This window comes from Notolabrus celidotus, chromosome 4, assembly GCF_009762535.1.
Source record: "Notolabrus celidotus isolate fNotCel1 chromosome 4, fNotCel1.pri, whole genome shotgun sequence".
NCBI lineage: Eukaryota > Metazoa > Chordata > Actinopteri > Labriformes > Labridae > Notolabrus > Notolabrus celidotus.
Window position 1 is genome coordinate 17,407,624 of NC_048275.1, and position 576,716 is coordinate 17,984,339.

At 39.6% G+C, this 576,716-nt stretch overlaps 4 protein-coding genes and 3 long non-coding RNA genes across 9 annotated transcripts; 3 read left to right on the forward strand and 4 right to left on the reverse strand.

Moving 5' to 3' along the window:
* Positions 1-89,350: 89,350 nt before the first annotated feature.
* Positions 89,351-90,328, forward strand: LOC117812135. Its single transcript, XR_004631144.1, has 3 exons — positions 89,351-89,507; positions 89,609-89,664; positions 90,186-90,328. It is a non-coding gene; the product is annotated as an uncharacterized LOC117812135 (long non-coding RNA).
* Positions 90,329-108,933: 18,605 nt separating this feature from the next.
* Positions 108,934-464,036, reverse strand: grid1a (glutamate receptor, ionotropic, delta 1a). Its single transcript, XM_034682583.1, has 20 exons — positions 463,848-464,036; positions 463,581-463,752; positions 459,865-459,976; positions 443,885-444,173; positions 389,050-389,180; positions 387,329-387,484; positions 227,744-228,028; positions 211,107-211,312; positions 164,398-164,451; positions 148,551-148,724; positions 144,550-144,711; positions 143,342-143,461; positions 132,179-132,280; positions 129,616-129,813; positions 128,048-128,378; positions 125,678-125,816; positions 118,404-118,599; positions 115,878-116,044; positions 114,012-114,252; positions 108,934-109,855 (listed from the first exon to the last, which is right to left on the reverse strand). Exons 5-20 carry the CDS (start codon positions 389,126-389,128, stop codon positions 109,418-109,420), a joined length of 3,048 nt encoding a protein of 1,015 aa, XP_034538474.1. The 5' UTR covers positions 389,129-389,180; positions 443,885-444,173; positions 459,865-459,976; positions 463,581-463,752; positions 463,848-464,036; the 3' UTR covers positions 108,934-109,417.
* LOC117812041 lies at positions 176,965-177,326 on the forward strand. The gene is made up of 2 exons (XR_004631118.1): positions 176,965-177,050; positions 177,270-177,326. It is a non-coding gene; the product is annotated as an uncharacterized LOC117812041 (long non-coding RNA).
* Positions 464,037-475,638: 11,602 nt separating the features above from the next.
* wapla (WAPL cohesin release factor a) lies at positions 475,639-497,802 on the reverse strand. The gene is given in 21 exon segments (XM_034681496.1): positions 475,639-477,517; positions 478,419-478,514; positions 478,613-478,701; positions 479,738-479,954; positions 481,410-481,643; positions 481,752-481,867; positions 482,064-482,239; positions 482,758-482,834; positions 483,114-483,211; positions 483,391-483,502; positions 484,896-485,126; positions 487,697-487,808; positions 489,006-489,142; positions 489,810-489,971; positions 491,238-491,335; positions 493,785-493,913; positions 494,095-494,196; positions 494,199-494,401; positions 495,549-496,257; positions 496,427-496,837; positions 497,469-497,802. Coding segments are annotated over 20 exon segments (3,549 nt in total). The 5' UTR covers positions 496,812-496,837; positions 497,469-497,802; the 3' UTR covers positions 475,639-477,451.
* Positions 497,803-502,052: 4,250 nt separating this feature from the next.
* htra1a (HtrA serine peptidase 1a) lies at positions 502,053-532,324 on the reverse strand. Its single transcript, XM_034681054.1, has 9 exons — positions 531,465-532,324; positions 522,215-522,314; positions 521,462-521,666; positions 507,838-508,032; positions 507,720-507,752; positions 507,482-507,596; positions 506,906-506,963; positions 505,847-505,942; positions 502,053-503,292 (listed from the first exon to the last, which is right to left on the reverse strand). Exons 1-9 carry the CDS (start codon positions 531,919-531,921, stop codon positions 503,124-503,126), a joined length of 1,428 nt encoding a protein of 475 aa, XP_034536945.1. The 5' UTR covers positions 531,922-532,324; the 3' UTR covers positions 502,053-503,123.
* Positions 532,325-534,534: 2,210 nt separating this feature from the next.
* LOC117811658 (pleckstrin homology domain-containing family A member 1-like) lies at positions 534,535-563,776 on the reverse strand. Of its 3 annotated transcripts, XM_034682067.1 has the most exons (13): positions 563,638-563,776; positions 552,109-552,328; positions 551,237-551,293; positions 551,066-551,111; positions 547,673-547,770; positions 547,001-547,132; positions 545,376-545,516; positions 544,582-544,650; positions 543,953-544,017; positions 543,761-543,824; positions 543,561-543,650; positions 540,736-540,809; positions 534,535-537,025 (listed from the first exon to the last, which is right to left on the reverse strand). In XM_034682067.1, the coding sequence occupies exons 2-13, from the start codon at positions 552,247-552,249 to the stop codon at positions 536,794-536,796; spliced, it is 1,209 nt and encodes a 402-aa protein (XP_034537958.1). In that variant the 5' UTR covers positions 552,250-552,328; positions 563,638-563,776; the 3' UTR covers positions 534,535-536,793. The 3 variants fall into 3 exon arrangements, with proteins under 3 accessions (XP_034537958.1, XP_034537957.1, XP_034537956.1); XM_034682066.1 differs by lacking the exon at positions 540,736-540,809 and having other exon boundaries at positions 545,376-545,513; XM_034682065.1 differs by lacking the exon at positions 540,736-540,809.
* A 3,693-nt stretch (positions 563,777-567,469) lies between these two features.
* Positions 567,470-571,113, forward strand: LOC117811659. Its single transcript, XR_004631042.1, has 3 exons — positions 567,470-567,535; positions 568,250-568,427; positions 570,454-571,113. It is a non-coding gene; the product is annotated as an uncharacterized LOC117811659 (long non-coding RNA).
* Positions 571,114-576,716: the final 5,603 nt, after the last annotated feature.

Here is a 576,716-nt window from a genome sequence, read left to right on the forward strand (position 1 = left end):
ACCTGATTGGCTGACCATTTGAATATAATCCCTGGCAAAAATGGCTGCCATTATAAGCCATCAGTTCCCCTCTCCTGTTTCCTGCAATGCTCAAATGCGAACTAGCTCTGCAACTGTTCACACACTTGGATACAAACAAACTTGCCCGCCGACATGTGGTTCAGAAGTCTTTGAGTAGAAATGATGTTTTGCTCTGCACTTAGGTTAGCCTTTCATCTTATCAGCAGTGGCCCCAAACAAATCTTCAAGTCAGCAGCAGTTTCCACTGATATCAGTTCATCAAGGTAAGTTGCTGCTGTTTGTGCTAAGCTGCATATTGTGAGTTTATGTTTTGACTCTGTTGCCTGCAGTGAAGCTGCTGGCTGTTGTATTGCTCTGCTTGGTAATCTGCTGGTTTCTGCTAGCTGCTGCTTTTTTGTGCTATTTTGTTGCAGTATCCGACCATATGAGGTGTTTGTGTGCAGAATTTTCTTTAGGGTTGCCTTTCATATCATCAGTTTGCTCAATATTAAAATAGCCTACAAGGACTCGTGATAGAGATTAAAAATGTTGTAGGCTAAATTGGATTTTGCAGTGTATCTCCTTTTGATTGAGTTGTTGTTTTCATTCTCAATTGGCTGACTTAACTTGGCTGTCTGTGATGTCAGCCTTGTTGAAAAACTCAACATCAAGCTAACTGATGGAAAAATGGATCATTGTGCATATGACAGGGCTCAGTGTTACAGCTCACAATGCTTTTCTTTATTAGAATTTCCTCAGTTTCCTGCTGCATTCAGTACCAGCCTTTAACCTTCATTGTCATTGTTTGCACAACGTCTTAATAATTTTATTAGTGGGTTAAATGTGCACAAGTCAATAATTATACACTGCATAGCTCTCTTTCCATGTCATTAGATGATATAACCGATGAAGGAGCTCACATAATTCTTGACATTATTTAATATATACATACAAATGATACAGGGTGCAGCACCCAAAATACACTCATGTCACCAGATTAGTGGTGAAGGGTAGGCTTGGATTGACCAGTAGGTGTTTCTCAATTTGAAAAGAGTGGATTTCATGATAATGCTTCAACGTTTTGCTTTTACCGTATTGGGCCTTCTTTGGGAAACAATGTAAAACTGAACATGGAACCATAGAATTGAAAGCAGTACTGAGGCTCAATCTCATGTCTAATTTGTACCCCTCCCGCTTTATTTAGAGTGCTTCTTTGCCCCTTAGAACAGAGTTCAAATAAGTGGTATAAGCTTCCTGTACTACATGGGACTACCCTTGAAGACCCTGATACATCATCAGTATCATTGACACCATTTCTATATTCAGAGGCAGCATTAGCTTGCAAGCTAGTTAAAGGCTACAAAGACATCTGCATAATAGTACTATTTTTAATGATTGTTTTTTTTTTATTTTTTTATTTTTTTGTTATTGGACAGCAGTTTTTTATACAGAGCATTGACATATAAAAGCAAGAATATTGTTCATTTCCTCTGCAGTCCTCCGCTTTTTAAGATTATTAGAACTAAATACAAACTAGGGGAAACGATATGTAAACACTAGAGCGAACCAGAAACATTTCAGGTAGAGATAACTGACAGAAAGTCACACCCAAAAAAACAAATAAACATGTAATTAGCTAAGACAAGACAGCATCACCAGGTCCTTGAATGGTATCATCCACAAAATCTGTCTTTAGGGGTTTTACATACTTAGTCCACTTGGCCCAGAGTTTAATAAACACATCCTTCTGAAGTCTTTAATGCTTGTTCTACAGAAAATGACTATAATACACTGAAATATCATCAACCTCAGAAAATTTGACAGTTATCATAATTTCAAATCTTATCAACAAAGACAAGACATCTGTGCATTTCTTTCGTTGCTTAAGAAGTAATCTTGCAGATAATTTGAAAGGCATTCTGGGAGATTTCTCATAACACTCTGTTTGATGTGCGCTCTGGCAAATCCTTGTTTAGAGGGCAATGTAGCCCCAACACTTTGCCTGTCCCCTCAATCTAAACAAGAATCAGGACATCCTACCCTTAGCTGGTACTTGCAAAACAGGGGTACGGCTTAGTGGTATGGACAAGAGGTGGATTGGCACTGAGCCCGAGTGCTGTTTGTGTTACTGTCACTAATGTTGCAAAACAATGACTTTTAGAATACATTTCTTAGTGTGAGGAAAACAGTGTCCCACAGACACCTTCAATTTGCAGTAGACGAAATATTCTTTATGTGGGGATTCACTTTGGGGAAAAATAATACCTTATCTTAGTCTGACAGGTAAGCATGTCCTGCAGGTAATCTCCTCAACTATTAATGATGTAGTGTTGTATGTTACTTAATTTAGTCTGCTCAAGCCAAACAATAACCTTTACCAAATACACAAATTTAAAGAAGTCAGCAGAGGAGTGAACATATTGACTGGCAACTCACTCTGTCTTTTAGTGCTTTAAAAAGTTTGGCTCACTGTTTCTGTAACTGTACACAGTGTCCCTATAAGGCAGAGTAGCGTCAAAGGTAAACAGGACACTGTTAATGATGATTATACAGTTTGTGATTTTAATCCCGGGTGTGTTGTAGCAGGGTTAATGTAGGGATTACACTTGGCTTTATGAGTAGTTTCATAGTTTACTTGACTTTGCTGCAGAGCCCCTTTGCTGAGGCCAAACCTGACAGCTGGATTTTTTTTACACATCTCAATCATTTTTAACAGGGTTGGTGCAATAATACAGCTCATTGTCTGTATATGTCATAGGTTCCCCTGCTCCTCATTAACTCTTCTTCTTGGTTGCAGGACCCTTTTTATGGAATCTGTGATGTGTGGGAGGTAGAGTGTCAGTAAATTTCACAGCATTTTCTAGTGCAGTAATATAAAGTTTGTTGAAATACTCTGAATGCATCTTAATTATTTCACTTCTAGCTACATTGTTTAAATATATCAGCATGTCATCTTTTCTGAACACTTTGGGGAACTTCAGTGGTAAAAAAGAAGCAATTTTAGGCTCTAGTGTCTTAACATCTTCATTGAGTTGTCACTGTTGATTAATGTGCTCTGTCCCACGGAGATGAATAGAAAAATACCAGATGTTTGTGCCAGATGATCTTTTCATAAAGGATTTGTTTTTGCATTTTCAGTTTATTCTCTTCATCCACCTTTCTGTCACTGCCACTTAAAATCTTAAAAATGTTGTGTCAAGCTGAAGGAGAGTTTCTTAAACAGTTCAGCGGTGACAAAGACACATCAGGCCTTTTGAGTATTCGACTTGTTTTCGGTCTTTTTCCGCCACCAGGGTATCCGACTGTTTCTCTTGAAGGAGAAATGCCAGCCTCGTTCTCTTCCTCCGGCAATACTTTCAAATATTCACAAATGCTGCAGGCGAGGCGGCTTAACTTCAGTGTACATGGAAGGTTTGGAGGGGAATACACAACATCGGAGCGCGCACCATGGGTTGGCAAAGGAACATGACCATAATTGGATCCCCTGACAGCTGTTTGACTTCTGCCTCCTCCAGGATGGGACCCTCTCGCTCCACGCTTTAATTCTCACACACACTCTCATTGCTATGCATAGCTGTCCTGATCAGTCAGAACAACACAGCGGTGATCACCTTTAATGACCTACAGATCACCCGCCTATGTTTCACAGTGTCTGCAGTCAAGGGGATTTGTTGGCTTAGCAACAAAGCAAACAAGAAAAAATAGGAGGAAAAAATGTTGGCCTTGTGTTTGTTGGTGGTAAAATATTAAAGTCTCTGTGAGAAGACTAGGTCTTACCCGACAAACATATCAACATCTTATTTTTGCACCTGTTTCTGATGTTTGGAAGTGTCAAAAGCTAATATAAAAAGGATCAAAAGTAGGGATTAACAAAATGTATATGTCCTACAAATTAACAAATTATGTCTCACTCAATGATTTTTCTCATTTATCTTATTGTGTCACGAGCTAGTCTCAGGCTGGAGCAACCACTCTAAAACCATTATACATCCTCTACAAACAATCACTGAAAACTCTGGATAAAAAAACCAAGGAACTACCACCACTGTAAAATCATTAAGAAATATAACTTAATGACCTTTTACAGTTTTCTTTGTTATGCAGATATGTGTCTGATGTATAAACTAATTCATGATCAGGCCCCACCACCCACCACTTAAAGGTGACATATCATGCAAAATGGACTTTTTACTGGTTCTCTACCTGAAATGTGTTTCCCTGGCATGTCTACAAACCCCCCAAGAATGAAAAAAATCCATTCTGCCCCTGTTTTGATTTCTCCACCTTTCTGTAAATGTGTGTGAAACGAGCCGTTTCAGACTTCCGTGTTTTTGTTACGTAACAACAATATCCGGTCTGTCACGGAGTCTCGGAGCTTGTTCAGCCCATAGACTGTATAAAATAATACTGAATCCCCCCTCTGTTTTTCATTACCTGCACACGTGTGTGCTAACAAGGAGCTTAGGAGGGAGGCATGCTTGTTGTAGGCTGTCTTAATAAATACAAAGGTTGGTTTTACTCCCCACGTCTGCAGATTTGAAGATCTAGTGGATGATTTTTATTTATCATGGATAAGTGCTAGAGCTAGTTAGCATTGCTACATGTCGTAGCTGTAGCTGTGTACGAAGACACACGTCTGCATACTGACAAATAAAACAACAAGAAACACAGAATCTGTGACCAATCCTTCAGAAAAGGTCCCGCTGCCTTTCTGGCAGAGGTCGGTTTAACTCCACACGTCTGCAGATTTGAAGATCTAGTGGATGATTTTTATTTATTATGGATAAGTGTTAGCGCTAGTTAGCATAGCTACATAGCTACATGTCGTAGCTGTGTACCAAGACACACGTCGACATACTGACAAATAAAACAACAAGAAACACTAAATCTGTGACCAATGGTTCAGAAAAGGTCCTGCTGCCTTTCTGGCAGAGGTCGGTTTTACTCCCCACGTCTGCAGATTTGAAGATCTAGTGGATGATTTTTATTTGTCATGGATAAGTGCTAGCGCTAATTAGCATAGCCACATAGCTACATGTTCGTAGCTGTAGCTGTAGCCGTGTACCAAGACACACGTCGACATACTGATAAATAAAACAAGAAGAAACACTAAATCTGTGACCAATCCTTCAGAAAGGTCCTGCTGCCTTTCTGGTAGAGGTCGGTTTTACTCCCCAGGCCTGCAGATTTGAAGATCTAGTTGATGAGTTTTACTTATCATGGATAAGTGCTAGCGCTAGTTAGCATAGCCACATAGCTACATGTTCGTAGCTGTGTACCAAGACACACGTCGACATACTGATAAATAAAACCACAAGAAACACTAAATCTGTGACCAATGGTTCAGAAAGGTCCTGCTACAGGCGCCTCTCCGTCAGGATCAGATTCTGGATCAGATTCAGAGGGTTGAAGTAACGTGATCTCTGAGCAGCTGTGTATATTCAGCCAACATGTAAACATTAGATCAACGTGCTGGAGAGCCGAGGCACGTCCACTTCCTGAGGGGGCGTGGTCAGAGAGAAAACAGAGTGTTCTGAGGAGGACTGAAGAAGAGGGCTTTCAGGCAGACCAAAATCTGATTTCAAAGTGTTTTTTTGAGCATAAACTTTAATGACATGTTTTGGGGACCTCTTAGACCAATATATATTGACGAAAAAAGCGTGATATGTCACCTTTAAACAATGTGTGTTACTCTGCAGGAACAATCTTAGGGAGACCAGGGCATCAGCAAGAGGAGACTATTCAGCTAAACTTAGGAAGACTGCATTTGGACAGTGTGCATTTTCAGTCAGAGCAGCAGGAAAATGAAACTCAATCCCGACTCACATTAGAGACTGTACAAGCCTCAGTGTTTTTAAAAGTAAACTGAAATTATGGCTCAAGGAAAAACAATCATGTGATCATCTGAATGCATCAAACTAGAGACAATGAAATGCAACTTTAAATGTGTTTTTATTAGTGATGGACTGTGTTGAGTAGCCTATGTATTGTTTTAAATGCTAGTATGTTTTTTATCATTTGTTCTGTACATTCGTTTACATCTTCCTGCCCAGGGACCACAGATGAAAATGAGCTTATAGCTAACTCTGGCTTGACAGTTTTTGTTTTGCATGGCCCCTGTCAAATAAACTAATAAATAAATAATGGCAGAATATGGGAATACCATTCTGTTGTTATAAAATATACTCTGATAATACAATTCTATTAAAAGTAGCCTATGATATTTCCTTTTATTTACATTTTAACAAGCCCTCACATTCTGACACTGTAGATGGCAGTGTGCGATCTACCATTAAGCACAGAAGACAAATGCAACTACAATGAGAGTCAGAGTAGCGTCACCAGACTTCACGGTCTCACAGGAGGATAATACGATTGCAAAACCTTTCTTTTACGTCATCTGAGAACATTGTACTAATGGAATACAAAGCAGTAGTAGTCCAGGCTATCATTAGCACCAAGTGTCAAAGTGCTGATTCAACAGGCATATGAGAACTGCAGAAAGTTTGCCAGAGAAAACCTGAAAGCTCAAGCTACTTATGACAAAATCACGTAAGATATGGCAATTAATGACCGACCTCTTCTCAGGTGGAAGACTCAAGGACTTTGCCAGATAATGGCACATTTGGAACACAGATAGCCCCTCGAGTTGCTGCTAATTTCAGACGTACGTGCCCTGTATGACGTGATCACCACACACATTTTCTACATTTGTTTTTTCTGTGAACAAAGGGGATGTATATTAGCTTCATTTAGACCCTACTCTCTGCAGTGGAAGAGCTGTTATGTTTTTTCTCTTTTGTTTTAATTTTTTTTGTAGTTTTGCAGTCATAAAAGTTGCAAGATTAATAAAAAAGGTGAAGAGAAGAGAAGATGATATGTTTTAGGTTAATTGCCTTTAGGCATTCAATTTATGGTAGATGATTTAAATATATAAACAGTTCAATGCTGCAGTACCAAAAGAAAGCTTTACAAAATACATTTAAACTTCAGAACAAGTGCTCACTCCACTACAGAGGGAAACCACATTAGTTGACATGTTTCCGTTTATTTTTTATCAACCTGTCTTGTTTGGTGTTCACTTCAGACATCATCACCTCATTAATCCCACTAATGTGTCTGATCTCTTTTGGTTCAGGAAGTTCCTGTTTGACTCACTGTCATCACTTTTATTTCACTCATTTATTTAAGGCCGGTGCTCTTGCAGTTGGGCACAGATGATTTGGCTCTTTTTGATCTCTGTTAATTGTCTAACCTTGTTTTGAAAACTTGCATATCAAAGAGCAAAATGTCAGACATCCTTTTTTTTTTTTTTTTACAGGTCTGGGACCAAGCTGACAAAAGCCGCTAATTGGCTTCCGAACTAGCAAAAGTTAACAGTTGTGGCAATGCTTGCTATTGTCATTAGGTGACTTAAACCCACAATAAATGTTTTTTCGGAGACTTGTTAGCAGAAAAAAAGCTGTCTGCACAATATAGAGAAGTGGTTGCTTTGATTATTTGCAAAATGACTATTTTAATGTCCTGATTGTGTTTGGGAAACACATGAGTAATACCAGCATACAGCTGAAGGCATGTGGCCACTTAATGTAAGTTTAGTATTCACTCTTCTTTTTGCCCCACTTTGGTCTCCACCAACTCTTGATGTAAAAAACGTTCCTTCTCTTTTCCATGATGTTGAGCAGCCACACCTTTACTCACAAACTTCATAATAAAATGCACCTTGAAGCCTTGTTTTCACATAGTCCCCATCAAAATGTGGGTTTAATTTATCTGAAATGACCTTATTTGTACAAGTGGATGGAGTTAGAAAAGAGTTATGAGTTTGTGAATGCCAAATCATAAAAGCTATACAGTTTTAGCTCTTGGTTGCAATTAGATGGTTACCAATAGCAGTAATAACAAAATGAGATTCTTGTCATGGATGAATCTCATTCAAGTAGTTGATTAATTCACAAAACAGAATGTAACATGCTTTTCTCATTTAGAACAAATCATCATTTTTACACATTCTGTAAAACTACAGTTTTAAACATGGAGGCAAATGGAGATTGACTCACTTCTGAAGCAAGCCTCTAGTGGTCCCCCGTGGAACTGCTGTCTTTGCACCTCTGGATTTGTCTCATTTTCAGCTCAAAGGTTGCTTCCTGCCTTTGCTTTGTTTGACTGCTTAAGCAGGTGATTTAAAGTCAGTTTTCTCAAGTTTTTTTTCTGAAGTTGGCTGCCTCATTTGTCGGAAAACAATTCTGATAAAAGTGGCTCAAGTGTGTTAAAATTATTAAGACCACCCGCTGATATTCCACTCTCTCCTCTTGAACAATTACCAGAAGTCCAGACTGCAGGAGATAAAAAGAAAAGTGATCTTCACACACAGTCCTTGTCCCACGGCACAGTTTGTCTTTTTCACATTACATACTCTGTTAAAAAGGAACCGTGTTCATGAAACCACTAATTTCACCTACACTTAAAGAGGAGATTTCTCTTACATTTGTTTGAGCATTCACAGTCTTTTCTTTCTGTTGGAACTATGAGGTCTTTTTTATCTCTATAATTTCTTATTTTAAGTCAGACTTTGTGCATTGATAAATCATAAGTCTATGCAAAATATCTGGCTGAGGGAGAAGGCAGTAATTGAGTGTCAAGTACTTGGTGTTCTGATAATGAGCACATAAAAAACAGGCTTGCTTTGTAGCCTTTCTACTCGTCTGTCCTTTTATTTTGTCAGACCTTTTCTGTCTGGAAGACGGCTGATGAGAGATAAACAGATGGCTAGGGGACTGTCTGCACAAAATGAAGTCAGACAAGGTGGTCAGGGATGTGTCTGTAGCGGTGGTGCTTGATAGAAACAAAGTCTGAAAGGGCATGTGTTGGCTGTGTCATTTCGTGCTTTTTTTGTATTGAAACTGCAGCTCAAGGTGAATTATACCAGTAAAATAATTTATTAAAGCAACATCATGGTCAACAAGAAAACACCCTAAAAACATTCCAACACATTTCTTTAAACCTCAGTTCGCACTTTGTGGTCCCTGTTGCATTTTCTTGACGACTCATTAGCTGTGTCTCATCTTTTCAAAGCCAATTAAGGACAGTGTTCTAGCTCAAGTGTCAAGATCTCCTCCATTTGACTGAACATAGGCAGGTGCAAAGAAAACAACAGGAAAAGAGAGCGAGTGGAAAAAGAGACCTTGAGAGTTGAATCGTAACCCAGACGCTGCTCTGTTAGCCTTCAGTTGCAAAGAATGTGCCAGACAGCTCGGAGGATTAAACAAACCCATTGTGGGTTCGAGTGCATCTGAGATGAGTGTCGACATCCAGGGCTACATCAACACCTGCCAGAGAGGCCACATTCTGTGCGCATTTTCCGAGCTCAGCGTCGCTTCTTTTTCATAATAAAAATGTTATTCTATAGAAGGATGTGATGGATTAAAAGGCCAGCATGATTGTATCCATGGATGTGTATAGCTTTCAGTATATTAACACCACCAACACCAGCCTTTTTTTTTTAGCTTGGTGAGATTTCCCAGCATGACTTCTAAGGCAATACAGGTGCAGCTAATAGACAGATGTCAGCAGGCAACCACATCACAAAAGCCAGCAGAGGATTGTTTTGACCAGTCATATGCCTCACAGTTTGGGGGGAACAATAGTTTCACATGAGCAGGACCTGTGTGAAACAGAGAAAGCAAGCAAACTGGAACTCCAATGAAGTGTACATGGTGTTGCATTAACTAGGGATCCTTGGATGTCAGTCATCATCAAAACTACCAGAGTGGTGCAGCAGTGCAACATTTATTTAAACAATAAAACTAAAAGTCAAGATCATAAAGTACATTTCTATGCAATCATTTTATCCCCACATCAACACGCTGCTAGTAATTGCTTTACATTGTTGTTATGGGCTGAAAAACTGTTCTGAAATGCAATATAACTGAATTTTAATAATTCAACAGCCCTACTTTAAACACATTTATTATTGACAAATGGAAATGCAAAAAGCTATACAATGGAATACAAACCCAACTTCATCATTAAATCTGTACAGCAGCACTTTGTATTTTTCATTATCACAGTATTCTGACCCAATTAGGAAATACAACTCAGTTGCCTGAATGATGAGGTTAAAAACAAGGGAACTTAACTTTTCATTATTTGTCTAACCAGCCAGTTATTTAATGAAATCTCAGGGCTCTCAAGTTTTGAACTGAGAGATTTTGGTGGGGGGTGCGGACAGACCTCGTCTTCTAATCTGCGGTCAGTCTGCATTCCTTTTCTTTGGAAAGTAAAGTTGTTGCGTTGTTTTACCCGGATACAGTTATGCTTTGTTTTGATTGGCTGTTAGGTAGCTATATTCCTGTCTTTCTTTTTGATTAGCTGGTGCGTGGCAAGTTCCTTCTGAAAGAAAAGCGGCGCAACTTGGTGGTTGTTGTCCTAGTAATTATTGTGCATGAGAAATACAAAGTGTGAGCGTTTTAACATGTTGAAAAGCGTGTGTCTCGCGCCCAATGCGTGAGACTTGAGAGCCCTGATATCTATAAATCAACTGGTCAAATGTCTGATCAAGAAAATCTGATCAATATTTCCTTAAGCCCAGGATGACATTTGGCACTCTTTTTTTTTCTTTTCAACAAACAGCTCAAACTTAAAGACATTTATCTTACCCTGATATAAACCAGAGAAACAAAGACAATCCACAGAATTCAGAAACTGGAATACAAAGAATTTGGGGCATCATTTCCAGAACAGAATTACATTTCTAACCATTCATTGCACTTGTACCTACTGGTTTCTCTTCCTTCTACTCACTACTTACTGATTGAGGTGTTTGTGCTTTACTTCCAATAGCTTATTTAGCCCAAATGGAAACATCTCCACATTCCCCTGTGTCTGAAATCTTTAAAACTCTCGTGAAAAGGAACCCTGTGAAAGGTGATGTGAATAAATGCTTTGCATGGAGCTTTAAATTCTTGGTCTGTAATCCTTTTGATGTCTCAATCTAAAGCTTCCAACCTGCATTTCTGAACCCAAACTCCTCTTCTCTATTTTGAGGATAATATAACTAAACTCACCCACACAGCCACCCACAGACGGTGGAGCGTGCACAGGCTAAGATTACAGACATGCAGACACTAACGACATGAAGAGAAAAACACAAAAAGATATGCAGTATGAGCGCGTCTGGCTTTAGAGAAAACCACGCTTCATATAAAGGTGCCAGAGAACAGGATGATATTGATATAACACTGATGCAATCTTGAGAACATGCAGTAAAAGGTAATTATATAAATCATCAATCTGTTGCATATCGTTTTTACTGCATAACTTTATTTGCTTTCATTCATTTTCTCCTAATACTAAAGATGTTGGATCATTTTCACACTTAGTGTTAAATGCCTAAAACCTTAAAAATAGTGTTTACAAAGAGGGGAGTTCTTGTGTGTTCATTATTTCAAGTGTTTCTTACACATAGACAGTGCTTGGGAAGATCGCCCAGGTACGTTCTTGGCCTCTTAAGTTTATCCAACTAGCATTGTTTGATATGCGTTCTTTAACCATGTAAGATTTCTATCTCCAATAAATGTGAAGAGCTATTTTTTTATAGTAGTTTTAGAAAAAGTAATACCTTATATAGTTACTCACTACTGAAAGTAACTAGTTACACTACTAGTTACATTACTTTATCAGTAGTCCATAACATCACTTACTGTAATTCCACAACGTATGCTACTACAAGTCTATTCCTGCTATTGTGGATACCTGTTAATGAAAAGTATGCCTGGGCGGTTGGTGGTGTCAGCATTGTGCTCTTATCTTTAGCATCACTCAGGGTCTGGGGGTCCTTAGCCACTAGCTTTGTATTGCATGTTGCCTTTGCAGGTGCTTGTTAAGACTTGCTGTTGAGTTGACAACAGCTGAAAGTTGTTATTGGCGAGGACGCAGTTTACATGTTACAGTCACATTCTTGTCCTTTAGAGCAGGGGTTCCCAAAGTGTGTGTCGCAAGCATAGACTGTATAAAATATGGACATAGTATCCGTGACGTCACCCATCTGTTTCTGAAGAGCTGTTTTGAGACCAATCATAGGCGGCAAAGATATTGCTTCTGTTGAGCCAGTGTGATGTAAAGAGGCGGAGTTTGAGCCTCCTAGCCAACAGCCACAGTGTTCCCGCAGTCAGCTGTGTCTGTCATTTGAAGACTCGTAATCTCAATATCTTCGAAATTGCTGTGTTAGAAAAAAATTCACCCCCATCACAGTGAGAGCACATCGAGAAATGAGCTATCCAGACTACACTCATCTTTTGTACCAGGCTGTAAACATGTTTATTTCTGTAAATTGCTGTAAAGATCGTCTTTTTTCCCAATCATGTGTATGTGACTTCCGGTACTTCCGGAGCCAGCCTCAAGCGGATTCTCGATGAACTGCAGTTTTTAACACTTCCGCATTGGACTCATATTTTTAGACCGGAGGTTGCCGTTTGGTCGCGAGACAAAATTGGGGGGTTGAGATGTCTTCCAGAATGTTTTTTTTTTAAGAGACCTAAAAATAGTACATTTTACCCATTATAGTAAAGAATATTGACAGAAATAGTAGCTAAAGTTGAAATTAAACCTTGAAAATAGAAAATGTAATGAGTTTTCTGACTTTCTTTTTGCCAGATGACTCCTAAGTTTAGGGTTAGTGAACAGTTAATTATCAAAAGTATCAGTAGCAGTAGATTAATTTTTAGCGGCACAGGAAGCACAGCCACACGCTCACATAGGTAGGCTAATTTTCTGCAGGCCAGCCAAATGAAGCCACATTAAATCATTTTGAGGGACAGCGGGGGTCACGAGTCTTTGGCACCTGTATTTTGGGGGTCACACGCTGAAAACTTTGGGAACCCTTGCTTTAGAGCAACAAATTGAAATAATGTGCATACCTCCAAGCCTCAAAAGATGCTTTTAACTGTCCACTCTGTACCATTTTCCAAAGTCACAGACACATTCTGTGAGTAAGGTCAGACTGCGTCGCGGAAGCAGGCATGAAAAGGGACATTTGATTAGTTCTTCTGTCCTCCAGTTATGCAGATACTTGGAGAACTTAAAGTAACACAAGGGGGCGCTGGTGGCCTAGCTGTCTAAGCGCCCCACATACAGAGGCTACAGTCCTTGTGCAGAGGTCGCCGGTTCGATTCCCGGCCGGTTGACCATTTCCTGCATGTCTTCCCCCGCTCTCTATTCCCCACATTTCCTGTCTCTCTTCAGCTGTCCTGTCAAATAAAGGCAAAAAGGCTAAAAATATAACTTAAAAAAAAAAAAAAAAGTAACACAAGTAATGAAATAATTGTTTGATTAGTAACAGTAATGTAATTAATGAATTAACGACAGTACTGCGAAACAGACAAATAAAATCCATTTACAGTAACGCTCTACTGCAGGTGATCAGAGATGTTCCTCAGTACCTTTTTAGTTGCAGCAGTTGAGGTCATCTCATGTAAAATATAAAGATTTCTCAAACTTCTGTTTGAAACGTTATGTGTTGCTGGTTGCTGCCTTTGTCATTCTGCACTATCTTAGTTTCCGTTCATTGCGAAAAGCTACATCAGTAGTAAGTGCTGTCCAAACACAGATCACTGGAAATCAAGTGAAAATTTTCAAAATGGGAGTTATGTGCGGCTATATAAAACGTGCTGATGATGAGTATAGTCAAAAGAACCGACACATACAGAAGAGAAAGGACTGGAAGCAGGGAGAAACGCTGTTGAGTGTGTGTGGAGTAAGTGGACAAAGCAAAGTGCAGTGTGTGGAGCTGGACAGGAAGAAAGGCTTCACACTTTTTCGTCAGAAAGTTATTATTTTAACGGAAAGAGGGGTCTGCCTTAGTGTCCTTCCAGAGAGTTGGTAATTTGTAAACACGTAAATAAATCTCAGTTCCATTAGGCGGCAGTCTCTCCTTCTGGGTCTAACTACTACTCCTATCACATATGAACCTCTGACATTTTCAGGATAATTCCCGGACATCCAGGATGTGACATTTTCCCGACTTGCCATTCACAAATGCACCTCACAGTGGGAGATTGTGTGTCAGATGTGCTCTTACAATTCAAAATAGGCTACTGCAATTATGGTGAGGTGGTGGTAGTAGTGGTGGCGAGGTAGCATGTGCAGGAGGGGTCTTCAGTCATTTTCACTGCTCTGGGTTAATATCGTTACAACCTGTTTGAGGATGTTTCTGCAAGACAATTACAGCAGTGGGAAACAATTAACTGGCAACTGAGGCAAGAAGTAAAGAGTATAGAGCAGCAAAACTGTGCTCAACAGGAACAATGTGATCACCCTGCCTAATTGATTTTGATAAATGTGTAATGAAAGGTGCTAGACTCTTTAAAGCATGAATCATCTTGAACTGTTATTTAACACGTTTGCTTTAGTATCCACTCTAACATGAGGGAGAGTGGCAACACAACAAAATGATGTTCACTTCACTCTTTGATAAGAGAAGTAGAAAAAGAAAATCTACTCTGGGTGTGGGAGGACTTGGCAACATTAGTGTCCTCTTTGCTACGAGAGTAATGTCTCTGGATCCTTTTGGTTTCTTTTAATGATCACATCAGCGTAGGCACTGATGCCAACATCAACCAAAGTGACTGAATATTCTCTGTTGTTGTTCCAGATCCTGAGCTTTCTCCTCTTTGTTCAGTTGTGTGTAGTTTAGAGTGTGTCTTTGGGATGTTGTTTGCTTTGGAGTCTACCACTTTCACAGATGTGAGCTGTTGGATAGATTGCTATGAGATTTTGCACAGACATTCGTAGTTACCATATGATAACCCCCCCCCCTGTGATCTGCTTATGTGTCCTTTTAGCACCACCATGAGGTTGACATTTTGGGTTTTGAGTGTAATATGTGATTAAATTAGGATAGATTGATGTGCAATCTATTGCATTCACTCCCCCTTTCAGGATTTGACATAGCAACTTTGGTGACCCCTCAACTTTTCAATAAAACCATCTTAAGATAAACATTTGAACATGCCTCATACTTTATTTTATGACTATACCCAAAGTCTTGACATTCCTGTGAGCTTCCAGCTGGGCTTTTTAACAGAATCGGAATAAGAATAAATATTAACGGATAACTTTGGACAAAAAACTTATGGCCCTTTTCCACCGGTCTGTCTTAGCCCTACTCTACTCGACTTGACTCGACTCGGTTTGTGTTGCGTTTCCACAGGTGCGGTACCTCGTGTCAGATACCAGTTTTTCGTACCTGCTCTGCTCTGGTTCCAAGCGAGCTGAGCCGATACTAAAAGGTGATGTCAACGGACTGACGGCCACTGATTGTTCACAGAATGTCGCCACCGAAGAGTCATGAGCAAGACACCCAACACAGGAATCAAACCCGCCATTTTTTAAAAACGATATCAGTACTGTACAATGTCTCACCGCCAGCAGCCTTCTTTTGCTTCCCTCTCTCGCTCGACCTGCGACAAAAAGCCGCAGACCGAGCAGCAAGTACAACATTGCCTCCATGTCCTCCCTTGTTTGTGATTGTTGTGTTTGTGTCGCATCCAAAATGACGTGAACGCAGTTTCGCGCAGCAGTTTTGGTGCATCTGTGTTATGATGACCCCGCCCACCGTGAGTCGGTACTCATCTGGGGGAAAAGGTACACAAACCGAGTAGAGTTGAGTAGAGCCGAGTCCAGTTGAGTAGAGCTGGAACTGTGTAGTGGAAAAGGGCCATTAGTGATAGTGTTTCATTATGAGCTTTAAGCATCTTGACATTAGCATTTAGGTGAAGGCGCAACCATTTTCTTGTCCTGCTGTTTTTTAAAAAAGTGGAATAGCCCCTTTTGACAGCAACTCGGACTCTTGTCTGAAGGTGGTGTTAACCGAATATTTTACATCTACAAATCTTTTGAACAAAGATGTAAAATCTGAAGGTTGTCATTTTAACAGATTACAATCACAAGGCTGGCACTTATAATGCAGATAAATCACACAGAAACTTCCAATAATGTTAACAATACCACTGATGACACACTACAAACGTCTGTGTGGTACAGACTGCCCATCAGTCCTGATTACTTACATACTAGCTTGCTCTCCCTCCATCCATCACACATATTTACGTGTGTGTTGAATAAGGGAAGCAATTGACAACAGACCACTTTACACATCTGAAGTGACAGATGTGTTGATTTATAATCTGAGTTTGGGAGACTATCATTATGTCCAAAACTTTTCCATCTCAGATGCTTTTTGATTGTATTGAACTAATGCTATCATATGCCTGGTATTGTTTTTTGTTTTTTTTAGCTTAAAAATGATGGGCTCTTCACATAGCAGCCTCTGCTGTCCATGTATGAATGTGGTGTGAATGCAACTTGTAATGTAAAAGTACTTTGAGCGGTCAAAAGACTAGAGAAAGTGCTACACAAACAGTCAATTTACTGAGTCAGTGGTGTTTAGAGCTAATGCTAGAAAAATCTTACAGCATAAGCTTATCACAGTAACCAAGTAGTTTGTAAGCAAAACTAAACTTTTATTGTAGCACCACAGTGTTGAGGGTTGTGAGGTTCTGTCAGTTGGTTGTTGCTTTAAAGGTGTTCAGTTTAGTTCCCAAATCACTGACAGGAAGTGAACAAGAGATTTGATTGTATGGTTTGTTGAGAGAATTATCTGAAAGGGAAATTAAAATGACTGTTAATAATTCAGTCTGACTGATTTAATTTTTCACTCTGTCTGACAGACGGCAAGGAAGTCTAATGTTGCATTATTTTTTCTTGCTGTCTGTCATTTTGATTTCTCTTGTCAGCACCCCATAGACTTGATGAAACTTTATTTTAAACCCCAGTCCTGTCATTTTATTGGATTGACTTATATATATATATATATATATATATATGTATATATGTATATATGTATATATGTATATATGTATATATGTATATGTATATGTATATGTGTATATATATATATATACATATATTTTTTGTTCATATCATCTGTTATTAACTTGTAAACCACAGACAAATAATGTGTCCTGTCAATCAAGTCACTGGGTCAGAAAACTCAAATTTCTGGCACTCCAAAGTGAAGTTGCAAAACTTATTTTGTCATCTGATTCAGAAGGTTTGTTGAATCTTGTTTATCTTCATTGTGTTCCCCTGGTTTCCCTCTTTGAGCACTTGGTCCTTACCTGACCTTAGTAAAAATAGTTTTTGTGACGAGTTACAAGATTTGTGTTCACAATGGTTCAAATTTTGGCACTCAGAAGAAATGTCAAGTCTATTTGACTCCACTAAGTACTTTCTCAACATATGGGTGAAGTCTACAAACTGGAAACTTTTTCTTTGATTCATTGTTTGATCTATAAATGTCACAATGAAGTGAAAAATTATTAAGTTACCAGCTTGAGGTTGTGGTGGGCCAAATTCCAAAGGTTTTCAATTTGAAGCTCTGGGAGGAACTTTTATAATGTGTCGATCTCGGCAACACCTCTGGACAAAGTGATACATCTTGTTCCTTTGATCCTGCTGACCTTGAACATGAAGCAGATCTCCTGTGGAAAATATAAATAAAGGCAGTCCAGACACCACCCAGGAACTGACTATTGGCAGCGGTAAAAATAACTATGCAGAGATAGTGAACATTACTCCTGATGGCCTGGTTTGATTTTGTAGCTCACAGAGGCCTCAGTGTCAATTTCAGTCTGTTTCATAACCAACTGCAACTGATGGACAGAGCTTTTAAGTTGTAAAACCCAGTTGTGAAAAGCCCTTACACATCAACAGCTGAAGTATACAAACGTTTATATAACAAGGGACTTCAATAATGTATGTTATAACAAGGGATGAGTCAAAGCTAGGGTTGCCAACTGTCCCATATTAGCCGGGACATCCCGTATTTTGGGCTAAATTGGTTTGTTTCATACTGGACCTCAATTGTCCCGTATATTGACCAATAACTCATGTAAATACAGCAGACTGCACTCTACAGATCCTTGATCAGATAAAACGGCAGTGGCAGATCATGAGCCAATCACACCGTCTGTCATCCAATCTTCATATATCTGTAAACTGTGACTTGTCATGTAAGGCCTTCTCTCTGGCTGTGCTAAAGGACAAAAGACTGCTTGAGTCAGTCAAGAGCAGCAAAACGTATCCATGGAAAAAGTACATTTTGGGAGTCATACTCCTCTTTTGCATTACATTTTTCTTTTGCCTCTTTTTTTATGTAAAGACGCACATTGTGGTTTCTTTGAGGTTTATTCATATGAGGTTACATAATGATACAGTAAGGATTAAAGGGATTATAGGCCTACACACTTTCTGCATTTCCAGTTGAATCAGAATCAGAGTATACGCTGAATTCACACATCATGCTCACACCACCATGGCACTGTGCACCTGTCCCTTATTTAGTAGTGAGAAAGTTGGCAACCCTCGTCAAAGCAACTAAATTCCTAGTCATTTAAATTAAAACTAAAATTGAATTATGACTAACCGACTAGTCTAAAGAAATAAATCACTGTCCCTATCAAACAGTGTAAACAATGTGGTCTGTTGAGTGTGGTTAACATTAGCAGAGCTAGCACAACCAGCCTTAGGTCTCACTTGCAGGTTAATATCTACATACCTGTATTGGCTATGCGTTGCTGCATCTGAGTAGTTATATGCTAGTTTAAAGCTGGAGTAGGACATGTTATTTTAATACATTTTTATCAATCACTAGCAAAAAGCGATGTATACAGCGATAGGGAGTAATACACAAAGTGATCCAACACTGAGATGAGAAATCTCAGTTGTCTGTGTCAGCAGCTAGGCTGCAATAAGTTCGTCCAATCAGCCATTCGCCACCGAGCGCATTGATTGGCTGACCGGCCGGATGACCTGACACACCTCCTGTTTACAGGAGTGCGCGTGACCTGACTGAGATGGTCATCAACAGGCTCTTCACTAACGCAGAACACCTGATTAACATGTCAGAGAGAGAGAAACCGACGATTTTAAACCAACTTCTGCCCTCAAGTTCTGCCGCTACGCAGAGCAAGAAGAGGAAGACTGTGATGGAAAAGGAGACGACTTAAAAACGCTGGATGAAGATACAAACACAAGTCAATATTCAGGATGCATTTCTGAGACAGCTGAATGATTTCAAGGGTCTCTAAAGGGACGCCATGGTTGCTGATTTTCTACTGGACAGGTAATCATGTCATTTCTTTTATCTTTGTGTTCATTGTTTTGTTCATCTATGAGACAGCGTGCGATAACTTTGGCTAATGCTAGCGGCCGGCTAACGGCTTGTAGCTATGTTTATAGAGACCTGTATACAGTGTTAGCTGCTAGCTCTTCTGTTGCTCTGTATCAGCATGAATGGGATGTTGTATAAAGTCTACATGCTGTCTTGTCTGTGTTTTCATAGCAACGAGAAGGAAACATCGACGTCCACACCGTTAAAACACGGGACGCAGAGGCTTGCGTGAGCTGGGGGGGATGCCCAAGAAGAGAACAAGGAGGCCGCATGATCCACGCCAACATGTTTACCTTCAACAGCCATTATTTTTTATTTCTGTAATAAATACATTTTCTAATAAAAGTAAATGTAAAACAACTCTTTGATATTGCAATTATTTGTTTATAATGTTGCATGTTACTTGATATGGATTTAATTATTTTGCAATTTGAAGAGAGAAGGCCAGTGTACATTTAAAGATTTATTTAACAAATGTATACACAGCACACTCAAGTATTTTTTTTACATCAAGATAAATATAAAATATATACAAAGGAACTAAAGGGTCACCATAAAAGTATTGTATGTATTCATGTCATAGTTTAATTCACTCCCAACTGAAACCTTTATACTGTCCCTGTGGAAGGGTCACCGATTTTCCAGATACAGCAACAAGGTTTTACTACTCTATGACCTGCACCAAGTGCTCCATGCTGCCAGACAACAACCTGTCTGTGCAGCATGGCGGAACTTTCTGTTGCTGTCCCCAGGATATGGAGCTTGTCCCCGGTCGTTGCTCTCCCTCTCGCTCGTCTGGCTCTGCCTTGCACTCGACCCTGGCATTGTCCTCTCGGACCTGAGGTGCTTGGATCAGGATCGTAATCAGCAGTCATCACGAGAGCTCTAACAAGCACAAAAAACAGTCAATATGTTGTAGTTCCAACATGAAAATGAAGACTGTCAACAATGGTGAACGCTAATATATATATAGGCACTGTAGCCGTCTAGTAACTAAATCATGAAATGCGATGCTAAATCAAAATAAACATTCAGAACCGACTTTAGTTGTAATGCTGACAATACTGTCTCCACCTTTCTGGCTAGCCAGGAGTTATTAGCCCGGCAGCAACAACTTACTCTAGCTGTATTCAGATGATAAAAACAAGTACAAGTAAAGCCAACATGCAGGCTATGCTGTGCATTCTAACTAATTACATTATTTTTTAATGTGGTAATATAAGCGGTTTACTTACATGGGAGTCAGACATGTTTTCGTTCCATGAAAATAAAGTAAATCGCTCGCCGCTTCACAGCTATCTATCGTGACGTCATCTTCCAGCTGTAGTCTGCCACAGCGCGTTCATGTGTTTGGAGGCGTGTCCCTCCCCTCTCCCTACAGGCTGCCCTGAAGGGAGGGGGAGGGCTCTGTGCGGCTGTGTGCTTTCAAAATCAAGCTAACTGCTGCGGCTTTCTCAGGATGTCCTACTCCAGCTTTAACAAGACACAGCCTACATACAGCTTTATCTCCATGTCTAAGATCAGAATACTGTCAAACAGCACCACGCTACGAGATACCATCTGTCGTCTGTGCTTGTTTAAATCTAGGTAATAAAGTATGACAGGAGAATTACAACCCCAGCTAGTGGTGAGTGGCAGCGCTACAGCTTAGACACAAAAGTTCAATGCCTCTCCAGGCTCCAAAAAAAAAAATCTAAAATATTAATATCAGACTAGTAATCTGGAGCCGACTAGCAAGGGTGACGATGTTGTGACGAATGTTAAATTGAATGAAAGCGTACATCCTTAGTTATGACTGTCAGCTGATTCATCAATCAAACGACTTGTTGTTATAGCATTTTTTAGAGGGAAACACTTTGGAGTGAAGTAGAAGTGATTTTTGATGCAGAATGGAGATCTTTCATTTATTCATCAGCTTTTTCTATTGTTAAAATCAGCCTTGACCATATTTCACAGGCCAATGGGCTTCAGATGAAAAACACATTAGATGAACTAATGAAATCGATGGGATTCTGATACAAACTAGTAATGTATATTTATTTTCTTTCCATTGCTGTGATTAATATTTTAAAAAGAAAAACATGAACATGCCAGAAGCAATGTTACAAAAACAAGTTTCGCTGTCAGATTGGATGTCAGCAGCCTCATAGAGTGAGCATCACTGACAAATATTATATGTGAAAGGTATGGTGTTCATGTTCGTCATATCTGTTGGCAACTTAATAAAACATGTCAACTTGATCCTCCTTACAGAGAAGTTGTTTAAACATGTTCTTTGTGTCGAGTTAATCCATCTGCCTTATCATTAAAAAACATCCCTTTTTCACGAGAGCAGATTTTAGAATTGACGTCAAATTTGAGGTCGACCTGTCCTGTCTGTTTAGTCACAGGATGTGAAATCAGGTGTTGGCTGAGCAAATGGGTAAATACATACAGAAATAAAAATATATGCTTGAGCATGACTAAACTAGCCTAAAAACACATAGCTCACCAGTTGCTAATCTTTCCATACTGCTGATTCATGCTGCTGGACTCATTCTAAAATTAGTACAAGTAAAGATGCATAATGTATGTGCATACAGGGCCAGTTAAAAAAGCTTATTCATACAATGAGGTAGAACCATTTTAATGAATTCAAACCTTCACGAAAGATGTTCATCTTCACAATTGGTCAGTTACGGCATATTTTTTTACGTGACGTATACGTTTTCTTCCGTATTGTTCGATCTTGCTCACTAAAGTTCATGAAAAGGAAACAGGACAGAAATAAAAAGTCATGATTTCCAATACTCATGAAAAGACAATCGGCCACATTAAAACAAAACATTCAAACTTACCTCCCAAAGACAGAATTTTAAGAGGTTGCTGCTGTGTTTCAAATATTCGATGATGCACCCTGCTAGGAGGCAAACAAACACAGAGCTGTAAATGTTATATCTGGTAAAATGAGATTCAGTCTGCTCATTCATGTTAAGTTTCATGAGCTCTGTTCATATTACACCACTTCAGTGTCTCTCTAAGAAGATAAAAGCTGATTATTATTGAAATTTTGGATTAATCAGGATACGTCTTCAAACACTTAACTTTTTCTGCATGTTAATCCTCTTTTGGACATTTCCCCTCCGTCTTTCTTTCTTCATCCAGCCCAGCTCTGTTGGCGGTATCAGGAGGAGATTCATGTCCCAGGGAGAGTATTTGTCAGTAACAGATCAGCCAATGCTGCTGTGGTGGCAGGTATCTCCATCACCTCGGTTGGGCCTTTCCTCCCCTCCATGGATCAACTCCCTGTGTCTGTAAAAGTGGGGTCTGGAAGCACATCTGCTGCCTGAGAGACCACTGAACAAGTGGGGTCTCGTTTGAGATCCATCGTCACTGCCCTGCAGAGGTTTGGCCAACAGCTCAGACTCAGAGTATTTTTTTTTCTTTTATCCTTTTTTTGTTTGCAGGGAAGACCCACTGAGACTGATATCTCTTCCCAACCACCTTCCATCATAGCAAGTAAAACAGTTTAAATTTAAAAACATGAAAATGATTACATGTACAATATATTTATTAACACGTGCATACCTGCAGACCCATTCCCCTACTTGTATTTGTGCATACAAACAGTTACAAATGTTTCTGCCACTGACTTAAAAAAAGACCCACACGCTTATGTGTTTGAGGGGATGGAGAGATATAGTGTTGTGTCATCAGCATAACGATTAATTTATCAGTTCTGTCATTTTGTGGCAATATGGTTTATCTACAGTGAATATAGAAGTGGCCCAAGAATACATACCTAGGGCACTTTGCAGACGACCTTGAAGGGTAACTTTATATATTTTCAACCAGTATTTGAACGGTTAGAAGCAGTAGCAGACATTTTTAATGAGCTCAGCTACTATGGCTTTAAAAACACCATGTCTGGTGAGAGTGCAGACAAATATAATACTTTCATTAGCATAAAGACAATATACAATTCTCTATTTCTGTGGCACTTTTGTTTATAACAAAGACTATATATAAAAATGAACACCACAAATGTTAACAAACTGTGAAGGCAACATATTCATAGCTCCCCCTGCTGATTGGCTGCAGTGCATGTTAACAGATGGAACGTACATTTAAAACACTTGGGAAATATTTCTTTTGACTATGATTTCTGTCATTGTTCTTTCTGATTCATATTGAAGTCTTGATTAGCAAAACAGTGGAAAACTTGGTGAGGGAAGACCAAAATAAGAGTCATGGAATTCTCCATAGCCATAAGTGTGTGCTTCAACCCAACACAATAATCTGTTCCTCTGTGGACTGTACCAACCTGAGGGTCTCCTAAGCAGTGTGACATTAGTCCAGCTGCTCCACCAACCAGATCACTTCTTTGCATGCCTTTGCTCCACATAAGTCGCCCATTGAGGCTTGGCTTATCTCACAATGGGAGGGGCATGGGGGTGAGGCGTCTGTATTATTTTACTGTCAGTGGTTCATGCAGTGCGAATAGAAGTGACCTTGAGCCCCGGCCACTTCTTTGCTGACTTTATATCATCTGCCACAAGTAAAGTTGCTTAATCTCCAGCTTTGACACTGTCAAAGAAGCATCAACACCCCCCCCCCCCCCCCCCCAAAAAAAACCAAGTTCAATCAAAAGAAGGCTCAAAAATTGAGACTTTTGTGTGATACACAGACTTTCTCCCTGACTGCTGAGCGCCAGATGTCATTGCACAATCCTCTCCTGTCTCAGAGCACATAATAGACTTGTCCAATATTCAGAGACATTGTCGTGTCAGCGGCGGCACTCACTAACACACACCGACAGCGACTCTATTGCTCTCCTCTATTCTCCTGAGTGAGACCAGGAAACAAGGTGTTGTGTGATGGACAGACACAATCACAGAGTGTTTTCTAGCTGGTACACATCTGTCAAGCACCTTGCCATTTTTTCGATGCAACAGTACACTGTTTGACAAGAGATGTGATACAGAATCTCAAGCACTGGTTGAAAAGTAGCTTTGCTGGGAAGGTATATTATCTTTTGTTTTATTGACAGGGTGTTGTTACTTTTGAATGTCTGATGGAGGGATCTGATGAACAAAGTAGCTTCTAAAGCCTTGATACATCAAAATACACAGATGGCTTTATTTTTTATACCTAATATGCTACAGACATTTGAGGTGGAGAAATGAAAATAGATACAAATAGAATGGTGGAAATCAAAAGGTCCTTGAGATGAAAAAGATTTCCACACAAAGAACCTTCTGAAAAGAGACTACGTTAAGCTTCATTCCAGCCACCCTCATTATCTTGCAGGTGCAACCATTTAGCTCCTAGCTGCAACTGTGTTACGCAAAAGGAAAGAACACTGGTCTGCCAGGGCCAAACAGATCGATTTGAGCCATTCTGAACATGCTAAACTGGGCTTTGGCTGTGATGAAACTCTGCCTCCCTGGAGGCCAACACATAAAGCCCCGAGATGGAGAATGAGCAAATGACTCCCTGCGTGAGCCAGCAAAAGAAAATAACTCCCACTTCAATAGCTTGAAAAAGTGGAACACTGAGAATCTAAGAGTTCATACATCCTTGAACAAAGATTGTATGAATATATTTCTTCAGGCATGTACAAAGTGAAACTGCCTTTTTAGAAAGCGAGAGACCTTGTCTGTCTCTCATCCACCGAGCTCAGAGCTGAACTGCTCTTCTCTATATACCGAACCCTTATTATTGTGGCTGTGAATCTAGCACTCGGGCTATTAATGCTTTTACAAGTTTTTGAAAGGGAAGGTAGAATAAACATTTTTTGATTTAAGTACTTCAAAGCAAAATGATGAATGTATTTTATGGCTTTTTTTGAAGATTACATGTTTTTAGGCTGCTCAGGCCACACAGGCACAAGAGCTCAGGTTTTCTAAGGTTCCGTTTCAATTGACAGCTACCAATAAAAATGAAGCTTTTACTGAGTTACAAAACCCCAGATCCAAAAACAAATAGGCCGCCACTGTGGCCTCATAAGATAAGATAAGATAGTCCTTTACTCGTCCCACAACTGGGAAATTCAAGAATGATGCGAGAGACTGCACCCTTTTTTTAGTTTTGGACTGCTGGGAAAGAGTTATCTGTCATGAATAAGTTTGAGCAAAGTTATACATTACATTGAAGTTATTTAAGGCCAGGCTTTAGAGGACAGCTGGATGTCCTATCTCTGGTCAAACAGACATCATGAACACTCCGCTTAATGAAGTCACTTGTCAGATGGATTCATATCTTGTACAAAACTCCATGAATATCAGATTATTGGCGTATTCGCAGCTTTTCAGTGAATGCCAAATTTAGAATTCAGCTCAGGGTTCAAAAAGCCGAAATTGACTGCAGGAGAAATAGCTGTAATTTCTAATATCCAGTCACTTCCGCTTGCTGTTTTGCCTCAGACAGCCTATTTAGGGTTTCAGGCAGACTTTCTCACTTGTCACATTGGCCTTGGCCTTCCACATTTTTGTCAATTACTCACCAATGGTCTGGGACACATTGGAAAGGTTGAGGTGGGGCCTCTCTGGCAAATGCTGGAGCCACTGATGTAGACTGACGCTTGGCGTAAAAGTGCCCTCACAGAAATGGCACGGAGGTGGAAAAGTGTCAACTCCATCAGGCTACAGAGGAAATCCCTTTCAAGTCTGTTTAAGGGAATTCAACATCCTCCTCGTCTGCATGTCGAGTGACAGAGGAGTCACTCAGCTGTAGTGACTCCGTGATATGACCTCCGCTGCATGGGTCAGAATGACTCAGCACCTGTGTCTCTCCATTTCAGTCTCTTTCTATCTTTCTTCTGTCTTTCTGTCTGAGCCATTCTCTATTTTACATCATAGAAAGTGGACTGTAAGCTTCACAGTGCAGCAGATGATATTGTCCCATCTGTGAGTGACTTAACCGCTGTTGAATCACATCTCAAGAGACTTTGCTGCTATTGAAGTAATCAACTTTCTTTTATCTTCCTGTAATAATCAGATTTTCTGATATGTTCCTGCCTTTTATGATGAAAAAGGTGATTAATTTAAGGTTTGGATTGTTATCAGACGGTTGAGGTTTGTGAAACAGAAAACAGCCAAGGAGAAGGAGCTGTCACATGCAGCACTTTTTCCACATCACTTCTTGAGGGCCTTTTTTTTTTCAGCATAAAGTGTAGCACAGCACCAACTTCTTGTTTTTGCCAACATGTTCCCCCTCGAGTGTGTTTACACAGTATACACATGATGGTGTGTAAATGAGTGTGCTAAAGTTGTGCTCTGTCTTGTTGTGAGGTGTTTTATTAATGTACACCGTTTAGCTCAGTGTTACATCGTCTAATTAAAGATAAAAAATTAAACACATGCAGGGTAAACTCCTATTTGCTTTGCTTTTACTCGCATCACTGGATCTGATGGCAGAGCTTAGCAGGAGAAATGGAAAGAGGATGGAATCTAAGAAGACAAAATGTTAGTGACTTTCTTTGTACAGCATTAAAAAAGTGAACAGACAAGTCCAAATGATTTGGACCCACAGCTGTGCAACATCTTATTTTGACTGACATTCAAGCTTATGGAGTGATAACCTGTCATTGTTACGAAAATAAAATTTCTTACATAAAAGCTAAAAGTGACAAAAGTTTAAATAAAAAACAGAACAAAAAAAACTTTTTTTCTCACTGAAATGTTAACAAACAGTAATCTTTAAGGTTACTGTCATAACAGATAGGCTAAGAGATTCTAACATCCTCCTGTAGTTTTTTTAAATGAAAATGTATATCATTACAAACTCCTGCAGTCACCTATTTTTTTCATTACATATTTAATATATGTGAGTTTTTACTGTCGAAAAAAATCCTGTTTCTCTTTTAATGTAAAAAAGTGTCTTGTTGCTGAAACTTTTATACCGGTTCTTGACTATAGTGATCTTCTGTACATGCACACCACTGCTCAGTGTCTTCACAAGATTGATGCAGCCTACCATGCTTCCTTGAGGTTCATTACCAATTGCAAATCTCTGACTCACCGTTGTGAGTGGTACTTGCGAGTTGGTTAGCCGTCTCTGGCAACCCGTAGATTGGTACATTGTTACATTTTCATTTATAAGGCTATTCTTGGTCTGCGGCCACACTACTTCTGTGTCTTTATCACACAGAAAAGTGCTGGACAGCACTCACTGCGTTAGGATGCTTTCTGTCCGAAAAGCTCGAACAGAAATTGGGAAAAGAGCTTTTAGGTATTCTGCACCCTCAGCCTGGAATTTATTGCAAAATGGCTTGAAACTCAAGGAAATTGTGTCACTGAATGTTTTTAAATTTAAAATGAAAGACCTTGAAGCTGAATCTTTAGAATGTCATTGTTTTTAGTGTAACTTGTTACAACTGCCTCATAGGTAACAGCTCTTTCTGCGACAAACGTGCTCGGAAAGTGTACTTTGGTTCTCTGTGTGTCTGTGTCTGTAACTTTGTGGGTTTTTTTGCTCCTGACTTTTTTGGCCAGGTCTCCCTTGGAAAAGAGACCTTTGATCTCAATGGGACCAACCTGGTTAAATAAAGGTTAAATAAAAACAAGAAATACAACTTCTTAAATGTAAGAATGATTTTGCTTGATTTGATTCACTGTTATTCCTAGAGCCAGAAAGATGATTTAGTAAATTGATAATTAATCAAAGAAGAAGAAGCAAAAACTTGGAAAGCAATTGTTAAATTGTTGTAGTTATTAATTTATGCTAAAATACAATATAACCACAAAATATCAATTTTCAATTTTTGCACAAGGAATTTCTAAATGATCATCGGTAGCAGCAAAAGGAATACTTTTGAAAAGTGACTCATTTGGATCAGAAAACTTGGAATTGTATCTACAAAATGCCTGATAAAGGAGACATTTATTTGCAGCCTTTACTGGTGGTTTCAGCTCTTAAAATCTTCACTTTTTTGGTAGACTTAAAAAGGTATTTGTATTACATCCTGACATTTTACAGCCTCAGAACTCATCAATGTATCTTATTAGCTTTCAAGTATTTATAGGCTATCAACATAGAAGCCAGTCTTCCTCTTTATCTTCAATTACTTTCTCTCTCTTTATCTTTTTATTGCACATAGGATGAGTTTTCTGCTTTTCCACGTCCCCCTCACTCCCCAGACTTCTTTCCCCCGGCTCTGACTGTAACCGCGGCTCAGGAGCGTCTGTGTGAAGTCGCTGTAACAGCAGCGAGCAGCAGATAAAGGTTACCTGTCGACTGCAGCTTTTTAATACAGTTTGTCCTCCAGAGTGTGTTTGCCTGTTTGCGTCTGTATACTGTTAGTGCGAGAGGACGAGGGGCCGCTGTGAACTGATGCAGAGAGACGGGGCGAACTTCTCCCCCTGAAATATTTATCAGCGCAGGTCTGGGACGACATTTCCCTAACTTTCACACTCAGCCTCTCCCACAAAGGGCAAAGGGGCGATGTAGCGGCCGCATGTGCATTAAACGATGTCTTCCGATCCAGCAACTTCTCGCTCTGTCGTCTTGAATCTTTAAAAAATATGTTTGTCTCAGCAGAGAGAGTGGGACTAAAAAGAGGGGAGGGACACTCGTGTGTATGGTTAAGAGTGTATCAGCTCAACTTAACTTCTGTAGTTAAACAGCTTATCAGTAATGTGAGCAAATAATGTGCTTCATCTGAGTTAAACCATTCTGATTGGTCTGTCTGCATAAAACATTTTCTCTCACCTCTGCAGAGTGTCTGTCCTCAGAAAACCTGAGACAAGAAGTCCCTGTGAAGAAGCAGTTCACAGAGCATTTTAAAGCAGCTCTTGATTTGAACCGAGTCACTGGTTTATGCCCCAACAGACATGGGTGCAAACAGGAGTACATTTATTTCTTGAAGCTTTAGATTTACGGCTGCATTATCAGTGACACGTTAATCAAAATGGCCCATGACAGTGTCTTGGAGCCACATGTCATCTATGGCTTTCTGAGAGGTTATTTTCAGGGGCCAAAACTCCCAAAATATTCAGTTTGGTTCAGTAGAAATCTGAATAAAAAAGCTAATAAAGATGAGCTGAAGATAGAAAGTGTTCTGTCCAATAACATGCTACTTGTCTCATCAATTAATGGGCTGATTTCCCTCTCTAAAATTAAAGCAAACCCTTAAGGACCCAATGTGCAGTGGCAGGGCCAGGAGTTGCTACCTGATTGGCCATCCCAGTGGCCACCCTGAAATCCTAAACCATGATTGGCTTTTTAACTTGTCAGAGGCAGCATTTATATTGACAGTAGCTATTTTTATTGTGTTTAACCAGGCTGGTATTAGCTTCTTTGCCTCTCAATGTGGAACCATAGACTGTATAAATAATGGACGTAGTATCCGTGACGTCACCCATCTGTTTCTGAAGCGCTGTTTTGAAGCCGGTCGGCTGTGACAGCCATATAGGAAATGTTGAACTCAACATAACTGCTGTCGAGCGAGTGTGACGTAAAGAGGCGGGCTTTGAGTCTCCTAGCCAACAGCTACAGTGTTCCCTCCTGTCCATGAAGTCAGCTGTGCCTCTTGTAATGGAAAACCCATAAACTTAATATCTTTAAAATTGCCGCGCTATAAAAAAACTCACCCCCGTACAGTGTGCCGATTGAGAAATGATCTGCCCAGACTACACTTGTTTTTTTGTACCTGGCTGTAAACATGTTTATTTCTGCTGTAAAGATCGTCCTTTTTTCAATTGGTGTGTATGTGGTTCCTGGTACTTCCGGAGCCAGCTTCAAGCGGAGACTTGATGAACTGCAGTTTTAACACTTCCGCATTGGCTTTAATTGTAGTGGCCGGAGGTTGCCGCTTGTGTGGAACGTTTTCTTTTGTTGGTGCTTTAAATGGTGACTTTGAATAAACATCTTCATTTTGAGCCCTTAAAGAATGACGTTCAGCAGATGTAGACGTTACCACTCTGTTGATTTATCTTTCAAAGTTAACATCAAGAATAGACCATCTTTGGGATTATTTCACATTAAAAGTTAAAGTAGATGTGATTATTGGAGATAACCCTCCTAAGTTTGAGTAAGCTCCTATTGTTAATCATGCCTGGCCACCCCAGTCACAAAAATCTGGCTCCAACACTGCTAATATGACGTGTTCAAAGTGTTCCTTTTGTCCAATTTATACCCAAGGATAAACAGTAACAGGCACAGAAACTCAACACATTTTCAATTTATGAGAAGTTAGAAAAATAGGTTGTGTGTCAAATTATTTTTCTGCAAACCATTACAGCCCCTAACATCAACAGTTTCAGCTGATCAAAAGGCCAGGCTCCACTTATAAATTAAGTAATTTATTAAATTGCTAATTAAAATTGTGCAATTGATAGTCGTGTAAGAATTAGAATTCAATACGTCCATTTTTATAATTGTTCCTGTCTTAATACAGAGAAGTGTGAACAAGAAAGATCAAGTTTAGAACTGTCTTTGCTCAAACATCAGTCAGAAAGCACTTTTTGTAATGTTCCACAATCATTAAAAAAGGATTAACATTCATATTCATGAAATGCTTCCAAGACCATAATTAGCTCCACTGCTGGACGCTTTTCTTTTCATCAACCACTACTTCTGCTTCTTCTTCTTCTTCCTACCAGAAAATCTGCCTCACCACACATCAAAATAAAGGAAACTTTGCACAAATTTGCTGTCCTGTGCCAAACTAACTCTACTGGCTTTGTGGGTAAAGATTCCTGATGTTGGCACTATGACAAGATGCTAGGTTTTTAAACTTTGAAACCTTTTAATAGGGATTTGGACAGGTAGTTATTGATTTTTTAAGAACGTTTCTTTTAGGTAGCTGTAAACAATGTATGGTGTCATATCACATTCAGCTATTAGGGTGTAGATACTTTGAAGCGTGTTTCAAACTGGCTAAACGTGCTTGACCCGTGCTATATAAGAACGTTTGAGCCGAGTTGAGTTGTATCATATCTTCCCATATTGCTTTGTATGGCATCATACCATACTGTATTGCATAGTATTGTATCGTTTAACATTTCATACTATCTTATCATAACGTAACGCAACGTATCGTAACTTAACATATCGTAACGTCTTGTGTTGTATCTTCTCGTCAAACTTTGGACTATCTTACAGAGATCTCAATAGGGTCACAGTTTCTTGTGTGGGTTAGAGAGACTTGACTTAAAGTTTTTGCAATACTTCAGGTCTACATTGCTGCTTCTATCTCATTATGACACTGTTCAGATTCGCTTTGATTTAGGTACATCTCATTACATAAATGAGCATCAACCAATGTCAGCATTAGGCAAGGTTTAAAACAGAAATAACAGTGGTGGCATGTGAAGAATTCTATAAACACTAAATGCTGATTTCTGTGAATTTACTAAGAATTATAAATAATTACACCAACACAGATACATTTTAGTACAGCAAAAAAACAACATTTAGTTCAGAGCTAGTAAAAGAGGCTTTTTAAATAGAGAGAGGGCAAATAAACATGGTTTAATGAAAAGCAGTTTTTAGAGACTAATCAGCAGCAAGGAATCACTAGTGTACAATAATTAGAGCAGCTCTCTGCCACCTGCACACACAGACACACACACTCTCAGATGAAGTCCACTCTGGCCTGTGTGTCGCCAGGCTGCCCTCTCGTAGTTCCTTCAGCCTCTGTGACTGTGCTAGTGCTGCTGCTGCTGTTTAATGAAATAGTAAACTTCAAATGACAGCCTCCCACTTTAATTACCACTCTGTGAAAGTCAGCTAATTCCAATTTATATGGCTCTCGCTGATAATTTAATGCTTTGCCAGTTAACAACACTCGCCCCGTGTTTTCTCCTTTTGTTCTAATGGCTGAAGTATGTGTGTCTGGGAGAGAGTGGGATATGACGAGGGTGGGGGTGCTTCATGTGGGGGGAAGGAGGGAGGGAGGGAAGGGTCAGACTAGTGAGCCGTAAGCCAGTTTGCCCCAGCACAGCCACACCCGCAGGGATTGCAAACACGGCTGTCGTTGGCCACCCGAACTCGAGCGGCGAGACAGATGTGGAGCGGAGCACCAGTGAGCCATAATTCCAACATAATGATCTGTGAAGAGAGGGAACGAGAGGGAGGACAAGAAACAGAGAGACAATAAGAGACGGAGATGGAGCAGAGTATCGTCAGGGGACTTGGAAAGCAACAGCTTCACAATGCACTTCAAAGGAATAATTTGGGAGTCACTGTAACACAGAACACAGCTCCCTGACAAATTATTGATACCCAGAACACGCTATTTTGCTGCAGACATTAGAAATAATGTGCTGTTGATGCAACATCGCTCAACCAAGGGAGTTTGACTTCAAGACATCTAATCCTCGCTCAGATAATGTGCCTTGCAAAAGTACTGGGTAATTATAACCAAACTATTGCTTTTAAATTACCAGTGAGGTAATGAGATGGTTGTAGGGAACAGCACATTGGCTGTCTGTGACTCTCAGTGTGCCAAATGAAGTGTGTGGGACATGAATATTTTTGGCTTCCCTTTTAGGAGAGAGTTTCGCACATTACTATCTCCAAATGGTTGTAAGAGATAACTCTACTAGACTTAGTTTTTGTGAAATCTAAGAAGTCATTAGGCGGAGATGAGAGCAACAAAATCAGTATTTTCCCCCTGTTGTAATGATGACAGAGTGTGCTTCTGTTATGAGTTCTTAATTCTTTCCCTCCTGTGTGCAGACAAAATTAGTTTCTCAATGCTCCACTTTAATTTATGCAAATGGGGTTACTTTACAGTTTCTTAATCCATTCTTTGCGACTTCTTTTCCCAGTAGAAAAGTTTCAGTGACCACCTTCAGGTGCAGCACTTACATTACGTCCTTCTTGATACCATTCTGATACTAAGACTTGACTATTAACCCATACCAAGCTCCCCTCAGAAACCAGCAGGGCTTTAAAAAGTTTTATAATGCTGGTGGGAAGATATTGAAGAACAATACATTCTCCACTCCTCTGTTATTGTTTGCTATTGTCACATGCTCATTGAACACTTGAAAATTAATTTGCATCATCTTGCATTATATTATTACTTAATTAATTTAATTGTTACAAATGTAAATAAAATAGCTTGTGTTACATATGACTGAAACTTAATAAGGAGTACTAAAACTAATCTTAGTCACTAATCTCTGATGCTCTGCCCCTTAGTTGGTCGCTACATCACTAAGCAAGCCCCTTCTGCATCTCCATAACTCCTACTCGTCTCTCTTAATTATCAACCCAAGCGCTGGTGGATGCAGCCCCTAATCTTCTTCTCTCTGTCTCTCATCTCCTGAGCAGCGAGCCTCGGCTGCATCTACTGTCAGAGAGGACACGTGGCTCTTTACAGGCTAACAGACTTGAACATCGCCAGAGGCTGTGCTGTGTTTAACTGCCTTACTTTCCCTCAGTCACTTTTTCATCTTCACTATCCTCTTCACATTTTAAATAACTTGATCATAAATTTCTTAACACCTCTCTTTTTCTTTACTTGATTTTTGGCGACTGGCAATTTTGACAGTAACCATGTCAAGAAAAATAAAGAAAATGAAAAAGGAAAAGCTTTACATATGACTCAACCTATCCTTTTTTAAAAATAGCATTTTTGACAGATTTTTACAGCACAACTTTTAACAATTGAAGGGCGTGGTTCTGTCCCACGCAATGTTGTCATGCTATCCAGACAAGTAATCATAATTGTATCTTTCAAATGTAATGTAAGACCCCCTCTTAAAAGTCCATTTTACTTTGTGTTCCAAAAATTAGAAAGAACTGTAAGATGAGAAATCCCTCATCATGACCATTATTCAGCTGCATAAAGAGCATGTGGAAAGCAGTAGCTTTAGCACCTGTGGTTTAGTGAAAGGTCGATCAACCAATTTTCAAATATTCCAGGATCCCCAAAAAATATGTAGAGTGCAAAATACTTGTTTTTCAAAGTCTCACAGCCCGAGGTGATTGATTAAAGTTTAACCACTGGAGCTGTTTTTCAATGTGACCCAAAAAATCTTCAATTAACACTTTCTTAAACCTTAATTATTTCAAAGTTTTTAGTCTTTTTGTCGGGCCAAAAAAGCAGGATTAAAGTTTTCAGTGGTGAACTTCACAGAATATTAAAGCCATTTGCCTCCAGACAGCAATTTGATGGAGCATTCAACTGATAGACAGCCGGCTAGCACAGGTTGTCAAAAATAATTACAAGGACTTAAGATGATAATTTAAAAGAAATGTAAATGATGGAGGTCTGACTAATCCAGATTCCCTTGTCCTGCACTTGAGAACTTTGAATGAGCTACTTCAAGCTCTTTCTTTGAGCAAAAGTCTTCATTATCAACAACATCACTGCCACTCCAGGAACAAGGAAACATGCTTCTGTCTGCCTCTGGGCAGGATCTTTACACAAAGGCTAGCGGTTTGGTTTTCATATAATTCAGTGGACTTTCTGTATCTTGGGCTCCAGCAGAAATCTGACAAGTGGCTGCTGAGGTGAAACAAAGGAGGGCAAAAAGCAGAGGGACATGCTGTGACTCTGTTGCATTTTGTATGCTCAGAGCAGGGCAGGAGGAGCTGTTTTACAGTGTCTAGTGGTGCCTCTTGCTGGTAATAAGACAGCTAGAGTCCACTTGGTTAGCCAGCACACAGATTGTTTCTTTGACCTGACGTGGGTATCCATGTTGATGGTATCGGTTCCTCTGGTTGGGCAGCCGCTGAGGACATCCTGTAAATCAGGGGTCTTTATTTCTCCCAGCAGCCCCTTCTCATTGGCCTCATTCTAGGTTGTGGATCAAAACTGGCTTCAGCCCAGTTTTACCCTATAGCTCATTTGTTTCTGTAATGTATATGAAATAAAGCCAAATGTCAGGCGGCTTTCGGCCAAGGAGCCTGGCATTGTTTCACTGCAAATGGGAGGATTCAATTTGTGCGCTTATTGAGATTTTGGCACCGGGGAATTTCATACGATGATGCAGTTAATCTGTCACAGTGTGGAAAAGTCTGTCAATCACTGGGTGAGGAAAATCCAGCCAGTGACAGGGTTACAATATTGGCATTGGGGACTGCTGGAACAAAAAAATTAATGGGATTGTAGTGATATCAGAGAAAGCCTGATTTTGTCACTTTTTTCTTGTCACATTGTTATCTTACAACAGTTATCTAACTATGAAAGAGTTTAGTCTCACTCATGGTTTTTGCCTATTTTTAGTACAATTTTGTAATCAGCTTGAACAAACAAGGGTGAAAGTTTTGGCAATTTACTTTTCATGCACTGACCCTTTAATAAATCTTATGATATATGGCGTGCAGTCTCCTCAGACCTTCAACTCTGATGAGGAAATTATGAGACTGAAGAAAAATCATTAATCTGGAAGATAAAGGTGATGAAACAACAGGCAAAGAACCAGACCGTCAAGATGTGACAGAACAGACAGTGTGTCAGAAATTGGAGTAATGGAGGACAACATTACAAACCTGAGCATAATTTGGTTAAGGAAACACTCTGCAGCCACTTCCTGTATTCCCATAAGGTCCATACCACCCTAAGCTTGAACTCCTCATCTTCTTTCAGTTATTTCACAATCTGAGCTAACAAGCTAACATAACAGCAAAAAGTAAGTGATATGTCCATCAAGAAACTCTCATATGTTCCCCCTGTGGTACTCCAGCTTCCTCCTTCAAAGACATGCCCATTCAATTAACTGGTCACTCTAAATTGCCTGTAGGTGTGAATGAAAGTGAGTTTGGTTGTCCGTCTACATGTCGGACCTGTGATAGGCTGGCGACATCCCTAAGGTATACCCTTCCTATTGCCAGATGATAGCTGGCCCTGAATGGGACAAGCGGTACTGATAATGGATGGATGGATCAAGAGACTTTATGATCACCAAGAGTTCAGTCAGATCAGCAGTGGGACATCAGCAGATAATATTTTATATAAAACACAAGATATAATCCAGTTTCCTTGATTAGTTGTGTTTTAAAACAGCCCCCCTCAGAAAGCCAGGATACAGTTTGTGAGTTTTGACCTTGCCAATTGGAAACTAGTGTATACTTTCAATTCAGCATTAGCATTTTTTTTTTTAATTATCATAAAATATATACATTTTTAAACATTTTTCTAACTGTTTCGGTAATAAAATATTTCAGGAGATGACTCATAATTCATGACATATTGTAAAAATGCCTAAATAAACTGGACTCAATATACGTTAGGAGGAACAGGTGCAACAACTCTCTAATTTCCTTAGAGCTAACTGAATAGATGAACAGTGGTGTGTTTTTTTCTGCCTCTTTACAGTTTCGACGAGGTTTCAATCAGAGGGTTTGTGGTTGATTAGAAAATTCTCAAGTCAGCTGAAAAAATAGAGAGCAACTTCAGGTAAATAAGCCTCTGTTATTCTGGATAATGGCTTTAGTTGTGGGGCATTTATTAAAAACACCTTGACATGTGGTAAGAAAACTGAAAACAATCTATTCGGAACAAGATCTCAGTTTCCATGGAGCCTAAAAGCAACACTTTCCTCTGTTCTGTGTTTGTGAAGTCACATTAAGAAGCAGAAACTTTGATAGTTCTCGGGCCATCCAAGTTCACACTTCTTAAACACATTATTTGTCTTCTTTTCTATTGTGTTATATCTTTGGGCGAAGCAGACGTTACAATCTTCGAAAGCCCAGATGAGATTTTAGCTTACTGAAGTAGAAGTACTAGAGGAGTGCAAGAGGACTAACTTGACACTTTTTAAAAAACTGCTCTTATTTGCTTTTCTTGAAGAGAGTTTGAGAAGATTAATACAACTCTCACGTCTGAATCATAAAAATGTAGCTGAGGACAGCAGCGTGTTGGCTTAGCTTCACATAAGGACAATAAAATCCAGGCACCTGCTACTCTTAACCTCATGAATTAACTTGTTGTATCTTTCTTTGTTTAGTCCACACATTTTTCAAAATGTTAAATACCCAATTCAGTGTTTGATAGGAAGAAAGTGAAGCATTATTTATTGGCAGTTTTTAGAGTTTACAAAAGTGCTTCATGAATAAACATAAAATTTAAGAAATTAATCACATGAAACTTGACAAAGAACCAAATCAAACATACGCCTGAGTTTTTCTTGTAATTAGTCTTTTAATTGACAGAGGCATTACGGCTACGTAAGATGTATTAGCCCAAAAAACTAGTAAAAGAAAAAAAAGTGGAATGGAGATAGAAATGTACTCAAAGGATGTCTGCAGTGACTTCTTCTGTATCTACTTTATTCTGCGCGTGTTTACAGTTATCCTGTATTTATCTTGAAGAGTGGCAGGGGGGTTTTGTTGTCACAGTGTCCCGTGGGCTGTTTGTTTTATATTCAAAAGCACATGAAGGGAAAGAAGAGTTGTATTAGTGGTGATGGATGGAGTTTCCCCTGTGGCTGAGACAAAGAGCTTAAGATGTATGCTTTTCTCTTTTTTTTGTATTTTCACAGAGCTGCAGAGAAGTATGCTCCCCGGTTTTAGTCAAACAGGCTCTTTAACAACAACTTTTCGCATTAAAATAGGTTACACATTCCCCTTGAATGACATAATACCATAGCAATAGTGTCGAAATATGATCCTGGAAGTAATATTTTGAATATAAATTTGTTTTTGTGATGTAATAATTTAAATACTGTGACTTCCTCTGCTGAAGGTTTTTATTTTATTTTACACAGTGGAGAGAAGACACACATTGCTAACAAAAATGATTCAAAGGGTTGGGTATTGGCAGGTCTCGGGGCATGATACAATACGATACAAAATGATAAGATAAGACAGGATATGAAAAGATATGATACTTTATACTATGATAAAAGACGATAGGAAAGGATGCAACGCAACACTCTACAAATCTTTCTTTAAATATTATTTTTATTCACATCCATTAATGACAAGCAGGTATTAAGGATACATTTTTCTTTTTTTTTTAAACACAGAAACACACAAAATAAAACAGAACTGAAAGTGAAACAAGACTAGAACCCGCCACCCCCAACCCCATCCTGGAACACAGGGTACCACTCCTCTGCCTTTGATTTTCTCTTCTATGTAGTATCCTGTAAAGTTTGAAGTTTACCTAAATACATCAAAACTGGATCCCAGATTCTGTGAAATTTTACCTTGACCCTCTCAGTGAATATTTTATTTTTTCTAATTCTATGAAGTGCAATAATTCACTCAGGCACAGGGATGCCTTGGGTGGGCTCGATGACTTCCAATGCAGTAGTATTCTTCTGTGTGCAAGCAGTCTTATAAAAGCAATAATGTCTTTAAGTCTTCTTCTCAATGTGTAGTTATCTTTATCTGTAATACCAAATACAGCTGCAGCTGCTCTTTGTTGAAGTAAAATATCAAGAGCCCTTGATATAGTATTGAAGATCACACCCCAGTAAGATGAAAGAGCAGGACATGACCAAAACATATGCGTTAAATTTGCGGGAGTATTATGACATCTGTCACAATACTCTACAAATCTTATGGACATTTTTGAAATGGAGTTGAGAAAATTAATTTCCATGTAAATGAGATCAAAGAATTTAATTTAGAATTTCCATTATAAGTGATCAGAACATAGGGTTGTCACAATACCAGAATTTTACACTTGAACTCTAGCCTCTTTCCCTATTGTAAGATTTCCTTAACATGTTGCTGTGTTTGGGACATTTCTGTGGGTCAGGTGTAGAGCTCACAGTAAACACAGCTTCAAAGTAAACATACTGATCTCTTCTGGACTCTGTGTTAGTCTGAAGCAGACACCAATATAACATGTGCATCTTGGACAAATTGACTTAACTAAACAGTGGTGTTTGCTGACCTTTGAATTTGAACAGGCTGTCTCTGTGAGAGCTGCAAGACTGACAGAGAGCAGAGTGGAGACAAACACAACGGGCAGCATGAAGAGCAGTTTCATACAAACAAAGCTTGGTTCCTCCCTTCACATTTGTGTGCCACTGTGGATGTTAATTAGTTCTTAAGAGCATAACTGCTGGGGAAAAAAATAAAATTAGTGTCTCATTTCTTTCTTCCACCTCTTTTTATTCATTATCGGCACTCTCCTGCTCAACCTCCCCTATGTGCCATCTGACCGCTGCACTCCCTCTTGCTTGATGATGTATGATAAACTGAACCAGTTATTAGTGTTGAGTGGTTTCTTTACTCCTTGCCATGTCTTTGCTGTCATTTTTCCCTAACAGCCCTTGAAATAATTTTGATTTGAATTTAATATGTAGCTAATAAAACACTTTTGAATGAATTGATAATTGCAAATGAACACAGACAAGGTCATGCTCCAACCCTAGATAATTTTTTTATGCAGTTAAAGGCACTAAAAACTAATTTTCTCTGAATGTTTTAGTATTATACAGAAATACTTTTTAGTTCAAGCCTGTGCTTGATTGGCCTAACATTCACTGTAAAAACCTCTACCTTTGAATCCTCTGGTTTTTACAACACTAATAGAAGGAACTTACAAAGTGTAGACTTCATTCACAAACTCAGGGGTCAGAGACTGGTGCTCATTACCGGGCTAAACAAAAATGATGAGCAGCAGGAGTAAACACGACCAGAATTTAAAAGTGACAGGATACAAGAGAAAGTCAATTAATAGCATAAACAGGATACAGCGGGTACACCTCGGGCTCAGACACACAGGAGTTTGGGTAATCAGCAGATCGTCAGATGACCTTTCATGATTTCTGGCCCAGTCCACATGCAGATATGAACCTTTCTTCATTAGCTGATGTTACATACACACTTTTTGTTATGGTGGAAATCATTTTGGGTCAAGTATTTAATCTTTCTGAAACATGCAACGTGATAAATACATTATTTATTTATTTTCCTGAAAGCGTACCTGTACAACCTTTGCACCAACCAGCAAAGCAAGGTGGGGACTGCACATGAAGATGGATGATGTGTCTACACGTCCAAAGCCAAAAAACACCAGCATCGGGCACTAAAATAGAAGATAAAATAGAGATCCGCTAGTGGTGCCACAGTATTAACATCCCCCGCCTGTTCCACTATCTAAAACAACTTACAGATAAATCTACAAAGATCCTTAACCACTCTAAATTGGACAAAAAAATGGTATGTTGAAGGTTGTACTGGCTTTGAATAAGCTAAATTCTTGTCAAAGGCATGGAAAATGAAGTATGGTGTTTTTCAAAGTAATAGCCTGGTCGTTTTTTTCTGTGGAGAGACTCCTCATTTTGACACAATGCTTTATTCTGAAGTTTTGTCTGGGACATTTATTTAGTGAATGAAGTCGCTTGCTAAGCTCTATTTGATTCTTTACTGGACTTTAGAAGAAAAAAGTTCTCATAAACCACGAATGCAGGAGCACTATTTTAATTTTCAATTAACATTAGGCGAGTACGGCAAGTAAATATTGTTGTGCAGAAGCTCTCCCTCTTGTCTCTGCCTCTATCTCTCTATCCCTCTTTCTATTCATGCAGCTGTTTTTATGCCGGTGTAAATTACACACCCATCTTTGATGTAAACAAGATCATTCTCTGGAAGGAGCAACCTCAAAAACCTGTAGAGCATTCCCTGATATATAATTAATGTACATAAAATTAAGTTAATATTCATGTAATGATGTACATAAATTCAACAAACAAGACAAGTCATGAGGTATCTTGCAGTGCGATCAGTCCTTTTCCTTGTTTCCCTTTTTCGCTCTCCTATCTCTCTCTCTGCAAACGGCTGTTTGTAGTCCTGAATGTAAATCAGGGACCTGTGTGCAATGTTAATATGTTTGTTTTCAAAAGACTTAACCTCCATAACCAGCCCTTTTTATGCAAACAGCTTGTTGCATGAAGAGTGATTCATATGCATCTTTTTATATATTTCTTTGTATGTATCATAGTTTACGATTGAGCACATGCCTCTTTACTCTTATACAATCAATCTTCATGGCATTTCTATAGCAAATACATTCTGATAATAGTGTGTGGCCTTATTTTGTGTAAAACTTAGATAGAAGGACCAGGACAGCAGCAACTTATGCAGCTAGCATGTTGCCTGTGTGAATACCATGACCCAGCAAGATGGAGCTATTCTGGGATGGAGCTGTCATGCAGCCAACACGCTCCCCTTCTGCAGCCAGCCATAGTGTTCATTACACCTCCCTTCTGCCGATCCAGAGCACACAAATAACTACATCATCATGTTTTAGTAATTTTTGGGAGTTTATATTAATGTACCAGATTGTATAGTATTCTCCTTTATGAAGGTGTCTCACTGGCCCCTGATATTTCAATTAAAAGTTGCGGCAGACTTTGCAATATCAGCAAATAAATGATGTAGACTACAATTAGGATGTACACCATGACCAAAAGGTTTACTTTGCTCAATTTTGCTTTGATTGATTTGCTGAAAGGTTAACTTATTCAGATTCATGTGTTAACAGGAGCTGTCTTATGCTCTTTGAAACTAATTATCATAAGAGTATTGAGCTTCATAAATCTGTAGCTACTATCTCACACACAATCTGACATTGAAAAGTTGTCACATGGTTTCAATGTTTCTGCCGAGCATAAAAAGTCTCTTAACACATTCCTGTAAAACTTGATCTAAAAATATTTTCAGACAAAGTAGTTTTTACATTCCTGCTATGGAAATGGTGGAAATGGCATTCAAATCATCCCTGTCCAAATATTTCTTTGATTGTCAGCTGAGCTTAAACTGTGTAGCAAGACATTAGTCAAAGCACCTGCTGCATTTTTTACTCTGCCATTCAGATGCCAAAACATTAAAGGTAGAATGACATTTGATCAGAAACACACCAGCATTGTGTTATTGCAAGTGATAGGCAGCAAATAAAGGCAATAGACTTTCTGAACATAATGTCTTTCTATGGTTCATTTTTGATGTATCTGAGGTCCTACAGGGGCTTGTCGATGACCGTCTCCTCAGATCCTCCTTCATCAGTTGTGCAAATGTTTCCTTGGATAATTAATACCAGATGCCCGAGCTGATAATGTCACAAAGGAAGAGTCTTTAATGCTTTTTTTCGCTCAAGGTGACAGTTAAACACATCCTCATTCTTCTTTGGCATTGATGCAAATATTGTCTGAAATGATTATGGCCTCTGCGTGTGATGATCCTGATAATTAGCTTTTTAAAGCAAGAGTCGTTTTCAGTCCTGCAGTTCAGGGTTAGCTTGATGTAGCCATACTCATGAAAGTGAATCTTGTTTCAAGTAAGATGTTCCTTGTTACATGAAACTGAATCTATTTCAGAAAGATGTTAGAACAGGTGACCTTTCTCTCTCTTAGGTTTTATATGAAAATTAAGTTCATTCTTCAAACTCCTCTTGATCCAGGGCCACAAATGAATCCAGATTATTTTTTTAAACCTTCCTTTTGTCCACAAAACTTTTTTTCTCTCCAGTTTTATATCATTATAGACCCCAAATAACCTGAAACAGATGTATACTGAGGCAACACAATATTGTTTGACCATCGCATTTGCAACATGTGCATATGTAATAGTCACACTACAGTATGTGCCAATGTCTATCAACTAGAGCTTTCAAATGGCGTTTTTTAAAGCTATGATTAATCACATGATTGTCCATAGTGAACTTGCAATTAATCACATGTTTGCTTATCTCTTCTGAGATTAACTAAAATGGATATTTTTCTAGTTTTGAACATGCTTACCAACATAGGAGTGAGCAAATAAGCTTGCTTCATCACATTATATGTCTATTATTTTGTAACAATCGAAAGCAATGAAAAAATACTGTGCAGAAATTTTTCCAGATTAATCTCAAAAGTGCCGCCAGCTCAAAATTAGGCTGAAATTATAACATAGCAAACACAAACTCAACAAGCAACAACAGATAGGCATATTGACTAGTGTAACATTACTTAAAACACTAACACAATGTAGTATCCGACCTTAAACCTTTAATGGTTAACTTAAAGCTAGGTTGGTAGTCATGGAAAACTAGCATGAATTTGAATGTAGCATGTCCTCAGGACTCTGTCTAACCCCGCAGGGATTGGTTGGTGTTTTCCCAGGTTTACTCCGGCTGTAGATAGCAGCTTTTTTTTCTCCGCTCTTTTTTAAGAACACATTATGTCTTGATTGCCATCGGGACATAAAGATCATTTTAACCAGTATAAAAAAAAGTGTATCTAAATCTGACTACCAACCCCAGCTTTAACATCCAGTTGTTTTAAGCAGCTCAACACAAAGAGTTGGACCTCATGCATCACAACAGCAGATACACTGTACAACAAGTAGCCTACATTAGTCTGTAAGATTTTGCGTTTTTATTATGCAAAGATAATTCCCTGGATCCTTCACATGTAAATAATTATTTCACACTGTAGTTGTGCCTCACATCACATGGGGGAAATACTAGATATTTTGTGGCGGAGATGCCTGTATAACTTTGGTGAGGAGCACAGGGAGGGCTCTCTGCACTACTTTTTGTTGCTTGTTGCAAAACAAATCTGTCCAGTTACTCATTAAATATGATGAATCTGAAAGGAAAAGTCTATCTGATAACACATTATCAACCTCTTAATAGTACATCCTTCACCAGAGCACAGATTGAACCTAGGGGGAACAGTTCTTAGAATTGTGCATCAATTGCTCCTGTTATGTGCTCCATCTCAAGGTCCAATTCACAAAGCATGTTGTGCCAATGATATTCAATATGGAAGATGTCTGTAGAAATTTGCAGCTTCATGCAGTGTGCCCTTGTTATACGTCTGATTGTGGAGATGAGTCGTCATCATGTTCACTCTCTGCTCTATGGAGCTGTGCTGCTTCACTCATCCTTACAGTTCTTAGTCCTGTCCAAATACACAGTAGAAGATGAGCAGAATCGTGAAAGGACACTTTTATTAGTTTAATATGAAGTTGATTCTTGATGGATTGTGGTACCGCAAAGTGTTTCCCTTTCATAGCTGTAACATGGTTATTGTGTTGCGTGCATCACATGCACTTCAAGATGGTGAGCTTTCAGTTAATTAGAAGTTATTATCACAAGGCTGATCACACAGAATAAATGTTACCTTGAACAGATGACATAAATCAGAATCAGAAGAATTAGAATCAGAATCAGCTTTATTGGCCAGGTATGCTTGAACACACAAGGAACTTGACTTAGGTGAACTGTGCTCTCTTTCTACAAGGCATATGAATAAGACATACAAAAAAAAAAAAATATATATATATAATAACAATAACCTTAGCTATAAACACAAAAGAACAACAAATAGGCATGACTAATATGTACAGACTAAAATAATATGATAAAAGTGCAGTGGTGAGTAGCAGAGGTAGTTTTTACATTTAAAAAATAGTAGTTAAATAATAAAATAAATAGAAATATGGAATTCTGCTTAGAGAACTGTTGCATTGTATATTTACATGTATATTTACAGAGAGTATTGATCCAACAGGTATGACACTGTTATGGTTTAGTGTTCATCAGAGTGACAGCCTGGGGGAAGAAACTGTTCTTATGGCGGGTTGTTTTGGCGCACAGTGATCTGTAGCGCCTGCCGGAGGGGAGGAGTTTGAAGAATTTGTGTCGAGGGTGTGAGGGGTCAGCGGTGATGCTACCTGCCCGTTTCCTGGCCCGGGACCGGTACAAGTCCTGAAGTCCACTGTCATCTCCACAGTCTTGAGCGGGTTCAGCTCCAGATGGTTCTGACTACACCAGAGAGCCAGCTGTTCCACCTCCTGTCTGTAAGCAGACTCGTCTCCGTCCTGGATGAGACCGATGACGGTGGTGTCGTCTGCAAACTTCAGGAGTTTCACCGAGGGGTCCCCTGAGGTGCAGTCATTTGTGTAGAGGGAGAAGAGCCGTGGAGAGAGAACACATCCCTGTGGGGCGCCAGTGCTGATGGTCCGGGTGCTGGATTTGATGCTCCCCAGCCTCACCTGCTGTCTCCTGTCAGTCAGGAAGTTGGTGATCCACTGACAGATGGAAGCCGGCACTGTGAGCTGGGTGAGTTTCTGGTGCAGGATGATGGTGTTGAACACTGAGCTGAAGTCCACAAACAGGATCCTAGCGTAGGTCCTGGGGGAGTCCAGGTGATGCAGGATGTAGTTCAGACCCATGTTGACTGCAGTAAAAGTAACTTGCCACTTGTGTATGTAGTGTAGAAAGTGTTTCTTCATGAATGTTTTCTCCCCCTGCTATGTATCCACTTCTCCCAGTGGGAGTCAGAGCCACTGGCCCAATACAGTGTTGAAACCAAGCAACCGGATGCTCCCTTGGTGGTGAAGCTTTCAGCAGTGTGTCTGCCCCATGGTGGCTGGCTGCAGTATAGGTAAAAAAATCTGTCTCCCCCATTTAAATGAATGGGGGAGCAGTCAAACTTTAAAAAATAAATACACATCGTACGAATGTTTCTCACATTCATATGCTGTGGTGATATGTAGTTAGCATTTGACTGTTTTGTGTCCAAGGCCTCTTTTTCCTGAAAAGTTTCTTTTTCGTTAGTTATTAGAGTTTAAAAAACGGGGTTTTACTTCTGGGTTTCCTTTGATTCACAGCCGCTGTAGAGGGAAACTTCAAAGGACACACAGCGTCTTGTGACGCTACGCTGTAGGGCAGAGCATGTTACAGTGGCTTTACAGGCTCTGGCTGCACAATGGCTGCACCCAGGAGCGGGATTTTTTAGCTTCAGAACCGTCCAACGGGAAGAGGTGGAGCAATGCTGTCCATTTTTATTTACAGTCTATGGTTAAAACCACCTTTTCAGTGACTTCATCCATTGGTTTCTTAAAAGGGGGTTTGAAGCCTAATGGTGGCAGTTGACATATTGAAAATATTGATTCTAAACCTTACGCTTTGTTAACCTAGAAACAAACAATGAGATGAAGCCGAAGTGGGCCCTAAGCTTCCTGGTTAACAGATATATTTCGCCAACCTGTCAATCAACTTAGTCAAGTCAAGTCAAGTCAAATTTATTTATAAAGCACATTTAAAAACACAACAGAAGCTGACCAAAGTGCTGTACAATACATGAAAAACACAATGTGAGACCAAACAAGTAATCATTTAAAAAGAGACAAACAAACAACAAGGAAAGCACAGCATTGTAAATGAGAACCTATTCAGGGCTAGAGGACTCAAATGCTAAAATATAAAAGTGTGTTTTGAGGTGAGTCTTAAAAGAGTTGACAGAGGGGGCGGCCCTGATTGAGGAGGGGAGGCTGTTCCAAAGACGCGGGGCCTTTACACTAAAAGCACGGTCGCCCTTCAGTTTCAGTAGGAGGTCAGTTATTTAGAGAGGGGCCAGACCATTAAGACTTTAAAAACAAAAAGCAAAATCTTAAAATCCATTCTGAAGCGAATTGGAAGCCAGTGGAGGGAAGCCAAGACAGGGCTGATGTGATCCCTCTTCCTGGTACCAGCCAGAAGCCTGGCTGCAGCATTTTGGACCAGCTGCAGGTGGGACAAGGCCGACTGACTGATTCCAGAATATAAGGAATTGCAATAGTCAAGGCGGGACGATACAAAGGCAAAGATGACTATTTCAAGGCCGATTCGAGAAAGAACTGCCTTTAACTGTGCTGTGTTAAGTTCAAACCAATGCCGGATTCTTTGTCTTCATTTTTCTTAAACTCGTGAGTTGTACAGAAATCGTTACCTGCACAATGTGTCCTGATAAAGAAACAAGCTACTCAGAATGAAACATTTTTTTTGTCCTAGGATGCAAATATGTCATTCTGCTATAAAAATGGGCATTTTAACATGGGGGTTGATGGGGATTCCCGGGCTGCATCAACATACCTCTTCTATTTCTGTAGGCTTGCAAGACAAGCACTATACATTTCCTGTCCATAACCATGTTCAAGCAAAGATCATAGGTCGTTCTCTTTGCAGCTGGAGACACTATACCCATTTCCCACTGGATCCGAAACCCTAAACATGTACAAAAGGCAGTTTATATCTTGCTGACAGCGCTCTGTGCCATTAAGCCTGTCATTCTAAAGAGAATACTGTATGTGCTGATCTAATTGAATCGGCTGCAAATGGAAGGCGTCTCCCTCAGGGCTCCCTCTGCCTGACACCTCTCTAGATGTGAATTGCTGCACGACTGCACAGGTATTGCATATAAAACACTGGTTTTACACCGCAGCTGCTGCATATATTCTCAGGTGATTGGGATCTGGGAGGAACATCTGAGGTGGAGAGTATAAGCTGTCAACCATGTCAGAGAGACGGTGTTCTTTAGTAATCTGCTGCTGTTTCAGTGGACAGTTAGGTGCAGAGCAGGTGAGCTGCCCCTAAAATAAACAGGCAGAGAAACCTGTTCCTGTTTGCTAAATGAAATTACTGTGCACCTAAAAGCTCACGTCTGTGGAAGAGACATCTATCCGGATAGAACTTTCTTCAGTTTTTGTTTCACCAAAACTTTAATGTTCCTTAAATTTCTTAATTTGGGTTTCCTTTATTCCCCCTGCCTGGGTATTCCGGAGTCTGTGTGTGCATGGGCGAGACAACATAGATACATATGTATGGTGCATGCTCTGGTCAAAGCCAATACTAACATGGTCAGAGGGCTGAGAGTTAAGTATCAAAACCTCACTCATGTTTCCTGATGCACTATTCTCTACCAGAACACAATGCAGGAGTAATGCACACAGGTCTAAAGGGGTAAGGTCAGGGTAAGGGTGACATCAGACTTACACCCAATCAGTTTCCGATCCGTCTCCGATTCGCTGCGGTCCAGCTCTGTACGCTCTTGTTCGTCAACACCCTTTGGCTGAGTTTACAGAACTCAGCACGGAACAGGACAGCGGGGCAGCTGTAGTCATGAGACCAAGGTTTTTCCACGGTAATTACTGACTCAACGATTATCTGACTCCTCTCCTCATACATGTTGTCTTTATTGGCCCCTGAAAATCTCTGACCTGTTGACTCCAGGCCTGGCTTTGCTCATTATGACGGTTTAATATTGTAGTTAAGTGAAAAACGATCTGGCGATCGAAGCGAGTAGAAGTTGACACATTGAATAGAATGGAAACCTATCAGATCCGGTGCCGTGTCAAATCGTAGATGGACCGGACACATCTGGTGGAATTTGGCCGTAAGTGTAAGAGTTTGGAGGCTTTGGATTAGGGTAAGGCTTGGGGTTTTATTTGAGGTTGGTGGGTCAGGATGAAGGTTGGGGCTTGGGTGCCTCTGTAAATTCTATTAGAATGCCAACCTATATTGCACCTGTTAGCTGATTACTGACTTTGAATGAGTCATTTTAAGCTCAAATCTCAAAGAATTATCATCTGCAAATATAACTTAGGTACAGGCTACCCACATAGCAAAATTGGTCTGGCCCGGTTCTGGCCCACACAATACACTTAGACTCGGCCAACATACCGTAAAGAATGACGGCCCTTAAGTGGCCCAGATTTAGTTCGCCACAGGGGGCCCACAAATGTCTGCAGCTGGCCGGATGCTGGCCCATGTGTCAAACGATATCTGGGCCACTTAAGGGCCGGCGGTATGTTGGCCAAGTCTGAGTACATTATGTAGGCCAGAACCGGGCCTGAGCAATTTTGCTATGTAGGTACATGACCCCCAAAGAAAGACAACCTCTGGGAGTCATCGACTGAGTGTTACTCTTACATTACTTTGGAATTCCAGAAAACATTGGTTGTGTTATGAAAATGCAGCCTACAGGAGTGGCATCCTAATTTCCTGTGCTTCCAGTGTAGCCAAGTGTTAGCAACATAGGGCGTCTATTCAAGTCTTTGAAGTGCTACACGGTCAGTTTACACTTTGACAAGCATCATGACATGATGGGAGAATGAGTTATAGATTAAATCTAAATGTATCTGCTGCACTTTTATGCAGATGTCTGTATACAGAGACGGATTATTAAAGCTAAATCCTCATCAGATGGTAGCTGATGGATTCTGAGTTGATTATGGTGACATGTTACACTCTTTTACACCACACACACTGTTTTAAAGCACACTGTACAAGACCTGCAGATTCATCAGACTGCTTGGATGACAAACACAAACCAGTACACTTCCCACACCAAAGAACTTTTCAACTGCCTACAGATTCTGCATCTATCTGCAGAAATACTAATTCATTTTCAGTGAGCGCTACATTTCTACTGATAGCTTTCCTTTTCAATAAAATGTAAGGAAGTAGCCTCAGGGAAAACTTCCTTGGGTTAAAGAGAAATATTCTGTTAACATTACGAAAGGTTGTGCATGGTTTTGAGGTCGATAGGCTTTTAGAGGCATTAAAGGGTATTTTACCTGTCCATTAATGCAGTTCAGTCTGCATGTTCTTTAAATGGCTGACAGCGCTGTTGGCTGTCCTTTTTTCTGAGATCTTCAAAATATGCATTTACTTTCAATTATTAATGTCTGGATACTAATAATTAAAATGTAGTGTACTCTAAAGCCCCACAACATTTAGTTGGAATGAATCGTCCACTAAAATCCATCATATATACATTATGTAGTGATTAGGGGTGGGAATCGAAAACCGGATCCGACTTAGAACCGGTTCCAATCGATCAATTCCATCGTAATTGTACACCTCAAATGTTAATGATTCTTCTTAACGATTAATTTCCCAGCACAGCGTCATGTTACATCGCGGTACGTTGCATTACGTCACACACTCTGTGATGCAGAACTCCTTCGACCACGAGGAAACATGGAGAAGAAAAGCGTTTTTCTCTCCAAATTCAAAGTCTTTTCATCCAGGCTCGAGGGGCCACGTCCGGACTCACGCGGCCGAGAATGAGGTCAACCTATTGTTCAGTATGTTCAAGTTGAATATGTTCATGTTCAGTCTTGTGCAAACATAATTTTGGAAAAAATAAAATGGTTCCTTTTGGTGCGGAAGACGGTGTAGAATTACTTTTTTCTCCTCAAAAAAATACTCAGGAACCGTTCGGAGAATTGATAAGGAATTGATCGATAAGCAGAATCGACAATGACATTGGCATTGAAAAAAACGTATCAATTCCCACCCCTAGTAGTGATGCACCAACACCCAAACCAACTCTTTATCTGTTCTAACATTAAAATAACATCTTTATCTTGAGAGCACTTCTCTAAACTCATGTTATAGCTTGTTTTATCTCAGTTAGCAAACTAGCTATAGCTACTATTATCAGCTGTTGACAGCTGTCACCTTCTGCAGAAAATACAACTTTTTGAAGTTCTCCTTTATTTAATGACAGGCTTTCTTTTGTTTGTGCAGGCAAGCTGGCACCGGCTTTCATTCGAGAAACTGCACAACCCGTTAGTGAACAACACTTATGAAGACCCATGAGATGATGCGAGGAAAGAAGGAGGGGGACGTGTTTTAATCAGCAAAATATCTTATGAAGACATAAACCAGGGGAGGAACAGAGGGAACACATTTACATGCTTTTGATGCTGTCAGAAATGAAGTTCAGAGCGTTTGATTTTGTATGGAGGACTTCTGTGTGTGCATTGCAAATCAATAGAATGTATGTGTTCATTCAGCATTAATGCTACTGGTTCATTATACAGACAAATGAAGCTCTATCCCAGAGTAAATGCTGCCTATTAAGTGATAATGAGAAACTAGGGCTATGCATTACACCAGGATATCATCAACCAATGCTGTCTCTCGATCAGTCAATGTTGGAAAGTTTTCTTTGTTTCGCCAAGTATTAAAAGACTCTTCTGTCTTTTTTTTTTATCACACTTTGTGCACTCGCAGTACTTAAAAGTTAACAGCATCAATCTTTAACTTGAAGTATCTTTACTTACTGAAAAGGAAACTTTCAGGGACAACATTTATCTACCACCTTATTCATATCAGTGCCCCTACCCCTGTTATTTTATGTTTCTTGGAGAACATACTGGCGGAAAATTGAATCATGTATTGATGGGCGTACCTGTTGAACTTATTTGATAAAATCTGACTAAATGTTCTATATCTGATCCTACAAAGCACTGCTGTACCCACCCTAATAAATAATGTAGATTGCATGTTGCTTAAGTATGAGTGTCAACATTTTTTTTTGTCCTTGTTTGCTTCAAAGTTTAACGAGGCATCTTGTATCGACCCTACTGTACTCAGCAAAAGAAACTGTGGGTTAATTTGAAGGCACTAAAAAAAGAAAGCAGACAAATAGAAATGAAAGCACACAGAAACATCCACACCAGGAGGAAAAGGGAAACTATTTGAAGCTACAATTAAAACAGTATGCATGGAAAAAAAGACAATAATTGCAAAACCATGCTAATGAAAGTGTTCACTTTCAAAATTTGAAGCAACACAGATTTTAAAAATGAAAGAAAGAGGGAAAGAAGTCTGAGTGTTGCTATGGTGATGCTTGGCAGTCAATAGAGAGCTTGTGTGTGCTTTTTTTCTCCTCCTATTGAAAGCTGATTGAGTCGACTGGTGGGTAGCAGAGCAGAATGCTAGAGACATACCATCTATCCCCCTGATTGGTCCTCCACTCTGCTCCATTTTTACCTTCCTTTTGATCATTACTTCCACATGTCAGGGAAGGTTGTCCAATAAGAGACAATTATTTTTCTGTTACAGGGGAAAAACATTGATATGTTATTGAATATATATTCGTACAGACCTAAATCAGACACCTGCTTTACTTTTGTTCCAGGACTAACAGTGACAAGAAGAACTGTGAGAAAGTGTTCAGCTACAGTCAGATCAAGAAAATCAATACTGTACTGTTAAAGCAGACTGAACTTGTATCTATGTAAATCTTCTATAGCTTAATCATTAAAGAGTTCTACACCTTGATGAGAGACATCTTCAGTTTACTTTTTGTGTTGATGTGATAATGATTATAATAATAATAATCTTTATTTATAGAGCACTTTTCAAAAACTATGTTACAAAGTGCTGAACAATGACTCAAGGACTCAAAATAAGAACAATTAAAAAGCCATACAGACAGTGCAAGTATCATCACTATTAAAAGAACATGTAATCCTAAAAACTTAAAACAAAGTAAAAAAACAAATAAAAGCCAAAAAAAAAAGCAAAATAAAAGCAGGACCCTGTGCAATACACCTTGATCAGATAAAATCAGGAAATGCTCTTCGATAAAAGTATGTTTTGAGCGATGATTTAAAAGAGAGCACAGAGTCCGCCAACCTAATTTCCTCTGGCACTTCATTCCACAGCTGTGGGGCCCAAAACTGAAACACCTTGTCCCCCCTTGTTTTAAGACAAGGTTTTGGGACTAACAATAGTTCTTTGCCCGAGGATCGCTGATTGCGCACTGGAGTGTAGGGCGTTAAAAGGCCAGAGATAAAACCGGGGCCGAGACCGTGCAGAGCTTTAAAAGTAACCAATAAAATCTTAAAATCAATTCTAAAACGTACTGGCAGCCAATGTAGTGAAGCTAAAACAGGCGTGATATGGTCATATTTTCTAGTTTAGTGACCAAGACGTTACTGGAGTGAGTGAGCAATAGATAAATCATTATTGTAAACTTAAGGCCATTGACAGAAATATAAACGACCACAGTTAGAGTTTAGATGAAAAAAGTCAATCAACAGACAATTTATTTTCAGGATGTGTGATAATCTCTTCAGTGTTAAAATCAAACAAAAAGCACTATATTCTTTTTGAAATAGTAGTAATATGTTCCCAACTTTTTCATGGGTGGCATTTTAAAATCATTGCCTTTCAGTGCTTACTCAGGAAAGAATGGGAGCCTGCTGGTGACAAAATATTCACAGATAACACCTGGGCATAAGAAAAATAGAATGCACAGGTGTCTGTGATATTTTTAGAGCTATTTTTGATGCAAATATGGATACTGAATGCAAAAGAATGTGTTCATTGTTTGGGCGAAATGTCATAAACCACCTGAATAAAAACATCACCCAACACTGTTTTGTATTTGATTGTTCTCCAACTGTTTGCATCAATCTAAAACTAAAATACAACATACTGCAGATGGATAATTTCACTCCTGCTCTTTAAAAAAGAAGAAACTGTCTGATGTTTCTTTTTTGGGATACATAACATAGACAGGGTGGGAATTCTGTGTAATAGTTTCTAATGATTTATTTAAAAAAAAAAGAACATGAAAAGCAAAATGTGTGGTTCAGATTGAGATTTATTTCAATACCTGCAGATATTGTTCATATTTGACAAAGTTAATAGTGATCTTTTTACACTGTCTTGTTTATTCAAGCCCTTACAAAGAGAAAATCAGGTTTGATTTAGTCAATTTTGCTACAAAAATAAAAACTGCCATGTTGTGTTATGAGCCAGCAGGGTCCTCTATATTCATCATCTATTTGTTTTCCTATCACAGAAACAAACAGGCAAAATGAGCTTCTCTGTCTTTGTGATGGTCATCTGACAGGCATCTATTTCCCTGTTCTCCCCATCCAACATATGACTAGTTGGCTAGAGCAGCACCTTGCTGAACAGTACAGGCTGAAATTAAGAACCTGGAGCAGCTAAACAAACACTCTGAATGTCCTGAAGAAGACGCTGGATGAGGCAGTTTCTGTCTATCCACTCACGTTTCGGCTTACGCTCTCTCCTCGTTGGGAACAGCTCCACAAAAAAGCTAAACAGATTTGCGTAGTGTATGAGCAAACTGCAGCTAAAACTAGTTAGCTAACATTTAGATTGTCATTTAATTGTCTTTCTGCTACAAGCACAGTGTACCTTAATTAATAACCTGAAAGTTTCAGGGCTTTTGGGAGAACATTCAGGGCTTGAGCCCAAGTAGCCACACCCCTCTCACGGGCTTCACAATATATGGCCCTGTATGGGAAAGTTGAAATCCCCTTGGACTCATGGGTAGTGAGCTGACTGCTTACAAAGTAATCCAGTAATTGGACAATGGAGACAAGAATCAATACATGAATCAATGATGGAAATTAGCATTTCTCCCTGCCTTAAATGCAGTGTACAATAATTGTCTAATGGGGTCATGGAGTTATTGAGCTTGAGAACCCATGCAGTTTCTGTAACAATAACTCTAGAACCACATGGGGCCTGCATAACCATGAGCTGATATCATTGGTAAGTAGAACTAAGAACCCCTTTAACATGATGGGTGTCTTGTACATAAAGTAATTAACATCTGACTTGGTTCAAGGCAAGAGTTAATCCAAAGCTGAGGTAACAGTATTAGTCATCCTACATAAATGAAAACCTAATAAAATACCACAATGTATTTAATGGAATTTGAAATGTTCAATGTAATCACAGTTAATATGTTGTGCATAATTTGTGTGTGTGCTGCTCTTTCACAATCGCTTAACGTCTTCACATAGAAAATGCTCCTTGGCAACTTAAGAGTCCAAGGTTCACTTAAAGCTTTACTGGAAGGCCAAGCCACAATATAAAAAATATAAGAATATGGAGTGAAATATTACAAGATATTACAAAAAAAAAATAGTCTCTTTAAGCACAAATATACAGAAGAACGCTCTAACATATTTTAATGGGTGCTTTCATGAGTAAATGACTCTGGGCCACAAGAATAAAACACAATAGGCCCTGGATGTAAATATGATCACAAATGATAAAGCTTGGAAGAGTTTTCCCACTCATATCTATCCAAAGTTATAGAGCTGAACCACAAAGTGCTAAAATTGAAGAGTAATGGAAGAGGACAAACTGGAAACGCTATACAGCCATTATGTAACACTAATGCACTTAAAGACCTGAAAGCAGACCACTGGAGGAGACTCACTGAATGGGAAACAAGATGTTTAACAGAAGCAAGAGTTCAACAACCAAACATACATAAAGAACGGGCAAAAACTTTTAATCATGATCAGGATGCATACGACCATACACAATCAATATATAACTATTGTCGGTCATAGGACAGTATTATGGCTCTAGGTATGACGATCAGTCTTTGCTGTCGTCCGGAATTAAATGAAAATTTTGCATAAATGCAATGGCAGTCTTGGTCTGAAGAGAATAAGTCCCAATGGCTTTGATGATAACCAAATGTTCCTCTTCTGCAACATGTTGTTGTCATTTGTAATTATGAGCGAAGGTTCCAAACAATTACTTGATTGATGGTCACCAAGTAGCAGAAGGAATAAACACATGTGGTAAATCCATTCCTTCACCATTTTGTACCATTATTAGATCAAGCTTAATTCTGTCCTGCTTTGGTTTTTACCAAATGCAAGCCCATGGTTTCCCATCAGCCTCATCCTAAGTTTGAGTATAGTATTAGTTATCAAATGTTAGCACATTTACACACATAAGACTGTGAACATAGGAAACATTAAACCCGCTCAAAATCTGCATGTCATTTTTTTCATCATGACCAAGTTACCCCTTGATTCTACTATATGCATTTGGGCCACGTTCAGTTAAACAGGGCATGCCATACCCCACTGGAGAGTAACTGAGTCGTGCAGCCCGGTAGCTGAATTTGGGAGATCACGAGATGACAGTAGAACACAAAATAATGCAGGAATTGAGAATGTGGAAACAGGTGGTAACATTAGTGTTTAACAGATCGACATCATGCTCCTTACCTTGCTACTCTGTGGTTAGTTTGCAGTTCATTTGAATATCATTCTGTGATTTTTTTGTGCTTCTACCATGGGTGAGTGCGCTACGCAATGAAAAAAAAAAACTTTTAAGGTTTAAGTGTGCAAAGTGTAATGTTGACCTTCATTTTTTTTCTGTAACAAACAAAGATAAAGTTAATAGTTACACGTCCAACAGGGGCAAAGATTTGTTGATGTTTTGTAGCTGTCAAAAATATATTTATCAGCATTCTTTTTAAAATTAGGGTCTTACATATGGTTGGTAGTCTGTACATAGTGTTTTATTTTGAAATTGACTGAATGCTCTTTGCCATTCCTGTGTTTGACTTCATGTCCAAGTTGATCCGCTCTGTTGAGCTTGATGCGTGCTGGCAGAACAGATCAGAGGGACACTTCTGGGACGCGTCTAAGACACGCTTTGTGTAGAAACAAGAGTAGGCACGGTGCAGATGGAACACGGCGCATGCAATTAAGGGATAAGCAAGCTCAAATTAGCATTTAGCTAAAATAGGACAATACAGAGTAGCTAGCATAGCTGTTGGCTGTTAATTTAAAATATTCAATACACTGTTATAGCCAATACCAGTCATACACATCTATGCAACGCCATTATATAATATTTCCTAGGCTGTCTTGGCGGTTTTGTTGCCCTCTCTTGCCTTTAAACTGAACAAATGCAAAGAAACACAGCAACCTCCCATCCTGACTGGTTAAGATGAGGTTATACAATACTGCAGATGATAGACTTCACATCTCAAACCCACAACAAAACTCAGAAATAAATTGGAAGCATAACAAGAGCAATGAGCACCAAGTTACCTTCAGCAAGGGGGTGTTAGTAGCTGTACATTTATAGGAAACACTTTTTTTTCAAGCCATTTCTGTAAGCCGAAACCAATTTGGCCAAGCTCCAAAAATAGTATCCAAATGTGTATTTTATTTCCTGAAAGGATAAACACAAACAGACAGTCTACTCATGAGGGCTAAATATTTTCTTCAGGATGGTGGCACCTGACCGCCTCTCCCAGGCTGGTGTTCAGTCTGTGTGAGCTGGTGTCTCTTATATAATACTGCTCCTCTTCGTAAACAAAGAATCTCACTTCTGTGCTTTGGGTCGAGCAGCACATACTCAACACACATCCAAGTTATGAGAATTGTGTACAGAAACATCTGCGCTGAGGATGTCTTGAACTCTTCCTGGTCCAGATGGGATATACCACAATCAGTGGATGACAGTGATGATATAAGATCCTGTGAGAGTCTTAGCAACAGCTTGAGTTGAAAATGAGATAATTATTTCCTGCATGGCTCAAAGTACGTGGACATCTGAACAGTACATCCATATGTGGTTGTGTGAATATCTATATTTACATCTTTGAGCATTTATGCTTCTTCATTACTGTGTTAATTCTTGATTCTGATTGGTCATTGAATAGCAACATTTTCAATACAATGGTATAGCCTGTATATACTGTATTTAATTTCCCCCAGCTGCTTTCTCAACAAAGAGAAGCCTGGCTCAATGTCATCCTCTGTGGATAATACAGTTACAATTAAAAAGTGCCTTATACAACCCCATTTAAAAAGAAAAGCAGACTATCGCTTTAAGAAGGCCACAAAGTTTTAGATACAGGTCAAACTTTGAGTGTAACTCAATAGAGGAATTGTTATCAGACTCAAATCAATAATTGATGTGAAATGGTTAGTGTACTAAGTAGGTAAGCATCTAACAAGTGGGATAATGTATAGGGAGTGGGTTGTTATAGCAGAGGGACCCCATAGGGGTGAGACAAGTCTTATTTTTCTCTGTCGGGATCCCATTCAGCTTTAACAACCCACCAGGCTACATTATCTCTTACATAACAAAATGTGTTGACTGGACTTGAAGCCAGGGCTAACCAAGTTACACTAAAGTCAGAAAACCCTTGTTTTATGGAAATGTATTTTGGACTTGAGGATCATCATGTTGAAATACAAAAATCTCTTCTGACAGTGTTGATAAATATGTTCTCCTTTGGAACCAAGGAGCTTAGTTTAGTGTATAAGAAATAAACACGTGAATGAGAAGGAGGGTATCATGTGAAATAGCACAGAAGTAGCATCAGCCAATCACATTCAACTGAAATGTAGAGGCAGAATTAAAGGAGAAGGAGAATGCAGACAAGAAGCAAACGATGGTTAAGGAGTATTTTGAAAAAAAAGTAAGAAAAGAAAAGCGGGAGACTGAGAATGTTTAATGTGCACTGATTTGACCATGTGCCTTCCTAGCAGCTGCTTTGTGATCAGATTGCACCTCCTTCACATTACCTCCTGAGGCAATAAGGTTTGGCAATCAAAGTCCTCAGCTGTGACATATTTTTTGTCCTTCTTTGTGGCTCAGATCTGAAACTGCTGCTGCTCAGGAAACCAGTGTTGGAAAAATGTCATTCTCAAACCAGGATGTTTCGTTGAATGCAGCCAAGACAAGGCATAATTGTCTGTGAATTCTGTCAAGGTGATAACTCAAACATGCATGCCCAAGTCAGAGAATCTCCAGAGTCAGGGGTTGATTATCTGGCTTGTAAAAATGGAGCAGAAAATGTCCAATTTTTGGCATGTCTCACTGACTCAAACCTTTTCCACTAGCTATCCCAGAGGCATCAGTTTGGACAAGAAACTGTTGAAATCTTGATTCTGAAACACAGGAGAGATTCACATGGCCCTTGAGAGCCACAAATGCTCTCATTTTCATCTGTCGGCCAAACTTGTGTAGTGGACAGCCCAGGCCCTGGGCACCCTCTAGAATTATTGGGCTGATTAAATCAACATATGAGGACCCTGACAAAGAGGATCTGAGAGAGGATTGGTGGCCTACTTGGATTACCTGAAAGTGCCAGGGATTCATATATTTTGCACTATCCACTCAAGCCGGCCTAAATCATAAGAGCTCTGATTTTATACTCCAAGATATGTGTGAGAAAAATGTCTTGACAGTGGACAGAGCTCGGAAACTGGTGTCTGAAGTGATTAGGAGTGCTTTGTAAAATAACAACAAGCATTTCTCTAAAGTTGAACAAAGTGCTGACTGGTTTCTTAACTCTTGACCTTGGTACGCCACCATGAACACTAGTCCTTGTGTAATCAAAATTTGGCACGAGTCAACAATTTCTTGATGACTGCAAAGTTAATAATTAGGGGGATCGTAAGACTGATTCCCCATCATTGCCCTGAAAAACGGTCCCCTATATTTAAAACTAATGCAAAGAAAAAGCTTTTTCTACAGCGTGTTAATCATCTTGTCTGATACCTACCCTGTGGCACCCCTGAGTTACGTTAGAACTACTATATCAAAGTAATTAATATTGTCACTGGTTGTCTTGTTTGCTTTTGTAGGTCACATAAAGGAATCCCTATTGATTTCGGTCTGTTCTTTAACCAGTTACACACTCCTCATAGGGGCTTAAACAGCGATAAAAGCTGTTGAGTTTTTTGTGTCCTCTAGAATGTCAGATCATTTTCTTGTGTCCTAATAAGTCCAATAAATCCCAATTGGAAAAATAAAGGTACCATGTGTTGTTATATTTAGACACAAAAATAACTTGTTTGGGGGGAAGGTTCAAGTTCAGGTTGTGGTTGGGAAAGTACTTGGCTTAAACTCTTGTGAGGAACTTTCCTTTTTGGCAGCCCCTGTTGACAAACTGTAACCCTGAACTATGTGCTGACCTAAGTGGCATAGTGTACATACATAGCATTTCCTGGTGAAAATCTGATCCAGCTTTTTGTTCTGGTCAAACCAAGCGGCAACCTCTGGTCTAAAAGTATTAGAACAATGCGGAAGTGCTAAAAACTGCAGTTCATGGAGGATCCAATAGAGGCTGGCTCTGGAAGTACTAGAAACCAAATACACACCAATTAGAAAAAGACGATCTTTACAGGAAAAATAAACATGTTTACAGTCTGGTAGTCTAAATAGCTCATATCTCGATCGGCACACACTGTACGGGGGTGAATTTTTTTCTAACGCGGCAATTTCAAAGATATTGAGATTACGAGTCTTCCAATGAGAGGCACAGCTGACTTGATTGATAGGCGGGAACACTGTAGCTGTTGGCTAGGAGGCTCAAAGCCCACCTCTTTACGTCACAATCGTTCGACAGCAGCAATATGGCTGCCCCCGCCGATTGGCCTCAAACAGATCTTCAGAAACAGATGGGTGACGTCGCTGATACCACGTCCATATTTTATACAGTCTATGGGTCAAACATATCACTCACTGTTAATCTTTTCAAAGGGAATGTACACTGGCTGTTTCTGCAGTGTGTACCGTAACTCACCTTGTCTGACACCCACCTAGCAGCAGTAATTACAAGCATTAACACAAATGTATAGAAATGAGCAGTCTTGTTGCAGATGGCCTTGTTTGCTTCTGTAGTTCACGTAGAGATATCAATTCATTTCATTCTGTTTCATAACCAGCTAATACTCTACAGGCGCTTTAAGGTTCAGTGTTGAAGGTAATGATTAAAAGATACAAACACTGACTGTTGGAGATGGACAACCACGGCCTCCTTTTTTTGAAAGTCTGTTTTGTTGCCCTGTCCACCTACCCAGCTGTCCTTCTTAAGTAGACCTTGTCACTTCAGAACAATGACAGCTGAACTCATCCTTTGTCACCATCATAATTCCTGTTGTGACGATAGGGCTTTGTTTCTTAAAATAATTAACCATCATTATCATCCATGGGCAACTATTTTAATATGCAAGGTGACGACACAAGACCTTGGCTTGGCATCAGAAGAATGACTCATGCTTAATCTCAATTCCCGGATGTCTGTCATCCCTTCATCTGGTGCCTCCTACACACACACACACACACACACACACACACACACACACACACACACACACACACAACCAACAATTGGTTTTCTTCCCTGTGATTCTCAACCTTTACTAAACTGTTGGTTTCATGTTGTGTCATCTGGACTGGAGAAAGTGAAGGAGATGCAATTGTAGGGGCTGTCAGGGTGTGCTAGATCAAAGTTCCTGACATGTTTGACACAGCAGGAGCCAGCAGGGAAATGATGATTATATTGATAGGCACATAATAAGTTGCCCTCTCCCAGTGGGTCCCAGCCTTATCAGTTAATTTAATTAATTCCAGTTCGAACATTGTCTCCTGCATTAAAACCCTCAGACTCTTTTCAGAACACTGAGCAGCCAACAATAATTGAGCGGCCAGATTTTCCATTCAATTTATTTAACCTTTATTTTTTAGAAGGGTAACCTCGTTGGAGACACGGGCTCTCATTCTTAAAAGACATTAAGAATTTTCTTTTCAAAGCTGCTGAATCATAGTTACTGCAAAAGATTTTTTTTTACAGACTTATGTAAGGTGTGCTTTCTGTCTTTGTTTTTTATTTTGTATGATTCAGTATGTTTTCTTTCTGCATGTAAATAAGTAATCTAGACAACATTTTATACAGAGAAACAGCCTAAAAATGTTAAATCCTTGTTTTTTTTAAACAAACATGTCTACAAGAGCTCTCAGTTTAATGGCAAGGTTTAATGTAAATCTAAATATGAGGTCAAAGATTAAGTAAAAGAGGTCTTGCACTCACTCCTACCTTATCCCTGAATTATAGCTGCAGAACAGAAATGCTCATTGTCAGGTGTGTAATGATTCAGGATCTGAATCACCAATCCTAATGTTAAAGATCTGAGCGTACCGGTCTGTGGCACACTGGATGGTTAAAAATGTAATACCAATTGGTTGATGGCTGGTTTAAACCTCTGATTCAGGTTACCAAGGGTTTGCAGTGTTTTATGCAAACTGAACTCAGTGTCTTCAATCTCATGAGACTTGGATGTAACCCAGTAATCTTAGAATTGGTGCTCTACAAGTTAGCGTTTGTTAGCTCACAGCTCACTCAGACCAAGGCATGCAGATTTAATAACTTCAAAAGTCTCCCCATCTATTCTATGTAATTGTATACATTGGCTGAAAGCCTAATTTCATCTAATATGGCCTTGAAAACTTGTGCTATTATGCTACCAGTAGCAGGCAGCAGCCCAAGCAAACCTGATCATTAAATAGTTTTCCCAGCCACACAGTGGTGAAGTTTTTAGTCATCACGACATCTATAACCTGATTTATTGCTAAGGTTTACAACCTTTCAGTGTAGCTGGGAGTGAATGCTTTCGTTACATGGTTAATATAAAGTGAATAGCAAAAGTCTACACACCCTTGTTGAAATGCCAGGTTTTGTGATGTAAAAAAATGAGACAAAGATAAATCATGGCATAACTTTTTCCACCTTTAATGTGACCTATAATGTGCACAATTCAATTGAAAAGAAATTCAAATATTTTAGGGGGAAGAATAAAAAGTAAAAAGCTAAAACAATGTGGTTGCATAAGTGTACACATCCTTTAACTGATAACTGTTTAAAGCACTTTTCAATTTTTTTACAGCACTCTGTTTTTTTCGTAGGAGTCTATTAGCATGGCACCTCTTGACGTGGCAATATTTGCCCATTCTTTTATTTTACAAAAAAGCTAAAAAATCCATCAGATATTGTGGGCATCTCCTGTGCACATCCCTCTTCAGACCACACCACAGATATTCATTTGGATTCAGGTCTGGGCTCTGGCTGGGCCATTCCAAAACTTCAATCTTCTTCTGGTGAAGCCATGCTTTTGTTGATTTGGATGTATACTTTGGTTTGTTGTGTTGGAAGGTGAAATTCCTCTTCATCTTCAGCTTTCTAATGGAGGCCTGGAAGTTTTGTGCCAAAACTGACTGGTGTGTGTAACTGTTCATAGTATGTGAGTAAAGTCATAAGATACCAAGCAGACATTATTTCACGGGTGTGTGATGGAAATGTTTCTCAAACTGAAATGTTTTCGGGGCACTGGTTTGGTCCAGTGGTTAAGTTATGCACCCCATGTACCAAGGCTATCCTCAAGCAGACTGCCCAGGTTAGCTTCCAACCTGCGGTTCCTTTCATACATGTCACTCCCCTGTCTCTGCCGGTTTCCTGCTATATCCACTGTCCTATCCTCTCTGAATGAAGACATGAAAAGCCCAAAAATACCATTTAAAAAAATGTACAAATGCATTTAAAGAACTGAGTTCAATAAGGACTTACACATAAAAAGCAATTGGCAATAACAACAGATGCATGTCATTATTCTTTGACAATCACATGGAAATTATGAGAGGACAAAACACAATGTCTTGAATAGTTGTTATTATTATAATTTTAACAAACCAGCATTTCTCTTCTAGCTAACACAATGTGCTCTGTCATGCAGTGTTTGTTGTCACGGGTTGCTTTTGTTTAGTTTTCAATCCTTCTTGTTTTAGTTTTGCCTGTGTTATTCAGTTGTCATTTCCTATGTTCTATTGTTATTCTTTACCCGTCTGTTCTTATGTTCCTTGTTTGAAGTGTTTCCGTTTTTTGCAGTATTATTCCCCAGTGTGTCAAGTATAGTTTTACTTCCTGAGTTTGCCCTCTTCTGATTGTGTGCCCACCCTGATTAGTTTCGCCTGTGACTCATGTCCCACCTGTGTTTGATTACCCCATGTGTATTTAGTCTCAAAGCTTCCTCCTTTCTATGTCATTTCATTGAGTCTTCCCAGCGTTTCTCCCGTGTCCATCTTCCCCAGTGTTTCTGATGGGGATTTTGCTTTGGACCTTATAGATTTTGTTCAACATTTTCAGTGAACCTTTTTGTTTTCCCTTTTTGATTTTCTGAATCTCCTTGTTTTCCATCCCACTTATCATTTGTTTCCTTCGACTTTTTTTGTTTATTGGCTTCAATTTTCTTCCTTGAGGGAAATATATATTTCATTTTAAGCACTAGCAAGGCTTTAGAAAGCCCAAAGGTGGATGTATAGAATAGCTCAGATTTCTGTGCTAGTTTAAACAAAACTTTCATATTTTTCCAGCCAGCTACCCATTATATTGAGACATTTGGGCCTTAAGTGTGCATGCTCAAGAGTTCATTGATTCACCTTTTTTCCCTCAGCAGGCCTTGTCTTTTGTCTCTTGGAAGAGTAGTAAACACAGGACATGTTATTTTGAAATGACAAATTGATTTAATTGTTTTTTCTTAGTTGTATAAAGATAAAACAAACAAAAACTTTTACTCTGGATTTAATTTGCATTATATTGTACCAGATTTAATTTATTTGACTGAATCATGCTTTGTTTAAAAAAATCGTCCCTGAATCAGATCATCTTGTCAAGCACATTGATAATCATTGTCTTAATTAACCTATCAACCTTAATATGACGCTGACCTAAAAGGTCTTTGCAAATTGTTTAAGTTTTGTTTGGTGCCCCATCAGGTTCGAGTGCTGCTTTCATGGCAGTGTTATTCAGTTGTTTCAGGTATTTGCAGCAGATAAGGTTATATTATGGTACGTTACTTCAAGTTTGTGTTCATATGTCGAAAGATTGGTTTGACTCAAGCAAACCATCATTTAGTCACCTGAACTGGATCACTGAGAGATCAATCCATCATTATCGAAGCATATACAAGTTGTAAAAACAGAAGACCATTCCTCAGATACAGCATCTTCAATTAAACACATAAACCTCTGTGCTTAAAACATTGGCCTGCATGCAAATGTGCACTCTGTCTGCTGCTGGAACTGCCAGAAAGGATTTCCTTCAAACTTTGTAACACCCACATACTGTTCAGAGGAATCATCCACTGACTCAAAACACTGTTGGACAGATGAGCCTTTCTAACAGCAGCAAAAATCTTAACAGGGCCAAAGATATAAATCATAATTTCCTGCTGTATTTTATTCACAGCTTCATCATTGCGAAGGTTTCATTTCAGTGGTCCCATCTAACTCAAGATCTGTCAAAATACATGTCCAAAGCATTTTAGCATCCCGCACATTTTGTGTCTGAGGTCAAAGGTGGACATAAAGAGGACAGCTACTTCATGTATCACAGCATGACATCACGCTGAGCCGTCTCCTCCAGTTTCAGTCAAATTCAACAGGACATTTCTGGGGTGAGATGACTGTGTTTTTGGACAGTTTGTTGCTTATCAAGTGATGAACCAATGCAAGGAAAATAAGCTGGACTGACATCAATGCCACCAACATTTCAGCATATCTATCCAGTGCTGGACAGAGGACCAGAGGATTAAATCACAAATACCAACAAAAAAACTGATATGCTGGATCCACTTTATTTTATATAGATATTATAGTACTGCATCTAAGGCTGAATGATTTGTCCTTTTTATAAACATGGCAGTTTTAACAAGTCTGGATCCTATATAAAATATTACAAAAAACAGGATTTGTAGTCTTACAATTTGTTGTAGGTGTCTGGCACATTCACTGAGCTGCAGCTGTTAACCAGCAGAAAGCTTGGCTGTTACTCCCTGTTTAAGTTAGGTTTGTAAAGAAGACATAAGACTTTGTGTAACTTTTATGCTTGGTAAAAATGGAAATAACAGCAGCAACAGCTCAGTAGTTTCTATGTGTAACAAACTTACAATTAGACATATAAATTAGTGAGCAGTCTCTAATGTCTCATGAAGCTGGAGCTTTATGAACATGTTATGAAGAACATTGTAATTTAAATACTCTGCTCTAATTGGATGGCTGTTTTGGCAACATTGCTCCTGTACCCCTCAAAAGAAGGTTGCTCATTTTGTTCCCCCAAGTGCAAAATAGTTTCATTTTTTGTCTTTTAAACTTTCCATGTGAGTTGTTGAAGATGTTTAAATCAGAGCTGACAAAGTGAACAAGTTAATCTCTATGCAATTAAGGTCAGAAATGTACTTTATTTTCTTGAATCACATGCAATTGAGTTCCTTTCGGCACTCCTAAGTTGAGCCATCGTTGCGTGTTCTTGTTCCTGATGCTGCCTTGATAGAAAGTAATGACACCTCTGCTCTTCTGAATGGCACATTTTGCTTCAAAAAATTCCCAGTCGACTTGGTTGACACGTCAAAAGTAATTTGCACTTTCAGTTGAACAGAATTAAAATATCACCAATGCCACCACCTTTTGAGAGAAGCATTCATGTGAAGTTAATCAGACCGATGTCTGCGGGCAACCATGTCACAAAAGCTGGCAGAGCACTGTTTTGGAGTGGGCAAATTACCACAAACCTGTGGATGAAATTAAATTGAAGAAGTTAATTAGAGCGCTTGTTAAATAAGTGGCAACTGACTGCAGGCCTGTCAACATTGTGGAAGACTGAGGTGTAGGGGAAATCCTCAGTCAATTAATCAACCAACCAATCTTTATTTATATAGTGCTTATTCACAACAAATGGTATCTCAAGACGCTTTACTAAAAGAGCAGGTTTATACTGAACTCTTTGTATTATTTACAAAGACCAAACATCAAGATTTGATAAGATTCACTCCCATCGTAAAAGACTCTTATATCAGGTTGCCATGTAGAGACCCATCATATGCCTTAAGGCTGATTTATACTTCTGCATTGAATCAACGGCGTACCCTACGCCGGGGGTCCGCGTAGCTCCCGTACCTACGCCGAGGCCTACGCACGTAGCTGACGTGCACCTCCTCCAAAATGTAACTACGCGTAGAGCCGACGCGGACCGCAAGCTCTGTGATTGGTCCGCTCAACGGCTTTGTCTTTCCCGCATTCACAGCACTTCCGGGATCCCGGACATCGACCACACATCGGCCGTGTATTTCATCTCCTCCTCTCTATTCTTCATGTAATCATGTCTGTATGATAAACAGCAACATGTATCAGCTGTAGATTAACATAACACACTCTGAAACTCTGTGGAAAAGTAAACAGAGATCGTAGCAGGACCGGAAGCAGGCGACCGGCTATCAGAGAGACCACACTGCCCTCAAGCGTTTCGGAGGAGAATTGCTGCGCGACACGGACACATCAACGCACAAGTATGTGGGGCTCATGTCCGCGTCAGCCCCTGCTGCGTAGGGGCGACGCAGAAGTATAAATCTGCCTTTACCATCGCTGGAACAATAGTTGTATGCACACAGGACATGTATTAAGCAGATAAAGCCACAAAACTGGAACTCCTGAAGAGTGCAAATTATGTTGCATTATTTGGATATCACTGTAAGTGAGTAGTCAAAACTACCACACTGGTGTAGCAGTGCAGCATGTGTATGATAATTCATCTAAAAGTCATGATCAGAAAGTACATGTCAATTGATTACCAAATGAAGACATTGGAATTGCTTTAAATCATCAATGTGGAGACGATATATTTTAAACCTTAAAAGTGTGATTCAAAATAATCAACTATGAGCTTTTGAGATTAAAGCCTAGTTAAAAATAAATAATGTGACAGCCCCAGTTTTAATACATCAGGGATGTCAGGGAAAGCACTGCTGAGCAGCATTGCAATAACTGCAGTGACTGTTCTTCCACCCAGCACTGATGTATTGATCAAATGGCAATGTTGTGTTAAGTAGTCACTATGTCTCTGTTGGGTTCTTTTTAGATTTACCAACTAAAACACAACAGAAATGATCTGTTTGCTCTTACTGGGATTGAATTAATCAAAGGTAATATTTAGTCCTGTTTGTTTGAGAACCTGTAAGCTTTTGTATACTAAATGGTAATTATCAGTTAAATCAAAGTATTTTATTACTGATGGCAGCTTGCTAATTTTCACTAATAAGACACTTCTCTTTGATCTTTCAAATATATAACCTCTTTGAAAAGCTTGAGGCTGAAAAGAAGCTTTTGAAAGACCCATCACCTAGTGAGAGAGCTGCTTTTTAAAGGAGAAATCAAAGATTCCTTCAGAGATACTAACAAGCACAGATTGTGTATTGTCCCAGGGTACTTTAATGACAGTGACCTAATACAGACCTCATTATTAAGCAATTTAACAGAACGTGATCTCAGCTCAGAGTCCAGGTTTTATCAGCCACCTTGATGTATTCAGAGGAGAATACAGTACATTTTTGGCTGATTGGTGTTTCCAAATAATGAATGTCAGTTTCTGAACTTTGAATGAACAGAGCTTGACACGATTTTTAGGTAAAGTGAAGCATGAACGTTTGTTCCAAACATTTTCCCAGTAGTAACTTATATGTATTATGTTGTGACACCGAGATATTCTCAGTGACGTACATAAAAAAAATCTTAATTCCCCTAACTCACCTCAGTGATGCAATAGACCCTGAGTATACTGAGTATATTAAGACCTTTTAAATACTGAAAAAAAGAGACCATTATGGACACACAGTACACAAGGACTCAGTGTGATGCTGTCAAATTGGACACCTACTTGAAAAAACAGCTTATTTTTATGTAGAGATGCTACATTAAAACCTAAAATCTGTAACCAGGGTCCTGGATTGAAAGAACTGTGATGAACCCCTAGCTCCCATAATGTGACAAAAGTTAATGTACGTCTGTATTATATAACTGCATCAAAGTGCAGCCAACAATCTGTACCAGATCAAAAAGTTCAACTTGAGCAACAAATTGAAAGTCAATCAGCATTCAGATTGTTGAATGAGTCAGAAATGATTGATCGGACCTCCATTAAAAAAATAATTTAAACTTGTTTTCTTTTTCACTTGAAGACAGACCTGACAACACTTTCATTTCACTTCAATAACTCTGGATCACAATGTTGTTTGGACAAAATTAAACCATGTTAATTGCTAGTAATTCTCCAGAAACTGATTTTTCGAAGGGGTTCACTCAGACAAAAAAAAGCCAGAGAGAAATCTATGTTACTATTGACAGTAAAATTGAGACTCACCAGAAACTGCAAATCTGGTGCTCCTCAAAGTTCTTTTGAGGCATTTTGTAGACATGCCTTGAAGCGCAATTGTGTTTGACCTGAACACACGCTAGTTTTTCAATTTTCTAACTGCAAATGCAGCACGTGGAAAAGGAAGTCATGCTCAGAAGTTGTTAATCCCTAACCGCTGGGTATGAGGTTGGATCCACTTGACTCATGCCTACCATTATGTGATGACCCCACCGCCCCACCATTGGGTGTCTCTGCCTGATTCTGCTGTAGAGTGTGTTGATGCTCTTCAAGGTCCTCCTGCTTTCTGGATTTGCTCTCTGATGCTCTGCCTCAACACACCAGGATTCTGTCTGAATAGTTATTTTTGGTTAGAAAGGTTCTTAACTGAGTGAAACAACCCAGAGGTGTTTGAGTGTCAGCCATAAGAGCTTTGAATTCTCTAAATGATAAAGAAAGGAGCTTCATTGCTTCCTCTATTACCTCCTCTAGCAAAAGATACACTGGACCATCCTTTTATGAAAGAAGAGAAGAAAATGATCCAAAATTCAATATTTAAAGTTATGCCCCTCTCTGCTGTGCATGCCAACAGTTAATCATCATGAGAGCATTTGATTTGAAACCATCTTCACTGGATTAAGCAATTTTTTTATTTCATCAAACCATATTAAACTTATGTGGATAAATAGGAGAGGAGAGGAGGGAAAGCAGGGTGATATTTTCAACATGCCAAACATTTGACATTGGTAACTTGCAGGCTATTATTTCATAATTTCAAATTAGATACATCAGTGCAGTAAAAGTTTAATCACTGCCAAGATTCAGTGTGATTTCTGCTGTTGTGATAGCAATAATAATGCTCACAGACAAAACCTGATCGTTTCTCCATCATCATTTGAATAAATTGAAGAATTGAATCTGTGTCGATGGAGCGTTATAATTTGAAGTTAACAAGGCTTCACACATTTTTTACATGCTGATGGTGAGACAGCTGGTGGAGATTCAGACTGAAATAAAATAAGATATAGCAGCATATTTTAAGCTTATACTAAAGGTTACACATACAACCAAACAGGAGAAGATTTCACAAAATAGAGTCAAATAAATCATTCAGAATATTATATCAAGCTCACATTTCAAAAGATGAAACCTTACAGGTGCTCTCAGATCTTTACACTGTCACAGCAGCTGAAGGCTGCCTCGTCCTGTGCAGATGTTCTGCCTCATAACTGTAAAAACCTGGAGGATGTCACATTTATCACAGAGTTTTCATCATTTATGTGGCTGCATGAAACAACACAGTAAGAACCCATTATGCATTTTGTAGTTCCTTCCCTGGTAGATTGTAGTTTTTGCATGGCGGATTCAGAAGACATCAGTAACATCTGCCTACTGTAAGAGCAGTTGGGTTATCAAAATGCTGTGGTGGTCTTCTCCTAAAATCCTGTGACATTTTCTAGGTTAAGGAAAAGTGAAAAGACTTATGGGGGATTTTTTGGGACTTTTGAATGAACCCCAGCTATCTGGACCTCTCTCTGGTGTGGCGACTCAATCTCTCAAGACAGACCCATTGATGCATGCATCTTTGGTTTAATATACCATCTTCATTGATAAGCATCCACACATGGTATGTTGACTTAACTTTTGTTCCTTGTAAAGTAAATTACTTCTTTGTAATACCAGCTCGTGTTTGTATTGCTGTTTGTGTCACAGTCTTCAAGATGGGTTGTGCCAATAATTTAAACATTACAAAAAACAACAAACTAAAAAATGCACGGTGCCAGCTACTTACAGATGTGCTCTTTCAAAGTGACATGATGAATAAATGGTGGTGTTTACCACCTGTGTTGTGTAGTCAAAAGCAAAACTAATTTGCAAATGATATGTTACATCACGCTTGTACAACAGTTAAAAAACAGAAACAGACGCTGATTCAGGATGCGCATCTTGGACAACAGATGCATGAGTCTCACCAAAACACTGAAGCAGTGTGCTGCGTAAAAAGTAGTACCTGTATTTTCTTAGGACTGAGTAATCTGCATTAAGACACAAGTTGTATCAGTACAGCTGTCTCAATGATATAAGCAGGAGGATTACTTTTTGCTCATGACTCATTTTAACTGCACGTTCTCTTTTTCAAGGAAAAAAAATCCACGACATATGTTTTTTCTAATGGGAGAAATAGATCATAATAATGTTACATCTATGGCTCACCCGTTGCACAGAGGTGTAACCCCTTCACCACAAATCTTGTCTCTGCAAGGTGACTTTCCTCCACTTTCTCCTTGCTCATCTTGAGGCTCATTGCTAATTCAAGGCGGGTTTCTTCACAAAAGGTTCATGTCGTCTGAACCCTGAGTGTGACGATTGTTGGTACAGCTGTGGCCGGGCGTTTTTGTGAACAGGAAACTGCAACACAGAGCGAACACAAAGCAAACACAAAGTATTCCCTCTTGGAAATTCGGTACCGGTTTTATTTTTTATTTTATTTAACCTTTATTTAACCAGGTAAGTCAATTGAGAACCAATTCTCATTTGCAATAACGAGCTGGGCGAAAAGGCAACACAGGTGGAATGACAATAAATAAAAACAAAACAAAAAACAGAGAGGACATACAGAGAAACCTAGAGACAGAACAATACAATACAAAAATATGACAGGAGTGAACAACTTAAAAGCAACTTAAAAGCAAGTGCAGTGATGTTGAGTTATGGGTGTAATACGTTTTTGAAAGTGGCATGTGGAATGAGAGAGGTCAGCTTTAGGGATTGTTCCAGTTGATTCCAGTCGTTTGCAGCGGTAAACTGGAAGGAGGTGCAGGCTTTGGGTGTGATGAGGTTGGTTCCGGTACCAAGCTGGAACTGGTTCTGGATATCCAAACCTGATTTCCCCAGCTCAAAATATTACTTTAGCAAACTACCCAGCGTTTGAAACCATGAGTAAATGTGTTTTTTCTTTAAATCTAATGGGAATAGGGTTGCTTAGATTGGCTCTGTGGCCCAATGAGGAGATTATGTGTGGTGAGTAAACTGTTTTAGTGTTACTGTGCTTTCAATCTTTTCAGCGCAAATTTCTAAAAGTATGGATGAATCGTTTTTGTACCTGTAACCAGACTTTTGAGTTCTCATGTAACACAAAGTCATTGCCATGAGCAGGTTTTAGGCTTTAGTCAGGGAATATGTGGCATGCTAAGCAAGTATTAAAGCTAAATTTCAGACCAATGACTTTACATTGCATGCAAACTGAACAGCCCCAAATCCACACTTAGCTAATTAAAATCAGTCGGTCAAAGAGCAAATGCAATCTTCGTGAAAATGTTGAATCCTAATTGTGTCAACAAGTAATTATATTCTAGCTATATTTTTTGTAATGAGAAACTAGTTGTTTTTTTGTAGCTGACTCTGTTAGTCATAGTCTTCTAAAGCATGCCTTTGGGCTCTGCAAAGATTAGACCAAATTGAATTTAAAATAAATGAAGCACACATATTGTATCATGACTTTAAGAATAGAGAACAGGATGGAGGATAAATGTAGTTTGTTGCCTTTGGCAAGAAACAAGTGAAATTCTCCTCTTCTTTACCAAATATTGTAATTATAAGTCCATTTAAATAACTCTAATTCAACCTCTGACTTATGAGGTAACAACACATTCTGGAAAATGGTGCCTTCACATGATGGCAAGTGTTATTGTTAACCCAGTTTTCATCATGCCATTCAATTATTCACCTTTTCTAATCATACAATGATCAATAAACCCCTTTTTTCATCAGAACCTCTGATTCTGATTTTCTGAATGCAACATTGTTTTTTGTCTTTTTTGAAGTCCAGATTTGTGCAGCATTTTGCTGTGGATATTTGACTGACAAATAATTGCTCTGAATTTAAACAAACGTCTTGTCTTACAGCTGTGTTATTTGTTCAAGGTTGTGTAATATTTTGAGTATTACCCACATATTGAGGTGAATCTTTTGTTGCAGGAAGATCTGAGTGGAATTGTACTGTTTGTTTGACATTGGTGTGCAATTTCAGATGCAAACATGAAAAAAACAAAAGCTGTTTTAAGCCTTTGGTAGTCGGTCCAAAATTAACTCAAAACAGACTGCCACAATGATGTCACTTATTCACTTATTCAGAGTTGGTAGGTAGGAAGAAAAGTGAAAATTAGAAAATTCTGGAGGTGTGGAGTAAGAAAAAAAAAAAAAAAAAAACGGTGCTGGCCTGACCTTTTCAGCAGATTCTTCTGCTTGAGGCCGTATTAGCTATAATCTCAGTTGACAGCTTCCACGTATGTACATACAAATAAATTGTTCAGTATTTATCCGGGCCATGGATTTAAGCATGCAAAGTGTTGAAATGCTAGCAGTATCAATCAATCATTTATCAACAGACTTTGTTGTATGCAGGAAAACAGCCCCTGTGGTGGTAAAAGAAAGGGTAACGCAATCTGCTGTAATGACATCCTGGCTCCCGTTAGTGATAATCCGACAATGATTAATTAACCTCTATCAACAGAAATCTGCAGGCAAATGCAGCTGATAATCTGTTCTAGATCACACAATTCAGCTTGAATAACACATTTGCATGAAGCTGCATCGCAAAAGCCATTTAGTGTTTAGATTTTAAAGTTACAGATAAGATCAGAAATGATCAATCCGACATCTGTTCAACAAAAACCCTTTTTAAAAGTTCTCCTCCTTGTGAGGATAGACCTGACAAAGCTTGCTTTTTACATTTTAAAACTTAAGAACACTTGTTTACTAGTTAATCCAAAGAAAATAATTATACTACTGAAGTACAACTATTTACAGTGAAACTGAGACCTACCAAACGTGATAAGCAGGTGCTTCTGGTGATGGCATTTGTTTTGTAGACGTGTCCTGAGGAGTGGATTCCATTTCCTTTTGATCTGAATACACAATTTCTTCTTCAGTGGACTGGAGTTGGACTGGTGGAATTGGACTGTAAACAATGCAGCTTTGCCGGAGGTCATGTATACCTGCTGGCTACACCTTAAATTCTGAGAATTTGGTCAATCTCCCCGAAGGCATTTACCATGGTCAGAGAGGATAGCCGATGGGTTCTGAGATTGCATACGTTGCAACTGATTTAGGGGCTCCAACATCTACCACCTGCCTGATAAGGTGTACTTGGTATAAAGGCACCAGTTCAGACATGGAAGGAGACTGCAAAGGTAGTTTGAATGGAAGATATTTGTGGCTCTGCTGTTTACATTTTCAGCCCCTTTTAACTTGACAATTTTACACCAACAATGTTATAGGTATGCAAAATCTGTGGACTCGTCCTAACCTGCAACATGTGACAGGTATTTCATGAGTAAAAAAGCATGTCTGCTTTCATTGCTCAAAAGCACTCTTAAGAAGCATTACTGGGTATCTAAATGTCCTCTTTGTGTCTTCCCTCATGCTGATTGTGCCTGTAAATCTCTTGTGCCTCAAAAAACAGCCGTGGATAAATGTGAACAATAACATAACAAATCCTTCAGAGAACATCCCCTTTTAGAAACCTCTCTGGGCTGTACTTGCAGAATGATAACGGCTGCCACCGATCCATGTCTCAGTCGCAGATGAGGATCGTTTCTCTTGGAGACATTCTTTGACAGGAAGAGACACGTTTGGTTTTCCTGGCAGATTGGTTGAAGGGAAGGACGGTTGGAGCTGTCACAGCTTCATTGATGAGGGGGAGCAATCGATGTTCAGCTTTGATTGGATGCTGAAGATAAACATCTCAAAGGGATCAGAGTCACTTAGGAATCTGCAGGGAGGTGATGTTGTTTGGGTTTCTTTGCTCAGAATGCCTCACGATGACATTGTAAAGAAAATACAAGTATTTAGGGTTACAATACAGTGAAACTAAATGGTGCTCCAGTTTCTTTTGAGAGTGAGTGGTTACAGATCTGCACACATGAGAGGGAAATATGAGTACTTCAGAGATGTGACATAATTAAAAGCTTCTGCTCAAGCAAAAACCGTGACATGAGCCATACTTTTCCAGATTCATTTCATACCATTTTGACGACAGCTTGACACCTAGTAGCGATCGGTGATGTGACTTTTGACACTGGAAAATTACATGTTAAGAGCCGTTTCTATGGGAACAAGTGCAAGGTCTCTGTGGAACTGATTCATGAGTAGTATAATAATCTGTAGAATTGATTTGAAGAGAAAATCTCTGAAAGAAATTAATGAAATGCATATGATGTGAACAGGTACCCTCATACGAATTTATGTCAAACTACTGACCTGATAAATTGTGTTCTTGATTTGCATTCCTGATGAACATTTAGTGCATGTGTTGTTTACATGCTGGGATAATTTAAATGAGCTGAGGACATGTATACAGGGATGTTAATCATCCTGTAAATTAGTCTACAGTTTGGAAATTACATGTGTGCAGGAAAAGTATTCAATTCATCTTTTCTATGCGAATTTATGTACAAGGCTTCAAATTTAATCATTAACACTGTCATGGATGGCTGCTTTAAGGGGCTTCATTTGGTCAGGAAATCAGTATATTCCACTTAATACCTTGACTAGAGTGTTCTGTTTACCATTGATACTGCACTGCCTGAATTTGAGCACAAACACCATCACAGGCTCAGTTTATATTTGGTGTTTCAAAGCTTGTTTTTGTGTGTTTTTTTGACAGTGAGTTTATTTGTACTAAGCTGAAGGGTTGTATTTATGAATTTAGCCATTTTCAGGTTTTCCTGCTCATTATTTTTCAGATAACTGCACAGAGATAATGGGGTACAGAAAATACCTCTTGAAAGCAATTTCAAGTGAAATGTCAGTCTAATCAGAAATGCAACACTTGCTGTATTCTTAATCCATTACTGCCACAATAAGGGTTTCAGCTGAAAAATAATAATTTAACATTTAGAAGCACTGAGCAGGCCTCACTGAGTAAATCACTATTTAATATATTTTTTCCAAAGTTTGCTCTCATTTTTGTTTATTTTGCACCCAAATGAATGTGCTCTATGATAAACAATTAATTGTTGATGGATGAAGGCGCATTTTGCAGTTGCAGAGGAAAACAGAAACCCAGCTTTTGCAACCACATGGCATTCTAAAGGCACGGTAACAATAATTATTCTAAGCCAGCTTTTCCCAAACTTTGGAGTTTCCTTTCTTTCACTTTCTCTTTTTTCCTCTCGCTCTCTTGCTCATTTTTTGTCTATCTCACTCTTTACCTTGCTCACTCTCCCTCTCTCTTTCTTGCTCTCCCTCTCTCCTCCTGCCTCCCTGTGAGTTTTTTTCTGCCCAGCATGTGGAGACCGTGCTCTCTGTGCTTTCGGCATGTGAAGGTCTAAATGCTAAGGGTGTTTAGTAAACAACAGGCTGTCAACCACCTACAGACGGTGTGCAGGAACGTGTCATGCCTTGTTGTGCATGACGGATTGCCAATCTTGTTTTGTCCCATGTTCATATTTTAAACATATAAATGATACTAATTGTTCGTGGTGTTCAGAGGATGTTATTTTATGCAGCTAGCTGTCATTTTGTGTTAATCTGTAGTGCTGACCATAAGTGAGGAGATCTTTATATTTCATTACTAATTGTGTACTGGACCAGAGTTTGCTGGTAATGGACAATATACTGACACATAATGAAGAGTAAAACTCTTGTACCACCAGCTTAATACTGACACCACTGCAGCACTTCCACTTGTCCACATGCTCAACTTCTGCAGTATATGTGGGCATTACAGTAATTAAAGTTGCTTAATGGCTTGGGAGGGTCACACATTGGACTTTTCTGGGACCTCTCGCAGCCCACTTACAGTTCCTCCCACACTTTGTGAAGCACCAGTCTAAACACTTACACTTACTATTGTTGCATGTTGCACTTAATCAGAATAAAAAGGCAATCTGTACTATGTCTGCTGTGTTTGCAGTTAAGAAGTAGTAGCATGCCCAGGGGGTGGCCTGGGGTGGCACGGCTCTTTTGTATTTGATATGCCATCCCAGAATCCTCCTGTTGTCCTAAATGATTGGTTGTCAGAATGAATGGAGGCAGAATAAGTTCAATAGGACGTATGACACTGTGTTGTATGAGGCTGTTTGGTAGCTTTTGTGTGCTTCACATTTACTCCAAATCAGAGGCGCTTGATTTTTCTTGGGCCCATGAAAGATATCACATGGACCCAAAGTCTTCACTACTTTGGACATTATAATATTTTTCGGGGCCTCTGTCAATCATGGGCCATCAAAGGGTCAAAATGTTTTCTACCTATGTGGTACCCCTACCTCTGATAGTTAGGGGTGGAGGAGATTACCTAAAAATGTATATCACTGGAGTTTTTATTGATTTATTTACTTACTTATTATCTTGCGGTAATGGTATTATTTCATAGTATTACAAAATAAAATGGTATCATCATGCATGTTCACTTGCTATGAACCCCCTGCTTTTCAAACAAGAGATGTCACTGTGAGTTCAGTTCTCAGTATGTGGTAGTTTCAAACTAAATCTGCTCCCAACTGAACTTTTTGATCTTCTTTTCTACTTTATTTTACTGTTTAAGTTTTGTTGAGTATAATGCTTAAAAAATGCTATTAACTGACATGTTTGTTTCAGGATAAAAATATTTCAACATCATAGAAACTGGGGACTTTTAACTTGTCAGAAATTAAATTGGTTTTCATTAAAAGTAAATTAAGTGTGCCTTAGCAATGCTACAATTAGCAGAGTTACAGTATTTACAGCTGTTCCTTGAACCACAAGTCACGGCCACAGCCTGCTTCTTTTAATTACCTTGGACTTAAGAGTCATCACTTGAAACACACTTTAAGGCAGGTACATATGTTGTAACAGAGATGCAAAACCCTGCTGCTCTGATACGCGCCGACATCAAACTTGGAAAGAAAGGAGCACAAGCTTACTTGATCGCTGTGCCGCAGTTCACTTTCAGTGCTAACAATGACACCAGCCCTGACACAGGGACGAGGTGGTACCCTTTGGTTAGTGAGCGCAGCTCTGTTCTGAAATGTCAGAGTGGAACAGGGAGAAGAGCAGGATTTAAATCAGCACTGTTGTCAGTCACAAATCACTCTGTTAACACTACCTGTTTTTTACCCACCACCACCACCACTGCATCCATGTGAGGGGAAGAAAATCTCTGTTGTGTGTGAACTTAGGTCAAAAGAAGTGTTTACAAAAACTAAAACATGTTTTTAAAATGGTGATGATGGTGTTGCAAAATCCATGTTGTAGCAGAGAGTTACACTAATGACCATATTGAGATCGGTGCACAGCCCACACCTACTAATGGTACTAAATATAAATATAGCACAGTGATGTGCAGCGATGCAACTTTTTTTCAGTAAGATGAGATAGGATACACTTTCTACACTGTCCCCATGGGGAAATTTTTCCTGGACTCCATCCAACTGTAATTACAAACCACTAACGAGAACAAAGACAGGGAGTGATTCTGCAGGAATTATAGTTGATTCACAGTACAGGCAGTCTGCACCAGACAAGGGAATGATCTCACTGAAGCTGATTCCAGCACATACTTCTGTCCACATACACACACACTGAGTCAAATGTTACACAGATATATTATGTATTGTATTGTCCTCTGATACAGTTTTCCGTGTCTGTCTGACACATAGCTCACACAGCATCTGGAGCGATGAGTGGTATTTTGACCGCCATGATCTAGTACTGTCAAATGACTGTACCAGGCTGTAATGCCAAATGTAATGATACTTTCCATGGACAGCCCGGTAAAAAAGTAACATGATCTCCTGCTCATGTTACCTTGTCTGTGTAAAAACAAAAAATGGTGGAATATGACAGAGATTTCTTCAAAGCTCTTATGAAGAGTTCTCAGCTGGTAATGACAGAGACTAAACTTAAAACTGATGCCTCTATATGACCTACAAAAGCACCCGAGACCATCAACAGCAAGGGCTGGCAATCATCCTGCAAGCCTGATACTCCTGCCACTGGATGGGTGTCAGAACAGGTGATTAACTGCATGCTGTGGAAACAGCCTTTGTTTACATTCTTTTACAGAGGTTCACTTAGGGTGACTTGTTTGACTGTTCAAGACAGCATGGTGAGAATCCTAATCAGAAAACACCGCCTACACATGTACAGGAAAAGATCAATTAAGAGATAAACAGTGCTGCCTTGACCACAGGGGTAACCAGGATAAAGACAGGGGGAAAGTTCATTTTGGTGCATTTAAGAATGAAGTATTCAAGGTTTTTTGTGCATCTCTGTTGTGTTTCATTAATAAAAACCACATCTTATACACAGCTACACAGTTTTTATTCATTTAGTTATATTTTTGGGACTTTTACACCTTTATTGACAGAGGCAAGGACAGTGGATAGAGTAGGAAACCAGGAGAGAGTGGGGTAATGACATGGGGGAAAGGGGCCGCAGGCTGGAATTGAACCCTGGCCGCCTGTTATATGCGCGTAAACTTAACCATCAGGCTAAATCCACGCCCTATATGCACAGCTGCACAGTTAATATAAAAACGATAAGATGCTATGGTTAAATTAGGTATGTCTAATGTAGACAGAAAGGATATATGGACGCTATTCAGACACGTTTGCAAATGTCATGTCACCCCTGCACAAGTCAGTAACACACTTCAGACATCCCAGTCAAATATCTAGACGTGCCTCCTGCTGATAAGGTGTTAGCTGATTTACTGTTTCAAGTCTGTTTTGAAAAATTCTTTGAGAAAGAGTGACATGCACACAGAGAAGAAATAAAGACACCAGGTCATGATAAGACAGGGACTCTACAGAATTCGAGCCGAAAGGTCCTGTCACTTGGATTCAGTTTTATGTTCTCCTTTTTTCCAGTTAAGCATCAGGACAAAGGTTCCTGAGCGATGATGAAAGCTGTTGATGGAGAGTGGGAGGAAGAGCCCGGGGCTGCTCCGTGGTGTGGATGCTGATGAACTGATGTAGTAATTTGCTAATGAGATCTAAGCTGTCTCCTGACTCTGGCTTTGTCCATATGAGGGGACATCTGCCCTGCCATGGGCACAGTGACAGCTGTCTCCCACTGAACGAACTGGTCAGGTGTGTGTGTGTGTGTGTGTGTGTGTATGTGTAACGTGCATGTGTGAGAAGATGGAGAGGGTGACACAGAGCTACACTATTCTCACCTGACATCTTGCCTCTCAGTGCTTGGGCTGGAGGAAACAGAACTTGAGAAGGAGGGCTGAACTCGCAAAGATGCTGAGGCGTTCAAAAGTGTTTCGACACGTCTATAAATAGCACAAGGGGGCTAAAGCGCAGACGTTTGGCAGGTCACCCTCTCCACTGTGCTGTGACAGAACTCTCTGCAGGCTTTTTATGAACTGTGGGCAATTACTAAATTAGTGAATTCATTGAGTGCAGAACAAAACGGCATGCCAAATCAGTTTTTTTGAGCCAAGCATTTGATCATTCAAAAGAGCAGGCTGTCTGCAGTCAAGTATACTTGCTTATGTACGACTTAAACCAGTATCGTAGTTGTATTCATTGTGAATACTCTGTAGTGGTTGATTTTTCTGTTGTTGTCTGACTTCAGGATGCTTCTTGTGGGTTAAAACTTTCTGATGAAGTCAACCTTAAACTAATCTGTCTGAGGAAGGTCTGCAACACGATCCCCTGAACCCTTCCACTGATATCAAAAAAGAGATTTAAGACACTCCACTCATAAAACAAACAAACAAACAATAAAAAAAACATCAGTTTAAGGTATTCTTTCTCACTTCATATTATTTCAGTTGCAGTTTCCAAATGAAAAAAAACTGAGCTGTCTTGAGAACTTGTGCTGCTCAACACAGATTGAAAACGAAAGAAACGAGGGGGCGCCAGGAAAAGAAGCTGGAAGCAGAAACTAATGCTGGCTCCTTACACTTTGACAGTTTCATACGTTTCCCTTTAGGCCACAGCTAGTGCCAGACATGTTAGACCTCTCTGAAAAGTAGTCTATTTTCATATCTCCTTGTTGTCCTTCTCTTATAGACCGTACCTTGGCCAGCCAAGTATGTTCACAGACCATTTTCTTTTTCTTTATTTCGTTTTCTGAATATCTGTGTAAGATCATCATCCCCTACCAATTATTAAGATGATGTCTCGTGGCTTTCTGCTCCTTGAGTCTAATCACCTGCAGTGCTTGACAAGGGCTCTGCAGCAGGTGATCACAGAGAGAGAGGTTAGGTGGTTACTGAGTTCCTTTATTTGTTCTACAGCTTCTTCTTCGTCTTCCCTTCATTTTTATTGCAGGTTGCAACCAGTGTAAAGTACCATGAACTAACCCTATGAACTGAATGTTGTTACATGGTATAACTGTATGTCTATTTTGAGCACAATTTCAATTTTTTTAAAGTCAGTTACCATCAATACCTGTATATTGATACAGCCCTAGTGTGCAGTCTGTAAAGCAAAATATTTTTGAACTACCTCTACATATTAGCTGCTGTATATTCTGTAAGTCTTAATGGTCTTAACCACATTGTTTCCACATTTGGCCTGTATTTCTTTTTCAACTGGAATTTGTTCTTCTGTTTTGGACCAGGCCTGTATTTGAATCCTCTCATTAAAACCAGATATTTACTTTTAAATTTACAGAATTCTCAACACAGATCAATGTTATGAGATTACACAGATGTCACCCTCTTAGCGTAGAGATGATGATTGATCATGATCTCCATTAAAAGCAAAACATACTTGTGAAAATGCTCTATTGTTGATGTTAACCACAGGACATTTTTTTACCACTCCAGCTGAAATACCAGAGGTTTAGAGTTATAATGACAGTAGAGAATAAAAACATTTGAGAATTGGTCAAAAATCTGACTGTTCACTGGCGAAAAGCTATCATAATGCAAATGATGATGCTTTTCTTATCATTGTTCAGATAGTTTGTACTATATTTAACTGTCCTGTTATGTTGCGGGTCAAATTGACCCTTTTAAAAGTCTATTTTAGGCAAGATGTGCCTTCCAAACCAACGAAATGCAGCATAAAAATCTAGGCAGCATGTGACAGAAGAGGTGTCGTGTTAATTTATCAACATCACTTCATAAAAACAATTTTAAAAAATCAAAATTTAAAATAAATAAACAAAAATCTATGTCATGTAAATGGATGGACATGTACTTATAAAGCGCTTTTCTAGTCTTTTTGACCCCTCAAAGCGCTTTTACACTACTTGCCACATTTACCCATTTATACCTATTCACTCACTGATGGTGGAGGCTGCTATGTAGTGAGGGACCATCAGTGTTAGTTAATCTCATTCATACACATTCACACACCTCTGAACAACAGAGGGAGCAATTTAGGGTTCAGTGTCTTGCTCAAGGTCATGTAAAACTATTGTATTTATATTTAGGGCTTTCCAATGTACATTAAAACAAATGTAAACATAAATTTTAATGAAAAACGAGTGAGTTATCCTCATTGAACCATGATCTGTGAGAATTAAAGAACACCAATGGACTAAATCTTGATGCAAAAGGTTAGTAAGGGAGTAAAAACTTTGATGAAAACAAATGTGTATTGGGATTCTTTGGGGTTCTGACACTTTTGGATAATTGAATATGCCCCATGGCAAATTGACCCAAGAACATCATTGCTGTTCCAGAGAAACAGCTTTATGCTCATCATAAATGTGGACCTATATACAACCCTGGTTTAAAATACATTTTTAAAAACTGACTTCAATCAATGTGTCAAGTTTGGATTCAAACTAACTATATGTAAGTATAATCACTTTTCAAATGAAAACAATGTGCTATTTCAGATCAAATAAAAGTGCAATCTTGTCTGTAAAAATCTACAAATAAATCCACAAAATCCTGTTACATATTGCCCATGCAAGTGAAGGAGTATACTTGCATTTCTATTCTAAAATGCATTCCTAAACAGTTCCTACGGCTGTTCTGTAAGTCAGAAGGTTCACCTCTGAGTTTATATAAATGTCTTTCTTACTCCAGCAGAAAAGGGTAGAGGACAGACGAATACTCATCATACAGTGTCCTCTGTTCGACCTGCAACACAGAATTGTAAAAGCAGATTTCAATAATTTAGCGAACATTTAAATAAACAAACCAACTTTGTGCTGTTAATCCCAGTTTGACGCTGAAAATTCACCTTAGACTTACTTTGAATTCATTGGGCAGAGCAGCTACTGGAGCTTGCAGCAGTTTAGTTCTGCCTTGCTGACACAACTTGCGTGCTGCTGTGGGACTGAAGGAGATTGGAATTGAGGCACGACACCCTCAACCCTCCTCCACCAGCTACACACACAGAGAGACACACTAACACAACTCTACGACTCGTCTCTGCTTTGTAGAGGACAGGCTGACTCAAGCAAACTGTCAGCGTGAACTTCAAATGCTGAAAACTTGAACTCGGGACGGCAACAGAGAAGGACTTCATGTGAAAGTTGATGTGTCTAGTTTATGGGTTGTGATTGGAGCAAGTGTGTGTATGAGTGTGTAAGTGCATATGTCTTTGCCTGTGATTGTAGTGGCGACGGTGTGACCGTGTCTCTGTGTTTTGTCATGTTACTTACTCGAGAAATACATTTCTGTCGCGTCCTTCTAACGGAGTGACCACATCTGCCACACTTTTGAGATTAATATTCAAGCTACGCAGCCGTCTGCCTAACACCATTACTCATCCGGCACCCACGAACTGTAGTTTGCACTACAAGGCCCAACAGTGGCACGCACAGTGTACCAATTATTTCTAGAACGTCTGTCTCCCCAACACAATTCATCAGATGGGATGGAGCCTCTCTCTTACATATATCAATTCTGACTTCCTTTTATAAATATTGTGAATTTTTACTGGCCCCCTCATGTCTGAGTTCGCCCTTTGATGTTCCAACTACCGCAGTAAGCATATTGTTCTCTGGGACCTTTGGGAGCATTATGACTCATGTTGCATTGAGACAGCTCATACATCAAATTGTCACCATATTAGGTACACTTTTGTGGATAAATTTCCACTAATAATCAAATCATCTTGTGGTGTTTGTTTCCAATGACAAGAGGTGGTCTTTTTTTTTTTAAATAACTGAGATTGAGTCGTCAAACTGCTACTACAGGGCTCGAAATGTACCTTTTTGCTTTGTAGCATTGATGCAACTTCAAAAAATTTGGAGCACCACCAAAAATGAAGGAGCATTACAACCTTTTATACATATTAACATTTCTTTTTTTGAAATAAATAAAATATGTGGAGTCTGTGGTGAATTCAGTGTTACTGTAACCTCTGTCCCACAGGCTTTACGGTGCTGCAGTGTCATTTTCATAGCGAAGCCATTCAAAGTCTTTCGGCCACTCTTTTCATGCATTTGATTTAAGCACGACTTTATATGGATGTGTTTTTTTTGCACTTTTAAAGATAAAGGCATTAAACGTTACTCAATTCAGGCTGCCTTTCTGTGATGTCATCGCCACGCGGCAGCAGACAACAAAACATAGCATGGCGGATGGCAGAGGAGAAGCCCGGCGAGCGAGAAATTACCAAGCCAGCATTGCGGTCCAGCGTGTGGAAACACTTTGGCTTTTGCAAAGACGGAGATGTTCTAAATAAGTCGCTGATTGTAGGATATGTAAAGGTCAAGTAAAGTCCCGCTGCAACACGAAAAATCTATCCAACCACCTACTAAGGCGCCATGGGATTTCACACAATGCCAGCCATCCAAGCACCTCTTGCAGCGTTCCCGCTGCAGCAGCAGAGCAAGGTAACATCAGCTCTGCAGAAGCCTCAGACCTTGCCAGCATGTTTAGTCAGAGACTAGGCCAAAAGTCGTCTCGGGGGAAAAGCATCACGGCAATAACAGGAACCTAGGACTGTCCAGTATCAAGGTATTTATTGCACAGTCACACTAGTTGAATTTTTTGTTAAAAAGTTACTGAATTGATTTCAAGTCACTGAATCGTTTCGATCGTATCGTTCTAAATCAGGGGTGTCAAACTCAAATACACAGAGGGCCAAAATAAAAAAATCGGTGCAAGTCAAGGGCCGGACTGGTTTAATGTTCATTGCAAAACTTATTGAAATGAACTTATTGCACATATTGAACATTGAATTAGCAAAGCTTAAGTTATTGCTATAAACATTTAAAAAATGAAAAATATGTTGCATTCATTTCTTCTTGCTCAATCTGCAACTTATCTAATGAATGAGCTTTAATAGTTTCTTATGAAAATATTTTTCTACAGGCCAACAACATTAGCAAAAAAAATTCTGCAAAGAAAAACCAAAAATGCCCTGTGGTAGCAAGAAAAAGTGCAAAAAGGAAACATACTTCAGCTCAGTCGGCTGCTCTGTGATGCACACTAGTCTAAGCCAGATACTCAGCATCTCATCTTGGATGCAAGTTCATCAATGTTTGGGGTCAGGCTCTGAGCTGAGGAAATCCTCAGGATTGAGTGAAGGTGTTCATCAGTAAGACGACTCCTGTGAGATGTTTTGTTTAACTTCTTCAAAGAGAACAGTTGTTCACACAGGTAGTTTGGCAGCACGGAAAATGGCTCAAGTTTTCTTGCAGCATCTGAGTCTCCCACAGGCGCAGCTTGGTTTTAAAAGCCCTCACTGCAGCGTACATGTCTGTGATCACACGGCCCCGCCCCTGAAGCTGCAGGTTGAGCGCGTTGAGATGGCTCGTGATGTCACACAGAAACGCTTCCTCACACAGAAACTTTGTATCACGGAGCTCTGTTATGTCTTTCCCTTTGCTCTCCATGAACTGACAGATCTCCTCACGCAACTCGAAACACCTTTACAGCACTTTTCCTTGGCTTAGCCATCGCACCTCTGTGTGATGGGGCAAGTCACCATATTCTGAACCCAACTCCTCCAGAAAAGACTTGAACTGGCGCTGATTTAAACCTATGGCTCTTATGAAGTTAACTGCTCGTGTTATGGTGCTCATCACATGGTCCATTTTCAAGGCTTTGCCACACAGTGATTCCTGATGTATGATGCAGTGATAAACTGTCTGCTCACCTGCGCTGTTATCCTCCCACATCTTCTCCCCGATCCTGCCCACTAATCCACTCTTTTGCCTGCACTTTGCAGGCGCTCAATCCGTCGTCAGTCCCACACGCTTATCCAAAGGCAGCCTCATTTCATTTACACATCTGGATACCTCTTCAAAGAGATCTTTTCCCGTAGTTGTGCCATGCATTGATCTTAATCCCAAAAGTTCCTCTGTTACACACATATACTCTGCCTCCCACCTGTCTTGAACCCCCGTTTTCAAAGTCCACCTTTCGTTTAGCCGTTTTTGGGGGAGAGGGATAGCTGAAAGTTGACTGCAGGTGACTAGCTTCATAAGGCTGATGATGAGCGGAGTCGAGTAACGGCTCTCGCGTGCGGGCCCTCGATTGACATGCAGTGCATTGTGGGACGGTCGGGCCAGCTCAATAAATAATTTGATATCATCTCGTGGGCCAAAGATAATGCCCGGCCCGCGGGCCTTGAGTTTGACACATGTGTTCTAAATGAATCAATATCATCCTTTAATCGTATCGATAACCATGAATCATGGTAGGAATCGAATCGTTGTTAAAAAGAATCGTTACACCCCTAACTGTGAGCCTTCTTTGCCTCTGATGCAACCACATACGTCAACATCACCATCACAAACTTCAGGAATTACATATTCTGTAACGTTAGGCAGCCCATTAAAGAAATCCTCTTCATCTTCTTTCTTCAGCTCCTCTGATGTCATGCTTGTGAGCTCTCAGTCACGTGACAATGAAGTGCAGTCAAAGGGAGCATTTGAAGGCTAATATTAACCAATCTAAAATGAGCATTGAAAGTCAATAATGCCAAGCTGATGTTTGATTGATTATGTAAATATCTGATTGATTTGTGATGCCTGCTTAGGGGCACATCTCACTTCTGACCAACATTGTAACACAGCACCCATAGCACGTAATACTTTCAACCCTTAGTCACTGTATCATAAATGTTTTATCTAGGTTGCACTGATAAATATATCACATTATCTGTTCATATAATTACATTTTCAAGCCCTCTTTTTCTCCTAGGTGTTTTATGTAACTACATCAAATAAGAGAAACAGAGGAGCTCACTGTGGTTCACTCTCATCTGATGAAACGTTCAACTCGTGTGAGAATCTGAGATTGTTTTTTGTTTTTCTTTCCCCGACTGCAATCAATAATGTTGTTGTGATCTGCTTTTTTATTATTTTTTACTTCAGTACCTTCTTTAAAACATCTTAAAACAATAAGACCAAATAAAGAGTTAATGATTTTATCATTTTAATATCCTTGTTTTATGTATTTTCTTTTGCACTGCAGCAAACTTTGAACCCGGTTCAACCTCTCCGCTATAGTACTGTTTTCCGAGCTGTCTGCATCCTGGCTCTGTCAACAGAGCGGCCTCATTGAAGGGATGAGGGGGCTGCTTTTTCTCACACAGCTGTTGTCTGTGTGAATTTTTGTTGAACTTTGGATTCAATTATTTTGGTTGCGAGGACACACTCTACATGTCATAATATTTCTTTCATCCGGTCGCATCGCTGCCATAGCGATCCCTTCACAGTGTCTTTCATGCAGTCTGGCATTAAAACCCAACAACAACAAGAAATCAGGTTTCTCCAACTGAAAACAAGCTGCATTATTCAAGATATCTGTCAGGGTTTCTTTTCCTCATGTCTTTGGAGAAGCTGTTTTGCAGCAGACTGTTTACAGTAACCTGATTACTGTCATGTAAATGCATGTAAATTAAATAAATAGGATGAATACTTATAAAAAGCAAACAGATGTTACTCTGGTGAAAAAGCAGAAGGGTTCTGGACAGACACAATTTGAAAATCAGATACCTTAAGCAGAGACATTTGTCAATATTAGATGACTCACAGTTTGACGAATCTCTCTTCATACATTCAATTTCACAGACAGGGATATCATCCATCACTGAACTCTTTGTGGGCATTACTCAGCAAGAACACAAAGGAAAATCATTTTTTAACAAGTCATAAAGTTTATCATTGTGTTCCACGTCTTCGTGCCCTAAGAGAGTAAGAAATCAGCAAGTTGGGAGGTTCAATAAAGACATTTTGACCTGTTTCAAAGGTAAATTCAGAATCTGTCTACTGAAAATATTTGGTTTTGCCCTTAAAGAAGCACCCAGGGGAGAAAAGGTCAAACTGGAAATGAGTTTGACAAGTGCAACATGTTCGCTGGTGCTCTGAAGTCTGGTTGGTGGTTGCATCTCTTTCTCCTTTGAGCTCTGAAAGTCTGAGGCTGTTTACTCTGTGCCCAGTGTCTTGGCTGCCTCTCAGTAAAACAGCAGCTGGTTCATCAACATACACATGGCTGTGGGATCGCTGTCCAGACTCAGAGGTTCTGTCATGTGGAGCTGATGCGAAAAGGAAAACAAAATATTAGATAATTCAAAATTTCAAACTTTTTCTTTTCTTTTTTTTGCAGCTTAATAGGACTTATTTCAAACATCCTGAATAAAGCTAAGTTAAGTTGAAATATTCCCAGGGTTGCATGAAGTTGTTTAAAACTGTAATCTTGTGTAACTTTTGCAATACAGTGGGTGTTAAATGAAAAACCTCAGTCAGGGTCAATCCACAGTTTCTCAGAGAGAAATGAAACAAGTTTGATAACAAGCAACCTCAATTTCACTTTGTTTCAACAGGTTTATAAGTGGAAACGCCAACTCTGTTCTGCACAGAAATAATTGCTCCTCAAAAAGCCCCCATGAGCCTCCTGATAATATCTCACTCATTTACATAGGAATGTATTCTCTGTGGTACAGCAAGGGGCTCAACTTTGCATGAGAAGTAGTGTGAGCGTCAGATCTTTTTGGATTAAATGAGCTAAAAGAACGATTTGTTGCAGTGCAGCAGTGCCAGCTGGTCTCCAAGTACTGAGCAGCCATTTGCTTTATTTATGATGCTTCAAAAAAATAGAAGCAATCTAGTAAATATGATGAAGAGGGGTAGGGTTTTTTTGTAATTCTGTTGTTGCTGAGTTGATTATGAATGTGGTTATGTAGTGGCAGAATGCTTGCAAAATTAGTTGGAGAGGAAAATTAGAGCCAGCATATGACCTTATACCAGAATTAGCAATTAATAATTTCCTCATCAATCATTCAATCATTGCCTTTGATATTGAATTTGAATCTGAGGAGGTATCAATCAGTTGCCATCAGCTGGTCTTAGTTTAGCACGTATAAGCATAGCAGCATTTGCAACTAATATTAACCACAAAATATTGTTCAGGCTCATTTGAAAGCCAGCAGTTTTCACCGCATTTAGTTTAATTTATGGACAATTTAAATGTTTAGTTTAATAAAAGATTAAAAAAAAGAAAAAAAAGTTTGCAAAGATGTATAGTGAACAGGTGGTTATGCAAATTAGAGTCCCTAAACAAGTAGAAGTTCACAGAGGGGTCTTATCTCATCTTCTAGGGATTCTAAATCGTGTAACCACCTTTTCACTCTTCATTATCTCGCTAATTACCTGGTGATAAACTAAAGCCATATTGGTATAAAGGTGTGTGTTTGGTTGCTTCTGTAAAGTTTTCCATTTCCCTTCTTTTGTTTTGTAGTTGTCATTTCTTGTGTTATATTGTCATCCTTTGCCCTGGGTGTTCTGTTCTCCTTGTGTGTGTCGTGTTTCCTGTTTTATTTTGCAGTATTTTTCCCCAGTGTGTCAAGTCCAGTTTTATTTCCCTTGTGTTCCTTCTTCTGTGATTGTGTCCTCCACCCTGATTAGTTTCACCTGTGTCTTGTCTCACACCTGTGTTTGATTACTCTTTGTGTATTTAGTGTCTCTGCTTTCCTTTTGTCTTGGTCTGTCCATAGACATATAAAGAGTAGACGCTGCATCGGCTGCTACTACCTGTTGGCGCTGACGAGCCGTGGGGCCGCCATCTTGATCCGGTCACCCGCTCCACTCAGTGTTATCTGTTTGACAGGCGCAATTAAGTGTCAGAGCATTTCATCAATCATAACTTGCTGAATACTAAACTGATTTTCATGCAGTTTTTTTTTTCTACAAACGTCACGCATGTAGGTATGATACAGGACACATGGTTCACGTATTTTAATATTCATAGTGGGCTTAACAGTAATAGAATATTCTGATATGTGATATATGTGATGTATGATAGGTATTTTGCAGCACAGTGCTCTGGCATCTTGAAGTCTCTGCTGCTTCAGTTTACAGGTAGGATCATTGGTAGGATGACTGGACCGAGATGGTGGCTTTATTTCTTTCCCCAGCAGCCAATGCAGCGTCTACTCTTTATGTGTCTATGGGTCTGTCCATTGGATGTCTTCCCCTGTGATCTCCAGTGATCCTGAAGTGGGATTTTCCTTGAGGATTTGTTGGATTTTGAGTTGGATTTAGCTCTTGGTTTTTGTAAAAAAAAAAAAAAAAAAAAAAAAAAAAATAATATATATATTTTTTTTTTTCATGCACTTCAGTCCTCTACTTTCAATTTTTTCTCAAAAAAAGATGATTTTATTGATTTAAAAATTATTTATTTATAATGTTAAAAAACAATTCCACAGACAGTAATCTTTGAAGGGGCAACAGATTTTATTAGCCTCCTTCCGGTATCAATCAACACCAAACTTAACATTTTAATCCACTGTCAAGTTAAAACATTACCCTGCTTATTTTGCAACGCTGTGCACATGTCCTTTAATCTCTTAATTATATGCATTTTGTTTCTTTAACTTTAGCCGTGGATGTAAATTTGAAGAACAACAATTCCTTGGAGGCGCAGCAGACAAACTCTGGTCTGAACCAGAATCTCATTCTAGCTCCAGACACTATTGTCAGCAAACAATCTGATCTGAGTTGGAAGAAAGATTAAAGAGATTAAAACTGCTAATCCAAAACAGTACAACTGTTTTCTGTGTGTCTTTATGGCTGTATGTTTCTCTCAAGTACTTTGAAATAACCAGATATTCTATGGCCAGATTTTAAAGACAAATGCCTGCAAATATATTGTCAAACTCGCTGATATTTGCATTTTAATTGGAAATTTGCTTTAATGTTTTCCTTTGGAAGTGCCATAGTCCTTGTTATGAAAGCATTACTCATTAAATTCGTTTTCATTAATTCAATTTATGAATTCAGTAATGATAGTAATTACAGACAGAATGTGGAAACAGAGATAATGGAGTGTGCAGAGATAGGGACACAATGAGAGAAAGAGAAGAAGGCACAGGGAGTGAAAACTGATTCTTTGGGCCTCTGGAATCTCATTCTGTCTGACAGAGCTGTATAAAAATAGACTTGAAGTACATACAGATAGTAGTTGGCAATTTACCCTCCATCAGCTAAAGTTCGCCACAATAAGCTTTTTATTAAATTTTTCAAAAAGTTCATATCTTCAATATTTTTCATTCACCAGGACTAAAACCGATTAAGTTTCAATGTCTCAAAGATAGCTGTACAAAAAAAAAAAGAATCAGCAGGTGAAAAGGTCAGAAGACTGTTAGAAGTAAGAATGAATGGCATCAGATGATACTGGCATGTTTGATACTTTTTGTTCAAGAAGAGACACCAAAGAAAAGAAGCAATGCCAGAGGGCTAATTCAGGCAGGCCACTAAGGCTGCACTGATTTCACACTTGACATTTATCACTCTCACAATCACCTGACAAAGGTAAGGCGATCTATTTAAGCTCAGATTCCTGTCTATCCCTGTGCTCCGTCTTTGCATCACCGTCCTGTACTAGGGCTGAGGTTATACTTTCATCCTCACTACCACCATCCTAACATCCACCTGCAGGCTCCAGCCAGGCATTTCTGGATGTTAAATAAATCTACTCAGGAGTGTTGAGGATGGAGCCTACAGACACCAAACACAAACAATGTTCTGCTGCTGCTAATAAACTTCTCAAAAATTTCAATATGAGTTGTCTTAGTAAAGTAATGTTACTTATTAATGAAATGGAGAAACCCATTGAAAGTGACATTTTCTGATCTCAAATATTTCATGAACAGAACAGCCCTCTGTTAAAAAAGTGGGCTCTGGCAAAATTGCTATAATTAATAATGATTATTTTATATTCTATTATGTAAAATTTGTATTCTCTGTGATTAATAGAGTGACCAGATTAGCCAAGTGCACTTAAATTAAATAAAAAATGAAAATTAGAAGACAGAGTGCAAAATAAGAGTACATAAAAAAATGTGTACTCCTTTTCACGGCACTACATTTACTTAGCTGATGTCACATTTTACAGAAAACCAGTAATATAGCTGTAAATAATTGCTTAAAGGGATAGGTTTTTTTTTAAAGGTGGTGTTGTATAAGGCTCTTGTCAATAGGAAGTGTATTATCCACAGAGGATCCCTTCCAACTCAGCCTCTTTGTTGAAAAACTGGGCCAAGAACAGACACAGGGGCTAGTCTATCAACTCCTGCAGATGGGGTCAACACTACCACATAATTTTGCTGACGGTATTTTAAAAGAAGTTCAACCAAAACATTGATGGTGGTGTAATTGTGAGCTATATTTAGAACATTTGCTGGGCTTTACTTTACTGTTAGAATGCTGCATTGTTATAGCACTATTGACAGCTGATCAGAGACCTGTGGGTGTGACAATTTAAAAAGTATTGCATTAATAGTTTAAAATAAGTCATTAATATCAACGTTCTTTATATTGTTAAAAAGGATGGTGGATAAAATCATTTTGAGCTCATACATTTTCATTAGGAGTGATTATGATAATTTAAAATGCTTGAAATCAGTTACATCTTAAAAACAAATTTACATTTACTGTGCTCTGTTTTGTTAAAAATAAGATGTTGCTGTGTGTGTCTGTTCTACTGTGTAGTCTGAGTCAGATTAACTGGCCTGTGTATCTAGTAGAATTCAATGTTTTATCCTAATTCTGCTAAACGGTCTTGATGAGGAAACTTAACTGAATATACACTCCAGCTCAGAAGGTGGCAGTAATGCACTCAAGCTTTTTTACCACCACTGTTAAACAACAGAAGAAGAACATTACTGAATCACACTTGTGATTATTTCTAACCTTCTGCACGTATTATTGGGGTCAAAAATAGTGCAAATTCAAATTTGATTTCAAACATCCTATGGTTTCTGTGATGTTGCAGTCTAGTGCTGAATCAACCCACTGACAAGCAAAGCATTGACCAATATAGTTATCCCTAAAGCCATACCACTGAAGTCAGGTTATCATTTAAACGCACTCCACAAAGTAAATGGTTGGACAGGACATCATTACAACTGTTAATGCACAGTAAATTGTGCCATTTTAGGTGTTTTGGAAAATAGTTACCCTCCATTTATATAGTTTGATGTATTTTTTTGGTACCAAGTATAAAAGTACAGCTTTAGTTTATTCAAATGTCTAATAAATTACTGGCTTAACATAACGGATGTAGCAAAATGAGATTCATAAACTGATAGTACAGTGAGTTCTAAGAATAATGTGTACGATGAATAACATAAAGTCAGGACAGTGATGGATCTCTGTGGTCTAATTCTTTTACTTTGAACAGATGGTCGCACAAGCTGCCACTCCATTAAAAGAAAAAAAGAACTCCCACTTAAGTAACTTTCCGTCATACATACTTATTAGATGTCCTCCACAGTGATCTTTTTATATGTATCACTGTCACTGCCTCCTTTGTACTTCACTAACATGCTTCAGAAATGCTGTCTTCATTAACTGGATAGAGAGGCTGCAGGGGGCTGATTTGTTAGTGCAAAGCAACCTGTTAGTAAGCCCATCTTTCCTAAGCTAACGAAAGAAAGATAAATATCTGTATGAAATAATTCAACACAGAACTGCACAAAGAGAGAGAGTGGTGTTTAAGGCATATTTGCAGAGACAGTGCATGTGAGATAGATGGAGAAAAGTAGAAAATATTGGGATTCTGCTGGCTCCCAGAGTTGTGTCTGGTGCTCAGAGTGAGAAGGAGCCTATGCGGCACAGGGCATAAAATTTTCATGGCTCTGTCGGGATGCTGTGTTTCTCCTGGATTATTTATCAAATAGTGAGAAGTTGTTTATCACACAGTTAATACGGCTATACCCAGGTAGAAGCCCAGAAACTTCATATATATATATCAAGCCTCATAGAAAATATTAATCTGTTTATAGCAACATGAGGTGAAGAAAAATGGATGTGCCACATCCATTTCACCTAAGCTTTGAATGAGATGGATGTAACGCAGCTCAACTCTTCCTCTGATGTCATCTGGGACAACATATGTGGTGTAAATGATTTAATGAGGATATTAAGGGGAAAGGAGAGGACAGCACTGGGAGTAACCCTGAGCTGTGAGTCCACAGAGTCGGGACAGAAAATAATTAAAATACAGATCAAAACACAACACAGTGGCCAAAACAACCGACAGTCCAACATAAACTAAAGACCTCTTGTTATCAAAAGCAGTCTCTGTTGGGGTAATCATAGGTCATTGCTAATTGACCCTATTGAGATCTGAGGACATTGTTTTGGCTCCAAAACAAAGTCATTATCTCATCCTAATTAATCCCATTATAAGCCATGCACAGGTCACTTCTGGCTGTATGATAAAGTGAGGACTAGGTATCAGAGGCCCTGCGGTACTGACCTGCCTGAGACACTTTGTTGTTTAGCACATCATACGCTTCATGAATAGTAATAAGATAAATGTTGTTGTTGCTTTAGAAAGCTATAAAGGTGATCAGAGTTTGGACAAGTGGTTGGCTTTTCTACTTAGTTTATGTTTCCAATCACCAAGTGAGTTTCTAAAGTAACTCATAATGAGGTCCTAAAGTTTTAATCAATCATCAGTCAATACATTTTTATATATTTAGCGCTAAATCACAAGAAAAGCAATCTCTGGATATGTTACCAAATGAGCAGATCTCAACTTTATTCTTTGGTATGTCATTTAAAGAGACCCAACATGCATTCACCATGACTAGGCACTTGTCATCATTAACAACCTGCAATGAAACACTTCTTGAACAGGCTGAAACCTTGAGCAAACACGGAGCCATTAGCGATTGTTCATCTGCCACAACTTAATGTAATGCAACGCAGACCTATAGTGCTAGCTATTAGCTTTAACAGAAAGGACAGCTTTACACCTGCTCTTAAGGGAGTCTGTCTGCGTCCCACACCCTGACTGGTTGATGATTCCAAAGGAGCCAGTGCAGTGAGGCCAAGTAAGGAATAATGTGTAGTGAACAGGTGGTTATGCAAATTAGACTCCAGATAGTGAACAGTTTGCAGCCCTTCAGGGTGAGACAAGGCCTTCTGAAAACTGCTCTAATTTGTATAACTACCCGTTCACTATACATCTTCCCACTTATTTTCTGGCTACAAGCTGAAGACATTAACAAGTTGAAACAAAATATAGATTTTAAGATGATTTCATTGATTTAAAATAAATTATTTATACAGCTAAATTAAAACAGTACCTTCGATTTCACTGTTAATTGCATTTACATGGCAAAAGCAAAACTTATAACCCCCCTTGCATGACTACGACGGCGTATTAGGGCCATTATGAAAAAAAAAAAAGAAGTAATTTTTCGAGTTTAGAAAGTCGCAAATCTATGACAAATCAAACTCGAACTAACTACTAACTTTATGGGTGGATGCATAATTCGGCAATACTGATTTGTCTGCCGAAATATGCATCCACCTATTATTCAGCTACAGAGACAGTTTTAAACTGTACATTGCCGTGGACAGCTCTACTATGAGCGGTGCGCGTTTCCGCAAGGCACAACACCTGCAATGTCTTTTCAAAGTCCTGATGCTTCTAATAATGTGACGATTCTGGGCTAGCATCAGTAGTATCTCCTTATTGCTGAGTCCCAGTAGGAAGTACAATTTGATGAGGCTATCAAGTAGGTCCACGATGCAGTGAAATGGGCAAAGGGCTGCTTGAGTTTGATTTCTCACAGATTTATGTCTTTAAAAACTCGAAATTTTAAAGTATTTTCTCGGAAATCTACGACTTTATAATCTCAGAAATTTTGAGTTTTTTCTTGAAAATTTACGATTTTAAAAATTTGAAAATTTCGAGGTTTGATTTCTCACAGATTTGCGACTTTGTAAACTCGAAAATTTCGAGTTTTTTTCTCGAAAATGTACTCTTTTTTTTTTCATAGGGGCCCTAATACGCCGTCATACATGACAAATGAACAGTAAACTGAACATTTTAATTCACGGTCAAAAAAATATATATCTATGTATATTTACATTATACATTGAATATTTATGTTGACATTTCTGCCACATGTCCCAACTTTAAGCACAGTTTCCATTACTACTACCTCTTTTGGTTTAAGTTACTTAGTAGCAAAGTTACTTTAAAAAAGAGTTAGAGATCTACTTGGTAGTTCTGCTGCTGGTGTTTGGAATGCATGACAAGGAATTGCTCCACTTTTCCCTGTCAGAGAACGTTTAACTAATGTTTCTGCTTTGTTTACCAAGTTGCAGAAATGCAAGTTTTTGCCTCAGTTGCCCCAGTGTGCTTTTAAAAAAAATTGAGAATGAATTACTGTTGTTTTGGGGTTTTGACCAAAGGGTGAGATAGGATCTCTTTCCCTTGTACTTGTCAGTACATGAGCTGTGGCATTTTAGACCAGCTGTGCAAGGTAAAGTGACAACCCTTAACTTCCACTCTACTAGCAGGAAAACTTTTAACCTTTTTTTTCTGACAGCTTGTAAATACATTCATACAAAGTGCTGAGGTGGCTAGTTTAATAGAAAGGTACATTGTGGAGGTTCCTATATACATTCCCTTTTACTCAACAATACACATCTTGTGCATTCTTGAGGTCTAACAAATGTGGTGCAAGCTTTTCATTCCTCACAAAACATTTTGTAAACCCTTTTGTTTGAAAGGATTTGAAACCTGCATTGTTGACATCCATTTTTAGTTCCTAGCAGTCTGTTCCTTCTTTCATACTTTTGCGCATTGCTGTCTGCCTGCATGTACTTGCAGCCTGCCAGCCAGTGGATTACAGTGAAACAATTGGCAAGAATGGGTTTTGTGTCACTTGTGTTTTCTTATTCTCAATAATAAAAAAAAAAACAAGGAACAATGCTCAATAGTCCTAGTGGTCAAAAGTTGACATAAGACACTCTCTACTGTACCAGACCTAGAGCCTCAACACAGTCCCTTCACTAAAAAGAGAACCAATACAACTGTTCAGAAAGAGATTTTGAAGAATTGTTAAAGGTTAAACTGGAATCTCACAGTGATCCCAATTATTTGCAGTGACCATGCTCTAAAATAATTGTTTTATGATTATGCAGGAAAATAGATTTAGTCAAAGCCCAATTGTTGTACATTTTTGGTTGCCTATGGCCATTGTTATATAAATGCAGTTTAGTATTTTTGTATTAGAGAGCTGTTGGACAAACACAAAGTTACTGACAAAACGTTGGTTTAAATATGGACATGAGAGAACCAGTCGGTGTGTATTTCACACTGCGACACTTACAAGTGCGACAATGTTGAACTGAGTGTTGCCCGATGTCTCAGTCTCTTCACCACCAGTGTTTGATACACATGACTCTTGTTATGTGAGATGATTTATCTGTATTGTATTGCTATGTGTAGTTCACCAACTGACCTGCCTGTGCCACATAATACATTGTTTGTTGGCATAACAAGACACAGGCAGGGTAGTAGGTTACAAATGTATCTATACTGCTTTTGCTTTACCTCTGTATCTTTCCCAAAGAGCCAAGGTTAGCTGGTCAGAGAGGGAAAACCAGTCTCATGAAGCTGACTAAAAACAGCTGATCTGATACGGTTCTTTCATGACAGAAGTCCAATCAACACCAGTTATTCCTAGCCTTGTTGTCTTGATCAGAAAAAATGTATCACAGCCAAGTGAAACACAGTCACATAAACCTGAACATTACATACATTTTAATTGGTATGTGTACAAGTACAAAACTCTGACATCTCATATAAACTGTGATGTATAAAAAAGTGACAGCTTAACATACAACCTGGACTACATCCAGACATTAATTTGCTCAGCACTTGTCTCCCTTTTAATATATCAAAGTGGTCTGTTTCAAGGATGAAGGGGCTGCAACTTCAAATATTTTTGTATGGCTTCATTTACCAGTTATTTTTTAATTTGCTCATGATGATAAAAATAAAGTTTCCTATAGTGTTTGCTTTTTATGTATCGTAGACTGTACAGAAGCCAAGAATATTCATTACAATGTAATACAAAGAAAAGCTTTGTGGAAGCTGCAAGCTTCAATTTCTTCTTTTTTGTTTAAAATTGACCGACAAATATTTGCTGATCAGTTTTCTGTTAGTCATCAATGTGATACTCGATACATCAGTGTAAAGTTGGGCAGTGCTGGACAGATTTATTATCAGATTATCACGAGATAGGTCTCCTACACTGCCTTCGACATTGACAGAGGTCCCATCACTTGAAAAGTCCTGAAAGATTTAAACTGTATACATATACATTTACAGTACTTTATACTGAAGATAAATGTTCTTATCTTAGTGAAAAATTGCAATTGCTTACAGACATTCCACATCTAAGAGAACACTTTGCTCATATTCTTTTCACAACACTGATTCTAAGAAATTATTTTTAAAGTTTAGATATTTTTATGCAGGTAGTCAGATTTAAGAAACACTTACGATGGGCAAATAGATGAATAAAGAGTGAAGAATACATAATTCAACAGTAAAGCACTTAGGCAGCTTTTACAAATCTGAAATAACAGTGTGTAACACCTGTACTCTGACAACTGAGGCCGTTTTGCTTCATGAAATATTAAACGTTTTTTAAGCAACAGCATTTCGAAATATAATGCTAAGAATTAAGTGCAGTTTACTTTCAGCCATTGTTTAAGCAAGTAGGCTCGGCTTTCCTTAGTCCCAAAGGTTTAAAGGACAAAAGTTCCTTTCCTGTATTAAACTTGTATTCAGTGTTATTTCTTTGTCTTTTTTTATCTTATGCAGGAGCCTGTTGACTAATGTTCGAGGCTTCACTTCTCAACTACTGTTTGATTAAATTTACCCCCCTGCTGACATTCATGGTCCCAAGAGGCTGAATCCATAAGACTTTGGTATCCACTGCCTTGTCCTTTCACAGAACAAAGCTGTGATATTAATTTTGGTGATTTGACTTGTAAAGCCTTTAAACCTAATGGATGGTTTTTGCTTTGAAATATGTTGTGAACATTAAGGTTCTCATGGGATGAATTAAGACCGTTTGATTGATGCTTGACTTTTCAATTAATGCCTTTGCTTTACAGTTTTAACATTTCAGTTTCAATCAATACTTTGTTTTATGACCAGATAACAACAAAAGTGATGCAGCTGCCTTCCGGCCAAACTGTACTTTGTGTATAATTCAAAATAGTGGCTGAAATTGTGAAAATTGCAAGTTTTTGTTTGCTTAACATCAGCATGTAACTGTGAGTAGATGAAAGTAGCATTTAGCCAAAGTTTTTAGCAGTCTATCTAGTGTGGCTAAGTATGTTCATCCTTACTATTCAGACCCAAATGCCTCAGAAATGTTTGCAGTTAGCCATGATCAAAAGGTTGCACAAAAATGACTTCAATCCCTTGATATTTAACCACTAAGGGCCTGATCTACACAGATCCAAAATAATGAGCGCTAAATTGCGTGTGCAAACAAAAAAATTGCACGTGCTTTTAATGGGCATGTTGTGATCTACTATGATTGCATGCACAATTGATAACAGGTGCAAAAGTGGTTTGGACCGCCCTTAAATGAGGATTTTGCGTGTGCTACCGGCTGGATAGTTTGGGAGAGCTGAGTGGCCGTAAACAAAAAATAAAGTTTGAAGGCATGGAGTTGGAGGTCTTGGTGGAGGAGCCAAATCAGCATTGCCAAAAAGAAACGCGATTTGGGAGAATGGAAAAAATAGTAATATCATTATTTGAGAAGTATTTTTGTAAGTTGTCCGTCATGACCTTAAGAAAAAATAAATATCTCTTTTTTCTTAAATGGAGAATCCTCGTCAGATATCTAACAATCCCTACTGCACTCCTCAAATCAGCTCAGACCAGAAAACACAGCAGAGCCCTGTAGGTTTCCAGATTGTTATGATGACATTGATTGGGAGTTGCTGCAGCAACAAAGAAATCAGACAGATGGGTTACAGGCCATTGCAGGGGAGGTGAGAGCTGTGTCCAATGTGGCACGCATTTTGCTCATTTGACAGACGCAATCCTTGGTGCACCCGGTTACTACATCAGCTTTGCGTGCGCTATCAAGTTTCCATGTGTTTTTATACACGCAAACCTTTAGTAGATCAGGCCTCAGAGCACAAACTGCTACAAATATACAGTGTTGGTCAACATTCTTTATCATGCTATAAGTAAGAGAGCAAGCACGGTGCAATATTTGCTAAATATTAGCTTGAAACTGTTGTCAACAGAAATCTTTTTTCCTACTGATGTTATTTTTTCATTTAGATCGCTCTGTACCCTTTTCTAACCTCATGAAGATGCAAGCATGAAGGTAGACTCTAGATCTTTGTTTGACAAGGGTTACCATTGCTTTAAGTAATAACCTGTAGTGAACTTTCACACTCACTTTGCACCTTAATACTAGCACCAATAGTCTTTCCTACAGAATGGAGAACAATTATCCTAGCTCTTAGCACAACTACTGAGCACATCAGGCTTGCACAGGTAATCTAACAATTTAGGACAATGCAACATGGGACAAGTTTGGGCGGAAATAGAAAGAGCAATAATGGCTGACTCAAGTATATAGCAGAAGAAAATTACTGGGACCAAACTCGTTACAATTTCAATTACTTGTACAATAGACAGCAGGAGTGCAGCCTTGACATTCCTATTTTGCTACTTTACAAATTGGATAGTAGGCTGCATGGAGATCCATAGAAAGGACCAACTTATTTCTCCTTAGCTTGCTGCTAACACTTAGCATTCTGACATTTTTTTCCTGAAAATGCTCAAGCTGGCACCAGCGTGCAAAATGACACATTGATTGATAGTTTATTTGTTCTGCTAAAATCCAGAAAGTAGAAATTACTGGTAGAAACCGGGACACGTCAGTGTTTGTAATGATATTTGTCAGAACCAAGGCCACACCAGGATGTCATTGTTTGAATACAATTATTTTTTTATGTACACTTGGGCACAATTTCATCACATTAGGAAATTAAGAGTTTAATAAAAAATTATGAAAGTATGTTAAAATATCAAGACTAACACAGATCAGCAGAGGACAACCTTTGCGGTTTAGATCAGACATTTTTTCCTGAAATGTAAGCAATATAAAAAATTTAGAAACACAGTTTTCAAGGACTAATCTGGATATTTCTGTCATAAGTCTTCCTATTACCTTTAAGTGTGAACATGGTAGAAATATGTTAAAGAGAAGAACATTTATGATTATATGTGCTCTTGTGTATACTGTATGAAAAGTTGACGGATGGCAAACGTGTGTATGAAATGGGAATATTTTACATATTATACATTTTCCTTACACATGATTTGTGTTATGTCAATTAGTTCTTATCATGCTGGTTAATGGACAGCTCTATAAATTCCTTAAAATTTGCATAAACTATAATTAGATTCCAAACAGGAACTATCACTAGGCTAGTTTACATTGTCAAAATGTGTGCACAGTGTTTAACATTTAACTATAATAAAAAGCCTGGAAAGCAATTTATCAGTTTCAGATTTGTAACTGTGTGTCCGATGTTCTGTGCACATTTTTACTTGAGGTAAAACAGTCATCTTCTATTTGTAGCTTATGAGAGTGTATTTGATTTGTCTTATGATGACAGAAAAATTAGAACTTTTGGCAAATTCTTCCATAGATTAGTTTGTAGTTTTGCAGTGTGTTACCAGGCTGGTCATTTTTCAGGTTAACACTTACTGAGACTGCTAACTGTTGCTTGATATTTATGATGCAGACTTGAGAATGGTATAAATCTGGGTCAATTTATGTCTCCTAATTAAAACTCCCCATCTGCTTTTTAAGAGTGAATCATTACGTTGTCTATAGACAGGTCTGTAGGTAACAGATGGGCCTGAAAGAAAATCTCATTAAAGGAGAAAGGAAGTTGAAGAGATCACATGTAAGATTAATCAAATAGCTTTGAATGCATGCACTGACTATGTTCTGGGTAATCCAAACACATGTTGTGCAGCTCAAGTTTGAGCATTCTGCGATCAAGTAAAGCTGGCAGGCTATTCTCATGCCAAGTACTAAATATGGAAACAAGTCAAGTTAATGTCATCAGAATTGAAAGTTTTGAGGGCAAAAAGGCAGAGAGTTTCCCTCAGGACAAAAAAAACGAAAGCCCAGCATGCACTTTAAGGTAGAATGGCCTGAGTGAATGGATAATAAGGCTGCAGAGGCAGTCTGGACAGACGGTCAGTGATCCCCCCGCAGGGAGAATAGAAGTTATTTTACAGCAGATTGCCTCACACTGCCCACACGAGCTAATTATACAGACTATTCATGCGCGTCTTGTATGGCAGGATTGTATAATTACAAAGAGCCTGTTTCTGTTATAATGTTCTATGTGAAAAACTGATGGATATTTTGGTTTTACAAGTACAATGAGTCCATTAGGTGATTTTCTTCCATGCATAGTACATTATCTCTATCTCTGAATAAGATAATTTACTTAAGCATGTAGTCACATCATCATGCAATGTTTAAAAATGGACTTGCGTTGTAAAATGAACTCTTCAACAATCTCTTCAGATGAAAGTATGTCCCCGGGGAATACAATTTTTTTTTAAGCGTGCAAAACTGCATGTGTTGTATCAGATGTGGAGGTGAAAAAGGCCATGTCACGGGATGAGTCCTGACATGAAGTGGTGGCAGTCGACTGTTTGTGTTAGCCATAACAGGAAGAACTTCCGTGACAGGACTCAGCTCAGCTCTCAGAACAAGGTCAGTGTTTCCTTCGAGCACAGCCATGGAGACTTCACAGCATCGCTCAGCACCACGTCTTAAGACTGGCAGGCAGGACTGCCAGACAGGAGAGGTGATGAGGGCAAATCAACAATCCAAACACACATATGAGCACAGACAGATCTCCAAACTCAAGTACTCTCAAACTTGAGGAGAAAGTAATTTTAAAGTCCTTACTTCCTTGTTGAAGTTTCAACTTTTAGGGGCACAGTGCAGTCAAGTGGAGCCCCCTCAAGTTAGTATTTTGGACAAAATGCCCACTGCTGAATGAATCAAGCCAGGTGTCACACCAGTCAACACAGTTGGCTGTGTTTGCAGCCAGGGATCATGTCCTTGCTGCTGTGTCAGTAACTTCCAGGAACTTCAACAGTTTTTTTCTGCTATTGAAACTCACCACCTTCAGGTCAAAACAAGCAGATGGTGCCTCCATGTGTCTTAAAGCAGGCAGATGTTGGTCTTCATCCATGCCAGGCCAGGAGTTTGGGTCAGTGACAGGTGGTCATACTGCCCCTGATGGTGAGGGTGTTTTTCCCTGCATCATTCACTGATGATGACAAGGGGTAATAGTTTAACCCTCCAAATACAGCAAACAGCCCAACAAGACTTAGGTTGCAAGATTAAGTTATCTCCAAACTAAATGTAAAGAAGCCATGAAGTCTGAAGTTTATTAGTCATTGGCATCCACTGTCAAGAGTTTGCAAAATACCATCATTTTGAACTTGGATAAACCAATAAAGACCAAACAAACAAATACTCGTTGGGATACCAATGCAACAAAAAATTAATTCCTCGACCGCAAAACTGACATCTTAATTTTGTCGGTGCAGAAACAGTCACAGAGGATGGACCAACTTTCAACACACAGGTGATGGCAATGAAAGACAGAATAAATAAAATTTTCCTCAAAGTAATGTGTAGACCCAAAAACAAAATATTTCTTTTATGTGGTAAATAACCCAGAATAAGTATGTAGTGTTTTGTGTATCTGCAGTGTGTGTTTTCTGTTTGTAGTTTGTAATGTTCATACTCTGAACACAGCAGGTCAGGTCTAATAGGGCTCAGTGACATTGTTTCTTTCATAGCGCATGCATTTCTATGAGCTGCCAAAAGCACCTAAAAAAAAATATCTGTACTCTGATCAGTGAACGAGAAGAGTCTGAAATATAGACACTATGATGGATGGTGGAGCAGAGAGACACATAGCAGACATGACTTCAGTGGCAAACAAAAACATCCTGTGTTTGTGTGGGGATGTGGAAATGCTTCTACACTTTTTAGAGCGTAACTTTGAAGATTATAGCGTCTTGTTTGCCTTTGTCTTCTTTACTGGTGCTGTCTTTTTCTACTTCATCTCTATGCCACTCGACGACCATTGCTCTCTTTCTCATGCTAGCAGCAGCTGTCAGTTGAAGATACAAGTATGTTTTTTTCACAAGTATTTCTGGATACTATCTAAAGTAAAAATGAGGGAGATTGTATAGCACATGGGGCTAAAAAGTATCAAAGTATACAACATTTTGACAACCTTATCTGTATATAGCGCATTGAGCAGGTGTGTTTCAAGTTGTTGGGATAACTACTTTTTTGAGATAACCTTTTGTTACTTTAATATCTCACTAACCCCAAATACTTTCTTGCTTTGATCTGGTTTCAGCTTTACCAGAAGGAATAATTTATAGATTAGTTATGGAAAAAGCTATCCACAAGTGAATGAACATAGAGGCGATGTTAAGTTTGCTAGGTATGTAGAAAAAAAATGGTTATCTTGAAACTGATTTGAGACAGGTTACGGTCATGACATTTTGGAGCTGTACCCGCAAAGAGCTCTGTGCTGAGTGTGAAAAAAAACCTCTTTGATATGTAATTACATTAAAAGATAACTCTTAATGCTATTTTTAGCTCACCCTATTTTGATATTTCCAAGAGGCCTATAAAAAAAGCTTGCCTATAGCATAGCTGATTTGAAGTTGTGGCTTTAAAGTTGTAGTGATAGAGCTTTTGCTTGAAGTGTGTTTGATCGTGTTGGATCCCCAGTGGCAGTCTGTAAGATTTGAACACAGATCTTGCGGTTCATAAAAAGACATCAGCAGTAAGCCCTGTGTGCACAAGAGGCAGCAGATCGGGGAAATAAGCAGCAGCAGCAAGGGGAGGAAAGTTTTGTTTATCAAGAAAATTGCTCTCTGCTGGGTATAACCTTAACTGCAGGAAGGAATGCTAAAAAAATGTAATCTAAAATTTCAGCAGTTTTAAAGTGGAGTATTTACAGTTTGGCACTCTCTACCTCTGTCTCAAAATTCAAGCTGAACATCTGGTTCAACGTTATTGGATGTTTTAGGTGAGCCTTGTGTAATCATATAAGATTTGATCTTTTAATTTGCTGAAGACTGTTGTTATAGAAAATTAAACTTGGTAAGGGACTCACAATGTTGATCATTAGATATATTCTATTATGTCCAGAGCTGCAAAACCTTATCATATCTTACAAGGCGTCAAACTCCAGCACGTCGCTCACGCTAGAATTCTTGAACTGACATGACACCAAAAAAGAGAGAAAGGTCATTACTTTACAAAATGCATATTTCTGTCTGGTTTTGGTGCCACCTCTATACATTTTTAAAGAGCACATGGCAAGACTTGCTACTGCCCAGCCTATCTACCACTGACTAAAAGTATGCTTCCAACAAATATAAAAGAACACACGTTAAGATATGTCTTTTTTTGAAAATATATAAACTGATCCCCTTGGAAATTGAATTTCACGACCATGAACTGTGTATACAGAAGCTCATCTAAAGCCCATTTTTAGTAATAGCTCAAGGAACAATTTGGCTCATAAATTAACAGTCAGGTCAGACCAGACAATGAATGTAGCTGTTATACAAACAATTTCTATTGGTTTTAAAGGTCTTTCATGGAGCTGCAGTGTTGGTGAGTGATGGCAAATGTTACAGCCTCTCCAGCTCATGTCATGATTTATATGTGCTAGTAAAACTATGCTATTGCTGGTATGAAGTAGGTCACTGAGGCCAACTCCAATGCACTTCTGCATAAAACCAAGTTGTAGTTTGACATAACTACTGTAGCTGACCCTGATAGGCCATATGATCAAATTAAGTGTGTTATTATCAGAGCCATTTTGTTGTGTATTTTAATGTGGCTTTAGCTTGTTTAGCTATTAAAAGCTGCTGAACAGAGCCCATGATGTGTTTGTTGACTAGTGACTGTGTAGTAAAATAGACACCATAAGTGTTCACTGACCGTTAAGCCAAAAGATTCAGAGCACCCCCTGCTGACTGGCTACAAAATAGGTCATACAACCCTGCCACTGTAATCTAAACAGATGAAACATGGGCCAAACTATGAATTAAAATACATGTCACATATTTCTTTTTGTCAAACATGGTTCATATCATTCTGATTAATGTCAGTGTTCATTTTTCAGAGAAGTTTAATTATTAAGTTATTTGATTTCAAAAAGACAATTGATTGACAGCTCTGTTGACAAATGCAGGCTCCTGCAACAGTCTGTACTGCATTAACAAAGTAGGGGGCGCAACAGCAAGAAAAACTTTGTGAACACTAGCATGAGTAATTTCACTTTCCATAGCTACAGTTAAAACCAGAAGTTTACATACACGGTATAAAAAGACACATACTCTTTTTTTTCTCACTGTCTGACCTCAAATCAGACTAAACGTTCTTGTTTTAGGTCAGTTGGGATTACGAAAATTATTTCTATTTGCTCAATGTCGGAATAATAAGAGAGATCATTTATTAAAGATTTTAGTATTATTTTCTTCAAAGCCAAAAGTTTACATACATTTCCCTAGTATTTGGTTGCATTACCTTTAAACTGTATGACTTGGGTCAAACGCTTGGGTAAACCTCTTGCAATAGCTTCCTGGAATTTTGTCCCATTCCTCCAGACAGAACTGGTGTAACTGAATCAGGTTTGTAGGCCGTCTTGCTCGCACACGCCTTTTCAGATCCACCCACAAATTTTCTATGGGATTGATATCAGGGCTTTGTGATGGCCACTGCAAAACATTGGCTTTGTTGTCCTTAAGCCACTTTGTTACTAATGTCGCAGTATGCTTAGGGTCACCTAATGGAAGACCCATTTGCACCCAAGCGTTAACTTCCTGGCTGATGTCTTGAGATGTTGCTTCAATATTTCCACATAATGTTCTTCCTACATGATGCCATCTATTTTTTGAAGAGCACCAGTCCCTCCTGCAGCAAAACATCCCCACAACATGATGCTGTCACCCCCATACTTCACAGTTGGGATGGTGTTCTCAGGCTTGCAAGCTTCCCCCTTTTTCCTCAAAATGTAACAATGGTTATTATGGCCGAACAGTTAAATTTTTTTGTTTCATCAGACCACAGGACATGTCTCCAAAAATTAAGATCTTTGTCCCTGTGTGCATTTGCAGACTGTAATCTGGCCTTTTTATGTTGCTTTTTTAGTAATGGGTTCTTCCTTGCTGAGTGGCCTTTCAGCCCATGTCGGTGCAGGACTCGTTTGACTGTGGACAATGACATTTTCTCACCAGCTTCAGCCAGCATCTTCCCAAGGCCTTCTGCTTTTGTTCTAAGGTTGATAAACACATTTCGCACCAATAAACGTTCATCTCTGGGACACAGAAGCTGTCTCCTTCCTGAGCAGTATGATGCCTGGACATTCCCACGGTGTTTATACTTGTGTATAATTGTTTGCACAGATGAATGTGGCACCTTCGGGCATATGGAAATTGTCCCCAAGGATGAACCAGAGCTGTGGAGGTTGGCAATTCTCTTCCTGATATCTTGGCTGATTTCTTTTGATTTTCCCATGATGTCTCACAAGGAAGCAGCGTGTTTGAGTTGTGCCTATAAAATACATCCACAAGTGTGCCTCCAGTTAACTCAATTGATGTCAATAAACCTATCAAAAGCTTCCAAAGCCATGACACCATCATCTGGACTTTCCCAAATTGTTTAAAGGCATAGTAATCAGTGTATGTAAACTTTTGACTTTGAAGAAAGTAATACTAAAATCTCTAATAAATTATCTCTCTCATTATTCTGACATTTAGCAAATATAAATAGTTTTGGTGATCCTAACTGACCTAAAACAAGAAAAGTTTAGTCTAATTTGATGTCAGATAGTGAGAAAAAAAGATTATGTGTCTTTTTATACAGTGTATGTAAACTTCTGGTTTCAACTGTATGTATGTCTACCGCACACCAAGGCAAGAACATGTTCTCTTGGGGACTATACAGACCTGAGGGATGTTTATTGGTAAGTAAAATGCATATTTTATTTTTATATTTATCAGTCCCTTGGCTCTACCCATGCATGCCTTTGCTGCACGAGCGATATATGTCAGCACCAGTGGAGGCGATCTTTTGGCTTCACATCTCACAATTGGTGGAAATGAAGGTATATTGTCCATTCTATATACATTTCATGATTTTGTTGACCAACCCGTGGAAAAGAAACATGCCAGGTAGATAAAACACATCAGTTACCATCTCTGTTTCTCAGGATATTTTTGCACGGAACTTTTATTCAGTGCAATGTGAGACAACAAATTTGTGATGGGTTTAATAATGGGATATGTGAACTGCATGAACGTCACCAGAAGTGGCCAAAGTCTGCCATTAATACAAAATTTGTATGACCTTATGAACGTTCCCTGCTTTTCCGTTTCTGCTGGACACCAACCCAGTCCTTTGTATTTTAACAGTGTTTTTATTATGAATCCTCAGTGACACCAAACACTGGCCAAGAATATCCTCCCTAACAAACACTATAAGACATCGATGTCCCCAATCCAGCTGAGCCTGCTTGATGGGTTCTTGATAGGCCCAAATCACCCAATTATCTCCATCACCGAAATAGATCACTTTAACTAGCTCTTTAACAAGGTGTCTGATGATAGCTGTGCCAGGATTGACCACACTGTAGATATTCAGGGGCAATACTGTGGATGAAGTTGAAATATCAGTTGGTGTTAAATAGATTAATTCACCATTTAATGAGCGCTATTCGGCTTTCTCAATCCAAACTATTTTCAATGGACAAACAAATGATAGGCCTTATCAATCTTATTTATCCTGTTGCAAAGCTACAATGTCTTTGAAGCACAGTGCAGGTTGTAGTTAAAATTGAACAGGGAAATGTGGGAAAAAAAACGTATCAGCTGTCTCTGATATGTCCAAATCACAATGATTAAGAGGACAACAAAATGGAGCAAAGTAGGCAGTGGCTGGATAGCAATAGATAATTTAAATCCATTTCATACAGGTTTATGATTAAAAACCAGACTCATCACTTTTCTTTTAAAGGAAAATATGAGCCTGAATTTACTGCACTAATTACCGGGCTAGAAAATACGTGACAAAACATTCAAGTTTTCATTTTCCTCCAATTGTGCTCTAAAATACATTTATCAGCAGACCCAGTCTGAGATGCACACTGGCAGTAAGGCACTGATTTTCTAAATATGTTTAAAAGCACACAGCTCAGTGTTTTTGTATTGTACTTTATTATTTTCATAAGAAACAAATCAAGTCTTTCAATATCTTTTGAAGTGTGAAATGTCTTTTTTTTTTATCATGAATTCTCACAGTACATTCAGTTAATGTTGATCTGAAAGAAAACATCTTTGAACTTGGCACTTAGAAAACAACCACAAAGAATTGTCACCTTTATTCATTTAGAACAAAATTTACAAAGCCATTCAAACAGTCATTTTTTAATACTTTTGTGTTTTTTAAACTCAACTGTTGAGAATATTCAAAATACACTTTTAATGTTTCTTCTTTCTCTCTCTTTGTACTTACAAATATGTACATTAAAGTCCCAGTGTCTTGTCACACTGACTCTTCAGCTCTGGTAATAAAAATCCTCTTTTTTATAGTGTTTTATTTATATCTCTTCACTCTGTTAGCACTCTGTGTAGCTCCACGCTATTTTGTTTGAGCTTGAGTGTCCGTGAAAGTCCACATGCTCAGATGGACGTCCCGTGGCTGGGCTCACTGGCTTCTGGGATGGGTCCTCCTGGCACCGGTTGGTAGGACATTGGCATGGGTGTCTTGACTGGGCTCTGCCGGAAGAGCCCCCCATTGGGCGCCCTGTGTTTGCAGCGGATGGAGGGCATGGTGGCACTGCTGAGAGGCAGGGGCAAGGTCCTGCCAGCGGCCGCACCCAGTGTCCTTCCTGCCCCATGACCCTCCTGAAGGAAGGTGCTCACAGAGAGTCGCGGCGGCCCCCGATGGCCTTGGTAGTCCCGAGCAGACAAGACCTCCAGAGACTGGCTGGGCTGCATGCTGCCAATGTCCAGGGCAGAGATCTCGATAGACTGGCCGGGCAGTTGCTTGTGGGCCATGTCCTCGTCCAGGAGGCTGTTCAAACGCTGGTGGACCTGTTCCAGGTTCACCTCTTTGTCCTATAGGTAGATGGGAAAGAAAGGCAGAGCCACAGTGGTGTGTGGGATAAAAGAAACCAGAAGAGAGAAGAGTGAATAGCAGTTTAAATGGAAAGGGGAGAATGGATATAATTAAGAAGGTGTGCGATAAAGAACAAAAGAGAGAATGAAAGAGTCGTGAAAGGGTTTGAGAGGTTAAATGACAGAATAGAATGGAGATAGAGAGTGAATGGAGATAGAGAAAGACAGGTTACAATGGTTGTTTCATCATCATATCCTGTTTACATCCATTGAAGTCCACTCTATTACTATTCAGTTAGTACAAATCTAGCACACGTCTGCTAATGTTAAAGTGAGTTTGAAGAATGCTGAAATAACACACTGGCTTATTTCAGCTTCAGAAACTCAATTAAAAAAAATTATGACCTATTTTTTTTTCTTGCAGCCAACATCAAGAGAGACATTACCTTAAAGCACTTCATCTTGAATATGAGGTCATAAAAGGTAATGTCTCTACTGCTGAGATGAACTTGTATGGAGATGTCTCTTCATGCAGAAGTGTTTAAATTTTCTCCACAATTAGGTGACCACACATTCACAGTGGGCAACTCTTGCATGAAGAGCATCAGCTGTTAACAAGACAGGCTCCAATGGACGCACAAATCCAATGAGTCAGACTTTGTTAGGCAATAAAATTTGTAGGGAGACAAAGTTGTTAATGTCACTTAATTGAAGTGGGCTAAATTAAGCTGAATAATATGTTCTGATACTTCTTTTTTTTTTTTTACAGAAAGACATCACTGAGGAAACACAAACACAAGAGGAGAGAGAGAAGCCAAATAAAAAACACAGTTTAACAGACATGTTTTGGCTGTACCCTGCCCTCCAAACAACAATCCTCTATCCCATCACCATGCACCCATTTAAGTCGAGCCACACTGAAGACAGACAAAACCACAAAATGGCCGATTAAACAGGAGAGACCATGGGGTGAGATGACAGATGAAGCAGCTACAATCTACCCCTGTCAGGCCCCATGCCCCGCCCCTTGGCCCTGACACAGCCAATGACAATCCAGTACGGTATGCTAGGCCTCTCCTGACCTGTGTCAAGAGCCTCGGCCTCCTCCCAGTCTCTCTCTCTGTCTGTCCATATGTCCCGCCTCCCCTCTGGTATGTCATTATATGTCAATGGACCAGAAACCCTTTCCAGACCGTAATCCTTAGTCACCTGCCGAAGATCATAGACAACCATACATAACCAAAACGGTCCTCTGTGAGTCCGGACAGTAATTTTAAGATTTTTATGTAGGTGACAAAAAAAATGGATTAACATTTTGGAAATACGTTTCATTTGCTCTCTTTCAGTGAAGAAGATGTGAACAACTCCAATGCTTAAAGCAAAGCACAGTGAAGTAGGATGAGCTATTTTGGGCACCCATGGTTCAAGTTTGATCATTTTCTTCAAAGTAAGGGAATTGATAGCTGGAGAGCTTTCTTAGCTTGGATCTGCAGTAACAAAAAGAAAACCCTAATCAGTGTGCGTGAGAATAAACGAGTGAACTGTGCATCTATGTACTAATTTACCTAAGGTTCACGTTGGTAGAAAGATCATTTGACAGAGTTCAGAATATACATCACTGCTAACACTGGACGCAAGATTTAAATATCATTAAAAAAAAAAAAAAAAGACCAAGTTCAGACAGCAGCCATTTTTCTCTTGCATCATCATCAGGGTTGTGTCGTGATAAACCAGGGAGCAGAATATTCACCAACCTACTTGCTAACTTCGACTCACAGCTAATGTGAGCAGCTGCATCCTTGCCAGCATCATGTCTGAAAGTAATTCTAACTTTTAGCTACTTTCCAGCTAACGGTAACTTAAGCTAGTAAGTGGCTGAGTACTAATATTAGCTAAATTGTGATATAGCGAATTGGTTAATTAAACAGAATTAGATTTCTTCCGTTGGCAAGAGGAAAAAAAAAATGGCTGCCCTGTGAATATGGTGATTTGAACAGATGTTATGTTGTTTTTCTAATTCTTAAAAAAATCATAAAGTTCAAAGTGATTCTGTCCTTACAAGCAGTTATTCCTGCAACTAAAGCTGGATGATGAAACTTCCCATAGTCCTCTTGCTACTGTGAGGTTGCCAAGCAACAAGAAGATATGCTACACAGAAGTGCTAACAATAAAGCACTGAGGCACAGTTAAACATTATAACCCAAAAGAGCTTTGAGCAGAGTAAGGCTAGCTGTTCCACCTGTCTTCAGTCTTTGTGCTAAGCTAAGCGAATAGTCTCCTGGCTGGTGCTTCTTATCAACACACAGATAAAAGAGTGGTGTCTATATTCTCGTCCAATTCCCTGAAAGAAAGCAAATAAGGCTTTTTTCTTTAAGTACTTTTGTTGGCTAAAGTTTTCAGGCTGACAGTAAATATTGCTTGAATTGGCTGTCATAATGTCCACATACTGTATGTTTGAGCTGTCATGACGCCAGTGATGTTTTGAACAATTTGAAGTGATACTCCACCAAAATCTTTTGAAAATCAAACTCTATCTCCTGCAGGCTTTAAAGGCAGCTATGAAAAGTTAGAAGTGAAGGCAGCAGCTGTGGGCAGACTGACATCTTTGTGTTTAAGGGAGTCTTACATGTTTTTATACAACTTTAACTGTCAGAAATCAAAGGTTATCAATGAAACAATGGTACAAATCTGAAAGGTAGGCAGCTTGTAACAGAGAATATTGGTTATCTTTGCTTTAAAAATAACTTTAACAGTGAGTAAAGTTGTGATTGCTGATTTATCAGTCTCTTTGCAGATTAAAAATATATCTGAACACAAAACACAAAAACAGAGAAAATGCACATCTGAAGAGAAGTTGTCTTGTTTTAGCTGAAAAAAAGTTGGGGACTGCTCTGATCCTCTTCATACATTTTATAACTATCTTGTATTTTGCATTAAATAATCACATCGTTACTGAGAAAACAGATGGATAGCAGGGTATCATCCAAATATATGTGGAGGTTTTGATACTTTTTCCTGCTGAGAATCTGCAAACATTGGACTGAAGTGTGGTCATGAACGATACAAACCTGTAACAGTCATATTTCAAGCCTGTACAACTGTTTGATGCTCAAAAATTTTGGTTAATCACTTCAAGACATGTCTACAAACAGTTATAAATTTCACAACCATGATAACACTCAAAAAACACATCTTATCTTCCATAAATAAGGAGACAGTGACGTCTCACATGACAGCAGTATGTGGTTACTATGAGAGCAGATGAACACAGGAGACTGAAATAGAAATCAGCAGCAGTAACTCAAACTCTCAAAATCTGAAACCAGCTTCGGTGGAGTTTGATTAACTGCTTGTCTTTTCAGGACAGGACAGGGTCTTAAATGGGTGTCCTCAGACAGTGGTTGTTTTTGGATTGTTGGACTGTCAAGTCAAACAGGCAGGTCAAGGCTCAGATTTTTTTATTAACTATGTGCTTTTGCTCACACTTTAGTTTAGGGATCCATGTCAAGCCTTAGATGTCTGGACGCCTCATGCAGAGGGGCTGCCCAGTCGATAGCAGCGAGATGAAGTCAGAGCTCTAAAGCGTTAAGACTTGAATGGATTAGCTAAAGAGAGCTATTGTACAACTGAAGCTCTTATTGACTCAGAAGTACAATTTTAGAGTGTGGTTTTGGATTTGGATTTTATTTATTCATTTGTTGTAATCATTCCAGCTGTGGTTCTCTCACATGATCACCAGTGACTGATCAAGCTAGGATTTAGGCTGTTTATGTTTTTAAGTGTCAGTATGAGAGAATCAGAGCAAGAGTGTTTGAGAGAGAAGCCTCAGAAGTCCCTATCGAAACACCCCAACCTCTCTCCCAACATGAGAAAGAATGAGCAGATTGATCACATGACGTCTGGACTATCATCAGGGGCACACCTATTATAACTGGGTGTACTGCAGCTCTACTAAATCGGGGCTGGCGTCAGGGCCTGCTGGATCCATAAAGTAGAGTGTGGCAGTGGCATCTCTGGGCAGGACCGGGGGACCCGGGGGTCTGGGTCTCGACCGAGGCCTTGGTGGGGCAGGGGGACCCGTGGTGTTCACCATGGCCCGGTTCTGGGTTAGCAGGCTTGGGCCTGGGCCCTGGCCCGAAGAGTTGTCGGTGGTCACCTCTTTGGGCTGCTTTCTCCGGCAGTGGTTGCTGTTCCACCAAGTCTCCAGTGCAGCCACCAGGAGGGCCAAGAGCAGCCCGGCAGCCAAGATGCAGAAGACTCCCGCAAAGCTGTGGAGACGCAGAGCCCGTCCCTCTGGCTGGGCGTCTGCGTGGCTCTGCAAGTCACAGCGGCCAATTTTCGGCCACCATTTCTGTTTGAGGATGTCGAGGTCACCTTTTTCTTGAAGCTCCAATATCCTGTAGAGAAGATGGTCCAAGTAGTTATTTAACACACAGAAAGTGCGCAGATTCATGTGATGACACAGGACAGTGGACAAATACCTCATTAGCATTGATTCATGCCATGTTAAATGCTGCCTAATGAAATTACAAGTACAATCGAGTAGAGAATGGAATACTAATTGGTTTTCATTGACAAACATGAAAGTAAATTAGAAAGTCTATATATTTATGTCTTGAATGACTTCAATTACAGTTTAATACTGATTAGCATATGTAGTAACCTGATTAATACATCTAAAGACAATCCAATTTCACTTATTACCATATACTGTTGCCCAATTAAAGAGCCATGATAGGTAAAATTCTGTGAAAAGCTGCAGTTTGCATAGCAGGAGTGTGTACGTTTTCATACTGTTGTGTTGTTGGAAAAACTTGAGAAAGGATGGATGTCATGGAGGAGAATTAGTACTGCTGAGTACAAACTGAGGCAAGACAGTAAATATGTCCCACTGGAGAGCTTAGCTTTCAACACAGTCATTACTCAACCACTTCAACAGTGACTGGCATGCATGTGTGTTTGTGCACGAGTCTGCCGCGTGTACATTAGCTCAGACAATGTACACACGGCTGCCAAAGCTTTTCGACATTTTTCCACATTCAAGCTCCTGAAACATCCCAACCCCACATGCTTAATCATTCACTATTTATTTCCCAGCATGCCATTGATTTAAGATATTCTGCAGACAGCTCTGTGTGTAGTTTACAGGGCGATCAATCCTCCCATTTCAGCTGGTGTTTGTCCTTGAATTCATATTTTACATTGTGGAGAAAGTTTGCTGCACTGATTTGAAATTCATTTCTATCCATCTTGTAAAAGTGTACTGAAATGTTTGGACCAGAAATTTTCTGGCATGTGTCTGGAGGAGAAGAACAGATCAACCAAAAACAAATAGTGTGAACAGAGTTTATAAAATATTGAATTTACAGTCTGACTCCCCAAGACTAACTGTGATCAGACCTGCTCAGGTAGCAGACGTGAAACTCAACCAAAACTTTTAATTAGATGAAGACATTAGTTCCAAAACTGGAGTTTATTTCAAATTAGGTTTTAGTTTCATTACCATCTGCTCATGTCAGGTGGGATAATATTGTAATCATCAAGTACACACTGAGATCTAGAAACTCAGGAAAATTAAAAACACATAAAAGGCATGGCAATTTGAGAATTCACAAGCATTTAGATAATCGTACACATTACAAACAAACTTTCAGGTTAGTCAAACCTGTTTAAGAGATCACAGTTTAAAAACCCACCATTTGGTTAAACTTTGATGACTGCACTGGTTTACTCAGAGCCTTCCAGTGATAAAGTGGTTATTTTCCTGAGGTCACTTTTGGTTTTACCTCTTTTAATCAAAACAGTTTGATTACCCGGCGAAAAAGTTGGCCCATGTAAAAGCTGTCTAATTGAGATGTCTTGGTTTGTCATGACCGATTCAACTGGTTAACAGTTCCTGAAACTGTCCCAATTTTCTTAATCTGATTGGTGACAGATTTCAGCAGGTTCCATCCTGTTCAAGAGAATGCATTGAAATCCATATCAATCATTGTACACTATGAATATAGTCCATTATACGTACTTCTGAGAGAAGAGGTCTCTGTAAGGACTGCCGTGCTGCAGGGCCATGCCGTAGCCTCTGGTGCTTAGACTGTTTCCTGCCACAGTCAGTGTGCAATCATCATCTGTCAGAGCAGCGTACTCTACCACGGCCATGTCCCACAGAAAGGCGTACGATTCTCGCTTTGCCTTGATAGTCAAACACAAATGTCCCACAAGATACACACACAAAAGACACAATAGATAAATACATGAATGTTGTGCTTTTGAGCTGAGTGAAACTCCTCAATTAACATCTTGACACAGTGCACAATCACATATCATCTCAACGGAAAACAGTCAGTTTTGAGTAACATTTATGTGTTTTAATATGTACAAATCACATCACTTTGGGATTTTTTGTGTGTTTCAGTCTACCCATTTTTGAACATTAAACTTAGCATTGGTTCAATCTACCCATGTTTGAACATTAAACTTAGCAGTGCTTCAATCTACCCATGTTTGAATTTATAACTACATATCCAACACCACAATCCCATTTTAAGGAAACACATGTATAACTACTGAGTGGAAATATTTTCATAATACCAGCCCATTCCACTCTTATTTTTATTTGTAAAGCTAGAAAATATGTTATCCAGTCTGGTTTTTATTTCCAGAGTATAAGCGCTCAGACAGACTTAACACTTGGAGGAAGCACTGGGTTTGAACAAACAGTGCCAAAGCTAAATGTTTGCAAATAAATTAGCATTAAACATTTCAACCACTTATTAGAGTAAACACTGAATAGCATGCGTAACATAACGTATTTCTTTGCAAAGATGATGAAAATAGTTTCATCCTGCTTTCCTCTGCATGGAGCATATTTTCAGAGACACGATTATGTGCCGTAGCCCCAAGCACACACTGGAGAATATTGAGGACAACCACAGCTGCAAATCTGTCTGAAATCCTTCTGGATTCTGTTTTGTTTTTTGTGTATATTTCTCTGGCTTTCTTCCCTGTGGTGTCCTTACATCTTACGTCTTCCAGAATTAGACTCTGCTGTGAACAAATACAGCCGAACAGCCTTTTCACCTCACATCTCATTAGGACAACACAGGGCTTTCAAGTTCCCTAACCTTTAATGGATAAACATATACAGAAGAAATCCCATTTCAACCATATAACTGAGATGCAGTATTTTGTGGTCTATGAGAAGTGCTGCAGTGATTCAGTTATTGTGAATAAATTGGTTTTTTTTCTTGAAAGAAGTTTGGAAGACTCGTTTTCCATTGATGTTTCTGTGCAGTGCCAACAGGCTGAATACAATGGACCCAATTAGCTGCACAAATATTAAATAAAGCAGTCTGATGACAAGTGAATACGTCAACTCTCCACTGTAATTTGTTTAATATGGATTACTTTTCAATCTGTTGCTAAGGGTGTGTGTGTAGTTGTGTGTTTGTTGTTGAAGGAGAGAAAGGAGAAGATTGAGTAAATAAAATATTAATGACCACAGCAGCAGACTGCATTTGAGGGAACAATAATAAACCTTTGCAATTCAATAGATTAAAAATTATCACTTTTCTCACACACGTCTCTAAAGCACAGGCGGTAATTACTTACATTTCATTCCTACCTGGCTGTGTGATGGTGAAAAGCTATCGGTAATTATCATCAAAGCTGAGCTCATATTTCGCAGAATTCATTTCTCACTGAACTAAAGACATAACCACATTAAATTCTTTAATAATTTATGGTACGATAATAACTTCTATACGACAAAGCAACCCATTCTGTCTGTGTGTTTTATGTGAAAGATTAGATAAATATTTGTCCCTGTGTTATTGAAATTCTACTGTCAGAGTGTTGCAGAAATTCATCATTAAACCCACAATGAGTATGCCCTTTGTCTCTGCTGCTTCCCTTGTTTGGAAGATGAGTTCTATGAATGGGATTTGGTTAGATGCTTGAGTAAACTGAGCCTAAGAGATTTTCAGATTTTTTTATATGATGTGAAAATGTTGGTAAGTACCCCACTTGTACATTTTGGTTGCAATCTGTCCTAATGCAGGTGGTATCCAACAAGCAGGTTAGTATGATTACAGAGGTTGCCAGGGACAGGTAGAACATCTAGGTCATTATATTGTCTTAGTCACAGTCGTAGCTGGTTCGAGTCCCGGCCACGATCGTTTGCTTCATGTCTTCCCCCACTCTCGACTCCCTACATTTCCTGTCTCTCTTCAGCTGTCCTAACCAATGAAGTCAAAAAATGCCCCAAAGATAACTTAAAAAGAAAATAAATCCTCAAAGATGTGTTCATCTGTGAAACTATCTTGCTGAAAAATATATGTGAAAGTATAACACAAGTTTGGGCCACCACAGAGCCTATTTTCCCTCAACAATGCCAAATCAAAACGGAGAAAGTGGTGTGCTTACTTCCATGTTGGCCTGGAAAAAATACCCTGCACACATCTGGTTTGGCTTCCACAGTAATAGCCTGTTGCAAAGATTCTCACAGAAGTGCAACAACAGACAACAAAGTGTTAACCGTACAACGACTGACCCTTTTGATTCCCTCTGATGGGCTGGAGACGGAATTCACAAAGCCGTCGTTCTTGTTGATTGTCTTCCAGAGCTCAGCAAACGTGTTGTCCTGCTCAAGAGGGTTGGTGCCTTTGGCACGGAAATACTCATACACGGCTGACTCCCTCACTGTCCCGTAAACCAGGTCAGCCTGCTTGGACAGATCCTGGAAAGACCTGCAGACAAGAAGACATTTGTTAGATGTAAGAGATGTTGATTGCCAAGAGAGAAAATTTCAGTTTTCGCAATTACAATAATTCAACTGTCAGCAGGAAATACAGCTATTGTGGAAGTAAAACCTTAGCACGAATTCAGTGACACATAAAATTAAAAAGCTTTTCTTTTCTGTCCTCTGTCAGAGCAGCATACTCTACCACAGTCATGTCACACAGAATGGCGTACGATTCTCACTTTGCCTGGATAGTTATGAAAATCTTTTAATTTGAATTTAGAAATCCACATTTTTTGCAAAAAAGAACCAGAAACTTTTAAATAAGGCCTAATAATCCATTCTCAACAAATACGACTCGTTTAAACTTACATCAGGTTCTTAGCTCTGACCTAAAACAATTATTTAATAGTTCTGATACAGGTAAACTTGTAAAAATCCCTTGACATGGATGTTTTTTTGAGGTTCATCTATCCCTGTTTGAACATTGAACTTCATAAGGGTTAAGTGTTGTCTTTTTTAGTAACTGCGATTGGTTTTTGGATTCACGGGGACATATAAATTAAGTTAAAAATAAAAAAATCAATGAGGACAGATACAAAACTTAAATGTGTCACAACCAAGGGGGCTTATCTATGGATGTAAAACATTGTACATTTAAAAAAATTATGGATGGTTTATACAAATCTTCCAAGATAAAATCTTTAACAGCTAAAGAATGGAAGAACAAAGAGCTTTACTCTAACATTATGTGTACTGTATGTCCATTGACCGATATTATATATAATGCATTTTGTTGTTTCACTCGATCTTCATGCTTCACCCTTTTTGAATATAATTACAGTTATGAACAGTCTTTATGCTATAATTTTTTTCATTTTTCAAAATGTTTGAATGGATAAATGATGATGATAACTCAATCCAATAAATGATGTATTACTGTCTGGTTACATTATTCTAACACATGTACAGGCTATAGTACATTTTTCCACCAGCAGAGCTGTTCCTGCTTACAATATGTCAGCTTCAAAAGTCTCATCCCTGTCTGAAGACTCTACATGTATGATGCAAGAAATCACCAAATTAAGAAACTCCTGTTGAGTCAGAAAATATGCACAAAAGCCTGACGATTTAACTCTTACATTGCAACTGTTGCTATGAATTTTGCTGTCACAGTCTCAGTCTCCCTATTATTGTTATCCATGTGGATCAAATCTTCAATAACTATTTACATAACTTTGTATTGTAAATCTGTGCATCAAAAAAGGCTACCTAACAACATCCTCCTCCTCGGCTAATTGCCCCACCAACCTTGATGCATGTATCTTTGTATATACTGAATTGCTCCTCTATTTGAAATTCAAGTTTTAATTCCATCCAATCAATGAGCCTCAAACCACTAATCAGTGTCTGCTTTATCAACCAAATTAGCGCACCTGCAGTTTGCTCTGATGTTGATGTGAATGCTTTCTCATCACCACCCCTTTCCTCAGCACCAGCAGCACAATGACTCCAACCAGATCCAGAGTAATGATGATCTGGGTCTGGTTGGAGCTATTTAGCACTACCTCCTAATGGGAGCTCAAGGCCTTTTTTTTTTATGGATACTTGCATTTCTATCTGGAAACTTGTGAATCTTGATTGAAATGCTAATTATGCAGATGCATTGTAAGCAATGAGAAATTCAACTTCTAGCAGCAGCAGCAGCAGCAGCAGCTGTATTTCAAATCTAGAGATTATTGGTAATTTTACACAGCTTCCTTTATGCTGAGTGCCAATGTCCTTTTAGATAAAGTGTGTTTTCAGTGTAGTTTGACAATCTTCCCTGAAAATAACTAACTTGCTTCATTTGATACTGAGTTGTTATGTTTGGCATCCTTCTCTGTACAGATATCAGATAATCAAAACATCAGGGAAGTACAAAAATGTGCATAAAACTAAGGTTGTCTCCACGCAGTCCCCTACAAAAATCAATGCAGCTATTTAGTTAGAAACCTATATGGTGCAACAGTGGATGTAGGAGGAAAAAAGGCAGACAGACTCAACTGATTAAATAGTGCATGATTTTTTGTTTTAGATTAAACTGTTAGCTTTGTTCCTGCTTTAATTATGTCAAACAGCCTCTATTATTTAACTACACATGCACCAATGTGTGTGGAAAAGTACACAAGATAAATCAATACCATTATATTTCTAGATTAACACGGCTGGAGAAAATAATTTATTTAAAAAAAACTGTATTATTGACAGAAATAAACATATATGAAAAAAACAGGCAGATGGTGACACATCTTATCCTGTTAAAAGTGATAATCTCATGCAAAGACTTTAGGTAATAAATGCTGTTTGTCTGGGGAGGGCTTCTTTCATTCATGTTTAAGCGCTTTTCCTTGTTTGCCTTGCAATCTCCAAGCGGTGTAACATACACTTTGATTTGCGATCAATACTGAGAGGTCCAAACAGCCCTCTGTTCATTAGCTATAATGGCTAAACCAAAGATTGAAAGAAGCACAACAACAACGACCACACACACACACACGCACATGTTTTTTCTTCCTGTCTGCCATGCAGGCAGTACTGCTGTGGTGGCAATTGCCTGAAAAGAAAATGACATTTTTGTCTTCTTCTGTCTGCATGTCGCTAATTGCCTGTTAGGTGTTCTTGATGGAATGAAAGGTGCTAAATGCACTTGGCTGTGCAGCTGGTCATGATTTCATACACATTTATGAATGTAAAATTGGCTGTATAATTAAAAGACTACAGAAAAACTACACAGTCGAGCAGAATGTCTCACCTTATTGCATTATGTGTCATATGATTGGAAGGATGAGAGGGTAAGAACATTTCTTCACCTCTATATCTGAAGATTTAGATGTTAATGCTTATTTAGAGGCAGGGGGGGGAGGAACATGCCATGTCTAAGACAATTTCTAATGTGCATTACTTATGACATTATGCATGTAGTAATGTCATATGACTCATGTGTGTAATGATTTGTAATGTTTTTTGCAGCAGCAGAGCATTGTTTGTGATCGGCATCTGGGCAGTAGTGGCATTGACATAGAGGGGAAGAGACTGGAAAATTTGCAGCTTAGTTAAACTGCCAGTAAGTTGCCTACCTGAACTAGCTTGCAGGCTTCGCTCTCGTTGTGTAAAAGGTCGCTCAACTTACTGTACTATTTTCAGAAAAAATGTCTTTGCATCATTCCAATCAAATGTTTTATTCCAAAATTCATTAGAAAACACAGAAGCATAATTTGGCAGTAGCACAGAAGATCACACTTAGTTGGAGGCATTCTCACTTACACAACTATTAAAAGAGGGTACTTGTCTCTTGGCACTGGTAAATTCCCAGGTTTCCGCTTTTTCAACAGTACACTGGTGTCTGTTATGGACTTGTAGAGGAAAACAGTTATTTTCTCCACAAAAAATAATAAAAAAAATAACTCTACTTTTGATGTTTAAAGATATAGAGAACAGGGCTCCACCTTATCCTTTCAGTCTTTACAATTCTAGTCTTATCTTTTGTGATCTTTAAATGTTTAGTTGGTGTTGGAGGAGAAACTGCTAATTCTTCTATGGAAAACATTTCCCAAACACAGAGGAGTATCAAAATTTGTCAGTTTTGAGCAAGCAGCAACCTCTGGTCTCAAACTATGAAGCCCATGCGGAAGTGTTATAAACTGCAATTCATCGAGAATCCGCTTGAGGCTTGCTGCAGAAACACCAGAAACCACATAGACATGAGTGGGAAAAAGACAATCTTTGCAGCATTAATAGACATGTTTACGGCATCCTGGTTAAAAAAACGGCTTGGCTACAGTAGCTAATCTCTCTAATGGCACACACTGTACAGGGGTGAATTTTTTCTAATGTGACAGTTCAGAAGATATTGAAATTACAAGTTTTTGCCCAAATAAGGACATAACTGACGTGACTCCCGGTCGGGAACGCATGGCTGTTGGCTCGGAGGCTCAAACTACGTCACACTCTGCCTGGTTGAGTTCCGCATTTCCAATATGGCTGCCGCCAGGAAAAAAAATTATATACTGCAAAATCAACAGAGAAAAAACTCTCAATTCATAGCTCTTAAATGGAGGAGGGTAATAAAACATTTTTTTTGCATTTACATGCATTTAAATATGAGGCCTTCAGTCAGCTTTCACCTCTAACATGATTTCTTAGACATCATGTAAATGAGAAAGCTTTTTTTAGTATCAGGGTTTGGGATTAAAAGACTCTTGATTTCCCCTGGTGGATTTCTCCTGGAGAATACTGATTCCTCCTGCCATGCATACAGGAAACCATTTTTTTCACCTCTTATCTGCTTTCAAGAGTAAGCATGTGCACGACAAGACTGCAGACGGGTAAAGTGATAGCTGATCGGATGAAAGGAGAGATATTTACTGAGTGATGCTATACTATTTGTAAAATACAGACACTTTCACACAGTGTGGAAAATGTAAGCTGTGGCTGTTGGTCTGCTCTGACGCGTAGACACACACACACACACACACACACACACACACACACACACACACACACACACACACACACACACACACACACACACACACACACACACACACACACACACACACACACACACCAACAAAAAAAGGAAGACAAGTGAGGGAGCAGCATCTTCTATCACTTCAATAATTGAAATTAGTCAGCCATGGTTTAAAAACAAGGTCTTGAGGTAAGGGAAGCACCATATTATAAATGTGCTGCATGAAAAAATGAATGCATATGAAGATGTTTTCTGACAACCTGCTCAGTTTGACTGGGTACCTGGTTATTTGAGTGCATGTAACAGAATTGAGTATGTGTCCCAGTTCAAAGAGGAGAGGCACGCTGCAAAATACTCAAATCCTCCCCAGGGTTTTGGTCTCATTAAACATCTCATTACACTTAGTATAAGCTACAATGACCTGACATATCCAGATATAAATCTGATTTCAAGACATAAGAAGCCAAAAATAAGTACTTACTTGAAAACAATGGCTTTCTTGATACGTTTCTTGAAACAAGATGTAATACTTGTTTCAAGAGTTACGCCAGCTGAGGGGCACAGTGTTCATTTTGTCACTTATCTGCAACATGCGTGACATTACAAATTCTCACTGCCTCCATGCATCTGTCTTATTTTCACTGATGATTTTGTCCCTAATGTATGTCAGTGACAAAGCCTCAAGCAGTAGGGTGGCTTCACTACAATATGTGTATGATGTTGTGCAGTTTGACCAACTTTGTGACCAGAAAATAACAAGAATAAGTTTTATGTAAAAGTTTAAAAGATTGAGTCGCTTTGAATTGTAATTAACCTTCCTCTCTACCATTCAATGTTTGATTTGTTTCTACATTACTTCAGACATCATGGAGGAGATTTGACCACCAGCAAGGGTCACAAAAGACTTTATAAGACAATGCTCACAGCAAGTTTTTCATGCACAAGTGTATTTACTCTCACACAATGTGTAATTGGGATGTGGAGCAGTGGAGTTAATTTGAATGCACCGCTGCTAAGTTGGACCTCCTGTGGGCTTATGTACGTCAGAGAAACAGTGAAGAACAAAAGAAAGTTATCTTTCCTTTACTCAAAATTAAAGCTGAAATAAATAAATAAATAAATATCATTTGAAAAATATTGGCCTCAAGGGGCAATAAACTTTTGACATGACAGGCAACACTTCGGCACTTAAATTAAAGAAATGTGGGTAATGTAGTTGTTTGTCGTGCTCATATTTTCCTCTCACTCACTTGTTTTAGTTTACATGGAAAGTGTTGTTGGTTCAAGAATCTCTCTGCAAGTAAATTTTTTTCTCCCATGAGTCTTCTATATGTCTCAGATTTTATTGCTTTTTGGCCAATGAATTTAGATTAGCCAAGCAGTAAATTCCACACAGGCTTTGAATTGTATAAAGTTGTTTCTACAGAGACACGCAGACAGGGACATGTACAGCATTTAATGGTTCCAATTTTAAATTTGGTCACAGCCACTCCTAACTCCTACATGCAATCATTTGCGGGTCGCTTGTTTCCGTTCCTTAAACTGTAACAAATATATTACGTGATCCAGAACCAACTGCAAACCATAAACACACATGTACACATACACGCACATTTGTAAAGGTCTCCTCACAGCTGTGCATGTGTGTGCTGCTTAGCATTCACTGCCTCTCCTCACATGTCTACAGATCAACAGAAGACTGACCCAATGCAATCAAATGCCTCTCTGCCTGTTCTTTGGAGAGACAGTACACAAAATTGGATTCACTGGCAAATGGCATTTGGACCAAGGACAGGCTAGTACTTGTTAGTCGGCAGGTCAAAAATTACAGAAAAACAGACAAACAAAAAGCTGTTTGCCAAATGCAGTTGATGCTGATGAGCTACAGCAATCATCCTAGTTGTGTAAACATGAAGAAATATACTGTGTGCTGTCTCAAGAAAACAGTGTGCAAGCAGTGTGAACAGCATAAAATACAGAGGTGTTGGAGATTTTGTGTGTTAATGGGAAAGCATTCAAAAGCCTAAAAGGGGAACACAGTGAAACTCAGCTTGTACACATTAAAGTTGTTCCAATACCTTTAACATGCTGTTTTTTCTTTTCTCAAACTGATCAATGTGTGCCAGTTTCAGGAGTTGTATTCTTGGAATTAAACCTCCTGTGTAAAATAAACTGTTAGAGATAGTGAGTTTTGTAGTTTTAAGCAGGACTGTTGGGAAGGCCGTAAAAAAAAATGTTAGTCAAATAAAGATAGTTACTTTAATATATCAGTGTGGCAGACTCATATTTAATACACATTAAGGTAATAAAAGGAAAGGATTGGACTAAACTCCTGATACAGAGATCAGGATCTATGCCTATAAACATTACTCATGACATCTCTAATATTTGGCAGAGTGTAGAGTAAAGAGTGTACTGTTCATATCAGTGCAGAGATTACAAAAAGTATAATTTCTGTGCTTCCTCTACTGAGTCAAAGATGCTCATTATTCTCCATTAATCATTGGTGTAGTGTGGCCTCTTTGTGTTGAGGTTACACTAGAAAAGAACCAAGGTTTGAGAAGTGCCTTACCTGACAGCATTGTCCATGCGTGACACGGTGAGGTACGCAGCCAGGTTCGCTGTGTAGGAAGAACACACAATGAGGGTGAAGAGCCACCAGCTGCCCATGACGATACGCAGAGCGACCGATCCCAAGATGGAGTCGCTGCCTGTTGGGGTGCAGATATAAACAATGTATAAAAATGAGCTAAATCTGACACACATTATTGTCATCTTTACATTGCACTGTATATGAATGCACCACTTTTATAATAAGAAAGGATATCTGGATGGAAAATGTATATACAAAGGGACTAATGTATATGTTTAAGTTAACATACCTTTAAATTAGGTAGGTAGGTAGGCATTTTATTGTGACTGTAAGAAAATAAATACCCACGTTGCTCTCTGCTGTAAGTTGTGACTTATGTTCATCTGAAACGATGCTACATTATTACATCTGAGAGGCACACTGTGGGGGAAAAAACTTAGGACAATTCTAAGAGCCCATAACTGAGAGAAGACTTTAAAAAATGACAACATTTTTTTAACTGCGCACAAAATCTCTGGCAGTGCTCCTAATGGTTTAATAAGATGCGTTTATTTTCCCATGGGTTAAGTGTATTCAAAACCATCCACCTTGAAATTACACATTTTAATTTTCTATCTGAAGTCCCAGTCCAATCTTTTCAAGGACGGCAACACCCATGAATGTACATTCTTCTTCCTGCATTTTTAAAATTATCTCCTCACTGTTTTGAATCCTGTGCCTTCGTTGTTTTCACCGAGGGGAAAATCTGGTAAGAACAGCTTTACTTTCTTTATTTTTCTTTGTCACGTTGACTTTTCTTCTTCAAATATCCAATAGCTTATGAGTTGCATGAGAAAAATGTCAGCACGCATTCTAATTTTGAAGAGTAAAGCCATAGAAATGTCATCTGAAAGATTCAGGAGTGTGAAATGTAATGAAAACGTATTTGTCTGAGAGTGTCACAATCAACACAGCTGGGCCCTTAGGACAGCTTGGAGAAAACAAATGAAGGCCTTGTCACATGCATAGTACTCCGATATCAGTCATTTTTATTACATATGGCTGTGACAGTTTTTTCTGGGTCAGTGAATGTGAAATGTGCATCTTGAAACTTTAACTATTAACCCAGTGCAACTGTCCGCTGCAGTGCAGTTTTATCTTTAGAGAGATTGATTGCATCTTATCATCATATAAGAAATATGTTAATTTCCTGATTGCAGAGAGAGTTTTAGATGATCTCCTACCTCCCTCTGATTCAAGATCAACAGAAAGGAGATCCTTACATGGAAAAGGCATTGAGGAAAGCTGGCGTGTCTGTGGGTGGATGGGTTAATCAGCATAGAAACAACAAAACCCAGGGAAATGCTGTTTTATCGTCATGAAATTGTTCGGGGGATACAACTGCCAAGCTTGTTCCTCCTGACAACGGCACGAGGCATCAGCAGTCAGACCCACATCAAAGTGACCTACGTCATCTGATGAAATAATGCAATCCACTCAACTGAAACAAAAAGTGGCAGCAGTAGAAGGCCAGCCAGACATGAGGATAAAAAGGGGGAGGCAGAGAAAAGACATGGAGTTTAGCCTCTCCTGAAATACAGTGGGTGTCGTGTTAAAAAAGGCTCATAGGCAGGGTGCCAGACTTTGATAGATGCAGTTTCAGGCTTTAACATCAGTTGCTGAAGTGGTCATTTATTCCAACCCGACATACCTGGATCCCCACCAGACCTAAAGAGGTTGGTTTCTCCTTGACAAGGGCACCTTAAAATAATGCTGGGGTGGGTGCTGTGCCTCAAAGTGGCTCTTAACTGAATCAGCGTTTTCTTACAACCACGTGCATTTGAATCGATTTTTGTTGTTTTTACTTTAATTGTCTGTCTTTCATCCCTTTGGGTTGTTTTCAGTGTTTTAATTCATTTGCATTAAAAGTTGGAGTCAGAATTCCACATCGAAGACTTTCATGGTTTGTCTTTAGAGTCCAGTGATGCACACTGAAGATCAAGAGTGAGTTGTGTTTTATTCATTCACCATCACACTGACTTTGTATGTTGACTTAGACTAAAGTAGCTTTATTTGAATTAGACTCTTATGGGTAAATTTGGGAACAGGTTCCAGATGCGTGTTCTAAGTGAAGTTTGTTAATATTATAACTAGTATTTCTTCTCAAACAAACAAGGAGTTCCCTTGGAGAGAATCAGATGATTTTTTACCTCTTCCTGATTATAGGACAAAAGAAGGGAGCCCAGGAACACAGTTTGGAATGGACACCTGCCTAGCATTGGCCATCTGATATATGACAAACATATGATTTGCAACCATTTATTTCAATCTGTGATTTTTGGGAGGCTAGACACAAACTTCATCACCCACCTTGTTGCACAAAAGCGCCGTACACAATCCAGATGGCGCTCTGAAGCGATGTGGACACAGAAGGTGGTGGATGGCCTCCTGTATTGTTCTGGCAGCGCACTGCTTGGATGCGCCTAAGCAGGAAGATCATGATGCCCACAACAGGGATGGCTGCGGCAATGCACGCCCACACTGCCAGGTCAAACGGTGCCAGCAGAGAGAAAATATTGATCTTTTCCTCAGCCTTGCGCATCAAGATTCCCACTGAATAGTCCAGGTAGCGTTTGCTGAAATCCACCACACTCTCACGTTCCGGGGTGATGGTGATGGCTGATACGGCCAAGTCAGCTCGCTGTGGATGAAGAGATAACATTTCTCCTCAAATCAGCATTTTGAGGACAATAGGAGAATCCTTAATACATACAGTAACTGTGAATTGGTTAACATTTTCACAGCATTCAGGATGGTGGATGTTATTTTTTATAGGGAAAAAAAAAGTTGAGAATGAAAACTGAAGTTTTAAGAACTCAAGAAAATAAACTTGTTTTTTGTGCTCTATGAATACTTTCTAGTCTTCTACTGATCTTCTGTAACTTTTCATTTCACACATCTAACAAAGCCATCACTATGAAACCCCCCGTCTGAAATATCGTCGGGCAAATTTTCCTCCTGACATAACTCCAAAGATAACGATCAAACTTGAGGGACATTTGGTAGACACATTTTCTTCTGAGAGTTTTCCCAAAGAGCCACCATTGGTCCACATTTTCATTTCCAATTTTATCATGCTTGTATTTCTAGACAGATGCTGTCCTTTTGCACCTAAATCCTTCTCTATACATCATTATCTGACCAAACTTTGCTTTTCCTTGTATAACATCACTATCATCTACCCATTGTGTTGTTGGCTTTGATGACAGGAGATCATCCAGCCAACTTAGAGGGGCTTTCTTGCTAATCTTAGACCAAAGTCTATTTCATTTTCACTTAGTCATCAAAAAATATTATGTAGTTTGTAAAAGGTGTGTTGATCAAGTAAAACATTTTTCCTCTGAAGTGAAATCATCACTCCCTGTCAGTCATTTCAGCCAACTCATGCTGGAACTAGTGGCAGTTTTCACAATTGGTATTGTAGTGTTAAATACCATATTGTTCCCTCTGTCAATGTTCAATCAAACAGCTCTGTCTGATCAACAACAGTACAAAAACTGTCGGAAGAAAGTGCATGCGCTTAGCTGCTATGAAAAGTTTGAAACTAAAATGTAAGTAGTTGTAAGCGTTGTGACCCATAATAACCTTTGTAAAGTTGTCAAATTTTATCAATCGTCCCCCCCCCCCCAAAAAAATAAAAAACAGAATCGGACCCAGCTCAACCAAACAGCGATGTCAGCCACTGGAGAAAACTGATCTGCAAAAACAGCCTGTTGTTGTTGGACCGTCCAATGCTTCTCTAATCTCTACACTCAGCTAAGCTTTAGAATTGGGCTTCCATTTCAAAACAAGACAATGTGGCCTGACTCCCAGAAAAAAAATGATTAGGAATGAAATCTGGACATTGATTTACTGTGATAAAAAGAAAACAAACAAACCTTGCCAATCAATTCTCCAATCATTCCATTCCAGGACCCATTGGGGAGAACTGAACCGTATTTCCCGTCTCCAACTTGGTAGATGTCATACTTGAAGCCCAGGATTTTGGCCAGAGCATCCAGGACATCGATTGAGAAACCCTTGTATCTCTTGGGTTGGCCCAGAATATTCTCAGCCACCATCACAAAAGGCTCCTCCTGTTTGGAGGCAAATAGTATAGCTGGTTAAAGGAAGGCTTGGATCACTCATAACTGACAAAGATAACACTAAGAAATGTGACCGTGGGTGGGTTTCGTCTGTAAGCTCACGATTTATTGTCGAACTCTGGAAAAAAGTAGGGCATGTGTACTTAATTGCCAGCGGGTTATTTATCAAGATGCACCATAATCTCCTTGGGGCCGGATTGGGCGACTGAGGCTAGGACACAGTCAGTCATTTTAAGAACTTTGAGGTGACACCTTTATGAAGAGCTTCTAAGGTGATCTTACTTTAAATCCATCTTAATAAAACTGTTTCCTCAGCGACTGTTGACCTGTAACACATGGCGCCATGGCAACTGCTACGGTTCATCAACGTGGAAATTGCCATTTCAAATTTATTGCACACCACCATGGTTCTTCTTCATAGGTTGAAAGTGTCAGGGCGGAATTAAGTGGGTGAAGGAGGAGTAAAGAGAGCTAAAGAAGACGTGTAGAGGGGCGTAGGATAGGGGGGTTGGTGTTGAAGTGGGAAGAGGCAAATGAGTTGATTAAGTGACACTGCCAGCAGAAGGCTGAGCAGGACTTGTGGGAATAAATACGGTGCAGGTAAATCATGTATGGAGCAGAGGAAAAATTAAGAGAGGGGGAGGGAAGTGACTTTAGCTATAAGGACTGGTGGCTTAAGTACAAGATTTTTTTTGTAATTCAAGGTTAGCTTTTAACTGCCTCTGTTGCTGTTGATTTACAGATGGAAATCAAACAGAAAAGACCCAAAATTTAGTCTTCCCTATGAGTATGACCCAAAAAATATTGGATTATGGGGTCTGCTTCTTCAGGGTTATGTGTTGAGTCATCAATAGCCTGTGATAATCAAACAGCATTCTCCAGTGTTGAAGATGAAGCCACTTGAGAAGTGCAGAAAACAGCAGTTTTCCCATTGTCCACTTGAGACTGGCTCCAAAAGCGAAGGAAACCCAACTAAATTCTATATTAAAAGCCAATTTTCAAGGCAGAATTAAACATATTTACAGCCTGTTACAAATAATGATATTGGTCTCTATATCTTGTTTCAATTATCTTGATTTCACCATGTTTTTTTTTTGTATTATTATACGTCAGTCGAGTTGATAATTTGAACAGTAAGACTTAAGTATTTTCCTATAATTACGCACTGGTAGTGGTGTGGCTGATTTGACTTGCAGGTGGAAGTGTTGTAGCTTTTTGTCTAGCAGGCAAGGCTATGGCCACATCTCTACATCCCTGCCACTTTCAAGCTTTGCTGTATGTTAGTTTGACTCAGCATTTCAAATATGGTGACCGCCACCATGGGCCTCATATGGCTTCCTGAGAAACCAAAGAGTTGTGTCACAAAGACTACGTCCATGTTTGATACAGTCTTTGGGGATAACAAGTTCATTCAGGCCAGTGAAACCTCAGACTTGCCTTTTTTCCTGCATAGTACAGCTCAGCTCAGCTCAGCTCAAATGGGGTTAATTGCATTTTGCTTTCAACTTTGAATTTGCTCTGAAAAGTACATGGTAACCTCAATAGATGTTTCTAAAGCAAGGTCAGCCAATGCTAGACAGTGGAGATGAAAAAAAACTGCAACCACTATTTGGTCAAAGAGAATATTAGTTTGTGTCCTATGGGTGTCCTTCGGTGTCCAGATCTAAAAATCTAAAAAGTTATTAATGCTCAGTGTTTGGGTCTCATTGAAGGAAATCTAATAGCACTTTCCATGCAGAATTGCGATCACAGTCAGCTAAGTTTTCATTTAGGCACTTCTCAAACCTTGGTTCCTTTCTACTGTAACCTCAACACAAAGAGGCGTTTAAAGAAACCCACACTAATGATTAATGGAGAATAATGAGCATCTTTGACTCATTAAAAAATTATAGAAACATGTCACTAAAAGTAGCTCAATCTGAGATAAGCCTTACTTGGTGGTGGGAACCAGTCTTTATAGACAGGATCTTATTTGCTAATTCAGATATTTTCTGGAAGCCTGTCTATTCTCTGCTCTACTTTCTTGCCATTGCATGCTTTAATGCAAAGTCACTGTTTTATAGTGAAACTTCAGAGGGGAAATGTTGAGTGTTGTGAACATCAACATAGAAAGGTAAAGCAGTTTCTGTCAAAATCAATTTAACAAGGGGTAAAAAATGTTTTGTGTTGAGAAGGCAGTTCAAAGTAATTTGTTTGTGCAAGTGTGTGTATTTCGCTGAGAAACTGTTAGTAAGTAGAAAAAACATCACAAATGTAGTGATGTGTTTGCTTCTTAACCATGGTGTCTATTTTCTTATTCAGATATTTGCCTACTCAGGCCAAGTGTTAATAGATTCTGATTACTCCCACAACTTACCAGTAATGTTACAATCTTGAGCGTCACTCCCTGCATACCACTCTCTATCCGATTCTCCTTCAGGCTACCATTCATACCACGCGTGGAGTCCCAAGATGCCAGCTAATAGAAGGAAAGAAAAATTAGATAAATGAGAAAAAGAGATAAACATATAAACCCAGAGCAGGCCTCTTGGTGACAAAGGTGTCAAACAGACATTTATAAATACAATAAGAATGAGCTGTAAGTAACTGGCTCATCCTGTTTACCATTTTATGACATACTTGGTACTGATACTCAACACTGTGGGGCTAATGCGTAGGTAAACATAAGTGCTGGTTACCAGGACAACAAGTTATTAGCATGCTAATAGGACTCTTTAAATGAGCTCCAGGACTGAATACCGGTGTGTTGTCCAATTGAAAGCAATCTAAAGAATACTTTACCAGTAATCATACGGATGGAGGAGCCATTGATGAGATGAATGTTGTTGGTGTAGATGATGATGATGATTATGGTGATGATAATGAGAAGAAGAAGAAGGATAAGTAGGAATACATTGCTAAAAACCACTGAAGATGACAAACAAAAAACTGTAGCATGAAAAACAAACACATGAAAAGTCATGCATGTTACTCATAAATGTAGGTTCTTTATGATGAATCTAAACTATTTTAAAACTCTCATTCCACTCTGTCAACACCTTGAGATATGTCCTAAGTTGTGAAGCTGATGTTTATTCAATTCTTAATCAGTGCTGCTAGCTGGACAAGGAGTCTTGAGGATCTGACACATCATTTGGTTTGGTCTATGAGATTAGAGCTGACAGGACAAGACCGGTGGCCCAGGGCCAACAACAGGCCTTTCTGGCCACAGCACACGTGCTCCATTGGCAGAAGCCTTTGATATCCTTGCCACAAAAGAAAAGAAGACAACCATGATATAGACATAATTCTAAAACTATATTATTAACTAATTACATTTATTAGTAATGTGAAATATTATTCAATAATATAAATGTTTTATATTTGCTGATGCTTTTTTATTTAATTTTAGGACATCGTGGTCTTCTGGTTTGCAGAATGTTGGTTCTTACTTGGTACCAGCCACTTCAGTTCACTTTATTTAACAAATTTTGATCAATTCAATTTAATTCAACTCATTTCAAGATACTCTATTCATTCCTCTCGGGGCACTTGGTTCAGAGCCGCTTGCACATAACAGGCAGAAATAAAACATTGCAATGACAACACTGAAAACTAAATAACTAAAATATGAAATCAAATCTAAAACTGTGGCAGCTGGTGCAGTTTTCAGTTGTAACACCTTACATTTCATATAAAGTTGAACAACATTTATTACACGGTTGTACTAAATAAAATAAAGGAATATATCTGTATTTTCAAAGTTAAATCAACAGCATTTTCCATGTTGAACCTTGTACGTTCATGTTTTTTAGCTTTCTCTTAGAAGTGCTTTAAATCAGTCATGCCTGTCTAAATCCCCTAGGTCTGATCCTGATGTTTGAAAAAGGAGGCTGGGGAATCAAAATAAGCATCACCACATGCCATTAGCCAAGCCTTCTTAGTAAAACAGCTTGCTGAGAACCACTGTATGTAATTTCTCCCTCTGTCATTGAAATGCTGTTTAATTCGATGACTTATTCAAGAACTCTCAGCCTCTCCTGCAAAGATCTCCCATGAAACGACATTATTTTCAGTGACTTAACTGAGTTTTCTTTTTGAATTTTGTTAATAGCTCCCTCTGCTACTCAGGCCTCAAACTTTTTCCTCAGGTTCACTTGTTGCTCGGGTTCTTAATCTCTCTTTTAAAGGGACGTAGCCATTTTGCTGTCACCTGCTGGCTTGTAGTGTGTAATGCGTATTGGGTGCAATTAATCGCTCCCCTAGTAGATCCTGTCTCTTTCTTAAAAGAGGAGGGAATGCACATTAGGAGGAGTGAGGGTGCCCCAGAAATACATCAGTAACTTCAGACAGAACCCTCTATAGACCAGCTGACACTGTCTAAAATGAATATTGATATGAGGCAGATATTTGTTGGACACAGAATGTCGGAAGTCTATAGCTAGCTTGTTCTGTGGCTAAAGTAACTATCTATTGAATGTACTGCTCCACACCTAGAAGTTAATTATGTTTTATAATGGCACCCTGGGTCAAATCGCATATTTCAAGTATATCTGCCCTTTTGAAGCTGCATATTTTTCGACAGATCAATATAGGGCATTAGCATGGCACACAGTCCAATTAACCTACAGTCTTTATTTATTACCGGGCTTACACTTGGCAATCATCGGTCGAGATCTTCAACTCTCTAAAACAGTGAACCTTCTTCAAAAGCGGTACAAACACGGAATAAAGGTGTTTAATGTTTAAATCCAAGCTTCTGACTCTCCTATCTGTCAGATGAGTCGATAGCTAACTTGTTTTTTGATGCTAGCTTACACACCGCTGTAGTTACTCTTTCTTTCTAAACACTTAACTTGTTTTCATGTTGAGATTCTTTCAGTGTTTTTTTTTTGTTCCAATTGTTTTACCAGTAGCTGAAATAACCACAAAGGTCTCCTTCTCTCCAAAACAAACATAATCGGTAATTCAAACCTGTAAAAACACAACCAATGTGTTTCTCTAGTGCTAGTTTTAGCTCTCCAACTGACTGAAATTCTTCATTTAATGAAACTGATAAAGTTCTATTACACATGACTTGGAACACTTACAGCTGGAAATGTTTTTAAGTCTGGCTGACAGCTGGTGCTTATGGAAAATACTAATAAAAGTTAATCTTGAAGACTCAACATGAGACTCTTGCAGGCTAACAGGAGTTTCCTGACCTGAAAAACAGTAATGAATAGTCAAAGGATTGTATTGAACAGCTCAATCTAACTCAGACAGGGATAAGCCCAAATTGAATTTTCTGAAAACCATGTGTTAGTCAGGCTATTTAAAGCTCTCATTGTGTATTGCTGCCTAATGATCATAACAACAGTTCAAACAAGGTAATATCTGACCAAGAGAAATAGCACGTCTCCCATTTTGGCACAATTACATTCAGCTGAATCCTTAAAGGCAGCTTACATGACTCACTTTCATCTGAGAGGAAAGGTTTATACAAAATGCTGAAAGAGTGCCGGCCCTTGAGTAAATGGCTCTGGACATTTCATTCAATATTAAGTCGAGAAAGGTAGCTAAGATCAAAACTGTGAACGGGAGTAGAGATATTTTTAAGCTCCAAGATTTCATCACTAGTCCTGCGCTTAACTTTAAACTCTTGCTTTATGAATTATTGAGGCTCCTCGGCTTTTTAACTTGATTGGATGTAAGCAGTTGGGTTTAGACCTGAAAACACCAGAGCCAGGAAAAGTGAGTGTATTGGATTATGTTTCAGAAAAAGATATTGTGTATTGTGTTGTACCAAATGGTAACCAAGCAAGGTTGATGACAAAAATGAAACATACTAAAGGAAATCTCTGTGACTTACTCAATTTGTGGAGGTAAATGATTATAAAATCAAGAGAAAAGTGACATCAAATGCACATGGCAGCAACAAACCTTTCAACTGTGAACAAAATTGACACTTGAAGAATGTTCACAAGGCAATATAACTATACATTTTTATCTTCTTTAAAGCCATCTGCAAAGCATGTGGCCCTCCACAGTCTTAAGAGTTTCACTGCATTCCTCCGTATAGCTTCACTGCAAACTGCCATTTAATCTGTTTGAAACCTGCCAGCGAGTGTGGGTGTATCTGAATTGTTTTCTCACTGAGAAGGAGGCCAATCTTGAAAACGTGTCTTCTAGGGCTCTTTATCTGAGCACAGTAGCACACCAACGGTACGGAGAACAGTAGGTTAAAGAGATGTTCAATGTAAATATAATTTAAGGCTGTGCAGTATGTATTAACAGGCTTTTACTGCATTTTAATTGCCCCGAAAAATGACAGTAGATCTTGAGCCACATGTGGGTAATGAGTCCAATTCTGCAGGCAAGTACTGCACAATCTAATTATAAAAAACGTGTCTCCTTGTTTGTGTACACCCATGTATGTGACTGTGTCTTTGTGTGTGTCCCTGTGTATGCGAGTGTGTCGGGGCAAAATGTCAGGCTGCGCTGCCTGCTTCACAGGGGACTATTTTCTCCATGAGCAGCTTTGTCCTCCAGTGAAAAACATCGAGCAATCTCTGCTCTGTAAACTGAAGAACACTAAAGAGGAACACTTCTACTTCACAGAGCTTTGCACCTAAACACGCAACAGGGAAGGTCACAGACAATACATATACCTGCATATGCACGAGTTACACTTCTCCAGACATTGTGTGATATTTGAATACTAGCTTGGAAAATATCGTTTATGCATGAATAATTGCTTTCAATTGGATATTAACAATTTGCACAGGTTTTTTACTCTCACAAATAAGAACAACATGCCATTTGAGATTTTCAAGGACATGACACTGAGGCAAAATGCATATTCCTATGCAGGAGGTGGGTTCTATTAAAAATATATTAAACAATACATGAAAGACAACCATATTTTTCTTATTTGGTGGCAAACATTTATTCATTGCCTTTTCTTTGAAGTGTCAGCTAATTGAGGTTCAAGGTTTAAATGTCATCCTATAAATATGCAATGCAATCAACCTCCTAGAGTGTACCTACTGTAAGTGAGATCAAAACATTCAGTTGTTTCCTTCGAAAACTTCCAAGTTCTTTTTATCCCAGAGCACACCATGAGAATATTGAGCTAATGAGATTTTTAAATATCCTGTTTAAAAAGTCACAACAATTACAAAGCTGCTATTTAGCTAATGGTTATGATGCTCAATACCGTAAAGTAATCATCTGCAATGGGGCTGAATAAATGCCACTGACCATGTGAAAATGACAAAAGGATTGAAGTCAAATAGCACCATAACTGTCTCCCTTACAGCATCTCCAAAAAGTCTTTCACAAAACACTCTTTCTTGGGATCATTTAGACTCTGTCATTCTGGATGTCGAAGTTTGAGCTGCTATTCTACATCTTCCTTTCAGCAGCTGGTCCAGTTCGACAGATGCTTACATATCGACAAGCCCATCTTGCTGCTGAGTTTGTTATTGATCCGCACGCCTTTGTCTAGATTAACAGCAGAGAGCAGGCCTGTATATGTCAAACACCTTTCATAAATACAACTTGCCTGCATTATTTGTCCCTGAACTTACTGTTACTCCCACTTCAGTGTGTTGTGTACATGTATTTTTATATTCACGTGTATCTGTATTGTTTAATGTGATCGTGTTGTGTCTGTATTACTGCAACCAGTACAGTTCTTTTTTAAAATTCTAGCCTGTGTCCTCCATCTAACAAAAAAAAAATAGGAAAAGACAGCCGGACTGGTGCCGACTTTATCTCTAATCACCATGAACACAGCGAAAAATAAGCTTGCCATTTAAATCAGTCAAGCCAAGAGACATCTTATTTGTCCGGGTACACTGGAGAGCGGCTCGGCTGACAGTCTATCACTCTAACCTCTAATAAGCCACACAGAGCATGATGCAGAAAGACGAGAAAACAATAAAAACTGGAGAAGGAGAAGAGATGATATTGAAGACAAATGAGTGAGAAAGAAAAAAGAAGAAGAGGAGAAATGAGATGAAGTGAGTTCATTCCTCTATCAAAATAAAATCACTCGGAAAGAAAACGCAATGAGAAAAACTGTGCCATGAAAATGAAAGCTCTCAATGATCCAATTTCTTCCTGTTTTCCCTCATTTATTTACCGCACATGTTCCTTTTTAAATATAATCTGTTATCTGGGAGAAAAGAGAAGGCACAGTTTCTGTATCAGTAGTTAGATCAGTGCACTATACCGCAGGCAGAGTGATCCTTTATTCTCTGTGTTTCAGCCTAAATTGTTTTGTTGCTCAGAAAAGGGTCCATGCAAGAGAAGAAGAGAGACAGAGAGAGATCTGTGGGCTGATTGCATACACTGTTGCTCAGTCTCTGACAGAGAGGAGGATGCAGACCTGCCAGTTATCATAAAACAAGTGAACTCTGCTTTCAGCTCATCATACCCACTTATGAAGTGAATATGATTTTTTACTTCACCTCATGAAGTGAGAGCAACAGAGAGCAGGTAGTGTAGGTGATGTGCATGTCAATGAGCAGGATGGCTGGAAGGTGGGTAACTTCTGCTCCGTGTTGTTTTTATGATGGATTGGAACACATGAGATTGAATATATTAAGGGATGGGGTGAAATATCATGCACTTTTCATCCAATTATTTGAGGCTGTAGAAGAGATTTATGTTTCTAGTATGACAGCATGTGGGTACTTTGTGTTTAATGCAGTCCTTTTGATGCAGACTGTTATGAGAAAAGGGAATTTACTTACAATTACAGCTAAGATTGTAGTGACGCTAATTTTTTTTAGATTCTAATTTGCTGTTGTCTATCTTTCCCAGCAAAAGGACTCGACCAGTGAAACACCAATCTCCACAATGATAAATTATGGTTAAAAACATGGTTAAAATGGTTAAAAGCATTGAGAATCTGTAACTGTCGACTGGGAATTAACAAGTATCTGGCTCTGCTTTCTGTGGCTTAGAATGGAAATTAAATATACAAATTTAATTATCACTTTAGAGATGGCTAATTATCTAATGATAGCAGAGACCCAGCAAAAATAATTAGTTGAAAAGTAACAACATCATATTATGGTGCAATTAGTAAAATACAGTAATGATTATGCTGCCTTTTTGCTTGCCGTTATAGCTTGGAAATACTAACTGTAGCAGAACAACTAGTACTAATTATAGTTCTCAAGGTTTAAAATCAAAGCAGATAGAGGAGAGTTATTTAAACCTTGAAAGAGACAGAAATTTCTTAAGGGCTAAAGTGGGTTTAATTGTTGGATCAACAGCCCAATCAGCTCCCTGCAGATCTATTGGTTGGTAAAGAGAAGCCCCCTCAGAGACTATTTAATGCTGTTGTCTGCTTCATGAGTCTGTGACAGAAAGGTCTAAGCGATAGGACGAGTGATTCAGCTGTGAAGAATACTTTTTACTAGATGACACTGGAAATGGAGTTCATAGAGGTCATGTGCCCTCTACCCCTGATGGACACATCGGCAAAGCAGTTAAAGGTATGATGAGGAAAAAAAGGAAGAGAAAATTCAACATTATATAATATAGCAGCAAATAGAAACAAATGTCAGCAGGACCAAATACAAGCCAGTTCTGCTCAACATATTGCTGTCAAATTTGGCTTTTGGTTGAATTTGGTGTGAAATCAATTCTAGCTAGCTAAACAAGCTCTCTGCCAATGTTGGCTACCAGAACTGGATGGGTGGTATTGTGCTTATTTTGGTCAGTTATTCTTTATATCTGTGGCATGAATCTAGCTACCAGACACACCGTATTCAATCTACTGATGACTAATCAAGATTGGCAACTCCTCAAGATTTATAACATTGTACTGACTATCCCATCCAAACTGACAGAGCAGCCGTAGCAGTTAGAATGTTTCTTAACTTTAAATCCTACATAACATTATCTGTAAGGCTAATAGTACATTTTCATTTTTAGGAAGTCATGTCATATATTATTCCAAGCTCATATTGACTATTTAAAAACCTTCATATGGCAGGTGAGTGGCACTAATGAGGCGTAGTGTTACATATCCAACAGTTAGATCTGACAGCTGATATGATTAGACAATAGGTTTTCCATTCGTGCTTATATAGAACACAGTACTTAGACAACAAGTTTAACTCCCCTCTAGGTGTTCTACTTAAAGTTAGATTATATTATAGAGGACAGTCTTGATTGTTATCTTGTACCTTAATCTCACAAATGTCAAAAGATTCCTACTTCAATGGTTGAATCATTTTTAAAAAGAACAGATACATGATAATGTACAAAGTAATCGATCTAGTAGGCAGTCCTAGACCGATTTAACCATTATAAAAGATAGTAATATTAAGGTATGTGCAGATATATTATTTTAGGTCTTTCAGAGCTGCTCTTGATCTCTGAAAAGTTTGATTTGTGACAGCGCTTACTCCAGCGCAATTACCACCAACTCCTTGCAGGTGGTAAAAATGTCACACTAACTGCGGGTGGTTGTTAGCATTGGTGGTAGTGAATAAGGTGTTATTTGCAATGAAGCTCATTTGACTAGAAAGGGAAATATTTTACATAAACTAAACTAAAGCAGAATGGCTCATTCAAGTGTATGCAAAAGACACCAGTGCATATGACGCTATTAGCTCTTCAGCCCAGTTTGTGGTGAACTTGACTCTTTGAGCGTGTTCTGTGGATTAGACAATTTATTTTGAGTTTATGTGCACTGATTTAGCAGGAAATACTTCTGTGAATCAGGCCCTGGGTGTGATATTGCATTATTGAATTTTTTGGAAAAGTGTATTTGGTTGCACTTAGGGACCAGGAAATGTTAACTTATCCATAGACTATGCACAGTATCAATCAGATATCTAGCAACAGGGTAATGATTTCTGCCAGAGGTAAGTATAAATGCTACCACACTAGAATTCTAAAATATACAAAAAAACAGTGCTATTGTAAGTGACACGTATGAGAGTCAATTACTGGATGACACATCCAAGATGCACAGCTAGAAGGAACAATTACATTCAGATGAACAGACTTCTCTATGAAGAGCTCCGTGTTAGCTGGAAGTCATTAGCAATATCTGCTTAGAGACGAGCTGACACATCAATAAGCGCAAACAGGGAAGGCAAAACAACAACAACAGCATCGATCACTCTGCAGCAGCACTGGTTGGTGGGTGAAAACTCACAGTAGCCATCCAGGAAATAGTATTTCAGTCTTCATTACAGTTTCTAACCAGAAAGACGGCTCATCTAAGAGCCATCAGGCTGAGGAGAAAATGGACTGAATGCAGATAAACGATGATGGAGAGGGAGGAAACCGTGGCTGAAAAATGGGGAGAAGGGGTTGGCAGAGGAGAGGAGAAGTGAGCGGAGAGGAGAGGATGGGAGATGAAATGAGAAGAGAAGAGAGAGGGGCGAAATGAGGATGGCTCTAAGGGGTAGATGTGGGGTGGATGGGAAGGAGCACATGCAATCACTGTTACACTCCACTTGCAAACACACACGGTATCATGACATTGCAGGGGGGGGTGTAATTGTGTGGCTTTTCTTGCTTTTCAGGGCCAAAAAAATGCTGAATGTATGTATAAAAACCCATTATAAAGAAAGAGAGAGGAGGGGTCCATGACTTTTTGTGTGTTTTCTCACAGTAAATGGTTCCACCGGGTAGTGGGCAGACTCACATACAGACATGCCAGGTAATGAACAGCAGCACTGAATGCATTTGGCATCCTATTATCTGGCCTTGCTGTCCCCTTCTGCCTCTAATGATTTGGAGATACAAGCGCCCACATGTTAGTGTGCACCCTGCCCTCTGTTCTCTGTTTGCCTGGCTGCATGCTCTCAGTGTCTGAGATCCACTGCAGTCTGCACAGTTTATGTGTTTGCGTGTGTACGTGCCTCAAGGCTGCACTGTTTGTGTGCATCACACTGGGTTTAAATGTCTGAATCCGCTGGTGGACATGAAAGTGTACGTATGTTCATGTGTGTATGAGCACATGGCCCTGCATGTAATGCCGTTAAACCTTGCTAATGCTAATGACCACATTATGATGAATTGGCTTCATGATTTCAGTTAGGCTGAGTGGTGATTAAATCTTCATTACCGCTTCTGGTCAGTCCTGCTCTACATAGATTGCCAAGAAGCTCGATTCCTCTTCATTCTGTGAGAAGTGTCTGACTGAATCAGGACAAGTGAAGCCACAAACAAATTACATCTCAGAGAAAAGGGCACAAACAGTGCTCAGTGTCTCACTTCAGCCCTGCGACACTGCAAAAAAGTGTCTCAGTAATGAAAGCTTCTTTGGTATATTATTCTTTACATTTAGCCAAATATCAATGCTAAGAAATGAGAAAGTTATATATTGTCTTTGCAGAAATATACCAACCTATTCCGTGTGAATACAGCCAATGCAAAGACACACATATGTTACCAACTCTCAGGTTATGACAGCGTTAAAGCCGGGATGGTTTGTGTGTTAAAATGGGAAATGATATCTGACTGATTCTGTGCATCCAGGAGCTCCAGTAGAGGGCACCCTCATACCTGACACTTCACTGTCAAATGTGAGGCCTCAGAGTTCAGAGTATAACTGATTTCAATCTTACCAGTAAGTAAATTGCATTCACCTGACATCTAAGAAAAAAGGCACAAAAAATAAACAAAAACACAGCAAGGGTGTGCACCCTGAGGATTAAGATTGAGAGCCAGTGCTTCATAAAAAAAAAAAGCACATTCAAAAACAATAGATAGCAGGGGGGCCTTCTGTGCTGTATTTGTTCCAGGCATTCCACTTTAACCCCCAGGATTTCTTGTTAAGTTGACTCATTTCTGATCCTGGAGGAAAGGTGTCCCGCAGCTCTTTTGTATCTCCTTGGAAGTAAATGAGCTACACCTGTGTATGCTCTGCATAATAACTGTTAGAGAGGAACTACTACCTGCAGGACACCAACTCTCGGGGACAGAAATTGAGCACCTAATCTTAAGAGGTTTTGCAGGGGGGCCTTGAGTCAATAAAAAACTGTTTAATTTCACTTTCATTTCTTGCCTTACACAGCAAGTGCTCATGTAGAGGCAATGACTGAGAAAAGCTATTTTCATCAGGGGTAACATGATACCTGCAGTTTACTCAACGCCTACAGAGAGGACAGTTATACAAGCCTGTGCAGGGATGCATTTACCATTAAAGAGCTTTGACCAAGAAGTCTTAAATTGAAGCTGTAATTGACCGACTTGTGGTGTAATGCACACACTGTGTAACTGGGACATGGCACAGTTGGGTAACTGTGAAATGAGAAGGTTGGACACCCTGCTGTGGAGTATAATGCGCTAACAAATGGCACAGCACTTGCTTATTTCTGATACAATGAGCGGGGAGAAAAAGAGCCGGTTAAACTCAATCCTTAAGCCTCAACCAAGAGTTGTACAAGTATTTGCAAATTACTGATACTTGTACATTAATCTATTTGCCACAATTAAATATTTTGCGTAATATATCATTTAGTAGGGTTTTGAATGAACTTATCCTTAAAAAATCTGCATGTAAACATAATGGACTCACCCGTTTCACGTCCTTGCCAAATGTCTCACTGTAGCTGGTTCCAAGGATCTCAAACTGAACATGGGAGTTTGAGCCTTCAGCGCGGAAGTCCATCATCCCTGTCAGGCCACTGATTCGCCCCTGTTTCAGCAAACATGGACAAGAGTTATCATGTGAGATGGTATTGATGACACAGTTGTATTTCATTGCAGCTTGAGTCTATGTACGAAAAGAAAAAAATGTCTGCAGCCATTAATTACTTCATACAACTCTTTTGCACAGTATATTTGTGATATCACATGACGCCACTGATTAGCTGATTCTCTAATAAGTATGCATTCAAGAAAATTGTGCATGGAAGAATGTTACCAGTGCTGACTGGAGCTTTGGGATGATTTTACAGAGCAGTGACATTTTACAGTACATAATCATAAAATAGAAGTGTTCACCATTGTTCAATCATAACATATCATTTATGCACATTGTTCTTTCGTACACTTTAAGCCTTTGGAGTGTCATTAAACAAGGCTTGTCAGAACAGAATGGGGTTTTCATAAGAGAACTTCAGACAAATAGTGCTTTATTAATAAAAACTCTGGTGCATTCTTAAAATAGGTATAAACTGTAGTGCAAATCAAACAATCTAAGTTATTTCAGAGTTTGAATGACACAAAACAGCATGACAAAAGCAACCCTCCTTTGTTTGTCTTCATTCCCCCCCTGGCAGACTTATGTCACACTTGAGATTAAACCTGCATGACTCTTCAAAACAATGAAAAAAACCCATTATCAGATTGAAATAGAAGAAATCAAGCCTCCATCTGGGATGCGATACTTCTTTTTTTGTTGTTGTTGAGAAAACTGAAAAGGTGACTCAAGCAGAATGACTGCAATGATAAAATCTGCCATAAATATACCCTGAGGCCAAACCTGTGGATCAGATTTAATAGTCAGCTTCCTTGAGGGTGATTTAAAAATAACTGAATTTAAATTATTTTCCCAGTAAGATCATAGTAGTTCTATCGACTTTCTTAATTAGTGTTTGACTTTATGAACTACTACTCAGCCTGCTAATACCTCTTATAAATCCAAAGAGCATTTATTGGTTGCATTTATTCATATAATCATTGAAAATTGCAGAGGCTATAATTAATAATTTCTCACATATAAAGACAGCCAAGTAAACAGGTTTGCAAATAAAGGTTAATTGGTAATAATGAGTCAGATACCTTTTGAATGGTGTCAAGCATTGACCACCCCCCATTCCAGGGCTTTGTGGACTTCCTCATGCAGTTCAGGCTGGCCATACTGTGCCATTTTCTGTCCTCCAGCTTCCTGTAGAAGGCGTTGGCCAGCATCAGTACACTGTCGTACAGGTACAGGTTGGACACCTGTTGAGGGTAGGAAATAAAGAATAATAAACAAATACAATCTTGGATTTTTTCGGATAGTGTTTGTTCTTTGAAACACAGAACACAATGCAAACTCTAGATGCAATACATGGAAACAAAGGTTAGCTTTCAGGGCTTGAGTACATTTCACACAGCCACATTGTGAATGAGCAGTGACACTTGTCATCCTGCTGGTCCTGGGAGGTTGGATGGTGAGAAATAAAACATTCTCAGTAGGGAATAAGAGCTTGTCTCCCCTCTCAGAAAGAGACCGCAGAGCATTGGGACAACTATTGAGCTGTTATTTCTTTTTATCTGACAATAATATCCCTGCTATTTGATGTGGAGATGAAGACCCAGTCTTTTCTTTCTCTGTCTTTGGGATGCTGAATGATTGAAGTCAACGGTAACCTCACTCAGAATATCCATATGTTGACACTTGCATGAAATGATCAGAATCAGGAATGAAGAATTTGTCTTGGATGTTTTGATGCTAAACAATACTTGAAACAGAATCAGAAAATTGAAAGTGATTAAATATGAAAAACCTTTCTAGCGTCTGTAGGATTTGTAGAATGTTGCCTTTGGAGAGTCAAAACTTAACTGGTTGAGCAAAGTAGAGCGATGTTTTGCCGTGTTAGAAGACAGAAATACGGTACGCATAACTAACACAGAGTCAGCCAGGAGCAATGAGGTTGAGTTGTTAAAAAAAGTCAGAGGATTGCATTGCCTGTTAGTTTTAAACTGGTAAAAGTCAAAGGTAATGGTAGAGTTCAGCGGTGTGATGTGAAATCAACGGAGTCAGAACACAAACTGTTATTTCTGGCTCAATCATCCTCCATCTAATGAAGTTCAGTGCTGCCGTCAGTCTAACTGTCTCTCCTGCTGCAGTACACCCTGTCAGGAATCATGTCAGCTGCCTCCTGTCCTGTGTGACAGTGGATTTGATAGGTCCTCTGGGTTGAGTCAAGTCCAATCCTTCCAACAGAAGAAGATCCATGGAAGCAATACTGGCTGCCACTCCAGGCCTTCAGCTCATGACACCTTAAGACTTCAGTCCAAGCCTCCCAGTGGTACAACAGCATACAAGTAAAGTTCATTCCCCTGAAGGTCACTCTGTCAGAGGCCAGGCAGCTCCTGACATCTGAGGATACAACTGCAGCAGAGGGGGTTGTCAAAGCCCTCCGGCCTTCTCTGTGTTTAACTATTCTAATGAATGCTTAAACTGCCATTAACCAATCTTTGACCCTTTTTCATGTGAATTATTGAAAAATGTGAGTGCACACACCACATGGTTTGACATCTGTCTGGAGTATGAATGAAAAGGAAATTAACATTTTGATAAAGTTACAGGGATCACAGACATTACATTCCAGATTTATTATGAAAAGGTGTTAAAAGGCACTCTGAAATTACAACAGAGAAACATACATGCCTGGATGAACAAAGTTACCCAGAGTCAAAGAAGGGAATGACATTGCATTCGATAGATAACTAGGTGTGATCAAGCTGAATGGCTTTTCTTCCTTTATTTATTACAGAAAATATTTTTCCTTGATGAAACCCTTGATAGCATAATCTGCTCGAGAGCATGATATTTTCTGTCATGGAGGCTTTTTTTGTTAAACTATGTTCTTGTGGGGTGTTTCCCCTCAGACATGACACCAGGGTGGCAAGCTACAGTACAGTCTTAATGTCGTAGACTACTGCTACACTTAAGCATCTGCTTCCATACTGAGCAGCAACAAAGAAACTAAGAAGTGAAAAACATTATGGAAATCAGGCAGTATATCAATTTAAGACAACACATTTGACAACAGTCAAAAGGTAATGTTAGCATCATAGACTGTATAAAATACAGATTATGGACGTAGTATCCGTGACGTCACCCATCTGTTTCTGAAGAGCTGTTTTGAGGCCAATCGTCAGTGGCAGCCATATTGCTGCTGTCAAGCGATTGTGATGTAAAGAGGTGGGCTTTGAGCCTCCTAGCCAACAGCTACAGTGTTCCCGTCTGTCAATCAAGTCAGCTGTGCCTCTCATTGGAAAACTCGTAATCTCAATATCTTCAAAATTGCTGCGTTAGAAAAAAAAATAACCCCCTGTACAGTGTGTGCCGATTGAAAAATGAGCAATCCAGACTACACTCGTTTTTTGTACCAGGCTGTAAACAGTTTATTTCAGCTGTAAGGATCATCTTCTTTGAATTGGTGTGAATGTGGTTTCCGGTACTTCCGGAGCCAGCCTCAAGCGGATCCTCCATGAACTGCAGTTTGTATATTCTAGCTAAAATGACCATGAGCTTGGAATCCACTTTCTACTTCATTGTACACAAGTCAATGGTAACATTCGCATTAAACGACCTCCTCGCTAACTACCAGTACCATCATCTACGCAGAGGCTGAATGCTTACGAATGTCTGTTGGTAGCTAATATGTTATCAATTATAATGTGTTTTCTAACTTGAAATGTTAATGTCTCTCAAAATGATATGTGGTTATATCTATAATATCTCTGAAGTTTATTAACAGCAAGTGTAACAAGTCTAGGCCTTCTTAGAATGGAAGATGAATAAAATCAAGTTCCTCTTCACTTTGAAGATTTGACTCTCTTCCGCGAGTAATTCCCCAGTCACATTGAGCTCAAGTCATTTATATTCATGGACGTTCATGTCCCTTGTAATTACCTTATCTAGGGAGCTTAATCTATATTCAGTTGCATACATAATCAGTTAATATTTGTCTTCATGTGGCACTTCGCATATGCTCATCTATGCTGTCCTTCACTGGTGCGGCATGTAGATCCTGTGCAGTTACTACTGATACTGTGAAAAACAGATGTGATCCAGCAGGAGTCATGCTCGTAACCGCTCACAGCACATGTAGAGCACACATAACAACCAAAGAGCACACCCTGCTTGTTATATGCTTCTGCTGCTTTGGCACATAAGAATTGTCCCTCCTGATGGCTGCTGGAGGAAGTGGATGAAACATGCTGGTTTGGTCCTACAGCACAAATTTGCTGGTGTTATAATACGTGCAGCAAAAGGGATAAAAAGAAGACAGACAAACTCAACCCTGCCACCAGTCAAATACTCAATACAGCCTCATCCATCATAGAGCTTCAATGTTGTGTATTCACTACCCTCAAAGATTCTCATATGAAAGAAGCTTATGTGAGCTTTGCTTAGGGAGAATTTGCATGGATAGTGCAAAAATTCAGAGCGGTCGAGGAATTTTCTCTGAATGTTTTACTTTTCTTCTCATTCGAAAACTAACACCATATTCTGATCACATTCAAACTGACAACAGCTCACACATTGCAAACGTTTATAGATGTAGCTAAATTGTAAGTATAATGTTTTTCTAATAGATGATTAAGTAAAAAGAGAACTTGAGTTCTGTTGAGGGAGCTGTTGAAGCAGCAGATGTTCCTTGCAAGGTTCTTTGTTTGGGATGTAAAATAGGCAGTTTGTGTTTATCAGCATTTGAAAACAGCTGTTATTATTGATGTCGCAGCAGGTGTGAAATAGGCAACCCTTTGAGTGTCACAAATACATAATGGTTTTCATTGTAATTTGATAGTTGTATAAGCTATGGGCAGAAAGAATAACTTTATTGCAGCGTTTTTGTGACACTTGATTTTAAGCATTGGAAGAGGCACTTTTTCAGACAAAAGTATCTACTGATCGCCCATTAAGTCCGTATTTATACATCCCAATATAGATAAAGCAATAGAATTTCAGCTGATAAACTAAAATAACAGGACTGCACAGATATGTCTCAAGTGACAATATTTCAGGAGCTTCAACGGGATATCTTTTAGACTTTTCTTTTTACCTCTAGAGACTGCAGATAGCCTTCCTGGGGGTCACAGAGCAGGGAGGAGATGCGATGATTGTTCCTCATACAGCGGACGTTAGTGTCTCTCCATAGAGGGAAGATCTGACGGATGATGGTCATCCGGCCCAGAGAGCTGTGAACCAGCTCCATGATGTCTGCATCGCTCACCTCCTGAAGACAAAGACAATTATTAAGTATTAATGTAGTGGCAATGTTTTCTGTCTATTGTTTATTTTAAACTGTTTGGACACAAACAATGGAGAAGAGGTTTAGAAAAGAACTTTTTAATTAAAGTTTGAAGGAGAAGAAACTAAATGAAGGGGGGGCTTAGATTGGCTGTGACTTCCTATGCTGTTAGAATATTAGATGACACATTAGTGGCTACAAAGATATGGGGACAAAAAAGATTTGAGTGACAATTAAATGTTAGGGTTTGAATATGAAATTGTTTGCAGAACTGGGTTTCTCTTTTCTGTTTCTGTTTTTACAGCATATACCAAGAGTACAAGAACCTTGATAATCCAAATTTGGCAGAATATTCCTGTCCCAACATTTGCATATTTAACAACTTGGATCAACTGAGGGCATGTTTTCAGGTCAAAGGGCACAGAACATTACATTTCAATCAATTGCTATTTTAAATTTTAATAAAGTCAACCAAGGATTTTCGTTATTCCCATCAGACTAACAAATCGATATACATTTCAAGTAGATCCTTCACAATAATAGTGCAGGTGACCCTTGGCCCTCTTCCATGAGGGGAGTCTTGTGTAGTGGGTCAGTGAGGTCCAGTCTGTGAAGAGTTAGATCAATATTCATGAGACAATTGAGCTGCCAGCTGGTCTCCTGAGCCGGTCTGTGGTCAATGCCGGGCAGACAGTGAGTCTCTGGGGAACCTTTGGGTTCATATACTATCTGACAATAAAGCTGCAAGGTTGCCATCGGGTCAAAACTGCAGCAGCTCTGGGTTGATATAATCCTTCAGCACACATGCCTGAGCCCACGCTCTCTGTATGATTTCCTAATCAGGCTTTTTGATCTCTCCCTTTTGCATCGACCTCTCTGTTGTTACTGAAGACTCTGTTCTCCCTCTGCGGATGAGGAACTCTTCTTCTTTCATCATACTATGGTTCTCAATGTCTTATTGGCTTAACATTGCAATTCTCACTGTGTCTCGATATGTATGTTTATTTGTACTTTTGACCTTTTTCAGTTCATAGAGCTTTACCGTAAAACATGTAAAATAAATTGCCCTGGTAATAAACCCAGAGGGAAAAAGGTTTAAACTGTGTTGCCGTGCGCAGACTCCCATAACGTTTAGAGGCATGCAGTTTCTGTACAGATGTGTAGCTCTTTCAAGAACCATCTGTTACTGCCATTCGGTTGCATTGATAGTTGGGGAGTTTGGACCTCCCCAATGCCAGTGACCATTTTGCTGAGACTCATGCTAGCCCCCTCCACCTGTCACTTATTGACTTCAGTAGTCTTTCCGTATCAATGTGCCACAAGGTTTATTTACTCAATAGTATTCCACCCTTTTCTTAAAAGAAATGTTAACTAATGAGGGAGAAAAGCATTAAAAAGTGGTGCCTCTGGTTCACATTACTATGTATCCTCAGCTCAGCATGCTTTGTGCTTGCTTCTTTGAGCGCCATCTTTTGGGTTAAATATCATAACATAACAGAAAACTCTCTGAATTTTATACTGGTGTATCTGTAACGCTTGTGAAATAGGATGCAGCTTAAAAATGCATCTCATGCACCATATCTCACAGCACATGGCAAGACTTCCTGGATCAAAATAAATAAGAAAAAATAATGCCTATACCCATGCATTTACATCTACATGCAAACATTGAATCCATCAAGATGAAGATCTGAGTACTTGGGCCATAAGTTAAAATCATTTGGTGAAACAGGTGGCACCACAACCAGCCAAGTTAATGTGAAACTGCAAGATTAGCTGACTCAATGGCTGAGGAAGCAATAATAAGGTAGAGGAAAATATGGTTGACAAAGACCCAGTGGTAAAAATAAAACCCCTTCTGCTTTATCATAATACATGTTGAATTCAAGATAGAAGTCAATAACACGTGGTATAAAAGACATACTCTAGAACAAACAAACAAACAAAAACATAAGAGCTGTTCTGGTACATCTGTTCATTCATGCTTCAGTATTAGTCATTGTATCTCAGTGTAGAACATTGTTTTCCTACATTGGAAGATTTCCCCATTTACTGTGCAGGGTCGCAGTCAATGACAAATCTGTCATAAGAATTTGTCCAATAAGAGGTTTACCTTACCTGAAGCTGGTGTGAGGAACTTTCATTTTGTTTGTATTTTTTTGACCTTTGAAGACAAAGGAGTTCGTTTTATCTCAACCCTGAGCCTGTCATCTGATGAAAATTCTTCTCCTTCTGTTTTTGAACAGTCACAATATCACTCACTGTAAATGTATAAATGACTAACCTATTCTTATGGTCTGTGTGTTGTGTGTTGGCAATAAGCCTTTTTCTTTCAATGCAAACTCAACTGATAATAAGAAGTCTATCTGCCAGAGACAGTGTTCCCACATAATTCATCTGTGCATATCACGAGTTCATCACTTCCTCAGCTGATTCTGGCACAACTAGTTTTATTCAGTGACTCTTTTTGACTCTTCACAGTCATTCAGGTGGAAGGTATGAATATTCATAAGTTGCCGTGACACATTAATCAGATGAATTATGCCGCATGGTTCACGGAGCCGAACCCTCATGTCCAAGCTAATAACTTCCAGTGCCACCCGGTCTGAGTGTTCTGTCACCATCACGGCTGACATTTGTGTCATAACCCGACCGCACAGTGGCATAGACCAAAGGGACAGGACTGACGCAGTGGTGCCTTCTCACCTCAGTTTAAGGTTAAAGAACAGACCATTTATTCACAATTTGGACACCACTATGATGAATTTCCCCTGTACTGTATGAATGCAAGAATTCCCTGTTAAAACACGAAGAATTCAAGGCAATTCATTTGTTATCAGATGGATTTTACAGCAGCACTAGTAGCACAAAAGAACATGTCTGCTTGTCTGATGGGAAGCATTAAATATCAAGTATCTCTAAATCTTTTCAGGTTTTAAGCTCCTCGGAGGTAACCCACTCAAGTTTCTGAAAGAGTGAATACAGCTCAGCCATGTTTCAATGACAACCACACACCAAAATACATTAATCAAATCAAGCTGAGCTGACAGATCGGCTAAATCATCCTCTTGTGCTGCTCATACTGTTATTAATCTTTCACCAGATAATAAATAAATAATGCAAATGTTACCAGTAATCATGACAGCGGTGTCAGAGAGTAAAGAGAAAAAAGCACAGTTAGTGTGGGACATGTGTGAATGCTTGGTCTCTCAAATACATGCATGTTGTTTAGTGTGAAGTGATAACCTCAGGATATTTATTATGTAGTTTTCTGGTGAAAGAACTGAATAATAGAAGAGAAAAAACATCATATAAAAAACATCGAAAAAAACAAAGGCAGAGGATTTTGCAGTGTGAGGTCTATATAAATTGAGTTGTAATAATCAGTATATGAATGAATACATTTTATTCTGTCATCTCAGATAGTGCTGTTGGAATTATTATAAGTTTTGCTGGCAATAAAAAGTAGAGAAACCATACTTTTATTGTTTTTCATAGTGAGGACAAACACAATAGATCACCCGGAATACTAATAATAAACACAGAGAAGCTGCTTTTGAATTGTGTGTAAAATGCAAAGCAATTTGTCTTACCTATTGTATGTACTTTGGCTTTTAAAATCACTTTGAAAGCATGCATCTGAAAAGTTTCTAAGCATAGATAGCATATGTACTATTAGAAAGATTAGTTACTTTACTAAGGCTGTCAAAATGTTGATACTTTGGTACTTTTTCCTATAATGATCTTTAGAATAATATACTATCTATTAAAAGAACAAAGCCTGGATTAAGTACAGAGATAAGGCTTGGGGAAAGAAAATTATGCGATCCAATCAGAGAACTTGAACAGGTCTGTATGTCCATTCAAAAGGGTGCTAGATTGTATTTCCTTGCTGTTTAAGTTGTGCTTCCTGTCTGCTGTGTGTACATTTTCTCTGCTCAAGTCACAACAACTACACCGCTTACTCTTCTCAGGCATAGGTTGGTAAATATTGACTTTTGTTAAGTCTCTTTGGTGTCTCTTACAGATGTGCATGTTACATTTATATATGTTGCAAACATATGGAGCAGAGGAGAGGGACAGCAATGTCCCCTGGACTTTATATGTTATCTATCAGGCCCAATTTATGGACTGTTTGAATGAAGTTCCACTCCACTACACAATGACTGATGCCCATAAAAATTATTTAATTTGCTAGTGCATTAGAAAATATGGACAGAGAAAATGTGCAAATAGACAAACCACCAAACACTTCATCTGGACTATGAATGATAATTCAGGGGAAATATTATATATTGGGTTGACAAATTATTTTTAGGATAAAATCGAATTTGCCTTTCATTACTACACACCAATGTTTTTTTTCTGTACCAGCACAATTTACAGGTTCCAAATCAAATATAATATGTATATGAAATGTCTATTCTATGTGCCCAGAACTTCATATTTTGTTGCTATGGTATCAAAACAGGTATCATTCAGTGATGTACATTTTAGATCAGATTAGCCGGTCAATGCGCTGCAGGCGGAAGAGCACATCTGTGTTGCAGTCATAGATAGTGCAAAAACGAACTGACTATCTGGCGGCAAATTAGAGTGCTGAAAAAAATCCAAGTGGAGCGTACACCTAAACAGAAGTGAGTGCTCAGGTCGGAATCTTTCAAAATTCACTAAATCACGTGGCAGAAATGATATCTGTCTGCAGAAACCATAGCCTAGCTTGTGTTCCATTTCTCCCTGCAGTTTCTCATTGGCTTATTGGCTGTTACCCGTGCTGTGGGTGGGACAATGCTGGAGATAGATTAATGACAGTAGACAGAGAGGCGTGGCTGCATCAGAGCCAAAATAACCCAGTTTTAAATTGATCTCTCATCGGCCGTCGGATTTAAAAAAAGGCCAATGACGATATGTGTCAAACTGCCGAATATCGGTGCTGATAATCAGCCCAACTGATAATCGGTCGATCCCTATTATTATCACTTAATTTGTACTAGTATCATATCGTAATTGAAAATTCTGGCATACCGACAACTTAAGTGCATACAAAAACTCAAACTATATGTACAAAACTAAACTCACCCAATGTGGAATGTGTAGTTACTCTTTTAAGGTGTCTATTATCTACAATTAACATATTTAAAACCAAAAACAATGTTGTGCAGGTGTTTAATATGACTAGGATTACACACAATATAAATAAGTCATATGGACAAGGGAACAAACAACAAAAGGGTTCCATGTACTTCAGGTACAGACCTGCTAAAGCATTGCCTCTCCAGTCACTTTTTGATGGTGTTTTACACCTTAGGTTTGTGTGTTATGCTTATAATGATAAAGCTTGAAGGTTGTTTTTTTGTTTTGGTTATTGGTCTTTTATTATTCAAGCTTTCAAGCCATGCCAGTTAAAAACTAATTGGTGAAGTCAAACAGCTGATTTGGTGGAACGCTGCCAGTTCTCCAGGAGATCAAAGATGTTATTTCTCATTGCCTGTGCCAAAGATAACATAGCCTTTTTTCAATGCTGTTCATCCTATTTTGGCTGCAGTTTTTTGATTACTGAAAAACTTTTTTAGAAACTTGACATAACTTGCAAAATTGAATGACATAGCATCGGTCCTTGGAGAAACACAGAAAACTGAGGCAGATCTGGATGTGACTCAACAAGGTAAAACATTACATTTTATGATATTCTTGTAAGTAGGCTATATATAGACATATGGACAATGGTTACACTTTCGGATTTGCATATCATGGAGAACTGGACTATTGATCTTGGCAGAGTGACCCTCTTATTTAATACCCACAGGTTTTTGCATTAATTTTGATGATTGCACATTAAAAATCTGTAGCCTCTGAGTTCCCTTGAACATTTTGATAATCCAATCACTTCAGTGCAACCTGCAGGCCCACGGACATATGGATGTACCATGTAATTGTTGCAGTTCATGTAGGCAGAAGTGGGTGTAAGGAGGCTGGACGGGAATTAAATCATTCAGTTAGTAGCAGGAGTGCAGTGTTGGGAAATGAAGCCTACGGACTTGTAAAGCCAAGCAAAAAATAGACTGGTATTCACTATAATGAAATGTGTTTTAATTATTTTTACCTTTTTCAAAACTGTTGCATTCCAGTTAACCATTTCTACCCACATTTGCATGCAAATTGTAACTCCGCAACTTTACTCAAAATGGGACCAAAGAAGCTATATTCTTGCTGCTCACAGCCCATGATTGCCTGCGAGAAAAGGACTTAAATTACTGAAACAAAGGAAGGCCCATTTGCAACAACATGTGTTCTGAGCAGGCGGAAATCCAAGACAATTTCATGCCAAATTGCACTGCACCGTCTGATCTGCATCAGCACAACCATATAGCTCCAACACTCCAACCAAGTAACTTCTGTGCAGGGTGGTTTGTTTAGAGGCAGAAAATCACCAACCCTGCCTTTGTGCAAAAATAAGCACTTTGAATGAGGAAGATGCCTTTTCAACTACAGATTAGATTGGCTAAGAGTCTGCTTATCTCAGAAGTGAGATAAGGTGAATGGAGTGTAAATGTTTGCATCAAAAGCGTATTGTGCATGAGAACAGCAAGGCAGTATCTGAGAGAGTTTGGGTCTTTAATGAGGTGGAGTCTGAATGGCTAATAACCCGAATGATGTAAATTGGCTATAACTGTTGTCATTTAGATAAGGTGATCATTGAAGGAAGTCTCCTGTCTAAAATTCCTTTAGATTAATGAATATTATATTCATTTTATATCAACATTATCAAACCAGAAAGTTCCTCGAGATTGCTGTCTCTTTTAGGAGGGAGACCTCAGACACAGCACATCAGATACGATTAAGAAAGATGAGATGAGAAAGCATAAGATAACTTAATCATTGCCCTGAAATTCTGGTACTAAATTTACAATAAATTTAGGAGAATTATATGACAGTGAAATATTAAATGTATTTAATGCAAAGAAAAAGGACTTAAGTGGACTCATAGGCACAGATATTGCTTGTGGTTGGTAGTGTTAAGCAATATAACCTTGAAAATGTTCTTCAGAGACAACCTAGAGAAACTCTGTGATTGTACAGCAATGATGAGAAAGTCTGTAACAATATCACTGACTGACTTGACATCGTGCCTTCATTTCCACCCACTGCAAGATGTGAAGCCAAAATACCGCCTCTATACACACCTCTTCTGCTAAACTAAAAACAACAATAAAATGTTAACTTCTCAAATATGTTAATCTGGTAGAGAACACTGCAACACATTAAAACTACTCTTATCAGATAAATGAATGCTTGGATATAACTCAGTTTGATCAAGACTAATTATAATCACAGAAAGTGTTTGAAAAAAATTACATGTATTTGACTTTTCTAGTTCAGAATCAGAATCAGAATCAGCTTTATTCGCCAAGTATGCTTGAACACACAAGGAATTTGACTTTGGTAAACTGTGCTCTCTTTGTACAAGGCATAAGAATAGGAATAAGAATAAGAACTACAATAAAAAATAAAATGAAAAATATAATAACAATAACCTTAGCTATAAATACAAGAAACAACAAATAGGCATGACTAATATGTACAGGCTAAAATAATATGATAAAGTGCAGTGGTGAGTTGCAGAGGTAGTTTTACATTATAAAATAGAAGTTAAATAATACAAAAAATAGAAATATGGAATTCTGCTTGAGAATTGTTGCATTGTATATCTACATGTATAATTACAGAGAGTATTTATCTGACAGGTATGACACTGTTATGGTTTAGTGTTCATCAGAGTGACAGCCTGGGGAAGAAACTGTTCTTATGGCGGGTTGTTTTGGCGCACAGTGATCTGTAGCGCCTGCCGGAGGGGAGGAGTTTGAAGAATTTGTGTCCAGGGTGTGAGGGGTCAGCGGTAATGCTCCCTGCCCGTTTCCTGGCCCGGGACCGGTACAAGTCCTGGATGGGGGGCAGGTCGACACCGATGATTTTCTCTGCAGTCCTTATAGTCCGCTGCAGTCTGTGTTTGTCTAGTTTGGTTGCAGAGCCAAACCAGACAGTGATGGAGGTACACAGAACAGACTGGATGATGGAGGTGTAGAACATGATCAGCAGCTCCTGAGGCAGGTTGAACTTCCTGAGCTGACGCAGGAAGTACATCCTCTGCTGGGCCTTTTTTCTGATTGTGTCTATGTGGGAGGTCCACCTCAGGTCCCGGGAAATAGTGGATCCCAGGAACCTGAAAGAGTCCACAGTAGACACAGTGCTGTTCAGGATGGTGAGGGGGGGGAGTGGGGGGGGGCTTCTCCTGAAGTCCACTGTCATCTCTACCGTCTTGAGCGGGTTCAGCTCCAGATGGTTCTGACTACACCAGAGGGCCAGCTGTTCCACCTCCTGTCTGTAAGCAGACTCGTCTCCGTCCTGGATGAGACCGATGACGGTGGTGTCGTCTGCAAACTTCAGGAGTTTCACCGAGGGGTCTCCTGAGGTGCAGTCATTGGTGTAGAGGGAGAAGAGCAGTGGGGAGAGAACACATCCCTGTGGGGCGCCAGTGCTGATGGTCCGGGTGCTGGATTTGATGCTCCCCAGCCTCACCTGCTGTCTCCTGTCCGTCAGGAAGTTGGTGATCCACTGACAGATGGAGGCCGGCACTGTGAGCTGGGTGAGTTTCTGGTGCAGGATGTCTGGTATGATGGTATTGAACGCAGAGCTGAAGTCCACAAACAGGATCCTAGCGTAGGTCCTGGGGGAGTCCAGGTGATGCAGGATGTAGTTCAGACCCATATTGACTGCATCCTCCACCGACCTGTTTGCCCGATAGGCAAACTGCAGGGGGTCCAGCAGGGGGCCTGTGATGTCTTTCAGGTGGCTCAACACTAGTCTCTCGAAGGACTTCATGACCACAGACGTCAGGGCGACGGGCCTGTAGTCATTGAGTCCTGTGATGGTGGGTTTCTTTGGGACTGGGATGATGGTGGAGCTTTTGAAGCATGAGGGCACTTCACACAGCTCCAGCGATGTGTTGAAGATCTTTGTGAAGATGGGGGCCAGCTGCTCAGCACAGACTCTCAGGCAGGAGGGGGACACGCCGTCTGGTCCTGGAGCCTTCTTGGTCTTTTGTCTCTGGAAGAGCTGGATTACCTCATCTTCACAGATCGTCAGCGCAGGTGGGGGGTCAGAGGGGGGTGGGGAGGGGCTTGTGGGGGGGCCAGGTAAATCAGAGTGTTCGGGTGTGGGGTGTGAAAACCTGCAGTAGAAGCTGTTCAGGTCGTCAGCTAGTCTTTTGTTACCTTCAGGGTGGGGGGAGGGTCTCCTGTAGCTTGTAACTTCACGCAGGCCTCTCCAAACTTCTGAGGGGTCGTTGGCAGAGAAGCTCTGTTTTAACTTCTCAGTGTAGCTCCTCTTAGCTACCTTGATCCCCCTCGTCAGTTTGTTTCTGGCCTGCTTGAACAGGTCCCGGTCCCCACTCCTGTAGGCCTCTTCTTTGGCCTGACGCAGCTTCCTCAGTTGAGGTGTGAACCAGGGCTTATTGTTGTTGTATGTGCAGAAGGTCCTGGTCTGCACACACATGTCCTCACAGAAGTTGATGTATGAAGTCACAGTGTCAGTGAGTTCATTGATGTTTCCTGATGCAGCTTCAAAAACACTCCAATCAGTGCAATCAAAGCAGGCTTGTAACTCCTGCTTTGACTCCTCCGTCCACTTCTTCACAGTCCTAACTACAGGCTTAGCCGATTTTAACTTCTGCCTGTAGGTCGGGATGAGATGAATCAGACAGTGATCAGATAGTCCTAAAGCTGCACGGGGGACAGAGCGATATGAGTCCTTTATTACTGTGTAGCAGTGGTCCAGAGTGTTAGACTCCCTGGTGGGACACTTAATATGTTGTCTGTATTTAGGTAGTTCGTGGGTTAAATTTGCTCTGTTAAAATCCCCGAGAATGATGAGCAGAGAGTCAGGATGCTTTTTCTCCACGTCTGTAATCTGGTCAGCCAGGTGCTGTAACGCCTCCGTTACGCAGGCCTGAGGTGGGATGTAGACGCCGACCAGAATAAAGGAGGAGAACTCCCGCGGCGAATAGAAGGGTTTGCAGTTTATGAAAAGAGTCTCCAGATTTGGACTGCATGACTTCTTCAACACTGTGGTATCTGTACACCAACCTTCGTTTATGTAGAAACAGATTCCGCCTCCTCTCGCCTTCCCAGAGAGTTCCTTTACGCGGTCCGCTCTGTGGAGCTGAAAGTCCGGTAAGTGCAGCGAGCTGTCTGGGATGTGTTCACTGAGCCAGGTTTCAGTGAAACACAGGGCGGCGGATCTGCAAAAGTCCGTGTTTCTTGAGTTGAGGAGCAGCAGTTCATCCATCTTGTTTGCCAGGGAGCGGACATTCGCCAGGTGAATGGACGGGAGCGCACTGCGTAACCCCCGCTGTCTCAGTCTGACGAGCACGCCTGCTCGCTTGCCCCGACGCCGGCGTCTCCGGCAAAGACCATAGAGAGCTGCGGCTCCACCAGCAAGAATCTCTGTGTAACTTAAAGGTTCAATGAAAACCGGTGTAAAAAGTTCGGCAGAGGACTGTCCAATGTTAACAAGTTCTTCTCTGGTAAAAGAAACCAGAGAAGCGGAGCATAAAGATACAAAAAAAGAGAAAAACGCAACAAGTACGAGAGAGCGCAGTACCAGGGCGACCGTCCGTGGCGCCATCTTGGATATTGAAGAATATTACATCTGTTATAATGGATGAGGAGGGCTTTAAGACTTTTACTACAGCCAGTCAGCAGGGGGAGTACTAAAATTGATGGCTTCACATGTGAAAGCTGTCGTTCTGTCAATTCTTTCATACAACCAATAAACAATATGTGGGGTGGGTTAGTGGAGCAGTTTGAACATGGAACAAAGTACAAACTGAATTCTGGGAACACTTTCAGTGGATATAGAGAAGAGCAAAGATTGTGTAGACAGGTTACATGTTTTGGAAGCTTAATGTTGAGAATGAAAGTTGATGTTATTTGGCTTTATTTTGTTTTTTTCAAGACAAAGACGAGGATTTAACAACCTAAAATTACATAATTGAAATTTAAAACTCTGACCATATGTACAGTATATTTTGCTTTGTCTACAAGAAAAATGAGACTGAATTGTTAGTTGTGAACTGCCAGACATTTAAAATCAATATTCTCCCCTATACTGTGCATCTAATTTGTCCGTCAAAAGAGAAGTTATGCATTCCTGTAACTGGCTGAACTGGTTGAGGGGTGCAGTGTCAGTTATGTCAGTCATCTCATGACAAGTGTGATGTGGGTGCAAATCCTCACTGCCTCCATGAATCGCTCTCATTTTCACAGATGGATTTTTTTTCCGTTTCATGTCAGTGACAAAGTCTCGACCAACTCCCAGGGGTATGTTAGCGAGGATATTTGGTGAAATGTTTCACGGTTTTGATCAACTCTAAATCATCAGAGATGACGATGCAGTTGAGTGCACAATGAACTGAATGACTTTTCATTGTGCCTGTCACTGCAGATACAGTTAGAGACCACTGTTAATACAGCCCTCAGCCCTTTGATGAATGCTGATCTCCACTTTTTCTCCTCAGTTTCCTACTCTCCTACCATCTGAATAAAGGCATAAAAGAAAGAACATCATTTAAAAAAAACAATAAATCAGAGTTCATTGTTAATATGAGCTGTTTTATATAACATTGTGAACAAGAAAAAACTCTACTTGAAATCAATATTTCTTGAAGTGCTTTCTCAGTGACCCACAGTCCTGTCCTATAGTCCACAGCGGCGTTGCACTGTGTAGGATAGGGAGGATAGGGTTTCCATCTGAGTTGCTCGATGGGCAGTTACCCAAGACATCAGTCATATCATGACTGTCCTCCTCAACTGTGTCTGTCACAGCAGCCACAGCCACCTAATCCATCAAACATTCTGAGGTGTCACCGTCCTGCCTTTGAAAGCAGAAAAACAACAGCAAATCCTCCCAGAGTGTGCAATCCATCTGAGCCCGGCATACAGTGTCAGAGGCGGACAACCCTCTGTGTGCGAGCAGATGCAGCACCCTGCTTTAGTGGGTGGCTCCGGGAGATGCGCGCCTGCCTGTCATCCCACTCTTCTCCTGATTACCGCTTGTGGTCCTAAACTTTTTACTGTCTTTTTTAATCAGTTTCAAGCTGTCTCCTGCTTCCAATAGATCATGTTGGTCATTTGTGTGTTGGATAAGTTTTACACCCTGAAGGCACATGACCAGGGTCACTCTCATGCCCACTCGGTCCGAATTAACAGGCACTAGTGTTTGTCTGAACCTCCCAAAAAGAAACTGTTTTACTAGTTTGTTGAGGAATAAATCTTCATCTCACACTTTTCTTTAACTACACTCATTTTACACATAGTTTCATAATGATTTATGTGGCTCTGGAGGGACTTTTGTTGATTCTGTGAAAATAAGTGAAGTGACACCCCTCAAGTGCTAAGTGGAGAAGTCGAGTTGGAAAGACATGTCAGTGAGGTCAAATAAGGAAAGCTCTTTGGTACGGTTACATTATGGGAAGACTTGAGTGGCTTTGAGTTTGGTCAATGCAAATGACTGAAGGTAAGTAATCTGAAGCTCAGAATCTACATTATTCTTTATGTTATTTATGAATGTATCTCTTTCTTTGACAGCCTTTAATACAACTGCATATGAGCATGTTATTGTCACTTCATACAGTTAAAGAAAGTGTAATGTTCCTGACAGCCTTAAATGAAAAGACCATCCCTTTTATTTATTTTTGTTTGTTTGTGAGTCCGCCACACCTCATTGTTTTTTGACTTGTGATCACACTCACTCATCATCATTGTTTTACGTCTCCATCCGTCTCACTCGGAGCTCTTATCACATTGCTAGCTTGACAGCTACATTCATCCCACAACATGTTGCCGCCAGTTGCAGATTAGCATAACCGCTTGTTGTGAGATTTGAATGAAATGTGAGACCTCGTTTTGCCTGCGTGGGGGGCTGTGAAGGCTGGCAGCAGCCCGGGGAGCTGATGGGGAGTGCGTGGTTGACAGTGGGGCCTCGAGATCACCTAAATGAATGTCACAACTCAGTCATGGCGAGGCAGCTGAATTGGAGCAAGTGTCCCCTGAGACTGCAGGGGCACGAGGTAACATGGAGAGCTGTTATTTCACTGCAGGATTTTGTGATACAGTCTGACTGCATCTGGTCAGGAAAACAGGATATGCCTGAGTGCAGCGAACAGTATTGAGTGTATCATAGCTGTGTAGTAATGTGTACCAACTTCACCTGCAGCTGTTACCAAATGAGAGAGATATATAGTTGTTGCAATCAAATGTGGCGGAGGGGGGTAGTTTGCAGGGTTTACAAAGAACATGGCTTGGGATTTTGAAGATTTAGAACTTCAAATGACAATACTTGAAATGAATGAAATGACATAATAACCAATAACACGTAATGTCGACTTTTCCCACACTTGTTCAATAAATTAGAAAACATAATGCAGACTTCTCCTGCCATCAGCCATATGAGGAGCTTCTAAGAAATCAAATCATGGGCTGATGGAACCTTTGTTTTAATCTCCTGCCCCTATGGAGATAAGCAAGAAAAGAGGATGGTAAATGGTAAATGGACTTATATTTACGTATATAGTGCTTTTCTAGTCTGTCTGACTACTCAAAGTGCTTTTACGCACTACTCGTCGCATTCACCCATTCATACCCATTCACTCACTGATGGTAGAGGATCTTTCATTCGAGGTTAGAAAGATATGTAATTAATTTGGATGATGACTCATGTTGATGCACTCATGAGGAAAAATATTGGCAACAAGCTACAAGTTGACAACTAAGATTCTCAAATACACCTCTGAAGGCCAACACTTGTCGGCATGAAAAGTAATTACATTTTCTTGTTAGCCTTTTCAACATGTCATCATTACTCCCATTTTAAGGTGATTGTTGGCTGCTTGAGCTGTTTAATTTGGGTGATTAAACGAAAAGCAGATAAAAAGAAAGTGGAGTAAAGGATTTAAAAGATTCAAGAAAAGTACAAAAATTGATTGAGCACAAAAAAATCTCTCAACTGGGAGCAAAAATCCCACAGGGAAGCTAAAAAAGAAGTCCCTCTTGAGAGAAGGACCATAAGAATGACATAAAAAGAGAATGGGGATGTATTTCATAGTTTGCACATTGCTACCTTTTAAATGCACACCAGGGAGTGATAAGTCTACAGTAAGCCACATCCCATCAGCCATTGAGGGAATGCCATTGAAATTAACATGTCATTAGTTCATACTTTCCCTCAGTCTGATGCAATTAAAGCTAATGTCTTGGTGGAGGTTTGTGGTAATTGGCTGAAAGGTGCACATTAATTGCATGAACACAGCTTTAAATTAAGAACTTTAGGCCCCATGCTATCATCTTGTTTTAGACTATGAAAGTCCTTTGGAAACATATAAACAGAGAGCTGCCAGTTACAGAAAATGCTGCAAAGAACTCAAGGTCTCATTAGCTTTTGTAAATCAATTCTTCATTTTGGTGGGAAACAGAGAGTGAGAATGATTTAAAATCATACAAGCTGGTTATTTCATAAAAGCTCGTTATAGTTTGGAATGAGGTAATTTAGTCTGCCAGACACCAGAAGGGTTGCGAAAAATATTGAGCCTCATTAACTTTTTGCAGATCAATATTTAAGCAAGTGAAATTCACTTAGAATCTTCACATCGAAATTTAAACTAAATCTTCAATGACAATTTTTAACACTTTGGTTAGAGCCGAATACACTTTGTGGCCAATGTGGGTTTTTATTTTTCATTAGAGTTAATTTGTCACATTAGAAAATTCTGCTTCTTGCCTGAAAACTCCTGCATCTGAATATTTTCAATCTGATCTTGAGACGAAAAGAGCAAAGAAGGGAGAGCATGGTGTTGGTGAAGGGAAGCATATAGTGCTGGCACAAACACTATCCTGTCCTATCACACATGCACAAATCCACACATTAATCACGGTCTATAAATCCTGAATCAATGTGCGTCATGTTTTGTGATGTAGCACATGTTCAGGTGTTTAAGTGAGGAGGTGACATTTCAATGAAATACACATATGTTCAAGCATGTTTGTGTATGTGTTTGTTACATAGCTCATGTTAAGCTAATATTTGAGGTAAATCAACTGGAACAACCTTTAACTAAAGGTTTTCATCCACTGTTTTTAGTATCAAGCTGTTCTTATGACCCCCCTCCCCTTATCTCCAAAACACTGTGAATCAATAGAAATGCAGAGCGAAGGCACCAAAGCCAGAGTCCACTGCTCTGTATTCACAAAGTGCACCTGAGTTTTTTGCTGTTACAGCTACTTTTAAAGACCATTTAGGTCAATGCTATTTACACAAGCACCTATGCATAGGGGAAAATACACAAAGAAGATCAACAGTTAGAGGAAGGGTAGATATACTGATTTAAATAAGGTCTGGTCCCACAGGCAAGCAGGATAAAACAAAAGAACAAAAGATGTGCTGATCGTCTGAGTGAATATGAAAGTGCAAAGACTGAGTGTTATAGGCTTTCGTGTGTTTGTGTGAGTCTTGGCAGCATATTGAGACTCTGTGTTGACAGAGGCAAACAGACACTAAGGTCTAAATTCACTCAGGTATATATAAGGGTGTTTGTGTTTGGCCTTACCTCATTGGCATAGACCCAGTGGCTGTCCTTGGATGCCAGGTTGGTTTCCACAGCCTGCAGTGAGCAATCACACATAAAAGGAGAGAGGACAGAGAAAGAGAGAAGGAGGTTAGAAATCCATGCACAATGTATTGAAATCTCACAAAAGTCAAAGTTAGTCACAGCTCAGGTGTCTCGAAGATTTATTTGAAAATAAAGTCTTCCCGGCACACAGACAGAGTGCTGGTTGGATGGGTCAAGGGAAGAGATATCATAGAATGAATCAAAATCACACTGTCTGCAGCACATTCCACAAACCAGCCATGCTGAGCACACCTGCTACATTCAAGCTGAATATTTTCCTCAGGATGTGAGAGTGAAGTCTTGAGCACCGATGCACATACTATGCCCACAGCTGGGACTTACTTCATTAGCTCATCTCACCTCTCCTACTGAAATACATTTTGAAAGTGGTCAAAATGTGGATCCCACAGAAAAATGTGCAAGTGTTGGATTGTTTCTTTCTATGAAAAATAGTATATAACATTGCAAAAAATAAGGTGCATGATGAATTGTTAAGACTCAGACAAACAGACAGATCTATTTACAGCTGGCCAACAGTGTCTGCTGTCACAGCTTCTTAAATTCGCCACCTTTTGTGCAAAATTCTATAAACTAGTGCTGCTCGAATCTTTGCAGACTTTGCACCTTCTCAATGCACCTTGGAATTGAGCAAGAGATCCATGCACTTCTTCCTCTTCCTTCAAGTGTACAAATGTTGAGTTTTCAGAAACTGTATTTAGACATATGGTTGCTCTTTGTTAGAGTTTCTTTTTCTGTCAGACATTGATAGATTTATTTCATTTCAATGACACACCTTGCACAATACTCTGATTTCACCCTCACTGCTCCTCTGTCACTTTTGCTTGTCTGAAGCTTTAGTCAGGCAAAAATAGAGTAAAGTATCGACTTCTTCCAGGAGAAATGCAGTTCTCTCTGCCTCAATTACAGAAGCCAGGTTTTTTTTTTGTGTATGCTTAAGGAATCAGATAATGGAGGTAGTCTGGTTACTCAAGTGAATTTAAATGCATTGAATGACCTAAAACCTTTCAGTACAAGAGAAAAAAAAAACCCAATAGTATTACCGTAAACCATCCATCTCATTATGGGCTTCCTCCACCTGTCACGAGACTGCACACATTTGACATCTGTCATGCTTAACGTGCATGAATGCTTTCCCCTGCAAATTGCTATCATTAGTGTCTAAATGAATCCGTTTCACACAAAGCAATGAAGACTGATGTCTCAACATATAACTGGTGGAACCCTGCTGAATTTTAACTCAACAACACAGTACTCATCAATAATAGCCAGTGCAGAGCGTAGCACCCAAAGTTGCCAATCGATCTTCTAACCTTGGAAGAGACATGATTTGATTTTAATGCTGCTCTCATTCCAGATTGAGCTCATCAAACTAGCAAGCAGACCAGGGCATTGCGAGAGCAATATTTACCTCTACGGTTGGAATGCTACGTCTCAATTAAAATTACAGAGCTGGGCCGTATGTCTTCAAAAATTGCCTTGAAATTCAAACTATTATGCTAACACTATCAATGGATTCTATGAAATGTCAGACAGATGCTGGACTGACACGATTAATTTAATAAGGACTGTGTAACCTGTGTGAGCAACATTTATGATTGAACAGAAAAGAAATGCTTGATCTCAGCCCGGTATGGTCCGTTAGTGGTTAGTGTCAGCTTAATTAAGTCATATTCACTTCAAGAGGACTATTGTATACATTCAGAGTGTAGGTACTTTAGTTTTTTGGGTTATAGGTATTTACTGTAATGCAAGTGACATTTCAAATGTGATAAAGGTACAGTTCTGTGACGCACAACCTTCAGGCATAACATTACACTGGAGGGCATGTGCATGTGTGTGTGTCTCAGTGTGCAAGTGTCTGGAGAAAATTGAAGGCTACAGCTCTCAAGGTAGAGCTGCAGGGATGGCTGAAGGCAAAAAGGTGAGCTAAAAGAATAAGCAGAAACAGATAGATGGAAGTGAACCCTGTGTGGGTTGGTAGCGGTGGTGAGTTGGGTTGCATTTATGACTTTACAAATGTTTTTATAACAAAAACTCTGCACTGTTATTTTAGTAAGTGATTCATATATTGTCATATAACAGCACTGACTGTATAGAGAGATGGACAATGCACCTCTCCCTCCTCCTGCTGTTCAAAAGTGATGCTATAACATCCCCCATGATGAGCTCTTACATCTAGCACTGGTGAAGTCATTAAGAGCCAGAGAGTGCACAGACGGGTGGTGAAGCCAGTTGATTGGCAAAGATCCTTCAGGTCGGTGAAGTCTACATTGTAGTAGGTATTTGTGTTGGTTTGAAGCAGACATCCACACTTATGAAAAGGTCAATGACCCTTGTGCAGGGGCTTGTAGCATTTCCTCTTGCTCTCCTCTACTCTGCTGGTCTGGCACACAGCACATAACATAGCAGGAGTTGCATTAGTCACCAGAGCCGTCAGTCATTGCATTTTCCCCATTTTATAGCCGTAAGTATATTATTACTTCTCTGAAAAAAAGAACATTTGAACATAAGTCAGAATGAGAAGAAGTAACTATACGGACAGAAACAGTGAGAATTTGAGTTTTTTTTTTAATGTTTATTTAAATTTTATTCTTTGACTCTTTGTATAGTTTATCAAGTAAAACTTCAAACTTTTACATGTTATTTTTTAAATTCTGTCTTATAAGGTGACCATGAATGTTTGAATTAATTATTATTTAACTATAACTTCTTCTTGTTCTTGTTCTTGTTCTTGTTCTTCTTATTATTATTATTATTATAATTATAATTATTATTATCAAAGGACGAGCAGGGGGCTACTCAACTGGTTCAAAAAAAATTTGATCATGTTTATGATTCTATTTATATCAGATCCCTCAGCTGATTTATCAACACATGATAAGTGTTGACAGTGTTCTTTATGGTTTCAGTCTTCAGTTTTTGCTCTACTACAATAAAGCAAGTCATTTTTGTCCCATATTGAGGAAAACATTTGATAAAGCATAACGTGCCTAAGGGTGTGAGGAGGATACCTTGTGATTCACAAAAGGCCCAACATGACTTCAGCCAAAATATAAAACCTAAACGATTCCACAAAACAATGGTTATTGCCAGGGTGGTCATGTTCATGTCTTTGATTCACTCAGTGTTTTGAATGATATGTTCATTCAAAAATGTATTCCATAGGCAGATGGTACTCAGCAGGTTTTCTTTTTGCATATATACTTCTATAAGCACTTAAACCTAATTAACACAATAGGACTGATTGCTTTCATAGGAGAGCATACTCAAATACTGTTCTATCATTAAAACTCAGCAGGCACAACAATTCAGAGGAAAGCTTTAAATTAAAAGCTTAACATCACTTGGGGTTCCTGTAATCTGTATGATGGGAGAACATATCATCAAATCCTTCATGTGTGAGTAATCCATTAATTCAAATTATGATAATGTCTCTGCAGGCTTAAATATAATCTGACAATGAGAACTATTGTCTGCCTTGAAGAATAACCTTGACATTCAACGGAGACGACAGCTCCTTAAGCTGCATTCACTGTTCAAGTCAAAAACTGTCAGATGCCATAATAGTAAAAACAGAGTCAAGTGCCGTAGTGTGGGTTAGTTAATGTGAACCAGCTGGGTTGCAATGCTTTGTTGAAGCCGTGGGCACAGCAGAACCCACCACATGAGAGGTTCAGCTCCAGTTCACAGCCTGACGCAAAATCACTGACAACTTCAGACGCTGGAGAAATAAAGCTTTATTAAGCTAAATGATGATGAAGCTGAATGAAATGTTTATGAGCTGCTGTTTAACCTCTCTGTGGTGTGGATGTGACAAACTCATAATTGTGCTGACATACTGAAGTGTTTGAGGGCTGCTACAACTGACTGAAATCTGTGCTGCATTTATAGGTGAGGTTTTTCATGGTTAGTCATTAACACAATTTTCTCCAATGTCAATCTAAGGAAGCAAAAGGTGAACAGGCTTGGTCTTTATGGAAATAGATATATACTGAAAAATGACTATCCACCTTCTAGTAGCATCTGCAGTCAGTGTATAAATGTGTGGGTGAAAGAGTGAATGTGTCATGTGGTGTAGAAGTGCTTTGAGTGGTAGGAAAACTGATGAAATGCTATATATGTGCAATCCATTTACCTCTTCTTGAGTGGTCTTTAAGAGCTCCCTCCCTTGAGCAATGACAATGACAGTATACATTTACACCACATAGTTGAATATATAGGTAAAAGAAAAAAAATATTCATGAGCAAATATTGAATTGGTACTGCAACCTAGCTTTTTTTATGACACAAAGGAATACATTAGGATACGATGTGATATGGCATGATACATTATAATTCCACAGAATATGCTATGACGCAATCGCTACGATAGGATGCTAAAAAAATGATACTAAATGCTAAGCTACATTACGCTAAGTTAGGATATGCTAGGCTATGCTACACTGTACTGCGCTAGGATATGATAGGATACAAAAGGATACAATAGGGAGTCATTGCATATACTTTACCATATATCACTTTACCATGTACTTTATTGTTAGATTTAATTAACTGATTTGAAATGCAGTTAGTTCATGAATTTTAGTTTAGGCTAGTTAGCTGACCACAAACAACCTTACTTATGATATCACTATGGGGCAGGAATGTGGATTGGGGAGGATGAAGACTATTATCTCAGGCAAGCTGCATCAGTATCTTCTTTTAAATCACAGCTGAAAACATTTTTTATCGAAAGGCCTTCTTGTAATATTGTTTTATCCACAATGTTACATTTATTTTAATCTACTTTTATTCATGGTTTTCTTTTATTAACGCATTGTTTTCATTTGTTTTACTGATTTTAATTGTTTTATTGTTTTAATTGCTTTTAGTAGTTTCTCTTTTACTCTTTTATTCAGCTGTTCCTCTTAAATTGTCTTGCCAGCCCATATCCCCATATGAAGTAAAGCACTTTGTAACGTATGTTTTGATAAGTGCTTTATAAATAAACTTTATTATTATTGTTATTTATTATGAAAGAACAACAAGGATTCTCCAGTAACGAGGATGCCGATGTGTGAGACACAGTTGAGCCAAACATGAAGAATAATATAGATCATGAGGAGGATGAGGAAGAGAACCATTTGAACAAACAGCAACAAAAAATTTGAAGTTAGTATTTCATCTCATAGTAAACAACATCTGTAGGGTGCTGTGTCCCTTCTGCTAATGCTAACTGCAGCTTTCAGGCAGAGGCTAAATAGAAAAAATAGTGTTTCACTGTTTCTTATGAATATAAGATGATACTGTTCATAGTACTATTATAAAGTACATTTTTACTATTCTCTTTATCTTCATACGGTTATATTATATACTCATATTTTCATTATATTGCTTAATCTGTCATAACCAAACCATAATCACACCATGACAACCTGTCACTACAGAAACAAGTTTAATACTGCCTGTTATCACCACTATTTAAACCATCTGTAACATTTGTATCTTAAATCTGTATTCTTTTATTTACCTATTTTTATTTTTACTTATTTTATTTTACTTATGTAAATGTATTCCTGATTGTACTTATATCTGGGTTGCTGCAACAACCACATTTCCCCACAGGGATCAATAAAGTAACATCTAATCTTATCTTATCTTATCTTATGAATCAGTTTCTATAATACTGTTTACCTCAAACAGTGCTACAATCGTTTTTTGTCCACAGCTCAAGTTTTTTAACAAATCCAAATATGACATTTGTGTGAAGTTTGATTTGGATTGTGAATGTCTGTGGCTTTTTGTTGGAGACCTTTTGATTCCTTTATGTGTTCACAGCTTGCAAAATTAATTGAGCTTGCTTTGCAGGCTGGTACCATGCCTTTTAGATAATATTACCTTTTTTAGTGCAGTAATATTGATTGTTATTGGTTGCCGTGTCAGGATCTCTCAACCCCCATTGCTCCCTTGATCAAAGTTCCCTGGCGTAACTACAAAAGTACTTTAGAGAACCTGTAACGCAGATTGCTTGTCATTCAAATGTGAAATGAGATCAAATCTACAAAGATCCAGGGATCTTAGATCTCAGAAAAATCACAAAACACAGTCTGCTCAAGATACATAAGGGAGTTCCTCATTAGGATTCAAAACTTGCAGCTCTTAAGTGCAAAAGCCTCCTGTGTCTCTGTACAATTCCTACATTATTTTGCTTAATAAGCCTTTTCCTAATCGCACATAGTCTTATTTCAGATGAACCTGGCAAGGGTTTTCCCCCTGGCTTCAAATTTATCACACCAAGGCCTAAAAATCCATTTGAGACCTTAAATGTTATCGACATCCAGGCAGAGTAATTTCAGCTTTGTGTGTTTTTTCTTTCTTTCTGCTCACTTCAGGAGATGATGTAACAGTGAAACTCTGGAGAGCAATGTGGATTTGGAGAAGGAGGAATAGACAGGAGCCTGGAGTGACATCTGAGGAATATTCTACAATGTTGATACAGCCAAAGCCTGGTGACAGTAAGATCTCCAATCAGAGAGGCAAAGTACCCCAGGCGTGTTCTTTTACAGTAGCAATGCCACAAAGGCAGCCAGAGAATGCCAATTCCAATTTAAAACTGTGACAGCCATAGAGGGATTGAGAGGAATTGCAGTGAGAAAGATGTGGAAATAGCAGGGGGGGGAGGTTTGGACAAGCAGCAGACTATGGAGGAGGAATCCACTGAATGTAAAAAAGATGAGAGTCCTCTGTTTGAACTCATTCTATAGCTATGATACAAATATTTAATACTGTAAAAAAATCATGTTTCAAATGTTTAAATACAAAGCAAATATAGCTTTTATACACAGTTTCTATTTTATAAAGCTAAATGTCACACAATTTTATCCAACAGCCTTGTATAAATCCTGTCCTCATGAAGGATATAATGTGTCATTTTTGTGGAAACTGTTTAAGAGGTGCATATTAAGTTCATTGTCATTTTAGAGGATTTAATGAAGGTTCACTTCTTCACATTAAACTGACAGGTGCTTTTACAGTTTCTCCTCCTTAGTTATATTGAAGGGAAGTAGTAGAAACACCTCTGGAATCATCTACTACACTAACCTGCAGCTGTTCTTATTAAGAAGAAGCCATTGTAAAATTACTTCCAGCTTAATGAAACCATCAGTGATTAAAAGAGTGATGCAGTGAGCGTAAAAGTTAAAGCAACTAACACTTGAATTTCTAATTAAAAAGAACTTGTGCTTTGTGAAAAATGATCTGTGTGTGCTGATAACCCAATCACAGCATATCTCAACATTACATGTATCCCAACTTAAGTTTTTTGACTGTCATTTACATACCTTGCTCATGGAACCCGATAAACAGACACGGTTTTCTGTATTGTCTTCTCTTAACTCATTTGTTCAGTGTACACATCTCACAAGTGAGAGAATCCCTACCCTGCAGCATACAGTGAAGATAATGATCTAAATTGAATGTGGCTTACAAACAAGTGTCTGCAGAATCACCATGTGGAAAGAAGAAGCATCAACCTCCCAGCTGGAAAAAGTAAACATGTTTAATTGTTCACTTGGAGCACTTGGAGTTCACTGAACATTACGTGCTATTTGGTTGCGTAGCATGCTGCATTTGTTGTTTACGGCTCTGATTACCTTGACATGCATGCAGATATGCGAGGCGTACTCTGAAAAATGTATAATTAGAATAATCTGTCAATCTCTAACACTCAGTGTGCTGTATCTATCTGAATTCTTTCCCCCTAATTATCTACCTGTAAATCAAAGTCCGTACCATGATATCTGATTCTACATCTACAAGAGGTTAATGGATCCGTCAATTCTTATCACAACCTAAGAACATACCCTTATTTAAAGAAGGTCAGACTGTCACGTGTAGTGCTGCTTAAAGTCTCGACTTTGCATCTGCAGTCTTCAGCGTGCAGATTTGTATCACAAAGTAAGCCAGTGGCTGCCGACAACGCGTCAACAGTAATGCTTATCCTAACTGGGCCAAACCTACTTCTGGTTCCTGAAGCCATGTGTGGTTTTATGTACAGAGACATTCACCCAAACATCATCATTAAAATTACTACTTTGGAAAAGAGCGTCTCTTACCCAGGGTCCAAGGCAAACACAGTCAGTCTGCAGCATTAAAGAACAGAAACTGAACTAAAGCTGTGTCAGTGTTTCTGTTTACTGCTGTTAAAGTGGTAGTACACATTATTTTTTTGTGGCTAACATATGCAATACTAATTTATATATATATATATATTTAGGGTTCTTTTTGTCACACAATTATTGTTTAAGAGTGTATAATAATGGCTGCAGTTGTAAAGCTAATTGTAACATTCCATGTCACTGTCACTAGACTTCATGACGCAGAGTTATCTTAACTCACTTTCCTCTGTATCTGCTCCCCCTCTCACTCTTCTCATTGTACGACTCTAGTGAAAACAAATTTCTCCCTATTTGAGGCACCACAGCTTTAAGGTCAGGCTGGGTGCATAGCAACCAGCCTGGGTTCTCTCAGTATAAAGTGCGTGCCTTTCAGACTCCTGGTATTTGGACATAATTTGGAGCGAGTAGGTAATGAAAAGGTTTTGGTAGCTTCCACACCTTTTGTGTTCTTTTGGTGTAGGGATCTCAAAAGGAAGCTAGGAAGTAGTAATGAGGTCTGTCATAAAAGATTCACGATAGTCCCTCTGAACCCAGCCTTGCCTCTGTTGCTGTGGAAACACACCTTCAGACCACTTCATTGGCCCTGTTGGCTCAGAGTTGAACACAAAGGTGCCAATTGTCCTCAGTGCACCTTAAGACTCGTACACACAAATTTGCAAACCTCGGAAATAGACACATCAACATGCCAACCTTGTAACAATGGATTGATTTAAGGTGGGGATTCTTCCCCAAAATCTTTCTATTAACGAATAACTGATGATGAAATGACACATGAACTGTTAAACCAGAGAAAAGCCAGTGTGGGCACTAATCTGCTGTCCTTGGTGATAATCCCACACCTGAACAAATCTCTTATGACCTTTCACTGTTAAAATTCAAGACCAGGTGGCTCTCCTAAGAAGACAGCACACGTGTGTCACATTAAAACCAAATCATAGCTCCCATCTGTCACAGTACTAAAGCTGCTAGCTTCACTCTGCATGTAGTCAGCTTCCCACTGGCTTTCACTTTAGCCATGAGAAGAATAGCTGATGCCCAAACTAAGCTAAAGAATTGTATACAATTCTATGTTGTCTTGCTCTCTATCTGTATCTGTGTCTGTTACTGTTCAACCTGGCAGTAGGTGTGGCTTGTACCACATTTTTTAAGCTTTCTGGCAACAATTGTCATAAAAGATGAGAACAGACACAATCATATTACAATTGAAGATTAGATTAAAGGACGTCATGTTAATTATTGCATTGCTGTCAATTGTCTGTCAACTGTCTATATAAAATAACCATGAAACAGTACTTGGGTGTTAGTGGTCAAAATTAATAAACCTGAGACTGAGGGCCTGATTCACATAAGGATTGCACTGCTTTTGCCCCCACTAAACCTTTACAAAATAACCAAATAGACATTGTCTAAGTAACAAAGCATGTGCGAGCTGTAAAATGCTCTACAAACTGTGCTGCAGAGCTAAAAGCATCACTGTAAGTCCTCATTTGCAGTCATTTGGAGAAAAAAGGCCCTTTTCTGTGCAAATGAACCTCACTGCAATAACATCTATCAGTGGCGCTAACAGCCCCGTTCGTAAGTGTTGCTACGCTCAAAATTTTCAGTGAACGAAACCACAATGCTTCCCTGGATGACCTCAAATTAACATACCTACATATCTGTACATCAAATCTGTTAATAGGTTGGCATCACTATTATTGTAATAACCAGGGATTAAAGCAGTCTGAGGCTCCACCCCCACAAATATGGGCTGTGCCAATATGCACGACAGAAAGTATGCCCGCCATCAATCCATCCATCCATCCATCCATCTATCCGTTCAAATTTTGTTAATATAATTAACTACCCTGGCACACCCTTATCCATTTAGCCAAAATGCCAAATGTGAAGAAATGTGGGTAATATGGATCGACTTAGGGTTGGCAGGTAGGAGCAACCATGACACATAAGCCTTTTTTTTCATTTAAAAACTACCAGTTTAAGTGTCATGAGCAGTCTGCTATATCTGCGTCTTAATCTCAGCTAAGTTGGTGGTGGCTTCTCTCTAACTGTTTCTCTGACATATCCCTGCTGTGGACTGCAGAGCTGCAGCGTGGTGAGTTGGGATTTCTCAGAGTCCCTAACAGGATTAAAACTCAGTGTGACATTTTATGAATACTGTTGCAGGCTGAAGAGCCTCCTGAGTGCAGGCCTTTAGTAAGGCTGTAAAAAAAACCTTCAGGGCAAGAGTTTTACGGCCATTAACTTTTTTTTTCAAAGAGGGCACTGGACTTTGTGCAAATGATTCTTAGCATATAGTATACCCACTACACTGGCCAGAGACAGGTTGGCATTAACATGTTTGTCAATGCATAAACTTTTTACTGTTGATGCAAAATGTGTGCACTTTTGCGTCAAAAAATATTGTCTTTAAAAAGGTTAACATATGTTTACATTGTATAGCCTAATTTGCTTCACTGTCATTACTTAATGCATTTCCTTTGTCTTTATATAAGACAAAATAACCATCAAAACCAAAGTTATTAACTACATAACAATGAATCATACCTCAGGGGTTAAACTACAATAATTAATTTGCCTGGCTTAAATGTAAACAATATGATTAGTGCCATACCTACACAGCCAAGCTGATTGATTGATTTAGGTCTAGTATGCAGTTAAACTCTGCTTGGGGACTGTGAGTTGTTCCCACAGCTTATTATTTCAAACCCCTATCGTCCAAAATGTCTCTTTGGATTGATTAGGCATATTGTGATGGTTGGTGATAGGGTAGGGGGCTGATAATGCATTATGCATCTTAGGACAATAGGGAATTTTGAAATAATAAGCAGTGAAAACAATGGCACTAGCTCTGGTAACATATGCTTTCTCAACATATTTCAATTTCTTACAAGTCATTTTTTAGTCAGCTTCCACATACAGCTACCAAATTTGTTGGCCCACAGACAATTCATAATGTATTCTGCAAAAGAAGCAATCAACAAGTGTATTGCAATGGGAGCAAACTTTGCTTTGAGCAAAATGACTTTGTTGGAATATTCAAACTTAGTTAGCATTTTAACAAGACACCAAAGCACATTTCTTGAACAATACATCTTAGCGGAAGACAAATTACTTTGCATTTCCGCAGGGTGCCCTTGGGGGGAAGTGCTGAACATAAACTAAAGCCCTGCACCTGGGGGAAATTTATGTTGTGGATCTCTGATGATATTTGCAATTGAATTTTTATTGCACAGCTGATGGATGTAATAAAGCAGCATAATTAACAGAGAAGAAAGTGATTACTCCACCAAAAGTTATTTTGTTCATCTGTGACTACAGCTCCGACACAAGGGCATGGAGATATACAGTCAGTGTAAAACAGTCACACACAGGGGGACACATTTACAGATATAACATTAACTCAAACGTAGGGTTGTATATTAAGAATAATAATTTAACACAGTGATGTAGGAGAAGACGTAATTACACGGACCATCAATGTTCCAGACAACAAACACTTCAACTATACACTGCATAAGGGACTTATTTTTAGAAACAAGCCATTGTGAGTCATATCTTGTCTGACCTCTGTTAGATTATCTTCTGATGAATTTTTCAAAACATCTGCACAGGAGTAGAGCAGCCCTCAGAAACTGTTTGGTGTAATTATTCAAGAATGAAAGAGGCTGTAGAGTAAGACACCACCAGTAAAGGCAGACACTGGCATTTAACATGGAACAAGACAGAGAGTTACTGGCGAGTGAGGCAGTCAATGCATTAATATATCATAATACAGCATGGAGGAAGACATGTAGTTATTCATATCAATGCAGTATTGATATTGGTAAAGATATTGATCCCACTTTATGGCAGCATGAGATATATTCCACATCCATCTTGACAGCATCCCATAGATGGCGGTTGGGAAGGGAACAATATTTAAAAAAAACACTCTGCGGGTGATTGGATGAACATTCTGTCTGTCACATTCATTACGAGCCAATTATAAAACATATGACATATTTGGCATAGAGAAAACATCAGTTCTGCTAAAACTGGCGCTATGGCTGCATCCATGTTAATCTTTTCACAGGCTGCCATTACTTACAGGCTTGCGGTCGTTCTAGCTTACACCACAACTAAATCAATGGCGCCTGTAGATACTGCTTCTTTCTCCTAAAATAAAGCTGATTGGTCTGGTCAATCTCTGACTGGGAATAAGTGTTTCAGCTTGAAGTTTTGCAAGATGGCTGCTGTCATGCCTCAGACTGTTAAGTTCATTTAGTTGTGTTCTTAGCACCTCCTAGTGGTGGCTTTGTTATTACAGGAGGTAGTGCATGAAGCAGCCATTTTCTCCTCATGCTGAGCCAGAAGCAGACCTGTGTCTCATCTGCTGTCATCCTGCCATTTAGGCTTGTGAAAGCATCATCTGTAAGTGTTTCTTTGATCTAATCTTTATATTCTAATGGTATTTGTTAATATTTGTGAGGAGAATGTTATGTAAAGATTGTTAGATTTATATATTGTGGTAATTTAATTGGATGCAAATTCATAAAAGGAGTTTATACATTTGTGTTTGATTACAACTTATTTAAAGAAATACAGTAAGCTTAAAGGGAATTGATTTTGTTTTGTGATATTTTTCTACAGTTTCACTCTTGTTTGACAAATGCAACTGCATCTTAATAAAGGAAAAACTAAGATGAATCCTGACTCTTCTGCGATGGTTGGACAGAGTTTGGCTGACTGTTAAGTTGTGTCGCTACATGATGAGAACAGTACAGCTGCGCCTAATGACAGAGACGGATCTGGCCAATCGGTCTGCTTTTCAAGGTTAGATACCTATACCTTAAGACCAACAGGTTTTTCATTACCAATACCAGTATTGATATTGGTTATGATATTGTTACCAATACTAGGATCAGTATCAGCCTCAGACACATAATACTTAGAGATAGACTAATTGATGAGTATGACAGTTATTGCATTTATCCTATACCATAACGAAGAAATACCAGTATGATATTGGTGCAAACACCAATACCAGTATACCAGTATTGGCATGGAATACTGCTGAAAATGTAACACTGTGTATGACAGAGTACACCATTTGATGCACTGATCTGACACTATGAGCATGAGCCCTAAAACAAAACAAACTCCAGGCTAAGTAGTGTTTGATGTGCAATGCTTACAGAGAGACAAAGCTAGAAATAATAAGTTGGCTGTTCTTGTTCCACTAGTACCGTTTATACTTCTCTTATCACAGTAATAATGGAATGCTACTTGGTTTGGCTAATACAGAAGTGTTGGTGAAGGAATATTAGGAAGGAAAAGTAGGCAATGCAACATCCCCAACAATACCTGAAGAACAGGGTCCAAGCAGAGAAATTATAAGAGAACAGAATCCTGGCCTCAAATGCACCTGAATAATGCAAGTCACCATTACCTAACATTAGTCGAGTGATTTCAGGTGAGGGAAATACAAGAATTGTTTTTCATAAAGATGCTTTGTCCCATTAAAAGACCATTAGCTACAAATAATGAATCACAGAGCTTTCCCCTCACAATGAACTTCACACCACAAAAACACATCTTAGGAGATAAAGGTAAGTAATTTTTATCTGGACACATATGAATAATTAAGCTGTCCCTTTAGTCAGTGTTGCATTCAGGATGGGACAGCTTCTTTGAAAAGCAGCCCAGACAAAAGACTCTCAGTGCTTTTATTTAAACTTCATGGACCAGTTTTCATCAGTGGTGTCTTAAGAAAAAGTTACTATGCAAAGTACCTCAAAATCCGAAGATGTTTTTGACCCATAAAATGTTGAAATCCATGCTGGATATATTCCCAGCACAGTGTTATAAAATGTCATATCTGGAGCATATTTGAAGTTAAGATATTTGTCTAATAGGGCTGATGCCATATTTTGAATGCCAAACGTTACATATCTGATATAAGCTCAATATTCGCATGCTTCTATGAAAAATAACCAAGGTATGCTACAGTTTGGGTAATATTCTAGCCAAATACTGAGTATATATCTTTCAAGATGCCCAGGATATGATCCAGACTTTTAAAGAACAGTAAACATTTCAAGGACTCCACGGGGGTTTGGCACAGTGAGTGTTTTAGTGTCGGATTTTTAACTAATCTAAAAGCTGATGCAGCGCAAGCTCAGACCTCATAACTAAGGTTTGTTCTGACATTTGGACAAGGTTCCCTGTGCAGCATTTTTCACATACTATCACCAAATCCCACCATGATCAGTGCACCACAGCAACCAGACATCACACCCATGGCTCTCTCAGTCTCTCCCTGAGCTGTGGACTTTGTTTCTCACATTGCCACCAAGGATGAACTGCCCACCAGGTAAGAACAACCAGCAGACACATTTGCAGGCGGCTACAGACACTCAAACACACACACACACACACACACACACACACACACACACACACACACACACACACACACACACACACACACACACACACACTGCTGTAATCTCTGCTCGAGGCCACACGATCACACTCATACTGCTGAAGCTGCCTCAAAGTCACTTCTCACGGGGTGCTGTCAGGAAAGGAAGAGTGAAAACAAAGGTGAGGTGAGAAACCTGGAAAAAAATGAAGGTGGCATTAAGATATGACAGCTTAGTCAGGATCTGGTGAGAAGAAGAGTGTCAGGCATTTTTCTACAGCTCATCATCTAGATCTCTGTCAGCTTTATGGTGCTTTCCCTCTTCTTTTAATCCAAACTTTGATAAAATGTTTGGAGATGTTTTTTTTCGTTTTTTTGGTTGCAGTGACCTTTTTTGAGGAAGTGAGATGTAATGCGGGCCAGAAGTTTAGCTATTTCTTCAGAATATGGAAGGCCTCTTAAAGTTGCTTTACAGGGGACCGATTTATATGAATATCAAGTCCAGTTGAACAGTTAGCATAAGTTATGGCTCTGGAAATATTAACTTTTGAAGTCACAGAGAGGATATTTAGTGGTTCAACAATTTGCATGTTTGCATTTATAAATGTAGACATGAGTGCAGAGATGTACAATGTAAGTAAATATATATGCTAATTTATGTATGCATGAACTTTATATTTCAGACTACGGACTGTTGCAATATACTGGTATGACGATAGCGGCCTGTTTTTTTTACAAAATAAAATACAGATTGCGCAAAAAATAAGCATAATACTGTGCAACTAGCTGGTTCAAATGGGGTTGCAGTGGCTCTCTAAGATCACTGCAACCTGACATGAAATGGAGGGAAGACAAGGAGGAAACAGCAGCAGCAGAAGAACACTCAGTGACTAGCTAGCTACAGCTAGCTGGACATGAGCCCACTAGCTGGTTGTGGCTTTGTTACTGACATACTATATATTAGTAAAGAAATTATCACTGAAAATTAAAAAGATGCATGGAGGCAGTGAGGATTTATCACTGTGGCACACTCATTGCAGACAAGTGATAAAATGAACACTGCTACCCAACAAGCCTAATCAAGCTTGTTAGGGGAATGCATTGCTTGCAGCCAAATTACACGCCTCTTCCATTTCACGTTGTACTACCTAACCCTATAAAATATCATATAGCATTGCATTTTTAGCCTTCTTAGTGAACATTTGTCTGCTAACTGCTAACTATAATATATATAGTAAAGCAATTTGTAAGACACACTTAAGTGACCAAATTAATTCTGCTTCCTTCTCTTGTTTTGACTCACATGACTTACACATTTGCATGCAGCAAAGGGCTGTGGCTGGGAGTTGTACCATGGCACTGTAGCCTCTTTATATCGGAATCACCCATTAACTGCTGGCCTAACCAGCGTCTCACACGTCATTGATTTGAGCGTGTAAAAAAAAAAGAAAAGAAATAGGAAATGTGATCAACCACGCCATATCAGGCAAGAAAATTGGTAATCAATACAAAACGACCAGAGTTATTTTCAACTACATTTTCTTATGTGAATGTTCATTTTTATTCATATTTTTCTGGATGCATAATGGGACTCTCAACTTCAAAATCATACATGCAAGTATATTCAAGTGTCAAGCTGTGCTTCACAAAGGCTTTTACTTCAATTCAGTTCATCTTCCTGAAGGGAATGTCTTTTTTTGTTGTGCTAGTAATGCCCTTAGGGTTACAGTTGTTGCTTGTTGCTATTTCTGCTTCAACCGCCTCTAGCAGTATTATAACATTTTCTCTGGGGAAAAGAAAAAGAAGCCCTGCATAATAAAGAATCATATGTAACCTGTAGCACAGTGAAAAGACCACCCAGTATATTAATCATTTTCTAAATAAGCAGAATGTGAGCTGCCAGCCTGGATGCAGGAACATCTGTGCAGTATTTCACAGGTTTTCTCAACTGATGCGCCTCTTCAGTTTTCTCTCGATTATGTCAACTGTGGGTCAAACGCACAAATGTATTATTCTTCCTGAACAATTAGTCTTTTCTTTCTTGTGCAGTCTGAGGGATGAAATCACAGAAGAACTGCTATCGTCTGCCAAGAGAAAAAGAGCTGTTGCTTCCTTTAACTGGAACATCACAACGTGGAAAAAAAAAACAGACAGGTGTTGTCCACCTGTGCAGATTTGCACCTTGCCCACACTTGTTTGTGAAAAAATAACAGGTGTGGCTGTCCTGATGCAATGTGCCAATGTGCTCTGGATTTTACCCCCGCTTTCCCTTAATAACCATTACTGTGGTACCATTAGGCATGGCACTTACAATAATGCTCAGAAGCTGGGGAAAGGAGACTATGTGTATTATGCCGCTCCCTGCTGTATGGTAGATGTGTGAGGGAGAGGAAAGGAGCACCTGAAATGGCCCATTCATGCCTAACCTACTCAAAGTAAATGAAGGTGGAAAAATGACAGATATCCATTAAAAATGACGGGTTTGGTTTTTACTCTTTAATAGAAGTGCTAGATCCCATTACCTGTAATCTTCAGTGCAGTAAACATTGATGTTTTGAAGTGAGTTCTGAGAACATTGAAAGACTAAAGACAAAAGATGGAAAAAAAAGGAGCAGAGGCTCCACAAATTCAAAAAAGAAACCTCTTCTAAAGTAGCATACATACTTAGCCATCTCCTTAAAATCTTCACTAAAAAGAGCTATTTTATAATTCTCTGCGATGTGCCCGCTGGCTCTGTATTGATGCCTTTTCCTCTGAGAAATGGAGGACTTTTTCTCACTGGTGAGTGTTACAGGTCAGGGGTAAGTAGACAAGCAGCACACTCCTCCTGATTGGACAAAAGTAAGCAAGATAAGTGGGCAGGCAAATAAAAGAAGAAATAAGAAAGAGAGAGAGCGGGAGAGGTAACTGTGGGGGGTTAGCTGGGCCAGAAGATGAACATGAATGTGATCCTAATTATTTCAGCACGGGGTGAGACATGTCTTCTCAGAACACCAGCAGGAAGGAAGAGGTGTTATGGAGAGTGGGAGTGTGAAAGTTTAAGTTTTGATATGATGCTAATTCCAAACAGCCATGACAGGAGGGGAGGCTGCAGAGAAAGGGAGAAGAGGGGGTGGGTGGAAGGCAATTTGCCAAATATCTCCTAAAAAACTGGAGAGATACGGTTTTGGGATTTTTTTATGAAATGTTTCTGGCACTATTTGTTTAATCAACATTGTGTTTATAGCACATATGATACTTGTTCGGGCCAAGGAGTGCTTTTAAAGAGGTTTTATAGAAGTTAACCACACTCCATGGCAATTAGACCAACCTCTGAATCGACCGTTAGCTGGAGAGACAATAAATTAGTCAAATGTGCTGTAAATAAACCATTTGTGCATCCTTTCTTTATTCCCCTAAGACCATTGTGGTTGTATCAAAGAAACAAAGAGTTTCTCTCTGCTTGGAAGGAATCTAATTTTCCAGCGATGGCTGCAAGTAATGGTTTCGCTACTTTATAGCTGGCATGCTTTTCAATACACCTGAGGGCAGCTTTAATTTAATCTGTCTCATCAAGATCAATAAATGTGTCTGAACTGTGATTCTTTAGGACATACTGCCTGCTAATAGGCCACAGTGATTTTAGAGTGACCATTTGCTGCAACCTCATATACACATTTAAGCGTACTGCTTTGCCGGAAATCAACTCTAATCAAGCCTGAAAGCTGCTGCAAAAGCAAAGCTCTTACCTACATTAACAGCAGCCTAAAAGGGGCCTAATATGAAAACACATTTTTCACTCACTCTGCCTTTTCCATACCGTGGTGTAGAGAAGTGCAGGGGCTGTGAGAAAAGTATAAAAAAAAGATGTGGGAGGGTGAGTGGAGAGGGCTTCCCAAAGCTGAAGGGGAGGCGGAGTTGTGGAAGAGGATAGAAGGTGCATGATCAAAGCCTATATTTTGAAATCACTTACTTCTCCATTAGTTTGATTAATGGGGCCAGCCTCACAGTCAGACAGTGGCAAGGGGCTTGAAAAATGATGCAATTACTGCTTTTTGAATAGAGGGCTGAAAAGGCCTGCTTGAAAGGAGGATCTGGAGGAGATTCTGCAGGGCATCCTGGACAGTAGACTATACCTCCTCTTCATCCATCCATCCATCCTGCACCCCCCTCTCTGCCTGCCACACACCCTGAAGCCTGCACAGCACTGCTACATTCCTTCCCCTCTGAGGCGGCTCCCATCAGGCTTAGTGGCATGCTTCACTGGCCCTGAGTAAGCTCCAGGAGCAAACTATAAATTGTGATTAATATGTATCTGCATCTTTCAGTGTTTGCGTCGCATTCTGTTTGATGCTCCTCTCTAGCTCCCTCAATGCATTCTGTTTTCTTCTTTTATTTACACCAGTGCTCAGGCTGCAAGAGCTTATCAAGCAGTATGAAAAGATCATTATGTAAACCTCTTGTGTGGTCAGATGTAATAAAAAAGTCTGAAGTGCCACTCGTAAAGATATTTTAATAAAACCCTGTGAAAGTTATCTCCAAAGCTTCTGAGATCAGGTCCACTTTAGATGGGTGGAAATAGTAACACATAATGCACAACAAAATAAACCAATAAATCTTCTTTTATTCAGTGGTTCCAAAGTATTTTGATCTCAGTTAAAAGTAGACAGTTGTTGTCTTAATATTGGATGCATGTGTGAGCCTGTTTTTCTGTAAACTGAGCGAAAAGGGACAAACCTGAGCTGCACCAATTTGATGAATGAGACAGGTCACCTGGAGAAAAGCTTTTAAGGCTGACAAAAGGATCACCCACACGAAAATTTCATCTGGACGCGGACCTACATGAACTTCATAGCCATTATCAATGACACTGAGACTGGAATTGTCCACTATACTTTTCTAGATGCTCTTTTAAGCTGCTGTGTTGGACTAAATTTACAGGAGACATAGAAACAAGTAGGTTGCAGAAAACAACAAGACAACATTACAGGATTGAATTAACAGAAAAAAGAGGCAAAGAAAAAGGGTCTGAATTCATACTTGTCAAAATCTCTACAATCCAGTGCACTCAAGATTTCAGCTGGTTGCTGCAGGTACATGGCAACTCTTCTGGAAAGCAGAAAGGGCAAGAAATCATTTACAGTTATGCTGCAGTCCCTAAATGCCACACAGCCTGTGCGGTTTTTGATAACTACTTTTCACCAACTCTCTGTTGTAACTATGATTACATTTTGCGCACTGTGGGAAGTCCTGATTATTACCATAATGAGACAGCAAGTGTCTTTTTTTCTGGCAAGTCTGAGAAAGCGCTGAACTTTTAAATACTTTATCTGCTTAGGGTAAAAATAAACCCAGTGACATTTTTATGGTTGAATGTAGCACTACAGAGACTTGGTTTGTTGTTAAAGTGTGTGTGTGTCTATGCAAATATTCAGAGATCATGGGATTTGAAACATGACAATGGAGAAAAGAAGTGAGAGGGCTTAAAAAAAGGCTTTGAGTAACCCCTTTTAGAGAAAACTGACAGATGAGAGGGGCTGATGAATACAAGCAAAGCTACAAATTCAGAAATTCTTAAAATTTGTTTCTAACATGTTCCAATGTTAATTTGACAGAAGGCTTCTTGGCTTGATACTATTGTAAATACCTCAGCTCTAAACCAAGCTTAAATTAAATACAGAATCACATGAAATTGTTGGCACAATGAATAACTCTTGGCGGAGCGAGAAATCCAAGTTCAAAATCTCTCCCCTGTGCTCGTTCACACATTAGCATTTACAGTGATTCTCTCCAGAGTGCTCTTTGGGTTTTTACATCAAAATCAGTTAAGGGTTTCTTTCAACGCTTCCAATGCAAAGTAAATCCACTAATGAAATGGCAGAAGCACTCACAGCTCCATGAAACTCCCACCGGCTTGTGCAAAGACAAAAAAACAAAAAACACTTCTGAGAACAGCAGCTCTGCGTGCTGGGGTGTCAACAACCTGTTGCGCAACAGTAGATTTAAATGTAATGATTTGAAATGAATAAGTGGCAGCCACTGGGACTGAGGAATGAACCCAAGGAATAAGTGCTGAGAAACTGCAGTTCCTCAAGTGGCCACTTGAGGCGGGGTCCCAAAGTGAGTCAATTCTTATAAAGCTCTACATAGGGTGCCCAACTTTTCAGGAGAAGGTTACATGTTTACATCCTGGTTGAAAAAACAGGTTAAGTCTCTTTGACTCATCTTTCTGCTCATGACAGCTTTGAGGAAGGTACATTTTTTAAAACTCATAATGTATTAAGACTTAAAGTAAAGCATAATTAGTTGCTTGTTCACTTTGAGTGACAGCTAGGTGCCGCCAGCTTTGTGGTAGGTGTGAACTTAACCTTTTTGGTGTTTGTTGACTTTATACGCAATTATCAGACAAGTAGCTGCACTTACTCTGGTGATTTATTGCTTGAGAGGCTGTCAATAGTTCTGCACTGAAGCTCTTTTTGTTGCTAGTGGAAATGTCAGCAAGATATTCATATAGCACTAATTAGCAAGCATGCCATGCCAAATTTGGCTTGCTGGCATTTTAAATGTTTCTCATATATTGATTATTTGTGGCAACCTGTGCATTCTAGCTTTGGCAACTTTTCCTCACAATGAAGGCATCACAGCAGGTGTGGCAATTTTCTTGTAGAAAATCTTAAATGTTGAAAAGGTTGTTGACAAATCAATCAATGTTGATTGATGTTCCAAATAAAACATCCTTACACAGCCTACCGACCTGAATTCATTTTACACATGTTGTGTCGGGATGTTACAAAATTACTAATTCCATAGAAATTGGAATTTCCAACCAACTGTTCCAAACAAAAGAAAACACTCTGAAAACCATCGAAATTGAGCAAAATATATTCAACATAGCTAAACATGGAATTAAGATTCCACTAGTAAACAGTGTCTAAGAGGTTTGCCTACTGTGGCTAAAGATAGCAGAGCCAGCACCACCAGCCTTCACTCCTCCTTGCAGGTTAACATCTACATGCCTGTGTTGGTTGCACATTGCTCTGGTCCAGTAGTTACATGCTAGTTTAACCAGCCACAGCCTACATACAACTTTATATCTATTTTATAGATCCAAAAACTGGCAAACCACACAATGGGTACGGTTACTTGATGTTTTTTAATTCTGAATTAACAATTCCAAATTAAATAATTCGGAATTAAAGTTTTCTCCTTCGTGTTTACATGGAAATAGTAATTCCAAATTGAGGTTTACATGGAAAACACGTTTAATTGTTTTTATTTAATTCATCTTAACGTCTGGGGGTTGGGAAGGGTTCTGGTTGGACAGGGGCGGGCGTGACGTATTTACGTTTACCGGAAGAAAACAGACTCCAGTTCCTGCTTCTTTCATTTTCGGTTACAACATGGAAGACCACACAATAAGTTCAAATTTCGCTTTGATTTTGACTATAGTTGTTAAAAAGCAGCTCGACACAAACGTACTGCTTCACTTTCGTCAGCTGAGGAGGAGAAGAGAGATAGACGACCGGAGAAGGGAGGCGGAAGACCGGACTGTGGCGATTCAAAGCCGGTTAGTGCAACGGCTGCTCTACCTCAGCCTGAAATATGAGCCAGCCAGCGCGGAGTATGTGCGTCATCGCGACAGGACAAGGGAACGAGCATGTGCAGAACGACCGGAATTAATTTAAAGCAGAATGAACGTATACATGATAGAGGAATTATTCAATTCGGATTTAAAATCAGAATAAACCAGCCACTTACATCGGATTTAAATTTAATTCGGAATTATCATTTTCATTCGGAATTAGGTGTTTACATGGTAATTTTAAATCTTTTTAAAGAGGATTTAATCTTAATTCGGAATTAAAGAGGAATTAAAAGTCTCATGTAAACGTAGCCAGTGTTGCAGTGCGTGGTCTTGTGCAAAGCTAGACAGCTAGCTAACAAAAGATGAAAAAGTCCAAAGTCTTTAAATAAACACACAGGGCTTGCTTTTCCTGTCTTTACTGGAGTCTTGACTGTTGGGCCAATATCTTGTTTTTTGTAAAACTGAAACATTACAGAGAAAATGACACAGATCAGTATACAAACACTGACATATTATTATCACACAATGTACTGCAACTGCATGTACTTTCTACCAACAGAAAATGCAATATACTCCATAGAACCGTTTGACTGCTTAATAAGACAACACATACTTCAAACATGACATTCTCTAAAAACTGCATGTGAGTGGTGTTTATGGACACATTTTACTTACAGACAAATAATCTCCAAGGCAGAAGCGTATGATAAACACATTAGTATCAGCATAAACTGGCATGAACTCGACTCTGTCCGTCTTGGCTGTTTGTGATCCTAACGGTTGACGTAGCTGTCAAGACAACGGAGAAACTGCAAAGATAGGCCGACAGAGGACAGAGCGGTAAGAGCGCTCACTCTGTAGCTACTTCGGAAAACTAAACAAGAACACAGAGCGCTCACTCTGTAGCTACTTCGGAAAACTAAACAAGAACACAGAGCGCTCACTCTGACACTGTTTTTAAAACACAACTCAGAATAGCTTGCTTACTTCTTAGCTTTTCAATCTACTTTTATCTAACTTATTTAACTTATAACTTACTAACTTTAGAGACAGCACACTCCCCGCTTGATATAATAACATTATATCACTACAAGTAAATCTCAATACGGATACAGTCACATTAAAAGGGGAACGTCCACCTACAATAACATCAACAAGAGTCTTTTTCTTGGTCCTCTGAGAGAAGGACTACAATCTCTGTCACCGGCCTCAGAAACAACTTGGCTATCCCATCCTTCACAGTCCACACCTCCACCTTGCGGACCCTCTTGTCACTGCTTGGCAAGGCTTTAATGACCAGTCCCATTGGCCATTCATTCCTGTGGGCCTGGCTGTCTTTCAATAAGACAACATCTCCTTCTTTCACATTTGGCTTATCTGTCGTCCACTTCCTGCGGCTCTGTAGAGTAGACAGGTACTCTCCTTTCCATCTCTTCCAGAACGTGTCAGCAAGACATTGCACTTGTTTCCACTGCTTTCCAAACAACTGAGTCGAGCCAAAGTTTCCAGGGGGAGCTGAAATAGCACTCATCTTCTGAGTAAGAAGCATCGCTGGGGTGAGTATAGCAGGACTATCTGGGTCAGTGGATATGGGCACAAGGGGTCTTGCGTTCATGATCGCTGTCACCTCCGCCATGAAAGTGCTCAGGACTTCATGTGTGAGACGTGTCGACCCTGTCTGAAGCAGCATAGCGTCCAGAATGCGCCTGGCAACCCCAATAAGCCTCTCCCAGGAACCACCCATGTGGGAAGCATGAGGAGGATTAAACTCCCAGGAGCATCCTTTCTCTTGGAGGTACTTCCTGACTACTGCGCCATCTGTGTTTATACCCAAGTCTTTGCATGCTCCCACAAAGTTTGTTCCTCTGTCCGAACGTAGAAGTTTTGCTGGACCACGAATTGAGAAAAACCTCCTCAGAGCATTGATAAAGCTGTCAGTTGACATGGTTTCAATCAGTTCAATGTGCACCGCTCTGGTTGACATGCACGTAAAGAGTACGGCCCAGCGTTTACTCTCCGCGCTCCCTCCTCTTGTGCGACGTGTCATGATGATCCATGGCCCGAAGACATCAAGGCCAACAGAGGTAAACGGCGGTTCAGGAGTAAGTCTATCAGCAGGCAGGTCTGCCATTTTCTGGTCTTCCAACCTCCCTCGCAGTTTGCGGCAGGTAACACATTTGTGGATGACAGAAGACACCAATCGCTTACCTCCGATTATCCAGTATCCAGCACCTCGGATAGCTCCTTCTGTAATGTGTCTTCCTTGGTGAGCCACTTGTTCATGGAAATGTCTTGCGAGTAATGTAGCAATATGATGACTGCTTGGAATAATCAGTGGATGCTTTTCTTCTTCTGACAGGTTAGCAGAGGAAAGACGACCTCCGACATGCAACAGTCCATCTTTATCCACAGCTGGATTGAGCTTCTTCAGTGTGTGTCGCTTCATAAATGTCTGTCTGCCTTCTTCAAGACATTTGAACTCCTCCTTAAAGGCTGTGTGTTGGACAGAATGAATGATTATAACTTTAGCTTGTGAAAGCTCACTTGTACTGGGCATTTCTTTGAAACATTTCCATCCTTTCCTTTCTTCATCATCTGCTTTTCCTTTGAAGGATGCCACAACATGAATGAGTCTGGCTAAGGTACGACAGAGTGTGCTCCAACTTGAGCACCGCTCAAGGTGTTGTGAGCGCAACAGGGGCTCTGACGCCTTGGTTGCCAGAGTGATTACCTCTGGTCGAATCTCGTTGTCAGCTTCAGGTTCAATGAGTGCAAAGAGACTTGTTTCAGGTGTCACTGCTGCTTTGTCAGAATACAGGAAGGCTGGGCCTGAGAACCAGTTGCTGTGTTGGAGTTGAGCTGCTGGTGTAAACCTGGTAGCATGGTCTGCAGGGTTCAGGTTTGTAGGCACGTAATGCCACTGGTTAGGGTGTGTGGATCCTCTAATCCGCGTTACCCGGTTGGAAACATACATATAGAACCTTCTTGTAGAGTTATGTATGTACCCAAGCACGATCCTACTGTCCGTGAAAAACTTCACAGCATCCACCTCGATGTCCATCTCATCCCTGATTAACTCAAATACCTCAACTGCAAGCACAGCTGCACAGAGCTCCAAACGTGGAATGGTGTGGGCAGGATGAGGAGCCAATTTTGACTTCCCGATGACGAATCCGACATGAAACTGTCCTTCAGTGTCAGTAGCTCTCACATAGGCTACTGCTCCAATAGCTACCGTGGAGGCATCTGAAAAGATGCACAGTTCTTTTTTCTGTGTAAAAGACAGTGAGACTGGAATGTAGCACCTCTGGATCTGCAGGTCTTCAAGAACCTTCAATGAGTCCTTCCATAGGATCCACTTTGCTTCCTTTTCTGGGGGGAGAGGAGCATCCCATTCTCTCTGTTCAGATGACAGTTCACGAACTAGGGCTTTCCCTTGCATTATTATGGGAGCTACAAATCCCAAGGGGTCGTATAAACTGTTGACTGTTGACAACACACCTCTTCGTGTGAACGGCTTCTTTTCCTGGGACACCTGGTAAGTGAAGCTGTCGGTTTCCAGGTTCCAGTAAAGTCCCAAGCTCCTCTGAAGAGGGAGAGGATCCATACCGAGGTCCAAATCCTTCAGATCCTTTGCACGGTCCTCTGCTGGGAAGGCTTCCATTACCTGGCTGTTGTTTGATGCCACTTTGTGTAGTCGCAGGTTGGATTCTGCTAACATCTGTCTGGTCCTTGTGAGGACGTCTATAGCCTCTTCAGGTGTGGCGACTGACATGAGACCATCATCTACATAAAACTGTCTCTCAACAAACTGTCTTGCATCAGAACCATGTTCTCGTTCGCCCTCTTGAGCTGCTCGTCTCATGCAGTAGATAGCTACTGCAGGTGAGGGGCTATTTCCAAATACATGGACCTTCATCCTGTATTCTACCACAGCTTTGCTGATATCATTGTCCTTATACCAGAGGTACCGTAGGAAATCTCTGTGGTCTTCTTGGACGACAAAGCAATAGAACATTTGCTCCACATCTGCTGTAAGAGCCACAGGTTCTTTCCTGAACCGCAAAAGAACGCCCAGCAGAGTGTTATTCAAGTCTGGTCCACTGAGGAGCACATCATTAAGAGAGGTCCCATCACATTCAGCGCTTGAGTCGAATACAACCCGTATCTGGTTTGGCTTTTGTGGGTGGTACACACCAAATGTAGGCAAATACCAGTGTTCTTTGTCTTTGTCGAAAGGTGGAGCAGGCTCGGCTTGATCACTGTCCAACATCTTCTGCATGAACTTGATGTAGTGGTCTTTCATCTCCGGCTTTTTCTCCAGAGTTCTCTGTAGTGAGCGGAGACGTTTTAAAGCTTGCTCCCTGTTGCTCGGAAGCCGTCTTCTCGGACAGCGAAAGGGTAAAGGGGCCACCCAACTGTTCCCTTTATTTTGGTGGACTTTTGCATCCATGACGGCGAGGAAGGTTTTGTCGTCTATGGATAATGCTGGTTTGTTGTCATCCTTAGACCTGTCGAACACTGAGTACCCAAGATTGTCTGTAATACGGGTGGGTCTTGTGTTCTTCTCACGAGCAGGAATGGTGGAACCATGATGTTGTGTCATGCCCCCATAGTCATCCTTCACATGGATACTGTTTGGACATGGTTTTAGAAACAATGTACGACCGTTGTTCAGCACATTTGTTTTGTAGACACTGACCTCTGATGGTTTGTGAACCGTTCCTAAGCACACTTCTCCAACAACGACCCATCCGAGGTCTAGCCGCTGAGCGTAAGGCGCATTATGGGGCCCGTTGATTTGCTCACGCACTTTATGCACCCTGAGGATGTCTCTCCCTAAGAGTAGAAGGATCGGAGCATCTCGGTCTACGGGTTGAATCTTGTCAGCGACTGGGAGCAGGTGAGGATGATGGTGTGCGATCTCTGGAGAGGGAATTTCCATCCTGTCATCCGGCACCATGTCACACTCTATCATGGGGGGTAAGGGAAGCTGGAGTCTCCCATCCATGGACTCGATGAAGAAATCAACAGCTCTCCTTCCTGAAGTTTTCATTTTCCCAGAACATGTTGTCAGGGTGTATGGGGTGGGGCTGGCTTTTACTTTGAAGAGGTTGAAAAACTCTGTTTTAGCAAGGGATTTGTTACTCTGTTCGTCAAGCACAGCATACATTTTAACTGCTTTCTCTTTTTTTCCCGCAGGATATGCTTTCACTAAACAGATTTTGGAACATGAGCGTGGACTGTTAGCCTGACCACAAATCTCTGTACATTTAGATGTGACTGAAGATGAGCATTCACCTTGCTCCCCGCCATCTTGTCAGCAGGTCCAGCTCCTCCCTGGCTGAGAGATTCAAATCTTTTGTTGCACTTAAAAAAGAGGCCTTCCATGACCAATAATTTTCAGGTTTGTCATCAAATTGCAGAAGACCAGTGCTTACCATTTCCCTCCGAATTAGATATCTTGTAAAGTCCTCCTGTGCACCTTTTGGCTCAGGTAAGTATTCTCTTTCTGTATTGGTTGTGTATTTTGGAGTACTGAGAGGGTAGTTATCATTTGTGTTCATTGTAGGCTCTTTCTTTATGTCTTTGTTCACAGCCCATGTGTTTACATTTCTCTCGTCAGTCTCTGCTGCTACAGGTTTTGAGGGCGGTTCTGTAAAATGCTGCTGAACGTACTCACAAGTGCGTCGTACAGTACTGATGGGTTTGTCTTCAACACAGGGTTGTTGACTGAGCTCCCCACTTTGCAGCTCAGCTTCCTCATAGGCTGTAGCTTCAGCTTCAGCTGCAGCAACAGCTCTTTCGCATTGGAGTAGATGGAGATTTGCTTCCAACTCTGCTCTCTGCTTCATCATGCTAGCTTCTCTTTCGGCGTAAACTAGTTGTGCTCGGGCAGCTTGCGCCTTAGCATAGGCTTTAGTGGCTGAAGAGGCCGTTGATGATGATCGTTGAGATAGTCTGGTGGAAGACTTAGATGACTGTGACTTAACATCAAATGAATGAGGAAGCGTCTGTTCTCTGTTAGCATCGTTGCCATTAGCTTCATCTTGCTGCATGGTAGCTTGATACATATTTCCTGAGCGTAGACTCATGTCTGCTGAATGTTTTCTAGAGCTTGAGCCCGCCGTACAATTGTCTTTTTACTATACTGCCCTTGCAGTGCGTGGTCTTGTGCAAAGCTAGACAGCTAGCTAACAAAAGATGAAAAAGTCCAAAGTCTTTAAATAAACACACAGGGCTTGCTTTTCCTGTCTTTACTGGAGTCTTGACTGTTGGGCCAGTATCTTGTTTTTTGTAAAACTGAAACATTACAGAGAAAATGACACAGATCAGTATACAAACACTGACATATTATTATCACACAATGTACTGCAACTGCATGTACTTTCTACCAACAGAAAATGCAATATACTCCATAGAACCGTTTGACTGCTTAATAAGACAACACATACTTCAAACATGACATTCTCTAAAAACTGCATGTGAGTGGTGTTTATGGACACATTTTACTTACAGACAAATAATCTCCAAGGCAGAAGCGTATGATAAACACATTAGTATCAGCATAAACTGGCATGAACTCGACTCTGTCCGTCTTGGCTGTTTGTGATCCTAACGGTTGACGTAGCTGTCAAGACAACGGAGAAACTGCAAAGATAGGCCGACAGAGGACAGAGCGGTAAGAGCGCTCACTCTGTAGCTACTTCGGAAAACTAAACAAGAACACAGAGCGCTCACTCTGTAGCTACTTCGGAAAACTAAACAAGAACACAGAGCGCTCACTCTGACACTGTTTTTAAAACACAACTCAGAATAGCTTGCTTACTTCTTAGCTTTTCAATCTACTTTTATCTAACTTATTTAACTTATAACTTACTAACTTTAGAGACAGCACAATGGATAATTAATTGAACCAGTTAGTAGTCATGGTGCCAATTTGCTTTTCTTCGCTTTCAAAGTTAAAAGTCAGTCAAATTACATGTTACTGTCCATCACTGAATGTATGGAATATCTTGTTGTTTACATGTGAATTTCTCTATAGCAACCTTGTGGGACAGAAATAAGAAGCAGCTGTACTGTCAAGTTATTCAGGTCATTTCCTTAACACTCAAAAACCAGCTGATACATTTGAAATAGAAAGAAGAATACCTACATGGCATCCTTTATGCAGTTGATTTATTTTGGGAAAATCTCCTTGTTATTTACCGCTCATTATTGCAGGCGATGAGTGAGGCTTATCATTCTGACTGCACATCTTCACACACTGTAGTTATGCATAAATGAGGTACAGTATATGGCCATATATTTCAAATGTGGGTGTTAACACATTCTCGAGAATGATACTTCAAAGAGAGACATGAATATGCATGTGCACATGTTGGACACTGACTGGTTATTTATGTGTGAGCTAGAGGAGAAAGCAGCATGCAAGTAAAACAGGAGAGAAAAGAGTACCAGGACACCTGAACTGCAGTTTATATTCATATTCTTTCCACAGGGGCTGTACTTTAATTGAACATTTTCTCCAGAGCTTCCGGACTGTGATAGTCTGTGTGCCGGGTACCAATACAGTACTTGTTTTCCAAGTGGTTGGCTTTGCAATTACCCTTATAACTCTTACTGTATTTTGAGGCTGCCACTTGGGAAATGGGCAATAATCTGGAGCCCACAGCAACAATTTCACAGAGACAGAACTTTCCAACAATATTGGTCGCTTTTGGTATAATTGCATCTCATATTATGCTGCAGGAAGACAAATATACAGGGTGGTAAAGCTATTAACATACAGACAAAGTAACTGCATTTTGACTACTGCAATTCAACAAGAAAACAAAGCACATAATTGTTTTGAAAATCTTGAAATAGCTCGACCGTCTCGACAACAGAAAAATAATGATTATTAGACTTGTGAGTGCACTTAAGACGTCTTGACAGGCTTGACTTAGTGCCCTGGCCTTACTTCTGGCTTACTCACTGAAACAATAAGAAAAACAAAGGGCTCAACTTTGATATTTAAAGGACTTCTGACACTCATAGCAACTCTAGAGGTCACCAGATAAATGAGACTGACTTCACCGGGTGCCTTTTACGAGATTTTCCATCCTCAGGAAATCAAAATAGCCCAAGAGGTTTACTGTTTCAATAATGCTAAGCATGACTCATGAGCACTCACATCCATCAAAGTTTATCACCCACTGTCAGCATGAGCCTGTGTTTTGGGTGCTGCTGTTGCTGGAATACATGTCCTTAGCAGGGTTTTTGTCCCATACACCCGACTGTACTGAATATTTAGATGCATAAAAGACAAGGTTAAAGCAATCACAGAGGCTATGGGGGGTTATCAATTATGCCAGTGTTGTGGCTCTCATCACTTTCCTCCTCATCATCATGATAATCACTTTTACCTCCAACACCATCAGTAGCACAATGTTCAAGTTATTTACCCTGTGAAGGCCCTACTTACATTGTAAAAGGCGCCTGACACTGATTTATGTGACGGGATAAGCATGCACCTAAAATATACCACAGTTTTTAATTCTCTGGCATTACTTATGAAAAGGCAAATTATTTATGAAAAGCTCTTTAACTTCAGCAGATGATTCATACTTGGAAAAGTAATAACAATCCATCAAGGGGAGAGCTTGCCAACTGCCCCCGATTCTCAATTTTAATACCAGAGTTTGGATATACAACCATTCCTCTTGATTATTCCACCCTGCCTGTGAAATATGTACCTGAGGAGGAGGTTTTATTTAGATTTTGTCAGAGTAGAGTACTTTGTTAGTAAGTGTTGTTCAGCTTGAGCCAATATATTGTACACAGAGACAGCAGTGTTCGGAATATTTCGCCGTCAGGGAATAGTGCTAAGTTTTCTTTCAGCTTCCAGAAGGTTGGTTTAATTGATCACAGACAGGAAGGTTCCATCTATTAATAATCTCTCAGATTGCAGCATTTATTCATCATGCAAAGCAATTAATGTTTTTTGGTGAGTTCTAAAGTTTCTCCATGCTCCATGGTAATAACACTCTGCTTGTAATCATGTGGAGTCTCTGAATTCAGCTAAACATATTTAATGATTTGTCTCCACACCATTAGAAAGGGCTGGAAATTAGAGCATAAAGGCTACAATGGCTCTTACACTACGACACATCTGCTACTAATATTTGAGTCTGTTATTGTTCCTCCTGCACACAATAGTCATAATTTCTTTTTTGCTATATTACAGCAAGAGAATAAAGGTATCCGATGGTCTAAAGAGCGTATAACATAATGTATCCATCCCAGATGCAGCCAGAGACATGACAGAACAAATCTAGAGAGAATATTACAGAACAAAACAAGCTAACAGAGAAGGCGAGGACAAATGAATAGAGGATGAGAAATGAAGACGTAGACGAAAGTATACAGTGCAATAAGAGAGGAGGAGGAACAAGACAATGAGGTTATAAAAAGGAAAGAAGAGGGAAAAAAAGCAAGAGCAGAAAGATAAAGTGGCCATGTAGGGAGAAACATGAAACCATTAGGAAGGGAAAAACACCAAGAGGAAAAAGAGGGAATGTCCTGTAACAGGGACAGGAAGGGAAAAGACAGACAAAAGAGAGCGAGGAGAGGAGGGAACAGAGGGCAGGGGAGGATGAGATGTAGGACAATGATAGATCGTTTTCTGGCAGGCTCAATTTGTCATGCTGTTATTGGGAGGAAAATGGAATAGAGGAGCAGCAAAGGGGGTCAACAGGAGAGGACAGGGGTCCAGAGGTGGGAACGTAAAGCCAGGAGGGAACAACGGTGGCGGACGGTAAGCGAGATAAAGTCCACACATCTCTTCACCTCTGGCCTTTTTCAGATGATTACAAGGGTTACAGCATCAGATGACTCCATCCCAGTAAGCAGCAGTTCACCACACACCGGGTGTCCAGTTGATATTACATGCTCTGTGTGTGGGTGTTCAAGTGTATTTGAGTTGTATTAATCAGCTTAAGTTGATCTGAGACAATATACCTGGTGTGTTATATAGGTTAGCTTTTTTATTAAAAGACAGACCTTTTTTATTAAAAGAGAATTCCAACTGTTTTACCACTAAAGAGAATGGTTTAAAGAAAGTTGAACTTGTTAAAATCTAGGAGCCACTTGGGACCAGTGGCTATTTTAGGGTAAAGTCATAATATTTTGCCACCCCTGCTGCACAGGTACTCAGCATTATTTCTTTACCATTTTCTACTTAAGTTCCATTATTTTATGGAATTGCAATAGTTAAAGTCTAGATATCCCCCTTGAAGAAATGTATTTTACCTTGTTTATACCTGGGATCAGGGGCGTCGCCAGGAATTCTGGGCCCCCTGAAAATATATCTCAGTGGGCCCCATCACCACAGCCAACCCTTCAAAATATAACAATGCTGCTATAATACTGGTTTATTTGCATTAAACAAAAAGATATGCTTAAAACTATCCTGGTTAACTGACTCAAATCTAAGCTACATACATATCAATATATATATATATATTTTTTTTTTTACATTTATCCAAATGTAACTGTCCACCTCTTTAAACCTGATTATTTGAAGCCCAGTGACTTGTTGAATAACAACAAGGGGGCATTATTTGAGAGAGACTCCCCTTTTTTCTAGAAAGGAATTCTGAATGTTTATCTATTCAAGCCATTTTAGTTATCTTATTGCAGTTATAACAAAACAAAACAAAAGCGTGGTAGAAAACACATTTTATTTCAGGCCCATTAAGGGCCCCCCTCCCCACTTGGGCCCGAGGTAGTCAGTCCCACTTTCCCCCCCACTATGACGCCCCTGCCTGGGATAAACATGCCTCCTTGGAGACTGGATCACAAGTGAAAAGTTATACAAGTACAGGCATAAACCTCAGACTTTATGAAACGGATAAAGTGTATGGATAAAGTCTCAGTGGTGTCATGCTTTGGTTTCCGAAGCAGACTTTGGTAGCCAAACAATGACGGTCGCCGTATTGGAAATGATGACTCTGGAACCTAACTTTCAGCGGACCTAGCAAGAGGCAAAGAGGCAGAGTTGAGGCAGCTAAAAGTTCAACATTATGCAACATTTGTTTCCACAATACCTCCAAAACAAATGAGTTGTACATGAAATTCAGCAATCTTCAGTGTAAAAATAGGGGAATGGGTCAATCAGAACAAAAATGTGTTTTTGCACCAGGTTGTAGACATTTTTACTTCTGCTGTAAAATTGGCATTACATCGGTGTTAATGGGGTCTCCTGGGCTTTTGGAGCCAGCCTGTGAACCAATGAACACTTGAAGAGCTGCAGTTTTCAGCACTTCTGCAATGGCTTCATTTTTTAACACTGGAGGTTGAAACTTGGGGTAAATGAGGAAACATCTGATTGCTCAGACCACATACAAAGGTGACTTTTCTAACTTTTTTTTCCAAATTTGTCTGGTAGTGTGTATGCACATGTGTCCTGGGCTACAATCAAGGACTGCGCCCTTTACCCATATCCACAGCAACAATCCCATGGACTATCAGACACACTCACCTCTCATCTAATTTATTTTCTTTGAAAATATCATGTCAATCCTACACACATATATACAGCTCATACATTAGACTGCTATGTGACTTCACTTAGTATGGAAGGTTGCATGTAATCTTTTAATATGGGATGATCCGACTTATGAGAAAGGAGGTTGAGTGAGTCAAAGATGTGATCCACAAGCAGTTTACCAGAGTTTATCACAGGGTAGTGAAGATACACTCCATTAATAAAGGGGAGGATCAGATACTGTATATCTTGGATCTGCCTGTCTGCCATGCCTTGATCCTTAATATCCGTCAATATGGAACGTGATCTGTCCTGTATTTCTGTGCACAGCCCACAATAATGAAAAAACACATTTTGCATATCAGTAGAACACCGAATACACATTTGAAGATGCATGATCTGGCCAGATGTGATCAGCTGTGCCTAGAGCTGTCCACTTGAATGGATCACCCAGGACATATCACTACTGCCAAGTCCCAACAGCTTCTTTGGTTCTGTATCAATGACACCCTTGCCCCACATATCCATTGAGGGCTGTTACAGGTAAAATTGTTAGTATTTTTAGTAAAGTAAATTTGTGAGTAATTTTTACTATATTATAAAGAAATCAAGGAGTGCTTGACATGTGTTGCTTTAGACCTGTATTTTTTGTATCCACTGTCTCAGGATGGTCTTTTGGGAAATAAAAAAATGCAGCTTTACATAATTTGAGAACAAATTCCAGGTTATGAATATGCACAATAACAAATACATAAATTTGCATACATATGCATACATTCGAAGGCCCCTTCGTTATAGGTATACATGCATAATCTTATATGGAGGAAAAATAAAAGCTCTGCCAACCTTTAAATATTTCAGTTTTTGTTGACTCTTTTGAAAAGGTTAAAATCCTCCTTCATGTTTATTAATGAGGTCTTAGTGGGTGGTGATGGCGTAAAGCAGTTCATTATATTGAAAGGTGTTTCTTTTAATTTGCCTACTTATGTATCTAAAGAAGGAACACTTTGTTATATTATGCAGTCTGCTTGAAAACTGCTACAAACTACAACCTCGACAGTAAAAATTTTGTTGAATTAATACTGCTTTCAAAGTTCTAAACGAGCAGGAGGATTAGGGCCTTATTAAAGAAAAGAAAGTGAGATTTTGAGAATAAGGTTCTAATATTAAGAGAACAAAGTCGGAATATTTTAAGGATAGAGTTGTAACTTTATGCAAAAATAGTCGTAGTTTCATAACAATAACTATGTAAATTTACAAGAATTAAGTTGTAGGAGAAGAATGTCATAAATTTACAAGTTAAGTTGTAAATGAACAAAATTAAGGTTAAGTAGTAGAAGAATATAGTTTAATCTTACAAGAATAAAGTTATAATTTTATGAGAAACAAGTCGTAATAAGGTTGATCAACATGTAAAATAATATATATGGTGATATCAGAAGGGCAGCCACAGATCATTTTATGGAGTGGTATTCAACTGAGGAGCACAAACAGCTGTTGCTGAAGCGTGCTCAGGCTGCCTATTGGCCTGTCCTTCAACATAGTCAGTTTTTTTAACAATCTGTTCAGAATCATACTTTTGATAATGTGGTGCTGATGAGCTTAAAGATTGTGTATTTAGTTTTTCATGAAGCATTTACTAAGGAATAAGTGGACCTTGTTAAGTTGTGAATTTCACCACTGTTCCATAACTGTCATGTTATATTTTTAGCATATAGTTTGGGATATTTTGATTGTGAAAGGGGGACATCTCCCTTAAACAGGAGGGGATAGTCATATAGAATAAAGCCATCAGTAAACAAACTCCACACACTGTCAGTTTACACAGCACAGATTATCTTTACACTCTACAATCTATATAATCTCTACAACTATGTCCTCTATTTGAATTTTTACCCCCATTCTTCCTGCTTACTAACAGCTCTCGCTTTAATGTCAAGTTTTGTTTGCCACCTCAATAACCTCCGCCAGCCTCTGATTCCAAATGATGCCAATCAACCCATAACATGCTTAGGCCTTCATTTATATTCTGAGCCAGGCTGGTTGATTCTTCTTGGTAGCTTTAAAGTATGCTTTTCTATGACAAAAAAAAATCAGGCTGAAAAGCACTTTTGGGGCTTTGTAATTATACCTGGCCTCACTCATTAGCACTAAAGGAGGGGGTGTAGACAGAACTGGCAGTGATGGATCAGGGGAAGGAATGAGGGGTGACGCGGTGAAGGTGTGTGCATGTGTTTGGGCCTCCTTCTGTGTGTGTGTGTGTATGATTGGAAAGGATGTTGTTTGTGCCAGCACTATACGCTCCCCTGCACCAACACCATGCTCTCTGTTTCAGGTTAATGAGTCATGCTGGGATAAACACTTCCAGGTCATGGCCAGCTTTGTTCCGTCTGAGGGAGAGGAGGGGAGTCCAGGTGCCAACACAAAACTGTGCAGGAATACTTAAAAATATTTCAGAAAACACACACAAATACACACGCAAAAGGGAAAATTAGGACACCTTACAGAGTTTAGTGACTTTTAAGATTGCTTGATATTGTAGTAAAATGAGCGTCCTCTACAAATGAAAGGATGCTGTCAAAAAATAGGGCAACAGAACAAATGGCGTAAAAATTGGAAGAGGCAAAAGTGCTGGGCTCGGGAAATGAAGACACGTCTAGACACTGGGGATATTAGCAGTTCCAAAGAGAGAAGCTGTAGATGGAAAATTGTTTTCGACTTTTTTTAACAGCTTGATAACGACTTAAAATGCTGCATAATGGAGAAAAACTTCTAAAGAGAAAACACAGCACCCACAGGCTGAGTGGATGACATTTTACTCAAAATCTACTGCCTTATGCTAGTCTACCACTTATTAATAGAATAGGTAAAAAATGGTTTTATGATCCCTATCACCTTCACATTAAAGTGCACACAATCTTCAAACACTCATTGTGTTTCCAACCCACGACACCCTGACTTTGACAAAACAATCACGAAGGACACAAGATGTTACAAAGTGGGAGCTTACTGTCAAAAAGAAACCACAGCTTTCATGTAAGAAAAATGTTGGTGTAGTGTGTGAGACTGTTGGATGTGTATTATATGTGTTTAATGTGTGTGTGTGGTGTCCTACAAGCTGTCATGTCGACTGGACAGAATTCCCCAAGCAAGAAAAGCCATCATCGCTGTCTTTTTTTCTCAAATAACCTCATAATAGCACGTCAACTTTGGTCGCTTTTAAATCGCTGTCCACAAGCTCTGGTGACATTAAGACGGAAGAGTCCTTGGCATCAAAACACAATTCCTGGCAAGGGCAAATGTGTTTATTACCACTCACACTCCAGTGTCACAAGGGCCCATTTTTAATCAGCCATTCATGGTCTCAAGTCTTGACAAGTGAATCTTTTTCCCACACTGCTAACTCTCCAGCCCAATGAGACGGTTTTATTGAGAGGACTAAGAAAGAGAAAGCACAGTCACAGTGAATAAAGCGGCCAAAACAGAAAAATGAATGATGATGTTATTTGCTGAAGTGAATAGTTTTAATTATTAAGCCAGAGGAAATCATCTCTAAGTAAGTTGTGGACAAAGCTAGAAAATAAAAGTATATATCGTATTTCCAATGAATAGCAGAATAGCTTACAATGAAGACTACACAGCACAGGAACATTTGCTTATATACTGTCTTATCACTTTGAAATAAATATGTGTATGTTGAACAACATATTCTTGCTGGCAGAGGTTGTCCATGGGATGACAGAATAAGAGAAAGTACAATAATCAAAAGCACCACATAGCTACAACTTAAACGAAAGTATAGAGAAAATAACCACTATGGTTATGATATTTTGCAGCCCTATGACCCCACTGCATGATCACTGTTGTAAGGAGTTTTCTGATGGTCATGACAAAGACTGAAATTAAGGTATTTTTCACACATCACAGTCCTCATGACAGGACTCGGTTCTATCTATCTAGTGGAAGCAAGAGATTGCGACGTGTTGCCCTGGTTACATGGACGCTGAGCGAGGTATTGACATGGATTTGAAAGTATTAAATGACATGTCTAAAAATCATATTCAAGATTGAATTAATCTTTTCCTCATCCGTTTTTTATTGATTTACTCCGTTTTTTTTTCTTTATTCTACTCACGCTGTCCTGCGCTTTTTGCCACCTCTGCCTTTGGTGTATACGTTGGTCCTCTTAGCTTATCTCAAATGAACCACACCAGCGTTTGCTTGGAAGTAAACCAAGACCCCCGTTGTCATGCAGGCCAGAGTTTGCTTGTTTAATCCAAACCAGAGTTTGAAGGAGCTTTCACACCACTCCCACTACCAGACTATCCAAGGAAACAGACCAGAGTTCATTTGAAGTGGTGAAAAACAGTTCTGGAGTGAATGTGACCCAACACTGACACCTCTAAGTGAACTATGAAAGTTAACAAGACCAACAGAGACAAGATTAATTATTTCTATAAAGTCATTTTTTTATGCTTTTAATCTTTGCTATTGGCCAAGAAATTGTCTAATATCATCGTACCGAGTTTCACTGTGTCTTGAGGGATATACTAAGGGGTTGTCATGTTTCAGTCAACATGATTTCATACTCAGAACCAGTCTGTGTGTTGCTTTATTATACATCTGCTACACTGTAGCTGTCAGACAGTGTGTTACAGTCCTCTGCCTCAACAGGCTAAGTCAACATTTTTCACTGCAAATTTTTCAACAGGAAGTGATATGTTTGATGGATAAAAGGAGGCAGGATATTCTCATTGTACAGTATGTACTGTAAAAGGTCAGCACAAAGATGAGTGGTACAACTGTGACCACAGGGGGTGCCAAAATCAACACAAACCAAAGGTTCCTCACAGAAGCTTTAAATGTTGCTTTCATATAGGACAAATCACACAACACAGGAAAATGTGAGTCCCATTTGTTCAATCACAACAGTTCCAACACAAAAAAACAGATGTAAGATACCTACGTTTAAATCAGAGTTTTTTCTGACAAGTTTAAGTATGTGAATAATCCCAACATGCAACAGTTGTCAAAAGTTCAAAAAGTTTGTTTTTCTATTCATGCACAGACATAACTTAAATATGAGCAAGGCCATTCTACACAAAAACAGACTGAAGAATGCCACAGTCCATCATTCAAAAGATCTGGATGAAAACCCTGTACAAAAAGTGTTAAAAAATGATTAATAATAAGTAGTAGTTTGAAAAACTCAAGTGAAACTAAAAGGAAATGTATGGTAGTCATAGCTTCTCTGTGCAAAATTTTAAAATGTCATCATAAGGCGTTATGCCAGGACTCTTGAAGAGACATATTTCATTCAAATTTAAAGAGGACGGTGCTAACAAGGTGGGATCTAGTCTTTGCTAAATTTTTCAGGAAAACAAACTGTACTTCCTTCTAGCTGAGATCATTTCAGCTGTCACAGTGTGAGAAATGGATGAAAAACCTGTGAACAAGCTTTCATCTTTTCCACATTAGATGCCTGATCTGAGCTGCATTTGCACTTTCATAAGGTGCAGATTAACACACTTACAGCTGTCAAATCCATTCCTTAATTATCTCTCAAAAAAGCTATTTTATGAGCTTTAACGCCTCCCCCCCAAGTCTGTCAGATACCATACTGAGTCTCTCACTCTTTTGTCCCTTTTCCCTGCCATCTTTTCCAACAGATTTCACCCATTACTGTATCATACAGCTGAACTTTATTTTGTTGCCATAGCCCCTTCTAGCTCCCCCATCCTTTTTTCATCTTTGACCTTTCTTCCCTGCATCCATCTCCATCTGTTCTTTATTCTCTCTCCCTGCCTTTGTATGCCCCTTATTTGTGCTCTGTCTTTCTCCCCGTGTGTTCCTGTCTACCTCTCTTTACCCTCCTGCCACCCTTTGCAGCATCTTTTTTCCCTCTCACGCTCCCTGGCAGCAGGCAGCAGTGCTTGTCACTCTTGTAGCTCAGTGTAGCTGCCGCACAGGAGGTAGACCTCACCCAGCCTCCCTGCTCCATCCATCAACTGGCCTGCAGGGCTGGCATGCCAAGTGACACCACCCTTTTCGGTTTCCTCTAACATCAACACCTTTAGGAGGACACTGCCGTGCATACAGAGAGAACAAATGCAATAAAAAAGATGAATGAAGAATCACAATGTCAATTTCTTATATAGACCAAAGTAATCTTTGTACCATGAGACTAGACCAGTAATTGCAAATATAATTTGCTGCCTTATGAATTGAATTTTTATTTCTGTAAGTAAAGTGAAGAAGTGGTACTTATCATTTTCAGATTTTACATTCAGAACAGGTATCTCAGTTTCTGAGAGCATTTTAATCAGTGTTTGTGAAAATGAATGACTATCTCTCAAAGCCAGAAACCACAGAGCCAAAAATCTAATTTGAGTTTCTTGAAGATATATAGCCCAGGGCTGCACTATGACAATTACTTTCAGAGTGACTTTGGTAACTCATAAAACGTGTCAAGTTTTTGTACCTAATTGTGTATCATTTTATGGAAGTGATTTTGCAAATATTCACTAATACAGCCCAAGGACGTAGAAATGTGACAGTTGAAAGCCTAAAATTCCACTTTATGGCCCTCTAAAAGACTTGCGTGACTCAAGTGAGGTTCCCCAATCATGAAGGGAACAGAGAGTAGCCGGGTGTCAGGGACGAGGCAGCGCCGAAGCTGACAGAATACGCTACATCCTCTCATGGCCAAAATGAACAAGAGACGAGATGGCAACTGTCTGGATGGGAGAAACACAAGAGCCGGAGAAACCGCCAGCACTGTCAATTACATATGCATGTTGTTCAAAGTATGAGAAACGACCATAGCCTGAGAGTAGACTGTGAAAGTGACATCTGACTAGTGACAGAATTTGTAACTCAGGAAAGCAGAGTATCCTCAGACTTGAATAGAGCAGAATGTGTGACTTAGGATGACTTTCCTTCATGTAGTTATGTCCTTTAATATGAGCCAAGAGCATTAAGGACTTTAAAATAGTTATTCATTTTGTCTGGCTACATTAGTCCTTTGATGAACTGTCTGACTGACAAAGGTGCCTTTCTTTCATCTGTCCAGTGCATATTGTGCTATTTTTCCTCTCACCCCCAAAACATCCTAGTGATAAAAAAAGGTACTCAGACTTTTGATCATAGTTGTTTGTAAGTCATTTTATTGTTGGTCGGTTTCTTGAGCCTCTTACACATTGCAAATTCCGACACAAAACCAGAACAAAGTTCCACAATCACTCATTATTCTACGGAGCCCCTAAAGTGACATGTGCAGAAATTTTTTTTTGGTAAGTATCTTGTGCGCACCAGATACTTTCTCGTGCGCACCAGATACTTTCTCGTGCGCACCAGATACTTTCTCGTGAGCACCAGATACTTTCTCGTGAGCACCAGATACTTTCTCGTGAGCACCAGATACTTTCACGTGAGCACCAGATACTTTCTCGTGCGCACCAGATACTTTCACGTGAGCATGAGAAAGTTTCACTTGCGCACGATCAACCAGTTTCGATCTAAAAATGACAGTACAGCAGTTAGTTGAGCTTTATTTCAACCTTGGGCTGCCTTGTATCTTGTTACATTTATATACGGACTGTTCAGTCTGCATTTACGAACTGTTTGTAATTTGTGAACCTCACTGCATTTGTGAATGGAATTTTTGAGACTGCAGGGCAATGTCTGTAACAAATCAGATGTCTCACTCCTATGCAGCCAATCATAGTGTAGATTCCAGGGTATGTGGTTGTGAAGCCATCCCTTTAGCCATGCCCGAGACCAGAGCGCACTGAGACCAGAACGCACCGAGACCAGAGCGCACCGAGACCAGAGCGCACCGAGACCAAGACTAGTCGATATCATCCCGAATTTAGGCAGTTATTTAATGAGGACTATGTTTGATCCTTTGTTACAATGGGTAGCCTATCTGCTGACGCCTCTGCAAACGTTTTATCCTCAGCCCGTTACTGTATTATTGATCAGTCTGACATTCGTTTACCTGCATACGAAAAGTGCTTTAATTCCTTTAATTTGAACATTATACTGAAGAACTGATTTAGCTTTGGTAGTCTTTGGTAGTCTTAGTTAGTCAACTTATTTTTATTGATCAGATATTATCTGTGGTAATAATACTGTTAAATGTGGTCACTAGATGGCGCCCTTGCTCTTTGTATTGTACTGTTCTGACAAAGGTTACACTGTGCGTGCAGATGTGACGTCATCACACAGTATTTGTGCCCTGTTATGTTAATGAAGAGGAGAGCAGGAGATTATGTTTTATGCCAGGATATTAATGATGAAACCTCCTGTACGGCCTCAATAAATATGTCAAAGTCTAAAGAGTAGAGACCGACTCAAGCTTTGCTTATTCTCCACAGCAAGAAGACAGCTGCGCCCTCCAGTGCTTTACAAATACATTGAGCAATTTCCTAATCAGTGTTCTATTAGCTTTGATATACCAGCAGTGTAAAACGGACTTCAGCAAATCCGGACCAAGCATAAAACATCATCATAGTGTTAACATAATGGGTTAAAGGAATTAAAGCACTTTTCATATGCAGGTAAACGAACGTCAGACTGATCAATTATACAGTAACGGGGTGAGGATAAAACGTTTGCAGATAGGCTACCCATTGTAACAAAGGATCAAACATAGTCCTCATTAAATAACTGCCTAAATGCGGGATGATATCGACTAGTCTTGGTCTCGGTGCGTTCTGGTCTCGGTGCGCTCAGGTCTCGGTGCGTTCTGGTCTCGGTGCGCTCTGGTCTCGGGCATGGCTAAAGGGATCGCTTCACAACCACATACCCTGGAATCTACACTATGATTGGCTGCATAGGAGTGAGACATCTTATTGGTTACAGACATTGCCCTGCAGTCTCAAAAATTCCATTCACAAATGCAGTGAGGTTCACAAATTACAAACAGTTCGTAAATGCAGACTGAATAGTCCGTATATAAATGTAACAAGATACAAGGCAGCCCAAGGTTGAAATAAAGCTCAACTAACTGCTGTACTGTCATATTCAGATCGAAACTGGTTGATCTCCAGTGCAAACTTGGTTTCTCGTGCGCACGAGAAAGTATCTGGTGCGCACGAGAAAGTATCTTGTGAGCACAAGATACTTTCCAAAAAAAAAATTCTGCACATGTCACTTTAGGGGCTCCGTATTATTCCTACATATTGCACTCTGAAAAGTGCTTTCTTGCCCTGCTGGCCTCAACCATTGACTGTATAAAATATGGACTCAGTATCCATGACGTCACCCATCTGTTTCTGAAGCGCTGTTTTGAGGCCAATATTGCTGCTGTCAAGCCAGTGTGATGTAAAGAGGCAGGATTTGAGCCTCCTAGCCAACAGCTACAGTGTTCCTGGCTGTCAGTCAAGTCAGCTGTGCCTCTCATTGGAAGACTCGTAATTTCAATATCTTTGAAATTGCTGTATTAGAAAAAAATCCACCCCCCGTACAATGTGTGCCGATCGAGAAATGAGCTGTCCAGACTACACCCGTCTTTTGTACCAGGCTGTAGACATGTTTATTTCTGCTGTAAAGATCGTCTTTTTTACATTGGTGTGTATGTGGTTTCTGGGACTTCCGGGGCCAGCATCAAGCAGATCCTCGATGAACTGCAGTTTTTAGCACTTCTGCATTGGACTCATATTTTTAGACCGGAGGTTGCCTCTTGACATCAATGCTACACACCACCAGCATATTCACTAAATTCCATCTCTCTTACTACCTTCAAAGGTGGAACTACATTGCACAACCATTCAGCTCTGTGCGTAACACATTGCAGATGAGGTGTGATAATAACCTGCCTTGAAATTGCAGCTAAGAGGTAATTTCCCCCCCCCTCTAAGTCTAACCCAATTCAACTGCAATTCTAAATCTTTGCCGTTACCCCAACCAACCATCGTACACCTGAGATAGATACGCAGACTCTAGCTTATAGTAGGCTTAAGTCACTTTGCAGGATTTTCGTACCTTTGTTTTTTTTCTTATCTACGAAGTATTTAGTCTTTTTGGGACAGTTTTTACAATGTTTGAAGTACCCAACAGCCTCTTTGTAGTTGGTCTGTTTACCTTTACAGTCGTTTTTATGTGTATAATCTGTCCCTTTGAAGTTCCTGAGTCTCTTTGTAGTTGTTGTTTTTCTGCCGCATTATTGTCGGTTTTAATCTCTTCAATGTTGTTTTACATCTTCTGGAAGCCATTTTGAGTCCTCTCTTTGTTGTTCTGTGCTTCTTTGTTGTAGTTTGTATTGCTCTGTGGCAGCTTGGAATTTCTTTGTACTAATTTTGTGTCTGTAGTAAATCGATTTAGTAATCCACCCATGTAAGTGTGTACAGAAAATGAAGGAGTGAATTGTTGAGCAGGGGAGAGGAAGAATAATAAAAATTGAGCTGAAAGAACTTTGAGACTCACAGATGACAAATTCAGAAACGAGCAGGAAATAGAGCATGACTCTGTGGTAAACAGAGTTATTACCCCACTGCATCTTATCACCTTCAAACATTTTCACTCACAGGACTTAACACTGCAACAATGCAGACCACCAGAGCTATTAACACCCTTATTAATCACATTTTTTTACTTATACATTACCAAAATACTAAAACAGAGATATGATGTCAATTCTATTTTTTGTACTATTTAACTACTATTTTTATAATGTAAAAACTACCTCTGCAACTCACCACTGCACTTTATCATATTATTTTAGCCTGTACATATTAGTCAAGCCTATTTGTTGTTTCTTTGTATTTATAGCTAAGGTTATTGTTATTATATTTTTATTTTATTTTTTATTGTAGTTCTTATTCTTATTCCTATTCTTATGCCTTGTACAAAGAGAGCACAGTTTACTGAAGTCAAATTCCTTGTGTGTTCAAGCATACTTGGCGAATAAAGCTGATTCTGATTCTGATTCTGATTCTGATGATTACATTTTAAACAGGCATTTTGTGTGGCTGAAACACTTCATGAACACTTAACTCTCCAAGGCACTCAGTCTCATTTACTATTCAGGTATTAGCATATTTACATTTTCTTCCTCTGTGCCTCTACCGGGGGTAGTATGTACGCTCCTTGACGACAGTTACCAAGGTATTAATGAAGCTTGGATGAATTAACAAATCTCCACCACTTCTAATGTATTAGCATATTCACAGGATCATTTGGGAGATGTGCTCAATGTGACGATGTGCCTCTTTACCAGTCCCTAAGATGCCTCATGGAAATTGTATAATGAATGATAAAGAATATAATGTGCAAGATTAAATGAAATATTATGAGAAGAAAAGGTGTCTGCAGCAGTTTGTATGTGCCCGTGTGTGCAGAAACACAATTCATCAGAGCACAGGAAAAGATCAAAGCAGTGTGTCATTAATAAAACTTGAAAGCCTCGGTGTATCCACAATCTGTGAACTAATTTATTTATAAGTGCCTCATTTTTAGATTAATTGTTGAATCTTCTACAAGGCTAATTGGAATAAAAGTGATTCTATTGACTTACTATTAGATTAAACTGTTTTTACACAGTATTTGATGAAAATAAACAGAAATGTTAAATGAGCCAGGACAGAAGATTGAGAATGTAGAGAGCTGTCTCTGTATCTTTGTCTCTATTTAGTATATTGAGTATTCATTTGAAACAATCACATGTACACTAAATTCTGTAATTCTTTACCAACTCATCTTCGTTCACTTACTGTAATGGTATCTTTAAACATACAATAACCCGAAACTTTTTCTACTTCCCTGAAAAAGAGGTCCTAATTTTTCATGTGTTGGGGTACTTCCAAATTTGTTGGGGTACTTCCAAATTTGTATCAGTGTTTCTTTGTCCTTATCCCAGGATTTAGTGTCTAACTGTGTCGTGTTTGCTGGGCAAAACTAGCCACTCTAAGCTTTTATGTTCCCATTTTTTCATCCGTTTCCAACACTGCTACTGCCACACAAGTCTGTTCTTCAGCCATGCCAAAGCACAACAGTGTTTTTTTTTTTTCTCAGAGTAACATAGTTTCACCAAGTGGTTATCACAAGTAAAGTCCCTGCAGATGATTAAAGGAAAACATTCCATTTCCCCTTTGCCATTAGGGATGAGAACACACAGAAAAGTTTGCTAACCTATCCCAATTATTTCTAGTTTATTGATGTTTAGGTCATTCATGATCACAGCAATTCCTCTCAACTCTTCAAAGAGGGGTCATCCCAGCAAATGAACTTTAAACTGAGCAAGGTGAGATAAAAGAGGAAACGTTGTGCATTTCTGTGGAGACTTGGACGTGTTAACTCCTACACATCTCAATCGCTATAATTAGCAACTATGTTATAGAGAACACAACCAGCAAAGAGGTTAGTTACAGCTTCTGAGGTCACAGTGTGAGCCAGGAGCTGTGAAATTTTAAAAACAGGCTGCTTTGACTCTAGCTGAACCCTGCCTCAGGTTGTATGCAGTGCTGTTGATCTGTACAGTGAACAAAACAGAGAAGCCTGAATGAATGTGCACAGAGGAGATATTGTAACAGCTTTCTAAAAAACATTTTTTGCAACATTTTATGCTGAGTACTGGCACCTGAAATTTGGTTTGTGTCTGGTAAACTCTATGCCAAAAGCAAAACACATCTCAGTCTGATCTCTGCCATCTGCTTTGGGGTTTGCTGTAGCTCCACATGGTTGTAGGCAGACAGTTGCATCTTGTTTCATCAGTTTCAACAAGGGAAAGGTCGACAGTGTGGTTTAATTTGTATGTTCCCATTGAAACTGGGCAATTTGTCTCATGTTACTCAATTATTTAATTGTTTGTCTTTTAAAACACTATCAATTTTTATCATCACCGGGATGCTGTGCAAATATGTTTTTTCTCCCGCCTATCATCTTGATGATAAGACTTGTTTTCTGCTACTACTGCCTCTCTGCAAATGTGATTACTGGATGAAGAAAAGTCTAAATAAAGCGTCCTACCTGGTGGATGAACACCTGTGCACCTCGAGGGCTCATGAGCAGTACAGCCCGCCGTAGAGTGTCCCGGTACCGATTGAGCTCCTCTGTGCGCATCGTGTTGAAAAGGTCTGTAAAGACACGGCTGACGTTGCGGTCCACCCTCTGCAAGGAAACATCCAGACCCATTCGAGATGCCTGGTCCATAAAGGTTTGCAAACCCCGGATATCTGAAGAAGGAAAGAGAGTTTCAGAAAATTGGCAGTGGTGTGGGACACACACAAACAGACAGAGATGGAGAAAGACAAGCATTTTGGCAGGTTCTATGAGATAGAGTACTTTATTCCCTGAACATTTAATCAGAATTATGGGTACACAACCTGCACTTTCAACACCTGTACATGCACTCGATATTTTCAGGCTACATTCCAAGGGCTCCCAGGCAGGTTTCGTTTTTTTGCTCCCGATTCAAAGCGTGACAAACCACAACAAGCCCTCCTGTCTTCCCCGATTCCTGGGGTTTACAGGATATGAAACTCCAGGCAGGTGTTGCTGTCCCCAGAGATCTCCCAGTATGTGTTTGTATCTGTGTGTGTGTGCGTGTGTGTGTGTGTGTGCGTGCATGTGTGTGTGTGTGTGTGTGTGTGCGTGTGCATGCGTGTGTGCGTTACACTATACAGGAAAACGTTTATAAGAAGCCTGAGCTGCACACACAAATCAAAGGTGATGTGCAGCAGAGGGCACACAATAAGCACACACATCCCAGCAGTCACAGCAGCCCACCATGTGCCAAGTCAAGCTGCATTGTCAAAGAAAGGTTGGGGAAAATTGCTATAAGGCCAGACCTCTTCCCGCATCTACAATAGATGTGTCTGTGGGTGTGTGCATGTGGGTGTGCAGGTGCTTGGTGTGTGTATGCATATGGATGGATGGGTGGGTTTTACCCTGTTGCATCTCTGGAGGTTTTGATGAGTCATCCAGTGCTCCAGTGCTTTAGCACAGAGAGGAGATGATAAACAGAGACATGGAAATACAAACTTGCTCAAGCAGACATATGGCTGCATAAATGCACTACACATACATTTGTGCACACGAATACACACAAACCAACACTATCATAATGAAGTAGTGTGCAGTTTTTATTTAAGTTAATAAAGCACAAAGGACTCTTCTTCTCATGACAAAAAGTGAAATTTAAGCTAATAAGAAAACCCTTGACCCAGTCTGAGCAGTGAAGCATATGGGTTTGTTGCCCCCTTTTATTTGTCCTCATCTCGGGGCAAAGGGAAAACACAATCTGACCCTATGAAGCAAATCAAGAATAATTAGCTGCACTGCTCATTTTGTTTCTCTCCTCATTGTACTGCAGTTTACTTTTTGGGGTAGTCACAGAATAAAAATGTTCAAAGGGCAGAACAAAACGTGAAATCAATCATTCATCATTCTGAAGTCTCTCCAAACTCTTCCTGCAGCACTCTTTGAGAAACCTTCCAAACACACACATACACACCTCTTGGTTTCTTTGTCTCTAAATTGAAATGATTACCCTTGGTAGTGCTACTTTGGATACAATGAGCAAAAGCTCAACCTCTGAGTAATCCCGCCGCCTAAGTGTGCAAACACAATTTGTAAGTTAATCACGGTTCCTTCCCTCCCGTTCCAAGACTAGACTGTTCCAATTCATTTTTGATAATATTTCTATATACAACATTCTGCTGCAGGAACATGTGGTTCTATTGACTTAGCACAAAATCTGATTTGTGTGTAATCTGTTTTTCAGCTGAAGCCATTTCTGTCAGGAAACCTGGAAGTTGTACAGACATAAACCTTATGTGTATTTGTGGTGATTCAATATGATAACAACTGACTTATCATACACATGTTTTAACAAGCTGTGGAGTTAGTGATATTCATTAGTTATCAAAAAAAGCTTTGTAAATTCTGCTGTGAGGTTCGGAGGCAGGGGTGTAGACTCTTTTGACTGGGGTGTCCCAACTGCGGCACTGACTTGTTTAGTATTGGCATCATGTAGCATCACGCAAGTATTATATTCCTGTGTATAATTTTTCAAACATTAAAAAGTAACACAACTGAATGGCAGCGGATTTACCTCATAGCTTAAATCTTTAGGGACTCAAAAAGATGTCCGACCAAATGCATGATTTGAAATACAAAAAAAATTGGAACAAAGTCCTGAACACTAACAGTCAACAAAACAGTAATTGATATGTTTTTGACGGATCGTATCCTTTCCTTTGCACCTTATAAATGAGATGTGTCAAGTATTTTCTACAATTTCATATACCAATGGAAAACAATGTAGAAAACAACATTTAAATGCTGAGAAAACTAGCAGCTTGTTGCAACACAGTCCAGAAAGTTGATTTGAATATAAGTCCCGCCTTCTGACAAGGAAAAAAAAAGCCAATCATGGTTTAGGATTTTTGGGGTGGCACCTGGGGTGGTCGATCAGATTTCAAGGGGGGGCCCATGCCACCCTTAGCTGCCCATTCAAACGTGCCCTTGTATGGAGGACGAGGTATGTGAAAAATAATGGGTGTTCACACTATGATGTCTTTGAGTGAATTGACATGGATATATACTGTAGTAGAGGTTTACCACTTCCATAAATGCAGTTTGGATTTGATCAAGAGATCCTAATAACCTCAAACAACGAACAACATTTTTCTCCATGGAGACATGCTGTAAAGTTGCTCTTAGTTAAAAACTTGCAAATACAAGAAATGTTCTGTAACAAACAAAGTTTTTAATCCCATGAAGAGCCAGGGGAAAGCTGCCATGCGATAACTTCTCTCGGACCCGATAGAAACATTGGACTTCAAAGGCAGCGTTCCAAACCAGTAGTGAGCTTTTCCACGGGGCTGCCGTGTCAGCGATGGACAGGGCTGCAGAAAAGAGGATTAACGTGGAATTAAAGGTCTGATTTCAGGACATGTTTACCCCAGCTTCGTTTTTCAACACAAATCTGCTTGTGAAAGTTTTAGATATCAAAACTTTACTCTTGTCTGCCCCTCCTGTATCAGTGCTCGCTCTCTTGCTTTGGCAAATGACAAAAAGTACTCTTTGTCTATACCTATCCTACCATCACACTGAAAGATTGATAAAGAGAGACTGATAAATACTCCAATTCTTCCAACAGCCTCTCCATCTCCGTCTCTGTTGACTTGAAACTAAAGCGGGACTCCCTCTTGGACTGGAGCAATGTAGAAATGGGCATATCATGATCAAAGGGCTCAGAGGTTTTAACTGAGCTCTCAGGCTGCATGGCAATCCAAGCGGAAAAGCCAGAGAAATGGCTCTGCTACCAGCCTGTGTTTACTCGAAATGATGAGTATGTTAAAGCAATCACTGCTATTTTTGCAAAACTAACACCAGGTAATTATGTTATATAGATTTTTGTTTTTTGTTTTGTAAATCTGAAATATATCGTGCACTCTGTTTTGTGTGTGTGTGTGTGTGTGTGTGTGTGTGTGTGTGTGTGTGTTTTGGATTTGCAACAGAGCAAATTGAAGAGCGATTTTGAAAAATTGAAAGCAGAAAATGACTGCTTCAGTTTCAGTTCAACCATAATCTGACTAAAGATCCATACCCTAAAACAGAACTTTAAAATAAAATTGAATATTTTAACTTTCTTTATAAGACGAGAAATGATATTCTGTGATATGCATATCAGGTTTGGTATAATGTTGATGCTTTCATATCAGCTTATTTCCAGTCTTCATTCTTGAAGACTGGAAATAAGCTACTACAAGATCCACATTTTTCTTGGATTTCATGACAACAGGCATCACAGTGTTGTTTGTGCTGCAGGAGAGCATTCTGCATAATGAAACCCCCAAAATAGGCCCTCCTGGTGAGAAGAAAAGTGTATAAAATGCTTCCCATAACAAAGGAAGTAAGAAAATTGGAGACAAACGGCAGATTAGCAGCTATAGTGTCCACTCAAGCAATGACATAAATTTAAAGCTAAGCCAGTTTGGATTTCTTCTGCAAATTCAAATGGAATTTTTCTTCGATTTCATATATGTTGTTTGTTTTTGAAGAGCTTTTTTTTTTTTACATTTTGGCTGAAAACAATTAAGTTTTTATTTTTAGTGGAGACAGACTCAAATACTGTGCCCAACTTACAAATAACAAAATACTAAAAGCGATAAAGCCACATTTCAGAGAGTGATTATTTAAAATTAAACTATTCAATGACTGCGGCTGTGTCATCGGATTGTACTGCGGACTGTGATTCTCCACTTTTACACATAGACCACTTCCCTGCATACAGCCAAAGCTGCTAAAACACAAGTAGACATTACCCCTCGGACAACAGAAACCAGAACACCTCATAACTCCTGCTCCAACTGACTCTGCATTCATATACAGATTCAATTAAACATTTTAGAAAATTCAAGCTTTTAGCATTTTAAAGTTTACAAATTTATTGGAACATATGATTCCTGGCCCTTCTGTTTCCAAGTTAAGAAAAAAGAAAAAAATTGGAGGTGAAATCAAGTTATTCACTTTAACTAATTTTTTAAAGGGACAGTGAAGGAACACGGGCAACCTAGGAAAGTATGACCATAGTCTGTCTACCTTATGTATGATATGTATATCTTTTACTTTCTTCCACATCTTTAAAGGCACTGTGGAGACTTTTATATTGTGTTGATTCTGGGAAACTCCTTTGAGTAAAATTGGTTCTGTTTTTCTGGGATAAAGACTGTATTTCCCATTAGCACTATCCCCCATTGTCATAAATATGTGACTCTTGCCAACGCATGCATTTGTTGTGACCAAAAAATTATGAAATATTGATCTTCTTTTAAGTACTACTTTACTTTGATATAAAGACAACTTTTACATGATGCAGAGTCATGAAGTGATGTATTGATAGCATCAATGAAGTATTAACTTAAAAGTAACAACAAAAAAACTTAGATTTACAACAGTTAGTTGGCGTACAAAAAGATCAAACATACTGATTTAGAATTACTCGTCAAAGCCGTGTCATGATGTGTCCTCTCAACTCTGGTTTTCTCTGTGTAACACAATACTTCAATGGAAAAAGTACATCATTCTGCTATTGTGACTTCAGCATCAGCCATGAGTAGTTAACATTATGGAAAAAGAAAATTACCTGAGGAAAAAAGGACACCCCTCCTGCTTGCTAGCTTATTCATTACTGCGAAATGTAAACAGCAGGGCTCTAAACAAAGTCACTTTCATTTGAGTGCAGAATATTGATTTGTCTTTGCCAAAAATCCGACCTCAACACAAGCACTAAAATTTTGTATCAAGTAATAACTAATGTTGTCTCTGTAACTTTTCTTTATTACTATGTAGGTCATGAAGTATAAGAGTAAGACTAATTCAAAGTCAGTTTAAGGTCCTCACAGTGCTTCTAAAGACAGTTAATATGCACTCTGTAATTGACTGGTAGAATGATTTTAGAAGGATAATGTGGTGTCTGACAAGCCTACAAGATAAAATGATCATGACAGTTTCAAAACATTGTCCTGAGCTACACTGTGTTCAAATGCGGGGAGTCTACATTCATTATTTTCATATCGTCCGGCCCTCTGACAAGTTGAAGAAAGCAGCTGTTTGTGACTTTACTGTCATTAGGCAAAAACGACATAATGTCCATTTGTTTTCTTTTTGCTGGTTAAAGACTGCAAATGCTGAAAGACAGCACTGTCAACAAAATGGTTCCAATATAAGCAGTATGGTGTGAATGTGCAGAGAGGGCTGCAGCAGTTTCAATTCTGAACTCAATCATTATTTCAGTCCGGAGCTGGAGAATGGGCTCAGCGATAATGACAAGTGATTGTATTTTTTTGGCTTACATCACTGAAATGTGAGTTTTAGTCCAAGTGGGAAATAAAATTAATTGCCCTACTTAAGTTTGGCTGACATGCTTTTTGGGATGGCACACTGTTTGTGTTGGACGGGAGACAGATAAACTAGAATGCAACAGTTGAAATGTTGAAAACAAAGCAATGGAAATGGGAAACATCACAGCATCAGGACTCAGTAGGATAGAGACATGAGTCCTGCCAAAACCGGAAGGTTGCATTTGAAGTTGATTTGTTTTTATAATTAGAATAAGGTCATGTTTATGGTTCTTATATTGTGAAGAGATTCAGACGAACCTTTTGTCACCTGTATCTTGACAGAATGAGGCAAATAAGGTCATAACATTTCCCTTTCCCTTTTGAGAAAAGGTTAAATGCTTCTGTGTGGTCATGCAAGATTTATGTCTTCATTGCGAAGTGTTAATCAAAATTTTGAGCAATGAGAACAAAAATGAAACATTCAACATATCTGTATCTCTTACCTCCTTTAATTTCAATCAATCAATCAAGGTGTTTAACATTTTGTTGATGATTCCATTACTTTTGTCAGACAAGATTTGATAGATGATGTCAAACCAAGTACTCCAGCTGTTCCCTGACATAACACAGTAATATAGAATACTTCAAAATATAGATAGTGTAAAATATCCTACTGTCTTTCTGTTTCTCTTCCTCAACACATCTTTCTTCCTCTATTTCACTTTCTCTTTCATTTTCTCATCTCTATTTATATGGAGGGCCAATTAATTGAAGGTCATCTGTACGTGTGGCCCCTGTTAAATAACCTGACAAGATTTCAGGAAGTGTGACAAACCTTATGCCTCAGAGTACCACTAATTTAGGTGAAGTAAAGTAACACTATATGACATGTTTTGAAGAGAAGAAGAAAAGCATCTTTAGTCCTCTGTTAACACTCAACCCTTTCTATCTGATCTGTCATACCCCCAACCATCACATAATGCATTATAGACCTGCTACAAACTCTGCAGGAGACATCCTTAGTGTTTGTCTACACTCAGACCCTGCCTGTGTTATAAATGCACTTTTCTACATCAGGAACCACCTCGTACTTGGGACCAAAAGCAGCTTAATCAATCTCACACTTAATCCCAGCCTAATTCTCTCCTCCTCTAACAGAAAGCCATTCACCAAAGGGTGGGCAGAGACAGATGTGGCCGCTCCACAGTCATTACTAGGCACATGTTAACTGAGACAGACCTGCCAAGGTGCCTACTGTTGTTTAGGAAAATCGAACCTCCTTTTAGATTTTCTATAATCATGCCTCAGTTGTCTTTTATGCTCTCCTTGTTATGATGAAGCGACAAGGTAATTTCAAAGAGGCTTTTGTTTGCAGATAGTCTATCCACTGTGCACCCGTATACACAAAATCAATAGCTGCCTTTTTTTGGATGCACACAACTGTGAGTCCTAAGCAAGCACACCTTAGACAGGATACAGATAGCAGTGAAATACTTGAGAATGAGTCTGCAGTCATGCCAGCAGCTTTGTGAGGTGCACTTCATGTTAATACTTCAAATAAGAATCCAAATATTTAAGTCTGAGCATCAGACATTTCTGTTAGCAGCTTTGAAGGCTGTTATGGTTAAATTAGTTTAGATACAACACATTTTTTTTAGGGTGAATATTGATATGAATAGTCAGTTTTCATATTAAAATCATTGACAACAACACCAGCTCAAACTCCTAGTGCAGACTTAAAGACTTTTCATAGTGTTTTCTGTTGTTTGCTAACAGCAGATGTACAGGCATGTTCTGTCAGACTGGAAACAAAACATGGCATGACTGACTTATTCAGTTTGGAGAAATTCTGCTGAGTGGCGTCTATTCGAAGACACGGTTAGTTTAAAAAACAAAGCAGAGACGAGAGTGTGAACCTTGGTTGTTTCTGGTCATGGTGAAATGTAAAACAAAATGGAATAAAACCACATCTTTGGATACACCGCAGGAATTCGGCCCACCACTGCTGATCCAGTCAATGTCATTTAAACGCAGCCAAAAGACAACAGAGAAGAGTTGTTTGTGCATGAAACTTTCATTTGATCTCTGAGCACTCTGGCTGGTTTGAGGAGAACGCCCACAATTCACAAGGGGCAGCATGATCCTTGACGGCAACAATGAAAGTTTGCTGTCAAGTTTGTTTTTCAGAGGGAGAGGTGAACTTTAGTGGCCTTTACATTGCACTGCGTCTGTGTTGTCCTTTTCAAAATAAAAGCTGAGGCATTACATTACCCTTCAGTGGTGTCAAAGACCATGCTGGGCTAAAAATCGCCACAGTTTTCTGTTTTTAAAGAAAACAGTTTCAACTATGAATAAATGATGAGAAAGAAAGAGAACAAAAGGACGGAAGGCGAGAAAGAAACAAATGATGAAAAAGAGAAAAACAAAGCTCAGAATACGGCTGACTCTTCGAAAGCATAAAGACTCTTTTAACATTAGGCTTAAGCATTATCCAATAATTTAATTATTTCTTATTTGCCTTAAGGCTCAAAATGTTAAACCACATACAGATTATTTGCAGTTCAATGTCATTTTATGGAGCTACAATAGCAGAAGAATAAGGTTATTCTTGTTACTTGTGAATGAAATTATGGGACACGCACGCTCTCTCGACAGCGAATCAAATTATGTGTTGAAAATGTACAATGACAAATGGAACCAGGGGAGGTGAAGCCTTGGAAGTTGTTTACATAATGGGCCTTTTATGCAACTGATGCATTCGTGGAGACTGGGATGAATCAGCTTCCCTGACACACTTCATTACACTGCGCCACACTTTGCCCCTAAGGTTGGGAAAGCCAGCTGTTTAAGCTGTAATAAAAACACCAGATTCACCATGTGATCTACTGCACCAGAGCCTGGTGTCACAGTCGTCATCCAGGCACAAACTATAACAAAAATATGCTAATAACTGTCTGTCAGTGTAATATAGATAATGAGGGTTTGGGGTTTTTGTTGTGTGCAGTACTGAAGAATTGTGCCAGGGGATGCATGTCAGAAAATAACTTTTGTAACATCTGCTTTGATGCACCAGGAGCAGAATGCTGACACAGCAGTGCTGCAAAACATAGTCTTGTCAAATCACATCAAGAAACCCATCACATACAGTATGATGTACATGATTTGACGGCCTTGATCAAGCTTCTGTCCATTTTTATTATAATTTCCTCTTTCAACACTTTCAATCTGACATTTGATTTGCAGATTATTTGTGAGACAAAAGATGTAATTACACAATATGCTGTGCACGATTTCTGTAAGAATCAAATTCTCCCTTCTTCTATGGACAGTCACATTATAAATGACACTACATGGGAATAAACAGACTGAGTGCTGAGATAAATGTGGATCAGCACAGTGCCATGTCAAAGTCATCATCAATCAAATATTTCGATAATTACTGAGATTGCCTGGATTTTAGTGCCTCAACAAATCAGACTAGAGTTCACAATCACACAATGTTAAAAGACTAATATGACAAAAGCATGGACTTTATAAACCATCTCAATATATCTTATGAATTAGGCTCCACCAACCACATCACTTCTACACATGCCTTTGATCCACAAGTGCAGTATTTTAACACCCATTGGTATTTTGGCTTTACATCTCACAATGGGAAGAACGTAAGTGTCCATTAAATGTACGGTAAATAGGTCAGACACAGAGCAATAAAGCAAACATAAATACACTAGATTAGACATCCAGGGACTTTTACCCTGCTTTTGTTATTTTATTAAATTGTATGGGACAATTAACCAATAAAATATTCACAATATGCAAATAACAATAATCTAGAGGCCTTAATGAAAATAATAAATCAAATGTGTCAACTCTACAGGAATAAAAAATACATGATGGAGAACTATTGAGGCAAATTTGGCAGATCCCAAAAAAAAAGCTTTACCACATAAACCACTGGAGTCGGCTTAAGACTGTGACAAAAATCAAGTCTCTTAGTGAAGGGGATGTCACAGCTTTGTACTCGCTGCCCTTTTCATGCTAAACGCACACTGAGAACTAAAGAGAGAAGACAGGAAGGCTTTGACAAGATCACACTGGGAACCTGATCTGAGCTCCTGTGCTGTAGAGTTACATAATCTCATTTCCGCTGTTTGATTATCGCCGATCTGACAGCCAGTGTTGGAAGCAATAAGATGTTCAAATCTTGTCTGTGCAGATGAAAGTTGAATAATGATGGGAAAGTTGATGGGAGCAGTAAGACCAGAGAATCAAGTGCAATTTGAACAGAACAGTACACGATGCAATACAGTTTGATAAAGACAATACGAAGACTAAAACACTTATTGCATAACTCTTACTTCCATATATAAATAACAGCTCAAGGTAAGACACTAATTGTATGTCGTTTTTTTTGCTCACTAAATGAGTTCCATTTATAAAACCTCTCAAGGTCAAACGTGACTTTAGAGTAAGCAAACCGTAGACGGTATAAACAATGGACATAGTTTCCATGACTTCACCCATCACCCGTCTTTTGTTCCAAGCTGTAAACATGTTTATTTCTGTTGTAAATATTGTTTTTTTTTAATTTGTGTGTATTTGGTTTCCAGTACTTGCCGAGCCAGCCTCAAGCAGATCCTCGATGAACTGCAGTTTTTAGCAATTCCACATTGGCCTCATATTTTTAGACCGGAGGTTGCTTGAAGCAAACATGGCAGACAACAGAATGGTTGTCAATCAAAATGTTGCTACCTAATACATCCATTGTGGGCGCAATTTCAGTTCAGGTCCTCTCCATGACAGTTCAATTGTAGTATGTTTTACAGGACATGTTGTACAAACACTTGTGTCTGTCGTCATGGCCGTGGTTTTTGTGCTTCCTTCTTTAGTCAACTTGATTACTGATTTACTGATTGGCTATCATTTTGTTCTCCGTGGCAATCAACATTGCCTGCAGCATGTTACTAGTACTCTCATAGTATCCCCCCCTACACACAACAGGATACCTGATTGGATGTATTGAACATGTCTAGTCTGTGTAATTTTGAATCCATACGGCCATGATTTTCTTCTGACCAGATCGGGATAAGTAGCATCACACTCACCTCACACCACAGAGAAAATTTGGCAACTGCTTTGCTTATTTTTTATATTATCTTGTAGTCTCTAACCCACTTGTTAATCCCACAGCACTCACCTTTAAATATTCTTTTAGCCAAATATAAACATGAAATACTATGCATTTAGTGTAGCCAATTTTCAAACTCTTTACACACTCCTGCTTCATTTGAGTGGGAGCGTATTACTAGAGCATAAAAAGCATAGAGAAGTGAATTACACTATGTGAGAAATGATAAAAACGTTTGGAATATATTTATCCAGGTGTGCACAGCATAGAGCTAAAAGTAACTCCACCAATCTTTGATGTTATTCTGGGAGCAGTCATTAAAGGAAAGAAAATTCACTTATAAGTTTCTTTCAGAAGTAGTAAGCTTTCAACCAATGCCTTAGCATAACCAAGTCCACCTGTAAAATTTACACATGAACTTCATGCCAAAGCTGGAACACGTTCACAGAGGGTTTTGATTTCTTTTGAATAGAACTCGCCAGTGTGCATGCACCCCCACTCACTGCACTTGACTGACATCTCCAGACTCTCCTGTTAACTTTGTTGTAAGATTCTCTGAGGTGTACACGGGTACCATACCTGCACAAATCCTCTGGATATTCTCCAACAAAACTACAACTGAAAAGACATCTAATCAGCCAGGGCACTTGAAAGCACCAGTGTGGGTGTAAAGCACTGGTTATTGACCCTCAGTAGTAATTTGTTATTGACCGAGTCCTTCAGGGCTCAACCAATTCTCAAAAAGTATGGTGTATCAAAAGCTAGTGTGCACTGACTTCCAAATTATTAGTATTGCTTATTATTTTTACTCAGTTACTAAATTCAATCATAATTTTACCATTTTTATTTCTTATTCTCTGCAAAAACTTCTTGTATGCCTATTTGCTTTGAAAAAAAAAGGATCAGAGAACTTTGGCTGAATGAAGGGTTGTGTTTAAAGTAAAATTTAAGTGTTGTTTTTCGTTCTGGCCTATCAGCACTATTACTAAGATAATTTCTCTTACAACCTGTACAATTCAAGAAAGTACACTGCTTACATTTATCCAAGACAATGTGGTAAATTATGCATTGCCACACAGACACAAAAACAGTGTAGTAAAAACAGAGTAAAACTGAGCGAACAGCTGCAGCTGTTTCTTCTTACTCATAAATCAGGAGTTAAAATTCAACATTCACTATCTGTGACAACACAGATTTGCAGACAGTAGCCTACTTCTCTCTCGGCAGCGTTATGGGTCACTGTAGTACTGCTTCAAGGCAGGCACCATGGGTATTTTGACTGTTCTGTGATGAGGATCCTAATTAGCTACTACATGCCTTAATTAACAAGTGCAGAGTTAAACTGTGTAACACAAGATCAAATGTCAACGGTGCTGACTTTGTTGCACCTAATTTAGCCGACTCAAAATAAGCTTTTTTTGTAAGACCTAGTTTTCCCATCCATTTTTGTTCACTCACAGTGTCTTGTTAAACTGAGCCTTCATGCAGTAGACAGTAGTTCGCCCTCACAGGGATTGCAATTTAAGGCTTATAGTGCAATGTAGTGGGTTTTGAGATGTTACATATCAAAAGATCCTGCCAGAATAAGATAACAATTCAGTGAATAGAGCTGTGTTTCACCTTCTGGAAACTGAGTAAAACTCTTTAAAATGAAAATGGATAGAAAGAAAAAAAGACAAGCAGTTCAGAAGCTAGCTTTCAACTCTGACAGAAAGCTGTCTATTTGAGGAATCTGGAAAGAGGGTCAACAAGACAGCTAGTCACACAGAGATACATTTAGTCAATAGATAAGACATAACAAGCTAGAAAGACAGAAAGCTAGTTAAAAAGGGAGTAAATAAATCAGTCACAAAGCTAGTTAGAATGAAAGCATGACAACACAGAAAACAGACAGCAAGTTCACTAGTTGTATAGTTGTTATTAAAGGTGACATATCATGCAAAATTGACTTTTTAATGGTTCTCTACCTGAAATATGTTTCCCTGGCATGTCTACAAACCCCCCGAGAATGAAAAAAATCTATTCTGCCCCTGTTCTGATTTCTCCACCTTTCTATAAATGTGTGTGAAATGGGCCGTTTCAGACTTCCGTGTTTTTGTTACGTAACAACAATATCCGGTCTGTCACGGAGTCAGAGCTCGGAGCTTGTTCAGCCCATAGACTGTATAAAATAATACTGAATCCCCCCTCTGTTTTTCATTACCTGCACACGTGTGTGCTAACAAGGAGCTTAGGAGGGAGGCATGCTTGTTGTAGGCTGTCTTAATAAATACAAAGGTTGGTTTTACTCCCCACGTCTGCAGATTTGAAGATCTAGTGGATGATTTTTATTTATCATGGATAAGTGTTAGAGCTAGTTAGCATAGCTACATGTCGTAGCTGTAGCTGTGTACCAAGACACACGTCTGCATACTGACAAATAAAACAACAAGAAACACTAAATCTGTGACCAATCCTTCAGAAAGGTCCTGCTGCCTTTCTGGTAGAGGTTGGTTTTACCCCCCACGTCTGCAGATTTGAAGATTTAGTGGATGATTTTTAATTATCATGGATAAGTGCTAGCGCTAGTTAGCATAGCCACATAGCTACATGTTCGTAGCTGTGTACCAAGACACACGTCGACATACTGATAAATAAAACAACAAGAAACACTAAATCTGTGACCAATCCTTCAGAAAGGTCCTGCTACAGGCGCCTCTCCGTCAGGATCAGATTCTGGATCAGATTCAGAGGTTTGAAGTAACGTGATCTCTGAGCAGCCGTGTATATTCAGCCAACATGTAAACATTAGATCAATGTGCTGGACAGCCGAGGCACATCCACTTCCTGAGGGGGCGTGGTCAGAGAGAAAACAGAGTGTTCTGAGGAGGACTGAAGAAGAGGGGTTTTCAGGCATGCCAAAATCTGATTTCAAAGTGTTTTTTTTAGCATAAACTTTAAAGACATGTTTTGGGGCCCTCTTAGACCAATATATATTGATGAAAAAAGCGTGATATGTCACCTTTAACACCAACCACTGGCACGGCAGATTAACAATAGAAAGTGCTCCATGACAGCTATGGCTATGACAGAGGCCAGGTCAACAACAAACAAATAATTATAAAAGTCGTGAAGTATCTGACATAAAATAAGTATCTGACATAAAACAAGTCAAGGAGAAATCTATGTTGTTTCAGACTCTCAGGGACATTTAGATAGAGACCCCTTTCCTGTTGTGTGACTTGAAGGGACAAGATTTTGCGACCCTTGAGTCAGCAGAGCTGAGGGACAGTACGATAAAAGACCAGCAGCCTGTTGCACCAGCAGTGCGCAAGTTGTGTCCTAAGTTAGAGTGTAAAGTCCTCACTAAACTATACGTTGAAACTAGTTAGTTTGTAACTAAAGTTTTGTCAGTGTTTGGTTGCACCACAGAGATGTAAGGTTTATCTTAACTAGTAGGCCTTAACGTTCAAACTAATCAAAACATTGTCGCAGATATGACGTTGACACTTCCAGCAGCAAACCAATCTTGGTCATCATATTTTTCCAAAGGATGTAATCTCTCTCTTGGATAGTGCGTTGCAGACATAATCTAGCTGGGAGAACCCTCTGTATCTCCTCATCCTCCAAATCATCCCACCTTTCAAAATGACGCGCCATGGCAGCCGATATACTCTACGGAGGACTTTACACCTACCAGGAGCCAAGTGTAAGCATTACGTTGTAACTTAAGCTTACGTTGGAACTATCTCAGCTGGTACAACGCCCAAAACGTTAGTAGAGTGTAAACTTCATCCTTAATGAGAAATTATGTTCAAACTAGGCTACGTTTGAGCTTACGCACAGCTGGTGCAACAGGCTGCAGATGTTAAGATAAGTTTGTGCTCTGTAGTAGGCTGTCACTGGCTCTCAGACCTATAAAGGGTATTGGTCAACATCATTCTGAGAGTCAGCAGATTTGCAGAGCTGTTCTCCCAAGCATTCCGGGTTCTTGTTCGATATTGGTTTTGATTCTTGTAATAAACTTATTACTATGCAAGCAAGCCAGTGTCACGAAGATTCCTACTACATCTACACATCACGGGCGGTCAAGATACGACAGCAGCTTGTAGTAGTGACAGATAGCTAGCAAGTCACACATAAATAAAGCTAACTAGTCAGAATAAAGCAACACAGCTCGGCAGAAAGACAACTGACAAGAAATAAAGTAATACCAAAAAAGAAAGTCAGACAGGCCGTGAGCTAACTATCAGACAACAGAAGCAGACAGCTATTAGACCTAAAAAGCTGACGGAAAGACTAGACAGAAAGAAATATCAAAATAGAGCGCTAGACACGCAGTGAGCAAGCTAGTTATCCAGATAGCAAGATTGTGCTTTGGGCAAGCAGTGACAGACAGATACTCAAAAAGCTAGCCTGTGAGAAATAGATTGCAAGAAATTTAAGACAGACAGGGAGCTAGTTAATTACAGAGAGCTATCCAGAAAAAATTAAATAAAGGCAAGACAGCTTGTCAGATGGACAGTAAGCTAACTGGATAGCCACAAGCAGCTAGTCAGGAAGCAATGGATACAGATAAAAAAGATAACATTAGGCAGTCAGAGAGCTAGTAAGTCAGACAGCTACTCAGAGAGAGACAAAGGTAGCAAGACAGCCTGTCAGACAGACCGCAAGCAAGTGAGCTAGTAACAGACAGCTACTGAGAAAGATATAAAGACAGCAAGTCAGAAAGTCAGACAGACAGCTAACTTCTCACAAACAGCAAGTTAGAGAACAATGAAGATACACAGCAAGACAGGTAGTCAGACAGACAGATGCTCTCCCCGAGTGGGATTTTAATCGATCCAACTCAGTGCTGAGAGTGCTTTTTCTACAGAGTTCCAATGTCAGAAGCAAATACAAGGGCACATCAGGTGAATGTATAGCAGCATGCAACAAACTGCATATTCACAACAAGCACTGCTTGTTGCTAGAGTCCAAACTGTTGTTGGGTGAAAACCAATTGAAGGGAAGTCTGTTGTTGTATCCCCTGTAGTGTTACTTTAATATACACTACATCAACTTTAGATTCCATGTGCTGAAACGAAAAACAGATCTCCTTTCTGGGTCTCACTCCTCCCGATGGCAGAGTATCATCTAAGGAATGCTAGTTCAGCGATATATTCTCCTCATCTTTCTGCCCTTGTACTTCCTTGCCAATCACTGCTCGATCCACAGTCCTTAGCCTTTTGCCAATTGTGGGTCAGAAAAGGTCTGGTCCAGAGGGGTGTCGTGGTAAAAATAATGAAACAGAAATGGAGAACATCTGAGAATATGGAGAGTGCTGTAGGGACACATCCTCATTCTCTGGTGCCACAAATGAGCCAATTAGGCTCAGACTTGTCTCTTCATAAGGATGCTATTAATGGGGTATGCAACAATGAGATCATATTTTGCTCTAAAATTTCTACTGAGCTTTGATTTATTTTTTAGCTGTGTATATTTGTGTGCATGTTTGTGTGTATGGGTGGGAGTGGGGATGTTCTTTCATCTCAGTTCCACCTTGGTGTATCCTTCTCGGCTTTACATCAGTTGGAAGCTTGATCTCTTCTGACACTGGAGGAGGTTTTTGAGGCATTTGCATTTTAATGGCAGAGCTAAGATCACCTTTCACACAAATGTTGTGTTTATAGGATACATACATTCACTCTCAAGTTACTACTCACCATAGTCGCTCTCATAAAAGATGATGAACTTATGCCAGTGCAGTTCTGAAACGAGGGTGAGCAGGACGTCGTTGATGCGAACAGGTGGACGGGCAGCCAATGTGTAGCTCTCTCCATCTGGGCTGGGGTTGAACTGGCAGGCAGTGCGGGGACCTCCATCCCCATTTCTCTGGATGAATAGGTGAGGAATGTGCATCGCATCCGTCAGAGACTGCAAGGCACTTGCGGCCGCGCAGCCCGTGGATGTGACCAGAGCGAGGATCCCCTGGTTCATCAACTCACAGGCTGGACAGACGACAGAAAAGAGGGAAGAGATGGATGAAGGGAAAGGACAGAGGAGGGAAGCAAGGAGAGGAAAGGGGTAGGGGCAAGGATTAGCAGGATAAGGAAGGAATGGAAAAGGAAGATAAAAGAGGAATATGGGGTCAAGAGAAGAGAAGAGAAGAGAAAGACACAAAATATTAGATATGTTCTCATGTGCTTTTCAACTGTTAAAAATCCTGAGACCATTTTCATTTTGAAATATGTTCAGGCTTTCAGAGCACTGCACATTATTCATGAAAGTGTGCTCAACTGGATTCAAAACTGTAAGATGTTTCCATGTGTACTTTCTTTAGGATTACATCTCAACCTCTGCAGTTGACCCCCGTCTTCAGATTACAGAAGAAAGGGGGTCAAGTTTGCATGATAATTTGTAGATTAGAGACTCATGGGGTGCATCCCTTAATCCTTGTCCCCTTGTAGAAATGAGACTTCTGATTAAAGTTACATTTTGCTAACATTTATTTGTAATCACAAAATAATAAGAGCTAAACACGTCAGTTCAGTTCTCGTGACTGCAAAGAACAGTTACAAATGAGAGAAAAACTGTCACAAATAAAAATGAGGAATATAGACGCTAGACAGACAGACTGAATATCGTGCCAGACGTCCTCTGCTAGTTCTCTCTCTTTCATGTATAGTGAAAACCAAGTGAAGATTAAGGCTGCAAACACATGCTTGTTACGTCTGCTGGGGTCTTAACGTTCAAGCATTTGCGTTTACTTTTGCAATGTAGGGTTTTATATGTTTAGATCCTCTTAGGGCCATTCAGCATGTCAGCTGGAACAAAAAAGCCAAATGTCCTTTAAAGATGAAAATGCCATCCTTGACATTATTAATGCGTTCCAAATTGACGAGAAAAGCTGTTCTGTCTAAGTGGTGATAAATATTTAACGACGGTTGGTAGACTTGAGGTTGCTGTGATCTGACACATGAGGCATTCATTATGTACTCTTTGAATTATCCGACAGCTGATCAATGACCTGAAAAGATGATTCATACTACCAACACCACATTATGTTTAGTGCATGCTAATAATGGTTACAATGACAGTGCATTAAATCAGACAATTTCCATTAAATGTAAGAATTAATCATCAGTCTTACTTTTTCAGTGTCATGTTTCTAAAAGGAAAAGTATTAGATCTAGAAAGTTGACACTTGGCAAACCCTTTTTATTGTAGTATGCAGACCATAATCTAAGTGTGTTTGCTTCCTGTCTTAGGTTAAAAGATGCACAACATAAAAGGGGCATAAGCAGGAAAGAAAAATTGATATGAATTCACATGTAAAACAGTTTCATTAAATGATAATAAACTTGCATTTGATTTGAAACCCTGTTTTTGTTATGAGCTGTATAAATTTTCTCTACAAGGATTGTCTAATTTTGCCCGGACAGACGACAAATGCTGCTTTTAAAATTCAAGTCTCCACTTCTTACCCAGCAGGACTCGTTTATTTGCAGCATAAACAGCTGAGCATATTGTACAAAACAGCAATTAAATGTTCTCCTACTGCATTTCATAATTCCACCTAATTATAAAGTCAGTTTCAATGTCTGCAAAAGTGAGCACAAAGCAGCAGCACTGCAAGTCTGAGACCACACTATTTCATACAAACCCCTCACACTGAGTGTGTTGAGGTGCACAGCAAGGACTGCACAGCTTGACTGTATCATACAGGTAGGATGCCATTTAAGTTAAATCCACCATGTTACCAGAGGAGGTGTGAAGGAGGAGGTGACAAAAAAAGAGAGAGCGTTTTTTGGAGAGAGGTCTTAGATGGAATGGGAGAGAAGAGGAAGGATGATAAGAGGGGGTGTTGAATGGAGTCATACTGGCAAAGGGTTGTGTACGTGTGGGTATATGTGTGAGAATGTATGGCATAGGGGGGAGGACTATTAATGTGACAAATGATGGTTTCATCTGCTGACTGCCAGCGCAAGACTACATTAAGGCTCTGTAAATCAGGAGCACAGGGGCAACTAAATAACACACTGAGGAGGAATGCCAGACTGCAGTAGGAGGCAGATACACTGTAGTTGTTCTAAAGAAAAGAGAGTGCAGAATGGAAGCGAGGAAGAGGAAAAAAGTGCACAAAAAATGATTTGTAGTCTTTTGCATTAATGCTCGAGAGAGTGCAAGAAAGACTGTGCTCTTCTTTGGAGCAGGAGGTGTTAATGTTGCTGTGTGTGTGTATGTGTGTGTGAGAGCCAGACAGAATAAGAGAGTTACATGAATGCCAACATGTGCAACAAGGCCCTTGGCAAATACTACTCAGTGCAACATGAAATGCTAATACTCAGCACAGCAGGAACTCATGTGATTGACAGTCATACAAATCTAGTGCATGCTTTAACACTGATTCAATGTGTAAATGTGTCAGTTGGTAACAATAAAATATGTACTGAGAACAGAGACGGCCTGTTCCTGACAGTTATTGGTTTCCCTTTTTTGTAGATGTAGTCTTCGCAACATAACCTTTACGAGACAGGATATTGTTTTTTGCTTCCTGGGATACCAGTTGAAATATACTGCATGTACTTTTTTAAGTGTAAAACACAGGGTTGTTCTATCAATGGCAAAATTAGCAACTATTTGATCATTTAAAAAAATCAAAAGAACAAAAATTATCAACTTTTAACTTCTGTGAGGTAATTTTAGATGTTATAAATACTGATGCCTCCATGTGACCTACAAAAACTAAATGTGGCCATCAAGTACCATTGATAATGTCTTTAAAGTTATTTTTAATGTACTGTATGTTGGTGTTGCTACCAGGTCAGCATCAGGTGAAGATATAAACAGCAATCTGCAGACACAGCTTTGGTTTAATTCCCCACAGCAAAGATTCACAGTAAGAGCTATGTTCCCACTCTCTCTCATCCCAGTTTCCTACTTTATCCATTGTTTCATCTCTCCCAATAAAGGCACAAAAAGCCCCAAAAATCACATTTAAAAAATGACAACATAACTTTCTCCTGTATATGATAGAATCAGAGATAAAACATACTGGTGTGTCCCAAGGGGTTTTGAAAACCAATGCAAACCGAAAGTTCATCACAGAAGCTCTCTGTTTCTCAAATATGAAAGTCAGTTTATTTACTGTATTTCATTTTGATTCAATATTATTTTTTTCCTTCCAGTTTTGGACTGCAGGTCAAAAGAATTTTTTTTTAAAACTGTACATTTTATTTAACTTTTTATATAACCTTTATTTAACCAGGTAAGTCATTAAGAACAAATTCTTATTTCCAGTGACGACCTGGCAAAAGGCCCAGCCTTTTGAGGCGTAAAGGGTCAGGGAAAACAGTAAACAGGGTAAAAACATAAAAGACAAGTTAAACATGACAGGACAGAACAGAGAAAATAACGAACAGCGGCAGCAGGAGTCCAGGATTAAAAAGGATTAAAAGCAGGTGCAAATGTGTTTAAGGGAGTCCATGAGAGAGTTCCTGAAGGCTGATTTTGAGATGTAATGGACCAGTTTTAAAGTTTGAATTGTTCCAGACATTGAGTCTGACTAATTGGAATAAACATTTTTTTTACAATTTCAGAGTCAAGAATTTGAAATATTTAAAGTTCTAGACAACACTTTGACAGTTGGTTAAAAACATTTTTTTCTTTTTGCATAATTGCTTAAATTAAAAGAGATAAAATGTCAGGCTGCTAGTGTATGCTAAAGTACAACAGTTCTATGCCTATCATATATTTGGTCTGTTCTACTCTATACCAATGTGATGAACTCCCTGATTTTCACCTTCATCTCTCCTCAAAGAACACTGGCTCATATAACATTTTTTTCTAGCTTTTGGTTGGTAGCCATTACCCCCCATTGCTCTGCCATCTTTTGCAGGCTGTGGCTAAAGTGCATCTGCAGCCATTTTGGCCTCATAATGGATACCCCAGGCCCCATTATACAGCAGACAGCCCACTGACAGGAGGCAGAAGTACTTCAGTCATTGGCAGAGATGATAATGGTGGAATAATGACTCTTAAATGTTTCCCCTGAAGTGGACAGAGGCCATCACTCATTTCCTGCTAGTTAGCTGACAGCTAATGTCAGCGGATAAGAGCATACTTATACATCTACCTTAAGGAAGAGCTTCTGCAGCCAGAATATTGAATTTGAACAGAATTTATATAACCTTGAAAAAATTGCATGCATTATGATGTATTTGACAAATGCATGCGCTTTATATAAGGTCAGATATGGTTGGTGGATATTAAAAAAGTCAACAAGTCTACTGTCGTTGCAGAAATTCTGGTTGAGATGCAAATTAAAGCCGATTTATGTGGAAAGATTTATTAATTCATCCAAATCAACTGTGGTCATTTTCTTCTCAGTAATGGTTTGGTTGATGATTGCATGATGAATTCAGCAGAGGTGAATTAATTTTTAAACACAAGTAATCATCACTGCATATCTTTAAAAGCCCAATATGATTAACATTACGATGAGAGCATGTGATTTTTGCTCAGGTGTCAGCAAATTTAGGTACTAATTTAGGAAATGAGCCTAGAGATTGTAAGCAAAATGTTCAAATACTTAAAATTAAACAGTTATAATGGACATCTGCCATCAAATTAGGGCTGTGCAAGAAAAGCGTACTGTGTTTTTAAGCAGCGCTGGCTTCAGAAGACAAGCTCAGTGGTGCAATGATGGTCATGGGAGAAGGGAAAAATGATTAAAGCACCATGCTGAAAGAAGACATCACAACTTTGTGCCACACAATAAGTGTGCGCCTGAATACATGATGTCATCAGAGTATTGCCCTCATTTTATCAATGTAATATAAAGAAGTTGCGACAAACCACCACACCACGGCTCTAGTGAATTCTGCATAAATTGGGTCTGTCTCAGTGATTTCACAGTCAAAATAAGATAGTCTCATTTAGTTTGCTCTGACTCAGAGCACAATCCTGGGATTCAAAGGAGAGAGATAAATGCTGCGATACTGTCATCACCGCTCTACCCTGCAGTGACAACGATGTAACTCTGATCTAATTGAGACGGCTTGTAAAACATGATTCAGAATGAAACGTTGTCTGTTTTGTATTGTCAGAGGCGGTTTGAAAAGGCTGCGACTGTATTGTAAGACAGCTTTCTATTTTTAGGATGCACCTACTTATTCTCTCTAAATAAAAAATCATGTTAAATATTAGGGTGCAAATCAGTTTCCAACAGAGATTGAATGTAAGCCAACTGTAGTTTAAACATGTGATGTTAAGCTTAAAAAAAATAATAGTTATAACTTCAACGTTAACTAAACTACTGAAGTAAAGCTCAGAATGGAGCAAAGCAATTACAAATCTACGATACATTTACACCCATACCATGCAGCACATTCCCCCTCTTCTCAGCACAAATTACTGATTACAGCTAGAAACACTGAGATTGAGAAACCCAACCACTAAATTGGTCTTTGATGGTTTTAAAGCACTCATCAGGGAAAACTGGCACAAAGCAAAGTTTTTTAATGTTTTAGTTGGTGAAAGATCCATAAGAGCTTCAAATGATCCATATCCCACTCAGCAAAGAGGAGACTGGAAATTGTGTAATTTCCTCATTATGAATGGGCCCTTCCACTCTGCTTTTGGCAGCTTCCCGCAGCATAATAGCTCTTCACACCACAGAGAGGGGAGATGGAAAAGATGGGTATTATATGGCAGCTGGACCACAGCTTAGTTCAACATTTAAGTGTACTGCAACACTGTCCTTCCAGCAGGATGAATCGTCTCTCCATCGCTCTCTCTCATTCTCTTTCCCGACCTAGCCTCGCTCTCTTCTCTTAGGAAGATAAACATTCCCCGTGCCTGCATGCCTGCTGTCAGACTAAGATAAGGGTTCATATCCCCGTCAATAGTTTTGATGCTAAGGCTGCCCATGTCATCTGAACTGTGAAGGAGTGTTTTACTGCTCTAAATTATACCCTCCAGACATCTGACAGGTAGAAATAGTCCAACAACAGCAGATACTGTTTATATACAGGTAGTGGAAGCAACAACAATAGTACCTTTAAAGTGCAACACAACCCAATGCAATAGCACTGTGATAAATATAACTGTCCTGAAGCTATAGTTTGTCTGTATTCTGTTTAGTCCACAGGGGGGAACAGGAACGCCCCGGACCACAATACAGCTTGAAACAACACCACCACCAACTCTAACCTCTGGAATTTGTTGAATTGGTATCTCGCTAAGGGAGTGTGAAGACAAAATATTACTTTACACCTCAGTAAGGTAGTGTTTAGTGTTAATGTGCAATGTTAACACTTCTATACATGGGAGTGGTTTGGAATGGTAGGAAGTCTAATGACTGTTACACTTACCAAATAGATTGATCCATCACATTCTGTTAATAACTATGTTTTTGCCACAAACCAAATACAAAAACTACTGAGTACTGTTCTACAATTTCACAGAATGAAAGTAAACTTCTCTGGAACAAGAGTTTAACGGCAAAGCTCCCTTTATGGTTGACTCGACCATGTGGAGTGATGGCTGATATGGTGTGATATTTTTTCTATGAAGAGGCAGAGTAATAGAATACATGTAACACTTGACTATAGTCTTTACCTAAAAAAAAATCCCTTTTCAGCTAAGACGACATTGAAAACTACGGTGGCCAACAAGGGCAAATGATCTGCAACGGTTAGAACACAACTTCAGGAGAAACATGCTGCAAGTGCGGAGTGGAAGCAACTCTAAATGCACATGTGAAAGTCCAAATCAAACACAACTGCAAAAACACACTGCAAATAAAAATATGTGCTCCAAAAAGCTGAAAAAAATGCATTCTAAACAAACAGTAAATCCACACATAAAATCACAAAACATCTGCATAAAGTGAAAGCAGCAAATTGAGAGTCTTAAATGGAAGTGCTCCAGTCCTGCAGGGAAGCTATAGGACACAGCTTCATTGTTGAAATGACAGAGAAGACGATGCACTTTACTCCTGATGAAGACCGTTCAAGGCTTTTGCAGATTGGCTGTCTTGATATTTTTTTTTCAGTCTACTCTTAGACATGGAACCGACATTCATGTTTGGACCATTTATTTTGCTTTTAAATGTTGTACTCATTTGATATAATCTTTCATTTTTAAATACATTTCTAAATGTACCTTTTCTTTTATTATACAAACAGGAAATAACACTACATAGGAAAATAAAAAAAGGATTATTGATAAAATTTGTATGAGACTCTCTTCTCTAAAGCTGAGATTTAAACTGGGTTACTCACACTACATAACCTCTTTTTCCCAAAGTATATTGTCTTAAGGCTTATTTCATGTGTTTGAAATCCATTTAAAACTGTTATCTGACAGCACCATGCACTGACTGACTGTAGTAGTACAGAAGCTCTGGCAGCCTCTGTTCTCCCTGTGAAATTTAATGAATACCTGTATACAATAGTCATATGGACTGAGGGCTTTGTATCTAGCAAAAGCACAGACAATGTGTAGTCACTGGCCTTTTTTAGTCAGGCATTGTGCTGCAGTTGCTGCTCCTCGTTTTTGATCAGTAAAAAAAAGGATATAGTACACTGAACATCAAAGTGGCATGTGGATTGACAATCAGACCCTGTTCTATACTGTAGTGCCTTTACGTTTCCCCCACCTGGGTCTGTATGTTAAATATACTTCTGAGATCTAGTTCTTACTATTCCTGACATAGGATCTCACGAAACAAGATTTCTGCTGTTTCCTGTGAAATGCAGGCTCAAGGATATTTTTACGATTACTGTTGCCCAAGGGATGCAGCAGAAAGAGATCCTGAAAACTGAGTCAGTGCAGTTTGGGAGAGGAGCTTGACCTCATGCAACAGTATGTAATCCATATCTATTCTTAAAACAAGATAAAGAAACAAAACAAAACAAGAACAGATTAGTTCTACTGGGGAGATGCAACCAATGCGCCAACTCACCGACTGCTACTTGACACTGAAACTGATGCCACTAGACAATGACATAAACAACAACAAGAAAACTGTGATACAGCTAGCTGCCATGTCTCGTGGCACCAGTTTCAACTGTTGAACAATTGGTAGTGACTCTACCCTTTTCCCCTGAAGCACTTATTTTGTTGTGCTTCCTAAAGCAGACATGGGAGAGGATACTCAGTCTGTGACAGGATTATGATATTACTTTTGCACAAATACAAGATGGCAGAAGGCATCCACAACTTCACTGAGTTTTTATGTAAATTAAAAGATTATACTGAAACTCTCAAACTCAAAGAGAAGCACAGCCATGAAGCTGTTCTGTGTTAAAACTATTACAGAGGCATAACCACTGTCTCTCCCACTTGCATATTTTAAGTAAGAAATAATGTGTAGTCAATAGGTGGTTATGCAAATTAGGATCCAGACAGCATGCAGGACCCCGATGCAAAGTGTGAACAGGACCTCTGCTGGAATATTTACATTGTCATTTCTGCAATTATTCAGATCTCCCTCTTTGGGGCTTTGCAGTCGTCACACCTTTAAACATAAATGAGACAAATGCCATAACTGTTTACACCAGAGGTTCCAATCTGGCCCCTGGGAAGTCTTTGCAAAGTGAAAATTTTGCAATTTTTCAATAAAAGTAACTGTTATTTCAGATTTGTCCTCTGGGGGTCGCTTACAATCATAGTGCCGATGGAGTGCACCTGAACGGCGCTCTGGGACGTTTTTTTCTCAAACTGAGGAAAAAGAATATTTGTAGTTTGCATACTCCGGTGGAAATTCATAGACTTTTTAGAGCACTTCATGATCAAATTTTTCATGAATCAGGTTTTTGCACTAAAACAAAGGTTATTATGTTATGATTTCACTGGTCTGGCCCACTTGAGATAAACTCCGGCTGTACGTGGCCCCTGAACTGAAATGAGTTTGACATCCCTGGTTTACATCATTGCTATTATCGCTATGGCTTCTGGTTTAAGTTACTTTGTGGCAATCAGCAACTTACGCCCCATCCACACCCAGCATTGGCCACTGCTAGGAAAATCTCAAAAGGTCCAAATGGAAACAAGGAAACCACGGAGAGCACATTAAGGTAATTCCCCAAAAAAACACTGAAGGCTGGATAAACACGATGAACTGACACAGAAGGGAGGAAACAAAGGGACTAAGCACACGCCGGGTAATCAAACACAGGTGTGACACAAGACACAGGTGAAATTAATCAAGGAAAGGCACACACTTACAAGGGAGGGAAAACAAACAAAGACAAGAAGTAAGACCAGAAATTATACACTACAAGGACTACAAAACACAACAGTAATCACAACACACGCAAGGAGTAAAGAAACACAAGGGTAATGGAGGACAATAACAAAAAATGTTTACATAACAACATTAGGAAAACAGGAAGTAACACAAGATATCAAAAACAAGGTATGTAACTACAAAACAAAACAAGAAATCAAGGCAGGACTACAATAGTAGCAAAACGCAAAACAAAAGAAAAACATATCTTGTTAATTACCACTATTTACATAGCTTGTTCAAGAAGACGCTCAATACACATGCACATGCTCTTCTATTGTGTTTGATGTGGTAGGCTGATTACAGACTACTGGTCTGGCATGCTTATGGGGGATGTTTTCAACCATTTCTGCATTGTCCTAGTGGACAAAGAAATGTTCACAAACACCTCTGGTTTGGACAGGGTTATTTTTGAACAGGGAGAGAAGTAAAACTGTTTTTAAAGATATTTTTATGTATAGCCTTAGAGATGCACTCATCAGCTCTGCTGACATTTGCCTGGATTGTAGGACAGGATCTTGCTACACTTGTCCCTATCAGACATTGTTGGGCCCAGCAGCTCCTCAGACTGCTCTCACATCTGTGCCTGCAAACGGTCATTATTTCCAAACTCTGAACACCAGCCACCAGACAGAAACTAAAGTTTTCGCAAAAATGTCAGTAGGCAGAGGTTGATTTGATATTACTTTGATCAGGTTATCTCTCGCATTGCTTTTGAGAATCAGTTACCCTTGTTATGGGGTTTTGAACAATCAGAATCCACACAGCAAAAAAACAATAACTCATTAACTCTACATTAGCAAAGTTTAAATGTACAACTCAGTAACTGCTCCGGTAAAGAACTTCTGGTATGTTTTGATTTCAGGGATCTCACTGGACAAATAGGGCCCTTTTGTCTCATTGAGGTAAATCGGTCAGTTGTGTTTTTCTGACAAAAAGGTCATGGTATTTGCTGTATATTAACAAAATTAAAAAATTAAAAAAAATATATACACAGGTGTTTTGGGCAATGTCAGTAGTCTTCATGATGGTCTTTATTCTTTTTGAGGCATGAGTAAATTTCCTCCCCCGTTTTATCACCATCATTGTAACCATGCTAGTCATATAATTTCTCTTGTATACATGTACTGTATGTCGAGCTACATCTGAAATGTTTGTATTGTTCAATAAAGTTCAAAAAGAAATGTTTGTACTCAAATTGTACTTTGTTCTTTTAAACAAGACAACAAACGTCACATTAAAACTGTGCTAATATAAACCTAGAAACCTTACTACTCTCCGTTCTCTTGTTATCTTTCCACTCTCTTTTTTTCAGTGTTTGCAACCCTGTCCCTTGTCTCTCATCACTGCTCCTTCCAGTGATAATATGGCCAGTTTAATGTGCATAACATAGTCCTTTGCACACAATAATAATGTCTGTTTGTTCCCCCCCCTCCCTATCCCTATCTCCCTATCTCTCTCTCTCTCTCTCTCTCTCCTTTAATGAGCCTGAGTAGCCCCCTATATTAGCATGCAGTAGTGCCTGTTGGGACAAGGTAGTCGACTGGCAGTACAGTGCTGAATGTTGAAACAGGTAAACAGGGAGCCTAGTTTTCATATGTCAGACACGTGTTTGGGATTTTTTAATGATTGATTTGGATGGTGTTATCAAGAAAGATTGGCTAGCATTGTCAGAGGATAATCATGACTCACTCAGCATTGTGACAACGGCATGCTCTGTGTTTGCTCGTCTGCTGCTGGAATTAGGAAACGTCTCACGCTCTTGGTAATGTGTCATTTGCCCTCCTACCATCTCTTTCTTTGTCTGTCGTTATCTGTATTTTCCCTCCCCATACAGTCTTTTTCCTCTCATCAGATTCCTCTGTGTTTGCCTCTGTCCCGTCCTCCTCATCACATCCTGCATGTTTATAATCACAACCTGCCCTTGTCTTTCTCAGCCAATCTGCATGTCCAACAATACCAGAAATGTGCAAGATGAAGAATGAATAACCTTAAGTTCATTCAGGGATACTCTCTACTTTGTGCTACAGTTGTAGAATTAGAGGAGCAAGGTTAAGGGTTTGAACAACATGGTTTTCATCATCTTTAAGAGGTTTTATTCACTCACTAAATACTTTTAGTAATCAACTATTTAACAACACTGGTTAAATCATATTGCAGCTCTTGAGACGACTATTAATGCGACCAAGTCAAAAAAATGAATAAGGGAAGTCATCGGTTGCTTCAAACAAGGTTAAGCCTTTTTATGAAAATCAAAGCCAAATGGAATTTCTAATACAGAGTCCGTCTAAGTGCCAACCTATCCTGCCTAGACTCTTGTTCTTTTATTTCCCTGACAGGGTGAACATGTGGTTCATGTGATAATAGTGTAAAGAGGTAGTTCAAGGCTCTGGAGTATAACCTCTTTAAGTGCCCGACTGATTTATAGGCCCCCCTGACATCTCACAGATACAAGTTTTTAAATTCTTTAGGCTCAATCTGTCTCCTGCAGTTAATGTTACAGTCAGAAAAGTGCACGTTTAGCTGCTGGACTGAGATGTGGTTTTATACATCTGTGGAGAGTAGAGAGTCTTTAGACATTAAGTAGAGGAAACCACAGAAATCATTCTTTGTGTGGAGGTCTACGGAAAGCTTACACTTGGGGAAAGGTACCATGTTTGAAAAGTACTACATGATTGAAATTTCCATGCACTTGTTAGTGATACACTTTGACAGCATTATGCATTGTCACCATAGCAACTAAAGTTTAGCAACATTTAAAAATAGTACTGTATTTTCGATGGATGATTTTTTTGGACTAGACAAGATGTAAAAGGCTATACTAAATGATGCATTACGAATTTTGCTAATGAAGCTAATTAAAAAGTATTGGCATGTCACCAGTAACACAGATGCATGCACTTATGGGGTGCCGTTTGTTGTGCACACTGTAAATAACAGCTATAATTCTCCACATTTAGCTCCAAAAAGTCATAAAAATTTAGAGTGCATTTTTAAAGGTCACTTTTTTATCACATTTAGAGGAATATTTGTGATCTTCTTCACATTTAATTTTGTTGTGAAAAATATATTGAGTTAAAATCACTGTTAAATCTAAATGCTAAATATAAATCTAAATGCTAAATATAAATGTCAAATTTAGATTTAGATTTAGCAATGTGAAGAAGATCACCAATATTCATCTAAATGTGATTAAAAGGGTGACTTTTAGAAATGCACTTTAAATTTTTATGACATTTTGGAGCTAAATGTGGAGAGTTGTAGCTGTTATTTTCAGTGTGCACAACTTTACAAATGCCGCCCCATATGCACTTCAACCTTACTCCCTCAACCTTACCTTCAAAGTGCCTCCCTCTGGGTTACTGGGTTCTGAAAGTTGTCCCCCAACATTCTGCTTCTCTTAGTAGTGACTATTACGTATGTTTAAAAAAAATGTATGCCTCATATTTGCTTTCATTCAATTCTATTTTACATAAAAATGACTGATAGAAATGGTTATGTAGCATTACCAGCACATCTGGACCTGATCCCTTAAAAATATGAGTGCAGTTGGTTTCTCACCTATATAGACTTCTGTCATTGTTGATGACAAACTTGATATCAGAAGTCCCACCCTTTCACTATTTTGATTGGTCAGTGATGGAGAAGTGACATTAACAAGTGTGGGGTGTTCCAAAAGTTGACATATTTTCAACTCAAACAACGGTGTCAATGGACATAGGACCTAAAACCGTGCAGTAGAACAACACAAACACCACCGTGACCACTGTGGACAGAGTGGGAAAACTTAAATAAATGTCATAACAAATGTATATGTGATTACGTCTTGAAAAATGCATTACCACCAGAGTCTCAATATTAATTCTCACCACATTAAAACTAATCAAGGAGTTATTCCTTAGTGACTGGGCATCACACTCCTGTGTTCTCTGGACTACATATTTGAAGTGATGAATCTTAGCTGCAGAAACACCTTTGTTTTTTAAATTTGCAGTAAACATAAATTCAGGCTTTAGTTGTGTCACTCTTGAGGAGGAGTCTCCATTTCTTTTATGCCCAAGCATTATCCTTCACCGCAGAAACATTGATTTCACCATTTCAGTAGCTTATGTGAGGCTCGTGTTGGTAATCCACGGCATGAAGACTGTAGCCTCCACAGTATGTTGGCCATAATACTATAAACAGCCCCACTGAGGCTCATGTTGGCAGAGCAGATCAAAGCCACCTGCTCCCACAGCTTGAGCAAAGCTGGACATGTGGTCATCTGCAGGCCTGATGGCAGATAGGTGTTCACCTACTTCACAGAGTTACTCATCCAAATCCACCTCTACCATTCGATGTGAGCTGACTGAGAAAAAAGAACAGCATTATTCCTTTCTATTCCTTTAAAATTTTAAAGCAGTGTGAGGAGAGCCGAAGCTCATTATGATGCCGATTTATTCTGCTGAGTTGAGCAATACATTAATGCAATGTCAAACAGTTAAAAGGCACAGGACCTGTGTAATGTACCTTTTGGCACTGGTACTGGAGTGTCAGGAACTAACCTGGACCACCCCCACATACTTAGTTGGCACATGACTGCACAACTATTGTAAGTGTTTTAAGCATACACATGTGACTATATGTCTGCTGATGCTTTAGGCCAGAGGGATAAACAAACATTAATCAATGTGTTCTCAATGTTATATTTTCAAACCCTACTGTCGATCCTCTGAATATCCATGTCTAATTATTTGTGTAGCTTTATCAGCCTGTACCTTTTTCCTTTATTTTACAGTTTTTACAAGTTACCCTGGCTCTAAACTACCTACCAAGTTTAAAAGATGATATAACCAAAAATATCAGTGTATCATCTGGTAAGAGGGCTAGGATGTAAATAGTGCAAATTCCTAGATCATCAGGAAAGTTAGAAGACATGGCGTGATACTGAAGAGGGCTTTGTTCTGAAACGTGTCCAGTGCTAGTTTGTACCATAGACTGTATACAATATGGACGTAGTATCTGTGACGTCACCCATCTGTTTCTGAAGCACTGTTTTGAGGCCATTGTCAGCGGCAGCCATATTGCTGTTGGTGAGTGATTGTGACGTAAAGAGGCAGGCTTTGAGCCTCCTAGCCAACAGCTACAGTGTTCCCGCCTGTCAATCAAGTCAGCTGTGCCTCTCATTGGAAGACTCATAATCTAAATACCTACAAAATTGCCGCGTTAGAAAAAAATTCAACCCCCCTACAGTGTGAGATGATCGAGAAATGAGATATCCAGACTACACTTGTGTTTTGTACCAGGCTGTAAACATGTTTATTTCTTCTGTAAAGATTGGCTTTTTTGAATTGGTGTGTATGTGGTTTCCGGTACTTCCGGAGCCAGCCTCAAGCAGTTCCTCAATGAACTGCAGTTTTAAACACTTCCGCATTGGACTAATATTTTTAGACCGGAGGTTGCCGCTTGGTTTGTACGCCATTTGGCCCACATTAAAAGTTGTAAAAGAAAATTTAGTGTGCTGACTTCATCTCTTAAATAGCTAGAAAGAATGTCCCGATTCTGATCTCACCTATTTGAGGCAATCATCTCATCCTGATCATTTACTTCAGCTGTTGTAAACTGAGCACAATTTGCGGCAGAACTCAAATGTGCAAGTAACGTAGCATTAGCAACTCCCGTGGCTAAAATGTCAGCAGTGTGGAAGTACTTGAAAAAGCACAAACACTCTAATAGCCACTTGAGATAGATGCTTTATAATAATTTCAAAAGGCAGCAGCAGTAGAGGTGCATTTAATACAATACCGATGCAGCGCTTTCACGAAAGCAACAGAGGCTAAGGCTGCTGTGACAAAGCAACAAATTCAGGACTTTAAAGGGACGGATATACTAGAGAGAGCGAAAAGGTCATAAAGATTAAAAAGAAGGTGGTTGAATTAATCACTTTGCAAAACCAGTCCCTCTTTGTGGTAAAGTTCATGACAATATATGAGGTGATTTAAAGCATGATGTGACTACAGTAAGTCGACAACAGACTATTTAAGTCAAGCTTTTTACACTGCTTGTAGATTGATTCAAGATTCCTATTAAAGTATACTTTTTTATTATCATAATACAGGCTAAGTTAAATGAAAAAGCTGAAGACAACTTTTAGTTACTTAAATTATCTTTGAAAACAAACAAACAGAAAAATAAATCTGTGTGCAGCTCTTTTATCAAGGCAATTACAAGTATCAGATCACCCTATAGCCCTATAGCTAATATCTCATTTTGGTATTGTTTAATAATATTAAACAGTAATGTAAATGGCAAAGTGGTTGAATGCTAACGTGAGCTGTTATCCAAGAGAAGCTAATGGGTTAGCTTGTTTTAACTTGAAATAGTCATATTTTCCTCTTTTTTTGACTACACAGCAGTGATACACTGAGAGGCAGTAAAATAATGGTATAATGTATTGAAAGTGAGTAAGGTTAATAACAAATAGTACCTTCAAATTTAAATAAATGTATAATAAACCAATAAAACATGAAACTAGAAGAGGCGCTGATCACCACCTGCTTTTCAAATGCACTTAATTTACCTGTGATGAGTTACACTGCGTAAGTTATTGATTATTGATTACCTGATTGACTGACTGCAGCTCTGTGGAGCTACACATGCATGTGTGTAGCACCAGAGATTTAAAATACCACAGAGAATCATTAACATGCCAGTCTTCATTTTTTTTTTGTATTTCTTATTGAGTGCTACAGACCCTGCAGGCAGGAACCACAATTTAAGAGGGGTAAACATTAATGAAATTGCAATTAAGACTAGTTAGGTCTTTAGATGAGGGTAATGGTGTGGACAAAAGTAAACAAACAGCAGTGCGGCAGACCATTTGTTTAACCTGTTCTCCATCCTGAATTTGGTTTTACTTACTTATGCAAGTAATTTGGGATTAATGAAGTAAACCGTGTATTGATGAAGTTATTAATGCAGAAGATGGAAAGTGTCTTGCCTCTTTACCCTGAGAGGAATGCTAATCAGTAATCGGTCTATGTTGCGGATAGTCTTTTCATTCCAAAGCAGCAGAATCTTCCAAGTTTGAACAAACTAATTTTATAAGTAGAAATTTACATGCAGTGGTTGTACAGAAAGTAATTTCAATTTCACTGATATAATATCATAAACAGCCAGAAGCTTATGCATCACCCATTTGTCATTCAAAGTGCAAATACTGATTAGAGTGAGAGTGTTGATCTGTGTGGTGCGGCTCAGGTGTATGAAAGTAAAAGTTTGCTATGATATCCATGCTCTGTAACATGATATGGAAACAGATAAGAACCATTTGTAGTTTCTCATTTGGGGATAAATGGGTGAGGCTTTTGGTAGTAAATGGCTGTTATGCTTTCCCTCTCATCTTGCACACATTACCTTGTACTGCTACATAATGAGCCTGTGCTTCCAAGAGGCACATCAAGAGCTAAAGCCTTAATAACTGAACACAAATTGACTGGAGACTGAAAATGTATCATTCAGAACAATTCTCCAGCACATAAAGGTGATGGTTCTTTCCTTTGAAGAAGTGACTTTTCCCGAGCGATCCGCTCTCTTCTTAACGTACACACTGTCCTGTTGAAAAACAAATTAGCTCATTATCCTTGGAAGGCCGGGCACACTGGAGCAGCATGCGTGACGAGCCAAGCCTTCGGATGTGCCAAGCTGAAAATGTCAACATACTACCTTGAGAGTGCACATTAAACTCAGGCAGTAATGGCTGTCACAAGACAGATCCCCATTATCAAGTCCATTAAGGCACCGCACTCCTTTCCCAACAATGAAGAAGAAAAAAAAAAAACAGCCAACAGGCAGCAGGATTGTGAAGTTCAAAATGAGCATCTGTAGATAAATGCCAAGGTGCACAGTGCATTGTGCTGCTACCAACACACATTTCCCAGTTCATTATATACCCTGTCTTAATGTGTTGAAGGAAATTCTAGGATTGCCATGTGATATGCGATTTCATGAGCCTGAAACATGTTATTTAATATAATTTAGAATTCAGAGTGAAGCGATGTCATAGCAACTCTTTCATCCTGTCTTTCCTGCACTCGTAAGTGCCATCAGTCACCACAATATATCACTCTTGAAGTCATTTAAAGGGAATTAAGCCGCTTTTACTTTGAATGACCAATCACTGCTGATAGCAAATGTTGATTGAAACAATGAATTCATCAAGCTGAGTTATCTACTGCTGATAGAGGCATGTCAGCTGTGCCTACATGTACAAGGATGCGAGCTGCAGCTATCATAGCTTATTTTCCCTGCATTTATGAATCTATATCCTGGTTAAAATAAATTGGCTTAATATCTGAGTCAGCCAAAACCCTGTAAAATATAACCTGTCCATAACTTCCACTGCACTCATATTTTGCGGTGCCATTTTTGCTGTTCATAGCATAATTTTGTTGCCACTTTGCACTTTGCAGTACAAGCAAAGGAAGGGACTAGAAATTCAAGATGAAGCAGCCTGTAGTACTTCTGGGCCATCAACTACATCAAGTGACGGCACTGGTGCAGCAAGAACAACAGATTTTGCAGCTGTGTTGAGCTTCTCCCCAGAGACAAAAAAACATCTGTAACAACTACAGGCTTTCTTCACACTATATACTTTACTCATATGAATAGATATGTAGTTAAATAAAGAAACTTTCAGGCATAATATTCCTTTTTTCCAAAAATGTATTCTTACTTGTGGGTGTTGTGTACTGAACCTGATCTATGGAAGAAACTTAAAAAAAACGTAGATACTTTGCCAGGAGCCACAACAAACATCAGTGGCTCATTGTTTTTTGTTCATCATTTCATTGAACAGTTTTATGCAACATTGAAGCTGGTACATGTGCACTCTCCTACTACTTAAATTCAGTTATGTGACCTTATAGCCCAAGCAATTTAATTCCAGGAGTTCTCATTGTCTCAAATCCGTTATGGTAAACCACTAATCATTTCTTGAATTAGGATCCGATTTCCTAATCCTCAGTCCTTCTCTTCATGCTGCCCTCTAGTTTTTGTTAATTTCCTCTTTTGGGAAATGAGAAGTGAGCAGAGATACAACGAAATGCGGAAGGGAGACTCATCATGCATGAAATGAAAAGGAGCTTTGCCCTCCTGCAGGGGCTGACACTGACAGATTCTCTCAAGGTAAAATCCTAAATTTACTCCAGCCTCTTGCAGCATTTTACCACTGTAAGTTAAATTGGCCTCTAAAATATAGATCCTCTGACTCTGACTTTGTTCTCCTCAGATTCACATTAGCTTGCAAATGATTAGTCTATGACATGCTGGTGCTCCTGGTCCCCACTTGACTATAGTTTCCCTGTTACACGCACACTCAAAATGTACATCTGTATGATTGTAGTTACAATAATGCTGGCTTGCTTGCATGTATAAACATAGTTATCCAGTAGCTGTAATAACAGGGCAGCTTTTAACTTTGAGAGCAAACAGTATGACGTGTAATACAACATATTCCAGGTTGTAAATTATAGGGTAACAACAATTGATAGCATTTTACTATTATTAATAAAAGAGAAAACCAACAGATAGAAACTGTGAAAGCCCAGTAAGATGTAACAATATGTCAAAGTTAAACAACATAACTGAAAACCTATTTGATACTTTAAGACAGCAGCTAATGCAAGCTTTCAAGTACTTCAGAGATAAACTACCTTAGCTAACACTACTCTAGGAAGAGAGCAGACCAACAAATTACTTTTTCCAGGCATTTGATTCTTTGCTTTTTTTGGTGCGTAGGTGAGTGTGTGTGTAACTAGCTTTCAGTGACTTCCTGGTTAATGGAAATATAAAGGAGTACTAGGTGGCAGGATGCTAATGCTGCTGGTGTCTGACTGTAGCTAATGAGTTCTCAAGTCTTTTGTCTTGATTTACAACAAGAGTTCTTCCAAGATTTTTACTCTGCTTAGTCCCCGATCAATCCTAATGAGGTGAAAGTATAATGACTCTCAGCAACCCTAAATCCATACAATGAACAACCTGTGAACCAATATGACATTATAACAGGAGGTCAGCTTCCTGCCCTGAGCATGACATTAGAGGAGGAAGCATTCTACCTGAATGTCAATGTAGAATAATGTCATAGATTAGAGGGATAAATGATGGGAACTGATTTTTAATTTGAATCATTTTCCATAATGTAAATCTAATTAATACAAATAAACTAGCAGAACATATGGCATATCAGCATATTTGAAGAGACACCACAGTGAGACACACAATACCACATGTGGACGTTTCCAAAAAAAAAAAAAATCAAGATAAGGCAATATAGTGTTAATTCAAATGACAGCGTTGTAAGACATTGCACAGAGTTCCTCTGAACACATACTTATTCAAATACAGTCAAAATATACATTCTGTAAGACTCACTCTATTTTTGTATGAAGGCTCTCTAGTGCATCTGATCATCGCGTTCAAATAGCACACAAATCACCTCTGCATGTGTGTGTGTGTGTGTGTGTGTGTGTGTGTGTGTGTGTGTGTGTGTGTGTGTGTGTGTGGAATATAATTGTGAACATAGGAAAAAAAAGGGACTTCCATTCATAAATTGTATGTCAGTTTTTAAAAAGGCAGGCATTTTAATGTCAGAATTGTTTGAGCAGAGAAGAATGCACAATAAAAAAAATCCATTCTTATGCTGTGACAGCAGATTAACAGGTCTGGCAAAATAGAATCTAAATTAACTATATTCAAAGATCTCTGTCTACCATTAATATATTGAGTTATTATTAATGATAACCTTGATTCTATTAGCAGTGGATATAGTAGAGAAGTGTCACTTTGCATAATGTTTTCAGTGTGCTATTCCCTCATTGTTTATTAGTCTCTCTTTAATCGTGTTATGTTGCTGTTGCAACAAATTAATCTCCAAGGTTATTGATAAAGTTTAATCTAATCTGAGATTAGCCTTAAGGAACTCTGCTAGTCTCCAGGCAAAGCTTGAAAGGACAAAATGCCAAAAAAAACTTCCGGCGTGCCAGTTCAACAGGTGGCACTGACGACAAACATAGACCGGACCATCTGCTTGTAGGAACTGATGTAAATGTAAGCAGACAGAGAATCCAGAAGAAATATGATCTACTTTATGTATTCCCTAAGTAAGCTGTCACCCCCCATAATGCATGAGGGGAGCTGGCAAAAGTAGGTCTATTACCATGTTGATAACATCAATTTGAAGTGTCAGTACGGGGTAAGCTAATACCCAATCCTGCACCGCTGCTCCCTCGTCTCCTCAGCTACGGGGTTTCTGCTTTGATTAAAATCACAAACCAGCCATTCTTCCTTCTTCCATACACCTTTCGACCCACTACCTTCACCCCACTACCTTCAGCAATTAGATTTATTTCAGATCCCCCAGGGTGCATTCACTGCCGCCATGTGATACAGAAGGTGTCTTGGGTTTAACACATTACGTCTGACTGGTCACAATGCAGCTGTAGCTGTGATCTATGCTTTCTTTTATTACTGATCAAAATTGCGTTCCATCTAAAATCGTGACAATCTCTCAATTGGCCTTTATTTTTAAGATGTGTGAGATTGTCATTTCTTGCTTACTGTGAATGTGATTGGAGATTTTTAAGCCCTTTGAAAAGTCCATGATATAGCCTCAAAAATCCAGGTTTATCTCAGTGGTGCACTCCAGTGAACATGTGACTGTGTTCATCTATAAAGGGAACATGAGGTGAAGAGAATTTGAATCACCATGAGTATTATATTCTCCCGTGAAAATTGTCTTTTCAGAAAACAAAAAGAGTTGACAGTAGACTTGTTTCATTCAACTGTCAAGCAAATTCAAGCAAATCTCTTGCATGTCCTCAAAAAGAAGTTTTACTTCAGCTGGGTTGAAACACAGCATTGTTGCAAATGCTAATGTGAAAACTCCTGTGAGGATGCTTTAGCTGCTTATTAAACAGACGGAAACACCTCTATCCTATATTAAGGCAACAGGCCCATAAGTACCAAGATACTTTCTTTAGATAGGTATGCCTAAAATATGCTGTGTAGCATGTATCAGATGACATGATAAACAGCACACTGCAGAAACAGGCTTCTTTTACATTTCCTAAAAAAGATCCTAGAAAGATTCATAGTGGATGAAAAAATGTCACTTTTAAAAGAAAACAGAATGAGACTTTAGTTTAAAATAACACTTATTCATAGCCAAAACAAGATCAGCAAAGATTTAGGAGGTACGGCTTTGTCCACAGAGGGCACCATAATCAACACAAATCAAAAGTTCCTCTTAGGAGCTTTAATTCATAGCGGTATAGATAAGATTGGTCACAAACATAGGGCTTGTTTGTTTTAGAAAAATACACTCCCATTTGTCCTCCACCTCCAGTAGTGTGCAAAAGGCATTTTTATTTCCAAACAGCTTTTGCAATTCAAGGCTTCAAAATGAACATGATAAAATGAACAAGACTAGTGATAGCGACAACTGGCAATGCACAAATCTGCAGAAAATTGTAGACAAGTCTAAGATTGGATTTTTTCAGTTGCCTGTCGAGCATTATCATCCAGAAAAAACTAAGATTCACACCAAAGATAATAATCACTGGTTGAAACGCAAACTGGACTAAACTGATTTCCATTTCAAAAACTAGGGTTGCTGTTGCTATATAACACTGTATATATCTGTAAAAATCATCCTGCTGCTCATTCTGCCAAACTGTACGTTTTATTCTATTTTGATATGAGACACAGGTGGCTTCCTGCTGAATCACTGTCTTCTGTACTGTGCACCAGTGATCACTGCTCTGGATGACCCAGCAGACCTGGCTGCCATCTGCTTGAGGACTCCTGCTGTCTCGTCTCCGGCTCTCAGATCATAAAATGCTCTACGTGTGATGTTTTTAAATCCCTATTCCCTTTTGTCTGTCTGCCTGCACCGCCACCTTTCTTCTCTCCGTTGTGCATTCCTTTCCCTCATTTATTCCCTGTAACCATTCTCTACAGCTGCATGTATTTCCTGTGCTTCAATGGTTCCTACCCACAATGCATTGTAGCGAGTAAATCATCACTCATTAGCTCTGCAAATATACCACACCGGTAACCCTTTCAAAGTAAAATGTTTTCCACTGCTACATCTGTTGTCCCACATGTAGAATCTGAATAACCTGCCAGCTCAGCAGCATCATTACAGTATTCAAGGTCTAACTGAGACTTAATCAAGGTCTGCAGTTAGCCTAGTTAGCCTGATGTTTCTCAGCCTGCATATAATCAAATGTATGCAGAGGGTTCCAGAGAGACTCTGAGTCTACATAAGTAAAAGTACTAAGTACCTGTGAATAAATCACACTCCCCAAAGGAATTGTCTATTCCACATTTATCAAGGTTTGTCTTAATGGCCTCAATACACAACATATCTGTGAGATTGACATCCAGTTACCAACACAATTTGATTAAAACTATGTTAAGATGCTGAGTTAAAAAGGTAGGCTTGTATTGTTGAGCAATATTACATTTGAATTGGTGATTGGATTTCTAATAGAAAAAATAACACCAGAAGTGAAGGGGATATTTGCTCTTGGTTCTGAATCCAGCTGCCTCTGCAATGGCATCCCCAGCACATTTAATTCCCTGTCCCTGCCACTATTTTTCTTTTCCCAATAGCTCTACTGGTCACACCATATCTCTCCAATTCTCTCTTCGGCTGCACTTAACTCCAGGTCTCCTGGGCTCATTTCCAAGTTCCCTTTGCTCCTTGGATGTTGCCATCTCTCTCCCTCTTTCTTTCTGTATTGTAAATGTCTACAGCAGGCCAGCAAGCACTCATTTTCCCACTGGTTTTGTACTTGTTTAGCCTTGAGGTCAGAGGGAGAGCAGAGAGAGAGCAGAGGGAGCCATGCAGACCAAGATCAGTCCCCATGGGGTTTAACTGGATGAAGGATTGCTTTCAAACTTATAGTTTTCATACTATATATAGTGTATTTGTAGAAAGGCAAACAGCATCATTACAGAGATAGTTTGACATTTTGTGATACAGTTTATGAATTTTCTTGCTAGAGTGACTGCCTGGAGGCTCCACTGGTGACTCCAGATTATATTCTGTTTCTCCCTCATTTTTCTTTCTAAGCTAAACTAACTTTATTCTGGTACTGTGAATGTAGACAGAAAATCACAGTCATTTAATTAGTCAACTCTCAACAAAAACATTAATTAGAGAACTTTCCAATTATGTATTATTATAATTTTTTTTAACAACAATTCTACTTTATGTAATTAATAAAGAGGAATGGTAAGATAAATACATAATAAGTCATAAAACCTTGATTTATACAGCACTTTAAAAAGAGTTGCGAAATATTTTAACATGTATAAAAGACAAAACGTCATGATGAAGGAGTTGCTGTAGGGCTTTTAAAATATGGATTTAAAAAGAACATTGAAAAAAGGGAAACAGACAAAACAAATAGAACAACAAAGAAAACATTTTATGTACACATATTTTGTATACACATGTGCTTTGAGGGGACACTTAAAATAGGTTATGATTCATCCCACTTGATCTACTAATGTGGGACATTCCGAAGCCCAGGGGCTGTGCAGCAATTGCAGTTACTGTAAAATCTCTAATATAGGAAACACTGGTATGTAAGACACAGTCTGTTTTTAAGGGTCTCTTAGAGGGAAGAGTTTTTAACTGTCTTCTTGTGCGATGGTTTCCACTGTGTTAAGCAAAGACCACAAGTGTATTTTCTGTGCAGCTGTGAAGCTTTTCCTGGCACCATCTGTTTTTGCCATGTGGAGTAAGCAAACCTTCTAGCTACCAGAACAGCAGTTGAGCTCATCCTACAGTAATGTTGATAATGTTGATGTTGATATTTGTGAGATACGTAACCACGTACCCACACGGGACCAATTCGCCTGAAGTTGTGCAACCCACCTCCACTCATCACTTGTATTTCTTAAACTGAAGAGTCTTTCTAATCATCTACATGATATTATACCACTGTTTCTTTAACCACAGTCATGACCTAATGAGGGAGAAGAGTGGTAAAACAGTGGCACTACCAGCCTGATCCATGTCAGTATGTATCCTAGCATTTCTTTGCCAGGTAAATGGCAAGAAGCTTACAATGAAAAAGATGAATGGGGTACGTTTTCAGTCTTATCTGAAGCAGGGGATGGTGATGGCTGCACTTGCAGTCATGTTTGTGTGGAAGCTTCAGCTAGATTACAGCAACATCTCTGTATTTTATATTGGAGTATTAGTTGCACATTAGTTGGTATATGGGACATAGGTTACTTTTTCTGATTGAAAAAAGGCATTTAAAGTACAGTTTTAAAGTTAAAGAGCAAAAGACTAACTTTTTTATTTTAGCAGAGGCTTTGGAATGTCACCAACAATCTAAAAGTGGAAAGTAGTGTTTTGGGATGATGGAGCATGTAAACGCAGAAAAGGATGGGGCCTAGAACTAAGTCCTGGGGAACTCCACAGAATGGCACAGAATCACATAAGCAGGCTTAAAACTATACAAACTATACACCACTTAAATATAAGTTGAATCATTTCAGAGTAACACCTAAGAGACCTGTACATACAGCATGTGTGAAGTAAAGCCAGTCATAGAAAAGTTTCCTCTTTCTGGCAAGTATACCTAGAAAAAAAAGGTTAGTCAAGGCTGATATGTGAGAACTGAATTTTGACATTTCTCAGTTTTGAAGTTGTCCTTTTCTCCATTTGAAGCTGGATAAAACAATACGTTAGGTTGTGATGCCATTGCAGAGGTGACAAAGTAGGTTAGCAAGCAACTGAAGATGACACTGTCAGTGATGCACACCGTGCTGATGACACACTGAGCAAGAGTCAGTCTCTATTGGCAGCAGAGTGATTGACTACTCCGTGCCTGTTGCTAATCTCACCCAAACTGCCCACTTCCACTCTGAGTCCTTCTTTCTGAGCCCTTGTTGGTGCACCTCTCAGCCATGACTGATAAGTGACAATTAAAGCTCCCTTTGAGGCAGGGGAAGCTTTGTAATATCCCTACAAGAGACCATCTGTTTTAAAGGATAAAGAGTGAAGCCAGCTCTGAAGTCTGACACCTGGTTTTATTGTAAAGCGCTGTCTAGGAAATGTAGAAGCAAAAAAAAGGGAGAGGCAAATTTATTCAATTCATTTTTTTCACTGCTGTTTCTTAACTCACATATTCTGTTGGAAACACATACAAATGAAATGTCTTCCTGGATTACAGCTGTGAATAAAAAGCTAAATAAGAACAAGCAACTCAATCCTCTTTCTGTTCTTTATCCCTTTAATAAGATAAAGCAAGTATTGTTAGGTACATATTTTCCCATGGTTAAGATAACTATTAAAAGCACCATCCTCAAGTACCTCAAGCACAAGCACGGATCATATTTTACACCTTGTAACTACCTTTTGTGTTTTTTTGAGCATCTTTTCTGTGTTGCAGCGCACAAGCCCTCTGAGAATTATGCTTACGATTATTCCCATTCTCTCTCATCTGTTGCCTCAGGTTTCATTTTACGTCCTCTTAACTCACATCCAGTGTACCTGTTCCAAAAGCCAGATCGCTCCAGGCTTTCTTCTGGTGGGATCAGAATGAGGTCTTTTGTTGGATGCCAGTGCGATAAAAACGACTGTCTAAATATATATCAAAAAAGTACTTATGATTTGTGCTGTCAAGAAATGCTCCATACACACCCAGTCTTACTTTAATGGCACACACGCGCAGACTTTATCAGACTCATATCTGTTTGATTCACTGCCACTCGGGTTCATTCACAATCAGTGGAGAGATCAGGTGCTTAATGTGTGTAGAACTTGGCTATCTTATCCTGTCGAGTCCCCTGGGCATATTTTTTAGCTGTCAGTGACTATCTACCTTCATCCCTGCCCCATTGTGTTTGCTGGCTCATGCTGCCAGGAACTGGATCCGTCAAATAGTCGTCCCTGTAGGGTAATAGCAGAGCTCTGCATTTTGCTAAATCGATCCTTTGAGACACATTAAGAAAGAGAGAAAGAGTCAGAAGAGCAGGGGAGGAGAGGCAGAGTGATAATACCACACTAGGACACTAGTTAGAGGCTGACGCTGAGGAGCAAACAGACAGGTTTGAGCTGATAGAGAGTAGAGATAGAAAATAAGGTGATGGATAGAGGGAAAAAACTCTAGTAGCAAGGGGGTGCGTCTTGCGCAGATGGCTGATGCTCAGTGAAAAGAAAAGATGAAATGATGAGATGTGAAAAAGGGAGATGCAATAAGCTAAATGAAACGGAGCAGCAGGGCAGTGGTCGTGCAGCTCTCACAGCTGGAAGATTATCATGTAACATTCGTGATTTACCTTTTACCAACCTTTGACACCCTTTAAACCCACATGAACACACTACCAGGGACCATGCTCCGTGTGGAGGAAAGAGTCGGATACCGTGAGAGGGTGAAAGAAACCCAGATTCCAGCTCAGCAGAGAAGGTATTAGAGTGTAAAAAGGTATACTCAGATGGATGGTGAGAGGACCAGAGAAAAGGCAAAACACTGTAAATTATTTTGCATTTCTGCAGCATTGGAAGCTGCATGGCAGTCTGCACCAAGGGCCATACATCCTCATTAGAAACCCTGCTGCTGTCCCAAACATACATCAGCAGAACTACAAACAGACATGGACAAAATGTCAGGATAAGTCCCATGTGCAGGTAAAACAATACGCTGTCAGCCACATGTTGAATCTTAAGCAGCACTTATTACTCGGCATACTTGATTCTGATTGGCCAAAAACAGCAAAAGGCAGGGTAATGTATAGTGAATTAATAAGGTTATTCAAATTAGGATGGGGACAGGGCGAAGCAAAGCCCCAACTATACATTATCTCTTGCATAGAAGTCATGTGTTAAAATAAAAAGAGGGCTTGACCCTGTGACTACTGTCAAAATCCAGAAACTTAGAGGAAACAATATTTTGTACGGATGGTTTTTGGTGGTAAAAACTTGTCAAATGGAGGATCATATTTATCATGGATCAGAGGGGCTTCTTGTCCTTGAAGGCCACTGTTGCTTGTGGAGCTCCACCAACAGAAGGAGTGAGTACGGGGCATTTCAATCTAGAATCTAACACCTATATTGCTTAATATTTCAAAACACTGTACCTTGAAAATTTAAAAAGAGTCCAATGTGAGTAGAAAACCAACCTTATATTTGCACAGAAAAAAATTGGCTATCATAAATCTTGTTCTTCCCATCCTTCTTCGACGTGCACAGAGCCACACAGGTGCACCCCTCATTTACGAACACGCTCACACGGCAGAAGTGCTCTTTTATCTGACAGCAGGTTTGTGGTAACTTGAGTGATGGAAAACAGACAGGCATCCTGACAAGGACGGACAGCGACATCCCTCCCTCTCCTTTCCCTCCAGCCCTGAGGGCATTGATAAGAGCGGACATTTTAATTTGCTAGGTCAAAACAAATGCTCCAAGACTCTGCTGGCTGGCTCAGGGAAAACCTAATGGGCTCTTGAGTACTGCGCTGGCAGAAGGAGCATAAATCTACTGTAGTTTCTTATGGTCATCATTTTCTAATGGGTCCTGGGCCAAAAAATTTTAATGAACTAAAACAGAGACTATACCCAATAATTAGTGCAATCAATGTGATGTACTGGAGTGAACATCCTTTACAGGAGATGGATATAATACACTGAATGCAGATAAAGGACTGAAGGTGTAATTTGTCATTTTGGAGATGTGCTAAATCATTGTTAAGAAGAGTTGAGTTGAGAAGATCAATACCACTCTCATATCTGTACCTTCAAGAGGTACAGCAAGGACACAATTATCCTACCTTAGCATTAATACTTGTCTTTTTCAAAAAAGAAAAAAAAAGAAATCCACCAACCATTCCCTCTGATCACACTTTACCACTAAACAGATTATGTTTGCTTAATCTGCATTAACAGTCTAAAATTAGCAATTTGTTCTTTTATAAGCAGATCTGGGTCGGACTATTTCTTGGCCAGGTTCAGTGACTTTCTTGTTTCTCACTGCCAAGGTGCATGAACTGTTGTTTCTTCTAGTCATTTCTATTTAAACACAAGTAAATTGAGGACTAAATATTGTGATACGGGGACCCCGGCTTAGCTCAGAGGTTAGATCGTGCGACTTGTGTAAAGAGGCTAAACCCCTTAAAAGGGGGCAGCCAGGTTCAAATGTCATTTCCCACCTCTTCTTGGTTTCCTACTATATCCACTGTCCAATTTCTATGTTAAAGCATTAAAAAGCCAAATAATTGATGAAATAAAGAAGGATATTTGTGTGCCCATTCATCTTTGCTGTACAGTCTTACCAGCACATTTTGAATAACTCATATCAAATAATGATTTTTATCTACTGTTGTTTGTATCTTGATATGACAATTAGCATTTCACAGCAATCTTTTCAGGTCTGCCATCTTCAGGCATTACACCATTTTGACAAATTTTTTTGGCTGCTTGACAGCTGTTCAACATCTCTGCTGCATTGATAATTATCTTTAAATCAGCATTATACCTTCTCCACAGTTGCTGAATGACTTTGGTCTACTTTTGAGTGACTTTGTTCCTGACGTTCACTGTGTCGCTCCGTCTCTCATTCCTCTGGCGCTGTAGTTTGGAGTGATAGCTGACCTCAGTCATGAGGTGTACCCTTTCATTACAGACAAGTGGTGCCGTCCACTGTTGTGAATGTTTACTGGCCCAGTATAAAGCCCTGAATCAAGTCAAAGCAAGTCAATCCCACTTTTTGAGATACACTTCCAGGAAGAAAAAAATCTTATATTAAGGTCAATATGGTAATTACTATATAAGATAACAACAGAAGATATTAACTCTTCAGACTTGGTTTTGTACCTCTCTCACAATGTCCTCAAAAAACAGAAATACAGCGCCTAAATAATTCGCTTTATTGTGACACTGAGCTGTTACACAACTCTGTACAGTGGTTCCAATAATAGCCACAGCCAATGACTTATTGCAAAAAGCAGGGGCCCAATTAACCTAGAACTTTATACAATGATGGTAACAAGATGTATGCTGTAGTTACTCATAATAATGAAAACATGATGACAATGTATGTGCACGTACAGTACATGTTTTATCTGAATGAAACGGCTGAGCCTTACAGTTACAGCACTATCAAGTTGAACATGATGTTTGAAAAAGACTGAAGCCCTGAACTCAATGTCAACTAAAACACCTCATTGATGTAATCTTTCTTATGTGCACTGTGCTGAATCACACTTTCCCCTTCTGAATTATATCTGTCCTCTGGCTTCTGATTCATCTTTTCTTCACAAAACACCTACAACAGCCTTTTCGATTTGTCCACCATCCAGAAATAAGCAATGAAACCGAGAAAAACTAACTGCTGAAATGTGCCTGTAAGTATCATCTAAATGATGCTGTTCTATTTTAACACGTGAGCTCCATTCTGATGACCGAGTGTGGTACAAGAGTGTTTCCATGACAGTATAACACACAGGGGCTTCTGACACATGTCCTGAAACAGCATGAGCTCCCAACAATGCTCTGACTTTGTGCACTTGACTAGTTCAGTCATTTCAGGACTCATCTGGGAGTGACACAGAAATAATATTTGCTCTGTGCAGTTTTTGGATGGGTTATTACCCTTGAGTTGCTAAGACATATTTTCCAGCACAAACAGCCTACAAAACAGTTACCCACAACTCCAGACAATAGCAGAGGCAGCATGCAAAGTAAGTCAGACAAAAAAAAGATCCCTTGGATTCTCGGGTGGACGTAAATGCAATGGCAAAGGCAATACTTAATGAGAAAGCAAATCTGCAAGCAGCAAACAGACTCAATGAGTTGGAGTGATAAAACCTCCTGCTTTAAGCTAGACAGACAGAACACCAGGTGGTAAACATTATGCTTTTTTTTTCCTGCAGAAAATCTGACTCGCAAAGCTGTTTTGAAGATTTTAATATAGAGAAAAAGTTTTTCACCTGCTTTTACTTGAGGATCAGGATGTATCATATCATGTCAAAGATCATTACAGCAGTGTAAGCTGTAAAGGAAAAGTGTTAGTTAAAATTATTCTGATTGAAGAGACTCTTTTGATACATTTAAAAGAAAAAGAGTGTAGACACAAACACACAAATAAAAGCTAAAAGGCTCAGACACTCATTTATAATGTGGCACTTTTCGATCAATCATGTACCACGTGACCATCGGCAGAGGGACTTCTGGTTTATTCAGGATGATGAAAATATTTTGATGAGGGAAAGTAGGGCAGAGAGACGTGCTGGTGTGGGTTCAGAGGTATTAAGGAGTCAATTTAGGGCATTCTTTGATGCCTCCCCTGGTTGTCGAGATGCTTCAGTAATGAGCAGGTTCAAGGTTTTTTTCGTTCTCTCATCAGGAAGCCTTAAAAAAAATCCTCGCCTGGCACAGACATATGAGTTGCAGAGGGGGCAAAGAAAGGTAAGCTCTCAGTGTGACATTTTCAGAAATAAAAGGAGACAGAGCGGAGAAAAAGGCCTGTCTTTTTAGCCAGGGATTAAAAATTATCGAAACTAGAAGTGATGACACCCAAACACAAAGCCCCATCATGGGATCAGTGGATACAATGCTGGAACGCTTGAAAAGGATGCCCTCTTCTTTATCTCTCAGTTGCCTAATTTCCGCACCTCTATGGGCATTTTTTTTTACCCCTCTGAAGGCTGATGTCAGCAGTTTGTCAGGTAAGATTAAATAAGTGTGTCAGATCTATGTTAATCATTTTACAAACCAATCCTCATTAAAGCCTCAAACAGCTTACAACCATTGATCTACGGCCAGAAGGACATAACTCAGGTGTACCAATGGGTCTAGCAGCATCCTAATCATTTTCAAATCCAATAAAGGATCAATTCCAAGTTGTTTGAATTGACAGAGAGTTATCGACAGAGCTGTTGACTGTCATGCTCCATTATCGCAAAGTGTTTTTTGTCTTCATTAATAATTTCAGCCTGACTCAAAATCTACATCACTTAAAGCCACTGTGTGTGTTAACTAAGCATCGCTGTAATAATGCTGAGCACTTCTGTGTGCACAGCATGCTTGCCCAACAAGTTTTCTGTGCTTGTATGCTCCATATGTGTAAATATGCATGTGCAAATTCAGCAGCTGCTCTCTCTCAGTGAAACACATTCCATCAGAACTATTTGTCTTTTAACTACAAGATAAGAAACCACTATTTCATGATCTTATCAGATGTTAGCTTTACTTTTATTTAGTAAAGATTTCTGTCTTCTCTGCATCTTTCCATCCATCCATCCATCCATCCATCAGTCCATCCATCCGTCCAAACACAGGGAGGCGGAAGGACAGGAACAACCAAAAAATAATAAACGGAGGAAATCATTCACCTTCATCATGATGGATTGGCAGCAGCAAGACCTACATCACTGTACCTCAGCTGACAGTTATATGACTGGATTGATAAAATGGACTCTTATTCCCCTTAAATAACAGCAAAGCTGTCAGTTCAGAGGAAGGACAGGAAACAAGATCTGTATAAGAATTTACAATAAGTACTTGGTAAAGACACACTTTCTTGATCAAATTAAGTGCTCTACTGTAAACATGGATTGCTATTAAAAGGTTATTTCTTAGTAGAGGTGCAAGAATTTCATAATTAGATAGAAATGTGTGACTAATGCAGGGAATATACAAGGAAAACCCTTAAAACATCTAACATTTACGCAATTCAAGGCCAATAAAAAAAAAATTATCCTCTTAGTATTCAGTGTTGAGATTAAGAAAGGCAGCTAAGGAAGGAAGGCTTGGTTGAGTTATGTACCATAGACAAAGGCCTTTAATTAAGAGGACAAACAATGAACAGAGCTTAGAGTAACTGGGTCTCAGCCAAGTCTCAGCCATTTTGATGTAAGAAAAAACATTGCTTTCTCAAGTCTTCTGTATAGCCTCAATCTTTCTCAGGCTGATGGTTTTACTCAATTATCAATCTGAAGAGTTATCATCTTGTTTACTGCATTACACCTCTACAATCTGGAGCAGGAAGACATCACGTCTCGCACAATATGAAGTACTACTTTCAAAAGTAATACACAACTTTTCATATCATTGGCAAAATAAGTTTCAAGTTCAAAGGGGTCATCTCTCTACATTGCTCATACACATAGCACATCACATACTGACTGTGACTGAAAGCTGTGTCAATGTTTGAGCTGAGCTACCAATCAGATGCAGGGGCAGGGGTGATGATGGTGTTAAGAGGACTAGTGCCTATTGTATAATATTAATGTTTGTACACCAAACATTGTGTAAAATAGTGTTATCCTAGGAATGGTACGGTGAATTATAATCACAATTAATAATTTAAGTAAAATCCATACACACTTATCAATCATTGGTCAAAACCTTGCTACAAATAGCTGTTAGAAAGCCAGGACATAATCAACAGAAAGAATAGATGTACCACTTTTGCCACAGAGGGCGCCAAACCTTAGACAAACCAGAAGTTCCTCGCAGGGGCTTTGATATTTTAAAACACATCTTGTGTTTTTTTTATTTCATATGTTGGCCAGCATTATAATCTAGCATCAGAATTTTAATTAATATTAATAAACCTCCATCTTATAGTAATTATTAAAGTATATGCTTGCTTATTTGCTATCATGCACAACAGAGAAACACTCTGCTGAGAAAACTCTACATAATATACTAATTTTAAAGATCATGAACTCTTTTTTTTTTTTTCAATATTGTAAGATTTGCTCAGTTATTATGAAGGCATTTAGTCAGAGTATTATTGCATTACACCATTGCTCCATTCACTGTGGAAAAAAAAACTCTGTAATTGGACACAGTTTCCTTCTGAGAAGATTCCTTGGCTTATGTCAGCATCCAATACAGAGGTGAAATTGGCAAAGACATTCATACAACAACACAAGAATAAGAGTACACACATGACAGAGCACATGAACGCACAAACGGCTCCTTGTCCCAGAATTGGGGGAAGAACAAGTCAGATATTGGCTTTGACCACAGGCCTAACAATGCCAAAACAAAATGCTGCACTAATCCCAATTAGGCTTCTGTAATGATGGGAGTCTGCACACAAGAAGGAAGTGCCAGGCTGTATCCCCAAAACTCAATTACACAGCTATCCAGGCAAGGAAAGCAGGGAAAGAGGCCAGTTATGTGTGCATGTAACTTTGTATGTGTGTGTGTGTTGCAAGTGCACAGATATGGCTCCAACTATAAAGACACAAAGTTGGGCACAGAGTGGTGAAGCAGAGGGATTGTGTGGTTGCAGAAGAGGCTTTAACTCCAAAATAACACACGCAGAGCAAGGCTTAATTCAAAGTCATCATTGTTCTTTAAGAGAGCCAGTCGTTCACACATGAAGTGCCTTTGCAACTGCAAGCAGACGCCTTTGGAAAAAACCAACAAGTAGCCAAGCAAAATGTGATACTGAGGTTATTCAGCAGCCGGAGGGATCAGCTGCAGGTCAGGTTAACAGGCTAAAACAGAACACCTTGTGGAAAGTGTAAGTGTCTCATCATCAAGATCAAAATGGAAAAAAGAAGCAGTCCAAGGCCTGTTCTTTAACAGAAGCAGAGCTCACCTGCACACATAATTTAAAGTTAACAGGTACAAGTCAGAATAAGCATACTTCTGCTTAAATTACACCATCGAAATGTTTGTATTGTCTTGGAAGTTTTGACTCACTTTCAACTTTTTTGCAGCCTTGTGCAATTAGGAAAAAAACTGCAGAACATGCTCTAATTAAAGTGCTGCTTCCCTACAATATTACTGAAGCTATCAGATTGAAGTTATTAGAGCATTAAGGGAAATGTTGCAGGATCTCAACTGCAGACGAGAATGTCTTACATTTGTTAAGGTGAACTCAAATGGCAATTTATATTTGTTTTTAAGCAAACTCATCGACACTTAGTTATTTACAACGATCTACCCAATGACCAAGTTTCTGTTAATATTCAGTCAGATTTAAGAAAACCTCTGCAACATAGAATGAGGCAAATCATTTAGGTTCAGTACAATTACAACCTGAATGGATCATTGTATTCTAATTCAGATAACCTATATACAGCAGCAGTAATCATAATTTGAAACCGACTGCGAAAAGATTAAAATCAATTTCTTTATGTTTTCACACAAAGTTTCTGATTCTCCAAAGTTTTATGAATGCTGGATATCTCACCTTCTGTTGGAGTTTGACAGATAGATGACAATGTAAGTGTGCTTACAATGTTTTTTTCAGATAATAGGTCTAATGATTTTTGAAATGATCACTGAAATGGAATAAGAGGGAGTAATTCCTGCAATTCTACCTCTGTCGATTTCACTCAAAGATGGCTGCTAGAAGGGCATATGGCATTAGGGCCACATGCGAACTCACCAGCTTAATAGTCCTTGACTTATGCCAATAATTGGTGTTTTGTGCTCACGTGTGTGTTTGTGTGAGGCTGTGTAGGGGGGTAAGGAGGTAGGATGTCTTCTGTAAAGGTCACCCAGTCCCTGATTAGACACATCAGCAGGCCATTAGCAACAAGGGAACTGCCACAGCCTTTTTCCAATCAATAAAGGATGCCATGTGAAAGCACAGCTACGAATTGTGTTGGCCCATACCATTAAATGTCCCCACGCAAATGAGGCTGAACTTCTTAGCAGGGGAGAAAATAACATTCAGAGCACAGGGAGGGTTTATCTCCAACCTGTTATCTGAGGATTACGCTGCTGCAATAACAGAGGTGAACGGAAGGAGTGAGTTTGAAATTAATAAGAGGACTGGAGGTTGATTTTGGTTTTGGATAATAGTTTTCAATGTTATTACAGGGCCCTTAAAAAGGTAATATTTGTTTAAAAAAAAAAAAAAAAAAGATTTCCACTCAGAGGATAACTCTGTATGTGAATGAATTTTTGAGGATGTGCCCTTTTCTTTTAATTTTCTTATCACTTAATGTTTCAGTCAAACTTAGCCCTGACTATTTAAACCTACTGCCACAGCTGAAACACGTCAAGAATGCCTCACCTCCAAATCCCTTCACACATGCATGCACAGCCATAATTGAATTTCTCCTATTTTTCACAGTAATCGGAGAGAAGCCCTCACCTCTGGCTATTTTTATGTTCATGGTGCTGCAATTCAAAGTTTGAATGGCAGCAGCATTCTGATGAGGTGCCTTTATGACTTCCACTCACCAAACACACACATGCTCACACACATTCACTCCTACATGCATACATACACATGTTGAATCGCACTATATTTCCCCCTTAGCGGACAAATCTTGTATCTGTCAACCGTTTCTCATCTCTTGATGACTTCATTTGAATAATGCCCTTGGGGACAGATAGTTGAAAGAACATTAATGCATGCCCAATGTGTGTTAATGTGTGTCGCCCTTAGCAGTCATTGCAAGTCTCCCTTCCTTTTCAGCACATAGGTTAGACAAGTGTTTCCAGTTGCATAGTGATCTCAGTGATGGCTTCTTTTAGATAAACAAGCAGTCAAGAAAAACATTAATCCATGGCTTGTAAAAGCAAAAAGAAAGGTCCTATGAGAGATGTATTCATCAAAGAGACCTTTAAGGGGATTTTTGAGTAGCTTTAAAAAGAAGACGGGCAGATTGCATAGGCACTCAAACTAGGGATTAATCTGATTAAACAGAAGAGATGTTCAGAAACTGTCATTTCATTCTCAAAATCAATGGTGATACCTTGGCTCAAGGAATCGAATGTCCTAGGCCAATGTCAACAATACAGATTTTATTTGAGATACCCAACAACCCCAGCCAATTTCCCCTAAATTTGGGTTAGCCCCAAAGAGTTTATGAAAGAGTTTTGAATAGTGCCATACAAGAACCATCATGTATGAGTATAACCAATATTGGGCCCACTTAGTACCCATGTGTTCTGCTAATATGGTATGCTCATATCTATCTTATGATAATAAACTGATTGCCAATGTGTGTACAAACACAAACCCACTTAAAAACCCTCTCCCGTGCCCAGTTGAAACCACAAAGACTTGGACCTGTTGTTTGGGAGGGATGGCATGATTTTGTAACTTGCTTCTAATTTGAGTGTTGCTGCCATTTTATTTGTAATTTCAACATTGCACAAAGAAAACCTTGAATAGACTGTCAAATGTCATACACTGTTATTATCCTGAGATAGCCCTTCACCAGCAGGATTACAGTAATTGAAAAGAGATGGAGTGTATTTGCATTCGCATCCAGTTTTTTAATGGCTAAAAAGGATTAGCGGAGAGGGTTTACAAACTATATTCAAAGAACTAATGGCATGATTAGAACGTTTTTCTTCTTGTTCAGTGAACAGGTCAAGTGAGGACTGAACTAATGTAGAAAGTGTAGCAATAAAACCCCTGCTTTTTATCTGTTATACTTGTCATTTCCAGCAGTCCAGCTTTGTTTCACTTTCCTGTGGTCCTCTAATATGAGACTCTCTCCTACTTTTTCTAGAAATCTCACCCACACTGTGGGTCTCCCTGTCTCTTACTTTTGAGCCCTAATTTCATCAGCATGGGAATGTGGGACACAAGGGCTTCTTTTCATCTACACTTTGTATAAATGCATGACAAGGAGTTGGAAGCAGAGTCAATCCTAGGACAACAGACAATTAATCTTCCTCTTTCCATTTTAATCACCACTCTCTCTGTCTTTGCTCTATGCTTTATTCTCTCAGTCATTCTTCTACACCTTCTACCCCCAGTTATCCAAGCCAATAAGGCACCAGGAGCCTGATGGTTATCTGTAATTCCAATTACATGGGCACAATAATTAGAGGAGAATCAGAGGTCTGGCAATTACAACAGACATCAGCTTCTTCCAACGACTCTGTTTTAATTAATATGAAAAGAAGTGGTGCATAATTCAAAGCAGTCCCAATGCCTATGTTTAAATTGAGAGAAATAAGTTTTGTGGTCCTCTCCCTTTTTGTGAACAGCACAAATATAGACTTGGCTTACTGATAAAATTCCTCATACACTGTACTGACAGTGTAAATCCAGTGATTCTGCCAGCGTTTGACCCTTTTCACAGATAGTCCCTTCAATATGTTCAAACTCTCTTATCCAAAGACAGACTCAAACTCAAAGAAAGGCGTAATTATTCTTCCATACATGAGGACCTGTCAGAAGTCATTTTGCAAATAGGCTATTTTTTAACTTAAGTGGAAAAGATGATGAGAAACTGTACAACCCCTTAGGTCATGGGGTTCCTTTCATTGGAAAACATGCATTTCTATTATCTTCACTACATTGTGATGTTTGCCTCTGGGCTTATTTCATGTTATGTGCCAAACAGAATACCAGATTGAGAGAATAGAACTGTGGCTTCAACTATTTATATTTTCAAAAACTACAACTGGCTAAAGAACATTAAACGATGCAACTACATCATCTGAGCTAACAAGAGAGGCATGTCTTAAGTAATGTGTTTCTTAAGTGCCAAAATACAGTATCACAGTACCGTAAGATATAGAAACTAGCTATCATTACGTTCCCATACATTCACATCATATGTTATATATTCATAAAAGTAAATAGCCTTCGTAATTGTATCAGAATGCATCAGCCATCATTTGCAGCAGGTGGCTTTAAGTCCTTTTTAATAATTAAGTATTTAAAAGGCTGTACTCTGCTGCATGCCATGAGTCATCAGCAGGAGGTTGACATACACTTTCCGTACTGACATTTGACATTCAGCCTGCCTCAGCAGTAGAAATCAAACGCCAAGGAGGCCGGACACAGTGAGAACCATGGCCTTCAATTTGACATACCATGAATATTTAGCTGCTCCTAATTATACATTTTGCCGGTTTGACATTCGACTGCTAGAGATCACTCCTCCACTGGCTGGAGATCTGCATTATCTTGGCCTGTACTATTATTTGTGTCACAGCTGAGGGGTGAAGACTAAGCCAGTGGATTGGAGGGTGGGTGAACTGTAGATCCTCTGAAAAAATGCCATGCTTAGCAGAGCCAAGCTGGCTTAGTGCTTTCAATGGGTGATCGCATTTCTACTCTTTCCAAGGGAAGCCTTGGCATTAGAATGTGCTTACTCACTACAGAGGAGGCTGGACTTTGCTATGTTGCAAACACAGTGCTTGTGGAATGACAACCAGAGTCAAAAACAGTGACTTTAAATCCATTTAGACCATTTTGAATACATTAAGCTAAAAAAAGTGGGTAATAGTGCTTCAGAAACGACCGAAAAAGGACACTATCTATCCTTGTTGACTGTGAGGGCAAAGGTCAGAGTCAAATGGAAGGAGAATTAGAGCAAACTGCATCCATTACATATTCAGCAGACTGCTTTATATCTCCTTATCAACCAGTGTAGGGCAACAAGAAGAAGGGCACATTTCCTGAAACCCATTACTGAGGTATAGTACAGTAAGGCAATCAATGTCACTAACACTTTATGGTGAACCCAGCCCACTTTAGCAGGACTGAATGATGGTTGAGCATGCAGCAATCTTAATTAGTAAAATATTAAAGGCCCCTAATTGGTACTTAAGCCATGATTAATGGTACGGAGCCCTCTTACCCATTGTGATGACAAAACAGTGACCTGCACCCTGCTGACCCCACTGAGAGGAGAATTGAAGGGAGCAGGTATATCAGACAGTCTGTAGTCAGATTTGAGAGATGAAGAATCATTAGCTGAGGTCTGTTTCCTAACATTCAAATCTACAAGAAGACAACCAATTCCCGGAGGCCGGCCTAATGTCATTTTCCTGTCATTTAATTTCTGGCTATTTTTGTGTTTCTACTTTTCCTTTATGACCCCATTACACTTTTCTTCATGGGTCTACACATCTTTGTTTTTTCCCCTACTTCAATATCTTTCTATGTTTTTGTCTGTCTTCTAGTCTCTCTGCACCCTGTTGATGGTCTGACCTTGAGCTGATTGGGAAAGATTGATTGCTGTAAAGATGGGAAAAAAAGGAAGAGGTAGAAAAAAAGAAAGCATGTCTTGACAACCCAACAATGGAAGAGGGGGGTGGGGTGGTACTTGACTTCCTGTATGCCCTTTCTTGGACTCATAATGGGAACCCACTTTTAGATCCAACGGAAAGTCGCAATTATTCCTTCTTCTGCCATTTCAGTGGAAGTAAATTGTGAGCCCATGAAATCAACACCATCTACGTTGAGAACTCCATGCAGCCTTGAGGAATCTTTACAGTACTTGTTACATTTTCTATACACCTCCTATGTGTGACATGTGTTCACTCTTTACATACAATTATCTTACTTGTACTCGTCATATTACAATCAACTTAACTTCGATCTAGAACGATCTTTATTGCCAGTTCATCCAAGTGTCTCTGTGCTGTTTTACTGTTGTGCTTTTTGTATTACTTTTTGATCTGTTGGTTCACTTCAACATGGATCCTGCTTATATACCTGCCTGTAGGTTATTTTTAGCATCTATATTTGGGTCCTTCACTGCTGCCTGATCTACCAACTGTCACAGAAAATTATATGGGTTATAGCAAAGAGGAAAGCTATGGTGCTAAAAAATACAGCAGTGGGGAAATGCCAAAAAAGCTGCAATACCTGCATTGCCCACTTGAGGCTGGCTACAAAAGTCAAGGCTTCCTCATTAGGCCCTATGTTAAAATGGCAATTTTACAGCAAAACTATACACATTTACAATGTTACAGTGTTGTTGTATTTTCTGGTATGTAGCTTATTCATTTATTGGCACACTCTGTGCAGGGGTCAAACTTTTTTTTCATAACAAATCAGTTTGATTTTATCAAGGCTAGGAGTTATACTTAAATGTGCATAGGGGCAGGGTTGAGTTGATAGACAGGATGGTGTGTTGTAGTTGCTTGCCAGGTTGCTAAAAGCTTGTCTCAACTTTACCTCTTTGCCTGTGTTCAAGTTGATTGAATGTAAGGTTTAAATCATCAAGTCAAATGCTAACCGCCATCGTTGGGCTAAAAAACTTCTATTCAAAGATAAATGGGTGATATAACAGAGATTACATCTATGTTTTATACAGTCTATGGTTATAGCCCATGAAACAACACAAACGCTAGATGAATACAGTCCCTTGTTTCAGCTAGTCTTTGTTCTTGAACAAACAGAGCTTGGGAAAAGTTGGGACATCCCTCTCAAATTAGAAATGTCCTGATACTACACTCATTAGACATTAGACATTTAGGCAACTTAGGTTCAACTGGTTGCATTTCAAATAATAAAAAAAAACTGGCAAGTTATAAGCTTTAATTTCTTGTTGATGAAAAAAAATTAGTTGACAGTTAATTTCGGATTAAAAAAAATGCTTCTAGCATTTTTTACATGGACCTTGACATCTTAACATAAAATTAAAAATGTACATTTCTAATAGTTCAAAACTTCTGGTTAATCAAGCTTCATTAAAAAAAAAAGACAATATAAATGCTACAGATGGGTCAGCTGTGGCTCAGTGCTAGAGTGGGTTGTCTCAACAGAAAGATTGACAATTTGATTGTAAATCCTGCAGTCACATGCCAAAGGGTCCTCGGGCAAGACACTGAACCCTAAATTGCTTGAGGTGACATAGTCAGCAGTGTGTGAATTCATATGAATGGTATTAGCTTATACTGACAGTCCCCTACATCCTTTGTCATCACTATTGTCAGAATGTGTTGTGACAAGTAGAGCAAATGGGCTTTGAATGGTCGGATAGTCTAGAAAAGTTCCATATAGGCTCAATCACATTCCTCATTTGTCATCAGCGATGAATTGATTGAGTTTGTGAGTCGATGTTGCTACATGCGTTGCATTTTACACTATCAAAGATAAAAGATGCAACAACTGTTGGCAGGTATTCTCTTTACTGTCTCTCAAGAAGATCAACAGATGTGATGAGAAAGTGTGTAGTATTTGAGAGCAAAAAACACCCAAGGCTTGTCTGTAATGTTTTATGAAAATGCATAACTTCTGTGCCTGCACATCTGAGCTATGCTCCTCAGTACTGCTAAGGCTTTGATCCAGTGGAGCCATTAGGGCTGTGCTGTAATCTGAGACTAGATTTACTGGGCAAACAGACAAAACATCACACATCTCTGTGGACAAAGGGGAGACAGCATTCTGCAACGGAACTTAGCAATGCAATAGCTGAATCCTGAATATAAAAACTATTTAGAGGCAATACAGTCAGTGAAAAGACAAACAGAAATCCCTACACAATAGTGCAATCCAGTGCAACATAACCACCAACTCTAGCCTCAAACACTACCTTCAATCTACCTTTGAATAAAAGCCTTGTCTCCTTTTTACTTCCATGTAGCTATTTTGAGCAGCATACAGTGCAATATTCAGAGTCAGTGCAGACAATAGTTGAAATTCAAATGGAATGACTCAAAAGTTATAACCAAAAATCCAGAGTTGTATTGAGATTTTAGTTATTTTTTCGCTATACAGACATTGAGCATGTTACAGACAGCCAAGAAATGTTAAGGTAATATCAAATGTGAACTTTAAATTAGGAAAATGTTCGTATGTCCTCTAGAGGGTAGAAAATACAATTTCCAAGAATATTTCAAGGTGAAAAAAAAAGAATACAATCACCTAAAACTCACAGCAGACTTGAGACTTTGGTGGAAAGCTAGAGGAGCCAAATCGATGGAGCTGTTTTGCAAAGTCAAAGAATTGTGATGAAAAAAGGAACTTCCCTCTTGGCAGCAGCCACTAACAACAACAAATAAAAGAGCATCTTCCTTATAGTCCTTTCAGTTGTTAGGAACATTTTAAGTTGGCTTTAAAACTTTTATGCCCCTATTTTTAGAGAGGCCCGGGGCACTTCAGCACTTTGAACATAGAGATGAATGGGTCTTTCATTTGGTCTGACTGACTTTTAGGATGTGAAATACTTTAGAAAATATTAAAAGAGACTGAAGGTGGTGGCCTCTTTAGCACGGACTGGAGTATGGGGGATACTTTCAGTCATAAAAAGGGGGAAATTGTCACTTAATAATAAATATAGTCACACAAATTATTCTTGCTTTTACTACTTTGGATAAGTCTTTGAGGTAAGAAAGGGCTCAGAAAAATAATAGTAATAGCAGCTGGCCTCAAGTGAACACTCAGAGAACTGCAGTTTTTAGCACTTCTGCGTTGGCCTCAATTCTCAAGACCAGATGTTGCTCCTTGGTGTTACCCAAAAATCCTACACCATAAATTGGCTTTTAACCTAGTCGGGAGTGTTAAAATAAATCATTTGGACTGTGTTGCAACTGGCTGCTAGTAGCTTTCTTTTAATTTATATGTAGAATATTTTCTTTTGCTAGTACTTGAAATTGTAGAAGAGTAGAATTCATGAGACAGGTGCATGGGAAATGCATCAGTCAACTAAAATTGCAAATGAGCTGTCACACACTGCCCATTGGCCAAAAACATTTAATAACAAAGTTTCTGAAACATTGACAGCTGTATTTTTGGCAGACATTTTGCTTGAAATTTTTCCAATATTTCAAACAGTGACAAAAATCTTAATTTAGAGTCCTCAAAAAATGTAGCTTAAAAGATTAAAATGCTCTTGAGTTAAAATAATTTATATATAGGACCACATTTTGGATACTTTAATGCCCCAGCTGAGCAATCTAGTCAAAAGAGTCTGGACACGACCCTGTTCCTTTAGAACTTCAAAAATAAAAGTAATACTGTAGCTTGTTAGAACAAATAACCTGGCATATGCATGAATGTGTTCATGTACTTCACCACCCAAGCCCTCACAATCAGAGGGAAAACAAGAGTGTGGCGACTACTTTTCTTCCATACTGCAATATTTTTCACAGCACTAATAAATACAAGGCTTAACTGCACACTAAGCAGCCAATGGATGAAGGCACAAACAATATGACCAACAAAGACACGCTCAGGGAAGAACATCCATCATGAATTTTTCCATCCACCCCCCAGTTTCATGGTCCTCCTGTGTGATTGATAGTCAGCACAACTGCGACTAACGTGTTGTCCGAGTTAATTAGCAAAGATGAATAGCAGCGTGTTGAGGCAGTGTCAGCCTTGTTTGTGAGAAACACTGTGTGTGGAGAGCTGCCCACCAGAAGCAGTGGAGAGTGAAACCATAGCACCTTGCCAAGAAGACTTAATGTTCACTGCAGAGGGTGAAAGGCACGGCAAAGTTAAGCTAGCCATTGAATTCAATGGGGGAAGAATTCTAAATGTGTATTTTTATAGGGTTGTTTTCACCAAATATATTACCTACCATTAACCTTAATATATCTTATATCTACCAGCATTCTAGTTTTTTTAATCCATATTTTCTAAATTCTCTCTTATTATCATATATAACACTTGGAGATATCTTCCTCATGGAATAGGGCAAGTTTAAGGAAATTCAATACAAATGAGTGGCATGGTTGTGTTGTTGACTCATCCATATATCAGTTAATCATCTGCATACAGGGTGAATAAAAAAAACACTAATAATGAACCAGTAGCCCTGTCCGTTTTTTGTCTTATTGTCTGTTGGAATAATGTTGCTGTGATTTTCTAACGTCTCAGCCTCAATAAAACAAATCACCCTCTGCATCAACTTCAATGATTGCTTAAGATTGACGGTTTTACAAATGATTGTCTTTCCAACTAGATTTGCATTGTGTTGGGTTGTTCATGCTTTCCATTACGCAAAAGACTGGATGGCTTCCATGGACATGGGAAACACAATTTAACCAAATCTAAACGAGTGTGGATTAAAAAGGTCAGAAGAAAGTGATGCAGAAAATCTTCAATAAACATTTTCAACAACTCCAATCCTGCTCAAACTGAGAAATTTGATCCAAATTGAACTGCTGAAGCAGATCCTGCAGGCACGTGATAGAGACATTTTAATTTAGCCAGGCGAGTAATGCACTAAATTTGATAGAGTTTGGGAGGGAGTGAGGCTGAGTGGGCTGTGAGAGAGGTGCTTTGTTTTCTTGTTTTATTGCCATTGTCTTTATGTCAGGCATATACTGCAGAGTAGAGAGAAAAGCATAGTATTTGAGAGCTGTTTGGCTATAATGGAGCATTGCACGGTTCCATCAAAGTGGCCAAGACTAAAAGAAAAGGCATTGGACATCATGGACCTCATAATATCCCACAGTCTGGCTAAGTTGTTGTCCTTGTTAGCTTTAGCATACTTATCCAGTACTTGTATCTGAGTGTAGTTAATTCTAGGTCTATGTATCAGTGGAATTTTTATACCATTGTTTCTTCTTTTATTTTTTTACTGCTTCATTTTGCATGGAATAATGCATGAGCACAACATGAAAACAATCTCCTAATTTTACCCTTCAGTATTCAAGGTTCAAAAGTATTATATCAGATTGAATAATTCAGGTCTCGTAACAAACAAACTGACCTGTTGATTTTAAAGGCAAACATATAAATAGGGCTCTTAAAAAAAAATGTTATTTTGCAGTTATGGGAAATCAGGAGGTGATCATGCCTAGGCTGGTCATAGATTTGAATTTCTTGTTTTTTTCTTCAAGAATCTCTTACTGAGAGTAGGCATTTTCAAAGAGGTCTGGTTCTCTTCCAGCGTAATGGACCCAGGACCTCAAACTGACAAAATCACTGACTAATGCAATTTTAGAAGGGCTGTTAGTTTAAATGTCTCAATCATCATACCATTAAGGTCGGAAATTCACCAGTTTTCATTTTCAATCGCATGCAATTTTGTCCCCTTCAGCACACCACACTTAAGTAACAACACCAGTGGATTCTTGAATGGAACATTTCACTAAAAAAACTCAGCAGCAAAGTTGACAACCCACAAGTACTACTATAAACTTAAATATTGCATACATTGCAACCACTTGGGTTTGAGGTACCACCAATAAGCTAAGCATACAGGTGCAGCTAATCAAACTGATCTCAGTTGGCAACTGCATCACAAAACCCAGCAGAGCACTGTTTTTGGGTGTCGACATTGCCACAAATGTGCGGAGGAAACTAAATCAAATAAGTTAACTGCAATGCTTGCTTTATGGGTGACGACTGACTGCATGCTGGTCAATGCTGTGAAAGACTCAGGTCTAAAAGATGTCCTCAAGTTGGCCAAGCATATTCCTTACCATCCCAGGAAACAATAGTTTCACATACACAGGACCTGTATGAAAAAGTGGATGCAAACAAACTGGGACTCCTAAAGTGCAAATACTGCCATCCAAAAGGGTACAAGTATCCTTTTGAGACTCAAATCAATACACTGGTAAGAACTGTTTTTCACTGTTAATATGAAATGAAAAACTGTGCAATTAATCCTGATGTAAAAAAAATAATCAATTGTTTGACAGTCCTGAATTTGAGAAATATGACATTTTTCTGACAGTCTTAGCAGGTTTTGGGAATGACAAGTGAAGTCGCAATCACTTTAGTTAACTAGAGAGCTAAAATGGAAAAATAATAGCTTTAAAAAAGATATTAAAAAAGTAGTCTGCAGAAGATGTCATAATGTCCAGTTTACAGCTGGCAGGTGTCTGACAGGTAATACATCAGACTCATATATGGAAAAGCTTGGTGTGGCACATAATTTTGAAAAAGGACAGTCAAATATTTATATTACAAACTTATTGACAGCCAAGTCCAATGCAGTTGACAATTTTGTGTCTGGTACACTACAACCCTAGTAATTTCACAGCAGAATTCTAAACCTTACATGTGAAACAACTCCCTCTTTTTTGCCACACGCAGAAAGCCACCCTCTGTGTGTAAACATGGCCGGTGGGCTGTCAGCTGGTGTGATTGAACATCTGTGGCCCTTGAGGGTGCTGCTTCATGTTTATGGCATCACTCTGACACCTAACACTTTGCTCAGTTGACAAAATGTGTTGTTAATGTGGTGATTTAGTTGGAGATACAAAAAAGGAGCATGCACTTTGATGTCAACACCAACAAAGGTGCTGACAAAGTGATGACAACACAAATAGCAATTACTGTCAAAAAAGCGCCTTAAACCGCTAGTTTACAGACATGATCAACGGTAAATAGAAATCAAAATTGAAAACACATAAACAAATATATTTCTCCAAAAGTCCTTTCTCCATGAATGTGGAACCATTGAAAGCTCAGTGGAAGTGAGCATCAATTAGGCTCACCAACCATACTCATAGCAGTCTTGACCCAAAATGAAGCCTTCCACTGTAAGAATGCTGCATACCAACATTATGATACCCAGCCAAGGGAAATGCATGTTAGGTTGTGAGTATTAGTCACCTATGAATCTAGAATAGAAGAATGTTAATAATAACCGGACTTGCTTAGGTCAGAAGATGCCCATAATTGGAAGGTTTGAAAATAAGTCAGTTAATGCAACAACCACAATGAGTTTACATCATTGACTCAATATAAATATGGATGGCATGCCCTCATCTCCTTCCATTGTATAATATGAAGCCAAAGTACTGCCTTGATGACCACTGAAATATTGCACTGGTTGAGTCAAGGCATGTGCAAAAACTAAATGGCTGGTGGAGCCAAGGGATTGGCAGCACAAAGATCTCTCAGGTTGGTGTAATCTACAGCAGAATACATTCTTCTGTTAGAATATCAAGACAAAGGAGTAGAAATGGCTGCTGGGTCTTTAGACTATCACATACTAGTGCTTTTTGAATACTTCAGGCTTGCTGTACTGAATTCACCTTAAGAAGGGGTGTTTGGGTGATAAAAAAAAGTGAACTCAGGAAAAATATGAAAAGAGCAGCATTTATTTAAACAACTCAAGACACACTGAATGATTTATGAATCATTAAAATTCCTTTACTTTACAAAGTATCCTGAAAAGAGCAACCAAGTTGTGACCGACTCAGGACTTCACCAGGGACATCAGCCATGTTCAATCTTATGGCTTGTCTTGGAGTGTTATTTTTTTTTTTTTTGAGGACTGTGTCAGTTTTCTTTATTTCTTACTGAGTTCAACTTTTTTACATGCATCAAACAAGATCTGTTAAGTCTCTTATACTATATGAAGCAGACACCCATGGTTATAAAAAGCTCTAGGACTCTAGTGTAAGTTTGTTATGTTATAGTCTGGCCTTTGCTCTGCTAACGGCTGATTTATACTTCTGCGTCGAATCAACGGCGTAGCCTACGCCGTAGATCCGCGTAGCTCCCGTACCTACGCAGAGGCCTACGCACGTAGCTGACGTGCACCTCCTCCAAAATGTAACTACACGTAGAGCCGACGCGAACCGCAAGCTCTGTGATTGGTCCGCTCGACGGCTTTGTCTTTCCCGCATTCACAGCACTTCCAGGATCCCGGACATCGGCCACACATCGGCCGTGTATTTCATCTCCTCCTCTTTATTCTTCATGTAATCATGTCTGTATGATAAACAGCAACATGTATCAGCTGTAGATTAACATAACACGCTCTGAATCGATGTGGAAAAGTAAACAGAGATCGTAGCAGGACCGGAAGCAGGCGACCGGCTATCAGAGAGACCACACTGCCCTCAAGCGTTTCCGAGGAGAATTGCTGCGCGACACGGACACATCGACGCACAAGTATGTGGGGCTCATGTCCGCGTCAGCCCCTGCTGCGTAGGGGCGACGCAGAAGTATAAATCAGCCTTAACCCTGTAAAGAATGCTGTTATAATGGGGGAGGCAGGCTTTATGACCTGTACTGCAGCCAGTCAACAGGGGGAGCTCTAAGTGTTTTGGCCTCACCTTCAGGAAGTGGTTGTGCCATCCAATGTAGACACTAAAAAGCTTTGGCCCATACACACTCAAACATCCCTTCACAACTCCATGATCAGCCGTCAGATTTGTCAAGTCAGCCTGGAGGTGACAAGACCACATCACACCGTGCTAATGGACTCTCCTGCTTTTTAAATGAGTACATGGCTTTCTGCAAATGAGACTCCTCCAGAGGACCAGTGGTGGGATACTTGAAAAACCATCACCCTGGACTCCTTTGGCAGCTTAGGTGAACAACAAACACACACATATAAAAGCTAGATGCCAGACCCTCATTAAACCATCAACAGCCCCTGAAGTTAACTCATGCAGTGGGTGAGACCATAGCAAGAAAGCATTCCCCCTTTCTCCATGCCTTATTTAGCTGGGATGTCATTCCCAAAGTAGCTGACATGATTACTTACATGGAAGCTTCTGTTGTAGCTGCGAATGTAGTCTGAATGATCAGCAGTTTCCATGTTTTATCCATTCATTTTTCTGAATCAGTGTGCAAAAAGTGCTTGAATATTGTGGAAAGAAAAACCAAGATGCCTGATATGATAGTAGGTAATATAAAAACAAAGTGATCTCTTTAAACATGAGTGAATAAGACATGAAGGAACAACCTTTTGAGGAAAAGTCTAAGTAAAGGATAAGAAATAATTGGTGAACAAAACAATTTGTGTTGCTTGAAAAAAATACCTACACCAGACCAGATAATCCACTTCTCTCGCAATACCAATTCCTATTTCTTTTATCCTCCTCTCTTTCTCACTCTATTTGTGTTGTCTATAATAGAGGCAGGCCATTTGATGATAAAGCAGGAATCCATTACGTGCTTTCACTCTCTCCTCTGACCTGTGAAAACAGTTTGGCTTTGTCTCATAGGGGAGACTTCTGAGTGAAAAATTAATCATTAAAGTATGTGACTACCTCTGCCACGGGTGACTGTCACAGCGAGGAACTGCAGTTAGACTTGGCCCAAACCCATGGCGGGGCCAAAATAACTGGACAGACCTATGACTCTTATGACCGCAGCACTAAGGCCACTGGAGGCTGCAGGCTCAGCAATCAGACGTCCTCCAAAGAGAAAATATAGAAAACTCTCTGGGAAATGTGCTGCTGTGTCTACAATGTGCCCTCATGGGAGGTGATATCTGAGGTCATCTCATGGGTGGAAAAAGGATGTACAAATTGGGTTTCAAGCAACAAAGTAATGTTGGCAAGAGTTTTTCTTCATTTTGAAAAAAATAAATTCCAATTCATATTTTAAACGTAATAAAAGGCTAAAGTCAGCTTTTAGTGTCTGGTTTCAATTTCCAATGAAAACTAATTTATGGAGCCATCTAAAGTGGTCCGAGCATCTGATGAGGATGCTCTTATATAGAGCTTGGCGACATGCCCTGAAGTCAATATCACAACAGTTATTAATGAACGTACAAATAAATGAAAAATTGCTTTTTTTTTTTTTTTTTTCATTTTATTTGATTCATTAGTTTTTTTTGCCCTCATACTTCAATTGTTTATAATGTAAACTACTAAAACTGGGATACTTTTTTCAATGAAACAGTGCATATCTTAACTTTGTATCTGTTTTATTTTTGTTTCTTACATCCCAATCTCTTCTTCCGCAATCAAGCTGCCACCAACTTCTTCTTCTTTCAGCTAAATATTCATCTTACCCTCATCATCAGCATCACAGAGTTACAGATTACTGACAAGTTGAGTGAAAATGGGCGGAAAATCTATTCAGAGAGCCTGATGTATTCAATTAAAATACTTATCTTCACTACCAGAGTATAGTCATCGATTTGGGAATCACACATGTCAGGACAATGATATATTTCCATATTGATACATTGTCCCACCTCTAATCAAGACAATTTCATGTCTGTACTGGTTGTTTTTTTATGAGTGTAATGCCAAACTGACGTTGATTCAGATAGACACTTGCTAAGGAGCACCTCTGTACCCGACTAGGAAAAAAGCGAGCAAATGCATTTTATCATGCCTCTCTGTTAGCCAGTCTCATCCGTAAAGATTATTTCTGTTCTCTGCTTAAAACTATCATCTTACCCGCTCCATCCTCCTCTTGTTGTTTCTGTAATATTGTATTTGTTGTCACTTCTAATAACCGCTAACACAAGCAACTGATCTGATACCCTGTATTGCATGTGTTCACAGGGTCGTGCAGAAGGAAAGAGCTGATGTCAAGCTGAGGCATGGAAAATGTTCTAAAAATTTAGTGTACAATTAAAAACTGAAATGTTAGTGGCTCAAGTTAACATTTGTTATGACCCTGGTCACAGATGTAAGTAGCTTAGCTTTCTGTGAAACCATTATCTGCCTCTCCAAACAGAGCCATGTTACATCGTTTTTAATGTTTAATAATTATCATTGATAAGAGCTTCAGCCCAACTTTCAAAAACACAAACTCTCCCCTCAATGTACAGTGACTTAATAAAATGTGTTAGCAACATTGACTTCCCAAACTGGAGTCATTTTTCTGTTGAATGCGGCAAGAGAAAAAAAATGCAAAAAATAAAGCAAGAAACTGATGGGGAGGTCTAATACATGCACAGCATGCAAAATCCTCTACCACTTCCCTTCTGCTTCAGAACATAATGTCAGTCAATGACTAACAGACCTGGTTTATTAACAGGTACCGATACATCAAAGAAACAATCATGTTGAAAGAACCATAACAGTGACAGGAGCTTTCACACTCTAATTATCTAGTACCGAAAGCTGAGACAGAGTATGAGATGCATCAGTCAAAAGGTGTTCATGTTGAAAGTGGATCAGTGGGTGTCCACATTGAATACCTCACTGACCTTTTTTGTCACAACAACAGACACAATTCATCATTAATTGTAACATAAAGGAGGAAAAAAGGAAACTTTCTCTCTACTGTTTAATGTCCATCTTTCTTTTAGACCTCTTTGCCACTGCAAACACAAGAGATGGGACTTTTGCAAGTTGTCGTACATTTATAAAAAAAATACCGGACTTGGCAAGCTAAAGCTTGGTGTGCTAACTGCAGTTTCTGCCACTGTTACACTATCATGGCAGAGCTTGAAATAACTGTGTATGAGATGGGTAAAGGACTGACTTGGCAGAGTTCCTTTACTTTAATGATGTGTTTTGCTCTTCTTTTTTTCCCAGTGGCTCCGTCATTTGGAATTTATTTCCGTCGACCCAAGCCCCTGCTCTGAGCCCTCAAATCAATCCCACATGGTGGCATACACAAACAACTCTGGTGCCCCTCCTGGTCTAGAAGCTAAAAGTATTAAGCATTGATGAAGGACCATCACCACGGAAGTTGAGTCCTCAAGCAGTGAAGTAGCAATCTGTTAAAGGGCTTGAACACCACAGGGAGTAATTATGAAGATGTTCCCGTTCTTCACTGGTGTCAATGGTGTTTTTCAGATCTTGTGACGATACCCACCAGTTTGTCATATAAAGTAGGTGGATACTACATCTCAATGGCCAAATTACAGCTATTAATATATTCAGTTTCATTTTATGTATCTGATCCTATAAAACGCCTCAGTCAGGGGTTGTCATTTAAAAATGTGGTCTGTTAACAAATTGGCTTGATTTAAAGGGGACCTATTCTGCCAATTTCTAAAGCACATTTACTTTTGACTGGCCAACTTTCCTCAAGTTTGTGAGCATAACTACATCCTGCTACCAGCTCTGTCAGTAAACATAAAATTGTACCTACAGTATCATTTTTCATTCTTAATAAAATGATCCCTCACGCGTCGGTTAAAGTACTCACTCATCCCTCTTTGCTGTATGAATGTATTGGTTGGTCCTCTGAGTCTAGACTGGAACACCAGCATATTCTTATTTATTAGTTTGTTTTATGTCTCCTTCCTTTCTGCCTTCTAACCTACGTGATAAAGATGAGTACTGAAACTTACAATCTTCAGTCCTCCGGCCCTTTTCTCACTGTGTGTTCTGAAGGTCAGAACTAAACTGGGGAAAGAGGTGCTCAAGTTTGCTGCATGCTTCCTTTACGAGGAAAAAGTCCTGAAACTTCATGAACTGGTTTCATTGGATGAATTTAAGATGCTTTTCAATAACTTTGAGGCAAGCACATTTGGATTCCAGATGTTCTGTCGGATATATTTAGGAATGTGACGTGACAAATATTTGCTGTTTCGTTTGTTACTTTGTGTCTGTTAATGCATTATGCGCTTTTCTAAATGGATGCTTGTTGTCATACACTTTGTCATGATGTAGCCTGGCTCATTTCATTTCATTTTCCAAGGGGGCATTAGCAATGGCTGTATGCTGAAGGGCATCTGGAAACAACTGGACAGACCTACAACCAATCAGAGCAATGCAGCGTGCAACGTACCAAAAGTAGAATAATTGTCAACATCCAGTTCATTTAAAAGCAATGCTTCTGTGTCGTCATCCTATAGAACCCGCCCCATTTCTGAACAAAGGACTGTGATTGGTTCAGTGTATCTGAAGTTGTTGGCAAATCTTTAGGATCCAGACCCACCTGCTTGCAAAAATTAATATGAGCTTGCTGATGGCTCTGTAAATGCCAGGCTAATCAGGGCACAGTCGGAAAATACATTTTTGAACACATTGAGGTTCACCTGGTTGAATAAAGGTTAAATGAAAATAAAATAAATTCTAAATGTCAACATGCGCAGGTACAAGTAGGAGCCTAAATCAAATATGCTGGATGTAGAAAAAAGTCAGTTATCCAAGGGTATGGTGGCTAAGCAGGCTGTAGGCTTGGAACCAGGACCAAGTTGTAAACCAATAATTCAGAGAAGTCTGAAGCTTGGACCTTTTACACACTTGTGTCACATGTGCATACCTCATTATTCGAAACAGTGACTAAGTTAATTTGAACATCCACTATGGTAAATTTTTTAGACAAACAAAATACTTAATAGGTCTTATTCAAACGTTAATGCAAATTGAAAATTGTGATTAGAGGGACTCTATCAAGTAGTAAAATAATATGTGGTTCTACTGCATTCACGAACCTGCGGCTTTAGAATGATGCAACAAATTGGTCATGCAGGACATCATGAAAAGCAAAAACTGTAATAACTGATGTCTCCAAGTTATTTTTGAAATTCAAAAGAGGCACCTTTTGTCCAAGACAAAATTGGAATTGGACACTTTGTAATATCACTGACAGAACAAAACATGGGATGTGCAGAAAGTAGGTCTCTCTTGTGTCAGATGAAGTGTGAAACATCCAAGTGAATCAGATATCACAAAAAGAGCATGAATGAGTTTTTCCAACACAAACCTGGCACATTTATCATGGCTGAATATGCTCTTATTGGTCTGATACTGACAAATGTTGAACAGCTTTTCAGGTTTGCACCTGCCTCAATAGACAATGCCACTTATTCTATTAAAAGCAGAGCCAACATGCATGATGTGCCATGCTTCTCACCATGATGATGCTTTCAAAACCCTAAATTAATAGCAGAAGCACCTCAGCGTCAGAGCCTCCTGGCTGGTTGTGTGTCACGTTACACTGACTGGCTCACTCAAAGGTAGAGCAGGTGTTCACTCAACCTCTCACAACAAGCCTGCAATTGTTGCCTGAAAACAATCAAGTGATCTCTTACAGGTGGAGTGGCTCAAACATCAAAATAAATAAATAAATAAATAAATAAATAAATAAATAAACAAACAAACAGATTCAAGGTTGTGTTTTCAATTTGAGTTTGACAACGAAGTGGGGAATTTGACTGTGAGGAGTTCGTAATTAAGAGATGGAGGTCAACTTCTCTTATAGACATTCTTGTTTTAATGAATGGATTAGTCAACTATTTGCTTATATTAGTCATCAAGTTTGGTCTTCTATTCATTTTTTATCCTGACTCCTCTTTGACAGTAAAGTGAATATCTGTGGGTTGAGGTCATAATCCAGGATTCAGGAAATACTAAGAGGCAACCTCCAGTGCGGAAAATGATGTCAATGCAGAAGAACAAACAAACAACTGCAGTTCCCCAAGTGTCCACTTAAAGCTGGCTCCAAAAGCTCAGGAACCCCTACAAGTTCCCATTTTAAAATGCCTAACTTTACAGCATAAATAAACAGGTTTACACCCTTCCAAAAATGTTGGTTAAAAAATGGATAATTTCATTATTCCTACACACAACACATGGGGTGATTATTTCTATAAGTTTTTTTTTAAAGATAATAAACAGGCCAGTAGTTATTAATACATCTGCATAATAAGAGGGACAACTGGGTTGAGTGACAGGAGGATGCATTCTAGCTGTTTGCCATGAGGCTGAAAGTCCGCCTCAGCTCTACTTTTGTGCCTGTGTCTGTTTTGACCTAAGGTTAGGGTGAGTCACCATTTCCAATACGCCGCCTTCCACTGATGGGCTTCAAAACACCTGTCCAGAAACCAATGGGTGACATCACTGAGTCTTATGCCATGTTTATTGTGCAGTCTATGGAAAACTCAGTGACATTCAACCATGTTCTGTAATTGTAGGGGTGGCAGTGGCTCAGTGGTAGATTCCGCAGTCTCTCAATTGGAATGTTGGGGGTAAGATCCCAAGTGTACTCGGGCAAGACATTAAACCCCACACTGCCCCTGTTGGCTGTGCCATTAGTGTAGGAATGGGATTAGTTAATACTGATGGACACTTTACATAGAAGCCTCTGCCTGTAGTGTGTGAATGTGATGTAAGTGGGTGAATGTGACATGTACTTTAAAATTGCTTTCAGTGGTCAGAAGACTAGAGAATGGCTGTATAAACACATCCTGGTTACAATCTTACACACCAAGTAACTATTCAATAACTAGACAATTACATTGACAAAATTCTCATTAGTGACATCTGTAGCCTGCCCCTTAAAGAAAAATAAAACATGAGGAATGTTCATTATCCCAATTAAAGACCATACTACTTATTCTAAACAATAAGTAAATAGGACAATCTGATCAAGGATAAGGAGAAAGACCAAAATGTATGACAAAAAATGTCCAGGTTGAGTCAGCTGAAAGACAGCTGATCATGGGATACTCTTATAATTCCAGGCAAAATGTAAATAATTCCTTATTGAGTGCGTCAAATTCATGCTCACTTGTAAACTTCCAAACTACTTGCAAAGAGAGCTCAGTTCTAAACTGCAAAACTAGGGACCTGAATGTTTATTAGAATAGTTTCATATCTATGTTATACATAGGTGCAGTTTATATAATTCGCACAGTGATCAAATATTAACTATTTGTGGCTTTTGTTGCTGCAGTTCATGTTGCTTCAAACTAATACTGAGTCAAAAGAAAGTCATATTTGTCATGTACAATGCTGATGATGCAATGCTATTATAACTTCAGACAGCTTTTTTCCAGTCCGTTTTAGTTCATTATTTGTCATCATTAAAAGTGAGCTCCAAGGTAGATTGTGCTATACTATAATCTCTGTACCCCTCTTAGCAAAAGTGTCAAATTTCCATTTATGATCCTAGAGCCGCTGAAAAGTTCGGTAATGTGCTGCCAAATGGTGAAGACGTTCACAAAAACATCCATGAAAAAACAAAAACTGATTTCCATAATAATTCATGAGCCCCAAACAGGGAACACTATGTCTTCATTCAGGAGATTATTTATGATTTTGGCTAGCAGCCCTGCCCTGGCATTATCCAACAAACATGGAGTCTCACCAACAAAGAGGAAAGAAAAGGAGTAACAAGAGAAGGAAAAATGTAGTATTCAGTTTTTGTTTTGTGAGCGGGTGATGTGTCTCTGCATGCTCATGTGTATACGTATGTTTGCATGTCTATGTATAAGAGAGATTGAGTGGAACAGAGAACATGGCTGCCTGAAGCCCCTGGAGCTCAGTCACAGAGACAGAATACTGATAGAGAAATCCACCGTCATCATGCTCCACTAGCCCCCGTCTCTCTATATATCTACCCCCCATTCTTTCCTACTGCCTTTTCTTGGTGCTTCATCCCTGATCTATCCCTTCCTATTTCAGCCTTTCTCCATCAGTTTTTTCTTGATTTGATTCATGCACCATCCAAACACTCATCTCACACAATCCATGTTTCCCTCCCTGGTCAATATTCAACCCCAGTAAATAGCACTTTATCTAATCCCTCCCCAATTCTTCTACCCTGCATATTACCACGTCTCACTGCCCAGCTCACCTCATTTCCTGCTTCCCCACTATCTCTAAATGCTTGTTAGTTTAAGCAAGACTCAGGAGTCTCTCTAGTGCTGCCATCTCAATTAGGAATCCACAGCTCATTCAATGGACCCTGTAATCCTCAGCGAGGGGTAACATGAACAACTTTCCCTGTGAATTTGTTCCTCTTAATATGGGCTCAAACTCTGTTGTCCTTTAAGTCGTCTTTTGCTGTGTGCTGAACCAAAATCTACAAGTTCTTGACAACTAGTGCCAAGAGTTGAAGTTATATCCCCTGTGGATATTTAATTTGTTGTTTTGGTTACTCGTTTGATTTCTCCTGAAATACTTCTAGTCCAAAAGCAAAGACAGAGAAGCAGCTGCTTGCTTTACCACATGGAGTAAACCAAAGGCAGCCAGCCAGCATTCAGTCATACTGGCCTGCTTTTTCTCTATAATGTACACAGGCATCAGTTTTCCAATCCTCCTCCTGCTTCCCGAGGCTGTGCATCTCATTATAAACAGAGAAGCAAACAACGCTGCTTTTTAGGCATTCAAAAAATGTAATTATGTGCACATATGGGCCGAGCCTTGAACCCCCCCAGTGTCGTGGCTTAGTGTGGGATTATGACAAAGTGGGCCAATGTGATTCCATTCAGCCTTCAAAAGCCACATTAGCAGGGAAGACAACAGTGCTGCCTTAGTGAGTGTGTGGATTTCTTCAGACCAGCAGGAGGCAAAGGTCCAACAGTACAAAACAGTGATGTCTTCTTCTGGAGCAAAGTCATGCTTTTCCTTTTAAACCACAATCCCTACAGCCCAAAACTAAGTTTGGTTGTGTGCGTGTTTGTCGATAAAAACTTAAAAATGTGTCTTACCTGTTGTAGACGAAACGCAGCATCATTCAGAGGCAAGAGTGAAGAAGGGACAGATGGGAAAAAGAGAGAAAGAGAGAGAGAAAGAGAGAGAGAGAGAGAGAGAGAGAGAGAGAGAGAGAGAGAGAGAGAGAGAGAGAGAACACGGTTAGTCATGCACTGTACCAAATCCATTTCAGAGTGAGTTAAAAGCGTCATCGGCATACTGACATCTATCAATGTCAATGTGCCCACGTCCAGACTCGAACAGTCATTAATCATCGAGTCTGAACTGATGTAGGCCATAATGGCACATGCAAGTCTCAGGCCTTGATTATAATTGGCATGGACACCTAGTTGGAACTCAAAAAACTTCTTGGTGTAATCTCACACTGCCAGGCAAGATGTGTGAAAGCCCTCATTTAACCAATCACCTTTGGGCCCTTGCCTTTCCAAAGCCATGGCTGTAAATTTCAGTTATTTTCGCTGAGAGGTGATTCCTATTGTGAGCTTAAAAAAGGATGTCTTCTTGTGATTTCTTTGTACAGAAAGGCAGATAAATATTTTAAGATTTCCTATTTATCACACCAAAGACATTTTGAATATTGCATATTTGTTGAATGAAGGGCCAAGAAGAGTAGACCTTAGCTAAGTGGTTTCTGCCCACCACCACTGAGCTACTCATTTTAACAGGGCAGACAGTGGAGATATCCTTGAAACAATCTGAATCCTTAGACCTCCAAAGTGTGCTCAAATTCTTTGGGCTTACTGTCTCTGAATATTAACTTTATGAATCATAACCATGAGAATTATAGAGGATTATTAAGCAGCCTTACAGTATAACTGTTACATGTCAGCTGAGTAGCCATTCCAGTTTAAGAGGTGCGTTTTAAAACATTTCACCAAATTTAAACTATCTTCTTTTGTCTGAAATCCTTTATCAACATTCCTACAAGCACATAAATGAAATTACTATGCAACAAAATACTCTTATCTTTGGAAAGCTAAGAGAAGAAAATAACACTGTGAATGTCTAACAGTCTTTCCCTTCATCCACCTCTCCCACTCATCTGCTGTAGACAGAACAAATACTCTGTGAAGTTTTACAGATTTTTCCAGCCTTGTATACAAGTAAGGATTAAGAAGATTAAGAAAAAGCTTGTGTCACATACGGAATTAGTTACAAACATTTTAAGCTCAATTGCGTGCCATTTTTGTGTCTGTTATGACTGGAATAAGTGATATTTAACAAGTTTAGTGAATCATTTTGTAAGAACCACTATAAATACTTCAGAAGATTTTCTAAAGGAGTGTTTTGAATCTTTTCACAAAAAAAAACAAAGAACAAAACAATACGTATTAGAATGCTTAGCCATTCCCTGACTGATTAGATAGAGGACAATTAAGTTTATTTCATTGGCAATCAATACCTTGAAACAAGCCAAGATTTAATCTGAACAATAAAGTAGAAGTTATTGGTACAAAGTTGTCTTCTAAAGCTAACTCTTTGACTTTCTTTATTTATATAGTCTACTTAAACAGTACTGTAGCTCCAATCCAGCCATCTGAGCTTGAACAACAAAACCATTAGGGAGTTGAAGGGTTAGTAGAAGTACTTTGTAAGGTCGATGTGTTGACTGAGCTCAGGAAAACTAAGCAGCGCTGTCAACAACGCCTGAAACTCAGAGCTAGATTTCTCAGCACAGAGAAAAACTCTGTTGCAACTTGTCTTTTGCACTTTCATCCTGAAAATGAATATTCAAACATGTAAATGGAGCAGTACTATGATTATTTGTGTGTTCATAAGATGATGAATAAATGGCATTTCCATTCTAATGCACTGGTATAATAAATGACTGGCACATCTTCAGGCGTAGAATACATCTAGAATGAATAAATCTGGCTGTCTCAGTGGGTCTTGTATGACCCCTGTTCGCTGCTCCACTGTGATAGACTCCACACGATACCAGTAAATAACAAGGTGCCCCTTTCATTCAGAGTGCACTTAACACTGCTTTATGTTATGCTTGGATTCATGCATCTTGCATCAAAAATGCAATGTAAAACAGTAAGAGAATGCATCACTGCCTTTTTGACTGATCTTGAATGGTAGCACGACAATTAATGGCACATAAATCTTTAACAATCTTTTAATTACAAAGAAATTACTGAAGGGTCAGTGCTGAAGACGGTTTGATGGATTGGGCCATCAAACAGTGTGTTGGATTAGATTTCTCAGTCTCCAATTTATGTTTGAGCTCCAATTTGGGTGGGTACCAAACAGGGTGGTTGAGTGCACTCCAACTAACCAGAAGTTCATCAGGAGTTTTAAAAAGTCTAGGCGCAACAACCATATCGGTCACTGAGGGAATAACTGGTATCTGTTCTCCAGGAAGTCTAAGATCAGATTTCACCTGTTTGTTTCTGTCTGTTGTAGCGTCCTCGCTAACATTAGCCACTAGGTAAGAATGTCCCTCTCTTCTGCTTTCTCTCATTGGCTGTCTTGCCCTCACAATTACAGAAATTACTAATGTTATCATCCTCAGTTCAAACCATAAATATCAAATGTGTTTGACATTATTGGGTCATCCTACATGAGTCTACAAGCCATTGTAGATTTGATCCGGGAAGTCATCGCATTCAAATATAAACTGGACCAATGCCAACTAAGGGCCCCAAACCATTTTCTTTGCCTGATCTTTCTGTAGTTTGAGTCCTGCCTTATGTGTTGTTATGATGTGTCAGACCAGAATGAGGCTGTAAACTGCATAGAGCTGCTAAACGGATACAGATTCTCAGTTGGATTAGTAGTAACTGTCAAAATATATTGCGTAATTCACCTTTGAGCTGTTGACTCTCTGACAAGCCACAATGTTAATATGAGTTCTTCAGGATTATTCAGTCAATCATTTATTGTTGGGTTCCTCTGTAGACACTGTTGGAAAGCCTAATTTCCCTCTGAGGTTTATAAAAATAGTCTTGTCCCCTCTACCTAACTCATCAGACCTTCTTTCCCTCAGACTGGTGATAAGACACTCTGCCTATTTGAACCAGACTATTCTGTTTGCTCTTATCAGACTGTCTGATCACGTCGCCTTTTAAAATGGGTGGCCACGGCTGCTGAGAGTAAGCGCTCCCTGCTCCATTCCCTCGTCTCACGCCCTGTCATTGCAGCGTTCAATTAGGCCCTGTGGTCCCCTGCTCTGACCCCTTTTAGCCTTCACTTCAGCTCCTTCTGAACACCTTGGTAGTGACCTTCCCTTTTGGCTGTCTAGCCTGAAACAATAAGCACACGGACACACACAGGTGTGTGTGCACGCAAGGGCTTCCAAACGCATACCTGATTAATCACAATTAGTGCATAATTATGTGCTAATAATGTGTGAGCATCTGTGTTTGTGCATGAGTCGGAGTGTCTGTACTGAGCTGGTTGTGTGTGGTTCTTTATGCCTGTCAGTGTTTTACTCTGTTTGTGTTCATTGAATGCTCCAACCTCTGAAACACTCTCAGCAACCTCTCCCAGCATGATCATTACTGCGAAAACTTCAATCTCTAGACTGGTTTAAACAGAGTAAAGACCCTTCTGGAGACTTTCAAATAGCCCTGCAGAGTAAAGGAAATTACCACAGAACATTAAGATGGTTGAATTTTGAAAAAATAGAGTAAACATACTTTTACAGAACCCTGAAGCATGACTAATGGTGGTACAGAAAATGTTACATAATGGAAAAACAGTGCAAGTAAGGTCTCAGAGTGTTGGAAAACCTTGTGATATTTGTTCGCTGATGGGATTGTGTATTGACCGGGTGGTTTTTGAACAAAGCAAGTGATCACCATCAGATTCAGTCAATACAATTTGCTCATTTAAATGGATAGTGTGAAGCCACTGGGGAATGAAACATCACCCAAGGACAGCTATTATTAGATGTTTGTAATTGTAGGCTGCTTGTTCATCTATAGAGCCTCCTTCATCATAATCAAAGTGACACAAACACAACACAGGGAACACAGCATACACACAAGCCATTGTCTCCTACAGAAATTATGCTCCTTTTTGAGTTTTTAATGCACTGGATGCAAACGCTCAGAAATAGTGATCATATAAACCATCAAAAAAGAACAAGAATGTTGCAATACAACGCCAAAAAAATAAATTCCCCTGCCATTCTCTGCATTCTTTGACAGCAATGAAGCTGCCAAATTCTCTCCACAGCTTTACTAGCTCACACCACAAGAGGATGACCATGTTTCATATTTTAGGGTTGAGATGTGTACTAAAGGCTGAAAATGCAAGGGATGAGTTGATGCAGATGATATAGCAGGATTCTACAGGATATGTTAAGAGGATTGATAAAGGGCTGCAATAGTTTAAAAAAAAGGAAACATAAAGGCTGAACTTAAAATAAAGTGTGGTCTGTATTATTAAGTATCATTAGGCATATATGATGTTCTAAATATACCACTTGGTTTTATTTAAATATATCAGAACCAACTGAAATGAAAGAATGTGCTGGAGGTTGAAGTACTGGCTTTCAACTCAAATCTCAAGTGTTCTGGTTTGTTCCAGGCTCATATACCAACTACAAGTTCTTCACTCTGTATCTCTCTATTCAGTCTGGATATGAAAATAATCCCAAGTGCCAGGAACTAAGGTCATGTTTTTTTGCCAGAAGACTTTTTGGAGGTGGATAAAGTTTGAGTCTTCTGGAAGTGTACTTTACTTGAGTTCTCATGTTTGTGGAATTCCACTATTCCTCCACTATATTTCAATGTCTACGTCTATTCAGATGCATTGAATCTTAGTTTTTTTTAAAAAGTACATAAATAAATAAATCATAGGGCACTGTAGGCCTAGCGGTGTAAGTGCGCGCAGCATATACAGAGGCCATAGCCCTCATTGCAGAGGTTGCAGGTTCGATTCCAGCCTTGACCATTTACTGCATATCCTCCCTACTCTCAACTCCCCACATATCCTGTCTCTCTTCAGTTGTCCTGTCCATGAAAGGCGAAAACGCAAAAAAAAAGAAACTTCAATAAAAAAATTGAATTTTGAATATGAAATGATATTAATTCATCAAATTGTAAATAAATAGAAAGGAGAATAGAAAAGAGAAGGAGAAGTTAAATAAAAGTAAATCAAGTGTCCCTACAACAAGGGATTGGAAAGCTGCAGTTAACCTTTGAAGTGAAGTCCAGGCATGTCAGATGCAAGCGATTTGCAGCTAAGTGAGAAGAAAACCAATTGGTGGTGATACTGGATGCATGTTGGAGGCAGAGACCAGCAACATTATGTTTGTCTTACAGTTAATATAAGAAAAGCTTTTGATACACAGTGCAGTAACTACCAGACACATTAAGACTTTCACTCCTGTAACATTGGATTAACTGAATCTCATTTCTGCCAAAGTAATTTTTTGCTAAAATGTCTGTTCTTCTCTTTAAGTATGGATTTCAGGTGCTTAATTATCCCGTTTTTGTTGCAACAGGCTGCAAGCACCTTTTGTAACATTTCAGTGTAGCACACTTCCTTTTATTGGTACTTTATTCAGCAGGTATTACATATATTTTGCATATTAGATACAAGTTTGTGTATGGAGTTGTCAAATAATTATTCATAGTCTACTTTTATTATGTTACACTATATCTGCTGTGCCATTTCTCTTTAAGTGATATAACTATAAATAGTGAAAAACAAAATAACTGCTTTCCAGTTCATGTGTATGTGTGAGCCAGCCATACAGCCAGCAAAGTCCAGAATCTCCTGCTATCTTTGCCTGCAAGTCAGTGCTTTGATTATGTTCCCCTGAGTGTGATTCACAGTCCTCACAGACGAGCAAAGGGATAAAATAGGCCTTATGTCAGGACATTCAAAAGGCGAATCCAATCGCATTGCCCCTCAGCGTTACTTCACACCACTAGCTGCCAGATAAGACTGGCTGGAAAATGTTATTTCAACCAACAAGTTGTGACACTGCTTGGGTGCAAATGGTTTCCACAGGTCAGGAAACAAAACCGAAGAACTCAACCGAAGTAGAAAAGAAAGAAATCAGTGTAAATAGAAGAAAACATATTGCTTTGTTGATCTTTTGTACACAAATTCATAATAATACAATTAATGTAATTCCACCTGCTGTATCCATTTCTATCTTTACTTTTCCAAATAAAGATGTTTCATCACTTTCAAAATATGTGTCTGGACTTGTTGCATTCAGCTGTTGATTTTATGTAAAGGCACAGAGAGCGAAAACAGCAGTATAATGATGATGATGACAAGATAGAGGATGCGAGGCCTCCCATCAAATGTATAGACAAAAATAGATAAGTGTATTCTAAAAAGATCTGAGTGCCATCAGACACGGCGACGTCTGTCTTCCTGCATGCAATCACCAGGCTGTTATGTGCAATCATCTGACAGAGTTTGCAGATGATTATAAGCCGGAAGTCCTTGAAGGAAAATTGCAACGCAACTTTTTTTATTTCATAACCCGATCACATGAGCTCTCATCCCAAGACATGACAGTATGAGTTTAACCTGGCTGATAAATCCACACATTCAAAAAGCTGTGAACACCCTTTTTTTAACAGGTAGACACTCATCTTTCCTGGTATATTTTAGCTCTTTGTACTGTAGCAAATGCTCAATGCAAGGTGGATGTGTATTGAGCAGATAATGTCCTGTCTTATTGCTGCTGTCCAAAGGAAAATGTCAGATAAATCCCCCAGAAGAGTCTAACATCATTTAAAAGCAGTGCAGTCCACACTGTGGGCACTGCATTGAATAAGAGTAAAAGATGAATGTTCATTATAAGAAAACAACCAGGTTCTCAAAGTACAGTCTGTGAGCTATTTTTTTTCGCCAAATGGATTTACTGTCAACAACACAGTTCACAATCATTCATTTAGCCTTGCACTTTTCCATGAAAGAGAAGGGGCTCATTTGGAATTGCTCTGGGACTGTTAAAATGCCAGGTTAAATGCTAAATGCCACATAAACATACTTATACAAAATGTATAAATGGCAATAGCAGACATAAGGAAATTCTAGCACCAAAGGCTATTTCAAAATGTTTTTGTTGTATGAATACAGACATCTTATCAACTTCAGGGATACAGTTTCCCGGCCTTCTCCTCAACAAGTGTTGTTACAAGGTAGTCTTGCATGAAGGACTTTCTCTTTTAGTACCGAGGGACTGAGTATAAAGCACCACAAAGACACTTTTGTTGCTGGGACTTAGCAATTTAAAGCAAGGACTTTGGTGCAGATCTCCTTTCTTTATTCATCATCACCAGGGTAAATGCCATCAGAGCTGTGAATCTAAATAGCCCACCATTGGTAGGATGGCCACATAAAACAGACCTGTCTGGAGCCTGTAAAGAGATAAGTATACGTTATACTCACTAATATTAATAGTAATAACATCAATTTTGAAACTATAATGAATTGTATTTTTAGTCTTTGTTTAGATTCAGTAAGAGACTGAGTGCTTTATGTTGAGAAAAGTGATTATGTTTTTTCAATAATGTGGTCCATTGTCTTGTTCTTAAATGTAGATTCTTCTGATGAGTGGACAATCATCTCTGCTGAATTTTTGAAGTGACACTTCCCTTTCACTTTCTATTTTTCAGACTAATTTACAATATATTAGATTGATTACTTTATTAAAAGAGTGTGCATGTGTTTTATCTCCTTCTGAAGATTTACGGAGCAAGCTGCATTATGATTAAATGTTTGACAAAGTCTCTTCTGATTATAGGGTACATGGTATTGAGCAGAAAAGTAGTACTATCATACTAAATCTGTTCTCAGGGTGTTTTTTCCACTGTCTCATTTTAGTATGGTACGTTTTATAACACATGGATTGGCCATTTAGTCTGTATGTAAGCCTTCCACCCCCTTTACTTGTTTTTGATCCACTCCTTATGTTTGTAGTGACCGAGCCAGGCAATTATGGGTCTCAGTGACTTACATGAACACGATCATAGACTGTGAACTGAGGTGGAAAATGATCTGGTTCAAAGAGTCCTCTGGGAATTTGAGCTGGGCTTTTAATAAAGTCTTTGATCAGTGTCTTGGGACTTTCAGACAAGTGTTCAGGAATACCAGAACAGATGAAATTGCCTTGAGGGCTCCCTGTTTGAATGTCTAGAGTGGATCCCTTCATGGCTTTACATATCTGCAGTGAAGTTATCAGGCTTAAGCTATGCAGATGCATTTTTTTGTGGCTGGAAGGTCCAGTTTATTATTGATCAACACTACAACGCTGACATTTATGATGTTTGTGCCTATTGATCATATCTTTGTTGTTGCTTTGATTGTCTTAAGCCATCCTGGAGTTTAATACCATCTTTTCCACAGGGAACAGCTGTGTCGCATAGCCACTGCAAAGCCATAACCATAGGAGATGATAGTGGGCACTTGAGTTAAAGCTTGCGGATGTGCCGCAGCATGCTTCAGAAGCATCCACAAAGCAAATATCTACTGATCTCTCCTACAAAAATGAGCTCAGTTTTTTTTTAAGGAGCAGCTGCATGGCCTCATCAATCTACACAGAGGAGATGAGCGGGACAGGAAGTCCCCCTTGAAGAAATCACCCTTGCAGAATCATGATTGTTTGATACAACTCTGTTTCAACATTTAGCCATGCAGTTCAAGGAAAAAGCACAAAACTCATCAAAAGTTCACCAAAAAAAAAAACTCACCAAAACAAAAAGACGCACTGAAGGGCCAACCTTGCCAAGGTTATTAAACCAGGCCAAAAGACAAACCCCTTTCAAGCGCTCTCTGTGGAGTTTGAATCAATGTAAGGAGTCTCAGCATTATTGGAGCGAGGTCTGCAAGCTAGTTCAGGCAGACAACTGAAGCTGCCCTGATGTCATATTGACAAATGGTATCCTAACAATCACCTTACAAATGTACCCTCCCAATTTGGTGGTCTATTTAAGCTGTAAGACTCCTTGTCACTCCTTCTGCTCTACCATTGCTACCGCAGCCCTGCACCAATACCAGTACTGTGCTCAAATTTTCAGCTTCACCACCTCCCCATCATCCACCTCCAGGCTCCAGCTAAGGGATTCCAAATATTATGTCATCACTCCTTAGATTGCTGCATGTATTATAAATCTGTAAGGAGTGATGTGGTCTGAGTCTTGATGCTGAATACAATATTCTGCTGCTGCAATAAAAGTTTCAACCAATTCTCATGTTTAATATAGGACTCTAAGATGTTGTACAATGGAAGGAATTACCATCAAGTCAGTGCAGACACAACACAATGACCTGGACTGATGCAAAACTTGAATCACATTTTAAAATTGTAATTAACTTGTGTACATGTCTCGCCTGGTGTTAATTAATAAGATTACTATCGAACCACTGCATGTTTCTGTGATTATGTTCTTCACTCCAGAGCTTAATCACATTATCATAATCAGAGTATGATGGTTCTGTGGGCTAAGCCCTCCTAACACTATTGCTTTAATTGAATTATGATTGAACTTGAGATATAAACAAATAATAAACATGGCTTCTGAAATGTAACAATGTGCAATATATTTACAACCCTCTCTAAACAGAACATTTTCTTCTATTGAGAGTAACAAAAAAGGTGTGCATTTAACCTTTTCAAACCTTTTAGAAAATACAGTTTCAAGACAACTTGCTCTTTTAAAGTGATCTATCACTATAAAATACCCCTTTTAAAGGAGCACAAACCCCAAGAAAGGGGATATTTTCCTTTGCTAAGACACACTTGGGCACATTTTTGTCAACCATGCCCTATTAAAGTGAGCAATATTGTCTAAACTACTATTAACTTAGAAGCGTAAGGACTCTATAAAGTGGTGTTTTTATACTTTTTTACAGTCTCTATGTCTCTCTTGACTCAATACTCTGCTCTTCCTGCTGGTCATGACAGGAGGAAATGGTATCGAACCATGCAGTCGGATGCACGCAGCCATAAGCAGAGACCGGGGTAAATAAATGTGACGGAACACACAGACAACATTTTAAACTTCACACAGCTCATTATTTTTTTGCTGCCTCACCTCTTATCTCGCCAACTTTATTTGTACTGTTGCTGTGTGCCAACAGCCGTTTGAGATGCCAATAAATGTTTAATGCTACCGCTGTCAGACTAGAGACCTCTGACTTTGAGAAAGTGGTTCCATGTTCCGGGAAAAATCACAACGCTCATGAACTTTACTGTACACCAATTGATGAACAAAATATAGTCAAGTCTACTTCTCTTTATTAAGTACTGTAACAAAACTTTTAAGACACACTAAACCCCTTGAATGGGTGATTTCCTTTTCTATTTGTACAATGAAAAATCCATGCACAACACCAACATTCTGTATATCTGGCTGACTGTATTTTCCCAATCCTATTGCATACACTAAATTGCAAAGATAATCATGTGGATGAATTTGGAAGGCCAATAAATGTTATAAAATCCCTGTATGTCAATGCTAAAGAAAACATGATCAGCTTAATTTGAATCATATTTATGACTAATGTCCAAATCTGGTCCATATGTTACTCTATTTAACCTCTGTTTTGGTCTCCACCAACTCCTTAAGGATATATCTCTCTTCAGCCTCTATATGCTCCTCTATACATTTACAGGCTAGTTGCTAACATCATCTTTCTGCTATTTTACGCTGATTAGAGTGTGTAGTGTTTGTTTTGTGGGTCAGGCAACAAAATAGTCAACTATAATTGGGTGGAGCAACCATTTTGATTTTTAAATGAAAAACATCAGCAACACAAAAAGCAACCGGAATATATCCGTTCGCTAACTTTTAACCTGTATGAGGCATTGACCTGCACCTCTTACAGTAGTATCAAAACTGAAACCCTCCAAAGAAATACAGGTGTTAACCAAAGAAAGCACCTCTCGACTGTGCCTGCGTTTGATGAAGAGGATGGGCCTGGGGGTAACTCTATGTACAGGTCAAGTCGGGTCTGTTTCAGTCACTCTCCCAGAGTGTTTCCAAAGAGATAGAGACACATTCATGGCAGCTTTCACTGCTTTTTACCTGAGGAAGCAACCTCAGCTGAAGCACCGGGACAGCAGCCAACCCTCGCCGCAGTCAGTGAGCTGACTCAGCACTTTCAGGCACATGTTCGTCGCCTGTATTGAAGGGGATGTGTCTGTGCTGCTTAGGCAACGTGTTGTGTTGCTGCTGTCTTAACTCTGATGAGGCTCATAAGCAGGGCAAGTTGATCTTGGGGAGAAAGGGAGAACACCCCAAAGTAGACACATACAGATGGTGTGACCCAATGGTTATTCTGTGTCAGTTCTTTGACCATATCTAAAAACTTTTTCAATTGAGGGGTTGTAGTTTATAATATATCAGAAGAAGAATTAAGATTGCTCTTTCAATTTGCTGTAGTATGAATCTGTTGGTGACACTGACATACTGCATGTGCTAAGCTTAAAAAAAGAAGTATGGGATCCTATCTCAAGTATTTACCAGCTTCTGATGGCATTTTGGCTATTGATTAAACTCTACAGTCATCTGTGTATAATTTACACTTATAACTTAAACTACAACGTCAACCTTTTATTTTTGTAGTAATATCGTATCATATCGTAGGCATCATAAACCCATCTAAGTTTAAAGGTAACTTGTCCTGCTTTTTTGGTACTTTACTCATCTCACCATGTCTCTTCATCTTTCATCTCTCTGTAAGGCCTCAGTCATGAGGGGTTCACTTACTTTACAGATGAAAAGTGGCTTCCACTGTTGCAACGACTATTAACATCTAATAATAGCCCTGAATATAAAAGGATTCCACTTTTTTCAGATGTACTTTGATGAAAATAGAAAAACGGTCTCATATCTGGATCAATATGGTGTTTCTGTGGACTGATAACATCTTTAAAAATTATGGAGAAAAATCTGGTTGGACTTTGTGGTTAATATGAACTCTTGATGTGTTCAGAGAGATCTGACTATAAAAGTGAAGGTACTAAAAGACAGATGTATTCAAATCTTTTGCCAACTTCTTCTGTCTGGGAATGAAATGTCTTTTACAACCAAGGCCAGCATTCTTCAAACTTCAAACTTAAAAAAAAAAAGACACATAAGCTTAGATTTGAACTATAGTGCCTATATGCTGTGAGCTACCATTGATCTAGGGCAGTACATACTCTAACAAGAAACAGATTAATTATCAAACTATGTCCTCCACAATCCTCTCACTAATTATGATGTTCCTCTAAGAAGCCGTTCCTGGTTATCAATGTCCCCCAACAACGCTGAGATTATTCTTTTTAATGAAGATGGCTGTGGACACCGGCAGTATTCTTCATCAGCTACTTAAGAGGCTTTTCACTGCAGTGCCATGCAGTTGAATGGGTGTTATATTTTCATACAGTAAATTGATTCCAGGCAGCGGGAGGTACCGTATGAGGGAACAGTTTGTGTTAGCCGTGTGACAGGGAGTCCTGTTTTGAAGTTTGTTTTCCTGCTCTCATAATCCACCTACTCAAAGCCCTGTGGAAGGAGTTAGAGCTGGGAGCTGCATGAACACAGCTGTTTGAAGCCTGACATCCAAAGAGAGACAACACAGAGCACAGAGGAGGGTACTGGAATAACAAAATTACACTTAAAATGCTGCATTTACTCTTTTGTCTCAGCGTCATTTACAATAATAATTAAGTCAAGAGCTCAGATACCTTTAGCGGTAACTAGTTTAGTATTAAGGTACATCTATCCATCTTTTTTTAGTTTGGCTGAAGACACCATGTTGCTCCAGTGATGCTTCTTGCAGAGTCCTCATGCTGTCATCATCATGAACAGATTCCCACGGGCCTACTGTATGCTCTTTTATAAATGTAGCTTCTTACAGCGAAGGCTGATGAGCACAGAGTTAATTAGAGAGCGGCAGGATAGCTCTGGGGTTTATGTAATGTTACACCCACTCTGTCAGGCCAGATTAGCCCAGCACAGAGGGGAAAAGGGCATGAACAAGCAAATGAACAAGGGAATTAAAGGAACAGATTCCTTCCGGGCTGGCTGACTGCCAGCCTGTGTCATAGCACATGTACAAGTCCTGCAATTCTGTCTGAATACAGATGGCTGCAAAGTGGGAGTCATTTACATTGAGCATGTGCAGAAAAAAGAGTGATGTGAATTCATAGTGATCCTCATGTCTCAAATGATTTATGCAAAGAGGTCAACTTTGAGTTCTCTTTTTAAAAGAAGTCTGGGAGAACGACTGCATTCAATTTAACAATGGGAAAACTGGCTTTTGCAGAGGATCATCCCATCACTCTGCCTGCTGTCTCATCTAGGTTTATAAGCATTCAACTTTGCAAGTTTTTCCAAACAAACTAAAAATCTCCTGCCAATATATCCCGTTAATGACAGCCTAGAAGGTATAGAATAGCTCCATGTGGAGCTTAAGAAAGTTATACAGGAGCTGTCATAAAAAGTGCACGTGGCAACAAGCAGCAGGGATCCTGAGAACATGCCTTACAATATCCTGAGACACACCTATTGTATATAAGCCACATTTGACATTTAAAAGCAGTTCTCAGCATGACTTAACAAGGAAATTACTGTACTTGTTTTATTCCAGGGACTTTTCCCCCATGTCTCAAACTTGTCAAGCTAGGCAGCCAGGCCAATTAAAATAAGAAATTAATGAAAAGAGTTGGATTATCGTGCTTCTTACTTGCTTATATCATTCTAGCATTTAAGAGGTACTGCACAATTTTAGTGTTGTTGGTCTCAGTCTTGATTCAATGTAAGATACAACTGACATGTTTTAAATACAAAACCTGTAAAATATATTCTTGAACTCAGTACACTGTAAAAGCTTAAGCTGATGGTTGACTTAACTTGATGAAGCTTAAAGGTGAGAGAATAGCTTATTTGTTGAATATCAGTTAAAAACCAAATGAAGAATATGTGAAAAGCTGACACAATCCAAAGTGTCACCAGTCTTTGTGTTCAGTTACATTACACTAAAACATTTAAGTGCTCTCCCAGGCAAAATGAATATATTTATTTCAATTTGATGTAATGGTCTTCCTGTCAATGTTGTTGTGGTCATTTCAAAATTACTGTAAAGGTTTGCCAAGCCCCCAGTCAACAAGAAATCATGAAATTGTCCTAAGGGGAATCATTTTGTCTTTCCTTTTCTTTTTTTCTCTCAGAACAATAAATTAAATAAAAAAACCTCTTTACTAAATTACCCGTTCACCAGTTTTTGTTTAGCATAAATGAATATGACACAGCTACTTATACCTGAGACAGGATCAAGGAACCTCAGTGTTGGCAATGTTATAAATGTTAAAGAGGAGGTGAAGTAATCATATGGCATCACCATCATGACTACATACAGTATGTTGCATACTGGTGAAACAGCTGTCTGTATAGAAATATGAATCAATTTCACAGTCAAAGCAGCATAAATACTATGCACTGAACACTTCAGTTCATGCACTAGAGCTTTAAAGAAATAAATAACAGAAGAATCCTTTACACTTGAGTGAACCGCTGCAGTCACCCATTGATTTGCTGACTAAATGAATACATTCAGTAGCTAATGTCGAAACATCTGCAGGGCATTTAGCAATCACTGTCAGAGTCGTGACTTTGGACCTCCTAGATGAGTGCCACCTGCAGTGAAAGAGCAGGGAGAAGGAACCTCAACCCCAGACTGACCCACACACAGAGAAGTCAGAGCAACCTTGGCATGCATGTAAACTCAAATGCACACACTTCATCAGGTAATGCAGAATGCAGTACACAGTGGCTTAACTTGAGTCAGTGAGCATAGCTCAGCAATGACATGCAGCTTTATTCTCTGAAGAGGGAGCGTAGAGGGAGGGTGAGAGGAAATGAAGCAGCACTGTGTTGCTTTGACCTTCAGTGGACCAAGAGAAAGTGTCTCTTTTTACAAGTCGTCTGAGACAGACGAGAAAGTCAAAAACTTATGAGAAAAGATTTAAAAAAAAAAAAAAGAAAAACCTTTCTGACATGAACAACTGTGCATGGCAAGGTGAGATGTAAATGCATACAGCACCAGTGATTATTATAATTTGTCCATGCAGCTCACTGTTCCACTGAATCTCGGTCGGTAAGAATAAAATCTCAACTATAGTTTTAAAAGTTAAAAACAAGATGATAGATGTCAGGATTGACAGCACATGCAAGATGGAAAAATACAACACAATGATATAAATGCTGCCTCCCAGAGAGGGGCTGCAAACAATTTCTATTTCTAAAGCCTCCGTCTCTCATGAACCTCTCACAATTTTCAGACAATTTCCAGACATTCAGGATCTGACATTATTCAGACTTGCCCTTTCATTCATGACCCACACAGCCAGAGACGGTCTGTATCAGATGCCCTCTCACAGCTTGGAACAGTCAGTAAAGTTTAGGTGGAGGGGAAGGGGGTCTGGGTAGAGCATGCAGGAAGAGAAGTAGGAGTCTGCCGTAATAGTGGCTGTTCCTGGGTTGATTTAGTTACAACATGTATGAGGGCATCTCCATGGTACAGAAGACAAAATTATATAGACCTGCTGACAAGAGAAAGTCTGGATAATGTCAGGAAATTGGCAGGGATGCAGCACATAGGTTAAAGGAGCTACAACATCCACCATGGGTTCTGTTTCATGTTTGTATATTCATACTGTATGTATTTTGTTCAGGCACTCTGACTTCTTAACATACTCTAAAGACATACAGGAAAGTTATAGATGTGTCTTTAAATTGCCTGTAGGTGTGAAGGTGAGTGTGAATGGTTATCGGTCTCTACGTGTCAGCCATGTGATTGACTAGTGACCTGTCCGCAGTGAACTCAGCCTCTCGCCCAATGTCAACTGGGATCCACTTTAAAGCTAATAGCTAGATGGATAAATGCAGGCTCAGGATCATACTCCTGTCATTTTTGCATCTACTTTCCTTCTGTCTGCTGTAAATTGTGTGTGCAATGACAAGAGGTGAAAGAAAAATATTGACTGTGCAGATCTGATTATTAATTTAATATTGTATCTCGTCTTCAATGAGATCTTAGGTAGGCAAATAAAACAAAGATAGATCCATTATTTGCACTACAGACAGAGATGCCGAGATGTCGGAATAGAAATAGAGAGTATTACATAGTTACAGAGGGAGAGCATAATGAAGCTCCAAAAATATGATGCAAACATCCCCCTTGCTCCTGTACGTGGATACTCTCTGGCCTCATTCTCTGATATTGTTTGAGTGCCAATAACCACTTTTAGCCTGCTCACAGGCAGCAATCTTTCAGCACATTAACAAAGGGGAGAGAGGTACCTCTCTAACACCTGGCCTCTCTATACAACCTCTATACAATCCCTGAAGTTTGGACATTTGGAACAGCTTATTACGATCAACACGATCAACAAGGCACATCTTGTTCTTTTGTGGGTATTTTCCTTCATGTTAATCTTTTGCAACAAATGAGTATAATGTTTGCTTTGTAAAGAAAAATACACGAATATACCTATTGAAGACTATACCTTGTGTTTATTTATACTACACTATTCGAAAAAATGTATATAAAAAATGAATCAAATTTAAAAATAATGTATATATATATGCAATAAATTTAGATTAAAGTGACAGTGACAGATTAAAGTAAATTTAAATTAGATTACAATGTTAACACGTATATAGAGCACCATGTCAGTTGAAAAAACAACAACCATATGTTGCTATTATGGTGATCTGACAAGCTGTCAGCTAGTTGACAGCTCTGGTAATGGACATAGCTTGAGTCAGTCTCTTAGTAACATATTCACTCACTCTCCAGTCAATCAAAAGTGGCTGTGGTAGGATTTTCTCCGACTGTTGGTGTTTAAAATTTGTCTTTTTGGACTACGGACATTGTACCCTATGACAGTTGTCTCATGATTCCATTAGACTGAAAACCCTGATATTAAAATCAGCATCATAACTCGGCCTCACTTGTTGGTTTACTTTGCATTGTGTTGAGTTGCTTTGTTCCCAATGATCACTGTGTTTCTCCATCTTCTGTCCCTCTGGCACTGTGGTTGAGTGACGGCTGGCCTCAGTCACAAAGAGTTAGGGTTTGAAAATAGTGTGAATGCATTTTGGTATTCAACAGTGAAACCCCCCAAAATAAGATGATACCACTTTTTCAGGTGTTTGGGTCAATACGATAATTCAACAGCATCATGAACTGCAGCGATACTGAGTTGAACCACCACCTCTCTAAAACAGTTTAAAGCTCCTGTGAGAAGATTTAATTTAATATTAATACCTACACATGACCTACCAAATCAAAGAAGACCATCAGTAACCAGATTGATAATTTCTAATATGCTATTTTGTATGCTTTCCTCCCCTGCTGCAATAGGCATCTGATGAGGCAATGAACAGCACACTGCCAGGACAGCCTTTCATAAGAATCATTGTTATTGCACACGTTAGACAATTAAAATACACATGAGATTAGAGTTTGTCAGAACACATTTCTTACAAATGTACAGGACAAAATCATCAAATAGATAGATCAACCCTCTTTGTCTGTAGGGGTTGCCAAAATCAACACATCCTGAAGTTTTTCGCAGCAGCTTTATCCATATACCTTCATGAAGGGTGGATTTACAGCAAGGGTGATGTATTTTGGTGCATACGCTCTAGCTAAGAGTACCTAATACCTGTGCAACTAATTTTGTTACATGTGAGAGAGGTAACTGCAGAAAAGTGAACAATTTGTTCCCACTTGACATTAAGACACATCTAATAAGATTGTGTCAGTGCAATTACTATGTTTCTCTTTTTTTCCCTGCCAGCTGTCTTTGACTACCAATGGTTATGCTACAGTTCCCCTTTCTTCCTCTAATTAAAGAGGTATTTAATTTAAATGGTAATCTGACTGCCAATCAAGCCATGCGTCTCACCTGGAACATTAGGGAAGTTTTCCCTAGATGAACAAACACTTTATGGTCCATCCAGAATGACCAGAGCACACTGTGGAACAACTGTGCAGTCTTTTCATGGAGTCTTCAAAGAAAGGTTTCAGAGCAAACACTGCTTTCATGTGATTCAAATGAAAACAAATCTGACTCAGTTGCTTTAGAAGGACCAGACAAGGGTTTTTGTGTTCAACCTGCAACAAATCCTGTTCAGCCAAGAAAGACCAGGTTAAACATTTACAAGGAGGTGAGGGGAGTTGAGGGGGAGACCTAAAGAGACAAATTGTACCTACTCCCCATCATCTATCCTAAAGTGTTTCTGTGTCTTCTCTTTTCTCAGTTTCTCTCTCTGCTCAGATGTTTCTCTCTTCTCAGAGTTCACAACCTGCCACAGGAAAGGGAGCCCAGGTAAAGGCACCCAGGTGCTACCTGACTTTTTCACAGAGTTTCCTGTCACCTCCTTTAACCTCCTGGTTCACTTTTGCCGTCTTCATGTATTGATTGACAGTATCATACCATTGTACCAAGGCTAGAGCGCTTTAATGCTGCCTGGTAGAAAACTCCATGATTTCCACACTTTTTAATTCAATTACTTTTCTCGCTGACTTCTACAAAAGCTTAGACAAAAAGTAGCAGGCTCTTAAACAACCTCATTTGAATAATCCTATAGCAGAGGAGGACACATTTACATAACCACAAGCTGGATTCCACTCAAGGCACTGGAGTCTTTGACTGCATGTTTGGATTTGTTTCCATCTCCGAAAAATTGGCTGAGAATTTCATGGTATTTTTGCTCAAATACACTAAGTGCAAAAGTGAGTCTTCAAAATGACTTATTTTAGACAGCGAAGCATTTTATGTTACTCTGACTGTTTTCTGAAATGGTGCATTCAAATAAAGTGAATCACAAGCTCAGTCTATTATTTTCAATCCTTGCATCCTTTAGCAAAGGCTTTTTGACTTATGCTGCCTTCATGTGCAGAGCCCTCAGTAACTCAGCCTGATCAAAGCAGTGGCCACAGCTCAACGAGAACGAGGCCGGAAGATCTCCAGATAGACGAATAGATTAGCATCATTAATGGCAGTGACACAAGGATTTAATTGTGGCTCTAGTATTCTGGCTAGCACGGCCCCTGGCGAGCTCTCTCAGTGAAGAAGCATGGCAGGAGTGAAATAAAGGCAGGGCTGACTGATTGGCCGAGATGTTAATTTCATAGAGCTACATCCAAGGCTATGCTTCCATTTCATTCAGATAGGAATACTTGTTCATCTAGTTGCGTCCACTTGTCAAGCACGCTAATTATCAATGGCTGAAACTCGCCAAAAAATCGCCAAATTACTAATGCAAGATGATACTGAAGGAGCTTTTTGTGCATCTTGAGAATGAAAGAAAAATTAGGAGGTAAAGGGCTGTGAAGCCGGGTGATGAATGATAATGACTTAAATGGTATTTGGTATTCATGCTTGGAAAAGTATCTGTGAAACATGTTCAACATAATGAACTATGATGAGAACACAAGCCCAAATACTTACATATCCATTCAAGTCACTTTTGGGGACATTAGATAAGGGGACACAATTTCACATTGTACTTCTGAAATACATCCGAGTAGGTGACCTTGTGCTTCAAAAGTGGAAACTTGGGTAACCTGATAGCTACAGTTTTTCACACACACGCCTTGTGGTGGTGTTAGCAAAACAAAAAATCCTTCACATCAATTTAATATGGTGTATCAAATTAACACTTTAGGTATCGTGTGTTATATCTTGTGTTATATCTAATGGCACTTGGCAGAACAAACTTGGGATGTAAAGGTACAGTGCAGATGCATACCAAAATGGTTAAATGCAAAACTACAGTAACCCAAACCCAAGGTCCCCGCATGGACGACAAAACAGGAGCACACTACTAACATGATCAGTTTTGTGCTTTGAACTCAATTGAGCGTAGATCGCTCTATCTCTCCATAAAACATATATACCATGCCTCTTGCTAGGACCTAGAAAACTAAAGAAAAAACATTTTAATTAGTGGCCCTGTTTTGATCCCAAAAACTCAGAAAAAGAGGAGCAAGAGAGAAGTGACAACCAAATGTGGTTAGAACCTAGCACTGTTATTTTTTGGTAATGGGACTGTTTTGGTACAAAAATTAACCACTGACCCAAAAGTCCTTCAATACTTGTTCAACTTGTCACTGGTTCAACAAGCAGAACCTTATAAATTAGTTTTTAGTCAAAAAATGTCACCATGAAGTATGACAACCTGTACCAAAATCATTATGCAATCTAATGCAAGGGAGGAAGCAGCTTTAAAATATAATTTTGCCAGGTACAATGATTAATTTCAGACTTGAAAAGACATGCACATATGCTAAAATATGGACCTTATGCAGTAAAAATAACAGTTCCTCTGAGCCGTACCCAGATAAATGATTGAGGCAACTCTCATCAGTGATATATCTTTGTTTGAATGTAAAACGATCTCAAGCACACATGGAATGGATATCATGCGTAGAGATGGTTCTGTTGGTTGAGCGAGTTCTATTAAGCCGAGCAGACTTAATCGATGCCAGAGAAGTATTTGAGAGAATATGAAGGTTTATTCAATAATACTCAGCACTATAAAATATGATAGTGAAGCGAGCTGTGTGTAAAGTGATCTATGGCTCTCATGACTGCGTCTGCTTCAAAGTTTGTATTTTTCTCCACTGAACTCTTCATTTCTAACAGATGGGGGAGCAGAGGGTGAAGCAGAAGAAAGCAGCAGAGATAAAGGGAGAAAATGCCACGTGGCAGCACAAGGGAGGGCCGATTCCATTTGCTTGGACTAAAGCATGACCAGCATTGGGACATTATGAATAAATGACATGCATTATTTCACATGGATCTGCTTTGACTTTTACTGTTTTTGTCAACTTTGTCATTTTCCCGCTCCCTACGCTTGCAGTGCCACGCCTGCACAAATGGAAGCCTCTGTAATAAGTCCAAAGTGCCGGCATGTTCCTCCTCCCCCTTTGTCTGTGCTGTGGAGGGAATGTCCCCCCTCACTGCTGTGTAAATGTCCCCTGCTCTGCTGATGGATCTTCACAGGGTGTATTCAACAGCAGGGCCTGATTGAATTTCCCACCATTAGATTAATCTCCTGCAGACAGATGGAGCAACCTGCGTGCACGCACATAAAGGCATATATACATCCATATGAAAACGTACAGAAGACCTTACATACAAACATACAAAATCTACAGATGCACATATAAAAAGGAAATCTACATGAACATCCATACCAGACCTGCCTGTAGCTGTGTTTGCTTTGTTATAGCTAGTTAAAAAGACTGCCTTTCATGTAGAATAAGCACAAACACTTTGTGTGGTATGCACACAGTGAATATCTTGCATGAAAAAAGGACACCCAGCAGCTACACCAGATATTAATTTGAAAACAAAACCAAAAGCTACACACATAAAGTCCAGCCTTCAAACCCATTTAGCCATTTTCTATATCCACAATGAAAAAATATATAATATAAGTTAGCAGCTTTAATTATTTCGCCAGACATGATTGCACTTTGCAGCTAATTATCACATTAAATGTGAAAATGTTTTCTATCACCTTTTCTTTTGGCATACACTGTTATGGTTCCCTGGCAATATCTTTGTGGACACAATTATCTCCTAATATTCAATTGAAGCATGGTCGATTTAGCTTTGGTATAATTGCAAGTCATGTAAGAAAAAAATAACATAATTATCTGACTGAAAATGATTTATTAGGTCAGTCAAGACACCACTGCGCCTCTGCAAACTGTTTTGAATGGATTAATTATATTTTACCAATTGGAGCTCATAAGCTCTATTAAAATAAAAAGTGAACTTGATGAGACAAGAGCAGCCTGTGATGAATACAACACTGAGTTTAGAATTAAAGACATAAATAGTTTTGGGGCATAAAAATATTTTTTTGTTGAGCAGTGGTGTTAGTTTCTCACTTTGGTTGTTATAGTTTTCTTGAGTTTACTTTAGAAAATGTAGATCTAATAGTTTTGTCTTGGCTCCATGTGTCACTGCTGCTGTTGGACAGCTGTTTGTAGATAGGGTAAAAACACTCTGATGGACCTTCTGTGTTCCTTCTGCTTATGTTTCAGAAAGGAGTTGAAATTAATCTCTGTGGAACAGTTGGCTTCCACCACATCTGTTTGTGCTCTGACAAGGGTGTCATTTTTAGCAGTCCTGCTGTTTTGGATGGGTTTTTTATGCAGTAGTTGGTTCTGCGTTGAACTTGTAAAAGTTTCGTCAGGATGTAGGTTATCAAGTTCAGTGTTCTCACTTTTTCAATTTCAATGTGAGCCTGTTGTGGGTGATAGCATGCTACAGTGTTAAGGGCAAACAGTTGAGTCAAAAAGTAGAGATAAAAAGGCAAAATAAAATAGTAGAGTTTTGCCAAGAGCTGCTTTCAGGTGTATTGGACTAAGATGTGTGCTTTGTTACAGCCACAATCACAGCCATCCCATGTGTCCAACACTTTAGTGTTTTTGTTGTGGGCATGTCAAGTCCAGCAGATCATTATGCCTACCTTCTCCCTGGTCTGGGTTTGAATAATTCTGGTTAGAGTAGCATCCTTGTTGGAGCTACAACTCGAGGGTTCTGAGGAAACTACAAAAGACTGGCCCTTTTGACTCAGGCATCTGGGGTTTATGTGAAAATATCACCAACATAAATCTCTTTTCTTCAGACTTTGAGATGTGCATTGGTTATTTAAAGCTCTTTGAATCTAGTGTTGATGAGCTTCCAAGTTTCATGCAAACAGCATCATTTTGATTAGCCTACTGACAGCAAGCACACACACTTTGTTAAGGCACACTCGGAGCTACAGTGCTGGTCTGAGGTTTTCATAAATAGTAAAGGTCAGATAGTGAGATTTCATTAGATTTATCTAATTATTTATTTGAACAACACCCACATCCCCTCTTCTTTTCTCTGTATTTTGCCTCAAGTTTCCTGCAGAGTTAAGTTTGGCAGCTATTTTAGATTTAGTCTTCAGCCAGTTTCAGTCACATTTAAACCCTTTTGCCCTCTATAGTTTTAGTCTAGTTTTAATCGTCTAAAACTCCAAACACTTTAATTTTTTTGTCAATTAAAATTAATTATATTTTACTAAGAACTTTTGGTTAAAACATTTTCTGTCTTTAAACTGTATTTGTTTAGCCAATCAGAGGTTGTACAATGTGTTTAAATCTGCAACAATCCACTCAACACTTTTACTTGTGTAATACGGAAGTTGAATAATTTAGACTCTCTCGCCTTTGTAATGCTGCTGTGCTGTCCCTGCTGATCCACTGAGGTAAGGACACTGCATTACACTCGGATAAAAGTGGTAATATAGAGGAATGAACCTTCCCCCCAGTCAAGGAAAAACACTCTCTGTGGACACTGTGGGTATATAAAGCCTTCTCCTTCCCCTCAGCAAGTATGGTTGTAACTATTTTAGTGTGACAATTTCTTCAGCATTTAAAGTGTGTTGTACAGAAATTCAAAAGCCAACCATTTCTTAGAGTATTTTAACTTAAACAACACCTGAATCTCTGCTCTGGCCATCAGCTGAATGTTGATTTAAGAGTTTTTCCAAATTGGTCTGACAGTTGGCACATATGATTGTATCCTGCATATAGTTTGTTGTGAAATATAATGATATACTCCAAGTGAAATTAAAAAAAAATTTACAAAAGAGGGAAACTTGAAGTACATTGTTATATCCTGAATGTCTAAAAATGCAGTGACAGCAGCTCAGTGTTCATTAAATTTCAGTAAAGCTCTTACAGAAATTGGAGCTTTGTAACCTTGCCTGCAATAAGAAAAACTTGTCTGGAGTCATCCCACAGCACCCTTCTTTGACAGAACAATTCCCAAGACTAATTCCCCAGACATGCTCGGGTCTTAAAACCACAGGGTGAGACCACGCACTCCCCTTGTATTGTGTCATAAATCTGAGAAAATGCTAACATGTAACCCCCGAAGGACCTCCCTGTGATCATTCAATTAAAGTATAATCCTCTCATTGGCACTTAGTGAAGAATTTAGCTGCTATTAAAAAACTAATGAGTCAGACTCATTTTTTTGGGATGACACAGGCAATTATGGCATTATCAATAATCACATTGTTTTAATGGGATTTCCTCTTTTTTTTGCGTGGCAGAAAAGCATATCAGCCAAGGCACAGGGATATAGTAGTGCAGACGGCTTGGATGGTTTGTGAGTCAGGACAAAATGAATAGTGTTTGAAAGAAAAGATATTCTGAACAAGCAAATTCAGACTGAGTCAGGCACAGCAAATACAAACACATGTCTAAGATGAATCAGGTGCAGTGAACTTTAGGGTCATACACACATGTACATACCTTACACTGATGTAGTTAAAATGTGCTTTTCACATCTATAATAAGAAACATTAGTTTAAACATGTCACAAATCCAGGTTAACTGCTTTAAAGGGGGCTGTGTGCTTATTTTGCTGTGTAATGTTAAATTTAACTGATGAACTATAAATAGATAGTCTAATCTAAGGAAGCTGTTCAAACCGGGCCATGTGTTAAATGCCTGCAGCTATATTTGTCATTATGCAGTGAACTCAAACAAGCAGAAATAAGAGAACCTATTGTTGGGAAACTGGTCTCTCTTTATAAAACATTAGTCAGGTATTATAAAGAAAACATTAGGAGTCCATGCATCATGCTTTGTCAAGGTCCTGTGACACCTCAGAGTGGTTCATCTCTTTGTTTGTATGGTGTATGAATATGAATCTATTGTACGATGTTAAGTGATGCACAACTAGAACAGAAACTTGAATTTCATTAGATAGTGTGTTTCATTTTCTTCATGGTCAGATAGTGGTATCATCACTGAGGCTGACAACAACACAATGAGCATAGAGTGTTTGGAATTAGTCTGAATGTAAAAGCACAGTTGGATTATGAGTGCAGCTTGTGGGGAAGTCCAAGGCTCAGTCAAGGAATGATTCACCACTCAGGATAACACAAACATCCTATTTTTGGAGAGAGGCTTAAACAATTCTTGGGTTTGCTTACAGTTTCATATTTTTCATGTTTCAGATAAAGATATCTTAAATACCATTTGACATTGAGTTGAAAAGTATCATAATAACAACAAAATAATGCTTTACTAAGGGTAAGACATTCATCAAAGAATGAATATGGTATTTTATCTACTGCTTGTGTAGCAGTGGATATAATACAGGCATTCTAAGATGATTGCTGTCTCTTAAGTGAGCTTCAAGGACCTCTTCCAATTGTTTGGGACCTAAAAAGGAAAAAAGCAACATGCTTGGTTTAGCCTGTTACCTATTCAGGGCTTCTGTAGAAACATTACAGCAGATCATGGTGGCTATGGGAAGGACAACTGTTCCCTCTATGGTAGGGATGTGAGCGTTTAGTCTGCACCAAGTGACTCGTCATTTAGACAAATAAATACAGTGTTATTATTGGCCCCAAAATGCAGGACAGATGTGTTTAACCTGTTCACCCACCACCTGCCAGTGGTTGAGGCTGCCAGTTTGAGGCTTCTGTTACAATGCAATAATGCTGTACTACCTAGATGTAAACAAGTACAGCACATGTTTGGGCAGAATTTTGATCTAGAAGATGGTTGTAAGTTGTATATAGGCTGTGCTTGGTTAAAGTGGCTGCTCAGTTGGAGTAAGGCGTAACCAGCAAAGGCATGTGGATGTTGACTTGCAAGGAGGTCTAAAGACTGGGTGCTATCTCTGTTAACATTCGCCATACATTTAGTTGTGCTAAATAAATTGTGCTCAAGTTTGACTGCTGTCTGAGTGTTCTTACCCTTAGTCTAGTCGGTTAGGTACAATTTACATTATCACTAGGAAAATAAGTGGCTCAGGATCATCCTTACAAAATGGATACAAAGCTCATTCTGAGCTAACAGAAACATTACATTTCACAGCATATTTTACCCCAACAGAACCATATTACATTCAGTTTTTTCAAAGATAAATGTTTTTTAAAATACCACATGGGATAAATAGCTTAGTGTAAATAAATACAACCTGCCTAGCTTATTACATTTTAAACACTGGAACAAAGACATTCGTAAAGAAAGAAAAAAAACATGTTTACATTCCTCACCAAGCATCGTTTCCATCACACTTGGCATTAACAGCACACAGTTTGATCTCTTCCTTATAACCAAAGCGCATATTGCACCGGGTGAGCAGGAGTTCTGTTTACACCTGTTAATCTCGACTGACAGGAATGAAGCAGAGGCAGGTAAATAGGTTCCCACAGCACATTACAGTGTACTTTGTTAATCCCTTGCAACTACACAACAGTGCTCCCACTATCTTCCAGGCCACATTCACATTTTGCAAGATCATTCTTCTTCCTGACACATAGGCTGCTATACCAGCAAACAATCCAAGAGTAGACATGGTAATAGACTCATTTAAAGCCCTATGGAGCACAAGAGTAGAATTAGTAAAATAAGGAAAGGACATGATTAGCCTTTCTTTTAAAGGATGCTTCTTGATATCAAAGGTAAAGTCATAGCAATCCCTTGGTGTGCAATCGCTTTTGACAGCAATCAATGCCTGACACATGTATTTATATCTATGCATTTAATCTTGTATTGCCATGGCAATTAATTGAAAAATTGTAATGCAGCGAGGACATCAATCATTTCAACACATTTTCTCTGCAGTCAAGCTTATGGTGTGAAGCTCAAACACTGTTATGCGATACTACTTTCGTCCAGGTGTTAGATTGTAGCCTTTTAAATTGGACGAGCTGAAAACATTATCATTTCACTGCTGTTTTGATTGAGAAGGAGCTAAAGCTATTGGGGATGTTGAAGATGTATTGTTTCATGCAATGCTGTGAGGTGGTTCTGTTGAATGCTAATGTTGGCTATTCGCAAGCAGAAGCAAATCTGTTGCACAGGAGTTTCCCTGCATAAAACTAGCGAGGCAGCCGCTTTTGCCTAATTTTTGTACCATTTTCGAAGGACAGTATTTGGTGAACTTTACATTTATTTAACAGCAATTACGGCATTATGCCAATGCAGAGGTGGTGCTGTTTTTTGATGAGTTTAGTGCATCAGTAAAGACATTGCTAAAACTGCCCCTGAAGAAGGAAAGTGAAGTTTTCTGTAATGTGCATCTTTGCTTTTTTGCTACATGCAAGATCATCCCCACCTATAAAGGTGTCTTAATTTAAATGTAACTTAATCTGCACTTATGTGCATTTTCAATAATATTGGTTTGTCTGTTGCTCTCTCTCTGTCTCTGGCACAGTAGGTATGGTACATGCAAATATTACTTCAATAAATATTGGGCACCGTCACGTCTTAATTATAGCATGATAGTGTGTTATAAAAAGCTCCAACATCCATAAGTATTGTAGAAGAACACATATTGTTAATAGAGGTAAAAAAGGGCTTCTTTTCCTAGAAATTCACTGAGAGATGGGGAGACAGAGGTGAGTACATCATACTGGTAGGCTAACAGGCTTCAGTCAGGTTATGTAAACAGCTTGACACATGAATAACTGTATTCCAGACGTGGGGGTGGTACTGAAAAAGGCAAAAGTCTGTGGGACACCAAAAATGTTTCCAGCTGTAAAGAACATATAGAAACTAAAATTCCCTTTTATTTACAGCTTAGGAGAAGACATGAACCTCTCTGTGTCTTTAATGAGCATCATCAGACCACCATGTGAATGAGGACACTACAGATCTTCTACAATGTGAAATTTGACATAAATGGGTAAGCTACATTTTGAACTATGATTAACCCTCTTGCAGTTGCCAATGATCCCATAGCAGTAAACCTATATCAGTTATCACATTGTTCATATTTTAACAACATGCACCCTGGAACACAGCGATGAGACAATGCCCTTTCCTCAAATGCATTTAAGGTTTTGACCCTGAATGCAACATCAAAGAAAAATTACCTCTCCGTGACTACAGGGCATTGAGGCTGTGACAACATACAGTAGCCCTAATATGCACTTAGCGCACAAATAGCCACCTCTATAATTGGCTGTTAACTGATAGCATGCAGTGACCTAGCATCTATTGTACCCTCAAGGCCCATTTTCTAGAATGGGAGTTGGATTGTTTATGATTTATATGGTTTGAAAAGAAGTTTGAAGTAACAAAACAGTGAGAGGCTTCATTGGGAAACCAACTTCAGACCTTAGCATATGGTTAGCTTACATAGCCTGGAGCAGCTTGAACATAATAGGGAATTACTCTCAAAGGACGGTTCATAATCACAGTGTGCCAGGAATCAGTGTTATGGTCAATTCTGGACAGCTATATTAAGAATGACGCAGCATTTTGGACAAATAAGCTGGTGCGGACACGGAGGTCATTGAGGTGCTTTCTGCCTTCATGCCAGATGGCAAGCCCTGTCTCACCTCTTCCTCCATCTCCACTCATTTTTCTCACTCTTACCTTGGATGGAAGTCAATGCTTTTTCTTGCTGAGAGAGATATCGCCTGCTGCCAAACACAGCGTTGTGAGGCCGGCGTCAAGTCAAATGAATGCAGATACATTTATGAGATGCAAGTTTCGGTTTACAGCAATAATTTCTCTCAGCGGGGGTTATCACTGCAAAGCACCCTGCGTATAGATCATCTGTTAAACACATCTCTCATGCACTCTTCCTTCTAACCTCCCTCAGCAAAACAGTGGCTAATTAGTTCTACCCAGTTTTGTACTAATTAACTGGGCTGCTTTCACACCCATCCTCAAATCTCAAAAGGTGTTTAGAGATGAATGAGTCTCCACTATTGTCCGTTTGTGTGTGTTTATGCTCGTAGGTGTGTTTCGCCTGATGAAGACACGTTGTGCCGGGATGATGTATGCATGATAAAAGACTGTGAATCACACTGTGAGCTGTGGTGCAGCTTTGGAGAGAAAATGACAGAGAGAGAGAGAGGAAGAAAAGGAGAGGGCACAAGGGGGAAAGAGACAGAGTGAGAGTGAAATAAGAAAGAAAGAAAGACAAGAGCCGCTGAGCCTCTGGGCTGGGTAATTGTAATGGTGTCAAATGAATAAGGTCATTACTGTTAATGTCTTTCCAGGCATTATGCGCTATTTGTTATGTCCTTTATACTCCAGGGCATTGCCTGGATTGTGTCACAAAGGCTAAAGTATAATTTGTGTCACTTGAATATATAACAAACAGACACATTCTCTGTTGCTGTATTGTCTTACTTTTATATTTCACACTGATGACTTGGCATGAAATAATGGAGCCACTCTTGACTGTGGATTACCTCAAGTGTATTCTAAAAGAAATGAAGATGTGTTCTTCTGTGTGTTTTTGCAGATTCTTTTGTTTTAGAAAATCCAATTACTTTCTCCCACAGAACACCTCAAATCTCTTTCTCTGACAGCATTCACAAATCCCAACAGTCAATTTAAATCGCAAGGATATTATAAAATGTTACTGTAAAGCTGCAACTAGCAGAAATGCCAAATATTCCCTAGTTGCAGCCTGTGTTTAATTGGCTGTTTTTCTCTGTTTAATGTGTAAGTCAACTAAATATTTGGGGGGTTTCAGTCAGACCAGAATGGCAATTTGATGACTCCACCTTGGTTTACAGTAAACCCTCCTCTGAAGCAGAATCTTTACTTTCTTTCTGAGATAAAAACCAAAGGATATTCATGAAAATAAATGGCAGATCAATCAATAATAAAATTAATTGTGTGGTTGCGGCCCCAGCAGCTACAAAAAGAAAGGATAACGCATTGACAAGGGCTGCTCCTGTATCTGAGCCGTTGACTGCTGTCACGTGCACCTCTGTGTGGCTAATGACACTTGACCTTGCTGGATGCACCCCTGGGCCCTGGACAGCCCCATTTGTCCACTTGAAGTAGCTGACAGTCTGTCTACCCAGCAGGTCCGCTCAGACCTTACTTTTTGACCACTGACCCGCACATAAAAAAAGGCTGTCTGTTAGTTTCCAAAAGCCAGGCTTGCTGGCTAAATGTGCAACCAACTGCAACCAAAAGTACACATTTGGGAGCACACAGTAAACATGCAGGTTTTATATGACACTAGTTGGTGCATGTATGAAAGTTGTATAGATAAGAGTTGATAAACACAAACATAAATAAATGCACATCCATCTTAACATGTCTCAGCTGGTACGGAGTGGCTGTTCTAACACCATGACTCCCACCATATGGCCACTGACACACTGCTCTTCATTAGGGCTCAAAGCCACAGCCCACCAGGTCAAAGCCGTAACTCACTGACACATCATGGGGAAAAAAAACTCCTCTCTAAGGGCCTGATGTTCCTTTGAGCATTCACTGTAAAGCTTAGTTTTAAAAGAGGAAGATACAAACAGGGATTCACTGATTTATCTACCAACAGACAGCAGCCTGTGTTTTGTACATTTCGAAAATGTTGATATTGACAGAAGGCAACTGTGCACATCATTCCCTCTCTTTCTTCAAGTGTAATACTTGAAGAAAGAGAGGGAATGATGTGCACAGTCATGTCAAGTAATGGTAAATTTCTTCAAAGTAACCATGTGCCACAGCAACCCTTACAAGGTAAATTAGGAGCATATTTAATTAGATTTACAGAAGGCAGCAGCATACCCAAACCATTGCACAACACAATTGAAATCCAATAGAGAAGCCTTATGAACTGCATTTTATCTGTGAAGCTCGATTTGCTGTCAAGCAATGTCAGAAGGCATATTTTGTCTAGAGTATAAATCATAGTGCTCTGGGTCAAGCTACTATACCTTTATTTATTCAAGACAAAAACATTCATTACAAACAAATCGGTTATCACATTCACAATTCACCTACACACAACGTATTATAAAAGATTACTGCATTCACCATGAAGTCAGCAGTGGCTATCCGTGCTATCTTTGATGAATCCAGACAGCTCTTGAATATAAATACCTACTTCAAAGGCTAACCGAGAACGTTAGGTCAGCTTATCTGTTTGTATTATCAGAAGGCAAGGTTTTCATGTATTGCAATAATAAAAAAAAAATGAATGTTAAAGATTGAAGTTTGTGATTGCACATTCAGTTATTGTAAATGAGTCACAGCTCTCCACTCAGCTCCACAGTTATAGTCCCGCCTCTCCTTCATGTTTCCCTCAGCTATTTTATTTCTGTTCAAATTACTCAAATGTACGGATAATATAAAAGTATGTACTACTCAGTCGTTAGTCTCTCTCTCTCTCTCTCTCTCTCTCTCTCTCTCTCTCTCTCTCTCTCTCTCTCTCTCTCTCTCTCTCTCTCTCTCTCTCTCTCTCTCTCTCTCTCTCTCTCTCTCTCTCTCTGTGTGTGTGTGTGTGTTGGTGAATTTGGCATGTGTTCTGCTTCTGTTCATTCCGTACAAAGTCTGTATTTTACTAGTTAATTCATACATGTCATACAACCACCTGTTATTTAGAAACATGTATATAAAATAATTTCCACTGTGTGCACCATCAGATTGCTTTGACGTTACTTCTGCTTCAGGTGACTGTTCAGAGGCACAGCGCTGTGAAAGGGGCTATCACTTTAAATTCCACTTGGATGCCCATCTCACTCCTACTTCACTTAGCTCAGGTTGTGACTTGTAATAACTATAATTGGCTGGAGGTAAACTTTAATCGAAACACATGCTTAAAATCTGATTTACATTTTTTATCGAATCACGTGGTACAGCTTCTGAATTTTGGATCTTTGCTGCATGGAGTACAACTGCAATTACAATCATATTTAGTCTCAGTTAATTTGGTTAACAAAACCAAAACTGATTTTTATATTTAGGTCATTGTATACTACACTAGATCAAACATCAATACAAGGGACGGTTGTGGCTCAGTTTCGGAGGCAGTCTCTCAATTGGAAGGTTTGATCCCAGGCCCTGGTATCCACACTAGGCAAGACTCTTAACCCTAAACTACTCCTGGTGGCTGTGCCAATGTGTGAATGATCAACGATTGGTCAACACTGATGGGTGCTTTACCGAGCAGCCTCTGCCATCAGTGTATGAGTTGTGAATAGGTGAATGTCATAAAAGCGCTTCGAGTGGTCAGAGGACGAGAGAAGGCACAATATAAATACAGCCCATGTACCATTCTTTTAAACATAATTTTTCAATTCAACCAGGTCTGTCTGTAAAATGCTGCTATGCACCTTGTATGCACCTGGTAAAGTCTAAACATCAGCGTTTTTCTGTCTGCATTTTCAACTTGTGCATAATGTGACTGCAGTCCTATTAAGTTCTTCTGCCTGGTAACATTCAAAGTCTGTTGACATCTTCTTTTCACCCAACCAGTCCTTCCACACTGTAAAAGCCCTGACGTGTTCCATTGTGTTTGCTCTGTGTTTGCTTTCAGTTTGGTTGATGTCTCTTTCATTCAGCTCCTGGTGTCTCTTAACCTCCCTCATTGTTTTCTGTGGCGTTTATCTCATCTCTCCTTTTACTAGCAGGTGCCTGGTCAGCAATTAACAACACACTTAAAGTTGTGTGCTTTCCAAATAAAATTGGGAATAATATTAAAATATCCTCATTGTTTTTTTTGGTTTTTTTTTTACCAATTTGCGATGCTAATGGGAGGTGCAGCTTTTAAAACAGTGTCAACAGGCAGAAGTGAAATGTGCCAAACTCTTTCCTGCAAATTGATTTGATTTGATGGCCGTGGTAACCTGGTAAACTTTGTTAACCAGAAATAAATCACTGATATTATTGGCTTTTGAACAATCAGAATCAAGTATTTGACAAAGCTGGTTAACAGTTGTCTTGATGTGTGAAAATTGTATATCTATGAGATTAACATTTTCAAAGGGATACTGATAGAGTTTTTTTTCTCCACAAATGGGGTGTGTGAGAAAAAATGATTGAGAAAAGAACTGAAGAATTGTAGCTTCCATTAAAGTTTGCATGTTTCATTTCCTCAGATAAAACTGGAAACCCCATTAACCCCCTTCAAATGAGCCACTCAGTAACTGTAAAAAGGTCAGGACCTTTTCACATTTCCATGGCTGTCGCTAAACCAGTCAGACCATTTACAACAGAAATAAAAGTCATTGCATTTTTAATGATGTGAAATTTTCACTGTATTAATTTTGCTCTTGGCATGTGCCTTCTGTGTAGACATGACATACACACACATGCAAACACATCCATACACATTGACATAGTTCAAATGCTATTTTCCACAGCTCTCTGATGGGTTTCTTTGTGGGCTCATCAGATTAACAGCGCTGATATATTCTGCCAACCATGTTGCTTTTCTTTGTCTGTCCCCTGTGCAAATGTTTACCAAGATACTGTATAATATGATGGGGTCTCACCTTGAATGCAAAAATAGAGTGAAGGGGTAGCAGGGGGGATTTTCAGGGAAGATTAGAGAGAAAAATGCTTCAGAGGGAGGGAGCAGGGATAGGCAGGAGCTACATGTGGGAATATCTAACTTCCCATCTGGACTTGAAACCTTGCACAGATAAGAACCAAACAAGAGACCTCTACAAACACCCACTGTCATCACAGGGGGAATAACAAATGCCTTTGGAGAACAGGATAAAAACACACAGATATTACAATACACACTATTATAGTTGTTTCTGTCTTTGTAATCAAGGTGTTTTGTTGTTCTGTAAGTCCAATGCCACCATAATCAATTCAAAACAACAGTTAGAAACAGGCCCCACTAACTACTAATGATTGCATGATCAATGCTACTTTCTATGACCGATGTTCAAACTAAAACCATTCTGCTGTGACTACAGGCTTATTGTATTACATTGTTTACTCACAATGGATTGTATTATGTTCATTATCAATTAATGGCTGTGTTGGCCATCTAAGTGCACAATCCTGCTCATAGAAGTGCCTCTGTTAAATGCATACATGCACAAATAAATTATTGCAATAAGTGCTTCTTCTGCTTTTCAGTTTATCAGCCTAAACAGCCAATGGAGAGTGCAAATTAGAGCTAAAACAGCCGTTCCCATGGAGTAACAAAAAACACGATTGCCTGGAACCACCGAGTCATAGGTGGTAATTGTGTTTTAGATTAAAAGCTTAGTAGGCTGATTGTCACTGCTATCGGAGTCAATAAGCAGGCCTGGTGAGAGGAGTGCACACTGGACTGGTCGTGGTGATTAACTGCATGTTCCTGAGTTTTATTTATGATGAAGCCTGGAGATTAAAAGCAGCGGTGGTCAGGGAGGAAGCTGCATTAAAAAGAGGTGCAACGGGTGCCTAGGGGTGTTTAAGTCCAGCACAGAGCTGATAGTGGATATATCTGTAAACATTGAGCCCTTCAGGTTGCTGGATTCTCACGCAGAGCAGCAAAGCATGCAAAACACCCAACACACGCGCCCATAGAATTATACTCTATCTGAGGTTACTGTTCATTCCCCCAAGCTTCCAGGTTTGATAAAGACAAGACTGATTCCCTCTGGATAGCGCATCTTCACCCTGACTGTAAGGCTAGGTTTCTTATAAATGAGATAGCCGTGTCATACCGAGCAGTCACACAGAGTTCTTGACATTTTGAGAAATCCCTGCTGTGTCATCCAAGGTGAAAAATGATCTCCAGCTCAATAACAATCTATTATGTATAGGGTTTCGTGGGGACACTGAGTACTCACAACGGGATTGTCATTCGAGGAGGAAAATGTGCTGGTTCTTACAGTGTCACTGATATGTAGTTATTTACAAAAGTGTCACTGTAACAGATGATAAATCAATGTTTGCAACAATGCTAGAAACATGGTGCAACAAAGATGAGCATTGACATTTAATTCACTTCGACACAAAGTCAGTTTATTGACTCCTTTAAGTAACAATGGGAAATAAAGAAAAATATATAACTGCCTGACAATTTGCCAACTTGGAAAGAAGAGCAAGATGCAAGCCCACTTCACAACTGTAGTTTTTGTGATCTCACATCACAGGGCGACAAAAAAACCCACATATTACATCAGATTCTAAGAGTCATTGAGCATGTATGCACAAAGCTTACAGCTTTCTGAGCTCGATTTGAGCTATGTAAACAAGCTCATGTTCTTTCCAACAGGAAGTCAACACTCATAGATACCCCTCTGTAGTATCACCTACTGTACCTGACCTGCCCTTTAACCTGTCTGCAACTTTCTCCAGTGTCAGTCATCCCCCAAACATAACAATGTCCTGTCTGCTGGATTCATTTCCAAGACACAGAAGACACAATGTACACACAAGTAATAAACCAGCTTCTGTTTTACTCTTGACAGGCCATTAGTTCAAACTGATTAATTTGCATAAGAAGAGGTGGTCGCATTAATGTTCGTGATGATGTCTGTGTTTGTTTTTGTCCGTGTGTGTATGAGCAGGATTTCTGTCCCAGTTAAATATGCACAATGCATACGTGCACACTTGTGTGACTTTTACATTAACAGGTACAAGAGTGTACGTCACGTGTGTTCCCTGGGACACAAATCCTGCTTCACAGTGTTCATATGTATGTGTGTGTTTTTTTGCATGTGTGTGTCATTGTATATATGGCCCACACTGATCCATGCATATGTATTTTTACACATCTTTCATCTCTAGAAAAGTTCCGTCAAAAACTTAATGGATCATTGAGAAGAAGTGTTTGAGCATTAGATGGTTTATTTGTAAGAACACTGCGTCTTTCATGCTGATTTAATCCACACACAAACTCAAGTTAGGTTGACCAGATTGCCAGACAAGAATGATAGGTGAGGTTCAATGAGATACGTTGTGTCATATGATACAAACAATGTGGTCAGCAAAGCTTTGCTTCACTTGATTTGTGCAGTTTATACCTACCATTACTCAGCAGACTTAGACTGCAGTGTTTTTAATCTCCACACTAGTTTAAAGTTATTGTCGCTTCACACACATAAGGAGACCTCTAACAAATATGTCCTCTATAATCTCAACCATGTATATATTTCAAGTCATGAAAACATCTCTCCCTTAAGATTTTTGAGTGGCTCAGAGAGAGCAGTGCACCACTTCACCTGATTTTGTGTAGTCTCACTTTCTTACAGTAAAAGAGATGTAAAGAAGTGGGGAAGGACTAAAACCTGGTGAATAAACTCTCTTCAGTGAGAACAAAACAAAACAAGCAAGCCTAGAAAGTCTCCAAGAAAAAACTTGTTGTGCAGCCATGGTGAATAGAGGTTATCTTTTCCTCAGCAAGAACTGCAAACAGGATTGTACCTGTTTATTTCCATTCAACAGTAGCATTCTAGCTTTAGCTACAGGAGCTAAAATATGTGCAGATCCTAAAACATCATCATCACCTCTGTCATCTTCTCTATTTCCTCTCTTATTGGCTGTTGAGGTCCTGCGAGGGAAGAACCAATGTAACTATACAGATTCTAAATCTACAAATCAAAGGTGTTTTAATTTCTCGAGACAGCCCAGATTAGCCTGGGAGACATTTGGGGGGTTGTTAGATTAGATCTGTGAAGCCTTCATGTTCTCAAACCACAAGGCAATCTTACCAGACCAATGGGACACACTGGATTTCTACCACATTGGTCAAGGAGGTTGAATCAGATCAAAGATCTGCCTGTTCAAATGTGTGCTTTTTGTATGTTACTGTAGGACTGTCACTGGAAATTAAAACTCTTGATAAATGGAGAAAACAAATTGAAACAACAAGAGCTGTTTGAAATAAAACAGAGAGTCCCTAAGCAGCAGGGTTTAATATGTTGAACTTTTCAGGGCTTCACAGTGGTGTGACCATGAGAAAAGAAAGCGACCATCAGTCTAGGAAATAAGCTGGAGCCACCATGCTGTGCACAATAACATCAACACTCTATATTTGGATTACTGTATTTCTGTATTTGTTTTGTTTGGCTTCACACTGCTGTGTTATAAGTATGAGTAACCACACATGTCAACATCCTCCTGTTCTGACTGCTGTGATCAAAAATATTTGGAAGTAATTTCCAGGACTCTGGAACACAACGAGGACAGATAATTCAGGCATGTCAGGGCCGGTTATTCGGTGTGACCTGCGTTTACTTTTTTTTCAACCTCACCAAATGATCCAAACTATAAATGCTCCAGACTGTTTGCTGTAAACAAACCTTCAAAATGTCCCTGAGCACAAGAATGAAGCCCTGTCTACAGGAAGATTCACCTATAGAAGACCTTGTGCTCCTACAGTTAGGAGGTATGGCTGCCTGTGTAAAGTACTTTTTATTTACAGAAGCAGACGGATGGCTCATACTTTTAAAATAAATATATGTGGAATGCAGCATGAAATATGGTATTAAGTTGTTGAAAGTGTTTTGAAGGACAGCTACTATGCTCATTACGGACAAAACATTGTGTCTAATAAAGTGATCCAATAAAAAAAGTCAGATATAACATGTATCCACAAGTTAGCTTTGCTTAACAACAGACTTTTCATAACACTCCTAGATTATCCTTGAGATGTAGACTGTTCAAGTGTCCAGGACAAAAGGAGCGCAAATCACTGAGTCAGAGGAACTCCTCTGATTTGGTTGGTACCATTGACTGTATATAAACGCACCTCCATATGCTCCCATTGTACAAAAAACTGAAGTCAAAATGCCACCAAATTGAGCACTGACTTATTACACTGGTGAAGTTTCTTAGAGTCATGACATGACCCGAAGTGACCTGGCTGGTGCCCTGACTTGATGTCAGCCAACCACAGCTTCAGCTTGCCAATAAGATCCCTCAGGTCAACTCAGTCTACAGCGTGAGAGATTCTTGAGTCGGATTGAAGCAGACACTCACAGTTATGGAAAGTTCAATGACTTTTGTAAGTGTGAGGTTTCCTCTCCACTGTTCCTCCTCTGCTGTGTCAACTAGTGGTGCAACGGATCACCAATCTCATGGTTTGGATCTGATTTGAGATTTTTGTCATGGAACATATCATTTACTCAGATCAACTATGAAAAAAAAAGTAAAAGATAAAAAATATAACTTTCACTCCCAAGCCAGGCATGATTCAAATTGTGCCTGAATCTTAATAATGTATAATGACTGTAAAATAAAGAACTGCATCATTTCAATAACAACATTTGTTCCCCCCCTCAGGGACATCAACTTTACAAACAGAAACCAGAAATCTTTGGAGAATAACAAGTTTGTTGTTATCTACAAATGTCTTTTTTTTGTAATCTCTTTCTTTTGTACGCCTAGCGTTCATTTTCTGGTTGCTGTCACCCTTATCTCCTCAAGCTGATACCTGAATAAAAAACACAGACACAGTGAGATGAGACAAAGACAACGCAGAGCAGTGTTTGATACAAAGCAACCTTACACAATGCAATATCAACACTTTATGATAAACATAAAAGTAGAAGCCCACCTAAAACTTGCATAAAAATATGCTTTAAAAGACTGAATTGTATTCATATTTGGACAGGTGATGTCCAAAGTGCAACCATGAATGCTGGTTTCTCTTCACTGTGACTCAGCACAGGGATTTAGGGGCAGTACATAGATTTTACGCCCTGATAATACATTTGTCATTGATCAGCAGGGGGGACATCCAGTCTGAACTGTTGGGAGTGACCTGAATCGGTCAGGGATCAGCTGTAATCCATAACACCCCTTCTGGCAACCCTGTAAAGATTCCTGCTCGAGCTGCATTTGTCAACAGTGCTGTCAATCTTGGCTTCATTCTTTCTTTGCTAATATCAAATAACTAACTGAAAATAAACATATTGCATATACATTAGTAGGTTTAACAATAACAGTCATGACAGACAAACAATGTTGATGTGTGTTTTTAATTGTATAGTTTGACCTTTAAAGGTAACATAGAGGCAGGCTTTGTGACTGATGCTGCAGCCAGTCAGTAGAGGGAGCTCAAAATATTTGACTTCACTTTGGAGAGCAGTTGTGCCATCCATCTTTATATACAGTAGGGATTGTCAAATTATGTAAATGGTATGGTGTTGAGATGACTGTGACAGAAATGGCGGAAACCTTTTTATGGCTTTAAAATGTCTTATGTTGTCAACAACCAAAGACAATCATTGTAGAATGATTTCGATATAGAAAAACAAATAGTGAATTTCTCGGTTTATTGCTGGTGCTGATATACATGATGTTTGGTTACATCCTGATTTTTCGGGATCTATGAAGACACATCCTTGGCTTGTGTGATCTGCATCATCACAACTAGCATTATTAGGATCACTGATAAACAAAACAATCATACGTCCCTGAAACCTGATGCATTACCATAACTTGGTGTCAAGTATGATGCAACTTTTAAAATGGAAAAGCTGCATGTAGCAGAATTCACACTAGAAAAAGAAACGTACAACTTTAGTGTGCTTATTGCAATGCACAAATGTGTGTACAAGCTTGTGTGTAGACATGCAACTCCATTTCTATCTTTTGTGTATGGCTGGTGTAAGTCTGTGTGCAGTATTTCTCTCTGTGATTGGAGGTCTGCTACAGTGTTGTGAGAGCACATCATTCTGGATTTTCTTTTCTCCTCACGTCACGTTTTCATATAAACAGCTGACAGCCTATTGGACATCATTACAGCCGTGCTTTCAGAGCCTCCTGGCTCTGTAATGAATACCTCTTTTGAGGTACGCCAATGTGAAAGTAAACAGTACCTGCTGCTCCTTTACACCTATTACACTGACACACACAAACACACACACTGACACCCTGAAAAATAGACTGATTTGGTTCCTGTAGCTATAGTCAGACACATGGTATGATATTTCAAGAAAATGCTAATTCTATTCTCCTCTCTTCAGTTGTGTTTGGAGCGTTTGAGGGTGAGGTTGGCTGGCAGTGGGAGTGGGGGATTGGGGGATTGGGGGGGGGGGGTCAGACATGCATTCTCAGCCATGCTGCAGTAATGGAATCAAAGACTGATGAGTGTGCATACCAGGCTATTTACTCAGCCTGGCTCCAAAACAAAAAAAAAAAAGCTATACAATCCTCCACTATCTTTCTTCCAATGGCCCTTCCAGCCTCATCTCTCAACATATGTCCTTCTGCCCCCCCTCCAACCCCTCTCCCTCCCTCTCTCTGAACTCTAAGTTAATCATTTAGAAATAATTAAATTCAATAAAGCGGAACAGATTAAATAAGAAACAACGATTGGGCGTTAAGGGGCAGGGTGCAGTAGCAGAAGCTTCCTCCCCCACTGTAGGGGAGAGCAAATGAGGTGCTGAAGCAGAGATAGAGAGAGCCAGAGGGACAGAGAGGAAGGATGACTTGGAAGATTTTCAGAGGGAGACAGGGATGGACAAATGTGTGCAGCAGGGACAAAAAGGTAGGACGGAGAATAAGAGGAAAAGCAAGAGGATAAAAGGAGGAGCAGAGAAGCAAGAGGGCTGGTTAAATATTCATGAAGGCTGCGTGGTGATGGGTAGTGACGTAGAGCAGCAAGGAGATAGAGGAGACGGAGGGGCGAGAGGCGAATAATGAGCGCAGAGAGAGACACCTCCATGCTTTACGACACAGCTGGAGGCACAGAGGCAGTCAAGGCACAGACACAAATTCACAAATACAAATGTGCAATTACAGAAAAGCAACACATGTGGACGGAGTGCACACACACTGCAGGCAAACCTCCCTAATAATCTGTTCACTTTGAATAAGTGCAGTTTTGTCATGGGTAAATTCTAGCAGTGAAAGGTTGGCTGTTTTATTTATTTTATTTACTGTCAACCAAGTACGCAAATAATCAAAACAAACACTGACTTTTCATATTTTCTGGGGTTTTTTTGCTCCGCCTCTACCTGTTCCAAGACCATCAGTTTCTAAATAAGCAGGTAGCATCTATATTCTATTTTGTAGTTGGTTTTTTTTCACTGCTCAGCAATTTTCTGAAACTGCTCGGCACTCCAATTTCAGCTACAGTCAATTATTTTGAAGGAAAAAGAGCACTTTTGAGTATAAATTTCTCAGTCAAAAACTAAGACACATTTGGTGCACTCAGATTTCTTACATGCTGTGTGCTTTCATTCTAAATACACTACAGCAAAGTGATGTAGGAAGAGCAGTAGTTTGGCTTATCTGTATTTTTTTAATTAGAGACAGTGGAGTTCTATATGACACATTTAAATTAGTTATATTGGCTATATAAGGGTAAAAATTCTTCACGCAATCCCTTTCTTTCATCTTTTGGTCTTTCCATTAAATAAACTCAAGTCCTCTTAACAAAATTTACTCACATAATAACTTTCATACAAACATGCAGCCCTGACTGTTTTACCGGAAATAACGTTGTATTGCACTCAAACATTAAAACAATAAATCAGAGAAGTTAGAAATATCTAAATAAAAAATATGTGAAGTGTGAGTAGAATAAGAAAAATATACACCATGTATTTGTGTCCGATAGTAAAAATGTAATTAAAAATAAGTAGAATAACCCTTTGATGACAGAGTAAACTAGTTTGATGTGAGTTTTTTCCTCCAATAATTGGGTTCCTATTGGCCATGACTCCTGAGAGAAACAGCACCTGTACAGATAAAAACATTCACCCTCTTCTTTCGGTTTACTCTGCTGCACCAAACCACCATTCATTATTAATATTCTCACGCAGAAAATGAATACACTTTTCAGGTCCCTCTGCTCGGCGCTCTCACAGGTGATGACTTCTAAGTCGGACTGTAGCTTCGCTTGACATGTGAGGCTTTTCAATTAAGTTTCATTTTGAAAGTTGGCTCTGGCCCCGGTAAACTCCCTCTTGGCCTTGCACTGGAGATGAAGCTATTGACCGCGCTGCACTGGATTGGACATAAACACTGTATTAGCGTGATTGGTTGGATGGAGCTGATCCATGCTGGGGGCAGCCTGTCTGCCTGCCTGCTGCTACTGCTGCTAACCAATCTCAGAGGGGAAATCGGAATTCAATTAGTCTGGCCTGAGGAGGTATCTCTCTATCTCTCCCCCCTTCTTATGTTTGTTATCCACTCTTCTCTAACTTGCTCTCCTCCCCGTCTTTTTCTTTTTTCCCCTCCATATCATGGTTAAAATTCCCTTTATGACTGCTGCTGCTATAACCGGATCAGAGTGGAGAGCTGAATTAAATTAGTCCAGCCTTGGGAGCGCTCTCTCTTGTTTACTATTCATCCCCGCATTCTTGCACTTCATCTGATGGTCACTCTGATCTCGCGAATCTCTTTTCCTCCCCTCTCGCATGAATCTCCTTTACTCTCCTCCCGCTTGCTCCCAGCAGTTGTGTAAATCCTTATAGATGGAAGGATAGGGCATGGGTCGGAGAACAAAACATAAAAGTAGCGAGAGGAAATAGAGAGAATGATAGCCATATGAGGCAATTGATATCCAGGAGACTATTATCAAGAAAAAGGGAGTATAATAGAAGCATGAAAGGGAGAGATGGATCAGAGGTATGATGGGATAATGGAGTGAAACAAGAAGAGGTATGAAGAAGTGGAGAAAAGAGAAACTAAAACACAAAGGGAAAAGCTAGAGGGTGGAAAACAAGACAGAAAATGGACTGCAAAATCTGAATGAGACAACAAAAGACAACAGTATAGACAATAGAGAGACAAGATAGTAACACAAAGAGAGAATAGAAGAAGCTGATATTTATGACTTCACTACAAATGTCTGATTCTCTTTGCAGGAGTTTTTCAGTCAGAAATCCTTCCACTCTGCGCCTCGTATGGCAGCCATTATCACACTCTTCTGCCTGTAACTCACAAAAATTGCATTTTTTCCTCAGACAATACGGAAAATTGTCATTGTGAGTGCAAATACAGACAACTTTCAAATCTCTTCAAACAGTGGTAGATAAAAGTAGCACAGTTTTTAGATGTTGTCTTTCCTTCACCACTGCAAACCCCACTTGTGGACATTATTATTGCTATGAGTCTTTAGTTGAGGGAAATGTTGAGAGTTTGCTTGAAAAGCACTTCAGATTTTATTCATATTACCATCAAGTGATGCTCAAACTGTGCTACAGCGCCTGCAAACAGCTTGTGCTACGCTAGTGCATGAATCCCAGGAGAAACCTGAGTAGTCCGCTCTTCTTTGACGAGCAGCTACTCTCAGTACTTTGCAGGGTTTTGAAATTGAAGGGGGGTGTAAAGTTTTTTTATCACGGTTTACTCAAAGAGAGGGAAGTGGAGGTTCATCAAAAGACTGCAGAGTTGCACGCCGGGCGTGATGTCAACACAAGGCGTCAGAAAGATGGGAGCAGATTTTCAATGGAGTAACATTTGTACAGTTTGATGCAGACATAGCTGCAGTTTGTTACTTTGGGACTTATTTTCACACGAATATTGACTTTTACTGATTTTTGTGTCCCTTAAGATTTCCTAAAGATCTTAGCCTCTTCCAAAGATTACTATGCAATCATGTACTGTACGTTAGGATTTTGACTTTAATATATAACTAAAATAATTGCTGCACTGCTGACCAGACGGCTTCAGTGTGCTTCAACATCAAGATATTTTCAGAAGTGCATGTACAAAATGTACAATCAGTGTAATTCTGGTTTGCAGTTATTCAGAGATAAAATTCTTATTCATCACTAATGCACAGTGATCCCCAGTTAATGTCACAGTATTGCACATATCTGTTGCTTTCCCTGTTTCATACAGGTCCTAAATTAAGGCTTTGTGATGTGGCTGCCTGTTGACATCAGTCTGATTAGCATGTCCGCTGAGCTGTCAGGAAGTTTGTTAAAGTGAAATTTATGATTCAGAAGCGCCATGGTGTCCTTAATATCCATCATAGCAACAGCAGGAGTGGCAGCTTAACTATGGTAGACTGAAAAGGACAAAAAGGCAAATGAGTGAAAAAAAAGTTAATTCTGGACCATAATCCCATAACAATAAATGCATGAACACTGACGGCCTGATTTAAACTAGAACTAAGAATCACAGGACACAACTGAATTTCACGCCCTTAGATTACAAAGACTTGATTTGAAGTATGTTCAAACTTTTGTTTTCTTAACTGGAGGCTGTGTTCTTACTAGTACAAGCAAAGTACTGAACTGTACTTCTTATTACATGTCATGATACATTTCACACCTGTGTTAATTTTAAAACATGTACTAAGAAGCCTGCTCCTGACTCAGATTGTTCCGCCATTCTTGACAGGATTTCCACACCTAGCTCTCCCTGTTAACAAAGTTACTGTTTAATTTAGCAGACTCTTCTGTGTGGTTTCATTTTTGTCTCTTTCAAAGCCTATAGAACAAGTAGCTGATCAGTGCACCTCAGGCAGAAGAGCACAAGTATGTTGTATCTGAGAGCAGAAAACGAACGGCAAAGTTAAGTGCTGAAAAATGTCTCAATAGATTGTAAACTCACATCACTTCGGTGTTTGGCTTGGAGTTTCTTAAGATACTAATTAGAAGAAGCTATATTAAGAGGTAATATTGAACTGGCTGCAGTGGTTGGACACCTAACTTCTGTTCTGGTTCTCTGGCCGGGTTCTAAATAAAGGGGCCGAAACGACCTGCATCTCCTGTGGCTATTGATATTACTATTTACACTACCCAATAAAACCCCACAAAAAAATAACTGTCCCTTTAAGCTTTCTCAAAGGCAGAAATGGACTCTGCGGATGAATGGAGCTTGGTGACTCACTCCACCATCCACAACTATGGGCCCGGTTCTGATGGGCGTACTGGGCTCCTTTCATTGGCCCGGTGTAGTGGATTGGAGGGGTGTAGCCCTGGATGAAAGAGTTCAGGTAGGCCAGAGCTGCTTATGTTGCTGTTTTGTAAGCTGGCAACAGGGTTTTGAACTTGATGCCTGCGGCAAATGGAAGCCATTGGAGGGATATGAACATCAAAGTGATGGGTGCTGCTCTGAGTTGGTTGAAGACCAGTTGCAATGCTACACTCTGGATCATCTGTAGAGGTTTGAATGTGCACATGCAGAGAAGCCTATCAGTAAGGAGTTGCAGTAGTCTCTGCATGGTAATGAGAACCTGTACCAGAAGTTGTGTTGTAAGTTCTGGAAGGTAGGGTCTGGATTTGAGCCATCTTCATGAAACTCTACAGGTAGAGGGAGCTTATAAAATTCTGTCACAATGGATCTCTCTTTGTATCTTACTGAGCACTGTTAACAGGTTCTCTTGAAAAATGAAAAGTCGATGATGTAGCCTTTTTGGCATAATGCACACCATTCCAACACCTTTAAAAGGATTTGTTGCATCACGTTCCTCTCTCTGTTGGCAGTTTTGTCAATCTTCTGATGTTTCCCATGTAGGATTCAAAGCTAACAACACCTGAGCTAATTTATAAGATGTTGCTTTTGAGACATTCATGGCCTTGGCTCAGACAAAAGCTCCTGATCCCGGAGAGAGATAGCGGGGCGCGACCGCTTTTGATTAGCATGCTGTATGGGAAAGATAGATGGCATGGACGAATGGTGGAAGACTGGGGAGTAAAGGGTTTTCAAGACCAATCGTTTTCAACATCTCTTTCTCTTTGAAGGGAATTGCCTTGAAGCAAGCAAATACAATTTGTGGTATTTTTCTTTCTCAGTGTGTGTGCATGCATACCTGCCTAACAGGGGGCACAAGAAAGAAAGAGGTAAACCGAAGAGTAACGCCTTGCCCAAATGTGTCTATGTAAGAGGGAGCTTTTCAATCCCCAAAGAGAAATCTCAGTTCTTATCTGTCCTTGTGTTTCAGGGGGAATGAAAGCAATCTTCAAATGGCATCTGCAGTCGAGGAGCACTTGAACTCAATCAGCACCCGTCAGACCCAAATGGACCACGGGAGAGTTTCTGTGTTGGAGGAAGCTTAACGCCAATCACATCAAAGACTCACATTCACACACACCAATCTAGCATTTTATAGGATCTGAGGTTCAAATAAGAACAAGAGAGAGAAAGAAAACACAAAATTTGGACACTTGTTGCACCTCTGGAGAGATAACAAACAAAACTCAAAGATTGAAAATGCAGCAGCTGAGTACCTCCAGAGCCATTTGACAGCCTGTTTGTCTAACTTCCACCTCTTTTTCTCCAAAGACTGCAGGTGACCCTCTTGCACGTGACTCCAAATCCTTTTTTATCCTCCTCCATTATCAACAAGGATTTTCAAGCCTTAATTTCTGTGAACTTCAGAGGCCACGCTGCCAAAACAACTCAACGCTCAGGTCACTGGGGCAGGCAGTACTAAATGTCATTGGCAGCACGAGCGATGGCTGAAACACCTGCAGACTGGGTAAAGCTGCTGATAGTGGACAAGGTTGTGCAAATTAAAAATAATGAGCTGTGTGGGTTATCCACGTGTTTGAGGAAGCTGGTGACATGGTGCAATTTGTTTTAGCGAGTGCAGGGATGTTTCAAATGAGTAAATCCTTAGTTCAACATTTTTGATTTATTCAGGCCTGGATCCTAATATGCATTTTAAGAGTAATGTTTTTATTTTTTTAACAGTTGTAAATCTTATTCAATGAAATTTAATATTTGACCTTCAAGCTAATGGGAAAAAACCTTGATAAATATGTGCATACATCTCCTTAACAGCACTGGACCCGGTTGCAATATTAAGAAAAAGTGTCTCCCATAACTCAAAGAGGCTTTTTGTACTTTTTTGATGATTTCTATTTTCTAATGTAAAAAAAGATTGAAGAAAAAACTTTGATTTCTCTTATATTTTACATGTATGTGTATTAAAGCAGCGGGAGTTGCCGTCTGCTTTACTCTCAATTTAGAAACAGGAACTCCATTATTTATATCACATTTTCCTACAGTCAATAAAGAAAACAGACAGATGTTGCTCTTGAGAAGTAACTTAGTGAGATGGCTTAGTGTGTAACCACATGACATTTTGCTGGTAAGAAATAAGCAGCATATAGATTTAACTCAGAATTTGTTCTTCTGGTTAGACAAAGAAAAGACTAGAAGAGAATGTCAGAAAGCAGCAGGAGGGTGAAATTATGGTGCTATGTTCTATGTCCCTGCAGGAGGGCTTTAACACCATTTATACACCTATATATCAGTCACTTAATGTGAGGTGATGTAATGTCCAGTCCAGGCAAGCAAGGTTGCATAACCGTATCCTTATATGGAAAAAAAGTTTTTGTGGCTTTTTGCGCCCACTTAACCAAAAGAGACAGAAAGATTACTTTCAAAGCACATGCAAAGGGTTAACTGCACCCGCAACTGTGCTGCAGAGCAACTGGTGTCTTAGCGCACAGGTGCTGTTTGCGCTCATTTAAATGAAGCAGTAAAAAAAAAAAAAACCCCTTCTCTGGAATGAGCATCATTAAAAAACATTTGCAATTCATCAACACTAGCTCTAACTCCCCCATCCATTCGAGTGAAATATAACTGTACTGAAGTTTTTTTTTCAGTGGACATGACAAATATTCCACCTCTCGATGACCCAGAAATACATCTGTACATGAAGTCTTTTAATATTATTTTGGCATTACTAATATTACAATAATCAAGGGTTAAATCAGTCAGGTGACGTACTGACTCTGAACCCTGACACAGAGGTGCTCCATATGGAAGATGGTCACACAACACTTCTTTTTTTTTTTTTTTTTTGCTGGACTACTTAAGAGAGGGAACTTTGCCTTAAACAATGAATTTTGCATCACACATGTCATTAAAAGATTTCACAATACAAAGCGTCTGGCACAGCTTTAAGCAGCACATAGCGGAGATGCTGCAGATGCGAAACAAGAGAAAAGTGCCCAGTCCTGCAAACTTGGTGGGCCAATTTGGATATCAGTATGCTTTGTGTACTAGACCTTGATATGAAGCAGATGGTGGAGGCAACTGATGTGCTATTCTTTGTGCTATTAGGGATCCAATCTTGGTGAATTATCCCCTAAGTCATATAAAGGCTATGCATGCTGCTGGAGAAGATATCATTGTGATAATGTGAATGTTAAACTTGAGACACAACCAGACAACAAAGTGCAACAGGGTTCTTCTGATTAAAAATGTAGAACTGTTCTACTCAAAAAAGCCAGATCAAAATGCAGTGATCACAAATACACAGCCAATTTTCCAACACAATTTGGTTTAAACTGGCTTAGTTATGAAACTTTAAGTTTGAATGAGGCCACGGCTTTCATTACATCTACATCCAAGAGCAAAGGCAGATTCATGAAAAGAAAAGAGGCAAAACAAGTGATGAATAAAGGATAGAATCTGGATGATATAACTGTGTGTTCACTTGGATAATGTCTTTGGTGATCACATTGGTGAGACTGAATGCAACCATGTTATCTGTGTTGAGCCACCTATAAAGTCTGGCACTCCATTGTATTTGTTTCATTAAGAGACAAAATAATAAGTTAACAAAGTGGATTTATACTTGGATTTGTTTGATTTTTTAATAGATGACAACAAAGGGATGCAACACAGCTGTGTGTGTGTTTCAACTTATCTTATACCCTCTTATACTGAGACATTATTACATTATTATTGTACTTGGAGAGCTAACACAATGGAGATACAACATTTTAATCATCTAATCTAAATGCTTTAATGACTCAAAAGGAAGATGTGTGTCCAACATCAAAATTAAAGCGCAAATAAACAGACATAGCTTATAAATTTAAAAGGAACACATTAAAAGGAAATTTGCCTCATTGAAATGCAAAGACCTGCAACTTGCAACCTGATGCAGCACAAACTAAGCCCAGTTTCTAATAAGGTTATAGCCAAGATTAAGGATTTTGAGGTGGCACCAGAAGGGGCCACCCCACGCCAGCCCTCTTGACACCACCCCTGACTTGTGGACCTAAGTTGGTTAGTGTAATATTGAGAGTCTAGCCCTTGGACACCAAATATCATTGCAAAAACAAAATCCTACACTGCATAAAACCATGATATAAGCCAGGAATCTGCTCTGCTCTACTCGTATTGATACTTTGAGGATCAAGGCACAAAAGGTGGCACTTAAGCTAAAAAAAACATTTAGACTGCGTTGGTGGGTGGCACTTCCCTGCTGTGTAACCATGGCAACGTTTGATGTGCAGAGAACATGCTGGTTTGAGGTACACAGTTATGCATCTTTAAATTTTTCTGCCTCTGGCCTTCACACTAACTCGCTCAAACACTTTCAGTTGTTTTAACTCTTTTCTTTTGATCACATGTTTATATAGCTTGCTCACTGACTGTAACTTCCTGTGTAAATATGCTGTGAGGCTTGTTTTAAGACACAACTACCAGTTGGCATGGAACTTTTTTAAACACACATTGAAGGTTTTACCTTGAATAACCTTAAATTGTACTAATATAATTAACTAATATTCCACAGAAGCCGTGATGGCCTCCTAAGTCCGATGTTCACTCTTCAGTTCATAACTTAAAGCTATGGTAGGCTTTAACAGGAGAATTTGCTCTTGCTTTCAATTTCAATAACAAAGCATCCAAATTAGATTAACAACCATACAATTCACTGCAGGTTGAAAAATCCTTCGTTTAAAATAAGAGTTGAAACATTTAGTTTTAAACATGTCTTCACTAACCCAAGCAGATATAATACATGACATGTTCCTTGTGCAATGCATTGTGAGTATTGGAAAGTACCCTGCACAAGTCATATTTGCTATTCCTATATTCAAACCCTAGTGATTTGTTTGGAGTAAGTAAAATAACTTGTTTTGTTTATCGATCTCTAATTAGCAGTAAAATCTGGCATAGAAATAAAATAAAAGAAAGATACAAGGCTGAGAGAAGGAATCAGACAATTTCACAGCATCTTCACAAAATTAGTTTTCAAAAAAGGCAAATGTGCTCAAAATAGGACTGCATCAGAGTGAAAATGTAGACTGAACATATTTGAGTTCAAACATGAAAACTCAGAGATGAGAAAAAGCCCAATCAGTGGGACTGATGTGGTTCCTCTATTCTCTAAGGTTGGCTCTTTTTATAACTCTTCAGTTTTCACTAAGGTAGTCTTAACCATTCAATTTTTAATTGCCATTAATCACTGACTTTCACTAATTAATCACATTTTAAATTTCATGTTTATAATGTCATCTTTTGCATTCTAAAACAGGTTTAACTCAATATCAACAAAGTCAAAAAAGTCTTATAAATGATTCAAACACTCCAAAATAGTGCTCTGCTGGTTCTTGTGATGTGGTTGTCTGCAGACATCAGTCTGATTATCTGCACTTCTTTGGTTAGCCCGAGGTGGGGGTTCAGACTTGAAGTATTTTGGTGATATTTTGATTCTTTTTGACAAAAAGTGCATATCTCTTATGTCTTGTCAACTGAGCCATCAGGGATTTTTTTAAAATGGAAATATGTTGTTCAGAGGCACAATGGCATTATTATTTCTGATCAAGGTGTCCAGGAAGACGCTGCAGCAGCTTAACTATGGTGAGTTGAATTGGACAAAAAGGCATGATTAAGAATAATACAATGTTAATATTGGGCCTTTATCGCATCACAATTAACGCTAACAGCTGAAAGCCCTTGTCTTAAAATGATTTGTTTTTCAGGGTTGATAATGAGTGGAAAATTTGCCATATCGCCAATCCAAAGCCTACATAGTTTGGCCGTTTTACTTTAGATAGTTGATATTCTTTATTTAATGTGTTAATTTGATTCTGATTGTATATAATATGTCACTAAATAATAGATAAAGTGTCCTATGATGTAGATAAGTAGTAACCCTGGCTACAGAGATAGCCAAGGTTACTCTCTTTGACTGTCGGCCTTTTTTTCACCACACTCTAATAGCCTCAGATCTGCAGCCTCAAGTTATTTTAGAGAGTAATCATGTAGTGATCTCCCCCATTAAAATATATAGTTATAGCTAAATCAATCTTAAAGACAAAAACAATCTGAACATTGACAAGAAAAAAAGCAACTAATGACTGATCAATGTCATTGTAAATTTAAGATAATGACTATTGCATTGGCTTGAGGAAAACAGAGGATATGGTTAGCCTTGCTTGTGGGTGAGCTGGACTCTAACAATTGATTGCCAATGCAGAACAGCAGAGTGGAAATCTGCCAAGCAGTGAACAAGTCACAGTCCCTTCTAAAAGTTGCCTTGCAGTCAATTTTTGAATTGTGACCAATTGCATCAGCCTGAGAGTGGAATCAAGTCAGATTATGTATTGAAGGAAAAGCATTCAAACTGTCACAGTAAAAGTTTGTTCAGGATATCAATGACAGTACAACTAATCCTCATAGATCAAAGGAAAGACAAAAGCTCTGATCAGTTAAGCCACTAACAGATATTAACATTAGCAATCTTAACAGCACCAGTTGACCTTTGACTTTTCTTGTAGAAAAAGCTCGATATGAGCATCATTCTGAGAAAGCGGATGAAATGAGGGGGAAATTAAAGCGATTTACAAGTTGAAAGCAGAAGGCTGTGACACTCCTGGGGGTTTAATGTTTATGCTTTTTCAGCGTGTGTGTGCAAATGTTTATGTACAGCATATGCCTATGCAGTCATGTAAGCATAAGAGAAATAAGCAGAGGGTGGAGTGAAAATGTGGTCCCCTGTGGTCCTTTGAGATCTTAGCATCTGTGTCCCAGTAATTATCAACAGATTAGCCTCGAGAAAATTGCCAGAGATATGTTAAAGACCCACAATGATGGATTATAGAAACCTTTACATCTTTTTATCCTTCTGTCTTTCTGTTTCTTTGTCTACTTGTCAAAATTGCTGAAAAGCCATTCACTGAAAAATAAAGCCCCCAAAACTTGCTTGTGTGACCAAGTTCATGTAGGAACTAGAACAAACAATATCGGGCGAACACTTGGATAAGTGCTATTTGATGTGACACGGAGTATGGGAGTGACACACAGTGTATGCCAGCTCCAATCAAAAAGTATTTGTGTGCATTTCTCTTCTGTAATGTTTTTTCACAGTGCACTGTTTATCTCCATCACTTCATGGTTGCACAGGCTCATCCAAACTGACTCCAAATGAGCAGCGCCCATGGAGTTCAGTGCCTCACAGATCTGCAGTAACAAAGGCCTAAAAGCACAAAAGGGACTGCTAATTAAATATGGATGGAGCTAAACTTATGGCTCAGGACGTTTTGCCAGCGGTGTTGTTGAGAGCATAGGACCACTTCTTGTGTTTGTCACTATCTATTTATATCATCTTCCATGAAGATTTTTCTGTATTTTGCCAGTCACTGAAGGTAACTTAAGTGTTTACACTCCTAATTCCTCAAGAAAGGCAGCCTCTGCTGTGGTCCTAAACTTGAATCCATACCAACTTTTACCAAAATGTTGCATGAGCAGAGATGTGCAGTCAAATCTAAATAAATATGCAATAGAAAAAGAGACTTACAAAATAAAGCAGTCACGCAAAGGCTGATAAATGAAAAACATTAGAAAAGACTCTGAAAAATAAGCACATTGACGAGAATCTCACAATTTTAACACTTCTGTTAATGTTCTGAGATGGATGGATGGATGGATGGATGGATGGATGGATGGATGGATGGATGGATGGATGGATGGATGGATGGATGGATGGATGGATGGATGGATGGATGGATGGATGGATAAGGAGTCACCTTCCATAAGGATGTCAATAATGACTTTATATCTTATTAGGAGTGAATCTCAGGACCCCATGGCATTTGTCATCTGAAAACCAAAGGCTGTGTCTCTGTTAATGGACAACAACTTCCATTAATTCTGACGTAGCCAATGTTTAACTACTTACTGACAAACTTCCTTTCCCTTAGGGTGTTTATCTCTGCAACATGAATGCAATCATGTCTTGGTTTATTGTATCCCTCCTGCTCATCTGTTTCTGGTATTCCTCAGTTCAGCACAAAATACTTAATGACACAGAGGCTTCATTCTAACTCACTTCAGTGCTATGAAATCAAGAAACAGATTTGAATGATGATTTCTCTGCATGTCAAGGGTCTTGAGTTTGCCGAAATAACAATATCTTTGTTCAATACAAAAGAAAGCTCTGTAAGGTGTATCCTCAAGAGAAAAACAAAACAGCTTTTAGAATGATTGTTTTTCAGTGATGGTCAAAACCATCATTTCTGATGCATTCCAGGACATTAGGAAAAACAAAGTGTTTTATTCACTTGTAAAATATGTTGCAAAAATTAATCCAGAGTTTCCAAACTCTGTTGGACCAATTACTGAAACATCTGAGTTTAGAGATGAGTTTTTAGTAGTTCCACTGTCTTAACAATTTCCCTCCAAAATTTCCATGATATTTAGATTTTTTTAATTAAAAGACAAAAGTGGGAAAAAAATCCAGTTCTTCTCCCACTGGCCCTCATGACTGCTTTGTATGTATATTTTGTTGTTATCTTGAAGCCACATGATGTGCGCAAATGATTTGCAGCCCTGAGCAGACTCCCCCGTGGGTTTTAGTTGTTATGCTATCAAATACATGCTGCATATTTTACAACCATACAGACCCCTACAAACCACCACAAAGGACCAGTTTCAAGCAGAGCATGGGGTTCCCTCTCTGGAGAGCCACTATAACAAGCAGGCATGTCTAAGCAGATGGCAGTCATGATGTGTGGTACGGCCGAGTGCACTTGACTTACAATGTCAGATCAGCCGCAGTGGTAAAAGATGTTCTCAAATTAAACCCGAAGCGGAATGGACGGTTTAATTACTGCCTCATTTCAGTGAACGACAGGAATGGCATAGTCGATATGTCGAAAGGCATTTACTGCTTACAGCAAAAGGTCAAAGAGAAAAAACAAAATCAGTGAATAGTTTCCTTCGCAGTTCAATAATTGACGAGCTGCAGCTACTGGAGGGAGGAGAGCAAAATCAGATATGAAAGGAGGAATATCTGGTACAGGGAACCAAGTGTTAATGTCGTGTTGTAAGGAGGAATGAGATGGAAGATTATTTATTATCCAGTCTCAGAAAGCTGAGCTGATATGAGATGGAAATTACAAGAAAGAGGGACACTTCAATGCAAAGAGTGATACTGGGATAAAAAGGGATTGGATTTTTTTCGCATGGTGTTCTCTAAGCCTGGCGGTCAAGCTAGTTTTCTGTAATATATTAGTTCACTAAGTGAACCCATTTCCCCGGGTAGCAAACACTAACATAGTCCCACTTGCCTTCCCTTTTTTCCCTCTCAGGCTCAGCCTGCTACACTCTATGCAGAACACTTTACCGTGCACAGACACACACATACCCACACACCCTTGTATAGACTCACGTGCACACAGACACACATCCACGCTCACGTTGGGCACGGCTCATGAGGAGCATCAATCAGTAGTGAACACACACACTTGTGAATCTAACGCTCAATAAAGCAAATATAAACCTCCAGTTCCTGTTATCTGTCTTCAGCAGGAGCTGAGGCTGTGACAGAAGGCAGAGAGAAGAGGACAGAAGGAGAAAGGAAAGGAAATAAGGAGTGGGAGAAAACAAGGTCTGGCCGCTTTGATGCATGCCCACAGGTTTTCTTCAGTGTGTGTGCAAAATAAGGTCCTGTGGTATCTTGACCGCCCGTGATGTGTAGATGCAGAAGGAATCTTCGTGACACTGGCTTGCTTGTTTAGTAATGCATTTATTACAAGAAAACAATACCAGTATCGGACAAGCACCGTGGAATGCCTGGAAGACAGCTCTGCAAATCTGCTGACTCCCAGAATGCTGTTGACCAGCACCTTTTATAGGTCTGCGAACCAATGACATGGCCTACTACCAAGCCCAAACTTATCTTAACCTCTAGTTATTTATTATACTCTCCTGGGCTCTGCTAGCCTAAGGGTTACAAAACTTGTCCATGCATGTCACTAAATTGGAAGGGGGTCTCAACCAAATTTCCTTGAAAGTCTGGGGCAACATAGGTTTCTCCTTGACTTGTTTTACGTCAGTTACTTATTTCCTATCAGATACTTCAGTCCTATCAAGGGAAACCGCAGTCCAACACATAAACAGAAACAAGAAAAATATCTCCACTGTGGTTATTCTATCCAACGCAACATGCACAATAGACTTCTTGATTCTCTCCTTACACATTTCAGAGGAGAGCTGGTACAGCAAACTACATTGAGTGGAGGATGAGTCTTATTATGGGAAAGGAATTGAATCCAATATTTCTCATGTCTTGCTGGTTTTCTTTTTTCACCTCCTCTCTCTGTCTAGCTCTTATCATCTCATTTTGCATAACATCCCCGAGATTGTTCTCCACAGCGAATATCCTATTTCTCTAGTTGTAGTACCACTGAGGCCTTAAACGATACAGATGCAGGGTTGTGTGTGTAGTTCAGTGTGTGTCTGTGTTGCACTCATGCTTTTATGCAAATGTGTGATGCAGATAAGTGTCTGTGGAGATATAGAAGATGGAGACTCACTGCTGCTTACTGTATATGCAAGGCCGAACTGATTACTTTGTGTGTGTGTGTGTCTGTGTGTATGTGTTTGTGTGTGTGTGTGTTAGCCTCTAGGGCATATATACATACATTCATGTATAACTAAGACTGTATTCTTCAGTTATAGCAGCAACAAAGATGATGGCAGTGACATTTTACACTGGCAACATCAGAATACTGTTATACCAATCCTTCTTTGATTGTGTATTAGAAGTGGGAGTAGACACTATAATGTTGATGTTGTATTTTTGGATTGCCATTTTAAAGGAATTGATATTAGAGTACACAGGGATTATATGCAGTGAGTAGGTGGTTAGGCAAATTAGAGTCCCAGCAGAGCAGGCAGGACACTGACACGAGGCAGAGGCAGGGATCTTGCTCACCCTGAAAGAAGAACCACTTACTAAACCTTATCCTGTTGACAGTGTGAGGGGTTTTATTCTGATGTTCAATAATGGCATCGAGAGGCAGAGCCTGGAATTGTATCTGTTAATGTATGCATGACAGCATCATAGTTGATAACAGCAAGGTCAGAGAAGGCAATGCATTGACATATCAGTGACATGACAAAGATGATGGCAGTGGCGATGGCATTGGCTTGAGTTGATAGCTCTCGTAAATACCTTTTGAAGAGAATAAGGAAACACCTACCTAAGATGGAAAGCACAATTTAACTCAAACCTTTAACTTGGGAAACGTCAACTTCCACACATTAGAGCAGTAGTTCTCAAAGTGGGGTCCTGGGACACCTGGGGGTCCGCAAACCATAGCGCGGGGGTCCGTGAAATAATTAGAATACATTTCTAATTAATTATGAAATTGTGCTGCCATTTAGTGTCTCGAAGGGATATGCAAGTCTTGCTACTGTTAATTTTCTGAAAGCTTTTAAGATCAGTTACTTGAAATGTAAAAATGCTGTCATGTTGAGTCCACAAGGAATGAAATGGCCCTCTGTTTTAAAGTATACAAGTGGTATTTACATGATTCAAATTGATGTGTTATCTGTTTATCACTATGGTACAGGTCTGAAGTATTTAGATTGATAAGTTTTACAGTACAAATAGTTCAGAGGGCATCTTAGAGTGCAAATGGTAGTAAGCATGTGCTTAATCTATGTTATTATTATGAGGGGGCCCTTGAAAAAGTTTCTCACCTGTAAGTGGTCCCTGGCTCCAAAAAGTTTGAGGACCCTGCATTAGAGTATGTGATCAGCTGTGCATGTTACCGTTGTTTCTAAATCTAGTAGCCTCTCTGGTGTGCTAAATTCCTTTACTTCAACTTCTAAGCTTGGTCAAGTGCATTCCCATTCATGATCACAAGCAGTTGTTTGCTACATGAGGAAAATGCATTAAGGACTAAAAACTAAGTTAAGGACAATGAAAATATATAGAAAGACTTAAAAATCATTATCATCATGGTAACCAATTCTTATCAGCCTACGTTGACAGACCTTTAAACATAAGTGATGCAAAGACACAACTTTTAATACAGACAGAAAATAATGTTTTTTGCCACAGTGTCAACATAAGTGACTTTTTTCTTAACTGACTTGAAAACAATCCATGGTTATCAGTGGTGTAAAGCTTTCTTAAAGCTTGATGTGAAGCAAACTAAGAGAAAATGCAGAGTGATCTCTTATTACTAACAGAGATTATGTCTAAATGTAGTGTTATTCATAAGTACCAATTGTGTGTCTAACATGCCTGGTTGACTTCATGTTGCTCCTCATTCAAACTTTCATGGGGTAGATCTTTTACATGTTTAAAGCCTTACATCATTTACACAAAATCCCAGTTGACGTCTACAGCAAATGTTATCATTATTCCTAGCCACTGCAGAACCATGCTGATATTTCTTTGGAACATTACCACCTCTATCTGTCAATCAGAAGACATTGCATGGAACCCTATACAGAATTTAAATCATGCCATCTGTTTGTTTGTGTGCCATCGTATACATGCATACTGAAACCATACAGGGATCCATCTAGAATGACTCCCTGTGGTATAATTTATGGGTTAAGAAGCCAAGGGGTGCCTTTAACGCAAGATGCTGGGACTGTGATCCACAGCATCAAGTGCGTGACTTCCAGGCCTGGGGCTGGGATTTGCTTACCATCAACTGCAAGTCAACAATAAAACCAGAAGAGTGGACTTTTACAGCTTCAATCTTGGAACCCACTGGCTATCATTAGATGACAGTATTGCCTCTGGGAGTGATAGCCAATTTTTCAAAGCTTCCAGTGTAGCTGGCAGTTATTCAGATAAACAATCAGGATAGACTTTTTTTTTTTTAGTGTTTGATGCTGTTTCCAGGTAAGCCTTGAAATTGAGACACAATACACAATATGAGGTGGAGTTTAGAGAAATGACTTCAACCAGACTGTTATCTTTACATAAAGATTATGTTAAAACTAAATAGTGGTCAGTTGATCGTCCCTGGGTTGCAGGATTGCTTTGTGGCCAATATTTCCTGTTTTTTTCCCCTCACCTCATGGGCTGTTTTTCCAGCATGCAGCCAGTATCTGCTAAAACGCTAGTGGAGAACACTACTCATATTACAAACAGACACAAGAGTGCTTCAGACCAGAAATGTTGCCCCAAACCACGCTGTCCTAAAACAAGCCAAATAAATAATTGGCTGTGGAAAAGATGGGTGCATGGGTCTGTCTGGAAGGCATGATAAAACATACTTTGTTACCCAGGAATGAGAACCTGTTGATCTGGAGTCACATGCATCAATGTGTGTCATGGAGATCTTAATTGTCCACATCAGGTGGCCATTGGGCTAAAAGATTGCAGAACATGGGGAATCAAGCCATTTGAAACTATACAAAAACTGGCAAACATTTCTACAATAATGGATGGTATAAGCATCGGATGCGTAGGCCCCACAGACGCTCATGTGCCCGAGTCTGGGCCCTGCATTGACTGCCTTTTATCTGAGCAGCTCACTCCTTCTCAAGACAGTGCTTATGGATCTCAGGATTTAGTTACAGTATGATAGTCGGTTTGCTGCCACTCTGGTGTCCCTGCTCCCTCATGAAAAAGGTCAAGCTTGAATGAGATCAGCCAATAAGGCCCTCACTGGCCCCCGTGGTGGTTGACACACACCACTGCATTCTCTCCAGCTAACTGCTTGACCATTACTGATTTTCCTCCTCACTCTGCAGCCATTTATGACTTGGTCGTGTGTTATCGTAGCCCCCAGGTGAGGTCAGGCTACCGTGGAAAGATAGAGGGAGAGGGGCAGTGATAGGGAGAGAAGGAGTGATAAGGGATAGAGGGAGAGTAGGAAGGATAGAGAGATGAAAGGATGAGCAGATAATGTATGTGAGGTTTGGGTTCTGAGATAAAGAAGATGGAATCTGACTCGCTTGATGTCACTGATGTTTTGTTTTTTTCCTGCACCACATTTCTGAATAAACAACGTTTAAACGCTTTATCGACAGTCAGTTTGTGCTTAGATGTAAGCACACAACAGGTTACAGTATCGATCAGTTGGAGTGCTTTCAGGGGGAATGCAATGCTCTTGATCCTGTGGAGGCGATTTTTGGAATTAATTGGGTGTTTCTGCAGGGAGTACTGAGGCTTGATGGTATATTATCAATAAGCATACTGCTGTGTGAAGGATTGGGATGTACATCAAACATTGAGCATGGCTGCAGCTTTAACTGCAGATCTGTGTTTAGGTGCATCAGTTCCTGTGCAGTTTCTGATATTTCCTTTTTGCATTCAGCACCTTCTGTGTGTGCATCAGATGTCATGCAGCCATATGAACAGAAGCATTTTAACATATTCAGCAGAGCATCAACAGAGGAATAAAGTTTTTGAGATAAAGGAAGCTGTGATTTCCTTATTGGTGAGATTTAGTGCTTTTCTTACCGTGCACAACCATGGTAGCTCAAAAGCCAGAGCTCACTTGCACAAACTTGCATGCAGCCCAGAAAGGAATTCAGAGCTCCTGCAATTCCATGACTAAGCCTTGTGCTCTTTGCGTAGGGATGCACCCCAAGATAGGTGACATTTGTTAAGGCTTATTCAAACAATAATGAAGCTCTATCGACCTAACATTTCAAACAGGGATGTCATTGATATGCATGAGAATGTCTGCAAAAAACAGAAGACAGAAAAAACAGAGCCACAATGGGTTACGCTGAGAAAAAATGGAAGGAGCGTCGAGCACCAGATGCAAAAAGTCTGTTTATCTCACAGTAATAACAACTTTATAGAGAAGTGGGTCAAACCAATGAACCATTACATATTTTCTTGTTCTGTCTTCTATTTCTCATCAGCTCATGATCATGAGGAAAATAGTGAATCATACTGTACAACATGTAAGTGGTAAATATTTACAAACCTATATTACTACTTGTCCTTAAATCTATTTACAGCAGCAGGAACGTCATGAAAACATTCATACACTCTTGGAGGGAGGAAAATGTTTCATATTAAATGACTAACGAAGAGCTTGTTTGCTTTGTGCTGATTTATGGACTCATTCAGGTCAAGGAAAAGGAGGCTTTATTTGTTGTTGCTGAGGATGACTAACCTGATGAGATAAAACAGGATAACCCCTTGTGTATGTTCTACAGTTAAACAGATTGTACCAATGATGTTTTATGCATTACAGGTGCTCATACCTGAATCATGCTTATTTTGTTCTGATTCAGATGATAAAATGATTCATTGTTGCATTTTGCCCTTGGATCTTTTTGTCTTCATGCTGAAATATTGTGAAGTGGGCCAAAGCACCCACCACCGCAGGATGACTTTATGTCACAACATCCTTTTTCCTCTGCATAGCTAAAGTACACTTCATGAAGTGGAAAGCAGGCTCCAAGACGCCAACTAACATTAGCCTACCAAGAAATGAGTCGTGGATTGACTTGGAGGTCAAATGCCTCAGTTGCATTTGGCCAGGTGAGTATATTTGTCAAATGCTGGACATCACTCTCAATAATACAGAAGTTAATAAACTTCTGAGTCAGCATATGAAAGAGAACGGCTTTCACTGCCGTTTAGTAGTGCTGCATGAATGCCAGGAACTGTGACAGCAGTTTGTAAGGGCACAAGACCAGCAAAAGTTGATGAGAATGACAAAGTCTCCTTTGCAGGACAAAATTCCCTAAACTAAACCAGTTGTTGAACCAGTTGATGTTGAGTCCTGTGATGTTGCTAAGTGTAGCTCCAGCTCTGCTTATGTTGAACAGGTTAGAGACGGTGAGTAACGTTAGCCTATCGCTATTTTTATGCTGGCTATCTCACCTCCTACTGGAGTGTGATGAGTCAAGCTGCCATTTGTTCTGGTTGCTGGGTTGATTGTGTTCTCACTGCAAACCAACTGCTCCAAAGTTTGATTAGAAGTTAGTGGTAATGTCCCCACTGCTTTAGAACAACTCAAACTTAACCAGGTGGTAATATATCTACTAAAAATCCCTGATTGTACAATTTGACATGTCAAATATTCAGTGTCAGACATTTCTGCTGTGAAGAGTGACAACATGCATTAATTTCACACCAAGTTTAAGCCACAAGAAGACATGATGTTTCTTGGTTTGGTTTGGTGAGTATGATGCAGATCTATCTCGGTTCCATGGATAGAAAATGAAGAAGTGCAGAACTGAATTTGTGTCTCTCCCAGCTCATCATTCCCATCAGCATTCATAACCTCAGTGTCAGAGCAAGGAAGGGTTTCTGTTTCGATTAAACTTTGCTCACTCCAGGACGACATTTGCGCGAGAGGACAGCTGATATTTTCACACTGTAATTAAAGGCATAGGTCAATGAAACACAAACGCAGCTGCCATACACACAGCTCTCACTGCCCGGTAAAGCAGATGTGACTCTGAGGCAGAGCTACAAGTTTTCAGTAAGGGTGGTGCTGTTGGAATAAATTATATAAATTATGAACAAAAGGTTTTATAATTCAAGACTGCCAAATAAAACTTTTTCCTGAAATTCTTGTTTGAATCCATCTTAGTTATCAAATACATTATACATAGTTAATTATTTTATGCCTGGAAATGACAATCCTTGTCTATCCACATACTTTTACATCCAAATATGAACCTCACAGGGTATGCATCATCCTCAGCTTTACTCTCACTTTTCTTCTGTTAGAAATAAAACGGGCCATCTACTTTAATGTATCTCCAGTTTTTTATTTGTTATAAAAAGGCTAACGCAGCCAATGAAAGCTTACATATAAAAAACAAAACATTGATTGAAAACACAAGTGCTACAACATAATTAACTTTGTGTCCAAAACTCTTCCTGAAGCTTTCAGATTTCTGATGTCACATATGTTTCTATTCTTATAAACTCACAAACAGAGTTTACAGGTTGGAAATGGGATTTGAAGAGTGCAGGAAGACATAAACTGATCCTTTTGCTATTGTTATTTGGCAATGAACGGCTAAATGTTGTACCTTTCAACTCTTCATTCAACCAAAAGTGCTCTTTACAAAACAGTAAAATTCAATCTGACTGCACTATTGTGTGGTTCAACTCCCATCAATATTTTGGTCTTTGTCCCTCTTCAGTCCCTTGAAAGTGTCTCCAAAAAAGAGGAGGTAGAGGAAGCCTTTTTCAAGATAAAAGTTTGTGGTTAAGAAAAGCATTTATACAATAAAGCATTTTCTTGTCCACTTTATTGGACGCTCCTATTAAATACAATTTTTTAGGGGTTTACAACATGTCTTACTTGTCTTTCGAACAAGGTTATGAATTCAGTTGCAAAAACCTACACAAATGCAATCTCTGTGGAGGATCTGCAGCCTCTTTATTATTATTTAATTATAATATATGCAGTGATAGGATTGGGCGGAAATGCTATGATAATGAGTCGATGTGCTAATTGGCACTATTGGGACTATTACTGAGCTAGTTATATATTTGTCTATATGATAGGCTGGGTTGGTTTATGCTCTCATGAGGAGGTATGTATATAAGAGCTATGATGTGTGTCTGATCATATAAAAGGACTAATTTGACAAGAATAGCAGAGGTTTGAATAAACCCAGGATTATCTGCATGTTGTAGTTTGTCCTTTTCAGGATACATCTCTTCAACTCTTACAACACAACATGGTTTGTTATATGTTGGTTACATCGCCCTGTTCAGGTGAATTGTTACAGCCGCGGTTACAACATGCCTCTGAGTGGAACTCTCCAATTTCAGTGTTATTCCTACTCTCTAGCCTTTCATGTGTAACTTTAAGATGTCAGCCCTTGTTGTTGAATCAGTCCAAGATGAAGTGGTTATAACAAACCAAGGTTATGGTGGGGAGGTGGTGGGGCTGAACATTTGAGCCCAGCAATAGTGACAGCCAGCAGTTTCAATGGGAAAACAGAGGCAGAGACCAGAAATCTTGCAACTGAATTTGACCGCCTAATTGGGATGATACTTTGTCAGGCAATTGTGAGAATCCAAAAGCCTTAGAGCTTGAGTTGCCTGTCTAAACTAGCTCACTGGAGTTGCTCCATTTGTGTTGTTTTTAGCAACAAACAACAGAGCAGTCAGCATGTCTGGCTCTAACCTTTGACACCTTGACTCTGCAACACTGAAGCAAAATCACAATAGTGTAGTAGGTAAGTGGAACAATCTAGGAGTGGAAGTGGTTTTACATGTCTGTCCATGCAAATCCCTGCTGTTTGTACATCACCACCGGAGAAAACTCAAATAGCTTTGTAGAAGCTACATTTCCCCAGTAGGTGGGCTACAGAAACAAATTGCTTACACATTCTGAGGGCTGATAGGCTGGAGGTTGACTAAATGGGCAAGGGAAAATGTGTTTTTCATTATGAGGGCCCTTTAACAGTATCTACCTCCAAAATGATACTTTTGCACCAGGTTTAACCACCACAGAAGAAATGTTATTGCTTTTATTCTAGCAGGAAGTATGGATTGGCCTACTGCATAGGTCCATCACAAAATAAATAAATAAACTGTATCAGCTGAACTGTGAGGAGAACTGTTAGCGATTAGTTTGCCGATGTCATTAAAAGCTCTCTCCTTTGCTGATTGGCTTTATTGATTCGGAAGTCAGAGTATCAAATCAATGGTGGAGAAATACAGGAATTTCTTTCGGCTAAATCTGGTACACAATCTCAAGAATTACTTCCTTGTTTTTCTTTAATTGACCTTTGAACCCAAACTTGTATCTACATATCAATGTTAAGTTTTTTTCATTTGTTAAAACCATTAAACTTTTCTGTATAAAATGTTGGTGGAGTTGTTTTTTGAGTCTTTTTTTTTTAATAGGCTTTCTTTTTATTTACTGTATGAAACATTGGAGCACTTCTGTCTTTTAGTTCAAAAGGTGTAAAACAAATCTATTGTCATCATTCTGTTTGTTTTTTTGTTCCTTTTAATTTAGTTGTGACTCAGCACCTGCCTCCTACACTGGTCGTGAACTAAACTGCCTAAAAAGAGACGTGATGTTTGAACAGGTGATTAAACATGTCCCTCTGATTCGTCTCTCTGGGGGGAACTCAGCTGGGTCTGCCTGCACTGCTACAGTGAATCCTTTTCATCAGATGCAGAGAGAAGCCATGTTGGGCCAAAGGGGGATAACAAGGCACACCACTGACTTCAAAGGGGAAACAAGTCTAGACTAATACAGAGCAAAACAGGGTGGTGATCATTTTGTATGCAAAGGCACCACGAGACAGGATGTGAGCACAGGTGAGGGTGAGCACCGGGAGCCAACTTCTGAGGGGTGTCTGAAACACAAGCCCACACAAACACAGTGGCAAACTCAGTGCTGATGCAGTGATGAAAAATCAAGCTGTGTTAAATGCCAGTGGTATTAAATTGGGCATTTTGGAAGGATTATTTTGTTGTTTGAAAAAAGTCATGATTTATGCTTCAAAATCCCTTCAAAGTTGTCTTAGATGCAGTTGCGCCAACATGGAATACAAATTATATCCCATTTTCAAAGTGAACATTTCAAATCCATTATTGATGAATCATCATTCATTAATCAGTTTCTCTCAATAGTGTTTATATAACTTGATGCTCTTAAACAGTCCTATTAATCTGGCTTCTTTAAAAAAAAAAAGATGAGATCTGCCGGTCTGGAAAAAATGATCATGATCATTTTTACAGTGTATTCAATTAGCAGAGAAATAAGCATGTTCCAAATTGTGTTTACAGATGATACTGTTGGAAGCAGATGGATATGAAGCACACAAACATCAGAGAGAAATAACCTCTCGACAACTTGCAGAGGACAAAGTGATATTGTAGACTAACTGTTGGGGTAGACAAAAACAAAATGTAAGAGGACAGACACTGACTGCAAGGCACAGGAGAGACATTTAGAAGCAGCTTGTGTTGGAGAAAAAAGTTTGTTTGTTGTTGGTGGAGCAAATTTCCAGAGAAGCCCTGAGACGCAAGTGAAAGACCACAACTGGGAATTCATATTCAATTCTGATATACATTCTTTATCACTAAAGAAAAAGTGAAAAGGCTATATTTTCTAGGTTATTTTCTTCTTTGTAAACAAGTGATATAAATCAATTGGCTGGTCAAAAGCAGTTTTAAGACTCTCTTATCATGGTTTGTGCTGCTGTTATACACATTTTTGCCACAAGAGGCTTCAGTGTGACACTACCCTGTGGGCTTTTAGCTTTCATGTATCCTTCCAGGTGACCTCTGAAGCATGTTGAACAAAACACAAATGTATTCTACAGTATACATTGCGTTTTGAAGTTATTTTAAATTACTGACTTGTCATTATTTTGGCTTCAAAAAGCAATAAATCAAGATACAACAGTGCCCTTTTAGGACACTTTTTTCCTGCCAAATGATCAGGATTTTTAGTATTTCTATTTCTTTCTTTCTTTTTTGCAATGTTCCTTTTTTTTAATTGCATAAAAAAAGGAATTTAGAAAATTCTCCAGTAAAAAAAAAAAAAGGGTTTCCATCAATTCTTGACCCCCAAAAAAACCATAAGCAACAATCAAAGCTCCTGTGAGGAACTGTATGTGATGATTTTGGCGCCCCCTGTGGAAAAAGTGGGACATCTTACATCTTTGCTAATTTGTCCAGTACATGTTGTTTTTTCTGATGAAAAAAGCTCACCCTGCTTTCATATAACAGTACAAAGTAGATTGCACTTGCTATGAATATTCGCTGTTGTGTTAAAAGTAGGGTTTTCTTCAGCATGCTGTAAATATATTTGTCCTATAGCTATCATCTCACAATATTTACAGACATCAAAAATGGCAACACATCAAAACATCAATATTATTTTGAAGATCTTGTTTACTTTTGTAGGTCATCTTAACAGAGGTATCTGTTGCAAAGCCAGTCAAAAACTGAGGTTTTTACAATATCAGACAGAAGCAGTTTTTCAGGGGTATTTGACCAAAAAAAGTAGCCCAGTTTTCTCTGTTGGGAGTGGTGTCGTTGCTGTGATGTCAACTTTTTGTTTTGCATCCAAAACCTCTCCTTATCAAAATGTGGTGGCCATGCTGCACACTGCAGAATGATGAGTTGATTGCAGTAACAATTTTCAGGGGCGTTGCAGAAAATGTGCTTCAATCATTCAACAAATGTTAAATTCTAATGCAGAAGCAAGGGCTCAGTGACTTCATAATACTTATTCTTGTCCTGCAATAAGTTATGATAAATGATGCAGATGCCCTGCCATTCACCTTGTGCATAACTGCTTCATTACACAACATTTGTGATTATCTGCACATGTGCAGCCCATGCATGCACATAGTCAATGGACCAGAGCACATATGTCAGACATATCTCCTCTAAACACGAGCCATTGTGCAGACATCTGCAAAACATGACAAGGTTGGGGCTGCCATTTAAAGTGATGCCTGAAAGGTGGCTGGAATACATATTTGGCAAGATCAAGCAAGGGACAAAAAGGGTTCTAATTAGTATGACTTTGGCTATGAGGTGGACATCGATACACAGGTCTCTTATAGAAATAAAACCTTTCAAATTCAAGTAAATACAGGTGAAAAATGTATGGTAGAATTAGAAGGCATTTGTATTATTTGTTCCTAATTCTTTGTGTATGGGCATAAATGCCTGCAAGAGTGTTATTATGTGTGTACATGTTTGTTTTTTAAATGCTATCTGCCTGTCAGCATCCCTGTTACTGCTCCCATTCCCAAGTACGTGCAGGATGTGATCAATCCAAGCCCCACACAGCAGCAGTAAATCTATAAAGAATGGACAGGTTTCTATCCAATCCTCCTTATAATTGACAAGGTAGAAGTTCACCCTGCCAGAAAGGCCTATAGGTAACTTGAACCTTGCATGTATAAGATGTGAACACCAATCTCTCAGCTCAATCATGAGTGTGGGAAAGGTAAGATTCCTTCCTCTGCTTGACAACAACATTTGTTTTTCCTACTTATTACTCTTAAAGCAGAATCATTTCCAGGAACACTACATGGCACGTCTGATTCACTTATTTGATGCTCTTGCAGGGACGAAACACAGAGGCGTTGCGGATAGATGACAATTCCATTTTCGAGGAGTAATTTATCAGCGAGAGAGAGCCGCAGATTTGAGGTGTAATGATCTGATTCAGAGGCCATCTTGAGAAAGGTCACAAATAAGATAAATGTCATGTGCGCTGAATGCTGGGGAAGTTGCCAAGCCGTCAGAAATAAACAGAAGACAGGTATTGACTTACGGCATGTTAGGTTTTTAAAGGGCCGCCCCCCTGCTGCCTCAGAACGATTGACCACTGACAGCTAACGATAAAGACCTTTAAAAGGCTGACTTTTATTCCTCCAGCAGAGTCGAATGGATTATATTTGATAAAAATAAAAACAATACCCGCCATGAAGGAAATCAGAAAAGATGGATTACATAAAGCAACCTCTGAGAATGCCAGCTACAGGTAAGCGCAGTATACATAGTGCATCCCATGATTTCCCTATGGAGCGTATCAGCCTCAAAGCACTCTTTGTATGCTAAAGCACTGCATTAGAAGCACAGTGATTGATCTCAGCCCCCCACCCACACTGACAGTGGATGATGCAGTACCTAAAGGCTCGACTCTGTGCCAGGCTGGAGGAGATTGCTCGAGTGAAGATGCTCAAAGGAAGAGATGGAAGGGACAGAAGAAAAGACGGATAGGAATGATAGGCAAGGCAGGATAGGTGGGTGGTTGGGTTGGGTAGGTGGATTATTATTTTTTTTACTGCACTTTGATTGTCTGTATGTTGCTGGATGCTTTTAACACATGACTCATTCTTTCCACCACTTAGTCACAATAGTTTTTCGGTAACAAACATTATAAGCGAACAAGGATTCGATTGATGTATCATTCTTGTACTGGAGTGGCCAATAACATTTATACTAGAGTACCTGATGCTTTGTTTGTGTCTTTTTCGCCTTTATTTCTCCCCGAGTGGCATTTTATTTGGACAAAAGTGCCTGAGAGGATTGCTCCGAGATAGCCATGAGCAATACAAAAGCAATAAAAATACAACCAACAATATGCAGTAAAGCACTGGAGATTCAAATGGTTTATGGCAGGAAGAATATCAGCAGGATCTTAACCTTAAAGCCATTATATTCAATAACAACTAAAGCACTTAAATATAAATGTAACTGCTGAACAGCATACAGATAAAAGCTATATGACATTTGGCAGAAACAAGACAATAATCATTCTATCATGACCATTATGATCATATCAAAACCATCATCATCACAATCATCATCTCTTCTCTGACATCTGGATTACAATAGAAGACAAACTGGTACGTATTTTGTGTGTGTGACAGAGGATCTATTGTCTTATCAACATGGAACGATTGCTCGCAGCTTTCCCACAGAAAGACAATGCATGGTACCCTGAAAGCAATGATACTCAAAACTATGCTACTTTTGCCATTTCACTACCAAATGAGTCACCTACAGAACACATGACCTCAACATAGAGCTGAAGGAGAAGCCTCTGTATAGAGAAAAGAAAAAGCTGGATAATATGTGATTTTTTTTAACATACAAAGAACCAAACCAAGTGTCTAAAAACATGAAATCACACCATTTATTATCCTTGTTAATGTATAGCTACCTTCTGTAGCATTACAACCACCTGCCTAATATCGTGAAGGCTCACCTCTCGTCAGGTCAAAGCCAAAACAGCCCTGACCTGATGAGACCCAGACTCCACAAGACCTCTGGAGGTGCACTGTGGTTTGATGCTCAGGTACCCATTATGGGTGTTTTTGGTGGTGGGCAAGAATCAGCATGGGAACCCTGACAGGTTGCTGCAATCCTATATCAAAACAAACTGTGATGCATTGTGTGTTCTGCTACCTTTCTATCAGAACCAGCATTTACTTGTATTAGCGATTTGAGCTCCAGTAGCTCATCTCTTGGATCCTACAACCTGAGCCAGCCTTTGTTGTGAGCTTTGGCTCCCCATGACCCTGTCATTGATGCACTGATTTTCCCTCTTGGACCACTTTCAGTAGGTACCGATCCCTGCAGATAAGGAACACCTCACAAGAGGTGCAGTTTAGGAGAAACTCTGACCCAGTCGTCCATCCATTCCATTTTGGCTCTTAGGTTGCTCACATCCTTATTGCATGCCAATAATTTTTGCTTCCAACCCATCAACCGCACCTACCACCGACCATAATATTATGGCTGATCATCTAATCGTATAAGTCTATATAACATAACTGAGGTAATACAGTAGCTCAGCCAACCCAGACCAGAGGTTTATAGGAATAGGAAAACACTTTAGCAAAATGTATGCAACCAACTTTCTGATTTCAGTTCATAGTATTTTGACCACTTAGAATGGGCCATGTGTTGGTGACGTTAGAAAAAATGTAGGAAATAGTTTAAGAGTGAAAAGAGATGTGATATGATCCTGGTCATAGAAAATGACACCTTAGCTTAGCGTAAAGACTGAAAACATGATGAATCAGCCCCATAATTATATTACTGAGTCTTTATATGAAGAGGCTTTTTGTGAAAATGTCAAACAGTTTCTTCAATGATGGATAGTTATAGTGTTCCAGAATTGACAAGCATGTTCTACTATGACATGATAAATGTTTGACATTAAAGCTGAATGTTTTGAAAAAAAAAAGAAGCTGAAATTAAAATGAAATACTCCTTTACTCAGCTACCTGTATAAAAGGGCCAAATTTAGAAGACATATGTGACGCACATGGGGATGTTGGTTGAAAAATAAGATTCATGACTCTTTCTGTCTTATACTTTTGTAAGAGTATAGCACTAACTTAGCAGTAATACAATTGGTGGAAGTAGTAGTGAGTAGTAATACAGAAAGACATGAAACAGTGTGCAGACATCTTAAACATCCCATTTGTTCTCCCCCCCCCCCCCCTTGTGATACATCCCCTTCACTGACAGGCATCTGGAACCTCCTCTCTCAACACCTACATTTGTCATTGCAGGTTGTGAAAGGAGGCAAGCCGTCTCATGTCTCTCCATTACTCACAAAGTATTTTTTTGTCTCTTTGTGTGCATCACCTGATGCAGCCTAGTGAGCCTTTATCCACTGAAACAATGATCTACGGTTTACGGTAAAGAGACGTTCAGATATGGTTCATAAGTGAAATTGTTCCACTAACTATTTGAAAATGTTGATTAAATGTTTATGTTTTGAACACATTTCACCATATCTGTGTATGTCATAAGATTCATCACATATAGACACACATATTTGATGGTGATTTTTAAGTTGAATGTCAATGTTTAAGTGAAAGCTACAAAAAGATACATGTCCAAACTTGCCTCAAACAAACATCAGTCAGTTACTTATCACTATGAGCCACCAAGATCTGTTCAAATTTGTGTCCCGGTACATTTTAGTAAACTATGTAAGGATCCAGGTGAATTTCTGCCATACAATCATAATGTTCAACCTCCTTGCACCCAGAATAAACTATTTATAGCTTAAAGTTGTGAAACAAAATCATATTTTCAACACCCAAATGTCATTACTGTATTTTAGATTGTGAAAAATGCTTGAAATCAGGTCTGAGACGTCTAGATATGGTATCACTCTGTTTAAAAGCATTTTCCACTGTTGAAATGCTGGCAAGCTCTCACAAGGAATAAGCGTTGAAGTCAAACATACTGTGTTGGGTATTTTTAGCATTGTATATACCAAAAAAATGCTTTGCTGTTGAGAGAGTCCTCTGTCCCAAGCCTGTGTCCAAGCCCCATTCCAGGACTCTCTTTCTGTTTGGGAGAAAGCCTCCACATTCCCACCAGTCTGCCTCTGTGATTGGCTGTCAACAGGTTAATCCCAATAAATCCAGCCATCTAAATGATTTGGGGTCTCATGCAGCAAAGTGATCAATACACATTCGGAGACAGGGACAGGCTTCTGGGGCGGGCTGACTCTTTCTTCAGATCTGCTTGCCAGTGAGCACAACAGAGGAGCTGAGGGAGACACAAGGGGAAGGGGGGCTGCAGTGTTTTTAATTTCTGGAGAGCAAAGAGGCGGCCTTATTGTTGTGTCAAGGGAGAGCCAATTGGTGATTCAGGGAGGCAGGCTTTAAGATGGCCAGACAGAGCCTTATTTAGGAACCCAAACACACACTCAGATGTGTGTATAAATCTTTATATGTGATTTTTTCTGATTCACTGCTCAGCAAAATAAAAGAGAACCTCTTTCACACACCCAAGCTTAAAATACCCATTCACTCATTACTGTTTCTGTTCAGCTCTGCATCATAGGCGCATGGGGCCATAACCTTTCTGTTGAGAACAACATAGTTCTCCTTTTGTATTGTAGCATATGTATGGATGCGTCATTAACAGCTATTCTTTGACGCTAATCTGTAAAACAACCCACACATGCATTTATAGAGATACAACAATACAATCTCTGTAGACTGATGAGTACATGACCCCATCACTGTATAACAGCAGCTTCAACCACAGCCTGACAATTATCTACCACTGCGTAAATGGTCCTTTCGTATTGGCTTATGCTTTCTATGAAACAGAATGCATTCATGCAACTAGCTAGTAACCTATGCGCTAATACCTTACAATCACTGTGTGCAAGAGAATGATGGATAATGCACTGTTGTATAATCTCAATCAGCATCAAATAGGTAGAACATCAAGAAACAGAGTCAGCTCACCTCCAGCCTACATCTACCGACACAGCCTCAGATCTCATTAAAGTTCTTAAAAATCCCCTCGAGGGATACGCTCGCAGATCAAATGGTGCCAAACAACTCCCACTGTCTAACCAGCAACCTTTTGCAACTCTCACTCTGAGACCACTCCGAGGGAAGAACAGAAAGAAACATGAGAGGAGTAAGTGCAGGGCGAGGAGTCTTTTTTTTTTTTTTTGAAGGTCTTTGAAAAAGATGGTAGAGAAGCAACCAGGCTAATCACGTGAGTGCAGAGGTGATGAGAGCCAGCTAATGGCTTTAGCACTCATCGGTACATAGCTGTTGTCCCTGTGCTGCTGGCATTGATCTCTCCTGTACTTTTAACCCAACTGTGTAAACCTCTCTAGTGTGTGTAAAAAAAAAAAAAAACAGGCCTGCTGATAATGCACATAAACACTGTGTGGCCTTCATGGTAACCTATGGACACTCATACTACCTGCTGATTTCCACCTTGATACTTTTTTCACTATGCAAAAGTCATCTCATGAAACAAAAACACTCATCACTCCAGACTAGATCTTGACTCATCGGGGGCCACATTCTCAGATAATCTTATCTGGCAACTTGATCTTACACATCACTACAAATTGCACTACAAAGAGAAGAGCGGGAAATGATCTTAAGAGGTCCTCACATAGCGACTGAGACTGATTTATACTAACACTGAGAGAACTTTTAATCTCAGAAGTGCAGAGGGCGAACATAGTGCTATAGATGACATCTTATTTCATGAAATATTCGTTGTGTACAGGGATTGGTGGAAAGGTGACCAGAATTAGTTTATGCAGAAAAGCTCAGCTTCAAAACTCAGGGGTTTGAGGAATAAACTTAACAGTGTACATCAGAATCAGGATTAGAATGCTTTATTTATTCCAGCTGGAATTGCTCTTGTGCACAATTTATTAATCAGCTTTCTTACCAATCACCTGGTTGTGTTAATTACTGGGTTCTGATTGGTCAAAACCTCATGACAATGGTAATTAATTTCAAATAGTAAGAGTGACGCAAGGAAAAACCAGATAACACACATCATATCAAATCCATCTGCAGAAAGGAGTTCCGACACATTCATAAAGTTTATGATTTCACCTCTTCCTGTTGACCATATGGCAAACACGTTCCTGATAGGATCATGAAACAGCTTGGAAGATATTTTAATATTACTCTCAGTTTATTTGGAGAGCACATAACTTTAGATTGGTGGTTAATGGCTAGACCAGTCCCCAGCAGAGAAAAGATGAGAGGAGGAAAAATGTGCAGAAACTAGTGAAGTATTTTAAAACATAGAAGGAGCTGCATGAAAGACACTGAATCAAATTGGACTAAAGAAGATACAGACATAAAGCAACCCAAAACTGCAGCATGGGATGGGCTTCAGTATCACAGGACTGGTTGAGTGAGAAGAAAATGCAAACAGAGAAGCTATGGTAGTTTATTCGACCCTTGCTGGCTGATCAGAATATACTGTTGCCAAGGAAGCACTACCAACCATTAAATCTGTGGTACTGTTTATTTTAGTTACAAAAATTGGTTATTTTAAATCATAAAATAATCTTTACATCAATAACCAATGTCAATTCGTGTTTATCTTTAGCAGGCAGCTGGGTATAAGCGGGATAATGTATAGTGAATGAGTGATTATGTGTCATAGAATCTCGAAAGGGTGGACAAGACCCTTCCGTGATGCCTCTATTTCACATAACTATTCCCTCAATATGCACTATTCCTTACACAGTAGTTAGAAATATAGGAGTTTAAAATTAAGATAGAAAATGTAATAAAATGAGAGATATAAATAAGAAATAACAGTAGAAGCAATGAGTAAAAATAGCACATTGTTAAAGGAATAAAGCTATGTACACAAAAAGGCAGAGGATTGAAGAAATAAAGCAATATGTTCAAAAGCACAGCACTGAACAGTAGAGATATTGCACAGAGAATTGAATAAATGAAACAGTGTTTAGGCCACAAAAGCGCTCAGTAAGTAACACAAAAGCCACAAAGCACCTTACATCAACTAAAAACAACACAGAAATAAAAGCATGAACAATAGGCTGCCTCACTGAGCCACATAATAAAGAATCCCTTGAGATCAATGATGCAATATGCCATGTACAAAAATGGCACAATAAAAAAAGATCATTCACAGAAGTGGACTGAGGAAATATGATTAACCATGTGTCAGCCTAAACAGTTGTGTTCTTAGCTCCATATATATTGCACAGCAGGTTCAGTGAAAACAGTCATCCTGTTTGGTATCAGTAATGCACTTTTAGTTTATTTAACAAATTGTTGACAGTTTTAAATAAAAAACGCAAAATTTGGCAATGGAGGAATTTGCATCTATTACAGGGGATATGACTAGGGTGTGGCACCCACAGTTGCACAGTTTGATGGCCACAGGCAGGAATGACTGTGGTGTTCTGTGATGCATCTAGGTGGGTGACGAGTCTGGTACTGAATGAGCTTCTGTTTTTAACCGGTGCGTCATGGAGTGGGTGATAGACATTGCATGGACAGCATCCTTTTTTCTGACTCCACCCTCACTGAGTCGAGCTCCCACAACGTCTAATTTGATGATCAGTGTCATCAAAATGAAGTTAAACCATGTGAGGTAGAGATCCATAGATTTAAATATTCATGATTGTTTTCTTAGATGAAATTTGTCAAATAGACTATTTTGGACTGGATTTGGATCTATGTCAGATTTTATCCCTGCACCACAAAAAAGACAAAGCAAATTCATCCTTCCGTTCATCAAGTTGAGTGAATCTGGCACCGGACACAACCTTGATGCTGTGATATCTCTTCCAGTTTAACAGTTCCTCATTACTTACTTGATCCTTACTCCACATATAACATCCATTTTACTGGCTGATCTAGGGGTGGCCATGAAATCTTTACAGTCTTAAGGCTTAAATATCCTGATTCACTTTAATTATCCTTCTTTGATGATAATCTGTGCTTAACGATGTGTCAAACCAATTGGGGCCTGGAGCACATTTGGGTTGATGAGAGATTTTGACAGATGGCTGGGGATTTTTGTCAGAGCTCGACACAGTACAGAAGCAAATGGTAACTGTAACATTGGTAAACCGTTAACCTCCAATGCATGTTTTGTTTTTTTTTTGTTGGTGAAATGGTGAGTCAAGAATAGGATTCAAAGTTCACATAGCTGCATTTTGACAATAATGGGGGCATAGTGTTGGCAGTAGCTGACTGACTGAGCAGATTGTAAGGCTAGTTTTTGCAGTAAAACCTTTTTGAAATAGCCTTCTACTAAAACCTTAAGAGGCTTTATGTTAGGATGGACACTCAGATGCTTTTTTGCCTTAAGGTGTGGTGTGAAAATAACCTCAATGTTCTACTCAATGGATCAACACACCATGTAAATTTCTGTGCAAAGAGTAGGAGTAAGGCAAAAACTGTGAATGGAGTTGGTCATTTTTTCTCTGAACCGCTAGTCCTAGATCACAAAGAAGAAGCCAAAATCTTCCCTGTGGGAAATTATAATCCTTTGGGAAAAGGCGGAGAAAGCTGAATAGCAGAATTAGCGCTGGAAAGAACACCTACTGGGGGAGGAAGGAAGACAAACTGCTGAAAAACAGCACAGCATGAAGGGAGGGATGGAAAGGAGGAATGAGGATGTTACAAACGAGCATTAGATCTTTTCTTTCTCTTCTGGCTCGGGAACCTTATAGGCCACCTACCTCCAGATCCGCTGTATAAAACTTGTCTGAGTGCCATCACATCAGGGATCAAAGCTCAGCCCTGCCTTCCTTACTGCTTGGAACACGATAAGAGTTGTATTTCTTGCTCTTTTCACAGTTCCCCTGCACTCACTTTCATTGTGAGAATTTGCAATCTTGTCCGCATCTCAAATTACCCTCATTTCTGCAGTTATTAACTACTCAAATATTGCTTTCCTTCCAGGCAGTACATGCTGCTCTTTTGGAGATATTATCAAAATTGCAAATTACAAACAATTAGAAGTGACATTAAACATCAATGATGGAAGTAGTATGGGGTGTGTCAAGACTTTTCTGCTAACTGCAAACATTAAAAAATCACAAAAATTAATAGAATGCAAAAATAGAAACAGGACAATAGAGTGACAACAAGCAGGTCTTCTAGACAACTAGAATCCTTTTTCAACACAGCAACAAAAAGCTGGTTGGAACCATTGACTATATAAAACATAGACCGTCACTGTGAAGTCATATAGTGCTTTCAGGAGAGAAGTTTTGACGACCATGGTGGCTACAATGTTTAACTGCTGACTCAAACCAACTACCCATCAACGGAGACACTGGCAAAGAGGTGGAGCTGAGGCAGGGCTTTGAGCCTCTCAGCAAGCAGCTATAGCACACTAACATGCATATCTCATAGTTTGTTAGTTATCCTGACAATTCAAAAATGTCAACCCCTATACAGTGTGCACAAACGAACTATCAGCTACATATCGCAGTTTCATTTTTCAAACCAGGATGTAAAAATGTTTAATTTTGCTTTCAAAATGGGCATTTAATCATGGGACCCAGTGAGGATTCATTTGCTTTTGCAGCCAGCCTCAAGTGGACTCTGGATGTACTGCAGTTTTTCCATACTTTGGCAATGAGGTAGCTCCATGTAAGAACATAACATCTGCCGCTGACCAGGCAAATACCTAAAGACAGTTGAAGACTTTGGGATGGCACCTACGGGTGGCCAATCACATTTTAGGGCACTCTCATGTCCCTGCTTCATACACAGTTAGGTAGTCAGATGGTTAGCTGCGCCTTATCCGGAAGATTTCAGGGTAATTTAGAGGGGTTGTGAGGTAATCAGTGAGTTTCTTCTCCTTTTTTATTGGAATAAGCTCAGCGTCACATCTTTATATATTCTTAAATGACCCCATTCAGTCCCAAAACAGTTAACAGTAAAGGTTAGGGAAAGGATCGCTTTATAGGCAACTTGTATATACACAAGACATGACAGCGGAGACACATTTTTCTTGCAATAGGTAACAACAAATAAAGACTAACACTGGTGTAAAAAATATGTCAATGTGTTCTTTTTCTAAGGTCAATCATCTGAAAAGTGGAAAGTTACTAAAGCTGTTAAATAAATGTAGTGAAGTACCTAAAAACAGCACTGAAGTACAGTATTTAGGTAAATGTATTTTTAATGGACTCTAAACTCATGTTTAATGAAATGAAGCTACATTCACTTTATAAAGCATAACAAATGATCACTTATTCATTGCATGCATTTGCTCATCATCTGCCGTTAACAGTGATATTTTGCAGCTCCCGCCTTTTAAAAGAGTAATTTATGTGTTTCCAGTTAACAAACATGCCTCAGTTTTTGTAACATGTCAGTATAAAACCCACAGCATTCTGCAGCTCTGCCCTGCCTTCTGCTGCACGGCTCATCTGAAAGTGCTGCGCGAGAAGCTGCATAAAGAGTTTCATGAGCTCCCATATCCGCCCCTGCATCGACCCGTGTCCTCCGAGTCCAAGTTCTCCCCGGAGGGAAGTTATTATCATCCCCCCCGTTCTCTGCAGAGGTCGATGTTTGGTTACGGAGGGGCGACAAGGTCATAACCTAGACTCCAAATTGTACTGCAGTCAAGCTGTAAATACCAATTATTTTTATCATCGATTAGCCTCTCTATCATTAATTTCATTAAATGAATAATTGGGTTGTCTATGAAATGTCAGACGGTAGTGAAAAACTACATAGTTTCAGTTACCCTGGAATGACGTATTTAAATGGCTTGTTTTTGCCTTGGAGTCATCAAGCAGAAGCATTTGAGTTGCAAACAATTGACAGAAAATTCTTTGATTAATTATTCAATTTTATTAAATTAGATTCATGCATTAGAAAAATTGCCCAAAACTCAGGTGCCGAAAACTATTATTATCAATATTACTATTTAGTATCAATAATTGTTTTAATGGGGATATGACCAATCAGAATCAAGCATTTAACACTGCTGGGTAATACGCAAGAAAGCAGGCTAATAACTAATAAGAACATGATTCTTCATAAACAGATTTCCAGTTTGTATTCATGCCTGTCAGCTGCAGTCTGGTGCTCCTTAACTTGTTGACTGATTCAAGTACGCCTATGCAGAAGAGATGCTGATGTTTGGAAACATGAGGGCATATAAGGATCTCTAGACGCAAAGTGGGTGCTTTACTCAGTTCACTCCCCATTAGCGCCATCCCATCTACCTGTTGACTGATGTTGTAGAAGAAGGGCGGGGAGTAATTAGAGAGGCTGATCTTGTGATTGCTCTGGGGACAGGTTGCGAGTGACCCCTTCAAACATTTTATATCTAATGGATTATGCAGGCGTCTTCCCCCAGGGAAGGAAGACAGGGAGGTCTAATTATGCAGTGCTGGACCCGGCAATTTGTCTTTTTATACTGTGAGATCATGCCCTCACTGTGTGGAGTGAGCTAACCTGCAAACACGCACAAACACATGATCATGAGCAGTGAGTCATATGCTGTCAACTTTCTGCACACAATGGAAATCTTTTGGGTCATGTTTCCATAAAAGTTGCATAAAATTCTGTGCCATGACAAGAGTTTGATTCTCTCGCAACAGGGCATCCAAGAAAAACAGAATCAACAACATGGACGTGTTGACAGCTTTGTGCAGTTCATAAATAAGTGATAAAAATGGATGCCTCCTCATGCTCTTGTTCGTCATTTGTTCCGCGCCTATTGCTTTCAGTCCTGATGGCTGACACCCACTGTGCTGTTTATTGTCTAACTTTCCGTCTGCTGCCTCCAAGCTACTTAGCCAAAAGCTTCTATATAAAGTATCATTCATCTCAGAGTGACTACCTTGGTTAATGATAACTGAAAAATACAGTTTTATGTGACTGGAATAAAAGCAAAGATGCACAGTGATTACAGAGGTGGCATGCTGCTCCTCTGTGGTGAACGTGCAGCAGCAAGGAAATAAAGCCATCAGTGGGTGGAAGATTCTCAGCGTCGCCTGCTTAAATGTGCAAATAAACAGTGGTGCGGCTCTTTTCAGGGCCCCTCTGAGTCTCACCATGCCCTTGAAGAGCTCCTGTAGAGGCGACGAAGAGTGCAAGAGAGAGCTCTAATCAGCCTGTGACAAATCAGCCTCTTCTGCGGCTTGTTTTTCATTTGGATAATGCTAGCCTCCTCTCTTAAGTGATAAAACAACCTCTGTGGAGTGGTCTTTACGCAGCCAGATTAAATGTGATCACCTTGCCAACATACCCTGGGAGATTGCCATGATTAACAGGCAAAAAGAGAATAATGATAATCATATGCAGGATAATAGCCCATACCAAATGGCTGCGTGATCTGTGCATAAATCACAACCCATTTCCCCACCCCTAAAGGACACCCGTTTACCCTTTGGCTAGATTTACGCGAGAAACAATCTGATATTTTAACCCCTTTATGACCTACATCTAATGATATCGCTACAAATAATAATAAAAAAAACTCCCTTTAATCTGGGTCACAAATGTATTGTTTTGTTTTCAGTGCAAATGCATTCTTTTATTCAATATGCGCCTCCAGTTAGCTAAAGGGCTGCAAACTGGAGTACAAACACAGCAGGGTTGAGGCCTCATGAATGTTACAATGAGGTTAATAACCCTGAGCAAATATTAGCTTGGCTTCAAACAACACAATAAAAGCTAACAAAAAGGGGCTAAGTCTGAGGATGGTACATTGCAAAAGTGCTTAGTGAAAACCTGGAAGTAACTGAAACAGGATGCTTAAGTGTGCAAAGCAAGTGCATTTAGGTTAATTAACACGCATGTGTGCTTTTCTGTGCAGCCAAAATGTAAAGACGCTTTGGGTGATTAAATGAACAGATTTCCTGGACAAAAAAGGCAAAATTCTGGGTGTACATTTCACTTAATGAAGGCCTAATCACGTCAGAAACGCTCATGGCACCATACCAGCTCTTTGTTAAGGGTTTAACACAAGCTGTATATCTGCACCAAACAGAGGGAAATCTGGCAACATCCCATGAACCAGACACTTCGTGCATAAAAGTAAAACATGGGGAAATTAATTAGCATCAACTCGTTTTGTGATCTCTGTGATACGGGCAGAGCTAGCATGCAGGTAAGACCTCTGACAGGCTTAAGCATTATCTCCCACCCTCAGGGAGAATCCATCCAAGAACTAATCCATATGAGTAGGAAGGTACATGATGAGGAGAAGTGCAGAAACAGAAAAAGGTTATTAGAAGGAAAAAAAAGTAGGTTGAGGGAGAGAGAGAGAAGTAATGAGAAAACAAGTGGAACTGATTCTGAACATTTACTCTGTAATGGGAAATCCTCTTGAGACAAAACATGGGCAAAGGAGAGGAAAACGCAAAAATAAACATGAATCAGCAGCAAGAAAAGTGTAGCTAAACTATTTTTCTGTCTTTGCAGGGTCAATAAAAGATGTTGAACAAGAGCAAAAGGAAACTGCAATAATTCTGAGGCTGCTTTTACTAACTCTGTGCCATACAAGGATATGAAAGGTGCTGCCAGACAAATAATCCACCTTCCTGTTCATGAAACAAAAAGTCATCCCCACATTTTTTGGCAGAAATTACCATGGTGATGGAAAGGTCGCATGCATCAGGTTATATCCCGTTGTTTGTCATAAAGCACAAACGTGGGGCAAATACAAAAGAAGCTCTGTCTTCACAGACTCAATGTGATGATAGCACCTGATGAGTGAAATACCAAGCTGCTTTCACTTTGCAGCACTGTGGGCGGAGGGACTCCTTTTTTAACAACAGAATTAACTTTATCTGCCAAATATGTTGACACATGCAATGATTTTGACTCTGGTTTGAAGTGACTCTCCAAGCTACACGCTGATGTGCCAAGAACAAGAACACACACAACAAAGATACACACAAAACAAAGATAACCTCACTTCTCCTCTGTAAAGGTAAGTGAATATAAAATTATAGTGTTTACTTTCACTGACAGCCTGAATATGCTAATAAAGCAGGGGAAGATACTCTGAATAATTTTTTGTCTTTGTAAGGTTTACTTTAAATAACAGTAAATGCATCATCCCTTCCTTTGTTAAAACCAAAAACTCCAGCCAAAACTTAACAGAAAGCTAATTTTCTTTTCAAACAGACACTCTAACTTACCGGACTATCACCTGAGGGTCCTTTAGTATTACCCCACATGTAACTCTGATGAAATTGATTAAATTTTTTGCTACAGAAACTAATCCAATGCTTAACTGAAATAGAGAAATGCTGAACTGTGATACATTATGCATTTATCTGTTTCAGATGTTGAGCCTTACCTCATCTACATAAATGTAGTGGACAAAAATAGAACCATCAAAAAGTAAAACCCTGCACGACTGCAGTATTCAAATCGGTGAGATGTTGAGGCTTTTAAACACTTATATTCACACTTGATCTGATTTTTCTAGCAGATATAGCATCCTGATATAAATTGGCAGCTCTTAACAACAAGACAGGCATTCGCCAGTCAAATTATTTGTATAAAGAGGAGGGAGAATCACATATAATAATACCATCAGCATACTTCTGTGAAAGGACTGGAGGGATGAGCTGAAGTTTCTAAAAAAATGTATAACTGCTGCACACAGCACCGAGAATTGAATCATTCACCCTCTGCTCAATCTGCTCCATCTCAAGGTCCCATTCAACAAGTGCATTGGACTAATGGTAATCAAGCACAATCCCACCCAGTTTTGCAGTAATGTACAGTCTGCTCTTGCTTTGCGTCTGATTGAGGAGATGAGCTGTCAGCATCTCCAGTCTCTGCTGTGCACCAGGTTGGTTTAACACCTGAATACAATAGTTATAATGCCAAAGTAATATTTAAATACTTGATGTACAGATGTATAATTTGTTATCATCCAGAGATAGAACTGTTTTCATGATCACAAGAGACTTGACACTGCTTATAAGTACTGCATCACAGTTACCATCACCTCTCAGCAGATGGTTAAATCACTCTAACTGGGCGGGGATGTTAGCCCCAGTATTTGTGAATTAGATTTTTGCAGTTCACTTGCAAAGAAGAGTACATTTTGGCCTAAAGGAAGATAATAATGGCTCATTTAAATGTGTGCAAACAGCACAGGAGCACAGATGCTATTTGTGTGGCAGAGCAGTTTGGGGGGGATTTAACAAAGGGTTAAATGCCCCCCAAACTCAGTTAGACTGTGCCTTTTTGTCTTATCTGCACAGGTTCAGTGTGTGCAAAAGATGTTTAATACTGCTGAAGGATGGATGCAAAAAAGAGCAACATTGTTGCTGCAGTTAGTTTAGTGAAATAAGAATTTCATGCAACAGCTACTTCAGTATATTGACTTAAATATCTACATAATGAACCAAAGTTTGAGTAAACAGAACAGAAGTCTGTCTACTTGTCCATAACAATTGAACTACAGTTCAAGGATGACACAAGCATGACCACAAAAAGCTTTTTTCTCCAAGTGTGTGCTCAAACAAACAAAATAATGGTCTTTATAAGTCTAACTGCACTAATAGAGGCATCTTAAAAGACTTCACTGCAGCACAGTGCTTTCCCATTTAATATTTTCTACTGTAATACAGTGCCTGGTGTACACCATAAATTCATATTCATGGAAGGCTGTAATCTCATCCTGGAATATCCCATATGTAATAAAAAGGGAACTTCAAAGCTTCTTTAATAATTGTGGGGCCTGAACTCTGGTCTCTGGTGGTTTCTGCTTAGTGGATATAAAGACATCCCTGCCTTTGATCATTACAGCTTTTAGGGGAGGGAGGTGAGGTCATTTAAGAGCTGGATATCTTTGTGGAACTAAATCATCAATTCAGACAGCATAGTCTGTTTCTGTTGCTCCGACACTGCTGATCAGACTTAATCATGCGATCGTTACGCCCTGAGCTTGGTCTAGGAAGGAGCTCAGAAGCCAGACCGCACCCTGATGAGGATGAGACGACTTGATTCCGCTTTGGAGACTCCATTTGCCTTCAGTGTGGATAGACCAACACCTTACCCTACTCTATCTACGACTACAAATGCACACATCATTAGAGAGCCAGTGGTAGCCTCCAGGTTCAAGAGGTGAGCTCGTAAGAAGGAATCCTCAGGCAGAGAAAGCAGATGAAAGTGGGTCTGTTTTTCTCGACGAGGGATACTGATATGAGTTTTAACGCCGAGGTCTGGAAAGGGAACACTTTGTAAGGCAGAAATCTCATGCAACTGTTGTCTCATAACTATCTGATGGGTTATCAGAAATAGACGGTGACCTTGTGATACATTAAGAAAAAGATACATACATTTATGGAACAGCCGTATACTGCTGATCAATATGAAAATTGACAGCAACACTGAAAAGTAGGAGTAGAAAAAGAGCATATGTCAAGGAAAAGTCAATAGGAAACACGACTGGATTGAAATCATCATCGCACACTCATTAGGACTTCCCTAATGAATTCAAGGTATGTTTGTTTTCCAGGAAAACAGAGGAATTAGATAAGTGTTTACATTCCAGTTAACCAACTTAAAATTCTCACAATTTCACCTCTTTTTTTATTATGATAACCGTACCTCCAATAATCATTGTGCCCTGCTCAACAGTGGGAAAAATACAGTGAAAGCCGCATTTGTTCAATGTGCAGATATGTCAGAGTCTTCCAGCACTGTCAACATCATGGTTTCGAAAACAAGATATTTTTTTTCCAAAAGTGATACTGTGGTGAGGCTTTGGCTCATTCCATCAGAGCGAGGGGACCTTCAATGTCATGATTGAAAGCCTTAAGAAGGCCAAGGGTGGATCAAGGTCATGGTGAAAGAGGAACCAACATTAAAGTGATGAAGAAACTGAAAGCAGAAAATATTCATTGAACTCCAACCACTCACAATAAAGAGCTATGGTTGTGCATTTTTTTTAACTCAATTAAAATTGTTCTTGTCAGAGATTTCCACTCACCTGTTTACAAGGACGCTAATAAAGTGATCAGATTGAGACATGTGTGTGGATGATTCATAGAAAACCATTTTGACATGTTTCGGTCTAATGTGCTGATAGATGTCACTGTTCGTCTTTGCGCCACTGATAATAAAGCATCATTTCATATCATTAGAGCTTTTATTCCTCTCTTGTAGATCAGCCAATCACAGGTTTTGAAAGAATGTGTCATTGAGGTCAATCACGCCTCTTTAAATACATGAACATTTCTGTCCCGTCCCTGCTCAGTGTTCTTAGGCTAGGACCAATTGCTAGAAAATTTGAAGCTAAGTAAGAATACAGGCTGATAGCTTCAGCTACGTCTCTATCCATCCCAGTGGTAACAAAAGCAGTAACTCATCATGTCACATGGTGGCATTTACCACCCCTCTCGATCAGAATGAAACGACCTCCCAAATTGGCATGATTGGACCATCAGATCTTTCCATTGAGGTGTTTACATACAGCAATTTGATTCTGATGAGACTATTTTCCAATTATTAAAGAAAAGAACATCCTGCTGAAAGAGTCAGATAAAAAAAGAACACTTTTATGAACATTTCTTCAAATTAGTTTTTCGAAAATAAATGCTGTTAGATCAGAACCTATCACACCTTAAATATCACAGAGGGCTGAGGGAATGACTAAAACCAGTGGCCTCAAAAACAGATTACATTTGCCTTTTTCACAGCTGCTAATAGAGACAAATTCTGCAGCCTCACCTTGTTCTGACTGCTTTTACAAACAAGGTTGAATCTCAACTGCCTTCACAAAACATGACAAACCTCAGTGCTCTGACTAGACTTAGTAGTCACAGTCAGAGGCAACCAAGACAATTCAACCAGCTAAAGATGTTACACTCATATGAATCATTGATTTGAACAATAGGAATCTGTGGAAATCCAACAGCAAAATGCAAGAAATAAAAACACAATATTGGGGAAAAAAACAGAGAAAAACATAAAGTTAATTATTGAGCAGCCTTAATGGAAATTAATGTACTTTATAATTGGAAAACAAAGCATCATAATCCGAAAGGTCTGTCTATGCTTCTGGCCGTTATCCAGAGCAAACATTGCACATCCTACATTATTTATTGAGCTGTATTGCTCCCAGCACACCATTTACTAAAGCCAGTTTATATTTAAGGGCCCAATGACACTCTTTTTGAATTCCAGGTCCTTGGGTAAGTAATAATCAGCCCAAATCAATAATCACCACTGCCCGGCATGTCCAAGGTCAGGGAGCATCACAGGAACTACAAACAGCCCTTGCACTGTGGCCTTGTTCTCCCTATTCCAAGCCCCTGCATTGATCTCCACGAAAACCAGAGCCAGGTGTAATCCATTTCTGTTGAGAGCAGCAACCAGAAAGTTTCAAAAGTTTTTTTTTTGTCCTCTTCAGCAGCACAACGGAGGGATAAACTTCATTCATACAGCGCATACAGTCAGAAATAGTGCAATAGGGTGACATTGGAAAAAAGCAACAAAGCAACAAAAGGAACTAAGATAGGCTGCGTTGGATTAGAAAGGTATGAAAAGTGATGGTGTGGGTTAGTTTAAAGGGATACCAAAAGCTGAAATGGCATCAACGGCACTGAAAATTGAGGATTGAAAGGCATTACAGGACTACAGAGATTATTGATGACACATCCCAAAAGCCTCTCCTATCGAGATATGGTGCTTCGGTAGATGAACACGTAATCAGAGATTTACACTGTTTAAGGCAAAATCCTAAAAGCTGCACCCGCCCCTCACTTAAGTGGGTGGGAGGGGAGGGGAGGGGGAGGTTCTTACTGAGTCTCTGCAAAAGCATGCATACATACAAAAAGAAATACCTATTCTTATTTGCAAACACATTAATGAACACCAACTGTGCCACAGGCCTGATCTGGCTCATAACAAAAAGCTGCTATTAGCTGCTCAACAATTGGACTTGATGCCAGACAGGAATTTTCAGCATAAAAGCAATACCTAAATCCCCCAACTGTTCCTTATGAGAGCAGCTTGTCTCAATGCCTCTCTGAAGGTAAAGCGAACACTTCCAGATAGTGTCACATTTTGCCTCGACAACTTTCAAACAAGGGTTTTATTTCAAATTTGGAACAAAGGGTGTGCGATTTGAGCCTATTGACTGATCCCAGTTGATTAACATTATCATTGCTCAAATCAAATCAATTCAGAAAAGCTTCAAAACTAATTTCACTGAAGTACCTAACTAACCAGAAAACTAAAGCAGATGCGTGGTCTCAGGAGGTACTCCCACATTTGTATTGAACTAGCAGCAACCAATGCTTTCAAAATTGACATGGAAACACACAAACTTTTTAAAAAATTCACATTTCTTACTCATTAATCATAAAAAGAAGACCAAAGTTTTGGAAATTCCAGCAGCAACAACAACAACCATGCAGCAACTGTGACTTTCAACTTTTCTAACCTATGGCTTCAGAGGGGAAAGAACAAAGCTTGGTCATTAAAGCTCTACCTTTTTCCCTGACACAGAGAAAGACTGATTATTTCTGTCACTAATCCCTAATCCCATCTCTGTTTCATACTCCACAAAGGAACAGATTGTATAAAGCCTTTTTGAAATGAAAGTGACTAATTTAAAGGGAAATAGGGCACTGCTCAATGCAGAGTCGTTACAACAAACAGAATAAGAATTCCCCTGTAAGCTGGCATCGCCGTTTTCTAAAAGAAATTGCTCCAAACATTCCTCCTCAAGAGTCAGATTTTTATCACTTATCAGAGGGAGAAAATCAGCACGCATATGACAGATGTTTCAAATGATAGTGCCTGACTCGCGCGCCTGCATGTGCCTTGATTTTTATCCCAGCAGCAAATGTAACATCATTTCCATTCTCACACTTCTCGTTCTTTTTCTCCCTCATCAACAGGTGGACTAGGAATCTTTTTTCTCTCCAATAGAGAGTAGTTGCCATATCAACCATCACCTTGGATGAAGGCATTGGATTACTCCATCCAAGTGAAGATGAAACACGACTTGCAAGATGAAAGTATGATGCATCATGAACATACAGCAGTGTCATCAAAATGTTAAGATTGCAAATGTTTAAAAGCTGCATTCAAGACTCTCCAGATACTGAATGAGCTCAGTTACTGTACATTTATTCTCATATTCTGTACACACACATACACAGTAAACTCCCATACAAGCCTGGGATAAAAGCACACAAACTGTGTGTACCGGAATTAATGCAATTGTGTCCAAGAGTTCCCATTTTATCGTTGTGAAAAGGCAGCTTTGTTACACCAGTGAATGGGCATAGGGTGAGTCAGTGTGGGACAACTTTTCAATGGGGAGATGCCTCATTCTTCCAGCCTCTCTTCCTAGTAACACTGCCTGCCAGGGCGTTGCTAGGGAGGAAACTGGCACTGCCAGAAATGATGACATCTCAGTGATAGACGTCCTCCTGCTGTCCAAGAGAATAGGGGGAGATAGAGAGATGATTTGAAATGTTGCCACCTCTTCCTCCTCCACTACTGTTCTTCTCCATCTCCCCTCCAGGCGATCTGCTTCTCTTTTCTTCCTCCTCTCTATTGTATATTTTCACACTGCCTATTAGAAACCTTTTTCTTGCTGTGATATTGTTCTTGTCGGACAAGATAAGGCTTCACATTGCGGAAGTTTTTGTCCTTTTCCCTGAGTTTGACTCTATTTTAATATGGCTCCACTGAGCATTTCAATTAGATTTTTTTTGTTTCTGGTGTTGACCAGGACACAATGTTTACTGCTGTGTGTGCAGTCATGAAGGCAAAAGAAACTAGGGCTCTAAGTGGCTGAAAATCACTAGAGCCAATCTTATTTTTTGCTTGAGGGGGGGTTGGTTGGTTATCTCGCTCTGTGTGTGTGTGTGTGTGTGTGTGTGTGTGTGTGTGTGTGTGTGTGTGTGTGTGTGTGTGTGTGTGTGTGTGTGTGTGTGTTCTATTTCTACCTAGACAGAGTCTTACACGCCCTGTTACTAAATGCACCATACCTAAAGGCCAACCACACCATCATTCAGATGTTTTTTCAGGGTGAAAATATTTTTGTGCTCTTCCCTGCTGTGGCAAACTGTCTGTGTTTCAATGTTTGAAATGATAATGACCATTTTTGTTTGAACTGGGGGTATGATTCCATCAAAGGCTGATTTTTCTGTGTTTTTCCTCTATAAAAATGGACATCTTTCTCCGTTTGATGGCATTAATGACATTAATAAAGGTTTGTAACTGTCCTTTTTATTTGAAAATATAGGAGATCATTCTGAACCATAATGCTTGAAATTTAAATAAATCTTTTTTAAATCAGAGAGGTATTGAGGTCATTGTAAAGGCTTCAATGTATACAGGATAATACATGATGAGAGAGAAAACACAATTTGCAATTCCCTTATGTCAAAGGCAATGTATATGCTTAAAACACACAAAGCAACCATAAGCAATCACAAAACAGCACTTTTACTTAATGTATGTAATCATCTTGTGTATAAAGCTCCTCTGGTGCCTGACCTGCTTCTGTGGATACACACATTCACTGCATGGCATCCATTATGATGTAATTTTAGGCTGTAATGAGGTCAGTGATGTACATGTTAGGCAGAACCAGCAGCCGTATATCAATGGTGGATGGGATCAGCCTTGTGGGTATGACAAGCTTTCACAAGAAAGTTCTGAAGCTATGTTGGGGATCAAAATGAAAGATTTTAACAGAAGTGGTATAACAGTCAACTATTGACAAAAAACAAAACGATTAATTCGACAAGGTACATTATTCCCTCTGAGGCATTAAGTTGTAATTTAACCAAACATCTACAGTGATACAGGCAAAAAAGGTTTCATTGTTTTTTTTTTGTTTTTTTTTACAATTACAAAAACTATGGAAGAGATGGGTGTGTATTGTTTAGGTTAAGTTATTATCTTTTAATCTCTTGTCTGTCCTCTGATTTATCATACTCTTTTATGTATGCAGTGTTTCAATCCTTTGTACTTCGATGAATACATCCATTTGATTTAAATGTTGTGTAAAAATAGTTGTTTTGACTATCAGTGAGCTACAGTATCTTAACATGCACACCAAGTTAAGCTAACTTGCATTCACCACAAGTTTAGCTAGCTTCATGCTGTATTTCTATCTCAAATTTGTAGAATTGAGCAGCATGTGTCCACACACCCAGAGGCTGCACACACATTTATGATCACGTTTCTGGGACCCCAATTCCAAGGCCCTAGTTGTTTGCGATGGTACTACTTTGTACCTTGGATGGCCATGGACTGCATTTTGGGTCCAACGCTACCACTTTTAGTCTGTAACCATTACCATTGCAGTGTCCAATTGTAAACCTAGCCCTTACCTTAAACCCTCACTCTAACTGTTCAAACAACACAAGGGTCCAAGAGATGTGGTCCTAGAAATGCAGTACCAGAAACTGCAGCCACCAGCTCTGCAGACACATAGAATCTGAAGCTGGCTGAGAAGTTAACGCTGAGGTTTTGTCTGTCTTTTTCTTTGCAAGGTATGCTTTGTTGTAAATTTAGTTTTTATTCCATGTCACTGTTGCCCTTTTGTGCTGTTCCCCTGTGTGAGAGGAGGTGGAAGGGGCTGGAAAGTTTACATGGAGGTTTTGTCTGTCCTTTACTCTGCCAGAATAAATGGAGGTGCAGAAAGAACGAGAATGCCATTGCCACAGCATCATTATATTCAGAACACGGAAGGCATGGACACATGGACTACTTTATTTCATGTATGTGAAGCAGCAAAAAGGGTTGGGTGAAGTGGTTGAGGCAGTAGATCAGAGTGCAGGGTGATAAACTATTGCTCTCTTATCCATTCACATCACAGGTTAGGTACTCGGAAACAGCTGTTCCGGTCTGAACAACCCATAAAGACAATTGCTCAACAAATGTAAAATCGTGTATTATCATTTGGATGGTACAGAGCAGCAAGATATGAAAACACAGAGCAACAAATCTTCAGACACAGGCAGATGGTGCGTGTGTGCGCGTTTTTTTAAATGTTAATTAGATGGAAACAAATGAACAGTAGTTTGGTGAATCAGTTTTCATGGTTGCACCAATCTGATACCAATTTCTTATTCAATTCAGTTACTCTGCAATGGTTGCCTCAAATAAATGAGGACTGCCTCACTATTCTTGCTTTAACCACATTTGAGACAATACAATTTAGATGCTGATTCCATTTGGCTTATAACAGTATAATTCAATCATCACTTCATGGGCATGTCATTGGTATAGCCAGTATTTGTTCGTAAAAAAAGTGTTGTATGATTTTAATTTTGGCCCGGGGATGGCATGGAGTAAAATGCCAAAGGTTCATAAAAGCTATTTCAATTTCTCCTGGGCATAATATGAATATTTATGCAAAATTTCTTAAAATTCTCCTCAGGAGATGTTGAAACATTTACCTGAAAACGGCAAATGTCAACCTGATGGTGGCGTCAGGGGGTCGGGAAAGTTGCTGCAAGTCATTTTCTGGAGACCACAAGTATCCTTAACAAATGTCACGGTAATGTTGTTAGATTTTTCAGTCTGACCAACGGGCTCATGGTCAGAAGTCACAGAAAAAAGGGCAAATCTAGATTCTCTACGTGGGCTTGTAAACTTTTGAGGTTGTGTTCATTGGAAAACCAAGTCCGGCTTGAACCGTGTCTGTGAGATATAGACTCTGGTCAAACCTGTGGTGTTTGAATTCATTAGTAAGACATGATTACATAAAAACTCAAATGAGACCACATTCAAGGCAAAACACACAGACCTATCAAAACAAGTAAGAGACACTCAAAAGCACAATGAATTAATAAGTGAATACTTTGGCTTATAAAGGGTAGTGGTTACACTTCACTACAGGGCTTTTCATTCTGTTGGCAGAAAGTAAACATCCAGTAATTTAAGTGACAGTGAAAAACAGCTTAATGCTTTGGAGACATGTTGTGTCTAAACAAACAGACTGACTACATGTCTCAGAGTATCAGGATAATACAAGATGATGAACGTGTCTTGTTCAATTGGAATAATGAATCACTCCTATTGCCTTGGGTTTGATTAAGATGCAAACAGTGTATTAATGCTGTTCTCTAGTAATCCCCCACCTTAAAATGAAAAACCTTTATGCAGGTCAGTAAATAAGTCAACGGATCAGTCAGTAGCCTTTGTAGCTGCCTTAAACCTTGCCCTAAAGACAGAGACCATGGTTCAAGTCAGAGTGGGTGGGGGACCACAAAGGATCAGGAACCCTGTGTGGATTTTCAACGCAGTTTACCCTCCAAATGGGAGGGCATTAGCCTTATGTGCTCTTATGACACTGGAGACAGGCTAACAGGATTTGCCATTTGACAGCTGAAAGAGTAGAATGCATAGAACACTGCACGCACAGACTCAGATATCAACGATCATTATCCAGCGTTTGATTCTGATTGAGCAAAATGCCAACAACGACATTCAATTCTGAATAGCAAGAGCAACACCAGGGATAGCCAGATAATGTGATCTATAACAGTAAAGCATGCTAATGTTAAGACATCAGTGTGAATCACCATGAGATTTGGAACAATCATCCAAGTGCTAAGATGCCCTTTTTTGCTTTGGTAACTTTCTTACTTGTCAATAAGTAGCACTAACAGCGCAAGTAAGTATAAGCTCAAATATATTTTCTAGGCGTTTTCCAGGGAATATATCCAACTGACTTTTTTTGACATCTTGGTGAATGGCTGAATCACAGAGGAGTCCAAAGACATCAAGTAAATACAGCAAACAAACACAGTAATACTTATGAGAGGGTTTAAAGACTCAAATCATAACAAAAGCTATCCATGGTCACTCTCCTGAAATGCAGGGTTTAGACCAAACTCTCTTTAATTCATTAGAGGGACTCAACAATAAACCACCATGAGCAAGCTCTCTTTGAACAGGTAGAAACCTTGAGCCAAACAGGATTCAATGGTAAACAGCCACAACTGGAGGGGCTGAGACCGTGGGAGAGAGAAAGACAGATAGGGAGACCAAGAGACCGAAATATATGTAGGGAAAAAAGTTAATTTGTCAACAGACTTTGCAGTCAATGTCCAGAATCTTAATAATGGGCTACAGTCATTCATTCAGTCCACTTTACCTTGTCTCATTTCAATCACTTGAAATATTCCGTTTATTGTGGGTAATAACACCTCATAATGCTAATGCTAAGGCAGCCACATACTTCTATTATTGTTGCTATGGATGAATCTTCTGGTTGTTTTACAGGGAAAGTTTGTTTTTTTAAATCATTTCTAGTTATTCTGCAGGTCCTATATTGCCCTGTTGGGGTTTACTCCCACTGTAACAACCTGCTCAGAGTACATTCACCATAAATAACCACCTGTCATGGAGTTCATTATACTGAGGGTAATCACAGTTTATGCCACCTCGAGGCCATGAACCGACACTGTCAAAGAGTCGGGGTTGTACGTGTAGTAGTCTCCCGCTTAAATGCCAGGGTACTGTGGATTGTCTGTATGGTTTAAGTTGGTAATATAATGTTATGATGTTTCTCTTGTTTAATTTATGCCTACATGTGTGCAACGAATCATGAAAGTGTGTTGCAGTTTAAAATATTCTAGAATTGCTTTTATAGAGAAAGATACAGCCATCAGTTGGATGGTGTCCATCCAACTGATGGCTATTAAAGCAAGATAGCCTTATAAATAAACCATAAACTGTTCTCATTTCAGCTCTGATGACTTTGTTGTGTTGGTGGGCTGTCTCTGCTGAATGAGGCCAGCTAATTAGATGCTCTTTACATTGAAAGAATTAATAGAGAAAAAAGCGATTCAGTGACTTGTGTGGCGAGAGATTTCAAATGCTTGTTGCAGTGATGATTAAAACCCAGCTGTGACAACTTGCTTTTGTACAACTTGCAATGAACTAACTTGAGTACTTGTAAAGGATTAGAAGAGCAGGAACACAGGAAGATTTTACTTTATGTTGCATTGTGATGGTTAGATAACATGACATGTTTGAGCCTTGTTAATACTGAAATGCATATCATTTAGAAACAATAACAGTGTCACATAAGTTATTTATATGGGATTCATTTCTTTGGCTGAGACAATCTGGGAGTAAGACCCCTGGGTGCTTTGGTGGGTTTTTTCCTTTTTTTCAGGAAGTGAGACAAGAATAAACTATCATGAACAGTAAATTATAATGCAGTTGTCTGTGGTGATTTTCACTGTACATTGCTGTTTGAAGTATATTTGCATTAGGATGCATATTCAATACAGCTTAAAGTGATGTCTGCATTTCTCGCACTCCATACTTTTTATTTCGGCTTTCACTCATAAGGTTTAAGCTGGGTTTTGATTTCACTCAGAGAGAGCTTACACACTAGCTTAGCCTCATCTTTGGATAAAATCCATGTTGCCTGGCCATGGTAGAGAACCCATGGCAGTGAGAGAGAGAGAGACGAAAAGACAGGGATTCAGAGGGAGACTGAGGGGGGGTTCTTGTGACAGATGGTCCCACTTGGTTTCTGTGTCTGTGGGCAGTAATGCAAACCAAGGCTCCAAAATACAGTTTGGCCTCTCTTCATCAATGAGCGTAGAGAGATGAGGCTCATAGTTTCAAAACGACTTTGCCTCTCTTGTCTGTAATACGGCCTGAAATTTGACATCCCTGCTTTGTCTTTCCCTCTGCCATCTCCATCAACCTCTTTTCTCTCCCCTTTGGTCATGCACTCTACTTCACCTCTTTGCTCTTCTATTCCCTGCCTTAGTCCACTCCCCCCCTGCATCTTTCTCCTCCCACCGTCTGAAAAGGGTGAGAAGTCGAAGATAGCAGCACAGCGTTTCCTTGGCTGACTCCTGTTTAGCCTCTAATAAGATTTACTCGGGGCTCCTTGTCTTCCTTCCTGGAGTCGTCTTCCCCGCCAATGGTTCAGGTGGTGGGTAGTAAATTATACACACTTCTCTTTAAGCTAGTCAGCATCAATGCAGTCCCCCATTCCTGAACCACTGAGCCCCACCAATGCCAGCTCTCACCAAACAGCAGCAGTACTTTCCAGAGATGACTGCAAACACAAACCTGTGCCTACAAAAAAAAACTAGCACAAATACATCAGTGTAAAACCACACACATTTTCATAACCTAGTACACAAACAAATCCTCCCTTACCATTCATACTCCCACTCTTCCTTCACTACCCTTCTCATCTCTGTCATCTCTGCAGCTCAGTAAAGCCGAAGCATAACTGTGTACAAAGAGAAATGCTGCTAGTAAGGTGAGAATGTATCACAAAGAACGCAGGCTGGGGGCCTCATCAGCATCAATCTGAATGGACAGAACGTCTCCTCCAGGCCTTCTCTCTCTCCCTCTCTCTCTCTCTCTCTCTAGCAATATCTCACCCTCACTCAGTCTCCCTCATGCTAACAGGTAGAGTAGTATTGATGGCCAATCCCCTAGCGGTGGTTGGGGGCTGTTTTGGGTCTTTTTAAAGCACTAACATCTGTCACAGTGTTCTCAACAGCTCGTTATAAATCTGTCACACCAGAGAGGACGGGAACATGAATAAGACATGGGGGCTGAGAGACCTGTGATAGGGAAACATATGTTGTGTGTGTTTATGTGTATGTATAACAGGGTTATGGTACATGAGTTATGTGCAACACCCATGTGTTCAGGTGTTTTGATAAACGTACTTTTTGTTCGAGTCATGCAGCCATTCGTCATATGTCGGATGCTGCTGTCATGTCAAAAAAAAAAGTTAATGCAGGTGCTAGCAGGTGCTAAATTTCTTTCAAACAACAATTACAGGAACAGGGCAGAATAAATATAGCCACCTGATACTTTGATGTCGCTGTTTGACAGTGTTAAATGGTGCAAAATATACCCTCTGAAGCCAAATTTAGGGCCCCTGTGTGCAAGTTGTCATCATAAAAAGGAACAAAAAGTCCAACATCAATCAGGATTTCTATGAATGCACTTTTTCTGATGTGTTTTTCTTGCATTTGTCCTTCAGAGACAGACAGCCATCATACCACCCAGAAGCCATTAGTCAGCCTTATACACAATGACCCCCTACAACACCCTCAATCAAACATGCCACAGTGAAAAAGGCAATGGGAATACTTTGAAATCAGCTCTCAGCTGTCTGCCAGTGCGGCAGCACAGAGAGTGTGATGAATGCATAAAGGCACAAAGACCCCGATGTGACTGCCACTTTCTCTAATTAGCGCAATACAGTCATTCTGTTTACATAGCAGACCAAACATTTCCTCTCCCCATTTTGTAAAAAAAGAGGAAAATCAGTTGAAAGATTACCGCGGGAAGTGCATCACATTTCTACCCCTCCTCATTATGTATTTTCTTTATTTGTGGGATTCTGCAAAAACTTGTTACTGTGCTATAATGACACAGGCCCTGTTTACTCAAATTAAAAGATGACTATAATCCCAGCTCATGGTGACATTTATCAAGCAGACAACGATGCCTTTGAATACAGATCAGACGTGGCATTTAAGTGAATTGACGTTTTTTTTCTTGAAGTTAATCAGTAGACCAAGTCTTTTGGCTCAAAAGCCAAAATCACTTTCAAAGTCCTCGATTTTCCTTTTTTATTTCATAATTGGATACTTAAAAATGTCTCAGTGCTCCTTTAAAAGGAAGTCTGAGAACTGCCAAACGAGACGTCTATTACAGATGTGGAGATTATGTGACAGAGGTTCTTCACAGCAGTGGGAGGAGAAACACGGATTGGCTCTTCCAGTGTAGCACACAGGACAAAACTCTCTAGCCTGCTAAGCAGATCCGACATTTAACAGCACTGACCTCTCCCCATCTCTCCTCCTCTCTATATTCTGCTCCCTCACTCCGCTCCTTCATTGGCAGACATTGCTGACTCTGGCTACTCTGTGGAAAAGCTGGAGGAACACATATTTTTCAGCCTGTCTGTCAGCCCACAGTGGCTACAGGTCCCAAAGGCCCTCGACTGTGACATCCACACTGTATGGTGAGAGGCACATATACGCAGGTACAAGTGTAGGTTTGTATAATCCACAGAACTGCACTGTCAGTTATATAACAGGTGTAATGTGACAACATAAAAAGCTGAAAAGTAGAATTACACCTTAGAAATATCTTCCAGATTCCAGATTAAACAAGTCTTTAGAAGGCAGACACACAAAGACTCAGTATAGTTAAGTTGCACTTGACATACAGACATATTGCACTAAGTGCGAATTATGAACTCATTCTAACCAAAATACACTGTTCATCAGGAGTGTATTCTTCATTGAATTACTGCACTTTGAATTCAAAACCATGTCTCCATGAACCCTGATGAAACTTGAACACCCTTCACTTAGTTATTCAAAAGATCAAACTCAGCAGGTTTTTATAAATTCAACACACAAAATCTGAGGTCATCAGAAGGAAGGACAGTTATCCATTTTAAGTGTGTCTGTTGCAATTCAATGCAAAAGCAATGACTAAAGGGAATAGTTTGATGCTTTTATAGCTCTGGATGGAGGACACTTCTTCAACTTTTATCAAGGCCTGTTGATTATCGGTTAAAAAGGGATTCTTGATCAAAAAATGTTCCAGGTAATTGTCTTTACATTGATACATTCAGATTCTTACCACTTGTAATTTCACTTCTGACAAAGCTGAAACTGCAGCTCGACTTCCCTGCGGTGTATATCATGTTTCTTGCCTGCTGGTGATAAATTCTCAGCCTGACGATTAAAATATGGTACTAATTACTCTAAAGCCACATATGGAAGGGATAATGTATAGTGATGATTATGCAAATTAGCGTCCTGATTGGGTAAGCAGAAAGCTTCTCACCCATCAGTGCCTGGTAACTGTCATTATTTAATGACTCTTAGGATCAGCCTGAGATGAAAAACTTAAGTATTTTCCAAAGAGTCAACAGGCAGAGGTGAAATGTGCCGGAACACCTTAACATGGATTGATTTGATAGGATGTGTTTCATCAGGTTGTGCCTGCTTTTGCTATTGAGAATTAATCATCTTCGTTATAAAGTGTTGATAAATCAGAATCAAGAATTTAACACAAACAGGTAATAATGATAAATAAAAAATCAGTCTTGAATCAATTTAATTTTTCCAACAAAAAAATCCTCAAAGATTGGGCTTCCTATTTAAGCACAAAACCAAGGTCTTTCTTCAATCCTTTCCAGGTTTCTTTGGTCGCATTGAAGTTAACCAAACCATTTCACAGTCACAGTTTGGTTTGCTTAAAGCACCAGAACAAGTTGGCTAGAGTAAGGACAGATCATGATTTAGATTATTGTATTTTCACTTCACAGGGCCAGCCAAGCAAAACTGCGAAGCCACCTTACTGTGGCAGTAGTAGTAGTTGCTACAGCAACAGAATGATCGATTGAAACCTACTGATGGTGGCAGAATACACCCTGCAGCCGTCTGTTGGCTTGGCTTGTTGAGCTTTTGGCTACCACTGTGGCAGAAGATATAATATAAGAACAGCAACTGGACATTTAACAGGAAAAACGTATGCTCTGAGCCCTTTTTAACTTTTCTAGCTAGCTAGTATATATAACAGCTCTCCAGGGTAAACGTACCTTCTTTTTAACCATGAACTGGCCCGCTAGAGCGCAAACACAAGCATCCCACTAAAGGTTAACCCTGCATGAATGCAGAGTAATGGGCTTCACATTGTGAAGGGATTAAATGGTGAAAGGTAAACCTCTGCTGCAACATCACTTAGCTGATTAAGGTACCAGCAGGCCTTTACACAGCCCATTGAGGAGCTTATGACTGATTAAAATAACCGCTGGGTAATTAACGGGGGCCGCTAAAATGGCCTGATCATCCCCCCTGCATGTCAGGCGGGTAAAAGACATTAAAAAAACAAACAAATCCATTACCTAGATTTATGCAGCATTATTGAATGCACTGGGACAATAATAGTGAAAGGGCAGTATTCCATCACATACGGCGAGTAATGAGTTGTCACAAGCAGAGAATCAGATGGAGGATATTACATTACCCATGGACACACCTTCAAAGAAACCATTATTTCAAATGTTGTCAGGAGAGAATGAGAAAAAAGAAAAAAATCTCCCTCTGCAAGTTCTTCAAAGTCTATTGGCTTACAGGGACAGAAGGAGCAGAGAATTAAATCCTCCTTGACATTACCTTGGCAGGGGTAGGATGAAAATTGAGGGTCAGTGGTGGTGTGCTGTCTGTAGAGGCCTCAGTGAGGAACACTCACCAAATTACTGCACATTAGAGGAGCAGAAAACTACTTCCACTTGCTGTTTCCAGGTGGCTTTGTTTTTTGGACTGCATGCTGGAATGTGTTTTAAAATGTATTTAGAACCAGCAGGGGCTGACTAAACTACACGACCACCTAGCTAAAATAAGGCGTCTGTAAGTGTTCCAAAAGGGAGGCCACACTAGAATAAGTGCTGTCCAGCAGAAACAATAAACCCAATCTAGGATATTTCTTAGACTAGGTTTCTACTTCAGCTTTTTTTTTTCTTTTTTTTACTCTTGTTTCTCCTGGATTATTTTGCCCTATTTTTAGCAGCACCAGCAAATGTTGGCCAGTGAACCACTTCCACACTCAAATGTCTGAATCTAGCCTACAGGAGGGTTTAGCATAAAAAATTCAGAGTTCCTAGAGTGAAAATTCTGATGACACTGGTGATCCACTGACATTCATCTGGTTTAATCCAACTTGTTTGGTTTAGATGATTAAAAATTAATAAAGCACTTTGTTTTATGACCAAATACTTGCAAAATGTATGACATTCCAAGCTGTTTAAGCTTCTACAGATTGTTGTACAGGCATTTATTCTCCAACCAACTGCAACAAAGGTTGTGCAGAACCCACACATGCACAGTATTTCTCTCACATAAATGCTCTCAGCACCTTTTCATATGAAAGAGGGACAAAGTCAATGATATGCCTATTTCAAAAATATGAACTAAAGGCAAACTTTGCTCTCTAAGAGAAAATAACCAGAAACATATACATACCTGAGGGAAGATGTCTAATAAACGTTAGACACAATAAAGTAAACACATAATTAAAACTACAAGGATATAGATGTGTTAACTGAAACCCTAGCCTGGCACATTCAAATAAAACTCTCAACAGATGTAAAACTGCCTGTTCATAATATGGCCAAACAGCATCACACTAGCATGATGAATAAACAAACTGCCTCATTAATGATGACACACGCCGACACTCACCCTGCCCCATAGTCACTCAACATTCCACTAATGTCACTGTAAGATTGTCAGTCAGACTTATTCCATTACCTTAATGCACACTGGAATCAAATACTTTCCATTAAAATGCACAATGTCTCATAAAAATACTCACCATCATCTTGCAGATTTCTGCATGATAATTGTACAGCTCACTCATTGCACATTTCATACATATAGTTTTATTGATACTATTTCAGTTCCTTGACTGAAGTAGTGTTGGTGTTAAATGGCATTCTACTTTTTTTTACTTTCCTCCTTCTGTGTTTATTGTTTTCGCAAAACATCAAGACACCTTCCAATGATAGCATTGTCTCAGTTAGCGTGTAAATATTAGTGTTATCTATTTAAGCATGATAATAATAGCATTTAGCTTAGAGCACAGCAATACCTGCAAGGCTGCTGACCCTTGCCGAAACTTGCTGTATTCTAACCATGCAGCTTGTGGTTCTCTGGTATAGTTGCTGAAATGGGAAACTAAACTTTTTTAGCCTGTTTGTTTTTAATGAGGTATTTAGCCTGAAATGTGTAATGTTACCCAAACACAGCGTTCAACACTATCCCACAATGATCCTTGTGCTGACACCCCCTAAGCAGCTACAGCAGCAATAACAAAAAAAATCTCTCTCAAAGGCTTAAATTTTCTTAAAAAATGCATAGGTATAGATTTACATAATCACACAACATGGTGGCAGCTTTGCTGTCTCTTTCTGACACGTGAATATGAATATTTTAAAATCTAAAAATGTCTCGTATTTATATATATTATAAAAAATAATATTTGTATATATAAAAGCTTGCTTAAGCTTGCTTTTGTATGTACTTATCTGGCTTATACAGGACAATTTCTATTTTTAAACAAAAGAAGAAGAGAACCTCTGCAGTGGTGAGAAACTAGCGATGGCACATCTGCTGTTCTTCAGAGCTGCCACAGCCTGATTCAGTCAAACATCAGTTATACTCACTCGGAGCTGATGAAGATAAAGAAATGTGACAATGGGAGTCAACTTTCTAAGATTATAAGTGACTTTGCTTGTTCTTATATCCTTATGTGACCCAGACATGCAGTCCCAGGAGATGACTGTCTGATGCTGAATAATTCATCTTAATGTCAGAACGTGCAGTTAAATTGTGCAAAGCCACCTTATGGAAGGTATCCCAACTTTCCCAAGAAAATAAAAAAATGTCTATATTGCTATCCTCTTAACTTGATATAGTTCAAGAATTGAAAGGGGAGTACAATACATGTGGGATGTTGTACAGACATGTTGTTTGTTTTTTTGACAACATCACAAGCTCATAGTATCCAACAATGTCATGACAGGCATCACTTCACCAGATAGATATTCCACTGAGTTCCCTCTCCAGGTGTTGAAATCCCTCTCTTCATTCTCTCTGGTTGCTGCAGCCTATAAATAGGACGACATCTGCCAGTTGTGTGGTCAAGCAGTATATATATCCAGCCAGCCTTGAGCTGTCGTCTTTAAGCGATATGATTGTGGGAGGCCCATATAGTTGAGTGTTTCTGTGTGCATGCTGTCGATGTGACATCCTCATTATTAAATGTGCTCCACCCGTGCAAGGACAGAGCGAGCCAAATAAGGATAAACATGACTCTGCAACTACGCCTTTCACTAGGCTGGCAAATTTCCCTTATCACCTTCCTCCTATCTTCACTCTCCCCTGCAGCTCCTCCTTTTGTCTGCTCATGTTTATTCACGTCTCGATAATAATTCTCTCTTATTTTCCCCATTTTTTTAACAGATTATCCTCATTCTCATTGCTCTCACCTCTAATCTCCCTGCCTTCCCTCTCCTCCTACTCTATCATCTCCTCTTCATTCCTCTCACTTCCCTCACCCCTCCCTCACCTCTTTGCCATGCGATGGCAAGGTCCTGACTGCCACTCACAGCGGGACGGCAGTGAACAATAGAGCAGCACAAAAGGTCAACTTCTCGTGGTTGTCACTCAACACCCCTCTGCCCTTGCCTTGTGTGCAGCGTGAGAATCCAGGGGACACCCATTGATCTCTTCCAACGTCATCAGCTGCACATTATCTCCCTAACATTCTCAATCACTCTCCAGAAACTGATTCCCCCTTTTGATCCCCTCCCTCTGCAAATATGTCATTATCAGGAGAGTAACCGTAAACAGTAATTAAGCATGTTGAATTATGCACAATCAAAGCAAACAGAAGGCAGGTCCATCAGCAGGAAATAAGCGCAGAGTAATTTTAAATGTGCAGCGACAAGCTCTGCAGCAACAAATTCTGTTCACAGCTTCAATTTGATCATTCTTACAACACTATCAACAAATTCTGGATGTCTTTAAGCTTTTGTAAAGGCATGGTGTTGTGTTATATCATCAATGAGACTCAAAGAGAGAAAGAATTCACAGAAAACAACTTAAATAAAGACAAGTTTAAAACAGCAGTTTTAAGTGATCCAAACACTCCATCTTTGACTATATGTCTGAACTGAACTGCAAAATTGGCAAACAATTTGCTGCCAAGTCTGTTTAATTACTCCACTTTTGCATCTCAAGCAACAGTGGCTGATAAATTAGCCAAGTCACACATGTGTGTAATACATTTTTTATCTCATCTCCACAGCAGCAGCATCAGCAGTCTGGACTATCTTCTCTGTATATTTCTGGTTTATTTAAAGAAGCAGAACGGCTGTCTTGTACATGTGAGCTACATCAGGATCTAAGTTACAAGGGAAATAATATCTGTGAGCACCCCCCCTACCCCACCCCACCTAACTCTAGGACATCAGCTTAATGACATGGGATAATTATTTTAGCAAAAGGCAGGACATATGATCATCTCTCTGTGCCTGTCAGGGGCACTATGAATAGCAATGAGTCATCAAGGCCTCTATGCTGCTGGGGACAAAAGTACAGGCTGGAAACAAAAAAAGTGCAGGGGACATAAACAGCCTTTTAAAGGTCCCAAGGAACCTATTAAAGTCTGGATTCATTTTACAGGAAGAATTTTTAATCACTCTTACAGTCTAGTGTCTGTTGGAGCACCTTTGAGTGAGAGGGACAACCTTGACTGAAATTATTTCATTGCTAATTTCCTGTCTGTTTTTGTGAAGGTGTTTACATTCTGCGCTCTAACTGGGACTCCATAACGAGGAAGTGAAACATTTCAAGGAAAGGGGTGATTAGCTGTCAAAGAAACTCAAAATGCAGAATATTTTTCTCTCTCTCTTGCGATTGCATAAGTGGATTATTGGTGCTGGAATAACATTTGATAATCTTCAAATGATTTTTGTTTTATTTCACATAAACATGTTATCCTCATCTACTGGGCTCTAACTCAATGCTTCCACCTAGCTTTTCATCCACAGAAGACACCTTGCTTAGGTGTACTGCCACAGCAGTTTGGGCACACACACACACACACACACACACACACACACACACACACACACACACACACACACACACACACAGAGCTCTTTCACATGCATAGTCATCAATGGCTGCTTCCAGAGAGACCGAACCAACGGATCGACCACAATTCATGGTCCAAAGTAGAAAACGTGTCAGATCAGGGAAGTCAAGGATATCACCTTCCTGGCATGCCCTGAAGCCTCAGAGTAATCAGAGTAATCAAATCAAAAAACAGAAGCAATTCATTGCCAAAAAGAAATGGAGAAGGGAATCAGGCTTACCTTCCTGCACAGCCTGGAAGGGGTTATTAGGCTCTATAAGTTTCACAGAGTGGGTGATTTTCTCGCTCTGCAGAATGTCGTCGCTCAGACTCAGGTCAGAGATGGCGAGTTGGAAAATCTCGTCATCTCGCACAGCGTTTTCCTCAAATATGGCACCTGTTGAATAAAATAAGTGGGTAACATGAAAGTTATTGGGAGAGGAAGAAAAAAATTGAGTAGTGAATGCATTGGACTACTGGAACTTATTAAAAGGTATTTTGGAATACTTTTCAAAGAAATGCACAATTTAGTAATAGTTTGCAAGTTCTGTGTCATGTTTTTTGTGTATGATTAGTCCCTTAAAAGCTGTACAACATGTGCTATGGTTGGTGCACCAAGGCAGGATTTCAGCACCATGGACAGCGACAAAGCCACATCACAATGAACACCACTATTTGATGAAGTCCCCAAACTTGCAGGCTGTCACCTCTACCAAATGAATGCATTCTTGCTAATAAGCATCACAGGCCCAGTGTTGGAGGCATACTGAAGCTGAACTGTCTCCATCTCCCTGCCACCCCCTCCCCCTCTCCTTCCCTTATCCCCACTCCTCCCTCTGTCCTTCTTGTTTGTCAAAATGGCATTAGCTGCTTTTTGAGAAGCACATACATCACAGGAAAAGGTTTCAGGAAATGAAAAGTAAAATTGGGGTACCCTAACGTTGAGCTGTGCATCAGCCAATATTATCTGGAACGAGTCCCACCTCTGTATTAAGGCAGTGACTGAGCACCTGCTGCTTGCCAGACTGTTGCAGTAAACTGAGAGCAGCACAGCAGCAGCAGTAAGAGCGGAGGAGCAGGGACTGAATTCGTTCACAGTGACATTGACATTTTTATCTGAGATTACAACGCCAGTCATTTTTAAAGTAGCTGCGTGCGTAAAAATTGGAAAGAAGCCAATTATACGGAGATTCTGAGCGTGGAATGCGAGAGGGAGGAAATCTCTCCAAACTGTAAAATGAAATGCTATGCGATGTTAACGGATAAACAGCAGATGAGTATCATTTGAAGCTCATTATGAGATTAAAGCTGTGGAAAAGAAAAAAATATAGAAAGAGGTCTCATCTCTGGTTTGAAGTTAGAGAACAAAGAGGCTCTATGCGTTTTGCATCTCTAAAACGAAACTCCTCTGACATTCCTTCTGTCGACGTTTTTGACATTGCAGTCACGTTCCGGTGAAAGTTGAGGCTTGTCGGGTACGCACAAGAGGTACCTTGGTTTTAAAAGGAAGCCTCGGCTAGCTTATTGGTCGTTAATTTCGTCAAAGCTTCACCAAAGGGGGCCTTTCTTCTAAGTGTAATGCGTGCTTTGAATGCATAAATTGCAATTAATACAGGCCGAATGTGGTGAGGTTTACATCTCACATGAATGCAGTGATGTGCCGTTGAAAAGTAGGAAAAAATCTCAGCAGAAAACATGGAAGGAAACGGCAAACAGTGACAAATAATATCAAATTAGCTCCTGCAGTTAAGGTCAGAGGCATGTGCATTTGAAAAACGTCAACTTTTCAACTCGCCAGAGAGTCAAAGTGTTGCTTGAACGCAAGATGCAAGCTGAATAGACTATTTATCCCGCCCTCTCACCAAAAAACCCTCTGATGAACGCAGTATGCGTCCCTGCACGCGCTGCCGTTAACACCTGTCTATAACCCCAAACAGTACGTTGGTTTTATCGGACGCTTACCGATATGTATGATGGAGTCCGCTCTGGCCGAATTGCATTGCAATATCCACAGGGAAAGGCAGATCAGCAGCAACTCCATCTCGGGATTTCAGCGAGGCGGCTCATCCAAGCTCTGCTCTGCTGTCCTATAGCTGTCCAAATGGAGCACCCAAAGAAAAAAAAGATGATCAAAACCAAGTACAAAACAGAACCGTGGTCCTCCTCCTCTCCTTGCTAAGCCAGACCCGCATGAAACCCTGTAAAAAAATATCTGAGTTTTCTTTTAATTCTTTTTTTTAACCAAGAAGAAGAAGAAAACCGCAGGATGGTGGGTACAAAAAGACGAGGGAGCACCGACGGGGACCCGAGGTAAGACTGAAAAAGAGACAGGTAGCCCGGTGAGAGAGCCCGGTGTTACCTCTCTCACTCTCGCCTCTCTCCCTGCGCTCCGGCGTCTAAAGCATGGCAAGCAGCGAAAAAAATGCGGAGGAGGGACACCCCTCTAACTACACACAAGGAGAGACGCGCACATACACACTCCGAAAATATAAAACAAAACTGCACACACACCGAGAGAAAAGCGCACACTCTCCCCTCAGTCCTGTCTCGATCACGTGACTGCAGAGACTTCACGACTCGGCTGCTGTCCCGACAAGCCGGGTAGAAATGATTTGGACTAGCCGGAGAAAGACGCGCGGAGAGCCAAAATGGAAACACATGATTGGACGTACCAAGAGAAGAAAAAAAAAACCTCCACCAACCTTTACTAAGAAGACGAGAAAACTGCGTGACACGAGCTCTAACGCATTCAGATCATCACGAGAGATGAAAAGTGGACGCCGGTGCATGAACACTTGACTTTTGGAGAAGTTGCCGTTTTACCTGGGCGATGTGTGGGAGCGCAGGGGCTGAGGCGCATTTACAGCACAGTTAAGTGGCAACGGGGCGCAGCTGATGTGGCAGAGGAAAGGATTTACACACCGTGTTCCTTGGCGGTGGGCTGACGGATGACGGACAGACGTGACAGGAGCCACAACGCCTGGCTGAACCGGGGAGTAGCGGGAAGGAGTGACCGCAGGATCATTTTACAGAGGAAAAAGAACACAAAAAGCGAGTTCGATTGCGTGTTCGATTGACTGATGTTGTCCGGCTTAATTGACACCGTTGTTGTTTGCTCAGATTTTAATTCTCTCAGGATTACGGCTCTGGCGTTTATTTTATGTTTAGTAAAGACAGCCACAGAGGGTCAGTAATTTTTTCGTACGTGCCGGTTACACGCCTCTGTGTCTGAGCAATTCCAGGCGTGTGTCGATATGAGGAGAAGAAGACGAAGAGGCAACACATGGAGTTTCAAGTCAGTCATAACCTTACAATTAAAGGATATTTCTCGTGACTGAAATAAAAACGGAAATATCTCTTAATTGTTTGGTTAAGTCTGTCAGAGGCGCAGAGCACAAACTTTCAGCACCACCGAGAGTGGACAGCTCCTCCACTCAACTGCATCCTGAGAGTCCGAGGAAAAACGCACCTGTAGAGCTTCCACATCCCACAGCTTCCTACATGTCAACACGTTTGCTTTTTTATTTTCTTTTTCTTATTCTAAAGCTTTCTTAAGTCAAAGTCTCACGTGCTTTATAACAAGGGGATCATCTGTTTTGTCACTGCAGCCGAGGAATAAAGATACACGCCTCCAAAGTTGTTGTAAAATCACACACTACCCCTACTGGCCCCCATGGGAACTGCAGCTATTTTTACGCAAAATGTTTTATCTTTCTATCACGAGTTGTCATTTATGTGTAATTTATATAAAGATCAAGCAAAATGGAAAAATAAGAATGAGATAGGCAACACACTACCTATACGAGTCTGATATTAACAAAGGGGAATCCTAGTATACAGTATGTGTGAGTGATTTCTAAATGTTTACCCATAAATCAAGACGTCATGCCAGAGTTCAAACAAGCAACGCTCTCAGCAAAAACTAACACTGAATATAAGAAAATACTGCTATCGAGATCCTCCACAGTTCCCTTAACATAGAACATCAACTTGGAAGCTTCAAAACACAAAGCATAACCTTAAGATTTGCATTCAAACCGACATGAATCCCATGAACAGTTCATCCCATCAGGAGATACATAAATCAAATCTTTTATTGATCTATGAAGCAATGTAGCAGAGATTTCATCTAGATTTGATAAATTATTCATTTTAGAGCTGGTTATTCTCTCTGTTCTTTGAAAGGTTTCATTCTTCTCTTTATTTGACTACGTGTGATTGAAGATCTGACTTTCTTTTCCTCTCTATTCTTCTACTGTGGTAGAAAATACAAGAATCATGCAACAACTATCAGCTTCAATAAAGCTTTCCAATAACATTTACACTGTGTTTTATATGAATCTGAAATATTGGAGTATTAAAGAAAGAATACATTTTTTTGCACTACATTTCTTATGATCCTACTACATGATAACTGGATATCACACTAATCATAACATTATATCTGTGTTTTTAGCTGCTGAAACACACTCTGTATGTATGTATTTTGGTTCTGGTTCACAGGTGAGCTGTGACATAATGGTCCAAGGCTGTATATTGAGGCTGTATGTGAGTATAAGTGAGAAGTCTTGCTGTCTTATGCTATCTTAGCCATTAGCATACATCAGACAGGCCTATTTATAGTAATGTATGTTCTCTGATGTTTATTCTCTGCATATAGAAAGGTATTTATGAGATATCTGAATGAACAGCAGTGTGTGTTTTGCGCCATGAGGAGCTGGACTCTATGCATTTGTGAGCAGATTTAATATGAAGCAGGGAATACCTTTGCATGGAAACTAGGCCATCCAAATGATAATTGCCCATTTTGGGGGGTTTATTATGCAGTTGATTCATACCTGCACAGATTTAGGGCCAAATACATCCCCTGGTGATTATTCCCAAAATTTAAAAAAAAGAAAGAAAGAAAGACATCTGGCATCAGTGTTTGTTTTCCTCTTTCAGGTGCAGTATTGTGAGTGAACCTCATGCATATCTATTGATGTCACCCTAAGTTAGACTCAGATGTCCTGCCAGCAGTCATGGAGACATTGGTTGGTGTGTCATGTCTGCTCTCTGTGATGAAGGTGGAATTTCATTGACACACAAACCTGAGTCATTAATGTTTATAACTGTGAGCAATGAGGTGAAAAGAGGAGACAGAGTTGTTCTCCTCCTGTTTTGGGAGAAAGCCAAAAAGTGAAGGTAGACAGGAGCTGTCATGTGTATGGGCTGCTATTAAAAAAAACCTTGCTGTAAGTCATGAATAGATAAGCAACACTGTCACACACTGACCTCTTACTAATGGCCTTTTCTTCTTTATTTTTTTCCCGTCACCCTTCGTCTAATACGCTCTTCCAGCCAAAAGCCTGTGGCACAAGTCTCAGGATGATTAACTGTTCCTATGGAACAACATTTTTCTCGTTCTGGGTCTTCAGTTTCCTCTGATGAGTCCCATCTCTACATTTAATCTTCAATTATTTTCTTATGCATGGCTCGGGGCGTTGCACACTGCTGCCTGAGAAATGAACGCTGTTTATCGCAGTGTAAATCACATGTTTGCCCTGTGTAGCTGGTATCTGTCTTCACTGATTAGTAGTGCTATTAAAGCTTTTGTATATTCATTACATTTGCCTTTGACTGCAAGAGGAGAAATTTATTAAATAGTCTTACATTCAAACATTCTAATACAGTAATCGGTAATTACTAACTGTGTTGATTGTGTCTGTCCTTATTCTTGCACATGGAGCCCTCATTTGATAATGTGCTGCAGAATAAAGTGAGTTCAATTGTGTCATTAGCCTTGAGCCTAGTTAGCTGTGGTCTGAGGAAAGACTTGGACTGAGGTAGCAACATGCAATCAAATGTGCCATAAGTCAACATAATCAGACTATTAACTGCAGCACTTCTCCTGCACAAGTACATATTAAGTTATAGCAGGTGTGAGGAATGCATTGAAAGCAAGTGTAAGGACTTTTAATGCTGTTGAAATGCTTATAAAATGTTATGTTTGCAGTGTGTTTTTGTAGGTTGTTACTGTTTTATGTTTAACTCTGTAAAGCACTTTGAATTTATCTTTGTATGAATAGTGCTTTATAAATAAACTTGCCTTGCCATGGATTGTGAGCCGATTCTGCTTTGCATAAATAACAACATGCTTTTGATGCTACTGCTGTTATAGAGTGAACCTTGAGATCAAACTTGTAAAGACTGTGTCTTTGTTCAGATTAATTGTACTCCACAGGCTTTTTGATGTGCAGTATGCAGTATTAACCACCCTTAAGTGATTGCATTTCTAAGTAAGGGACAATGTAAAGTTAGTAAGTGGTGAAGAGAATTAGAATCCTTGCAGGCTTATCATCAACAAAAGACATAAACCAGTTGACACAACATATTGCTTTTCATGATGATTGTATTGATTTACAATGATTTATTTAAACTCATAAAATAGTCCCTGTGATTCCAACCTTGGCAATGCTTCCATGGCAACAGATTCTTATCAGGTTCCTTGCTGAATGAATGAACATCAAACTAAACATTGAAATTCATGGTCAATTTGACACACAAGCCAGCTTATTTGCGATAAATTATATCTAGCTGAACATTCCTATTGAAGGTAACATTAGAAAAAGTAAACAGGACTACCTTGCAGGATTGCAGGACAGGATCTTCACTAATACAGAAGGTTGGAGCCCAGTAGCTCCTCAGACTGCTCTCACATCTATACCCGCTAATTATGAGTATTTCCTTCTCTCAAAACCAGTCTGAGACAGAAACCTACATTTTTGCCACAATGTTCACCAGATAAGAATGCTAATAAAAACTAGTTTTTTACCCCAGTGTCAACAGACAGAATTGAAATGTGCCAGAACTCCTTGATCATGTGTGATCTGGTTGTCCCTAAAGTTGCTTTTGCTTTTGCTAATTAATCCCCATTGTAATGACATTTTGACCAATCACAATCAAGTATTGAACACAGCTGGGTAATCACAAGAAATAGAGGTTTGTTAGTATATAGTTCTTGGTTTGCTTCACTCATACAAGAATAGCCAGAGGTGACAGTTCAATAATATGAGCTGTCCAGAGTCTGTCACTGTGCAGCTGGCTATGTCCGTCCCATTGTACCACTGGATGTATTTGTGTGGAGCCCCTGCACCAATTTGGAGGAGGGTTAAACCCCAGACAAGTTGGAAATCTATTCATGTCAAGCAGAAATGTGCAGGGAATAGCAATAAGTGTGTGCAGCTCTAGAGGTGAATAAGCAAGACTCTCTCCTTCAAATACATAGCCTGAGGTAACATTATAGATTAATCATGTTATGGGAGAATAAGCACACACTCCATCACAGACTCTGAATCTCAATGAATGAATTGTTGACTATTCGCATCATTATATGTATTGCTCTGAACCTCAGTGAAATATGAACTAGGTGTAAAATATGTAACTGCTAATTCATATATGGAAAAAATACCAGTGCACTGACATTCAGAAAGTGTGAAGGATGTAGATCCAGCTGTGTTAGCCAAGAACCTTGACAGCTGCCAGAGGAGCGGTTTCCTAAGTATTCCAGCCAGGGACATAACTCTTTATTCAGTCAGGTATGCCAACTTCAAAAATAATTTTGCTCATGGAGTGCAGGGCTCTTTATGATCTGATGCTGTATGTGTAATGTGACAGATGCATACAAATTTGAAGCCTCTGGAAATGTTCTATGATAACCAAGTTTTGAGTTGTATAAACCATCCCCAAACTTTGTAAAATATTCGGGTGGAACTATTTTCGAACAAAATTCAAAACAGCCAATTCTGCCATTGAACCATTTTTTAAGATGGTACACATTTACAAATATGATATGGCCAGTTATATTTTTATTAAAATCTTCTAGCTCTGCATATTACAGCATCCATCCAAGGCTGGACTGTGGCACCAGAAGACTAAACAAGTTGACTCAGACTCATGCACGGTTTTCCAGCTCCTCCTGAGGTATTCCCAGTCATGATGGGATGTATAGTCCCTCCAGTGAGCTGTGAGGCTACCGCTAGCCCTCTGCTTAGTTGGACGTGCCTGGAATAGCTCCAAAGGGAGGTACTCAGGAGGCATCCTAATCACATTCCACCACCTGAACTACCTCAACTGGCTCGCTGGGTGCCTTCTTTCCTTCCCTAACATCCTGGAAGTCTGAGCTCCTACCCTGTCTCCAAAGTGAACCAATGCCAGCCTTTGGAGGAAACTAATTCCGCCGCTTGTATCCACGGTCTCATTCTTTTGGTCACTACCCAAAGCTCAAGACCACAGGTGAGAGTTGGAATGTAACCAACTTGTAAAATGAAAGCTTCGCCTTTAGGCTCAGCTCCCTCTTCACCACAACAGTGTATTACAACAATCACATTATTGCTGATGTTGCACTAACTCATCTGTCACCTTCACTATCCCTTTTACCCTCTGACTGTGAACAACACCCCATGATACTTTCACTCTTTTACTTGGGGCAGAGACTCAAAAATATTGCATGAAATATTTAGAGTATAAAAAAAGTATGTTTTTGAGCTGTGTAAGTCACAGTCGGAGGAGAAAGCATTTGTTTCCATCTGACAATTAATCTTTTGGTTTTTCCCTGCAGAGGAAGTTACAAATACTTCGCTAGCCATATCATTGTTAGCTATGAATGTAATGTTTAAATATAGCTCTGTTATGTTAGGTAGTATTCCACAAATGCTCAACACGCAGAACCAAACTCTCGCAGATAAATGATGAAGTTAATGCTGTCACGTGGCTCTCTTGTGATTGGTTTGTGGATTTATTTGTGAACCTTTTGTAATAAAACCTGAAAAATGAGTTTGCAAATTCAACTTCAATATCTGCAATGGTTAAAAAACAAATCCAACATTCAATTTGGGATTTAAACAGATTCAAATTCTACGTATGCACCCCTAAATATTTCTAAACATTTTCAGAAGCTTTTTCATTAACATTTGCAAAAGTTGTGTGTTCACTCATGGGACATGACATCAAAAGTAGTTGTAAAAGCAACAGTGTCGCATTTACAACATGACAGCCGATGAAGCAAAAGAGTCCTACATTATTAAGACACTATATGCCTTATGCATCAATGCTTTGTGTAAACAGATGATTGTACAGACATCTCAACTGTTTTCCTTTTGGAAATAAAACACCTACTTGTCATGTGGCGCTATTTCACTTGAACTGTTAACATAATTTAAACGTTATCACCCCCACCTGCGGAAATTTTACTCGAGGGCCAGGAGAAAAACGTCTGGATGAAGACAGATTGGAAATTTTGGTTGTTTGAGTCATTTTAAGAAAATTTTGTGAGATTTCTGCACAAGTGAACACAGCTCAATACTGTTTTTGTTGTGTAATGTACAATTACCCTACAATTCAAACACAGTAAGGCTATCATGGATTTAAGTACTGTCTCTGACATGACTTGTGTTTTATGTCACACTCGGAGAGACCTCTGTCTGTTAGGCCCACATACAGAGATTGGGTCCAAATCCCTCTGCAATTCCTGTAAGTTTGTGGTCATGCCTTTTACTAACCTGAAGGAACAAACACAAACCCACCAAATATCCAAAGGGAAGGATAACAGACAAAAGAGCAAAATGCAAAAGAGCTTGTCCCAGCTGGATTATTGTGTGAGTCTGACTGTAGCAAGCTGTGACAAAATAACAGCTCTTCTGTTTCCTTTCTTGTTCCCTAACCATGTGTCTCATCATCACGTCTGAGTCCAACTGGGAGTGAAGGATTGCGGTTACTTCTATTAAAAATAAAAGACAAGGGGCTCATGTACCAGATGTGGTCAGGATTTGCTATTTTCCCCAAACAGGTATTTGTTTACACTGATCTGTAGGGACAATATACAGTGCTGGGACCATATGTTTCGCCTGTCTGCATGTTTGCCTTTCCACCTGTCTGCAAATGTATGAGGAAATATCCAAGAAACCAAACCAGAGTACCAAAAATATGTAAATGGTAAATGATGGTAATGCTATCATTTGTCGAATCTGGACATGAAATCATAGTGAAATTAAGAGGTTCCATTTCAAGCCAACACAGCCTCATTATTATCCAGCATTAGCAGAATCGGCAAAGCACCAATTTTGCCTGCAGAGATGTTTACAACTTATATGCCTAATAGCAACTGTTCAGCCATTTGTTTAGTGTGCCCTGAGCAGAGCTATTGAACCCAGAGCCTGTGTCAGCTACATTTCATTCCAGCTGTGCCTGCAAGACAGTCATTAGTGTTAGAGGTTGTTCAAAGAGGAGCTACTTAGCCGTCAAAGAACTAGGATTGTACCTGCAGAGTGATGCTTTGCAAATAAGCATGACAACAACAACAACATTTGATTAGCTAATGTAATTGAGAGCAGGTCAATTTGAGTCATTATCAAACTCAGAAGTAAAGGAAAACCAGCAGAGGTAACCTGAGAACACACAGTGAGAAGCTCTGTTTGGAATTTAAAAAAGCTCTGCCATTGCTGCTAGGCAAACATCTATTATTCCAATTATCCACATTTGGTAGCTGCAAACCACAGAAACGAAACCTCAAAGTTATGTTTCCGGACAAACACTTAGAACAGTGCTCTGTTTCTGTGGCCATTATGCAAAACAAAAGAATCCAAAGGCAGTGTGCAAATGACTCTAATAACATTAAACTGTGCTCTAGCAGCTGTATTTATGAAACATCTCCATGCAAATACTAGACTCTTTTCACACTTAACTCCACACAGAAAATATAACCTGCAATTCTGATCATTATGGTTGTGTACAAAGCATTAATTATTACACAGTTTCACAGTGTGTCAAGAGAGAGAAAATAGTCTGGAATATCCACACCAGCTCTCTCTTTATGAATTCCACACTAAAAGGGGGGAAAAACACTGTTGTTTACTGTTCTTTAAATCAATCACAATCATCCTAGATGGTGCAAGGATGATCCTCTTGCAAACTGGTTTTCAGATGGGAAATATGGGGAAGACAAGCCCTGGCATCAAAATGATTTAACCCCTGCTGGAGGAAACACAGGATAAAAAGTTTGAGAACAGAAAACACAAGACCTGTATTTTTGTCTTTTCTTCTCCACAACTGATAAATGTATTTCTAAATCCATTTTCCAAAAAGGGAAGAATACTTTGTTTTTAAAGTCTTTCTGTAAATCTACCAAAATCCTCCTGGGTGGTGCTAAGCCAAGCGTGCAAGAGTGATGTTTTTTCGCGAAAGAGTCTTAGAGGGGGAAGTTGTTAATACGAACATAAGGTAGGGGAATGTGAGCCCTGATAAAAACATGGAATATAAAACAGCATAATGAATAGGGATGTGTGCGTTTAGTAAACTAAACAATTAAAAACGTAAACCCTCGCTAGTCCGCACCAGAATTACTATTATTGTCAGTTTAAGTTATTATTATTACTTTTATGATGGTAGGCTCAAAATGCCTAGTTGTATGTTGTGTCTCAACATGTCCTGCTACTAGCAGTGGCTGAAGCTCCTGTTAGTATGTTAGACTAAGTTGTGAAAACTGTTATTTCTTTGCACAATTGACCAAGCTAAATTTCCCCTCAGGGACTATGAAGTACATCTCATCTTATCTCATATTTTATGGCCAAAGTCAAGCTAGTGCCTTTTGTCATGATTTGATTTTGGAAAGATGGCCAGTGTAAAGAAGTGTCTGCCTCACTCTGCCATTTTCCTCTCTTCATTTTCATCCTCTCTCATGCTGTCCCAATCTCACTCCTTTCCTCTCATGTGCTCTCTTCCACAGACCTGCTTCAAAGATCTCTCTCTCACACACACTGTGTTTAAGAGGTACAGACGACAAGACTCTTAGTATTCAGCTCAGTTCCTGGTGTTCTTTCAACTCCATGGGGTTCTTCCATTCATTTTAGCCCCCGAGTCCACTTTTAGGAAGTTAAAGCCTGGAGTGTAATGACAAAATTTAATACAATAAGTGTTCCAGATATGAAACCAAATTTGATTCAATTTTCTGTTGCTCTGAATGAACACTTCCAACTCTACCACTAGTGAAGCTCATCCTGAGTTACAAATGTTTGTGCACAGAAATGTCCCTCTGCAGCTAGTTACCACTCAGTAAAGATTTATTGAACAGACTGATAAACCTGTCACTTTATTCAAAAAATATACAAGAATATACCTCCTTTCTTTCTTTAAGAGCAGCCATTATTAAAAAATCTCTGCAGTTAAATTACTATCTTCCATTTGGGTAATTATCCTTCAAATTTGAGCTAAATGACAGAATATCCTGGTGACATCTGATTAATTAGAATAGGATTTAATGGCCCCCGCTTGGCTCTATTGGATTATTTAATTGGCAGATGATATAGTCTAGTGTTGCGGGCCTATTACGTTAACTGTCACACTGCATTTGATGACAAGGTGCCAACTGATCCATTCAGTGACACAAACATGATTGGATAGGATATTATCCTGCTGGGGGAGGCCCTAGATCATTTTAAATACAGGCTGCTCAGACTTTACTGTAATGACAAAGCCATGAATACAGCTCGATAAATGTACATTACTGCAGCTGTCAGTCAAAGTGAAAGGGTTCCCCTGCTGACAGAAGTGACCACTCACTCGCTCAGACATATGCAGAACAATATGATACAATAGCAATGTGCTTTATCATTTGCGAACACTCATACTCAGTCTTTTATGAACTTGTGCACTGAACAGTGAAACTTGGAATTTGTATATGGAGCAGTTTTCCGCATGATAGCATTAAAGGGATATTCCAGGGATCTTGTATTTCTACTTAAGTAACCTCTCTGAAGTTTTAGGGACTGTGTCCAGCAACTGCATATTTTGCTCTGGCAGCATCAACAACCTCAGTTTAAGTCACGTTTCACTGGCACTGACTGTTTCCAGGTTGCAAAAGTTGTCCTGCAGCATTCCCGCTTTCCTTAGCAGTGACCATTAAGTCCTTTTTTTTAAAAATCAAAATGCTTTACATTTGATTTTAATCAATAAAGTTTTACTACGAAAAAGAAGGACAACTGCTAAAAAAAATTGGTGTTGCAGTAGCAGCAGCCCTAGACCATGAAATAGTACCCTTGAAAAACCAAGTGTAGTTACCTTCTCCTTTGCACGCATCTCCACCATTGTTGTTGACAAAGCTGATTTCAGTAGTATCGCCACTTCTTGATTTAAATAAGTCAGCAATGGAGGAGTAACATTGATGATTATGGTAGTTGTGGGCACAGCAACAGAAAAACAGACAATGCTGGGGACATTTTTGCACTTTCACCACTGAGCACTGAAGGCATTGAACTGTATTGATTTTGTACAGAAAAAAAAGTCACTACCCCTGTCAGTGTACATGCCCTAATAATGGTAAATGAGATACGGTCATGCCTTGATGGTGTTAAGGCTATAAATAGCTACAGCTGTGCCTTATGTTATTGAAGCAACTGTTGGAGAACCATAGTTAAGCATCAATTAAGAGAAACGGCTCTTCTGCTTTGCTGCTCCTCACATTGACAGGTGTAATGAGCAGTGGAAATAGCAGAGGTATTATGGAATCTGATTGTGCCTTACTGTTGGAGTGGAAATGAAGCATGTGCACATGCACTCACTTCAACATAATATATTTAGAAGAAGAAATATACCTACAAGGGGCTACTTGAAGATAACATCCTGGCTGGATTGCAAATGCATATGTAAAGAATTTTAGTCACATGCAGAAAGTTACAAACAGTTATTGAATTTACATAAAATGTAATACATCTAGCTTGTGGTGTTCCTGCAGAAATCCCTGCCTTTAGAATGTCAAAATGACCATCCATGCTCTATTTGTATTTTACTTGTGTTTTAAATTGTGTTTATTTTGTCTCATTTCATTTTACTGATTTGTTTTCATTGATTTAAAATGTTTTAATTGTTTGTTCTTTACTGTAGCATGTGCTTTTGTTTTGCATATTGTATCTTTTTTTGTCAGATTTTGTTCTTATTTCCATCTTTGAGGTCCCATGTGAAGAACTGTATATTGTATGAAAGGTCTTATGTAAATAAAGTTGCATTTACTTGAGTTGCTTCCCCTTCCAAACCTCCTCTGCATCTACTACACTGGTGTTGCTGTTTGCATCTAGGCTCCTTCCTTCCTCGATGACATCGTCAACCCTATACACTATGGCGCAACCATTGCGCTCTTTTGCCTGTGGGCAATTGACTGCGCTGTCACTCTGAAGACTCTGCGGTGCCTCATCTCTGTCCTGTCTTTTATTTGTTCTGGCCCTGCAGTGTTGCAATGAACTCTTCACATCAAGACAGCAGAGCCACTGCCTATCGTTTGCCGCAGGTTGAAAACTCTTCCTCAGACATGTAGACACCCCATGTTAGCACTTTCATAAGCCCTGTTTCTATTAAAATTAACACAAATATATATATTTTTTAAACTACACACTTGTATATTAGCACTTTGGAGACACTTTGTATGATTGAGGTTATTCTATTGACTTAAAGCAATGGTTATCCAAAGCTGAAGCTGTACTCCTTGTGCTTAGAGAGCTTATGTCTTAACTCAAGTGGAATCTTGAGCGAGCTAGAACACTGATGCTTGAAGACACAGGGCCATTTTCCAATAGAAACAACACATATCTCAGAGACAAATGCAAAAGTAAAGTCTAGGTTTTGTTAACTTTGTAGCAACAGAGCAAATGTAAAAAAAATGTTTTACTGCTCATGACTCTATATCTATTCTTATCTTATGGCTCAATCATTAATTTTGTAATAGTCCTTGGTAAAAAATGCTGGGGTCCTTATCCAAAGGGCAGATCAATCTAACTCTCTCTGACTCAAGGCTACAGACACTGGTCTGTATAAAGGACAGCAGAGAGGTGGGCATGATTGTGGGTGTACTGCTGCTAATAAAACAGATTTAAACATAGTGTGTGACCACAGGTGACTTGTGTTTTTGGCCTGCCTGGGGCTTTTTGTGGGCAGATAATATTTTACTTTGTCTCCCTGTCTGCCTTAGCTGCAGGCAACTTGCCTCACGCTGACAGATGATAACAGCACTTATTCACAATGGCTGTGACAGGGAAATTGTGTGTGTGTGTGTGTGTGTGTGTGTGTGTGTGTGTGTGTGTGTGTGTGTGTGTGTGTGTGTGTGTGTGTGTGTGTGTGTGTGTGTGTGTTTAGGGAAAATGTGTGTTTGTGCAAGCTTGTGCATTTTTCATTTCTACTTTCGCCTAGGGGAATATTTGATTCTGAAAGGCCTCTGCGTCGCTGATTAAATTTGTTTAAAGTGCGGTTTAACTGGAGCGCTGTGACAACTGTTTGATCACCATTCTGTATAAATACTTTGGTGAGATCTGAGCGTTCAGTTTAAGTTTTACCGTGACACCTAATCAATAGCATAAATGGGTTTTCATTTGCTTTAAAAAGAGCCAAATTAGCCTAAGCTTGACCCTAAGGCTCCTGGAGAAAACCCATTCAATATATGTTTATTCTTGATATTCTAATGTAGCGTGGACTAAATAATCATTGCTCCATATTCTAAGACTGATGTGGAAGAAAAATAAATATCCTGATCCACGCTGCAAGAATTTGTGTGCAAAATATTTCAGCTGGTGTAATGTCATTATTTAGAAGTTGGAAGAAAGCTGTATGGATGTGTGGATGTTGCTAAGCAGCAAGAGAAATAGTCCAAAGGGTCTACCTTTTCAAACACCTTGCTGGGATTTAACCCTTTAAAGCCCCCACCTGCCTTTCTGTTTGGAATGGTAATAGAATCTGTGTGTGATTGTGTGTGTGTGAAGTGGCGGGGGTGGGGGTGGTGGTTGCAGCATCTTTAACCACTCTCATACTGAGCCACAGTCGTGCTTCAGTGCTTTCTCACTTCTGGGTGTATTTTCTAGAAGTTATGGACCCCAGCTGTTTCCTGTTTTTCCTTTGTGTGTGTGTGTGTGTGTGTGTGTGTGTGTGTGTGTGTGTGTGTGTGTGTGTGTGTGTGTGTGTGTGTGTGTGTGGAAAGACACCAGTCTGAACACTGGCTTCCACACACACACACACACACACACACACACACACACACACACACACTCCAGACTGCAGATCATCTCTCAGTGGCTGAATCACAACTAGTCTGCTGAGGCCGACAGTACAAACCGGTGAATCGTCAACAGAATCTTGAATAGACATAGACACCTTGTACTGTTTAATTGGTACACCGAGGGATAAAGGGTGGCTTGATGGCAGTCGCATATAGATGAGCTGCTCATTACAGTTGCACAGGGAAACCTTCTGACCACATTTTACGTAATTTTTCATGATGCTGTTGAAAGATGATTACCTCTAGGTCCTCATCTGGGGACACAAATAAAACATGAAACTGAAAACCAAATCAAATATAGAGAGACTCGGCACTGAATGTTAAGTTCAGTGAATGTAGCAAGGTTGTTTTTCTTCTCATAAAGAAGTTCAGTCAAGGTAAATCCAAACAAACCTTGAAGCTGGGGTTGGTAGTCAGATTTAGATACACTTTTTGTTATATGGTTAAAATAATCTCTATGTCCCGATGGCAATCAATACATAATGTGTTCTTAAAAAAGAGTGACAAAAAGCTGCTATCTACAGCCGGAGTAAACCTGGGAAAACACCAACCAATTACTGTTTTTGGGGTCCAAAATGATGTAACCAATCCAATCCCGTCCTACTGTTCTGCCCGCCTCCTGCGCATATACTGATGGCTATGACTTCAGGACCAACTTGGGGTACATCGTCATGTCCTAGGACACTTTGACATGAAAAACACAGAAGCTAGGGATTGAACCGAAACAAAAACAGACAACCTTGCACCCCATAGCCTAACTTTGTCCCTCTGAATGTGTAGTGGGGTTTCATGATTGGTCGTGCAGGCAGAACATGAGTACCTGAACACAGACAGAGCAGGCAGACTGATGCCGGACATGCACCAGATCTGTGTTGGTCTATCTCCACTCTGTTGCGGTTTGGCTCGGCGCTCTCTAGACTGTCAACACTCACCCGCTGCGTTTTCAGAGCAAAATACTGACTAGTACAGCCAGACAGCTTGAAGATTTCCTGTGACTAGAGTGAAACCTATCAGCGCCCTTGCCATGGCAGAGCAGAGATGGATTGATCATGGATCTGGTGGAAGTTTCCTGTGATGTAACTTCCTGTTCATTCAATGATTTACAGGCAGGTAGTGATCGGTAATTAGGCAGGACAACTGGTTAAGGGACAAAGCCAAGTAAGCAGGTAGGTAGGCAGTTCAGTGATATAACAATAGTAAACAGGAAGAGGGGTGGTAGGTAATGCTGGCTGCAGGAAGGACTCAAACACAGATGGTATCTGGTACACTGATTCAGTTTAGTATTGCAGACCCCGGCAGGCAGGCAAACTGGTGCTGGAAACAGCACGTAAGTAGGCAGACTATAGGAATACAGCTAGAAAAGGAAAACCCTGGATAGCAGAGAGCATCACAAAACGAAAGAATGAACCAACATCCAAACAAAATACTTTGAAATGTTGGAAGGAGAGGCTGTACCTGCATTTCTAAGACCATTGTTCCTGGCCACAAACCATGGATTACAATTTCTAAGGTTTCTAAGGTCTTGAGGCAGAATGATGGCTTGATGCCAGCAATGTTGGCTGTTGTGGAGGATTGGTGAACTGGATAAAATGAGAAAAAGTTTTGGGGAAATGAAGGTTGGTGAATTTACCAGTCTATTTACCTTCTACCATTGATAAACATGGCCTTTGGGTAATGGCGAAAAGAAGGATCATGGGTCATGCTGTTGAATGGAGGCTCAAATGTAGGGTGGCTTGACTTCAGACCTTTGGACCTTTAGAGAGAAGCTAAAGAATTTAGACAACTCGTAGTAGTATATTTACCTCTTCAGAACATCAAGAGAGACCCGTTGAGGTAGGCTGTGGACTTCAAAAATTCACTCCTGGAAAGCTTACCAGGCAAAACATAAAGCTAGAAACCCCTGATGAGAGATGTTGCTGTGAGGAGAAACTTTTTGACTAACTTTGCTTCCTGCCACTGCAACTTTGCTCCAGGTAAAATCCAGAAAACTGGTGAACGAGTGGCCTGCAGAGGCCAAATATGATTTGATATGATGATCGCAATGATTTTGTGTTAGTTGGTGCTGCTGCCAATGTTAAGATGCAGATCAAGATGCCATGTGATATCAAGTGTTTCTGTTTGATAGATTTTGACCAGGGAAAAAGTCCAAAAACATCAATAATTGTAAGATAGCCTGAAGTTATGTTTGGTTTCTTAAGAGATTCTAACTTGTTCTATTCTGATAGACATGCATCTGAGCTCACTGTAGACAGCACCTCACTCTCTGTTCTCAAAAAGGGGGGTAAACAATCTTATCTTACAGCCTGCAAACATGCCTTAATAAGCAGCTAAAGCCTCAAAACATAGAGGCTACTCAGTGTACTAATTCTAAAGAAGCTCATTTTTAATCTCCATTTTGCCTTCAAACAAAAGAACAACCTTATTAAGTTGCAAACATGCCTGAAGTCTGAATTCTCACCCTGGATTGATTTCTCAAACAGCTGGTGCGGGTAAGCGCAGATCACTAGATCGAAGCCAGATTGTGGGTCTTTGTCTGATTTCTGAAGACAAAGACAAATACCATCTGAGCAATAAAAGCTTAAAAAAATTCACAACTTTCAGTCTACCCTGCTGCATGACATCTTGCAAGAAAAATGGCAAGTTTGTCCACTTAACCAACAAGGCTGCCAGATTATTTCTGTAAATGTTTGATTTGTTGAGAGTGTAGGTGTGGCATGTAGCATTGTGTGTGTGGGGGTGTTGGTGTGTGGGTTGGATTGTGCTTGCTCTCATCTAGTGATCTTTGTTATGAAAAATTGTTGCTCATTTGTTTTCTATCTTCAAATCCTCACAGAGAAATGATGCAACTGAGCAGCCTTATCAGAAGACATCATGCTCTGTGTTCAGGCAGCCGGCTGCTGCTCAGCTGGGCCTTCAAGTTAATGGTGCAACCACTACCCTCAGACAGTCTGCATGTTTGAAGTTGTATCACAGTTTGAGGTGTATTTAATCAGATAAACCCTAGTGCAACATTCTTAGCCTTAATGCAGCTGTGTGAAGTGGAGCTGAAAAAATCTGACTATCTCGGCTTCCATTCTGGTTTTAAATTTGAATGTGATGAGATCAGTTGTGAGCACACCCATCTAAAATAAAATCTAATATTGAAGATTCTCCTTTGCTCTATTATCTCAGATGACTGACATTTTAGACACTGATTTGAGCTCATGAAATGTGCAATGAGTATGAAAGCAGAAAGAATTGTAAATTGTCTCTGTGTTCTGATAACGTCAAAATATAGAAATGCAGTACTAGACAAAAAAGAGGTTTGAAAGAGTTCTTTGAGAAGTACGGTTTTATCAAGAAGACACCACATGTAACAGATACTTTGTAAAAGAGCAGCAGTGACACATGCAATCCAGAAAGCCTTTTGAAAAAAGATAAAGAAGAAACCGATAAGAAAAGGGAGAAACTGGTTTTCCATGCAGCAATGAGGCTGGGGATTGACTGTAGAGGTCTTTGACAAACCAGCGGTAAGATTACTCTAAATATTCCACTCACTATTCCACTCCCCCGTCTGGCACCATATAACTACCATCACTACCTCCACACCTTGCAATTGAGCGAGAAAAACTGGTCAGTCTAGCACTGTCGTCTTTGTGAGTGTGTCTGACTAGTGGTTTTAGCTTTCTTGTGGGCATGCACGTTGTGCGTGCTTGCCTGCAACAGAGTTTTATTATCTAGTTGCTGATCCCCTACAGTAGCCAGATAGCCTGATCTCAGCATCAGTCTCCCAAAGTGGTTAGGGGCACAACAAAGAGATTCCATATGGTATAAAGGCGCTGAGCTCAGGCAATCAGAAAAGGGATATCAATCAAAGATGTGGCCATGCAGTGGTGTGCAGCCCACTGAGCCGATTTTTAGCCTCATAATGCTTTCAGAATCATCACTCCATTAGTCCAGAGAGGTAAATACAGAAAGAGGTACAAGGATGTAGTGTGGAGGGAGGGGAGGAGAGAGAAAAAGTGACAAATGAGACAGAAATCATTGATTTTTCCTTTAGAAGTGATCATTCAGTGTAGCAGAGCGTGTGTTGTGTTTTTAGAGCTCGTAAATGGTGCGACAACATATGAAAGACCCCTGGGGCGAGTGTCTAACAGTCAACAGAAAAGTCAATTATGTTCAGAATATTTCCTGTAACATGCGCAAGAAAAGGATCCAGGACCACTTAAGATGTCTCTGAAGTGAGTCCTTTTTCAACGGTAACCCTAATTAGACACAAGCTTCTTTACTTTGTGACAACACCAAGATGCCAGGTTGGGACACATTAAGAGAGGCAGATAGTTTTACAAGGCTGCAGGACCATTTACAAGCTAGTTTGTCATTTTATTACTCCATTTATTTAGATACATTAAAGCATTACATGCTATATTCTATACCTAATAAACCTTGGAAATAAAAGTGTCCAGGAAGTCATTCTACTGCTTTGGACATGAACCCTGAGAGCATTGAGAGTAATTTCGCTTCAGTTTTATTTTGAGTGAGGATAGCAGGGAGGACATAAAGCGTATTATACATTTCTGTAAAGTTTACAGGCCTTTGAAATCCACTGTTTGAGCATTACTAGAGATATAAACTATCATAAGTAGCCCAATCACCAAAAGCAATCTCTATCTGCAATTTCCAGATAGAGATTTTGATCTGTGTGCCTAATTAGAAAACACAACCCTTCAGAAATGATGAAATTAAGTGCTGTCAGACCAAAAGATTAACTCTACATCCATTTTAAATTCCTCTTCCCCTTGTCAAGGCCATCCTGGCAGTAACAAATTGGGTACCAGGTGTCTTGTGGGCAGCAGACAGAACATGGAGGAGATAAGCACGGCCTCGCTTCCCTGCCAAAGGACACGGCAGATTATAAAAGAACTCATGCATATTCTGTAGGACCCATCGCTGCCTCTATCCTGAGAGGAGACAGCGACTGTATACTGATTTTTTAGGGAAGGAGGAATCCAGACCCCGACGTACTTCCAACAGCACCACAGTGACCGCCGCCAATCCCCACAGCCTCCAATACACGGTCATAAATTCAGATTTCATGGCTTTAGGGATTACGCAGAGGGCTTGTAATTGTTCTGCTGCTGTCAAGCTATCATGCACATACACACACAAGGTGATGAACACACAAGCGATCATATGGAATTTTCATGTTCTCATTAGCATGTCTGTCTACACATTTCCCCGTGCCCTCACAAACACTCACACACAGACATGTCTGAAGAATACACAAGGAAACACTAAACACACAACACTGCAAGATGTTGCTCATTAGAGAATAACACTTACAGAACATCCTTTGGGAACTATTGAGCTTAAGCACTTTATAAATAGGAAAAATGTTACTCTGTAGCGTAAGCAAATTCTGTTTCATGGGGGTGTTTTCTGATTGTCATATTTGGATGGTTTTGCAGCCTACTCTAAAACCCCATTATCCCCCCTACAAAAGGTTTTCAACATGAACAAAAAATTAACCACCCGTTGAAAGATTTTTCCTCTTTTATGATTGTACTATAATAAACTTTATAGTGCATGCATCAGTCATTGCAATAAAAGTAACCACTGATAAAAATCTGAATGTATTGACAGCAGAATGAAGGAAAGCTGATAAAATGATGATATAATGACAGCTGTTGTGAGATATACTTTGAGCTGATTTATGTTAGATGTCTTAGAATAGCATGTAAACATTTGTTAGTGAGAAGAACCAAAGCAAAAAAACACTTAAGGCTGATTAAAATATAATATACAAGATTATTGACCGAGTAAATATTTAGACTTTAAGCCTGCTTGCTGAACAGTGAACTGAAGTGATTACAATGCACCCTGAGGGCGACACCAATGTGTATACCAAATGTTAAAGCAATCCAATTAAAAGTTGTCGAGAGCTTTAATTAAAACCACAAATTTGACCCATTGTAGCTCAAGAACAAACATTAGTGAATAATCAAAGACATTAGGATGCATCCTCTGGAGACCATGAATGTCTGTTAAACATTTCCGAGCAATGGGTCCAAGACTTTTAGAGACATTTGATTTCAGTCTCCCTGTGGTGCTCAGGAGAACGTCAGGGAAACGGAGTTGTTATGATTTGGACTTTGAATGTGCGCACAAAGCATCATGGCAATCAATCCAATCGCTGAGATATTCAAGCTGGGCAAAAGTGTTAGACACACTGAAATCTGTTTTTGTTAAAAATGATTTATAATTTCTAGGGACAAAAAAAATGAATGGATGATTCAATGAAAATATAAATATCAAGTCACCTTGCCTCATTAGTCCTACAACACAATCCCTTAATCACTAATCCAGGTTCACACACACACATGCACACTGACCACATATGATATGATTTGCTCAGAGCAATTCAATATTTCTGTGGTCAACCTTTTTATCTTAAATGAGTTAGAAATGCTGAAACTTGCTCCTGCTGTTTGAATAACTGCTGCTTCATGACCTGTCTAATGGTGCAGACTATCTGCTGTGCACGCTCCCAATTGTCCAACTGCAATCACTTTTAATGTTAGTGAAGCAAAGCAATCGATACACATGAATCCATTTAATATTGATGTTCACTACCCACTCTATGACTCTATGTTAACCCTACTGTAATGTTGCGGGTCAAATTGACCCATTTTAAAGTTTAGGTTAAAAAGTATCCCCGAGATTACTTCTTTGTTGTAACGAGTAAGTTAATGCGCTTCTTTTGCAATTTAAGATATCTTTTACCTAGACACTCTTACATTAAAAAATCCAGTATTTTTCTTTCATTACCTTTCCCTCCTACTTCATGGCAGGTAGCTGCCTACCAGTGGAAGGTAAACCCACAGTTTTGTCAATGCGCATGAGTAGCTGGCTAATTCAACCAGTGCTTGAGTGGGAGGTCAGGCTATCATTTCATTCCACATGACAAACCCCAGAGTGTGTTCTCAGTTTTCCTAACACTACAGGATAATCTGGTGGAGTAATCTTTAGAAATATTTTAAAAAATCAAGACTTTGGAGGTATCACAACCCAAAATTGATACAATTTGCTTGTGGCGTGTAGGCATAGATTCTGCTTGCTGGGGTTGCTCTCTCTCTCACACACACACACTCACACACACACACACACACACACATACACATACACATACACATACACATACACACACACACACACACACACACACACACACACACACACACACACACACACACACACACACACACACACACACACACACACACACACACACACACACACACACAAGATGATGCCATGGACTCCCTCTACATGGGGATCGTTATCTTGCCTAAGGCCACTTCCAGATGTTGACTTGAGTCGCAGAGGATTGTAACCCCAATCACTCATGCAGACTTTCACACATTCACCTATTGAAGAGTTTAATTAAACCAAATATCCATTAGATTTTTGGAAAAATCATCTCTTTCTTATCTCACAGTGCTTTCATTTTCATTTTCAAAGCAATGCAAATGCTGATTTTCTCACTTGGGTTTACGTATGCTCTGCAGTATACCGCCTGAATATACGTGTCAAAGAAAAGGGATTATTATCTATACAGGGCTGGGACGGACACTATTAATCTGTTTAAACCTGACCTGCTTATCAGACACAGCTGTACTATTAGAATCCAATGAAGTAGCAGCAGGTGCCAGAGAAGGTGTAAAGTGCACATGTATATTTGATACTGAAATTTAAAATATTCAACTGGATATTTTATGAAGTTGTATTTGAGATTCTTAAAAATACTTGAGAAGTAGATTCACCAGTTGAATCAAAATTGATTTCTGTTTGTGTTAAAACCCAAAAAAAAAAAAAAAACAGACTCTTAAAACTCACTCCACATCCCAACATGAATGAGCATCTCTGTGTGTGCGTCTTTGTGTGTGTGTGTTTCTTTGTGTGTGTTGAGGTGCTTTTGCCTTCAGTTAAATACAAAGGTGAATGCTGAGATCCAGAATGAGGGGGAGTTGAGTCTGACTGCATACCACTGAGTCTACATCAATTAATCAAGCAATCGTTTCTATTCAAAGTAATATCTCTACTACAGCGGGCAACGAGACGTCACGGTCGGTGGATTTTATAGAAGAAACGAGAGTAGAGGTCACACAAGACTTAATACGACAGCACTCCCTCATGGTGACAGTTTGAGAGAAAAACAACTCCTTAGGACTTACATAAACCTCTCTGAATTCTGACACCCTGCTGATAAAAGATGTATCTACTTGCTAAAAATGATGGAAAACAACCTTTGAACATGCTGGAAATCCTGTACATGCTTCACGCTGGGAAAATAGAGGCAGCAGAGGATGCACTGGCTGACAAGCTAGTCCCCCCAGAGTCTCCATGTTTTCCAGAATGTCTCTGCAGAGAACAGAGATTCAACTGATCCTCGGCAGTTCATGACATGCTTGCTTGAATGTCAGACGTGTGAAGCACAGTCAGTGGATGAAATGCATGGTGTTTTCCCCACCATTTCACTTTAACCATCTGTGGGTTGATGTTCAACTTGGGAGTGGAGATTAAAGACTAGGAACCAAGTGCAATAAGAAACTTGTCATTAAATCTAAGGGGAGACATAAGATCTGACTTTCACTGGGGGTGCATTTTAGCAGCCAGCGTACGCTTTAGCCCACCACAGATATGTAGAAAACATATCCTTGATATATAAAAGCAATAAAAGGATCTCTTGCAGGATAAACATCCGTTGTGCCGCATACCACCAAAGTATAGTAGTCAGTAATGTCACATGCAAATACTGACTTATATAGAGTTATAGTGTTGATCTACTCTCAATGCGCCTGGTAGTGAGCGGCTATACACTATACTCATATGTCATTGACCAAAGGAGCAATGAGCTTTATGCTTCTGATGTTTTAGAACAAGCCTTGAGCTCAAACTTGCCTTGGAAACAAAGATTGTGCTCTTCTTCAGATAAAGTGTACTGCACACAGTGTTTGATGTGTAGCTTGCACTTTTAACTCTTATAACTTCTGTAGGTCCATTCTTTATGTTAGTATATCATGCCATACCTCACGTGAATCTGGATTCAGTGGAAATCCATTCAATGTAAGATTTCTCATTAATAATTTAGCTAGAAGCTCTATGAGGCTGTAATTAGGCCAGTAGTGCAGAAAGCTTAATGCTATAAGAAGATTTACTGCTATCATCTCCAAGGGGGGTTACATTTTTTTCACTCTGTTATTGATCACACACTCACACATAGGCTGTAATACACACACATGCTCAAACAGGACCCTCTGAACATGCATACATGGAGAGATAGTGAAGGGCCTGCACACAGACAGGCGTCTGGGGGTAAACTGACACTCCTCCAGCAACCAGTCCCACCTCCATACTTTGATCCTTTCTGGGACTCAAAGCGGTGACTTCTGATTCATATCCCCCACAGACTGAGCTACTGCCACTATGTTCATGTGCTCATGTACAGTAGAAGATTAACCATCTTAATTTAAAATTTGCTCATCAACACTAAACACAAAGCTCACAGAGTCACTGAGAATGTCACAGCATTGGACAAAGATGAATTTCTGACTTGATCATTACACTAAAATGTCAATGGATCACTGAAGTTGTTACAATGAATCCTTATGGGAATACAACAGTGTATTTAATATTAAACAGTCTTCAAACCCAAGCTGAGGATTGGAGAATTTAGAGAAAGATGAAGGCTTGAAAATGTTTACCCTAGCTGATGCTCAAGGGGAATGAGGATAATCAAACTCATCAAAAGTCATCCTCTGGGCATTGTAAATGTCTTAATTAAATTTCATATCAAGAGTTCTTGGGTGATTTGAGTCCTGAGTGAAGTATTCAACCAACCAAAACTCATCATCTGCTGCTGGATGTTCTCAGTAGAATACAGTTTGCGGCTGCAAATAGTTCCAGTGCCCAAATGCACCAAATTACTCCTGTTTAAGTAAATAATGCTAACACCAGAACTTCATGTCCACCTGTTTTAAAAAGCAATATGTAAGCTATCATAACAATTCTGTATTTATGACACGTCTTACATTTTTTCATTGCTATCACAAAAAAAAGAAACAAATAGGCTTGACAGTGGGATTCTTTTTTTAACTATAAATCGCAAGATCACATGGAGGGATCTTTGGGAGATGGAAGGAAGCCAACTCAGCTTTATCATCAGGGCCACCTATGATGTTCTTCCTACCCCAAAGAATCTAAACCAGTGGTTTGGAGAAGATCCTTCTTGTGCACTCTGTCAAACCCCTGCAACACTGAAGCACATCCTCACCAGTTGCAAAACCAGTCTGTCCCAAGGCCGCTACACCTGGAGACATAACCAGGTCCTGCGTCAACTGGCGATTGCCCTTGAAGGAAGGATAACTGCCAACAATGCCCTCCCTCCCCCAGAGCCCAGACAATGAAACACCACAGCTTTCGTGAGAGCAGGACAGCTTCCAATAAAACCAACTGCCAGAGTGGAAGCAACCCTTCTAGACGCAGCCAGGGACTGGAGAATGCAAGTTGATTTAGACCAGAATCTCGTGTTCCCACCTGAGATTTTAACAACAAACCTCAGGCCAGACCTGGTCTTGTGGTCAACCTCCCAGAAGTCGCTGTTCATTGTTGAACTAACTGTACCATGGGAGGCTGCAGTTGGGGAAGCATATGAGTGGAAACGTCTAAAGTACACCGACATAGCAGCCGAGGCAGAACAACGCGGCTGGCATTCCCAAGTGCTTCCGGTCGAGGTTGGATGTAGAGGGTTTGTGGCCACATCTACTTCCAAGTTCCTCAAGGGAATGGGATTGCGAGGTCAGGCCTACCGACAAGCCATCAGATCAATGTCAGAAGCTGCCAAACAAAGCAGCAGATGGCTTTGGATCAAGAGGAAGGACCCCATCAGGGCTGCAAAATGAACAGGGGGTAAAAGCAGAGGGGGGCACACCTGGGACGAATGAAAACTGATAAATCCTAAGAACTTCATTTGACTCCTAATCTTAGGATGATGACATGTGCGTCTGGGAGCAATGGCCCCCTTTTCAAGCCTTTTGGCCGAGATTTTAGTTTTTGTTCCTTGCTTTTGTTAATAGTCTAACTAGCAATTGAAATCAAGAATGGAAGTGGTTTTGAGAGGCAACACCTGAGCTGCACTTTCAATTAATTTTGTTTAAAAACAGTCATGTAAGCTAATTTGCCATTAGAAGACCATCAGTTGAGTCCAGGATTGCACTGTGTGCACTGTGCACATTGTTTCCCCATTTAGTCTCTCAAGAGACAGTTTCCCTGCTTACAGCCAAGTGGATAAAGCCACTTCTACTATAAACAAACACCAGAACACCTCTGATACTGAAATCTAGTCCCATGCCCACATAGTCTGCATTGTAAAACAGAATCTCGATATAGAAATGAATCTGTTTTAAGCAAAAAATAACCAACAAACAATTGGCTGATTTTATCAAATATAATTTTTAATCAATAAAAGTAAAAGGTAATATTACAGAAAGACATTAATGGCCACAAAAGTTAATGCTGCGAGACACTCCAGGTATTAAAGCCAGAAATATAACTTGAGGTTTTAGGTTCTTAAGTGGGACTCCCCGTCATGCCCACAATTACAGACTGTGCTGTCGTAACTTGTAGCACCACATAGAGAAGAGAAAACAGTCACTGTAAGTGACTCACTCAGTAGAGAAAACATAAACTTTATGATGTTTAGTATAATTTACTTTATGTGCCTTCCCTCAGTCATGTTTGAGTCTTTTAAGTTTGGTCAGAGACACAGCGGAGGTCAACCATGCTCTAGAGACTGCATACATGCATTTTTGTGTTTTGTATGAGCGTGTATGTGTGTGCGTGCATATGTGTGTGTGCGTGCGCATGTGTGTATGTATGCCCAACTATCTCTGCCATGCAGCCCTGAACCCTTACCCGGCTGAGCTGACTGACTTGCTCTGCCAGTAAAGCCAACAGAGAACTCATCATGGTTTTATGGTTATGTATCTCTGCAGAGAACTGTGTAAAGACACATTATGTAAAAAACAACACAAAAATCATTTCATGTGTAGTTTATTAGATATAGATAAATATTGTAATGGGATTGCAAGATTGTATTTAACACTGCATGGAGTCCCACATTGCTGTAGAAGAAGAGAAGCCTCGTGGTCTCTCAGAGGACTCACATCCAAGACAGACAGCCATTCATTCTCATAGTCACACCTTCAGACAATTCTCAGTCCTGCAGATGGAAACTGGAGCTGAAACCCACGCAGCAGGAGGGAGAATAAGAAAGGTTGACGAAGAATAGCTCCATATAACTGGCATATTCAAGCTGAAAACCTAATAGAAGGCAATGCAAACCAGTTCAGGGAGAAAATCCTCATATAGTAGAGGGATTCTATAGACAGTGACCAGGGTTAACCGGTGAACACAAGGCACTCTTTCTTCTTTGGCCTTGTCAAGGTGGGAAGCTCTCAAGATCGACGAAGATCTTTGCAATAGAGGTAGCTTCAAAGGAGGCTGTTTTAGTCAGACATGACTTGTATCAAGGAATTGACTATTTATAGAAAATAATACTGCGTTGAGAGGTAGAAAACAGCTCTGCTCTGTGAAGCACCCATCAAATAATCTGAGCAGAAATGAGGCTGTCATTGGAAGGACTAATACGGCCCTAAAGAGTACACACCTCTCTGATTTAGCATTACACTGTTGTTCCTCTATCAGAATCACAATGGATAGTTTTTAAACAATGTTAACCTTAGCAGTACATCCAGAGATATCATCCTTTATTCAACAGATTCTTCTCATTGTCACAACCCTGGATGTTCTCTAACCCACAATGCAACTCCACTGCCAACAATGCAGTAAGAGATTTGATTGTGTTAAGTGAAAAATTATATTGAACACGTGTGTTAGTAATGAGATCAACGCTGGCTGTGTGCTATTCAAGAGCTGCAGTAAGCCATTACAGTGTGACAGTGAGCCAGCATACAGAATGGCATGGCATTGAAACTACAGTAGCGAAATTGAACCCAGCCATCATTGATTTAATTATTTAAACTTCAGCTTTTCCTACTGTGACATGTCAAAATGTGTTCTTTGAAAGAGCAGATTGGAAAGATGAAGAACTCACTCAGTGCAAATGAACTGATGCAAGTCTGACTTCAGAGTTCAGAACAGTGTTCAATTTTCTATTCACTACCAATTAGGGAGGTAGTTTGCCCTTTATATTGTGTGTTGATGGGTGTGGGGGTGATGGTGGAAAGAGCCGGGTGGCAGGTGGGAAGAGTATGTGGCTCCTCAAGCAATCAGTTGTAGCTGTTTGTCCTCTTCTTTGTTGTGCCATGAAATAATAGTCCTCTTTTAGCCTGAACCTGCCATTTTTAAATTAACAACAGAGAAATTGTAAAAAACAATATTACCTCACACATCTTTACATTTTGAGGTTCTCTTAAAAAATGCCTGTTCAAGTAATACCTTTGCGAACAAAATCGAAGTTATTGAAGTATTTTGATGAAGGTTTCCAAGTAAACCTTGCAAGGTGGCAGAAAGAAGCAGGCTGGTAAAAGTAGAAGGGGCTCACCCCTCAAATCTGCAGCCAACATTACTCACAACACAACTCCAGGCAAGGAAACAATACTTATGTGAGAACTAATATTGATAATTAAGATAGCAGAATAATGGAAAATGTTAGCAAGCGGAATCATTAACTCTTCTAAAGTATCATGCTTTGGAACAACCGTCCTCCAAACCTCCCAGACAACAGAATGAGGTGAAGCAAGGCTGCATCGACTATTCCTCATTTACACCCAATTACACTCAATTATTAGAGTGAGTTAGTTCAAAGACATTTTCAGTCCAACATTGTCAGACCAAACGATGTGTTTGTTCATTGTTATGCTTCAGGTGTAAATGCTTGAGTTATAGTTTTTACCATGTCATGAATGTAGCTCTAAGAAAAGACTGACATTGACAGTGTCCCTCTGTGAGATTTAAGGTCAATGAACACATCCTGCAACACATACTTCAGGGCTTGTGTCCACATTACTGCTCTGGCAGAATCTATTTTCAATACAATACAATGCAAAGCACTCAGCATCAGCTGTTTATTTGTGTCTTACAGCAGTTGAAAATAATTCAACTTTTAGAACACTGCCATGCTTGGCAATATCACTTCTCCTTCACTAACCAATCAGAATCAAGAAGGGGAAACATTTCCAACAAGAACTTTTTCAACTTCAATGGCTGTAATTCTCCCTGCCTTTTCCTAGCATGATTTCACTCATGTCCCCAGACACATTTTTTCAAAGTTATAACTTCCAGGTCTCAAACAACTGCTAATGTCAGGACACTATTTGTTCTCAATTTATTGTCATTATAAAAGGTCCTTCAGTAGAAGCAAATATCAAGCACATAGAGCAAAAGACTCTTTCACTACCAAGGGAAGCGAAAGTTCTTAGAGACAACTTTTCAAAACAAGCGTAAGCACCCTGAAATTGGGGTTGCAACCCCTGCTAGCACACAAAATGCTGTTAGTAGACAAAGGCCCTCAGTCTTTTTACCATAATCACGATCTCAACCAGACTTTTGAGTTCTGAGCCCAACTCGCTCCACTGCAAAATTTTAAAAAAGGCCAAAAACTGGTCAAGGTACAAAGGAGTGTGATGAGGTAAAAAGTCGACAAGCAACCCAAACATTCTCTTGCCCTCTAGTATTATGTGTAGCCATGATTACCTGAGAACATCCCTTTTGTTTGTACATTTATCTGTAAGTTTTATTTCACCAAGTGACCAGTAAAATAAGAGTATGTTGTGTGATTCAGAGGTACCAGCTTGATATATCAATACCAACACTGTCTGCTATGATTTTCATCATCTGTACCTGGAACATCTGGCTGATAGGAGAATAATACATGGAGTAAAAAGCCCCAGTGAGGTTTTCCTCTGTATCAGAACTTGTGCAATGCCTTTTGTCCAATCAGATTAATTGGTTGTATTAGTGTTATCCTTTTATGTCAGCGTTGTTAACATTATACATTTGTCATGAATTTTCAATATTGACATCAGCATTGATTTTATTCATAATATTTCAGATATATATTTACATTAGAGGTCCAAAAACAGATTTAGGTGTGTAGCACCCCTTAAACTGGACCCAGCTGTCATGCAGACATATGTAGAAGATCACTCTTAAAAGACTCAAAAGTCACTTTCTTCAGAAAAGGCCAAGTCTTCATTTGTTTGGATAACTAATAGCGGATGACCAAACACTTCACTTAGTTTTTGAGACACCTAACCAAGGTAGGTTGATTAGTCACATTTTCATATTGTTTAAATGTATCTTGTATTCTGTATTGCTTATGTATCTACCTGCCCATGGACTGCAAATGGAATCTAGCTAATCAACGTAATCTGGTGCAATGCATCTCCTCCCATTAAAGCTGGAGTAGGTTATCTATTGTCAAAACGTCTTTGGCTATAATTGTTGACAAGCCTTTTAGATTCCAATTGCATGTAGTACCAACAATACTCTAGCAATGAAATTAAAAAAAAACCTCTATGGTGTCTATGGCAGCTGCAGGGCAGTGTTAAGTTTGTCCAATCATTTCAAGTATTGTATCAAAAAGAGAAACACAACTTTGTTGCATGGCAACAGTGAAGGAAGCTTCCAGAATGGCTCTCTGTACAATACCGCATCCACTACAAAAAACTTCTCCTCATCTATAAAACTCTCCACAACCTGGCCCCCCACTTACCTCTGCGACCTCCTTCATGAATACACTCCCTCCGGCTCCCTCCGCTCAACCTCTGCTGGACTACTAACCATCCCAACGTCTCACCTCAGTACCATGGGTGCCCGAGCCTTCAGCTGCTCAGCACCCAGACTCTGGAACTCCCTCCCCCCACACATAAGATGGTCAGACTCCATAACATCATTCAAATCCCAACTCAAAACTCACCTGTTCAAATTGACATATTCCCTATCACTGGACACTTCACTTGTTTTTATGTTGATCTTTTGTTTTAATTATGTTTTTTTAATGATGACTGCTTTTACTCTCCGCAAGGTGACCTTGGGTGATTTGAAAGGCGCCTTCAAATAAAATGTATTATTATTTTTATAGAATGCTGGGTTCTGGGAGGGCTGGGAAGTAAAATGAAGCGTTTCAGAGAGTGGCTGAAATGAGGCTTTTCAAACACACCAGCCTGAGATAAGTCAATAATTCTTTGAGCATTAAATCATGTAAAGTTACTTCAAAGCTTTCAGAGGGACAATATAAATCCTGCAAAATGAGCATAACACCTATTCTTTAATTGTTTTTTAATCACTTATTTACCTGTTTATTGTACATTGTATCAACAGATGGATGGATGAGTAAGACTCAATGAAACATTCATGGCAAAATCCTGTTATGTGACTTTTATCTGAAGGTTTCTGTACCTGCAGTTTACTGTGTTTATGTGGATGGTGATGTAACTCGACATTCCCCTCAGAGGCATGTGCAAGGGAAGGAGCTGGCCTTCCATCATATTTTTGATTATCTTTGAAAAAAGGACTCTGAGGCATTCACTAATGCATTTACGGTTAGCAAATGCATATTAGGTCCCCTATGGGCAAGTTTGTTATACAGTTCCAATAATTACACAACCTATACGGCTGCACATTAATTATCAACAGGTTGCATTAATTTATAATGTCCATAAAGCGTGAAAATTCTTGCCCCCACCCACACTGTCAGGAATTTTCACACCTCTCTTCTATGTATCAGTCATTGTTGGCTGCTATTCAAAGCTGTGACAAGACTTTCTCCCTGGTGAATTTACAACACTTAATTACACACAAAAACATGTGGTGTTCGTTAGGTTAGTGTCCCCCTGGCAATCTAAAGTGCCAAAGCTAACAGATTTAAAGGTTTTCACATGCTTATTGCATGACTCTGGATGAGAGGTCATTACCGCAGAAGGAAGAAATATCCTGTCAGAATGATAGGTCGTTCATCTGATTATGTGCTCACATGCCATATTAACGATCCATGTCTCACTAAGGATTAATGATGCGAAAATCAAACATTCTAGGATTCGCCGATAAAGCCAGAAGGTATTGAATGAATAAAACAAGTGAATGGTAACCACATTTTATTGTAAAGCATAATAAAAATAATGTATAGGTTAAGTCTGTGTTAAAAAGTAGAAGTAATAAACTTAGTTTTGGTCTCCTGCTGCGAGGTTGATGGCTAAAAGTTCTGTAGTCAAACTACATGAAGTGAAAAATTGTGTTCCTTCATCTCGTTTTCATGAGGCAGATCAAAATGCGATCAAACACTGAGCAATAAACTTTGAACCTTTGAAGAAAGGTCCTTCATAGGAGATGGAAATGTACATATACATACACGTGTCTGTGGGTGCATGTGTTTGTGTGCATGTGTGTGTGTATGTGTGTGTGTGTGTGTGTGTGTGTGTGTGTGTGTGTGTGTGTGTGTGTGTGTGTGTGTGTGCATGTGTGTGTGTCAGAGAAAAGGAGGGAGAGAGAAACAGATATGGAAAGAAGGAGAGCAAGAGAACTGTTCTTCTTAAAAGCGTTGCCCGAGGCTTTTCACACTACAAAGTCTATCCTCAGATCAAATACGATGGGTTAGGTCTCTTCAGCAGTCGGAGAAATTGTGCACACAACACTCCTACACAAGATATTGTGCAATGTAGCTGCTTTAACTATACAGTACAGAACCATGTTATGAACATTTAAAACCATTCAAGAAATTTGACACTGCCCTCATGATGAATTTCATTCACATCCATTTAACCTGAGCTGGAATCATCAAAGAAAACTAATGTATTTTGTAAAAGTCTCAAAATTTGGATGTCTGTCTCAATGTGGATCATAAGCTTCTGAAGCAGCAGAGAAGTAAGCCAGGTTTGAGATGTTTTTATTGTTTTTTCTTATTTTCCTGCTTTAAGTGTTAACATAGCCCGTAAGTGTGGTCTCAGGAGCTTTAAGAGGCTCTGCAGACACATTCGGTGCAAGGACATGAACCAGCTCTGGCTCACACAAAGAACATCAAAGGGCCCTACAAACCTAATAAAGAAAAAGGTTTGAAGTGTTTCTAAAGAATATCTTTAACATCAAAAAAGGAGCACTTTCAGGGTTAGGAAGAAATTAAAATGAAAGGAGGAGCTGGTAAGAAGCCAAGAAAAAGAGAACCAAGAGAGAAACTGCAAGGGAACGGTAGGGAATTAGAAAGATTAGCTAAATGAAGAAGTCAGTGAGCAAGCGTTTCACTTGTTCCATGGAAGATAGAATTTAGAGAATCCATGTCGAGGACCCACCGACACATCTTTAATGCTACCAAATTTACTCCTACAAAGTCAAAGTATATGACTAATGCTATTCTCCATTGGTGTTACAGTCAATATATCCCAATTTTTCAAACACATAAAAAAAAGTATTATCTGTATTTGTGGCTTAAGTTACCGGAGCTGTCCCTGTCAACAGGTAGAGATATCATCATAAACAGTTTATTCCATGAGCAGTAACTCCTTTCTGCAGATTGATATAAAATATGTGTCAGGTGTGTGTTCAGGTCGTCTCTAGTGTCGCCTTAGCTATTTAGAATTAATAAATGTTGTTATGGGATGTTGACCAATCAGCAGTGAAGCAGTGTGAAACCATATTCAAGGGGCTCTTAAAGTGGTGAACCTGTTAATGTTTATCACCCTAATTTCAAATCTGTAGTGAGTCCAATCTCGCAGTTCAGCCATCTGGCCCACAATTTTACTGTGTTGGTTCAATCTATATATTTTCAGATTCATTGTAAGACACAGCAGACTGTTCATTTTTTCCTGTTGAAAAACTCAAAATATCAACAATTAACAACATACTTAGCTGCAAATACAAGGAAATCACATTGAGCAGCAAGCTGATGGACATGGCTGAGCATATAGCAGTAAAATCAATTAATCAATTAATCATTCAATTTTTATATACCGCACCAAACAGTGAGAGAAGTTATCTGAGGATACTTCAAATAAAGAGACATCAGACTACATGGATGTAGTCTGAGTGATGTTACCCATTTGTTTCCAAAGAGGCGTTATGAAGCCCAAACGTGGTCGCCATTTGACAAACTGAATCAAACTAAATTCCAGTCAGCCTCACTACTACATGAAAACAAAAATCCTCCCGATACAGTTTTTTTGAATACAGAGATGGGCTATACAAAACACAAGTGTTTTTGCACCAAGTTTATTTCTGCTATTCAATAGGGTTTCCTTGACTTTTAGCGTCAGCCTCAAGTGGACAATCAAGGAACTGCACTACTTCCGCAGTGGCATTATTTTTTTAACACTGGATGTTGATGCATGAATGAGACCAAACAAGTCCACCATAATCAAGCACTTGGCAATATTTGGGGGAAATGGCTTCCTCTTAAAGGGCCAGAAACGTTGCGCTGAAACAGACTCATGGTGAACAGCAATCTGATGCAGATGGATGGGCTGATAAAGTGGGACACAGCAGTAAGCTGGATGAAGACAAACAAACAGAGCACAAGTAACAGTATAATAAGTAGATAATGTTAGTAAGACTGGTAATGGTTGTAGCAGTAGCTACATATCCTTGGAGAATGAATGACACCAACAGTAGTGCTACTAAATTTACTTTTGGTTGTTGTGTTTCTTCTAGATATGTAAGGTGAAAACACAACAAAAGTGTCACTTATTATCATTATTATTATCATTATTATTAAAAACATCAATATAATGTTTTCACACTGCTTCAAAATCAGACTTCACAAGTAAGCTTAGTTGATTACATAAACATAAAGTTAATTCATCATGAAAGTATCTTCCTGATCAGTCGTGGGCTGAAAACACAACAAAAGTGTCACCAATGTCAAACTTATTAAGAAACTTAAGTATATATATTCTACAACAAACAATCCATGTAAACCTGCTTGTTGTCCAGTTATTATGATGAAATTTGTGCTCAATATTTCTCTAATTCCCAGGAAAGGGATGTTTTAGACTGCAGTGAAGCATCAGCAGAATTGACTCATTAAAAACACATGACAAAAATGTTCAGGAATTAAGTTTCTCAATTTTAGACAATAACATTTCTGCCTCTAGCAGGTACACCAAGTCCTTGCTGACCTTTGATTGTTTCTGTCTAATGGGGGTCTATTGGATGGTTAAACTGTCTTAAGCAGTCTCCACGACAACCTCCACGGTGATGTAGAAATGAAGAGTGCACCAAATTACTGACGCATGCATTCAATAAGGCTAGCATAATCTGAGAACATTGGAATTAATTACAGCCACAAAGCTTACTGCTGCTCACTGGACCTAATTTACATTCAGACCAGATGGACAAAGTGTGTTTTTAGTGTGTGTGTCTGTGTGTTCATGGAATCCTGATTGATGCTGTATGATGGGAAAAAAGAAAAGCCATTATGAGAGCAACATCCTGCACACTGGCTTAATGGCCTGTCGTAAGCTCAGCTGCAGGTCAGCATTCAAGTCAACTAAAAATTATAGTGAGAGAGTCACTTTCTAAATCCATGATGTGTTCTGCAGACTGTCACACAACAGTTTAAATGCACAGATAAATATTTTAGATTACTACCCTGCTGGACCACGTGAGGACTAATATCCTATTGACTTTCTGTTTGGGTTGATATGCAGCCTTCAATAAACAGCATTTTGTGAGACAGTGAATTCTTTTGTATGATATCCAAGGGTCATTTTATCAGCCACACAGGCATATTTTTCAAATACAAAAAAGGCGCTAATTAAGTTTTCTAAACAGAAGAAATAAAGAAATCGAACACCATTTCTGTGTTAGAGTCAAGCACATGTGCGCGATCAGTGAACAGATATTTATCCCAATACATGGGTCTTGAAGAGACATCTCACAAGATAAGCACTGAGTATAGAGCAGTTATTATTGGTTTGTGTGCGTGTGAGTGTCAGAGGATAAAAAAGGACCTTTTCTTTAATCCAGATCTATTTTCAGCCTGAACTTACACACATCTGAAGTCAACCAAATATCATCTCTGCTCCACTTTCAGTTTAAAAACATGTTAAAAATAGCTGGGCCAACAACAACTGACTGCCACTGTAATCAGGGCGCTATAAATAGATAGTCGAGATTCAGCTATTAATACATCTTGGCATGCAAAATGTATTACTTGTCGTGTCTTTTGTGAAGCAAAATGAAAAGTAACAGCTACATGACAGGTGATATGTTATTAGATTTGTTATGAGAGTTAATTATAAAGAGTACAACAAACAGTATTGGCTCAGTGTGTGCAACTTTTTCCTGTTAAAGTGAGTCTCGTGACATATCGGAGACACTCACATCTAACCTTACTGCAAAGGTGAAAGTTGTCATTTTCTCATCAATGGTCCAATCTCTCTGTAAAGTTAAAGAAGTTTTTTTTGTCAGATGAGCATTAAAATGGAACTCTGAGCACCCAAATGTTTTTTGGAACAATAACAACATATCTAAAAACTACTACATAACAAGGAGAGATGTGAAGAAAATTATGATGGCTGTGATTTGGTCATAATTTTGAATAACATCACAACCTCTTCTGTGATATATAAAAGCAAACAACAAAAAAGTAACAGCATATTATTTTTTCTTGTTTTTAAAGATTTCTTAATTTTTTGCACCACCAACAGAAGTATTTCTGGAACTTAACCGGGTCTGGATTGCTGACAAATAACCCCAAAATGTCCCTGTGCTTTGGTTAATTCCAGCTATTTCAAATATGCATATTTATTCCAAACAGTGAAAAGTTTTGTGGCCTGTGTAGTTAAGTACTGCAAGCTTTTGCAATCAAGACATGCTCCCAGACGAATGGTAATCAAAGCTCATGTGAAGAACTTTGTTTGTGTTGATTTTGGCGCCCCCTGTGGACCAAAAGACATCTCTATACGCCGATCTTGTTAGATAGTGTTTTCTGACAAAAAACTACCCTCCTGCTTTTTTCAAAACATCAACTGGATCACTCATTATGAATATTTACTGGGGGAAAGTACGAAAAATGGATTTTTCTCCACCCTGGTGTAAATCTCGTCACACCTTCCCCCTCGAGGCGTACAATCTTTATCTTATTATCTAGTTTGCTTTTAGAGGTAATAAAAAAGACATCTAAGTGCTTATTTCAGTCTGTTTCTTTACCAGTTAAAAAGTCCAAACAGGATGTTCAGCTTCACGCAGAACACCCAAGTAGTAATACATACAGTTGCAAGAAAAAGTATGTGAACCCTTTGGAATAACCTAGATTTCTACATAAATTGGTCATAAATTGGTCATTTTTTTTGATGACAAACTCGCATTTCAGCATCAGGTTGACGCTGTCTGCATAAAGGCCCACCAAAGAATGTACTTTTATCAAAAGCTCAGGGTTTTAATGTTTTAACTTCTCTGAAGATATTTTATTCCTGTTTTATTGAATCGCTTTTAACTTTTTCAATGGTGTCCTGGTATGGGTCGACAAGTCTGAAAAACAAAAACAGACTGCAGGCTGTGGTGAAGATGTGTAACAGGGTTGCCTGACATGTTAAGCCTTCACCAAGCCTGGACCCTCAGCAAGGCCTGGTCCATCATGACTGACCCATGCCATCCTCTTTTTTGTGAATTTCACCGGCTTCTCTCAGGCCACAGATTCGCAATGCCAAAAAGCAGGACAAATAGATAAAGGAACTATTTTGTTCCGGTAGTAGCTAGCTTGCTTAATTATGCCACATAGCTATTGTTTTATGTTGTTATTGTTTTAAATGTTTCATTGTCTGTGTAATTTGTTGTAATGTTTTTGTTTATGTCACCACTGACAGAAAGACAAATTGCCCCCCGGGGATAATAAAGAAACCTTGAACCTTGATAAAATGTCCTCTGATCTTCACCTAAGTCCCAACAATAGACAAACACAGCCTGCCTCAACTAATAACACAAAAAAAGTATATGTTTTCATTTTTTTACTGACCACACCATGTAAAAATTCACAGTGCAGGGTGGAAAAAATATGTGAACCCTTGGATTTAATAACTGGTTGACCCTTCTTTGGCAGCAAAAACCTCAACTAAACATTTTCCTGTAGTTGCAGATCAGACCTGGACAATGATCAGGAGAAATTTCGGACCATTACTCTTTACAAAGCTGTTTCAGTTCAGGAATAATCCTGGGATGTCTGGTGTGAATCGCTCTCGTGAGGTCATGCCACAGCATCTCAATCAGGTTTAGGTCAGGACAGAGCCACTCCAGGAGGTGTATTTTCATCTATTGAAGCCATTCTGATGTTGGTTTACTTCTGTGCTTTGGGTCGTTGTCCTGTTGCATCCCCCATCTTCTGTTGAGCTTCAATCGATGGATCAATGGCCTTAAATTCCCGAGTTTATCAAGACATTTTGCAGGAGAACAGGAGATCAATAAAAACATGAAAACACATACTTTTTTATGGTATTAGTTTAAGCAGACTGTGTTTGACCATTGTTGGGACTTAGATGAAGATCAGAACATATTTCACGACCAATTTATGCAGAAGTCCAGGTAATTCCAAAGGGTTTACGTACTTTTTCTTGCAACTGTAACTGTGAAAGAACCAGAGCTGTTGTGTTGTTCTGTTATCAGCACTCATGGAATGTCTCTTGTGCAATAAAACCTCTCAATCACAACCAGCTTTATGTAGTTTTACTCATCAGAGAAACACCTTTAGAACCAAACCTGTCTTGGAGTCACACATAACCATTACTTCCCCAGAGGTATTTTGTAGGAAATACTTTCACTCCCTGTGTTATTTTCACAGGCGTAAGTGTTAAACAGGGACAGCGGAGACCAGGTTTCAGACCCCAAGTATGATAACACCCTGGAAACAAAGGAACCTTTTTGCTAACAGTTGCTGTCTCACGAGGTTCACCAGCTGGTTGCCAACTGTGTCTGTTTGCCATTTGGTGCTGAGGGGGAATTGTGTTGCCTGCTGCAACTGAAAAGATATTATGAGTGTGGTGAGACTTAGCCATGAGAATGAATTAGCTGCACAGCTAAGCTACTTAACACCTAATATAAAGCTATACAGGACTATCACGTAAGAAGCAACATTATATTTAAATTATTTATAAAAATTAACATTATGTTGTTCCTGAACATCCTTGTGGTTTGAACCTCTTGTCATGAGGAAAATATCTTTATCTGTTGACACAAATGCAATGACCCTTCTTTCCAGTTGTATTTGCACTTGAAAACTAGCAATATGCACTTTCTAACTTTCATACAATCCTGTTTTGTGGATTTTTTTTCCCTCTTTCTATAAAATAAGCTTCTGAAAAACACTGCTAATTTGCCTAACTGCTCATGTTTTCACGGAAAGTCGATGTTGATTGGAATGATTGATCCTTGATCTGAGATCTGGTGATCCAAGCACTGACATATTGCAGACAGCACTCTCCAATCTCTGGCAGACGTTCACCGCCACAGGCAGTGCGGTGTCGTGGAATGCAATGATGGGTGCCAGACTATGCATATGTTTCCTTTTTCCTATGCATGATATAGAGCCTAAAGGAAGACCTAGCTGAGACCAAACCTCCCTAGAGGCCAGCCAGCTTATTGAGCTCCACCTGCTCGTGTAATATATCTGCTTAGGTTATATTTATTACAGCTATAACTAAAGAAAGAAGCCACAGCCAATAACCTTCATTTCCCCCCTTTGTCCAACAAAGAGGACCCATTAGCTATTCCCCTCTGTACCATGCGTATAGTATATTCTCCAGAACCAGACTACATTGTTCAACTGCCAGTTATTTCATTTGGTCACATTACTGTGAACAGCATTCTCAGAGTAATATAAATTGCCACTAACTCAGTGCCTGTTAGTTTCATTGGGCAAAATACAGGAGGTTATTGGGAAGTATGGCTTACGGCGTAGAAATAATTGATCCTTGCAGCTTCTGTTCTCGGGGGGTTTTCTTTCAATTATTAACTCCTCTATGGGTAGGATTTTAAAATTTGACTTTAACTATGATTTCTTTGTAAAGGTATTAAGAAACAAGCGTGTTACAATCACATTGTAACATGCTGACATGTTTGACTTACTTCATGTGATGTAATGAAACAAATTTATATATATATTTATCCTGGATGCAACAAATACCACAATATCTTATCTCCATGCCTGGTTCATATCCAGGTCTTTCATCTGGAGAATCTATGCATCATTTCAAACAAAGGAGACACTGTATAAGACCCACTACTAAATTAACTTCACAGCTGTAGCTACTTAAGGGCTCTGCATCCAGTTTTAGCACAAGCTTCCAGATGTTCTTTGCAAGCCCAAGCCCAGATGACTCTGATGACATCACTAAGGTTAATGTTTTTTTCCTACAATATGAGTTAAAAAACGGTGATTAAATCCATGACCCTGAGATGAAAACCCTTGCATGTGCAGTACTCTCTGCCATTGGTGCTGCCATAGACTGAATCAGAATTCTTTTAGACTAATCCTTTAAAGTCTGCATGTTCGTTTGTGCGCTCCTTTTTTCAGCCTTTAAATAGACATTAGTGAAAAAGATCCTCTTTTGGCTGGTTATTTTTAGATAAGACAAGAGTGTATTTGAAAGTGCAGGTAGATTTAATTCTGTGGGAAATAAGCGTGTAGCTGGACTGCCACACTCCCCGTCAAACCTCACTGCACACAGTGCCCTTGGCCTTTTAAGCAGATGCTTTAAATCCAGAGCCACACTGCTATAGCTTATCTCCAATTCAATATGTGTTTGTCTACACAACCACATATGATGTGTGTTTATGTGCGTATGGGGAAATGTGTGCATATGCTTGTGATTGAATGTGTATCATACAGTGTGTGTGTATGTCATGCATCTGTCTGTATGCATGTGATTAACTGACGCATTTACCTGATGTACTGAGGCATTATTCATTCATATTTATTCATGCATAAACGTGCGAGTACATCATCTTCTACAATGTACTACTGTATATCTCCCATGTGTGTGCCCATTTCTTCTGGCGTGTGGGTGTTGAAAGTATCCCTCACAGGCCAAAGTTAATCATAATAAGCCATTCAGTCAACACCTACTGTACCTTTCGCTTCATTTTGAGGTCAGGTGAGAGAGAGAGAGAAATTGCCATAATTCCCTACTTTTATGTTTGCACACCGGACAATTTCACTCCATTGCATGTACATGAGGATTTAATTATATGTATCTACATATCCCAAATGTGATGGGAGGTATGAAAGCAAGACAGGAGGTATAGCACTATAAATTAGATTTACATTGACTTAATGTATGTATGTATGTATGTATGTATGTATGTATGTATGTATGTATGTATGTATGTATGTATGTATGTACAGATGTGCATATAAAAAAGCCTGCAGTGGATATGTAATTGTGCTCTTGTAGTCTTAACTATCCTTGTGAGGACCAGATGTCAAAACAAAGGTAAGTTAAAGCCTTCTAAGTGAGAACATTTGTTGATGCAGGTGTGTTTTGAGTTTCTTCTGCCCTTGATGTTTGATTTGGGGCAAAGATAAACTCTACGTCCTGCTCTTCAAAAGGTTTATTCTGGATAAGAATGATCCGGATTGTCCACTGTTTTGAACGACTAGATGAGGTAATCCAACTCACTTTTGTCCAGCTTTTTAAAAGGAACCACTTATAATCTTAATTTTTTTTTACCAGTTATCCTATTCCTACTCAACAGTTTTGAACACAATCCAGATAAAAAATCAGGACTGAAATCCCTTATCGTATCTGATTATGTAATCCTTTTGTTTCTTCTAAAATAACCTGTTGTCACGATTTGATCCTATATGTGATAGCTTTGCTCCTGCCTGATTGCTTTTGAACAGGGCACTGTTAGCAGCTAGGTTGTTTGCACCAGGTACAGAAGCTATAGTCCTCCAACTGGGCATTTTGATTCCAACCAGCTGCCCTTTGATGTATGTTATCGTTCTCTCTCTCTCTCCCAGTTTCCGACTTTATCAAATATCCTCTCAACAAAAAGGCATAATAGCCTGAAAATAAGATTGAGAAAAATTGGGGAAAATTTACTTTTGAACTGTAGGAAAAAGGCAAAGGATAAAGTTGAGGCCTTTTGCTGAGCACCTATTCTGAGGTATAAAAATTGGCTGTAATGTTTGGGTTTACAAAAAAATGATTGAAAAAGAAAAAAAAGTAAGGTCCCCATAAAGACAGAAACACGTCAATGTAAACGGGTTAGAGTGTGTGTGTGTGGTTAGGTTCACGTCTTAACATGTTCACTCCATATGTTGTTATGTAAGTGTCAACTACAGTGTATTTTATGTCGACTTTATGCATAAAACATCATGTGGGGGACGTTGATATTGCTTTGAATATGAAGTGCTTTAATGTCAGAGGTATAAAGGCAATTAGTAGTCTATCAAAAAGGCAATAATGGTTCTAAACAGTACACCAAGGGTTAAGGGTGCGTATTTAGTGGCTGCAGTATATCAGACTATAATCACATTAGTAGAGAGGTGAGTGGTAATCAGTTTCCTTACACTGTCTGCATCAAGATGCTCCCCTTATGACTCTGCTGGTGGGTGTCACATGGGACTAAAGTTGTTTGGTAACCTTTATCTTTTAATCAGTGTGAAGGCCACCTCATCGCCCTCACATGTGGCCTCACTGTTGATGAGGTTAAAACTGTCAAACACGTTTTTGTGTTCTTTGTCTCCCTCTTCCCCCCTAAGGCCAGTCATTATGCCCATTTTGTCGCCCGTCGTCTCTGGCCCGCTGCCTCGCTGTGTCCCAGTCACAAATTGCTTTAAAAAACACCAAAGAAATAGGACAAAAGAAGAGTGTTGCCTGAAGTATTCTATTCGGGGTTATGATAACAACACACGGGATGATTATTAGCATCATCATCACTCCTGATCAGTGAGGAGATCTTCAAAAGCGAGAGCATAACATGGGGATTTGACAAAAGAGGTGCCAAGGGGCAAGGATTCTACTGACTAAAACAGTGAAGGCAATGAGAAGTCAGTGTGCTCTTGTGTGTTCCCATGTAGTAAATGTAGGAGATCTAGAACTAACTGTGTTTTTACCTGACATATTCTCTGCATGGTGCAACACAGCAACTCATGAGGTGCCTCAGGAAATGTGTGTCACAGTTGCCTCCTAAAGGTGTGTTACTACGTTTGGTACAGCAAACTTTGACTGGTCTCTGAGGTGCAGCAACATGGTGGAGAATGTTAAAGAGAGAGTTGTGCTTGTGCAACAGTGTGGGATTCAGGAATGCTTTTGACCCTTAACAATGACCACTGGGTTTACATGTGGTCCCAGCTGGATGCTAGAAAAGTTTTGGGGGCCTTGTTGTTTTGTAACTCAAAATTTGTTCCGATTCAGGCTGTAAAGGTCTATATGACAGCAGCTTTGTGAGTCTGCAGACACAACAATGCTTTGAGCAAAATGCTTATTCAAGCATGGTAACATGCTCTTAATGAAAGTGCAAACATGCTGATGTGCAGCAGTTTCAAATATTTGCTGTGATCTTCCAATGCTAAACTTCACTAATAAGCAAATAAAGTCAAGCAGAGCGGGTTGATTTTTTTTTTCAATTTTGCTGAAAAACAGTAAACGGGGAATAAGAGGTAAGCATTAACATCCACCCTCTAAAGACTTAGGATGTGAGCATTTAGTTATCTAAATGACGAAGCGCTGTCCCCCCAGTTGGTACCAGCATGCATCGTCAGTTCAACATGAATGTTTTTATAAATGGATGGTCAAAATTCCAGTCTTATGTTATATCCAAGCTGTAGCATAGACACCTGCCACCAGCCAGGGCTATAGCTTCAGATGTAAACAAGCATGGATGACAGATGGCATCCTGTGTTGTGGTTTTGGAGCAATTTATCTAAAAGATAGAGATAAAGTTATAGGCTGAGTCAGGTCAAGCTTGTATATTAGCACAAACAGAGCAATGTTTAACAGTATTTCAATGTTAACCTGCAAGAGCTGGTGATGCTGGCTCTGCTAACCGTAGCCACTCAAACCCTCCATCCATCCATTATCTTGACTGCTTATCTTGTTCAGGGTCACGGGGGGGCTGGAGCCTGTCCCAGCTGACTTCGGGCAAAAGGCAGGGTACACCCTGGACAGGTTGCCAACTCATCACAGTCAAACCAATTTGGCATTATTCATTTTAAACAACTGAGAAATGAGTCACTTTGGAATTCTTCTTGCTGCACTGGACGGCCGAGGGTCACGATAACAGAATGTAAATGCGGTAATTGCACATTATAATATTTAGTGGCTTTTGCATTGACCTTAACAACGTGTTACTTTTAAAAGGCCCTGTTTGAAATTAAAAATAAAGACTAATTTCAAATTAAGGACCGGGACAACAAAACACGACATGGGAAGCTTACATCCCCTACTTCTTGTAGATCTCGTTTAGAAGGTAGTTCTCAAACACAAGTTGGAGGTGGTTCATTTTAAAAGGAAGATAAAGGTTGGACATTTTAGCTGTGTGCAAAAGACTCCAATATTTTATATTTTCATGCACCTTTTAGAGAGTACTACTAAGTAATTGCTACTGAAACATGACTAAATGGAAACAGCACAGTATTTAACAAAGCTGTGTTATTAATAGAGATTAGAAGTCTTCTGGCTGGTGGGCCTTTTCACTTTGTAGCTCATATAGAGACATCAGTTTTAATTTAAGTCTGTGTATATATTTAAAGCTATTGTGAGGAGATTGTAGGGGCTTATCAAACAGACAGTTTTGTAAAAATATCTCAGGTTCTATTTTTAAAGGAGCTTTATGTCCTCTAAAATCTTTTACTCTGACATGTCTGTCTCCCACAGCTCCACTTACATGCGTTGATGAGCTTGATTTCTTGTTTTCAAGGTGAGTTACCTCTCATAAGTCTGTACTGTTTCATCTTCACTGTTTCTCCCTAGAAAGTTTACTATGTTCAAACATCAATACAACACATTTTTACTATTTCTTGTGCTATCATTACAAGGTTGAAGACTCTCTCCTTGTGCAGTTAAAAGACCAACTTCTCTAACATTTTTTCAATCCATTTATTATTGATTCAAATTAGAATGCACTGTACTCTGCCCAGATGTCTGGAGTGCGGTACCAAGTTGCTGATTAAACAGCATATTCATTAAACAGGTGTGCCTTGGGCTGGTCAAAATGAGAGAGCTTTAAAATATGCAGTTTTATCAATATTATTCCACATGCATATTGAATAAAGGTATCAGTCAGATCTGTTGCCCTTTAATAGAACATTCATTTTAAAACCAAAAGCTGTCTCCAATGTAATTTCTGAGAATGATGTAAAAAAGGAAAACAGTGCTATCAATGAAAAAGAATCACTTTTAAGATGTGTTTATGCTTCTTGAATCTATTAGTAGCACACTGCTGCATGTCTGATTCCACCGTGTGAATCCTTACAAAATACCAGTGTTTACTGAATACTAAAGCAGATATAAAATATTCAAAATATGGCCTCTAAACAACAAGCTACAAAACATGTGGGTAAAATCTGACCCTTTGCAGACATTTTACACAGAATTCACAATATTTTTATGATCGTCCACTCTCTTTTCAAATTTACAGAATAGTTCAAGAAATAATACATCATTAAGATTCAATGGTTTATGAATGTTTTATTCCTCTGGCCATCATGTTTTTCTGGTGCAGACACTTGTGTAATTAAATTAGCACAGCCAAACTCTTGCATTAAAATGCATCACCACACTGTCCTCTTTTACATAATTAGATGCAAGCAGGGCCCTCATCTGATCTTCCTGTAACTGCATTAGGAAGCTGCTACAACTGTTTGATTAGGATGGTGGCGCACACTTCCAAACATGCGAGGAGGGTTTATGTCTTATTAATTGCTCGGTGGGAAAGTTGTACACACTCATTCAGTTTTGAGGTCAAGACACTGTGGGGTTTTCATTGAGAACATTGTTGTAAGTAAGCAAAATTGCATCAACAGGTTACCCAGAGCAGAGATTTGCAATCAAGGGTACTGAACCCCTGGGATTTCTGTTGCCAGAGAAGATGTGTAAAGATGATGAAGTGAGGTCATTGAATTTTCAAAAACACAAAACCCATGATTTACCTTCCACCATAAGAAACTCAAGCCAAAATAGTCGTCTATTTGAATTGAGAATTTTTGTTTCAATCTACTTTAACAAAGGGTCTGACAGAGGGTTAGACTGATGCAGTGAATGTAGAGGAGCACTTTTCAGTCATTTTCTTGGTAAAACACCAAAATAGCTGCTGCTAGTTTAAAGTGCTATTTTGAATCTGCAACAGTACAAGTTATAAACAAAGCAAACGTGTATTATTCTCTGTTACAAGAGCAAGAATCTGCATTTGAGCTTAGTATAGAAGAAAGGTGTATTTGCAACATCAAACAGATTTGGTAAAAGAGGGATTTTCAGTTTGGCCCAAGCCACACGTCTTGTTGCTCTGAATGGTTGTAGCGCCTCAAGAGCTCACACCTGTGATAACGGTTGGGGAATGTCAGGCCAGCACTCTTTTCAGAATCGAAGGAATTGATATCTTCTTTTACATTTCAAGGACTAGTCAATCAAAAAGGTACCAAGGAACCTATTCCAGATCCTCAACCTTGCAGCTGAAGCAGAAGAGCAGGGCTGCGTCTTGTCAATGGGTTACATATGCGTTCTAGCCGCTTTAACCATAAGGCCCCAGAGAGATCGGGGAGTCAGAGGGTGGACCCAGAGAAAGACAATCAAAGTGCTCACCACCAATACCAAAAAGGAGTAGTCAGTGGCTCTGGCTGAAAGAGTGGGTACTGTCAGAGTTGCCAAATTACCATCTGGGAACTGACTATGAGGCACAATAATAATCTAATCAACCTGCAGCGGATGCGGACTCAGTTTAGGGTGTCTGTGTGTAAAACAGCCATAACATCTTATGACAATGAGGTACACAACTGAAAACTGATGTAACAGAAGTGACGTCAATTGATGGTCTTCCCAAAGACCAATCAATCAATTCAATCATGGGGTTGTTCTTAAAGAGTTGTCATGTTTGAGACTGTAACACCTTCTTAGGGCAACTCCGGTCAAATCAAAGGAGAAGACTAAAGATTCCATCTTAGAATTCATCCCTGCAGTTAAGTCTGCAAAGTAAATGCAGTAATTTCTTCATTACATTTTCTGGAGGAGTGCTTGTCCATCTGTTTCTGGTGAGTCTCAGTTTCACTGTAAATAGTAAATAAAGCAGGGTATACACTGCAATAACATTGGGTTGATTTTAGCTGATGTTGGCAAAGGTCAGATTATTTAATCCTTTTAAAGATTATGTTGTCTGATTCTTCCGTTATGTGAGGTGTGTTAAGAGTGATTTTCCTTCCATTGATCTGCTTGGAAGACAACCAGGGCCACCCAAATTAAATCATTAATACTGACATGTTCAATATTTGTGATCAGTAATCCTGTTGTAAAGGTGGAACCCTGAGGATGGGGGAGCATGCACTCTGATGGAACAAAAACAGCCAATTGGTAAGCAAGCAGACAACAGATGGAAGCACACCATTGCAGCCCTGGCAATGACGGTGAACCTCAAGTATCAACTTAGATGGATGTCAGAGATCCCACTTGTTCTGAAAAAACAATTTTGAAAATACAGGTTTTTTGAATGGAGGTCAGATTGATTATTTCTTGATGCATTCCAGGAAGTAAGGGAACCTAATTTCTGATTGGCTTCAGCAGTATCAAGCAGATTTGTTAATTGGTTATGTGGTTATAAAGATGAATAGATATCGTCAGATTATTGCCAATGGTGACTGTTCAACTAATTGTGTTCTACCTATTTTTGCGCTTTATACAAGCTGTTTTACTTGGGCTGTTTTTATATACCCACAAAACTCTTTGAAAAACTCCCTGAAATGTTTTGGGTGGCCATCACTTTACCCACACTGAGATACACCTGAGATACTTGAACTCCTTCCCTTTCTGAAAAGTGTTAAATTAAATCTGCTATTTGGCTGAGAGAGAAACATAAGTCTGTGAACAAAGGTGAGCTACAGACTGAGTCAGAGGAAAAATCTAAAATAATTACAGATAAATAAGCATCTCCTTGTTCACAAGAAGGCCTATTTGTGAACAAAAACGTGGACATTCTTCCAGGCTCCGGTAATGATCCTCCAAAGCAGCTCTTGATCCCTGACTCCTCTTTGAAGTGAGAAGTGGATTCTCTTATTCTTTTTTGTGTCAGCACAGGATCACTAAAACACACCCCTTCACAATGTTATGTAAAAGCTCTGTGCATGGAGCACATTTCAGACACTGCTTATTTCATTTTCCCACCTGCAGGAGGGAGGGGAGGGGGGTCTTGAGGGGAATCACTTTCATCCCCACCCTTCACACACACCATCCACACCTCCCCTCAACTTGGTACACAGATGTTCCTTTCTAAAAAGAAAAAATGGAGAGATTCACACATTTCTCCTCATTGTCCCGCTTCCTCTTGTTTGTCTCTTGATGACGATGAACGTGAGCTGGATCTATATTTAGTCATGCAGTGTACTGTGATCCAATCTTGCCTGCATGCTTTGTTAATACAGATTCTGGCTCCAGTGTAAGAGCCCGCCTGGGGATGGCTTCCTAGATTTAGTTTGGCCCTCACCTAATCTTCTCCTCTGCGCTGTTGCACTGTTTCTTCCCATCTCATCATTCTCGCTCTACTTCTCTTCATCTCTCTCTCTCTCTCTTTTCGTGTCCATCTATCGCTCACTATCTCCCTTCTTTCTCCCTTGTGTGTGTGTGTGTATGTGTATGTGTATGTGTATGTGTATGTGTGTGTGTGTGTGTGTGTGTGTGTGTGTGTGTTTCTCAGAATCAGCCAGCAGAGGAGGAGGAGGAAAAGTGTGGCAGGACTGTGCGATTATTCACCCAGGCAAAGGCAGAGAGGCTTTTTTCCACTTACTCACTCACCTACTCAGCCCACGGCCAGTTTGCCTATCTGTGATGAAATTCATCAACACCACCACCACCACCACCCTCTTCGCCCTCCCCCTTCTTCCCTGCACACACTGACACACGATTCTCCTCAGAGAGAGAGAGAGAGAGAAAGAGAGAGAGAGAAACCTCCGATGGCAACTGTGTTAGAAATGGCTTCACACACAAAAACTTCCTTTACACCAAGTTCAATAAAAGTCTTCACTTTGCCCATTCGAGCACAAATTCCCTCACCAATTGCACAGAAAAAGCAGTATTTTTATCTTTGTGCTTTGACCAGTAAGATCACTTGAATTAGGTGTTTGCAAGTTTGCTCAAATAAAACAAAAATACTGATTGTATTCCCCAACAGGACATTACGCTCCAAACTGATGTTATGCAAATAAGCACAGAAAAGGAGAGCATGGGATGAGCGCTAGACTATCGGGACGGTCCAAGGCAGCCTGCAGTCTGAATTAATTGTGTCCTGGCATTTGGGGCCGGAGGAAGCTTGGGCAGGAGAGGGAGGGAGGGAGGGGTTTATCCCTCTTGGTGCGGCCCGGAGCTCTGCTGGAGTTTTAAGATCTGGTGATTAGGCTGTGAGGTCGAGCTACTCAGCGGAAATCTCCTCTGAATTCTGAGGAAGCGCTGAAGGCATGTTCTTCACCGCATCAGAAGAGGAGGAGGAGGAAAAGGGATCTTTTTTTTTTTTAGATGCAGGCTCAGATTCAGCTGGCCAGTATACAAAAAATGAGAGGACTTCAAGGTCCTTTGATTAGGATCCAGTTTCTCATTGTGAGACTTGTGATTGAACCGGGCAGATGCCTTGACACACAGAGCTAAGAGTTATTTTCCTCTGACTCAACTCTGTCTCTGTACACCTTTGTTTCAGTTTTTATTTAACATCTCTAGTGTCTCACTTTGCCCTCCATATCTAGTGCTGTCTGTTGTGATAATTTCTGGTATCAAAAACAGGCTATAACTGCAACTATAGATCACCCAACCATCCATACTGCAGTACTGAAATGTGTAGTATAACTCAGAAAATAACTAGCTTAAAATGAAAATTCCCTTTAAATTCATACTGCGAGGAAGAAAAATGCCCAAGGCTGAATTTCTACCTAAGGCCCTGCATTATTCATGTGACGGTCTGCAGTGGGTTTTGGTAAACAGCTTGGAAAACACCCCACCCCACCCCCTGATAGATAAGGAATAAAAATCCAACCTGATACACCTACACCTATAGCTTTACTTTGAATAAAGAAAACAACCAGTGTTATGGGAAGGCCATCATGTGTGAAAGTAAGTGTTCACAGCCTTAGTGCACAGGTATGGAAATCAATAATAACAGAACAAAAACGTGTTTTCACCAACAGAACAACACAGCCTATTGTGTGGGGGAAAAATGCACTCTGGGTTAAAACCCTGAAAAGAAGACAGAATAATTATTTAAATGTTTCCAATTCTTGTAATGAGGGCAGTTTTTTTATATTCAGATGAAATATTGTTCATTAGTGCACTTCTTTTATTTAGCAGCATTAGTACATATTGACAGGAGACAAACTGGACCTTTTGTATAAACCTAATACAAAGCTATGCTGTCAATAGAGCTCTGAAAAAGGTTGTTTATCACATGTGCAGAATAAATCACACAGCCCTGTTTGAGAAAACAATATATACCACGTGTTGGAGTGGGAAGCTTAAATAACCACACTGTGTCTTCTTTACTGATGGGACTAATATTCTACATTTTATTAAACTTAATTCTGGAGTAAGAACTCAGAATGCTTCTGAAGTGCTATGTCAAAAATGGTTTGGTTTGGTTTGGGCAGTTGAATGCACTTTCAACATTGGTTTCTCCCCGACATACGTATTTAAAGCTGGGGTTGGTAATCAGATTTAGATACACTTTTTGTTATACTGGTTAAAATAATCTTTATGTCCTGATGGCAATCAATACATAATGTGTTCTGAAAAAAGAGCGAAGAAAAGCTGCTATCTACAGCCAGAGTAAACCTGGGAAAACACCAACCAATCAGCCTTTTTTGGGTCCCAAAATTTTAAACCATTCAAATCCCATCCTGCCGTTCTGCCCGCCTCCTGCGCGTACATTTCCCCGGCGTGCACTCTGAGTCACCGTCTCCTGCCTCTGCTTCCCCTGACTCTATTTACTGCCCCTCTCGCTCAACCTCGGGCCTGTCCCCTCTGACCCGATGAGGTGCTTTGCTCAGGACTGTAGTCTGGATCAGAGTCTAAATAGCTCTCACCACGGGGGCTCTGACAAGCAGAAGAATGCATGACATTTAGTATGTCCTACAGAAAATGTAGATGTATTGTAGCGTCCGTCTGGACACTGTAGGGATGACGAGCCGATTCGTGAACACGTTTAGTTTTAATAACCGATCACTGTCGGCTGTGATCACGCCAACCAACAAAACAACAATCAATGTTTGAATGAATGAAGAACTTCTCCTCTTGTCTCTCCTCTCTCCAGCTCACACACTCTACACCTCTCCTGATGCCTTCACTAACCGTCAACACTGTAGGAATTAAGAGCATCTACACTGAACACGTTTAACAAACAGTAGAGCTGTTACAGTATTATATGTGTTAGAACTTTTCTCCTGATATCATGTAACTGGTACAACTGGATAATGCTAGCATGACAGTTGTGAGTACTAACAACAGCCATATTTATTTGTGTTTTTAACTTTCACTATGATAATGTTTTGGTGAGGACCGGTTTTGAATCAGTCACCATCATATGGTCAGTGGCGCTCGTGCATGTGAGCGGGGGGGGGGCGTTTTGGAGGAGCTCAGAGGGAGGAGGGGAGGGGTTAGACGGAGTCCTGAGGAAATGCTACATTCATATTCATGCTAGTTTTCCGAGACTGCCAACCCCAGCTTTAAGTGGGTATCTTATTCAAGATGAATGTGTTGGACGCATCAACCTATCCAAGTGTGTAATGGTGAATGTTTGTGTATTGTGTTGTGTGTATTTTTGTATTCCCATTACCTATGATTGGTACTGTTCTTTTTTATAATACTCAAATCTATAATTAATATCTTAGTTACATCATACAGCCATCCAATGATAAAAGTTGAGCCATAGCTCCAATGCAACATAGCAAAGCTGTGATGAACCGAGTCATCCCTCTAAAATACAACAGCAGATAAAAAAATAAAACCCGGTACAATACACAAAATAATATATTACAACACACAGTCATGCGTTTGTGAAGCTAAACTGATTATCTTGCAAAAAAAAGGATCAACAATCTCATTCTTCTCAGGGTGAGAAGCACAATTTCTTCTTCTCTCCTCTGCCATACAGCCACAACACTCGTTTGTCAAACCACCAGCTCTGTTTTCAGGTATGGAAGACCTGCTGCACAACATCCATGACATAAATATGAGCTGCTTTAAATCCACCGCTCTCTCCGAGATGCAGCTTCTGATGCCACTCCCGTAGAGTGCCTCCCGCACAGCAGTTAAGTCCTCTTCTGGGGATTCTTTAATTGCATCACTCAGCAATCATGACACACTCCCATCCCCTCGGGAAGACGACTGTTCCTCTCCATTTGTGTCAATCAAGTCTGCTGTGGTTAACCTCTGTCACCTGTCACTCATCTGATATAACGCTGCAAGCAATGAGGGATGCAGACAGGAGATCTTATGCCTGCCAGCGTAAAAGAATTTCAATTAGAGTTTTTAATTATTCACTGGATTATTACCAGTATACAGTCAGCTTGTGGGGTTTATGTTGGTGATTTGAAAACCAATACCCAACCAATGTAGAACATGATTTACATAGGTCTTAAAGTCCCCAGTTGACTTACCCTTTGTTTAGTCAACTCCTCCCACAATAAATGTTAGGACGGCCATGTCGACGATACTTCTCTGTAATCACTAGATGACCATTCATTGATCCAATATCAGACATTAACCCACCATGCACTGATCACACCCATCAAGTGACACCTGTCATCCACTTACAGCCACCCCTTCATGTACGTTAGATAAACCTACAGCATCACAAGTGCTACATCTTCCTGAAACAAGCTTTGTTCATGGATGGTGTTTGATTGACTTGTGGCACACTAATGTGGAAAAGAACATGGATTTACCGGAAAAAAAGAAAAGACTGCAGCTACAGCAAGTAATGGGAAACAAAAAAGACTTTGTCTGAGCCGGTCAGCAGTGACTCAACAAAAGCTTTCTGCACTTCATGCTGTCAGGTGTTTCCAAAAGTCCACAGAGGTGAGCATGACCTAACAATGCAAGCTTGCTACAGAGATTCACAGGACAGCCACGATAGGACAAGATGCAAACAATAACGGTGCAATTATTGTGACAAAAGACAGTTTGAAACTGTCAAGAGAAATTTGATATATCCATGGAAAACTTTGTGGACTTGGTGAGTCATGCTCGCTTTCGGGTTTTGAATCCAAATTCTGTGATTAGTTCTATTGGAAGGATCAAAGTGGTGATTCATCATATTATTTATTTCAAGGTTTATTAGAGCAGTCTTCAAAATGAAGTCCAGGGACTATCAGAGGTCAACAAGGGGGTTACAGGAGGTCCCATGTCAGGAGTAGAGTAATTCATCTCACTTTATTAATTTGATCTTTGAGTAATACAGTGAAATGACACTTTTGGTCATGGTTTTTTTACTGTTTGTATTAAAACATCTTAAATTATTCTCAGATGAAGGTCAGTGGTATAAAACAATAGTTTTGTTAAAACTACAGATTAACTACACATTTCTAGTATATGTTTAAGCATTATACACATTACACCACCGCTGAAACTCCCAACAAAATATTCTATCCCTTATTTGGTACCAAGAAAAATTGGCAACCCTACTGAGACACCAATATTGCATCGTTGTGGTTGCAATGTGTAAGTACAAAGACTTGATGATGGAAGAATTTCAATACAGCTTTGTTGGACTCGTGTCAGCAGCTGGTGTTTACTTTGCCTGTTCTGAGCACGAGTAGAAACATGTAAGAGCAACATGGTGGGCTCTGTGGTCAAGATCCACCCTTTGTATTAATATGTTTTAACATGTGCAATGGTAACAAAAAACCATTTCATTAGAGTGACGTCACCAATGAAAAAAGTAAATGAATATTGTATTCCATTTCCACTCGTGTATTTTCACCTCAACTTTGAGAAGTTGTCTGTAAAGCCCTTTGACTATGTATGAAATGTCCTTCTAACAACAGGAGAAAACGGTGAGAGGTAGTAAGTTATTAATCCAAATAAAAAAGATGCCTGATGATCTCTGCCATACTTCACTTTATCATTGAATACTTGTTCATACTCCAGGTCTGTACAGAAGTCCTCTTTTTCCTCTGAACAATTCAAGTTTGAGCATCTTCAATTCCATGAAAATCATACAAATTTAATCTGCTGGTTGAGTCCATAAAACCTACTAAATGAAGGTCAGGGGGAGCCTATTTAGCAGACTGTTTTTAATATAAGGAATGAAACATGACACTCAGACACTGAATCGTGGAAAGTCAGCTTTGCTGATGTCATTAGAAAGTCAGATAATAAATATACCACATGCCTTGTCTCCAACCTTTTCCAGACTAAAACTTAAATGAAAAAGTTTGGCTCAAACTCAGATATAACTCAATAAACTCAAAGTATTCTTTGTAGAGGAGTCCATTGGTTGACAACTACCTCACGGCATAATGATGCACGTTTCTGATTTGGAAACACCGTTCTAATACATTATATAACTTCCAACTAAATTCTTTCTAGGAAAGTCAATTTAAAAATAATGAGTGTCTCTCCACATTTGGAAGCACCCAATCTGCTCTGCCGTTCTTAAATTCTCCAATTCCAGCATCTGTCCTCCCTTGCACTCATCTGTCTTCATCCACTTCCAACAGTTGCTAGGAAACAGTGCACGCTCACATGTGCATATTAAGTTTTGAATCAAAACAATATTCAGTGTGCAATGAATCGTCTAGTCGATTAAGTCTCAAAGAATAGTTCTGTTGAAACATACCTGTGAGGCAAATCACTTTCATGAGTCGGATACTTTAATACGATCACCTAGAATTAAACCATAATGCACGACACTACTTTATTACTTAAGAGAGTAATAAAATCACACTAATGTTTTATTTAGTGATGAATTAGTCATGCTGAGCCTCAATCATCAGGCCGATCAGTCTCCCTTTCTCCTTACATGACCCAGAAACCCATTGTTGAACTGCTCACAGTAAATATTCTGCTTTGTAATCAACACCTATGGGGGATTTCTAATTAGGCAAGGAAACAGCACAACACTGCGAGTAGAAGGCGGGACAAGAGGGAGGAAGTGTGGAGGAGTGGGCTAGCTAGGGAATGGAGAGAGGAAGCGAATAACAGAAGAGAGGTGGGAAGACGGAAGGAAAGAACAGGAAAGAAGATGACAGGAAGACTGGGAACTCATCAATTAATGATAATGCAACGGCGACTGGAGACAGTCACTGGAAAATCACACAGAACTGGAGTCAGAGATATGAGGAGCGGAGTGAAAGAAGGCAGAAATTTATGGTGATTTGTACAAGGATGGAGATTTGCAAGAAAATAAAATTGGACAGAGAAATTTGCACATAAAATGACCAACAATGAAAGTGGATTGAGGGAATGACAGAGGGGAATAAAGGGCCTCACACAGGCTTCTTAAACATGATCTGAGAAGGCAGCAGGGTAGCCTTCTAGCCACCCTGTTCCTACGTACCTGCCTGTCAGCCTGCCAGCACTGCATATCCCACGGATGATGTTCCACAGGGGGCCAGGCTCCGTGCCGACACATTCCAACACAGAGCCCCTTTGAGTGGGCATGAGGCGATGGTTATGTGGCCAGGGACCGGCCCGGGTCAGCCAGAGCTGCAGAGCTAATACGTGCCTAGACTTTTACCACAAAGCCCCTCAGGTCCTGCAGTCAATGAGCCCAGAGATTGCTGTGCCGCTTTCACTTTGGGAGCCCAGGATCTGGGAGAGAGCACAGAGGGGTGAAGCCAAAAGTCCTGGAATGAGAAGTAAGACAAACAGACGTTTAAGCAGAAGATACAGCTGGCTGCTTCTACATCTCGCTAGCCCCTGATGTGTACTCAACATTAGCAGCAACACAACACAGAAGCTGGGCAACACACTGATTCTTCTCTCCCGTCACCCATGGCTGAAATTTCATTTTAAATACGAGGCTGAAACCAGGGGGGATTTGGGGATTTTTCTCTGTTTGTACCAATTTTGCAATTCACACAAGCAGTGCAGGCTTCCCCAAATCATACTTGCAAATGATGCATGGGAATATAGGAAAGTGGGTTCACAGGGGTGTGGGGAAGTAAGCAAGAAACCACGTAACCAACCAAATCAAAACCAATGTTTCAGGGAATACCCTGCTGAGACGAGCAGTGCAGAGTGAGCTTAGTCAGGGGGCTTAAGACACTCCCTTGAAGACAACAATAATCTGCAGGGCTGTCCAACTGACAGGGCTTGCAAAAAGCTTGCTGAAATGTTGCATGTCTTTATCTGAGTGAAAAGCACACCTGCATGAAACACCTTGAGGATGAAGGCAGACAGCCAAAGTTCTGACCTCTATTGCACAAGCATTAGCAAGATATTTTACATGACACCATCTCATTTTTCACAACACCGGGTTTTGGATAAGGCTTGCTTCAGATAAGAAACACCTAGACTAAAACAAGATAAGGAGACAAGTTATTTTTACAGTTTAAAAGCTGATGGAGATTTGTATGTAAAATATTACAAGTTCTTCTACCTAACCTGAGCACAGGTGTAATAAGACAGGGTAAATAAAAATTCCTCTATGTGTGTGTGTGCGTGTGCGTGTGTTTTCAGTAACTTTTAATCAACTGTAACAATGCAATACAAAAATAAGAAGGCAGGGGTCACATTTAATTTATGTCCTACTCTTCCCTTGAAGAAAAAATAAACTAATCAAAATCTATTCAGCACCTATGCAATCTTTGATTACTCAATCTCATTAAGATTAAGAGATCACGGTCTCTTTTCAAAGAGATACCTGAGGAGAGGAAACATTCTGAAGAGACCAGAGCAAAAACACCTTCACAATTCAACAAATGAATCCACAACACCATGAAAAACCTCAGATTGTAAAGCTTTAATAATACCAAGGTGAATGTATTTTGAAAGCAATCTACACAGAATATTCCATTTAAAAAGACGCATCTACAAGCAGTCACTCCAGGATACTTAGTAGTTTACTTTGTGGACAATATAGTCCCAGTGGTTTCTGTCTTATCTCGACATTTTATCGAAACTGCAAACGTGGCCTACTTATCAGCAAAAGCCTGTTAGCAGCTAAGCTAACTGGAACCAAAATGCCTCCTTTCACTGTGGACGATTTTCAGAAGATCCTTCAGAAAATTCAGATTCTGTTTTAATTGTTGGTGATTTTAACATCCATGTTGACAAACCTGAGGACAGACTGACTGAAGAACTGTGTTATGTCCTTGACAACTTTGCACTAACTCAGCATGTGACGCAGCCCACACACAACAGGGGCCACATCCTAGACTTGGTTATCTCCAAGGGTCTAAACATTTCCAAGGTTCTGGTATCTGATGTTGCTCTCTCTGATCACTGCTGTGTTTTCTCTGAAAGTGATTTATCTGTGAACACTCCTGTTCAAACTGATGTTATCTCAAAACGTTACATTATTGTAAGTACCAGTGATATATTTATTCAGGCTTTCTCTTCCATAACCCCCCTCTCTTAGGTTCTCTGCAAATGAACTTGTAGAAGATTTCACTTTAAAAATTACAAATATTATTGATTCAATTGCACCAACTAAAGTAAAAGTGGTCTCCAATAAGAAAAAATTGCCTTTGAGGAATACCATGCAGGTCAAACATGAAAAAAAGGAATGTCGAAAAGCTGAGCGCAGGTGGCGTAAAACAAAGCTTCAGGTTCATTATGACATTTATAAAGAAAGACTTCACATGTTTAATCTAGAACTGAAAAAGTCAAGGCAGACCTTCTTCTCAGACATTATCACCAAAAACAAAGATAATGCACGCACCCTGTTTGCTGCAGTTGACAGGCTAACAAACTCCCCTGTGCCAGTGGCCTCTGAACATGTATCTACCAGGGCCTGCAATGAATTTGCATCCTTCTTCACTGCCAAAATTCAGAAAATCAGACAAGCAGTCAGCACTACTGTACGAGGTACTGGGAATGTGTTATCTGTGTGTCCACCAAAAAACAACTCAATCACTATGACACAATTTAATCCAATAAATTACAAAAACCTACAAGATATAATACAACATTTGAAATCCTCATCCTGCTGCCTTGATATTCTACCATCACCATTTTTCAAAAAGGTTTCAGACTGCATGACCTCAGATCTGCTTCAAATTGTCAACATGTCTCTTCTTTCAGGTGTCTTCCCCCAGGCCATGAAAACAGCAGTAATTAAACCACTCCTGAAGAAGAATTTAGATGCATCAGAAATGAACAACTATAGGCTGATATCAAACCTCCCTTTTTTAAGTAAAGTTATTGAAAAAGCTGTTTTTCAACAATTGAACAATTGTCTAATGATAAATGACTGTTTTGATGTCTTCCAATCAGGATTCCGATCACAGTACAGCACAGAGACCGCCCTAGTCAAGGTCCTCAATGATATTCATTTAAACACAGACAATGGCAAAATTTCAGTTTTGATATCACTTGATCTTAGTGCTGCTTTTGACACAGTTGACCACAAGATACTACTGGACAGACTTGAAAACTGGGTGGGACTCTCTGGTGCAGTACTAAATTGGCTTAAGTCCTATTTAAATGACCGGGACTATTTTGTGTCTATAGGTAAATACACATCTGAGCGGATGAAAATCGTATGTGGAGTACCTCAGGGATCCATTCTGGGGCCTCTGCTATTCAATCTACATCTACATGCTCCCCTTAGGTCAGATAATAAGAAACAACAAAATAAAATACCATAGCTATGCAGATGACGCACACATTTACATCACCATATCACCAGGGGATTATAGTCCCATACAAACACTGAGTAAATGCATTGAACAAATCAATGACTGGATGAGCCAGAACTTTCTTCAGTTAAACAAAGAAAAAACTGAAATGATTGTTTTTGGAGCCAAGGAAGAAAGGTTAAAGGTTACTGCTCAGCTCCAATCTGCAACGATGAAATGTTCAAACCAAGCCAGAAACCTTGGTGTAATCATAGACTCAGACCTTAATTTCAGCAGCCACATTAAGACAATTACAAAGTCCGCTTACTATCACCTTAAGAATATATCAAGGATTAAGGGACTTATGTCTCAGCAGGATGCAGAAAAACTGGTCCATGCATTTATCTTTAGCAGACTACTGTAATGGGGTCTTAACAGGACTCCCTAAAAAGTCCATCAGACGACTGCAGCTCATACAGAATGCTGCTGCTCGAGTCCTAACAAAGACCAAAAAAGTAGACCACATCACTCCAGTTCTTAGATCCCTACACTGGCTTCCTGTCTGTCAGAGAATATACTTTAAAATCCTGCTGATGGTTTATAAAGCACTGAATGGTTTAGGCCCAAAATACATTGCTGATCTGCTACTACTTTATGAACCACCTCGACCTCTGAGGTCATCAGGTACTGGTCTGCTTTCAGTCCCAAGAGTCACAACGAAACATGGTGAAGCAGCGTTCAGTCATTATGCACCACATATCTGTTACACACTCCCTGAAAGCTGTAGGTCTGCTCCAACTCTCACCTCTTTTAAATCCAAGATTAAGACTTTTTTATTTGCAACTTCCTTCCTATCTTAGCTCATTTTAAATTACAAATTTAATGTATTTTTTAATATATTTCTAATTTTCCTTTTCTTTTCTGTTTAATTATATTTGTCATTTTAATTGTGTTCTTTTATGCCTGTCTGAATGTTACCAATGCTTTTAATGTTTTGATGTAAAGCACATTGAGTTGCCCTTGTGTATGAAATGCACTATACAAATAAAGCTGCCTTGCCTTGCCTAAATCACAACACAGGTGTTTTTACTTAATTTGAGCTGAGGCCTAATTAGCCAGGATGATTGAAAACACCTGTGAGGGCACTTTATCTGGCTCTTTAATGTCTGCTGCTCAGCTTACTGATTCTTCTTTGTCTTGTTAGATTTTAAAAAAGGATCATTTTAAAAGTACTTTGAATAAAGAACACAACTCACCTGTGTGAGACCATGACAACATTTTCTCAAACTGTTGGCATCAAAGTCTTTGATTTTAAAATCCTCTTGTGAGGAGCTGCACATCAGGGGATAAGAGAGAATTATATTACATCCTGTGGTTTATTGAGCTCACTGGACACTTGTTGAAATCAAACAAACTGAGTTTCAAACTTAAAGCCACTAGCAACCCACAATGCAATGCTCTCTTAAAGGAACAGAAGCCCTCTGGAGGGATCCCAGGGTAACACCAGAGCTTGTTACCTCATTGAAACTACATACTGGATTAAAAATACACCTGGTCTCTTTGAAATCACCCATTGGTTTCTAAAGTTTTGTTTTCAGCCCAACTATGGCAGGTACCATATTGGATTTTTCATCAACCTAGATTAGAGGCAAAGAGTAGGTGTTGTGGAAGGCTTTAAGCCTCCTGGGGAACAACTGCAGTGCACCCACCTGTCAACTCAGCCACACCCCTACTTGTGCAAATGTATGTGCAACTCTTTGCCTTGAAAAAATCAAAACAGATGTGAACTGAAAAATTTGAATATTGTACAAATAAATAAATAAGCTACACACCAAAAAGCCTTCATTGAACCAGGCTGTAAACATGCTTTATTATGCTGTAAAAAAAGACTTTTAATATTGGACCAAAAGGGGATTCCTTGGCCTTGAGGCCATCCTTAAGTGGACACTCCAGGGACTACTATTTTTCTTGACTGTTGCTGCTTGAATGAAACAGAAAATTGGTTAGAAAATATAAGAATGTAAAATCCTTGAAAACAGTATGAGTGCCCGGCAAAGCTGTTTTTTTTTAACACATACACAAACTATTGAAAAATAAAGCAGCAGAAGAACAACTTCACAATATTTTGCTTCAAAAAAGGAGCAATAAGTCTTACAATTAAAACTTACAAAAGATGAGGTACTTGAGTATTTATATTTGTATGGCTTGTAAAGGCTTATTTTTGTCTTGCATGCACTGTGGCTGCACCCCACAGTAAGAAGGTTCCTGGTTCTAAATCAGGATATAGGCAGGAGCCTTTCAGTGTAGAGTTTGCATTCTTTCTTTCTCTTTGGCTTCCTCCCACATAACACCATAAACAATATATACAGTGTACACAAATGTTTGTTTGATTCATGGTGATCTGTCCTGTACCCTGCCTCTCACCCAATGTAAGCTGGGGTAGGCTCCGCCCCCCCGACCCAAATAGGAAATGTGGTATAGATAACAGATTGATTGATGTTCTGTAGGCAGCTTTAAAATTGATCAATTAAGTCTGATCTATCAATAATAACTTTATTGTTTTTTGGTATGATTAATTATCACCAGTATTTAATAACTGATTAACGGATCGGGCCTAGAGGTTAAATGCATTTACAGCAGGCAGCCCAGGTTCCTTTGCCACTCTCTCTTCCTAGGTTCTCTTCTCTATTCATTGTCATATCTCTCTCATAAATGCATAAAAAAGCCCCAAAACTTTAAAAAAGACCAATTGATTAAGTTTGAAAAATAAATATGGTGGTGTTTGAAGAAGAATATTTTCTCTGAGCTGTGATGAAAGAGCATCAAGCAAAAAAAAACCCTGAAAAATAAAACACAATTACCTCAAATACAGACAGATAGTTACTTTTCATTCAACTTTTGGCTTCTTTCTAGAATAAAGCACTATGGATACTTCTTTACCACACACAGGATTTGAACACTTTATACAAGTGTACAAAATTACACTGAGACCTCCAGAAGTGCGCTTATAACCTCATGGGAGCTGTTGTTAGTGACGACTAAAGTAAAATAATCAGTCTTTCATCCTCAGGTTTGTCTAATCAGTGTAATCAGCAGTATTAGATTCTCATTAAGTATATGGACAGAAACATAATTCAACTTTTCGGAAAGTTGAGCTGAAAATCAAACTCTTAATCAAAGTGAGGAAGGAAATCTGGAGGAACAGAAGCCAGCACAGCAGTGTTACAAGATGCAATCAATACAGCTATTCTATTAAACAGAGTTAATTTATCAGGAGCAATAAATAATTTGATTGGATGTTTTTATTAATTTGGAATAAATCACATTTCAAATCCTTTTCGAACAAAGTTTAATACCCGTTGGTCATTTCAATTATTCTTTTGCAAATGTACAAGACATACCCTAATTAATTTAGAGAAAGCAGGAGTTCAACGGCAGAGAGACAGGTGCTTGTGTTTAACTATGCACTGATTCGCTGTAATCTCTGGATCAATGATTCCTTCATGTCCAAGTCAGTTTCATGGTAGGTTCATCAGATCATGTTGGTGTGTTTGATTGAACATCCTAAAATTTCTTGATCACTGCATCGCTCCTAAAACCTGATCCTCCGCTCTAACAGCCCTGATCCTTGCCTCAATCAAATCAGAGTGTACTGCAGGGTGGAAATTATCATCATCTGAGGCAACAACATGAAAGATGATTCCATTGACTGTTGGATTCCTTTTTCGTCTTCTGCGAGCACAATATATTTCGAAGACCCTCTGAGGTTGGGTGCTATTTTGGTCTCGGTGCAGGATGGCTTCAGGTGAGGCCCAGACTGAGTATGTGTGTGATCAGCATACTGAGTGGCAGCAAGGCCAATAAAGCAGGAGGAGAGAGAGAGAGAGAGAGAGAGAGAGAGAGAGAGAGAGAGAGAGAGAGAGAGAGAGAGAGAGAGAGAGAGAGAGCAAGGAGGTGGGATAAAAAGAAAAATTAATGAGGGGCTGAAAATTAAATAAAATATGGGAGAAGAAAAGGCAGGCAGCCAAAAATAACAATCACACAGACAAATCCAACAATCCATCCTGAAGGTGAGTGTGTTAGTATTGAACGGAGGCTTAGTAAAACTATCAAAATAAAATACACACAATTATTTCCACAAAAGAGAAGAAACAATAAGACACTTATTTCTCAGTCAGGCCAAATGATGGACTACTGAGGTAAAATAAATATTGTGTAATACTGAAGAAACCATAAAGTAATGATGCATTTCTTAATAACCCAGCATGCTGCATTACTTTATTAAAAGGAGCTCAGATATTGAAAATAATTTGTAATAAGGAAGTCATGATTGATTATATCTGATGTGCCATTTAGCTGCTAATTCAGAGCTTATTGAAAAAGGTGAATTAAAAATCAGTCGAGAGATTTTGACATAAGAAATTGCGTCATTAACACAGCGTCTACCAGTCTGTTCTCATTGTTGTGAATTTTACTGTATTGGTTTGGAGTTCTGCAGAAGCTGCTTGTCCTGATATAAGGCATGCTCAGACACTTGAGAATTTTAAAGCTCTACTTAAAACGCACCTCTTCGCACTGGCTTTTGATTCCTATTGAGCGAGACATCCTACATTTTATTTTTTGTTTTTATTTATCCTTTTTTTCTTGTTATCTATTGTGTTTTTAATATCTATTCTTTTTAATTACTATTTGTTTTTATTGATTGTGTTTTTTAAGCTTGTACAGCACTTTGGCCAACTGCTGTTTTTTAATCATGCTATATAAATAAAGTTGACTTGACTTGACTTATTTATTTCGTTTGTTCTGAAGAATTACCTAGGATTTTGTGTCATTAAGTGCAGGGGAATAACAAGACAAAATAAAATCTTAAAAATGCACATATAAATTTTTTTTTTTTAATTAACAGTGAATGAAGTGGAAAGTATGGAGAATAGGGGGTTGAGGAAAGGAAGATAAACATCTTTTAGCTCATTAAATTGGCATTTTTTCCCAGGTTTTAGGAGATGCATCTGCTGTTTTCTTTTGCTTAGTTTTCTTAAGCAAAAACTCCAAATAACAATTATATTCTACCTGCTTGGCTACAAACAGACATAAATCAGCAATTATTGTTTATGAACTGAATAAAGCATGTATAAGCTATTGAGCCAAACATTTATATGAGGCTGTGGAGATCAAAACTGATCTAAAAGTACTGCGTAATCAGAATCAGAATCAGAATCAGCTTTATTCGCCAAGTATGCTTGAACACACAAGGAATTTGACTTCAGTAAACTGTGCTCTCTTTGTACAAGGCAGAATAGGAATAAGAATAAGAACTACAATAAAAAATAAAATAAAAATATAATAACAATAACCTTAGCTATAAATACAAAGAAACAACAAATAGGCTTGACTAATATGTACAGGCTAAAAAATATGATAAAGTGCAGTGGTGAGTTGCAGAGGTAGTTTTACATTATAAAATAGTAGTTAAATAGTACAAAAAATAGAAATATGGAATTCTGCTTTGAGAATTGTTGCATTGTGTATCTACATGTATATTTACAGAGAGTATTTATCTGACAGGTGTGACACTGTTATGGTTTAGTGTTCATCAGAGTGACAGCCTGGGGGAAGAAACTGTTCTTATGGCGGGTTGTTTTGGCGCACAGTGATCTGTAGCGCCTGCCGGAGGGGAGGAGTTTAAAGAATTTGTGTCCAGGGTGTGAGGGGTCAGCAGTGATGCTACCTGCCCGTTTCCTGGCCCGGGACCGGTACAAGTCCTGGATGGGGGGGCAGGTCGACACCGATGATTTTTTCTGCAGTCCTTATAGTCCGCTGCAGTCTGTGTTTGTCTAGTTTGGTTGCAGAGCCAAACCAGACAGTGATGGAGGTACACAGAACAGACTGGATGATGGAGGTGTAGAACATGATCAGCAGCTCCTGGGGCAGGTTGAACTTCCTGAGCTGACGCAGGAAGTACATCCTCCGCTGGGCCTTTTTTTTTTAATCAAGTCAAAAAAGGAGAATCTGAGTGGAGCCACCATTACCTGAGTCTGAGTCACTGTAAAGACTGATGTTACTGTTGGTTAGTAGCTGGCCAACAGTGCATGCCCACTGACAAGCAACAAAGTTGTCTGAATAGTGTTGCTGTTGTAAAAGTTGTTATAAAGTGGTGCTGCCAGCTTGGCCCAAGTTGCTAGGTATACCAGAAAGCTTTGCACAGAGGAAGTAGATGATGCAATACACAATGAATGAGAGTGAATTATCAGCACCACCAAGCAGTGTGATTAAATCTTATTTACGATATTGAATGCCAAAAAATGAGCCTGTTGTGATTTTTTTTTAAATGCCAACGGAGTATGGAAAATGTCTCTTTTGTATTCTTAACATTATTCTTATTTCAAGAAACTAGACAAGAACATTTTTCTTACCCCCTTTGCAAACTTATTTTTGAGTTCTTACAGTTTAAATGTTGAACATGTTGCAATGCTCTTGCTAGAATTTTCTGTTAAATCTTGATAAGCAAAACACACAATTTTTGGCGCCTCTTTACACATCCTAGCAGGGACTGTTGCTGAACAAGACAGCACATGAGCGGTCATACATGTGAACACGACAGCTCATGCTCAAAACTAAATTAATTATTATGGCCTCATGCAAAACAACCTCACAAAAACAATGAAACAGTTGTTATTAATACTTAAGTCCAAGTCTCTCCATCCATCTTCAAAGTTGGAATACAGTCAATGCTTGACACCAAGTCTGAGACACCAGTCCTGAAAATTGCTGATATGAGAGTTTTATTATTCATTCCAAATTAACAGTTCTTTGGACCACTGGGGAAAACCAGCATCCATGGGCCAATCTCACTGAGAAGATTTGATATCCTGTATAATGTCCCATGCTGTGTCCTAGTTTTGGAATAGCAAACATATTGTCATTATAACTCTACATTTGAATGTCCTTTCTCCATTCCTGCCTTTCTCTAGCATGACATTCAGTCTGTCACACCTTTCTTTTCCCTGTCTTTTCAGCAGTGGCCCTTGGCCACTCACTTAATCACCACCTGCATGCAAACCTGCACCCACTCCCCCACTTGCTTTCAAGTATGAATTTTTATTGTGCTCTAGTGATCTTGCTCTCCACCTGACTTCTCATCAATAATTCTCCCATGTTTGTTCTCTTTTTTCAGTTATGTCTGCCTTCACTGTGTGCTTATCTGGTGTTATAATTTGCTTTAAATTTACCTCTTGAATTTATTCCTACCTGCTCTCTGCTTTTGAGTCCTAACATTCTTAACCAGGCACTTTACAATTGCTAGGTTCCTTTCAACACTTGAAATATCCTTTTGTTATAGCTCCAGGCATCAACTCTGTAATGATACAGGTCACTAACTTTAAGAGGCAATGATAATATACTTCTACCTACTTGCAATTCTTTGAAACCAGTGTTGCATCATAGCCCTTATTTTCATGTCACTTCAGCCTCACGTCCTGAAAATAAAAATAGCTTTAAAGAAAATTGCATGAGGGTCTATTGAACAAGGCTGGCCAGTGCTTTAATATGACAGTAAAACCCCTATGAGCCCTGTCTTGAACACCTTGAAAACTTAACTGCACATCCTTACTATCACAGAAGTGTGTCAGAGTAACGTAAATCTGTTCTAATTATTTTTTAATTCACTGGGATGATCATGACATTCCTGAGGCAGCCTAATGAAATTAGTTGTTTGAGTGGTGATTTCACACAGGGTAGTGTAAATTTGATTTCTGCCTTGTTTAACAAAAAGCTAATGAATAGAGTGCTACAGCCAACCAGAGTTCTTGTGTATTTTCTCCCCTGGTGATAATTACAGTCAGACACATTTTTGTCTGTGACTCGACCTCTGAAATCTGATTTGCTGATTACAAAGCAGGGGAGTATCAAGGTTGTAGTCAGGGTGGCATGTGCCCCATGAAAGCTGATTGGCCACCCCAGATGTCACTTCATAATTGTGATTGAGGTATTGCCCAGTCTGTGGCCCCGGATGCAAGCAGGTTTTTTTTTATATCTAGAGGTTTCAAATTTTTATTTCAGTGGTAGTTTTGACTGGGAATTTTGGAAACATCTTTTAAGAATTTCAGGAATTAACCTTGAAAGATCTGGATGGTCTCGCTCTGTTGTGTTTTTACCTAATTAAAACTATATATCAAGGGCGCTGGGAGTCAGACATAGTTTGGGGCGCTGACAGAAAGTCTGTATATATGATGATGTCATTCTTTTTCTGAATAATATTTGGCAATTTTTGCACCAATTTGAACGGCCAGGAATATTATCATTATTAACAGCAGTCCATTCTGAATGAAGAATATTTTATGTTTCACAAGTTGTCGCTACTTCAAGATATAGGTGCTAATTTTGAATATGAAACTGCAAAAAGATGATCAGGAAATGAGACAAGGTGTGCATAATAGAAGGTCAGTAGGTGACCTTTGAGATAATACAGCCATTTCAAGACACCTCATTGTGTTTGCAGGCAGAGAAACTCCTCCTGGAAGTTTCTTCAACCTTCAGACAGGGTTCTAAATTACAGACATTTTATTGAGGGAAAGAAGATTTTTAAAAAACATCTTTATCAGTTATCTACACCTTTTTACTCCCATAAAGAAAATAGGATAAGCAAAGTAGAAGTGTTTTCTTGGCTGAGGGTTTTAAGGGGTTCTGCAGCATCCTCAGAAAAAAATCTGAGATAAATATTATTTAGTCGTGTGTGCACACACATAATTCATGCCCCCGTTTCATGAGTCAGCAGCTTAATTGGGCCATCTTAGTCATAAGAATGTTTGGAAAGAGTCCCTGGTACACAGCAAAGTGCTTTGGTCAATTGTATTGCTATCATTGTGTGCCCTAAATTCTATACACTATGCATGGCCATCATCAATGTGCCAGAGAGGCAACAACTGAGCAGCCTGGACAGCCTGAAATTAGATGCAGAATCCCAGTAGGAGGCCAGACCGGCGATTCCCAGTGGCACATGGTCCCCTAGCTGATTGCTGCATGAGCAGAAGCTCTGATGGAGAAGGTAATTAAAAGAGATGAGAGCATTAATAGTGCATGAAGCAGTGTGTGTTTGTTTGTGTGTGCATGTAGAGGGAACAGGTTGAAATGAGTGCAGGAGAGGATAGTATCGATCTGGGGTGTTATTTCTCTCATCCCAACTCCATCTTACTGGAAGACCATACAAAAGGCTTCAGAGCCAAGTAACCTTCGGAGCACGCTCACATAAAAACATTTACAAACCACACACATGCACAACAGGTCACAAGGTTCAGCCAGAGGAACATGTGGGATTGTTCACATTTATGCCCACCACTGCTGCTGCTTCCATGGCTACCACAAATAATGGACGAGACACACAGAATACAAAGTGCAAGAAAACACAGAGGAGACAGACAACAAGAGGGACCTGCATCAATGGAGAGACATGCACATGCAAATGTATATTCTCTCGGTGACAATAGGCCAAATGTGTATGTGCGAAATCAAGTGTCTGCAGCCAATTTCTCTGTCAAATATATTGCATGGATTCTTGTTTCGGCAGCATAAAGTAACACTATGTCTGTGCTGTCAGAGTGTGAGCCAAAACAGAATATGAAAAAAGAGATTGGAAGCACTGCAGAGGGAGAATGAATAAGAATGGGTGAGGAAGTTGGACACAAAAGTAAAAGGTAGAGGAAGAGAGACAGATGAGAGTTATGAGGCTTGAAAAAGTGGATATATATTCTTCCCCCAGTGCATAATTAGCTCTTGAGGACACTATTTTTCCATTCAGGTGTAACTCTGCCTGGACAAGCGAGGAAAATCAGAGCAGAGATGCAGAAACTCTAAGTGAACTTTGCAAACTCTACAAGGCTCCCTTAATAGAGGCAGGAGCTGAGGGGGAGTGCGTTATTGTTCTGGATTTACCATGCAAATGTTTTTAGTCATGCATGGATTAAGAACAACAAAGCCACTTTAACACCGGCAACCTTAGTTTAATGCGTTTTCATGCCCGGCGGACTCCCCTCGACTCTTAAAAAGCTACGGCAGAGTGGATGTCAAAAATGATTATGTTGCCCTCCGTTGATCAATAATAGAAACGCAATGGAAGACAGATGGAATGACTAAGAAAGCAGAAGAGACAACTCCTGGTTCACAAAACAAAAAGAATAAAATCAACTTTTACTTGCATATTCAATATTTCCTCTATATGAATGACCCTTGACTCACATAAGGCTACACTTTCTTTCTTATATTTTTTCCACAGATATGATCAGGATGTTGAGTAGACTTACTTGTCATTCACTTTGCCCTTTGCAGAAGCTATATCTCATTTTATACTAGCATGTGCAGTGCATAGTCATGATCCCCAGAGCTGTTGTCTGTATAAAGAAATGCTCCACTGGGGCAAAGCAACTTCATGGTCCTGTTTTTGCTATAAGGTCAAAAGAAAGCACAATTGGTATTCTCTGACAGTGTCCCAAGTGTTTTTTTCATATACATTTCTCAAAAGCCCTTTATCATACTGCCTGTTCGAGGTGTGAATGTTGGGCCTCATCTTTAATGCATTTTAACAGGCACAGCAAAATATCAACACATCACTCCTGTCCTCGCCAGCTTACATTGGCTGCCAGTTTTTTATCGTGTTGATTTTAAGATCTTATTGATTACTTTTAAAATTTCAAATGGACAGGCCCCAAACTATTTAAGAGACCTTTTAACCCCCTATGTGACTGGGCGGCCCCTCAGGTCTGTGGATGCATCTCTGCTGGTTGTGCCAAGATCCCACCTTAAAACAAAAGGTGACCGGACCTTTTCAATCAGAGCTCCAAGTTTGTGGAACTCCCTGCCACTGACAATTAGACAGTCCACAACCTTAACTGCTTTTAAATCCTCACTAAAAACATTTTTATATAAGAAGGCATTTTTTATCCTTTGTAATTCTCTGCTTTTTTGTTGAGAAGCACTTTGTAACTTTGATAAGAAAAGTGCTATATAAATAAAGTTTATTATTATAATAATGTAAAATGTAAAAAGGCAGAATAGTGGAGGGAAGTTGCAGGTGAGCTGGCATCAGAGGTTGTGACAGAGGTGAAACAACATCTGTGTAAACACAGAGCTGTCAGGATGGCATTCTGCAGTATGTGTTTTTTCTTTGTAGCCCTTTAAAACAATGATGATGTTATTCTTTCATACACCTCACCCCTGAAAATGTCCCAACAATGTCCAGGTGGGTTGCAAATGTAAACACAAATGCCCAAATCTTTTCACCCTGATTTTATCCACACTTCTTCTCTTCAGCCCCCTGGTAAAAGTCTGCATCAAATCAGGGTGTACAGATGTGTAAACACAGCAGGTTACAGTATGAGGCATTCATTGCAACTGAGCAGGCGAGATGATGATGTCCTTCAATCTGTTGCTACTCTACAATCTAGAGCTCACCTTAATTGCTTGAAAAGACCCTTTCTCTGCCTCCTTCTGCATGTGTTACCCAACCTCCACCCCTCATCTTAACCAGCGTATTTTGAGTTGTGAGAGTGCATCTGACACTGGAAGGGACATGTATGAAAGGCAGGTTTCTGAAAACATCAAGGCCTGAATGTCCTGAAATTATTTAGAAAATGTTAGGATTTCATGTGCGGAAAAGTGCTCGAGTGTGTTTATATGAAGCCTGCTTGCCTCTCATCCTTCCACAGCACTGTAACACTGCAAGTCCCACACAGGGACACCAGTACAATGGTATTGTGTGGTTCAGTGTAAAAGCACAATGTTACGTAGTGGTGGCAATGCTGTGAATTTGAGGCATGAGTGCATCACAAATGAGAAAAGTTATTCAGATATACAACTCACACAAGGTATCTAAATGTATAAGACAGCAAGTTTGCATATCAGTCTCAAAACTAAGGACTTAACACAACACCACTGCTGCTGCTTGCTTTAGTTATTCATCACTCTGTACTCTTAAACTGCAAAGCAGCAACCAGAAACAAATGTGTTCGAGCCCTCAGCATTTGTCAGCTTTCGCAAACACATTTATTTCCTCGCCTGGTGCTGTGCATTAGAAAAACACTGATATGTTTTGTGAGCGTGGACACTTCATTTTTCAAATGTTTTGGGTTGACCGGGCCTTCTATGATCATTAATCGCTTTATGGTGGCTTACAAGCCAACAGGCAGAAAGGTCACTTCCTAAGCATTAGTCTGGATCAGAGTGAGGCAATTTTTAAGCCACAGTGGCTGCATGCCTTCTGGGATGGGAATGTTGGTGTGTCGGTCCGTCCAACATTTCTGTCCAGATTGAAATATCTCAACAAATATTGTGATGGATTGCAGGAAAATTTGGTACAAACATTCATCACTGAAGGTCTATCCTAATGCCTTTGGATCCCGTGGCTTTTTCTCTGTCTCTCTAATGATGTTCACTTTTGTGGATTTGAGAAAAGACTATTGGATGGATTGCCATAAAATGTATCCCCCAGAGGAGACATTTTAATAACTTTCATTGAGCACCATCATCAAGCTATAATTTCAATTTGTCCAACTCTTTGATTTACGGCCACACACCTCACAATATAATGACATTTGCATTAACCAGGCTGCTCTTTGTATTTATTGCTTGTTCCCAAATGTAAGCATGCTAACACAGTGTTGTAGTACTCGAGACATGGATTCAAGCATTGACTGCATTCCAACTTGGAAGATGTCGACTTCAACTTGAATACATTGATAAAGACTGTTTCTAAGTTTTCATTTACCTTTCTGGTGTAAGTCCCTGATAAATTGTTCGATGAAAGGGCTTGCAGGTGTTTTCATCTGCATGTGCATTCACGTGTGGTCTTTTTTCAGCAACAGTTCCAGCCAGGATGCCTAAAGGGGTCACATGAGAGATTTTCCAGCAAATGCAAGCAAGAGCAGTGAAATACGTTTAATGTAAAATAACCACTGAGGAGTAAACTCTAATTTTCAAGAGAAGAGCATGAATCACAGTGGTAAACTATTGATAATTCAAATCATACATACAGTGAATGGTTTGGAGTGAAACAAAGGGCCTCATTATAAGACATCAAGTCATAGGGAGTCAACTGGGACTCAGACTCGAATGACAGGGACTTGACTCAGGCTCAGACTCAGGTAATGGGGACTCAACCCTGGGCTCTTCTTTGTTGACTCATACTCAAACATTTGGGACTCTGGACTCAAGTCTGACTTGAAGGTCTCCAGGGCTCCAGTGGCCCTAGCGGTCTAAAGGGCGCCCCCTCATTGCAGAGGTCACTGGCTCAACTCCCGGCCTCCCACTTTCTACTCCCCACATGTCCTGTCTTTCTAATGCTGTCCTGTCAATAAAGGCAAAAATGCCTCAAAATCTAAAACTTAAATTTAAAAAAGACTTTAGGTTTGGTGACTCTGCAGCAAAACTAAACTTACATGGCAACAACGACAAACATCCCTACTGAATATCTACATGTTGGTGGTGGAAGATAAGCATTTGGCCCACAGTGCTGCTTCCACAGCTGTGAGTCTTCTGTTTATTTTCAGCTGGGAGTCAGAAGAGACATTTTAAGGTTTTATGGTTTGGTAGAAATCCCAAGCCATTGAATGTCTACAACCCACTGAAGTTCTGTGCTGTAGTTCCATCCACAAAACAGAATGTTCCTAAAGCTGGTGTCAGTTTATGATTGTAGGATGGAGTTGTAAAGAGCTGCAGCATAGCTGGAGTGACTTGTTACCATTGATAAAGGCCTGCTGGGTCCAATGAAGTGTGTTCAGAACAGTAAGCAAACTGGAAATAGGATTCTCACCGTGTACTATTACTCAACAAAAATGTTTCAGTGAGAGCCTTATTTCCACTGTCTCCCACCACCTCAGGCGATAACATATGCATACGCAGAGTACCTTGCTCCCAAACTTGTAATGCTCTCAGATACTTTTGGATGTTTTTTTACTTTTCTTCTAGGTTTACCACAACAGTTTCCTGTCAACGGCTTTTCTTGAACTTGATTGATTTCTTACATTTCATAGTAAAAGTTCAAGCACTTTCAGAAAATAAATGTGTGACATTTTCAAGATAAGCCTTGAAGTGCAGTGATACAGACAAGGGAAGCAAAAACATAATGAGTGCAAGACGGTGATATTTTAGCGAGTCCCATTTTACCCCAAAACTGTATGTGTGTGTTCTCGTCTGCATCATGCTCTGTAAGGTGCTGCTGGAAGAAAATCTTGTATTTCTGCCTCTGCTGTGATCTATTATGTACAGTCTGTGACAGATTTCTCCCTGTAGTGTTTCTGACAGGTGGCACATAGTTGAGTCTAAAAAGAAAATCACTTTATAGCAACACTAAAACTTGATGATTGTTACATTTGTGGACTGAAAATAATTCTCTACTAAATGTCGTCCATCCAAAATCAAAATCAACAAGGATAAAGAGGTTTTGATTAATCACTGTTACAGGGAGATTTCCTCTTTAAGTGCACATTTTGTGCTATTTGAGCAATTCAGTTGTCTCATTCATTACAGGAAAGCAATTAGCAGCATTTGTAACAGACTCAGTGGAAATGGAATCAAATAATCATAAGTATGTTTCAATTAGTGTATGATCACCTGAGTATAAAAGAAGTGTGTTGTTTTTGTTCCCTTCAAATGAGTCCTTTATATCTCCAAAGGAGGGGGTCCCCTTCTACCACAGCTGCCATCTTGCACCACTGTCTTTCTGCAGTAGCACAGAATGGACAAACTAGCACAGGCCACACACATTCTTGTATTCAGTGAAGACGAAAAGAAGAGAGTGGTTGTTGTATGCAAAATAATTTGTATGGATAAAAGTTTCTCATAGCAAAAAAATAACAAATTCACAAATTCATAGTCATTCGCTGTGGCTCAGTGGGTAGAGTCGGTCGTCTATCAATCAGAAGGTTGGCGGTTCGATCCCAGCTCTGGCAGTCACATGCCGAAGTCTCCTTGAGCAAGACACTGAACCCAGAACTGCTCCCGCTGTTGTTCAGAGGTGTGTGAATGTGTACTAATGAGATTAGCTAACATTGATGGTCCCTCACTACATAGCAGCCTCTACCATCAGTGAGGCCATCAATGTGACGAGTAGTGTAAAAGCGCTTTGAGTGTTCGGGAAGACTAGAAAAGCGCTATATAACTACAAGTCCATTTACCATTTACTGTCATACTCATTGTGCATCGAAGGAGCTTCTAGTCGTTGAGCTCCATCAACAGGAGGGGTGAGCAAGGGAGTGTTTAAGTCTGGAGTCTGACTGCGTATTTCTTTTTCCTCAGAATGTAATAATTATTTCTGCTTGAAAAATATAATGTTCAAGCTTTTTTTCATTTTAATCTTTCACATTTTTCCATGTTTTAAGCATCATACCTTGGCCTTAAAATACAACCATCAGGTCGGGCATGCACTGTATGACTGTTTAAATGTTGCTGTAAGGATATCACCTCACTCTGTTCAAGTGCTCACATTGTACATGCTAAATCGTATTGGAGCGTTAGACAAATATCAATTAAGTTTCCTTTGAAAACTCCCTCAGATAAAATTAGAATTTTAAGAAGAAGGAAGTTAAAGTTGTGGTTTTGCTAGTGAGCAGAGAGAAGATTGCTAGACTGCTAACAAAGAGGAAACGAGCCCTGGCACTTCCTGACACTGTCTGCCACTTTGCACAGACATGAATCCTGAAAAAGAAACCTGAAAGTGGGGAATCAGCTCATGGCTCTACTTTCACTGTGTAAGGGTAGGCTGTTTGACCCAAATTTCTGACATTCACCCACCTGTCGGAAGTAGCAAATTAGGCTGCACTGAATGGCAAACAACGCAAATGAAACAAAAGTTGGAACTCACTTTAAAATCAGTGGTGCAGTTTAAAAAAACAAGTTAGAATCAACCTCACTTCACACAGGGTATCCTAACTCATCTTTAGGACTTTCAGTTGGATAGAAATTCATGGAGCTACAATCTTTTGTCTGATTTGTCGTCTCAATAGTTTTAGCTATGGCCTTTTTTGTACCAAACAGAAGCCCTTGCAAATGCAGTATTCTTCAGAGTCGCTATCAAGTTGACATTCTTGGGAAAATTCTCATGCAGCTTCAATCCCCTTGAATTAGTATGTCTGCCAGGAGCAGGCAGCGTCTTATTTCTCTGGTTTCTGCTGACTTGACAGTAAAAAGTTGCCACGGCTTAACAAAGAAAATAAATTATGACCCATGCTGAAATCTTCTAGCAAGTTTAAATCAAAGGATAATGAACAAGTTTGACTTTCAGATGGAGACATAGGTCCAAAGGCAACTCCTACATATCACCTTATGTGTGTCACTGCAGAACAAAACTGGGACCCAGCTGCAGAGGACGGGCCAGGACAGCAAAAACAGGTCATAAGAAAAGGTTCTGTACCGATAGTTTCTAGGTCAAATACGAGGCAGAAAAATTGCATCCTATCTGCTAACCAACACACGCATTTAACTTACCAATAAAATGTTGACGATCCCTCAGGCTGATACAGTCCACAGCAGAACAGACTCTTGTGTTGATTTGAGGCCGACACTCACAGCTACAGAAGAGTTCAATAGATCTTCTGTCAGTGGTTGTTGTGTTTTCTCTCACCGTTCCACCTCTGCTCTGCTAATCCAGTACAGAATGCTGCAGGAGCCCACATTGGTCAAAAGAGCTGTCAATCAATCATCTTTTTAAAATCACATAACTTATACAACTACACTTTCCTGAAAAATAAACACCTGGGCATAACTCAACATGATAAGAACCAACTATCCATTTTTAAAATATAGTCCACAGGGCAAATCCATAAAAAACAAAACCGAAGCAGCATTTCGAATTTGGTCAAGCATACAAAGCTTGAGAGCGTAAACACCCTGGGGTGCCGGTGACAATCTGGCAGAGTGTAGGTGGAAACACAGGAGTTTACAAACAGATCAGACTGACTTCAAATTAGACACAGGTGTGTATGGAAAACAGGCGGGAAACTCAACAATGACAGGAAGTAATATTAGAGTCAAGCACCAGGACTGAGGATTGCAAAATAAAACAGGAAGTGAACACAAAACCATCAAAACGTAGTCACAAGCTTTAGAATACTATGATGCGCCACCTTATGATATGCACCAATTATTCCAGTTATTCAATCACAAATCGACTCAAAATCCTCCCCTGTTGGGTTTTATGAATTGACAATATTCATAATTTAGTGTTTTGTGGCCTGCTAATTACACAAGATTAAACAAAATCTTGAATCTTTCAATTTAGCCTTGAGGAAAGCCAGTCATGTTTACAAATTTGAATTGCAGCTGCTCAATTGAATAAAATAAACATGAAATACTGTTATTTAAAATGGATCTATGTTTTAATTTTGATGGTGTAGGAGCCCTCTGCAGGAAGTGTTGAATTTCTAATGTGCTCATGTCAGGTAACAATGCTGGAGGGTGTGTTATCCCCCTTCACTGAATTCAGGCTCTAGTGAGCAGACCAATATTTTACTTTATACATATTCCTGTGTTAATTCTTAAAACAACTTTAAAACAGTAATGACAGCTACTCCCTGGGTTAGGGATTTTATAAACCTGAAAGGCATTTGGATTTTGATGATGAATGCGAAGAGATAAAAGTTGTTTGTAGCACCGTGAGTTGAGTATAAAGGAGTGAGAAATACTCAAACTGTTGAAATCTTAACAAGCTGTCATAAGGCTAGAAGTTGTATCCAGTACTAATGGGAGCAGAACTACACTTGGGACACACTGGCCTCCAAAATTTGCCTTGCTCTGAACTCTTAACTCTCTCACAGGGAATAAATTGCATACGTGCAAGTGTCATCAGCTTTAAGGAAAATCCAAAACACAGTCAAAACAGAATCAAGTTTCTCATAGTAAAAGCTCTGAGCAGGTTAGTTCAGTGTGGAGAAAAGCCTGCAGCAATGAATCCATTCTGGCAAAATAAAAATGCAAAGCATTTTCCACTTAGCGACAGAGGAGACAAAACACTCCCAGATCGATGCTTTCTTTTGTTCGAGGCATAACCACAAACTTTTCCTCACCCTCAGGGGGTTAACTGCTTTTGTTTCACTCTCCAACAATAAAAAACTTTCACTTCCTTTCTTCCTTACTCACAATTCTTTCTTGCACTACTTCTGCAGCCAACAAGGTATCCCAGGAGCATTACTGTCCTCCATTCAACAAGGAATAGATTTACCCATATTTTCATTCCACTTTCTGTTATTTTCATAACACATAAACATATTTGCAGCTACTTACCCATTCAGTGTCAATCTATAATAATAATTAATAAACAGCCAGCCTTTAATGTAGGCATTTTCAACACCTGTACTGATTTATTTAAGCAATCTATTTAGCATTAACACATTAACACGTGGTTGATATCACACTTTAACACATCATAATATACATTTATTCATACACATTTTATTGATTGCTTTATTTCGTAGATTATTTACTTGGTCTTTTTGACTTTTGTTGTTGTGTGTCAGAAAAAAACAAGACAGCTAGAGAGCATGGCCATGGGAAGTAGGGGTGGTGAGGGTGCTGCAGCACCCCCTGTTGGAAAAGTCGTCACACATTTTTTTCGGGATGCATAAATAAGTTGAAATAAATACATTAATTAACACAATAAAACATTTTTTTTATTTCAATTCCATTGTATTATTTTCTGAAAATGTAATGCCTGTGGAAGATTTGAGAAATAATTATAGCAATTTTAAATAATTATTCATTTTAAAATAACCGGATGCATTGGCCCTGTGTGTGTGCCTGCTTAAAAACTGAACGTATTTGGATTAGTTCTGTTCAATGCGCTTTACTGCCGTTTGGGCCTGTTTTACCAGGTTTGGCTTGTATGCTCTTTGCTGTACAACGGGGTAAGGAGATTGCAAGTCAGGCATTTGACACATGTTATAGTAGCCTGTATTATATTCGTTATTGATGTGAATTTATAATGAAAAGTTCTCTTGAAAGCTTGTATTCAAACCAGATAAATAAAAATAAAATGTATGTGCGCTATAGCCTATCAGTTGCATACATAACCTAAATGCAAAAAGAAAAAAAAATTGCACCTCTTACTACAGCAACCCCAACTTAAAGCCACTTCCCACGACTCTGTTAGAGAGTGTCAAGAAACATTGTGAAAGAGTAGGGGATGATATAAATGATATTAAGTGTTTTTTGCTGAACCGTAACTTTTAGTGCAACTTCATTGGTACTTAATAGGAATAAGCACGAAATCTTTATGTTTCAAGCTCTATAGTTCTCCTCTATTATTTTTAAAGATGAGGCAAACTTCCAGGAAAATGTAGTTTAATGCCAAGAGCGTAGTGTTCCAGGAGTGTAGTGTTCAGATAATTATCTGCAGCCTACATTTCATCGGGGATGTATACAAACTTACTTGTCATCTAACAACTTACACTTTCTGCTGCTGTTTGCTGGGCTGTTGTAAAAACAGTATATTGTGTAAGTTTAACAAACAATGGCCTTGATTTGAGGGATAATGTTTTATTGTACTTTAAAGCACCTTGCCCAGAATGTGTCAAACTCAGCAAAGCACCGTTTAACCACTTTCCCTATGATACTGAATATTTTACTCTACAAAGATCTTTGAATGTTTTTTTTTCAGTGTTTCTCTGTGTGCTCCCAAAAGTATCACAGCCTTGCCACGGGGAAGGATTAATATTAATTCCTACCAAATTACTCAGAGATTCATTTATGCAAGATAATGCAAATACTGAGTCTTGCAGGTCAGATTTACTGCCTACATACTCACAAATAGACAAAAGAAGATCAGCAAACTTAAGCTACATTGTCTGACGCAGCTGTTTTTTTTATTTCTGGGTTCCTGTCTCTGTTGGGGAAATATCTGAGTCTCAGGGTTGAGACATCGGGGGAGTGGATTCTGTTACTGCTAATGTAGGCTATAATGGGACCAAAACTTTTCCACAAAATGCATCTTGACTGTCAAAGGCACTTTTTTGCGGGGTCATCTCTTAGTGTTGCAGTGAAAGGCTTGCTGAATGCCAGCCTCAGGGGAAGTATCACAGGGACCATTAGATAGGAAAAAAGGAGGTCTTCAAATTTCGTTTAGAGGCCTGTGCTGCTGATGTTTTCGTTTGCTTTCCCAAAGCCACGGGGGTCTCTGCTTGTTGTGCCTGCATGCCCTCAAATGCTTTACACTGGCAGTTAATCACTAGGATCCACAGCACAGAACCAGACCGGCCAAGTGAGGAAAAAAATATATATATTTAAGATAGAGGAAAAATCATGACAGCAGAAAGAAGAGGGGAAACAGTCAGAGCTCTGTAAGAGAGAAGGTGAAGAAGAACTGGCATCATTAATCAGAAGTTTAAGGGTGTGAAGTGGGGCTACACTGCAGACAAATTTCACTTTGTTTATTGTAATTGTAATATTCTTGATGTAAAAGCTTTATTAGCAAATGCATAGTAGCAGGCCTCAGCACAGTATTAGTCAATTGACAAGATGTTAGCAGGCTTCACTGACAATTAACACTTTATTAATTATCAGTACACAGGCGCTAAAACAACAACAAAAAGCTGTTAATAGCGCTGTTGGTGCTGAATAAGCACCCTGCTAAGACATTTTCCCTGTATCTCTCCAACAATAGCAATCTTCAAAAAAATGCACTAGCTGAAATAAACGACTGTGGTTCCACAGGTTTTTATGACTTCCTGATAACCTTAGCAGCGTGTCTGTATTGCAGAACCTCTGGCTTTAAAGTGAAGTACCCATGTTAATGAGTAGATAGCAGCCTCATAACATGACAAGCATTTTAAACTTTGTTAAGCAGGACTGAGCAGTAGTGATTGTGTATCATTGCTGGCAAATAAGATGCACCAGTGGTCTAATTAAGGTTGTCTACAAGTACACCAATGTTATTTTATTTCTTTGTATTTAAACTGTGATTGTTGTTCACATTGGGCTAGCACTGACTACTACTGTGGAACAGCTACTATGGGTTGTTTGGATCATATTGTTTGGATCATTTTGTTGTGTGTCTGATGTATCCTCCTCCTGTTGTGCTTTTTAAAGCTGTGCAGTACCACAAATTGTCTCTTGGAGGACATTAAAGTTTTGTTAACTAAACTAAACTGAACTAAACTAAACTAAAATATGTTGACGGGATTGCCACAAACAACTGTTTTTGTGATGTTCTTGTGTTGCTCTAATCAAAAATAGGCAGGGAAATTGAGGCTCAACATGAATCCAGCAAAGTTACTCCTATGCTACAGCTGCAACTTTGCTTAAGAAGTGCTGTATGTGTGGACATAAAAGTCAGCAAGATTCAGCAGTTTTGCAAGGCAGCCATTTTGGCAAGGAAGCTGCCAGGCACGGACAAAAGTACGCCAAGTGTAGGATGACCATATGTCCCAGTTTCAAGCACTGTGTCCCAAGTCACAACAAATATTTATAAAACGCTACTGGACATATAATCATTGTTTATTGCATTATTTACCATAGAGTATGGTTTCGACCTGCTATGTTTGTAAAAGCATCTTGAGATAACGTTTGTTGTGATTTGGCGCTGTACAAATAAAGATTGATTGATTGATCATGCTCAAACGTGTATTTGTCTGTCTATATGTCAATCAATATCACTGCCAAGCCTGTTGCTGTTTTAAATATCATGACACACTGCAGGTCAAAGTTCAGGATAGATTTGTTGTGCATGCGTCAATCACACTCAGCATGCAGCTGTTGCTTAGCTAGCCCAGCGTATCATAGTGACAGGACCTGCTGCGTAAAACCAGGAAAGCCAGCTGTCAAGACGAAAAGGATGTCCATCTACCAATGAGCTCCCGCATCCTTTGAACAGTACAAGGCAATGAACTTGCTGCGCTTTTCTCACACTGCAAGTGTCCCTTTTCAGTGGAAATGCTGAGATACAAAGCCACTTATCTTATACAGGGTGCTCAGGAGGGCACCTTTGCTTGTTACCTTTTGAAGCACAACCAAAACTGTCATTCAGTGGTCTGTACAGCAGGCCTTGTTTGAAAATGTGACGACAACCATCTTACTTGCGCTTGCTCTAAAGCCGAGGCAATTGTGTCCAACATTATTCCCCCTCACACTATTGAGCTGCTGAAGGCAGATTGGTCAATCATGGGAGACATGATTTTTCATCTGCAGGCAGTACCCATGGTACTCATACTGTACATGTGGGGCTTGGGTAGAATGTAACTGTCTCTATTCGGAGGTCTGAAAATATGGTCACCCTAGCCTCATGTAAAAGTATCAACAAGATCTATCTGGTACAAAAGAAGAGTGTAGTCTGGATAGCTCATTTCTCGATCGGCAACGCTGTACAAGGGGTGAATTTTTTTCTAACATGGCAATTTTGAAGATATTGATATTACGAGTCTTCCAATGAGAGGCCCAGCTGACTTGATTGACAGGCGGGAAGACTGTAGCTGTTGGCTAGGAGTATCAATGCCCGCCTCTTTACCTCACAAACTATACAGTCTATGTATTAAACTTTGTTTGCCCTGTGCTAGCTAATTCTTCTTCTTTATTTATTTAACCAGGTAAGAGACTCATTGAGATTTAAAACCTCTTTTTCAAGAGTGACCTGGCCAAGACGGCAGCACAAAATAGGTTACAACATACAAGCACACAAAACAACACAAATAGAATACGGTCACAGTTTCACATGGTTACATGATTACACAGTGCAATCACAAGATCCAATGGAGCTTGTTTCTCTGTCTTTTATGAGTGACTTGAATTCCCCCAGAGTTACAAGATGTGTCAGTTTCAAGTCCTTCTGCACATCATTCCAGGTAAACAGGGCTGAAAATTTAAAAGCCTTTTTGCCCAGTTCAGTTCTGACTCTCGGGACCTGCAACTGTATGATGTCCTGAGAGCGCAGGCCATATCGGCTGAGGTTTCTACACGTGTACACACAAATAAGTAGGGAGAAGTCAGAGAATACATTTATAAATAGAGATCAGCCAGTGAGAGAGTCTACGACCGGACAAATTAGCTGGTGAACTACTTCTTTTCCAAACTAGCAACTAAGCTAAGAGCATCAAGTTTACAGCCAGTTTGCTAATTTGTTACCTTTACCATCTAACAGCTCGTGTGCTTGAATATTTTTATTAGCTGAGCTTTAGCAACTAAGCTAACAAACTTACTTACCGGTGACAGTTGATCTCAATTTGCCCTATATTGCTTTTTGTTTGAAATCCACAAAAGAAAAGGCAGACCAGAACTACAATAAAGAGCTTATGATACACAAGCTCCAGCAAACTCTGGGCTGGCTAGGATTTCAGCAGGTAGCCCTCAGATTACTAGAATTTAAGACTTTTGAGTTGTTATGACTACAACAAAATATTTTAGAAGATTTGCTGTACCTTTTTCTTGTGTGACCAGGGTCCAAGTGTTTAGTTTATGCAAAGGAAGTGTTGAATGTGTGACGGCTGCTGTACTACTTTCTCTTTGACTAACAGTTTTTATGACATCAGGTAGTACTTGCTACTGGTTTTATAATGGTAGGTGTAGTACCCGGTGGTTTTCGATCATGACACAAAGGAGGACTTAGTATTCCGGGGTCTTTAGCATTGGCTGTTGCAAGTTCTAATCTTGCAAAAATGTCATAATTTCTCAGCTCTATAGACGTGCAGTGCTATCGGCTATCAAATAATTCACCTTTGTGAAATAAATGTGTTTCAGTAATTAAACATGGCAGGATAAATTAAAGTAGGCTATAGGCGGGCACCATGCTGGGCTAGCAAAATACATCTGAGATAATGACATCAGAGATAAGATACACTGAAACTGTTTGATTTAAATTGAAGAAGTCAGGGAACTTAGTCTTCATGCCTCTTTGATAACCTTTCATAATAAAGGCAAAACATTAATAACAGGTTTTAGTGTCTGCAAACGTTCTGCATGCAAAGCATGGAGAGCTTAAACTTTGTAATGTAGGGTACACAGCAGGAGGACTTTTTTTAACAAGTCTTTCAAATTGATATTATGATATTCCTTTTGTTTAAAACATTTCTCCATATTTCTCCCTTGATATTATGATCTCAGGGCCAATGCACACTCACACACATACACACAGATGCTCTGAATGAGCAAGTGTCCCTGAGCTCTACATAACATTCTCACAACCCGACCCACACACTTACTCTCCTCTCACACCAACCGCCTCAGAATCCGTAATGTAAGAAAAAGAAAACAGGAAACACTAAAAACAATCAGACAGGGAATACCATTAAGCCCTTAATATGTGAATGCGTATTCTAAAGGGTGTATTGGTGTGATTATCTTTGTGAATGTGCATATGTCTAGAATTAGATGTGTGCAAATGATTTGTGCTTTGCATTCAAATCACACAATCTCCTTGCAGTCGACCTATGAGTTTCCACTTAGGAACTATGAGAGAAGAAACCCGAAGATGTCTGTCTTAAATGAACCATCCTCTGATGCCTTAACATACAGTACACACACAGATGGACAGACATAAACACACACATGCAAACAGAAACCCTGCCGACCCCAAACAACACTAATCCGCCTCCACCCTGCCGCGACAGACAGAGGAGGCTGCCTGAGCCTGGAGGTGGAGGATAGCACAAGGCAGTAGGCAGTGCTGAGTAGTACTACTACTGCTCTTCTCTGCTCTGCTTGTCATCTGGCTCGCCCATGGACAAAGCCCATCCGTTAGAGTGCAGGTCACGCACACCCAACAACACAGATGGGCCGGTGAGTATTCCTGCCCTGCCACTCAATGATTTAAGAGGTTAGATTAAAAAAGAGGAGCTACATCCTCACATGTGAGAAGAAAAGGAAGTGTTCTGTTACAATTTGGATATATTTTCACATCTTACACAATTCACAAGTAACTTGTGTTGTGCCTTTATTCACTGCTCTCACTGCGATAGTGTCAGCAGGCCTGTTTGTATGTTCATTCGCTTGACTGCCTGTGTGTATACCTGCAAATGTGTTTGTGTGTGTGCGAGCAAACAAGACACCAGGGAAAGTACCCATTTGGGCTGCAAGCACAGTGTGCTGTGGCAGCAGAATAGGGCAGCGCTGGTGGACAAACAGTTTGAATAAATCCTTTGTGGTAAAAGCAAAATAATCTAAAGCTTGTACACAAATCAGAGGCTGGCGGCTCTTTTAGCGCTCTGCAGTGTGTTCAAGTGCAAAGTTGCTCTTTTGGTTAACTGAGTGATGCTCGCTGCCGGTTTGAGGTTCTCCTGCAGTTTCAAGATAATACTCTCGGTCAGCTTCAGCATTTACACTCTGACTTAATCTGTCTTGACGTACAAATTTGGGAGCAGGAGTTAGAGGGGAAAGGTATGTTCTTGGTTTGAACAGAAGGCTGTAAAGTTCAATTACTAAAGCAGTTAAGTACAGGTCAAGGCTACTTGTGCTTAAGTACTACTATGTCTTCAAGCAAGTTATCCTTTATAACAAGACAGCATTTCTAATGCACTTTAACTCTATAAATGGCTTAAGTTCCAGCAAATGTGCATTCCTTTTTTATTTTTCTTGTGCATGTTAAAAAATGCTCCCCTTACAATGCCTCTGAAACTTGTGAACATTAAAAAGCCCCAAAAGAGCTATTAAACAATTCTGTATGAAAAATAAAATACTTTGAAATGACAACTTTGAGTCAACTGGATTTCAACACCTCCTGGGAAATAACTCTGAAGACATGCTGTCACAATATTCATTTCGATCTCCCTTTTACCTTTAAAATTAAGAATTTATCAAAACATCAAAACAAAATTGTGTTTTCTGACACTTTGATGTTGTGATTGTATTTTAGTTGGTTGAAAAAGTGAAATTTTGGCTCTGACGTGCAGACCTGATTTAACTGTTTTCAACCAAATTTCATCTTTGAAATCCTGGGTATCTGTGCATGAAAACAAAGCAAACAAGGACTCCTCACATCCACCAAAAGAGCCTCTTCAATGGGATTAAACCAAACTTTGTCCTTTTAGACTCACAAAGACACCTAAAAGGCATTACTATGGAACACCTTCCAATCATCATGCAGGATGTGAGTATGTTATCAGATCATTGTTGATTTTGTCTTCTATACTTGATGAAAAATATGGTAGCCCTGAGTGAATATGCATCCATAAATTTCCATTGCTCTGTTTTCCCATTATAACGTGATGTTTTCTCATTTGGTCAATTCAATGTTAGATTACCTCCACCACATATCCACTGAGTTACAAAAGCACACAACAAAGAGAAAAAAGCTGAACTAACCTTGTTAGTGGGGCCAATAGCAGCATAGCGTAATGTAGTCTGGTTTAACACAGTGATCAGCCTTGTGTTATTTTTTGTAGATGGGCAAACATGATCAGGTTATTGTGAGAAAACCAGCTGTTATCCCAAGACGACAAGGAAAAAAGGTCAACATTTTTGCGTTATGGAACCTTAAATTAGCTCATTATCACAGGAAAACTAGCTTGGTAATTTGAGATAACATGATAACTCAACATCTTGAGATAACACATATTAGCTGAATATTAGAGAAGCATTATCCTACACTTGTGGCTGCAAGCTGGCTCTGAAGAGATTTCTGTGTGTAATGGTTTAAATGGAGTCTCAAAGCTTGTGTTTCTTTGTGCTTAAATTCTCCAGATGATTAAAAAAAAAGAAAGAGTTGTCTCCTTAGGGAATTACATCTGTAACACACATTAGACATGCTGTGGTATGAACCAAGCTCCTCTGAAAGCTCAGACATAAGTGTCATAAAAGCACTCAGATCTAGGCAGAATTAAGAGATGAATGTTTGTGCTCTTTCCTCCCGTGTTTCATGTTCCTGTACACAGGGAGTAAAAGTGATTTTTTTTTTGCCCGACAGTTTGATTTAAATGTACTGAATAATGCTGTTGATGGTCAAAGTAATGATTGAGTCTCTTCATAAATGTTTCACTACCCTTAGGAGCTACATGTGCATGTTTAAGTGTGTGTGTGTGTCTGTGTGTGGAACGGCAGGAGCGAGACGAGGGCGTTCATCTCTACAAAGACAGCAGAGTTCTTACAGCTCGAGGGGAAATCAGTAGGCAACACCACTGATGAGAAGATACTTGTGTGTGTTCGTGTGTGCAAGAACACAAAAATAAGTGTGGGTGTGCACTCCTCTCTTAAGCTGTTCAGGCTCTGTGGTCAGGGGCTGAGTGCTCACACCACCTAGTGGCATCCAGACCTTATGAAATGAGATAAAAGCACACAACTGCACGGTTATACCTGAGGACTAATCAACCATTCAGCCTTTCAACTTGCAACACAAATATCAGATTGCAGGTTTCTTTTCGCTTGAGGGAATTTAGCAACAAACAACTGCAGACGTGAGACCACAACGGGCTATAAAAAAGTAAAAGCGTGTTCGCAGGGGAATGGGGGAGGGCTGAAAAAAAAAACAAGTGATCTGAGCCTGGAAGAAGGATCGGTCCAGACATGAAAGGATGAATGTTGGGGAAGCTGTAAAATTCAGTTGCGGTTCTCCACCCTCAGGCTGTGCTGCTTCAATGAGAGGCTCTTGACTGACAGGTGGGGAAACGTTAATCTACTATGCTCTGCATCCTTTCCTCCCTCTCCCTTCCCTCTCTCTCTAAGTGCAGGACATCCCATCAATCTTGTTAACATATAGGAAACACTGCAGATTTTCCCCTCTACCTCTTGTTTACTCTCCTCTTTGCCACTGATCAGATGCGATGGGGGTGAAGGAGGTTCTCTCTCACTTGGTGTTCCTTTCACTCCCTGTGAATGAAGGACTGTCATATATGTTTACAGAAGGATAAAAAGGAAGACGTGGCTGTCAATTACACGCACAATTGAAGTTTCAACTCTGCACCAGTTTAAGCACATACCGTGAGACTTAGCATAAAGGCAAAATCACACGTTACTTTGGGCTGTTTACTAAACTTGTTATTTTGTCTCGTCTGTCTGGTATTTCAGATTTAAAACCTGCATTCCTCCCCGATCGTTGTATCACGGTTGACACAGCTGTCGCCTGCATGGAATCAGCATTAGCAGATAGCGTTTCACAGCGTTTCCCCAGACTCCCTGAGCTATTTGTAAGTTTGACTCTCTGCTAGCAAGTGCAACCAGAATCTTTTGTTTCCATTATGCAGCAGTCAGTCAGGCTGAGGGGCCGTGTCCACAAGCTGTCACCGCTGAGTGCTGTTAAGTATACCGGCCACGCTTTGGACACTAACTCCATCCCTGCCAGTTTGTCTAGGAGGAGGAGGAAATACAAACACACACACACAAACACACACACACTCACACCCTACACTACACAGCGTACACACTTCCAGGGTTGCCTCTTGCACAGACACAAGCAAGGAATACAAAGTGTAGCATCCCGCTGCTGCTTTACACATGAATACAAAAGGCAAAGTTAACACCTCCTCTGTCTGGGAAAGTGTTTACCTCCCAAAGCTCTGGATGCATAAAAAAGTTCAACTTACAAGAGTGGCTATAAAAGAAACAAGCGCTGCTTGTGGAAAAAGAGAAACACACATAGGGAGTGTACTCAAAGTAGCAATTTTTTTGTCTTTTTCAGATACAACTATTTACATGTAACCAAAGACAGTGTCCTTGAAACGGGTACAAACTTTTTTTTTCTCACTCTTCCTGCATTTTCATCAAATGACAACTCAGAAATATTGTATAAAATAAAAATATCAGCTCCAGGGAAAAAAGTAGTCTAAGCATTTTCCATTAACGGCTATGTACAGGAGTATATACAGTCTAAAATACCATTCAGAGCAGAAATTTTGCAAAGTAATTAACAGTAAACACAGTTGCAGTCTTGTTGACTGCAGCCCTACAAACCAGATAAAAACTAATCTGCTTATACAGGTATGGCTGTCATTCAAATCAGTGATCGTACGTGTGAGCAGTACAAGGCGGAGGCATCTTTCCAGGTAGAAATGACACTAAAAAGAATAAATAAATGGGAGCTTAATGTGTGGAGTCCTATACAGACGTCATGATACAATTAGAGGGAAAACATGAAGCTACATGTGGCTGGACATAATTCCACCAACAGGAAATCCTCAATATTGCTTCAAGTTTTATCAATGCAGCACATTTTGGAGACAATTTGCACGAGTCCGAGATGAAGTAATAACAAAGCCAATTCTTTCACATATCTCGTCTATGTCCAGCCACTGAGCCGAGTCACATGAGATATATTTGAAGGCAACGTGACGTAAAACTGGGGAAAGACTTATCAGTTTCAAAATACACGAAATAATTAAATTAAATATATTAAAAAAAAAATCAAAAGGAAGCACACCATTATTCTGCCGTAAATCATCACATCTGTTATACCTGTGAGTTTTACTTTCATTTCATCCTGGTGAATAATTAAGATTTAAATAATCTAAACTAAAAAATGACCAAATTAAAAATGAATAGAAAGGGAATCCATAATTCATCATTATTCACAAATTCTGTTTTTAGTCGAATAATGGACATCTAATTAAAATATGCATGTCATGTCCTGATTTCTTTTAATGTAATTCATAATTCAGATGAAAAAAATGCCCTTAAGGAAATTAAAAAAAATCTATCTAAAAACATGAAAGACCGCCTATACATCTTTCCATCGGGACTTACTAAAACCAGCACAGTGAGAACATTAAATCAAAAGTTTAAAATCGCTTTCTTTCCCTTAAAACATTCAAGCCAACTGCAAACATGTAAGTCGAAAATGGATGAAAGCATTCAAAATCATTCTACACAAGTTTACACAGAGAGACATCATTCTAACATCCATGAAGACGACTGTTTTTCATGCTAATCGATGATTTCACCCTTGGCTTTGACGTGGATGAGCTGAGATTAAAATGTGATGATCCATAAAATCTGATTGGGGAGGTTCACTCTCCATCTGAGCGACCAGGAAGAGATGAGACTCCTCCTCAGTTTCATGTTGCCATCAAACCTTTTGGGATGTTTCAGGAACAGCTTTCAGTCCATGATGATATTTGACATTCTACAGGTTATTTTGAACTTAAGCTGAGGCCTCTGCCTGATTCCCAGTTACCTGAGGACAAATCTGACTGAATGTGGCGCGAGTTGAGTGAAACTGAAGGAAGCTTCATTTACATGAGCTACTAGGGCTTTGGTTCAGGCTGTGCTCCAGAGAGATACCTCTGTCTGGTGAGGATTCAGAGTGATCACAGCATCGGGTGATCTGGTGAAGTTATGGGAATGCTGTCGAGCCTCCTGATCCCTCTTGTGGCTCCTGTCTTTTAAGGGGTGGGCATTAGGAGTAGCCTGGGATCCCTTTAATGTGCAGTGTGAGTCGGCTGTCTGGCTGTCTGTTAACAGTTCTCCAGGTAGTCGATGACCCGCGTGATGGACTTCTGTCCTGTGGTGCCCACCGCACACTGTGTGAAGAGATGGAACAGAGAAACAAGAGTGAGAGGGTGCAACCATCTTCTCTTCTATTGTGAGACTCAAACAGAGAAGATTGTTGAGCTTCTGTTCACTTGAAAAGACAATATTTATGAAACAGATGGTTCCGATCTCTACTTCTGACAGGATGAGTCACATTCAAAGCTTTTGCAAACTGCACATCTGTGACTGTAATTCTTCACTTCAATATTAATGCCTGAATTATTTTTAAATAACCATTTATATCAGTGCTGGATTTTTGCTGTTCAGACACAGCCGTGTTGCACTTCATTCAGAACAATTTATTGTTATCAGTGCAGCTTCTTGTCAAAGCTAGAGACTCTGCACATGATTGTGAGCTGTTCAAAGGTATTTCAAATGGAGTAACAGTCTCTTCTTCATGTCTGAGTATTCGCCTAATTAAGCATTCCAAACACTGCTAAGGATATGAACAGAAATAAAAGCTTCTATTTCTTCAAAATGACAGTATTTACTCTTCAAGAAGCTAAATGATAGTGCACAAAAGATTGTAAAAACTGCAATTATACAAGAAACCAAAAGGAAATGTGATGTTGCACAGATTCACTTGCCTGCAAGAATCTGTTTATTTGATGCAGGACTTAGAAAACTGCTATTGCTCAAAGGATCCAATTAAAAGGTCTGAGTTACTTCAATGCAGATTGCCTGGAGCTAAAGATCGCATCGATATTTTCAGAGCTTCACAAAGCCACCTCTGTTAGTAGTCTCTTTATTTTCAATTACATGAAACAGGGGGCTTATGTTCAGTCGTTTAGATTATCCCGGTAGAGTTACGTTATATTCAAGTAAACAAGTCGACTTTCTTCTCTCATTATTTGACAGCATCCGAGTGAAAAGCAGCCTGATCGCACTCACCGTGAGGTTCATGAAACTCAAGAACTTCTTCAGCATTTCTGTCATGATGGAGAAATCCCCTTTAGGTAGATGCTCTCTCACAGTAGTCACATTTATCTGAGGCGGACAAGCAAAGGTGTGTGAGCGACAATGTGAGCATTTTTCAGTGGAAAAAGAATCTGCGATCATATTGTGTGCATGTCTGATATTCTCACCTGGCTGCCCTGGCAGAGGCAACCCAGCAGCAGAGCGGTGTAGGAGGCAACAATACTGTCCTCCATATGCTTGCCTGCGTGCTGCAGAGCTACGGCAAACACAAGGGAGAAGAGGTATAAAAAAAAGAGTGAAGATATAAACACACACTGCTTCTTCTGGAGGAGAGGGTTGCAAACTCTCATGCTCCGAGCTGCTGAATAGAATCTGATTTAAAATCCCCTGAGAACATTTTTTTCTGGAGCTGTAATTCACCGCTCAGTTACCCAACAAGCTGCATTGTGGTTAATACATTCAGTGAAAGCTCCTAATAGTGCCAATAAGTCCCAACTGCTTTATTGTTCTTATTGGAGGCTATGCTGCAAGGACAAACAAAGAACAGATTTTTTGCACGTCTAAAAAACAAAGCTAGGCTCCGACTGTTTTAATGTGATTTCAACACTTTATTCCTCTGATGCTATGTTTGAAAAGACAACTTATAACCATGAATACAATTCTATGTTTTTCAGACACAACTGCTTTAGAGGTTGCAATTGTGTCTGCACAGTTTCCCATACAACACAGTGCAGCTTAGGTGCTCCAATATACAGATTTGGCAGCAGCCACTGAGCAGAAGGGATAGAAAGTTAGGGTTTGTCAGGGAGATGTGGGGCGTAGAGGGTTCAAAGCACACTCATCTATTGTCATCACTGGGAGAGCTGGAAGTGTGTAGACAGAGTTTGTGAAAGGCAGTTTAAGAGATGTCAGAGGAAGCAGTAAAGGTGGATCTGGATGAGGATAAATAATGTCAGTTGGAGAGTAAAATGAAGATAAGAGCATTCCTTTTCTTCTACTACATTTCTTTTCAAATGTAATGCTTGCACCAGGGATAGTTTGTATTGTCCAAATAAGGATATGCTTGCACAAAAAAAAGTTGTGTGGTGTGGGTATGAAGGGCTGACAGCTAACATAAGGGTGGGGGGGCTCTGCTGCATCTTAAAGCAAACGATTTTGATGCTTTATTCAAGAGTTTCATGCAAGACTCTGCAAAATTACCCACATTTATCTAGACTATGGGTTTAACCACAGCTAAAAACAGCTCCTTTTAAAACCCACACAAACACAACTTCAAACACACACACGTCTACCTTTATTTAGGTCCAACTCTTCATCCTCCTCCTCTTTCTTCTCGCTCTCTTTATTCTCCGTTTGGCTGTCGTTGGGTTCGGCTGCCACCCACTGGATCTCTCCTGACGTCTCCTGCCACTCGCCGCTTTGGTCCAGCGCCGGCTTGGGCGCCTCACTGATGAGGTCATCAGTCTTTGCCTCAGCCAGGATGGCAGCACGCTCCCTTTCAATGAAGAACTAGGATTCAGAGAGAAAATAATACACAAAAAATACTTGTGAGCTCCAAACACATACTCTAGAGATTTGAATAATTCAAAGGGAATGAGAGAACAGCAGTTAAGCTGTTAGCCAAGGTATTTCTTTACGGCAAGGTCATAGAGGAACTGTGTGTGTGTGTGTGTGTGTGTGTGTGTGTGTGTGTGTGTGTGTGTGTGTGTGTGTGTGTGTGTGTGTGTCAAAAACTCTAAAAGAAGCCTCTTAAGTATAGAAAGGGAAAGGTAATTTTAAAGTTAATCACAGATTTGCTCTCAAAAGTTCCTTTTATGCTTTCAGGAAACTTTGCGCCAATGAGTCAGTTGTGCAAGGACTTTGGTAGGAGTAATATTAATAATGAAAAATAACATTAGTAATGACAGTTTTATCTTCAAACTCCAATCCACCAGTGACCATGCATTGATTTACACTCGCCAATTACCTAAATATGCAACATCACACTGCTGCATGAACTTAAAATGCACTGCAGGTAACACCTCAGGGTTGTGTTGTAGGGTATGTAGCACAGAGGGGGAATTTTAAGTGATGATTAAGCAAAATGGCATCATCTATATTCATCAATGTTCAAGGCCTGAATTTCAGGGCAGGATTGTGAGTATCAGGCACAAAATATTCAATATCTGCAAGTCTGGCACTTGTGTCAGAAATTCCAGCACATATTTAGATCATAGTTTTCATAATGACATCACATGACCGACAGCTTGTTTGCTTTTTTTTTTTGTACTGGACAGACTGACTGTATACAATATATCAGCTTGCGCTTCAGCTTGCTCTCTTCCCTACACACATTCGGGCAGGTGTGCCGTGAGCAGGGGAAGCTACTATCAACAGAGTCAAGTGTCGGACAAGCTTAGAAATGACAGTGTAAAATAACGTAGTTTACATAATCTTTGAGGCTGGTTTGCAGGAGACTGAGATGAAACTGGAGGTCAAATTTTGATTAAGTAGTCTCAAAGTAACTCTGAACAACAGAAAAGGTGCTGACATTTTACTGTTAGATTTTTCCGTGGATACTTGCGTACAAAAGCCCTCTCCATCAGTCTGTTTTTAAATCCTTTTTTAGAAAGACCTGGTAGTTTTGGTGACCGTCAGTAGAATAACTGCCTTTAGAAGTCCCCTACAAATCCCCAGTATGTGAAGAATTTACTGGGGTTGGGGGAATGGGATGAAATGAAATTTGGGCCCTGATGTATCAAAGAGGTGTTTCAGCAATTGCCCTGAGAGAATGGGTGAAACACTGGTTCACCTGTTCATAAACCGAAGTTCTTTGAAAAGAAAAAAAAAACATTGATTTTTTTCCTCACGAGTGCTCACAAAGTAACTTCAAAAGAAATAAGAGAAGATAGCCCGTAACCTAGACAAAGAAAAGATAAAATAGCATCTAAAATATCTAATAATGAGTCATTGAACTATTTCTACCTGCACCAGAGCAGCCAATGCACCGACAGATTTGGGCTTCTCAGCCGTATCTCCCTGAGTTTCAGCTGTGCTCGACGGGGTTGAAGCGGACGCTGCTGTGTCTGCTTGTGTCGGGTCAGCGGGCAGCATCAGGCTGTCTTCCAGACAGGTGTCGTCAGCGATGAACTCCATGTCCACCAGACAGTGGCGGTTTCTAGAGCTGTACTCCACAAGGTTAATTATCAGACCGAGACCCTGGTGAGCACAACAGAATACACAAATAAGACATACTAGCTTGGCATGGGCACAGAGAGCACATGCTGGTAAAATGTCTCTTTTGAAAGTTTTGTTCACAAGTCTTACCAGAACTCTGACATCGAAGCGCTGCTCCTGGGGAATGTAGCGTGGAACTCGTAGCACGCAGTGCAAAGCTGTTACTATGAGCAGTTCCTGCTCACCTGTCTTTGTGCTTCCCCACTCTGCAGACAAACATGAAATCATGTTACTACTTTTGCTGCAGGGCACTGAAATATTACGTATCATAGTGATACCGTTCAAGTCCATAAGACCAAATGAATGAGAACAACAGACATTTATGATGTTAAATTACTGCTGTTTTGGTACACGGTTGCCAAACATTAAACAAAGAGAACAGAAAGTTGTAGATGAGAATACCGTTATCATGTGTGAGGTTGAGCAGCACTCCTATGACGGCCCTCATGCAGTCCTCCACCGCTTTGCCCACGTTGCTGAAGCTGCAGTGGGGCAGCGCCGCACTCGACAACGACACAGAGCTGTTGTTTAATGCCCTGCTGTACCGCTGGATCATATCCTCACAGTACCGCAGGGCTCTGATGGGGAAGGGGGGGGGGGGTATAATAAGAGAAATGATTGAGCAAAGTCAATGGCAGGAGCAGACAGAAAAAAAAAGCACCAGGGTGAAAGAGAAAGGAAGGACATGAACATTAACATGAGGAGGAGATTTAAAAACACAGATTAACCATAGACACGACCCAGACTGCTAACTCGTGTCCAGCAATACTGAAACATTAATCCAAGCTTAATCCACAGTTTAGTAATCTTTACTGGCTCCAATGCTGACATCTATGCTAAACAGGACACTAATCGTGTTTTTGTCTGTTCCTATGATGTCTATGCTTTTCTTAATTATTATTTTAATTATGTAAGGCTAAAATGTAATCATTAAGAGACATGTATGTAAGCAAAATAACCCTGATTTCGTTACACTGTCTTTGGTTTACACAATGGTGTTGCAATAAGTTAACAGAGTGGGCTGTTGTTAGTAGCAGTCAGTGTCTCAATGTGTCTGTCCAGTCAATAATAGCTCCCAGCTGTATCTGCTGCTCACCTGGCAGAGGAGACAATGAGTTGCGAGTCTTTGTAGGCGATCAAGTAACCCTGGTTTTCTGGGTTCTGCACTGTCACCTGATGGTAGAAAATGAAAGAGAAGTAAAATCAATTGAGGGGAAAGACCAATAAAAAGCTCAAAAAGTTGTAAAGAAAGAGGAAATGAGGGGTAGCACCTCAGACTTTTGATCACTGACATGTTAAATTTGATGGTTTTAAGGGGAGCTCTGTGTTTCATTCCACAGAAAAGTTTGATCAAATACATAGCTCTCTGTCCTGATCTACTTTTGTCCTTCAGTTTCACTTGTTCCTGACTTTGTTGAAAGAGACATCCACACCCTTCAGAGCAGCACTTACACTTTCAAGCACTCTCAGACACCTCTCAGCCCCCCATAAAGACGCTACGAGGTTCTCCTTGTCATCCTCTTGGCTCAGGTTCTGCACGCACTCTTTAACTGTAGTAACACAACACAAACAGGATATTGATTACTACACCTCCTGGGTGGCTACATGAAAGTGAACAGCTGTGACACTTGATCTTGGAAAAATGATCTTTGCATGTATAGATAAATATAGAGTCTTGCACACCGCCTACGTATTGCCACCTGTGCACCTATGCATCCCACACACCTACCTTTGTCTACAATATGGTCCAAGCCTCCTAATAGCCGCAGCTCTTCTTTGAACCAATCCCCGGCTCTCTTCGAGGTTAGAGAGAGCAGCGTCTCCATGGCAAGATGTCCCGTCTGAAACAGAAGAAAAAAAATTACAACCCGCACAATTCTTGAAGTTAACTGCTAACTCTGTACTTAGTTCTTGGTGTACTTGGCAGTAACACAACATAATCTAGACCTCCTATCCGTATTAAGGGGAAAGATGGGAAAATAAAGCTTTGAATGTGAATGACTTCAACATTGTTGCAGCAAACTAGGAAACAATTGACATCACTGAACAAATAATTTGTGACAGCAAACATAAGCAGCTCTGTTTAAAATACCTAACCTTTACTCTGTTTAATAAAACTGAGTCTTTAGAGGTTAGTAGGGAAGCACATCTATGAGCAACTATTCTATCAGACGCAGCAGTTCCCACTGACACATTGGAAACTGCGTGTGGGGGAGATAGATGGGGATCCATATAAATTAATATCTCCATTAGACGAAGTCATGTTGTTTTTCACATGTTAATTTACTTTAATTTCCATGTTTTTCCGATGTAAGTACACAAAGATTCTTACTTTGCTTCCCTTCATTCCCTTTTCCACATCCACACACACACAAATCTGCACCCCTCCTTCTTAATACACAGTTGCTTGTCAGGCCCAAGCGGCAACCTCCGGTCTCAAACTATGAAGCCCATGTGGAAGTGTTATAAACTGCAATTCATCGAGAATCTGCTTGAGGCTGGCTGCAGAAACACCGGAAACCACATAGACACCAATTCAAAAAAGCGATCTTTGCAGCATCAATAAACATGTTTACAGCCTGGTTCAAAAACGGCTTGGGTCTATGTAACTAATTTCTCTATCCGCACACTGTACGGGGGTGAATGTTTTCTAACGTGACGGTTCAGAAGATATTAAGATTACGAGTTTTTTTCCCAAATAAGGACATGGACTGACTTGACTCCTGGACTGGAACACATAGCTGTTGGCTAGGAGGCTCAAAACCCTGCCCCACATCACACTATGCCTGGTTGAGTTCCGCATCTCCAATATGGCTGCCGCCGCCGATTGGCTTCAAAACAGCGCTCAGGAACAGATACTACGTCCATATTTATACAGACTATACTCAGGCCCCACCCCCTAAGTTTCTCTTTCCCTGTATGTTTCCACTTCTTAGACAAAACTCAGCAGCAGTTTGTTGTCTAAAGATGTCCAAATTACACTGTTGGATTTTTAAAATAAACCCTCATGATTCCATTCACACAACAGTGACAACCATATCCAAACAATCCAAAGTAAGGTAGTGTGCAGGTTAACTGCACAAATCTATTAAAACAACTGTATAAGAAAACTCATATTTGACATAAGATTTTGCATCTCAATTAATATGTTTATAGGAGTGCACTTGACTCTCTCTCTCTCTCTCGGTATGAGAAGGTGCAACATGTTTATTTTATCATTTCAGGACTACCTACCGTGATGTTCTCCAGGTCAAGGTGTTTGTTGTGCACCGTCTCGCACAGCTTCCTGATCTTCTCTTTGACCTTTTCCACTTCCTTCGCAGTAAGCTGGTCCTGGTGGGCAGAGTAGTCCTGGTCGAGCTCTAGCAGCTTGATCATGAGCTCCAGGCAGGCCCTGTCCAGATCCATGTTGAGACGATCCCGGCTCAGGATGTACATCAGGGCGGCCGTACACAGAGCAAGGTTCTGAGAAAGAAAACAGAGGTCAGATTTTTACAATGAGGTGTGGGTGGGGTTGAGTCTTGAGAGGTGAGACAATGTGGTCAACATGCCGAACACTGTGGACCAGAGGGAGAATCTAACTCCTATGCACATTTGCTGCAGCACTCTCCAAGTTAGCAAACATGGCTAGGAGAATAATTATAGAGTTTTGTGTGTCTTTGCACAGCTATGGAAAGTTCTCACTCGAGATACGGCATAATAAGAAAAGTTACACTTTAAGGATGACTGAAACTTAACTCAACACCTCAAGGCTTTCACTTATATGTAGTTATTTAAAGGAGAGTTGACTCAAACAACTGTTTGGAGACAGAGGACATAAAGAAGGGGAAACAAAGAGAACTATTTCACATTGTGTATTAAATAAGTATGCTTACTTTTATCTTTATTCTGTTGTCCTTTTTGATGTCAATGTGGGATCACCCACAAGTTTAGCACACTAGCTGCATAGAATAGCTAGGGCTGGCCATACACTTAATTTTAAGCCAGATTTAGGGCCTGATTTGCCATTGAGGATACGTGACATGATTCAAGGCTTCTCGTTACAGATTATTTGTCAAAAAAAATAATCCTCCATTGTAGTGTGATTATGACTATTTTACTGCTCCAAACAGCATCAGAGCCTACCCAACCTTGGATTGAAAATATCAACCTAGTCTGATATTTACAATTCACCTAAAAACTCAGCTTTTCTGCCAAGCATACTCACTCTAATCTGTCTCTTTGGGACTGGAATGACTTCCCCCTCCCTCTTTCATTTTTCTAGTATTGTATTCTTTATTCTAATGTATGTATTTATTTACTGTTAGGTGTTGCTTTTATTATTGCTATGTTGTAAGGTGACCTTGGGTGTCCAGAAAGGCGCCTATAAATAAAATGAATTATTATTATTATTATTATTATTATTATTATTACTACTATTATTATTATTATTAATTCCAGGTCAGACTGCCTCTGACAGAACACCCACAATGACTAATGAGAGGAATGAGAGAATTACATAACAATATTCTCTTCTCTTATTTTTTATGCTGCAGAACAGGAAAACACGACAGTCCAGCTGACGACATCAATTGCCCTCCATGTTTGTTTATCTTCTGAGGTCACGCTTGATCACGCAACTTTAAGATCTTACGTCAGTGAAATCGTTACCAGAAATGTTAAGTGTGTGGTGTTGCGGTCTAAAAGAGTTGTGTAGTGTGTGTTCAGAAGATTGTGATGTTAAAAATCAGCCAGAACTCTCTTTTAAAAAGGTGACATATCACGCTTTTTTCATCAATATATATTGGTCTAAGAGGTCACCAAAACATGTCTTTAAAGTTTATGCTCCAAAAAAACACTTTGAAATCAGATTTTGGCATGCCTGAAGAACCCTCTTCTTCAGCCCTGCTCAGAACGGTCTGTTTTCTCTCTGACCATGCCCCCTCAGGAAGTGGATATCCCCTCTGCTCTCCAGCACGTTGATCTAATGTTTACATGTTGGCTGATATACACGGCTGCTCACAGACCCGCGTTACTTCAACCCTCTGAATCTGATCCAGAATCTGATCCTGACGGAGAGGCGCTTGCAGCAGGACCTTTCTGAAGGATTGGTCATAGATTTAGTGTTTCTTGTTGTTTTATTTGTCATTATGTCGACGTGTGTCTTCGTACACAGCTACAAACATGTAGCTATGTGGCTATGCTAACTAGCACTAGCACTTATCCATGATACATAAAAATCATCCACTAGATCTTCAAATCTGCAGACGTGGGGAGTAAAACCGACCTCTGCCAGAAAGGCAGCAGGATCTTTCTGAACAATTGGTCACAGATTTAGTGTTTCTTGTTGTTTTATTTGTCAGTATGTCGACGTGTGTCTTGGTACACAGCTACAGCTACAAACATGTAGCTATGTGGCTATGCTAACTAGCGCTAGCACTTTTACATGAAAAATAAAAATCATCCACTAGATCTTCAAATCTGCAGACGTGGGGAGTAAAAGCGACCTTTGTGTTTATTAAGACAGCCTATAACTAGCATGTCTCCCTCCTAAGCTCCTTGTTAGCACACGTGTGCAGGTAATGAAAAACGGAGGAGAAGTTGAGTTGTATTTTATACAGTCTATGGGCTGAACAAGCTCCGAGCTCTGACTCCGTGACAGACCGGATATTGTTGTTACTTAACAAAAACACGGAAGTCTGAAACGGCTCGTTTCAGCACACATTTACAGAAAGGTGGAGAAATCAGAACAGGGGCAGAATGGATTTTTTTCATTTTCAGGGGGTTTGTAGACATGCCAGGGAAACATATTTCAGGTAGAGAACCATTAAAAAGTCGATTTTGCATGATATGTCACCTTTAAGTGTGTGGTTTCTCCCTGTTTTTAAATTGGCTAAGATCTAAACATTATGCAGTGTGTGGTCACACTAAGTACACAAAAACATTGATATGAAGTAGTGACCATGCAAGACAAAGAGCAGTTATTACACAAAAGTGGAGGGCATATAAGTAATGGTCAAAAAAAAGATGAAGAAAAAAAGATGAGTTTTACTTACCGGGTGCTGTGGAGCATCACTGATCATTTTGAAGACCTGCGCAACTTTCCCTCTAGCCCGCAGGTGCATCCTGAAACCGGGCATGGCACACCGCGTGGCCAGGCTGATTATACTGCAGCAGAAATAGAGGGAGAATTATAGATATGAAGGGTCAAACATTTCATATCAGTAACAGCAGTCGTTTGCTGAAGGCTAAGATGAACAAGATAGAAATGTGGCCTTCTCCCATATCAGCATCACTATTTGAGATTTCTATTTCCAATATGTTGTGTTCTGAATGTTCCTCTATTCCTCTTTTTGCCCTCGTCTTTCTTCGAGTAAAAACATCTTCAAAAAGAGGGCTGGACTCCCTGAAACTTTTCTGAAGCTAAGGTTGTCTCTCCTGAGTGGATTCAATTTTCACAACGGAATGACTTTATGCTCCGTGACACTACAGAAAAACAGGCTTTATCTTGTGAGTCACCCCAACAGAAGACAGTGATAAAAGTGAGACGCATACACAGAAGAAATAAAAAGCAGGAAGGGAAGGGGGAGTGACTTATTTTTCGATATTACAATCCATATTGCTTGATAAATGGAAACCAAAAAGAACATTGAAGGGGAAGAGGAGTCCACACACATACTGAATGTTGGTGTTAGAGTGTCAATGTGAAAGGTAAAACCTTGTTCCTTTCTTTAATACATTCACTTCACCTCCCACTGCTCCATGTGGGAATAATAATCCTTATATTTATAGACGTTATTATGTAATCATTGAAAGTATTTGTTTTATTAATTTTTGGTGCCATGTGTTTGTGTTTTTGTTTCCATTATTTTTCAGTTTAATGCTACTCATCGTTTATTTGCTCATATACTTAGTTTGTTTTTCATTTTCATTCTTGATTTTCATAATTGGCTGCTATTGCATCTTTGTTTTATGGATGTGTGATTTTAAATGATTGTTTTACTTGTTTTTGTTTTGTTGTGTGGACCCCATGAAGATTAGCAATGTGGAAGCTAATGGGGATCCTAATAAATAAAGAAATGATTAAAGAAAATAAATATTGTTCTTTTTAACTGAGGATTGTTGCGCAAATGTCAAAGCTTTGATCAACTTATACTGTGGATCCTCTTATTGCTGTATTTTCAGGCTAAAAAATACAACACTAATGTCAGGTGACAGGTCCTTGTAACATTCAATCAACTTAGGACAGTACTTGGTAAGAACAAGTATCATCGACAGGCCACTAAAAGAAAACCTGTCAGAGCAGACTCAGTGCTGCCGTTTATTGGTCTCAGCCAGTGATGCTTCAAGTGTTATTCCACTTACCTAAGGCATCTTGTGTTGAGAGGCTGGCTGCTCTTCAGCCCCGTCTCCAGGTACTCAAAATCATCGGTGAACTCCTGATTTTCTCCAAACTCCACCACATCGTTGAAGTGCTTCACATGCTGCACCACAGTGTACAGCTGGCAGAAGGGGAAGGGGGTTAATTACAGTTAATTGGGAAGCTGTGCATCTGTCCAGAGACACAATCAGCTCACACAAGCACAGAGAGAGCGCTCATTGTTCAAACTCCTCTCTATTGGTTCCATTAGCGGCAATAGCTGACTGTGCTAATACCCTTCATCAATAAAAGCCCAGCATGGGGAATTGGGGCCCGATCAGCCGTTGACTTGGTGTGTTTACCAGTATCAAGTGTCGTGCTGTGTGTGCTCTCAGCATGACACAGGAGGGTTAAAGATAACACAACTGTGTAGAAACAGCTTTGCTAAAGCTATTTTACCTCAGGAGCTCTGTGGCTAATAGGCTGATCTGGGGCCAGAAGTCCCATTTGTAAATGACACAAGCTGTATGGGAGTTTAATTTAACAGCAACCTTTTCCTTTGCTACTTCTAAACCACACTGGGGTTCATGTGAACAAAGGAAAGCAAGACATGATACAAAGGAATGCTATTCCTTTACTGTGTAACCAAGTAAAAAGACATTTTCTTAGGATGAAGGAGAGATTACTTTGCAGCATGCAAACAAACATAGCCAGAAATGAACACATCTAGCTGCTAAAATCGGTGCCTCCTTTCCCCCTGTTGGTCTGCAGGCAGCGTCTGAAAATATCTCCATCTGCTCCAGACTCACCTCTTTGTGCTCCTTTCTGCATTTCAGAGCCGTGACAATATCCTGGTTGAGTCGCGTGGGGATGGTCTCTGACTTTGTGACTTTGGGCGGTGGCGGAGGGGCTTTGAACAAGCCGTCATCTTTATGGGAGTTGCTGTCCTTGCTGCTGCTCGATAAAATGGCCTTTGGGAGGAGAAGAAGCGGAGAAAAACGCAGCTCATACCAAAGTTACAAAATCTGTGTAATGACATGTCTGCGAGGTTCACCACAGCTGAATAGTCTGTTAAGCACACAAGTCTTTAATAAGTGTTGTTAACAGATGTCAGATGAGGTAGTGCAAAGTTAAAATAAATAAATAAATACAACTCTGAAATCCCAGATGCCAGACTCTGATTAGTTTGTCTGAACAAACATTCATTTCCACAGGGGAGAGTTCAACACAAAGTGTACATGTAAACTCAGGTTTTACTTGTCAGAAAAAAAAGACTCCATGTTTACAGAGAGACTAATTAGAGCAATTAAACAAACTGTTGACTACCTAAGAGACCAAAAAGCAATGTCCTGAGGACAGCAGAGAATTTAGGATCCTGTAACAAAATAGTATTTGCTATTAGCGTTGGCTTAACATAACTCTGTTAGATGGTTTGCATGATTTTTGCATTAAACAAATGTATTAAAAGCTGCAAAATTCCCCCTTACATGTTTTCACAGTAGGGATGCACAATATTATCGGCACAATATTGGTATCGGCCGATAATATTGGCTTTAAAATGAACTGTCAGATATCGGCCAACACGCCAATATCCACAGATATAATTACCAATAAAATAATGGGCTGCTGCACACATGTTGGGCTCATGTTTTAAGTAAAATTTGAATTTAAGCAGCAGTCTGTAAGGTGCATGTAGCTGACTAATTTAGGCACATTTACTGTCAAAGAGTAAACCATTTTATTTAATTTGGTTTAATTGCTGTACAGTTGTACTTTTCACATGTTCCCTGTGAACAGAGGTCAGTTTTACTTACTATGTCAAATGTGAAATTGGCCAAATTTGCCCTGGTTGTTGGTTTTGTTATGATTGTCTCAGGGAGAGCATCATCCAAGTTTTAAGTGGGATGTATCTTTTTGTATGAATTTTGTTTGAAAGCAATTGTCATGAATAAATATGCAGTTTAAAGTATTACATATTTTTCTTATTTTGCACAAGAAATTAATATTACATAACAAATGTGATAAGAGTAACACTATAACACTGTACGCCAATTCCAATACAGAAGAGAATTGATGATCTCTGCAATTAGGTGTGCGGAAAAAAATATTGGTATCGGTAATCAGCTAAATGTGTTGTAAATTATCGGCATACTGGATATCAGCAAAAAAAACAATATCGTGCATCCCTATTTCACAGTCCACTTTAAAGAGCTTTAAAACAAAAAACAACTTCTTACCGGAGCAGTTTGAGAACGAGATAGCGGAGGCACAGGTACCTCTTCCGGCTCAGGTTGGTTCCAGTGGCGAGCGTTGTACACAGCTTTAGCAGGTGACTAGAAGAAAGAATTTGTCTGTGAGCTTAACAAGAGCACAGCATTATACCTAGTATGAATAAGATGTTGGCATTTCATGTTCATTTTTTTCCTTCACAGATAACAAAAATTCCCAGACACCCAAAGCTCAGAGCACAGAAAACATTCATCTTTATTCCCCCCATTCTAGCAAATAGCTAAATCTATTGTTGTGAATTAAAACGACTGAACACAAATACTGCAAACTGCGATCATCAAGTTAAACTGAGAGAACAGTAGCCTCAGTGGGGGAGCACAACAGACCCCAAGCAGCACACAACATTTCCTCAAAATGACACATTGCGCACCTAAGCTTTACATCATAAAGACAATTTGCAGAGCGCGCTGATGATAAAACACACAGAATTATGAAGACAGAGCACAAACAACCCAAAGCCACAGCAAAACATAATCTAAATAACAGGCTTAATATACCATGAATCAACGCAGAGTCACTGTGATAAATATCAGACAGGACTTCTTCAGACTGGAACACTACTATGCAGTATACGGGTTCAGATCAGGACTACTGAGCAGTTACTATCGTTACTGAAGCCAGAATCAGATGATCTGGACAATATAGGCTAAGAAGCTGACTATTAATTAATCTTCTCTGAAAAAAAACACCAGTAGGAATTGAATACAGGCAACTATAATGCACATTTAACAAAGATCTATAGTTTCTCAGTATTATAACTAAACACTAATGTATATATTGTAGAGATGTCCCAAACCCTATCTCAACTATTGGATGGGAGCAGATCTGGACGTTTTTTATTGATTGGTGATCTGCATTGAGCTGATCGATTACATCAGGTGTCACTGCCACCAATTGCAGCTTAAGGCAGAGTGCAATTGAGCGTTCTGTGTTTGCTTAACCGTGTATACATAATGAGCAACTAATAAAGGGACATTGATGTAGAACTCACATGTGCACCGCCAGACACATTACAGAAAAAGCATATGCTTTACGCACCCTACAGTAACTCTCCAGGGACATATGGTTCAAAAAGACAAAAACATAATCCAAAGACAGGACAGCCTGTACATGAGCATTGGCTATTTACGTTCTCCGTCTCGCAGCCGGATGCAGCCATTGTGAATCACGCACTGTCCTCGTGAGAGTTGCGTTCAGGAGCAACCTTGGATTTATCGTGCTGTATGCATACACACGTTTCGTGGGTCTCATACAGCAGAGCTTGTAAACAGATAATGATTTTTACAACAATGCTAGCAGGATTAAGTTAAATCGAATAAAACATAACACTTGTTAGTATGTTTTTGATTACTTATTTTTGTAAAAGGAAAAGAAAACAGTGTGCAGCTCAATTCTCTTTCTTCTTGTGCAACTATTATTTAGGCAAAAACAGTATTGGTCCATAGTCAATACAAAAAAAATCTGATCAGGGGCCAAAAAAAGCTGATCTGGACATCTCATATATTGTACTGTTGATTTTGATTATGTAATAAAGAGTTTTAAGCATAAACATTGGAAATCTTCTTTTTTTTTCCACTTTATTGAATTTAACTTTGGCATGCCAATATCCTGTTGGAGAATGGGATCTTCACAATGCTCCAAGTCTCCCCAGGAATCAATACATTCCTTGGGATTATTATTATTATAGTATCCCAATGAGACTCCATGTTTGTCTCAGATAGACATACGTACAGATCTGATGTACATTCGAGCCGCAATATTATTTACCTTATCACCTCAAGATCAGTCATACCACAATCTTTAAGAAATAAATTCAACATCAAACCCAGATTCATTGTATTTTTGTTGAGCTGTATGTTAAAAACAAGTAATAGGACATGTGTGCTTTCGACTGTTCTCAGTTCAGTGAGCTTTCCTTAGTATGATCAGTAAGGGTTTTACACGTTAGTAGCACCAGGCTACTAGCCCCAGCCTGCTTATTTAAGCCTCAGATGTTATTGTCTAGACTAGCAAGTAATTGATCCACAAGGGTTTGCCAAGTTTACCGCCTTAGTCCTAATCAATGGTTCGTCCCTCAGCTACCAGAGTAAGCTCATAGTTGGTGAGATGGGTAGACAGTGTGCTGGCTCCATGCAAGGACAGGGCATTTACAGACTTTGCTTTAGACCTCCTAGTTCTGAGTCTGCAACTTGTCTAGCTCATTTAAACTGTGGACAATATAGGAATAATATTAAACTTATAGACTTCAATTAGCTCTTTTGTCCACCCCCATAGCTCAGGTTCCTAATTGTAAATGGTCTCCTCCTCTCTCATCGATCCAGGACTGTCCTTTGGAACAGGCTTGGAATTGTGGTTGTGTAAATGTTAGTTGAGACACATAAAAAAGCAAACCTGACTGGGAGGATTGTCATCAGTACAGGTAGTTGATAATTTTACCTTTGAGTGAAAGACAGGGGAGAAACATGTGGACATTTTTTTGCCTGTTTCATTGCCTTTTTTGGGTCCACTGAAGATCTTCTTAAATCCACTGCCACCATCCTTGGACTTGTCCCCCAGTTTTCCTGAGCGTCCTTTCTGCCCCTCCGTACCGCCAGGACTGGAGTCATCAGCAAAATCAAAAGTATCTGCTGGACAAAACAGAATGTTGTCAGCGTGGACTATTAGGACGTTTTTTAAACTGATTTAAGAGCTAACGTAAGTCGGGATACCAATCTTTGTCATGCTATATGCAGAACTGCCCATCACATATTCTAAGTACTTAAAAAAAGGGGGTTTCTCTCTTTAGGCTGAGGATCAATTCATCACCTGTATTGCTGCTGGCCTGGCTGTCCTGAGAGTCGCTGGTATGAGGGCTGTCCACACCCGAGCTCAGCGCTGCTAGGGCAGAAGCCGCCTTCTTGGCCTTCTCTCTTTGGCCTGAGAGCTCTCATCATCGCTGTCGCTCTCACTCAGGTCGTCAAAGCCAAAGTATTTAATCTTGTAGCTACTCTTTCCTGCCATGGCAGTCTCAGGACCCTCCTGGCACCCCTGGTCCTCTTTGTCCTCAAAGCCAAAAAACTCAAGCTTGGTCTCAGCCTTGGTCTTCTTGGCCTTTGTCTGGGTGGGTCTGAACCTGAGGAAATAAGGTGAGTAGATATGTTTTACATTTGTTTGTGCTTTTTAGTTGTTGTTGTCTTATTAAGGAAACTGTGAGAATTATGAGAAAATTGCTACAGGACAGGTAAAACAAGATGCACATGAAGCTAATAATAGCTGATAATCACATCTGATTAAATGATGAACTTCTTCTACACAATGTTTCTGCCTAGAGATCGCTGAAATATGACACTCAATGGACTAACAATGAACCTTCAATGCTTTTCAATTTACTAACTGTAAAGTCTACAATCAACTGATCAAGACTGACATTGAAAATAAGTATCTCCTTCCATGCTTATGTATCATTGTATGCAGTTATATTGATATAAACCCATCTAGAGCCATACAATAAGCCCTTTTCATATCTTTCACAACTCTGCCCTTTGTTTTTGACTTAGGGGCTCTGTCATAGAACTTGAGCAGAGGTCACAGACTTCCTACTGTATTCCCTACTGTAAAGTCTGTTTCATCTGGTGTTGTTTTTGTCTTTGTTGCCATGAGGATTAATGTTGAGTCTCTGTAAACAATAGAAGAAAGAATATGTCCTAGACTTCTCCTTTTTGAAAAGTGTGTGATAAAATATGTTATAATCTGGCACAATATAAATAAAAATAGACCATCCTATCAATGTCCTTTGATATGAAGTATTGATCTTAATCATACATTCAATTGAAACTATAATCAAGCGGCAAATTGTACTTGACACAGAAGAGTCACTCTAAGCCAAGTCTACGCCTTTAAAAAGCCTTTCAGCACTCCAGGTTCTGATAACACTTGAAAGTCAATTTCATTTGAGATCATATGCTAAAGCAATACCTTGTAAGATAACCTTAATGGTAGGCTATAATACAGAGTTAATTTAGCTCTTCGGCCTCTGAAAAATACAAACACTATCTAGTCGGTCATTGTGGTGATTTCAGAGAAGCAGAAGACCAGGGGGTGAAAGCAACACTATAAATGAGTGGGTGAATATGCACACAATTAACTATGGCTTGCTTATTTCAATGTGAATGCATGGCACCAACATTTGAATGCCTACTCCTGCAAAGTTTTAAGTGAAAACGTATGAAAGTTTATAAATGACTTTTCTGTGAAACCTATGAATTATTGGGCTTTGTTACCTGGTAGGTTTGGGTGGCGGGGCATCAGTCTTCTTTTTCATCTGACCCGCTTCTCCCAGGTCAGCAGGGGCAGCTGGAGTCACCAGATCATCAATACTCCTCTCTATTGAATCCTGAATGGTGACGTTGCACACAGACAAACACGAAGGGTGCAGAACCGTGTAGTCCCGTACCCTCCCGCCGCCCCTGCCCACAGGCTTGGTGGCTGGTTTGGCGGCTGGTTTAGTATTGGCAGCAGTACTACTTGCACTAGCAGAAAGGACACTGTTGGGTTTATCTTGGGCACTCGTTGTTTCTGTGGGCTCGGTGCTGTTGCTTTCAGCTCCGTCAGATGACGTTTTGTTAGATCTGCTGGGCCGCAGGTATTTCTTGCAGTTTGAGGCCCGTAGGGTAAATGGGGAAGCGGGAATGTTGTCCACTTGTTCTGTTGGAGGCTCCTGCTCAATTTTTAACTCTACTGGTTGCGTTCCATCATGTGAAGTAGAGGTTTGGAAGTCTCTGCTACTACTTGGTGCATCAGTGGCCAACTTAAGGGTAGTGTTTATATCAGGAGAGGCAGAAACAGGCCTCTGGGACACTGAGAAGACGCGATCAGAGGGGGCTGTGTTTGACAAAGAGGCCTTGCATGCAGGTTTTTGGTTGCTATCTGATGTACTTTTGTACCAGGACTGGTTATTTTTAACAACCTTCACTTCAGTTGTTTGCTTAGCTGTGAATGAAAAAGAAAAGTTCAGATTGTCAAACAGAGCTGCTGCCACAAAGAAAATCTCAAACCATCAAAAAAATAGAAAAGTAGTTATACCTAATTCAATGAATGTTGAGCTATGGATAGTAAAAAAGCTGATAATGGGGATATACAGTAAGTATTGATTACTTACTTGTGGCGAAGGCTGCTGAACTGGCAGATCCCTGTGAAGACATTACAACTGTCCCAATGCCCTGCATTGCAGTCTTCTTTGTCACTTCAGCTTCAGCGACTTCTTCCTTTACCACAATGGGAGAGGTCTCGGTCTTGGAGTCATCATCACTGTCAAATCCAAATGGGTCTTCTTCTTCACTGTCACTGTCTTCAAGTCTTGGCCTCTTGGCCAGCTCAGACACATCAGGTTTTAGCAGAGGTCTTTTGGCCCCCAGCTGCGCCTTGTAGGTGGTCTCCCCCCATTTGGTCGTCAGTGTGGGCTTTTTATTAGAGAAGACCTCCTCAAATTTGGAGTTAGCCTCCCCTCCTTTACGGTTGTATGTTTTACCAAATCTGGATGTCATGATGGCTGCTTTATGTTACATATTCCCTGTTAAAAAGAGGAAAATAGTACTTCAACATTGAACATTGAACAAAACAAACATTGTAGAGTTATTTGAGCTTATGTTAGACACACACATTGTAACTGCAGTGAGAACTGAAGAGGAGCTATTTAACGTGTGTGACGAGAAATGGTCAAATTAGATGTGACGCAGCAAAAGAGCTGATCAGTTTCTGAGAAATCAAATAGAGAAATTGGTTAAATTAGCTTCATGTTAGCTTTAGGTCATGTGTAAACTACTGGTTGCTAGCACAAGACATTAGCCCGGCTAGCTAACGTTTTTCAATAACGTTCTCTGCCGTTTGTTATCAATACGATGGTGGGCGGTAGCGACATGAGGTAACATAAGGGCTTGAATACATAACTTAACATAACACTGCCAGAGAGTCAACCTAACTCGGTCGGTTTACCCCAGTTAGGCCTGCTCCTGCTATAAAGTTACTTTAAAGTTAGCACTTAGCTTCAATAGAGCTAACGTTCGTCCCATGTTTACACTTCATTCAATGTTTAATTATTTCATCTAAAAGTTCGAACCCTGTGATGTATAATGTAAAACTCCACAAATGAGAAACCTTTGAATCCACAGTGAAGGCAGAAGACCAGAGGAACACACTGTTACCTTTCAACTCCAGCATCCAGCTAACCGTCCGCTTGTTTCCAGCCGGCTAGGCCTGATCTCCCAGCCGCGCACAAATGAAGCGGGTAAAGTCCGTAAAGCGAAGCAGCAACAGCCCCAGAAACACGTCTCCAACCCGAATACACATCCAGGACAAATGTCCACATCGATTAAGAGCGACTGAATGGCTCTCGTAGCTACAGCAGTCTAAATACAGTGCATAATCCGGACTTTTAGCATTCTGTAGTGCTACTGGCGGCCATTAAAATATCCCCTCCCTCCTCGTTCCTTGCCAAGACCCCCATGTAGTCTGCTACGAGAAGGGGGACAGCCAATCACTGGAGGGAAGGTTTTCCGGTGCTGTTAGATCATGTCAGCAAACCTTCCTGTGATTGGTTCAGAACTGAAACCATAACACACGATAGGGGCGCTAGAGGACTATAAACTTAATTTAAACTTGAAGACGTGCCAAAGAGAAACGGCGCTGTCACGGTTGTCCGCTTCTTTTCAGTCCTGCAGACTTTCTGTTGTGTTGTGGAAGTGGGATTACTTCTAAATTGAAAATAAAGGAACCATATATTGTTTTATCATATGTTTTCTCAAACAGTTTTTCGTTAGTCGTTGAGTAAAATACTCAACACGGTCATGGTTTAAAGGGTAATTTCGCCTAAATTAGGGGAAACATTGCCATTGGCTATTCAAACTGCAAAAAACAACAACAAGTAAATATAGAATAGAATGTACTTTAGAGAAAGAAATTCAGGTGTCTGGCAGATAAAATTATAAAAATGACATAAAACAAGTAATTCAGGTGTCTGTCAGCTCGTCTCCCATTGGCTAGAGTTATGAAACCTAATGGCTCCCGCAAAACTACACAGAATCAGAATCAGAATCAGCTTTATTGGCCAGGTATGCTTGAACACACAAGGAAATTGACTTGGTAAACTGTGCTCTCTTTCTACAAGGCATAAGAATAAGACATACAAATAAAAATAAATATATAATAACAATAACATCAGCTATAAATACAAAAGAACACAAATAGGCATGACTAATATGTGCAGGCTAAAATAATATAATAATAGTGCAGTGGTGAGTAGCAGAGGTAGTTTTAACATTAAAAAATAGTAGTTAAATGATAAAATAAATAGAAATATGGAATCCTGCTTGGAGAATTGTTGCATTGTATATTTACATGTATATTTACAGGGAGTATTGATCCAACAGGTATGACACTGTTATGGTTTAGTGTTCATCAGAGTGACAGCCTGGGGGAAGAAACTGTTCTTATGGCGGGTTGTTTTGGCGTACAGTGATCTGTAGCGCTTGCCGGAGCGGAGGAGTTTGAAGAATTTGTGTCCAGGGTGTGAGGGGTCAGCATTGATGCTACCTGCCCGTTTCCTGGCCCGGGACCGGTACAAGTCCTGGATGGGGGGCAGGTCGACACCAATGATTTTTTCTACAGTCCTTATAGTCCGTTGCAGTCTGTGTTTGTCTAGTTTGGTTGCAGATCCAAACCAGACAGTGATGGAGGTGCACAGAACAGACTGGATGATGTAGGTGTAAAACATGATCAGCAGCTCCTGGGGCAGGTTGAACTTCCTGAGCTGACGCAGGAAGTACATCCTCTGCTGGGACTTTTTTCTGATTGTGTCTATGTGGGAGGTCCACCTCAGGTCCCAGGAGATAGTGGATCCTAGGAACCTGAAAGAGGGGGGGGGGGGGCTTCCTGAAGTCCAGTGTCATCTCTACCGTCTTGAGCGGGTTCAGCTCCAGATGGTTCTGACTACACCAACTAATGAAAACTAATAAAAAATTATGGTCATACAAAATGAAGGCTAATAGCTGCAGGGATGAATGACTTTCTGCATCTCTCAGTCCTGCAGCGCAGAGAGATGAGCCGTCCACTGCTGCTGTTTCTCTGGTCCACAAAGAAGTTGTGAAGTGGATGATCTATGTAATTTAGAATGGCCTCAGCTTCTTCTGTGTGCATCTCTCCACCACAGCCCCCAGTGAGTCGAGCCTGGTTCCAATCACAGTGCCAGCTTTTTTCAATTGTTTGTCGAGTCGCCTTGCATCCTTGTGTTTTATACTGCTTTCCCAGCAGACCGCAGCATAGAATAACACACTTGCCATCACAGACTGATAAAACATCTGCAGCATCTTACTGCAGATGTCTAAGGATCTGAGCCTCCTTAAGAAAAAGAGGCGGCTCTGCCCCTTCCTGTAGAGTGCATCTGTGTTAAGGGACCAGTCCAACTTCTTGTCCAGGTGTACACCTGGATATTTGTAGGTTGGCACCACCTCGATGTCCACCCCTTGAATGTTAACTAGCCAGTGGAGAGCCTGGATCTTCGGAAATCTACTATCATTTCCTTTGTCTTTGTGGAGTTCAGTAGGAGGCAGTTTTTGTGACTCCAGTCACTGAAGGCTTTTGTCAGATCAAAGATAATAGATATCTCACAGGTAACCAGGGTGGGTTTTATTTTTAACCTGTAAATGGAACTTGCTGTAGATGTTTTATAATGTTTAAAGTAGAATAAAGTATATCTTATATCAAAAGACATTGAATTTTATTCAAACGAGTTTGACTGTTATGTGCTCGCTGAAGTAAATGTTCAGACACCTGCAGCATACTGGAAACAGAACTCATACATATCACTAACACTTGCTCTGTCTGGTGTGCAGATGGTATCATGTAAATGAATAGTGTTATGAACATCCCAGGGTCTGCAAGGCAAAGTGGTCCAGATTGTATCAACACTGACGTACTATAACTCAGCCCAATCAGACATCAAAACATCTACTTGAATGCATGAAAGCAATTTTAAAGATGGTGCATGTGGTCACTTTTCTGGTGACAGCTGTGACTAAAGAAGGATCAGATTTCTATGGGAGGCATTGATAGTGCTTTTCAGTTTTCACAATATAATCCAAAATAAACAAAATAACTTGTGTAGTACAGACCTATATTCAGAATCAAATCATGTGTAAACAAGTCATCCACAGATTAATATTAGTCCTGAAACTGTTAGACCATTAAATCAACAGTAAAGTAGAAAAACTATGACCTACTTAGTTTTCCAGATGATGAATAGTCCAGTGCTTTTCACTGTCATGTCATATGTATCATTTTACAGTATTTGTATGGAGATAAATCAAAGAAGAGCACGTATCACAGTTATTCAGTGTAACGGTTTTCTGGCATCTGCACATATTTGAGCTGACAAAGTGTGTGTCACTCCATATCAAGGCCCAGAGATGGTGAGGTAATATGGCCAGGCCATACATGACTGATGGGTTGGAGCTTAGTTTTGGCAGTCCAGCAGTTATTTCATCATTAACAGACAAACTGTACAGCTGGGTCCAATACTATGCATACTGTAATCTTTTTGAATGTTATGCAGTATTGGAAAAAATGAGTCACACATTTGGGCCACTGCCAAGTGAAATATAAACACTTACCTCTAAGTGTAACATCTGTACAAAGTACTGAAACAGTGCAGGGAGAATTAAGATGAGAGAAACTGCAACACTGGTGCAAAGCCATGAGATGGCAGCAACACTTTCTGTCACACTTAAGTCGGAGTCTATATTTAAAAATAATGTACATCTGTGCCTTTGACCACAAATCTAGGAACTGGGTGTGTGATAAATTCAGACCAGAAGAAGTCAAAGTATATTTAATTTCCAGAAGATGCATAAGATTTTGTAAGATTATGAAACATGCCTTCAAGCTATTCAACACCATTGGAAAGTATCTGTTTTTCATATAGTTAGCATGTGGTTTATGGGAATGGAAAAAAGGTGGTAAGATGTATACACTTCCACTGGTTATTGAAGGCGTGGTCTGAAATTCAAATGCAATCAAGTATCTTATTCTGTCTCTTAAACATATTTGTAAAGGTGTTTAAAGTGTATTTAACATTGCTATGGTTGGCACAACATAGCACCACTTTCAGTGGACTTACTGTGGTTTAAAGTATAGAATAAAACCCTTTTTTTTCTTTTTCACATGTAGTGAAAGTTCCGGTCCCAAACCTTCCTGTTAATTTTGAAGCTGGTTACATTTTGTGTTGGTCCCCTGAGTTCTCATGGGATCTATTTCATAATCTTCATCCAAAATTTATGTGGTGCACTGAGATCTCTACCAAAACACTGAGTGTACTCATGCGAGGCCATCATCTGTGACCGATGCATCGTGGGTCGGATCTCTGTTTTGGCTCGCACTCCTGTCTCTGAGGTCAGCCTGCAGAGCCCCTGGCCCAACAATCACACCAGACCACTATCAAGCCCATATGAAGGCAATAAAAACAAATCTAAACCAGATCTCCATTTGTTTTGTGGCCACTTGTGTGTGCCTGTGTGTGCGTGCGTGTGTGTGTGTGTGTGTGTGTGTGTGTGTGTGTGTGTGTGTGTGTGTGTGTGTGTGTGTGTGTGTGTGTGTGTGTGGATGAGCAATTGCTAAGTAAACTCTGAACACACAAAGAAAATACGGTAATGGGCGCCTTGGTGCAATCTATCTGAAATTGTGTTTTCTTTGTGTGTCAGTGAACGCTAGTGAAAAAGAAACAAAGAAAATGAAAGTTTGAAGGGTGAGAGTCAAAACAAAAGAACATAAACTTTATTTTCTTCTCAGTATACATCACTTAATAGATAAAAAGATTCTACAGTACTTTAAAAAGGAGTTTATAAAACAATTATACAAATCAGATTTGCTCATCATGTCTCTTAAGTTGCCCAGGATTTGCAGAGGAAGGCCTGACTGAGCCAAAGTCCATATAAAAAAGACAAAACAAGAGAAAGCTGTTAAAATAAGATGCCTGTAACCAATTCATTAAACTAACTTGTGACCACACAGTAGTAGAAATGTTTAAAGGGTTAAAGACTAAAAGTGGAATCACTTAGGCATTTTCTACAGATGCTAAAAAAAAGCCTGGAAAAAGTTTTTTCAGAACTGTTAACATAAAATCATAATTTTATTTCTTACTCAAGAGGTATCCATCCTATTGTCACGGGCAAAATCTGTCCCTCTTATTACTTCTATCAGACATCAGGAGTGCCATGCAATCCAGATGAGCTCTTGACATCTGTCACAGCTAATTTAAAGGGACAGTATTTCAATTCAAGTCGAAACATGAAGAAAATCATGGTGGAAGAGACAACATTCAGTTGAGTCAGCATAACACTGTTAATTAAGTTATCAGACTCATCAGCCATGACAGTGATGTAGAAAGTTTAAATCATGTGTGCGTAAATGATCTCAACGCTAATTATTGAGTCCTCTGAGATTATTAACTGTTCTCAGGGAAACTTAAAGCATTTTCTCAGAATCAATGACTTCGTTATCTGGAAAATGTTCTGTTTGTTTTCTTGAGATAACAAACTATATAAACCCCTCAACATGTTATTTCAAGATTATTAAGCACTTAACTTGTGATCTCAAGATTACAGCATAAAAAATAACTGCTATTTTGGCCATTCTCAGCCTCCATACATTCCTTTCAAGACAAAGCCAGAATTTTCCTGGATGTGTGGCAACACTGGCCTTTGGCCACAGGGAGAGGGCGTGTCAGTAAAAGCCCCCCCATCAAATTTAAGGTCCACTGGTAATGAGTAAAAACTAGCTCCAGCTCCTGTGTTTTTTCCTATTGAGGGTCAAGGGTCAATCTCCATTGGAACAACTGTTAGGATAGCGTCCTCATTTCCACGGCGCACAACTACCCTCAAGGTGTCAGCAGTCTTGATGGCAGCACTGACATCAGTCGCTGTTGAGATCCTCTGGCCGTTTATTGAGATGATGACATCATGCTCTTTGAGTCCAGCACTGAAGGAGAGAAGAAGAAGAGAGGACTGACTGAGGGCTTAAACGGCAAGTACATGTGGATAATAGGAAAAAAATTACAGCTTTTTTTTTTCATTTTTTGGGCCTGATTGTCTTATTTGTGGGATATGATGTTCTAGTAGTTATAGCCCAAAGTGGTTTATTGGACTGGAGGGTATACTAGCCAGCAAAAGAGGAGTGCTGTTGCTCTACATGAGGTTTAAGATCCTGGCCATTGGTTGGACACTTCAACAGTTTAATACAACTGTTGCATGTCAAACCCATAGACTATAAACATGGATGTTGTCTCAGTGGAGTCACTTATTGGTTTTTGAAGAGGTGTTATGAAGCCCAAAGATGGAAATGCTGACTTCAACTAACTTTAAGTCACTCTTGAAACCAGCACAGTGGAGTTGAGAGCAGAGCAGAGTGACCTGGCAAACAGCTTCAACATGCTCACGTCAGTTAAATCAGCCACCCCTCTAATATCCATCCTGATACAGTGCATGGATTTTAAAAATGTTGAATTATTCTCCTATGAAAATGAGAACTTTAATATGAGCTTGAAAAGGGAGTCCTTGGAGTTTGTAGCCAGCCTCAAGTGGACACTCGAGGAACTGCAGTTTGTGACACCTCTGCATTGGCTTAATTTTTCAGCACTGGGGGTTGCTTCTTGGTCAACCCCACTGCTATCTTTCATTATCACTACATCATATACCATCTAATAAGTGCAAAAAGGCTTAAAACAAATGAAAGGGGCAGTGTTGTTTAAAATCTTTATCTTAATACAGTTTTCAAAAATGATAGAGTTTTAGTATGCTTACAATCTGTGCTTTAATTGTCAAAAAATCCCATAAAAAGAATGAACCAAACCCAAATTGCATTAATTGCACATTTAAAGGCTTTCCCACGCTCCCATTATTCTTCCATAGTGATTAAAAACATCATGTAGTTAATCCCCTGGGTCGACATTTTCTTTAATTTATTTTACAAAGGTAGTGTTTTTAAAAATTGAAACAGTCCCATGTTTACCATCCTGGTGTTGAACCATCCACCACCACCCGCCCCCAAAAACAGTACTCAGCATAGGTACAACTGACTTCTGTAGTACGGTAAAAATGACTTTAATCTACTTTGCTCTGTTTTTAGGAAGTAATTTGTCTACTTTCTTCAAATTAAACTTTATATTTATGACCCATTAGTCAAGTTTACACACTTAGGCAGACCCCAAGGGCCCACAGCGATGCATCCATTCAGGTAAGGGAGTCAGAGATTAGTTACTGACACCAACATTGTTTTGCTAACATTTAATGGATTCACTTTGGATGAAAAAAAAATCATTTCCAGCTTTATCTTCCAGTGATTAAATGTGGTAGTTTTTCTCAACATAAGGAGTTACTTCAGATTTCAGGACAAATAAATAAAACAGCAGGTTGATTTTCTGGCCAACAGATATAACGTATTACTCAACAAAATAAAATTAAGTCATGGCCCTTTTTATAGAGTTTTATACAACTCTGACACATTTTACTTGGCCAGGTTTGTTTACAGGTCTGCTGGCAAAAATCTCACCCAGTGTAACATCTGTTGTAAGAGATCTAATGATGAAATAATCATGAGAGCACAGCAAGGTTTTAGCGCTAAGCTTGTAAAAATCTATTAGCCAAAAGTTGTAAACCTGAAATCACGCACAGACTCAGGCAGTGATATCAAACGCTGACTCTCACCACAGCTGCTTGATGGCATCCACATGTGAGTGCAGACCACCACACCTTCACTTGCACCAATTAACACAAGCGAAGTATAATCCTGTCATTACACTTAGCTGCTCCAACAGAGCACATTGAAAAATTCTCTGTGGCAGGGTGAAGAGTTCCAGAAGAAAGGTCACAATAAACAGAAACGGACTGAGGTTTTATACATGAGGGGGAAAAGACAAAAGAAATGTTATGCAAAACAGCATAGTTATTAAGCAACAATTAAACTCTGACAAGGCCTTATTGGGGCCGCCACTCTGGAGTGGGCTGGGTGAGCCAGCGCAAGAAAACCACAGCGCAGCTAGTAACCTCCCTGCATGAGGTTTGCAGGAAATAGCTGACCTCAGCGTCTCCCAAGCCCCCACTCTGCTGGAGTTGTGGTGGTGGTAGGTGATTGGAGTGGGCTGGATTGTGGGAGGAGGGGGATATTTTGGAGGGCCAGGAACTCCAGGCACGCTGGTGTGAGCCATGAATTAACTTTGTGCTTGGAGACAGTTGTGTAGGAGGCTTTGTGAGTGTGTTTATGTGCACACTTGACAGCTAAAGGTGGGAAATTAAATAAAAGAAGGAAATTAAATATACCGTCTATTTGCAATGTGAGAGTGGAGCAGAGGCTGCATGGAGAGTGATGATAGTCTTACGAGGATAAAGTGCATGTGTAGAGCTCAAAGTGCCAAAGGCAATATCCCAAAGCCGAGAAAAAGTCTGGGATTTTGCGCCAAACCATGAAGTCGCAAACCAAGTAAGTCTGGACTGAGCTTACACCTTGAAAGCCATATGTGCAAAAATATTTTCCTTACGTTGCAGCTGGTGTTTTTGCGATGACCTCCATAACATAAGCTCCAGAGGTGATGTCAGGAAAGTCATGGTGTCGAGTCTTCAGCTCCTTGGCTAGCCTGTCAACACAAAAAAATAGATGTAAGTGTTAATGTCTGAGTATGATAAGGGCAATCATTTAATATCAATTCAAATTCACCTTAACATTAATGCAGGGGCAACCTCAGAACCACTCAGCTATTTTCATTCTGATGTGGCTAGCAGTTAGATATAAACATTTCCAGCCAAGGCTTCCTCTCCTATGCTATGCTTTGCATTGCTTACAGTTCAGTAAGCAAATTCAGAAGCAATGATGTGTTCAGATTAAATGAGTCGTGACATTCATCCTTCCAGATTTGTCTGGAAAATAGATGTCATAATTTTTTGGTTTATGACATTGTCAGGAGGAGCGCTCCATTCATTTTTTGGGGATGAGTCTCAGTTTCACTGTAAATAATAAGTTATACATGTGACATGAATGTCACACATCATTGCTTCTTAACTTGCTTTACTCTGACTAACTTAAGCAGTATGACCCGAAAAGGAAACTGATTTTCTTGTGGTGTACTCATAAAAAATGGGTCTTAATAAAAACATCATTATGCAGATTTGTAAGCAAGTCCATGAGAAAGTTGAGAAGAAATGATGTGTTGTTATCAAATGTGATGTTTATTTAACCCTCCCTGATTTGATTTGGGGGGGGGGGGTCTCAGTTTTACTGTAAATAGCAAGTTACACAGAGGCTTCACTAATGCTAACTTCAGAGAGAGAAACCAATTTTCCGTTCGTTTACTTTAATCTAACAGATTATTAGATGCACTTGCATGCTGATAATTCATTGTCAGATTACAGCTGCTCTTCTTTAGGGTGATTTTGTCCTGCATACTTCAAAACCTTCTAATATGTGATTCAAACTTTATGGGTTTCATACCAAAGCAATGCATACATGACTCTTCATTTTTATGAATGTGTGAACAGAATCTGTAAAGAGATTACTGGAGTTGAAGTTTGGCTATTACTTTACAAGAAAGTGTGCAACTTACCCTGGAGTAAGAGTCATCATCCTCACACCAATATACTTCTTTTTGGCAGCTCCTCTCCCTGAAGATAGACCATAACACAAAATAAATATAATCAATCTTCCACATGTGGTAGAATACATTTGGGAAGTCTTGTTTTTGTAGTTATATCATCATACAGACAAATCAAATCAAGCAGCCACGTTGGCAGTCACACATAAAACACACATGTGTTTGCTGTTCCAAAACACTACCCAAGGCAAAGGGTGAAAAGCAGTAAAATGAAATGAAAAACCTGGCATACTCTGGCATTCACTTCTTTATAATTTACATGCAGTGCCATTTCTGTGACTGGTAATGCTGGGCAACGATTCATAAAGCCAGAAATGTTGTCATCATATCTCATGGGTGCATACAGAGTTGAGAAATACCCTGCACAGAAACAGTGCCGAGCATATGGACCTTTTTTGAATGAGCACAGAGATCTGTGTCCAACCCTTACAGCCAATTTTCAAAATGTGCCTGCCACAGCTTGTCATGGTGATTGAAGAGAAACAATAAAGAGAAAATATTGTAAGTCTTGTCAGTGAGAGCTCGTACCTCGAGACTGTCTGTCATAGGACTCTGCCAGGAACTCTCGAATTTTGTCTGAGGGTATGGCGAAGGAGATACCAGCTGTCACTTTCAGGGTGTTGATTCCAATCACCTCGCCATCCTGAGACAGCAAACCTCAGCTTAGTTTCTCATATCAACAGTGTGTTGTTTCATACATTTTCACATGTCATGAGGCAGAAAAATTTGTTCAGTGTGCCACTGAAATGATACAAAAAACACTTACCAGATTTACTAAAGGCCCTCCTGAGTTGCCGTACTGTGAAGCAAAAAGATTGTTCATCATTATTTTTGACATAAACAATGTGTACATTCATTTAAAAAATGCATCGTCTTTCTCGTACATTGATGATGGCATCAGTCTGAATATAGTCCATGTCTGAGTTTCGAAGGCCCAGCTCTCTGCCGCCTCGTTGAGTGGTGCTGACTATTCCTGTGGTAACTGTGTTCTGGAGGGAAAACGGGCTTCCAATGGCGACAACAAACTCCCCCGGCCTCAGGTCTGAAGATCTGCCCAGCAACAGGACAGGAAGCTTGGTCTGCATGAGAGAAATAACAGAGACGGAACACATGTTCAGAACACTGAAGGAAAAAGTTTAAGGAAGATCCATTAAGCTTAGCAGGATAAAACCAAGGTTAATGTAGAGCCATATGCAGGATAAGTGTATAAAATGAACAATTAGGACAGGACAACAGAATCAGCTGTAAAACAAAAGGCCTTTATTGGTTGATATGCTGCAATTAAGAAAAAAAGTTAATTCCATGATACAGCATCAAAGAGAATAGAATCATTTCAACACTTCTAGCAAGAAAAAAACTCAACTTTATTGCAATTACTCTCCTGAGCTTTGAGTTCTTGTTATGATCATGTGGTTTATGAGTGGACAGCCGGAAAATAATTACAGCAAAACCACAAGTCGTCTAAACACATAGTGCTGCATGATATTGCTCCCACACAAAAACATTTTCTCATTTTCCACTTCAATTATGCCAAACAACTTAAAATTCAAATAATCAGGATCAAAGGGCTTCTTTCTTGGACTGAAACTGAGCCCAGCTGAAAAATCATTCCTAATGGCAAGTATGCACCAATAAACTAGAGATGCTGGAAAATGGTCTGATATGTTGTAAATAATGACTACCTTGAGCTCTGGTTAGCTCTGTTACACTGGGCAGTGGAAACCAGGCTACTGTGTGCTCGTCTAAGCAGACAGACACAGAGAGGATATATTTATCCATCCACAGTGACAGTTTCCTTCTTCGAATGAAATCATCTCTGCCAGAAAGCCCGCAGTCAGAGCCCACGCGCCACCACATCACGTTCAGTCTGTGTAGAGGCTGTACCCAATGCTGTGATGGCAGGGGAGGCTAAGTAAAAGGAACTGTCCGTAATGGTCCTCCTACAGTATGTTTTCATTTTGACGACTCAGAGTTATAAATAGTAGAAGGGGGAAGCTACAAATTAACTGAGTCTGCAAACGCAGACAAAAGGATCTATTTTAAATACACATATATATCACAAATGATGTCACTCTCTTTCATAGAAGATGATGCCTGCTTGCTCATGCATTTTGCTTTGTAGAATTAAACAAAATTAACTGTTAAAGGAAAAATGAATCATCAATACGTTTACATGAAATTATAAAAATGGACTCTCTGGAACTACAGGTGTTCCAGTATTGTTATTGATATCTGTATGGATGCCATCCATCACTGGTATCCATATTGGTATTACTATTTGCTCCTAATACCATCTTAAATGTTAAATTGGGTATTGACAATAATGCTAGTTGATGCAGATCCATTATTTTGAAATAAAAGGATTTTGGGAAACTCCAAGTGTCAGTTAGGGATGCATGATACATAATCTATTGGCTCAAAAATGGGAATCTTTTGTTATTACTTAATATTCTGATATTACAAATTTATCTGATAAAAACAGCAGATAAAAATTGCTTTCATTTATTAATTAACGAGCCCTCACATTCCGACGCGGAAGGGGTGGTGTGTAATCTATCTACATGCAGAGAAGAAGAACAAGCACAACCGCCATGATTTACTAATCATGGCCACAAATGTTGAATTTTTTTCCCAAATGTCACCAGAGGGGCTCTGTAGAAAATAACAGAGAACAAGGGTAAAGAGGTGAAGAGTTTTATGCCTGCAAAATGTCAGCAATCAGTGGGCTTCCATGAATAACATTCAGTTTTTGTAATTGTATGAGGGGGTACTCTGGAGCGTCTGATCCTCAAGTATTGGACTTGACATCAGGAAATAAAAAAATGAATATCCCCACAGGGAATACAACACTGTTTATTTAATCCTCAGCATGTTTGTTGTAAATGATCTTGTACCTCTGAGGTGAAGTTATTATTAGAAGATGACAAAGATAATAAGAGCCAGTTACTGAGGGAGCAAACGTCTCAACATTACTTTCTATCTGTACACACACAGATCCACCAACATCAACAAACACAACCGTCAGACTCACTGTTCTTGATTCCTGTGGGCTTGTCTAACACAGCAGTGATGTTAACTTCGCACACACACACACACACACACACACACACACACACACACACACACACACACACACACACACACACACACACACACACACACAGGCTGCAGAAGTGTGGATTACTTCAACTTGGAAACACAGATTTGGCATGTCCAAACACGCACAAACAAACACCTGACACAGGAGTAGTAGTGTGTGTAATCACCACCCTCCGTCTGCTCCCTTAGCTCCCCTTCTCCGGTCACACTCCATGTAAGATAAGAGTATAACCAGATGGAGAGAGGAAGCAGGAGAAACACACACTGCTGAGAGAGAGGGAGAGAGAGAGGACGTCAGGTGGATGTGAGTCAATGCCAGCACATTCAGGACTCAGCTGGACACTGCTAACTGTTAGCGATACTGGTGCTGCCATGGTGACTGTTGCTATCAGGTGGAAACTGGGTACTTCCAAAATGTCAACTCAGGGTTTTTGCTCCTTATATATGGCTATACTCATCCTACACCCACGCAAAATCACAATGCATTCAGAGAACCACATATAAAGGGTGCAAAATGCATCAGTTTGGTGACAACATCACAGCATCGGGGTGAGAAGGCAGAACAAACACTGAACACACACATTTCAAAGCTTACATATCACTTACTAATCGTGCCCACTCAGCAATCTGGAACGACTCGTGGAAAATCCTCCCGCCATGTGAGTCTGCCTTTCCTGATCCTGACCACCCAAGTGACTCACCCTACTATTTCAGACGGAGGCTACGCTGCTCTGGCACTTCACCCGAAGACACTATGGCCACACTTAAAGGAAGGAGGCATGGTGGACAAGGGGAACAACAAACACCACAAACCACAGGAAGGGATCCAGAGACAAATGAGTCAAGCACTGTTTTGTTTAGTAATACATGGATGTTTGAATGCCCACATTGGCAGGGTGATGACCAGGAAAAGACTACGTTTGGTTTGAGACCAGAATGAGCATCAGTTTGGAAACATCAACATGAACTGAAATCGAAAGCCTATCATTTAGACTTTCAACTTCCATACGATGCCACAAGTTTCTTTCACCGAAGCCACATGGAAATACGTGTTATGCCAAGTTCTTCTGTGTTGTCGATAAGATAAAGAAGTGGGGCATCAGATTAAAAAAGGGAGGACTTGTTTATTTTGACCAAAGAAGCAACTGAAGGAGGCACATGCTGTGAAAAGTTCCAGACTCCTTTCTCACATTTTTCGCCACTTATCTGTGTCCTGATTCAGCCTCCTGCACCCAGACAGATTTTGTCACGGTTAGGTCAACGCGGACACTGTGACGAGGGGACAAAAGGGCAGATAAGACTTCAAAATGTCTGCAGAGTTGCCATAGAGATGTGTCATTGTTAATATTACAGCCTTGGTCCTTCTTTGGCTCATTTTAAAGCCATTAGACTAAACTACCGTTTTACGACTGGAGGACCAGGTGCAAACTTAAACTCCGGTCAAGCTTAGATGATTTAATAGTTCCTAGGGCACATGTGTACTCAGACACTAGGAGGTTGCCTGGTTATGAACCCTCACCAAGTTAAGTCTGTAAATTGAAACCCACACACCTGGCACTGCTTAAACATACAGCCAGACCACTTCAAAATATACACATTTACACTCAGAAGCTGCTCTGGTTGGGTCAGTGCACGACCTGAACTGGATATAAGCCCTACTGCAGACACGTAAGTGCTCCTGTTACTTAAGTACAGGGAACTTCAAAGCACAAAGCATATTCACGTATGACATCTACCTTGTGAAATTAATATATACACTAATTCAAAGAGTTTAACGGCTGATGTCTGAACCTGTGGCCTTAGGCGTTGTGCAGATGCTGATAAAAATGGGGCAGGAATCAGCATGCACAACATAACATCGTCAGATCACAAGATCAAGCTGGAGACGGGGCACCTAGTGTCTTTGTGTCAGTCTTGCATGTATGTTGTGTAGGAGGCTCATGAATGCATGTTTGTGGTTTTGTGAAAAAAGAAATTGGGTGAATATTTCCGCACTGTAACAATTACAGAAGCACATGTTCATCAAACCATGAAGTAGGTCTCATGGAATTCCTTGCACAGTAATTAACATGTTCAAATCACACTGGCTAAAACATATCCTTGCTGACACCGGTATGGAAACCACCATGGTTTCCATATGTTGTTGGTGAGGCTTTCAGTCTTCAGAGTAAGAGCAAACATGTGTGCAAGTTCTGCATGTATGTTCTGCTCTGTTTAGTTTTGCATGAGACGTGAGGGCGTCTCGGCTCCGGCTACAGACACCGCAAAACTCTGGACTACACGCATCATGATGGGAGGAGATGAGGTCTTTGAGAGGAACTAGACCTCTCTTTAACCTTGAGTAACTTTGTATTTACACACTTGTATTTATGGTACTTGGTACTTTCATGGTATATTTTCTGTGATGCTTTGAAGGAGACGTCTTACCTGGTACGTGCTGGGATCCTCACTGTGGCCTTGACTTTGAATTGGAATATAAACACTGACACAGTATCTGCATTTAGCAGTAAGAGTACATCCTATGGATTTTATACTAATTCCTTTAGGTTTTTATATGTCTAGGCAGGTTTACTGTAGTCTAGACTATTCTTTATATGACTGGGGGAGCACACTGGAACCTCCTAAACTCATTGAGGAATCAGAGGGTTACAGCCATGCCTGCTTGCACAGTGTAGCACTTCCCTAAAGCCAACACCCACAATGTGGCATACAACACTTTTAATAAAGAAGTTAGTCGATAGCAAAAGCAACAACTAGCTAAAGGGTTAAGAGCTGCTTCAACAAAAATAATAAAAGCATGTCTTACCTCCTGTGGTATCAAACCAACAAGATGTAGAGGATTTTGGTTTAGTTTGATGAGGTTTTGAAAATCTTCTTTATGAATGGAATTATGTTCACGGTGCCAAAACCTTTCAAAATGTAAAAGTTAAAAGGCAACATCCTCAATAAACATTTCATTTAGGAGGACTCACTGACAACTTTTTTAGGAGAGATTTTCATGGAAAGAAAGTCATAATTCCATGGAAAAGTATTCACAGTACGATTTTTCAAAATAAACACGTGTTGGGAAAACATATTGCTGCTGATTTATTTTTAAAATGTCATGAGAACCACAAACAAAACTGCTTTAACCTTTTGGATGTAGTGGATTTCTATGGAGGATCACAAAACCATGCATCTTAAAATAAACCCAATATGCTCAAATGTGCCATTAGGGGGAAGTTTAAAAATGTGTTTAACCCTAATTTGGTCAAATTAAACCCTGAAGACAGACACGCGTGTTCAGTCTAAATTCTGTTACAGAAGCGGACAGCCAACGATGCATCATGGCTGCTTTTTATCGAGTATACTGATTGGTAATTGACTGTAGCTGTGGTTGACTTCAAACTTGTCTATCCTGCCTCATGAGCACCCGATGTGACGTCAATGAACGTGAAGTCCAAACAGTTTTAGGCATCACTGCTTGTCCAGTGGGCTTGGAAAACAATCACACAGCCAAAAGTAGGCCAAGACAAAGTGTATGAAGACCCAGCAGGGTAAAAGAAAGAGTGTATGTGTGCGTACTTTTCTTGGCCCTTTTCCCAGCAGACGGTATCCTAAAGCATGGGAACCATTTTGGTTCCAGAGACAAGACATGAAGGAGGGAGGTGGGGTCAGGAGGGGAGGAGGATGTGATTCATCTCTCCTTCGCCTGTCCCTGAAAGACGACATGCAGTGTATTTCCACGAGCAATGGAGTGTGTCCCCCATGTCCCTGCAGTGAGCCTCCTCAACTCTTCCATTTGCACACACACACACACACACACACACACACACACACACACACATTCACTCACTCATTTGAATAGCTGAATGCAAGTTTGTGTTTGTTCATCACTACTCTTCATCTGAGGAAATGCTCCCATCTCTGACTTCCTGGAGAAACATTTACACAGGGATCCTGATAAACAGATAAATACAAAAACACGTGGCTGTATGGAGGCACATTCCTCCTTTTCCTTTCTGCACGTAAACAGAGAAAGACACACACACACACACACACACACACACACACACACACACACACACACACACACACACACACACACACACACACACACACACACACACACACACACACACACAGCACCAGGCAAATTTCCCCAAAAGACTGGTTTTGAGCCTCCAAATACTAGGTGATGGGTAATAAAGAGACAAACATTGTTTCAGGAGACCTTATTGGAGACATGAGGCCTGTTTTCCTTGCCACACCTCATGACTCGAAAAGTTGACTTTAGCACAAGGTTCAATTAATGTCTCCTTTACTGGAATGATGTTGAACACTTTAACTTAATCTTTTTCAGTAGAGTTTATCTTTAATGTCTCATTCAGTTCTGTTGCTCACTGTAAACTAATGTGGAAGTCCCACTTTATTCAAGAGTTAGCCTTTAATATATCAACATTTAAGGAACCTTTATCTACAGTTACTTCATTCATTAGTTACTATAATGATAACATTAGCTAAGTATAAAACTAGTTTTTTCTCTGAATATGCACTTCTTTTGTATAATTAACTAAGAATGTAACAATATCAAAATCTCAAAACACGATAATATTGCAATAACACTATATATTAATCAATATAGGCAAATGAAGACTTGGATTAAAAAGCCATTTCTGTAGCTCTCAGTAGCTCATGAAGTCCACTCTGCTTGCCCCAGCCTCTATGTTACTTCAGCCTTTGTCTCTTTGTAGAGAGCTGGTCATAGTGTTTGACTAAAGTATGGCAGTGATGAGAATTTATACTTTGGCTCTAGCGTGTATACTAACCGTCTGTATTCTTTGTTGTCGACCACAAAAAATGTCTGTAGGTCTTTGGTTATATATCCAACAATACATCTTGTGATCTCTTGAGCTCTCGTATTGTTGTGGGAAAGTGAGGCTGGAAACGTTTCCTTCAGAGTCTTTTGGCCTGGTAGGATTTTTTTTCCTCTCATCTTCTAGAATCTTTTTGGGGTGATGATTTTCCAAGTGCCTTCTCATATTACTTGTATTCCCCCAACATGTAGGTCACTGCAGTCTGGCAGTGTCTACTTTAGGGATGGAGATTGTTAATATCTATTAATGTTGATGCCAATGACTCCTTAATGATCTGAGTCTTTATCCAGCCCTTACTGAGAACTCTCTATTATTTGGCTGGAATACTTAGTGTTTTATACCATCCCAGGTCCATAACATATTCAACGGTATTGAGACATGTTGTATAATAATCCTTTACATATCTATGAATACTAAAGCACTGCAGTGTAAGATTTTTAGATACTAATTTAACTCATTTTCTTGACTTGAAGGACAGCTTGGAGCTGCATATGTTTTTCTCTGCTGGCACATTTCCCCGGAAGGACAGCGACAAAAAAGGGCACTTGATCTCATTTTTTCTCCACTTGAAGGCTACCCTTCAGGGAACTGCATTGCAATCTCTCCACAGGAAGGGCAACCTCTGTGGACCTCCATCATGTTTTCTCTATTTGACGGCCTTCATAAATGTCTGTACACCACAGTTTCTCCACTTGAAGGAAAAGCTAGAGGGCCCTGCATCATGTTTTCTCCAATAAAGCAGCTTTTTAAAACACTGTACCAGAACAACCTGAAGAGGCCTGCATCACATGCTCTCCACTAAATTGTGCACCATGAGGTGCTTGGTCCAAGACAACATTAGGTTCTCTGTATTCAGCTGCATTTGCAGTATAAATAAACCAAGGTTAATGTCTGCACAGGCCATGCCATAAAATGTTCTGAAATGACATGGAAAATTCTCCATGCAGTGTTCTGAAGTCATTCCAAGAAAGCATGGTTTACTTCCAAGTTAGTGGGGGTCAGAATAAGTCGTTATGATTAAATAAATCATATTGACTTATATGCAGCAAGCTTCAAAGTCGGAGTGAGTCTTTCCAGGTAAATCTGTATGATTCCAGTTTACTGCATGCATTTCCAGGATAATGTGACGTGTCCAAGTTCTGAGTAAGACAGCAAGGTTAATGAAAGGCCTTTTAAAACTTAAAGCACAATCCGTTCTATCTTTATTGTGCTGTTGCCACATCACACAGTGCACTCATTAGCCCATTAACTCACAGTCCTCCAGACATATGGATACATTTTCCAGGCCTTGACCACATTGCTGCCTGTTTCTCTCTCCCTGCTGCTTTCTCTTTTTCCCCCCATACTCTCCTCACAGGAACAAGTGAGTACAGCACTTTTCCCCATTTCCCCTCTGAAGTTCCAGCTGCTGTAGACGGGCTAATGTATTCCCCAGAGCTGAGAGCTAGACCACAGCCCCGGGAACAGACTGGGCCTTGCTACCTATAAAACCCCAATTTCTCAGAGAAAAAGGATAACAGCTCAGGGAAAACTTCAACTTTCTCACTCATAAACTGGTTCAATTGTTTAGTGATTATCTGTGGCTGCTTCTGGACTGCTGACGTTGACTGCAGTAATTTAACATCTTATTATTGCTAGCTTGCTTTAATTGTTTCGTCAGGCTAAGTAGCTCTCAAATTTGTAGATTTCAAACTGGATATGTAGATATTTGTTGACTTAAGCCACAAAGACTTTAGACTTGATTAAAAAACTTGACAGGCCTCCCTATGGAGTTAATTAGAAACTTACAGACATACCTGGAGAAAAAAAAAGCTGAATAAGGCAAAAATGAGCCAGCCTTACACTCAGCATATTTAATACATACATACAATTCCTGCCAGTCTTTCAATTATGGTTGGTCTCAGATGGGTCTGTAAATCCTTTGGCCTATAAACTATCTGGAAGCTTCCAAAAATGCTCATCACAACTTTCATAAGCTGAAGTATTTGTTGTTTTTTTCAGACCATCTGTCTGAAATCCAAAATGGTTCAATTTTAAAGCCTCTCTGCTCTCTGAGGAGTTTTTGATCGGTTTGGAAACAGACAAAAAAATCATACTGACGCCTCTTTCTGACTTACAAAGTCAAATGAGACCATCAGCAACAAGACTGACAATTTCTATTAAGTTTTATTTATGCTTGTGAGTGCTGCCAGGGGATTTGGGAAACATCTCTTAATACATTTTTCATGAAAAATATTCAACATTTGACTGGAAAAAAGCAGGATAAAGGTCTGAAAACATGACCTACAAGATCACCAAAGAGATCACAGGTACCACTTTGTCCACAGGGGGCGCCAAAATCAACACAAACTGAAAGTTTCTCACAGAGGCTTCAAGGAACTGAGTGCGTAGACCTTTCAATTACTTATATAAAAAGGTATTTAAGAATCAACCATGTATTATAATAGCTACATACCCATTTCTTTCAGTTAAAGGTTTTGTACAACTTATCATAGCCACTCTGTGAAAACATCAACTCTCTCTTGCATATGCTGGTGCTTCTTCTCCAACTTTATCATCTTTAAGCACTTGTTTTTTTGGTCTTGAGCTTGGAAGAACCCAAAGAAATTCTCACTCAAGAAGCTTTGTGATATTGTCCATAGCTCTGTAACAACCAATGAGGTTGACAGTGAATATAGGCTGCTTATCTAAAAGCTGATCCATCATCAAAGTCAAGAATTGTGAACTAAAAATATTTTCATTAACACATATTGGGAGTTCAGGACAGATCATTTGCCTATGGAGAACTTAAACATGACTTTAACTCCCATTGCAAAATTCTTTAAGAGCACTTTGTAGTCCGTTTCTTTGGTGATCCATCCTGTAATAAAGGATGGACTTTTCAAAGCTGGAATTTAGACTTGTTACTCTTTCTTTATGTAATGAAAATTAAGTGCCCTCTCACTATAGGTCTGTATGACTATATTTTCACTTTTAAGCGCATCTGCTTGCCCTCTCATTATAAGTCAATCATCCTCTAATTTTCTCCCTTATCATTTCTCACAACACACACACAAACATTTACTTCCCCTCATTAGTACAATTCCTTCTCTATATAAATCATGCAGCCTCCCCACAGTGATCTCGGGTCTTCTGGGGCTTCATCTCTGATTCATAGCCATAGTGAGCAGCTTTAAGTTCACACAATGACGGTCAGTCTTTATCATAACAAGTTTACACACAGTGCTGAATGTGTTTTATATCAGGAAGACACCCTGGCTACATCTGGCTGTCATTCAATTACAATTACCCTTCTTTATTACAACCACCTGTTGTTTACCAGCCAGTAAAGTCATGGTGTCATGCGGAGGAATGCTACAAATACATTTAAGGGGAGTGGAAGATATTTCTGCATGCACAGTATGAACTGAGACTTCTGTAATGACTGAACACACATTAATGTGAACCAGGATGATAACTTTCAGGCTTCTACAGCATAAAGTATAAGATATTTCTGAATCTATTAATACTGATTTCACATGACAAAAGGCTGTACACACTGAGTATGTAATGCAACAAACATGGCAACCCCCCCCAATCAAAGATCAGGCTGTCATCGACGTACAGAGCTTTTATCGCTGCATGAGCAAAAACAAAGCAGCTGTCACTCTTCTTTTCCGTTCTCTTCCCTCACATTGTCAGCCAAACAAAACCTGAATCTTTCAACCTCTTTTCGGAACCAAAGGGCTTTGTAATACACCTTGTGGAGCTGTCATGAGCATCTATTCAACTGTGTCACCCAGCCATGAGAGCGAGCGCCGTAATGCACTCTGCTTTGCTACGACTTCCAGTCAATAGGCTCTGGATGTCTGCCACACATTCCTCCACATAACTGCAGGGAGTGATTATCATGTAACGTCCAGTAGACAGAGAAATAAACACAGACAGACAGAGACGAGGAGAGGACAGGAGAGAAAATGTAGCAAGCGTATAAGGAGTGCAGCTAAGGTTACATAGATATCTGCCTCTTTCTTTCACATGTCAACACAGCCCTACAACAGGCCACAGGTAAGTCACTGTGAGAACACTTGTGGAATATCTATCAGTTGTTTTTACAGCCTGATGTGTTTGAACACCAGCAGGCTTATGACACACTGCAAGACAGCTGTCTTTTTAAGACCCATTTGACTGCACCTGCAATCTCACTCTACTTTACTAGCACTTTGAATAATCTCCCAGACTTAGAAACACTTTCAGGAGAAAAAAACAGCAGGTGAATGTTTTCATCTCTTTGCACTAGCTTGGAGTGAAAGAGGTTCAAGATTTTTTCAAGAATCAGGTTATTTGTCATTTTCCTGATGTTTCTGTAAAAATAAAACTGGTAAAATGCTGTCCTCTCACCTCAAAGAACCATAACACAAAAAGAGGTGTATAAATATAACTCAAACAACACCAACAAGACATCACTTTTCAAAAGACTCTCAACATTTACAAAATACAACACCCTAGATAAAGAATACGTATTAATAAATAATAAATAAAAAACACTTGATGAGAACCAGTTCTCTTTTGTGAAACCACCTTCGATTGTTCTCATCTGCCAGTGAAGTTTAAACCGTTTTGGCAATTAGTGCTGTTTCTTCAGTGTCATTTTGCTTTTTTGACAAAATGAAATGAATGAGGTCAAAGTTTGTGTGTAATCAGGTCTATTTTTTGAATAATCATGGGTAAATTAATGTCTTTGAATACAAAACACGCATCTAAAAAGCTAACAAGGGTAGTGGAAGTAACTCAGTTTTTTTTTAAGTAGAGGAACTTTATCCTTCTATAACCATGCTTATTTAATTTAACCTCAACTGCTTATGGTCACAATGCATACATAAAAAAACAACACTGTTAGATTTTGTGAAATAACCTCATCCCTTCTCTTGACAAGAATGAGACTCTTATGTCTGTTCTTTGACCCTGAAGCTAAAGCCAGAGTGGTATTTAGCTTTGCCTAGCATGAAGAGGAAAGCAGACATAAACAACTAGCATTGTTCTGGCTCATTTACTTGTGCCTTACACCAACAGAAATATAAAATGTATATATTCTGTGTCTCTATAATGTTTAACTGTTTCTATATTTTCTTGGCAACCAGTATAAGCACACTCGTGACTTGTGTAGCCTTTGTGCTAAGCCTCGCATATCACTTCCTGGCTCTAGCTTCATATTTAGCAAACAAACATGAGAGAGGTACCAATCTTTTCATCTCATTCTTGGCTAGAAGGTTAACAAGCAACTTTACAAAATGTCAAAATGTTCCTTTATAAGAGGCAAAGCTCAGATAGAGGGGAAGCAAATGAACACTTCATTTTGACAACACTACACCAAGTCACCTAGTTTTGACTGAGAAAAAGGGGTGCCCCAAGGTTCAGTGCTGGGACCCATTTTATTTTCAATTTACATAAACAATCTCTGAAACAACTTGTCAAATGCAATGTATCATTTTTATGCACCATTATTTATTGCTATTCAACCTCATTTACTCAGGCGTTTGAGTCTTTACAGGCTGCTTTTAATGTTATCCAGTCTCGTCTGAATGATCTAAAACTGGTTTTAAATACAGATAAAACCAAGTTCATGGTTTTCTCTCACTCAAAGGCGCTACCACAGACCACTACAAACATTGTTACATCCAAAGGAAATCCTATAGAGCAGGTTTTAAATTACAAGTACTTGGGTTTTATCCTAGATCAGGAGATTTCATTTAAAGCCCATATTAATAATTTGCGTACTAAACTTCGTGTGAAGCTTGGGTTCTTTTTTAGAAACAGAACCTGCTTCTCTCTCAGGGTCAGAAAGAAACTAGTGACAGCGACCTTCTTACCCATTCTTGACTACGGGGACGTGCTTTATCTGAGTGCGTCATCCAAATGTCTCCAGTCTTTGGACACCGTTTTTCATTCGGCACTGAGATTTGTCACTGACTGTAGTCGTCTCACCCACCATTGTGATTTGTATGTGAAATCAAATTTGCCTTCTCTGAGTGCACGTAGGTATAAACACTGGCTGACCCTAATCTATAAGGCTCTTTTAGGCTTGATTCCTCAATATTTGTGCGCTTTAGTGCAGAGAAAAATCAGTTCCTATACCCTGCGTTCCAACACTACTCTTGTTTTATCTGTTCCTCGGGTAAGGACTGAATTCGGAAAAAGAGCTTTCAGCTTTGCTGGCCCTATGGCATGGAATGCTCTACAGACTACATTGAAACTCTCTGAACTTATTACACTTGGAGCCTTCCGTTCTATCCTGAGGGACAAACAGCGTGAGAGCACTGAACAGTGCCTGTGTTTTAAACCTTAAATTATTGTTTGTTGTTTTGTTACAGCTTCCACTCCTCTTATTCATACTGTAAAACACTATGTATTTATAAATTGTACGTTTTAATTTGTGCTGTCATTTTCGTGTGACTGTTTTTTGACATGTGCTGCTGACCTCTTGGCCAGGTCACCCTCGTGAAAGAGATGCTGATCTCAATGGGTTTTACCTGGTTAAATAAAGGTTAAAAAAAAAAAAAGTACTTTGACCTACCGGTGCTTCGATCTTGATGAGCGCTATGTCGGATTTCTCATCCACATCTTTGATTTTGGCATCATAGGAGCCGCCGTTCTTGAGCTCCACTTTCACCCTGTGCTTGTTAGCCACGACATGGGCATTGGTCACGATCTGGCCATCTTCTGCCACAACAAAGCCAGAACCACTGGCCACTGCCACCTCCCGCTTGGAATAGGTCATCCTGTGGAAGGAAAGGAAAGGATGGAGTGTGCTGTTTATTTTTCTATTTGAAGGCCTCCTCTCCTAAATAAGCACACTGAGGATACACCAAAATTGATGCATGATGTAATAGCAGTGTAAGACATGAAAATGAAGAACAAACACACTGAAGCATGGATGAAAAGAAGATAATGCTTTGACAGCCCTGTTAGAATACAAAGGTGAGTCTGGGGAGATTAAGAGTACTTGAAACAGTAAGGCGAGAAAACAAACAGACCCCATGGTATTAATATGTAAGAGAGTGAAGAAGAAATGTGGAAAACAGTGAACGACAGACATTCAAGGATCTCCTCAAAAGCTTAAGTGGCAGACAGGATGAAGGCGACACAGACGATGAAGGATGAGAAGCAGAGATAAAAGAGCTAAAAGCTTGTGAGACGATGAAAAGAAAAGATGTTGAAAGACTCAAGAGGAGAGTAAGGTGCTCTGCCTTCTAGTGTGGTCTGGTTAAGTACACAGGTGGGCTGTAAATTTCAGACACACACATGGACACAGGTGCATGAGCCTTACTTGCGGAAGAGTTCAATGTGAACCACAGATGGAGCAATTTTCTCCACCACATCGGCAATGAAGTTGTATTTGTGTCTTGGGCTGTCCGGGTTGTCCTGAGCTGGAAATTCAAAGCACAAACAAACACATTTAAGATTTCAGGCAAATGCAAACAGACAAAAGATGCACTGGAATATAACATGATGTAAGAGCTGTACGGGAATAGACAAGCAGCTCATTTTCATAATACAGAGAGGAAAAGAAAAGACGACAGCTCATCTGTGGTTAAGGCTGTCTAGGTCGTGACCCACACACACTCACTCACACACGACACATCCACACTCACATTCATTTGAGCTCTTAACCTTGCCTATAAACCTGTCAAATAAATACTTAACCTTTCGCCTTATCTCACCTTATGGTTGATTGTATTGACAGGCTTACAGGCTACCCACAAGACTACTTTCCTCAAGACCAAACTGATCCTCAAAGTACAATAACTCCCTCATACGTACTGTCTGACACAAAGTGTGAAGACGGCCAAATTCCCTGAATCATCCCACCATTCATGCAGTGTTGGGCAAGTCAGGAAATGTTGACTGATTTACCTGGTAATTAAGCCCTGTTTAACCAAAGCCATGAATCAAAACTCCCCACCCGTTTTCTCTTCTAGCTTTCCATCCCTCTATTCATAAACTGTAATTTTGCCACGTACCTAAAAACTACCTTGTCTCACAAGGACAGTTCTCAGTTGTAACATTATCCTGTTATCCTGGGGTAGATAGTTTTGTGAAAGTCAAAGGCACTCAAAAGCTCTGGGATATCATTAATTGCAGTGAAGGGTTAAAAAAAGACTCTGCTTTAGGTGTAGTTAAGCTAACACAAGCATGGAATGAGCACCGCTTTGACATATCAAATGCCTCTAAATTATATAGTAAGAAACTGTTTTACCGCGGGGGAAAATTCCAAACAGATGTATGATACCGCTGGATTATGCAACTCAGTTCAATTATCAAATATCTGTTCATCTGTTTCTATCCATTTATCTGTCTGTCTGTCTGTCTGTCTGTCTGTCTGTCTGTCTGTCTGTCTGTCTGTCTGTCTGTCTGTCTGTTTGTAATGTTCCCTACTTTGCTGGATTAGCATCATAGACTGTATAAAATATGGACGTAGTATCCGTGACTTCACCCATCTCTTTCTGAAGTGCTGTTTTGAGGCCAATCGTCAGCGGCAGCCATATTGCTGCTGTCGAGCGATTGTGACGTAAAGAGGCGGGCTTTGAGCCTCCTAGTCAACAGCTACAGTGTTCCCAGCTGTCAATCAAGTCAGCTGTGCCTCTCATTGGAAGTCTTGTAATCTCAATATCTTCGAAATTACCGCTATTACCGTTATAAAGATAATTGCCCCCCCGTACAGTGTGTGCCACTCGGGAAATGAGCTATCCAGACTGCACTCGTCTTTTGTACCAAGCAGTAAACATGTTTATTTCTGCTGTAAAGATCGTCTTTTTTGAATTGGTGTGTATGTGGTTTCCGGTACTTCCGGAGCCAGCCTCAAGCGGATGCTCAATGAACTGCAGTTTTTAGCACTTCCGCATTGGACTCATATTTTTAGACCGGAGGTTGACACTTGATTAGCATGCTATAATTAGCTAAATAGTGCAAAAAAAAATTACAACTGAGGCTTGTGGGGATTGTATCTTCTTCAGTGACAATACATTTAAGAATTTGGGAAAATTTTACATACAAATGTGAAACTCCTTGAAAAAAAAACTGTTAAGCTATTTCACATGAAGTTGGACATTCCAAGCTAGTAGTGCTATAGGTAAAAATAATAACTGTGCCAAATTTCATGATAATTTATTGAATAAACTATCAAGACTTTTTATCAGAAGCTGAATACTGTATGTCTGCACAAACGTTTAATCTATCCATCCATCAGTTGTTCAGATATTGTAGTCTTGACTAACCTACTAGCATTGCTATCCTTAGTGGGATGCAGCTAGCTAGATGAAGTTGGACACAAAAAAAAGTGGAACCACTTTTCCCTAAACCCTCATACATTTCTTTATGGACTTTATAACTAATAATCCAATACTCTTTCTGGTAGACATCACAAAAGGTTCTCATGGAAAAGTTGGTGTTAGGATCCTCATGCTAGCTTCACACCCTTGGGGTTTGTGGTCAGCTCTGATAGGATTACAGTTATAGAGAGCTGGCACAGTATCCAGAATGTGTGTTGTTTTTGGAGTCAAATGGGCTGTCAGTCTCTTAAACTTCAACATTTTGTCAATAGTGCTGCCCTCTCCCACACAAATTTACATGGAGATTTACACTGTAAAATAAGTGATGATAGCAGGCTTTAAGACTCAGTGGTGATGATTTATTGGAGATAATAAATCATGAATTACATAGCTAAGTTCAGTTACAGTATAGGGCCTTGGCAAGCCATTGTTACCTGATTTATATACTTTGACGGATTATTTCACTGCTGAGCTGGGCTTTAAAAGGCTCTACTGTTGTAGAAGTACACTTGTGAGCACTAATGTGTTGAGAGGAAGTTGGGACACAAAGCTTAAGATTAGAAAAAGCTTCCTATAAAAATGTAATCCATGTACTGCCGCTTTTGCTATATGCTAACAGAAACTGCTCCCTCAATAAAGCCCACTTTGAGTAGTTATTGTATATGTTAGCTTATTTTGTTATGTAGCTAACAGCTAACTAGCATAACGGTAAGCTGGGGCCTAAAGGTAAGTGCCTTTACTGCCACAGGATGGACTCACACTGTTTTCAAGCTCCCTGCTAGAAATGATTAAGAGTAATAACCACAGTTCTGGCTGCTATGGACAGACGCTGCTATCAAGACTGTACTAAATGGATTAAAAGAACCAATTACATTGACATCTAAACAGTGCTCCGCTTTGAAGAAATTCAGACAAATGGGAGACATATTTTACATTCTCTGGAGTGGATTTAGAAGGAGTCTCATCTATTTCCTCCTCTTGAGGAAATGAGGAAAAAGAAGTGATTGTTATCGCCCATCAGTGCAGTTTCACTACCACTCCTTAAGGCACTGGTGACATGAGGCATACAGAATTGCCAGTCTCTTGTTACAAGTTTGTAATTCTGTCTGATATCAGGCAACATGAATAATTGAGTTCAGAGAACTCAATTATTCAAGTGGCTCACTCCAAACTTAGTTAAAAAGTAAGCCCTTAGAATAAAATAATACTTCATAAAATCAAAAGGTTAGCATCAACAATGTAGAGGTTCCAGTTGTGATTCAATTAAGGTACATTATTTGCCATGCGTGTAATCATTACACACACCACTGTCAAAGACAGATAAGTAAAAGGTGGCTCAGTAGATATTTGGACCACTGATGTGCGGATAACATTTTTAGGGAAACTGGTAAAGAGATTATGGATGGAGAAGGAAAACGAATATTCAAGACTGTAGACTTCTGTAGGGGATCTTATTCCTACCACTCAGTAAGTTGAAGGCTCTGACACATCAAATAAAGTTAAAAAAAAAGTGTTAATAAAAACCAATGATCCTGACACAGGCCTATGGACTCACTGCAGTGCATAAATGACAATCTGATATAGAGTTTAAAGAGTGATGGATTGATTTTAGGTCCCCTGACTTCATAAAACAACTTTTAATAAAGACTCCAGTTAAGTAACATTTAAATTCACAACAACCAGATGTCAAAGATTACTTCCAGACTTAGATCAAGCACTTAAAGACAAGAAATCATTCAAACACAGACTTATACAAGAGTTACAGTACATATAAAAGCACTTTATTTTTGTCCATCTCTTTCTTTTTGCATACACACACTTAAATACCTTCTATCCTCTTCACTCTGTATACCCATTACCCCCTCCCCTCACTGCCCACTGACCTTCACCACAAGGGTTCCCGCTCAAGATCTCAGCCTCTTTTCTTTTTCGATTTTCTCATACGTCGTACCCGCTGTTTTATTGGCGCCTGCAGTCAGATGCTGCTTTTTCTTTTCCCCTGCACTGGAGATGTGCATACAGTAAGTTCAGCTTTTCTTCTTCTTGCCCTGACACTCTCATTAACACACACTGCCTACTTATGAACAAACTTAGCCCTTTGAGAACCACACCATGCTTGACGTGGGAGCACTGACTTTTCCATGATCCTTGCTAAACAAGTGTGGTTATTAATGAGCAAAGTAATAAAATGCTTGTGCTGTTGTTTCATTTATTCTAATTTGGTCACAATTGGCTTCATAGTCAGCAATGGAGGCTCAGGCAGAGCTTTGAGAAGCATGAGAACAACAGACACTTTTTATTTGTAAACCATTACTTGATCTGGGAAGTAATGATTTCAATGTTATGGCAATAAAGATTAAGATCCTGACTCATCTAATTTCATGAGGCTCTGCTCTCACTACATTCAAGATGGTAAATTGTTTAGGTTTTGCTGCTGTTTATAATGTTGCAAACACACACTGGCCACTTTGAGAGAATACCCACTGTGCAACTATGACCGTAATTCCCACTAACCAAAATGTTCCATTTCAAAAGTTGTCCTATTTTGATTGAAGTTCAACCAAAAACTTTCCATTTAGGACCTTATTTATGGTTGGAAACACACACACACATCAGCACATGCCACACAAACACACATCTAAAAGAGGACGGTCTCCACATCATGGAAAGTGAACAAAATCCAAACCATTTCCTTTTGTCTTTTGTTGTCATACAAATGGACTGGGGTCAGGGTAAGAATACATGGAAGTCAAGAATATGCATACAACCCTTTTTATGCTTTGATATCAAAATAGAAGGTCAATTTAACTGGAGAGAAAAGATAATCAAAATCAGAATTACTTAATTCTACGATACCTAAGTTCAATGAAACTTTGAATGACATTTTTATGTCGCAAGACTCAATGTGACAAAAATTAGATAGGAACATGAATGAATAATGAAAAGTTACAAAAATTAGTTATGAGCACTTTAAAGTGACAACTGTGCATATACTGAATATAATATATGCAGCAGTGCGTATGTAGTGCGATATTAAAGTGACATTTGCAGTAATGCACTGTAATTGCACTTTTGTGCTGTATTAGCAGTCTCTTAAAGCTCCTATGAGAAGTTTTCAACTGGTAATGAAACAGACTGAAATTAACAGTGATGCCTCTTTATGACGCACAGTAGCAAACAAGACCATTTACGTAAAGTTTCACAATTTCTATCGTACAATTGGCAATACCTGTATCTACTGTGAGGGGGTAGGTTCCAGATGAGGACATTTACTGCATGGTGAATAAAAACCCTTTTTATACTTTGTCTATCAGAAATATATACGATGAGTGATACAATTTACTATCAAACAAAAGCAGAACACAATTTTGTGACTGCCACACATACAGGACAAGATATGTGAGAAATCACTTTGTCCACAGGGGGTGCCAAAATTGACACAGACAGAGAGTTCCTCACAGGAGCTTTAAGTGTTAGGGGCGATGTTGGACACAGTCTTTGGTGTGTTTGTGTGTGTGCATGTGTTTCATAGTTGTCCAATTTGTTATTAAAAGTGTATTATCATAAGAAAATAAAAGATCAGTACTTTCTTCTACATTTTTTTCAAAGATCAGAATTGCCATGTCTGTATGCAAAGATCACCTCTTGACAACAAGCAACTAATTTAAGATCCTGTCACCACTTTAATTGATTTCAATCAAGTTCTAACACAGTCAGAAATATCGTTCTGTCTTTTTTGTGAAGTTAACATTCAGATCAGTGACTGAAAAATCATCTCAATGATACTGTTGGGATTGTTGAATGAAGTTGCTAGTATGATATATCTGCAGATAAATCATCCCAATTTCTGGAAAACAAGCTTTGTTTGATTTACTGGTGAAATAATTTGCTTGTGATAACAAGATAGCAGCAGTATTGGCTTTGGAATAAAGACACAGCTATCACAGTATGAAGTTGGACACCGGTTTTCTCTTCAAAATTCCAAAAATCTGTATCTAAGTATTATGATGAAATAAATCCAGCAAGAATTGATGGCAGTGTAGTTTTTAGTGGGGTTTATCTTGGTCCAACACTGACTAACTGTCAGAAACAAGCCAAGAGAGCTGGAGGGATTGGGTGCCTGGAAGTCAAATTAGGTTAGCTCACTTGTGATTTGGTGAAGGATATAAAAACCTATTTTTAGAATTAGAGGAAGAGAAAAGAAACAGTCTGACTCTAAATGAGAAGAGGAAAGGTGCTTAAACGAGGTCAAACTTGAGCAAGAGAATCCCAGGCATCATGAACAGGACAGAGTAGATGAGGAAACCAGACAGATGTGCGGATACAGCCAAGGAGACAGAGTATGGATAGAACAACATAAAAAAGGAAAAGACACATGCACGAAGACGGGCGTTTAGTATCATGGGCGGCTCAGACAAGTCAGGAAAGAATGTGCACACTCAGCACATGTCAGTATAGCTGGAGTCACAGAGTGCGTTCTGCAACCACAGCCAACAAAGCCAGAGAGAGCAGCACAGTGACACAGCAAGTCCGAAATGTATGGGTTTTTATTTCAGTACGAAGATAATTCAGGTAAAAATGCTAATATTATATGGGGGATCCAAGCCGCAAAGTCCAGAGCTTAAAAATTAAACCTTGGATGAATGAAGCCAACACGGAGCTTCCTTGACTGGCCACTAGAGGTTGGCTCCAGAAGTGAGTCAATCCCCAATAGCCTCTGTTAGAAAGAGAAGCTTTACAGCAGAAGTTTACAGCAGGTGCAAAGTAAGATTTGGTCTCTAAAGCTAGTGTCTTTATGAATGGAAACATACTTTTTAATGTCTCATGCTATTGAATTATACTGAGCCTTGGATTTATGAATAATTTTGGGCGCGGCCAAATTGAGTGACAGATGTGTACACTGTTGGGTTGCACCTCAGCTAATACCAGTCACTGATTTTGGCATTTTTGTGTTGTTTTAACGTTTTTTCTTGTAAAATTGGTACATACTGCTCTCTGTGTCAGGATTCTTACTAACTTTTATGTGAAGAGAAGACAGTAACCATGTGAAGAATCACCCACTTCTTAGGTCAGGTGCTTTGTATTGTTCAAGGATGCAGGTTTGCTACAAGCTACAGACATTCTATTGTCTAATGGATTAAAACTGTGGTCAGCTACCACTACAAATTAAGTCTCAATTTCAGATTAGTTTTGCTAACTAACAGATTAGTTGGCTAATCTATTATTTTTCAGCATTGAACCCCAACTGGAGGCTTCAACATAAACGTGTACAAACCAATCGGTGACATCATGATGACTCACATCTAATGATATATGGGATGACTGCACCTCATTTCAGACAACTCCACCCCTTAACTAATGTGACATTAAAGTCTGTCCTGTAAAATGCAACCCTTTTGTTCACATCTGTCTGGGGACCTTTGTTACATGACTTACCTCCATCTCTCAACCTTTATTGCCGTCCCTGTACCTCCACCTTTACTATATCAAAGGGCTTAACATTGCTTAAAACATACCGTTAGAAAATGAGTCACTTTAAACAAACATGACCCCCGGGTCATAAAAATATTTGACCTAATTTCCTGTGCCAAAATGGACAACTTGCATAATCGAGATACTTACAGTCCAGACGTTAAATGACATCATGCAAAGTGTCCTTGCATATATTTTCTTAGCATAGGGCCAAGAGGAGGGGTAGTTGAAGGAGGTTAGAGGGAGTTGATTTTCTTTGCAGCAGTGACCGGACTTCTTAAGTCTACAGTATTGATCACATTTCCACCCAGCTGGTGTAAAACACCAAATTAAATGTGACTCTTTTTATTGCATTTTTGGAACTTTTCACTAGTTGCCTTGACAAATCAATAGCACTCACCACAGCTGTCCTCATCTCCAGACATGGTTACCTGCATGGGGTGACTTAACCATTTAAGTTGCTTACATGACTGACAAACAAATGTGGCAATCCAGTCTGCACTTCCACGGCGCCCACGGCGTTTTTGATCTCTTTGTAAACCCCTCCCGTAAAATACAGGTTACTAATTTTGAGTTTTCCGCGTGTGTCTCCTGCCTGTCTTCAACAGAGGAGGAATTATGGCTTTGAGTCAGCGCCAGGCATTCCTTCATGTGACTAGTGAGTGTGATTTATGAGCGACAACAGACGCAAAGAGACAGAGAGAGACACTGAGATAGGAAAAGAAGAGAGAGGAAGTTTCCAAGCTTTGAGGTTAGTTACTGGTCTTTGAGGCGACAGGTGTTGAAGCTCTTCATTCAGAAGTTTTGAAAATGAACACGTGGTGTACGTTTCAGATGGACATACGTAAAACACATGCACCACAAACTGAAGAATGATACAATGTCTTTACCACCTGTGGCCTCAGAAGTGCAAGTGTGTTTGAGTCAGACCATCCTTCAGTTTTTAAAGCTATATAGTTCCTGCATGTAGCATTAATGATGATGATGAATGACTCTCTGATTAAACAGTACAGGAGTGAAAAATGATATCAGTTTATTATGTTGCTCCAGTGATTAGGTTGAAATACTTTTCCCATGACACTCTGATAAAGTACAGGTCCATTCTGAAACACTCACATATACCAATCAATCACTACACATACATCACATCAGTGCTGTTCAAAATCAGCCTATATCACACTTATCAAGCTTTGAAAATAGCTCTCAGTTCAGACAGCATGAACTACACTAAAAACAATCCAGAGGATTTGACCATGTGACTGTTGGTTATGCATGCTGGGGAAAAAAATCCTTCCATCAGGCTTTACATCAGAGCTCATGACTTCATTCAACCGAGCAGAAGTCAGAAATAGTTCTCTGATCCAGGCTAATTGTAATTCAGGAACAAGAGGGAAACAAACGTGAATAGTGGCTCTTGTTATCCAATACACATGAGGATTGTGTGCCACTGAATGCAGCTGTAAACTGTGATATCTGTGACTTGATCTACCCACAAACATCAAGTGAGGGGTCGATGGGAAGGTGAAGGATAATGACACAAGTGGAAGAAAATTTATAGATTTACAGTTAGGGTGCTGCGACTGAGCAGTGACTGATATTAAGATTTATGTTGCAGCTGGTAGATCTTAGTGGTTTCACATGAGATTAACTCATGAGAAAGTTCTCCAAATTCAATATAATTACTGTTATAGTAAAACCCATCCCTTTTATCCACCCATTAACATCCTAATTTGTTTGGCGTCTTCTTAATCCAAATCTTAACACCCTGGGTCTTACCTTTCCCACAGGCTCCCCGCTGAATGAAGAGCACAGGTGGCTGCTGCAGCTTCTGCGCGCGGCGGCTCACCCTCTTCAGCTCGCAGATATTCCGGTATGACACCCCATCGCTCCCACAAACTGGGTCGGTGGTTTTGCAAGCGCAAGTCCCACTCTTGCTTCTCCTCCTCACCGTCACGGTGTACGCCACCCCGCCGGGCACCGAGCACTCCAGCCCCTCACCGCACATCGGGTCCCCAAGCTTCCCGCTGCCGCCGCATGCTTCACCTTCCCCGGACGCGCACACCAGGCAGCAGTTACAGGCGTCGAGCGCTTGTCCCGTCGGGCAGTTCGCTGGTACCCTTGGACACATCGACTTGTCACAACGAGCGGGACATCCGATAACATACCGGCCGGTGATCTGTGCGTGTGTTGGCACAGAAGCAAAGGCTACGATTACGCACAGAGACCAAAACATGATGAAAAATAACGATACAGAAAGTTAAATAGAAAGTTTCAAAGAGTTCCAGTAGTGCGCTCTCTGCTTGCAGTGCTATGGGATGAGAGAGCTCAGGAGTGCAGAGAGGGGGGGAGTCACTTCAGCTGGAGAGGCATTTAACAGAGACTCCACTGCGCAACCAATTACGCGCCTTCACGTTTCTGCTGGCAATGCTTCACAGAAACAACTCACTCTCCAGATAATCACAACAAGCCTGCTGATTGGTGCTCCACGTGACGTACGCTGCGTTAAAAGCCTGCGTGGAAATTAATGGACTGCATTTGTTTTAGAACTGTGCCACAAAATTAGAGAAAAAGTGACAAAGGTGTGCGTGAATCCATCTTTCTTCTGCCTCCCTCAGAGTGGGGTTGAGAAGTTCAAGTGCACCACAGCCGGCCAATGTTTTGCTGACATTGGCATTGACCCTGATTATATTATATACAAACAAATGAAAACAGAGGATTAAAACCCCAGTGGTGCTGCCCAGATGTTTTATAGGCTGCACAGCCATGCACACATCCTGCAGGCCTTTTTCCAGCTTGTGTTTTTCCCTTTATGAATTAGTCACGCCTGGCATCCACACAAGCCCTTATGGCTATTTAGGAAAATCAGCAGAGTAAAATAAATAAAATGCGGGATGGATTGTGGGATTTGTGGAGTTAATAAAGCGTTTTCAAACAGTCAAATTAGCCCTAATTGGAAAATTGCAAGAACTTCATCTATCCATTTATTATGATGTTATCCCAGCTCTGTGGGTTATAAGCACCCATCTGGCAGGGAAAAAAACAGCATCTAATGGGGATATCCAAAAGGCAACAACCATTCCTTTTCAAGATAAAGTGTAAATCAATCAAATGGTAATCAAAACACTTCTCTCAATAACTATGTTGTGCCACATACTAAAAGGGAAACTAATTTTGTCTGAATCAGCAGAGAATAAATTAATTGCTTGTTGAAATGTGACACATTTCACTTATTAGGAGAGCAAGATTTGGTAAAAACAGATCTCTGTTAGGTTTAGATTTCTGTCGCAAGCTGTAAAAGATTCCAGTAAACACTGAGGCAATGAATCAGTCTCATAAAACTCCTCAGTACAATGTGATTGATTAGGGGTGAAACAGGGTTCCATTAATGGGTCTTGGTTTAAAGGGGTGACTGGATGTTTGGGCAAGGAGGGAGGAGGCTCCCTGTGGTGTGCCAGAGATCTGGGTAACACACGCTTCTGTTTCCAGAAAGGCAATTAGAAATAGAGGCTTAGGGTTGGGAAGTTATAGTCTCTCAAGGACCAGACTGCACAGGAAACAGTAAGATGTAGACTTGTAACCCTGGAATTCAAGGTAGGCTATTTGTCTTTGTGAAATGAGAGGGTACACTTGTTTCAGAACCAAGAAATGTGAGCACCATATCATTTTCCAGTGAGACCGTACAGCTCTCTCAGACCCATTATGTGGAAACTCTTGGGGATCACAAGCATGTAGGCGAGAACTGGTGGGAAAATCCACAGATGAAAACAACCTCATCTATAAGGAACCAAAGATGGACGCCGCTGAGGTCTGTGTGATCTCTCATGTGCTCCAGTCAGCAGCAATGTCTTGGCTGTGACTGAGGCCCTCCACGGTCCAAATATGGCTCCCATGAAGCCACAGCAAAGGTTTGCATCGTCCAATGAGGAGCTCAGATAAATATGCAAGTTGGAGTGGAGAGAACAGGGAGAACTGCCCACTTCCGATTCACACGCTCAGTACCTACAAAATACATGCAGCACTGAATGTTATCACTCCGTGTACGATGAAAGCGGACTGTAAATCAAATAAAAATCTAAACATGTTACAGAGCCAGAGTCATGTGCAACGAGCAGCTCATTAAAAGAAGGGTGAACATAATCAACATAACCAAAAGTCACCGGTGTAAAAGGAACAACTTTCAGCTACTTATACTTATTATATCCTTTGTAGAGCAGAAACCTCAAATCTCCAAAACTACAGCTTACCAGGAAATGAAAAAATCTGCTTTCAAAAATAACTTGTCTCTAAATTGGATTCAGTTACAAGATTTGTTAATGCTTTTCATAGGCAGAAATTTTGTAATACCCTTTGACTGGTACTAAGGGTAAGCAAAATCATTATTTTGGGAAAAATAAATATATAAATATAAAATATGGAGATACAAGGTTTTCTGCCTGACAGCATTGATATTTAATCAGAAATATAGAGCAAATTTTACTAGCAAAATGTAATGGAATATGGTTGATTATGATTTAAAATGTAACCTCCAACACAAAAAAACATTCACTTTCTATACAAATAGTGTAAAATGGTTCAAAACTTCATAATTACTATTCATTTGTTGTTTACTCTATAGATACTTTTACTTTTGATACTTACAGAATGATCAATTATGCCGATTTATACCTTTCAGTTCAGTAAATGTCAATGGAACAGAACCATGGTGAAGTTTCTTTTTCACCACAAGAGGGCAGTAGGAGACTTAATGAGTGGCATGAGGTAAATACTCAGATCAAGATTTGTAAGTCAGCACTTGCTTTAACTTTCTCCTCATACTCAAAATTTAAAGACACTCGAGGAGCATGAGGAAATTTTCAGTGTTTAATTCATTCAAGTTCAACCACATAATAAATAAAAACATTTCAAACCGATTACACCAGACTAAAAAGAAAAATTAGGTGAAATAGCAAGAAGTTGTTGGACTGAAATAAAATAGGCACTTAAAAAAGGATTAGTTTGTATTATTCAGCTGTGAAATATGAGGCTGGGTTTGCAACACATGTAGGAGAAATATGAACAGGAAACATCTAAAAGCATATAAAAAATAAATCAGCTCTATTCTGCACACACGACACACACAGAGCGGCTGAAGAGAAACAAAAGCTACAAACAGAAGGATGATCTGAGGAACCACTGAAATGTTACCATGCTACAGAAGTGTCTGAGCTTGAACGCATGAACCAAAACGTCTGCACAGTGTTCACACAGCACAATCATCTTCACATTAAGGACTGCAGGTTCAGTTAGATCATAGAGTCTATTATAGCTTATCTGAAACTGACCCAGCCCTGTTGTTGAAGTTTTTATTACTATGAATAACAAAATGTACACGAGTGAACACTTCCTGATAACTGACAACACCGAGTCGGTGTGGTCTGATGCGTTGAAATGTGGCTGGTAAAGCGTCTGATTCAGGTTAAGTGATGCATGTACTGTGATAGCTCTTAAAACCTTTACACTTCTTTGAAGTACCCTTACTTTACCACTAGAGGAGCAATATATGTTTAAACTATTCAATATAGTTTTATAGCTACGTTCCTTTGGCTTGAAACAGCCATTACCGTAAAATTCAGATATAAGACGCACTTCTAATACCTTTTTATGTCATCTCAAATGTGAGCTACGTCCTATACACTGGTGCGACCAATATACCAGCGTAAAATGCAGATATCTTTTATTGCATTATGGTATTTTATCCAGAAGGCGGCGCTGGAACGAGCAAGCAGCCGCTTTGTTGCGCAAAGCATGCTGGATACATAGCAAGGCAGACCAGGCTAGAAGTGACACTTTTAACAGCCTCTCCCTCATTAGATCATAATCATGCATTTAAAGAAGGCGGTAATACACTAAAAGTAAAAATAATTTGTGGGGTGCTGGTTTGATTTAAGCCAGTGACTAGCATTTAAGGGGATTTCCTAAGTCTCTGCGGATTGGTTGCAAGCAGCGGACTGCATCTGTTAACGCTACCATGAGCTGAGCTTGACTACCATACTGGCAGACATCAGGATGGTGAAAACAGATGGTATTAGAAGGAGCTACACAGCTGCATAGGAACTGAACATTGATGAATGTGAAGAAGGTCTTTACACATGGAGACATCTTTTTTTCCTTCTGGAGGTCGCCCGCCAAAAAACAGACAGCAACTTATATACCAGTGCAACTTATATTCTGGATTTTACGACGTAGCATTTGCCAAGTTAACCATCCGATATGAAAAAATCAAGAGATGTAAGTCAAAAGCTCTGCATCTGCTGGTCATAATAAATCTGTTTTGCATTAATTAACACATCAGGTCGTACACAAATACTTTCAAATTCTTGCATCTAATCCTAGACCACAATTTTGAATACTTATTTGCATTAGTGATGATTTCATCTCAGGCTAGGTTTCACCCAACTACCTAACACAGCCTAACTACTGCTTGGTTAGCGAGTGTATGAATGGATCACGCAGTTTAAATTAGTAGGTTAGAGTAGTGATACAAATACAGTCCTCATTTCAAACCCTCTTCAGTCGTGAGGAAATAGCTCCTACTAAGGCTCCCTTATTTTCTTGGCACAAAGTCGTTCACTCTGCCCACAAACACCATTAACGATACTGTTTCAGGTTAAAATAAAGCTCTGTCATTAGTTAGGGACAAGTAAAGGAAAGGTTGTAGTTTTGTTTAACAACTCTTGGGAAATAAATACACATTTGTACACGTGGCAGCAGGCAGGCGTACGAGTGTGGGTGAAGAGTCGTCTTTGGCACACAAGTACGGGACAGTGGTTTCTCTGACACACTGACGAAAGAGCTCCACACGAGTCTGTGATGTGGTACATCGTTATCTGCCAACAGCTTTGGTTTGAAACACACCTGTCCAAAAGTTTCCCATTTGTCCATGAACTCTTGGTCAACATCACCCAGATGTGCAAGTCCTAACGTCCAGTTCAGACCTCGCTCACGGGCAGGTCAGCGTCATCCAGGTCTAGAGGAGGTTCAGGCATGTGGGGCTCAAAGCTGCTCCGCCGTCGCCACGGTGACTCCTCCTCAGAGTTACTGATGGTGGTTGCAGGTGGCTCATGGCTCACTTTGCCAGGCGCGTCTCCTGCAGGGACAGGCGTGCTGGCGTGTGGCCGTGACTGGGCCGCGGCAGCAGGCTCATGAAGTGCTCGCTGTCCCATGCCAGGCTGCGGGCGTGTGCCGCACGTGACAGCAGCGCCCCACTCTGGGTAGCATGGTGGCATGGCAGATATGGGCGAGCGAGGGACGGGGGGACCCGAGGGGCTGCGGTAGAAAGTGGGACGGCTGCCGTGTTCCTGCAGGCAAAGAAAGGAGGTGGACACGGAGAAGAAAAAAAGAAGAGGAGATAAGACCGGTGGCTGTTAGTGAGAAAAGTGAAATCCTGATATTTGTTTATTTAAGAAGCAAGCGAAAAGTGAGTTACAGACTTGAATTTAGCACCAGTATTTGGAGCCTGATGCAGCTTTAGCAGAGTTGGTGCTGAAGGTGCTGAAGCATTGAAAGAGAGTAGAGATGGTGGTGGTAGTAGCAGTAGAAGCAGTAGTGGTAGTAGCAGTAGTAGTAGTAGTAGTAGTAGTAGTAGTAGTAGTAGTAGAAGAAGAGGTAGCAGGAGTAGTGGTAGTGGTGTCAGCAGGTTTTAGTTTTGGTAGTCTCAACAGGTTGCAGTGGAGGAGCAGAGTTGTTTAGGAAGCAATGGTTGGTTGTGGTTTGTTATTTCACATCTTTTCATTGTCTGATTTCAATCTCTGTAGAAAAAAATAAATAAACAAATAAAAATGAAAACAAAAACAGATGGCATGAAATGCAGCCATTGAGCTGTTCAGGGTGTTGGTTAGAGAAACACCAACGACAAATATGTGTATCGAATGAAGTCTCCGACAAGATGCTACAGCAGCACTTTCAGGCTTGTGCAATATCTGATCTGTATATTTACAAAGTATTCCTCACGCTTTACAAGATTTACCAAACAAACATGGCTAAAAATAGAGAAGCACAAATGAACAACCCAAATTCCAAAAAAGAGTTGGGAAGCGGTGTAAAATATTGACAAAACTGAATTTGAGGGATTGCAAACCATGAAACTCCTGTAATAGAAAACAGAGTAAAGAGAATATATCAACAGCTGAAACATTTTAAATTTGATGCCAGCGACACATTTCAAAAAAATTTGGAACAGGGACAAAATAATACTGAAAAAGTTGCACAATGCTAAAAAAAATGAACTAAGTTAGTTTGCAACAGGTCAGTAACATGACTGGGTATACGAAGGGCTTTTCAAAGAGGCCGAGTCTCTCAGAGGTACAGATGGGAAAGAGGTTCACCACTTTGTGAGAGCTTGTGTTAGCAAATAGTTTAACCATTTTAGAATGATGTTCATGTTCCTCAACGTAAAGTGACAAAAAAGTTTATCATCTACAGCAGGGATTCCCAACTTTTCAGCCCGGATTCCCAAACTTTCAGCCCGCTACCCCCAAAATGTAGGTACCAAAGACTTGCAACCCCTGCTAACCCTTGAAGTGATTAAATGTTGTTTCATACTTCATTTAGCTGGTATGCAGAAAATTAAGCACCTAAATGCACACCTGGCTGTATTTCCTGTTGTGCTGTGAATTAACTTGCTGCTACTGATGCTTTTATTAATTCAATGTTAACTTACCCTAACCTTAGGAGTCATGAGGCAGCATAGAAAGAACTAATGAAAAAAAAATTAAGATTTTATTTGAAATTTAACTATTTTTGTCAATATTTTTTTAGAATAATGGACAAAATAGGAAACTTTAGATCATTTAAAAAAGAAAAAAATTCTGGATGACATCTTGCTACCCCAAATTAGTGTCTTGCAAACCCCAGGGAGTCCCGACCCACACTTTGGGAACCACTGATCTACAGGACATATATCTTTAAAAGATTCAGGGAATCTGTAAAAATCTCTGTACAAAAGAGATAAGACCCCAAAAAAATAATAGATGGCAATGATCTTTAGGTCCGCTGGCGGGACTGCATTAAAAACAGACATGACTCTGTAGTGGAAGTCACTGCATGGGCTTAAAATCACTTCCAAAAATTGACATTCTTTTTTGGAATTCACAGATGCTGCATCTTCCACTCTAAAGAGAAAGGCACCAATCACCTTGTTATCAGTGGTTCAAAAGCCAGCATCCATGATGTGATGGGGATCAATAAGTGTCTATGGCATAAGGAGCTTACACATCTGGGAAGTCAACCATAATGCTAAACATTATGTACAGGTTTTGGAGCAACATATGCCGCCATCCAGACAATGTCTTATTCAGGACAAACCTCGCATATGTCAGAAAGACAATGCCAAACCACATTCTGCATGTGTTACAACAGCATGGCTCTGGAGTCCGAGGGCTAAACTGGCCTGCCTGCAGTTCTGACTGCCATATGTTTTCAGTCACCCGTTGAAAACATATGGCAGTGCACCATGAACCACAGAAACAAGACAAAAGAGAACCCTAACTGTTGAGCAGATGCAGTCCTATATCAGGCAAGAATGGGACAACATTTAGCTTTTAAACACTCCAGAGTTTCCAAACGTTTAGACAGTGTTGTTTATAAAAAATAATAATAATAATAAAAAAAAAGAAGGGTTTTAACTTTTTTTAAATGTGTTCCTGGATCCAAATCTAAATAAGTATGAATTTTTCACAAACATTATTTTCAGTTTCAACATTTGACATGTTGTCTTTGCACAATTTCAATCAAATACAGGGTTTAAATAATTTTCAAACCATCAAAATCTGTTTTTTATCAACCTTTTACACAGCATCCTAACTTGTTGGAATTGGGGTTATATTACAAGGGGCTTCTTGTTGAATCCAAAGGTCCAAAACTAGGCTTTAAGACAGACAGATTACTTAATGTAACACACAGAAGACTTGAAAAAATGGCATGCAGTTCAAACTTATGTTTTATTTGTACACTACAAAGGAGTTCTTCTTCTAAAAATGAATATTCAAATGTAAATCAATACTGGACTAGAGAAACCCAAAGTATGTGACTCTGGTCTTTGGATTCAGCTTTAATGTTTTCTGAGATCAACATTTATCACACAAAAGGTACAAGGAGACCTGGATGGAAAACATATATTTATATATTTTGTGTATAAGGAAAAGAGAAAACAAAACATACAGGCAGCGAACAGGAGGGAGGAGGAGAGACAAGCAGGATGTCACACATCTAAGACAGGTACACAGCTGCAGCAGACTGCAGAGATAACAGAGCATGAGGGGAAGAGAAACACAAGGTGTGAAAGACACATGTACCCAGTAATACAGACAGAGATAGAAACAGGCTAAAGGTAATCAGAGCTACGCTGGGCAGGATGATCATGCAGTGAGCAAAGTGTGTGTGACTTGTACAGGAAGTTTTCAGTTTCAACGTGTGCAATGTGAGGACAGGTGAAAACTGCAGGTGAAGTTAAAAGGGAGAGTAGGAGGCACTGACTGCAGGGGTGTCTAATGTTTTCCAGCTGTTTAGAGTCACTCTACCTACAAATGTAACTTTGAAGCAGTTGAATGACTACAGATGTGCTTGATTTTTCGTTACCATGCCTGTGGCGATAGTCATCACATGCTAGAGGAGCTAAATCGAGCACACCATAAGTCAAAACCTTTCGGAAACAAGTTTGCCTGGGAACGCTTTGATTCCCACTGAATGGAATAGGCTTAAACTTTTGAGGTGAGCTTGAAGTTACAAAAGAAAAAAAAGAAAGCAGAGGAAGAGCAGAAGTGGATGAAAAAAAAAGCAGCGAGGACGAGGGCGTGAAGGGAGGAGCGCTTGTTGGGTTATCACAGCCATACTTAGGATGTGGTTGGTTCTTAGAGAAATACAAAGAGGGGCGTCAGATGTGCCTTCAGATCTGATCCCCTCTCATGATGTCGACAACCACAAAAGGGCCAGCCAGTGAAAGGGAAAGTATTAAAAACAGGTGAACTTATAGTTTAAAGGGGGAGGGGGGATTTTAGACGAGCTGACATACGTGCTGCTGCACTCCCCGATTCGGGATGTATACCTCTGTATACAGGGGTTCGACAGCCGTCTGGCCTGCCGCATCTGCAACAACACAGTGCACAGCAGTATTAGAGCAGATGGGCCGTCAGCCCAGAGGGAGAGGAGAACGTGGAGAGAATGTGACACAGAAAGAAAGAACGAAAAAGAGAAAAGAAAGAGAGAGAGAGAGAATGAAAGAAAGAGATAATAAAAGAAAGAAAGGGGACACGAGGAAAAAGAGTTGAGAGAAAAACAAGCAGGAAAGAAAGAAGTACACACTGTAGAGAAATAGACAATGAAGAAGAGTCGAGGATGATTCCAGTGTAACGAGAGGGGGCCAACACCGTGTCAGGGCCATGAAGCTACTTTGGTTCTCTAATCTTATCAGTTTTAAACTCAGGTAGTGTACTCACAGATCTGTTGGTCTTTAAGGGTACCCAGTCCGTCACCATGCAGTGGATGAGGATGTTAAAAATCAGTGAGGATGTCATACATGAACTGAAATCTTGATTGTTTGTGCCAATCTGGGGATTTGGGGCTTTCCCTTCTTACTACAATACCAAGCAACCCAAACAACAGACTTATCTGTTCTTGTTTTGTATGTCTACTTGTAATAAATGATTATTTAACTGATAATGAAAACCAGAGAAACAAATGTTTTTTCCCTCAAGCTGATTTTTTTTTGTGCTGCAGAGCTTCAGTCTCTTTCTTAACAAAGTCAAGATGGCAGATGCTCTGGACACAATACCACATTAATATTTTTCAGTTAAGTTCCAACTGGAAAAAAAAGGAAGAGACAGCTGATCTGGACAATATAAAAAACCTGCACCACACAGGTCCCTCTTTAAACAGGAATAATGCATCAAATTCAAGAGCTCATTCTGCAATGTATCATCCAACTAAAGAAACACTATATATCTCCCAGCACCATGATGCAAAGAGTCATCAACAGAGTCCCACAGCAGATGTTGAGAAGAGAATAAACATTTCTTTCATCTATTAGTTTTTATTACTATTTATCAGCAAGAAAGTGGCAAACAGTCCTTAAAATAGGCCTCTCAGTGTGCCTCTCTATGTGACGATCATCAGGTAACTCATTCTGGATACAGGGTGACCAGTCCTGCCCCATCTAGTATATGATTGGTTGGCTGGAGCAGCAAAATCAGCAACTCACCAAAGAGAACAGGCTGATATGTTACAGAAGTAGCATTGGTAGCTGCTAATGATATGCTAAACAAACACTCAGTTCTCTGAAAAAGGTGCAGGGTCAGAAGTTTCTCTCTGTGTACTCACATGGTACTTACTAGCCTCTCTCCTCCATGGGAACAGGTATACAAAAAGCTTATCATAGTTATATAGTTGGGGAGCTAGCAGGCTAACATTTATGCGTGAGATCCCCTTATGGCCTCTCTGCTACCAGGACATTGACTGACAAAAAGGTGTTTTTCGACCGCAGGAACTTTACCGCGGAACTAGGGACTTTACCCCTGAACTACGTGCGTTTCGACCGGAGGAACCAGGGTCTAAATTTAGTTCAGGGGTAGATATCTCCCCCCTGAAAAGCCCCTGCTTGGGGGGGTAGTACTTTTCAAAGGTCCTGGGACTTTCGGTTGAACATAACAGTGTTTGTGGAGTTTACACAGTTGTTGAAACACAGGGGGAGTTCCTGGGAAAGCATACTAGTTTAGTTTTTTTATTAAGATTTCAAAATATTATTTAATATAATTTTTTTCTCCATACATCACTGGCCTGATTTGCACAATCTACTCGGGACTTCAGCCCGCGGTCGAAACGCTGACAACAATTGGGGGCAGAGGAACCTTTTAGTTCTGGGGAAAGTAGTTCTGGGGGCTAAAAGACCCCGGAACTTTTGGTTGAAATGCACCTTAAGTGTATGATTGATGGAAATGACCTGAAAGTTTCAGGGCTTTTGAGAAAACACTTTTGGGTACTGCCTTGAGCCCAAGTTGTTGCATCCACACTCTACCTATGCTTCCTGATGTAGGCCTATCATTCTGCATGGGAAATATGAGGTGCGACACATGAGCTGTGAGTTTACTGAGCCCTTTCAGAATTCAATGCATCAATGCATCAGAGATGCAGGACACATACCTAACATTTTCACTGGAATAATAAAAATCAATAAATAAGTGACTAAAATAACCAACATGCGCAAGATCGGTTTTGATGACTTTTGATAAATTGTCCAGCCCTCTTTTGTAGCATTTCATTTCCAACCTCTCTTCCTTGGTTCCATGTCAACCAGCAGGGCATAACAGCCAGAAAAGACTGATTTGGGAAGCCAGTTTGGCCTCATGATTCGAGCCCACGCCGCCATGATTCAGGCTACAGCCTCGGCCACAGGGGTTGCTGGATCGCCTCCCAGCCACGACCCATTGCTGCATGTGTTCTCCCACTCCCTATATCACCTGTCTCTCCTGAGCTGTCCTGACTAATGATACAAAGTGCTCCAAGAAATAACTTTGTAAAAATGTTGGTGACAAGAAGAACACAAAACATTAAACACTGGAGATGGGGACTAAACGGTGTGTCTTTAGCTGACAGCTGTATGAGCAATAATTATGAATGACGTGTGAAACAGTACTAATCAATCTTGTGAACAGTCTTGATTTCATCCCCTGTTTCACTGGAGGTTTATCAGTCAGTAAGACTCACGTTCTGCACATGAAAGAGTCTGTTAATTTTGCAGAGGTACATTTGAGGTCTGGTTAGCCTCTTGAGTCTATTTACGAAGACTTGAAATCACACCATGGTGAGCGACACTGTGCTGTAAATGTAGTGCGAGATACATACTGTGGCTGCAGACCTCCCAGGCCCCCGCTGGGCCACAATGGCCCCTGAGACAGCCTTGATCCAGCTGTGCATCTCCTCTGGGCTGTCGGCCTAGAGGGAGACATAAGAGAAAGGGACTATGAGTGCCAAAGAGGAGTATGAGATTAAATGATTCAAAATCCAGTGAGTGATGGTGAGGGAAAACTAGCTTCACATCTTACCTGTATGTAAAATGTCCTGGATGTGGTGACGACTTCAAACAGATTATCCCTCATCATAATGTCACTGCAACCAAAGTGGAAAAAGATTATCTCAAATGTAAATCTTCACATCAATCAGACAAGATAAACACCCTCCTGCTGGATAAAGGACATTTTTTGTACGTTGTGAAAATGCAGGGACATGTTGAATACCTCTGTTTGCACTCCTGAACTTTGTGAACTTCCTTCAGTGGGATCATTCTCAGAGGCTCTTTCTCCTATGGGCAAGAAAACAACTGTTTATAATACTGAAAGAAGCCATAACCTTATAACTGAAGAACTAAGGATGAATATTACTTTATCTAATGTAACAAATAAGACTGCCATAGGGATTTTGCTTTATTGTGGCACAAGACAGTCTTTACTAAAAGTAGCAGACTGCAAACTAAATCCCTGATGGTTGTATCTTTCTTGACGTGGCCATTTGATACCGGAGACACAGAGTCTGTGTCCTTGGAGCCTGTTGATAGCCAAATAGACAGATAAAGCTGTCAAATAAGGGCAAACCTGGACAAGGACAGGGTATAAGGCGTGCAGTATTATCCAGAGGACAGTCTGTGTGTAGGCGTGCAAGACAGGCAAGGGGGGAAGAAGACATGACAGGACATGTGGAGTGAGGGCACTGAATTCCACAGACTGCAGATAAACATGTTGGAACTGGAGGTTGTGTGTTTGCTGCTTCTCTGCGTCACTGTGGATCTGAGCTACACATTTCATCAATGAAAACATTCCTCAAAGGCTTCACATAACTTAATTCACCAAACTTCATCAAGGCTTATTACCAGATCTGACTTGAAGTAACTCATGGAGTTTTCTTCCAGCAAGAAATATCGTCGTTTCCAGTTTCTCATCTGAAGAAAGAAAAAGAAAAGATGTTCAGAGTTTTTTAATTTTAAAATCTAGTTTCACTGGTAATCAAGGTTCTACACATTTATATCTGTTCTTTGTTATGGTACGGCTTTCTTTAATTACTGTAGGGCTGAACTAATGTTGTTTCAATAGCAACAAAGCTGCTTGACACAAAAGTAAAAGATTCTTATTTTCCATGAATGATCTACAAACACGTCAGCCTGAAGACAGTACAAGTTCACCTCTTCAACAGGAGCACATAACAAAGCAGTTATTCATGCAGTCTGTTTATCTCATGTCTCTACTTTCAAAGCTGTCCCTTGGACTCTGTGGTTACATTTAACCTGTAGGAAATATGGGCTGATCATGAAGCAGATGTTCTGTAGAATTTCTTCCATTTTGGTTCTTTTGTAATATACTATTATATGACATAGAAAACAAGTATCAGAATTAGAGTTTGTCAAAAAAAACAAACTTCAATGCCCAGTATGTATTGGAACACCCAGACATAAATTTTACTGCATATGTGTAATGGGATTTTCAGAAAAGGGTATGGGCGACTTGTTCACACATAGAAAGTAATAACAGGTCATAACAACATGCAAAATGTGAAATGTTTTCAGAGTCCCAAAACCTGCTGTGCTGAAGAGCCTGTCTTAACCATACCAGAAAGCAAAGCTGGATATAGTCAACCCAACTGACAGTCCAGAGAAGCAGATGGACTCACCACAGCTCCCTGCTTGACGCAGTAGCCCGATTTGATGACGGTGTGCTCCTGAGTGGGCCTGCCCAGGAAGTACGGCAGCTGGCTGTGGGAGCGATGCATGGCCTCTCGCTCTGCTCTGTCCACAGCGTCACCACCTTCCTGCTGGAGGGTGAAGAACACAAGATGTTACAACTGTATGTTTCATAAACATAAGCAGAGTTATTATAATCAGATCTATCTGCACTAATGATTAGAGATAAGACGTGATTTGCGCATTCAAACTGTGTGTGTCTTCTCTCTCAGTTCTTCCTTCATGTTTCAAACTCATCTGGATTGTGTGTTTAACTTCTTCATATTTTTATAATATCAGTGCAGTGTTTGAAAAATATGTGGATGTGCTGACAGCAGACTGTCTGTGTCTGGGATTGGTCACATGTTGCCTTCTCCGCCCCGTTCATGTGAACTGAACACGCTCTGGGTAACTCCAGATTGACTCATCATGTTGATAACCAGCTTCGTGTGTCAGTTTAGCATGATCTCCTTTGTTAGGTTCAGTGAAGCCGGATCAGGAGAAGATATCTGGGATATGTTGAACTCGCTTTGTAGTATACCCCTCTGGACTTTTGGTATTTTAGAAGGTAAAATCATTTTGTGGGATTCATCTCTAAAATTAAAATAAATGAATAATTAATAAATAAATGAATAAATAAATAAATGAATGAATGAATGAATGAATGAATGAATGAATGGTGCTAACCTGAACATATTCTGCCCACTCTAATAATCACAATTATTCCGTCAGTTATTGTTTCTATTGATTTCTTTTTGAGTAATATTAATCATCAACAGAAAAGTGTTTCATAAAATGTCACATTGACACATTACTTAAAGCTCCTGTAAGTACATTTTGGTTTGTGTTGATTTTTGGTGCCCCTTGTGGACAAGCATGACATATTAGCTCACACTAATCTTGCGCTGTACATACAAAAGCAGCATTTTCTGTTGATGAATCACTTTCTGCTCTCTTGTAAAAGTCAAATATATCACTGATTGTGACTCTTTGCCCTGGGAAATGTAAACACAGGCTGTATTATAAATCTCCTTGTCTGACTCCTACCATGTCCCAGGGATGACAGGCATATAAATGCATAATATAGAAGCCAAAAGTCTACTCCCTGTTGGTGCTGTTTGCTTTTACATGCCATAAAGAGGCATCAGTATTAATTTCAGTCTGTTTCATCATTAGTTAATAAGTCCTCAAAGCAGCTTTAATTGAAGTCCAAAATTAAAGATGTTCAGTTCAAATTATAAACTACAGAGAAAAGATGGAAATTCTCAAACTTTAAAAACTAGAACCAATCGATGAATGATGGGTTATCAAAAGTGTGCGTGACGTTTTTTGCTTCTTTCGATGGTTGAACCGTTCAGTGAGTTCAACTCCGTGTAACACAAATTTTAATCATTCTATAATATCAGTCACTATACATGAAAGACTATAGGAGTCCTATGAAAGATTCTTATGTATACTGTTGGATTAAGTTGTGTTGTTTTTATTCTTTTCAAACAAAGTTATATTTCATATTGAGTCTTATAATTAACAGACAGTACTCTGAATTTGGTGCAGTTCATGTGTGGGTCATGTTTACCTGTGTCTGGGTGACAATAGGGACTCCTCCGATGATCTCTGTCTTATAAGAGACTTGTTTCTTGGGCCCCACTACATCTGGCAAAGTCTTCAGGTTCTCTGAGTTCTGCTGCCCATCAGACAACTTTGGCACCTTTACAATAAAAAAAAACACTCAGACATTAGGCTTGAATAGTTTCAGGACAGTTTCAAAATAAACCAGAAGAAATGGCCAGAAGAATCAGCTATTATGGAGTTTTAACTTGGTGCATGTCTGCGTTAACAAGCCTTTAACACATTTAGTATCCATTCCCTGGCTGGACAGTTTCATGGAGAACAATGGAAAGAATCCTTTATCCCGGCACTCAATGCAACAATACAGCATGCTGTTAGTCACCCTATGACTCACTCCTATCTCCTTTCTTCTCAGTCCACTCACTCATTTCTACATTAGAGGAAGAAATAAAGTTCCTCTAAGTGTTAAAACATGAGCCAAAAGGGACGGATGAGAACAGCTGAATGAGATTCAGACTGTATACTCAGTTCATGTGTGAATTGTGTGTTTGTGTGTTTGTGTGTGTGTGTGTGTGTGTGTGTGTGTGTGTGTGTGTGTGTGTGTGTGTGTGTGTGTGTGTGTGTGTGTGTGTGTGTGTGTGTGTGTGTGTGTGTGTGTGTGTGTGTGTGTCTCTCTCACAGTGATCTTGGTGGCTTTGTTGAGAGCGTTGACCCAGTCCACGAGGTCCTGCTGGTCGTTGGCCTGCAGGAAGAACTTCCTCATCCCGGCATTGATGACTAATGGATGATTTTTTTTTTTTAAAAAGGAGGGGGAACATTAAAAAGAGAAAGTAAACTTAAACCTCTTCAATCACAGTCAGACTCCATCGTCTGAATCACTCTTTGTTTATATGAATCATGGGCAATTAAGCAGCTCATGTACAAAGATGTGTTATACAGTGGGTGTTGAAATGTGCCCTTTTCTTGTGGAGAGACTATGACGGAGTGTCAGGAGAACACACACTTCTCTGGAAGTGGGAACAACTGAGCACAGGGACTCTCCCACACACTACCAGAAGCACTCCCTGTCTTTAAGAGGATGGTGATGAACCAGCTGGATACAGCTGCTTCAGTCTGCCACCACCTACCTACTTCCAACCATGACAAGAGAGCCCACGGCCGCAAACCGCGGAACATAATCAAAACCCAATTTCTGATCACAAAGAATTTTTTGGGTCAAATGCTGATTAGCTATGGATCAGGATTTAGGAGCTGAAAGAAACAGACTCTCTTTCTTTTTCTGTCTCAACCATAAATCTTTTGATTCCGCAGCTCAAACCGTCCTTGTGTCTCCTCTGTTTCCGTTTGACATCTTGTGAATAAATTACAACAAAGATGGATTGGTAAATCTGGTGGGGGCGAGCTGCAAAAGGCACCAAAGGGTAAAAACTTTTTGGCACAATGAGGATCATTCTTCCTGTTCTGTGTGTCTCGTCCAGCTGAGGCACAAGCCCTTTTTTTCTCCCCCACGTCTCTGTAAATAAATCTGTCTGGTTTCATTGAAGTGACCAGCATCAGTTCATCAAACTTAAATGTGCCCACTGTGTGTTCCACAAAGCTAAACTGTTTTGCCAATGGTCGGTCACTGCGATGAAAAATCTGACAGGAAGGGTATCAGATCTGAGTCATAGTTACACATCATAAAACAATGTGCGCTGCTGAGAAATGCTGCCCAGAGCCAAAGTCCACATGGACACACCACTTTCTATCTCATACGCCACCCACACAAGGCGCAGACCAATATCCATCATTGTAAAAATACTGCAATCAAGTCTACAGAGATCTCTTAACTGTGATGGCCACTGCTTGACTTCTCTTAATACTGAAACTAAGCCTCATGTTTCTTCTGAAGTCTCTGGAAGGAGCAGCAGCAGCAGGAGTTAGATATCAGTTAAACATGTGGCTCACACAGCTGTTTAAAAATATCCTCTAACATCTTTGAATCAGGTTCAGATTAGGATCCCGGCATCCTGTCTAAACCTCAACAAGGCAAATGTTGTGCACATGCAGCAAGACACACACACACAGACACAGACAGACACAGACACAGACACGCACATGCACACGCACACGCACACGCACACACACACACACACAATAACTGTAATCAACACAGTAGTGTTTCCTGCTGCAGAGCGGTTAGAGGAGGAGAAGGGCTGGTAAACATAACATGGGATGGAGGTTTACTGCTAAATAACCTGATGATGGTCCATATTTATGCAACATTTTATACTCTTGTTTTGATCACACAAGGACAGAAGACAAAGACGAGTATCAAGAGTAATATCTGGCTGCAAAGTATGATGTATGATATATAAGTTGGATTGGGTGGGGTTGGTGAATTTGGGGGAAAGTGCATTGACAGGAGGGGAGCTGCTATAATCGTTCATGAGGACTGTTTGCCAGATGGTCAGAAAATAAAAAAAATAGAACCCTTCTCCTTCCACATCTTTGTGACACTGAATTTGGAACTGTGTCTGACTGCTTTTTCACTTTTTAATACTAAAACTGACACCCTCATCTAGGGGTGGGAATCAAAAACCGGATCCAACTTAGAACCGGTTCAAATTGATCAATTCCATCGGAATTGTACACCTCAAATGTTATCGATTCTTCTTAACGATTCCTTTCCCAGCACAACGTCACACACTCAGTGACGCAGAAGTCCTTCAACCATGAGGAAACATGAAGAGGAAAAACATTTTTCCTCCAGGCTCCAGGGGCCACGTCCGGACTCACGCGGCCGAGACTGAGTTCAACCTATTGTTCAGTATGTTCAAGTTGGATATGTTCATGTTCAGTCTTGCGCAGAAATAATTTTGGAAAAAATAAAATTGTTCCTTTTGGTGAGGAAGACTGTGTAGAACAACTTTTTTCCCCTCAAAAAAATACTCAGGAATCGTTAGGAGAATTGATAAGGAATTGGATTGATATGCAGAATCAACAATGGCATTGACATTGATAAAATCTTATCAATTCCCACCCCTACCCTCATCTCTGATTAGAGGCCTGTGAGGGGGACTAGTTCTGGATTATTTTCTAGCATGAACTTAAGTTGTCAAATTTCTTTGAAACTTTTTTAAAACCTCAAATTGTAATGAAAAGTCCTGAAGCTGATGAACAAGGTCTACTGTAATATTTTTAGCCCAAAGCAAAGGAGAGAGAAAGCACTGATCGAAGATCATCTTAGAGAGAAAGTAAAGAGAGAGAGGAAATGATAAGTAAGATCTATTTTTCTGTGGTTCTGCTTTTAAAAGCTTTTTGAAAACTTCTACACCTCGGAACGAACATGCAGGAAGGTACATGTTTTTTTAAGTTGTTATTGGGTGTTTGAACTTTTTGTTTGGAGGTCTTTTCTACAAGGTCTGCATCTGTTCTGAAGAGTTCATTTGCAAAAACTATATTATAAAATATTTCTTTTTTATATAGATTCTTATAAAGTTACATTTTCAAGATATCTCTGATTAGTAAAGTCATTTTGACTTAGTCAAAGCCACCCAACCTCAGTTGATTGATCATACCAAAAGCTAGTATTAGAAAAAATATGTCTTATGAAACATTCTTTTCATTTTCAAAAGTGAGTTAACTGTTTTTGCAAATTAACTCTTCAAATGTTACTCAACTCCACAAGGTGCCTGTGGAGCACATCAGGTGCTAACACAACTGTCTCATTTCAATCTGACGCTCTGAAAATAGTTGAACCTGATCAACACAAACACTGGTCATCAACTGCTGCAGCCTCCTGTATCTTTCTGTGTTTGCTAAACAAACATTTTTGAACAGGGCAGTCTGGACAGTTGAGAAAACACATGAAGAGTTTGATTAAGTTTAGAAGGACAGAGAGGGACAGCAGAGGTTCCTCCCTTAGATTCAGTGAGGTTTACTCAGCTCAGTCAACAGGTGATGCTGCTGTTTGAAATCAATACAGGTTTTTGAATAGAGTAGAAAAGTCTGGATATTTTTAAAGTCACTCTTTCTCTAACGTAAGTCATTAAAACACTTAGCATGATTGTGAAGATAGATGTTTTCTTACCGAAGCAGAACTCAGCTTTTGGCCTCAGCTTAGTGGCATCGCTGACCTGCAGGAGGACACAGCTCAACTGTTAGCTTCACACTTTAATCAAACACTGTAAACAAATCATATTTACACATTATCTCATCATGCTGGTGTTAGATAAGCCTCAGCTGTAATATTTCCTCTTACCTTAGAGATGTAGGTGAGCTTGAGGGAGCCCACACATTCTGCAACAGGAGGCAGATTCTGCAGCAGAAAGGTAAAATAATTATGGGAGAGGGGAAAACTAAAACAACGCTTAATGTGGTGAAAGGGTGAGGTCAAGTCGTGCAGTGCAGGTGAACGATACAGAGTGAAATTCTGCACATTTTGAACCCCATGGTGGTTCGTTTCAGAGTTTTGTTGTGCCTATGAAACCAGGGGATCCAGATTTAACTTCATTAAAATTTCAGCTTTCTAAACCTATAAAAAGAAAAGGGACTCACTGAATTATTCAAAATTTCTCCTGCACTACATGATCTATGAATACTTCATGTAACAGCGCACTTACAAATACAGCATTTCCAGACCAGCGTGATACACAAACCAAAAGGAGAGGCACACGGTATAAACTGTGACACTGAGGGTCGCAGGGCAGAGACAGACAACCGCTGGGGTCACGAGAATTTCAGTAAACAAGCAATGGACTGATCGAGAATAGAAGAAGACAAAAATGTATCCCAGGTCTGTAAGAGTTTAACTGTTTGTGCATTCTGGCCTGATTACAAAATACAACATCTCCCACCCTTGCTAGGCTGTCTGGCGGTGGAAACACTTTGCCTAAACGTTGCTTTGTGTTCATAATGAATGAAGACAACTTAGCTCGAAGTGTCCTGTAGTTAGCCTGCAGTTGCACAAGAGTGGCTCCTGCACACTGATAACTAACTAGCTAGTGTGCAGTTGCATGCAAACAGTAAAATTTTCCATCTCCACGCTCCACATTCGCCATCGCAGCTACCCAGAAATTCATCCCCCCAAAAAATAAAGCTAAAGCTAAAGCTAACACAGCTCTGAGTAATTACCTGTGGGTTGTCCATGAACCACACCAAGCTCCCCTGCTGTGTGTCCAGTATGAAGTACCGACGCAGGAACTTGCCGCTGCTCTCGTTCTCCTCTATGTCCAGGAAGCCGCAGATGCGGTTCTGTCGGTCCACGTAAGGCATCTCGCATCCGGGACATTCCCTGGCCTGCTGGGGCCGGGAGCAGAGAGGAGCGAGGTGCAAGCGGGACTGTGGAGAATTCCTAAAGGACAGAGAGAAAAGAGGTGGAAAGGGAGATGTGTGAGGAGCGGGGAGGAAGCAAATGAGGTGTTTCGGTTGTCTTTTGTGGTGAGCCTTTAGCTAGCATGTCCCGCTCCCGCTTTTTCTTCCCCTCTGTATCTACTGTATCCCTGCTCTTTCTGCCACCTGGAGCTCACTAGACTACAGCCTGCCAAAAGATCATGTGACACAAACCACAACCCCGCCTTTATCCTTTTATATCAGCCTCACCCACTCTCTCTCCCTCTTTTGCTCTCTCAGTCCCTTTTTTTTCTCTTGTAACACACTGTCACTCTCTATCCCACTTCCTCCACCCACCGTGGCTTGCTCTCTTTCTCTCCTTTTTTTCCTCTTCGCTTGCACTTCGCTCCTCTTACACTGTCAGTACTATCTCCTTCTCAACTGCTCTCTCATCTGATTTGGCAAGCCCCTGGCCAGCCCCTTCTATCCCCTCCCTCCTTACACAGCTGAGCACCCACTTGAGCTAGGTCAAAAAGAAACAAAAAAAAGAAGAAGACAAAACGTCACAGAGCTCAGCCATGTTAGACACAAAGAAACAACACAAACGCCCCGCAGGAGCTGGGACAGAATGTGCAATGTTTAACCTGCTGAAGTCTGACACCTCATTCAGATCTGCAGCTCACTCAAAGTACAAAGAACGGTAAAGGATTAGAGTACAATCTGTTCAACCCTATGTCAAAGTCAAGCCCTGTGTGGGTGTTGCCCTACTGTTGTAGTCGTATTAGCTTGACGAGGCTGCTGCCTTTTTGGCTTGGACCTAAAATATGTGACTGAGATGAGCCTTTGGAAAGCGCAGATAAAGACGCTCTTTCTCCACAACATTATGAGGACTGCGTGGGTGAATGGGGGCAAAGCAGGGACAAAAGGCCTGGTTGTTGTGCATGGATTCTGTGCTGAGAGCATCACAGTTAGCACCCGCGTCTATGCGAGTCATCCCATTTGACACACAGGCACCAGAAAGGAGCAGCACTGTCAGAGGCGACTGTCTCCTCGGCACACAAACAGCGATTGTCATGCGAGGGTGAGAGACGCCCCTGTTGAGTTTAGTGATCCTGTAAATGAGGTGCTTTGCTCCAGTGCATCTGCATGCATGGTCATGCATTTCAGTAATGCAGAAAAGATGCAAATGATAATGCAAAACAAAAATCCTGACATGGTTCAACAGGGAATCATGTCCTCTATGTGGTTTAACAGAATGTGCTGTATAAAGCAGGGTGATTTTCTGCATTCCACTCGGGGTTCATCCCTAAGCCTAACCCACAGTATGTCACTGGGCTTGATCCCTAAACCTAACCTACAGTATTAGTCACTGGACTTGATCCCTAAGCCTAACCCACAGTATGTCACTGGACTTGATCCCTAAACCTAACCTACAGTATTAGTCACTGGACTTGATCCCTAAGCCTAACCCACAGTATGTCACTGGACTTGATCCCTAAACCTAACCTACAGTATTAGTCACTGGACTTGATCCCTAAGCCTAACCCACAGTATTAGTCACTGGATTTGATCCCTAAACCTAACCTACAGTATTAGTCACTGGATTTGATCCCTAAGCCTAACCCACAGTATGTCACTGGACTTGATCCCTAAACCTAACCTACAGTATTTGTCACTGGACTTGATCCCTAAGCCTAACCCACATTGGAAATGCAGAACTCAACCAGGCAGAGTGTGACGTAAAGAGGCGGAGTTTGAGCCACCTAGCCAACAGCTTTGTGTTCCAGTCCAGGAGTCCAGTCAGTCATGTCCTTATTTGGGCAAAAACTTGTAATCTTAATATCTTCTGAACTGTCGAGTTAGAAAAAAAATCACCTCCATACAGTGTGTAACGATAGAGCTTTGTGGGGCCAATCTTTTTTTTGAACCAGGCTGTAAACATGTTTACTTTATATTAATGCTGCAAAGATCGTCTTTTTTGAATTGGTATTTATGTGGTTTCCGGTGTTTCTGCATCCAGCCTCAAGCGGATTCTCGATGAATAGTTTGAGACCGGAGGTTGCCGCTTGGTTGGGACCCCCATGGGGGATGGCGAAACACAAATAGGGGGTTGTAAGATGTCTTCCAGAAGGTTTTTAAAAGTTATCTAAAAAATAGTACATTTTACCCATTAAAGTGAAAAATATCGACAAAAATAGTAGCTAAACTTGAAAAAAAACCTTGAAAGTAGTAAATGTGATGAGTTTTCTGCCTTTCTTTTTGCCAGATGACTCCTGAGTTTAGGGTTAGTGAACAGGTAATTATCAAAAGCATCAGTAGCAGTAGGTTAATTCATAACGGCACAAGAGACACAGCTACATGCTCATGTAGGTAGGCTTATTTTCTGCAGACCAGCTAAATGAAGCCACATTCAATCACTTTGAGGGACAGTGGGGGTCGCGGGCTGAAAAGTTTGTGAACCCCTCACGTAGATGATGAAATCTCTAAACTCTTTGCTATTTTATACTCAGGAATATTCTTCTAAAACTGTTGAACTATTTGCCCAATTGGTCTCTCACAAAGTTTTCTTCTGCAGGACTCTGATAAAGAAAGAAAGGTACTTTATTGATCTTGAAATTCAATTTTTTCACTCATGCTATTTTTGGACATGCTACACATACAGTTTTTTTGGTATATACATACAAATGCACACACATGCAGTGAACATGCTTAGGGAGAGATGTCAGAGTGAGGATACTGCCGTCAACCAGCGCACCCAGAGCAGTTTGGGGTCCGGTGACTTGCTCAAGGGCACCTCGGCAGTGCCCAGGCAAGTGAACCAGCACCTCTCCAGCCACCAGTCCACTTGCCAAACTTCATGTGTTTCAACCGGAGGAACCAGGGTCTAAATTTAGTTCAGGGGTAGATAATCTCCCCCCTGAAAAGCCCCTGCTTTGGGGGGCGTAGTACTTTTCAAAGGTCCTGGGACTTTTGGCTGAACGTAACGGTGTTTGTGGAGTTTACACAGTTGTTGAAACACACAGAGGGAGTTCCTGGGACTGCATACTAGTTTAGTTATTTATTAAGATTTCAAAACATTATTTAATACTTTTTTTTTTCTCCATATGTCACTGGCCTGATTTGCACAATCTACCCGGGACTTCAGCCTGTGGTCGAAAAATGCCTAACAATGGGGGCAGAGGAACCTTTTAGTTCCGGGGAAAGTAGTTCTGGGACTAAAAGACCCCGGAACTCTTAGTCGATATGCACCTAAAGGAAAACCCAATTAACTTCACATAGAGATTTTGAGAGACCATGAGGCTTTTCAGATTAATATACATGTTTTATATCTTTACATTCACTAAATCAATTCAGTTTATAGTGTATTCTTAATGATGATATTAATCTACAACAAGAGGGACCGGATTATAATAAACTGTATACAAGACTTTACAAGGCAATGTGGGATGTTTCCTGCTCAACAGTTCCACATAACGTAACTTCCACCCTAACTTTCTCCAATACTCTTCTTTGGCTCCTGAGATTCACACCCTCCCTCCCCCTCATCATCAACTTCCTCCAAAGACACACACAACAACAACTAGGCCACCAGCGTTAATGAAGAGTTTGTTCCCGAAAGAGATAAAGTGCCACAGTCACGTCAGTCGCCTGGTATTGGTTAGGTTTAGCGGCGTCAGACCGCGGATGAACCACATTTGATCAAAGGCTGTTGCAGCGAAAGGCAGCAGCACAATGAAGTTATTTCAACATCTTCAACAGAGGCATACCGCTGAGAAACATGCCTCACTAAAAGATGCACAAGACTGCTATGACCCACAAACATCCACTAAAGGGAAGCCAGCATTAGTGGAATCATTCTGTTGTGTTACATATGACAAGAAAGGGACACGGTGAAAAACTTGATAATGCAGTTACGCCACATATCACGAAGCAATTTGTAACCCACTTTTTTGGGTTCCCCCTTCTCCAGTTCATCTGGCTGTGGGTCATAAGCAGACCACAATAAATCCCTTGCAATAGTTCTTTATTCAAGTCTAACAAACACCAAAACGACTGCACAAGTCACTCTCCATCATCACACCCATATATGTCCCTCTTGAAACAACAACCAATAGGAACTACACTGTGTTCCAAATTATCATGCAAGTTGCATTTCTGTGAATATTTTAAAAACTATGTCAACAGTCGTTTTCAAATTCGTCCGGAAGTCAGATAGTGAATATATTTCTTCAACTGTGTGGTTAAAATTATGCTTTTCGGCTGTATTTTTAAATAAATGCAGAATCTGCAGAAATGAGTGTGCCAAATTATTATGCAAGTTGGTGATAAGAGCAAATAACTTGTGAAAATTAAAAACTAGGCACCATTTCTAATAGTGGTACAACGGATCATCGTTGATCCATGATCCGTACGGATGCCTCTCCACGGTTCGGCACGGACGTGGTCCGCGGATCGGTTGATGAAAAAAAAAGGTTGCGCGTCAACTCACTTGTCAAGCGCAGTGGTAGTCATGGCAAGTGAAGGAGCAGAGGAACATTATAACCCTCCTGCATCTTGGAAGTCACATGTATGGGAGCATTTTGGTCTCCCTGTGAAATACAGTGAATGCTGAATGTGCTTGAGCCACATTATGAAATTCCGTCGCGCACCCACTAGACCAGAAGCCGTCAATACGCGGCCCGCGGCCCGCATCAGGCCTCCTATTTGTGGCCCCCGAACTGTTATTCCTTCACTCTGTGTTTTGGTCGGGTCACCCCGTGTTTACCGGGATTTTTTTCTCCATGTCAACGATACACAGACAGGCTGTTACTGGGTCACTTAGAGTCCAATGATGCAAGTGCAATTTTTAACTTTCACTTTCGTTTATGGAGCAGTTCGCATGTTGGCACTTTGCCAGCTGTAGGACCCTAGAATAAAGCGGTGTGTTCACAGTTTGCTGCTCAAAGAAAAGTGGACGGTGAAAATCAGCAAATGAAAGAAGAATGGAGTGAAACTTTTGAAGTTCCTCTGCTCCTTCATTTGCCATGCCATGAAATGCAGTGAATGAGGCAGGACTGGGTCCACAGATAGGGTGCTTTGCACATGCAGTACATTTTGAGTTGAATGTTGTTTTTATTTAATGGGCAAAGTGTTTTACAAAATAAATAGAGGGACAAAGTTATATTTGTCTTGTCTTCTTTCTTTTTTTTTTTTTTTGTTGATCCGAAAAATGATCCGATCCGTGGCTCAAATCCGTGATACGATCCGAACCGTGAGTTTTTTGATCCGTTGCACCCCTAATTTCTAATGTTCTATTGATTGAAAATAATATTTACAAGAACTTTATTCAAACTTCAACAAAAACAGTTTTCTTTACATTTGCATACAAAATAAAACTGTTAATGTCTTTGAAACATTTCAAATCTAAAGTGTTTCTCAAATGTCCAATATAACCTCTTTTTCTTTCAGTGAGGGTCAGAGGTCACTGGTAAACTGATTTAGTGAGGTTTCTGATGACTTCTCTGCTGACACTGTGAGCTGTACCTTGTATGGCTTTCCAAAGATGCTCTTTGAGCCGTATTTATTACCATCACTGTAAATGATCTCCTTTATTATTGACCACAAGATCTCAGTCGGGTTGAGATCAGGTTAGCAGGCAGGCCAGTTCATGAGGCGATAAATATTCACATAAATGCAACTTGCATAATAATTTGGAACACAGCGTAATGTTCGAAGCAAGACAAGGGGATGTATAATAGCAAGTTAAATGTTAAACAAACATAAATAATACTTAAAAGGTATGTGATTAAAATTGAAATAATTGTAAATAATAACTATTATAAGCAAAAGAAAGAAGAAATGATTAAAAAGCTAACAACCAAACTACCGCCTGAAACTGCTAGCTAACTTCTTAAATTCTGGTAGCTCACAACTGTACAATCTACACAAAAACAGCCAATGATGCTAACAGCATAATTCAACAACTCAATCATGAAAGTTAGTTAAAGTCAGTCAGTCACTTGACACCCTAAAGTTTTCCGAATCGGGTGACGTAGGTTTGATAGAGTTGGTGATGAAAGCTGGCACCACATATGTCACCTGCCTTTAGATCATCCAATACAAAAATTTAAGTAGCCATGAGGATGCCTTCGAGGACTCTATCCACATTTCAATCAACAGCTGCTGGAACTGACAACCACTGATGCATTCTGCTTAAAGTTGCCAGTTAACAGGGTCACTTTTTAAACTGAAACAACGTTCAGCTTCAGTTCTCAGCAGAGCAGTGCACGTATGTCCTATCCTGCATTAACATTAGCTCAAAGCATACAGGTTGCGCAAAATATACAGGAATTGATGAGGGAATCGATAAGCAGAATTCATAGTAGTATTCCTATTAATAAAATCGTATCAATTCCCATCCCTAGTCATTAGACTTTAGACTTTATTGTCCCCTTGAGGGAAATTCTTTTCCACAGCACCTTTCTGCATTTCTACAGACACAGACAAACACAAGAATGTACACTGTAGGCTCAACAAACTGTCCACAAAGACATCAACACTCAGACAGAGTTGTATAATTTAGCAAAGCCTTTTGTTCAGGCTTGCTATAACAGCAGGTATCAGGCTCTTGCCAAGGCGAGCCCTTCTGCACCTCAGTGCTCTGTACCTGCGTCCTGAGGGGAGTGGGATGAGGTGGGTGGTTAGTGGATGTGTGATGTCCTGTTCTATTGAGGTTGCGATACATATGATGGCCCTGTGGTTTAAGTCTGTAAGGTTTGGTGTTGGGAGACTGATTATTTTAGAAGCTTTGGTGGTTATTAGTTGCATTTAGTTGACGTTCACTGACATTAGTTTGGTACTACTTCTGATCTTCAAAAATAATCAAAATTCTCTTCATGTATCATCAGGATATCTCAATAACAATCTTTGTCAGGCTCAAACTGAGGCCTCCTGTGTCATTTAAGTGCCAACTACAAACAGAAAGGTAAGGAGATGAACTCAAAACTGATTCAGAGCATACAATGTGAGAACCCGGGGCAGCACCTCCAAACAGGTTTTAAGTTACAGCTCAGTCACACATTCCCAAAGTAAACTCACTCTTTACATTTGTTGCTAGGTTTTGTCCCCTCCACATGGGAGCCAACTGGTCACACAGGAGAGGTCATAAAACAGGAGAAGGGGGCCAACTGGATGGCTCAGTGGAGGGTCAATGTTTTTCTTTCTTGACAGTAGACGACTGTCTAATCATCGAAAGTCACACAACAGCTGGAAATCTAACAGCGGGGCACAAACCTGGTGTTGTTTTCAGTACATCAACCAAAGTTGTGCTCACTACACACTTCACAGTCAATGTGAAGGATGTGGATGTGGATTTTTCCTCTGAAGTAGTGGTTTAAAGGAGGAGCAGCATTTTGTTATTATACAGCACAGACCTGGAATAATCTCCCAGATAGTATTAGACAAGCACCGACTCTGACCAAGTCCAGACTGAAAACATTCCTCTTTTTAGCTGCTTACACTTCTCAGTAATGGATGCAAACCCATTTTTAAACCTTAGTTTTTATTTCTGTAACTACAAACTTTTAATTTCTTAAAAAAAAACTGAGTTTTAATGAATTTTCGTAACTAATTTTACTCTATCTTTCTTGATCTTAGATTTTAAAATATTTTATGTTTTCATGCTTGTGTTTTTTTAATGTCATATTTTAAAGTGGATATTTTCTGACAAGGTATGGCGTTGTGGAATTAACCTGATTTTGGATCTACAATTAAATGTTGGTCATACGGGCACCCTGCTGGGGTGTCAAGAGGTCTGAGCCAGCTTCGGGCTGCGACTTGACAAAGAAAAGACTCAATGTGTGAGTCTTAATCTTTGAGAAGAAGTTCTGAGATTAATCGAATAATAAAAGGGTTCATTTCAGTTAAGACAAGATCAGTTGTGATTCTGTGTCCGGTGGGACAGTAAGACTCTGCAAGTTACAGACTTCAGAGCAGTGAAGGGGTCTGATTATTTATAATAATCCCTCCTAATTTAAAGATATAATAAGACCCAAAACTATTTACTATGTACGTTAAGTTACTTTGTACAGAGAGAGAGAGAGAGAGAGAGAGAGAGAGAAAGAGAGAGAGAGAGAGAGAGAGAGAGTAGATCTAACATAACTGTCCGCATATAAAATGTAAATGTTCGAAATGCTTGCTGTATGTTTTTGTTGATTGTTACTGTTCTGGTTTTTGTTTTTAACTCTGTAAAGCACTTTGAATTGCTCTTTGTATGATTGGTGCTTTATAAATAAAATTGCCTTGCCTTGCCTTTAAATTCAGAGAGAGCAAAAAAATAAATAAAAAAATCTCAAAGAAGGAAAGAAAACATTCAGGTCATTCCAGTTCAGCTGAAAAGAGTCATTTCTGTCTCTTTGGCTCTTTAAGGAGTTGATATAACATGCAGACAGGTTTGACAGGCTTGACAGGCTTTGGCCTGATAAGTTCCTCAGCCAGGCAGGGTCTTGTTTACAAAAGTTGTATGCTAGTGTTTCCAGAGTAGAACAAAAATAAAGACGCTCTTAAGATAAAGTTGCCAATACCTACTAATCAAGCCAGTAACAGCCAATCAGAATCTATTTCTTTCTTCTTGCCATCACGGTCTAAGATGTGCGTTTTTTAAATGTCTGAGTTTACAAGACTTGAATAATGAATCATGATTTGCTGAAAAACACAAAAGGTTCTCAGAGAAAGAGGTGCCCTCTATCCTCGTGGAAGACTAAATTCTCATGGGTGGAAAAAGCCAAAAATGGTGGTATGTTTTAAACAGTTTGCCGGCTAAAGCGTTTCCATTTTCAAAGGGACAGATAACTATCAAAAACAAGCACTGGACTGGCATGACAAAAGCCAAAATCATTTGCTTGAGCAAGCAGACAGAAGGAGCTCACAGTGAACACACGCACACAAACAAACGCCATGTCCCGTTACTTTAAGTGAATTGTTCTGCAGAAATGTTTCATTACACTAGATCTGTCATCCCTTCAAAAAAAAGATCTTTTGGAATACATGAAAGAGGGACAGGTACCTCCAAGTGCAGCTCCGAAAGTTTGCCTGTTTAGAGGAGGAACTTGGGCTGTGATCAAATCTTCACTCTGTTGCAACAGGCTGCATGTAATCGCCTTTGAATATCAACAGAGTGCATTTCCATTTGTTTGAAACTTTGCATCTTCTTGTGCCCAAGGATCAATAAACTGAAAAGATTTATACATTGACAATCTGACATTTTACTTGTACAGTTAAATAATTATAAACTGGATTTTAATATCTTAATGGGAGTTAAAGTAAACATGTGTTCTGGAACAGTGATTCTCAAATGGGGGTATGTGGGAGTACTGCAAGGGGTACGTGACAAATGTTAAAAAAAAAAAAGTTGCATCTCAACAAATCTAAAAAAATCTGATTAAAAACAACGCTATCAACAGTATTTATTTTTTATTTCAATGCAACATCAAATAGGGCACTATTTCCAAATTGAGCATATTCATTCATAAAAAATATTATTTGCGATACCACTTGGACCAGACGGCCTCCGTCTGTTGACGTCAATTGTACAGCGAGCGATCACGTACATGTACATGCTAATAAAAGTGCAGTCAGGAGGATAACAATGGACAGATGGTTGAAATGCTTCTATATAAATCAGTGTGCTCCTTGGGCCATCAAAGGTACTAGCTGCCTCAACATTTCATTATCTTTGAAAAATATTGCACTACGAAAGCATAGAATGTGTGTCATCGTTCATTTCAATGTTACTGTTGAATGATGTTGCGGTTACATGAGGTTGTTAAACAACCTCATGTAACCGTACTGACTATGACACTACATGAGACTTTTAATTCCTCTTTAATTCAGAATTAAAATTAAATCCTCTTTATAAAGACTAAAAATGACCATGTAAACACCTAATTCCAAATGAAAATGACCATTCTGAATTAAACTTAAATCTGAAGTAAGTGGCTGGTTTATTCTGATTTTAAATCCGAATTGAATTATTCCTCGATCATATATACGTTCATTCCGCTTTAAATTAATTCTGGTTGTTCTGCGCATGTTCGTTCCCTTGTCCTGTCGTGATGACGCACATATTTCGCGCTGGCGGGCACATATTTCAGGTAGAGCAGCTGTTGCACTAACCGGCTTTGATTCATAAAAATACGGTCTTCCGCCTTGCTTCTCTGGTCCTCTATCTCTCTTCTCCTCCTCAGCTGACCAAAGTGAAGCAGTATGTATGTGTAGAGCTGCTTATTCAAAACTATAATCAAAATCAAAGCGAAAATTGCACTTATTGTGTGGTCTTCCATGTTGTAACAGAAAATAAAAGAAGCAGGAACTGGAGTCTGTTTTCTTCCAGAAAACATCAATATGTCACGCCCACCCCTGTCCAATCAGAACCCTTCCAAAACCCCAGACCTTAAGTGGAATTAAATAAAGACGGTTTCACGTGTTTTCCATGTAAACCTCAATTCGGAATTACTATTTCCATGTAAACACGAAGGAGAATACTTTGATTCCGAATTATTAAATTCTGGATAATTAATTCTGAATTAAAAAACATCATGTAAACGTGGCCACTGTAAAACCACATGCATACATTTAGTCATGTTGTTTTCCAATATTATTTCCTGAATTTTTTTCTCAGCCATACAACCCCACTTTGCTGAAATTGTTTTTGGAAGAGGGTACACAAGCCAAAAAAGTTTGAGAACCCCTGATGTAGAAATAGACAGCTGAGCTTACATATGTGGTATTTAATAGCGTGTGCACTGCTCATAAGGTCCATACCAACACTGCATAATCAGTGACCCAGGAGGGCCACCCCAGTCCTAAAAGTCCAGACACGCCCCTGCCTGCCTGCACACTGAATAATGTAAAATGCACCATTAATGTGACTGTAGAAGAGCTAAGCACATCAGATCACCACAGCTCCTCTGAGTTTGCAGCATCAAGCATTCTGCTCACTGGCCTGAAGTTAACTGGGAGACATGGCTCATGTCAGCCTGCTGTTAGCTACTACTTCAAACCGCAATCTTGGCTACACGTTTACTAAATATGTCACACTGTATTAATTCACCACCTCAAAGCTGTCCCGCTTACACAGATGTATGTATGTTAAGTAAGAGTGTTTACTTGCTCATTTTGACTTACTGGTTAAAAGTTTTGTCTCACACGTTCACCGTTCAACATTAACCTAGCTAACATCGGCTACACGGTTTAGCATGCCTCCTGAATTATAACCACCAACTTTGGCTGTGCAGAGCTAAAGGTGGGTTTATATCGGGGACCAGTTTTGAACAATACCCAGGCTCAACTTACCCGTGTCTTCCCTGATTTAGCTGCTGCACACAGCGGTCGTTGGTCTCGGTGTCGTCGGGTCTCTCCTCTCTGCCTCAGCCCATCTCCACTGATCCAAGATCATCGAGGAGCTCCACCACTGCTGCTGGGGAGAGGGGGGCTGAGATCGTGTAGAGAGAAGATGATCACTCTGTGGTTTAAACACCCTCTGGTTTAAAAATTAATAACTTTTTAGTTGGAGTTAAATGCTCAGAATTACGGAAGAGGATACGGGCCACTTGGAAAGAAAAGAAAATTAAGGTCAAATTTGTTTTATTATTATTATTATTATTATTATGGGAAAAAAGTCAGAACTTTAATCTCAGAATTCTGACTTTTTTTCTAGGAATACCAATAATACAAAATGTTGTCCTTAATTTTCTTTTCTTTTTTCCAGTGGCCCTAATCATACATTTGTTTATTATAATGAGTAAACAAATGTTGTCATCCCGTGGTAATAAGAAAACTAATTTGAGCTATTAAGAATAGAAACCAAAGATGTTACCAAGAAAAAACTGAGTGAATAATATGTAGGGATGCATATCTGCATAGAGCTTCCATAGATCCATTGGTAACCCTACTTTAGAAGCACTGTCCTCTAGAGCAGGGGTTCTCAAACTTTTTGGAACCAGGGACCCCTTATACGTGAGAAAATTGTCCAAGGACCCCCTCATGATTGTAACACAGATTAAGCACATTAGTGATGTGTCTTGATCAAAAGCTGTGGTTCTGAGAGCCGATGCTTTATAGTGAATCAGAAGAGCCGGCTCGCATCGAGAGAGAGCCAGCTCCCATTTTTTTCCTGGCTCAGCCCGAGCTCTGCTCACAGCAGAACTTTGTTTTGATTGGTCAGAATGGGGCCAATGTGGCCAATCGCATGTGAGGATATAGGATACAGGTGATGGAGGGGTGGCTGTGTATCATGGCTACATCTGTTCCTTCTAAGAGGGTTGGGTTCTTCTCAAAGAGAGGGCAAATTCTCATTGAGAAAAGAAATCAGATCAGCCCAGGTTTGGGTCTGGTTCGGTTCTGGTTCGGTTCTGATTCGGTTCTGGGCTGGTTCGGTTTTTGTACGGTTCTGGTTCAGTTCTGGTACAGTTCTGGTTCGGTTCTGGTTAGGGTCTGGTTCGGTTCTGGTTAGGTTCTGGTTTGGTACTGGTTGGGTTATGGGGGGTCTGTTTCGGTTCCGGTTCGGTTCTGGTTCGGTTTTGTTAGGTTCTGGTTTGGTTCTGATACAGTTCTGGTTCGGTTCGGTTCTGGTACGGTTCTGGTTCGGTTCTGGTACAGTTCTGGTTCAGGTCTAGTTCGGGTCTGGTTGGGTTCTGGTCAGTTCTGGTTCAGGTCTAGTTTTGGTCTGGTTGGGTTCTGGTTCAGTTCTGGTAAGGTTCTGGTTCAGGTCTAGTTTGGGTCTGGTTTAGTTCTGGTTGGGTTATGGTTTGGTTTGCTTGAGTTTGGTTCTGGTTCTGTTTGCTTAAATTTAGTTCTGTTTCTAACCCTAACCCTAATCCTAACCCTAACCCTAACCCTAATCCTAACCCTAACCTTAATCCTAACCCTAATCATAACCCTAATCCTAACCCTAACCCTAACCCTAGTCCTAACCCTAATCCTAACCCTAACCCTAATCCTAACCCTAACCCTAACCCTAACCCTAACCCTAATCCTAACCCTAACCCTAATCATAACCCTAATCCTAACCCTAACCCTAATCATAACCCTAACCCTAACCCTAATCATAACCCTAACCCTAACCCTAATCATAACCCTAAACCTAACCCTAAACCTAACCCTAACCCTAACCCTAACCCTAATCAGAACCCTAACCCTAATCCTAACCCTAACCCAAACCCTAACCATAACTCTAACCCCAACCCAAACCCTAATCACAACCCCTAACCCCTAACCCCTAACCCTAACCCCTAACCCTAACCCAAACCCTAATCCTAACCCCACCCCAAACCTTAATCATGACCCTAACCCAAACCCTAATCCTTACCCTAACCCTAATCCTAACCCTAATCCTAACCCTAACCCTAATCATAACCCTAATCATAACCCTAATCATAACCCTAACCCTTATCTTAACCCTAAGCCTTACCACAACCTTAACCCTAACCCTAACCCTAACCCTAATCCTAACCCTAACCCAAACCATAACCCTAACGCTAATCCTAACCCTAACCCTAATCATAACCCTAACCCTAATCCTAACCCTAACCCTAACACAACCCTAATCCTAACCCTAATCATAACCCTAACCCTATCCCAAACCCTAATCATAACCCTAACCCTAATCAAAACCCAAACCCCAACCTTAAGCCTAACACTAACCCTAATCGTAACCCTAACCCTAAACATAATCCTAACCCTAACCCTAATCCTAACCCTAATCCTAACCCTAACCCTAATCCTAACCCTAATCCTAACCCTAACCCTTACCCTAATCCTAACCCTAACCCTAAACATAATCCTAACCCTAATCATAACCCTAACCCTAACTCTAAACTTAACCCTAACCCTAATTCTAACCCTAATCCTAACCATAACCCTAATCCTAATCCTAACCCTAATCATAACCCTAATCCTAACCCTAATCATAACCCTAACCCTAACTCTAAACTTAACCCTTACCCTAATCCTAACCCTAAACATAATCCTAACCCTAATCCCAACCCTAACCGTAAACATAATCCTAACCCTAACCCTAACCCTAATACTAACCTTAAGAATGGTTTTGTAACAGAATAAATGCACAAATGTGGTCAATTATAAGGCTTCTCATAAAAACAGTGTACGTAAAAGGGTTACAACCTTAACCCTAATCACAACCTTAACCCTAATCACAACCTTATCGCTAACCCTAACCATAACCCTAGGGTAAGAATGGTATTGTAACAGAATAAATCTACAAAATTGGGCAATTATAAGGCTTCTCATAAAAACACTGTACGTAAAAGGGTTTTCAACATACAATGCATTAGTTGTTGCAAAGTTAAGGTAAAATATACGGCTACAATTTTATTCATATATTCAAATTATTTCACAGACCCCCATGCTACGGTTCGCGGACCCCCAGGGGTCCCAGGACCCCACTTTTGAGAACAATTGCTCTAGAGCAGTGGTTCCCAAACTTTTCAGCCCGCGATCCCCAAAATAGTGTGATTTAATGTGGCTTCATTTAGCTGGTCTGCAGAAAATAAGCCTACCTACATGAGCATGTGGCTGTGTTTCTTGTGCCGTTATGAATTAACCTACTGCTACTGATGCTTTTGATAATTGCCTGTTCACTAACCCTAAACTCAGGAGTCATCTGGCAAACAGAAAGGCAGAAAACTCATTACATTTTCTATTTTCAAGGTTTCATTTCAAGTTTAGCTACAATTTTTGTCGATATTTTTTTTACCATAATGGGTAAAATGAACTATTTTTAGATAACTTTTGTCATTCAACTTTTTTTATTGTATTATTTCTGTATATATTTGTTCATCACAAGTTAACAAATTATACATAATACAAAACCAACAAAGAGATCGAAAAAAATAAAATAATTTTTTTTAGAAATTGTGTCTCGCCACCCCCCAGGTCGGTCCAGACCCACACTTTGGGAACCCCTGCTCTAGAGTATAGGTCTTACAAGCCTAGAATTTGATCCCACCAAAAAAAGGCCTTTCCTATTGCTAAATATGTCAAAGTAACGGTTTCTAGAAAATTGACCCAGAGTGAGAGCTCTTTCTTGTGCCCCCTCTCAGAGTAAGGGCTGAGACGTTTGGTGTGACAACACAGAGAAAGTGGTGAAACTGTGTCAAAGTGGTGATATAGCGACATCTATCGTTTAAAACATGCAGCCACTCAGCTCTGTGTACTCATTCACCATGCTGTGGTAAATAACATTTGTTATTGCGTAATATTTAGTTGGTCTTCCACAAGTCAATACTCTATTAACCACCTCTAATTTTAGAAAGTGGAAGCAATAGATTTTTAATTGAATGTGGTTATTGTTTACAATATGTTGCCTGCTCTGGCAACAAGTTGTATTTTCATATTTATTTTTTAACTTAACGACTTTGACCACATGCCCTGCAGCTGTATCTGTAACAAAACAAATAAAGGCTTTTCATTATTACGAATTATTCATGTGAAAAAAATCAGAATTAAGAGTGGTGGGATGTATAAACAGCCTTGAGCTTAGTTATGGACACCAGCTCTATTTCTATTTATCTAAAATAAAAAAAAATAAAAAAATAATAATAATAATAATAAGTGTATTTTATTAAATAATCATATTGAGTATGATGTTTAGCTTCGGGCCAATCAAACCTGAAAATGTTCAGATAACTGGTAAAACAGTAAGTCAAATATGGGCCAAGTAGATTATTACATGTCACTGTTTACATTTCATACTGTCATTACAACTGCCTATGAAAGGCAGAGGCAATGGGCGTTGACAATGGGGAACACACACAGACACACTCTCTCTCACACTCACTTTCTCTCTCCCTCTCTCTGTCCCTCTGATGCAGCAAAGAGTGTTGAGAGGAGTGTTTCATGTTGATGAGGTTCATGTCAGGTTTCTTGTCTCTTTGCCTCTGTAAAGCGTGTCTCCTGCTGTGGGCTGCCAGAAGTGAAAACCATGGAGGAGAGAGAGGAGGGAGACACTCACCGGCAGATGAAGTATTTCCCTCTTCTGTGGCCTCTCCCTAGGCCCCGCTCTCACAGTGACATCTCGGGCTTTCGCTCCAGGGTGCTCACCAGGCTCCGGGGAGCTCGCTCAGGTAGGATAAAAAAGCAGAGACTCTGTTCCCTCATGTAAAGCTGTAAATTGAAATGCCATTGAGTAACTGAATTAAGTTTAGAAACTCAGCTGAATTTCTATCACATGATGCTGTTAAAAGCCATTTAAAACAACTTTACACAGAGTTCTGTCTTAAGCATTGATTGGAAGTCAGCCAGTCTTTCATCCTCCATAAGAGAATGTCTCTCCTGTGTTCCGGTGTTGCAAGTTTAACTAGTTGCATTTGGCACAACTGTATCTCTATGTGACTAATACAGCAGCAGCAGCAGTGGCTTCCTGCTCCCCTGCATAGACAAACTTCCTCTCACTCTTTGCTCTGGATGCATACTGATTGTGTGTCTTTCTTAAAACCTTCAGTTTTAGCCTGAATGAGTTGTGCTAAAGCAGCAGAACATGAGCAAAAAGAGTAATATGAGGTTTAAGTTGTTGTGGTTTTCATCAGTATATGTGTTTCCCTTCTCACATGTAGATTTGTGTTGTTTTTTAATTGTTTTTATATATTGATCATATTGTAGGGTCAGCTAAATGAGAAGCACTTGATTCAAAACATTTCCCAATGCGGGCAACAAAGTGTATGATATAAAATCAGACTGTACCTTAATGTACCTAATCATACTATTTTTTGATACTGTATCCTACCCAAGCGGCAACCTCCGGTCTAAAAAAAAATGAGTCAATGCGGAAGTGTTAAAAGCATAGACTGTAAATAAAAAGGTTAAAAGCTGCAGTTCATCGAGGATCTGCTTGAGGCTGGCTCCGGAAGTACCGGAAGTCACATACACATAAATGGGAAAAAGACGATCTTTAGAGCAGAAATAAACATTTTTACAGCCTGGTACAAAAGATGAGTGTAGTCTGAATAGCTCATTTCTCGATGCCCTCTCACTGCGAGGGGGGTGAATTTTTTTCTAACACTGTAGGCAATACCTACTGCCTACTACATTAGTAAGTAGTATGTAGCAGGCCGTTTCGGAAACAGCCAGCGTTCAGAAACAGATGGGTGACGTCACGGATACTATGTCCATATTTTATACAGTCTATGATCCTACCGTATCTTATTGTATCTAATTGTACTCTAAGGCATTGTGCTGAATCATACCGTTCTGTGCTGTAACATATACTGTATCTTATCATGTCACACTGTATCCTATCTTATCATATTGTACTGTATTGTGTTGTATTGCTTCATGTTGTGTCATATTGTATTGTAGTGTAACGTATGATATCGTACCGTTTCCTACCGTATTGTTATCATATCATAACGGACGGTACCATACCATGCCGTATCGTAGCGTATTGTAGCGTATTGTATCGTATTGTATCGTATCATATCATAACAGACCGTACAATACCATGCTGTATCGTATCGTATCGTATCGTATGTTATCATATCATAACGGACCGTACAATACCATACCGTATCGTATCGTATCGTATGTTATCATATCATAACGGGCCGTACAATACCGTATCGTATGTTATCATATCATAACGGACCGTATAATACCATGCTGTATCGTATTGTAGCGTAGCGTATCGTATCGTATCGTATCATATATCATATATCATATCCTATTGTGTCATAACTCATATCATATATGATATCCTATCGTATCTTAACGTATCATACTGTATTGTATTGTACAGTTTCGTATTGTATGGTATTGAATTGCATCATTTCATTTCGTATAGTATGGCATCACATCATAATGAATTGAATTAAATTGTATTGTATAATATCACATCAAATCATATTTTTAGTACTGTGTAGTACCTTATTGTGTCGCATCATAGCATAGCATATCATATAATTTTACTTCATTTTGTATTTTATTTTATTGTAGTGTTTTGCATTGTATTGCATTCTACTGTATCACATTATATGGTATTGATTATTTATTGTTTCTTTATTTCTCTCTCTCTCTCTCTCTCTCTCTCTCTCTCTCTCTCTCTCTCTCTCTCTCTCTCTCTCTCTCTCTCTCTCTCTCAAATATTGCTCCCCAAAGTTACAAGCCCATGACAAAGGTCTTCAAAGTTTTCTGAATAATTCTGTAGTACACTAATAGAAATATCTTTATTTTAAATAGAATATTTTAAGAGAGCATATCAAACTGTAATAAGTTGGATTAATATTAGTCTGTGCACTTTATTCCATGGAGTCTTTGATAAAGTTAACTCTTTTTTCAAACATGATGAAAAATAGTAGTTAAAGTTCATCATAGAAGCTTCAAATATCCCATGTTCTATAAAATGCAGCCACAGTCCATGCAACACAAGCTGCCAAAAGCTAATTTCTACATTCACAGCAGTGTTTAACTTATACTGAGTCATCTCTTTGCACTACACGCCAGTATTTTACTCAGTGCAAGTATGTTGAATGGGCTGGCACTCTTTGTGACATGGTTGCAGTTGTGCACTTCATTCTTGTTTCATATCTGTAGAGTATAAGTTGGTTTTATTTAGTCTCATTTGGTTCTGTCATGTTTTCTGGATGAATGACCCTGAAGGAGCATTTTTTTGTCACTAGGAACAGAAACAGTATGTGTGACTGAGGTGTGACTTTACTTTACTAATATTACACTTATTACTGAAATTGAAATGTGCATCTAGTGGTTTGTGAATCAGTACTCAGAGTGAAATAAAAAATTATGACACTTTCACTGAAATCAGTATGAAACCAGTTACTCATTGTTTGACATGTGTTAAGTTTCTTAAAGCAGAAGTCAAGTTAAACAAAGAGATCAGGGGATGGTACATTTTTACAGACAATGTCAGACATTGACCTTATTGTTATCCAGCTTCAGCTTCCTTTATCTAAATGTCACTGTCAAGTTTTACCGCCTGAAGCTGTTTGAGCCCCGACAGGCTTATATATTATTTTAGTGTTTCAAACCACTTCCTCCAGTCTGCAACGGTGCTCTCCACCCAACTCACACGCCTACACCTGCTCTGACATGTGCTGCAGCCATGGAGTTTATTAATAAAACACTGCTCTGCATGAGGGCTGGCTTGTTCTGCAGTCTGATTAATTTATTATAAGATTATGGTTATGTTTACACAAGAATTTTGCAGTTCATCTTGTCGACAGGAAGTTCTCTGTGTTTATGGTAAAGTTGTAATTACAGGAAATGATTGTGGAGGGAAGCAGTTAGGGAATTAAGATGTGCATAGTTGTTTAAGTTCCCTCCTGTCTGGATGTGGAGCTTCATGATTTGAAAGCCAAAAAGTGACTTGCTAAGAATTTAGAATTAACCACCAGAACAAAAGCTCAATTCTTTGTATCACTTCTCTAATAAAATCCTCTAATTTGTATCCTTTTCTTTTTTATGTGTTATGATAATGGATCACTCTTGAAATTAATCTTCAAAGTGACACAGCTGAGGAACAAGTTAAAGTTTAGTCTTTGTATGAGAAATCAGCTGTGAGCAGAATGATGTGTTTTCAAAACAATCAACAGGGGGAGCCAATCTACCTTTCTGTACAGAGAGCCTGGAGACAACATGCAGGACCATAGCATTTAGAGTGAAGCTACAAACAGCAGCAGAATGCACTGTAGACTGAAGGGGAACATGGTCACTTTTGCTCTGAGAGGGAAACAGGCTTTGAAAAGAGGACTGGATAGAACAAGATGCATTCCTCTTTGAATTAAAAGAAATGAAAAGTATGAGAAAAAAGTAATGCAGCTCATAGTCTTGACATTTGAACTACAACACTGGTCTTTGCAGATAAAAGTGGACCCTAAGAATAGTTTCAGGAGCACCAACAGGCCATCCTGGATTAATCTTTCCTCAGGCTCACCTCGTTCTTTTCTGGATGAGAACATTCAAATTGAATCTGATTCAAAAACAGAATTTGATGTGTTTTTGGCCCACAGATTTCTTTTTTGGGGATACTGAGCTTCATGCTGTTTTGGTGGAAGCTAAATGACACTACATGGGATCAGGCACTTTACACAGGAGAAGCTCAGTTAAGGATAGAATTACATCAGAAGAAAATACTTCAGATGTTTGATGAAATGGAAATTTAGTCGTATACCTTTAAAAAGCAAAGTACTGAAACTTATAACAGTCTTAATTAGGTGTCAAAGTCTGGCTCAATATTATGTTTTCTTTTCCCTCTTCCCTTCTTATCACTAGCAATTTTAGTGGTTATTCCTTCAGGATAACTTTAAGAACATATTTGTCCGCAATTGTTTCCCACTTCCCCCTGCTCCTGACATAAAATAACATTACAGAATGTTTGGTTGGTAGTTTTTCCATTTAAACATTGTCAAGTCTTATCACATAGCAAAACACTGATATTAAACTCCTGTGTTGACCTTTTAAAAACAGAGTTGACAAAATTGATGTCATTATCCGATCAGGAAAATGACAGGATTTAAATAAAAAAAATATGTTTTTAAATCTGAAGATCCTATTCAATAGCCATATGATGTGTGTTAAGGTGATACTATGCTGATGATATCACTGTGATATGTTTGTTTGATTTTCTATCAGTGTTCCCTTCTATAAATAAACCTGTGCACTTATACATGTGCATCGTTTCACCTCATCACCTGAATTTCCCCTCCGGGGATGAATAAGGTACATTCTATTCTATTCTATTCTATTCTATTCTATTCTATTCTATTCTATTCTATTCTATCAGAGTATGTGCTTGAAAATAAATCAGTTGTGTGCAGGCTGACAAGCTACTTTGCTGTTTGTTGTAAATAGCATGCTGTCCACCAGATGGGTGCTGTTTTGCTCTTGTAATTACACAGGCAGAGAAATTGAGAGAGAACAAAGAAGTGAAGAGAAACAATGGCAGATGAGGGCGAAAAGAGAAAAATAAATGAAAGGACGGCCAAGAAGAGATATATATTAGTAACAGTATAAGTGACAACAATTGGAGAGAGGGGAGAGCAAAAAGTAATGAATCAAGGAAAAATTATGAAAGCAGAAAAGAGGGGAAATGAAGCAAAGGAGGGATGTGAGGACAGGATGATTAGGGGAGGAGAGGACAAATAGAAAGACTGAAGAAAAGAGGAGGATACAGAGAAGTGTCAGCTTACTGGTACTCTACTCGAAATAACATTGATTACAGACCCTTTCAGTCTGCAATAACTACTTGTTAAGTGTCCTATACTGCAGAGAGCAGCCCTTTCCTCCTCACTGCCCACACACAGTCTATACTCAAACACTGCGTCCTCAAAGTTCCTTTAGTAATTAGAAGCTCTAACAGCTTTTAGAAATATTGCTTCATAAAGAAGAGCTAATATTTCTAGTGTTATTATTGTGTTTTGGAGTTTTTTCATTATGCAGATGGCTCCGTATGCAATTGATGGAAATGAAGTGACCTGAGAAAAATAATTTCAATGCAGCTAATATGGATAAGTTAAAATCATTTGGCCTTTATTAGATAGGACACCGGAAGAGAGACAGGAAATGTGGGGGAGGACATGCAGCGAAGGATAGAGTCCAAACCTGTAACCCCTGCAACAAGACTATAACCTTAAGGGGCATGCACTTTAACTGCTAAGCCAATCTGGTGCCTACATTTTTACAGGTACCTACATTACAGTCTATACAGCCATACCCAAAATGATGTGAGTTAATATGTTAGGACAGTGCCCCCTTAAAGAAGTGGTATGATGCTTTTTTCATATTTTACAGGCAAATATTAAGTTAGAGTGTTGGATGTCATTTTGAACGTGGGCAAAATTTAAAGTTTTGAGGTAAAAGTGTGTTGAAGTAATCACAGAATGAGACTGCAGACTATTCCTAACAGTTTTAGAAGTAAGTGAAAATCACACGAGAGTTGCGCAAATCATGACATCACCAATTGATGATTCTCCTTAAAAGGGCATAAGAAACTTGAAATGTACCTGTTCTTTGTTGTTGGGGATTGTTTGACCCTTTCCAAACTTTTCATGTCAGATTTAGGGTCCAGAATATGTGGCCATTTTTCAAAAGTAATTTTAAATAGATGAATAAGTTTAACTTAATTACATCGACCTTGTGGAATGGCAACTGTGGAGGAGGGTTCTTGAGTGCTGGGTCCCAGAGTACTTTAAGTGCCTTAAAGAGACAGTAGCGAAAAGCCTGAAAATGAGCATCATACCCTCTATTTAAGCAGCATGCTAATGTCAACAGTCCAGAACACTGAAATGACAATACTTATAGAAGTTTGCATTGACAGAGTTTTATGATTGATTGCTGCCTGTTTTCCATATTGACCATCTTAAATTAGATGAACATGTTAAATCAAAGGTTTGCCAAAATGAGGTCAATAACGTCTGTTACTATATATCCCTTAAATGACTTCTGTATGCAGGGGTGGCATATAGGAGTTATTTTCTCTTTTAACATGTTGTTCTCAACAGATCAAGGTTAATTGCTCTCTCTCTCAAGGTCATTATGATGTAGCACAGGAGCTCCTCAAGGTTGAGTGAGTTCACCCGTTATCTTAACATTGTACACTAATGACTGCAGATTCACTGAGCTCAATTTTCTGATGATGCTCATATTTTATTTATCTTTGATTTTTAGTACTGATTGTCCTTGTACCATAATGCCCTTGTACAATTATGAGGTTGCCACTTTTAAGGAGTGGTGTGACAACCACCACCTCATATTTGTATGTCAGCATAAGACCATTGATTGAACTTGTCTGCTCATGATGACCTTCTGTGCTCCAGGTTGACTTAGAGACTCCACTTCTAATATAAATTAACGCTATCATGTTTATATTCTGTAATACAACACTGTAAAGAATCATTAGGTGTACGGCACGCTTGATGTTCAGTTAAAACCAAAAATTAACAGCATGAGAAAACAGCCATGAGAATGATTGGCTGCAGGGAGCAGCCGTCTCTTAAGGCAGTTTATGAAAGGTCGGTCATCAGACAAGCGCATAAAAATGTAAGTGACCTCTCACACATTCACACACTCTCAACCTGAATACAAACTGATACAGGCAGAGGTTATAGAGCCGACAAGTACAAGTAATTAAATAACTGCTTTAAGCTTTCTCCCCTTCCAACCTCAGTCACACTGCTGAACAAACAACTAACAATGAAACCAGATCAGTTTTCTTTTCTTGTTTTATTTTAGCCCGTTTAGCCTTTAGTCTTTCAGACCATATTTATCCTGTTTTTACTTTGTTAATATTTAGAAACTTGTTTAAATGCCAGAGTTGTATTCTGTACTTGATTTCTTTTTATAGTTGCCAGTCTTGTGTGTTCTGTTTATTTTTATATCAGGATACACTGAGCTGTGCATTCCTTTTGGAACATTGCCTGAGGCAAAGTTCCCCCTTGGGGACAATAAAATCTAATCTAAAAAAAGTTAGGATGATTCTAAGGGCCCATGACTCACAAGGGTCCTAAAATATTAAAACACTTTAAGTAGAGAAGCGATGCGGCCAAATGTGATATTTTTCCCTTATGCTGCAAAATCCCGTCATAAGCTCTTTAGACTCTTATTCAAACAAATCAAACAGTATCTGGATGATGGCATTTAGCTTCCAAATTAAAAGTGAAGGACATGAGTGTGCCTCAAACCTGCATTCTGTCCAAGGTGATAGTGGGCAACTCCCCTGTCTACAACAGCAGTCAATGTGTATTGAAGTCTCTGAGACTTTTCCTTACTTTACTTATTACTTTAGTCTCAGTCAAGCTTATGTGTACTCTCCATCTTGTCCACACATGGTTAATACTACTCTGGTCCAAAAGTACAAGTTAAGGATAACAAAATTTGACAGACTCATATTATATAAAATTAAGGTAGAAATCAAACAATCAGAGGTGTTACCACTTACTACTGTATTGGTGTAATCTGTGAGTGACAACAAAGAGTGGAGGGACAAAGTGGCAGAAGGTGACACTGAATGGGTTGTGTAACAACATCAGATTTGAACACAGGAAACTAAAAATGTCCAGTCAGAGGATCAAAATATTTTACTTTTGACCTGAACTGTGCAGTTAACATTTAAACCATTTGACAAACATTTGACAACCATTGACAGTTCAGGCCCTAACATCCAAATAGTGCCAGTACATATCAAAACTACATAACACGTCTTTATCCTAATATGGGATATGTAACTGTCTTGTTGGGCAAAGGGTAGCCAAGAGTTGCGGCCAAAAGGGTTGCTGGGTAAAATAACCCACCTACCTTTTAGCTTTTATTTTAAGTTACACTATGTCTCTTAGCAATACCTGCCATTGATTTATCTTGTAATCATGGTATCAGTGTTAGATGTGATCCACTCTGCCTGTTCTTGGGTG

Coding starts and splice junctions, on each gene's coding strand:
- grid1a (XM_034682583.1), bottom strand. CDS start 389,128: ATGGAGTTGCTGCTGATCTGCCTTTCCCTGTGGATATTGCAATGCAAT. Junction 211,313..227,743: donor CTTTTATGAGAGCGACTATG/GTGAGTAGTAAC, acceptor TTCCTTCTTCAG/ATATCCGGGGTTTGCAAACC. Junction 109,856..114,011: donor GGAGAAAGCAGCCCAAAGAG/GTGACCACCGAC, acceptor ATCTACCTATAG/GACAAAGAGGTGAACCTGGA.
- htra1a (XM_034681054.1), bottom strand. CDS start 531,921: ATGTTTTGGTCTCTGTGCGTAATCGTAGCCTTTGCTTCTGTGCCAACA. Junction 522,315..531,464: donor GCGGGGAGCCTGTGGGAAAG/GTAAGACCCAGG, acceptor TTGAATTTCCAG/CTCAGGACAACCCGGACAGC. Junction 505,943..506,905: donor ATGATGACTCTTACTCCAGG/GTAAGTTGCACA, acceptor TTGTGTTGACAG/GCTAGCCAAGGAGCTGAAGA.
- LOC117811658 (XM_034682065.1), bottom strand. CDS start 552,249: ATGCCTTACGTGGACCGACAGAACCGCATCTGCGGCTTCCTGGACATA. Junction 544,651..545,375: donor GCGTCAAGCAGGGAGCTGTG/GTGAGTCCATCT, acceptor TTCTTTCTTCAG/ATGAGAAACTGGAAACGACG. Junction 543,825..543,952: donor GTTCAGGAGTGCAAACAGAG/GTATTCAACATG, acceptor CTTTGGTTGCAG/TGACATTATGATGAGGGATA.